The sequence below is a fragment of the Scyliorhinus torazame genome, chromosome 8 (assembly GCF_047496885.1).
Source record: "Scyliorhinus torazame isolate Kashiwa2021f chromosome 8, sScyTor2.1, whole genome shotgun sequence".
In the NCBI taxonomy this organism is placed as follows: Eukaryota; Metazoa; Chordata; class Chondrichthyes; order Carcharhiniformes; family Scyliorhinidae; genus Scyliorhinus; species Scyliorhinus torazame.
This window is the reverse complement of record NC_092714.1, coordinates 252,893,060-253,469,775: the sequence shown is the minus strand read 5'-3', so window position 1 is coordinate 253,469,775 and position 576,716 is coordinate 252,893,060. Positions and strand designations below refer to the sequence as shown.

The 576,716-nt window shown below is 46.8% G+C and overlaps 2 protein-coding genes across 8 annotated transcripts; one reads left to right on the top strand and one right to left on the bottom strand.

The window, feature by feature from the left end:
• The first annotated feature begins 200,798 nt into the window (after positions 1–200,798).
• On the top strand, positions 200,799–231,726 carry ocstamp (osteoclast stimulatory transmembrane protein). Its single transcript, XM_072515144.1, has 3 exons — positions 200,799–200,863; positions 225,092–226,131; positions 230,428–231,726. The coding sequence occupies exons 2-3, from the start codon at positions 225,100–225,102 to the stop codon at positions 231,010–231,012; spliced, it is 1,617 nt and encodes a 538-aa protein (XP_072371245.1). The 5' UTR covers positions 200,799–200,863; positions 225,092–225,099; the 3' UTR covers positions 231,013–231,726.
• Positions 231,727–236,858: 5,132 nt separating this feature from the next.
• LOC140428543 (nuclear receptor coactivator 3-like) lies at positions 236,859–563,810 on the bottom strand. Of its 7 annotated transcripts, none has more exons than XM_072515140.1 (23): positions 563,681–563,810; positions 430,795–430,919; positions 341,226–341,301; positions 311,574–311,681; positions 306,405–306,577; positions 302,088–302,188; positions 301,651–301,825; positions 298,884–299,072; positions 297,240–297,344; positions 288,956–289,096; positions 287,125–287,272; positions 283,275–284,586; positions 280,136–280,307; positions 277,818–278,018; positions 274,690–274,920; positions 268,878–269,007; positions 267,385–267,556; positions 259,764–260,069; positions 253,083–253,184; positions 251,754–251,955; positions 249,803–249,977; positions 248,726–248,912; positions 236,859–242,967 (listed from the first exon to the last, which is right to left on the bottom strand). In XM_072515140.1, the coding sequence occupies exons 4-23, from the start codon at positions 311,660–311,662 to the stop codon at positions 242,956–242,958; spliced, it is 4,323 nt and encodes a 1,440-aa protein (XP_072371241.1). In that variant the 5' UTR covers positions 311,663–311,681; positions 341,226–341,301; positions 430,795–430,919; positions 563,681–563,810; the 3' UTR covers positions 236,859–242,955. The 7 variants fall into 7 exon arrangements, with proteins under 7 accessions (XP_072371241.1, XP_072371238.1, XP_072371237.1 ...); XM_072515137.1 differs by having other exon boundaries at positions 341,178–341,301; positions 430,799–430,919; XM_072515136.1 differs by having other exon boundaries at positions 430,799–430,919.
• Positions 563,811–576,716: the final 12,906 nt, after the last annotated feature.

Sequence of the window (576,716 nt, the reverse complement as noted above, 5' to 3'; positions counted from 1 at the left end):
GACACATTAAATATAACTATTTGTTCAATTGCATTTCACCTTTGTCTTCATGTTGCATCCTCTTCGAATTGTTCATCTCACCTTCAGGTTTTCCTCGTTGTAAGACGTACAGGATATGAAATATTTCTTTACAACCAATATTTCAGACATCATTCTTGACAATCAATAACAGTAATATATCCAAACTCCCATTCTTCCAATTTCTGAAAATACCATTCAGCACAAGGTTATTTGCACTTAAAAAAATTAAAGTCCTCAATTTACATTTCTTCAGTTTGTGTCGGCTGCATACCATTCTTTGCAAATTGTAATAGGAGATTAATAACTTACACATCAACACGGGGCCAAGGACAGATTGTGCATTGAAAATTGAGTGGAGAGGGAGGTTCTGTAATTCATCCAAGATATTAACCCACATTTGAGTCAGTGATGTTTTAGTACATTGGAAATAATTTTTTTCCTCTGGAGAAGTTGCAATTTATATATTTTCTTTATTTCTGGTCCACAAACACATCCATTTAGTGGGCCATATTATCTGGGAAATCAATATTTTCCCCACCCTTTAAAAGCAATGTGACCAGAAGTATATATGAGTCTTTTTTTTAATATAAATTTAGTCTACCCAATTAATTTTTTTCCAATTAAAGGGCAATTTAGCGTGGCCAATCCACCTAACCAGCACATATTTGGGTTGTGGGGGTGAAATCACACAGACATGGGGAGAATGTGCAAATTCCACACGGACAGTGACCCAGGGCCGGGATTCAAACCCGGGTCCTCAGCGCCGCAGTCCCAGTGCTTAACACTGCGCAACATACCTCCCTTTATATAAGAATCTTAACCTGCTTGAAGTAAGACGCATGGTTCCTGCCTCTCCATGATGGTCGATGGGATTGTGTACAGTGGTGTTATTGTCAGTGAGCAATGGGAGTTTATATCAGGAGCTGTAATAGTCCTTTGGAATGCATGGAAAAACTCAATAATAATTTGTGGAATGTGTTACACACAATGAGAAAATGCTTTTGATTATGGTATAGCCAGAATATATTGCAAAATATTATACTAATTTCAGGTAGGTGTGACAATGTGTTATGGTCAATGCATGTGGATACATTCAGTAATTATTTACCACTCTCCAGTGTTGACCATTTTGTGTCAATAAGCTAAAAAAGGCTTTGTTCTGTAGTGTTAGGTCTGCACATTTGCCCATCTCCCTGCACACAGGCCCATAGGTTTGAGGGCTTTCCCACTGTGAAAATGGACCGTTCTTACCTCCCTCTTCCCACTCCTTTGCTTCAGGGCATTCATCCAAGGTAGACCAAGCGTCCTTCTGTTTCAGGTGGGATCCGGTGTGCAAACTGGGGCCTCACACAGGCTGTCACATCATGACGCACTTTTGAAGTCCCAATAGCTGCAACATGCACCAGTGCTGGCTGTTAGGACGCATGACCAGGTCCTGACTCCGCAAAAAAACTTCCAGCTCAGTTCCAGATGTTGTGTTATGCTTCTTCACGTAGCATAAGCTGCTTCCTTGATGTATACTCTGACAAAGGAAGGTTCAGACTTGGAGATGGGTTTAACACATTTATTGAACAGTTAACAATTCTCCTACTTGAGTTCGACTCTCCTGCTGATCTTGTTATAGTAACTCAATCTAACTAACCAGTCTACTCTAATCCATGCGGTGAGTGTGATGCTTTCAGATCTGCCCCTGCCTCTGAGTGTTGCCTCTGGAAAGAGAAAGGGCATGTGTGCCCTTTCCTTTTATATGGGTAGCCCCCTTCTGGTAGTGCCACCTCTGGGTGTGTCTTGACTGCCCATTGGTCGTGTCCTATCTTACTGACCTATTGGTTGAATGTTTGTGTGTCATGATGTCTCTGGTGCTCCCTCCAGTGTTTACCTAGTTGCAGTGTACCTACATTAACCCCTTGTGTATTTACAGTGATGCATATCACCACATCCCTCCTTTTTTCGTGTTACATATTTTCTGTACATGGTTGAAGAAAATTGAACAAAATAGGTAGATAAGTGATTACATGTACAAATCATGATGTGTGATGATTACACAATAAGTCCAAATCATATGTATGAGTCCAAAGTTCATGAATTGCTTTCTTGTTTTGTTGGTGAAGTGGTGACGTTGATGGTGGCATGTCCTTGTGAACGGCGTCAGTGTCCCTGTGCTGAAGGAACCAAGAAGTGATCAGGCGGTGTGCAAATGGTCAAATCACTTCGTTGTCTGAATTGGACTCTTTTTTTTTTCCTATGCTTGTGGTAGCGATGTAGTATGTAATCTGTATCGTCGAGCCTGGACAGTTTCTTGTGATTGTGATATTGATGCAGTATGTCATCCGCCTTGAAAGCTGGTTTGCTTGTTTGTAGTGGAGCAAACTTGAATCGGTGTGATTTGCTGTCATGCCATGGTATGGCTGTACTCTTGCTAGTGTTAGGAGCTGTGCTGTTACATTGTCCTGCATTTGCAGAGTAGTACCATGTCGTACCAGTCGTTGTTCCAGTGTTGTTGGTTTTGTCATGCTTGTTGTTGACATTGGTGCCTTTGGTACACTTGTTGTTGTTGTCTTTGTTGTTGTTTTCGTAGGTTTTGTTGTTGTGTTTGTTGCGCTCAATGACCACACTGAGTGGAAAATTCGAGTCCTTCACAAAGTTACTTGTGTCAGTGTCCTTTGTGGCATCCGCTGTTTCATTGAGCGTGCCGTCTCTGATTCGTCGGCGCTCCCCATCTGGAGTCATGTCCGGTTCACTAGAATCATCTTTGGCCTGTCGATGCTCCCCATCTGGAGTCAAAACATTCAGGAATGCATTTCCTTGTGGCGAGGCTCAAGTGGATGAGGTTTGAATTAACGTGGTGTCACTGGAGTCACTAGTAACCTCACTTTGATTGCCGAGTGCCTCTGTACATACTAGCTGAGGTCTGTCACGTTGAACATCTGGTATTGGAAGTGGGATGCTGTCGTCACTTGTCGCACATACAGTGAGTAGAGCCTCAGTGTCTTCTTGTCGTTCACTTGAGCGTGGTAGACTGTCATAGTCTTCTTGCTGTTCACTTGAGGTTGCTAGACCTTCATCGTCTTGTTCATGCAAGGACTGCGCTCTGGAGTCTTGCGCTGCTTCCATCATGGAGTCTGTCCACGAGCTCGCTGTGGAGGCTTGTGTCACTCTCTCTGTGGAGTCTTTCAGCGTTCCCTGTGTGGAGTCATGCAGTGGTCTCACTGTGGAGTCGATCTGTGCGCTCTCAACGGAGACATGCAGTGGTCTCCCTGTGGAGTCTTTCATCACTTTCTGTGTGGAGACGTGTAGTTGTCTCGCTGTGGAGTCTGTCATCGCTTTCTGTGTGGAGGCTGGGACCTTTCGTGGTGCGTGGACCACTCTCTGTGTGGAGTTGAGGACTCCTTGTGGTGCATGGACCATTCTCTGTGCGGTAGCAGGCCGCTCTCTGTGGGCTTGTACCGTACTCTGTCTCTTGGGATCAGGCCGCAACATAATCCTGCACTAATGAGTCGGGATGTCATATATGCTGGGCTGAAGATCCTCAAATCCAAAGAACTCGTCCATATCTGTGTCGGATTCTTCACTGTACAACACATCGCGTTGCGGTTCGGATTTGGTACTGGGGTCTCCATCTCCAAAGATGAAATCTTCGTCTGAGTCGTAGTCTTCAAGGACCATATCATCACTTTTTGTGTCAGAGCTGTCATTGTGCTCGCGATGTCCAAAGAAGTAGTCAACGTCTGAGTCGTAGTCGTCAAGGACAAAATCATTACTTTGGGCGGTGCTAACTGGTTGCTGCAGGGTTCTGCGGAGGTCACTTTCAGTTACTGGTCGAAGTTCAGGCTTTGTGATGTTGTTCCAGGTGATGTTGTTGCCCCTGTCTCTCTGAGTGTTGCCTATGGAAAGAGACAGAGCATGTGTGCCCTGTCCTTTTATATGGGTAGCCCCCTTGTGGTAGTGTCCCCTCTGTGTGTCTTGACTGCCCATTGGTCGTGTCCTATCTTACTGACCTATTGGTTGAATGTTGTGTGTCATGATGTCCCTGGTGCTCCCTCTAGTATTTACCTAGTTACAATGTACCTACATTAACCCCTTGTGTATTTACAGTGATGCATATTGTCATAATATACACCAGTATATCATGGTGCAGACACACACTGATGGACACCCAGTGGGACCAATCAACATACACAACACCGCAGCCAATCACCAGTGAGAGCACACACACAATAAAGACAGGGGGCATCAGAGTTCCCACTCATTCGAGTAGCAGCTAGCTAGGAGCACAGAGCTCACAGCCTGCAACACAGACATTCACCATGTGCTGAGTGCATCAACTGGTTAGGACAAGGCAAAGGTCTTTAGTTAAAGCTAGTATCGTATTTACCCACCGTTCAAGTATGTTTAAATAGTTAACCTTTTAATAAAATAGTGTTGCACTACTTCAAGTGTTGGTAGCCTGTATGTGATCCAGAACACCCAACACATCACATATCACCACACCAGCGAGACAACCAGAGTTCCACCAGGCCTCCACAACACCCTTGAACTGCCATCTTCCATCTCAGGTCTGCATGGGAACTGCCAAAATTTAAGATCCTTCCACCTCTCCCACTCCCATCTCCTCCCTGAACCCTTGATTCTGTACTCACAAATCCCTGCTCATATTAAAATGGCTGAGGCCTAGCAACAAGGACTTCCAAGTGATGTTTTGGGTAAGCTGGGTCTGCGAGGACTGCGTTTACTGTAGCAGAGAGAGAGACAGGCTTCCAACACTTGAAGAAATGCAACTCTATTTTATTAAACTCTTAACTATTAAACATGCTTGAACTGTGGGTTGGCACGATGCTGAGTTGACTGGAGACCTGAGGCTAACCTGACCAGACTATCTTACTACCACATGGTGGATGTTCTAGTTGTTGCTCACAGGCTCTGGCTGTCTCAGAGGCCTCTTCCCAAGAGAGCGGGGAAACTAGTGCCCCCTGGTTATATAGTGGCCGTGTCCTGTCTGGTAATTGGCTGCTGTGTTCTGTATGTTCATTGGTCATCCTTTGTGTCACTCACTGTCTGTCTGTGCACCATCATATACTTGTGTGACATCTCCCCCTTTCAAAAAATGTGTGTGTGGGTCAATAAATAGTGGGTGTGTGTATGAGCCTGACTATGTACAAAGTATGTGAGCGTATTTACATGAGTAGGAGCTGAACGATATACAAAAAACGTGAACGTATTTACATGGGAAGGTGTCTAGGGCCGATAGAGTGCATACAACAAATTAGGAAAAAACAATCTGTACAGATGTGTAAACGAAGCACAAGGCAATGCAACATTCAGTCTATAAGTTCAGTCTCTGTGGCGGGCGACAAATTCTGGTGCCCGCCTATTACGCCGAAGAAAGGAGCCATCATGCATGCGAACGAGAAATGATCTGGGGGCCACTTGCTTGACCACCACAGCTGTGGCAAACTAGCCACCGTCAGTTAGCTGAACACGAACTCGGTCAGCAGGGACCAGAGCAGGGAGATCTGTGGCATGGGCATCATACGCCGACTTGCATTGGGCCCGAGACAGTTGCATTCTTTGCAGGACCGGAAAATTGTCAAGGTCCGGGACGAGGATAGCTGGCACCGTCGTCCATAGTGTGTGGTTCATTAGCAGCTGTGCTGGGGACAGGCCAGCAGACAAAGGAGTCGCCCTGTAGGCTAGCAGTGCCAGGTGAAAATATGAACCCAAATCAGCCGCTTGACACAACAGTCATTTACAATGTGTACCCCCTTTTCTGCTTTCCCATTTGACTGGGGGTAGTGGGGGCTTGAAGTGACGTGCGTGAAATTGTACCGTCGGGCAAAATCCATCCACTCCTGACTGAAGAAGCACGGGCCATTGTCTGTCATGACTGTAAGTGTAATGCCATGACGGGCAAAGGCCTCTTTGCACGCCCTGATGACCATTGCTGATGTGAGGTCATGCAGTCTGACCACCTCGGGGTAATTTGAAAAATAGTCCATGAGGAGGACGTAGTCCCGGCCTTTTGCGTGGAAGAGATCAATGCCAACCTTGGTCCATGGGGATGACACGGGCAGCACGGTAGCATAGTGGTTAGCACACTTGCTTCACAGCTCCAGGATCCCAGGTTCGATTCCCGGCTTGGGTCACTGTCTGTGTGGAGTCTGCACGTTCTCCCCGGGTGTGCGTGGGTTTCCTCCGGGTGCTCCGGTTTCCTCCCACAGTCCAAAGATGTGCAGGTTAGGTGGATTGGCCATGCTGAATTGCCCTCAGTGTCCACAAATTGCCCTTAGTGTTGGGTGGGGTTACTGGGTTATGGGGATAGGGTGGAGGTGTGGGCTTTGGTAGGGTGCTCTTTCCAAGAGCTGGTGCAGACTCGATGGGCCGAATGGCCTCCTTCTGCACTGTAACTTCTATGACTATGACACCAGTTCATGTGGCTGCAAAGTCTCTTTCTGGCCCTTCTGCCAACCATCTGTGAGATGGCGCATGACCCGTTGGAGTAAAGGATCCCTGGCCGTCTCTTGACGAATCTGCACAACCCTTTCATCAGTGGCCTGGAAAGATGGATGCGCAGAACTCAACATGGGCGTCGATCTGGCAGACGAAGTCTGAATGTTCGCACGGCGTGGTGATGGAGCGAGAGAGTGCATTGGCCACAATGAGCTCCTTGCCCGGGGTATAGACCAGGTCGAAATCATAGCGTCGGAATTTGAGGAGGATACGCTGTAGGTATGGCGGCATATCGTTGAGGTCCTTCTGTATGATGTGAACCAGTGGCCTGTGGTCCGTTTTGACCGTAAACTTGGGGAGTCCATACACGTAATCATGGAATTTTTCAATCCCCATGAGGAGGCCTAGGCACTCTTTCTCGATCTGAGCATATCGCTGCTCAGTAGGGCTCATGGCTCTAGATGCATATGCGACTGGGGCCCAGGAGGAGGGTTCGTCGCGCTGGAGGAGTACTGCCCCAATGCCAGCCTGGCTCGCGTCGGTGGAGATCTTCGTCTCCTTGGCAGGGTTGAAAAATGCCAGGACTGGGGCCTTGGTGAGTTTCGCCCTGAGCTCACGCCACTCTCGCTCATAAGCGGGGAGCCACTTGAAGTCGGTGTTTTTTTTTTACAAGATTGCAGAGAGCTGTGGTGTGAGATGCGTGGTTGGGGATAAACTTCCCAAGGAAGTTGACATTCCTAGGAAGCGGAGGACCGCCTTCTTGCCCTCTGGTGTCTTCACAGCATTGATCGCCGACACCTTATCTGCGTCTGGCTGCACACCGAACTGCGAAATTTGGTCGCCAAGGAACTTTAGTTCTGCTTGGCCGAACGAGCACTTGGCTCTGTTGAGGCGGAGGCCATGCTCGTGGATCCTATGGAACACTCGCTTGAGGCGATCGATGTGTTCCTGAGGAGTTGTGGACCAGACAATGATGTCATCGACGTACACTCGCACCCCCTCGATGCCCTCCATCATTTGCTCCATTATTCGGTCGAACACCTCCGAGGCGGAGATGATGCCAAAGGGCATCCGGTTGTAACAGTAACGATCAAATGGGGTGTTAAAAGTGCAGAGCTTTCGACTGGATGCGTCTAGCTGTATCTGCCAAAACCCCTTGGAGGCATCCAGCTTCGTAAATAACTTGGCGTGAGCCATTTCGCTAGTGAGCTCTTCTCGCTTAGGGATGGGGTAGTGTTCCCTCATGATGTTACGATTCAAATCTTTGGGGTCGATGCAAATGCGAAGTTCCCCTGACGGTTTTTTGACACAAACCATGGAGCTAACCCAGTCTGTGGGTTCAGTGACCTTAGAAATGACGCCCTGGTCCTGGAGGTCTTGCAGCTGCTGCTTGAGACGGTCCTTAAGGGGTGCCGGCACCCGACGCAGTGCATGAACCACAGGTGTGGCATTCGGTTTCAGAAGTATCTTGTATGTGTAGGGGAGTGTGCCCATACCCTCGAAGACACTGTGGTATTGTGCTATGATGTCATCTAATTGGGTTTGAAAGTTGGCATCTGGCGAGGCTGATGCCTCAGCGGGCGACATGGAGTGAACCCGCTGCACAAGATTCAGGATTTTGCAGGCCTGAGCACCGAGCAAGGAAGCTTTGTTGGACACTATTATTTCGAAACGCAGGATGGCTCTTGAGGAACGATGAGAAACCGCAGGCTGGCATGAGCCACTGGCAGCAATGGCATTGCCATTGTAGTCAATGAGCTGGCAGACCGATGGAAGAATGCTCGACTTGACGCGGATGGTGTCAAGGTCAGACTTCGAAATGAGCTTCGCTGAAGCGCCGGTGTCCAGCCTGAAGCGTATGCGAGATTCGTTGACCCTAAGTGTGGCACACCACTCGTCGTCCGGATCAATGTTCAGCACTGGGAGTGGATTAACCTTTTTTTTGGAAAGCATATGCTTGGTGATGATGCCCACCCGGATTGGGGATGTGAGGCCCTCGGTGTCGGGATCTGGAACCATGTCGGAGTCGGAGTCTGCAACGGGTTGCTGCACTGACCGGACATTCCTGCACTGCGGCTGGGATTGCTGTGTGGTGGGCAGTTGAGCAGATCTGCACAGGGCTGCGTAGTGGCCAAGCTTGCTACACTGGAGACAGCGTCGAGATTTTGCGGGACATTGCCGCTTTAAGTGGGTGGAGCCACAGTTGTTGCACGTCATGACGCTGGCGTCAGGACGTTCCGTGTGCCACCGCGCATGCATGGTACGGTCAAAAGATGTGCGCACATGCGCAGTTCGATCCTCGGCCTCGCCATCCCCTCGGTCGTTGTGCGCATGCGCAGGAGCCCGGGAAAAGCGTGTGAAATGTCTGCCCCTCATCCAGACTCAGGCCCTGGAGCTGTTTTACAGCCTGCACCCGCTCTGCATCGTGGGGGTCTTGCTGCGCCGTCTCTGCCACCTTGATATGGGAGTACCGGTCATTCGCGTGCTCATGTAGAATGCAGGTTTCAATGGCGATGGTGAGGGTGAGCTGCTTAACTTCGAGGAGTTGCTGGCGAAGGGGATCGGAATGGATCCCGAAAATGATCTGGTCGTGGATCATGGAGTCGGAAGTGGAGCCATAGTTGCAGGATTGCGCGAGGATACGGAGATGGGTTAAGAAGGACTGAAAAGGTTCATCCTTACCCTGAAGCCTCTGCTGGAACACATAGCGTTCAAAGCTCTCGTTGACTTCGATGTCACAGTGGCTGTCGAAGTTCAGCAGGACTGTTTTGAACTTTGTCTTGTCCTCACCTTCAGCAAAGGTGAGGGAGTTAAAAATGTGGATAGCATGGTCCCCGGCTGTAGAGAGGAAGAGGGAAATCTTTCTGCTATCCGATGCGGCCTCGAGGTCGATGGCTTCAAGATACAGCTGAAACTTCTGCTTAAAAATCTTCCAGTTCGCACCGAGGTTGCCGGCGATGCGGAGCAGCGGGAGAGGGCGGATGCTGTCCATGTTACCGGATGGCTGATCGCTGGTCAAAGGCAGACTATCTCAAGGTGGGTCCGTCAAACTCAAACATAACTCACTGGTACCATGATGTGTTGGGTAAGCTGGGTCTGCGAGGACTGCGTTTACTGTAGCAGAGAGAGAGATAGGCTTCCAACACTTAAAGAAATGCAACTCTATTTTATTAAACTCTCAACTATTAAACATGCTTGAACTGTGGGTTGACTCTATGCTGAGTTGACTGGAGATCTGAGGCTAACCTGACCAGACTATCTTACTACCACGTGGTGGATGTTCTAGTTGTTGCTCACAGGCTCTGACTGTCTCAGAGGCTGCATCCCAAGAGAGCGGGAAAACTAGTGCCCCCTGGTTATATAGTGGCCGTGTCCTGTCTGGTGATTGGCTGCTGTGTTCTGCATGTTCATTGGTCATCCTTTGTGTCACTCACTGCCTGTCTGTGCACCATCATATACTTGTGTGTATATTATGACAGAAAGGATGACACAAGCACCATTTCTATCAGCCCCCAACGTGATGGCCTTCTAAGGGTCCATACAGTTATCCCATTTATACTTATGCTTAATTTACAAGTTTGTCCAGTTCCCCAATGTTTATACAGTTCCAACAGTAAAAGGTAAAGTTGCCGTAGCCTCAGATGGTCACAGGCTGCTTTCTCCTTTGAGGGGGAGAGCTGACTGGTGGTGATTTAACCTGGGGATCACCATACTTCAGGCAAGGAGCAAGGTTGAGAAGGTGGGGCCTTCATGAATAATCTCAGCTGGTATGGGAATTGAACCCATGCTGCTGGCCTAAGTGGCCAAGTGAGCACATTACAGTTCCCACATTACAGCACCGGAGGAAGTATTTTGCCCAATTTTGCCCAAAGGGGCGGGTTTAGCACACTAGGCTAAATCGCTGGCTTTTAAAGCAGGCCAAGGCAGGCCAGCAGCACGGTTCAATTCCCGTACCAGCCTCCCCGAACAGGCGCCGGAATGTGGCAACTAGAGGTTTTTCACAGTAACTTCATTTGAAGCCTACTTGTGACAATAAGCGATTTTCATTTAATTTCATGTGCCCATTCTGACTCTTTGACCGAGCTTTCGAATCTCACTCCTTGTCCTTTATCCAAAGCCCAGAAATATTTTTCTTTTCAAGCATAATAATAATAGTCTTCTTTAGTGTCACAAGTAGGCTTACATTAACACTGCAATGAAGTTACTGTGAAGAGCCCCTAGTCGCTACATTCCGGCACCTGTTCGGGTACACGGAGGGAGAATTCAGAATGTCCAATTCACCTAACAAGAACGTCCTTAGGGACTTTTGGGAGGAAACTGGAGCACCCGGAGGAAACCCACGCAGACACAGGGAGAATGTGCAGACTCCACGCAGATGGTGACCTAAGCTGGGTATCGACCCTGGGACCCTGGCGCTGTGAAGCAACAGTGCTAACCACTGTGCTACTGTGCCGCCAGATGCCATTTTGAATTTCTGTGATGTTTAGCATCGTGAAAGATCCTGAGGAAAGTTATGAAATCTGAAAGATCAATCAATGGGAGTGGGATCAATTGGATAGCTCTTTCCCAGACACATGGTCAAATGGCCTCCTCTGTGTTGTAGGATGTTATGGACCTGTGACTACTCCTGTGAACCTATCCAGCCCAGAGAAGAATACTCTCAGTTTTAGTCACAGGTTTTCACATTCTTTTACAGTAAATAGTTTTGTCCGTAGAAATACATATTTTAGAATGGGCTGCAACGAGGACAGACCAATTATCCAGAGATAAAGTATGCCCTAACTTGATGGGCGAAATAATTTAAGTAATTCTATTCTCAGCACATCTTTAAACGATTTCACATTAAAATGCTTCAAATGATTTCAAGCTACATTGAAGTAATCTGCAGAGAAATTAAATGCAATTAAAGAACTCTTGAAGTGATTTTAGATGCCGTTATTTAATATTTAAAAAATAGTCTTTTCCTGTCAGTCTTTTTTTTTTGCAGGTCAGCAAATCAATTCGAGATTGTCCTGGAGATTGCCTATTAAAATCAAAATTGGTCTCATTCAAAACAGTTCCCCCAAAATGGGCGTGGGTTGCTTTTGGAGGAAGCAGTTTGTGCCACTGCGGACAGCCAAGGGGCATTGTTGGAAATGTGACTCTCATCTCCCAAATATGAACAAGAGAAGCGGGTCGCTATTTCAATTCTCAAGCGAAATTATATTAATTTGGGAGAATTTTCCATTCACTTCTAATTTAATAAGGAAAGCCCCATATATTCAGATTGGGCATTCTGCCTCTAATTTGGCCAAAAATAACAAGTTAGCTCATGACATCTTTCATTGCTCCCTCTCTCCAACTTTATTTTTTAATTTGTTTGTTTCCTCCCCCTCACAAATTCTTTTTTCTGACTGCCGAGGTGGAGAGCGGAATCATCAGATGAACATGTCAGTCGAGCGGAGGGGAGGGGGCGGGGGGGGGAGTGCATGTTATTCTGAACATGGGAACAATTATGTGAGGACCAGCTCGAGGCGCTTGTTAATTTAAGGCAAAAAAAAAATAGCTGGAGTGCCAGCCTTTAGTGTGCATTTCAGCGCGGATAAATGCTGAGCCTGCAGCCTGCCAAACACTCAGAGTCGATCAGGAATTCAATTCGGAACATTAGAAGCTCTAACTACTTCCTTCATTTTTTTTTTAAACGACCTGAATGTGTGTCTGAGGAAACCCGATCTCAACAAATGTATAACATCATAGATCCCACCATCGATCGATCCGCTGACCCTTTCAGCGAGTCTCGGGAGCTCAGTGGCTGCCCAATCTCTCCCTTGATAAAAGACACCCAATTTAAATTTTCCAAGTGGACTCCTCCTGGTCATTTTTCAAGCCAAGCCGGGGCTCCAGTCTCTCGGTATTAAAGTAAAAACAAAGAGAGAAGCACAGGCGTAGTGTCCCGTCCATCTAGATTTCACCCGCCAACGGAAACAAAACCGGAATAAAAGCTGATATGTACTGACAGGCAGAAAAACAATACAACCAAAGAGTCACAAGCTGAGTAAGGCAGAAACTGGCAGACATGTCCTCAGTAAATGCCGATTATTCACCTACATTTTTGCTCAATTAAAAATACTAATTTAGAAGAAAAACTTTGGGTGGCTGCACAGGTAGAAATATTCAGTGACTGGAAGTTTGAACATGTGTTAATATTTATCCCATGGGTAAAATCCAAGAGGGAATGTGACTTTGCCTGTGGGATGAACGGAATGCTTGGAGTAATTTCTAGCCAATGTTTCCACGCTTAGCACTTCCTTTCCTATGGTTTAATAGTCTGAATTTTTGAAAACTGAGAATCAAAATTTTAAAATATGTTAAGGAAGTAGAATAATTTAGCATTGCCTGCGCGGAATAAGTCATAGGGGAGTGATGGTTTAGATCCAGGGGTGCAGCATCTGGCAGGAATTCAGGGAATCTGGAAGGAGGCCACATTTGGATTACAAATATCTGATGGCTCAGTCAGGTGAACGCATTATGAGGCAGGATCAATTCCTGATCCGTGCTGATTTAGGGAATTATATACATCCTCAGTGAGCAGACAAAGTTCCTGCTCTGACGGACTCGCACTCAAAAGTCTTCGCATGTGAATGGAAGACGAGGCCTCGACTGTGCAGATGCAAAATGACCTCTTAAGTGAGGTACCAGAGGCAATGAGCCATATCCCAGCATTAGGATTTGCTTTCAATGGAGGAGGGAAGAAAATCGTTTTTAAAAATCCTGGCTATGCCCCTGAGATAGTGGCAGATCAACTACCTTTCCTGACACCGAGTTGATCCAAGACACTTCACAGCAATAGCCTGCTTTGAAAAGTAGTCACTGTCACATTGGACCAGCACTTTTCATCAGAACTATCCTGCTTCTCAAAGCACTTTTGCAGCATAGCCACAGTCATAATGTAGGGAATGAGGCAATCAATCTGCACACAGCAATGGCCGGATAATTTCCTTTACAGATGTTAATTGAGAGATAAATATTGGCCAGGTCACCAAGTATAACTCCCCTGCTCTTCTCCCTAATAGTCCCATGGGATTTTTACTCTCGCCTGAGAGGGCAGACATGGCCTTAGCTGAATGTCTCAACCAAAAGACAGCACCTCCAACAGTGCAGTACATCTTCATAGAATTTACAGTGCAGAAGGAGGCCATTCGGCCCATTGAGTCTGCACCGGCTCTTGGAAAGAGCACCCTACCTAAGTCCACTGCTCCACCCTATCCCCGTAACCCAGTAACCCCACCTAATCTTTTTAGACACAAAGGGCAATTTATCATGGCCAATCCACCTAACCTGCACATCTTTTGACTGTGGGAGGAAACCGGAGCACCCGGAGGAAACCCACGCAGACACGGGGAGAACGTGCAGACTCCGCACAGACAGTGACCCAAGCCGGGAATCGAACCTGGGACCCTGGAGCTGTGAAGCAACTGTGCTAACCACTGTACTACCGTGCTGCCCTCAGTACTGCATGGGTGGGGGGGGGGGGGGGGGGGCATGGGGGGCTGGTGGTCAGCCTTGACTTTTGACCGCCTGTTCTGGAGAGAACCTTGTGACTCAGAGCTACGCAAGCATGCTACTGAAATGGTAGAGGCCAACGAAACAGGGTTTGGCAAATCCTAGAGTTTCTTTCTTAGGCATTGACTGGGGTCCTGGTGCATTTTAAATCAGCATTGGCATTGGCAACTTTTGGACAAAGGAGATGGTCCTGACAAATCTGTGCACGCTAATTCATCACCCTCAAGAGTCTCAAACCAAACAACTCTAATGACATACATCAAGTACGCTGTCTCTTTCTGTTTATATACAAAGCATCCACAAAGAAACCGTTACCAAAATAAATGTGAGCAGGTTGAAGAGTAAATTGAGTTAATTTCCAAAACTGAAAGAGACATTCAATGTATTACAATAGAAAGCCAGTCTGTTAGATGAAAACAGCTTCTGCAACAGAATAGTATGATTTATTCTGTAAGAATCTGACATTCCACAGCACTTTGTATTCCTTTTTCCAAAGCTCCACTAGCAATGGAAGTAAGGGATAGATAGATATTTATCACCAGATCAGCATTGCTTGTTGATAGTGGCATAATATGCTTTACAAGGGCAGGAGTACTATACAGTATATGGCACAAAGTATTATTTGTCTTCTCAGGTGAAGCTGTGCGTGATCTAGCCTGGCCTTTTTCTAATTGCTGTAAATAGGCACCTGCTTAGGTTACTGGCTAAGCATTTACTGAGGTCAGAGGATAATTGTTTCTCTGTAACTCGCAGCTGCCTTTGAACCCCGCTGCTTGCTAAGGCGAAAGCCAGAAGGAAGTGACCACCTCTCGTTTTCAAAAGAAATAACTCTTTTTGTCTTTGAAATGTGACCCCTTAGTTGTGAGATCTGACATCAATACCCTTTTTGACGTTGTTTGAAACATCTTCTGGCCACGCAAAGTTCCATCTACAAAGCATGACTTCTTGTCGTAACGTTTGGTCATGGCTTTTGCATCACAATTTTTGTTACATTTTCACATTGAATTATGAACCTGCCTCGATGCGTTTTCACGTTATTATCTGGAGTGCACAGCCTGAAAGGATAGTGCTATCTGATCCAATTCTAACTTACCGGAACCTTGCCAGCCAAGTCCCAAGGCTCACCAAGTTATGTTTACTCCTTTGCTCGCTGACTTATGTAGGCTCCCGGTTGACCAACACCTCAATTTTAAAATCCTTGCTTGTGTTTTCTGTAATAACCCTCACGGGGTCCACGGGGATAACCTACTCGATCCCCTCCATGGGACTCACGGAATACGAGCTTCCTCGCTAGTGGGTAGAGGCCTACTCTGTTGGGGTTCGTAATTAGACAGTATAAAAGCCAGCCCGGTAGTCCAATTGGGGGGTATAGTGTGCGTGTGTGCCGCTGTAGCAGCTGTTTCCTTTGACCTTGAATAAACCTTTGTTCACTCAACTACTCAGCCTCCTGGGTCTTCATATTTTCAAAAAAATATGATGTTTTAAATCTTTCATGGGATGTGGCCGTCATTGCGAGGCCAGTACTTGTTTCTTTAGAGCTGAGTGCCTCACTCGGCCATTAAGAGTCAATCACTTTGCTATGGGTCTGGAGTCACATGTTGGCCAGATAAGGACAGCAGATTTCCTTCTCTACCCAGTGAAGCAGACTTTTTCTTTACAGCAATCGTTTCATTAGACTTTTAATTCCAGATTTTTATTGAATTCAAATTCATCCCATCGTTGGTGGCCGTTCCTCTAGCACTGAGCGCGTAGCTCAGGAATCCCCTCCCCCATCTTCTCCGTCTGTCTTACACCATTTAAGACACTCCTTCTCACCTTTGGCTTTGACCAAGCTTTTGGTCAGCTGTGTGTTCGTGGCTCGATATGAAATTTAGTTCACCACGCTCCTGTGAAGTGTCTTGGGATGTTTTACACATTAAAGGAGCTATATAAGTGCAAACTATTGTTGCTGTTATACTTGTAAAAGACAATCATTGCAGAGCTACGTTGAGCGCAGGAGTGGGTCTAATCTTTCATCAGAGAGAGCTAGGCAAGCAAGGTGGAACGATTGGCCTCCTCCTGCACTGTATAATTCTATCATTCCATATTCCAACACAGCTCCATCCAGTCTGGAGAATACACCTGGTGACCTTGAGGTAGATGCACTGATTCTGACACTGAGAAAGAAGTATCTGTTATAGTGGAAAGAACATAGAACATACAGTGCAGAAGGAGGCCATTCGGCCCATCGAGTCTGCACCGACCCACTTAAGCCCTTACTTCCTCCCTATCCCCATAACCCAATAACCCCTCCTAACCTTTTTGGACACTAAGGGCAATTTAGCATGGCCAATCCACCTAACCTGCACATCTTTGGACTGTGGGAGGAAACCGGAGCACCCGGAGGAAACCCACGCAGACACGGGGAGAACGTGCAGACTCCACACAAACAGTGACCCAGCAGGGAATCAAACCTGGGACCCTGGCACTGTGAAGCCACAGTGCTAGCCAAGTATGCTACCGTGCTGCCCAGGGAAACATCAAGAGAGTAGAGTGGCCACTTGAATAAATATTTGAAGCAATGGAAGACAAAGAGAAATGCGATTAGTTTTGAATTGTTCCAGCCGCATTGTAAATATCTGTGATTCTATGCCAGGTTACGCTAAGTATTAGGTAGTAAGGAGACAGAAAGGTTAGGAGACGTTAAACAAGACAAGATAACAAAAAGGGAAATTTAAAATCAGGATATGAGAAAGAAAAGGAGAATTCAAACTAAAATGTTTGTATATCTAATGCAAGGAACCAAAGGAATAAAACTAAATAATCAAAATTATTGATTAAATAGGACACCAAGCCTTACTGTACAGCAGCTAGCGATTGTACTTATGAATGATTTGTTTGTAAAATGCATTCTTTTAACCTTCATTTAGCAAACACACAAGCACTTGGGATAAAATAAAGAGCCTCTAACATCAGGAGCATTATCCAGAACGGAGGTAGCATCATTGTGTCTGTACATATTCTCTGTAATGGTGTCTTTATTGGATGAATTGCATCATTAAATTAAAGTGCACAACTAAAAATGCACCATTAATTTCAGAAACAACAGTAAATACATCTCATTTCATATATGGGGTCTGCATTGAAATGTTTCGCCTGCAGCTACCTTTGCAAAGTATTGGAATCACATTATACAAAACAATAACGATGCAGTCACTATGCTAAAGTGTCTGTTATATGAAAATTAATATCTTTTTAATTGTCTGCAACTCATATGCAGAGTATTCGCGGTGACGGCCATTAGCTCCCTATCCATCAAAACCTCAAATGTAAAATGCCCATCCTCATGTGCAACCCCTTCCAAACACAGCCTCCTGGACATCGCCCACTTTCTTTAACCCACCTTAACTGGCTGTGCCTTTAGCCTTCTTGGCCACTGGGTCCCTAAATCATTCTCCACCTCTTCACCTTTCTTTCCTACTTTGAGACATTCCTTAAAACCTACTGAACATTTGGCCATCTATCCTAACGCCCCCTTCTTTGACCACATCAATTGTTGTTCGATCAACACTTTGGGGTGCTTTATGGTGTTAAAGGTTTATATAAATGCAAATTTGTGCTGTTGTGGCATTAAATTCTCTTCAAAGAGTATACAGCACATGTCAATCATTTACCTAATGTGGTACTGTACACAGGGGCATGTAATAGTGCACTTCTGCAACCTGTTTTATAAATATCTATGACATCAAAAGAGCAGCCTTTATTTCAATTTGAGTATATTACGAGATAATCATAAAGATACTCAATGTACATTGATGGGATCACAGTGCCATATACAATTCTAATCCAGTCCACAACTCAATCTTTTGAATCTCTAAATCCAAAGCTTGGATTACAAAAGAAAAAGTTCCATTTATATAGGATATTTCTTGACCACTGTACAGTGCAAAGTGCTTTACAGCCAGTGAAGTATTTTTTGAAATCGGGGTGTGATTTAACGCGCAAAAAAGAGGCCCGGCTTGGGCACACTTTGTCACCTACAGTACCAAGGATGGCCCGCTATCAAGCAGGACTCTGTCATTTTTCAGGCCTCGGCGAAGAACGCCCCACCGAGACCGCGCTTACCTCATTTCCTGCACTGACGAGCTCAGCCTCCCGGGCGTCCAATGACCTGGGAGACCCTCTCAGGTGCGGTTATGCCTGGTCCATATTTGTGTGGACCAGTGCTAAACGGCGCCATGGTGAGGTCTCCCAGGCACGGGCGTTAGTTCCCGGATCTCGGGAGAATCAGGTGAAGACATATTTAAATAAGTCTACTGGCTCACATAAATATGTTATTCTGGGCGAGATCCAGATCATAACACCTCACGAGATCTTGTTAGATTTCATCAGGCGTTCCAAGCGTCGCAAATCTCGCAAGAGGCCTATCGCCTCTTAAATGGCCAGATATTTGTTTCCCTGGCCAATTTGGAGCCGGCGATTAGGTGATCACCGTCTCTGCTGGGTGGGGTAGGATTTGATCTAGCATTAGAAAGGTTTTGTCCTTTCTGACCGAAGTTCCCCAGTCATCCGTTGGTGGCAGGATTCTCTGGTCCCGCTGCCAGCGCACCCCGCCCACAGATTTCCCAGGCGGTGTGGGGTGGCTTCAATGGGAAATCCCATTGACTGTGGCGGGAGCAGAGAATCCTGCCGCCAGCAAATGGTGGACCGTCTCCCGCCGCCGGGAAACACGTGGCAGGAAGGCCAGAGAATCCCAGCCCTGGTCTTCGGACCAACAGCCTGTGTTTCAAGCAGGGTCCCCTTTCCCAAAACCGGGATACTCCTGGCAAACATGGATTAAAAAGTGATGACCCTACACTGTACGGAAGACCCCTTTCCAATAAAGCTCTTGTTTGTTTGTACATTCGTGGTCTGCAAGCCTATCTTTTGAAAACACCACAAAGAAAACTGGCGACGAGGTAGTTGATACACACTCAAACACCCAAAAACAACTGCAGAATCCGGTGGAGTAAGGACAATCATTGATCCACGCTGCAACCATCAAAAAAAGGATTGAGAAGATAAAAAGATCACACGCCAAAGTTGGCAACAGAGGTGTGCCGAATAATAGCAGAAACCATCAAAGGAACTGAAATTTAAACAAAGATTTTTGGTGCAAACAACCTCAAAAGAAGCTTGCCACGTGCACTGCCCAGAAAGTTCTGGAACAATGCTTCCTCTACTGGCAATAGAAAATAAAATAACAAATACCTGCAACAATTAATTGAGAGCTAGGGGAGTTTTGCAACACTCCTTGCAAAACTCGGAGAGGAACAGGCTGAGCTCAGCGTCACCTTGCTTGAAAGGGAATAAAAGCAAAGCTGTGCTAAAAACTTTGTGGCATGTTTGTGCTTCCGCCGCCTTCCCATAGTAAAATGGTGGGTGTTTTTGCACCATAGGACCATATGGTGAAAGCACTGAGCGCTGGAACTCAGACACTGAAAGATTAGAATACTTTGTTTCGGCAAGCAACATTTCGGAGGACACAATAGTACTGATTTCCCTTAGCATGATGGGGAGGAGATGTGGAGAACTTTGAACCTCCTGCAAAGTCTGTTGCAACCAGAAAAAACAGGCTTGAATAATTATTGTGAGATTGTGGAGATATTGAAGACCATTTTTCACCAAAAGCCATGGTCATCGCGAGAGATTCATGTTCCATAAACGCAACCAGCAAGAAGATTAAAGAAATTAGTTGAATTCTGTGAATTTTGAGGTGTCTTGAATGGCACCATTAGAGACAGACTAGTCTGTGTGCTCAGAATTGAAGCCATCCAGAAAAGGCGGTTAACAGAAAGCAACTTAGATCTAAAGAAGGATTTAGAAGTCACAATCTCTCTGGAAATTATAGCTAAAGAACCGCAACAATTATGCTTGAGCACTAAAACTCAGAATAATAATCTTTATTATTGTCACAAGTAGGCTTATATTAACACTGCGTTGAAGTTACTGTGAAAAGCTCTTAGTTGCCACATTCCGCCGCCTGTTCGTGTACACAGAGGGCGAATTCAGAATGTCCAAATTACCTAAGAGCACGTCTTTCTGGACTTGTGGGAGGAAACCGGAGCACCAGGAAGGAACCCATGCAGACACAGGGAGAACGTGAAGACTCCGCGCAGACAGTGACCCAAGCCAGGAATCGAACCTGGGTCCCTGGCGCTGTGAAGCAACGGTACTAGCCATTGTTCTACCACCCATAAAATGCCAGCTGAGACCTGAACACCAACACAGGTTCAAAATTGCCATTGATGTGCAAAGGCTGGGCACACAAAAACTGGTTGCTGGAGTAAAGATGCAAAATGCAAGAATTGTGGTAACAAAGGGACCCATCGAACATGCTTGTTGGAGAAAGAGGCAACAAGTTTCAAGCAAGAGTTCTAAAAAGCAATAACCCAATACATCAAATAAATAATCGAACAGAGGGAAGAGTATTCACGTGATATGAAAAGGGCATAAAAAGGGACCAGAGTCACAGTCAGATGACGAACGGTCGTTGAACGTACTGGTCATTGTGGGTTCAACAAATCGTCACTGGGTCATTCCTTTATTGGACGGACAACCAGTCAAAATGGAGATGGACATTGAAGAAGCCATTTTGTTGGTCCAGAAACAGTTTACCAAGAGAAACTATGGCATATCACATTGAAACCCTCAAAGATAGTACTCAAAACCTATACAGGAGAAGTGGCTCCATTAAGGGGCCATATCGATGTAAATGTGCAGCTAAATGGACAGACCGTAGACTTGTCCATGCACAATGTTAAAGGCAATGATCCAGCCCTAATGGGGAGAACCTGGCTGGAAAGAATCAAGTTACACTGGGCCAAGATAAATCTCATATCAGATGGTAGCAGCCCGAACCAAAAGACTGCAGGAACAGAAAATAGCAGTTGCTTAAAAATCTCTAAAAGCAGCTGTGATCAAGGTTCAGGCTAGTAGTGCTGGGACCGAGATGGCAAAAGCCGATATAGAATTTACAGTGCAGAAGGAGGCCATTTGGCCCTTGGAGCCTGCGCCGGCACTTAGAAAGAGCCCCCGACTTAAGCTCACGCCTCCACACTGTCCCCATAATCCAGGAACCCCACCGAACCTTTTTTGACACTGAGGGGCAATTTAGCGCTGCCAATCAATCCATCTCACCTGCATCCATCTTTGGAGCACCTGGAGGAAACCCACGCAGACGCGGGGAGGAAGTGCAAACTCCACACAGACAGTCACCCGAGGCCGGAATTGAATCGGGGTCCCTGGAGCTGTGAGGCAGCAGTGCTAACCACTGTGCCAACATGCCGCCCAGCATAGAACAGTGCAACAAATGTGGTTCAACATCGAGTAAAAAAATGATAAAGAAATGAAGGGAGATGCAGATGAATGCTTTGACAAAAATGAAGGTCCAAAGTATACTGAAAAATACGGCGAGGATGACTGTAATACATTCATGTGCTCCCTTCGAAAATTCCAAACCAGGGAGCAAGAAGGAATTGAGGGGGGCCTGCAAACGCCTGACTCTAAGAAAACTCTCGCGTCATTGGAAAGAATATTCAGTTTGGAAAGAGAGCGGCTGATTTCCTCAATGCATCAAGGGTTAACAGGGATAAAAAGATTTCAGATCATAAACAACGGCAACAACGGGGGTATAAGGAGCCGGCACAGAGACTCATGAGGGTGTTTGGATGGTAGTTGCTTCAGATGACCAGCTGAAAATGTTGGAGCTGCTCAGAGTGCCGTCTGCAACACCAATGTTCCCTTCCTATTTCACTCTGGAGAGCAGAGTCTGAAGTCCAATGAACATATCAACAGCAAGAGGAATTGCCATAACCTGACTTTGCATAACAAGCCAACCCTGAAAGCTAAATTTGATATTTTTTCTGAAAGGGTGAGAACCCTTTTGCAAATCCTCAGAAGCGACCGCTCCAAGTGGAGAGGTTAGAAGTTGCACTCCGGAAGCAAGACCTAAAGCACGAGGGTGAACGCAGCGAGAATGGAAGTTCAAGGGTGGAGGCGCAGGGTCTGGCAAAGGCATGCCACAACCTGGAAAAGGTACCGCAGAGGCTGTGCCCTGAGGTTCGGCTAAAGGAGGCCCCGCCATGCAGCCTGGAGGGGCAGCGGTTGGTAAGTAAAAAAACAGAACTGGAGCCCGGGGCAAGAGCTAAAGTACTAGCCTCTGAAGTGAAAGCTCTGAAAACCAGCCGAATTAGATCGTACAATATGTGAACAGGGCTAAAAATCGTGGGCGGAATTCTCCCCCAGCCGCGCGATGTCCGCCAACTGGTGCCAGAAACGGCGCCAATCAGACGGGCATCGCGCCGGCCCAAAGGTGCGGAATGCTCCGCATCTTTGGGGGCTGAGCCCCAACATTGAGAGGCTAGGCCGACGCCGGAGGGATTTCCGCCCCGCCAGCTGGCGGAAATGGCGTTTGTTGCCCCGCCAGCTGGCGGAAATGGCGGTTGGTGCTCCGCCAGCTGGCGCAGAAATGCGGCGCATGCGCGGGAGCGTCAGCGGCCGCCGACAGTTTCCCGCGCATGCACAGTGGGAAGAGTCTCTTCCGCCTCCGCCATGGTGGAGGCCGTGGCGGAGGCGGAAGGGAAAGAGTGCCCCCACGGCACAGGCCCGCCTGCGGATCGGTGGGCCCCGATCGCGGGCCAGGCCACCGTGGGGGCACCCCCGGGGTCAGATCGCCCCGCGCCCCCCCAGGACCCCGGAGCCCACCCACAGCGCCTTGTCCCGCCGGTAAATACCAGCTTTGATTTACGCTGGCGGGACAGGCAATTTCTGGGCGGGACTTCGGCCCATCCAGGCTGGAGAATTGAGCGGGGGTCCCGCCAACCGGCGCGGCCCGATTCCCGCCCCCGCCCAATCTCCGGTACCGGAGACTTCGGCGGGGGCGGGGGCAGGATTCACGGCGGCCAACGGCCATTCTCCGACCCGGCGGGGGGTCGGAGAATGACGCCCCGTGTTTTTCATAAAGGTCAAGAATTATTGGCAAGAAACTATACCGTCAGTGAGAAGTGGACACCTGCCATCGGCTTAGCATGGGCGGGACTGGTATCCTACACAATTCAAACCCGGGACGATGCTGTGTGGAGAAGACACACTGATCAACGTTAGGAGCTAGAACAAGGTTGCCAGAGACAGAGTCAGCGGAGAGTCCGCAACAAACTGCACCAAATGAAGGTCTGTACATATCTGAAAACCTGGCAATACCAGAAACAACTGTGGAAGACAGTACCACAGTTCAGGACATTTCAACTTCCAAATCCTATCGACTCTGGTTGAGACAACTACGGGTGACGTCCAAACTCAACCCAGAAACAGCAGAGGTTACAGTCAACAAGGAAAAGCAGGCAGTGGGTCAGGATCTAAAGCACTAGCAACAGCGCCGCTCCCGTTAGCCCCGGGGAAGTACTCAGGGAGTCCGGTAATAATAGCTTCATTGAGAATTTGGAGGCAGTTTCGCCAACACTTCGGGTTGGGGGCAGGGTCAAGGGAAATGCCGATTCGGGGGAACCACAGATTTGAGCCAGGGAGGTTGGATGGAAATTTACGGAAATGGGAGAAGGGGATTATGACACTAAAAGATTTGTTTCTTAGTGGTCGGTTTGCAGGATTGAAGGAGCTGGAAGCGAAGTATGGGCTGGAGCAGGGGGAAATGTTTAGATACATGCAGGTTCAAGATTTTGCCAGAAAGGAGATACAGAACTTCCCGGGGGAGCCGGCCTCCACATTGCTGGAGGAGGTGCTTGTTGTGTTGGGTGCTCTGGATCCGTGGAACACATACAGGCCACCAACACTTAAAATAGTGCAACACTATTTTATTAAGTTACAAACTGTTGAACATACTTTCACTGTGGGTTAACACGATGTTAGATTAAACTAAAGACCTATGCCTGTCCTAACCAGTCTATGCACTCAGCACATGGTGAAGATCTGTGCTGTAAGCTGTAAGCTCTGTCCTTCTGAGAAGCTGCATCCCGAATGAGCGGGAACTCTGATAGTTTTCATAGAATTTACAGTGCAGATTTACAGTGATGCCCTCTGTCTATATAGTGAGTGTGCTCTAGCTGGTGATTGGCTGCCGTGTTGTGTGTGTTGATTGGACTTGCTGTGTGTCCATCAGTGTGTGTGGCTGCACCATGATATACTGGTGTATATTATGACATCCCCCTTTTATAAAGAAATGTATGTGTGTGGCAATAAATAATGTGTGGTGAGAATGTTCCTAACTACGTGTGGGGTATGAAGACATATTTACAGGACTACATACATGAGAACTAAGCTATTTACATGGGAAGGTGCCTGGTGCAGAGAAGCAGTATGCAACAAGAGTAACGAGATCAACACTGTATACAAACCAGGGAAACGATCAAACAAAGCAACAAAACAATTCAGAGAGTCCATAAGTTCGAAATGTTCATAAATTTAGTCTCTGAGGTGGGCGACAAATTCTGGTTGACCGCCTCAAAGGTGGGTCGAGAGCCGCCGGTTCAGGAGCAGGCTGGACTGCGTCAAAGTTGGGGAGGCAGAGTGACAGGGAGCTCTGCATAGTCCATGGCAAGGTCAGCAGGAGGGCGAGGCGACACTGGAGGATCACGTGGCGAGCGTGGAACGAGACGAAGGGCGCGTCAATTGCGGCGCAGAATAGAGCATCCGGTAGACGAACCAGGAACGAGCGGGGGGCCACCTGCCGAAGGACAACAGCGGTGGCAGACCAGCCACCATCCGGAAGATGAACGCGGACGTTGTCATCTGGAGCCAGAGTAGGGAGATCAGCTGCACGGGAGTCGGGAGCCGCCTTGTGCTGTGCACGAGACAGCTGCATCCGGCGAAGGACCGGAACGTGGTCGAGGTCTGGGACATGGATGGATGGCACTGTCGTCTTAAGGGTGCGACCCATGAGTAACTGGGCTGGCGACAGGCCAGTGGACAGTGGGGCGGAGAGATAGGCCAGCAAGGCAAGGTAGAAATCGGACCCAGCATCGACAGCCTTGCATAGGAGCCGTTTGACGATATGTAGTCCCTTCTCCGCTTTGCCGTTGGATTGGGGGTACAGGGGACTGGACGTCACATGGGCAAAATTGTACCGCCTGGCAAAGTTGGACCATTCTTGACTGGTGAAGCAGAGGCCATTGTCCGACATAACAGTGAGCGGGATGCCGTGTCGAGCAAAGGTTTCTTTACATGCACGAATGACTGCAGACGAGGTGAGGTTGTGCAACCGTATCACCTCCGGGTAATTCGAAAAGTAGTCCATGATCAGGACAAAGTCTCTACCCAGCGCTTGGAACAGGTCGATGCCCACCTTGGTCCATGGTGACGTGACCAACTCATGGGGCTGCAGGGTCTCACGTGGTTGGGCCGGCTGGAAGCGCTGACAAGTGGGGCAGTTGAGCACCCGTCCGTTAGGTGGCGCGTGACATGCTGTAGCAAGGGGTCAGCCGCTGCCTCGCGGCGAATTTGGATGAGGTATTCATCCGAGGCAGGTAGATTGGAGGCCACGAATGCCACAGGGGCAGACAAATCCCGCTGGGTCACATGGAGTGTTGACTGCCCTGGAGAGAGCATCAGCAATGATGAGGTCTTTGCCTGCGGTGTATCCCAGCTGGAAGTCGTATCGCCGGAGCTTGAGAAGAAAACGCTGGAGGCGAGGCATCATGTCGTTCAAGTCTTTCTGTATTATATTGACCAGTGGGCGATGGTCGGTCTCGACGGTGAATTAAGGAAGTCCGTAGACATAATCGTGAAACTTAACCACACCGGTCAGAAGGCCCAGGCACTCCTTTTCTATCTGCGTGTAGTGCTGCTCCGTGGGGGTCATCGCACGTGACGCATATGCAACGGGGGCCCATGATGAGGCCTCATCACGTTGAAGGAGAACTGCCCCAATGCCAGATTGACTGGCATCGGTCAAAATTTTGGTCTCCTTTGCTGGATCAAAGAAAGCTAAGACCGGGGCCGTGGTCAATTTTGTCTTGAGTTCTCTCCATTCGCGCTCGTGGGCAGGGAGCCATTGGAAGTCTGGCGTCTTCCTGACCAGGTTCCTGAGAGCCATGCTGTGAGAGGCGAGGTTAGGGATGAATTTCCCTAAAAAATTGACCATGCCCAGAAATCGGAGGACCGCCTTCTTGTCCTCTGGTGTTTTCATAACTGTGATGGCAGCTACCTTGTCCGCATCCGGCTGCACACCCAATTGGGAGATGTGGTCCCCAAGAAACTTGAGTTCCGTCTGACCAAAAGAGCATTTGGCCCTGTTGAGGTGGAGGCCATGCTCATGTATACGTCTGAATACGCGCTGGAGGCGACTAACATGCTCCTACGGGGTGGTGGACCAAATGATTATGTCATCGACATAGACATGAACACCTTCAATACCTTCCATCATTTGTTCCATAATCCTATGGAACACTTCTGAAGCAGATATGATCCCGAACGGCATCCTGTTGTAACAATATCTGCCAAAGGGGGTGTTAAATGTGCAGAGTTTCCTGCTGGATTTATCGAGCTGGATTTGCCAGAATCCTTTTGAGGCGTCGAGTTTGGTGAAGAGCTTGGTGCGAGCCATCTCACATGTGATCTCTTCGTGCTTGGGAATTGGATAGTGCTCCCTCATGATATTGCGATTTAGATCCTTGGGATCAATGCATATTCTCAATTCGCCGGAAGGCTTTTTTACACACACCATGGAACTGACCCAGTCGGTCGGATCCGTGACTTTAGAAATCACTCCTTGGGTCCGGAGGTCCTGCAGCTGCTGCTTGAGGCGGTCCTTAAGGGGTGCTGGGAATCTGCGAGGTGTGTGCACCACAGGCGTGGCAGTCGGCTTTAATAAAATCTTGTAGGTGTACGGGAGCGTGCCCATGCCCTCGAAGACGTCGTGGTACTGGTTGATAATGGCGTCAAGCTGCGCCCTGAAGTCGGTGTCCTGAAAGGCAGACGCGTCAGCAGGAGAGAGAGTGAACTCTCTGAACTAGGTTCAACAGCTTGCATGCCTGCGTGCCAAGCAGGGAGGCTTTTGAGGAGCCCACGATTTCAAAGGGAAGGATGGCTCTGCGTGACCTGTGCGTGACTTCAAGTTGGCATGAGCCGCTGGCAGCAATGGCATTGCCATTATAATCTAATAGCTGGCAGGCTGATGGCAGGATTGCTGGTTTGACATGAAGGCTTTGGAGGTCAGACCGCGCAATGAGATTGGCGGAGGCACCAGTGTCCAGGCGGAATCGTATTTGGGATCGGTTGACCGTAAGGGTGGCACACCACTCATCGTCCGGATCGATGCTGTCTACCGATAGAGGCTGGATTCTTTGCTTCAGGGACACCCTGTTTTTTGTAATGATACCGACTAATGTTCGATGTTATCCAGAATTCAATATGAGAATTGAAAATGTGGATGGCATGTTCCCCGGCCGTGGATAGGAAGAGAGCGATCTTCCTGGTGTCCGAGGTACCTTCCCGGTCTGTGGCTTCAAGGTAAAGCTGGAAGTGTTGTTTGAATATCTCCCAGTTGGCCCCCTGGTTACCGGTGATGCGGAGCGGCGGCGGCGGCGGGCAGACGCTGTCCATTTTGCAGGATGACTGTATGCTGGTGGAAGGCAGATCACCTGCAGGTAGGTCTAAGAAGTTCTAACATCCCTCAACTCCTGGTATCATGTTGTGTTGGGTGCTCTGGATCCGTGGAACACATACAGACCACCAACACTTAAAATAGTACAACACTATTTTATTGAGTTAGAAACTGTTGAACATACTTTCACTGTGGGTTAACACGATGTTAGATTAAACTAAAGGCCTATGCCTGTCCTAACCAGTCTATGCACTCAGCACATGGTGAAGATCTGTGCTGTAAGCTGTAAGCTCTCCTTCTGAGAGGCTGCATCCCGAATGAGCGGGAACTCTGATGCCTTCTGTCTTTATAGTGCGTGTGCTCTAACTGGTGATTGGCTGCGGTGTTGTGTGTGTTGATTGGTCCCGCTGTGTGTCCATCAGTGTGTATGTCTGCACCATGATATACTGGTGTATATTATGACAGTGCTGACAACAGGGGGACTGGAGAAGGGGGTATTGTCAGTGGTCTACGGAGCTATTTTGGAAGAGGAGAAGGCACCACTGGATGGAATCACAGCAAAATGGGAGGAAGAGTTGGGAGAGGATATGGAGGAGGGGTTCTGGTGTGAGGTGCTCCGGAGAGTGGATGCCTCCACCTCGTGATCGAGGTTACGGCTGATACAGCTGAAGGTGGTATACAGAGCACACCTCACGAGGGTGAGGATGAGCCGACCCTTTGAAGGAGTTGAAGATGTGTGTGAACGTTGCGGGGGGGCCCCCGCTAATCACGTTCATATGTTTTGGTCCTGTCCAAAGCTGGGAGTACTGGAAGAAGGTTTTTAGGGTAATTTCTAAAGTGGTGCACGTTAAACTGGACCCGGGCCCCCGGGAGGCCATATTCGGGGTGTCGGACCGGCCAGGGCTGGAAACGGGTGCGGAGGCAGATGTTGTAGCCTTCGCCTCGTTGATCGCCTGAAGATGGATCCTGATGGGTTGGAGAGCAGCCTCTCCACCCTGTGCCCTGGCGTGGCGGGGGGGGGGGATCTGTTGGAATTCTTGACTCTTGAGAAGGTTAAGTTTGAACTGAGGGGAAGGACGGAGGGGTTCTACAAGTCATGGGCATTATTCATTATGCACTTTCAAGAACTGGATAACATCGAACATTAGTTGGGCGAGGGGTGGGGGGGGGGGGGGGAGGGGGACGGTGGGTCTTAATGGGGGCTATGGGGGATTCCTGATTCCTTTTTGTCAGTTGTTTATGTGAACATGTGGGCGAATGTTTGGGGTTTGGTGGGAGGATGGGATCGTTGTTATCGATATGGCGATTGACATACTTGTTACTGAATATCGTTTATTGTTGGTGGGTGTAAATTTGGGAGAAAATGCGAAAAAGGAGGAGAATGAAGAAATATTTTGAAACAGGAAAAAGCAGACGCCTAGGCCAGGATTTACTAACCACCCGGCCATGTGCTTTTTGGCGGGGGAGGCGGCCCGCCAGCGGGATGTACTGGTCCCGCCGTTGTCAACGGCATGAACAGCTGGTAAATCCTGCCCCTAATGTTCATCGACAACCACACAGGAATTGACATCCTCCAAAACGTCTAACTTATTGACTGTTGTGTTTGCTAATTGTTCATAGTGTAAATTTTGATTGTAATTGTTATATTGTGTTTCATTGCAGGAACCTCTGATGTAAAGGGGGAGGTAAATGTTGTGTATTCATGATGTTCCTATTTGGGGCAAGATCACTTAGAAGAGTCCAATCACATGATGTATTGATGATGTCATCGGCAATTTGGGTGGGCTAACAGTAGCCTGTAGAGAAGTCACCTTTCCAATAAAGCTCTTGTTTGTTTATACCTTGGTGGTCTTAAAGCCTATCCTTTTAAAATATCAAGCCACTGTGTCACTGCTTCCCGATATCTCCATCATCATTAAGGCATGGTGGGATGAGTGTTACATTGGAATTCACTACTGTAGCAGAATTAGTTATTAAAGGAAATTTGTTATTTATAAAGTTAGTGCAGAAGTCTCTCTTCTGGCGATTATCTCTAAAGTTAGCCTTAGAAGCTGTGCAAGCACCTCAGTGGCCAAGAGGTGCTCCATTTGTCACAATAAATGGCAGGGAATGCTGGCAGCATTGACTGGACCAGTACAACTCCAACATACACTCAAGAAGCTCGGCACCATCCAGGGCAAAGTAGCCTGCTTGATTGGCACCCCATCCACCACATTAAACATCCACCCACTTCCACCACAGATGCACAGTGGCAGCAGTGTGCAGCATCTATGAGATTCACTGCAGCAACTCATCAAGCTTCTTCGACAGCGGTGACCTCTACCACCTAGAAGGTCAAGAGCAGCAGATGCAGGGAAGACTACCACCTGCAAATTACCCCCCAAGTCACACACCATCCTGACTTCGAGCTATACCCACTGTTCTTTCACCGTCGCTGTGTCAAATTCCGGGAACTCCATCCCTGACAGCACTGTGGATGCACCTACACTACAAGAATTGCAGCGGTTCAAAGCAGCCACTTACTATCACCTTCTCACAGACAATTAGAGATGGGCAATAAAAATTCTGACCTACTCAGCGATATCCCCGTCTAATGAGAGAATTTTTCAAAAGGCTTAGGCACTAAAACAGCATGGGCGGGTTTCTCCGTCCCACCGTCTGGCACGCCTTTTGGATGCTCCGTTTCGCTGGCTGGTCAATGGGGTTTCCCATTGTGGGGCAGCCCCATGCCGTCGGGAAACCCCCCCGGGCTGCCAGCAAAACGGAGAATCCCGGCGGCGGAGAATCCCGCCCCATGTCGTGGTGGTGACTCCAATTCAGAGGTTATCCACCCGTAAGCTCATTGTTTTCAAAGTACATTCTCCGCCAAAGACATTCTCCAATGTTACAAGGGCAATTCTAAACAGGAATGATCTCGATAAACACATTCAATCTTTTTATGGCATAGTCTGTCCATGAGATTGTGCTCTCCAGGCAATTAATTTCCAAATTAATTCAGGAGAACTGAACCCCAACATTCTCACTGAGTGAAGCAAACTGGAGCAGAGCATAGATTGAGTAAAGAACAAAGAACAAAGAAAAGTACAGGAACAGGAACAGCCCTTCGACCCTCCAAGCCCATGCCGACCATGCTGCCTGGCTAAATTACAATCTTCTACACTTCCTGGGTCCATATCCCTCTATTCCATCCTATTCATGTATTTGTCAAGATGCCCCTTAAATGTCACTATCGTCCCTGCTTCCACCACCTCCTCCGGCAGCGAGTTCCAGGCACCCACTACCCTCTGTGTAAAAAAACTTGCCTCGTACATCTCCTCTAAACCTTGCCCCACGCACCTTAAACCTATGCCCCCTAGTAATTGACCCCTCTACCCTGGGAAAAAGCCTCTGACTATCCACTCTGTCTATGCCCCTCATAATTGTGTAGACCTCTATCAGGTCGCCCCTCAACCTCCGTCGTTCCAGTGAGAACAAACCAAGTTTATTCAACCTCTCCTCATAGCTAATGCCCTCCATACCAGGCAACATCCTGGTAAATCTCTTCTGCACCCTCTCTAAAGCCTCCACATCCTTCTGGTCGTGTGACGACCAGAATTGAATACTATACTCCAAGTGTGGCCTAACTAAGGTTCTATACAGCTGCAACATGACTTGCCAATTCTTATACTCAATGCCCCGGCCAATGAAGGCAAGCATGCCGTATGCCTTCTTGACTACCTTCCCCAGCTGTGTTGCCCCTTTCAGTGACCTGTGGACCTGTACACCTAGATCTCTCTGACTTTCAATACTCTTGAGGGTTCTACCAGTCACTGTATATTCCCTACCTGCATTAGACCTTCCAAAATGCATTACCTCACATTTGTAAACCTGAGCTGAACGGAAGACTAACGAAAAAAATAAGACTGGTTCGAGAAGAACTCTGGCTCAAAATTAAACATACATCTGAATTTGTGGCAGAAAGGGGTTTCAGCCAAGGTTGGGGTGTTCTCCGACTTACGGCAAATATCGTGGGATGGGATAGTCCCAGAATTACCTAATATTTGACAAAGGTTATGAAGTTTGACAGTTTATTTCCACACAGACACATTCTAAAGCCCTGACATTGAAACATGTTGTGCTTTCACACAAGCCCCCTGAAGTTATATGCAAAGAATCAGGCAGGTAGGAGTCATCCCCATCGACATACAATGCATGTTATGAATGGAGAACTTAATCTAAAAATAGATTACATAAGGGACAATCACCCTGGGGAATGGATAGGAAAAAGCATGAGGCTCAGCTGTGCTGTTCTCATTGGTGCCATCACGTTCATTGCCACATCCGTAAAGGGCAGCGCCCAGCATGAGGGGTGCAACATGCAGGGGTGCACAAAGGTTCTGTCTCTCAGGACAATAATACGTCCATAGCCCCCCCCGCTAATCCACTTCAATGGGTGCAAAGGCAGCAAGAAGTGAGTGGCACCTGTAATTCCGAGGCTGCGGAAATGCCAGAGTCATTAGCTGGGCCAACCCATGGACACACACAGCAGACAAGGCAAGAATCTACAAGCTGCCTAAGTTAAAATTCCAGACCACAAAAAAACATACACCTCACAGTTATGGATGTGAATTTGAGTTGGACTGAAGAAAGAACTATCTTGGAGTGTTTTAATGTGATTTTGGATCATAAATCAGCGGACAACCTGAATTAGATCGTTGGGCATATTTAAACCCGAGTGAGTGAAGGTGAATTAGTCAGAGCATAGCATGGAGGTAGACAGAAACGAAGGGAAAGCTGCACTGACGAGGTGTCGAGTTTCAGATGAGGCGTTAAATGAAGGCCCGACCTACCCTCTCAGACGGATGTAAGAGGCTCGTTCCCTGGCATTAATTTGAAGGAGTTATCTCTGGTGCCTTGACTAAAATCTGGACTACAATCCACATTACTAAAGCAATTATTTAATTAGTATATTTGCTGTTTGTGTGGCTCTGCAGTACGTGTTTTCCGGGTCCTTAGGGGGGAGGGGGAGCAGCCCCAAGTCGTGGTCCACATTGGCACTAACGACATAGGTAGGAAAGGGGACAAGGATGTCAGGCAGGCTTTCAGGGAGCTAGGATGGAAGCTCAGAACGAGAACAAACAGAGTTGTTATCTCTGGGTTGTTGCCCGTGCCACGTGATAGTGAGATGAGGAATAGGGAGAGAGAGCATTTAAACACGTGGCTACAGGGATGGTGCAGGCGGGAGGGATTCAGATTTTTGGATAACTGGGGCTCTTTCTGGGGAAGGTGGGACCTCTACAGACAGGATGGTCTACATCTGAACCTGAGGGGCACAAATATCCTGGGGGGGAGATTTGTTAGTGCTCTTTGGGGGGGTTTAAACTAATGCAGCAGGGGCATGGGAACCTGGATTGTAGTTTTAGGGTAAGGGAGAATGAGAGTATAGAGGTCAGGAGCACAGATTTGACGTCGCAGGAGGGGGCCAGTGTTCAGGTAGGTGGTTTGAAGTGTGTCTACTTCAATGCCAGGAGTATACGAAACAAGGTAGGGGAACTGGCAGCATGGGTTGGTACCTGGGACTTCGATGTTGTGGCCATTTCGGAGACATGGATAGAGCAGGGACAGGAATGGATGTTGCAGGTTCCGGGGTTTAGGTGTTTTAGTAAGCTCAGAGAAGGAGGCAAAAGAGGGGGAGGTGTGGCGCTGCTAGTCAAGAGCAGTATTACGGTGGCGGAGAGGATGCTAGATGGGGACTCTTCTTCCGAGGTAGTATGGGCTGAAGTTAGAAACCGGAAAGGAGAGGTCACCCTGTTGGGAGTTTTTTTATAGGCCTCCTAATAGTTCTAGGGATGTAGAGGAAAGGATGGCGAAGATGATTCTGGATATGAGTGAAAGTAACAGGGTAGTTATTATGGGAGACTTTAACTTTCCAAATATTGACTGGAAAAGATATAGTTTGAGTACAATAGATGGGTCGTTTTTTGTACAGTGTGTGCAGGAGGGTTTCCTGAAACAATATGTTGACAGGCCAACAAGAGGCGAGGCCACGTTGGATTTGGTTTTGGGTAATGAACCAGGCCAGGTGTTGGATTTGGAGATAGGAGAGCACTTTGGGGACAGTGACCACAATTCGGTGACGTTTACGTTAATGATGGAAAGGGATAAGTATACACCGCAGGGCAAGAGTTATAGCTGGGGGAAGGGCAATTATGATGCCATTAGACGTGACTTGGGGGGGATAAGGTGGAGAAGTAGGCTGCAAGTGTTGGGCACACTGGATAAGTGGGGTTTGTTCAAGGATCAGCTACTGCGTGTCCTTGATAAGTATGTACCGGTCAGACAGGGAGGAAGGCGTCGAGCGAGGGAACCGTGGTTTACCAGGGAAGTGGAATCTCTTGTTAAGAGGAAGAAGGAGGCCTATGTGAAGATGAAGTGTGAAGTTTCGGTTGGGGCGATGGATAGTTACAAGGTAGCGAGGAAGGATCTAAAGAGAGAGCTAAGACGAGCAAGAAAGGGACATGAGAAGTATTTGGCAGGAAGGATCAAGGAAAACCCATAAGCTTTCTATAGGTATGTCAGGAATAAGCGAATGACTAGGGAAAGAGTAGGACCAGTCAAGGACAGGGATGGGAAATTGTGTGTGGAGTCTGAAGAGATAGGCGAGATACTAAATGAATATTTTTCGTCAGTATTCACTCAGGAAAAAGATAATGTTGTGGAGGAGAATGCTGAGCCCCAGGCTAATAGAATAGATGGCATTGAGGTACGTAGGGAAGAGGTGTTGGCAATTCTGGACAGGCTGAAAATAGATAAGTCCCCGGGACCTGATGGGCTTTGTGAAGGGTAGGTCATGCCTCACAAACCTTATTGAGTTCTTTGAGAAGGTGACTGAACAGGTAGACGAGGGTAGAGCAGTTGATGTGGTGTATATGGATTTCAGCAAAGCGTTTGATAAGGTTCCCCACGGTAGGCTATTGCAAAAAATACGGAGGCTGGGTTTGAGGGTGATTTAGAGATGTGGATCAGAAATTGGCTAGCTGAAAGAAGACAGAGGGTGGTGGTTGATGGGATATGTTCAGAATGGAGTACAGTCACAAGTGGAGTACCACAAGGATCTGTTCTGGGGCCGTTGCTGTTTGTCATTTTTATCAATGACCTAGAGTAAGGCGCAGAAGGGTGGGTGAGTAAATTTGCAGACGATACTAAAGTCGGTGGTGTTGTCGATAGTGTGGAAGGATGTAGCAGGTTACAGAGGGATATAGATAAGCTGCAGAGCTGGGCTGAGAGGTGGCAAATGGAGTTTAATGTAGAGAAGTGTGAGGTGATTCACTTTGGAAGGAATAACAGGAATGCGGAATATTTGGCTAATGGTAAAGTTCTTGAAAGTGTGGATGAGCAGAGGGATCTAGGTGTCCATGTACATAGATCCCTGAAAGTTGCCACCCAGGTTGATAGGGTTGTGAAGAAGGCCTATGGAGTGTTGGCCTTTATTGGTAGAGGGATTGAGTTCCGGAGTCGGGAGGTCATGTTGCAGCTGTACAGAACTCTGGTACGGCCGCATTTGGAGTATTGCGTACAGTTCTGGTCACCGCATTATAGGAAGGACGTGGAGGCTTTGGAGCGGGTGCAGAGGAGATTTACCAGGATGTTGCCTGGTATGGAGGGAAAATCTTATGAGGAAAGGCTGATGGACTTGAGGTTGTTTTCGTTGGAGAGAAGAAGGTTAAGAGGAGACTTAATAGAGGCATACAAAATGATCAGGGGGTTGGATAGGGTGGACAGTGAGAGCCTTCTCCTGCGGATGGATATGGCTGGCACGAGGGGACATAACTTTAAACTGAGGGGTAATAGATATAGGACAGAGGTCAGAGGTAGGTTCTTTACGCAAAGAGTAGTGAGGCCGTGGAATGCCCTACCTGCTACAGTAGTGAACTCGCCAACATTGAGGGCATTTAAAAGCTTATTGGATAAACATATGGATGATAATGGCATAGTGTAGGTTAGATGGCTTTTGTTTCGGTGCAACATCGTGGGCCGAAGGGCCTGTACTGCGCTGTATTGTTCTATGTTCTATGTTCTATAAATATGTTAGACAGCATTATTTGGTCCACAAATAATGTAAGATAAAGCTATGACCCTGGAATCTTTGGTCAGATTGTATTGTGGGACCATCTTTTCCCCAACTTTTGAAATCGTCTGAAATGCTTCAACATGACTATGGTGTGTTCAGTAAAGTTTCTGGTAGTTATATGCACCGAGATGTATCTCTCAACAGATGTTTACAGTTGTTACAGATGTGTCATAAGCCAATGCTCCTCACTGGAATAAGTATGATCCAGATTTCGAGTGCAGCATCTGAAAATTGCAGAAATGTAAAACAATGAATTACATTTTAGGGCCCATGTCACTGGACTAATAATGCGGAGAACGGGAGTTTGGGGAAAAAAACATCTGCCGCGTTCCTCGCCTGCAGACTCGAAAGGTCCAAGTGATAAAACTGTCAGTTCTTCTTCAAATACCCAATTATTTAAATGATGCCTTCAACTATTGTTAGCATCAGCACCCCCCACCCCACCAGCGCCACCCCCCCCCCCCCCCCACCCACCCCCAGCCCCACCCCCGCCACCCCCGTCTCCAAGGCCTATTGAACCAGTGAATAAATAGTGATAGAGTTTTGAAGCACAGAAAGAGACCTTCGGCCCACTGTGTCCACACCGGATCTCATTTTCCAGCACTCGGTCCGGAGCCTTCTGTGCTACGGCGTTTCAAGTGCTCATCAAAATGCTTCTTAAATGTTGTGAGGGTTCCCGCCTCTATTATACTTTCAGGCAGCGAGTTCCAGATTCCCACCACCATCTGGGTGAAAGGGTTTCCCCTCAAATTTCCTCTAAATCTTCTACCCCTGGCTATTGACCCCCTCAGCATAGTTTCTTCCTCGCTATCCTAATCCCTCATAATTTAGTACACTTCAATCAGGTACCCCGCCTCAGACTCCTGTGCTCTAAGGAGAACAACCCCAGCCCAACCAACCTCTCTTCATAAGCGAAACACTCCAACTCAGGCACCATCCTGGTGAATCTCCTCTGCACCCTTTCTAGTACAGTCACTTCTTTCCTATAGTAAGGCGACCAGAAATGCACACAGTGATCTAGCTGTGGCCTAACAAGTGTTTTAAGTTAAAAGAATTTACAGTGCATTCAGCCCATCGAGTCTGCACCAGCTCTTGGAAAGAGCACCCTACCCAAGGTCCACACCTCCACCCTATCCCCATAACCCAGTAACCCCACCCAACACCAAGGGCAATTCTGGACACTTAGAGCAATTTAGCATGGCCAATCCACCTAACCTGCACATCTTTGGACTGTGGGAGGAAACCAGAGCACCCAGAGGAAACCCACACACACACACAGGGAGAATGTGCAGACTCTGCACAAACAGTGACCCAAGCAGGGAATCAAACCTGGGACCCTGGAGCTGTGAAGCAATTGTGCTATCCACAATGCTGCCCACACCTTTATACACCTCCCTGCTCTTATGTACTATGCCTTGGCTAATAAAGACACGTATCTGAATGATCTGAAAATCTCCACCACACAAAACCTAAAACCTACAGGCAAATTTGAAGCCACACATTGCCGCACAAAATTAACTTCTCTCTCTCCTACTCTGCCCTGCTGTCCCTTCCTTTTCCGTATCCTTCTGCGAATAGCCTCTCCAAAGGGGTCAAGCACCAACACTGGATGATAGGGAAAGAGCAGTTGTTGTGAACAGTTTCTCCCTCACTTTAAAAGAACAATGATTCCAGATTTCTCCTGGCTGTTTCGTTATATTTTCGGACTGCTTCGTGTCAAACGACCAAAGGCAGCAGTTTCTAATTTGCTTCAACAATTCCATCTGTACAGCTGCCTACAAAGACCAACTCCAAGAGGGGCTGTTTAGCACAGGGCTAAATCGCTGGCTTTGAAAGCAGACCAAGGCAGGCCAGCAGCACGGTTCAATTCCCGTAACAGCCTCCCCGAACAGGCGCCGGAATGTGGCGACTAGGGGCTTTTCACAGTAACTTCATTTGAAGCCTACTTGTGACAATAAGCGATTTTCATTTCATTTCATTCATTTTCATTTCATTTCCTCAGTTGGCAACTCTGGAAATTGTAACACTGACTCACAGAGGTGTTGGAATATAGGGGCAGGAGTAAGCCATTCAGCCCCTCGAGACTGCTCTGCCATTCAATAGATCATAGCTGATCTTCAAACTCAATGCCATTGTCCTGCAAAATCCACCTTTTATTTTTATCATTCATTTACGGGATGTGGGCATCGTTGGCTCGGCCAGCATTTATTGCCCATCCCTAGTTGCCCTTCAGAAGGTGGTGGTGAGTTGAACCACTGCAGTCCCTGAGGTGTAGGTACAGCCACAGTGCTGTTCAGGGAGAGAATTCCAGCATTTTGACCTAGTGACAGCGAAGGAACAGTGACATATTTACAAGTCAGGATAGTGAATGACGGGGAGGGGGGACCGCTGTTCCCAAGTATCTGCTGCTCTTGTCTTTCTAGATGGTAGTGGTCGTGGGTTTGGAAGGTGCTGTCTAAGGAGCATTGGTGAGTTCCTGCAGTGCACCTTGGAGATGGTACACATGGCTGACACTGTGCATCGATGGTGGAGGGTTTGAATGTTTGTGGAAGGGGGAGGAATCAACAGGGCTGCTCTGTCCTGGATGGTGTTGAGCTCCTTGAATGTTGTTGGAGCTGCACTCATCCAGGCAAGTGGAGAGTATTCCATTGCACTCTTGACTTGCACCTTATAGATGATGGGCAGGCTTTGGGGGGGTCAGGAGGTGAGTTACTCACTGCTGGATTCCTAGCCTCTGACCTGCTCTTGTAGCCATAGTATTTATATGGCTAGTCCAATTCAGTTTCTGTTTGATGGTAACCCCAGGCTGTTGATAGTGGGGGGGTTCAGTGATGGTAATGCCATTGAGTGTCAAGGGGCAGTGGTTAGATTATTGATACTTGTGTGGCATGTATTTCACTTGTCAGCCCAAGACTGGACATTGTCCAGGTCTTACTGCATTTTGGCACAGCCTGCCTGAGAAAGCTTGATATATTTAATATCTAGAAATCTACCAATTTCAATCGGGATCATACATAATGGGCTGGATTATCCGATTCTGAGACTAAGTGCTGACGCTGGCGTGGAAACGGAGGGCCAGACCTGTGATTGGGCTCAGGATTCCCTTTGATGTTGGAATCTCAGAGCGTTGAGAGTGTTCTACTCTACATTCATGTTGTGTTGTATTCAATCTGGGGGTACTCAAGGCTAGCACCAAGTGGAGAACTGTTACGTTCATTGGTAGCATTTGTGCATTTGAGTCAGAAACTGGTTGGTGCACATCCTTCAGGTGGCATTTCTGTGAGTTTGCATTTGCGTGTACACGATGGCTATTTGGTCAGGGTCAGCCACTGTGCATTAATGTAGCTTTACGAAATATTCCTGGGCCAGTTATACGACAGGTTTTATGTTGATCGAAGGCAATTGTCATATTGTGCTGAAACAGAAACGGTGACACAGCCCCCGGTTCAAGATATCAGCCCTGATTTTAACCCAATCCATCCAGCAAAAAAGTGACAGCAAAACCTGGCACCAGGCACCAAAGTGGCGAAAAGGTGAGTAAATGTTAAACTTTTTTGGTGAGGAATTTCCTCCTGTGCCACCGCATCAGCCCTGGCCTACACCCCTCCCACGACCAACAGGTCCTTTGAAACAACGTAACCGCCCATCTCCCATGCCACTGACAATTTCCCTTGAATCCCAGCAGGATCTTCTGAGGTCACCCCCACTGGTTTTTGGGTGGAAGACGGTTCCACCAAGTCCGAATGGCCTGGGCTTCACACACAACTCACCACAGGGGTTTCACTCCCTCCCTGCACTCCACCTACCCCTGAACACATCCAGGGGTTAAAATAGGAGCGAGCAAACCTCAGTCTGATTCAATTAATCTGAAGCAGTGTAATTGCAGCTAAATGTTTTAAATGCTCTCCTACTCAGTTTGCTTGAGCTGTTTTCCATTTTTCAATGTTAGCAGACAGCCATAAGACCACTGGCATTCCGCCAGTCTCCTGAGCAGTTAGCACTCTATGTAATTTTGTGTAAAGAACTATAGTTATATATTGCCTTTCAGAATCTAAGGATGTCCCAAATCACTGCATATTCAATTAAGAAATGCACAATACTAATTGGCACACAGGAAGATCCCAGAACACAGAAATTAGATAATGAGCAGAAAATTGAATGTATTTTTCAGCACACAGGGACAGACACTTCCGCCCTGATATCTATGGGGCTGTGCATGCAGAACAGTGGTCCGGGAGGACTTACGGATGGAAAATCCCGAAATACTTCTGAAAATCCTGTAGTTTGTTGCTGCAGGACACACAAACATACCAATTAGGAGCAGGAGTAGGCCACTCGAGCCTGCTCTGCCATTCAATAAGGCCTGAATGCAACATCCCACCTACCACCGATAACCTTTCACCCCCTAGCTGATCAAGAATCTACCTCTGCCTCAAAAATATTCAAAGACTCTGATCCACTGCCTTTTGAGGAAGAGAGTTCCAAAAACTCCTTTGAGAAAAAAAATTCTCCTCGTTCCCGTCTTGACTCATTTTTAAACAGTGACCCCCAGTTCTAGTTTCTCCCACAAGAGGAAATATCTTCTCCATATCCATCCTGTTAAGACCACTCAGGGTCTTATATGTTTCAATCAAGTTGCCTCTTCCACTTCAAAACTCCAATGGATACAAGGCCTAGCCTGTCCAATCTTTCCTCAGAAGACAACTTGCCCATTCCTGGTATTACTCAAGTAAACCTTCTCTGACCTGCGTTTACATCCTTCCTTGAGTATTGAGACCAATACTGTACACAGCACTTCATGCCAACACTAAGGGTATTCAAATGGTCATTGGATAGACATATGGACGATAAGGGAATAGTGTAGATGGGCTTTAGAGTGGTTTCACAGGTCGGCGCAACATCGAGGGCTGAAGGGCCTGTACTGCGCTGTAATGTTCTATGTTCTATGTTCTATATGCAAGACCAATATCTTATACAGTACTCCAGATGGGATACCAAAACTGTATTAAAAAACTCCAGATGACGTCTTTTAAATATTTCACCAGGTTTCCCATCCAACAACCTGCCTTGGGGGCAGAGATGGTTAGGGGTGGAGATCTTCATTTGGGTATAGATGATGTTCAGGATAGTCAGATGATGGGGTGGTAGAGATGGTGGTTGATGGTGGTACAACTATGAGGTGTTGCGGGGTAAGCTTGTTGGTCCAGGGGAAACACTCGTACATCCTCCTTGCCCTCAAGCAGTGCTGCAAAGCCAATTTATTGAGGAATCCAGCCCTTCTCACTTCCTGCCACCTGCTGGGTTCTGGGGACGCGGGGAAACTCAGCCAGCATGGGGTAAAAATGGAGTCACTTTTAAAATGAAGATAAACAGCTGACCCACTTTCTGAGAGCAGAGTGGATATACACACCTGACTCCACCCCTCTTCCCCCACCCAAGCTGGAGGCAGGTGGGTGCAAGGTGGGCCCTGTTTCAGATTTTAACATTTTCATCCTCCCACCCAATCCAAACCCACTATTTAACATTCTCCTTTGGGACTTCCGGGTGCGGTGATGACCAGCTAAGTCGCACGTTTCGGCAGCTCCCGGAGGAAAGGACTTTTGGGCTCTTGATCGGAGCCCCAACGGCAATTTTAACGGCTAAAAACACTGTGCGGTAAACCAGAAGGGAACCCCCCCTGGACACGGATGGAAAAAGGAGAGGAAAGTGGCCGGATTGCGGTGGATCCTCTAGAGCAGCGGCAAGGAAGGCAAGCACAAAGCAAGATGGCGTTGGAAGGAGGCAGTTTAATATGGGGCCCTGACCAACAAGAGTTCCTGCGGCGTTGCGTGGAAGAACTTAAAAAGGAGATGAAGAAGGAGCTGTTGGCTCCGATATTACAGGCGATTGAAGGGCTAAAGGAGGAGCAAAAGACCCAGGAGCAGGAGCTTCGGGTCGTGAAGGCAAAGGCTGCTGAGAATGAGGACGACATACAGGGCCTGGTGGTGAAGACAGAGATGCACGAGGCACAACACAAAAGGTGTGTGGAAAGGCTGGAGGTGCTGGAGAATAATGCGAGGAGGAAGAATTTAAGGATTCTTGGTCTTCCCGAAGGTGCAGAAGGGGCGGACGTCGGGGCATATGTGAGCACGATGCTGCACTCGTTAATGGGATCGGAGGCCCCGACGGGCCCGTTGGAGGTGGAGGGAGCCTATCGAGTTATGGCGCGAAGACCGAGGGCTGGAGAAATTCCTCGAGCAATAGTGGTGAGATTTCTCCGATATAAGGACAGAGAGATGGTCCTCAGATGGGCAAAGAAAACCCGGAGCAGTAGGTGGGAGAATGCGGTGATCCGCGTATATCAAGATTGGAGTGCGGAGGTGGCGAGAAGGAGGGCAAGCTTTAATCGGGCCAAGGCGGTGCTGCACAAAAGGAAGGTTATATTTGGAATGCTGCAGCCGGCAAGACTGTGGGTCACACATCAAGGGAAACACCACTACTTTGAAACGGCAGAAGAGGCGTGGACATTTATTGTCGAGGAGAAACTGGAATAAGCGGGCTAGAAAAAGAGCGTTTGGGACAAAGCGGTGGGGCGAATATGTCTCTCTTTGGACACAAAAAAACCAAGGATGGAGCATCAGCTTTCTCAAGTGCTGCCAGCTTTTATGACTCCGTAGCAGAAACCACTCTTAAAGCATCATAAAGATGCCACTGTGTCCCTGGCTCTCTCAGCGATGGCAGACAACCAATGTCGGCCAGGACATGCTGAGGAGAATTGTTGCTCTTGTGGTTATGGAAGCCACCCACACTAGCAGAGCAATCTGCCTGCCCTATGATCTCACTTCACACTGCATTTCAGAGAGACATGAGTAATGCGAGGCCTCAAATACCGGCTGTTTCGAAATAATGGAGCATCACGCGGGTATGAATATTTCCTTACAACATACTGAAATACAGACAGCTGCAGCCAAAGAAAGGGACGCTGTACACTTTTTAATGGACCATTTTATATGTTGGCAGCCAATATGAAACCCTGTCTACTTAGGAACCCTATCAAAAATTTTAATTGCTCCAAACCAGGTGTGAAGTTCGGTCTTTCTCGAGTACCACCAAAACATGGCAATGAGAGCAATGACAATTATTCCTTATTATTGCACAAATATACCTAAGCAATTTCATCGTTACCTCTCTTTATCTGACAGAATTTTCTTTTTAAAAGGTTTGTTGTATAATTTATCAGTGGTGCCCACCTCATGTACAAGTGCAGTAAATGCTAATATAGACTCAGTTTTTATTCTGTTAATTGCCCTGGGAATTTACAAAAGACAGCCCGTATTTACTCCATGCAGGGAATGTATGGTAATAAATTATAACCATTATGGATCTAAATAAGTCAATGACAGTGAATAAATGGGAAATGAAACCGGGTACCCATGTGTGTTTTTCAGTCATGCATAAGATGCACTCTCCATATGGGAAGCAGGAATGCAAATGCTTGTGTAATGAAGTTTAAAATAGCTCTGTTTTAAATTAAAACATTACAATCACATTTCATTTCATTCCAATTCAGTTAAAGCAAGATCAGAGAATATAAAAAGTAAACTTTCTCATTAACAGTAATATATTCTGTCCCATCCTTTCCTTTCGAATATGTGAGAAATATCACGGTTGCTTTTACAGAGGAATCTGTGTAGCTCGGGTCACTTCTGACTCTTAAAGCGACATTGGATAGGGAGACAGGTGACACAATATGCATGCAGTCTTTGCTAGGTCAGTGATTGGTAAGGCTCACCCCCGGACAACAAAGGAAAAATCAATTTGTCGCTTGGTTTGTATTCTGCAGAGATATTTGGGGACGGCAGGGTGGTACTGCTGTCTCACAGCATCAGGGACCCGGGTTCAATTCCGGCTTTGGGTGACTGTCTGTGTGGAGTTTGCACGTTCTCCCCGTGTGTGCGTGGGTTTCCTCCGGGTGCTCCGGTTTCCTCCCACAGTCCAAAGATGTGCAGGTTAAATGGATTGGTCACGCTAAATTGCTAATTAATGTCCAGAGGTGTGCGCAGGTTAGGTTATGGGATTACGGGGGTAGGGCGAGGTGGACAATTATTAATGGGCAGAGTGCTCATTCAAAGGGTCGGTGCAGACTCGATGGGCTGAATGGCCTCCTTCTGCGCTGAAGGGATTCTATGATTTCAGAGCTACATCTTTATAGTATACACTAGTATCCTTATAATCATAGAATATGAGGTTGGCAAATTTAAGTTACATTATGCTGCATTAATTGGGACACAGAGGTTTATTCACTGGCATCTTGATATCATTTAAATTTAAAAGTTAAGGATAGTTAACAAGCTCTCAGATCTCTACTCATGTTAAGAATGAGCTGTATGATGTCCAGAGTAATCCAACAGAACAGTTTGAACTTGCCTTCATACCAGCTTGATGCTGAAAGACTCGCATCTTTTGCATCTGCTTTGGTTGTGTTGGTATCATAGACGGACATCCATTTCGAGTGTGCCTCGGGGGACCATCAGCTGAATTACACTACGCAGTTTGCATTGATGAATATTTCCAACTGAATATTTCCGACACCACCTGCCAAACGTGTGACCTATACCATCTAGAAGGACAAGGGCAGCAGACACATGGGAACACCTCCCACTTCAAATTATCCTCAAGTCACACACCATCCAGACTTGGAAACGTATCACCACTCCTTCATCGTCGCTGGGTTAAAATCCTGGAACTCCCTTCCTAACAGCACTGTGGGGATACCTTCATTATACAGACTGCTGTAGTTCAAGAAGGTGGCTCACTACCACCTCCCAAAGGGCAACAAAGGATGGAAAATAAATACTGGCCATGCCAGTGACTCCCACATTTGTGACTAAATAAAGAATATCATCGCAAACTAGGTACGATAATTTCGGCCAATAGGTTATATGAAATATGCCCAGAGTTGAGGACGACACTGAGGAGATCAAATGCAGACTGGGTGTCCACTTTGTGGAACACCTTTGCTCAGTCCACAAGCATGACCGAAATTTCCTCGCTTGCCATTTCAACTCACCATCTTGTTCTCATGCTCGCATTTCCATGCTTGGCCTGCTACAATGTTGCAGCAAAACTGCAGGAACAACATTGTGACGATATGCATAAGCAATCATGTATATAATGATGTACACGACCTCTGATCAGCAGGTGGAAATGTAAATCTACCATGTGACTCTGTACCTGGGGGAGTACAGAGTTAGTCGTGTTAGTGGACAGTCATACTTGCAGTAGCTTTAGGATAATTTATCAGTATTAGAAGTTTGTAATATATTTCTTCTAGTTATCTTTTTCATGCATTTGTTTTATAATAAATGACTTTAACTAGTCAAGAACTAGATGTTGGCTTGTGCATCATTCCTGCCGGCCATAGCACATGGTACCAGGACTGAAGCTCTACTAAAAAAAGATTCTTTGAAGATCCGAAAAATTAAGGATAACTCCGAAGAAGAAGGTACAAAAAGAAAGACACTTTCTACTAACTTCATGAACTATTGGCAACTAGTACTCAACGCACTGTAAGACTTTGAAGTCCAGGATGGAAGGTCTGAATGCACAACACCAGCTTTGAGTCACTGGTAATGTAGATGAGAATTAGAGGGTGTTTAAGCAGCAGTTCAAACTCTATGTTGCAGCCCTTGGTCTGCAGACACAGCCTGATGAGAGGCGCATAGCGTTGCTGCTCACTGTAGCAGATCGCCAAGCAATAGAAATATTTAACATGTTTGTTTTCAATAGCGAGGCGGATAGCAAGAACTTGGAGGAAGTGTTAAAGTAATTTGATCGGCATTGCTCTCCAAAAACAAAATGAGACGTTCGAGCGCTACATATTTCTCACGCGCACCCAGAAAGCAGGCAAATCATTTGATAGTTCTCTGACTGAATTGCGATTGAAGGCGTAGTCATGTAATTTTGCTACCCTACAGTCGTCAATGATCTGCGATCAGATCGTATTCGGGATTTCTAACAACAAGGTACGCTGTTAAGAGAAACTGAGCTTCATCTTGATGATGCTATCAAAATTTGTCATGCTAGCGAGCTAGCAGGACAGCAGATTAGCACGCTGAATCTCAAACATTTTGGCCCGAAGATAGAAGAAGCAGCCGACGCCATTAGTGTCTCGCACTCGAATAAGAAAAGTGGTCCCAGCGCAGGCAGCAAGCGGACGATCGGATCCTCCATTTCATGCCAGCGTTGCGGAAATCGACATTTGCCATGACAATATCTAGCATTTGGAAAGATATGCTCCAAATGTAAAAGCAAAAAACATTTTGCTAAGCAATGCTTTTCCAGTAAAAAAGCAGAACAAACTAAATCAATCAATATGGTTGATGAAGTATGCCTCAAAGGTTTGTTCTTCGTCGACATGATTTCCAAAGAGGATAGGGATAGTCAAGATATGCAGAAAGACAACATTTTAATGATGATTTGCAGCAATAGTGAAGTAAATGCAAATACTCCAAAAGACAAATGGACAGTTCCATAAATGATTAATGGCACATTAATAAACTTCAAACTCGACACAGGAGCGAAGGCCAACCTTATCAGTTTGTCAGATTTAAAAGAGCTGAGAATTAAACCACAAATGTTTAAAAAAAGCAGTACTGCTGAAAGATTACAACGGAAATTAAATTACGACGCTAGGAGCATGTAAATGTGAAAAACAGAGTTCACACAGCAAACTTTTCCATTGTAGAGGCAGAAAGTGAATCTCTCTTAGGAGTGGAAGCATGTGAGGCACTTGAGCTAGTTAAACGGGTTTACATTGCAGACAGCACTGCAACCAGTCAGAGTTTATATTGATGACATAATCATCTGGGAATTCACACGGCTAGAACATGACAAAAGGCTTCTCAGGGTCCTGAAGAGCATTAAAAAGAATGGCTTAAAGTTGAACAAAACCAAATGTCAAATTGGTGTTGACAGTATCACTTTCTTGGGAGATAAGCTCTCTGCAGAGGGCATTCAGCCTGATCAAGAGAAAATAAAGGCAATCTTGAAGATGCCACATCCCAATGATAAAAGATATATGAAGAATGTTAGGAATGATAACTTTTGTTGGAAAATTTATTCCCAAACTCCCAGTTAACACTTCACACCTCAGAGAAACAATCAGGAAAGGTGTAATATTCCAATGGTCTACTCGACATGAACAGGAATGGGAAGCATTACAAGTATCACTGACAACAGCGCCAGTCCTGACGTTTTTTGACCCAGCGAAAAAGATAAAATTTTCAACGGATGTATCAAAGGATGGGTTGGGAGTGGTCTTATTACAACAAAATGTGGAAGAAAGCTGGCTTCCTGTAGCATATGCATCCAGATCAATGTCAGATACGGAAATCAGGTATGCGCAAATTGAAACGGAATGCCTAGGTTGAATTAATAGTCTCACTAAAGTTCCATAACTGAGAGCGGGATTCTCCCAGACCTGGGCCGGGCCAGAGAATACCCATGAACGGGCCACACCGCCCCGACGCCGGCACGCGATTCTCTGCTCTGCGGAGAATCGGCGCCATTGGGGCCGGCGTGGTTGGCGCGGCGCCGGTCGCGGGCCGCTCTCCGCGGCCGGCCCACCGATTCTCCGGCCTGGATGGGCTGAGCGGCTGTAGGAAAACAGCCGAGTCCCGTCGGTGCCGTTCTAACCTGCTCTGGGCCGGCGGGACCTCAGCGTATAAGGGTCGGGCGGCGGCCTTTGGGGGGGGGAGGAGGAGGGGGCATCCGACCCTGGAGAGGCCTCCAATGTGGCCTGACCCGCGATCGGGGCCTGCCAATCGGCAGGCCGGCCTCTGTGGCTGGGGGGCTCCTTTCCTATGCGCCGACCCCTGTAGTCCTGCGCCATGTTGCACCTGGGCCGGCGCGTCGAAGGAAGCCACTGCGCATGCATGCGTTGGCACCGGTGCCACTGCGCATGTCCTCGTTGGCGCTGGTGCAACTGCGCATGCTCGGATCCCGCGGCGCACAGTTCGTGCCGGGATCAGCAGCTGGATCGGCGCGAACCGCTTCAGCGCCGTGCTGGCCCCCTGTAGGGGCCAGAATTAGTAGTGGGAGCGGCCCGTTCACGCCGTCGTAAAACGCGACGCCGTTTACAATGGCATGGACATTCTGCCGCAGGATTGGAGAATCCCGCCCTATGTATATGGTCTTCCAACGTTTGTGGTGAAAACTGATCACAAACCACTGGTCGCAATGGTTTAAAAAATTCTGAACGAGATGTCTCCTCGGATCCAGCGCATGATGATGAAGCTACAACGATATGACTTCGGGCTGATCTGCACACTGAACCAGCATCCCGTGGTAACTGACACACTATTCCAAGCCACAGGCAAAGAAGAGACACACGAGTTGGATAAGGACGTTCCAGTCCATGTGAATCTTGTCACTGAGTTTCTTCCGGTATCTGATGACAAATCAAGATTAATAAAGGAAGAAATGACCAAAGAAACAGTCTTACAAAAGGTGACCACACATCTCCACGAGGGATGGCCTAAAGGTTCCTGCTCCGGCTATTATAATATAAGGGCAGAGGTAAGTGATGCAAATGTTTTTTTGCTTCGACAACAAAGAATTGTAATTCCACAATCATTAAGGTCGATGATTCCAAGCAAAAACTCCATGAAGGGCGAGAGAAGAGGCGGGGACACAGTCTATTGGCCGGGCATCAACCGCGATATTGAAGCAATGGTACAAAACTGCGCATAGTGTAGGAACGTGAACGACTGCACACAGTACAGGAAGCTAGAAAACAGAAAGCTTCAGTTCAAACAACCGAAAGAGCCAGTTACTCGAAGATTAGAGAGGAAACCGCTCTTTCGAAAAAGGAGATAAAGGAGATTTGAAGACAAATCCACAAGGAGGCTTGATGACAAACCCACAAGTTGATCCAAGCATTGTAACCAGATGACACAGTCAGACTGGAAGATCCAAATGGGAATGGATGATCAAAGTACGCGAAGATCCTGCGACAGGCAGGTCCTCATTCATATCAAATCATAACTGGTGACCGAACAGTATTAAGGAGAAACAGAAGAGCTTTGCTGAAGGTTCAGCAACCTTTTGTATTGAATCCACAAGAAGAAATTGTGAGCAATTCTACATCAGTTGATAAAGATACAGTTCAGTATACAGAGCAAGAACAAAATAATCTTGCACAAATGCAAGAAGAACAAGAAAAATCCACAGCACAATGCCTGTCGATTTTCCTGCCAAAGGCATTTTTTAGAGAGATTGAAGGGATGATCACCTCATTCATATGGGGAGGGAAGGTGACCAGAATTAGAAAGGTGCTGCTACAGAGAGGAAGGCAGGCAGGGGGTTTGAGTCTTCCGAACCTGATGTATTACTGCTGGGCGGCGAATGTGGAGAAGGTACGGAGCTGGGTCAGGGGGGTTGACTCCCAGTGGGTCAGAATGGAGGAGAGTTTGTGCAGGGGGTCGGGATTGAAGGCGCCAGCAACAGGGCCGCTCCCGACAGCCCCGGGGAAATATTCAGGGAGTCTGGTAGTAATAGTTTTGTTGAGAATTTGGAGGCAGTTTCAACAGCACTTCGGGTTGGGGTCATGATCAAGGGAAATGCCGATTCTGGGAACCATAGATTTGAGCCAGGGAAGTGGGATGGAAATTTTCGGAAATGGGAGGAGAAAGGAATTAGGACACGAAAAGATTTGTTTCTTGGGGGTCGGTTTGCACGATTGAAGGAGCTGGGAGCGAAGTATGGGCTGGAGCAGGGGGAAATATTTAGATACATGCAGGTTCGAGACTTTGCCAGAAAGGAGATAGAGAGCTTCCCAGTAGAGCCGGCCTCCACATTGCTGGAGGAGGTGCTGACAACAGGGCGACCGGAGAAGGGGGTAGTGTCGACGGTTTACAGAGCTATTTTGGAAGAGAAGAAGGATCGGCTGGATGGGATCAAGGCAAAGTGGGAGGAAGAGTTGGGAGAGGATATGGAGGAGGGGCTCTGGTGTGAGGTGCTCCGGAGGGTGAACGCCTCCACCTTGTGCGTGAGGTTGGGGCTGATACAGCTGAAGGTGGTGTATAGAGCGCACTTTACAAGGGTGAGGATGAGCCGATTCTTTGAGGGGGTAGACGATGTGTGTGAACGTGGCGGTGGGAGCCCCGCAAACCACGTTCATATGTTTTGGTCCTGTCCAAAGTTGGAGGATTACTGGAAGGAGGTTTTTAGGGTAATCTCTAAAGTGGTGCATGTGACACTGGACCCGGGCCCTCGGGAGGCCATATTTGGGCTGCCGGACCAGCCGGCGTTGGAAACGGGTGTGGAGGCAGATGTTGTCGCCTTCACCAAAGGCGGATCCTGTTAGGGTGGAGATCAACCTCTCGACCCTATGCCTTGGCGTGGAGGGGGGACCTGCTGGAATTCTTGACTCTTAAGAAGGTGAAATTTGAACTGAGGTTGAAGGATGGAGGGGTTCTTCAATTCATGGGCGTTGTTCATTGTGCACTTTCAAGATTGGATTACATCGAACCTTAGGGGGGTCGGTTGGGAGGGTTGGGGGCAGAGGGACTGTACGCATTAATGGTAACTATGGGTGATTCCTGATTTCTTTTTGTTATTTGTTTATGTTAACATGCGGGTTAATAGAATTTACAGTGCAGAAGGAGGCCATTCGGCCCACCGAGTCTGCACCGGCTCTTGGAACGAGCACCCTACCCAAGGTCCACACCTCTACCCTATCCCCATAACCCAGTTACCCCACCCAACACTAAGGGCAATTTTGGACACGAAGGGCAATTTAGCATGGCCAATCCACCTAACCTACACATCTTTGGACTGCGGGAGGAAACCGGAGCACCCGGAGGAAACCCACGCAGACACGGGGAGAACGTGCAGACCCGCACAGACAGTGACCCAAGCCAGGAATCAAAGCTGGGACCCTGGAGCTGTGAAGCAATTGTGCTAATCACTATACTACCGTGCTGCCCAAATGTTTGGGGGTTTGGTGGGAGAATGGGATTGTTGTTGTTGATATGGGGATTGACATTACATTCGTTACTGGTTATTGTTTATTGTTGGTGGGTGTAAATTTGGGAGAAAATGTGAAAAAGGAGAATAAAAATATATATTTTTTTAAAAAGCCACAGCAACAAACGAAGATGAAACAAGGTCACAAATTTAACCACTGATCAGAAGATCAACAAGGCAAAGATGTAAACCTGAGAGACTGAATTTGGGATGGACTGTAAATAGTTAACCGTTATAAAGAATTCTGCATATCATATGTAAAACACGGCCAAGAATATAAATAATTACATTTCCAAAGGAAAGGGGGTGTGATGTTATACATAAGCAATCGTGTATATAATGGTGTACACGACCTCCGACCAGCAGGTGGCAGTATAACTCTACCATGTGATTCTGTACCAGGAGGAGTTAGGAGTTAGCCGTGTTAGTGAACAGTCATACTTGCAGTAGCTCTAGGATAATTTATTAGTATTAATAGTTTTTAATATATTTCTTCTAGTTATCCTTACCACGCATTTGTTTTATACTAAAACACTCTGGACGGGTTTCTCCACCCCGCCGCACCAGATTTCTGGTTCAGCACGTTTCGCCGGCTGGTCAATGGCTTTCCCATTGTGGGGCAGCCCCACGCTGTCGGGAAATCCCAGGGCTGCCAGCAAAACGAGGCATCATGACAGTCGGGAATTCAGCCCTCTAACTAGTCAAGAACTAACGGCTGGATCCTCTGATTCTGGGACTATATCCCCACGCGACGTGGGAACGGTGGTGATTTACGCCAGAAAGAATGGCGCAAAACGGCCACCAATTCCCATTTTTGCTGGGGGCTAGCAGGACGGCGGCATAAAGCACCCGGCACTAGCTGCCGATCCGCCCCAGAGAATTGCCGGGTCCGTGGCCGCGCATGCGCACGGCGGCGGTCTGTAGTGGCCACGCCGCGCTCCATGGCGGCCACTGCTCGCGGGCCCGGCCCACAAAATAGTCCCCCTCTTCGGCCGCTTGCGTGCCCCAGACCACTCTTCCCCCCTCCCCTCCACAGTGCCCCCAACCCCGAATCGTGTCTCCCCCTGCCCACGGATCGGCCCTCCCCCGACTGTGGCGGCGCTGGACCGAGTCCGCAGCCGCCACGCCGAGTTCCCAACGGGTGAGACCACACGTGTCCCACGCCGTCGGGAACTCAGCCGGTCGGGGGCAGAGCGTTGGGGGCGGGCCTCAGGCAATGTCCTGAGGCCGTCGATACGTGGCGCAGCGTACCTCTAGAGTACGCCGCTTTGTAGGGGATGGAGTATCGCGAAAGCGGCGCCACCCCCGATTTAGTCGGGAACTCGGATTTTCCGGCCGGCCGCCAGACGTGATTTTGGCATCGGCGACCGGAGAACCCTGCCCTAGATGTTCTATTGTGCATCATTCCTACCGACCACGGCACAAGAACGTGACTAACATCTCGGGCTGGATTCTCTATTTGGGAGATGTTGGGCAGGATTCTCCCTTGCCCGACGCCGATATCGCGATCGGCGATCAGGCGGAGAATCGACTCTGACGTCCAAATCCATGCTGGCGTCAGTTTGATGCCAGTCAGCAATGCTCCACTCCCTCAGAAATGGCATAATCGCATCACGCCATTGGAACAACGATGCTCTGCCTCTGATGAGCCAAGTTCCCGACCGCGCGGGACACATGTGGTCTCAGCGACTGTGTCCAGTGCCACCACTCTTGGCCAGGATCCGTGCCGCTGGCCAAGGGGGCTTCCGTGAGGGCTGGGGGAACTGGTGGGGGCTGGCCAGGGGGTCGCGGATGGTGGGTTGGGTCCGCGCAGAGCCGGCGCCATGTTGCACGGCGCGTCCGCTGCAGGTCATCAGCGGTGCGCATACGCAGCCCGGGACCCGGCCATTCTCCAGTGGTTTTCGGTGCAGGAGCCGGGAGTTGCCAGCCCCTCACCGGTGCCAAAATCGGTGAGGGGTCGGCGCTGATTTTTTTTTCATAGCAAACCTCCTGCGAATTCTCCATTTTAGCCAGCACTTCGCCGCTGAAATGGAGAATCCAGCCATATGTTCTCCCGCCAGAGCTGAACTGCAACTGGTTTACAATCCCAATGGGAGCGCAAACCGGAAACTAATTCAGTGTTCTACGCCATGCAAATTTACTTATGGCGTGGAATACAAGGAAATCCCAGGCAATCCCACTATTGAATCAGCATCTTGAGCGGGCGGCCCGAAAGCAGTATGGTCCCGCGGCCGGCCACCGCCGCCCCCCCCCCCCCGCACCGTAATTCATGCCCGAAACCCCCACCCCACACCGCACAGCAGCCCCCCATCCCTGGGTTGCCTGGGTGCCCCTACCCCCAACCCCTAGGTACGGGGTGACCCATCCCACCCCCACGCCCAGGGACTCCTGTAACAGGGAGACACCGCACAGGGGCACTTGTAATGAGGAGACCCGGCCCACATTGACCCTTGTAATAGTGGGACCCCCCACAGGGACTCCTGTAATAGGGAGAACCCCCACAGGGGCCACTGTAATAGGGAGACCCCCCCTCCCACAGGGACCCCTGTAATAGGGAGACCACCCGCATGGACCCCTGTAATAGTGAAAATGCCCCACAGGGGGCACTGTAATAGGGGGACACACCACAGGGAGCCCTGGGTACCCCCCCTTCCACAGACAACTTCCCCACCCTCCAAAAGAGACCCCTGTCTGGAAGAAGCTAGAAAACAGTCCAGCCAGAGGCAGTGAGAGGAATTACCTTGAAGCTCCATCTGTCCATTCCTCTAAGGAGAACAGCTTTGACTTGCCTCTGTTTCCCACAGATCCATTAGCTGGAAGCCATTCATAGCTTTCTTGTCTTGGTCTGTGATCGACAGCTTCTACAAATCAGCTGCAGCTTTAATTAATTAATTTGTCTGTTTTCACTGTTCAGTGGTCTAAGTGTAAAACTCCAATGTTTGTGAACATCAACCATTTCAAAGAGCATTAAGTGCTTTACAATCACTCCCTTCACGCTTCAGTGCTTTTGAAGTGGTCAGCTGGAAATTGGTTGATGTTAAGAACATTGCGGTTAGAGCACTTGAGAGTTACTCAATCACGAAGGATGATGAATGAAGCAAGGCTGACAGCTGTGTGTGTGTGGAAGCTGTCAATCACAGACTAGTAAAGGAAATGAATGAATGGCTTGCAGCTCAAGGTTCGGACGGGTTTAAACACAGCTGCCTGGTTTGGCTTTCTGGGAATTGTCACATGGTGCTTGCTGTGTCTGAGTCAGCAGGCATATTGCCCAGGTGAGTGTTACAACAGTAATTTTTTTCACTGCCTCTGACTGGACTACTGTCTAGCTTCCAGACAGGGCTCTCTTTTCTGGGGGGTCCGTGGGGTGGGGGGGGGGTCTCCTTATTTAGGGGGTCTCTGGGGAGGTGAATTGCATTCCGGGGAGATGGTGGCCAGATGCGAGACCTTGCTATCGGGCCACCCGCTCAAAATGGCCTGCTCAATATCGGGGTTCCCCTGGGTATCTCCTCATAGTCCATGCCATGCATCAATTTGCATGGCAAGGAATCTGGAATTGCATCCTGCGTTACGACCACAAGGGGATCATAAAACTAATGCAATTCAGCTCCGGCGGGGGAACAGTGGGCTGGATTCACTGTTTTTGAGACTAAGTGTTGATGCCATCAGAGGATGTGTGGAGTTTTGCGACAAAGAAATCGGCACAACACCTGCACTGATCCACCAATTTTTAATGGGCTAGCGCCGGTGCCACGTGGAACGCAATCAATTCCAGGAAAAACGGTGCCGGATTCGCAGGTCCGTGATTGCCACTCATGAGGCACACACGCCGCAGCCGCGCTTAAACGGTCCTTCCCCCCCACACGCACTACCCCAGCCAACAAGGTGGCTGGAAGAAGAGCAGCGCCATGGTTCGGGACGCTAAGCGGGAGACCCTCCTGGACGCTGTGGAGGAGAGATGGATGACCCTGTACCCCGGCCCAGGAGGAAGGCCACCAGGCACCGCCGTTCGCTGTGCCTTGGCGCAGGTGGGCAGAGGCAATCAACGTCGCCCAGAATGGCATGCAATGCCGGAAGAAACTCCTCGGCCTTCTCAGGGTGGCCAGGGTGAATTAGCTGCTCAGTGCCCCTGGTACTAACCCTGCACCCCCCCCCCCAACCCCCACCACACACACACACACACCCGTAACCCGGCCCAACCCTCCAGGGAACACAGGAATTAAGAGCAGAAGTGGGCAATTCAGCCCTTCGAGCTTGCTCCGCCATTCAATCAGATCATGGCTGATCTCTCTTCCTGGTCTCAGATCCACCTCCTCATCTGTTACCCATATCCCTTTAACCCGTTTCTTATCAAAACATATCTATCTCTTTCTTGAAACCATTTAATGTCACAGATTCCACCGCACTATGTGCCAGCGATTTCCAAAACTTCACCACCCTCTGCGAGGAGTAGTTCCTCCTCATCTCAGTTCTAAATCTACCACCTCTCAACCTATATCCATGACCTCTTGTTCTAGATTTCCCCACAAGGGGGATCATTTGGTCTCCGCTTACTTCATCAATCACTCTTAGCATTTTATACACCTCGATCAGATCCCCTCACATCCTTCTAATCTCCACCGTGAACAAGTCCAAACTGTTTAATCTCTCCTCATACTCAACCCTTTCATCCCCGGAATCAATCTGGTGAACCTCCTCTGAACTGCCTCCAATGCCATCACATCCTTCCTCAAATAAGGAGACCAAAACTGGTCTCACCAACACCCTATACAATTGCAACAACACTTCTCTACTTTTATACTCCAGACCTTTTGCAATAAATGCTAAAATTCCATTTGCCTTTTTTATTACATGCTGTACCTGCATACTGACTTTCTGCGATTCATGAACAAACACACCCAGATCCCTCTGCCCAGGCGCATCTTGAATCTGTTTTCCATTTAGATAATAATTTGCCTTTCTGTTTATTCAACCAAAATGGATAACCTCACACTTGTCCACGTTAAACTCCATCTGCCAAATTTTTGCCAAATCTCTTAGCCTATTTGTAGCCGTCTGTAAAATCTGTATCTCCTTTTCATTGCCTGCTTTCCCATCGATTTTAATATAATCCACAAAGTTAGCTATGTTACGCACTGTCCCGGCTTGCAGATCATCTATATAAATTGTAAACAGCTGAGGTCCGAGGACTGAACCATGCATGAACTGAGCCCTGAATCATGGGTGACTTTAATCTACAAGTAAATTGGGTGAATCAGATTGGCAAAGGTAGCCTGGAAAATGGGTTTGGAGAGTGCATTCGAGACAGTTTCTTAGAACAATGCATTCGGAAGCCAACCAAGGAACAGGCTACCCATGCCTGCTAATGAGCAATGAGACAAGATTAATTAATAACCTCATGGTAAATTAGCTTCTAGTCTTGGTGACAGCAATCATATGGTAGAATTCTATGTTGAATTGGTAGGGGAGTATGGTGTTCTTTGTGTTGCTAAATTCAGGATGGTTGGCATAGCGTTCACAAAGACCACAAAGTAGCTTTAACATATGAAAAAAAATGAAATGAAAATGAAAATCGCTTATTGTCACGAGTAGGCTTCGTGAAGTTACTGTGAAAATCCCCTAGTCGCCACATTCCGGCGCCTGGTACAGGAATCGAACCGTGCTGCTGGCCTGCCTTGGTCTGCTTTAAAAGCCAGCGATTTAGCCTAGTGTGCTAAACAGTGCATAACATATAATCTACACTCATACTATATTTACTTCAGTCTGTCTCTAGCTAACTCCTTCACTTCTCTCCCCCCACAAGGTTTAGCATCAATGTCTTATATACTTGTAACTGTAGCTCCATCTAGTGGCTGATCTAGACATTTCATTAACCCTTGCAGTTCTTACATTTATGATAACACCACAGGGAGAAGTGTGGGTTTACAATCAGTCTGTGCACAGGGGCGTCCCAGAAACAGCAATGTAACAATGTTCAGATAATCTGTTTTTGCGATGTTGACTGAGAGATAAACATTGACCGGGACAGTGGGAATAACTTCCCTGCTCTTCTTCTTCAAAATTGTGCCACTGGATCTTTTACATCCACTTGCGGAGTCAGAAGGGGCGTCAGTGTAATGTCTCATCTGACGGATGGCACTTCCTGCAATGCAGTACTCCCTCAGTACTTCTTTGGAGTGTCAGCCTTGATTTTGTGCACAAATCCTGAAGTGGGACTTAAACCTGAAACCTTGTAGGTCAGAAGCAAAAGTGCCACCAACTGAGCCGTGGCTGACAACAATGCACCCCTCATTAAATCAAACACACAGACCACCAAGGAACCAGACAAAATAGTTACTGGAAAATTATGTAACGTGGACCTGTGCTAATTACACTAAAACAGATAAAATTCTAAGAAGCATATGAAATCAGCAATTTCCTCTTTTATAATACAATATCAGCTCCATTCCACAGATCTCAAACCGTAGACCACTGAGAGAGTTTGGGTTGCAGAATGGCCTGCTTTTAATGCAGTCGATCTGTGCATCTTTTAACAGCTGGCAAAGATTGATATTGGCGCAGATCAGGGAGCAGCTCACTTTACACGCTCTCTCACTTAAAGAGGGCAAATTGATATGGTACATTGGAAAAACATTAAAATGGAACAAAAGTTCTCGGTTCGTTCATTCCAAAATATTGCACACACTGGGTTCTGAGCCATAATTGATAAAAGTGGGCTTGTTGATCAGTTAAGACATTATGACAAATTTTATATTTGAGTGTTTTGCGACGCTCGGCGGTGGAATCGAAACTTCTGCTGCTACCTGTTCCCCTGAAGAAAAGGTAATTCATTCTCTAATCACAGCTTCACGGTACCGTTCATTGATCCTACAACGAGATTATGTTTCTGTGTTCCTTTTTACAATGATCTCCACTCCGTGTTTTTTTAAATGTGTAGTGGGCATTTCCTTTACCTGATTATAAATGGTGATTCCTGGTACATTCATCTGTCTCCACAACAGATCGACTCGGTGGCAACCCCCACCATTGGGAGACACTTAATATTAAAAAGACTACAAGTGTGGGGAGAAGAGTGGGAAAGTGAGTGAATTTGTTTCCATTAGTAACATAGATAAATATTATGTGAAACAGTGTTGATGATTTTGTAATATTCTGTCAAACAGGCAAGCCACACTAACACCCAACTCCTTTTGGGAGTTTTAAATAGCCAGCCATCTGAGAGAAGTATTTTTCACTGCAGAGGCGCCTGGTCATCAATTATAACTGACAGGCGAGTCTTAGATTTCTGGTTACAAACACTGTGGCCAGCAGGGATTATCAGTAAAACCACCAGGAGATTCTGAAGTGCACACAGGATAATGGAAGCTCTTCATTATCAAGGACCTGTTTGAGAACTTGAAATCCTATTGCCATCTTTTACTTCGCTGAGCTGATGTTGTGCGGCAGTCATCTGAAATCATACTTTGTTACGAAGGCTTGATTATTGATCTAAGCCTGTGTGTGTGTGTCGAAAGTGATACAGTTGGCACACAACATTCCAGAGTCAAACCTACAAACGTGTTACCGTGGCTGCATCCCCCCCACCCCACCCCCCGCCGTGCCGGCTCTCAAAGCGTGATTCTTCCTGATTCCAACGTTTTCACTTGCCCTCAGAGTGAATATTTCTGGAGCAGGACCATTTCTGGGAACTATTCCTCTCCTTGAACAAAGAACATAGCTGTCACCTCCTGCTCCCCCCCCCCCCCCACACACACACCTTGGAAGAATTCTCCTGATGGAAAACTGCCCCCTGAAGTTTTCTTTCTCCCTTTCCTGGGTTGTCCTGCCTTCACCTGAAGGCCAGAATGCTTAATTTTCTAAAAATCAACCACCAAGTATTACCGCTTGGTGAGTACTCCACGGTGTTCTGCTGTCAGGAGCATGACTCCAGCTCAGTTTTGTATTTAGTTTACAGCTCGACGTCTATTGTTGACAGGCTGTCATGTGGGCATCATGTTAACAAACGGGATCACGTGCCACTCGCTCATGTTACAGATGCCAAGGAATGAACATCTGTCTGAAAGATTTTGCAACAAGCCTTCAATAAGATCCACATGTAGCGATGGTTTCAATCTGTCGCTTTATATCCCTCATACATCACATGAGTGCAGGGCAGTATCACCTCTTTGTTGCCAGTTCAAGTAGCAACCTAACCAAGCCTGTCAAAATCACTAACATCATAATTAAATATTCCAGGTGACACAACACAAAGTAGCAAAAATTGGAACTCTGATCCCAGGGCATAGGCTCTCGTATTGCAATCCAAAACAATCGATTGGGACTCCGGGAAATAACTGATAATAGAATCTGCCAAAGTAAATCTTCTTTGCCCAGCTCAAGGGAGGCGTCTGAACAAGAGGAGGGCAAAGGGGGCGCTTCAAAAACACCCTGAAGGCTTACCTCAGGAAGGCAATATAGACACCAATGCCTGGGAGATCCTTGTTCAGAAGAGACCTACTTGTAGGAACCTCCTAATCGAAGGGACATAATTCTTCAAGGACATCTGCCGACAAGAGGAGGTCCAGAAAAGGAGCTTGAGGAAGGAATTCCAGCAATCCAGTGTCCATGAACCGATCCCACCTCCTGGAAAAACCTGCCATGCAAGAACCCACAGAACCCATGACCAATAACACGGATTTTCTTAGGTAGACAATCATACTCGTTAGCCAGTATTCGCTGAAGAAGATGATGATACCAGACTGCAAAATAAATATACATTTTTTTTAAATGGTCTTTGGCAATCCCTTAACATACATAGTTAACATAGAATTTGCAGTGCAGAAGGAGGCCATTCAGCCCATCAAGGATGCACCGGCCCTTGGAAAGAGCATCCTATTTAAGCCCACACCTCCGCCCCATCCCCATAACCCAGCAACCCCACCCAACTTTTTTGAACACTAAGGACAATTTAGCATGGCCAATCCAACTATCCTGCACCTCTTTGGACTGTGGGAGGAAACCGGAGCATCCAGAGGAAACCCATGCAGACACGGGGAGAACATGCAAGACTCCGCACAGACAGTGACCCAAGCCAGGAATCGAATCTGGAACCCTGGAGCTGTGAAGCAACAGTGCTAACCACTGTGCTACCGTGCTGCCCAAGTGGAAGCAAAATATCAGTTTTGACTACGGGTTTACAGGTGGCACATGAGCCCTATCTTAACCTTGCATGCTCTCCCACATTAAAGGCATCAGTTGTTAGCTGGTAGAAGCGATGGTGGATTGTTGACTTGTAGAGACTTTGGCCGGGATTCTCCGAGCCCGCGCCGGGTCAGAGAATCGGCGGAGGAGCTTGAGAATCTCACCACGCCGCTCCGTCGCCGTGCCGCCGATTCGCCACCGACCGGAGAACCGGCGCCAATCGGGCACGCGCATCCCGCCGGCGTGGTTTACATATGGTCCCACCTGGCGGGACCTCGGCATTCTGGCTGCGGTGTCCGTCCTGGTGGGTGGACGAGGGGATCCGACTCCGGGGGGGGCCTCTAGGGTGGCCAGACCCGCGATCGGGGGCTATCGATCGGCGGGCTCGCTCATTCCGGTGGGGGGGGCCTATGTTCCTCCGCGCCGGAGCCCTGTCGGGCTCCACCACATTGCCCGGGGGCGGGCGCGGAGACGGCTGTGGCGTGCATGTGCGGACCCGCGTCGGCCATGGCGCGCATGCGCGGACCCACGCCGGCCCTGTAGGGGGAGCAGCGCACAGCACTCCGGCATCGTTCTAGCCCCCGAGGAAGGGGAGAACGACTGGGCCTGGAGGCCCGTTGATGCCGGCGTCGCTCACACCGGTTTTGACGCAAGAAACCAGGCCAATAACTCAATGCTATTCTCTCTGTGGCATCTCTTGTTGATTGGACGCTCTTGATACAATTTGTGACGATGGATCACCATTTTGATCATGATTGGTCATCTGCTTCCCATGTGTTGATATTAACAGAGCAAACTTTCATGGAGGCTCTGAGATTTTCATGTGTTCCTGTGCTTGAATGTGCTTGCATAGCTCTTGGGCACCAGTATGGGCAATCTTGAGTCGGGCATCCTGAGAACATGCCCTGTCCATCTCAGCTGATGGTAGGTTACCCATGGTCTTTATACTTTTGTGTCTTGTAGAACTTTTGTTTTTTATTCTCCCATTTGATTTGCAAGATCCTTTTAAGACAGTGTTGATATTGTTATTCTCGGGCATTGATGTGGCACCTATACGTTGTCGACACGTCAGAACTGTAGAAATTGTGGCAAGAACCACTGCCCAATAAACATTTATTTTAGTGTCAGGTCTGATAACATGATTCTCAAAAACCTGAGTACGTACCACAGGCAGAGGTAGCACATTGTACTCGGTAGTGTATCTTGCATCCATGTCAGTTTTTTGGGATAGATAACTTCCAAGAAACGGAAACTGAAGGACATTTTCCAACACCTCACCATGAATTTTAATTGAAGGCAACAGGTTTGATATGGGTTCAGTAGAGGACTGATGTTTAGGGCAAGCCCCATTCTCTCAAAGGCTTTAGTGAATAAGTAAGTTATCAAATTAGTTCTTCTTCAGAGTGAGCACAAACTCATCAATGTACTCTTGTTCTATTACAGAAATTTTTGGTCTTGGTTTTAGACTTCTGCCAGTTGAGGGTGAAGAGCTTAACACCAGTGCGATAAGTTATTACCCCATCTAAAAACAAACAATTCAACTGGAATCGCCATTTCTCCAGCTCGCACATCTCCAGGTTGGAATGCATGTCCTTAATTGAACATAGAACATATAGTGCAGAAGGAGGCCATTCGGCCCATCAAGTCTGCACCAACCCACTTAAGCCCTCACTTTCACCCCATCCCCATAACCCAATAACCCCCCCTAACCTTTTTGGTCACTAAGGGTAATTTATCATGGCCAATCCACCTAACCTGCATGTCTTTGGACTGTGGGAGGAAACCGGAGCACCCAGAGGAAACCCACGCAGGCACGGGGAGAACGTGCAGACTCCGCACAGACAGTGACCCAGCGGGAATCAAACCTGGGACACTAGCGCTGTGAAGCCACAGTGCTAATCACTTGTGCTACCGTGCTGCCCAGTAATTGACCAATGATTTCAGTAAGGCTTGGAACTTTGCACCCGTTTGCCTAAATTGCGTAAATGTCAACGGGATGCAAAATCTTGTGAGATGCCACATTCGAGATTCATGCCAGCAAGATCTCGCAATGTGATCGTCCCCATGTCCAGCAGTGATGTAAAGGGGTTCCCATCACTTAAATACATTTTAATATTATTAGTGAGCTTCCCTGCTCTGCCGACGTGACGTCACATCAGCGAGGTTTACCAGGTGAAGAGAACCCACCAGAGATGCAGAGTTAAGTACATCCCCCCAGGAGGAGAGTGGCATGCCCAGGCAGTGCCCTGGCACTGATGATTAGCACTGCCTCCTAGTGCCAAGGGACATTTCCAGAGGCAGTGCCTAGGAGCTTCTTCTGGGGAGATCCATGGGGGGTAGGGGGGAAGGAGGGGATGATACCCTGTGTCCACAGGTTGGGCATTCCCTGTGTCCGTCAAGTGGGTGTTCCCCGTGTGCTCGGGAGAGATCTTTGGCTCTACCTTTTCTTCTCTTAGAATAGAAAAAGATCAAAAGCCTTAAAAAGCTCTATGGAGGGCTGATGTTGCCGGGAGAGTGGCCTCTGAAAGTTGCTGTTCCCATATCTGTGACTAAGTGGGAGCCACCTCCACCACCTTTTTTTCAATGTGTTGGAAAATATGGGGGGGGGGGGGGGGAGAAAGGCGGCAGTCTGTTTTTCTCACACGAGCCCATTTTGAGGGGACAAAATGGAAAACTCAACCCCATGTGTGAGGTACCAGTAATCTAGAGGTCGGTTGTCCTTCTGTTTTCATCTTACAAGGGATGGAAACATTGGAGAACAGCATTCAGAAATCACAGGAATACAGTTATCATATAGTTGAGACAAAACTCCTTCTGTGGACCAAAAGAATTAATAAAACGCAAGAGTGGTATGGTGGCACAGTGCTTAGCACTGCTGTTTCACAGCGCCAGGGACCCGGGTTCAATTCCGGCCTCGGGTGACTGTCTCTGTGGAGTTTGCACGTTCTCCCCATGTCTGTGTGGGTTTCCTCCGGGTGCTCCGGTTTCCTCCCACAGTCCAAAGATGTACAGGTTAAGTGGATTGACCATGCTAGATTGCCCCTTAGTGGCGATAGATAAGGTGCGGTTATGGGGATAGGTGAAGTGGGCCTAGGTAAGGTGCTCTTGGTGAGGGTCGACGCAGGCTAGATAGGCCGAATGGCCTCCTTCGGCACTGTAGGAACTCTATGGTTCCATGACTCTGTTTGTACCGTACAAAGTCTTACAACACCAGGTTAAAGTCCAACAGGTTTGTTTCGATGTCACTAGCTTTCGGAGCGCTGCTCCTTCCTCAGGTGAATGAAGAGGTATGTTCCAGAAACACATATATAGACAAATTCAAAGATGTCAGACAATGCTTGGAATGCGACCATTAGCAGGTGATTAAATCTTTACAGATCCAGAGATGGGGTAACCCCAGGTTAAAGAGGTGTGAATTGCATCAAGCCAGGACAGTTGGTAGGATTTCGCAGGCCAGATGGTGGGGGATGAATGTAATGTGACATGAATCCCAGGTCCCGGTTGAGGCCGCACTCATGTGTGCGGAACTTGGCTATAAGTTTCTGCTCGGCGATTCTGCGTTGTTGCGCGTCCTGAAGGCCGCCTTGGAGAACGCTTACCCGGAGATCAGAGGCTGAATGCCCTTGACTGCTGAAGTGTTCGCCGACTGGAAGGGAACATTCCTGCCTGGTGATTGTTGCGTGATGTCCGTTCATTCGTTGTCGCAGCGTCTGCAAGGTCTCGCCAATGTACCACGCTTCGGGACATCCTTTCCTGCAGCGTATGAGGTAGACAACGTTGGCCGAGTCGCACGAGTACGTACCACGTACCTGGTGGGTGGTGTTCTCGCGTGTAATAGTGGTACCCATGTCGATGATCTGGCACGTCTTGCAGAGATTGCCATGGCAGGGTTGTGTGGTGTCGTGGTCACTGCTCTGATTGTACCATTAGCGGGCAACCCAGGATGTTCCATGAAGTCGTAACTATCATGTTTAATCTGATTTGCAGATAGCTAGCACATGGCAATCATATGACCATCCTGTTAGCACAATTCATCTTGCTATCCTAGCGCAATCTGTAGCACTCAGATGCGACGTGTTCTCCCATTCCTTTTTTGACAGATGACTCGTTTCTCAGATACAAATTGCTAGCAGCTTGCCTTCACATACATCACCGCATGCAGACGAGTCCTCATCAAACCCACACTACATCTCCCATTTATTACCCAGTTTGTTTGCAGTTAATCTGTATCCTTGCTCAGAACAGCATCTATCTTCCACACATCTGCTACCTGTCACCCATGCGTCAGTCTGATGACAGCGAAAATGACAAAACTGTTGTAACAGTACAGCACTTTCTGTTCACAGCAAGAGATTAAATTGTACCAAAAAAAAACAGCACCCGGGGAAAAAGGGAGAAAAAATTGAACAATTAATACTCACAGATAACATGGAGTGACTATGATGAATTCTCTTTCTGTTAAGCAAACCTGCACGAGAACTAGGGAAAGGCTGTTTATGTATCATGGAAAAGCTGGTGCCAAAATTGCTGAAATTGTCATTTTTCTCCAAACTGTGATGTATAAAATTTTGCGTTAACTGTGTAATAGCCGAAGCTGCCTCACAGCTCAGGGCCGAAGCTGCCTCACAGCTCAGGGCCGAAGCTGCCTCACAGCTCAGGGCCATTGCTGTGTGTGCCACACAGTGACTTCAAAGGGGAAACCACAGCATGATCAAACCTCATTATTATAGACTCACACAGGGACCAGAGCAGTCATTCTTCTTACTGGTGGAGCCGGGCAGGGAAGGAGAAATCTTATCGGGCTCACGCATTTACTACAGCGGGACAGAGGAACAGAAATAATTTGCAATAACAAGCAGTTTTAGGTTGTCGCAACGATTGCAGTCTCCTTAAATAAGGATGCAGTTTATTGGGGATTACTGTGAAGATTTGCTATGAGTGGTACACGTCTCCCCACACAGATAGAACACAATCCAGGCAATTTTATTCCTCGAACACCCAAACTAAAATCAAACAATTAGCAAGATTAGCAACTTTTCAACTCTAGTGCAGACGCAATCAAAACCTTAAGGCTACATATTCACACATCAAGCGCCAACCTCATCCGCTCCACATGCAAGTCACTCAAGTCACACACACAACGATCACACATTAAATAAACAACGCAATGACACCAAGACAAGAATAGAATACGGGCCTCACGCAATATTAGTGCACATTTATATCAAGCTTTGATCTGAATTTCAGTTCCACTGGAACAGATGCTCCCACTGAACTCATCCCACAGAGGCACAGCTGATTGCGTTTGCACTAGTGTAAGCTATCACAATTATAATTTCTGATTATAATCACAGACATGAGATAGCATCTCAGCCGCCTCTCGACATCACTTTGCGTTTTGAGTGTCAATGATGCATTGCTGGATTTCAACAAGTCCAAAGCACCCAATTTCCATGAGGTAAATCTAAAAAAAGAACTCCACTAATCACAAAGGCCTGTGTTTCTTTTAACCTTTTCAGTCGATCCAGACCTGCTATTCCGGGTTAATTTTCAAGTTGCTCACGACACCTAATCAGCATCGAGAATTGGCTTTGTGAAGATTCTTACTGGTGGTAAGATCAATTGTAACACTCGTTACAATTCCGATGGGAAACCATAAACTATTAGAACCAAATTTACTGCATGTCCCCCAAATAAAGAGATTACCAATGAGATTCCATAAAGTTGTTACTTTAACACAAATCAGAACCAACAGAAATTACACAGGCAGATGATACTTCAAGTAAAAAAAGGTAAATTTGAAATGAATGAAATGAAATGAATGAAAATGAAATGAAATGAAAATCGCTTATTGTCACAAGTAGGCTTCAATGAAGTTACTGTGAAAAGCCCCTAGTCGCCACATTCCGGCGCCTGTTCAGGGAGGCTGTTACGGGTTTCACAAGTAATTTCACAAGTAATAGTCAACACATCAAAGATAAGTCTTACAGAACCACAAGCATTTGCCTCACTCCCCGCACAAATGTGGTATAACATAGCTACACAGTTCCACAATATGTTGTTCTTTATTCATGTAGGGTCCATCAGGAGTCCTATCGAATAACAGCTTTCACCTTCAAGTTTCACAGGTACAATTATTATCAGCAAGACACAATTCTACAAACCCTCCCTCCTTCCAGATATGACAGTCCTGATGGTGTAGCTTTCAAGAGTTCCTTTTCAACTGAGCAACTAATAACACCCAAGTTCATGGTTTGGCCACTCCTGGGATAACATCAAGCTCTTTAGCACCTTTGAGCTATTCACAAAGCTTTCCAGGTTTTTTAAACCTTTTTAGCCAGCTTGCATGGTACCTTCAAGCCTTCTTTTCTGCCAAACAGAAAACCGAGCCTCTTCATTCGTGTGATTTGCTTCTTCTACTCTCAAGAATTCTCCATGTCCCTCCTTCTGCCTCTGTGTGCTTCTTGCTGTGCCTGTGCGCTGATCATCTTAACCCTCCAGCTCCTCTGTTTGTAGCTCTTTTTGGGTCTGCCACCCTCACGATGTCCCCCTTAACCCCTTTCCTGTTGGTACTGCTTCCAGGTCAAGCACCGCCAGTCAATTGGGCCAGTATTTCTTATTATCCAAGAAAATTACAACTTAGCCCTTTACAATTGATGTAAACACTTCAAAATTCCTTTCAAACATTCTTTAAAACAATTATAGATTTCCTAGACATTTTAAAGAAATTACACATTTTCCTTCCTGCTCCCATATAAGATATAACCAACTCTTAAACTAGAGTTGGTTATATCTTCACTGAGTGTACTTATAATATGGCTAACTGTGCACTCCCTGGCTGTATCTGTAACAGGATACATCATATTGCATTTACATATTGCTGTCTGAAAACGTAACAGAGGAGACTGAATATGTATAACAGGTTTACTGTCCATTTATTATCAGGAGCGCTGATTGTTTTATACAATAGGACTGACGTTTTCTATTACCGAGTGATTCTATCATCACTGACTATACATATAAGAACACTGGCTGTCTCGGTATTTACAGAACAACATGTTTCTGGAGTCTGTACCAGGCATATGAACGACAAGTCCCGACCAACTCCACTGGGCCTTGAAGTTGGAGAAGTTTGCTTCGGCGATGACAGTATAGCAGTATCTCTATTTCCGCACAAACTCCTATTAAATTGCCAGACTAACTCAGAAAGGCCAGAGGATGATGTGGGAAGATCACCGTAGCATAATACAAAGCAGAGCTCTCATTGTTCAGTAAGGCACATTGGCAAGACAAGGTTTTCTGTCTCTTTGGTGTAATATTCTTGGCCTGGAGGTTTAGCGGGTTTAAAAGATGCAAAGATATTCCATACGCAGAAAACAAAGTTTCCCCACCTTGGTGAACAGAATAGAGCACCAAAATATAATCAAACATGTAGAGGGCTGACGTCCGGTGATGGCGGGCGGGAGGCAGCCGCACAATGGAGGGCTCCCGTTCGGTAACGGCATTTTCGGGGCTTTAAGCCCAGTCCCAGGGTCCACGGTGGCGGCAAAAGCAGGGAGAAGGCACAGAGGCGGCAGAGTGAAGAAAAATGTCGAGGGTGAGCAAAAGAACGTCCGTAAGGAAAACAGCTGAAGGTCCGTCAGGGAGTGGAAAGGTCACCGCGGGGTCACCAAAGAAAATGGAGGCTGGAGCACCAGGAGAGGCCACATTGCTTACGGCTGAAGAAATAACGAAGGTGATGGCTGCGGAATTCGAAAGGCAGTTTACAAAATACATGGAGACAATGAGGAAGGAGATGAGAGAGGTTTTGAGTGCGCTGGTGGAGGAGGCGATTTCCCCGGTGAGGACGGCGGTGGCGAGCGCAGTGGTGGAGGTGCGAGAGCAAGGGGAGGCACTGAAGGAAGTGGAGGAGACGTTATTGCAGCACGGTGATCAATTTGCCTCGATGGGGAAGGAAATGCGGAAGGTGATGGACATTAACAAGGATCTGCGAGGCAAAATGGAAGACCTGGAAAAAAGATCCAGGTGACAGAATTTGAGGATTGTGGGGCTGCACGAAGGAGTTGAAGGACCGAGGCCGACTGAGTATTTTGCCGCGATGCTGGCGAAACTATTGGGGGAGGGGGAGGATCCCTCCCGATATGAACTGGATCGGGCTCATCGGTCGTGGAGGCCTGTACCAATGGCGAGTGAGCCACCAAGGGTAGTGACTCTGTGCTTCCGGAGGTACAGTGTGAAGGAGAAGGTCCTGAGCTGGGCTAACAGAAGCGGGTGGTGCAGTGGGCTGGAGCTGGTATACGCGTATACCAGGACTTTACGGTGGAGCTGGCGAGGAGGCGGGCTGCCTTCAACCGGGTGAAGAGGGCACTGTACATTAGCAAGGTGCGGTACGGCATTGTATATCCAGCAAAGCTGAGGGTGACTTACAAGCTCAGGGACTTTTATTTTGGAACGGCGGAAGCAGCAGAAGAGTTTGCGAAGGCAGAAGGACTGTGGCAGAACTGAGAAATTGAGAAATGGCCATGTGCCGATGTAACCTCATGACTGTATTTTCTTCTTTTTTGTTTCACTGCGTGCGGGTGTATGGGCTATATGAGCCAATGTTGTATATATTTGGACAAAGGAAGTGATGGGACTTTCACTCAAAATGAGGGCTCTTTGGGGTGTAGGTGGATATGCGGGGGTGTACAACTCTTGGGTATCGCGTACGGTACTCTTTCAGAGGCTGGATGGCGTTGAGTGTAGGGGGGGGGTGGGGAGAGGGGCGGGAGTGGACCCTATAGGTCAATGGTGACCATGGGCGGTCCCGGTCTCCTTTTTTTTTCTCCTTTTTTTTTTGTTGCCACCGTGGGAGAATTTGTTTTATTAGATGCATATATTGACAGATGGGCCATTGTTTGGGGTGGTGGGGGGATGGGATCGTTGGTATTGTTAAGGGGATTGATTTTGTATTTGTTACCGTTTACTGTTTGTGGGTGGAGTGTAAATTTTGAAGGAAAATGTGAAAATGGAGAATAAAAACATTTAATTTAAAAAAACCATGTAGAGGGCCACCCACAACGGAGGCAAAACCAGGTAGCGATAAAATTGAAGCGTTCAAGGGCAGCACGGTGGCACAGTGGGTTAGCCCTTCTGCCTCACGGCGCCGAGGTCGCAGGTTCGATCCCGGCTCTGGGTCACTGTCCGTGTGGAGTTTGCACATTCTCCCCATGTTTGCATAGGTTTCACCCCCACAACCCAAAAGATGTGCAGGGTCGGTGGATTGGCCACGTTAAATTGCCCCTTAATTGGAAAAAAAAAGAATTGGGTACTCTAAATTTATTTTTTAAAACTTTAAGTGTTCAAATGGCATCGGCATACGGTCTCAAAGGAAATAGAACCATCAAGATCATAGTCTCACATGGAGGCGATCATCAAGAACAATAGTTTTACACAAAAAGAACATTTGAAAATATAGACTTGAAAACAGTGGGCATTGTCTGCTGTATTATAAATCAATGTCACTACTCAGGTGTCACTTTTACCTTGGTGAAATCACAGTGACAAATTATTTTTGCAGTTTACAAACATGCTGAACCACAGAATAAGGAAATTGTTACTTTGCAGAAGGAGGTCATTTCGCCCGGTTCACCAATGAGCATCATGACTTAGTGCCATTTTCCTGCCTTTCCCCCTGAACATGGTTTCCATTCAAATAATCATCTAACGCCCTCTTGGATGCCGCAATTGAACCCGCCTACACCACACTCCCAGGCCGTGCACTCCATACCCAAGCTACATGTTGGGCGAAAAAGGTGTCTCCTAACATCCAATTTACATCTTTTGCGAATGACTTTAAACCTGTGCCCCTCGTTCTTGATCCTTTTTACCAGCGGGAACTGTTTCTCCCCGTCTACTCTGTCCAGCCCCCTCACGATTTTGAGCATCTCTATCCAATCAAATCAAACCAAGACAGGACTGATATTCTATCATTAGTTTAAAGCGTTATTTTTCCTAAATTTATCACCAGTGGACAATCCTGTGTGCGGCCTGCAGGGACAAAGTATTTCAAAAACATCACTGGTAATGAAACGGTTAATCTGAGTAAACCTTATTATTTCACTTTTACGGCAGCCACTGCCTGACGACACAGTACAATTAAAGAAAGCAGTTAAAGTGAAACATTTTCTCATTGTTTGGCCACTGATTGGAATCTATGTCTTAATGTATTTACAACAAACTCCATCTCATCAAGCAGCCATTTGGCTAGCAGCAGGAGTTGGACGAGCACCGTGCTTAACCAATGACTAATAGAACGTATTTCTATTATCATGGAGCCACAGCCTCAACATCGGAACGTCAATCTTCAACTTTGATCAAATCACTAATTAAGTCATGCATTGTTAATGACGGCTAGTGCACTGAACTTACGCAAGTTATGCACAGTGAATAATTAGCAAGGGGGAAGTTAATGAATTTTCAGTTCTAGTGCGAGTCTGCGATAAGGCAGAAAGGTGAAAGCAGACATTGCAAACTCTTCCCCTTCACCATGGTTCAACTCTGCACTAGATCACCATTTCAGGAGCACTCTGCTTCCCCCCCCCCCCCTCCCCTTGCTATATTATCTCAGCTATACCCCACATTCCACTCTAACCTGCCAGCTACTCTGTGCTCAAACTCCTATTCCAGTCCAATTTCTGATGCCCAATGCATGCGGTGTTCTGTGGTTTGACGCCACTTCTAATATATTCCAGTCTTCCCTGTAAAAGGCTTTGGAATACCCCATAACCCTACCCCTGACGTCATCTGTAATATTGAACCCATCGCTACAGCAATTGAACTATTGAACCCCCCTGACAGCGCGCTACCCTTTCCTATAGAACTACCACCTCACCTTACATCACTTGTTAGCACTCCTTCATGCTCTGTCCACCTATTTCTGCAATACTCCATCGGCCAATCTGTCAGCTAGCATCTCAACACCATAGCCCTCAGCCATCTCAACATTTTCCATTGCACTAAAGGAATAAAAGTAAGTGATGGAATATATACCTCAAAAATTGAGAATACATATTTGACTGACTGTGAGGCAGGTGTGCTTTAAATATTTCTTTGAAGTTATTCTAACAAATGGAATACCTAATCAAAGAGAGCGGACTCCAGTTAAAGATCCACACATGTCTAATATTTCTTTTTAAAGTTCGTTCATCACATTAACAAGAACCATGACATTTAAAGCACGGAACAAAGATATATTGATGCTTTCATTGGACTTGCCATAAGCGGGTTCAGTAATTCTGTACAGTCACAAAGATGAATGTTACGCGAAGCACAACCTTTGAAGCAAAAAAAAAGATGATCTTTGGTTAAGATGGTTGTGTAGTTCAAGCAGAGCTGCTGTACAACTGAGTTTTAGTGAATAGAATGAAAAGAGACATTATTTATATGCAGCAGTGTAGTGTGTGGAAAACGTCGCTTAGATTGCCCAAAAGGATTGGGTCAGGCTTGCTAAAAGCGCAGTATTTCTATATATTTGACTCAGCATGGAGAGAAATAGCAAGAGCAGCCACACAATGTGCAAATGAATATAAATATTTGCATTTTATTTGGTCCACTTGATCTAAACGTGCAGTAACTTTAGTCAGTCTCTGGGTTGTCCAATCTTTATTCGGACCTGCCCCAAAGTCTGGTGTGGTTTAGCATTGACTGAAATTCAATATGCCTTGTAAACATGGCAGAGGAAAACAGGAACACCATTCAATAAAAGCGACATACTCCTACAGGGAAGGTAAAACATATGAGGTGCAATCTAATGGCCGCACTGCGCCCAATTCGGGACACGAACCGGCCAGTAGATCTCGCCAAGAGACCTCTCATGAGATTTACCCAGCTTGTTACGCCTTGCGAAGTCTAACGGGATTGCATATTCATGTGAATAGTTGAATATGTCCATGCGCGGATTTACCCAGCGCCCAGGATCGAATACCCTCACCTAGGAGACCCCGGCTGGGCGCTGTTTATCATTGTCTCCACAAAAGTAGGCCAGCTGGAACGGCACATGGGGGAGCTCTTTAAGACCATCGAAGGCCCCTGGATGCTGGGGCTCTGGGCAGAGTGAGACCCTGGCACTGCTGATGCCACCCAGGCACCTTGACACAGGTTCCCTGGCAGTACAACCTGGCACTATGGCAGTGCCACCAGGTGCCACACCGACACTGCCAGTACTGCCAGGGTGCTCAGGTGGCACTGCCAGGCTGACATGGGCACTGGCAGTGTGCCAGGCTGGCAGTGTCGAAGTAGCCAGGTGGCATCTTGCCCATGCCGGGGTTCAAATTCCTCCGGCGCCGTCCTAGCCCCTCAATGTTGGTGCTTGGCCCCCAAAGATGCGGAGCATTCCGCACCTTTGGGGCGGCGCGATGCCCGTCTGATTGGCGCCGTTTTGGGCGCCAGTCGGCGGACATCGCGCCGTTTCAGGAGAATTTCGCCCCATGTCCAATTCACGGCGGCGGGACTGGCCAGAAACCGCTGGCCGCTCGGCCCATCGGGGCCCGGAGAATTGCCGGGGGGGGCGCTGCCAATGGCCCCCGACCGGCGTGGCATGATCCCTGCCCACGTCCGAAAACCGGTGCCGGAGGATACGGCAGCCAGCGTCGCAGTGGCGAGGCGGGATTCACGCCACCCCCCCCCCCCCCCCGGGGATTCTCCAACCCGGCAGGGGGTCGGAGAATCCCGCCCAGAGTCCCGTTTAATAGCAGGACCGTTCTCGCCGCTGCGAGCACTAGGAAACACCCCGTTAAACGTGCCCACGGTGGGACTCTGCATTTTCTATGGTTAATTGGGCCCATAATCTGGCACAGAAAATGAAACAGATTCCCATCAGGAAAGAAGAGTATAATCCCAGCAAGGAATAGGAACATAATCCTACTGAAGAACAAGAAATGATCCCATCGAAAATTTGAGCACAAGGAATTTTATTTTATTTTTATTCGTTCATGGCATGTGAGTGCACTGGGAGGACATCATTTTTGCCCATCCCTAATTGCCCTTCAGAAGATGAGTGTCTGCACCCTTCTTGAACCGCAGCTTTTCTGTAGCGATTTGATACAACTGAGTGGTTTGTTGGGCCATTGCAGAGGGCAATTAAAAGTCAACCATATTGCCATGGGGCTGGAGTCAGGCTGAGTAAGAATGGCAGACTCCCTCCCCTGAAGAAGGTTAGTGAGCCAGATGGATTTCTATGATAATCTAGTGGTATCATGATCATCCAAACTGAGATTTCTGTTAATTCACTGAATTTATATTCCCCCGCATGAACATGGTGGGATTTGAATTCATGCCCCTGGAATATTAGTGCAAAGGTGCTGAACCTTAATCCCCTGAATGGGAATACAGGGGCACAGATGAAAGGTACAAAACCCAAGACAGTCTCACAGGAACCAGGGCACAATTTCACATCCTGCCTCAGTTCCAGAAGCTGTACATCATCATTCTGGGGCGGCCGGTAGCACAGTGGTTAGCACAGTTGCTTTGCAGCTCCAGGGTCCCAGGGCGGGGTGCAGACAACGGGAAACCTGATCGACAGCGGCGGGACCTGAAAACCCTGCCGCCATCTCTGCTGCCGAGAAACAAACACACCATTGCGGGGGGGGGGGGGCATGGAAAATCCTGCCCATGTGGGAACAGGATCAAATTCAGCTTTGATGTTCCTCAACAGTGTTAACAGTCTCCTTACATGGCTGCACTAGGTATCGGTACATAGGTCCATAGGAAAGGTAATGAACTAGGCAACCCACATAAACAACACATCCATCACTTGCTTTATGCATCGGTGGACAGACAATTGACTGATGTGCTTATGCTTCGTCTGGCACAGCCTGTAAGGAGCCAAAATAGAGGTTGAGTCTGATTGCGGCTTTGACTGTCACTGTGGCAAGGAAGTGCTTCTGGCTTCCACACCTGGGACACACAAGTGGCACTCGTGTGGGACACGCAGGTAGTGCATCACTCTTGCCTCCTGAGGGAAGAACAGATGCCTCACATGTTGATCAGTTAGATTGAGATCAGACCCATAAGACCATAATAGGAACAGGAGTGGATCGTTCGGCGCCTCGAGTCAGCTCTGCCATTCAATAGGATCATGGCTGACCCAACGCTCCCCATGTCCGCTTTCTTGCTCTTTCCCCTAACCCATGATTCCCTTACAGATCCAGAATCTATCTATCTCAGCCTTAAATATACACAAAGACTCTGCCCCTACAGCTCTCTGTGGCAAGGAGTTCCAAAGACTCTCAATCCTCTGAGAGAATCATAGAATTTACAGAATCATAGAATTTACAGTGCAGAAGGAGGCCATTCAGCCCATCGAGTCTGCACCGGCTCTTGGAAAGAGCACCCTACCCAAGCCCACACCCCCACCCGATCCCCATAACCCAGTAACCCCACCCAACACTAAGTGCAATTTTGGACACTAAGGGCAATTTATCATGGCCAATCCACCGAACCTGCACATCTTTGGACTGTGGGAGGAGGCCGGAGCGCCCGGAGGAAACCCACGCACACACGGGGAGAATGTGCAGACTCCGCACAGACAGTGACCCAAGCCGGAATCGAACCTGGGACTCTGCAGCTGTGAAGCAATTGTGCTAACCACTATGCTACCATGCTGCCCTTGAAATTCCTCCTCATCTAAGTCTTCAATTGGCACCCCTTTATTCTGAGACTATGCCCTCTAGACTCTCGCATGAGGGGAAATATCTTCTTAACATTTATTCTGTCAAGCCTCTATAGATTCCTATATGTTTCAATGAGATCACCTCTCATTTTTAAAATTCCAATGAGTAGAGTGCCAACCTGTTTAACCTTTGCTCACAAGACAACCTTGCTTTGTATATACAGAGCGTTGGGTAGTTATAGTTGGGTGACTCCTGTGATGCTTATTAAATGTGACTTCTTGTTCTTCCTGACTTCTCTCCTTCTTCACAGAGATAAAAGGGAATTCCTTAGGGAAGCACCACTGTGACATATAGCAAGCATGAATACAAAAAGATAGAACTTATTTAAGTTTCATGACCTCAAGATATTTCCAAAGTGCTTCACAACCATTGAGATATTTTGAAGAAATATCACTGTTGTCTTATCGGAAACGGACCAGCCAATCTGCACACAGTAAGTTCCTGCGTCTAAATGACCACACAATCCAGTCTAGTGATGTTGGTTAAAGGGTAAAATATTGGCCGAAGCAATGAATAGTCCCACTGGATCTATTACATCCAGCTGAGAGGGCAGATGGGGACCCAGTTTAATGCCTGCCGAAACACAAATAAACGTGTAAGTATTCATCAGAAAAGTAGGAACCAGTACAGAATCCGCATAAGATGGTCTTTCAGCAGTCACCTATGAACCACATATGCTGCTTTTACACTGGACTTCATTGTGCGAGGTAAGACACAAAGTGCACGGGACAGGTCTGCAAACTGAAATAGATAAAGGCACCAATGATTTGCAATCAGTGCCTGAGATTTCAGCAAGCATGGTGTTTGGAGCAAGACGTGAATGTCTATTTTGAAAAATACTTGTGCAATAGCTTCAAATTTTCTTAAAGTTGCACTTATCTTGTAAAGTATCTTTGGCCTTTTGGATATTAATTGGATTTTCCGTTTTACAATTTATTTTAGACTGTCGAAATGAAAATCGCTTATTGTCACAAGTAGGCTTCAAATGAAGTTACTGTGAAAAGGCCCTAGTCGCCACATTCCGGCGCCTGTTCAGGGAGGCTGTTACAGGAATTGAACCGTGCTGTTGGCCTGCCTTGGTCTGCTTTCAAAGCCAGCGTTTTAGCCCTGTGCTAAACAGCCCCGCTTTCATTCACAGATTGAAGCCATGTATATTACAATGGGGTACTTTCCTTTGGCAGGACCACCTATTTAATAACAACCACATATTACTTGACAGCTGCTGACGAGATTCATCCAGCTGTTTGCAGAACTAATATCAACCCACTTCCCTAGAAAAGGGCAATAAAATCCTTTATTTTCTCCATACAGTCCCATAATCAATACAATTCAAATCCACCAATCATGGTAGCACAGTGGTTAGCACTGTCGCTTCACAGCTCCGACGACCCGGGTTCGATTCCCAGCTTGGGTCACTGTCTGTGCGGTGTCTGCACGTTCTCCCCGTGTCTGCGTGGGTTTCCTCCGGGTGCTCCGGTTTCCTCCCGCAAGTCCAAAGATGCACAGGTTAGGTGGACTGACAGTCTCAATTGCCCTTAGTGTCCAAAAGGGTTGTCATGATATTCAGGTGAACATCACAGCACATACATACACACATAATGATGGACAGATCAACGGACCAATCAACACACACAACACGACAGCCAATCACGGGCAAGAGCATACACAGTACAAAGCAGGGAACACGACACTTCCTGGGCACTCGAGCAGGAGAGAGCTCAGGGCACAGACCACATTGCCAGCCACTCAGAGGTTCACCATGTGCTGAATACCAGAGTTTACTATGTTTATAGTTCAATGAAATTAAATTGCGTTGTACCATTCGCAACCGTGTTGGTTCGTCTGTGTGTCAGAGTACCCAACACTTCAAGTGTCAGGTTGGGTTACGGGGATAGGATGGAGATGTGGGCTTAGGGTGCTCTTTCCAAGGCGCAGACTCGTGGGGCTGAATGGCCTCCTTCTGCACTGTCAATTCGATCATTTGACAACCATTCTTCCCAAATCTTGATTTCACACACCAGCTACTGCATTCCCAAATGATCTACAGTGTAATTTTGTAAACAGTGTGTGAATATTTACTTATCACTGCAGATTGTGTTTCTCTCCCTCCAGTAGTGGGGCCCAAGGCAGACTTTCATCTGTTCCCATAGCTCGTTTTTTCCTGGAACAAATCACTAGTCTGTCGCCTAGGCTTATAGCTTAAGGGGGGCCACTCTCCATCAAGCATGGCTGACACATAAGACCTCCTTATTACTGAAATGCTCTCCCCTTTAACCAGTTTTCCCATGGAAATACTGTGGGCGTGCTGTCCTAGTGCTCTGAGTCAATTCCTGCTAAAAGTAGAAAAAGGGGGCTTAGTTGGGCTGGGACAGCCCTGAATCGTATGAAATGCAGATCCAGGCCAGTTGCCGTGCAAGATGTGAGGACACTTTGGCCTGCCTTCTTGGCTTAAAGAGATGCAGATGGTGGACAGTGGGAGTATATTAAAGTCCACATGACCTTATCCTCAGTGAGAATCATGGCTGCATCTACCGGTGCCACGAGCAAGTGAGGCAAGGAACAGAGAGCGAGTGCAGCTGAACACGTGGCTACAGGGCTGGTGCAGGAGGGAAGGCTTCAGATATGTGGATCATTGGGATATCTTCTGGGGAAGGTGGGACCTGTACATGAAGGATGGATTGCACCTAAACTGAAGGGGCACCAATATCCTGGGTGGGAGGTTTGTGAGAGTTCTTTGGGAGGGTTTAAACTAATTTGGCAAGGGAATGGGAACCAGAGCTATGGATCAGAGGATAGGGTAATTGTTGAACAGGCAGAAATAGTATGCAGCAAGTCTGTGAGGAAAGATAGACTGTTTATAGGGCAAAGTTGTACTCAGTGGAATGGGTTAAAGTGTGTCTGTTTCAATGCAAGGAGTGTCAGGAATAAGGGAGATGAACTTAGAGCATGGATCAGTATTTGGAACTATGATGTTGTGGCCATTCCGGAGACATAGATTTCACAGGGGCAGGAATGGTTGTTAGATGTTCTGGGTTTAGATGTTTTCAGAAGAATGGGGAGGGAGGTAAAAGAGGAGGGGGAGTGGCACTGTTAATTAGGGAGTGCACCACAGCTGCAGAAAAGGAGGTACTTGAGGAGGGATTGTTTACTGAGTCAGTATGGGTGGAAGTCAGAAACAAGAAAGGAGCAGTCACTTTATTGGGAGTTTTCTATAGACCCCCCAATAGCAGCAGAGAGATAGAGGAACAGATTGGGCGGCAGATCTTGGAAAAGTCATGGGTGACTTCAACTTCCCTAATATTGACCGGAACCTCCTTAGTGCAAATCGTTTGGATGGAGCAGATTTTGTCAGGTGTGTACAGGAAGGATTCTTGACTCAATATGTAGATAGGCCGACTAGGGGGAGGCCATATTGGACTTGGTGCTCGGCAACGAACCAGGCCAGAGGTCAGATGTCTCGGTGGGAGAGCATTTCGGTGACAGTGACCACAACTCCTTGACCTTTACCATAGTCATGGAGAGGGATAGGAACATACAGTATGGGAAGGTATTTAATTGGGGGAGGGGAAATTATACTGCTATTAGACAGGAGCTGAGGAGCATAAAGTGGGAAAAGTTATTCTTGGGGAAATGCACAACAGTAATGTGAGGATTGTTGAAGGAGCACTTGCTGCGAGTGCTGAATAGTTTTGTCCCACTGAGGTGAGGAAGGAATGGTAAGGTGAAGGAGCCTTGGGTGACAAGAGAAGTGGAGCTTCTAGTCAAGAGGAAGAAGGAAGCTTACGTAAAGTTGAAGAAGCAAGGATCTGGCACAAGGGTTACAAGGTAGCCAGGAAGGAACTCAAAAATGGACTGAGGAGAGCTAGAAGGGGACATGAAAAAGCACTGGCGGGAAGGATTAGGGAAAACCCCAACGCATTCTACACTTATGTGAGAAATAAGAGGATGATCAGAGTGAGAGTAGGGCTGATCAGGGATAGTGGAGGGAACTTGTGCCTAGAGTCGGAAGAGTTGGGGGAGGCCCTAAATGAATACCTTGCTTCAGTATTCACTAGAGAGAGGGAACTTGTTGCCCATGAGAACAGTGTGAACGAGGTTAATAGACTCGAACAGGTTGATATTAAGATGGAGGATTTGCTGGAAATTTTGAAAAGCATCAGGATAGATAAGTCCCCTGGGCCTGACGGGATATACCCAAGGTTACTACGGGAAGCGAGGGAGGAGATTGCTGCGCCGTTGGCGATGATCTTTGCGTCCTCACTCTCCACTGGAGTGGTACCGGATGATTGGAGGGAGGCGAATGTTGTTCCCCTATTCAAGAAAGGGAATAGGGAAATCCCTGGGAATTACAGACCCATTAGTCTTACATTTGTGGTGAGCAAAATATTGGAAAGGATTCTGAGAGATAGGATTTATGATTATTTAGAAAAACATAGTTTGATTAAAGATAGTCAGCATGGCTTTGTGAGGGGCAGGTCATGCCTCACAAGCCTCATTGAATTCTTTGAGGATGTGACGAGACACATTGATGAAGGTCGGGCAGTGGGTGTGGTGTATATGGATTTCAGTAAGGCATTTGATAAGGTTCCCCATGGTAGGCTCATTCAGCAAGTTAGGGGGCATGAGATACAGGGAAATTTGGCTGTCTGGGTACAGAATTGGCTGGCCGAAAGAAGACAGCGAATCGTAGTGGATGGAAAGTATTCCGCCTGGAGGTCGGTGACCAGTGGTGTCCTGCAAGGATCTGTTCTGCAACCTCTGCTCTTTGTGCTTTTTATAAATGACTTGGATGAGGAAGTGGAAGCGTGGGTTAATAAGTTTGCCGATGACAAGAAGGTTGGTGAAGTTGTAGATAATGTTGAGGGTTGTTGCAGGTTACAACAGGACATTGACAGGATGCAGAGCTGGGCTGAGAAGTGGCAGATGGAGTTCAACCTTGATGAATGTGAAGTGATTCATTTTGGAAGGTCGAATTTGACTGCTGAATACAGGGTTAACGGCAGGATTCTTGGAAGTGTGGAGCAACAGAGGGATCTTGGGGTCCACGTACATAGGTCCCTCAAAGTTGCCACCCAGGTTAATAGGGTTGTTAAGAAGGCATATGGTGTGTTGGCTTTCATTAACAGGGGGATTGAGTTTAAGAGCCGCGAGGTTTTGTTGCAGCTTTATAAAACTCTAGTTAGACCACACTTGGAATATTGTGTCCAGTTCTGGTCGCCTCATTATAGTAAGGATGTGGATGCTTTGGAGAGGGTGCAGAGGAGATTTACCAGGATGCTGCCTGGACTGGAGGGCATGTCTCATGAAGAAAGGTTGAGGGAGCTCGGGCTTTTCTCACTGGAACGAAGAAGGCAGAGAGGTGACTTGATAGAGGTGTACAAGATGATGAGAGGCACGGATAGAGTGGATAGCCAGAGACTTTCCCCAGGGTGGAAATGGCTGTCACGAGGGGGACATAATTTTAAGGTGATTGGAGGGGAGATGTCAGAGGTAGGTTCTTTACACAGAGAGTGGTGGGTGCGTGGAATGCACTGCCAGCAGAGGTGGTGGAGTCAGAGTCATTAGGGACATTTAAGCGACTCTTAGACAGGCACATGGACAGATAAATGGTCGGCACAACATCGTGGTCTGAAGGGCCTGTACTGTGCTGTACAGTACATTCTATCTCACATTTGACCTTCTGGTTTTGGATAGTGCAGTCAAGGTTCAATTCCTGCAGTGTGCAACACTCTGCATTGTGTGCAGTTGTGATTGAAACCTTTTCAACTGAGTACAAGGTGTAACATTGCCCCGTTCAAACCTGCAGGAACACTTCCAAACAAATTAGAGTTCTCTGGTCTTCAGTCAAGAATGTGTGTACAGCATATCAGCTAAGTCCTCAAGCAGCTTTAATTTTAAGCGCTATCAAAAGCAACCAATATTCTCAATTAACTTCTTCGAACAACCTCAGGGCAAGTAAACAATTATTCTTCAGCAATTCTGCTAACTGGCCTCCTTTGCTAAACACTCCTGTAATCAGCCACAGGCATTTTTGAGGGCCAATGTGTGCCTGAACTGCTATCCCAATTTTAAATTAACCTGCTCAAAGGGCTTGGAGCTTATTCAGGTCACTTGCCATTTTAGACCCTGTCCACTTCAATGGAGCATAAAATCGGGCAGGTGTCTGACCTGAACTTCGCCCATTACAGTCGGGCAAGGTCACTTCGACCCAAAACTTCCCTGTCAGCTGAAATGTCTTGCACCAATTATGCACCTCTGCATTGTCCCGAAGTCCACAGTCATCATACTGACGAGCACCAGCAAGAAATCCAAACAGGCAAGTGGGTCCCAGGGGTACAGCTCTTCTGGTGCGCTCCACACCCCTTGCCAAAAAACAGCACCCACACGGGGAAATCAACCCTCTGTGAGGGTGCATTTCAGAATCAAAATAACTTGATTCGATGCTCCGCCTTCCCCCTCCCCACCCCAGCAGTAATTTACACTCAGGATTAACAGTAATTTCAATAAAAGTCATTGAGCAGGAATCCTTTACACTAATTAGCCTGAAATATGCAAGTTCAGGAGTGGTTAAACAACCTGCCAACTGCGGCTGTTCGATCAATTTGTACTTTTTTGCAGTTCAAATTAAATTTTCAATGATAAAAACTCAGCGGGTCAATTGCAAATTAACTTAATTCCACTCTGTTAATGGCAAGTGCGAGGTTGTTACATCCAACACTGCCAGTGGTGATAAAGTCATCAAGTAATGAGGTCTGAAGTTTCTACAAGAGTAACCCCTTCAGGGAAAGTCTGGAAATTCAGCAGGGAGTTTTATCCATCGTATCCAGAGAGTCTCCGGGCTGCAATTTCCCTGCAGGCTTCTGAGCACTGCTGTCAGGTTCCAGGCTGCACACTGCTGTCAGGTTCCAGGCTGCACACTGCTGTCGGGTTCCAGGCTGCACACTGCTGTCGGGTTCCAGGCTGCACACTGCTGTCGGGTTCCAGGCTGCACACTGCTGTCGGGTTCCAGGCTGCACACTGCTGTCAGGTTCCAGGCTGCACACTGCTGTCGAGTTCCAGGCTGCACACTGCTGTCAGGTTCCAGGCTCCACACTGCTGTCGGGTTCCAGGCTCCACTCTGCTGTCGGGTTCCAGGCTGCACACTGCTGTCGGGTTCCAGGTTGCACACTGCTGCCTGGTTCCAGGCTCCACACTGCTGTCGGGTTCCAGGCTGCACACTGCTGTCAGGTTCCAGGCTGCACACTGCTGTCGGGTTCCAGGCTGCACACTGCTGTCGGGTTCCAGGCTGCACACTGCTGTCGGGTTCGAGGCTGCACACTGCTGTCGGGTTCCAGGCTGCACACTGCTGTCAGGTTCCAGGCTGCACACTGCTGTCGGGTTCCAGGCTGCACACTGCTGTCGGGTTCCAGGCTGCACACTGCTGTCGGGTTCCAGGCTGCACACTGCTGTCGGGTTCCAGGCTGCACACTGCTGTCAGGTTCCAGGCTGCACACTGCTGTCGGGGTTCCAGGCTGCACACTGCTGTCGGGTTCCAGGCTCCACATTGCTGTCGGGGTTCCAGGCTTCACACTGCTGTCGGGTTCCAGGCTGCACATTGCTGTCGGGTTCCAGGCTGCTCACTGCTGTCGGGTTCCAGGCTGCACACTGCTGTCGGGTTCCAGGCTGCACACTGCTGTCGGGTTCCAGGCTCCACACTGCTGTCGGGTTCCAGGCTGAACACTGCTGTCAGGTTCCAGGCTCCACACTGCTGTCGGGTTCCAGGCTGCACACTGCTGTCAGGTTCCAGGCTGCACACTGCTGTCAGGTTCCAGGCTGCACACTGCTGTCAGGTTCCAGGCTGCACATTGCTGTCGGGTTCCAGGCTGCTCACTGCTGTCGGGTTCCAGGCTGCACACTGCTGTCGGGTTCCAGGCTGCACACTGCTGTCGGGTTCCAGGCTGCACACTGCTGTCAGGTTCCAGGCTCCACACTGCTGTCAGATTCCAGGCTGCACACTGCTGTCAGGTTCCAGGCTCCACACTGCTGTCAGGTTCCAGGCTCCACACTGCTGTCAGATTCCAGGCTTCACACTGCTGTCAGGTTCCAGGCTCCACACTGCTGTCTGGTTCCAGGCTGCACACTGCTGTCTGGTAATGCGACCATCAATTCACTGAGAGACACGTTGAGAAGTAAACAGTGGTTTTAATCAGCTTGCAACTGAGCCTGCCTGTGACCGGTACAACAATGAATGCGGCTCTGCAGCTCGAGTTATTAGACCTGGCCAGGCAGACCTTGGCGAAGTGTCCTTTTCGCCCGCAGTTACTAGTTCGTGTTGCGGACCGGGCAGTGCTGTCGGGGGTGTTGGGACTGGCCGCAAAAATAGCAGGGCAGTCCCCCTTGATGGGCGGGCGGCCGCGTGGCACAAGCCTGGGGTAGTCTCTGGTCGGGGGCCCACGAGGGGGTCGCGTGGTCGGCGGAGAACGCAGTAAGGCTCTGAAACGCGACCTCCAGAGAGATAGCTAGTGTTACCGTGTCCTCCAGGTCCTGGGCCCCTTTTTCGAGCAGGCACTGTCTTACATAGTTCAATCGGACCCCCGCCACGGAAAGGTCTCGGATAGTGGGCTCCATATGCTGAGGGGCCGTAACGGCCTGGTAGTTACAGTTGCGCGCGAGGGCTTTGAGGTCGCGTAGGTAGTTATCTAGCGACTCCCTGGGGCGCTGGCGGCGAGTGGTGAAGATGTGTCGCGCATAGACCTCGTTCACAGGCCGCACGTAGAGGCGTTCGAGTAGTGCGAGGGTCTCTGTATTGGACGCGGCTCCGTCGAGCTGGACAGAAATGCGATGGCTCACCCGTGCGTGGAGAAGACTCAGTTTCTGTTCGTCAGTGATGGATGGTGTAGACGACGCGGCGAGATAGGCCTTGAAGCATCGAAGCCAATGTAAAAAAAATTATTTCGCCCCTGCGGCCTGTGGATCGAGTTCCAATCTATCAGGTTTGAGGGCTGATTCCATAGTAGTATTTCAAGCTGATTAAATTGATGCGAGCATCAATTCACTGAGAGACACGTTGAGAAGTAAACCATGGTTTTAATCAGCTTAGAACTGAGCCTGCCTGTGACCGGTACAACAATGAATGCGGCTCTGCAGGTCAGCTGCCTTTATACTTCCTGTAAGGGGTGGAGCCATGGGCGAGCCCGTACATGCCCCGACATATCCCCTGTGGGTGAAGCCGTACAATGGCCCATAGGTGGAGCCCACAGGGTTAAACACATAACGTAACATGATACAACAGTAATATGATATCACAGTGCACTGGTGAATTAACAGCAGTTCCATTCACCACATTCACCCCCTGTTTAAAAAATGAAGTCCGGCGGGTGTGACGAGTTTACAAATTCAGTCGGTCTGGTGCCTGGATCGTACGCTGCGACCGCCGAAGCACTGGTGTTGCAGCCGTCTCGGGTGGCTGTGGAGCTGGGCCCGGAGCAGGCACAGGCGTGGACTCCTGGAGCGGCTGTTCCGGAGCTTCATTCCTGTGGACAGGTGCGGCGGGTGGGAGGAAGCGCGAGAACCATATCGGGGTAGGGGCGCTGAACATGGGAGGTTGGACGGGACCTAGTGTGGGGGATGCAGTAGTGGTCGTGGTGCAGGAGCCTGCGGGTGCCAGGTCCCGGAGGGAGACGGTATCCTGCCGGCCATCGGGGTGTCTGATATACGCATAGTGTGGGTTTGAGTGCAGGAGCTGGACCCTCTCTATCAGGGGGTCGGTCTTATGGCTCCGAACATGTTTTCGGAGGAGGACTGGACCCGGTGTCATCAGCCAGGGCTGAAGCGAGGCCCCTGAGGTAGCTCCCCTATGTAAAACAAACAAGCGGTCATGAGGGGTCTGGTTTGTGGCCGTGCAAAGGAGGGACCTAATAGGGTGGAGCGCATCGGGGAGGACCTCCTGCCAGTGAGAAACTGGGAGATTCCTGGACTGTAGGGTCAGTAGGATTCCAGACCGTCACGTTCTCCCTCTCCACCTGCCCGTTTACCCTGGGGTTATAGCTGGTAGTCCTGCTCGAGGAGATGCCCTTACTGAGCAGGTACTGATGCAGTTCGTTGCTCATGAACGATGAGCCCCTGTCGCTGTGGACATAGCTGGGGAAACCGAACAGGATGAAGACACTATGCAGGGCTTTGATGACTGTGGGAGTGGTCATATCGGGGCAGGGGATGGCAAACGGGAAGCGGGAGAACGCATCTATGATGTTCAGGATGTACGTGTTGTGATTATTGGAGGGGAGGGGCCCTTTGAAATCGATACTAATGCGTTCAAAGGGCCGGGACGCCTTCACCAGGTGGGCCTTATCCGGTCGATAGAAATGCGGTTTACACTCCGCACAGATTTGGCAGTCTCTGGTTACAGCTTTGACCTCCTCGATGGAGTAGGGCAAGTTGCGGGCCTTGATGTAGTGGGCGAGCCGGGTGACCCCCAGGTGGCAGAGGTCATCGTGGATAGCACGTAATCGGTGATCTTGCGCGCTGGCGCACGTGCCGCGGGACAGGGCATCTGGGGGCTCGTTGAGCTTCCCAGGACGATATACTATATAGTAGTTATAGGTGGAGAGTTCGATCCTCCACCTCAAGATCTTGTCATTCTTGATCTTGCCCCGCTGCGTATTGTCAAACATGAAGGCAACCGATCGTTGGTCGGTGACGAGGGTAAACCTCCTACTAGCGAGATAGTGCCTCCATTGCCGCACGGCTTCCACGATGGCTTGGGCTTCTTTTTCGACCGAGGAGTGTCGAATTTCAGAGGTGGTGAGGGTGCGGGAAAAGAATGCTACCGGTCTGCCTGCTTGGTTGAGAGTGGTGGCGAGAGCGACCTCTGAGGCATCGCTCTCCACCTGGAAGGGGGCAGACTCGTCCACCGCGCGCATTGCAGCTTTGGCGATGTCCGCCTTGATGCAGTTGAAGGCCTGGCGAGCCTCGCCTGCCAGTGGAAAAATGGTGGCCTTAAATAGTGGGCGGGCTTTGTCTGCATACTGGGGGACCCACTGGGCGTAATAGGAGAAAAATCCACGGCACCTCTTCAGGGCCTTGGGACAGTGAAGGAGAGGGAATTGGAGGAGGGGGCGCATACGGTCAGGGTCGGGCCCTAGGACCCCGTTTCCCATGACGTAGCTGAGGATGGCTAGCCTGATTGTGCGGAAAACACATTTCTCCTTGTTGTAGGTGAGGTTGAGTTTTTGGGCGGTTTGGAGAAATCGGTGGAGGTTGGCGTTGTGGTCCTGCTGATTATGGCCGCAGATGGTTACATTGTCCAAATACGGAAATGTGGCCCGCAGCCCGTACTGGTCCACCATTCGGTCCATCGCTCGTTGGAACACCCAAACCCCGTTTGTGACGCCAAAGGGGACCCGGAGGAAATGGAAAAGGCGGCCGTCTGCCTCAAACGCCGTGTAGTGGCGGTCCTCCGGGCGGATTGGGAGCTGGTGATATGCAGACTTCAGATCTACTGTAGAGAACACGCGGTAGTGTTCTCTGATTTACCAAAATCAACCCTGGGAAGGGGAAGGGGGTACGCATCGAGTTGCGTAAAGCGGTTAATGGTCTGGCTGTAATCAACCACCATCCGGAACTTTTCCCCGGTCTTGACGACCACCACCTGAGCTCTCCAGGGGCTATTGCTGGCCTCTATGACCCCTTTCCGCAAGAGACGCTGGACCTCGGACCTAATGAACGTCCTGTCCTGCATGCTATACCGCCTGCTTCTGGTAGCTACAGGCTTGCAATCGGCGGTGAGGTTAGCAAAGAGGGGGGGGAGGGTCGATTTTTAGGGTCGCGAGGATGCATACGGTGAGCGGGGGCAGGGGCCCCCCCGAATTAGGCTCTTGAGATTGCACTGAAAATCGAGTCCTAAGAGGAGAGGAGCGCAGAGGTCTGGGAGCACATATAGTTTAAAATTAGTGTACTCAGCGCCCTGGATCGCTAGGGCTGCAGTAGTACACCCGTGGATTTGCACCGAATGCGACCCAGAGGCAAGGGAGATAGTTTGTCGCGTCGGGAATATTGGGAGTGAACAATGTCTTACCATGTCCGGGTGAATGAAGCACTCTGTGCTCCCGGAGTCGAAAAGGCAAGGTGTCTCGTACCCGTTTACCCGGACGGCCATCATGGAGCTCCGGAGGTGCTTCGGTCGCGACTGGTCCAGGGTGACCACGCTGAGGTGTGGGTAGCCGGCGGCGTGATCGGAGGTGCGGGGGCGGCCCCGCGATGGCTGTCCGTGTAGGTCGTACGCGTCGAGCGGTGTAGCAGATGGCGGCCCCCGTTGGTCGAGCGTGGCGGGCAGTGAGGAAGATGGCATCCAAGATGGCGGCCCCCATGGATCGCACATGGCCGGCCGCGTGGGGGAGGGTGGCCAAGATGGCAGCCCCCATGAGTCGCACGTGTTGTGCGGAGGTGGAGTCGGCAGACACGCTGCCACGTTGCGGGATCTGCGGGCCTGTGAATCGGGTCTGTGAGTTCGAGTTTTTAGACCTGGCCAGGCAGACCTTGGCTAAGTGTCCTTTTCGCCCACAGTTACTAGTTCGTGTTGCGGGCCGGGCAGTGCTGTTGGGGGTGTTGGGACTGGCCGTAAAAATGGCAGGGCAGCCCCCCATGATGGGCGGGCGGCCGCGTGGCACAAGCCTGGGGTAGTCTCTGGTCGGGGGCCCACGAGGGGGTCGCGTGGTCGGCGGAGAACGCAGTAAGGCTCTGAAACGCGACCTCCAGAGAGATAGCTAGTGTTACCGTGTCCTCCAGGTCCTGGGCCCCTTTTTCGAGCAGGCGCTGTCTTACATAGTTCGATCGGACCCCCGCCACGTAAACGTCTCGGATAGCGAGCTCCATATTCTGAGGGGCCGTAACGGCCTGGTAGTTACAGCTGCGCGCGAGGGCTTTGACGTCGCGTAGGTAATCATATAGCGACTCCCCGGGGCGCTGGCGGCGAGTGGTGAAGATGTGTCGCGCATAGACCTCGTTCACGGGCTGTACATAGAGGCGTTCGAGTAGTGCGAGGGTCTCTGTATAGGACGCGGCGCCGTCGAGCTGGACAGAAATACGATGGCTCAGCCGTGCGTGGAGAAGACTCAGTTTCTGTTTGTCCGTGACGGATGGTGTAGACGAGATAGGCCTTAAAGCATCGAAGCCAATGTAAAAAAAATTATTTCGCCTCCGCGGCCTGTGGATCGAGTTCCAATCTATCAGGTTTGAGGGCTGATTCCATAGTAGTATTTCAAGCTGATTAAATTGATGCGACCATAAATTCACTGAGAGACACGTTGAGAAGTAAACCGTGGTTTTAATTAGCTTAGAACTGAGCCTGCCTGTGACCGGTACAACAATGAATGCGGCTCTGCAGGTCAGCTGCCTTTATACTTCCTGTAAGGGGTGGAGCCATGGGCGGAGCCTGTACATGCCCCGACATATACCCCTGTGGGTGAAGCCGTACAATGGCCCATAGGTAGAGCCCACAGGGTTAAACACATAACGTAACATGATACAACAGTAATATGATATCACAGTGCACTGGTGAATTAACAGCAGTTCCATTCAAACTGCTGTCGGGTTCCAGGCTGCACACTGCTGTCGGGTTCCAGGCTGCACACTGCTGTCGGGTTCCAGGCTGCACACTGCTGTCGGGTTCCAGGCTGCACACTGCTGTCGGGTTCCAGGCTGCACACTGCTGTCGGGTTCCAGGCTGCACACTGCTGTCGGGTTCCAGGCTGCACACTGCTGTCGGGTTCCAGGCTGCTCACTGCTGTCGGGTTCCAGGCTGCACACAGCTGTCGGGGTTCCAGGCTGCACACTGCTGTCGGGTTCCAGGCTGCACACTGCTGTCGGGTTCCAGGCTGCACACTGCTGTCGGGTTCCAGGCTCCACACTGCTGTCGGGTTCCAGGCTGCACACTGCTGTCGGGTTCCAGGCTCCACAATGCTGTCGGGTTCCAGGCTGCACACTGCTGTCGGGTTCCAGGCTCCACACTGCTGTCGGGTTCCAGGCTGCACACTGCTGTCAGGTTCCAGGCTGCACACTGCTGTCGGGTTCCAGGCTCCACACTGCTGTCGGGTTCCAGGCTGCACACTGCTGTCAGGGTCCAGGCTGCACACTGCTGTCGGGTTCCAGGCTGCACACTGCTGTCAGGTTCCAGGCTGCACACTGCTGTCAGGTTCCAGGCTCCACACTGCTGTCGGGTTCCAGGCTGCACACTGCTGTCAGGTTCCAGGCTGCACACTGCTGTCAGGGTCCAGGCTGCACACTGCTGTCGGGTTCCAGGCTGCACACTGCTGTCGGGTTCCAGGCTCCACACGGCTGTCGGGTTCCAGGCTCCACACGGCTGTGAGGTTCCAGGCTCCACACTGCTGTCAGGTTCCAGGCTCCACACTGCTGTCAGGTTCCATGCTGCACACTGCTGTCGGGTTCCAGGCTCCACATTGCTGTCAGGTTCCAGACTGCACACTGCTGTCAGGTTCCAGGCTCCACACTGCTGTCGGGTTCAAGGCTGCACACTGATGTCGGGTTCCAGGCTCCACACTGCTGTCAGGTTCCAGGCTGCACACTGCTGTCAGGTTCCAGGCTGCACACTGCTGTCAGGGTCCAGGCTGCACACTGCTGTCGGGTTCCAGGCTGCACACTGCTGTCAGGTTCCAGGCTGCACACTGCTGTCAGGTTCCAGGCTCCACACTGCTGTCGGGTTCCAGGCTGCACACTGCTGTCAGGTTCCAGGCTGCACACTGCTGTCAGGGTCCAGGCTGCACACTGCTGTCGGGTTCCAGGCTGCACACTGCTGTCGGGTTCCAGGCTCCACACGGCTGTCGGGTTCCAGGCTCCACACGGCTGTGAGGTTCCAGGCTCCACACTGCTGTCAGGTTCCAGGCTCCACACTGCTGTCAGGTTCCATGCTGCACACTGCTGTCGGGTTCCAGGCTCCACATTGCTGTCAGGTTCCAGACTGCACACTGCTGTCAGGTTCCAGGCTCCACACTGCTGTCGGGTTCAAGGCTGCACACTGCTGTCAGGTTCCAGGCTGCACACTGCTGTCAGGTTCCAGGCTCCACACTGCTGTCAGGTTCCAGGCTGCACACTGCTGTCGGGTTCCAGGCTGCACACTGCTGTCGGGTTCAAGGCTGCACACTGCTGTCGGGTTCCAGGCTGAACACTGCTGTCAGGTTCCAGGCTCCACACTGCTGTCAGGTTCCAGGCTGCACACTGCTGTCAGGTTCCAGGCTCCACACTGCTGTCAGGTTCCAGGCTGCACACTGCTGTCCGGTTCAAGGCTGCACACTGCTGTCAGGTTCCAGGCTCCACACTGCTGTCAGGTTCCAGGCTGCACACTGCTGTCAGGTTCCAGGCTGCACACGACAGTCGGGTTCCAGGCTCCACACTGCTGTCGGGGTTCCAGGGTGCACACTGCTGTCAGGTTCCAGGCTGCACACTGCTGTCAGGGTCCAGGCTGCACACTGCTGTCCGGTTCCAGGCTCCAAACTGCTGTCAGGTTCCAGGCTGCACACTGCTGTCGGGTTCCAGGCTGCACACTGCTGTTGGGTTCCACGCTGCGCACTGCTGTAGGGTTCCAGGCTCCACACAGCTGTAGGGTTCCAGGCTCCACACGGCTGTCGGGTTCCAGGCTCCACACTGCTGTCAGGTTCCAGGCTCCACAATGCTGTCGGGTTCCAGGCTCCACACTGCTGTCGGGTTCCAGGCTCCACAATGCTGTCGGGTTCCAGGCTCCACACTGATGTTGGGTTCCAGGCTGCACACTGCTGTCAGGTTCCAGGCTCCACACTGCTGTCAGGTTCCAGGCTGCACACTGCTGTCGGGTTCCAGGCTGCACACTGCTGTCGGGTTCCAGGCTCCACACTGCTGTCGGGTTCCAGGCTGCACACTGCTGTCGGGTTCCAGGCTGCACACTGCTGTCGGGTCCAGGCTCCACACTGCTGTCGGGTTCCAGGCTGCACACTGCTGTCGGGTTCCAGGCTGCACACTGCTGTCGGGTTCCAGGCTCCACACTGCTGTCGGGTTCCAGGCTGCACACTGCTGTCGGGTTCCAGGCTGCACACTGCTGTCGGGTTCCAGGCTCCACACTGATGTTGGGTTCCAGGCTGCACACTGCTGTCAGGTTCCAGGCTCCACACTGCTGTCGGGTTCCAGGCACCACACTGCTGTCAGGTTCCAGGCTGCACACTGCTGTCAGGTTCCAGGCTGCACACTGCTGTCGGGTTCCAGGCTGCACAATGCTGTCGGGTTCCAGGCTGCACAATGCTGTCGGGTTCCAGGCTGCACACTGCTGTTGGGTTCCACGCTGCGCACTGCTGTAGGGTTCCAGGCTCCACACAGCTGTAGGGTTCCAGGCTCCACACGGCTGTCGGGTTCCAGGCTCCACACTGCTGTCAGGTTCCATGCTGCACACTGCTGTCGGGTTCCAGGCTCCACATTGCTGTCAGGTTCCAGACTGCACACTGCTGTCAGGTTCCAGGCTCCACACTGCTGTCGGGTTCAAGGCTGCACACTGATGTCGGGTTCCAGGCTCCACACTGCTGTCAGGTTCCAGGCTGCACACTGCTGTCAGGTTCCAGGCTGCACACTGCTGTCAGGGTCCAGGCTGCACACTGCTGTCGGGTTCCAGGCTGCACACTGCTGTCAGGTTCCAGGCTGCACACTGCTGTCAGGTTCCAGGCTCCACACTGCTGTCGGGTTCCAGGCTGCACACTGCTGTCAGGTTCCAGGCTGCACACTGCTGTCAGGGTCCAGGCTGCACACTGCTGTCGGGTTCCAGGCTGCACACTGCTGTCGGGTTCCAGGCTCCACACGGCTGTCGGGTTCCAGGCTCCACACGGCTGTGAGGTTCCAGGCTCCACACTGCTGTCAGGTTCCAGGCTCCACACTGCTGTCAGGTTCCATGCTGCACACTGCTGTCGGGTTCCAGGCTCCACATTGCTGTCAGGTTCCAGACTGCACACTGCTGTCAGGTTCCAGGCTCCACACTGCTGTCGGGTTCAAGGCTGCACACTGCTGTCAGGTTCCAGGCTGCACACTGCTGTCAGGTTCCAGGCTCCACACTGCTGTCAGGTTCCAGGCTGCACACTGCTGTCGGGTTCCAGGCTGCACACTGCTGTCGGGTTCAAGGCTGCACACTGCTGTCGGGTTCCAGGCTGAACACTGCTGTCAGGTTCCAGGCTCCACACTGCTGTCAGGTTCCAGGCTGCACACTGCTGTCAGGTTCCAGGCTCCACACTGCTGTCAGGTTCCAGGCTGCACACTGCTGTCCGGTTCAAGGCTGCACACTGCTGTCAGGTTCCAGGCTCCACACTGCTGTCAGGTTCCAGGCTGCACACTGCTGTCAGGTTCCAGGCTGCACACGACAGTCGGGTTCCAGGCTCCACACTGCTGTCGGGGTTCCAGGGTGCACACTGCTGTCAGGTTCCAGGCTGCACACTGCTGTCAGGGTCCAGGCTGCACACTGCTGTCCGGTTCCAGGCTCCAAACTGCTGTCAGGTTCCAGGCTGCACACTGCTGTCGGGTTCCAGGCTGCACACTGCTGTTGGGTTCCACGCTGCGCACTGCTGTAGGGTTCCAGGCTCCACACAGCTGTAGGGTTCCAGGCTCCACACGGCTGTCGGGTTCCAGGCTCCACACTGCTGTCAGGTTCCAGGCTCCACAATGCTGTCGGGTTCCAGGCTCCACACTGCTGTCGGGTTCCAGGCTCCACAATGCTGTCGGGTTCCAGGCTCCACACTGATGTTGGGTTCCAGGCTGCACACTGCTGTCAGGTTCCAGGCTCCACACTGCTGTCAGGTTCCAGGCTGCACACTGCTGTCGGGTTCCAGGCTGCACACTGCTGTCGGGTTCCAGGCTCCACACTGCTGTCGGGTTCCAGGCTGCACACTGCTGTCGGGTTCCAGGCTGCACACTGCTGTCGGGTCCAGGCTCCACACTGCTGTCGGGTTCCAGGCTGCACACTGCTGTCGGGTTCCAGGCTGCACACTGCTGTCGGGTTCCAGGCTCCACACTGCTGTCGGGTTCCAGGCTGCACACTGCTGTCGGGTTCCAGGCTGCACACTGCTGTCGGGTTCCAGGCTCCACACTGATGTTGGGTTCCAGGCTGCACACTGCTGTCAGGTTCCAGGCTCCACACTGCTGTCGGGTTCCAGGCACCACACTGCTGTCAGGTTCCAGGCTGCACACTGCTGTCAGGTTCCAGGCTGCACACTGCTGTCGGGTTCCAGGCTGCACAATGCTGTCGGGTTCCAGGCTGCACAATGCTGTCGGGTTCCAGGCTGCACTCTGCTGTTGGGTTCCACGCTGCGCACTGCTGTAGGGTTCCAGGCTCCACACAGCTGTAGGGTTCCAGGCTCCACACGGCTGTCGGGTTCCAGGCTCCACACTGCTGTCTGGTTCCAGGCTCCACAATGCTGTCGGGTTCCAGGCTCCACACTGCTGTCGGGTTCCAGGCTCCACAATGCTGTCGGGTTCCAGGCTCCACACTGATGTTGGGTTCCAGGCTGCACACTGCTGTCAGGTTCCAGGCTCCACACTGCTGTCAGGTTCCAGGCTCCACACTGCTGTCGGGTTCCAGGCTGCACACTGCTGTCAGGTTCCAGGCTCCACACTGCTGTCAGGTTCCAGGCTCCACACTGCTGTCGGGTTCCAGGCTCCACACTGCTGTCGGGTTCCAGGCTGCACACTGCTGTCGGGTTCCAGGCTGCACACTGCTGTCGGGTCCAGGCTCCACACTGCTGCCCATTTCCAGGCAGCACACTGCTGTCGGGTTCCAGGCTGCACACTGCTGTCGGGTTCCAGGCACCACACTGCTGTCAGGTTCCAGGCTCCACACTGCTGTAAGGTTCCAGGCTGCACACTGCTGTCGGGTTCCAGGCTGCACAATGCTGTCGGGTTCCAGGCTGCACACTGCTGTCGGGTTCCAGGCTGCACACTGCTGTCGGGTTCCAGGCTGCACACTGCTGTCGGGTTCCAGGCTGAACACTGCTGTCGGGCTCCAGGCTGCACACTGCTGTCGGGTTCCAGGTTCCACACTGCGGTCAGGTTCCAGGCTCCACACTGCTGTCGGGTTCCAGGCTGCACACTGCTGTCGGGTTCCAGGCTGCACACTGCTGTCGGGTTCCAGGTTCCACACTGCGGTCAGGTTCCAGGCTCCACACTGCTGTCAGGTTCCAGGCTGCACACTGCTGTCGGGGTTCCAGGCTGCATACTGCTGTCGGGTTCTAGGTTGCACACTGCTGTCAGGTTCCAGGCTCCACACTGTTGTCGGGGTTCCAGGCTGCACACTGCTGTCAGGTTCCAGGCTGCACACTGCTGTCAGGTTCCAGGCTGCACACTGCTGTCGGGGTTCCAGGCTGCACACTGCTGTCGGGGTTCCAGGCTGCACAATGCTGTCGGGTTCCAGGCTGCACACTGCTGTCGGGTTCCAGGCTGCACACTGCTGTCGGGTTCCAGGCTGCACACTGCTGTCGGGGTTCCAGGCTGCACAATGCTGTCGGGTTCCAGGCTGCACACTGCTGTCGGGGTTCCAGGCTGCACACTGCTGTCGGGTTCCAGGCTGCACACTGCTGTCGGGTTCCAGGTTCCACACTGCGGTCAGGTTCCAGGCTCCACACTGCTGTCAGGTTCCAGGCTGCACACTGCTGTCGGGGTTCCAGGCTGCATACTGCTGTCGGGTTCTAGGTTGCACACTGCTGTCAGGTTCCAGGCTCCACACTGTTGTCGGGGTTCCAGGCTGCACACTGCTGTCAGGTTCCAGGCTGCACACTGCTGTCAGGTTCCAGGCTGCACACTGCTGTCGGGGTTCCAGGCTGCACACTGCTGTCAGGTTCCAGGCTGCACACTGCTGTCGGGTTCCAGGTTGCACACTGCTGTCGGGTTCTAGGATCCACACTGCTGTCGGGTTCCAGGCTGCACACTGCTGTCAGGTTCCAGGCTGCACACTGCTGTCGGGTTCCAGGCTGCACACTGCTGTCGGGTTCCAGGCTGCACACTGCTGTCGGGTTCCAGGCTGCACACTGCTGTCGGGTTCCAGGCTGCACACTGCTGTCGGGTTCCAGGCAGCACACTGCTGTCGGGTTCCAGGCTGCACACTGCTGTCAGGTTCCAGGCTGCACACTGCTGTCGGGTTCCAGGCTGCACACTGCTGTAGAATTCCAGGCTCCACACGGCTGTCGGGATCCAGGCTGCACACTGCTGTCAGATTCCAGGCTCCACACTGCTGTCAGGTTCCAGGCTCCACACTGCTGTCAGGTTCCAGGCTGCACACTGCTGTCGGGGTTCCAGGCTGCACACTGCTGTCGGGGTTCCAGGCTGCACACTGCTGTCAGGTTCCAGGTTGCACACTGCTGTCGGGTTCCAGGCTGCACACTGCCGTCAGGTTCCAGGCTGTACACTGCTGTCGGGTTCCAGGCTGCACACTGCTGTCGGGTTCCAGGCTGCACACTGCTGTCCGGTTCCAGGCTGCACACTGCTGTCCGGTTCCAGGCTCCAAACTGCTGTCCGGTTCCAGGCTGAACACTGCTGTCGGGTTCCAGGCTGCACACTGCTGTCGGGTTCCAGGCTGCACACTGCTGTCGGGTTCCAGGCTGCAGACTGCTGTCGGGTTCCAGGCTGCACATTGCTGTAGGGTTCCAGGCTCCACACGGCTGTCGGGTTCCAGGCTCCACACTGCTGTCAGGTTCCAGGCTCCACACTGCTGTCAGGTTCCACGCTGCACACTGCTGTCAGGTTCCAGGCTCCACACGGCTGTCGGGTTCCAGGCTGCACACTGCTGTCGGGGTTCCAAGGTGCACACTGCTGTCAGGTTCCAGGCTCCACACGGCTGTCGGGTTCCAGGCTCCACGCTGCTGTCAGGTTCCAGGCTCCACACTGCTGTCAGGTTCCAGGCTGCACACTGCTGTCAGGTTCCAGGCTGCACACTGCTGTCGGGTTCCAGGCTGCACACTGCTGTCGGGTTCCAGGCTCCACACTGCTGTCGGGTTCCAGGCTGCACACTGCTGTCGGGTTCCAGGCTGCACACTGCTGTCGGGTTCCAGGCTCCACACTGCTGTCAGGTTCCAGGCTCCACGCTGCTGTCAGGTTCCAGGCTCCACACTGCTGTCAGGTTCCAGGCTGCACACTGCTGTCAGGTTCCAGGCTGCACACTGCTGTCGGGTTCCAGGCTGCACACTGCTGTCGGGTTCCAGGCTCCACACTGCAGTCAGGTTCCAGGCTGAACACTGCTGTCAGGTTCCAGGCTCCACACTGCTGTCGGGTTCCAGGCTCCACACTGCTGCCCGGTTCCAGGCTGCACACTGCTGTCGGTTTCCAGGCTGCACACTGCTGTCGGGTTCCAGGCTGCACACTGCTGTCGGTTTCCAGGCTGCACACTGCTGTCGGATTCCAGGCTCCACACTGCTGTCAGGTTCCAGGCTGCACACTGCTGTCGGTTTCCAGGCTGCACACTGCTGTCGGATTCCAGGCTCCACACTGCTGTCAGGTTCCAGGCTCCACACTGCTGTCAGGTTCCAGGCTCCACACTGCTGTCAGGTTCCAGGCTCCACACTGCTGTCGGGTTCCAGGCTGCACAATGCTGTCAGGTTCCAGGCTGCACACTGCTGTCGGGTTCCAGGCTGCACACTGCTGTCGGGTTCCAGGCTGCACACTGCTGTCAGGTTCCAGGCTGCACACTGCTGTCGGGTTCCAGGCTGCACACTGCTGTCGGGTTCCAGGCTGCACACTGCTGTCGGATTCCAGGCTGCACACTGCTGTCGGGTACCAGGCTGCACACTGCTGTCGGGTTCCAGGCTGCACACTGCTGTCAGGTTCCAGGCTGCACACTGCTGTCGGGTTCCAGGCTGCACACTGCTGTCGGGTACCAGGCTGCACACTGCTGTCAGGTTCCAGGCTGCACACTGCTGTCGGGTTCCAGGCTGCACACTGCTGTCGGGTTCCAGGCTGCACACTGCTGTCGGGTTCCAGGCTGCACACTGCTGTCGGGTCCAGGCTGCACACTGCTGTCAGGTTCCAGGCTGCACACTGCTGTCGGGTTCCAGGCTGCACACTGCTGTCAGGTTCCAGGCTGTACACTGCTGTCAGGGTCCAGGCTGCACACTGCTGTCAGGTTCCAGGCTGCACACTGCTGTCAGGTTCCAGGCTCCACACTGATGTAGGGTTCCAGGCTGCACACTGCTGTCAGGTTCCAGGCTGTACACTGCTGTCAGGTTCCAGGCTGCACACTGCTGTCAGGTTCCAGGCTGTACCCTGCTGTCGGGTTCCAGGCTGCACACTGCTGTCAGGTTCCAGGCTCCACACTGCTGTCACGGTTCCAGGCTGCATACTGCTGTCGGGTTCCATGCTGAACACTGCTGCCAGGTTCCAGGCTCCACACTGCTGTCGGGGTTCCAGGCTGCACACTGTTGTCGGGTTCCACGCTGCACACTGCTGTCAGGTTCCAGGCTGCACACTGCTGTCAGGTTCCAGGCTCTACACTGATGTTGGGGTTCCAGGCTGCACACTGCTGGCGGGTTCCAGGATCCACACTGCTGTCGGGTTCAAGGCTGCACACTGCTGTCGGGTTCTAGGCTGCACACTGCTGTCAGGTTCCAGGCTCCACACTGCTGTCGGGGTCCAGGCTGCACACTGCTGTCAGGTTCCAGGCTGCACACTGCTGTTGGGTTCCAGGCTGCGCACTGCTGTCAGGTTCCAGGCTGCACAGAGCTGTCGGGGTTCCAGGCTCCACATTGCTGTCGGGGTTCCAGGCTGCACACTGCGGTCAGGTTCCAGGCTGCACACTGCTGTCGGGTTCCAGGCTGCACACTGCTGTCGGGTTCCAGGCTGCACACTGCTGTCGGGTTCCAGGCTCCACACTGCTGTCTGGTTCCAGGCTGCACACTGCTGTCAGGTTCCAGGCTGCACACTGCTGTCAGGTTCCAGGCTGCACACTGCTGTCAGGTTCCAGGCTCCACACTGCTGTCAGGTTCCAGGCTCCACACTGCTGTCAGGTTCCAGGCTGCACACTGCTGTCAGGTTCCAGGCTGCACAGTGCTGTCAGGTTCCAGGCTGCACTCTGCTGTCAGGTTCCAGGCTGCACACTGCTGTCGGGTTCCAGGCTGCACACTGCTGTCGGGTTCCAGGCTGCACACTGCTGTCGGGTTCCAGGCTGCACACTGCTGTCGGGTTCAAGGCTCCGCACTGCTGTCGGGTTCCAGGCTCCGCACTGCTGTCAGGTTCCAGGCTGCACACTACATTCGGATTCCAGGATCCACACTGCTGTCGGGTTCAAGGCTGCACACTACTGTCGGGATACAGGCTCCACACTGCTGTCGGGCTCCAGGATCCACACTGCTGTCGGGGTTCCAGGCTCCACACTGCTGTCGGGGTTCCAGGCTGCACACTGCGGGCGGGTTCCAGGCTGCACACTGCTGTCCGGTTCCAGGCTCCACACTGCTGTCAGGTTCCAGGCTGCACACTGCTGTCAGGTTCCAGGCTCCAGACTGCTGTCAGGTTCCAGGCTGCACACTGCTGCCTGGTTCCAGGCTGCACACTGCTGTCGGGTTCCAGGCTGCACACTGCTGTCGGGTTCCAGGCTGCATACTGCTGTCGGGTTCTAGGCTGCACACTGCTGTCAGGTTCCAGGCTCCACACTGCTGTCGGGTTCCAGGCTCCACACTGCTGCCCGGTTCCAGGCTGCACACTGCTGTCGGGTTCCAGGCTGCACACTGCTGTCGGGTTCCAGGCTGCACACTGCTGTCGGGTTCCAGGCTGCACACTGCTGTCAGGTTCCAGGCTGCACACTGCTGTCGGGTTCCAGGCTCCACACTGCTGTCAGGTTCCAGGCTCCACACTGCTGTCAGGTTCCAGGCTGCACACTGATGTCGGGTTCCAGGCTGCACACTGCTGTTGGGTTCCAGGCTCCACACTGCTGTCAGGTTCCAGGCTGCACACTGATGTCGGGTTCCAGGCTGCACACTGCTGTTGGGTTCCAGGTTGCACACTGCTGTCGGGTTCCAGGCTCCACACTGCTGCCGGGTTCCAGGCTGCACACTGCTGTCAGGTTCCAGGCTGCACACTGATGTCGGGTTCCAGGCTGCACACTGCTGTCGGGTTCCAGGTTGCACACTGCTGTCGGGTTCCAGGCTGCACACTGCTGTCAGGTTCCAGGCTGTACACTGCTGTCGGGTTCCAGGCTGCACACTGCTGTCAGGTTCCAGACTGTACACTGCTGTCGGGTTCCAGGCTGCACACTGCTGTCGGGTTCCAGGCTGCACACTGCTGTCGTGTTCCAGGCTGCACACTGCTGTCAGGTTCCAGGCTGCACACTGCTGTCAGGTTCCAGACTGCACACTGCTGTCGGGTTCCAGGCTGCACACTGCTGTCAGGTTCCAGGCTGCACACTGCTGTCAGGTTCCAGGCTGCACACTGCTGTCAGGTTCCAGGCGCCACACTGCTGTCGGGTTCCAGACTGCACACTGCTGTCGGGTTCCAGGCTGCACACTGCTGTAGAGTTCCAGGCTGCACACTGCTGTCGGGTTCCAGGCTGCACACTGCTGTAGAGTTCCAGGCTGCACACTGCTATCGGGTTCCAGGCTGCACACTGCTGTCAGGTTCCAGACTGCACACTGCTGTCGGGTTCCAGGCTGCACACTGCTGTCAGGTTCCAGGCTGCACACTGCTGTCAGGTTCCAGGCTGCACACTGCTGTCAGGTTCCAGGCGCCACACTGCTGTCGGGTTCCAGGCTGCACACTGCTGTCGGGTTCCAGGCTGCACACTGCTGTCGGGTTCCAGGCTCCACACTGCTGTCGGGTTCCAGGCTGCACACTGCTGTCAGGTTCCAGGCTGTACACTGCTGTCGGGTTCCAGGCTGCACACTGCTGTCAGGTTCCAGACTGTACACTGCTGTCGGGTTCCAGGCTGCACACTGCTGTCAGGTTCCAGACTGTACACTGCTGTCGGGTTCCAGGCTGCACACTGCTGTCAGGTTCCAGACTGTACACTGCTGTCGGGTTCCAGGCTGCACACTGCTGTCGGGTTCCAGGCTGCACACTGCTGTCGTGTTCCAGGCTGCACACTGCTGTCGTGTTCCAGGCTGCACACTGCTGTCGGGTTCCAGGCTGCACACTGCTGTCGGGTTCCAGGCTGCACACTGCTGTCAAGTTCCAGGCTGCACACTGCTGTCGAGTTCCAGGCTGCACACTGCTGTCAGATTCCAGGCTCCACACTGCTGTCAGGTTCCAGGCTCCACACTGCTGTCAGGTTCCAGGCTCCACACTGCTGTCAGTTCCAGGCTCCACACTGCTGTCAGGTTCCAGGCTCCACACTGCTGTCAGTTCCAGGCTCCACACTGCTGTCGGGTTCCAGGCTGCACACTGCTGTCGTGTTCCAGGCTGCACACTGCTGTCGGGTTCCAGGCTGCACACTGCTGTCGGGTTCCAGGCTGCACACTGCTGTCAAGTTCCAGGCTGCACACTGCTGTCGGGTTCCAGGCTGCACACTGCTGTCAGATTCCAGGCTCCACACTGCTGTCAGGTTCCAGGCTCCACACTGCTGTCAGGTACAAGGCTCCACACTGCTGTCAGTTCCAGGCTCCACACTGCTGTCAGGTTCCAGGCTGCACACTGATGCCCTTCCCATGATGACCGCTAACCCCTTCTCCTCCTGACCCTCCTCCTTCTCCTCCTCAGGCCCCTTCTCCTACCTCCATGTGCAGCAAGGCCCCCACACCCACCTCCATGCTGGTTCCTTACATTTAGAATCTGGGGACTGTGTGCATTCGCACCAGTGGCCACTGCTACTGGTGACGCTTCCAGCACTACAGAGCTGCTGGCCAATCAGGTGGCCGGCAGCATTAAATGGCTGCAGAGCTGCCAACACCGGGGGATGCGTTCCCTACCCACCTTTACCTGGTGAAGCAGGAAACCCACCCTATTCAGTTGCATGTCAAGGAAGAATGCCAACAACCATTATTTGCATATAAAATGTTGTCTGCGGAATTCTCTGTCGGCGGGATCCTCCGCTCTGCCGGCAGCGCACCAACGCCCGCGGGTTTGCTGACGGCGTGGGGGTGGCCAAAATTAGAAATCCCTTTGGCCAACTGCCGGAAGGGAAGATCCCACTTCCAGCGAGGGCGCACCACGCAGGGAAATGTAGCTGGCGGACCAGAGAATCCTGCCCTGTATCTTTGGACTAATAGTATAAAATAAATAGATTGTTGATGCACGTGGGTCGATGCAAGATCAACAGAGGGCAAAAGCCGGCAAAGTAGCTAATAATGTCACATGATTCCCTTCTTAAAGAGGCAGTACCCACAACTACAATAACCCATGTCTATAACATCCCTCCCCCTTTACTTCTGAGGTCCAAATCAACTAGTAAACTAGTATTTTGTGTCTGTCGTTTGGAATGTGTAGGATATTGGATCAGTCTGAGCCAATACCATCGCAGGGGCTATTTCTTACGCGTGGTGTAGCTGCGTGCTAACCTTGTTCTCCCCATTGAAACAAGCATTTCCTTGAGTTACTTTCTCGTCTCAAGATCTGTTGGTTTTGCACTGTGTCAGGTGGCTCCTGTGGCAAAGGTAGTCCTCAGCTTCCTTCTCATTAATCACAAAACTGGTGAACTTTGTGTAACCACAAGTGTTATTCTTCAGTGTGTTGCGAAAAACCTGTTCACACAGTGATGTAGTTGTAGCACGACCATCACTCACGAGACGAGAAGCGATGGAGTCAATCGATGGCTTTATTACGCAGACTTGTTCCCCAGCAGCACAGTTACAGAATGCGGCTGCTGGGAGAATCCGGGCTCTTATACTCCGCCTTACTGGGTGGAGCCAGTAGGCGGCTGATCCAATCGGGACCCAGCGTCCATCCACCAATAGCCTCTCGGCATCACAGGGTACCGTAAAACCCCTAATAAATACCACCACAATAGTGAACCTAGATCCTTGGAAGCTTACTGTGCCTGCTTCAAGGACTGGGTAAACCTTTTAGCTAAACCATTTGTGGATGGGTGAAAAGGGGCGGGATTCTCCGCGAACCGGCGTGAACCACTCCGGCGTTGGGCCGCCCCGAAGGTGCGGTCCACACCTTCAGGGGCGAGGCCGGCGCCGGAGTGTTTGGCGCCACGCCAGCCGGCGCGGCAGGGCTTGGTGCCATGCCAACTGGCGCCGAAGGGCCTCCGCCGGCCAGCGCAAGTTGGCACATGTGCGGCAGTGCCAGCGTGTGCTGGCTTCATCCCAGCGCATGCACAGGGGGATTCTTCTTCGCACCGGCCATGGCGGAGGTTGACAGCGGCCAGTGCGGAGGGAAAGCGTGCCCCCACGGCACAAGCCCGCCCGCAGATCAGTGGGCCCCGATCGCGGGCCAGGCCACCATGGGGGCACCCCCCAGGGCCAGATCGCCCCGCGACCCCCCCGAGGACTCTGCAGGCCGCCCGTGGAGCCAGGTCCCGCCGGTAAGGACCTGTTGTAATTTATGCCGGCGGGACCCGCCGAATACGGGCGGCCACTCGGCCCATCGCGGGCCGGAGAATCGCCGGGCGTGGTTGGGGGGGGGGCTGCTGCCAGCAGCCACCGACCGGCGCGCGCGATTCCCGCCCCCGCCAAACCCCGGCGCCGGAGAATTCGGCAGCCGGCGGGGGCGGCATTCACGCTGCCCCCCTGGCGATTCTCCGACCCGGTGGGGGGGTCGGAGAATCCCGCCCAAGGTGTTGATTTTTTATGTTGAATTCCAGACATATTGAAGTAGTCTTAGAACTCTTGCGCTGTAAACTGAGGCCCATTGTCACTCACGATCTGCTTTGGTTTTCCGAATCTCGCAAAGATTTTGTTTCATTTCCCAATGGTTTGTCCCACAGTGGTTGGCTTCATTCAGACCACCTCTGGCCACTTTGAACGTGCGTCTACAAAAACCATAAACATGTGTCCCTCAAATGGACCAGCAATGTCAATGTGGAGACGTTGCCGAGGCAGTTTAGGCTACTCCCATGAATGCAATGGGGATGACGGTGGTGCATTCCTTACCCGCACACATGACTGGCATAGTCCTGGTTTTTCTTCTATCTGGGCATCGATTCCTGACCACCATAAGTAGCTTTGTGCTAGTTCCTTCATTTGAACTATACCTGAGTGTCCTTCATGGAATTGTTCCAATACTTTTTGTTAGGAATTAGGAGGAATAATTGCTCTCATTCTCATCCCCCACAGCAAGCATCTGCCCTGTGCTGTTAATTTGAGTCTCCTGGAAATTTACAGTTTTAATTCAGGATGTTTTCCTGCTATCTTACCCTTTAATACCATTTCCTGTACCTTACCCATCATACGATGTTTTTACATCTGTCTTTGGACTTGAGCTGTAGTCACTGGACATTCTCGATCTGTGCGCGATAAAAATAAAATCATGACTAAGTGGGTTTTGACCAGCTGGTAAAGGCAAACGTGATAATGTACCCGTATTGGCATGGTTTCAGACTGACGGCATTTGATATCACAGCAATGTGCAGCTAATATTAAAGGCCATCGTTGGAGTCTACTTGCAGCCAATGAAGAGATATCTTTGTGCGACCCAAAAATAGCTGTGAAGGGCGTGTGGTCCATCAGCAATGTGAAGTTTCGATCACACAGGTATTGGTGAAATTTCGATGCATCAAATATAACATTCAGTTCCTCATTCTCCAACTGAGCGTGGTTACATTCTGCCCTTGTTAACAGATGAGATCCTAAGATTATTGGTCTTTCGTCCCCTGACGGTAGTATCTGTGACATCACTGCTCCAATACCGTACGGCGAAGCCTCACAGGCAAGTTGTAATGGTAACATTGGGTTGAAATGTACCACCACTCCTGACCTCTTCAGTGCCTCTGTTGCTGATTGATTTGCTTTCTCGCATTCTGGTGTCCACTGCCATGTCTGTTTTGCACACGAGATATGTAACGGTTTAAATAGGATTGCCAGATTCTGGGCGGATTTTCCATTGTGGTCGATTAACCCTAGGAATGACTTAAGTTGAGTGATACCAAGATGGCGCCGGAGCGCGGCGACTCTCTGCGAGCTCTCACAAACAGATCAACTTTTTACTTAACTTATACTCGTTCTAATCTTTTAAAAATTAATTCTAAACCTAACATTATTGCTAACCTCTCTCTTTTATCTTCTCTTGTAGGCTTGAACATCCTCCGAGGCCCTTGGAGACCTTTTGATCCGACCCGACCTGACCTCCGCGACCTGGAAGAAGATCGGGCCCAAACCGGAAGTGAAGCCCCGACCTCGATTTGGAGCCGACCAACCTGCCTCAGGAAGCCCCTGCCCACGACCCAGGACCCCCGAAACGGCGGAGACCGCGCACGAGGACCCGAACGCGCTGCAAGGTATTCCCGCGCCCACAGAACGTCGGGACCCATCCAGATCGCAAACATGCCCCCCTAGCAACGCCTCTCCCTCAACCAGTGCCCAGGACCCTGCCAGACGCGACCCCAGATACGTAGACAGTGCCCTGGTCCCCGCCAGTGCCCTGGACCCCGCCAGACGCAACCACCTACCTTCCACAAGAGCTGACGTCGGCCATCGGATCCCAGGATCATCCAGCAGCAGCCGCCGACCGAGGAAGCGAGGGAAATGCGGCGGTCTGCAGGTTAGACTGAAGCAACGCGGTTTCAAGACCCCTCTCCCCAGCATACTCCTGGCAAACGTCCAAGCGATCGAAAACAAGCTGGATGAGCTTAACGCCAGACTTACCTCTCAGAGGGAAGTAAGAGACTGCTGTGTGCTCTGTTTCACAGAGACATGGCTCACCCCTGCCTCACCGGACTGTGCCATACAACCTGAAGGCTTCTCAATTCACCGGGCGGACCGCATGGCATCATCAGGCAAAGCGAAGGGTGGAGGGGTTTACCTCCTCATCAACTCCTCCTGGTGCTTGGATGTGGCGGCTCTGGCGACCTACTGCTCCCAGACCTGGAATACCTGACCGTGAAGTGCCGCCCATATTATCTTCCACGTGAGTTCATTTCAGCCATTATCACAGCGGTCTACATCCCACCCCAGGCAGTAGTGAGGAAGGTGCTGGACGAACTATACACAGTGATAAACAACTACGAAACAGAACACCCGGAGGCCTTGTTCATCGTGGCCGGAGACTTCAACAAGGCCAACCTCAAGAGTGTACTGCCAAAATTCCACCAGCACATCTCCTGTCCCACCAGGGGCGACAACACTCTTGACCACTGCTACTCAAAAATCAAGGGCGCCTACCGTTCCATCCCCCGACCGCACTTTGGGAAATCAGACCATAAGACGGTGCTCCTTCTCTCGGCATACAAGCAGAAACTCAAGCGGGAGAATCCAGCTAAGAAGGTTGTGCAGTGCTGGTCCGAGGAGACAGAGGAGCTCTTACGTGACTGCTTAGAGACAGTGGACTGGTCCATATTTAAGAACTCAGCGACCAACTTAAATGAGTATGCCACCACCGTCACAGACTTCATCAGCAAATGTGTGGACGACTGCGTGCCAAAGAAAGCAGTACGTGCGTTCCCCAACCGGAAACCATGGCTCAATCGCGAGATTGACTCCCTACTGAAGGACAGATCTGAGGCGTTCAAAGCAGGCGACCCTGACCTATACAGGAAATCCAGGTACGACCTCAGCAAAGCCATCCGGAATGCCAAGAGAGAATATCAAACCAAGCTAGAGTCACAGACAGACTCTCGGCGGTTGTGGCAAGGACTAAACAACATAACGGGCTACAAAGCGAAGCCGAACAGTATCTCTGGCAGCAGCGCACCCCTCCCCGATGAACTCAATGCATTCTATGCTCGGTTCGAGCAGGTAACCAACAATCCGCCGGCGAGTGCCCCAGCAGCCCATAATTCACCCATACCCACCATCACAGCTTCCGAAGTCAGATTGGCCTTCCTGAAAGTGAACCCTTGGAATGCGACGGGCCCAGACAGGATCCCTGGTCGTGCACTCAGAGCCTGCGCGGACCAGCAGGCGGAGGTATTCACGGACATCTTTAACCTGTCCCTACTCCACTCCGAGGTCCCCACCTGCTTCAAGAAGACCACCATCATACCGGTACCAAAGAAGAACCAGGCAACGTGCCTCAATGACTACCGACCAGTGGCCCTGACTTCAGTCGTAATGAAGTGCTTCGAGAGGTTGATCATGAAGCGCAATACCTCCATACTCCCAGAACGCCTTGATCCACTGCAATTCACATACCGCTGCAACCGGTCCACATCAGATACCATTTCCCTGGCCCTACACTCATCCCTAGAGCATCTCGAAAACAAGGACTCCTACATTAGACTCCTATTTATTGACTACAGCTCCGCCTTCAACACCATAATCCCAGCCAAGCTCATATCAAAGCTCCAAAACCTAGGGCTTGGCTCCCCACTCTGCAACTGGATCCTCGATTTTCTGACCAACAGACCACAATCAGTAAGAATGAACAACAACACCTCCTCCACAATAGTCCTCAACACCGGCACCCCGCAAGGCTGCGTACTTAGCCCCCTACTCTACTCCCTGTACACACACGACTGCGTGGCAAAACTTGGTTCCAACTCCATCTACAAGTTTGCTGACATGAATAGGATGGGAATAGAAGGATACGGACCCAGGAAGTGTAGAAGATTGTAGTTTAGTCGGGCAGCATGGTCGGCACGGGCTTGGAGGGCCGAAGGGCCTGTTCCTGTGCTGTACATTTGTTTGTTCTTTGATACGACCATAGTGGGCCGGATCTCGAATAACGATGAGTCCGAATACAGGAGGGAGATAGAGAACCTAGTGGAGTGGTGTAGCAACAATCTCTCCCTCAATGCCAGCAAAACTGAAGAGCTGGTAATTGACTTCAGGAAGCAAAGTACTGTACACACCCCTGTCACCATCAACGGGGCCAAGGTGGAGATGGTTAGCAGTTTCAAGTTCCTAGGGGTGCACATCTCCAAAAATCTGTCCTGGTCCACCCACGTCGACGCTACCACCAAGAAAGCACAACAGTGCCTATACTTCCTCAGGAAACTAAGGGAATTCGGTATGTCCACATTGACTCTTACCAACTTTTACAGATGCACCATAGAAAGCATCCTATCAGGCTGCATCACAGCCTGGTATGGCAACTGCTCAGCCCAGGACCGCAAGAAACTTCAGAGAGTCGTGAACACCGCCCAGTCCATCACACGAACCTGCCCCCAACCATTGACTCCATCTACACCTCCCGCTGCCTGGGGAAAGCGGGCAGTATAATCAAAGATCCCTCCCACCTGTCTTACTCACTCTTCCAACTTCTTCCATCGGGCAGGAGATACAGAAGTCTGAGAACACGCACGAACAGACTCAAAAACAGCTTCTTCCCCACTGTCACCAGACTCCTAAATGACCCTCTTATGGACTGATTTCATTAACACTACACCCTGTATGCTTCATCCGATGCCAGTGCTTTTGTAGTTACATTGTATATGTTGTGTTGCCCTATTATGTATTTTCTTTTATTCCCTTTTCTTCTCATGTAGTTAATGATCTGTTGAGCTGCTTGCAGAAAAATACTTTTCACTGTACCTCGGTCCACGTGACAATAAACAAATCCAATTCAATCCAATCCAATATTCTTTATTCGGGGAGCCTTCATATAGCTTCCATCTTTTAAGATGCTTTTTGTAGATCCTTGCTGTCAATTACATGTTCTAGATATTGTATGGATGTCTGAAATAAATCAATTTATCTTTCCTGACACAAAGCCCGTGCATCTGAAGTTGTTTCGTGTTCATTTGTGTGGGTTATCAATGTAACATCTAGGTAACACTGTACCCCCTGTAAGCCACTAAGGATCTTGTCCATTGATCATTGAAATAAAGCTGGTTTTGAAGTTATTCCAAAAGATAATCTCTTGTCGTAGAATAAGATTTTGTGAGTGATGATGGTGCGCAGCTGTTGAGATTCAGCTGCTACAGTCATTTACAGGTAGGCTTGCGATAGGTCAGTCTTGTTAAACTTCTGTCCTCTTTCTAGGCATGGAAAATAATCTTCAATCAACGTTAGCAGGTTTTGATCCACACATAGAACCGGATTGATTGTTGTCTTAAAATCTCGGCAGGTTAGAGGAAGGTCGGTCAGCAGCAGCAGCAACCTTGTGGGGGGGGGAGGTGGTGGAGGGGACATCCTGGGAGGGGGGGGGGAAGGGGGGGCTGCCTGGGAGGGTGGATGAGGAGGAGATAGCATGAAGGGTTGGGGAAACTGGCACATACGGGTGAGGGCCAGTGCACAAAGCTGTGTAAATATATCATTTTGCCATGTATATATCTTGCTCTGCACAATTTCTCGTTTTTTTTTGTTATGGGTGTGGGGGGGGTTATTGTTTGTAAGGGAGAAAAATTGTGTTAAAAAAGTTTAATAAATATTTTTTTTTTTAAAACCTCGGAGATACGAATTGTCGTATCCTGCTTCATGACAGGTACAATAAGGGTTGCCCAGCCAGTAGTATGATGGATTCTAAGACTCCTGTTTCCACAAGTCTCTGTAGTTTACATGTTACCTTTGGACGTATAGCATAGGGTATAGCTCTCGCCTCAAGACATTTTGGCTGGCTACTTTCCTTCATCTTCAGGTACCCTTGTACTCCTTTCATGGACCCCACCGTGTCATCAAAAACACTGATGGATTTTTTCCTTATGGTCTGTAAGTCTAACTTTGAATCAACTAAGTTGTTTACAGTGCTGCAGTTCAGTTTGATCGTTTCCAGCGAAGAGAAGCTGAAGAGGGCTGGAAAACCTTCTCAGACCACATGGAGTGACTGCTCTGCAGTTTGTCCACTTTGACTGTGATGTAACGTCTCCAAAGCACTATTTCCTAAGTATAGGTCCTCAAGATCACATCTGCCAGTTTCAAAAGCAGGCGATTAAGTTTCCATTCAGAGGTGGTCTGAGAAATTAGGGAGGCACCAGCCCCGTATCAACGTCCATTTTGATAGGTTGTCCATTTAGTTTTCACACTATCCAAGAATGGTGTGAACCACCCCGGGCTGTGAGTACATTCAGCTTCAATTCTTCATCAGAATCAAGTGCTACAGCTTCACTGCGCTTGTTGTTCTTTTCTTCCACATTGTGGGATTTAATGGTTGAAGTTCTGGGGCGGGATTCTCCGTCCCACCAGACCTGTTTTCTGGCCCAGCGCGCCCCGCCGGTAATGGGATCCTCCGTTCTGGCAGCTAGCCAATGAGGTTTCCCATTGTGGCCACCCCCACGCCATCAGGAAATCCGCGGGTGTGAGTGCGCGGCCAGCGAAGAGGAGGATCCCACCGATGGAGAATCCCACCCATTTTGTTTCTTTCTTTGAATGAGTTCTGTGTCTTCCTTTGAGTGTTCTTCTGTGGAGAAGTGATTTTTCTTCAGCAAGCTCTTACTATATGGCCTGTTCTGCCACAAATTTTACATTAGTTGACCTTGCTCCAGCAATCACCTGGTGAATGGTCCATTTTTGCACAGCGATGACACGCCTGTTACTGCGTAGACTTCTTCTGGCCGGTAGCCTGCTTATGGAGCCTTTTACTTGCTGCAAACTGAGAAACCTACTTAGCCTCAAAGTCCATTGAAACAGCTATATTTAATCGAGTCTTCAGACTTATATTTTGTTCTGTTAATAATCTCCTCTGAATGACCTCACGTTGACAGTCCTCAGATGATTAGTCAGTACACAAAAGATAGCGACGGATATTTGCGACAACTGAAGAGGGAGCAAACGATTAGGCCTCATTACCTCGAAGGGCAAGAAATAAATGAACGCACATGTGCAGTCCGAGTTTACTGGCTAATTCAAGTTCAAGCATTATCTTGCTTCGCGAGCTGTAAGAATCTTTTGCTCTCTGCCCTGCTCTACCTCCATGTCGAGCTCTGCAGTCTGAACTCCCGAATGCGGATTTAAAATCGGTATGGGCCCTTCCTTTGAATTTCTGCCCCCAAAATCTTAGTGGTTCCGATGCCAGGTGCAATTTCTGACGTCCTGGTAATCTGTTTGATCGATTGATCTGTTGAAGTCGCTCAACTCTTCTACATCTAAGGGAAAATTATGGCTGTTTCACACCAAACGATCTGTAATTGTGTCGTCTAACGAGTCACCAAATTCACAAAACTCTGCAAGTCACTTGAGGGTTGCAACAAACTGCACAATATTTTCCCCTTCTAACTGATTCCTTCAATAAATCGAAACCTTTCTGCAATCATTAACGGCTTTGGTGCATAATGATCTTCTAATATTTTAACCAATTCTCGATATGTCTTACCCCCCGGTTTCTCTGGCTGACCCAAGCTTCTTAACAAACTGAAAGTTTTGCTTCCAACTGTACTTAGGAACACAGGGACCTTAATACCTTCCAAAATCTGATTGGTTAGCATACAGTAATGGAATCTTTCTAAGTATGATTTCCAGTTCTCTGAGGCTTCATCGAATGAGACCATGACCTCATGGCTCCGAAACTCAAACCCTCTACCAATAAAAGCTAACACACCGTACGCCTTCTTAACAACCCTCTCAACCTGCCTGCAACAGTAGTGGACTCGCCAACACTAAGGGCATTCAAATGGTAATTGGATAGACATATGGACGATAAGGGAATAGTGTAGATGGGCTTTAGAGTGGTTTCACAGGTCGGCGCAACATTAAGGGCCGAAGGGCCTGTACTGCGCTGTAATATTCTATGTTCTATCACACCAAATCGTCCCACCATTTTTGATTTTGTAATGTTCTCCCAATTTCCCTTGAATTAATGTTCTAGTTAAATACAGTTGAATTATTAATATGTCAACCCTTTAACTCACTTCGCAAGCTGTGAGAATATTTTGCTCCCTGCTCCACTCTACCTCTGTGCCTTTCTGTACTGCAGGTGGTTAGTTCTGCAGCCTGAACTCCTCAAAACGCTGGTTTAAAATTGGTACATGGCCTCCTTCGAATTTTAGCCCCCAAAACCTTACTGGTTCCGATGCCAGGTGCAATTTCTGACCTCCTATTAACCTGGTTGATCGATTGATCTGTCGAATCAGCTCAGCTCTTCTACATCAACGGTCAACCTTTGACTTTTTCTCTTTTTTCGGAAAAATATTTTTTTCTGATCCTTTCCTCGTCGCCAATTTTCTTTTTGTAAACTGTTGTATCTGTGGACGGACAAAAAGAAATAGTTTGCTGATGTACTGGGTCAAATGCAAGATCAACTGTGGTTTATTAGACTGGTCTTCATTGTACAAGGGTTGGTACTAGACTAAGCCCATGAAGTAGCCGATGATGTTCTGTGATTCCCTTCGTAAAGTGACATTGCATATAACTACAATCACCTACATAAAAACATAGATTGGCACCTTTAATGTAATAAAATTCTCCAGTGTGCTTCCAGGAGTGTTATGAAACTAAAAATGACATTTAACCACACATGGAGATATTAGCGTAAACAACCAAAACCCTGGCTAAAGGGTTTAGGAGCAACGTAGAGAAGGAAAAAGAGGTAGGGTGGAAGAGAGAGAATTCCAGAGGTTGGCGTTTAGGCAGCTGTAGGTGTAGATATCAATGATGGAGCAATGAAAATTGAGAGACATATGGAGCAGGTCCCGCCGACAGGAAGAGCTGGAAAACTTCGGCCAATGGGCACGATTCTCCGGCCGCGTTGCGCTCAAACGGGGGCACAAAGTGGCTGGAGAATCCCGGGAGAGCCCTCTCACGAGCCTCCCGACAGCCTCCGCGCCTCGTGGCAGTCACCCAAGTCCCGTGGGATTTCGGAGTCGGAGCTCCGCGCCAAATGAGCATGACCAAACGCACCTCCCAGACGTAGATCGTAAACCTTCTTACGACCTACCTGCCTGAGATCTATTGGCCTCCATTGATTCGCCGGCCTCCCCAGGGAGGCTGCAGCCGGGTGCCGATCAGTGCTGGTCCAAACAAAGGGGAGGTCTCCCGGGCCATCGGAGAACCCTGGGTGGTCAGGGTAAGTGCAGGGTGGGCCCCTGGCCCTCCCCCTGGAACGTGGGAATCTTGGCACTGTCACCCTGACAGTGCCAACATCCCCAGGTGGCACTGCCAAGCTGGCTGTAGCACTACCCAGGTGCCAGGGTGGCAGTGCAAGGATGCGATGGGCAGGAGTCAGACGTTGTTGTACGATGCGGAGCACCAGAGCTCATCGCAGAGGGAGTTGTCATCATCCTCCATCCCATGGGCCAGACCCGCTGTTACTGTCAACCCAGGGCCCCCACCCTTTAGTGCAGCAGATATGTATCACAAAGGGGGTTGCAGGTGGGGGGGTTGTCTGTGTGGGAAGTTAGGGGCTATGGGGTTGGGATGTGGTGTCCATGCCCAAGGCTAGTCCCTTCCTTTACCCCACTCCAAGTGAGTGAACCTGGAGGCGATCAGAGCATCCCGTGCATGTCGGCCCTGGCACACACGTCGTCCCGCCTCCCTTGCCTGCCTGGGCACGATGTCCTACCCGCCCTCACCCTCCCCCGCCTTCCTCCTCATCAGGCGAGGCCTGGCATTCCTTCTCCTCCTCCAACACATCGCTCCTGTGCTGTGCAATGTGGAGGACGCAGCAGGCCGCAACAATGCTGGCGACCCTCTCAGTATCATACCGGACCTCCGGGGCCCCTCCAGGGCAGTCCAGGGACCTGAACTGCATCTTCAGGAGGCTGAAGAACTGCTCGATCACGCCCTTGTTCACCGTGTGGGCATCGTTGTAGCAGTCCCCGCGGTGTCTACTGGACGTGCGTTCCGGAATGCATTGATGCCACTGTCGAGGTACTGGAGCATTGCGATTTGGCGTCACCGCGATTTCAGCGTCGGAGCCGATTCTCCACCCAATCGCCTTTCCCGATTTCGGCATCGGCTAACAGAGAATCCTGCCCTCTATCCTTCCCTCTCTCTTTTTTGTCTCTGTTAGATTTGCCGTGCCACATTTTATTTCTGATCTTCTACGTGCGTTTTTTGCCTTTTGAACTTGATACCTTTTGTTTCACTTGAGGGGCATTGTTGTAATATGTCAGCATAGCTTAGGTTTCACTCAGTCGCAGTGAGCATGCACAGGAGGCTGGTACAGTTTGTAACTGTGTAGAGGCTTGACACCGAGGAGACAAAAACAGCATTATTAACCTGTTTAGGAACCCTGCTCTTCTTGATATATGTTGATGACTTGGGCTTTGATGTACAGGGCACAATTTTAAAATTTGCAGATGATATGAAACGTGGATGTGTTGAGGACGATAGAATTGAATTTCAAAAGGACATGGACAGGTTGGTGAAATGGATGGACAATTGACAGGTGAGATTTAACACTGAGAAGTGTGACGTAATTATTTTTGGTAGGAAAGGACACAGAAAATTTTAAATAAAGGATACAATTCAAAAGGGGATGCAGAAGCAGAGGGACCTGAGTGTATGGGTGCATAGATCCTTGGAGGTGGCAATGAGAGTAGTTAATAAAGCATACAGCATCCTGGGCTTTATCAATAGGGGCATAGAGTACAAACGCAAGGAGGTTATGTATAAACACCACTTTAGCTTCACCTGGAGTATTATGTCCAGTTCTGGGTCTCACATTTTAGAATGAAAGTTGGAGGTATCGAGGAAATGCAGAAGGGATTCACAAGAATGGTTCCAGGGTTGAGGAACTTCAGTCATGTAGCCAGATTGGAGAAGTTGGGACTGTTCTTCTTGAAGAAAAGGTCAAGAGGAGATTTGATAGGAGTATTCAGAATCAGGAGGGGTCTGGACAGATCATTGGTGGCAGAGATAATAATTGACCACGTATCAAAGCAGGTCCACCATTAGTACACAACACTAAAATAAAGCAGATGTATCATTAAAAATATAAAGAGTCCGTTAGCTATTAATGGGGGAAGGATACATCTTTCAACGAACATCTCAGCATCAAAATAATATGGTCGCTACCTCAATCCAATGCCACACAACTCACATTCATTTATTCCGAGGGTCATTTCACACAACTATTCCTTTAATTTCAATCTCCTGCTTCAAAAAATTGTACTTGGTGATGAAATGAAAAATAAACATGAGGCAATGCTTGTCAGTACAAGTCAGAAGTAAAAACATCAGCAGAAAAGATCACTTTCAGCCTCAAGAAACACAATCACCACCAAATTACATTAGAATTTTTTTTTATTAAAGAAAATTGCTTCCTGCAAAGTTAAATAATACAATCGCCTCTTCTTGCATGCCATGGCCCATTTCCTGTTGTATTTTTCACACTAACTAGTAGATACTTGTGACAGAGGAACTGTATAAAGAATCGGAATCAAATTAACTGTACATTCTAACTGCATTAGGTGCTGTCAAGCATAGCACTTTAACTTCATACATTTGTACCTTGGGAATAAACAATTCATACCATTTATCTCCAAGTAAAAATGGACAACTCGCGTAATGGAGAGCTGCTGTTAAACTGTTTGGGGGAATTATTTTTCAGGAAAGGGTTGCGGTGACGCCGGGGAAGTGTGGGGAGATAACAGTGTATTAAGAAATAAACAGAGGACGTTGATTCATTTTGCTCTTCAGCTTTCATGATAGCTGGACTTCGATCCGCTTCTCAAAATCCAAAACACCATCACTTCTAGTATCATAATATCATAATATCTGACTGCCTGTTCCACTTGGCCTTTGCCCATATTGATTGCCTGAGGCTGAGAGCCCTGATGGATCATTTTATAAGGTTTTTGCAAGTGTTACATCCAATTTATCAATGAACTAAAAAGCAATGAATACCCTACATGGGAGCTTTTAGCTTTATTCCGCTGCCTTTGGAAGTGGCGATATTCAAATGCACCGCGATATTCAAATTCACACATTCGTCCACCCTGAAAATACTGAGTCATGCTCTTTGTTGCCATGGCCAAAGATAATAATAATCTCCATTAGTGTCACAAGTAGGCTTACATTAACACTGCAATAATAATAATAATCACTTATTGTCACAAGTAGGCTTCAATGAAGTTATTGTGAAAAGCCCCTAGTCGCCACATTCAGCGCCTGTTCGGGGAGGCCAGTACGGGAATTGAACCCACGCTGCTGCCTTGTTCTGTATTACAAGCCAGCTATTTAGCCCACTGTGCTAAACCAGCCCCTAATGAAGTTACTGTGAAAAGCCCCTAGTCGCCACATTCCGGCGCCTGTTCAGGTACACAGACGGAGAATTCAGAATGTCCAATTCACCTAACAAGCACTTCTTTTGGGATTTGTGGGAGGAAACCGGAGCACCCGGAGGAAACCATGCCGACACGGGGAGAACGTGCAGACTCCGCACAGACAGTGACCCAAGCCGGGAATCAAACCTGGGACCCTGGCACTGTGAAGCAACAGTACCAGCCACCGTGCTACCGTTATGCCCAATTATCACTAACTTTTACTGTTTCCTTCCTGTAATTTTTACCTGTTTCCTGCCTGTAACAAATTTGCAAAGCTGCGCATCTAAACTAGTTAACGTTTGTTAAGTCTATCACTTCATAAATAACCTTCCCCACTTTTAAAAACATCAAGCTACAAAGCATGAAATGTATATTATATAGAGAAGTGGGAATGATCCTGAAACTAATGCCTACATTAATTTACGTGATAGTTGTGTCTTTTCTACTCTCTTAATCCACAACCTTTTCGTTGCTCAGTCTTTTTTATTTTATCGCTACTACTATGACCAATGCGCCAATGACGTTTCCTCTTGTCCCTTCTGAACTCCAATTATGCTCATCTCTGAACTCTTAATGTTTTAAAATCAGGGACATCATCTTGTTCCTAATCAAACTCATTTTCAAGACTGTGAAAGCCTTTAGATTGTCCATTCCTCAAGCAAGACCTTTAAAACATTTCTTAGGTGGCACTTATCCACTAGCTCAGCTCTTTTCCTCATAGAGAATCAGCTGAGATTTAATGGAGCTGTCTGAAATCATAAGTGGGTTTGGTAGAGTAAATAACGAGACAATATTCCCAGTTGCAGAAGGCTTGGTAACCAAGGGATGCAGATTTAAGGTGATTGTCAAAGGAATCCAAGGCGACATGTGGAAACTTTTTCAATGTATATGCAGTGCTCCGTCCACCATCTCCACCTCGGCACCATTGATGCAGACAGGGGTGTGTACGATTCTTCACTTCCTGAAGTCAATGACAGCTCCTTAGTTTTGCTAACGTTGAGGGAGATATTGTTGTTGTTACACCACTCCACTAGGTTCTCTGTCTCCCTTCTGTACTCTGACTCATCATTGTTCTAGATCCGACCCACTACGATCATGTCATCGGCAAACGTGTAGATGGAGTTGGAGCCAAATTTTGACACACAGTCATGTGTGTATAGGGAGTATAGTTGGGGGCTAAGTATGCAGCCTTGTGGGGCCATGGTATTGAGGACTATCGCTGAGGAGGTGTTGTTGTTTATTCTTTCTGATTGTGGTCTGTGGGATCAGGAAGTCGACGATCCAGTTGTAGAGGGAGAAGCCAAGTCCTAGGTTTGGATATGAGTTTGGCTGGGATTATGGTGTTGAAGATGGAGCTGTAGTCAATGAATAGGAGTCTGACGTAGGAGGTCTTGTCGAGATGCTGCAGGGATGAGTGTAAGGCCAGGGAGTTGGCGTCTGCTGTGGACCGGTTGTGGCAGTTTACGAATTGCAGTGGATCAAGGCACTCTGGGAGTATGGAGTTGATGTGTCCCATGACCAACCTCTCGATGCCCTTCATAATGATAGATGTCAAGGCCACCGGACGGTAGTCATTGAGGCATGGTGTCTGGTTCTTCTTTGGCACCGGTATGATGTGGTCTTCTTGAACTGCAATAGCAGAACTGATAAATAAAGGCTATGATGACTTTGTCAAACTCTCCACCAACTTAATGGTACAGACAGAGCTTTGAGTCAGCAGGGCCATTGGGAGGTGAAGTAGAACCTTAACTTGGCAATTAGTGAGGGGACTCAAGTCATTGATAACCGGGTGGTCAAAGAAGATGACATCAAAAAGGTGTAGAAATGAGCATCTTCTCAGGACCCAGCCAGCCTTGGGTGAGCAGAAACCAGAAAGTGTTGGTGCTAAAGTTAACCAATTTCACACTGCGCAGAGCAGGGAAATGCCTTTATTGGACAAAGTGCAGTATTGAATAACTTGAGTCACAGCCATGCTCTCGCTGTCTCTGGAACAAGTGCTCGTGAAGCATATTCAGAAGAGGTAATTAATAGACAACATGCTCAGCGTGGCAGAAATGTATGGCAGACTTCATTCCCAACACCCGTCACCCCTTCAAGCTGGTGACTGAAGGGGCTGTAGTCAGTGTTACAGCAGAAATGATTGCAAACTCAGGGTGAATTCTGACCAGCCAGCAATGCTACGAGGCATAGAGCAAAAATTGCAGTGGTTTTTTAACCCAGGAAGTCTATGAGAAAGTGCATTGGAACATTCTTAGGACATAAACGGCATCTAGCTCAATGAGCGTTCTTCTAATATCAACTTCCTGCCATGGATGGATGTAAAGTTTGAACCGTGATTGCCAGTTACGTTACATTGTGATAATTTCCATGGTGAGTTAAGAAGAAATGCTAGTCAAAGGCACTTGGAAAATCAAATTATATACAAATGATGCTGATGACATTAAAGAGACTTACATGAAAGGCTAACAGCAAATACCTGATACTCTATTGTACTTCAACATATATGGGGCGCGATTCTCCACTCCCACGCCGGTTGGGAGAATCGCCTGAGCCGCCAAAATTTCCGGGGCTGCCGGTCCGACGCCCTCCCGCGATTCTCCCGAGTGGCGGGAATGGGCCAGTCGAGTTTCGCGGGCCGCAGGCCGGAGAATCGCTGGAAACACCCAAAATGGCGATTCTCCGGCACCCCCGCGATTCTGAGGCCCGGATGGGCCGAGCGGCCAGGCCAAAACGGCGGGTTCCCCCCGGCGCCGTCCACACCTGGTCGCTACAGTTGTGGGTGGTGCGTGAACGCTGGGGGGGCGGCCTGTGGGGGGGCGAGGGGGGATCCTGCACCGGGGGGGTACCTTAAATGTGGGGTGGCCCGCGATCGGTGCCCACCGATCGTCGGGCCGTCCTCTCTCAAGGAGGACCTCCTTCCTTCCGCCGCCCCGCAAGATCCGTCCCCCATCTTCTTGCGGGGCGGATGTGGACAGGACGGCAACCACGCATGCGTGGGTTGGCGCTGGCCAACACGCGCATGCGCGGATGATGTCCGTTATGCGGCGCCGGCCGCGTCATCTAATCGGCGCCGCTTTTCCGCGGGCGACAAGGCCTCGCGCGGGTAGATGACGCGGCCCCGATACTGGCCCATTGTCAGGGCCTGAATCGGTTGCGACCGGGGCCGTTCCGCACCGTCGTGAACCTCGACGGCGTTCACGACGGCGCGGCCACTTCGGCGTGGGGGTGGAGAATCGCGCCCAGGGTGTATGTTGTCATGTATACAGTGTGGAGCATGGGATGCCCCATTTTGGGAAGCGTACTCACATGGCTGTCCATACCTACAGCAAAAACTCTCCATCTGGTCAGACTGCGGTGATTTGATGAACAATTTTAGAAATTGCTGATTGACTCCATATATTTGTTTGTCACTTACCAAAACAACATGTGTTCAGAAGAGGGACCACCCGTTAATATTGTATAAAGGACCGGCCATCCGACTTGCAGTTTAGGTAAGTTACAGTAACCTATGCCTTTCTATAGTTTGTGGAAGTACTGTGGGGTGATTTTGGCAGTGTGGTGGTAAGGTCCTGGATCAGGGAGTTTTGCTGCATTCTAGGTTTTAGCGACTTGCGCAGATATGGGGCTGCAGTTGCCTGATGCCTGGGTCTGCGACATGACAGGGAGGTGGAGCAAAGGCTGCAGAGAGGGAAAGCTCTGCGCGATACATTGGCGGGCTCCTCCTTAATCTTTGCCAATGCAGTCCGGAATGCACATACAGTAAACACCATTTGCATATTATTAGCGGACTTGATCCGGTAATCTCCGGGGCCTCCGCAATTCTCCTCCTCCGATGGGCGAGATCCTGATGGCGCAGTTCACCTGTGCTTTTAAAAATTGTGTCATGGCGGGCGAGGGAGAGAGAAGTTGGAGAGGAGTGACTGTGGGCTGCCGGGCCGGACACTGGCCGGGCTGGCTGGGGTGGGGATGGGGGGTGACGCGGGAACAGGCCAAATGACCGGGGTGACCCCCCCCCCCACCCCCGCGGGACTGGGGCAGTGCCCAGGCACAGGCCGCCATTACCGTGGCCTGCAAGGCAGCCATCTTGCTGCACACCTACTGACCACCCATGTAGGCCCCTGGTTTTGCAGTGTGACCCCACCCTCCGCCACACCACCCCCCAGCCAGCCAGCTGCCACCTACGGCGGCCCACCCAGGGCAACGTCCATAGTATCGTGTTCAATTCTGGTCGCCACACTACCAGAAGGATGTGGAGGCTTTAGAGAGGGTACAGAAGAGATTTACCAGGATGTTGCCTGGTATGGAGGGCATTAGCTATGAGGAGAGGTTGAATAAACTCGGTTTGTTCTCACTGGAACGATGGAGGTTAAGGGGCGACCTTATAGAGGTCTACAAAATTATGAGAGGCATAGACAGAGTGGATAGTTAGAGGCTTTTTCCCAGGATAGAGGGGTCAATTACTAGGGGGCATAGGTTTAAGGTACGAGGGGCAAGGTTTAGAGGAGATGTACGAGGCAAGTTTTTTACACAGAGGGTAGTGGGTGCCTGGAACTCGCAGCCAGAGGAGGTGGTGGAAGCAGGGACGATAGTGACGTTTAAGGGGCATCTTGACAAATACATGAATGAAATGAAATGAAAATCGCTTATTGTCACAAGTAGGCTTCAAAATGAAGTTACTGTGAAAAGCCCCTAGTCGCCATATTCCGGCGCTTGTTCGGGGAGGCTGGTACGGGAATTGAACCCGGGCTGCTGGCCTGCCTGGGTCTGGTTTAAAAGCCAGCTATTTAGCTGTGGTGGTATGTATTCGGGGTCATGTGGGACTGTGAAGCCGAGATGCTATTGGCTGACAGATCCCGGGTCCTGGTTGGCTGCCGACTCCTGGCTCCACCCTGAAGGCGGAGTATAAGAACCCGAGCTTCTCCCCGCAGCTTCATTCTGTTGCTGAGCTGCTGGGGACAAGCATCGCTTAATAAAGCCTGGATCGACTTCTTCACTTCTCGTCTCTCGTAAGTCATTGTGCGCTACATTAGCCCACTGTGCTAAATCATGAATAGGATGGGAATAGAAGGATACAGACCCCGGAAGTGTAGAAGATTTTAGTTTAAACGGGCAGCATGGCCGGCGCAGGCTTGGAGGGCCGAAGGGCCTGTTCCTGTGCTGTACTTTTCATTGTTCTTTGTTCTTACTCCCTACAGGGGCGCAGGGCGGGGACCGTGGAGTGTACCACTGGCAAGGACAGTGCCAGCCGACAGTACACCTGGCAGCAGAGACGGGCGCCAGGGCCAGAGGCACCCACGGTGCTGACCACCGATGGGACGAGGGACGCAGGAATGGGGGGGACAGAGCCCGCAGCACCAACCAGGGCCACGATGTAACTTGTTGGATCTGGTTGTGTACGGGGGGTACGCACCATGCTAATATGTCAGCCTTTCACCCTGCAGACAATGGATATTGGAATTCAACCAGCAATGGTGTCCTTCCTGCTACTCGCCGCAGCCCTGGGGGACGCCCTGCGGCTGTACGAGCTGGAGCAGCTCGAGGAGGAGGAGGAAGCTGCAGCAGCGGAGTGTGCAGCAGCGGAGTGTGCAGCAGCGGAGTGTGCAGCAGCGGAGCGTGCAGCAGCGGAGCGTGCAGCAGCGGAGCGTGCAGCAGCGGAGCGTGCAGCAGCGGAGCGGGCAGCAGCGGTGCGTGCAGCAGCAGAGTGTGCAGCAGCGGAGCGTGCAGCAGCGGAGCGTGCAGCAGCGGAGCGGGCAGCAGCGGTGCTTGCAGCAGCAGAGTGTGCAGCAGCGGAGCGTGCAGCAGCAGAGCGTGCAGCAGCAGAGCGTGCAGCAGCGGAGCGTGCAGCAGCAGAGCGTGCAGCAGCGGAGCGTGCAGCAGCAGAGCGTGCAGCAGCAGAGCGTGCAGCAGCGGAGCGTGCAGCAGCAGAGTGTGCAGCAGCGGAGCGTGCAGCAGCAGAGCGTGCAGCAGCAGAGCGTGCAGCAGCGGAGCGTGCAGCAGCAGAGTGTGCAGCAGCGGAGTGTGCAGCAGCAGAGTGTGCAGCAGCGGAGCGTGCAGCAGCGGTGCATGCAGCAGCAGTGCGTGCAGCAGCGGAGCGTGCAGCAGCAGAGCGTGCAGCAGCGGAGCGTGCAGCAGCGGAGCGTGCAGCAGCAGAGCGTGCAGCAGCGGAGCGTGCAGCAGCGGAGCGTGCAGCAGCAGAGCGTGCAGCAGCAGAGCGTGCAGCAGCGGAGCGTGCAGCAGCGGTGCGTGCAGCAGCGGAGCGTGCAGCAGCAGAGCGTGCAGCAGCGGAGCGTGCAGCAGCGGAGCGTGCAGCAGCAGAGCGTGCAGCAGCGGAGCGTGCAGCAGCGGAGCGTGCAGCAGCGGAGCGTGCAGCAGCGGAGCGTGCAGCAGCGGTGCGTGCAGCAGCGGAGCGTGCAGCAGCGGAGCGTGCAGCAGCGGAGCGTGCAGCAGCAGAGCGTGCAGCAGCGGTGCGTGCAGCAGCGGAGCGTGCAGCAGCGGAGCGTGCAGCAGCGGAGCGTGCAGCAGCGGAGCGTGCAGCAGCAGAGCGTGCAGCAGAGGAACTGGAGGCAGCCATCCAGGATGGAGAGCCGGTCGCCCAACTGGCCGAGGAGAAGGAGGTGACTAGGAGACGCTGCATGATGCCTCGTGTTTCCCGGCACCACCTATCATTCGAGGAGCTGCCGGACTGGGCATCCCGTCGAAGACTCCAGCCGAGCAGAGAGACAGTGCGACATATCTGCCAGATGCTGGCACACCCTGCACCACGGGAGTTTGTGGGCGGACACCTGTTCCTTTTGGCTGTCAAGATGAACCTTTAAGCAACGGGTTCCTTCCAGTTGCCGAGTGGGGACCTGTCCAGGACCTCACAGACCTTGGCGCACAGATGCATTTGTGCCGTCACAAAGGCTCTATATGCCCAGGCGAATCAATACATCAATTTCAATGTGGACCAAACTCACCAGGGTGCCCGGGCAGCAGGGTTTGCCACCATCAATGGGTTGCCCTGGGTGCAGGGTGTGATCGACGGTGCATATCGTCCCACGAGCACCTGCAGATGACAGGCCGCTTTCCACCAACTGAAAGGGGTTCCACTCGATGAACGTGCAGCTAAACATATGACCACCAACTGCGCATAATAAACGTCTGTGCCCGATACCCGGGCAGTGTGCATGATGCCTTCATCCTAACATACTCGGCGATTCCTGACATGTTCGAGATGCCCCATCTCCTCCCCCTCACCGGCTGGGGGGGCTGGCTCCAGGGTGGCAGGGGCTATCTGCTGCGGTTGTGGCTGATGACACCTGTCGGAGGCCCAGACTGACACGGACACGCACTACAACGACACCCATGCAGCAACAAGAGACGTGATTGAGCGGTGCTTCGGCCTCCTGAAGATGCGGTTCAGGTGGCTGGACCACACTGGTGGGGCCCTCCAGTATGATGCTGAGAGGGCCGCCCGCATCGTGACGGCCTGCTGCGTCCTCCACAACATCGCACAGCAGAGGGGTGATGTGCTGGAGGAGGAGCAACGCCAGACCTCATTGATGGGGAGGATGTGGGGGAGGGCGAGGATGGGCAGGACATGGGGCCCAGGCAGGCATTGGAGGCCGCACGACGTGCGCGCCAGCGCCAACGCGCATCGGACGCTCTGATCATCTCCAGGTTCACCAACTAGGGTGGGGGGGGGGGGGGCTGGCCTGGGATATGGCCATGGGCACCCCATTGTCGACACCACCTCCTTCTGCTGCACGCGGTTGGACTCCTCCAACAAAAGGTGCTGTATGCTCACCGACAGCCCCTCATGTAGACCCTGCGACTGCCTCTCCATGATTGATAGGACTGTCTGTTCCAGAAGCCCAAAACTCGGCTGGTTAGCAGCTATTCCCAGGGTTGGTCTGCCCTCTGACCATCCACCCCCTCGGGAGTTCCTACTTCCACCTGCTGTACCGGAACATTTGATGCACAGTAGATAGTGTCCCTGGAGCCTCTTCACTAAAGTGCCAGTGGAGAACCGATCCACCTGGGAAGGGGGCGGCTGTGGGCATGTGGGTGGGGACCCAGCGGGCGCCAGGTCCCGTCGGGAGACCGTATCCTGTCGGCCGTCGGGGTACGCCACGTAGGCGTATTGAGGGTTAGCATGAAGGAGGTGGACTCTCTCTACCAATGGGTCCGACTTGTGCGCCCGCACGTGTTTGCGGTGCAGGATGGGTCCAGGAGCTGCCAGCCAGGTTGGGAGTGAGGTCCCGGAGGAGGACTTCCTAGGGAAGACAAGGAGGCGTTCGTGAGGTGTCTGGTTGGTCGTGGTACCCAGCAGTGACCGGATGGAGTGGAGAGCATCCGGAAGGACCTCCTGCCAGCGGGAGACTGGGAGATTCCTGGACCGTTCTACCTCTCCGTTTCCCCAGGGGTTGTAACTGGTCATCCTGCTCGAGGCAATACCCCTGCTGAGCATGAATTGGCGCAGTTCATCGCTCATAAAGGAGGACCCCCATTCGCTGTGTATGTAGGCGGGGAAACCGAACAGTGTAAAGATACTGTGGAGGGCTTTTATGATGGTGGCTGCGGTCATGTCGGGGCAGGGGATGGCGAATGGGAGCCGGGAGCACTCGTCAATCACGTTCAGGAAGTACGTGTTGCGGTCGGTGGAGGGGAGGAGCCTTTTGAAGTCCATACTGAGGCGTTCAAAGGGACGGGAAGCCTTTATCAGGTGCGCTTTCTCTGGCCTGTAGAAGTGCGGCTTGCACTCCGTGCAGATTTGGCAGTTCCTGGTGGCGGTCCTGACCTCCTCGATGGAGTAGGGCAGGTTGCGGGTCTTAATGAAATGGAAGAATCGAGTGACCCCCGGGTGGCAGAGGTCCTCGTGGAGGGCCTGGAGTCGGTCCACTTGTGCGTTGGCATATGTGCCGCGGGATAGGGCATCAGGAGGCTCGTTTAGCTTCCCAGGACGGTACAAGATCTCATAGTTGTAGGGGGAGAGCTTGATCCTCCGCCGTAAGATCTTATCGTTCTTTATCTTGCCCCGCTGTGCATTATCGAGCATGAAAGCAACCGACCGTTGGTCAGTGAGGAGAGTGAATCTCCTGCCGGCCAGGTAATGCCTCCAGTGCCGCACAGCTTCTACTATGGCTTGGGCCTCCTTTTCAACTGAGGAATGGCAGATTTCTGAAGCGTGGAGAGTGCGTGTGAAAAAGGCCACGGGTCTGCCCGCTTGGTTGAGGGTGGCCGCCAGAGCTACGTCGGACGCATCGCTCTCAACTTGGAAGGGAAAGGATTCATCGATTGCATGCATTGTGGCCTTTGCAATGTCCGCTTTGATGCGGCTGAAGGCCTGGCGGGCCTCTGCCGGCGGGGGAAAAACCGTGGATTGAATTAGTGGGCGGGCCTTGTCCGCATAGTTGGGGACCCAGTGGGCATAATATGAAAAAAATCCCAGGCAGTGTTTCAGGGCCTTGGAGCAGTGGGGGAGGGGAAACTCCATGAGGGCATGCGTTCTGGACCTGGGCCTATAACTCCATCATGCACTACGGAGCCGAGGATGTCTAGATGGTCGGTGCTGAACACGCATTTGTCCTTGTTGTAGTTAGATTAAGGGTTTTTACGGTATGGAGGAATTTTCGGAGGTTGGTGTCGTGGTCCTGCTGGTCGTGGCCGCAGATGGTGACGTTATCGAGGTACGGAAACGTGGCCCGCAAACCGTACCGGTCAACCATTCGGTCCATCTCCCGTTGGAAGACCGAGACTCCATTTGTGACACCGAAGGGAATCCTTAGGAAGCGGTAGAGACGCCCATCTGCTTCGAATGCAGTGTATTTGCGGTCGCTAGGGCGGGTGGGGAGCTGGTGGTAGGCGGATTTTAGATCCACCGTGGAAAAGACCTTGTATTGTGCAATCTGATTGACCAGATCGACATGCGGGGGAGAGGGTACGCGAGGGTACCTATTGATGGTCTGACTATAATCGATGACCATCCTATGCTTCTCCCTGGTCTTTACAACCACTACTTGAGCTCTCCAGGGACTGTTGCTAGCCTCAATAATACCTTCCTTCAGTAACCGCTGGACCTCTGACCTAATGAAGGTCCTGTCCTGGGCACTGTATTGTCTGCTCCTGGTGGCGACGGGTTTGCAATCCGGGGTGAGGTTCGCAAACAGGGAAGGCGGACCGACCTTGAGGGTCGCGAGGCTGCAGACAGTGAGGGGGGGTATAGGGCCGCCAAAAATAAAAGTTAAACTCTGGAGGTTACATTGGAAATCTAACCCCAGGAGTGTGGCAGCGCAGAGGTAAGGGAGGACATAGAGGCGGAAATTTTTTAATTCCCTTCCCTGGACCATGAGGTTCGCTACGCAGAACTCTTTGATCTCTGCAGAGTGAGACCCAGAGGCCTGGGAGATTTTTTTGATTAACTGGGTGGATGCGCCTTACCGTGTTGGGGTGTATGAAGCTCTCTGTGCTCCCAGAGTCGATCAGGCAGGATGTTTTGTGCCCATTGATGAGCACGGTCATCGTCGCGGTCGAGAGCGTTCGGGGCAGAGACTGGTCCAGGGTCACCGAGGCAAGTCGTGGCAAAAGTTGGAGGTTTTCCTCGGGTGGTGTGTGGTCATCCGAATCGGGGTCCTGAGACTCCAGCCAAGATAGCGGCGCCCACTGGTCACACGTGGCTGGGGGTGTGCAAGATGGCGGCGCCCATCCGTTGCACGTGGTCCCTGGGGAACAAGATGGTGGCGCCCGGGGCCCGCACGTGGCTCTGGAACAGGAAGATGGCAGCGCCCGCTGGCCACACGTGGCTCGTGGAGAGAGTTGGGGGGGGCGGTCCCTGTTCACCCCCGGAGACCGCGGCAATTGCGGCGACCACCCGGGCCTGCCACACCGCCACAAAATGGCCCTTTGTGCCGCACCCTTTGCAGGTGGAGGAGCGGGCCGGGCAGCGCTGCCGGGGGTGCTTGGCTTGCCCGCAAAAATAGCAGCGGGGCCCCCCGGGGTTGCCTGATAGTCACGCAGCACAAGCTTGTGGGGGGATGGGGGATGCATCGGAGTCGGCCACGGGGGCTTCCACGCTGCCCAAGGGGCCGCCGCGCGGTCAGGTATGTAAGCGCGTGCGTTTCGGGAGGCCACATCCAGGGAGCTAGCAAGGGCCCGTGCCTCTTTGAGGTCTAGTGTCTCTTTTTCTAGCAGCCGCTGGCGGATTTGGGAGGACAGCATAACTGCAACGAATGCGTCCCGGATCAAACATTCTGTGTGGTCGCTGGCTGAAACTTGCGGGCAGTCACAGTTCCTACCTAACACCAGGAGCGCACGATAGAATTCCTCCAGCGATTCCCCGGGGATTTGCCGCCTCGTCGCTAGCAGATGTTGGGCGTAGACCTGATTTACTGGGCGAATATAGTGTCCTTCCAGCAGGGTCATTGCTGCCTCGAAATCGTCCGCATCCTCGATGAGGGTGTAGATCTCTGGGCTCACTCTCGAGTGGAGGACTTGCAGTTTCTGGTCCTCCGTAGGTGCAGTCGTGGCCATCCTGAGGTACCCATTGAAGCACGCCAGCCAGTGTTTGAAGGTTGCCGCTGAGTTTGCCGCATGGGGGCTGAGTTGCAGACACTCCGGCTTGATTCGGAGGTCCATTCTTTAAAATCTAGTCCAATAAATTGATACTCGATCAATAACTCTAGAAGCAAGATTGGATGACAATTGAAGGCATTATTGGACTATATGTTTCCCCCAGCAGCGCAGGTACAGAATGCAGCTGCTAGGGAGACACGGGCTCTTATACTCCGCCTTACTGGGCGGAACCAGCAGGCAAGCTTCACCAATGCTATTCATGTCTCAGGTACCTCCCACACCAATGGTCTTACAGCCTCAACCTGGATACCGTAATACCCCTAATACCAACTACCACAGTCTTAATGTTTGTGGTTCTGCAATAACTTCAAGAATTGGCTCCACCATTTAGCTTATAAAATGCAATGATCCATTACAGCTATAAATACCTATTTACAGGGTGTTTAAATATGTCTCCATATGCTCAGCTCTCGGGTCTAACTGCTGGGTCAAGTCCCAACACGTCCCAGCAAAATCCCAACTCCTTCCCTGATTGGACTAGCGAGTCACATGACTCCTCCATCAGAGATGGTCCCTTAAAGGGGCTAGCTACTACATCCCCCCCCCTCCCCCGCTCCCCCCCCCCTCCTCATCAAGTCCATTTTTACATGGGAATAAGTAAATTACACATGTGAACAACAAAGCGACTATGACAGTCCACCCAGATTATTTGAGCTACCAGATGAAGACTCTGATAGTCTACACAGCTCATTTAATCAGCAAGAAGACACTGAAGGTCTACCCATTGTATGTGCGACAAGTGACAAAGGCTTCACAATTCCCATACAAGATGTGCAACTTGACAGCGGGACTGACTGTTCTCCGCTAGTATGTACAGAGGCACTCGACGATCAAAGTGAGGTTACTAGTGACTCCAGTGACACCACGTTAATTCAACCCTCAACCACTCGAGCCTCTCCACAAGAAAATGCATTCCTGAACGTTTTGACTCCGGATGGGGAGTGTCAAGAAACCAAAGCTGATTCAGGTGAACCAGAAAGGGCTCCAGACGGGGAGCATTGAAAAGCCAAGGATGATTCTAGTGAACTGGACATGACTCCAGACGGGGAGCGCTGAGGAATCAGAGACGGCACGCTCAATGAAACAGCGGATGCCACAAAGGACACTGACACGAGTAACTTTGTGAAAGACTCGAATTCTCCACTCGGTGTGGTCATTGAGCGCAAAAAGCACAACAACAAAAGCTACAAAAATGGCAACACCGACAACAACAAGAAGCGTACCAAAGGCACCAACGTCAACAACAAGCACGACAAAAACAACAACAATGGAACAACGACTGGTACGACATGGTACAACTCTGCAAATGCAGGACAATGTAACAGCACAGCTCCTAACACTGGCAAGAATACAGCCATACCATGGCATGACAGCAAATCACACCGATTCAAGTTTGCTCCACTACGAACAAGCAAACCAGCTTTCAAGGCAGATGACATACTGCATCAATATCGCAATCACAAGAAACAGTCCAGGTTGGACAACACAGATGACATACTGCATCGCTACCACAAGCATCGAAAAAAAAGAGTCCAAATCAGACAACGAGGTGATTTGACCATTTGAACACCTCCTGATCACTTCTTGGTTTCTTAAGCACAGGGACACTGCTGGCGTTCTCAAGGACATGCCACCATCAACATCACCACTTCCGTAATAGCACAAGAAAGCCACTCAACCATATTAATTCATGAACTTTGGACTCATACATATTATTTGGTATTGTATCATCATAACTGTCATCATGATTTGTACATGTCATCACTTATCTAATTATTTTGTTCAATTTTCTTTACCACTGTACAGAAAATGTGTAACACGAAAAAAGGGGGGATGTGGTGATATGTAAATACACAAGGGGTTAATGGAGATACACTAAGACTAAATAAACACTAGAGGGAGCACCAGAGACATCATGACACACAGACATTCAACCAATAGGTCAGTAAGATAGGACACGACCAATGGGCTATTAAGACACACCCAGAGGTGACACTGCCACAAGGGGGCTACCCATATAAAAGGACAGGGCACACATGCCCTTTCACTTTTCCACAGGCGACACAGGGGCAGATCGGAAACATCACACCCGCACATGGATTAGAACAGACTGGTTAGTTAGACTGAGTTACTATAGTAAGATCAGCAGGAGAGTCAAACTCAAGTGGGAGAATTGTTAACTGTTCAATAAATGTGTTAAACCTATCTCCAAGTCTGAACCTTCCTTTGTCAGAGTATACATCAAGGAAGCAGCTTATGCTACATGAAGAAGCATAACACAACAGAACCCCAGAGGATAATACCATCCTGACAGCTAATTTTGGCTTTCCTGATCTGGTAGGACTTCATTTCCTCTGAAGCTGTCTCATTCTGCCACCCATGCAACATCATCTGCTTCACCTTCAACTACACTGGGTCTCTGTTAGTCCAGTACTTAATCTGTTGAACCATCACTGGCAGAGTGTCAAGAAGATTCACGGCATTTTTATCTCTTCTGGCATTGTGATGGATGCATCCGTCTCTGGAAAAGGAATATGGCTCAGGGTCTCTGCATTGGCTATTTGTGTCCCTGGGCAATGATCAATGGCGTATTCATAAGCTGGCAAGAACAACGCCCAACGCTGTATCGGGGCCAAAGTTCTTGGCGGAATCGCCTTATCTTCCTTGGATAAACCCAACAATGGCTTGTGGTCTGTCACTAAAGTGAAATGTTAGGGGCTGGTTTAGCACAGAGGGCTAAACAGCTGGCTTGTAATGCAGAACAATGCCAGCAGCGCGGGTTCAATTTCCGTACCGGCCTCCCCGAACAGGCACCGGGATGTGGTGACTAGGGGCTTTTCACAGTAACTTCATTGAAGCCTACTTGTGACAATAAGTGATTATTATTGTTATTATTATGTTTCCCATATCGATATTGGTGGAACTTTTGGATGTTACAGATGGCAGCCAGGCCCTCTCTCCTGATTTGTGAATAGTTCTTCTCTGCAACTGCAAGGTTCTTGGCACATATCCCACAGGCCTCTGTGACCCATCATCCATTCTGTGGGATAAAACTGCCCCAATGCCATATCATAGAATCATAGAATTTACAGTGCAGAAGGTGGCCATTCGGCCCATCAAGTCTGCACCGGCCCTTGGAAACAGCACCCTACCACCACACTATCCCACACCTCCACCCTATCCCCGTAACCCCAACAAACCTTTTTTGGACACTAAGGGCAATTTGGCATAGCCAATCCACCTAACCTGCACATCTTTGGACTGTGGGAGGAAACCGGAGCACCCGGAGGAAACCCACGCAGTCACGGGAGAACGTGCAGACTCCGCACAGACAGTGACCCAAGCTGGGAATCGAACCTGGGACACTGGAGTTGCAAAGCAACTGTGCTAACCACTGTGCTACCGTGCTGCCCACATATGGGGATGCCTCACATGTTAGTCTTATCTTCTTGCTGGGGGCGAAGTGCACTAATAAACACAACGACTGCAACACCTACTTGACCTGGTTAAATATCTCTTTTTGTGGTGCCTTCCAGTAGTTGCTTCGTTGTCCAGTATTTCCCCGGAGCAGAGAAACTACGACATCTTCTTCGTAGCCTTCAACACGTCATCGATGAAGACAAACATCTTGCCAAGGTCATCCCCACACTCCACTAGTTGCCTTCAAACAACCGTGGAACGTCAAACAAACCATTGTTTGCAGCAAATTACCCAGCCTTCGGAACAGCAACCACGACACCACACAACCCTGCCATGGCAATCTCTGCAAGACGTGTCAGATCATCAACATGGGTACCAGTCGGGGAACATATCAGCAGTCAAGGGCATTTAGCCACTGATCTTTGGGTAAGCATTTTCCAAGGCAGCCGTCAGGACGCACGACAATGCAGAATCGCCGAGCAGAAACTTATAGCCAAGTTCCGCACACATGAGTGCGGCCTCAACCGGGACCTTGGATTCATGTCACATTACATTCACCCCCCACCAGCATTCCCGGGCTTGCGAAATATTACCAACAATCCTGGCTTGGGACAATTCACGCCTCTTTAACCTGTGATTATCCCTCTCTCTGGATCTGTAAAGACTTAATTACCTGCAAAGGCTTGCATTCAAAGTATCGTCTTGCATCTTTGACTTTGTCTACATATATGTTTCTGGAATCTACCTCTTCATTCACCTGAGGAAGGAGCAGCGCTCCGAAAGCTAGTGTTTCGAAACAAACCTGTTGGACTTTAACCTGGTGCTGTAAGACGTCTTACTGTGCTCACCCCAGTCCAACGCTGGTATCTCCACATCATTCTGAAAATCACACAGGTTGAATGATGCCAAGGTCTTCCAGCCTTTTCCAATCTGTTTCAACCTTCTCCAATAATGCATGGGCCCTGAGGAATCTTAGGGTGGCCTCTGGGTTCACATGAATTCTCGCCTTTACTCCTTTTATTTTTCCCAGTTTTTTCCTGGAAAACATCTTGGTACTTGCTAATGATTTTGTCCAGGCCCCCTTCCTTGGTGCAAAAAATCTCTTGCCAATTTAACTTGATATCCCGGACGGCCAGTCATGCCTCATTAAACCTGATCCCTGACTAGCCACCCTGACTGAAGGCAGCGGGACAGATTGCTGTTGCTAGCTTACTGGAGTCATCGTTGTGCCCCCACCCCCTTGCATACATTGTCAGCCTGTTCCCAGTGTTCTTTAACCTCAGGGACCCGTTCTTGAAGGTCCTGGTAGTTCTGCTCCCCCACCAAGGTGGCTGTGGCCCGGGTGTCCACGTGCTTCCATAACGTCCTTCTAGTTACCAATAACTCCACTGAGATCCGGGCCACTTTGTCTGCTGTTGTATTATTGACCAACATAACTTTCTGCTCCACCCCAAGGACCATCTTCCATAAGGTATACCGGTGCTATATTCGTGCTCGGCTGGCTCTGGTTATACCCCCACTTAAGTCTCAAATATCCATTTGTCTGAATCTGCAGCATTCTGCTTCTCTAAATCTGCATACCTCTGGCGGGTGGCTTCCCCCACAACTATAACACTCAGCGCACTCTGGGTCTATCCTAGGCTGTGAGTTTAATCTTCCATACCTTCTGGCTCTTCCAGTTCTCATATTCAATTTCCTTGTTTGGACCAATGACTTCACTCCTGTCGCCACTGCTGATTGTGGTTTTCCGTCTTAACTGGTGGACTGCACTACTCAGAGCATTTTGTAGCTCCTGGGTGCTGGTTGGTCTTGATAGGACACGTGATAGGTGCAGGCTTAGAGGGCCGAAGGGCCTGTTCCTGTGCTGTATTGTTCTTTGTTCTTTGTTCTCCGTGCTCTCCATGGCTAAAGCAATCTCCAGTGCCTTATTTAAATCTATGTTCGATTCCACCAAATGCTTATTTTGTATGGTTTAATAGTTGACACCACAGACTAAACAATCTCTTACAGGTTCAATGTCATATTTTGTTGGATAATGCTTTTGTGAAGTTTCCTGGGATGTTTTATGATGTTCAAGGCGCTCTGCATAAATGCAAGTTGCTGATGGTATGAGAAAATAACATTTCCATATTCGATCATCACCTTTTCCATAGCCGTGCTGAGTCAATATGCCAGCTGATTTGTGAATTACAGTCAATTCTACAGTTTGGTCATGCTTCCCAGGAAGACTGCCAAAACAAATTCCACCTGGGTCCTTTTATTCCAAAACCGATTCAATCAGCCCTGGTGGAACAGGTCCCAAAGGCTGAAAGGATGTGTCCTGACCAGATGCATTGCCCAGTTCTCTGGCAACATGGGGCTGAATTTTGTTCATGGAATATGGGTTCCTCTGCCATTTAGAAACCACCAGGAATGCCCACGTTGCTTCAAGACAACAGCCTGAAGCGATTAAGAGCTCAACAGGCACTTAACAGGTCAGTTCTGGGCCTCCTATACAATTAACAACCTCAGAGGGCAGACCCCCCCCCCACTCCCCAACCTGCAACAGTGATGGAAAAACAATATAGTTCCAAGTCAGGATGGTTTGTGACTTTGAGGGGAACTTGCAAGTGGTGTTGTTCCCATGCATTTGCCACCCTTGTCTTTCCAGGTGGTAGAGGCGGTGGGCTTGGAAGGTGCTGTCCAAGGAGCCTTTGTGAATTGCTGCAATGAACCGTGTAGATTGTACACACTGCGCCATTGTACTCCGCTGGTGGAGAGATTGAATGTTGAAAGTGGTGGATGAGTTGACAATCAAGCGAGCTTCTTTTTCCTGGATCATTGTTGCATCATTCGCCTGACTTGAGCCTTGCAAATAGTGGGCAGGCTTTGGGGATCAGGAGTCAAGTTACTCGGTGCAGGATTCCCAGGCCGGGATCCTCCCTCCACGCCGGCGGGAAAACCGGCGGCAACAATTCCGGCATCAATGGCCCCCCAAGGTGAGGAATTCTCACCTTTCTAGGGGGCTAGATTGACGCCGGAGGGGTTGGCGCCGCTCCAGCCGGTGCCGAAGGGATGGCGCGAGTTCGCGCATGCGCGGAACAGCCGGCGTGATTCTGCTCATGTGCGGACCAGCCGGCGTATTCTCGCGCAGGCGCTCTTTTCCGCGCCGGCTCCCAGGTAATATGGCGGAGCCCAACAGGAACCCGCGGGGAAGGAAGAAGTGCTTCCATGGAACAAGCCCGCCCGCAGATCGGTGGGCCCCGATCATGGGCCTGGCCACTGTGGGGGCGCCCTCCAGGGCCAGACCCCCCCACGCACCCCCCCCCCCCCCGAGGACCGCCCACGCATACTCACCTGCCAGGTCTCGCCGGTGTGTGAGTTGAGTGATTCACGCCGGCGGGACAGGCCATAAATGGATGGCCGCTCGGCCCATCAGGGTCCGGAGAATCGCCGTGTGGTGCGGTGGGGCGGCGGGATTTGCGCCGCCCCCGTGAGATTCTCCGGCCCGGCGCGGGGTCGGAGAATCCCGCCCCCAGTCTCTGACCTGCTCTTGTAGTCACTGTAGAAGTTTCTGGTCATTGGTAACTCCAGGGTGTTGATTGTGGGGGATTCAGTGATGGTAATACCATTGACTCTCAAGAGGAGATGGTTAGATTCTCTCTTGATGGAGATGGTCATTACCTGGCACTTGTGTAGCATGAATGTTACTTGCCATTTATTAGTCCAAGCCTGAATGTTGTCCAGGTCTTGTTGCATATGGGTGTGGATGGATTCAGTATCTGAGGAGGCACAAATGGTGCTGAACATTATGCAATGTGAGGAGTCCTAGGGCAAATTCCTCCTGAATGCATACCACTATGCTGCTCCCTCTGGTGGGTCTATCCTGCTGTTGGGGCAGGGCAGACCCAGGGATGGCGATGGTGGTGTCTGCGACGATGTCTGTAAGGTATGATTCCATGGGTATGACAATGTCAATGTAGAGCATTGAATAGTACGTGAGACGTCCCAATTTTGGTACAAGCCCCCAGCTATTAGTAAAGAGGATATTACAGTGTCAAAAGAGCTGTGCGTGCTGTTGCTCTTTATATAAAGTGCTGGATCGATGCCAGTTGATCCATCTGGTTTCATTGCCTATCGACTTTTCTGTCGAGGTTTGATACAACTTACTGGCTTGCTAGGCCATTCCAGAGGGCAGTTAAGAATCAACCACCACTAGGGCAGCACAGTGGCGCTGTGGTAGCACTGCAGTCTCACGGCGCCGAGGTCCCAGGTTCGATCCCAGCTCTGAGTCACTGTCCGTGTGGAGTTTGCACATTCTCCCCGTGTTTGCGTGGGTTTCGCCCCCACAACCTAAAGATGTGCAAGGTAGGTGGATTGAACACGCTAAATTGCCCCTTAATTAGAAAAAATTAATTGGATACTCTAAATTTATTTAAAAAAAGAAAGAATCAACCACCACTAATACAGTTATTGTATATGCCAGCAACTTGCTGTCTGTTTCTTTTCACATTTATCTAACTCAAAATCATTTCCTTCCACAGTTGCTTTTTAAAATATTTGTGGCTCCCCAGAACCTGGGATAAGGGTAATGAAGGAACATCGGCTTTTATTTAACATTTATTACATATGCCCAGGGATAGAAAACACAATTGGACTGGTCGCCTTTAAGATACATCAATGTGAGAAATTCTTATGTCACCGACGCCTGAATAAGTTCATAAGTAGCCTTGCCAAGAGTGTAAAAAAAATTGCGCATTCACATGGCGAAGAATACCCAACCCATCAAAAATATCTCCCTTTTTATCCATTACAATGATTAGAGCTTTCGTTTAGTCAATGTGTAATGCACTAAGGGACAAAAGCATCCAGTAATACACTTGCTGCTTAATTGTAAATAGCAAAAAGACTCAATCTCCATTAGCCATTTTGCGGTAGTAATTAATTATACAATAGATTTTTTTTTAAAGATTGCAAGCATGTTCATATTTATGAATACTCACCAGTTCACCGCGTAACCTTTGATTAGCACAGTTAAATACCTAAAGCAATGTATTATTCATTCAAAACCAAATACAAAATGAATAGATTATTGACTCAAATGTAGTTTTGTAACTCAGGGTGGTCACAAGCATAAGGATCATATAAACCACCCACGTAATCCGGTTAACTTCAGCCAGCACTGCTTTTTGATAGATCCTGTTTAACACAAATAGTCAGATTCTACACAAGTGAGTGATTTTAATGCTTTCTTATGAGGTCTTACACACATGACATTTCTACTTTTGAAATGAAGCTCATTCAATTCTGTTTAATGCCCGCACGAGCTGTAAATGTCAAAAGTGCAAAAAGGGTGCGGTCAACCATGAAGGAATAGGTGTTCCAATCCAATCTTCCGATCCTGGCTTGCGCGGCAAATATACTTTGAATCGCCCTGGTTGCAAAATTAACTAATTCGTTTTAGTCCAAAGGTACCATCATTTCCTGTGGAGAGGTGCCACCCGTATTCAACTCGGACTGGAGTGATGACTTGCAAAGGGTTGGCATTGCTGTCACAGTCACAAGCATAAACCCTGGAGCAGAAAACAAGTCATGGTGGTTGACTGGAGGTTGACTAAGGTTTACTAGACAAACAGCTACCACCATAAACTGTGCAGAGGAGAGGGAATGAGAGTCAGTCAACAATAAAGGAAATTAATTGAAAGGGAGACAATGAGAGCATGCACGGCAGAAGCGATGCGTGCAAGGTGGTTAATAAAAACAAAAACTTGCATTTATATAGCGCTTTTCACAACCACCCCATACCTCAAAGTGCTCTAAGCCAAATAAGAACTTTCTTTTTTTTTTAAAAACATGTTGATTCAAAGTTTTTCAATAATATTTACAAAACACTCCAAAAAGGAAAGAAAATATACAAAATAAAAATAAAAAGGGCAATACGCCAACAAACACAGCCTGAGTGAGTGAGACACAGACAGAGTGAGAATTTGAAACTTGGTAATTTGGTGCAGTGAGGTAATGCGGTGCAGAGTGGGAGAAGGTGCTTTTTCCCTACTGTTTTGTTCTCTCTCTTTCTTCGGGCCTAATTTCGGGAGCCGTTCGGAGGAGGAGGAGCAGTCTCTGTGTGAGTATAAAAACCTAACGGAAACTTCCTGTTTTCCAGTTTCTTTTCCAAAAGTGATGTCAGAGGGAAGCTGTGATCTGATTGGTTGATAGCAAATCTGCCCCAAATTTAAAAAAAACACAGCTAAACTCGTAAACTTAAATTAAACTAATTAATTAATTAGAGATGGCTGGTCAGGTGATGTGCTTGAGCTGCTTGATGTGGGAGCTGGCAGATCCCATTGCGAGCTGCAGCGATCACATCTGCAGTAAGTGTTGGCTGCTCGAAGAGCTCCGGCTCAGAGTTGATGAGCTGGAGTCTGAACTTCAAACACTGAGGCACATCCGGGAGGGAGAGACTTACCTGGACTCTGTGTTTCAGGAGGCAGTCACACCTGTCAGAGTAAGTAGTTTAAATCCTGCCAGTGGCCAGGGACAGCAGGGTGTGACTGCAAGTCAGGCAGGTAAAGGGAACCAGCAGTCAGGAGCCTCAGCCCTTGACCCTGTCCAACAGGTATGAGGCACTTGCTCCCTGTGTGGATGGCAAACAGGGCTGCAGGAGGGATGAGTCAGCTGACCAAGGCACCATGGTTCAGCAGGCCATTCAAGGGGAGGGAGTAAATAGGCAAGTTGTAGTTGTAGGGGATTCTATTATCAGGGGGATAGATAGTATCCTTTGCGAGCAGGATAAAGAGTCCCGCATGGTATGTTGCCTGCCCGGTGCTAGGGTGCGGGACATCTCTGACCGGCTTGAAAGGATACTGGAGAGGGAGGGGGAGGATCCAGTTGTTGTGGTCCATGTCGGTACCAACAACATAGGCAAGTCTAGGAAAGAGGACCTGTTTAGAGATTATAAAGAGCTAGGATTCAAATTAAAAAACAGGTCCTCAAGGGTCATAATCTCCGGATTACTGCCCGAGCCACGTGCAAATTGGCATAGGGAGGCAAGAATAAGGGAAGTTAACACGTGGCTGAAAGAGTGGTGTGGGAATGAGGGGTTCCTTTTCTTTTTTAAAAAAAAAGTTTTATTAAAGGTTTTCATAAAATATCAATAACAAAATGAGAAAGAAAAAAGAACCCAACAGGGTTAAGTACAAAACACAATCTAAAAAAGCAACCCCCCAAACACCTCCCCCCCCGTGCCTAAATAATAAATTAACATTAACACCCCGATTTAAGACAACAGGTGTATACACCCCCTCAGACCCTTCCAGTGTAAATAACATAAACAAAAATAAAGTAAACCCCTCCCCCCCCCCCCCCCCCCCCCCCCACCCCCCGAGCTGCTGCTGCCATTGACCAATGTCTATCGTTCTGCCAGGACGTCTAAGAACGGTTGCCATCGCCTAAAGAACCCTTGTACCGACCCTCTCAAGGCGAATTTCACCCTCTCCAATTTAATGAACCCTGCCATATCGCTGATCCAGGATTCCACGCTTGGGGGCCTCGTATCTTTCCACTGAAGGAGAATCCTTCACCGGGCTACCAGTGACGCAAAGGCCAGAATTCCAGCCTCTTTCGCCTCCTGCACTCCCGGCTCCTCTGCCACCCCAAATATTGCGAGCCCCCAGCCCAGTTTGACCCTGGATCCTACCACCCTCGACACCGTCCTCGCTACGCCCTTCCAGGGGTTCCTTTTCATGGGACACTGGCATCATTTTTGGGACAGGGGGACCTATAACGTTGGGATGGTCTCCACCTGAACCGAGCTGGGACCAGTGTTCTGGCGAAAAGAGTAAATAGGGTGGTCAATAGGACTTTAAACTAAAGATTGGAGGGGTAGGGAAAGTCAGGGAACCAAGAGGTGAAGTAATCAATGGGAAGCGTAGCTGCTTAGGAATACAAAAAAGCACGAAAAGACAGAACTCAGGAGAGGTTACGATAGTCCCCATCCCACAAAATATGACACAGTGTATGGAAAGGCTCAGTAAACCAAGGTCCACCACACTAAGAAAACAAAAAGGGACGGTCAATAGAGAATTAAAGGTGCTATATTTAAATGCGCGCAGTGTACGGAACAAGGTAGATGAGCTTGTGGCCCAGATTGTGACTGGCAGGTATGATGTGGTAGGCATCACAGAGACGTGGTTGCAGGGGGTTCAGGACTGGCATTTAAACATCCAGGGATTCACAACCTATCGAAAAGACAGAGAGGTGGGCAGAGGGGGCGGGGTTGCCTTGTTAATTAGGAATGAAATTAAATGGACTTCCGGGTGCGGCGATGACCAGCTAAGTCGCACGTTTCGGCAGCTCCCGGTGGAAAGGACTTTTGGGCTCTTAATAGGAGCCCGAACGGCAATTTTAATGCCTAAAAACACTGTGCGATAAACCAGAAGGGAATCCCCCCTGGACACGGATGGAAAAAGGAGAGGAAAGTGGCCGGATTGCGGTGGATCCTCTAGAGCAGCGGCCAGGAAGGCAGGCACAAAGCAAGATGGCGTCGGAAGGAGGCAATTTAATATGGGGCCCTGACCAACAAGAGTTCCTGCGGCATTGCGTGGAAGAACTTAAAAAGGAGATGAAGAAGGAGCTGTTGGCCCCGATATGACAGGCGATTGAAGGGCTAAAGGAGGAGCAAAAGACCCAGGAGCAGGAGCTTCGGGTCGTGAAGGCAAAGGCTGCTGAGAATGAGGACGACATACAGGGCCTGGTGGTGAAGACAGAGATGCACGAGGCACAACACAAAAGGTGTGTGGAAAGGCTGGAGGTGCTGGAGAATAATGCGAGGAGGAAGAATTTAAGGATTCTTGGTCTTCCCGAAGGTGCAGAAGGGGCGGACGTCGGGGCATATGTGAGCACGATGCTTCACTCGTTAATGGGATCGGAGGCCCCGACGGGCCCGTTGGAGGTGGAGGGAGCCTATCGAGTTATGGCGCGAAGACCGAGGGCTGGAGAAATTCCTCGAGCCATAGTGGTGAGATTTCACCGATATAAGGACAGAGAGATGGTCCTCAGATGGGCAAAGAAAACTCGGAGCAGTAGGTGGGAGAACGCGGTGATCCGCATATATCAAGATTGGAGTGCGGAGGTGGTGAGAAGGAGGGCAAGCTTTAATCGGGCCAAGGCGGTGCTGCACAAAAGGAAGGTTAAATTTTGAATGCTGCAGCCGGCAAGACTGTGGGTCACACATCAAGGGAAACACCACTACTTTGAAACGGCAGAAGAGGCGTGGACATTTATTGTCAAGGAGAAACTGGAATAAGCGGGCTAGAAAAAGAGCGTTTGGGACAAAGCGGTGGGGCGAATATGTGGGGTGAAGAGGGGGAAAAGGGGGAAGAGATGATTTCCCAAGTTGTCAATCCTGCGACCCTGTAACTTTTCTCTCTTCCCCATGTCGTGGGGGAGGGGGGGAGGGAGGATGAGGAGCTGGGGGTGCCGGCCATTGGGGGCGGGGCCAAATGGGAAGCGCGGGCTTTGTTCCCGCGCTATGGTAATCATGGCGGCAACAGGGAAGCAGGAAGGAGGGGGCCTCGCACAGTGGGAGCCGAGGTCACGGGGGGAAGCCGAGGTCGGACAGAGTTTGCTGACTTCTGGGAGCAACATGGGGGGTGTAATTACGCTAGTGAGGGATCTAGCGGGGGGGGGTGGGGGGTTAACTGGGTTGCTGCTGCTGGGGAGAAGGGGGAGCTGGTATGGGGTGGGGTGGTCGGGGCGGGAGGGCGCCGTTGGGGGGAGATACGGCTACGTGGGAACCGGGTGAGGAGCTGAATTGAAAAAGGAGATGGCTAGTCGACAAGGGGGGGGGCGTAAAGAGCCCCCCAACCCGGCTGATCACGTGGAATGTGAGAGGGCTGAACGGGCCGATAAAGAGGGCACGGGTACTCGCACACCTAAAGAAACTTAAGGCAGATGTGGTTATGCTGCAGGAGACGCATCTGAAACTGATAGACCAGGTCAGACTACGCAAAGGATGGGTGGGGCAGGCGTTTCATTCGGGGCTAGACGCAAAAAACAGGGGGGTGGCTATACTAGTGGGGAAGCGGGTAATGTTTGAGGCAAAGACCATAGTGGCGGATAGTGGGGGCAGATACGTGATGGTGAGTGGCAAATTGCAAGGGGAGGCGGTGGTCTGAGTGAATGTATATGCCCCGAACTGGGATGATGCCAACTTTATGAGGCGCCTGTTAGGACGTATCCCAGACCTAGAGGTGGGGAAGTTGGTAATGGGTGGAGATTTTAATACGGTGCTGGACCCAGGGCTGGACAGATCGAGGTCCAGGACCGGAAGGAGGCCGGCTGCAGCTAGGGTGCTTAAGGACTTTATGGAGCAGATGGGAGGAGTAGACCCCTGGAGATTTAGTAGACCTAGGAGTAAGGAGTTTTCGTTTTTCTCATATGTCCACAAAGTTTATTCACGGATAGACTTTTTTGTTTTGAGAAGGGCACTGATCCCGAAGGTGACGGGGACGGAGTACACGACTATAGCTATTTCGGATCTCGCTCCACATTGGGTGGACCTGGAGATAGGGCAGGAAAAAGAACAGCTTCCACCCTGGAGAATGGACATGGGATTATTGGCAGATGAGGGGGGGTGTTTAAGGGTGAGAGGGTGTATTGAAAGGTACTTGGAACTCAATGATAATGGGGAGGTTCAGGTGGGAGTGGTCTGGGAGGCGCTGAAGGCTGTGGTTAGAGGGGAGCTGATATCTATTAGGGCACATAAAGGAAAACAGGAAGGTAGGGAAAGGGAGCAGTTGTTGAAAGAACTTCTGAGGGTGGACAGACAATATGCGGAGGCACCGGAGGAGGGACTGTCCAGGGAAAGGCAAAGGCTACATGTAGAATTTGACTTGTTGACTACGGGTAACGCAGAGGCACAATGGAGGAAGGCACAGGGTGTACAGTACGAATATGGGGAGAAGGCGAGCAGGTTGCTGGCCCACCAACTGAGGAAGAGGGGAGCAGCGAGGGAGATAGGGGGGGTGAGAGATGAGGAGGGAGAGATGGAGCGGGGAGCGGAGAGAGTGAATGGAGTGTTCAAGGCATTTTATGAAAGATTATATGAAGCACAGCCCCCGGATGGGAAGGAGAGAATGATGTGCTTTCTGGATCAGTTGGAATTTCCTAAGGTGGAGGAGCAGGAGAGGGCGGGACTGGGAGCACAGATTGAGACGGAGGAAGTAGTGAAAGGGATTGGGAGCATGCAGGCGGGGAAGGCCCCGGGACCAGACGGATTCCCAGTTGAATTCTATAGGAAATATATGGACTTGCTGGCCCCGCTACTGATGAGAACCTTTAATGAGGCGAGGGAAAGGGGGCAGCTGCACTCGACTATGTCAGAGGCAACGATATCGCTCCTCCTAAAGAAGGAAAAAGACCCGCTGCAATGCGGGTCCTATAGGCCTATTTCCCTCCTGAATGTGGACGCTAAGATTCTGGCCAAGGTGATGGCAATGAGGATAGAGGATTGTGTCCCGGGGGTGGTTCATGAGGACCAAACTGGGTTTGTGAAGGGGAGACAGCTGAATACAAATATATGGAGGCTGCTAGGGGTAATGATGATGCCCCCACCAGAGGGGGAAGCGGAGATAGTGGTGGCGATGGATGCCGAGAAAGCATTTGATAGAGTGGAGTGGGATTATTTGTGGGAGGTGTTGAGGAGATTTGGCTTCGGGGACGGGTATATCAGGTGGGTACAGTTGCTGTATAGGGCCCCGATGGCGAGTGTGGTCACGAATGGACGGGGGTCTGACTATTTTCGGCTCCATAGAGGGACACGGCAGGGATGTCCTCTGTCCCTGTTATTGTTTGCACTGGCGATTGAGCCCCTGGCCATGGCACTGAGGGGTTCCAGGAAGTGGAGGGGAGTACTTAGGGGGGGAGAAGAACACCGGGTATCTCTGTATGCGGATGATTTGTTGCTATGTGTGGCGGACCCGGCGGAGGGGATGCCAGAGTAATGCGGATACTTGGGGAGTTTGGGGATTTTTCAGGGTATAAACTGAACATGGGGAAAAGTGAGCTATTTGTGGTGCATCCGGGGGAGCAGAGCAGAGAGATAGAGGATTTACCGTTGAGGAAGGTAACAAGGGACTTCCGGTACCTGGGGATCCAGATAGCCAAGAATTGGGGTACATTACATAGGCTCAATTTAACAAGGTTGGTGGAACAGATGGAGGAGGATTTAAAGAGATGGGACATGGTGTCCCTATCATTGGCAGGTAGGGTGCAGGCGGTTAAAATGGTGGTTCTCCCGAGATTCCTTTTTGTGTTCCAGTGCCTCCCGGTGGTGATCACGAAGGCTTTTTTCAAAAGAATTGAGAAGAGCATTATGAGTTTTGTGTGGGCTGGGAAGACCCCGAGAGTGAGGCGGGGATTCTTGCAGCATAGTAGGGACAGGGGGGATTGGCACTACCGAGCCTCAGCGAGTACTACTGGGCCGCCAATGTTTCAATGGTGTGTAAGTGGATGGGAGAAGGGGAGGGAGCGGCGTGGAAGAGATTGGAGAGGGCGACCTGCAGGGGCACTAGCCTGCAAGCAATGGTGACGGCGCCGTTGCCGTTCTCACCAAAGAAATACACCACAAGCCCGGTGGTGGTGGCTACATTGAAAATTTGGGGGCAGTGGAGACGGCATAGGAGAGGGTTGGGAGCTTCGGTGCAGTCCCCGATAAGAAACAATCATAGGTTTGTTCCGGGGAGAATGGATGGGGGATTTGGAGCATGGCAAAGAGCTGGGGTAGTACAATTAAGAGATCTATTTGTAGATGGGACGTTTGCGAGTCTGGGAGCGCTGACGGAGAAATATGGGCTGCCCCAAGGGAATGCATTTCGGTATATGCAATTGAGGGCTTTTGCGAGGCAACAGGTGAGGGAATTCCCGCAGCTCCCGACGCAGGAAGTGCAGGATAGAGTGATCTCAGAGACATCTGTGGGGGACGGTAAGGTGGCGGACATATACAGGGAGATGAGGGGCGAGGGGGAGATCATGGTAGATGAACTGAAAGGGAAATGGGAAGAAGAACTGGGGGAGGAGATTGAGGAGGGGCTGTGGGCTGATGCCCTACGTAGGGTAAACTCATCATCCTTGTGTGCCAGGCTAAGCCTGATACAATTTAAGGTGTTACACAGGGCGCATATGACTGGAGCACGGCTTAGTAAATTTTTGGGGGTAGAGGATAGGTGTGCGAGATGCTCGAGAGGCCCAGCGAATCACACCCACATGTTCTGGTCATGCCCGGCACTACAGGGGTTCTGGGTGGGGGTGACAAAGGTGCTTTCGAAGGTGGTGGGGGTCCGGGTCGAACCAAGCTGGGGGTTGGCTATAGTAGAGGGGTTGCAGAAGAGCCGGGAGTACAGGAGGCAAGAGAGGCTGACGTGTTGGCCTTTGCGTTCCTCGTAGCCCGGCGCAGGATATTGTTAATGTGGAAGGAAGCCAAACCCCTGGGGGTGGAGACCTGGATAAACGATATGGCAGGGTTTATAAGGTTGGAACGGATTAAGTTCGTGTTAAGGGGTTCAGCTCAGGGGTTCACCAGGCGGTGGCAACCGTTCGTCAACTACCTCACAGAAAGATAGAGGGAATGGAAAAGAAATAGACAACAGCAGCAACCCAGGGGGGAGGGGGGGGAGGGCGGGGGGGAGGAATCGGATGGACTCTCAGGGATGTTATTGTATATGTATAGGTATTTGGTATATGCAATTGTATATTGGATTGTTGGATTGTATTTTTGGAGAGTATTTATTTTGGGCAAGGCAGTTGCCATGTAGTTTTGTTTTTGTTTTTGTTTATGTATTATTTATTTATTTGTTTAAAACTGGCCACGGTTATTTATATTGCTTTATTGTTGTGTAAAAGAAACACTACGTATTGTTATGTTTGGCCAAAAAGCTTGAATAAAATATATATATTTTTAAAAGGAATGAAATTAAATCAATAGCACTAAACGACATAGGGTCAGATGATGTGGAGTCTGTGTGGGTAGAGTTGAGGAACCACAAAGGCAAAAAAACCATAATGGAAGTTATATACAGGCCTCCTAACAGTGGTTAGGACCAGGGGCACAAAATGCACCACGAAATAGAAAGTGCATGTCAGAAAGGCAAGGTCACAGTGATCATGGGGGACTTCAATATGCAGGTGGACTGGGTAAATAATGCAGCCAGTGGACCCAAGGAAAGGGAATTCATTGAATGTTTACAGGAGGGCTTTTTGGAACAGCTTGTGATGGAGCCCACGAGGGAACAGGCCATTCTGGACTTAGTGTTATGTCCAGAATGATTAAAGATCTTAAAGTAAGGGGACACTTAGGAGGCAGTGATCATAATATGGTCGAATTCAATCTCCAATTTGAAAGAAAGAAGGTAGAATCAGATGTAAAGGTGTTACAATTAAATAAAGGTAACTACAGGGGCATGAGGGAGGAACTGACGAAGGTCGACTGGGAGCAGAGCCTAGTGGGAAAGACAGTAGAACAGCAATGGCAGGAGTTTCTGGGAGTAATTGAGGACTCAGTACAGAGGTTCATCCCAAAGAAAAGAAAGGTTATCAGAGGGGGGATTAGGCAGCCATGGCTGACAAAGGAAGTCAGGGAATGCATCAAAGCAAAAGAGAAAGCCTATAATGTGGCAAAGAGTAGTGGGAAGTCAGAAGATTGGGAAGGCTACAAAAACAAACAGAGGATAACAAAGAGAGAAATAAGGAAAGAGAGGATCAAATATGAAGGTAGGCTAGCCAGTAACATTAGGAATAATAGGAAAAGTTTCTTTAAATACATTAAAAACAAACAGGAGGCAAAAGTAGACATTGGGCCACTCCAAAATGACGCTGGTAATCTAGTGATGGGAGACAAGGAAATAGCTGAGGAACTAAATAAGTACTTTGCGTCAGTCTTCACAGTAGAAGACATGAGTAATATCCCAATAATTCAGGAAAGTCAGGGGGCAGAGTTGAATATGGTAGCCATCACAAAGGAAAAAGTGCTAGAGAAACTAAGAGGTCTAAAAATTGATAAATCTCCAGGCCCAGATGGGCTACATCATAGAGTTCTAAAGGAGATAGCTGAAGAAATAGTGGAGGTGTTAGTTATGATCTTTCAAAAGTCACTGGAGTCAGGGAAAGTCCCAGAGGATTGGAAAATCGCTGTTGTAACCCCCCTGTTCAAGAAGGGAACAAGGAAAAAGATGGAAAATTATATGCCAATTAGCCTAACCTCGGTTGTTGACAAGATTCTAGAATCCATTGTTAAGGATGAGATTTCTAAATTCTTGGAAGTGCAGAGTCGGATTAGGACAAGTCAGCATGGATTTAGTAAGGGGAGGTCGTGCCTGACAAACCTGGTAGAGTTCTTTGAAGAGATAACAAATAGGTTAGACCAAGGAGAGCCAATGGATGTTATCTATCTTGACTTCCAAAAGGCCTTTGATAAGGTGCCTCACGGGAGACTGCTGAGTAAAATAAGAGCCCATGGTATTCGAGGCAAGGTACTAACAGGGATTAACGATTGGCTGCCAGGCAGAAGGCAGAGAGTTGGGATAAAAGGTTATTTTTTCGGTGACGAGTGGTGTCCCGCAGGGTTCATGTTGGGGCCACAGCTGTTCTCTTTATATATAAACGATCTAGATGACGGGACTGGGGGCATTCTGGCTAAGTTTGTCGATGATACAAAGATAGGTGGAGGGGCAGGTAGTATTGAGGAGGTGGGAAGGCTGCAGAAAGATTTAGACAGTTTAGGAGAGTGGTCCAAGAAATGGCTGATGAAATTCAACGTGGGCAAGTGCGAGGTCTTGCACTTTGGAAAAAAGAATAGAGGTGACAAAACGGTGACAAAATTCATAATGCTGAAGTACAAAGGGACTTGGGAGTCCTAGTCCAGGATTCTCTAAAGGTAAACTTGCAGGTTGAGTCCATAATTAAGAAAGCAAATGCAATGTTGTCATTTATCTCAAGAGGCTTGGAATATAAAAGCAGGGATGTACTTCTGAAGCTTTATAAAGCATTAGTTAGGCCCCATTTAGAATACTGTGAGCAATTTTGGGCTCCACACCTCAGGAAGGACATACTGGCACTGGAGCGGGTCCAGCGGAGATTCACACGGATGATCCCAGGAATGGTAGGCCTAACATACGATGAATATCTGAGGATCCTTGGATTATATTCATTGGAGTTTAGGAGGTTGAGGGGAGATCTAATAGAAACTTACAAGGTAATGAATGGCTTAGATAGGGTGGACATAGGGAAGTTGTTTCCATTAGCAGGGGAGACTAGCACCCGGGGACACAGCCTTAGAATAAAAGGGAGTCACTTTAGAACAGAGATGAGGAGACATTTCTTCAGCCAGAGAGTGGTGGGTCTGTGGAATTCATTGCCACAGAGGGCGGTGGAGGCCGGGACGTTGAGTGACTTTGAGACAGAAGTTGATAAATTCTTAATTTCGCGAGGAATTAAGGGCTATGGAGAGAGAGCGGGTAAATGGAGTTGAAATCAGCCATGATTGAATGGTGGAGTGGACTCGATGGGCCGAATGGCTTATGGTCTTATATCCTCTAACCCTTAAACGAATTAACAAATTAAGAACAAAATGGGGCAAACGCCCCTTACATAAACCAAAACACGAAACCCCCACCCCCCGGGTTGCTGCAGCTATTGACCTCCACCTAACGTTCCGCGAGAAAGTCAAGGAACGGTTGCCACTGCCTGGAGAACCCCTGCACAGACACTCTCAAGGCAAACTTTATCCTCTTCAACCTGAGAAACCCCGCCATGTCATCAATCCAAGCCTCCACGCTTGGGGGTTTTGCGTCTCTCCACATTAGTAAGATCATTCTCCGGGCTACCATAGAGGCAAAGGACAGAACTTCGGCCTCGTCTCCCGCACTCCCGACTCGTCTGACACCCAAAATATTGCTATCCCCCAGCTCGGATTTACCCGAGTAGCCAAGACCTTGGACGTAGCCCTTGCGAAGCCCCTCCAAAACCCCGCAAGTGCCGGACATGCCCAGAACATATGGGCGTTGTTTGCTGGGCTCCCCGAACACCTCACACACCTGTCCTCTACCCCAACAAACTTACACATCCTCGCCCCTGTCATATGCGCCCTGTGCACCACTTTAAACTGGATCAGGCTGAGCCTGGCGCAAGATGAGGAGGAATTGACCCTGCCCAGGTCACCAGCCCACAGGCCCTCATCCAGCTCCTCACCCAGCTCCTCCTCCCACTTGCCCTTCAGCTCCTCCACCGAGGCTTCCTCCGCCTCCTGCAGCTCCTGGTATATAGCTGAGACCTTACCCTCTCCGACCCACACACCCAAAATCACCCTGTCCTGTATCCTCCGGGCAGGCAGCAGTGGGAATTCCCCAACCTGCCTCCTCACAAACGCCCTGACCTGCATATACCTGAAGGCATTTCCCGTGGTAACCCAAATTTCTCCTCCAGCACTCTCAGACTGGCAAAAGTCCCATCAATGAATAAGTCCCCCATCCTTTTAATTCCCGCCTGATGCCAACTTAGGAATCCGCCATCCATCCTACCTAGTGCAAACCTATGGTTGTTCCGTATCGGGGACCAGATTGAGGCCCCCCACCTCCCCCCTGTGGCGTCTTCACTGCCCCCAGATCCTCGATGTCGGTGCCACCACCGGGCTCGTGGTGTACCGCGTCAGCAGTAGCGGCAACGGTGCCGTCACCAGTGACCCCAGGCTAGTACCTACACATGACGTCACCTCTAGTCTTTTCCATGTCGTCCCCTCTTCCCCCCCCCGCCCCCGACTGCGCTCCAAGAACAGTCTCTTAACCCTCGGGGCCTTACTTGCCCATACAAACCCCATAATGCTCTTGCTCACTCTCTTGAAAAAAGCCTTAGGGATAAGAATAGGCAGGCACTGGAACACGAACAAGAACCTAAGGAGGACCGTCATCTTGACGGATTGCACCCTGCCTGCCAGGGAGAGCGGCAACACGTCCCATATCTTAATGTCCTCCTCCATCTGGTCCACCAACCACGCCAAATTGAGCTTATGCAGGACCCCTAACTCTTGGCTACTTGGATACCTAAATACTGGAAACTCCTCTCCACCCTCTTGAGCGGCAGCTCCTCCAGCCTCTTCTCCTGACCCCTCGCATGCACCACAAAGAGCTCACTCTTCCCAGCAACCCCACCCAACACTAAGGGCAATTTATCACAGCCAATCCACCTAACCTGCACATCTTTGGACTGTGGGAGGAAACCGGAGCACCCGGAGGAAACCCCGCACACACAGGGAGGACATGCAGACTCCGCACAGACAATGACCCAAGCCGGAATCGAACCTGGGACCCTGGAGCTGTGAAGCAATTGTGCTATCCACAATGCTACCGTGCTGCCCTTAAAAACAAATTAATTTACACTATATCATTCTACCGTAATCCATGTTCCTATCCAATAGCTGCTTGAAGGTCCCTAATGTTTCCGATTCAACTACTTCCACAGGCAGTGCATTCCATGCCCCCGCTACTCTCTGGGTAAAGAACCTACCTCTGACATCCCCCCCTATATCTTCCACCATTCACCTTAAATTTATGTCCCCATGTAATGGTTTGTTCCACCCGGGGAAAAAGTCTCTGACTGTCTATCTATTCCCCTAATCATCTTATAAACCTCTATCAAGTCGCCCCCTCATCCTTCTCTGTTCTAATGAGAAAAAGCCTAGCACCCCAACTTTTCCTCGTAAGACCTACTCTCCATTCCAGGCAACATCCTAGTAAATCTCCTTTGCACCTTTTCCAAAGCTTCCACATCTTTCCTGAAATGAGGCGACCAGAACTGTACACAGTACTCCAAATGTGGCCTTACCAAAGTTTTGTACAGTTGCATCATCACCTCACGGCTCTTAAATTCAATCCCTCTGTTAATGAACGCTAGCACACCATAGTCCTGCTTCACAGCTCTATCCACTTGAGTGGCAACTTTCAAAGATGTATGAACATAGACCCCAAGATCTCTCTGCACCTCCACATTGCCAAGAACTCTACCGTTAACCCTGTATTCCGCATTCATATTTGTCCTTCCAAAATGGACAACCTCACACTTTTCAGGGTTAAACTCCATCTGCCACTTCTCAGCCCAGCTCTGCATCCCATCTATGTCTTTTTGCAGCCGACAACAGCCCTCCTCACTATCCACAACTCCACCAATCTTCGTATCGTCTGCAAATTTACTGACCCACCCTTCAACTCCCTCATCCAAATCATTAATGAAAATCACAAACAGCAGAGGACCCAGAACTGATCTCTGCGGTACGCCACTGGTAACTGGGATCCAGGCTGAATATTTGCCATCCACCACCACTCTCTGACTTCTATCGGTTAGCCAGTTCGTTATCCAACTGGCCCAATTTCCCACTATCCCATGCCTCCTTACTTTCTGCATAAGGCTACCATGGGGAACCTTATCAAATGCCTTACTAAAATCCATGTACACTACATCCACTGCTTTACCTTCATCCACATGCTTGGTCACCTCGTCAAAGAATTCAATAAGACTTGTAAGGCAAGACCTACCCCTCACAAATCAGTGCTGACTATTCCTAATCAAGAAGTGTCTTTCCAGACGTTTAGATGTTTTTTGATGCTGCGCTGGAAAGCTGGAACCAGTACGCACAACGGATGCGTTACTATTTCCGGGCAAACAATGTCACCGAAAATGAGCGCCAGGTGGTCATATTGCTCACCGCTTGCGGCCCGCATACGTTTGGGGTGATTAGGAGCATTACATACCCAGCTGCGCCGGACACCAAAACGTTTGATGAACTTGTGAATTTAGTGGGGCAACATTTTAACCCAACCCCGTCCACGATAGTCCAACGTTACCGGTTTAATACCACTGTGAGGTCCCCAGGAGAATCCCTTGCCGACTTCCTATCCAGGCTACGCAGGATTGCGGCGTACTGTGACTATGGTGAGACCTTGTCAGAAATGTTACGAGACCGTTTGGTTTGCGGTATTAACAATGCGGCCACCCACAGAAAGTTGTTAGCTGAGCCAACATTGACTTTTCAACAGGCCATTCAAATAGTATTGTCCCGAGAGAGTGCAGAATGAGGAGTGCAGGAGATACAGGGAATGGAGGTGCATGCCTTGGGGCGTAACCCCTTCTGTCCGAAAACGTCCCCGCACACTTCTGCGGTACCTTGGGCGAGGCGACGTCCGGATCGACGCCAGTGGTCGTCAGACATTCCTCCCTGAAGAGAGCCTTCTCCAGAACCAATGGATGAGGAACCATGTCCGTGTCAGACTTGTAGGCGTCGACCCCGTTGAGGATGCCGGTCCTGGGGGCGCCAGAGGTGCCGTCGTTCCGACCGAAACTGGGACCAGCCCAGGGGCCATACCTTCCATGTGGATGAACCTGCGGTGACTACTCCTGAGGACATGGAGACGGAGGACGACTGCCTGCAGCTGCATTGTGTAGCAGCTGCCTGTGTGGCCCCCATTAAGGTGACAGTACAGGTCAATGGTCACCCGCTTGAGACGGAGTTGGACACTGGCACAGCGGTCTCCGTGATCGCCCAGAGTACATTTGACCGCATCAAGCAGGGTATACAGACCCTTACATTAACCGACACACAGGCCAGGTTGGCCACCTACACGGGGGAACCATTGGACATTGCAGGAACTACGATGACCCCTGATGTTTATGGACGCCAGGAGGGGCGTTTCCCACTTATTGTGGTGCGCGGCCATGGGCCCAGCCTGTTGGGTCGGGACTGGTTGCGCCATTTGCGGTTGCTGTGGCAGCATATCCTCCAAACCGTTCCTGGAGGGTTGACTGAGGTACTCGGACGATACCCAGATGTATTCCAGCCCGGTTTGGGGAAATAAAAGGGTCCATAGCCCGTATCCAGGAGCCACTCCGCTCTATTTCCGGGCGCGTCCGGTGCCTTACGCCTTGCTTGAGAAGGTAGAAGGGGAACTCTCTCATTTGGAGACTTTGGGTATCATCAGGCCCATCCGTTTCGTTGACTGGGCAGCACCAATTGTACCTGTAATGAAGCCAGATGCCACAGTTCGCTTGTGCGGCGACTATGAACTTACAATGTATACAGCTTCCCGACTCGACCGATATCCAATGCCTCACATAGAGGATCTCCACTCGAAGCTTGCAGGCGGACTCTCGTTCACAAAATTAGATATGAGTCACGCCTAACTACAGTTGGAGCTGGACCCTACCTCCCGACCATATGCAACGATTAATACACACCGGGGCCTGTATGAATATACACGTTTGCCCTTTGGAGTATCCTCTGCCTGCGCTATTTTTCAACGCGTTATGGAGGGCATTTTGAGAGGTTTACCGCGTGTCGTTGTCTACTTAGATGACGTTTTGATTACAGGGACGTCGGAGCAGGAACATTTGGAAAATCTGGAGGCTGTCCTTAGATGCTTTTCGGAGGCTGGAGTCCGTTTACGACGCACAAAGTGCATATTTCAGGCAAAGGAAGTAGTCTACCTAGGTTATCGGGTGGACCGCGAAGGTTTGCACCCCGTCGCAGAGAAGGTGCGCGCGATTCAACAGGCCCCCGCCCTGACTGACACTTCGCATCTTTGTTCTTTTCTCGGCCTCGAAACTATTACGGGAAGTTCCTCCCCAATCTGGCAACTACGCTGGTCCCGTTGCACCTTCTGCTAAAGAAAAATCACACCTGGGTTTGGGGTCAGCCGCAAGAAACCACTTTCTGGCGGGTAAAGCAACAATTGTCGTTGTCTGGGTTACTAACCCACTATGATCCTGGAAAGCCTTTGCTCGTCACATGTGATGCATCCCCGTATGGTATTGGGGCCGTCCTGTCCCACAAGATGGAGAACGGGGCCGAGCGGCCGATAGCTTTCGCCTCCCGCACATTGACTGCAGCGGAAAAAAAAAGTACGCGCAGATCGAGAAGGAGGGCCTGGCAGTGGTCTTTGCGGTGAAACGTTTCCACCAGTACGTGTATGGCCGCCACTTCACTATCGTGACTGATCATAAGCCTCTGCTGGGACTTTTCAGAGAGGATAAGCCAATACCGCCCATTGCTTCCGCACGGATCCAGCGCTGGGCTTTGTTGCTTGCTGCATACGAGTATTCTCTGGAGCACAAACCAGGAACGCAGATAGCGAATGCCGACTCACTGAGCCGATTGCCTTTATCAACTGGCCCCATGTCAACCCCCACGACCGGTGAGGTGGTTGCAACCCTAAATTTTATGGACACCTTGCCTGTCACGGCATCACAGATCCGTGAGTGGACCCAGACGGAGCCAGTCCTGTCAAAGGTTCGGCACATAGTCCTGTATGGCGGGCAGCATAGACAGCTCCCAGGCGAGTTGCGGGCATTTTCCTCCAAGCTGTCAGAATTCAGCGTGGAAGACGGCATCCTCTTGTGGGGGACGCGTGTGATTGTCCCGGAAAAAGGACAGGAGCTGATACTAAGAGACTTGCACAATGGGCATCCAGGTGTGACCAAAATAAAAATGTTGGCCCGGAGTTATGTCTGGTGGCCAGGCCTCGACACCGACATTGAGAAGATGGCCCAAAACTGCTCCATTTGCCAGGAGCATCAGAAGCTTCCGCCGGCCGCGCCCCTACATCACTGGGAATGGCCAGGGCGGCCTTGGGCGTGCTTGCATGCGGATTTTGCAGCCCTTTTCAAGGATCCATGTTCCTTCTATTAATCGACGCCCAGTCTAAATGGCTAGAGGTGCATAAGATGCTAGGCACAACGTCCTGCGCAACAATTGAGAAGATACGTTTGTCTTTTAGTACGCATAGCCTCCCTGAGGCGCTGGTCACGGATAACGGCACTCCATTCACCAGTGAGGAGTTTGCGAGGTTCATGAAGATGAACGGCATATGCCAGATCCGCACTGCCCCATACCACCCTGCTTCAAATGGGTTGTCTGCGCAGTGCAGACATTCAAACGAGGCCTAAAGAAGCAGTCTTCCAGGTAAATGGACACGAGACTGGCTCGCTTTTAGTTTTCGTATAGGACCACCCCCCATGCGGTGACTGGGGTAGCTCCCGCAGAACTCCTAATGGGCCGGAGACTTTGCACCCGCCTTAGCATGGTTTTCCCGGACATTTGCGCAAAAGTACGCCACACACAAGAACGGCAGGGACAGGGTTTTTCTCGGCATCGGCCGATTCGGCAGTTTACGCCCAGTGACCCAGTGTTCCTTCGGAATTTTGCTGGTGGTGCCCAGTGGGTCCCTGGCATAATCTTTCGCAAACGGGCCCTATATCTTACCAGGTGCAAGCCCAGGGTCGTCTCCAGCGCAAACATGTAGACCATGTTCGGTCCAGAAGACTATCCCTTCCAAAGATTCCCCGCCCCCGGAGCTCATTTCTACAGCCACAGAGACCAGAGACAATGGAAAGTAGTCCTCACAAATTTCCTCTGGTGCCTCACTCAAAGCCTGCGCAGGTCATTACAGAACCGCATGGAGATAGAGACGCCAAGATGACGGAGGCAGCAGACTCTGACTCCGAGACGGAGACACAGGACACATCAGAGGGGGAATCCTCGTGCCCATGGGCCATGGATGTACAACCGTTACGCCGTTCATCACGGAAGCGCTGGTCTCCGTCTCGTTACACGCCGCCCGATCCAGCGCCTCGTGCAAATGGTGTCCAGCCTGCGGCACAATGAGTCCGACGCCCTCCTTCGCCAGGGTCTTTGGTGGATTCCTTGGACTTTGGGGGGGAGGGATGTTATAGCCTGCCTGCTTACCATTGGCTGGGGACTAATGACAATCCCACAATCCTGTGGGAGTATGAGCTTCCCCAATGAGGGGGCGGAGAAACCATTAGCAGACTCCCTAGCCGCCTCCTTCCTACGTAGCTGATGCACCAGCATCCGACTCGGCTTCTCCACATACTCGCACGCTGCCCCCTGCACCTTCCTCCACTGGGCCTCAGCTTTCCTCGTAGTCAGCAAATCAAATTCCGTTTGGAGGGTCCGGTGCTCCTTCAGCAGCCCTTCTTCAGAGGATTCCGCGTATCTCCTATCCACCCTCAGTACCTCCCCCACCAATCTCTCCCTCTCCATCCTCTCCCTCTTCTCCCTGTGAGCCGTGATTGAGATTAGCTCTCCCCTGACCACCGCTTCAGCGCCTCCCGGACCACACTCACCAGTACTTCCCCATTATCATTGGCCTCTATGTACCTTTGAATGCACCCTCGGACCCGCCCACAGCCCTCCTCATCCACCAGCCGTCCCACATCTATGCGCCACAACGGGCACTGGACCCTCTCCTCCCCCAACTCCAGCTCCACCCAGTGCGGGGCATGGTCCGAAATCGCTAAGGCCGAGTACTCCATCCCCTCCACTCTTGGGATCAACGCCCTACTCACCACAAAGAAGTCTATCCGTGAATAGGCCTTGTGCACATGGGAAAAGAAGGAGCTGCTCGCAGAAAAATACTTTTCACTGTACCTCGGTACACGTGACAATAAACAAATCCAACTCTCTCGCCGCTGGCCTGGCAAACCTCCACGGGTCCACTCCCCACATCTGATCCATAAACCCCCTCAGAACCTTGGCCGCAGCTGGCCTCCTGCCCGACCTTGACCTAGATCGATCCATTGCCGGGTCCAGTACCGTATTGAAGTTCCCCCCCCATTATCAGGTTGCCTGCCTTCAGATCCGGGATCTTCATGAACCCTGCATCGTCGCAATTCGGGGCATATACATTCACCAGCACCACCCAGGCCCCCTGCAGCCTACCACTCACCATCACATAACGGCCCCCTTTATCCGCCACAATACTCACCGCCTCGAAACAAATAAGAACTTTCAAGTGTCATCCTTGTTGTAAAGTGGGAAATGCCAAGTTACACTCAGCTCAATTAGCAATGAGCTAATGTCCAGATCATGTGTTTTTTGTGGCACAGATTGAGGGGTTAAAATTGGGATAAATATTGGCCAGGATACCAGGGATAACACTGCTGCTCTTGTTTGAACTACATCCACCTGCGCAGACATGTTGCTCGTGGAACTTCACATCTGGGTGTGTCAAGTTCCACTTCAAAAACGGCTATGGAAAGGAATGGACGTGTCATTTGCATCTTTATGAGCTTACCTCTCCAGCCGGGACCAACAGCCCCTGAACGTTTTTGGGGATAGAATTCAGAATGTCCAATTCACCTAACAAGCATGTATTTGGGGATTTGTGGGAGGAAACCGGAGCACCCGGAGGAAACGCGTGCAGACACGGGGAGAACGTGGAGACATTTCATGGAAGCATACGTGAACCACGCCGGCGGGAACTCAGCCGGTCAACCGCTGTGAATCAACACGGGGGGGCCTCTTTCAACGGCTCCCAACCCGTCGCCGGAGAATCGGGCGAAGGCGTCGCAGGTCCGACGCCCCATTCTCCGCCCCCGCGCCTGGCGCGACTGCAGCGCGGGGACTCGGAGAATCCCGGCCATGGGGTGAGAAATTCCCCGTGTCTCGGGGCGGGCGTGACTGGAAAATCCCACCTGAGATCAATGGACCTTTAAATGGCCCATCAGAGTTTCCAGTCCCGCCCGTGACAACCCCCATCCCGAGCAGGACTGGAAAATATATCCCACGGTGCACATTTTCATTGTCCAGCTCTTGAAATTTGCAAATTTAATCACACTTGCTTTGCCGTGGGGGAAGGTGAGAATTCACATTTATTAAAGAATATTTGAGTAACTCACCGGGGAAAACATATAACCTTGGAATCAGGTGCAGACTTCCAGTCAACCAGCGTACCCTTGCATGGAATCACATAGAATGTACTGCACAGCGAGACAGGTCATTCAACTCAACTATGGTCCATACCAATGTTTATTTTCCACACAAACCTCCTAATTATCTCTTCCAACCTACTCTGGCGCCGCTCCCCCTCCCCCACCCCTCTGACCCCATATCCCACTATTCCCTTCTCCCCCACGTGTGTATGCAGATATGTTATCCAGTGAGATAGTGATAGAGCTGCCAATGCTCCACGTTGTGCCCAGAAGCATAAAACAATTGAAAATGAATCACCTGGAAACTGCAAGCAACCCAGGAGAAATTGGCTGTGTGATGGAGCGGCAACAGAAAGCGGGAGGACTGTCCATGAAACCTGGAGAAATTTGTTCACCCAAAATCGGTAGCCTAAGCTAATGCCTGTTTCACGAGGGTAGCAGTTTAAACATCTTTCCGCAAGTGCTGATACTTGCTTGTGGACCAGCCGGAAACATTTACAACACTTCTGGAGACCTCTTGCAAATATTGAGACAACTGTTGGAATCATTCTCCTGAGACCCCTTCTTAACTTAGGAAAGATACATGGCAAATCCAGTAAGGAGATGAGTGTCGTCACTGCAAAAACATATTTTTAATATATATGGCAAAAATAATAATGGGCTAGTAAGTTAACAGATACAGAAGAATGCAAGTTAGACAGGTATCTGTCGCCAAAGGGTAGGGTTGAAAGGGTAGAGTTCAGGAGTAGAATCATCACTACAAACAGTGCAGCAGAAACCCAGAGGGAATTCAATTCAATTTTCGAGGCCTATCCCCTGCTAAACTATCTCACATTTGAGCAGGTCATCAAATTTCACGAATGCAGAGATTGGCCATGGTGATGAATTTTGTTGGAAAACCCTTTGAATAGCTTAGATCAGAAATTGTGGGCTTTTTTAACAACCCAAAAAATAAAACACTAATGCAGACCCCTGGCTGAGAGTGGACAGCGAACCATTTCACATTCAGCTTCTGAACAACTTCAGCTTGTTGGGGAGTAAAAACGACTGGTGCTCACTTTCCAGACCCTTCAATCATAAACAAATACGATGCACTGCTAATTTTAACACCATTTTCAAGAAATAACAAATGTATCTCCAAATTCTAACGGCATTCTAATGGCGGCACAGTAGCACGGTGGTTAGCACTGTTGCCTCACAGAGCCAGGGTTCAATTGCCAGCTTGGGTCACTGTCTGTGCAGAGTCTCCACGTTCTCCCCGTGACTGCATGCGTTTCCTCCGGGTGCTCCGGTTTCCTCCCACAAATCCCAAAATACATACTTGTTAGGTGAATTGGACATTCTGAATTCTCCCTCCATGTACCCGAACAGGCGCCGGAATGTGGCGACGAGGGGATTTTCATAGTAACTCCATTGCAATGTTAATGTAAGCTGACTTGTGACAATAAAGATTATTAATATTTCACACGTGTGGTGTATATTTCAAAACAGAAAAGATAAATACACATGACACAGCAATATCACATACACAATGTTACTCCGTAGAAAATAGACAGCAAAGTAGGTCAATTCATTGTGGACAGTCAGTGGTATTATGACGCTATGACTGCCTTTTTGATTATAATGTTCCAGCAACTGGGCCTTGAGCAGAGCGAGTGTGACAACTGTTCTCAGTTCTCCACAGAGGAATGAGTGAATAAGTAAGCATGACTGAGACAGGTTAGAACTTGCTCCTGACATCATGTTATGGCCATTTGTATGATAAAGTGTAAATAACCTGTCAGACAATAACTAAAGACTCCCCTCCTGTACTTTTCCCCGAGGAGTCAACCTCTGAACAGGAGGAATAATTGCTTTAACAAGGTGGGGGAATTCCAGTGATTGTTTGCTTTCCATTGTCTTTCTACCAGATGGCGGGAATGATATAGTGCTTAGGAATACAATGCGCAGGTCATGACCCAGTGATCTACAACACAGTCTGAGCAAGAAAATGAGAATGAATAAGTTTGTGAAATAAGGTTTTTTTTTAAGCAGCGATAGCAATTGCACAGTTACAATCTTTGTTCAATTCCTTCGCAGAATGGGTCAGTGATAAAAAAAAATGTTGTGTTCGACTCATTCAATGTAGATTGTCCTGATAACAAACTCCGGAATCCGCCCCCAAACACAGCCTGTTAATATTATTCTAATGACGTCCCTGGGGGACAGTAACACCCTGTCACAAACATCATTTCCCTTCAGCTGGGGCGTACTCCAGCTCTTCCAAAAACACTTAAAAGATGCAATAAAAACAGAAACACAAGTTCGGCGGCAACTGAAAAGGAGAATGATAGATTAATGTTTTGGGTAATAGTCCTCTCTCAGAGATCTATTTCAAGATAGTACTGGCTCCCCATGATGGTTCCAAACTCAGAATGGAGACATTAACATACCTTTTATCTTTCCAGATGTTAACTGTACTTCTGTTTCTAAGTTTAAATATTTGCCATTTGCAGTTTTCCGTACAAATATTAAGATGTGTTTTCACAACTTTTAAGTGTTGATAGACAGAATTGCCACAGACAGATTTTATGGGTTTTCTGATTGCCCATGGTCAATGTGTTTGTATGTGAGGTGCGTGTGTTTTCTTATCTTCAGGGTGATTGTCCCAATTTAAATCATTCTAATAGCCAGCATTTGGTGAACTTAAAAATAAGGAAGCTTATTGATTGTCACACACTTGTCCCGGAGGTTGAAAAAAGTGACATCTTACTCATTTGACTCACCCAGACAGATTAGATACAAACGAGGGAAGAAACAACACAGCTACAATTCATGATAGTCTCAGTCTCTTTCATGGCAGACCTTGCCCTCTCCCCAACCACCTGGGGGTCTCCAATGGCCTGGGAGGCCACTCACAGGTGTCGTTTGTGTGGAGCAGTGCTAAATGGTGCCCTGGTGAGGTCGCCCAGGTATGGCCGGTGAGTCCTCAGCACCAGGTGAATCCAGCGTCCGGGTATTTTAATGACCTGGATCCCGGCCAGTGAATCAGGTTACTCGCGATCGCGATCGGCACGACTCGCAGCCCGAATCGGAGCTCGTGCTGCTCACCTGCTGTGCCCGGATCCGTGCCGGGTGCAATGGGGTTGCTGAATCGCGCCCATTGTTCTTCTGATTTGAAATCCTCCCTTATTACTGCTCTGATCCCATCTCTGATTATCAGTGTAATTCCACCTCCTTTCCCTTCCTGCCTGCCTTTTCTAAACATTGAATATCCTTGGATATTCAGTCCCCAGCCTTGGTCACCATGCAGTCATGTTTCCGTAATGGCAATTATATCATACCCATTTACCTCTATTTGTGCCTTTAGAGCATCTACCTTGATATGAATACGGCTTTCATACATTCAGGTAGATAGCCCTTAACTTTGTCTTTTAGACATTATTCCACATTCGACACATACTCAATGCTTTGCTTTGTTTCTCCTGCTATCTGGTCCCACGAATAATTCCTGTTACCAACTTTACTTCCTTACAATTCAGGTTACTCCTCAGGTTCTCACTGCCCCTGACAAGCTAGTTTAAACCCTCCCCAACAGCACAAGCAAATCTGCCTGCGGATATATCAGTGCCAGTCCTGTTAAGATGTAACCCATCCACCTGTCCCAGAAACAGTCCCAATGCCTCAGAAATAGGATGCCCTCCTCCTTACACCCTGGGCGAAATTCTCCCCCAACGGCGCGATGTCCGCCGACTGGTGCCAAAAACGGCGCCAATCAGACGGGCATCGCGCCGGCCCAAAGGTGCGGAATGCTCCGCATCTTTGGGGGCCTAGCCCCAACATTGAGGGGCTAGGCCGACGCCGGAGGGATTTCCGCCCCGCCAGCTGGCGGAAATGGCGTTTGTTGCCCCACCAGCTGGCGGAAATGGCGTTTGTTGCCCCGCCAGCTGGCGCGGAAATGCGGCGCATGCGCGGGAGCGTCAGCGGCCGCCGACAGTTTCCCGCACATGCGCAGTGGGGAGAGTCTCTTCCGCCTCCGCCATGGTGGAGGCCGTGGCGGAGGCGGAAGGGAAAAAGTGCCCCCACGGCACAGGCCCGGCACGCGGATCGGTGGGCCCCGATCGCGGGCCAGGCCACCGTGGGGGCACCCCCCGGGTCAGATCGCCCCACGCCCCCCCCCAGGACCCCGGAGCCTGCCCACGCCGCCTGGTCCCGCCGGTAAATACCAGCTTTGATTTACGCCGGCGGGACAGGCAATTTCTGGGCGGGACTTCGGCCCATCCGGGCCGGAGAATTGAGCGGGGGGTCCCGCCAACCGGCGCGGCCCGATTCCCGCCCCCGCCCAATCTCCGGTATCGGAGACTTCGGCGGGGGCAGGGGCGGGATTCAAGGCGACCAACGGCCATTCTCCGACCCGGCGGGGGGTCGGAGAATGACGCCCCATTTCTCCAACCAAGTGTTTATTTGATCAATCCTCCTATTCCTATACTCACTAGCATGTGGAACTGGGAGTAATCCTGAGATTATTACTCCTGAGGTCCTGCTTTTTAATTTCTTTCCTAACTCCCTGAAATCTGCTTTCAGGACTTCATCCCTCTTTTTAATAATAATCTTTATTGTCACAAGTAGGCTTCTATTAACACTGCAATGAAATTACTGTGAAAAGCACTTAGTCGCCACACTCCGGCACACGTTTGGGTACATGGAGGGAGAATTCAGAATGTCCAAATCACCTAACAAGCACGTCTTTCAGGACTTGTGGGAGGAAACCGGAGCACACAAAGGAAACCCACGGAGACACAGGAAGAACGTACAGATCTTCCTATCCATGTTGTTGGTACCAATGGAAACCATGACTTCTGGCTGTTGGCCCTCCCACTGATGGATGTCCTACTGCCATTCTATGATATCCTTGACCCTGGTATCAGGGAGGCAACACACCATCCTGGAGTCACGTTTACCACCGCAGAAATACCTGTCTGTTCACCTGACTGATCCAGTCCAACATCCCCTCTTTGGTACCCCCCTCCCCTTCCAGTCAGACCTAACCACCAACACCCCCCCCCCCGCCCCCATCCCGGTCTCCCCGGATTGTCTGGACCACTCACCATTGAAACTTTCCTTCTCCCTTTAAATTGTCCTTTTAACCATTTCCGTTAAGGCAGCTAGTGCCATGGCAAGGGGGGGTTCCTTTGTTCACTGCGCCCCAGTTATTTCTCGTCGATGCAGTTTCACCGTTCCTGGCTCACCCGGCCCAAGAGAGGAAGGTTGGGCCAGACAGGAGCTTTGGAATATCAATGTGGATCAGTCCATCAAGAGTGACAATCCACTGGAGGTTGCCATTCTGAGGAAGTTAAGGGCACAAGTATAAATAGAGTGAGTAGAATAAGTTACTGGAAATGTTATTTTACTGCACTTATGCTCACTTTATCTTACTTTGATTACTTCATTACTTTATTTCACTTTGACTTGGTGTAACTTTACTTCCCTATTGCTCGTGTCCCTTCCTGAAATGCACAGAGCTACTTCTTTCTAAATGATATGTTTTTCTAGCTTCAGGCATTTAAACCCCAACAGCAGCTTGTCACCAACCAAGGAACTGACCGTTTTCCTGTGAAGTCACGCCTGGAATTATTTTTTAAACTCAGCTCGCTGCCCGAGTTGACGTTCCCTCGCAGGTCCGGCTGTCTCTGCTCCTGGAAGGTGAGTGAAGGCCCCTTCCTTGCTCTCTATTTATCCGCTGCCCCAGTAGAGGTGCCCCTCACAGGTCTGGCTGTCCCCGCTCCTGGAGAAACATAATGCTCTTTCCAATTTAGTAGAGGTGCATGAATTTCTGGCAATAGGGAACCAAACCTAGTTCTTGAACAGACTATCATTTAACAATGCGACCATCTTTTAAAATTGGTGAGCTTTTGGGATCCCAAACCCCCAAAATGGCTGCATTCGATAAAAAAGTGACACTAGTATTCACCCAAACTTGCCATGAAAACGCTGCAGTACATTCATTTTATTTTGGTTAATTATCAATGATTCTGACAATCGTATTCGATTGATTTGAAGTCTTCTGCTGAACCTTGTGCTTCTTGGGAAATTCACTCAATCTTCCCAGATCTAACATCCTGTAGACGAAGTTATTCTCGATGCCATTAATTTACAGTTTCTGAGATTGACATGTATTTGAAGGGGGTGGGGGATGTGGGGAATGGGGGTGGGGGGGGGCGAGGTTGGGGGCACAGTGGGTAGTGGGGATTGCAATCTATTTTGACTTTGGCCGCCAGGCTATTGAGGATAGACGGATTTGAACTATAAAAGAAGTCAAGAGTTATGGGGAACAGACTGGAAAGTGGAGTTGAGGCCAAGCCATGGTCTTATTGAATTGTAGAGCGGGCTCAAGCAGGGTTGAAAATGTTTGAGAGTTCAGAATATGCTCTTCAAAAATTAATAGTGATTCAGCGACGACTGTGATCAGACCAGATGTACAGAGATTCTGTCCTTTCAATAAGGTTGGGGGGGGGGGGGCAGTTACTTATGAATACATTTCCAAAGTGGGTTTCACAATATTTTGAAAGAGCTGATTTTCGTTTCAACCCATAATAAAAAATAATTCCGAGAACAGGGTCTTGACCTACAACCTAATTGTCGAGCCTTCCCTCTCTCGACCCAAAGCTGTGCCATTAACCTCATTGAGAAGAGTGGAGTGCTTTTTACATTAACTGGAGCACAAGTAGATAATAATTACCTCGTGCCCTTGTGACAGTGTTCAGAGTTCACCAGTGCTGAGAGAAAAAATAGATCAAGCCTCAAAAACAATTCACTATCCGGGGCAGTTGATGGCAAAATAACCTCCAACTATTTTGTAATAGGATTCAACCAACGCCATAATAATTTGCTGGTACCATTTCTACATATGCTCAATAAATGGACCAAAAGGGTGGCATTTTTAGTTGGATAAAAATGTAAGATAAAAGTCCATTTCCTGCCATCGTTAAGGGAACTTCATTTGTTTTGTTCCGCAATTTATCTACCACTGTTTCTGCTTATGTGAAGCAGTTGCAAAGGTGGAAGGCCGGATGATAGACTGTTACATAAACAAAGTGTGTTGCACCATTTACCTGCAAATATTATAAGTGCGGGGGAAATATATGAAGAGTAATGGGTTTATCATGTAAAACAAGAAAGTTGTAAATTATGTTTTTGCTCGTGGTAAATGCGCAGCTCAGCCAAACACGGATTATGTCAGCAACACTTAGGGTTACATGTGACACTGATAAGCCTTGACAATTTGTGAACACAGCTTGTGACAGCTAAAAGCACGAAGCTCGCCAGACTAGCAGCCCTCAATCAGGCTGCGAAAGAAACTGTCACCACACTCAACACAAAAAAAACCCCACACAGACATGGGCTGCATCTCGGGGCTTGTCATTTTCTTAAAATGATATAAAAAAAATTATTCAGAAAAGAAACTGTTGATGCCAAAAAAAAAATTGTCTGACCATAGCAAAGTACAGCAAGACAGATGCACTGCTCGATATGATAGAATACCTTTACCATGGATCACCACTCTTTTTCTCCCCGCACCTTCCCCTTCATGTTACTTGCCTCCATTACTCATAGCAGATAAGAAAATGTGAAAAAGTAATAATAATTAGACAAGGACAAATGGCTGGACATGGATATGGATGGCTTGTTCCACTAAATAACGGCCTGTTACCATGCCAACTAGCCGGCAGAGTGCTGATCTGACAGAGCGCTGAGCCGCTAACACAATGGCACATCATCCGTTATAGCGAGGCTCGGGCACTGTTCACTGAACACGAGACAGTGCCAAGGGCCTCATGCTCCATCAGTTAAAGTCAAGAGAAGCTATTTTTTTCATTACACGGAGCCGCACGATTTGGTTGGAGCAAATTAGGCGGTAGCTCAGTGCATCAGGAAAATCCATGGTCCATTTACAGATTCAGAGAACTAGGACAACGTGAAAAAGCATGCTTACAGAGCCAGGAACAGGCTCCTGATAGTGCTCTATCAGTGCGTTACAGAGCGCAGTGCATCAGAGAGTGTTGTACAGTGGAGTATCAAGGCAAGACTTAGATGGAACACAATAGCACAGCGCAGGTAAGCGTCATTGTTGGGCAGTTCTGGACTGCACCTAGAGGCCACTACAATACATGCGTGTAGCTTGTCAATATTTTACTAAGTATCACAGGATTAGCACATTACTCAGGATAGAGCCCAATGCAAGCTTCAATGCATCTCTCTATCATATAAAAAGGGTCAGTACGTTGCTCAGTAGAGTACCACAGTACATTACCAAAGACGGAAGTCTCACAGGACCATTGATTACACAGCGCAGAAACAGACTTCAGGATCACTAAAGCAAAATACTGCGGATTCAGGTGATCCAGAATCAAAACAGAAAATGCTGGAACTACAGTGAATATGGAGAGGGAAACAGTGGCAACTCGTAACAGTTGTGGACCCAAAAATTTGAATCAGGGAGAAGCTGAATGGACACAACATCCCTTTGTATCCTAACACAAGTAAACTCTCGGGAGATATTTTCTCAATCTGTTACTCGTAGTAAGGTGATCAATGCAAATACAGAGGACACTTTCGAGGTTTCGCTGCAGTTAGTGAACACAGGCCTACCATCATGCATTACTGCGGCTGTGACATCAAAGCTTTTTTTTGGGGGGGCGCGATCTATCCGAATGGGGGCAGAGTCCCGTAGCACGCAAGATTAGCCGAGTGTTTCCGCCGCTCGGAGCATCGAGAAACACCCTGCCTTCTAAAGCCCATCTGAGTAGATTGGGGGCCTCGGCGAGGAACTTCCTGACGAGGCCGCGGTTAGCCCTGTTCTCTGCACTGGGGAGCTCTGCTTGCCGGAACTCCACAGTGCAGCGAGAGATGGCTCCACGATCTCTCAAGCCCCCAAATCCCCGCAAGCTTCGACCCCCCCCCCCCCCCTCCCCCCCAACCAGCCCCACACCCGAGCAGGGCAAACCCCGGCCCAATCACCGGCGTGCACAGAATACCAGCTTGGCAACTTGGCAATGACAGCCTGGCACCCTGGCAGTGTCACCTGGGCACACTGCTCGGAGAGCATGCACCTGGGGGCCTCCAATCCCCTGGGAGACCCCCCATGAGTGCCGCTCCATCTGGTCTCCATTTGTGGGGACTAAAACTGAACGACGCTTGCCCGAGGTCTCCCCTGTGACATCAAAGCTAAGAATTTCCTCTGGTCCAGTCCTGTAACCTTAAGTATGATGGAATGGGGCCAGGTTCCCACCTGTACATTCATTGGATCTTGACACTTTGCACTCCCTGCAGTCAGAGGCATTTTTACATATTGAATGCATGCTAAGCAGTATGTTAGAGACAGAGCTAAGTAATTCAACAACCAATGGATACGTTTTAAGCTCTGTGATCCTGCTGTGTCCATTTGAGAATGGTGATGGACAATTAAATAGCCAACCAGGGAGGAGGTTCCACAAATATCCCCATCCTCAAATGGTGGGGGAGCCCAGCATTTCAGTGCAAAAGACAAGGTGGAAGCATTTGCCAGCACCTTCAGCCAGAGATATCGAACACATGAGTTATCTCAAGCTTTTCCAGAGGTCGCCAGCATCATAGATGCCTGCCTGTCTTCAGCCAATTCGATTCACTCCAGGTGACATCAAGAAACAGCTGAAAGCACTGGACACTGCGAAGGTTATGAACCCTGACAAAATCCCAATAACTCCTACACATGACTTGTTCTCCTGAACTAGCAGTGCCAATTTTTCCAGTACAGGGACAACACTGGCATCAACCTGACAAAGTGGAAAATTGTCCACAAGAATGAGGACAAATCGAATCCAACCAATTACTTCCCCATCAGTCTATTCTCAGTCATTTGCAAAGTGATGTTGTCCACAGTGCTATCAAGCTGCACTCATTTTGCAATAATATGCTCACCGTTGTTCAGTTTGGGTTCCGTCAGGGTCATTTTCCTCCTGATCTCACCACAGCCTTAAAGTCACAGACCACCCTGACTTGGAACTATATCACCATTCCTACACCGTCATTGGGTCTAAATCCTGGAACACCCTCCCTAACTGTGGGTGCACCTGCACCGCATGGACTGCAATGGTTCAACAAGGCGCCCCATCACTGCCTTCGCAGGGGCAATTAGGGATGGGCGACAAAGGCTTGCCAACTTATTAAAAGGATTTTAAAAATTGGATTGGTGCCTAGGTCACTGTGGAACAAAAGTGTACACAAAACTCTGTAGGTCTGGCAGCATTTGTGAAAAGAGTTAACGTTTTCTGTCGAATAGGACTCTTCTGCAGCATGGTGGCACAGTGCTTAGCACTGCTGCCTCACAGCTCCAGGGACTCGGGTTCAATTCCTGCCTTGGGTGACTGTCTATGTGGAGTTTGCAAATTCTCCCCGTGTCTGCGAGGGTTTCCTCCGGGTGCTCCAGTTTCCTCTCACAGTCCAAAGATGTGCAGGTTAGGTGGATTGGCCATGCTAAATTGTCCCTTAGTGTCCAAGGATAGCAGGGTTACCAGGATAGGGTAGGGGAGTGGGCCAAGTTAGGATGCTCTTTCAGAGGGTCAGGACAAACTCGATGGGCCAAATGGCCTCCTTGTGCACTGTAGGTCTTCTATGATTCTGGACCAGATCAGGATATGGATTAGTCCATGTCTAAGCCTGGTTCCCTCCTGCAACTGGTCACTCATCACCAATAGGAAACTAACCATAGCAACACCAGACACTGGGAACCCTTATACCTTTAGCTAAAAGGTGATATTTTCCTTTTGTTTCCAAGCACAAACTCTGAGCACCCCGACACCATTTGCATTTGACGTTGTTGCAGAGTTCATGCAGTGACCTTTCATTTTGTTTGTGGGGTAATAAACATTTGTAACTGGAGCCACTGGGATTCAATTTAACTTAGCCAAGTCAGCATTAGCAGTCTCAAAATGGGATCGGTAGACTCACTGACTGAATAATGACAGCACTGTGGCTGCTGTCATTATAGACCAGGGCTTATCACTGGATGGTTGAAGCGTTCACCCATTTCAGATGGGTGGCTCTGGTCATGTGTAAATCGGGGCCCCAAGCGGCATGTGGAACTAGATATTTTAGGATGCACCTGAGCAGAGTGTGCACCAATAAACACTCCAGCACAATTCCCACAGTACGTTTTCATGTCCTCCAAGGTTACTGTTGAGCTACATTGGTGGACAACATAATGGGAATTTTCGCTTTGTACGGCCATGCTAAACCGATCCTGGGGATGATTGACACAAACTCTAGTTGTCTAGTGTTCCAGTCCCAAGCAGAAGTCATCCCTCACCGTGACGAGGAGAAAATAAATTGTCAAAATAATAAATTATTTTAAATATATATAGTCCCAAAAAATGCTCGTTACCTGAACCTTAAGGGATCGGCGATAAAAAGAAAAATTGCTGCTTCCTTTTTTTTTTATTGTCCAACATAATCCTATCTCAAAGCCATCATAAATGTTATATGGACTGGCCCTGAATACAACTCAGCTTCTTTTCAATGACCCAAGCAATTCTGTTGACATTTTCAACCCTGGGAATGACAGAACATCTAAAAAATACTCAAATGTTCAGCCATTCGTTTTATTTTAAACAATTTTGGTAGACTTTGAAAAAAAAACTTCTGGTGCTTTATTTGATGTATAACTGCAGTGAACTTTTCAGACAAAACAAGCACAATTTAAAATAAATCTTGCAACAGTAACACAAACCTTTTTAAGCAAGTCGGATAAAAAAGCAACAACTTTCCCATTCACTTTTCACTCCTTTAAGAAATGTCCCTTAATGGTACAAGCTGAAGTACCTGTCTAAACTTAAGATCGGGCCCTCTGTAGGGGAGAAGACACATTTTGATTTCATGAAGTCCTTATATACACTGGCACGTGCTCTGTCAGATCGGATTACTTCTGTCTGATACACAGTTCTATCCATTCCAGTTTGAATGAGGACCTGGATCAAAAAGCCCTCCCTTTCACAGTTGTTACATCCCATGAGACAAATGACTACTAATACTCCATCTAGTTATTTGTTAAACAGAACCCTCACCAGACATCTGTTCAAAATTCGACAAATGATTTTCACTATGTGACAACTTGTAATGAGAGAGAGAGCGAGAAAGAGGGTGAGGGAGGATACAATTTCTACACTGCTGCAAAAAAACTGTGCTTTTAATAGTGAGATTAATATTAAAAAGTTTGGGTCGCATAAAAGTCATTAGGCTATTTTCCCCAAGAATATCTCCACATGACTTGCACTTTCTGACCTCGTCTCAACGTGTTCAACGTCCTGAGGGAGGGGAACTTTCACAGTCAAAATTTCTAAGCTATGGTAAAATTTTATGAAATGCTGCCCCTTTATATCTGAAGATAACCTGACAGAAATAGGGCAGCACGGCTGCTTCACAGCTCCAGGGTCCCAGGTTCGATTCCCCGCTGGGTCACTGTCTGTGCAGAGTCTGCACGTTCTCCCCGTGTCTGCGTGGGTTTCCTCCGGGTGCTCCTGTTTCCTCCCACAGTCCAAAGGCTTGCAGGTTAGGTGGATTGGCCATGCTAAATTGCCCTTAGAGTCCCCCAAAAAAAGGTTAAGTTGGGGTTACGGGGGTAGGGTGAATAGGGTGAAGGTGTGGGCTTAAATAGGGTGCTCTTTCCAGGGGCCAGTGCAGACTTGATGGGCCAAATGGCCTTCTTCTGCACTGAAGTTTCTATGATTCTATGAAATTCCAGGATATCCATTTGACTTTAGAATCTATATTGGTCAACTCTGTCCTGCGGGATTATTCCAACAGGACTGGAAGAAGACTGCTCAAAGAGGGTCTTTGATCAATTGTTTCTTTAATCATCCTTACATTTTATTCTATTCTCGTCCAGCTTTTATTAAAGGAGTTAATCACCAAGGCATTAATTGCATTTATTGGGAATAACTTTTTTTTTCAGAAAATATTTTATTAAGGCATTTATAATTTTAACATTTTAAACAAAGAGATCCAACAAACACAAAAAAAACCAACAATGACATACCCATCTCCCCCAAGCATAGACCCTAACTATCATGGTCCATGTAACTACTCCATCCCACGGTTCTCCTTTCATTGGATTGCCTACTCTTATTTGTCACTTCCATACCCCCCACCCCCCCGCACCACCACCCGCCCCCCCCCCCCCCGATCGCCCCCGCTGGGTCGGAGAATCACTGGGGGGGGGGCGTGAATCCCGCCCCCGACAGCTGCCGATTTCTCCGGCGCAGGGGATTTGGCGGGGGCGGGAATCGCGCCGCGCTGGTTGGCAGCTGGTAGCAGCGGCCCCCCTGGCGATTCTCCGGCCCGCGATGGGCCGAGTGGCCGCCAGTTTTTTTTTGTCGGTCTCGCCGGCGTAAATTAGAGCAGGTACTTACCGGCAGGACCTGGCGGCGCGGGCGGCCTCCGGGGTCCTCGGGGGGGCGCGGGGGGATCTGGCCCCGGGAGGTGCCCCCACGGTGGCCTGGCCCGCGATCAGGGCCCACCGATCCGCAGGCGGGCCTGTGCTGTGGGGGCTCTCTATTGTTCTGCGTCGGCCGCTGTGGTCCTCAACGATGGCTGAAGTGGAGAAGATCCCCCCTGCGCATGCGCTGGGATGACGCCAGCAGAGGCCCTTCGGCGGCGGTTGGCGTGGCGCCAAGCCCCTTCCCCGCCGGCCGGCGCGGCGCAAACAACTCCGGGGCCGGCCTAACCCCTGAAGATGCTGAGGATTCCGCACCTTTGGAGTTGCCCGATGCCGGAGTGGTTCACGCCACTCCTCGGCGCAGGGACCCCCTGCCCCGCCGGGTAGGGGAGAATCCCGCCCAATTTTCTCCAAGCTAAGAATACCTGCCGTATCGCTAACCCAAACACCCGACTTTGGAGGCTCTGAGTCCCTCCATCCCAACGGAATCCGTCTCTAGGCCACCAGGGAGGCAAAGGCCGAAACGTCGGCCTCTCTCCCCCCTGGGCTCTCAAATCTTCCGACACTCCAAATATTGCCACCTCTGGACTCGGAGGCACCCTCCCTTCCAGGACCTCTGACATGACATCCGAGAATCCCTGCCAAAATCCCCCCAAGGGAATAACACATTTAAGCTTTGAGTTGCATTTGAGGACTGACACTTCTCTACTTACGTTCTCTCATTACGAAATGGCATTTTAAACAGTCGGTGTGCCTGTGAGTTCCTGCCAAGTTGAGTCCTTCATCACCTTCCCTAAAATTTGTCCTTTCCCTTCTTGTGTGCAAGTTCAAATCTGCTAACCTGTCCCTTCCTATCAGATGATATTTCCTTTTGCAATGTTTGTACTCAACAAAAGTGAAACATGTCAATGCTGAGGACTGGGGCTCTCCCCAACTATTTGTCACATCTGTAACCTCAAGACTTTGTCGTTGCAACCAGTGTGGTACTCTCCATTTTTCTAAAGAGATTTACGACTTCTCCAAATAAGATTTTTCAGTTTAAGGCCCAGATAAGAGGATATAATGAAATAAAAACAGAAAATACTGGGAAAACCCAGCAGGTCTGGTAACATCTGTGGAGAGAGAAAAACGGAGTTAATGCGGTGAATTCTCCGCCACTCCAGCCGCGTGCTCCTCGGTGGCATGCCGGCAGCGGGATTCTCCGTTCCCGCAGCCAGCCGATGAGAAACCCACGGGCCGGGGTGTGCTGCTGGTGACATGGAGAATCCCGTCCTCAGAGAATTCACCCCAACGTCACAAGTCCAATATGACTCTTCGTCAGCATTTTCTGTGTCTACTGCAGACTTCCAGCATGTGCAGTATTTTGCTTTTATTTAAGGGGCAGTCACACCCATAAAGCACTTGCTCTGGAATACCCAAACTTATTTTGTAGACCTTTTCCAGCCAAAGAGATCGTCCTGCCCCTTAGTTCAGTCTGGATTTTAAAGCTATTTTCGAGATTATCTAACTCACCCGTCATGTAAGTCCAGGGATCATAATCATTGCTCTTCTGGGGAAAGGAGCTTCCTATCATTAAAACCAGGTTTTAAGAGGTCTTTGATATTTTTTAAATTCCTCCTTAGGGTGTGAGCATTACTATTGTCAAGGCCAGTTATTACCCAGCCCTAAATACACTGAGAGAACTGAGCGACCTGCACAGTCACCAAGGAGGTCAGGTGAGAGGCAATCGCATTGGTGTGGGACTGTGGTAGAGAGTAGCTAAAGGAGCTAAGTTTGCTTTTGTAAAGATCAGTGCAGCAGTTGGGCTGTCAGCATTTGGTAATCCAGTAGCTATGTGGTCAGTTTAACCAGCTTCTAATGCCCAGATTATTTAAACTGAATTAAAATCCTCAAACTGCTGTGGTGGAATTTCCCCTCACAGTCTCTGTATTATTTAACCAAGTCTCTGGATTAATAATCCATAAACATAACCGCTACAGTGCTGTACCAAGTATTGTAAATACAGTGTGAAAATTATTCCGTTCTACAAATAACTAGTCCTTAGGTCATTTTAATCTTGATTACTTTATTTTAAAAGGGGCTACCTCGTCAAATGTTTGGATGATAAACATTTGGAGATTTATTTTCACCGCAAACCTTATGCTCACCTCACCAACCTATTGCCCCTTCGGGCAAGGCAACGGATGAGGATGCAGACTTTATTTTATTTTAATAATTTCCTCATCTCATCTTAATTAGAACAAGGTTTCGCTTTGCTGCCCAATCATTGTTATAGCAGTCATCTTGCAAAACAATCTCTTATCAAGTTTGACTACAAACAGTAAAAGGCACTTCATAAATAACTAATGATGCAGAATGTGTAGTTGCCATATGTTAATCATGTGCTGGTGCCTCTCATCCACAGCAGCTCCATAAAAGAAAGCAGTTGAGTAGTTCTCCCAGTGATTCAGCATCGAGTGTGTTAAGGTAATATTAAGAGACCTCAAGAAAGATTTAAAACATGCACAATGAAGTAGACAGCTTTGTGTAGCATTTGTAGATGCTCAAACATTAGGCTCAGCTAAACTTCGAGAAGCTGATTTTGAAAAGCTACTCTTCAGTAATTATTTGTTAATATAAACTATTATTTTAACCTAAGCAGGAGTGAAGTGAATCGCGTGAAATATTTTTAAAATCAAAGTTTCCTTGAATGGAGAAACATAAACACACAACCACAAATGTCCCAAATACTGGAAATTCTGCACAAAATAGAGGGAGTTGACAATAATTCTGAGCGAGGTTCTCTCATCGAGGGCTTGACTCAAAATAACATCACTAATCAGTAAACTCAAAGATATCATTTTGCCACATATTCTGAACATGAAAAAAGCAATTAAATGTTTCAGGAATCCCAGAATCCCCTCAAACCCAAGAACTGAAGTCTGCTGTAACAATAATTTATCACAAAATTCTGTCATTAATCATTGAAGCAAAATAGTAACCGAGTGAGACCACATGTCCTGCTTGTATACTCGTTTTAGTATGTATATTCAATCTTAATCATTTGAGTGTGCATTTGTAGAATCTGACACTTTTAAACAGTTGAGTTCCATGGTTGTCAATGCAGGAGAGTTATGAAAGAGTTTCCACTGAAGATAACACAGGATTGTTCAATTCTTTACATGAATATGTGTAATCCCTTCTCACAACTCTCCTTACCAGGGAATCCCTTCCAACTAGGAAGACAAGTGACCTGAACTGTGGTCTTCCCTGCTACCCTTGTATCTGTTATTAGATGGGAGGAGGTACAACCCAAACACCAACTAGGAAATGTTAGCACTCGTCACTCTGAGAAAAGGAACCCTTACCTCCCATGGGCACTTAGAGATCAATTGTTAAGTGGTTAAAAGTCACCCGATGAATTGGAGTATCAGCCCTAGAATTTATTCAACTGAGGCAAATGGCTTAAAGTGACAGGCAACCAAAGGCTCATTCAAATGAACTGAGCAAGTATCGGAGTAGCAGATAGCCTTAGACTCACCAAACAGCAAGTACCAAGCAGACCTGGGTTACACTCCATTGAAGCAATCTATTTGGATTGACAAGAGTGCTGGTCGTCACCCAATTGATCCTGATCCTGGTAGAATGAAAATGAATGGCTATCCAACTGTAGTTGAAAGGAGGTCCCCAATCTTGACGGCATGAATGGGGATGACGCTTTGATGTTCCTCCAGGCTGAATCAAGAGGATAGTGTTCCACTCCCGGACAAATTAATTGGGATGGGTTTTACATGGAACAGCCTTGTGGCCACCCTTCTCCACTGCTGTGAGAAATATTAAATGGCGAGGCCAGAGAAGGGTAGCTTGATTGCAACGTGAGAGGTGCAACCTCAATATCAGAATATTGTAGCTAGCCGAATGACTAAAACAATAGAGATAGAAGTCACGGAAATACAAAAGCTAAAGGGAAAGAAAATTATTTTTCTTATTTATCCAATACAATTCAATAGAAACAAAAACATTAAGTATTTACTGAGGGAAATTAACTGTGAATGCAATTATTTTTGTAAAGTAAAATCGGACTTGCTGCAGTGTTACTTCCAGAACCCGACCACAATTTTGCAGGATTTATTGACTGGATTGAGTAAATCTGAACAAGCATCCTTTAAAAGCAGGTCACCAATAATATAAAACTGGAACGTTATAAATGAGGGAAATCGACAATGAATGAGTGTTAAGGCCTTGAACTCCTGATCAGGGATTATCTATGATCTATCCTGAGATGTCTTCCTTTATTAGTGACTTTGGCCTTCTCTGTCTCCGTTTTTGATCAATGTTCTTCTTGATCTCTGATGTTTTTTTACTCCAGTGTCTAACTGCTCTTAACTATCTCACCTGATAAACAGCTGCTTTAGTGAACATTGATTCCTTATTGATTTCTTTCCCATTCTGCCACAATTCTATATGTCCACCATTTCCCTTGTGACAGATCGCAGAGATTTTTGTTGTAACTTTTTTTTTTTGACTCACAACCATTTAACCCCAGCCAGTTTTTTATTTACAAAATCCACCGCTGCCTGCTACAACTGAACCCAGCGTTCAAATACCAGGAGAAACAAGAGAGTCAAAAACAGATTGGTTTCTGTGATAAAAAGCTGCATAGTTTTACAATTCTGTCTGAGATATGTTCTCTCAAAAAATAACTATTTACGTTTTAAATAGTTCATTAATACAGGGATTGAAAGAACAATTAGGTTCTGAATTTTCTCAAGCTCCGTTTAGGGTATTGTGAGCATTGAAATAGGCAAACTGTCTCATTCTTCTTGATGGCAGTAGATGCAGCAAACCAGAACAAACAGTTCCAGAATCAAAAGGTTTAAATTCCACACTTAGCATTCACGATAAGAAGTACTTCTCTTTCTGTACGACACGCAAAGAGGACAGATTGCAGACCTCCCCTCATGTTATCTGTCAAACTGGTCAGCCAGTAACTTGAAGAACAAGGCAAAGGTTAGAACTGACTCCAAGCAGACTCGCTAGATCTTTTAAACTTGCAATTGATCTAAGCATATTCCATATACTTTTGCCTGCAAGGATTTCATTTCCATTCCTTCTCCCGTCCTTTCCCTCTTATAAAATTCCTTGCCCATTGAATTATTAGAGTCAAATGAAAGATTAGGTCAAACTTTACAGCCAGTTATGTCGGTAATCATTGGGTAGATCACAGGGCAGCACGGTGGCGCAGTGGGTAGCACTGCTGCTGCCTCACGGCACCGAGAACCCGGGTTCGATCCCAGCCCCGGGTCGCTGTCCGTGTGGCGTTTGCACATTCTCCCCGTGTTTGCATGGGTCTCACCCCCACAACCCAAAGATGTGCAGGGTAGGTGAATTGGCCACACTAAATTGCCCCTTAATTGGAAATTTGAAAAAAATCATTGATTAGATCACAGAATCATTGGTTAGTTCACGAGGTTGATCCTGGGTATGGAGGGATTTTCTTCTGAGGAGAGGTTGAATAGATTGGGCCTGTAATCATTGGAGTTCAGACGAATGAGAAGTGCCCTTATTGCGACATATAGAATTTGTGGACTTGACAAAGGTGCATTCTGAAAGGTTGTTTCCCCTTGTGGGACAATCTAAGACCAGAAAGCTTAATTTCAGAATAAAGGGTCGCCCATTTAAGACAGTGGTGAGGAGGAATCCCCTCTCTGGAGTGAATCAGTGGAATTCTTTACCACAGGGAACACTAGACACTGGGTCATTAAGTATGTTCAAAGTTGACATCGACAGATCTTTAATCAGTAAGGGACTCAAGGGTTACAGGAATAAGGCAGGAAAGTGAAGTTGAGGATGATCTCATCAGATCATTCATGATCTCACCGTACGGCAGAGTAAACCAGTTTGGCTGAAAGGCCTACTTCTGCTTCTAATGGTCTTATTGAAACTCCCCTGCCACTGTAATTTTTTTTCCCCCTAATTTAAATGCATCTTGGGCATCCAACACCTAATAAACTTTAGGACAAAGTTTCCAACCTAATATCCCATACGTTACAGGTGGAAGACTGAGAATATCGTTTCCCAGAGCAGGAAGAGAGAGAAATCAAGGATGACTCATTCCAAATTGCTTTTGATGACCTATTCACGTCTAATTTGAGGACAACATGGCAGTGGCTAGAAACAAATAGCTTGACTGCCCTCTCTGTGGGCGGCATGGTAGCGCAGTTGCTTCCCGGGTTCGATTCCTGGCTTGGGTCACAGTCTGTGTGGAGTCTGCACGTCCTCCCTGTGTCTGCATGGGTTTCCTCTGGGCACTCCGGTTTCCTCCCACAAGTCCCAAAAGACGAGCCTGTTAGGTGAATTGGACATTCTGAATTCTCCCTCTGTACCCGAACAGGCACCGGAGTGTGGCGGCTCGGGGATTTTCACAGTAACTTCATTGCAGTGTTAATGTAAGCCTATTTGTGACAATAATAAAGATTGTTAGGTTATTAAAGTCAAGGGATAATGCCTGGTGCCAGGATGAGAAAAGAATAGAAAATACCTTGAAATGATTCCATAGTCACCAGATTTTACATGGATCTATCTGAGTCCAAACCATTTGTCTTCAGGTCCTCGAGGATGGCAAGACTAAACGTTATTATTCGGAAAATATGAGGTGGCCTAAATTTTCAACCTTATTCCAGCTTTACAGTTGACAGAATCACAGTCAGCGAAGGATCAGCACTGAGTTACATGAATGCAAACCAATCTACTTAGATCTAGTTGAATCAATCAATGCAACCAACCTGAATCCGTTCCACTCTAATCAAAACCAGATGAATCTCAATAATCTAAACAAATCCAGTGTAATCCAGTTGGAATTAACGTGATTCAATTGAAATTAATTCAATCAAATCTGGTCAATGTGATCTGTACAAACTCAACCTAAATTCATCTGCTTCATTCCGAACTAGCCTGAGCGAAATCAGTACAATGCAGTTTGATTTGAAAAAGTTTATTTAAGAAAAATCAGTGGCAAAATTCTCCCCCAACGGCGCGATGTCCGCCGACTGGCGCGAAAAATGGCGCCAATCAGATGGGCATCGTGCCGGCCCAAAGATGCGGAATGCTCCGCATCTTTGGGGGCCGAGCCCCAACATTGAGGGGCTAGGCCGACGCCGGAGGGATTTCCGCCCCGCCAGCTGGCGGAAATGGCGTTTGTTGCCCCGCCAGCTGGCGGAAATGGCGTTTGTTGCCCCGCCAGCTTGCGGGGCAACAAACGCCATCTCCGCCACCATGGCGGAGGCGGAAGAGACTCTCCCCATTGCGCATGCGCAGGAAACTGTCGGCGGCCGCTGACGCTCCCGCGCATGCGCCGCATTTCCGCGCCAGCTGGCGGAAATGGCGTTTGTTGCCCCGCCAGCTGGCGCGGAAATGAGGCGCATGCGCGGGAGCGTCAGCGGCCGCCGACAGTTTCCTGCGCATGCGCAATGGGGAGAGTCTCTTCCGCCTCCGCCATGGTGGAGGCCGTGGCGGAGGCGGAAGGGAAAGAGTGGCCCCACGGCACAAGCCCGCCCGTGGATCGGTGGGCCCCGATCGCGGGCCAGGCCACCGTGGGGGCACCCCCCGGGGTCAGATCGCCCCGCCCCCCCCCAGGACCCCGGAGCTCGCCCAGGCCGCCTGGTCCCGCCGGTAAATACCAGCTTTGATTTACGCTGGCGGGACAGGCAATTTCTGGGCGGGACTTCGGCCCATTCGGGCCGGAGAATTGAGCGGGGGTCCCGCCAATCGGCGCAGCCCGATTCCCGCCCCCGCCCAATCTCCGGTACCGGAGACTTCGGCGGGGGCAGGGGCGGGATTCACGGCGGCCAACGGCCATTCTCCGCCACGGCGGGGGGTCGGAGAATGACGCCCCAGAGTTCTTTACCAGTCATAGGATGACTATGAAAAAACATAGCCAAAGCTACAGCTTTAAAAAAAATATATCATGTTATGTCCTCCCACACTGCCACTTACACTTCTTTTCCAATAAGATTGAACTACCTTGGCTGTTCTTTGCAGCTCACTCATTTAGAGTATGCTATAATACACAAAATTAAAGGTGGATCTCATTATTATACAGTCAAGGTCACTTCTGTAACTCAAGGACTATTGTTAACTTTATAGCTGGTGAACCATTTGCTTAACAAACCTCTGGAAGTGGATGCGCTTTATGAGCAAGATTCTTTTTCATTTCTATAATACTGCACTGTAATTGACACGCAGGAAGAAATGGTCCTGGTTACATTAACGCATGTACTAATTCACAGAAATAATGAAAGTTTCATCCTGCCCCTGAAACAGCTCCTCAGTATATTGCAATGTACTTTGTGCTTTGGGGCTGGTAATGATTTTGATGGGTACTGTAATTGTAACACACTGTCACCTCGCTAACCCTGAGCGAGGATATCATGTTCAAATATAAAAGGGGGCAATTGTCAGTCAATAGTCTGACTTTTTATCACCAGGCAGATAATTGTAGTTTGCGTACGGAAATCTGGACCTCGGCCAAATCTTAGCCAGAATAAATGATCTACCTCAAGTTACCCGGGGCATAAAACCATCTCTGCAAAGTCTCAGAATCTGTCAAACCAGCAAATTATTCGAGGGTAGATACAAACAAAGTAGGAATATATCAGACCATCAACCACATTATAAAGCCTATTGTCATCTGTAGCATTGAGATGTGATTCGAGTATGTTCCCCCGCAAGACAGAAGAGAAAAATACTTGCTCACAAATACCAATTTATATGGTTATTTGTATTGTGTAACTTATTTTCCATTACACCTATTAATGGTGAATAAACCAATGACTATGGTGCATTGGGATGAGTGCTAATATCTTACAAGCTGACCTGTATTAGGATGCTGCAATGGGAATTAAGTATTTTGAAATTAATACGTAAATGTTATTATTTGTTTTGGGTGTATGAGCATCGCTGGCCAGCAATTATTGCCTCTCCCAAATAGGCTTTGAGAAGGTGCTGGTGGTGAGCTGCCTTCTTGGGCTACAGAAGTCTATGCAGTCCACAGTGCTTTTTTTTCAGGTAGCAGCTAGATGTAATTGCTCGGCTTGCTCGGCAGTGAAATCAACCATGTTGCTGTGGCTCTGGAACCACATGTAGGCCAGGCCAGGCAAGGATGGCAGATTCCCTGCCTCGGAGGACATTAGTGAACCAGATGTCTTTTACAATAATCTAGTGGTCATTACTAACGAGAAGAGCATTTTATTCCAGGTTTATTAATTAACTGAATTTAAATTTCCCCAGCTGCCATGGTGGGAGTTGACTCATGTCTACAGCCTCTGGATTACTAGTCCAGTAATATTACTCACATACACAATGTTTAGATTTTTGTTAACATATTCTAACATGGGATGTGGGCATCGCTGGCTAGGACATCATTTAATGTCCATTCCCACTTGCCCTTGCCCTTGAGAAGGTGGTGGTGAGCCACCTCCTTGTACCGCTGCAGTCCATGTGGTGTAGGTACACCCACAGTGCTGTTAGGGAGTGACAGTGAACGAGTAGTGATATCGCTCCAAATCAGCAAGGTGTGTGGTTTGGAGGGGACCTTCAGGTAACGGTGTTCCTTTGCTGCTCTCGTCGTTATAGGTGGTAGAGGTCATGGGTTTGGAAGGTGCTGTGGAAGGAGCCTTAGTGAGTTGTTGCAGTGCATCTTGTAAATGATACACACTGTTGCTATTATGCATAAGTGGTGGAGGGAGTTAATGTTTAAGGTGGTGGATGGGGTGCTAATCATGTGGGCTGCTTTGTCCTGGATGATTTCAAGCTTCTTGAATATTGCAGGAGATACAGTCATCAGGCAAGGCCAGGAGTATTCCATCACACTTCTGATTTGTGCCTTATAGATGGTGGACCAGCTTTGGAGAGTCAGGAGATGAGTTTCTCACCAGAAAATAACCACAGTATTTATAAACCTGGTCCAGTGAAGTTTCTGGTTAAAGGTGTTGTACCTGTAAAACTTCAGGTTCTTTCGGCCAGTTCACTTACTTAACGGTTATACCTCGGGTGTCTTTATTTACGAGGAGAACAAACCACAAACACAACTTCAAAATTCAACAATATTTATTTAACACAATTAACCTTTATATTACCCACAAAATATTAGAGCTACCCAAGATCAGTGTATACTACCCGTAAAGATGGCTTGACAGGCTATGGATCTGATTGCTGGAATTCCTCTGGCCCGTCTTTACAAAGGTGGTTCTCGCTGGCGCTCTCTTCCTTCCTTTCTTCTGGTCTGGTCAAGGTTTGGTCTGGTCTGGCCTGGTCTTCACTCCTCCGATCTGGTCAAGGTCACCTCGCACACTGAGTCTTCGCTCCCGAGGGGTCCGAAGTGCCGGTTTTTACCCCCCTTCCTTCACGCCCTTTTGTCATTTCCTCTGGCTTTCTGCCGACGAGGCCTCGGGAAGGGGTCTCAGCAGCCAATGGTGACCATTTGACAGGACACCTGAGCCCACCCCACGTGTCCCATCTATGGTAGTCTGGGCTGCCCATAATCTGTTCCCATATAAGGTAGCAGTAGAAACTCTGGGTGACAGAAAGTCTGGATCGATCTGGGCTGCTGACAATAGACCTGTGCAAATCAATTGGGTACAATGATCTCCTTGATGGGTGATTGACGGGGCAGGTCCAGCCATGTTCCGGCAGTTGGTGTGCTGGTTGTGTATTTGACTTTGGTCAAGTCTGAATTCCAACCTCCTGCCTGAGGTTTCATAGATTTTACATAGAATTTACAGTGCAGAAGGAGGCCATTTGGCCCATTGAGTCTGCACCGGCTCTTGGAAAGAGCAACCCACCCAAGGTCAACACCTCCACCCTATCCCAGTAACCCGACCCAACACTAAGGGCAATTTTGGACACTAAGGGCAATTTATCATGGCCAATCCACTTAACCTGCACATCTTTGGACTGTGGGAGGAAACTGGAGCACCCGGAGGAAACCCACGCACACACGGGGAGGATGTGCAGACTCCGCACAGACAGTGACCCAAGCCGGAATCGAACCTGGGACCCTGGAGCTGTGAAGCAATTGTGCTATCCACAATGCTACCGTGCTGCTCTTATTTGACTGCAGTATGATTTTAAAATGGCCAATTCTTTAATTTAGGTTATCCAATTTAATCGGCCTTAAAGCCAGGCCCTGATAGATCACCACAAAGGGAACCCCTAGAATAGTTGATAGTGGAGGATTCAGCCATAATAATGCCATTGAATGTCAAGGGGAGATGGTTGGATTCTTTTTTCATGGAGATGATCATTGTCTGGCACTTGTGTAGTGCAAATGTTACCTGCCACTTATCAAACCAAGTTTGAATGTTGATCAGGTCCTTCTTGCATATGGGCTTGGACTGCTTCAATATCTGAGGAGTTGTGAATGATGCTGAACATTATACTATCATCGACTATCATCAGCTCTATTCCTGTACCCTCTACTATATACATGAATATAGTTATGAGTTGTTATTAACAATAATCTTTATTAGTGTCACAAGTAGGCTTACATTGATACTGCAATGAAGTTACTGTACTCTAAATTTTTTTTTAAAGAATGGAGTTCTAGCCTCTGCAGAGAAGGAGCCAAAGACAGTTCAGATTTCGGCGAGGAAATCCGATCGCTGTCGCCCACGCAGCTGCCTCCATATCTTTGATTGTGGCTCACCGGCCTTCAATGGTCTGAATTCGGTTTCCCCAGAGGCGCTCGAATGGGGGCAAAGGCCTCGTCAATTGATTTCTCGAGGTCTTCTCACAGAAGTCGTTGGTGCTTTTCCAATTCCTTCGCGGCCGTGCTGGAAAACACCTCTGCCATTAGTGGAGTGATGGACCACCAGAAACTGACTCCGCCATTTTACTTGCCGATGAGCTCTGAGAGGCCTCAGACTCAGCTGTTGAGTTTCTGCTCCCAGCCTTCGTTCCCCCAATTTTCTTAGGCATTTCTGTCATACAAGGGCCGGGATTCTCCCCTACCTGGCAGGGCGGGGGGTCCCGGCGGGCTGGAGTGGCGGGAACCACTCCAGCGTCGAGCCGCCCCAAAGGTGCGGATTTCTCTGCACCTTTAGGGGCCAAGCCCTCACCGTGAGGGGCTAGGCCCGTGCCAAAGTGGTTGCTGCTCCACCGGCTGGCGTGGAAGGCCTATGGCGCCACGCCAGCCGGGGCCGAAAGGACTTCGCCGTGCGGCGGAAGTCCGCGCATGCGCGGGAGCGTCAGCGGCTGCTGACGTCATCCCCGCGCATGCGCAGGGGGGTTCTCTTCCACGTCGGCCACGGTCAAGGCTATGGCCGAGGCTGAGGAAAAAGAGTGCCCCCACGGCACAGGCCCGCCCGCGGATCGGTGGGCCCCAATCGCGGGCCAGGCCACTGTGGGGGCACCCCCGGGGCCTGATTGAGCCGCGCCCCCCCCCCCCCCAGGACCCCGGAGCCCCACCCGTGCCACCAGTCCCATCGGTAAGGTAGGTGGTTTGATTCACGCCAGCTGGACTGGCATGACAGCAGCAGGACTTCGGCCCATGCGGGCCGGAGAATCGCCGGGGGGGGGGGGGGGGGCGCCGCTGACCGGCGCTGCGCGATTCCTGCCCCCGCCGACTATCCGGTGCCGGAGAATTCGGCGGCCGACGGGGGCAGGATTCACGCCAGCCCCTGGTGATTCTCCGACCCGGCGGGGGGGTCGGAGAATCCCGCCCAAGATCTTTATTCCAACAACCATGTGGGTTTCCGAGAGTAAAACATCTATGGGACTAAGAAAAGGAGTAAAAAGTGCGGTCCTCCAGCCAGAGCCACCTGATGAGCGTCTTCCCCTACATTTCGCTACAAGTTGTCCTCCAGGAGAAGCATTCTTATCCTTTCTATTGTCCTTATTTGTCATTAAGTGGTCATATTTCTTCTTTGTCGATTGTTATACATCTTCTTGTGCTAAGAAATATATCTTGACAGGTCGTGGACTAGGGTTGTCCGTTTTCTATGTGCATTTAAAACATTGAGGATTCCTGATATCCCTGCGCCTTCCTGGAATGTGTACAGTTTTCTCCCTCTGCTGCTTTATCAACAAAACGCTAGTGATTTGATTAAATGTAGTCTTATTGAGTTTATTGTTATAATTATTTCAGCTTTTTATTATGAATTCATACTTAATAAAATACAGTTTGGAGTAGACAGCGATATTAGCTCTGATGGTTTAGTGTACTTTAACGTCCAGGGCGAAGTTCTCCATTCGGACGACTATGCTCACCCTTCATAGTTGAATTACTACTGGGAGACCCCTGCCTGGAAGCCTCCCCAGAAAAGAAAAACCTGTCAGGAAATCTCCCAGAAAAGAGAACCTGTCAGAAAAGCCTCCAGAAAAGACACTCTGAAGTGCTGTGAATGACAGTTTCCACACGCAGTTATGAGCCTTGCTTCATTCATCTTTTTCATGGTTCAGTAACTCTGAACTGCTTTGACCACAATGTTTACAAACAACAACCACGTCAAAAAGAGTTAAGTGCTGTCAATTTCCATCTGAGCACTTCAAAATAATTCACACGTGAAGGAAGGTGATTGGAATGCACGTAACCCTCTTTGAACTGGTTGATGTTTGTAAACATTGTAGTCAAACCAGTTCAGAGTTACTGAACCATGAAAAAGGTCAATGAAGCAAGGCTCATAACTATGCGTGTGGAAGCTGACCTCAATTGGGTTGCTTTGCACGTGATGGGGCGTTGGGGAAAAAAATCGGGATCGATTTTATTGTTTATTGTTTATCCAATCTCATCCTCATCGCTAGTGTTAGATCCGAGGTAAGCAGCCTTGCATAGATAGTAGTTTAGAATTGGACATTCTGAATTCTCCCTCAGTGTACCCGAACAGGTACCGGAGTGTGACGACTAGGCGATTTTCACAGTAACTTCATTGCAGTATCAATGTAAGCCTACTTGTGACACTAATACAGATTATTGTTAATAACAACTCATAACTATATTCATTCATTTCCCTCAGTGGGCTGTGAATGACCACAATGTTTACAAACATCAACCACTTCAAAGAGGGTTACCTGCACTCCAATCACGTTCCTTCACGCGTGAGTGATTTTGAAGTGCTCAGATGGAAATTACAGTACAAAGTCTTACAACACCAGGTTAAAGTCCAACAGGTTTGTTTCGATGTCACAGATGGAAATTGACAGCACTTAGCTCTCTTTGAAGTGGTTGATGTTTGTAAACATTGTGGTCAAAGCAGTTCAGAGTTACTGAACCATGAAAAAGATGAATGTTCAGCAACAGGCTGATTTTGACCTCAGCAATGGGTCAGCAGAACACACCATCACATGTGGCTCACCATAGCCTGACAGAAAGAGAGCAAACCAGAAACATTTTCCTTTTCAAAGAGACAGCTCACAACATTGCAGGACACAGAAGTGTCGTCACACTGAGAATTAAGATTGGGCAATGCATATCAACAGGAAACAGCCACTCTTAATATCGAGGGACTTCCAATAATAGTTACGGAATTAATTTGGGAAGGTTGAGTGAATAGGCCTAATTTCATTTAATCAGACAGATGTCAGTGACACCAATTATCTGTTGACTGCTGTGCACTGATTAAACACGTTTAAGATGTCATATGGGTTACTTTTTCCGCATCAAATGCATTGTTGGCAATTATTTCCATAGAACCCATAGATTCCCTACAATGCAGAATGAGGCCATTCAGCCCATTGAGTCTGCACTGACCTTCTGGAAGAGTACGCTACCCAGGCCCACTCCCCTGCCCTATCCCCGTAACCCACACATCTTTGGATACCAAAGGGCAATTTAGCATATCCAATCCACCTAACCTGCACATCTTTGGACTGTGGGAGGAAACCGGAGCACCCGGAGGAAACCCACGCAGACACGGGGAGAATGTGCATCCGAGGCGGGAATTGAACCCGGGTCCCTGGTGCTGTGAAGCAACAGTGCTAACCACTGTGCCACCATGGCAACAAATGAAAAATAGCTTTGCAGCCTTTTGTAGCCTCTGTTTTGGATATTACAGTCTTAAATTAATTAATTAACAATCAATGATCTTTTGTCCTATATTGATAAACTAGAAACATGCAGATAGTCTGAAGCATTTAATATTTCATTCAGCCCACTATCCTCAATTTCCCTGTCCCCTGGCAGTGGAATCTATTAACAGTTCATCCCATCCCATTTGGCAGTGGATTTACTTCCGAGTTATTCCCCCTTTCTACTCCTGAAGGTGTTAACTCTCCGCTGGGATATCTTAAACGAGTGCTGGATGCCCTATTGTACCTTGCCAAAATAGCCAACGTTCATATGTGAGCCTCAACAGTGTCAGAAGGCATCACTGCAATCCTGCCCTTATCTGGTGCTCATAAGTGTGGACTATTGGTTCGCAATCCAGAGCAGGAATTGTGACTGAACCTAACCCTCCCTTACCCCAATGTGCTGTGATCACTTGGAATAATTGAAGTAACGTAGACTCAGGATCAAATCTTGCACTATATTAGCCTGTCAGACATAGTATTATGATCCCAGGCCAGACTCCACAGTGACTAGAATACTGGATAGAAACCCCACTATTTTAGTTTGTTTCTAAGACTGTGCAGAAAGGAAGATTCGCTCCAGGAGAAAGAGGGCTTGGTTATTTTTAAAACAAAACAATATTGTAATTACAATATTAAACTTTTAACTTCACACCCAAAGAAGAACTTCTTACAATTACCACTCATCACAACAGTGCAATGTCCCATTAAACAACAAGAAAGGAGACATACAGCTCTTAATCCAGTTTAAAATTAGCAGGACATAGAGTAATACTTTATTTTAAATAGATTTCGAGTGCCCAATTAATTTTTTCCAATTAAGGGGCAATTTAGCGTGGCCAATCAACCTAACCGGCACATCTTTGGGTTGTGGGGGCGAAACCCACGCAAACACGGGGAGAATGTGCAAACTCCACACGGGTAGTGACCCAGAGCTGGGATCGAACCTGGGATCTCAGCGCGCCGTGAGGCAACAATGCCACCGTGCTGCCCCCATAGAGTAATACTTGTGGTACAGAACAGATTCTGGCTCTTGTTAGAAACCCTTCAGACTCTGGCTGAATATCTTCAAATAGCTGCTTCAACCCAATTGTTTCAGCCTCTTCCTTGTCTTCAAATAAGAATGCTTTGCTTTTAAAATATTATTACTCTTTTTTCCCCCATCGTACTGCGAACATAAACTGCTTTATCTGTGCCAGATCAGACTTCACTTCCAAAAGACCTTTCTATCAAAACCCTGTCTCTCTCCACAGCTTTTTCCAAAACTGCCTCTCTCCACAGCTTCTCAAAAAGTCTCTCTGCATTCTTTGTCTCCACCCAGCAATGATTTCATCTCCCCCAAACTAAAAAAACAACTTCTCTCTGCAGGCTGTAAAGCCCTTTAACTCCCCAATGGACTTCCCCAGGCAAACCACTAGGCATTAGCCCACACTGAAAACCACAGTCCTTGGTCAATTTCACATGCTGGCTGCTAAAACTACCCAAGCCCTGAAGAATAGAACTCTCCTTTTTTTTAAAAACATGATCATTGCAATAAAATGCTTTAACCCCAGGCGTTAACCCTTAAATTGTCCCACTATTGAGAAGCCAATATTCCTAAAATGTTCCAATCGTCACAATTGTGCCACTCTAGATAAATTCACTGAGCAATTGGATGATCCCAGTTTAATCAAATATCCTATTTAATCTATAAATGCAAAGGTAAACTCACACATCTCCAGCAGGGACCTATAGCCAGGAAGAGTCTCCATATTATATATGTTGATGGAACTAAGTTCTTCTTCTCCATTTCATTAGAACCCAGAACCCCTCCTGTTCTGACATGCTTCCTGCTGGACAGTAGGTTTTAGATTAGTGACAACTTTCTCTGGCTGAAAATCTATTGTTTTCAATTCCCACCATCAGCTTCACTCCCTTACCTCCATTCTCCTCCACAACTATTGACTTGGGTTTAGGGAGACAGCAGAAAACCGTGAAGCCCTGAGCAATGGAAAAATTAGTTTCAAACATCTTAACCATCACCAAAATTCTACTGCCTCTACCACCTTCTTTGAAACCATCCTATTACCTCTGCATTCAAGCTCTCTAACATTCTCCTCTTTAGCCCCTCATTCTGCACAAACTACAACAAATCAAAAAATGTAATTACCCATATTCTGTCTTACCCCAATCCTATTTATGAATTACTCCTTCCCTCTTCCCTTTTCTGACCTACATTACATCAAATCTAAATCTTTATGTCTATCTTTAAAATCACTCTATGTCCTCACGTCATCCATTCTGATTCTATGTCATCTCCAGCACTCTTTACTCCTCTAACTGTAGCCTTGCTCCATCTCCTCTACACTTAACCCTCTGACATTGCTAATAGAGTCTTTTGCTGCCTTGCCACGACTGTGGAGAACTCCTTCTCAATCTCTCTCAGCTCTCTCAATACCCATCACTTTGTACCTCCTAATCTCATCATCGATGAATTCACATCCTTTCCAATATCTACTCACATTTCTGTTTCCTTCAGCAATTACCCCAGTAAAACTCCTTGGGATCGCCCAGCTGAAACGGCCTAAATAAATGCAAGTTATTGTCAGTGTCACAGTGCTGCAGCCCTATCAACTGCTACTGCGGCCAAAGCAACAATGAATTTACCCTGTGTTTTTTTTGTTAACTATCGAAGATGTTGCACCGATAGATTTTCCACCGTCACCAATTCAAAATCATGTGAGTGCATTTGTGGTGGAAGTTCAAACTACTCCCTGTTTGAACTTGTGTAACTTCTAATCAGGGCACTGTGACCCAAGTTCAGTTTTCTCAAAATCTTTTTCTAATTGCAGCTTAAAATGTCTCAATTTCCATCTCCTGATTTCTGAATCCTTGTGCTTCTTTCTTTGTGAGTGGAATAGGAACGTAGGTGCAGGAGGAGGCCATTCGGCCCCTCGAGCCTGCTCCATCATTTAACTGGATCGCGGCTGATCTTCTGCCGCTGCACTATTTTCCTGCGCTATCCCCATATTCCTCGATATCTTTAATATCTGGAAATGTATTTCATAACAAGTTTATACCATGACTCAATATTACGGGAAATCTTATTTGTAAAAATTTGGCTGACTGCAGTGAACCACTCCCACCCTTTTTCTAGTATTTCACGGAACATTAGTATTAACACAGCAAAATTAGCAGACAATCTGGATAAAGTCCTGCCAAGGCAGGGAATGTTCCTGACTGCGTCAGCACCTTCCAGCATGGCCCTCTAGCACCACCTCATGTCACAATGCTGCACATTAATCATTGCAGAGGTATGGAGAGGGGGGGTGTGGGATAAAATGCAACTGTATCTTTCCATACATTTCAAAAGGAAGTGAAGGATGGCCTTGTACATATGAACTGCTCTTCACTTCATCAGATTCTGTAACAAATGGAGTGTCTTTTACACGGTTTTACAATCACAGAGCCTCTCAGTTTAATTCCATTCTCACTCAGGGTCAGGACAGGAGCAGTTAGCATCAGCAAATGCTTCTTTCTTTCACCATGCAGTAAACTACGTTTAGGGATTGTTTCTCGATATGAAATGAATAGGCCATTTATCTACAAGTGCTGGCTGTCGCATTGCACAGTTTCAATACTTCACACTGACCTAATACAGATCACAAGATGCCCTTTCGAGCCTGCCCAGGTCACAGACTTTTATTTTTTTTAATGGGGTTGCAGCCTTGCATGGCGACTCAAAACGTTTCTTCAGCTGAAGACAGAACGGCAACAGCTGCGTTAAAGTCGCCTTCCATTCCAGCATCTTAAAGGTGCCATTCAAACGCTAGGACAGATCGAATATGACCACCCGTTACACCTGCAGCCTAAGATGGAACAACTCACTCTATTCTGCTAGGCTTGTGGGTTCTTTATAGCAAACGTCTGTAGCCTAGTAAGTGAGAACTAGCTCAGTAAAATCCCTTATTATTCATCCCCACTTTCTCAGTGTCAATACTCAAATTCCTACTTATGTGGGTTGGTACTAAGCTTGCTACCAGCATGGTCGGGCATTGCACCCCCAAGAGGACTGACGATTCACCGATCCATGAAGTCAGGGTTTGTATTGCTGGTTGGACATTTCATTAAGCATTGACATTTCGGGGGCAGCACGGTGGCACAGTGGTTAGCACTGCTGCCTCACGGCTCCGCGGTCCCAGGTTCGATCCCGGCTGTGGGTCACTGTCTGTGTGGAGTTTGCACATTCTCCCCGTGTCTGCGTGGGTTTCGCCCCCACAACCCAAAAGATGTGCAGGCTAGGTGGATTGGCCACTCTAAGTTGCCCCTTAATTGGAAAAAATGAATTGGGTACTCTAAATTTATTTTTAAAAAGCATTGACATTTCAGAATGTGTGCGCGCCGGAAAGTAATGACTGAAACACAATGATTAGAAGTTTAACTTGCATTTCGCGCAGTAAAACAAACCAGGACACCTAACAGAAACCAAACCATACTAGCGGCAGGATTGGAGAAAGCTGGAGCGTCCCAATGAGACAGTCTTCACCTTGACCGCTCTTGGACCACTGTCCTGTCAAATTGGATAACTAGGGCTGAAGAGAGGGTTTTATACCAAATAATCGGGGCCGGGGGCTGGGAGCTGGAGGTGGGGAAGGGGGGGGGGGCGTGATTTCACATAAGAGGAGATGTGAAACGTTGAAGAGAAAGGACAAGGCATTGGGCAAGTTGGCCATGCAGGAATACCAGAGTATGGCAGAAAGGGACAGAGTGTACATACATACCAGTACACCAGCAAATAGGCTCAGAGTATGGGGAAATAGTAAAAGGTCAGAGACTGGAACAGAAAATATTAGTTATACGAGCAAAATATAGTACAATGGAGTTTTTGTACCTACTAACATGTAGAGAAGGAATGAGGAATCACACATGAATAAAAGGACCTTAGAAACCCCATTCTAATTATACTCACTGGGCAGTTCCATAAATTACCAAATATCATCGGGACAGATCCAGAGAGTCCAGTTTCCTTTCCCAAAGTTATTTCTTTCAAAGTCCATTGCCATGTCAATCAAGGAAATAAGGAATTAAGATACCCCACTATTGATCGCAAAAGTCTCAAACTGGCTTCTGTCCACCATTATAGGCTCCGGGCGTGAAACACAGTCCAGTGTTGAGCGCATTTATCTGAGGGGACTCTGTTCCCCGCTGAGGCCACACTTAGTCTCATTTTCTGCACTGAGGAGTTCCGCTCGAGACCCCCCCCCCCCCCCAACACAACAACCCCCATGCCCCAACTCACCTATAAGGGCATCATCAGGCTAGCAGTGCCAGGGTGCCCATAGAACATAGAACATAACAGCGCAGTACAGGCCCTTCGGCCATCAATGTTGCACCGACCTGTGAAACCACTCTAAAGCCCATCTACACTATTCCATTATCGTCCATATGTTTATCCAATGACCATTTAAATGCCCTTAATGTTGGCGAGTCCACTACTGTTGCAGGCAGGGCATTCGACGCCCTTACTACTCTGAGTAAATAACCTACCTCTGACATCTGTCCTATATCTATCTCCCCTCAGTTTAAAGCTATGTCCCCTCGTGCTAGCCATCACCATCCGAGGAAAAAGGCTCTCACTGTCCACCCTGTCTAATCCTTTGATCATCTTGTATGTCTCTACTAAGTCACCTCTTAACCTTCTTCTCTCTAACGAAAACAGCCTCAAGTTCCTCAGCCTTTCCTCATAAGATCTTCCCTCCCTACCAGGCAACATCCTGGTAAATCTCCTCTTCACCCTTTCCAATGCTTCCACATCCTTCCGATAATGCGGCGACCAGAACTGCACGCAATACTCCAAATGCGGCCGCACCAGAGCTGCATCAGAGGAGTCAGGGTACCACCCTGGCCAGAGGGGCACCTAGGAGCATCCGATCCCCTGGGAGACCCCCCACAAGTGCCGTTCCATCTGGTCCCCGCTTGTGGAGGTGTCTCCAAGGTGAAGGGATTCAATCCCAACATCTTGGGTCGATCGGCAAGCGTATATCGAAGTGAGACTAGCTGTTCACTTTAATATGCAAATTTGCCAATTATGGATCCCACCCATTCTGGACGGGATCCGGATCACGATGCCCCGTGAGGTCTCGTTAGACCTTGTGAGGCACGGCCATTAGATCATGCCCTACAGGTCCTGTTTGTCTATTTACCCGACAGAAAGGGCCATTTAACAATTTTAGTCACTTGTCATTTGGATCATTAATTCCTCTTTCTCAAACAGACGTTTGAGCACTTGTCACCATTTTGAAAAACTTCATGAGTTACAACCTTCACATTTAGATATCGCCCCCCCCCCCATTTCAACAGCCATTAGAGGGGGAGTGAAATGCTGGGTTACTCTGTCACTTGCGCCAATACTCATTTTTCCATATTGTGTTTTCTTTTGTTGCACTTCTGTCCATTCCTTCGATGTTCCCTCTTTCTTCAGCCGTGGTTTAAAATGGCAGTCATGGTTCAGTTGGCGGCAGTCCGCAGTGCCAAAGGACAGTGGGTTCAAGGTCTATGCCACTTGGACATCTAATCCAGCTTGGCGTTTCAGTGCCATACTGAGGAAGTGCTGCACTGTGGGAGTTGTCAGCTTTCAGAGGAGGCAGCAGCCCGTTGGCACCCTCAGGTGGACGAATAGGGTGGACCATTCCACTCCCGTCGGCAGTGGGAATCGTGGAGAGAGGGAGCAAGATTTGGTGGGTGGCCAAAAATCAGTTTCCTGACGGCGGGAAATTATTTTGGAAGCTTGCTCTCCTGACTTTCATGGTGGCTTAAAAGCTTAAATTGAGGGACCCCCCCCAGAGACACCGTGAATGGGAGGAGGCCCCCCAGAGGCCCCCTAAATAGGGGGGGTCCCGCCTAGACACCCCCCAAATTGCTGTAGCTCCCCTCGAGCCCCCCAAAATAGGGGGATCCCCACAGGGTTCCCTCAAAAAAAGCCCCCTCCCCACAGGGACCCCCTAAATAAGGACAACTCCACAGGGGCCCCTGAATAGGGAGACCCCCCCCCCCCCCCCCAGGTGCCCCCTAACTAAAGGGACACTCCCCCAGTGACTTATAAATAAAGGGACCCCCGTCAGATCCCTGTTTGGAAGCTAGAGAGCAGTCCAGACATGGGAAGTGAAAAGAATTGCTGTCATAACACTCACCTGGGCAATTACCTGCTGGCTCAGACAGAGGGAGCACCACATGTCAATTCCTGGAAAAAGTAAATCAGTGAGCTGTATTTGAACCCCTCAGATCCTTGAGCTGCAAGCCATTCATTCATTTTCCTTCCTGGGATGTGATTGGCAACTTCCACACACAGCTGTGTGTCTTGCTTCATTCATCTTTTCCATGGTTCAGTAACTCTGAAGTGCTGTAACCACAATGTTTACAAACATCAACCACTTCAATGTTTACAAACATCAACCAAATCTCAACTTCAAAGAGAGTCCAGTGCATTCCAATCACCCTCTTTCATCCTTGAGTGATTTTGTAGTGCTCAGCTGGAAATTGACAGCACTTAACTCACTTTGAAGTGGATGTTTATAAACATTGTGATCAGAGCACCTCAGAGTTACTGAACCATGAAAAAGGTTTGTAGAAACTGTCAATCACAGACCACTAAGGTAAATGAATGAATAGCTTGCAGCTCAAGGATCAGAGTGGTGTTAACATAGGGTTCAGGTGCACATAGGGAGAATTCAGAATGTCCAAATTACCTAACCTGCACGTCTTTCGGGACTTGTGGGAGGAAACCGGAGCACCCGGAGGAAACCCACGAAGATACGCGGAGAACATGCAGGCTCCGCACAGACAGTTACCCAAGCCGGGAATTGAACCTGGGACCCAGGCGTTGTGAAGCAACAGTGCTAACCAGTGTGCTATTGTGCTAGGGGATCTCTGGGAGTAACTTTATTTAGGGCGCGACAAGAGCAAGGAATTGGATTGGATTGGATTGGATTTGTTTATTGTCACGTGTACCGAGGTACAGTGAAAAGTATTTTTCTGCGAGCAGCTCAACAGATCATTAAGTACATGGGAAGGAAAGGGAATAAAAGAAAATACATAATAGGGCAACACAACAATGTAACTACAAAAGCACTGGCATCGGATGAAGCATACAGGGTGTAGGGTTAATGAAATCAGTCCATAAGAGTCTGGTGACAGTGGGGAAGAAGCTGTTTTTGAGTCTGTTCGTGCGTGTTCGCAGACTTCTGTGTCTCCTGCCCGATGGAAGAAGTTGGAAGAGTGAGTAAGCCGGGTGGGAGGGATCTTTGATTATACTGCCCGCTTTCCCCAGGCAGCGGGAGGTGTAGATGGAGTCAATGGATGGGAGGCAGGTTCGTGTGATGGACTGGGCGGTGTTCACAACTCTCTGAAGTTTCTTGCGGTCCTGGGCCGAGCAGTTGCCATACCAGGCTGTGATGCAGCCCGATAGGATGCTTTCTATGGTGCATCTGTAAAAGTTGGTAAGAGTCAATGTGGACATGCCGAATTTCCTTAGTTTCCTGAGGAAGTATAGACGCTGTTGTGCTTTCTTGGTGGTAGCATCGACGTGGGTGGACCAGGACAGATTTTTGGAGATGTGCACCCCTAGGAATCTGAAACTGCTAACCATCTCCACCTCGGCCCCGTTGATGCTGACAGGGGTGTGTACAGTACTTTGCTTCCTGAAGTCAATTACCAGTTCTTTAGTTTTGCTGGCATTGAGGGAGAGATTGTTGTCGCTACACCACTCCACTAGGTTCTCTATCTCCCTCCTGTATTCGGACTCATCGTTATTCGAGATCCGGCCCACTATGGTTGTATCGTCAGCAAACTTGTAGATGGAGTTGGAACCAAGTTTTGCCACGCAGTCGTGTGTGTACAGGGAGTAGAGTAGGGGGCTAAGTACGCAGCCTTGCGGGGGGCCGGTGTTTAGGACTATTGTGGAGGAGGTGTTGTTATTCATTCTTACTGATTGTGGTCTGTTGGTCAGAAAATCGAGGATCCAGTTGCAGAGTGGGGAGCCAAGCCCTAGGTTTTGGAGCTTTGATATGAGCTTGGCTGGGATTATGGTGTTGAAGGCGGAGCTGTAGTCAATAAATAAGAGTCTAATGTAGGAGTCCTTGTTTTCGAGATGCTCTAGGGATGAGTGTAGGGCCAGGGAAATGGTGTCTGATGTGGACCGGTTGCAGCGGTATGCGAATTGCAGTGGATCAAGGTGTTCTGGGAGTATGGAGGTGATGCGCTTCATGATCAACCTCTCGAAGCACTTCATTACGACTGAAGTCAGGGCCACTGGTCGGTAGTCATTGAGGCACGTTGCTTGGTTCTTCTTTGGTACCGGTATGATGGTGGTCTTCTTGAAGCAGGTGGGGACCTCGGAGTGGAGTAGGGACAGGTTAAAGATGTCCGTGAATACCTCCGCCTGCTGGTCCGCGCAGGCTCTGAGTGCACGACCAGGGATCCCGTCTGGGCCCGTCGCCTTCCAAGGGTTCACTTTCAGGAAGGCCAATCTGACTTCAGAAGCTGTGATGGTGGGTATGGGTGAACTATGGGCTGCTGGGGCACTCGCCAGCGGATTGTTGGTTACCTGCTCGAACCGAGCATAGAATGCATTGAGTTCATCGGGGAGGGGTGCGCTGCTGCCAGAGATACTGTTCGGCTTCGCTTTGTAGCCCGTTATGTTGTTTAGTCCTTGCCACAACCGCCGAGAGTCTGTCTGTGACTCTAGCTTGGTTTGATATTCTCTCTTGGCATTCCGGATGGCTTTGCTGAGGTCGTACCTGGATTTCTTGTATAGGTCAGGGTCGTCTGCCTTGAACGCCTCAGATCTGCCCTTCAGTAGGGAGTCAATCTCGCGGTTGAGCCATGGTTTCCGGTTGGGGAACGCACGTACTGCTTTCTTTGGCACGCAGTCGTCCACACATTTGCTGATGAAGTCTGTGACGGTGGTGGCATACTCATTTAAGTTGGTCGCTGAGTTCTTAAATATGGACCAGTCCACTGTCTCTAAGCAGTCACGTAAGAGCTCTTCTGTCTCCTCGGACCAGCACTGCACAACCTTCTTAGCTGGATTCTCCCGCTTGAGTTTCTGCTTGTATGCCGGGAGAAGGAGCACCGTCTTATGGTCTGATTTCCCAAAGTGCGGTCGGGGGATGGAACGGTAGGCGCCCTTGATTTTTGAGTAGCAGTGGGTGGGAGGAGAGTGGGTGGGAGGAGAGTTGGCCTCGGGTGGGCTTTGGGGCAATTGGCTTAAGGGATTACCCTGTTGGTCCACGGTGCAGTCCACCACGACAGGGCCACGTGAACCCCGGCCCAGAAGACCGGGGAATCGTGAGGGCCCGGAGAATTTGGTTCCTGACCCGCTAGGTGGATGCAAAAGGGACATTCAGACCGTTTGCATCCTCTCACTGGCACGTGGGTATGAACCACTAGCGAATGTGGCAGGAGCATAGCAAAGGGATCTGCGCCGGGTGGCGATCACGTTTTTACCCTGGACGCCGGATTCTCCGCCTCATAGGAAACACCGCTACCGGCAGCGGCGTAGAATCCAGGCAAAGGGGCAGAACGGAAGAATGAATATCTGCCCGGGTGCCACGAGATACATAATTGATGAGCAGAACATTGCAAGTTCTCGCATATTTGACCGTCCTGCTCCTCCAGCAGATGTCACCTCCCCATAGATTCCTCGGCACTTTTCCAAAGAGGAACAGGGGAATTCTCCCAGGACCCTCTCCAATATTTGTCCCTTTCCCAACATCAGTAAAAGCAAATTATGTGGACATTATTGCAGCGCTGCTCATGGGAGCTTTCTATGTATAAATAATAATAATAATCTTTATATTGTGTCACAAGTTGGCTTACATAAACACTGCAATGAGATTACAGTGAAAAGCCCCTCGGCGCCAGTTTGGGTACACGGAGGGAGAGTTCTGAATGTCCAATTCATCCAACAGCACGTCTTTCGTGACTTGTGGGAGGAAACCGGAGCACCCGGAGGAAACCCACGCAGACACGGGGAGAACGTGCAGACTCCGCACAGACAGCGACCCAATCCTGGAATCGAACCCGGGACCCTGGCGCTGTGAAGCAACAATGCTACCCACTGTACTACCGTGCCGCCCAATTGGCTCCACTTTTTCTACATTATAACAGTAATTACATTTTAGAAGGACTTAATTGGGTGTAAAGCACTTTGCGATGTCCTGAGTTCATTAAAGGTAACAAAAAATGCTTTTGTTTTGTTCTTCAGCAGAATCTTTTGGTTGGGATTCTCCATCCCGCCAGCCCTATTTTCCGGCATGGCACATCCCGGCCGGCAGCTGGATTCTCCATTCCCGCAGCCAGCCAGTGAGGTCCGCCATTGTGGCCACCCCGCACTGTAAACATTCTACTCTATTGTTGATCACACCAGCCGATGAATGCCGAAAACATTTGTATATTTCTTTATCATTCATATTTTTTAATAAATTTAGAGTACCCAATTCATTTTTCCAATTAAGGGGCAATTTAGTGTGGCCAATCCACCTCGCCTGCACATCTTTGGGTTGTGGGGGTGAAACCCACGCAAACACGGGGAGAATGTGCAAACCCCACACGGACAGTGACCCAGAGCCGGGATCGAACCTGGGACCTCGGCACCGTGAGGCTCAAGTTCTAACCACTGCGCCGCCGTGCTGCCACTTAACATTAATTTTAATAGAAGGCTCCAATCCCACTAAAATATTGAACAGTAGGAGGTCCTATGAGCACACAAATTTGAAGTAATCGCAAACAATTTCTCATATAATTGCTGTTTTTGAGCAGTCAACAATGTATTTGCCCTAACAATATGAATGACATTTCAGCAATTTTGGGCATTCGCACCTGCTTATGGCTGGCTCCACTTCATTTCTTTTGCTGGGAGCAGTAAAGCTTCTTTTCAACAAATGTTATTCCTCCATCCATTTTCTAGCCTGATTCTCACCAACTTGCATTTATATCTCTGACATGTAAAAAGAACGTATCACAGAACCAGAGAATTGTTGCAGTGCAAAAAGAGGCCATTCACCCATCGAGTCTACACCTGCTGTCCAAATGAGAATTATTAAACTTAGTGCCTTTTCCCCATCCCTCTGCACACTGTTTCTATTCAAGTCATCAATCAACGCCCTCTTGAATGCCTCGATTGAACCTGCCTCCACCAGGCTTACAGGCAGTGCATTGTACACCACTCGCTGTGCGAAAAAGGTGTTTCTCACATCACATTTACATGTTTTACAAATCATTTTAAATCTGTGCCCTCTCGGTTTTGATCCTTTTACCAGCCAGAACAGTTTCTCTCTATCTACTCTGTCCAGCCCCCTCGTGACTCTGAACATCTCTCATCAAATATCCTCTCAGCCTTCTTCTCTCCAAGGAGAACAGCCCCAGCCTCTCCAACCTATCCTCAGAACTGAGTTTCCCATCGCTGGAACCATTCTTGTAAACCTCTTCTGCACTCTCTCCAATGCGTCCAGATACTGTGGCACCCTGAACTGTACACAATACTCCAGCTGAGATCTAACTAGTGTCTTGTATAAGTTCAGCATAACCTCCTTGCACTTGTATTCTGTGACCCTATTAATAAAACTCAGACTATTACATGCTTTGTTACCTGCTCTCTCCACCTGCCCTGTGACATTCAATGATCTCTGCACATAGCCACCCAGGTCCCACTGCTCCTGCACCCCCTGAAGAATTTTACTCCTGGTTTCATATTGTCTGCTATGTTCTTCTCCGGATTTTTCAAAAAAAAAATTTTTTATCAAAGTTTTCACAAAATATCGACAACAAAATGTAAAAGGAACCCAATAGAATTAAATACAAAACAAAACAACCCAGTGCCCCCTCCCCCCTATACATAAATAATAAATTAACACCCGCCTAAACACATAGCAAACATAGCAAATATATACACCCCTTCAGATCCCCAGTATAGACACCCAAAAATAAAATAGAACCCCCCCCCCCCCCCCCCCCCCCCCCCCGGGCTGCTGCTGCTGACCATTGTCTACTGTTCTGCCAGGAAGTCTAAGAACGGTTGCCACCGCCTGAAAAAACCCTTGCACCGATCCCCTTAAGGCAAATTTCACCCTCTCCAATTTAATAAACCCCGCCATATCGTTGATCCAGGATTCCACGCTTGGGGACCTCACATCCTTCCACTGAACAAGAATCCTTTGCCGGTCTACCAGGGACGCAAAGGCCAGAATACCGGCCTCTTTTGCCTCCTGCAATCCCAGCTACTCTGCCACCCCAAATATTGCGAGCCCCCAGCCCGGTTTGACCCTGGATCCTACCACCCTCGACACTATCCTCGCCACGCCCTTCCAAAATTCCTCCAGCGCTGGGCATGCCCAGAATATATGGGTGTGGTTTGCTGGGCTCCCTGAGCACCTAACACACCTGTCCTCACTCCCCAGAAACCGGCTCATCCTTGTCCCGGTCATGTGTGCCCTGTGCAGCACCTTAAACTGTATGAGGCTGAGCCTCGCGCACGAAGAGGAAGAGTTCACCCTCCCGAGGGCATCTGCCCACGTCCCCTCCTCGATCTCCTCCCCCAGCTCCTCCTCCCACTTACCTTTCAGCTCCTCCACCGAGGCCTCCTCCTCCTCCTGCATCACCTGGTACCTTACCCTCTCCAACCCACATTCCTGAGAGCACCCTGTCCTGTACCGTGCGTGGCGGCAGCAGTGGGAATTCCACCACTTGCCGCCTGGCAAACGCCCTTACCTGTAGCTACCTAAAGGTATTCCCCGGGGGGAGCCCGTACTTCTCCCAGGCTCGCGAACTTCCCATAAACAAACAGGTCCCCCAACCTTCTTATCCCTGCCCTATGCCACCCCGAAAACCCTCCATCTATTCTCCCTGGGACAAACCGGTGGTTCCCCCGTATCGGGGTCCACACCGAGGCCTCCACTTCCCCCCTGTGCAGCCTCCATTGCCCCCAAATTTTGAGGGCAGCTGCCACCACCGGGCTCGTGGTAGACCTCATTGGAGGGAGCGGCAGCGGCGCCGTTGCCAGTGCCTCCAGACTTGTACCCTCACAAGGCGCCGTCTCCAGCCTCTTCCATGCTGCCCCCTCCCCCTCCATCATACATTTGCGCACCATCGCCGCATTGGCGGCCCAGTAGTACCCACCGAGATTGGGAAGCGGCAGCCCCCCCCCCCCATCCCAACTCCGCTCCAGGAACACCCTTCTCACCCTCGGAGTCCCTCGCGCCCACACAAACCCCGTTATGCTCCTGTTGACCGGCCTAAAGAAGGCCTTCGGGATAAGAATGGGGAGGCACTGGAACAGGAACAAAAACCTTGGGAGCACCGTCATCTTGACTGACTGCACCCTACCCGCCAAGGACAGCGGCAACGCGTCCCACCTCTTAAACTCCTCCTCCATTTGCTCCACCAACCTCGTGGAATTAAGTCTATGCAGGGCCCCCCAGCTCCTGGCCACCTGGACCCCCAAATACTTGAAACTCCTCTCCTCCCTTTTTAGTGGGAGCTCGCCAATCCCCCTCTCCTGGTCCCCTGGATGAACCACAAACAACTTGCTCTTCCCCATGTTGAGCTTGTACCCTGAGAAATCCCCGAACTCCCTGAGGATCCTCATTACCTCCGGCATTCCCCCCACCGGGTCCGCCATATATAGTAGCAAGTCGTCCGCGTAGAGCGACACCCTATGCTCCTCCCCACCCCGCACCAGCCCCCTCCGGTTCCTCGACTCCCTCAGTGCCATAGCCAGGGGTTCAATCACCAGTGCGAAGAGCAGGGGGGACAGGGAACACCCCTGCCTCGTCCCTTGATGCAACCGAAAGTACTCCGACCTCCTCTTGTTCGTGGCCACACTCGCCATCGGGACCTCGTACAACAGCCTAACCCACCTGACGAACCCCTCCCCAAACCCGAACCTCTTCAGCACCTCCCACAAGTACCCCCACTCTGCCCTATCGAAGGCTTTCTCAGCGTCCATCGCCACCACCATCTCCGCCTCCCCTTCCCTCGCCGGCATCATAATAACGTTCAGGAGCCTCCGCACATTCGCGTTCAACTGCCTCCCCTTCACGAACCCCGTCTGGTCTTCGTGGATGACCTGCGGCACACAATCCTCAATTCTCGTGGCTAAGACCTTCGCCAGCATCTTGGCATCTACGTTTAGCAACAAAATCGGCCTGTAAGACCCACACTGCAGGGGATCCTTGTCCCGCTTCAGGATCAAGGAGATCAGTGTCCGGGACATCGTCGGGGGAAACACCCCCCCTCCCCCCCTCCCTTGCCTCTTTGAAGGTCCGAACCAGTTACAGGCCCAACAGGTCCACATATTTTTTGTAAAATTCGACCGGGAAACCGTCTGGCCCCGGTGCCTTCCCCGCCTACATGCTCCCTATCCCTTTGGCCAGCTCCTCCAACCCAATCGGGGCCCCTAATCCCGCCACCAGTCCCTCCTCCATCTTCGGGAACTTCAGTTGGTCCAGAAAGCAGCCCATCCCTCCCTCCTCCAGTGGAGGCTCGGACCGATACAGTTCCTCATAAAAGTCCCTTGATGCCAACCCCACTCCGCACCACACTGCATCCCTTATCCTTAACTCCCCCGATCTCCCTAGCTGCATCCCGCTTCCGAAGCTGATGCGCCAGCATCCGACTTGCCTTTTCCCCATATTCATAAATCGCCCCCTGGGCCTTCCTCCACTGCACCTCCGCCTTCCTGGTGGTCAACAGGTCGAATTCGGCCTGGAGGCTACGCCTCTCCCTCAACAGTCCCTCCTCCGGCATCTCCGCGTACCTCCTGTCTACCCTCACCTTCTCCCCCACCAGCCTCTCCCTCTCCCTCTGCTCTCTCCTCTCCTTGTGGGCCCTAATGGAGATCAGCTCTCCCCTAACCACCGCCTTCAGCACCTCCCAGACCATCCCCACTCGGATCTGCACGTTATCGTTGGCCTCCAGGTATCTCTCTATGCTTCCTCAGACCCACTCACTCACCTCCTTGTCTGGCCAACAGCCCCACCTCCAAGTGCCACAGCCGGCGCTGGTCCCTCTCCTCCCCCAGCTCTAGATCTACCCAATGCGGGGCGTGATCTGAATTGGCTATCACCGAGTACTCAGTATCCTCTACTCTCGCTATCAGCCCCCTGCTCATAACAAAAAAGTCGATCCGGGAATATGCCTTATGAACGTGCGAGAAGAATGAAAATTCCCTAGCCCCCGGCCTTGCAAATCTCCAAGGGTCCACCCCTCCCATCAGGTCCATAAACCCCTTGAGCACTTTAGCCGCCGCCAGCCTCCTACCCGTCCTAGACCTGGAGCGATCCAGCGCCGGATCCAACACCGTGTTAAAGGCCCCGCCCCCATTATTAGGCCCCCCACTTCCAAGTCTGGGATCCGACCCAACATGAGCCGCATAAAACCCGCATCGTCCCAGTTCGGGGCGTACATGTTGACCAGCACCACCCTCTCCCCTTGCAGCTTACCACTTCGGATTTCGGCGGCAGCGGTGCGCAGGGACCTTCTGGGAGGTGAGTAGTGAATTTAAAAACCCTTACCTGGTCCCGTGTCTGTTCTTCTTTTCTGTTTTATTTGTTTTTATATAAGGCGGGAACCGGAAGTTCGACCCGCGGACCTCTGGGAAGTCCCCCCCCCCCCCCCAACCAATAAATTCTGGTGGAGAGGAAACCCGAGACACTACACGTGTAGTGTCTCCCACCCGCCCTCCTCCTCTAACCTAATAATAAGACCCATTGGTGTGAGGTATTATATTATATTATTATTATATTATTAGCATTGTGCAGGTCAAGGTTCGGAGGTGGAGGAGCAGTCTCTGTCAGCGAGAGAACCTGAGAACATCTAAGACACTCAGAAGGTAAGTAAGTGATTTTTACTTATTTTTACTTTTATACCTTTTTTCAAATTGTGTGTGTCGGGGGGAAACTGAAGTGACATCACAGAAAAGCTGTGGCCAGAGTGGCTAGTATTTGGTAACTAATTAAACACAATAACTTAATTATAATTTAGAGGGATATCTAAGCCAGAGATCGGAGAGTACTATAGTTAGCTATCGCATTTCTATTAGAAATCTAGTGCTAGGAAACAGATAGTTGACAGTAACTTTGAAATTTTTTTTAAAATATTTAAAAAAAAGACAAATTTTAATTTTAATTTTAATTAATTGACGCAATGTCAATTAGAGGGGTGCTGTGCTCTGACTGTGAGATGTGGCAGGTCCGGGAGGCTTCCAGCGTCCCGGATGGCTTCATCTGCAGAAAGTGCACCCAACTGGAGCTCCTCACAGACCGCATGGTTCGGTTGGAGCAGCAATTGGATGCACTTAGGAGCATGCAGGTGGCGGAAAGCGTCATAGATCGCAGTTATGTAAATGTGGTCACACCCAAGGTGCAGGCAGAGAAATGGGTGACCACCAGAAAGGGAAGGCAGTCAGTGCAGGAATCCCCTGTGATTGTCCCCCTCTCGAACAGATATACCCCTTTGGATACTGTCGGGGGGGATAGCCTATCAGGGGAAAACAGCAGCAGCCAGAGCAGTGGCACCACGGCTGGCTCTGATGTTCAGAAGGGAGGGTCAAAGCGCAGAAGAGTAATAGTAATAGGGGACTCTATAGTCAGGGGCACAGATAGGCGCTTCTGTGGACGTGAAAGAGACTCCAGGATGGTATGTTGCCTCCCTGGTGCCAGGGTCCAGGATGTCTCCGAACGGGTAGAGGGCATCCTGAAGGGGGAGGGCAAACAGGCAGAGGTCGTTGTACATATTGGTACTAACGACATAGGCAGGAAGGGGCATGAGGTCCTGCAGCAGGAGTTCAGGGAGCTAGGCAGAAAGTTAAAAGACAGGACCTCGAGGGTTGTAATCTCGGGATTACTCCCTGTGCCACGTGCCAGTGAGGCTAGAAATAGGAAGATAGAGCAGCTAAACACGTGGCTAAACAGCTGGTGTAGGAGGGAGGGTTTCCATTATCTGGACCACTGGGAGCTCTTCAGGGGCAGGTGTGACCTGTATAAGAAGGACGGGTTGCATGTAAACCGGAGAGGCATAAATATCCTGGCCGCGAGGTTTGCTGGTGTCACACAGGAAGGTTTAAACTAGTATGGCAGGGGGGTGGGCACGGGAGCAATAGGTCAGAAGGTGAGAGCATTGAGGGAGAACTAGGGAATAGGGACAGTGTGGCTCTGAGGCAGAGCAGACAGGGAGAAGTTGCTGAACACAGCGGGTCTGGTGGCCTGAAGTGCATATGTTTTAATGCAAGGAGCATTACGGGTAAGGCAGATGAACTTAGAGCTTGGATTAGTACTTGGAACTATGATGTTGTTGCCATTACAGAGACCTGGTTGAGGGAAGGGCAGGATTGGCAGCTAAACGTTCCAGGATTTAGATGTTTCAGGCGGGATAGAGGGGGATGTAAAAGGGGAGGTGGAGTTGCGCTACTTGTTCGGGAGAATATCACAGCTGTACTGCGAGAGGACACCTCAGAGGGCAGTGAGGCTATATGGGTAGAGATCAGGAATAAGAAGGGTGCAGTCACAATGTTGGGGGTATACTACAGGCCTCCCAACAGCCAGCGGGAGATAGAGGAGCAGACAGGTAGACAGATTTTGGAAAAGAGTAAAAACAACAGGGTTGTGGTGATGGGAGACTTCAACTTCCCCAATATTGACTGGGACTCACTTAGTGCCAGGGGCTTAGACGGGGCGGAGTTTGTAAGGAGCATCCAGGAGGGCTTCTTAAAACAATATGTAGACAGTCCAACTAGGGAAGGGGCGGTATTGGACCTGGTATTGGGGAATGAGCCCGGCCAGGTGGTAGATGTTTCAGTAGGGGAGCATTTCGGTAACAGTGACCACAATTCAGTAAGTTTTAAAGTACTGGTGGACAAGGATAAGAGTGGTCCGAGGATGAATGTGCTAAATTGGGGGAAGGCTAATTATAACAATATTAGGCGGGAACTGAAGAACATAGATTGGGGGCGGATGTTTGAGGGCAAATCAACATCTGACATGTGGGAGGCTTTCAAGTGGCAGTTGAAAGGAATACAGGACCGGCATGTTCCTGTGAGGAAGAAAGATAAATACGGCAATTTTCGGGAACCTTGGATGACGAGTGATATTGTAGGCCTCGTCAAAAAGAAAAAGGAGGCATTTGTCAGGGCTAAAAGGCTGGGAACAGACGAAGCCTGCGTGGAATATAAGGAAAGTAGGAAGGAACTTAAGCAAGGAGTCAGGAGGGCTAGAAGGGGTCACGAAAAGTCATTGGCAAATAGGGTTAAGGAAAATCCCAAGGCTTTTTACACGTACATAAAAAGCAAGAGGGTAGCCAGGGAAAGGGTTGGCCCACTGAAGGATAGGCAAGGGAATCTATGTGTGGAGCCAGAGGAAATTGGCGAGGCACTAAATGAATACTTTGCATCAGTATTCACCAAAGAGAAGGAATTGGCAGATGTTGAGTCTGGAGAAGGGGGTGTAGATAGCCTGGGTCACATTGTGATCCAAAAAGACGAGGTGTTGGGTGTCTTAAAAAATATTAAGGTAGATAAGTCCCAGGGCCTGATGGGATCTACCCCAGAATACTGAAGGAGGCTGGAGAGGAAATTGCTGAGGCCTTGACAGAAATCTTTGGATCCTCGCTGTCTTCAGGGGATGTCCCGGAGGACTGGAGAATAGCCAATGTTGTTCCTCTGTTTAAGAAGGGTAGCAAGGATAATCCCGGGAACTACAGGCCAGTGAGCCTTACTTCAGTGGTAGGGAAATTACTGGAGAGAATTCTTCGAGACAGGATCTACTCCCATTTGGAAGCAAATGGACGTATTAGTGAGAGGCAGCACGGGTTTGTGAAGGGGAGGTCGTGTCTCACTAACTTGATAGAGTTTTTCGAGGAGGTCACTAAGATGATTGATGCAGGTAGGGCAGTAGATGTTGTCTATATGGACTTCAGTAAGGCCTTTGACAAGGTCCCTCATGGTAGACTAGTACAAAAGGTGAAGTCACACGGGATCAGGGGTGAGCTGGCAAGGTGGATACAGAACTAGCTAGGCCATAGAAGGCAGAGAGTAGCAATGGAGGGATGCTTTTCTAATTGGAGGGCTGTGACCAGTGGTGTTCCACAGGGATCAGTGCTGGGACCTTTGCTCTTTGTAGTATATATAAATGATTTGGAGGAAAATGTAACTGGTCTGATTAGTAAGTTTGCAGACGACACAAAGGTTGGTGGAATTGCGGATAGCGATGAGGACTGTCGGAGGATACAGCAGGATTTAGATTGTCTGGAGACTTGGGCGGAGAGATGGCAGATGGAGTTTAATCCGGACAAATGTGAGGTAATGCATTTTGGAAGGTCTAATGCAGGTAGGGAATATACAGTGAATGGTAGAACCCTCAAGAGTATTGAAAGTCAAAGAGATCTAGGAGTACAGGTCCACAGGTCATTGAAAGGGGCAACACAGGTGGAGAAGGTAGTCAAGAAGGCATACGGCATGCTTGCCTTCATTGGCCGGGGCATTGAGTATAAGAATTGGCAAGTCATGTTGCAGCTGTATAGAACCTTAGTTAGGCCACACTTGGAGTATAGTGTTCAATTCTGGTCGCCACACTACCAGAAGGATGTGGAGGCTTTAGAGAGGGTGCAGAAGAGATTTACCAGAATGTTGCCTGGTATGGAGGGCATTAGCTATGAGGAGCGGTTGAATAAACTCGGTTTGTTCTCACTGGAACGAAGGAGGTTGAGGGGAGACCTGATAGAGGTATACAAAATTATGAGGGGCATAGACAGAGTGGATAGTCAGAGGCTTTTCCCCAGGGTAGAGGGGTCAATTACTAGGGGGCATAGGTTTAAGGTGAGAGGGGCAAGGTTTAGAGTAGATGTACGAGGCAAGTTTTTTACGCAGAGGGTAGTGGGTGCCTGGAACTCGCTACCGGAGGAGGTAGTGGAAGCAGGGACGATAGGGACATTTAAGGGCCATCTTGACAAATATATGAATAGGATGGGAATAGAAGGATACGGACCCAGGAAGTGTAGAAGATTGTAGTTTCGTCGGGCAGCATGGTCGGCACGGGCTTGGAGGGCCGAAGGGCCTGTTCCTGTGCTGTACATTTCTTTGTTCTTTGTTTGTTCTTTTGTTCTTACCATTACGTACCTACCGCCATTGTCTGTCACAATGCTCAACGCCTCAAACGACACCCTCTTTCCCACCAAGATCACCGCCCCCTGATTTTTGGCATCCAGCCCCGATTGAAACACCTGACCTACCCACCCCTTCCTCAGTCTTACCTGGTCTGCCACCTTCAGGTGTGTCTCCTGGAGCATGACCACATCCGCCTTCAGCCCCTTCAGGTGCACGAACACCCGGGCCCGCTTAAACGGCCCCTTCAGTCCCCTTACGTTCCAGGTTATTAGCTGGATCAGGGGGCTACTCGCCCCCCTCCCCCGCCGACTAGCCATAACCCCTCCTTGGCCAGCCATGCACCCGTGCCCCACGCCCGGCACGTTCCCCAGGGCGGCATACCCCCGTCCCAAACCCCCTCTGCTCCAGCTCCCCCTTGACCATACCAGCAGCAACCCGGTTCTCCACCCCCCCCCCCCCTCCACCCCGCCCCCCCAGCTAGGACCCCTCCAAGCTGCAATGCTCCCCCATTACACTCCCGCAAGTCAGCTGACTCCTGCTGACCCCGGCCGCTCCCGCCTCTCCTTCGACTCCTCCCATTGTGAGACTTCCCCTCCCCCTCCATTACCCACCAGCAGGCTCTCCGCCTCCCCCTTCCATCCCAAGCGCGGGAAAAACCCCGCGCTTCCCCGCCCCGGCCCCGACACTTCCAGCCTTCAGCGTGGGAAAAAAGCCTGCCCTTTCCACCTGCCCGGCCCCGCCTCCTCTGTCGCAGTTCCTTTTACAGGCCCAGTCCCCTCACCCCCGACTTGGGCCTCACCCTCCCCCCTACCGGCCATCCACCCCCTACTCTGTTTGCTTGTCCCCGTCCAAAAGCCCACCCGACAGACCCAACCAAAACAGTGCCCAACCCACCCTAACCACCCACACCTCAAAATGTAACACAACAACAACAATCCCCGACCATCCCCACGCCCGACCCCCCATCCCGACCCTCAGTTTGTGTCCAGCTTCTCAGCCTGAACAAAGGCCCACGCCTCCTCCGGGGACTCAAAATAATGGTGCCGGTCCTTGTAGGTAACTCACAGATGCGCCGGCTGCAACATGCCAAACTTCACCCCCTTCCTGTGCAGCACCGCCTTCGCCCGATTGTACCCGGCCCTCTTCTTCGCCACCTCCGCGCTCCAGTCCTGATATATTTGAACCTCCGCATACTCCCACCTGCTGCTCCTCTCTTTCTTGGCCCACCTGAGCACACACTCCCGATCGACGAACCGATGGAACCTCACCAGCACTGCCCGCGGAGGCCCGTTAGCCTTGGGCCTCCTCGCCAGCACTCTATGGGCCCCTTCCAGCTCCAGGGACTCCTGGAAGGACCCCGCTCCTATCAGCGAGTTTAACATGGTGACCACATAGGCCCCATGCCCGGCCCCTCCAGCCCCTTCGGGACGCCCAGGATCCGCAGATTCTTCCGCCTCGACTGATTCTCCATCTCCTCAAACCGTTTCTGCCATTTCTTGTGGAGCGCCTCGTGCGCCTCCACCTTTACCGTTATGCCTAAGATCTCGTCCTCGTTATCTGAGATCTTTTGTCGGACCTCGTGGATCGCCACACCCTGGGCCGTCTGGGTCTCCAGCAGTTTATCAATAGAAGCCTTCATCGGCTCCAGCAGGTCCGCTTTGAGCTCCCTGAAGCAGCGCTGGATAACCTCCTGCTGCTCCTCCGCCCACTGCATCCACGCTGCCTGGTCCCCGCCCACCGCCACCTTGCTCTTCTTCCCTCGCACTTTCTTTGGCTTCATCACCATTTTTTTAGTGGCCCCGCTCCTGGTCCAAGCCATACACTGTCGGGGGAATGTTGCAGTCTTCTTCCCACACCGGGAAATGTTGAAAAAATGCCATTGGGGGCCCTGAAAAGAGCCCAAAAGTCCGTTCCAAGCGGGAGCTGCCGAATGTGCGACTTAGCTCTGCATAGCCGCAACCAGAAGTCCACTTCTCCGTATTGAATGTCATCTGCCACATATCTACCCACTCCATCCACTTGTCCATGTCCTTTTGAAGTTCCACATTGTCGGCCTCACATATTACAATGCCTCCAGGTTTTATGTCATCCGCAAACTTTGAAATTGTCCCCTGCAGTCCAAGATCTGAATTATGAATATACACCAGGAAAAGCAAGGGTGCCAATTCCGACCCCTGGGCAACTCCTCCATAAATCTTCCTCCAACCCGAAAAGTATCTACTGACCATTACTCTTTGATTGCTATTACTATTCCTATTACATAATGAGTGGCATGGGAGCACAGTGGGTAGCACAGTTGCTTCACAGCGCCAGAGACCTGGGTTCGATTCCTGGCTGGGTCACTGTCTGCGCGGAGTCTGCACGTTGTCCCCGTGTGTGCGTGGGTTTCCTCCGGGTGCTCCGCTTTCCTCCCACAGTCCAAAGCTGTGCAGGTTAGGTAGGTTGGTCACGCTAAAATTGCCCCGTTGTGTCCAAAAGTTATGTAGGGTTGCTGGGTTACAGGTTAGGGTGGAGGTGTGGGCTTAGGTAGGGTGGTCTTTCAGGGGCCGTTGTAGACCCGATGGGCTGAATGACCTCCCTCCGCACTATAAATTCTACGATTCAATTCTATGATTCTATGATTCCCAACTCAGCCAATGTCATAGCCACATTGTCACTGTCCCTTTTATTCCAATGAAAAGAAAGAGAACACCCGTGGGATTCAAACAGGACGAAGGACGAGTGGAGAATGGAGGGAGGAGAGTTTTGCAGACGGTGATTGAGGTGAGGGGGCAACAAGACAGAGGTAGGAAAAATGCTGAAGAGTAGGAGTTGTTGAAGTGAGATTAGAACTTGTTGAAGTGAGCAGGCGGCGATGGGCAAGCAAAGGAAGCAAAGAGAGTCTACAGGTTGAAAGATTAAGGGGACAAAGAGAATCTGGGTGAGAGGATGACGCATGTAGAGATGTAAGGTGGCAGCCGGCCACTCAGGGAGGAAAGGAGAGATTTAAAAACTAGAAACAAGAATTTCTAAATCGAGAGAGTGGGACGCAGGGGAACCAGTGGAGAGGGGGTTGGGGGGGTGGGGTGGGGGCTAATGGGAGCTTTGAATTTTACTTGCTTCCTTTCCAACACTGATCTCAGAGTTGCAGGCTTGCGCGCTGTCAGGGTGCAACAATACTGTGTTTCCTCAGGTTTCTAAGGCGACACTGCCCTCCAGTGTTGTAGTTTTTTGTAGCACTGGTTGTTATTGTTGCGTGGCAGGTTTGAAGGAAATTAGATATTTTTCCAAATTAACATCATGATAGAGAAAAGAATAATTAATAATAATAATCTTTATTAGTGTCACAAGTAGGCTTACATTAACACTGCAATGAGGTCACTGTGAAAAACCCCTGGTCGCCACATTCCGACGCCTGTTCGGGTACACGGAGGGAGAATTCAGAATTTCCAATTCACCTAACAAGCGCGTCTTTCGGGACTTGTGGGAGGAAACCGGAGCACCCGGAGGAAACCCACGCAGACACGGGGTAACATGCAGACTCCTCACTGTGACCCCAGCCGAGAATCGAACCCGGGACCCTGCCACTGTGAAACACTGTGCTAGCTAATTTAATTTTTGATGGAAATCCTACACAGAGCCTCTGCTGCAACAAAATTCAGAGAAGAAAATGACAGCATTGGAAGATCCCAGCAACCGGGTGGGGCTATTTACCAAAACACAATCTCACTCTTGGAAGTTATAAAACTCTTCATCTTCTTCTCCATTGCCCTCTCCTGAGGCTCGAAAACTCAGGCCTGGCATCAGTAAGTATTTCCCGACTTACTTTCAATGTTACTTTGCGTAACTCCAATAAAATCCCACAGTTTAGGCCAGGATTTTCCAGTCACACTGTGGTTGATTCCCAGACACGGCGAACCGTTCAGTTCCGGCGACTTTGATGGGGCTGGAAAATCCTGCTGGGAGGAGAGGTCAAAAAGTCCCTTCCCATGAATCTTGACCTCTTACATTGGTCCCTCAATAACGATTGGCTTGAAGAGGGGATACGAGGGTTGGGTTGTGGAGGTAATGGTAGGGGTGGGAAGGAGTGAGGTGGGAAGGGAAGGGCTGTGGAGGGGAAGCGTAGCAGTAGGGAGGTGGCTGCAGGTGTTGGGGGAGATGGAGAGTTGAGAAGGGGGTGGGGTGAATGGGCGAGGGAAAGGAGGGAGAGCAAGCAGAAGTGAGGGCTGGGGATTGGAGTCATTGGGCGAGGAAAGAGGAAAGGTGAGCTGTGAATGGGAGGGTGATGGAGAGGGGGGGGAAGGGTGAGGGTCAGTGGAGGGATTAGGAGGAGTGAGGAGGAGAGAGGTCAGGGCAGATAAGGAGGGATGGGGAGAGAAAGGGAGAGGAGAGGAAGGCTGGGAAGGATTAACAAACTATGCAAACAAGTGCACACGATGTCCATCAACAAAACACATGTTTTTAAACCTATTAGTTAATCTCCCATGATATTTCTCATGGTTGGACTGGCCTTGGGAGAAAGATCATAATGATTAGTTGCTGACCTGATTTATTTCTTTATTATGGGTAAGTGTCAGGAAAACAGAGTTTTATCTGATTTATATTTGTATTGTTAAATACAAGAAGGTATAGATTTAAGTGCATTCAATTTAGTAGTTTTGTGTCAGAAGAATAAAACCGAGTTAGATTCATGTTAGACAAATGTTTTGCACGTGTGAAGGTTTGGGGTCAGTTCAAAATTGTGCTTCTATTGTGCTACGAGAAGTTATGGTGGGAAAAGTAAACAAGTTTTGAGGAGTAAAATATGGCTGCTTAGCAACCAGGGGCACCTTTAGGGTAGTAATGCTTTTGTTTTAACTGGATTCACAGCAGTTGGTGAAAGGCAGTTAGAGAGGGAACATCTCTCTCAGTTTTGCTAGAGGAAAAAACATAAAGTTGAATTATGGTTAAGAAAAATCAGTGCCACAAATTTAAAGGACGGTTAGTTAAGTAAAGTAGAGAAATGAAGAGAAGTTTCCAGGAAGTCTGAAGTTAAAGGAACGGACAAAACAGGGATTGGGACAGTATACTGTTCAGTAAAGTCACAGGGAGATGAAAAGGAATTGAAAAGATGAAAAGATGAAAAGAAATCAGAAAGATATTTGAAGTGGTTCGAAGGTTTGTGATATCTTACAACAGCCTGAGGGACATTATTTGAAATAATTGTTGAAATTAGTAGCAAGATCTCGGAGTTTGCGTAGAAGCTTTAAAACAACGGAAGCCTGAAAGGAGAGGTGGAAAAGCTGGAGCTGGATTTAGTATTAAAACAGTGGAGCAGAAGCTTTGTTTGAAAGAAGATTTTGAAGTGTGTCTGTTTGAGAGTGGAGTTTGGAAACACTCAGGTGACCATCACCTGGGGCAATTTGAGGAGAAATCTATGTAAGATCAATTGAGTGGCATCTTCCTTCTGGTTTCAGAGCAGGGTGCTATCCTTGAAGTCTATGTATATTTGCAAAGTTTAAAAATATATATATATTTATTAAAAAATGTTTAACAACACAATTTTTCCCCCTTACAAACAATAACCCCCCCCCCGTAACAAAATTACACAAAATCGCACTGAGCAAGATATATACATGGCAAAATGGTATATTTACATAGCTTTATACACTGGCTCGCGCCCGCACGTGCCAGTTTCCCCACCCTCCATGTTATCTCCCGCTCATCCATCCCCTCAAACAGTCTCTCGTCCCCTACTTAATCCTCTCCAGCTTTATGAACCCAGCCATGTCGTTTATCCAGGCCTCCAGGCTGGGGGGCTTTGCCTCCTTCCACAATAGCAAGATCCTTCGCCGGGCTACTAGGGATGCAAAGGCCAGAATTCCGGCCTCTTTCGCCTCCTGCACTCCCGGCTCATCCACTACTCCGAATATTGCTAGCCCCCAGCTTAGCTTGACCCGGACTTTCACCACCTGAGATATTGCTCCCGCCACTCCTCTCCAGAACCCCTCCAGTGCCGGGCATGACCAAAACATGTGGACATGGTTCGCCGGACTCCCTGAACACCTTCCACATCTGTCCTCTACCCCAAAGAACCTACTCAACCTCGCCCCCGTCAAGTGCGCTCTGTGGACCACCTTAAATTGTATCAGGCTGAGCCTGGCACATGAGGAGGAGGAATTAACCCTACCTAGGGCATCAGCCCACAAATCTTGCTCGATCTCCTCCCCCAACTCCTCCTCCCATTTACCCTTTAACTCTTCTGCTGTTGATTCCCAAATTTCTTTCTCTGTCAGTCTGGCCTCAATAAAAGTTGAGATGGATTCGCACGTAAAAAGAAGTTATTTATTTAGCTTGCAAGCTTGATTCATTTCATAGAAATATAAGAGACATCCAGTTTCCTATATCCCAGAAAGCGAATGAACAAAGAAACAAAGGGATCTCTGCAAATCAATTCAAATGGTATCAAGTTTCACATACTCGACGCCCATAGGTCAGCCTATATCCCTCCTGACCTGTTTGATCTATTCTGATTGGCTCACTTCCAATCCCTTTCTCTGGCCCCTATCAATGCAGCATCACTCTCATAGACACACCTCTTCCTGCTTTTTCCATGCGGTCTCAAATCCCTTTGTCCCTAACTGCCAGAATCAAAGTGGCTTATTTCTACATTACATTAACTAGTATCTCTAAAGTAACTATTTTATATCACATTCGTCACTGCTAGCACTTCCCCCTCTTCTTTCATCTCTTGGTGTATTGCCGAAACCTTGCCCTCCCCGACCCATACACCGAATATCACCCTGTCTTGAATTTCTCATGCCGGGAGGAGTGGGAATTCCCTGACCTGTCGCCTCACAAAGGCCCTCACCTGCATATATCTAAATGCATTTCCCGGGGGTAACTCAAACTTCTCCTCCAATGCCCCTAGGCTCGCAAATGTCCCGTCAATGAACAGGTCCCCCATTCTTCTAATCCCCGCCCGATGCCAGCCCTGGAAACCCCCGTCCATCTTCCCCGGGACAAACCGGTGGTTACCCCTGATCGGGGACCACACCAATGCTCCCATTGCACCCCTATGCCGTCTCCACTGACCCCAGATCCTTAGCGTTGCCGCCACCACCGGGCTTGTGGTATACTTTGTCGGCGAGAGCGGCAGCGGTGCCGTCACCAACGCCCCCAGGCTCGTTCCTTTACAGGACGCCATTTCCATCCTCTACCATGCCGCCCCCTCTCCCTCCATAACCCACTTGCGGATCATCGCCACATTTGCTGCCCAGTAGTAGCTCCCTAGGTTTGGCAGAGCCAACCCTCCTCGGTCCCTATTGCGTTCCAGGAACCCTCTCCTTACCCTTGGGGTCTTATTTGCCCACACAAACCCCATAATACTCCTACCTACTCTCTTGAAAAAGCCCTTGGTGATCACGATGGGAAGGCACTGAAACACAAACAAAAACCTCGGAAGGACTACCATTTTGACCGACTGCACTCTACCCGCCAACGAGAGCGGCAACATGTCCCATCTTTTGAAGTCCACCTCCATTTGGTCCACCAACCTCGTCAGTTTCAATTTGTGCAGGGCCCCCCAACTCCTGGCTATCTGGATCCCCAGATACCGAAAACTCCCCACCGCCCTCCTCAGCGGTAGGTCCCCTATCCCTCTTTCTTGGTCCCCTGCCTGTAATACAAAAAGCTCACTCTTCCCTACATTGAGCTTATAGCCCGAGAACTCCCCAAACTCCCTCAGAGTCTGCATGACCTGCACCATCCCCTCCATTGGGTCCGCCACGTACAGCAGCAGGTCATCCGCGTATAGCGACACCCGATGCTCTTCTCCCCCGTGGACCACCCCCCTCCATTTATTAGACTCTCTCAGTGATATGACCAAGGGTTTGATCGCCAATGCAAACAACAGGGGGGACAGGGGGTACCCCTGCCTCGTTCCTCGGTACAGCCGAAAGTACTCCGACCTCCGCCGGTTCGTCACCACACTCGCCACCGGGCGCTGTAAAGGAGCTTAACCCATCTAATAAACCCTCCCCCGAACCCAAACCTGCGCAATACCTCCCAGAGGTACTCCCACTCTACTTGGTCAAAGGCCTTTTCCGCGTCCATAGCTCCGCCTCTCCCTCCTCCGATGGCATCATTATCATGTTTAAGAGCCGCCGCACATTAGTATTTAATTGCCTGCCCTTTACGAATCCCGTCTGGTCCTCATGAATCACCCCCGGGACACAGTCCTCAATCCTCGTGGCCAGCACTTTTGCCAATAACTTAGCATCCACATTGAGGAGCAAAATCAGCCTGTACGATCCACATTGCAGTGGGTCCTTGTCTCGCTTTAGAATCAAGGAAATTGTCGCCTCCGACATTGTCGGGGGCAGCATATTTGCGAAGTTAAGGGGGACTAAAGGATTATATAATAATCAAACTTTTTACGTTTCCTAGTTGTTAAAACCCCAATTAGCAGTCCTGTGTTCCTCCGCATATAAAACTTTACGATCTTCTGAGACAAGGTTCTATTCGGGAACCTTCCCATCCAGGACAACACCAACTGGGATAGTAACAAAACGGGAGGATCTTGTGGGATTTCAAAACATGGAAAAAGTGCTATTGGATGCTGATTCGTCGTAATTTGGTGGGATATTCTTAAAAATGGAAAGCAAGTTACTAGATGCTGAATAGTAAAACTTGGTCTGGAATTTATTGGTAAATGGTGGAATCTGTGAATTCTTAAAAAAGAGTTAGTGGAGTCAAAGAACAAAAGAAAGAATTTGCATATACCTGGCAGAGTAAAGACAGAATCTTTGACAGAAGTGGCAGTTCTGACTTTTCCTGTGCCTGCTTCGCCTCCAATCACTGTTCTGCTGTCAGTTCCCACTCTTGGCAACTAACAATTTGACTGCCAGTCAAAGGCAGGACAGTGAATATGCAATGGCTAATATTAATGAACTAATGTATGCATCACAACAGTTATAAATTCTTTCGAGAGCAAAAACAGAACCAAGAAAACAAATTAAATCTAGTATTAGCTCCAAAGAGGAATAAAGTCACGAGAAAAAGTAGCTAGCCTGATGTTGGGAGCAGTTTAGAATTCAGCAAAGGAGGACCAAGTGATTGATTAAGAAGAGAAACATAGAGTATGAGAGTAAACTTGCAAGGAACATAAAAGCAGACTGTAAAAGCTGCTATGAGTGTTGATGCACCATTAATTCACTGCAAGACGATGAGAATAAGTGAACATAGGCTTTATTAACCAAGAACTTGCCTGCCTGTGTCTGCTGTACAAATGAGTGCCGCCCCCAGGCGGCTGGTCTATATACCGTCTGGGGGGGGGGCGGAGCCAGAGGCGGAGCCCACCAGGTTCCAGTACAATACCTGTAAGGAGATCACATTACCATTGGGCCACAGTGCTACACAGACAGCTTATACTATGATGAATACATTCACCACAAGTGTGTAAAAAGGAAACTATTAATGAAGACAAATGTAGGTCCTTCACAGACTGAAATGGGTGAATTGATATTGGAGAACAAGGAGATGGCAGAGCAATTAAAAAATGACTTTAGCTCTGCCTTCACAGAGGAAGACACAAATAACTTCCCAGAAATGCTAGGGGAGCAAGGATCTAGTGAGAAAGAGGAATTGAAGGAAATTAGTATTCATTAAAAAATAGTGCTGGAGCAATGAATGAGACTGAAAGCCAATAAACCCCTTGGGCCTGACAATCGACATCCCAGGGTATTAAAGGAGGTGGTCATGTAAATAATGGATGCATTGGTTGTCATCTTCCCAAACTCTGTAGATTCTGGAACAGCCCCAACAGATTGGAGAGTGGCAAATATTTCCCCACTATTTTAAAAAGGAGGGGGGGGGGGAAAGCAGAGAATTACAAAGTGATTAGCCCAATGTTAGTAGTAGGGAAATGCTAGAATCTATTATAAAGGATGTATTCGCAGGACACATCATATAATATAAACGGGACCAGACAAAGTCAACATTTATGAAAGGAAAATCATGTTTGACAAATACACTGGAGTTTTTTTGAAGAAGTAACTAGTAGATTGGATAAAGGAGAACCAGTGGATGTGGTGTAATTCCATACTCAGAAAGCTTTTGATAAAGTCTCACTTAAGAGGGTGGCGAGCAGATTTAAAATTGAAGCCCGTGGGGTAATATATTGGCATGGATTGTGAACTGGCCAACAGACAGGAAACAGAGAGTAAAGAAAAGTGGCTAATTTTCAGAGTGGCAGGAGGTAATTAGTGGGTGCCAGAGATCCGTGCCTGGTCCCGACTATTCACAATATGGGCAGAACTGAGTGTCGGTTCTGGTTAAGGAAACTGGTGAAAATCTCGCCAATGCCAACGGCAAGAAAACTCACTGAATATTGAGCCTTTTTAACAAAATGTCCCCCCTCCCACCCATTTGATTCAATCCATGCTCGTGTCTGCTTTCCTCTGATTCGCTCGCCCTGGAAAAACAATCTCTGTAATCAGTGGGGCGCTCTTATAAATAGGTCCCCAAAGCTTGTCTCAAGTCCAGTCAGCGGATGGCTGCCAGGGAGACAGCAACAAGATTTTCGGAGGGAGCACTCATCAAACACTTTGGTGTTGTGGAGCAGAGGCATGGCATCCTCATTTAAACAAAGTCTACCTCCAGATGTCTTCCGCTGCCCCCTTTCACACCCCTGTCACACCTCCACGGTGACCCCTCACCCAGCTACATTACGGATTCCCAACACTTCTCATGGCACCTTCCAACCCCCTCCCATCCCCAATCCCCATGGACCCCCCAGTAGATAATCTGGCCTCACATCCCCGCTCCAACTCATGTCCCTCTCATGACAGCCTTCATCACCTGGCAGGACTCCGGCCTACACTTTCCCCAACTGTCTCATTGCAGTAGAAACTCAAGAACAACCGGTGAGAGTGGGAACAGCCTGCAGCAGTCATGCCCGAGCTAAGATGCCTAAAGCCCTTTGAGGAGAGGGCCCTTGAGCTGGCAGACGAGAAGCGGGACCTCACCTGTGCAGAGTCCGAAGTGGGGGGGCAAGACACAAAAGTGAGACTCATCAAGGCATGCAGCCATGGTGGAAGCCTCACGGGAGTTAACTTTCTCCCAACATTTACCTCCCTATGCTGCACTAATGCCGCCTCGCTTCCTTTGCAGGGTCAATCAGTCAACCGGCCCAGCCCACCATCGCACCCTCTGCACATCACAGACCTGAGCAGCTACAAGGGAGACATCTCGGAGACCAGCATCCAAGAGGCGTCACAGTTGTCACCCACACCCTCTACCAGCGCAGGTACTGGCACCTCGGTAGGGTTACCCAGTTGGCAGGCTTCAGTGTCACTCACTGGTGAGCACCTCACAGCTGAAGGCAAACAGGAAGCAGAGGAAGGAATATCCCAAGCGCCCAGCACTTGGGAGGGACGGCGGAGCCCAGGACTCAGCTGGTCCCCTGGCCGACGACGTGCCCCTGGGTCTAGTCGTCCTGGAGCTGCAAAGGCAGAGTCACGAGCATGAGGATGGGTGACAGCAGCCCTCCTCGAACTCCAAAGGCCGACTGGAGGAGACCAATCACTTTCTGTCCGAGGAGATGATGTAGTCACTCCGACGCAACGAGGCCAACAAACTGCGGGGGTGACATCCACCAGACAATCAATCAAACCAAGTCCCACCCCATCACTCGGGGTCTGGGTTTTTTTGTCTAAAGCTAGCAGTGTTCTCTGTTGTAACTTTTGAATTCCTCGTTTTCTCTGCTTCCAAAGGTACATGTCCATTAAGTATTTATGGATGAAAATGATAACAGCAAAAATGAAAAAAGGGGAAATAAGGGAATGATCAGGAAGGGTCCTTACACATCCAATGAATATCTGGAATTAAAAACCTAATGCTGACCATGAGACCATTGTCAATTGTCTTAAAAACCTGTCTTTGAGGGTAGGAATTCTGCAGTCCTCACCTGGTCTGGCCTACATGTGTCTCCAGATTCACAGAATGGTTGACACAGTAGTTTGCACTTAAATGCCCTCTGAAATGCTGAGTAAACTGTTCAGTTGTATCAACACCGTTTCAAAGTCTAAAAGAAAAGAAACTAGACGGACCACCCGGCATCGAACTAGGCATTGAAACGACAATGGCAAAGTCCTCCTTACTAACATCTGGGTGCCAAAGTGGGAGGGCTGTGTCACAGACTAGTCAAACAACAGCCTGACATAGTCATAATCACCGAAGCATACCTTACAGTACCACCACTATCACCATCCCTGGGTATGTCCTGCCCCACTGGCAAGACAGACCCAGCAGAGGTGGTGGCAGCACAGCGGTATACAGTCAGGAGGGAGTTACCCTGGGAGTCCTCAACAGCGACTCTGGACCCCATGATGTCTCATGGCTTCAGGTTAAACATGGGCAAGGAAACCTCCTGCTGATTACCACCTACCGGCCACCATCAGCTGATGGATCAATACTCCTCCATGTTGAACACCACTGGGAGGAAGCACTAAGTGTAGCAAGGGCACAGAATGTAATCTGGGTGGGTGTGGGGGCGTCAATATCCATCACCAAGAGTGGCTTGGTAGTACCACTACTGACCGGGCTGGCCGGGTCCTAAAGGACATAGCTGCTGGACTGGGTCTGCGACAGGTGGTGAGGGAGCCAACAAGAGGGAAAAACATATCACACTCATCCTCACCAACCTGCCTGCCGCAGGTATGTCTGTCCATGGCAGTATCAGTAGGAGCAACCACTGCACAGTCCTTGTGGAGACAAAGTCCCGTCTTCACATTGAGGATTTCCTCCATCGTGTTGTGAGGTGCTATCACTGTGGTAAATAGGATAGATTCAGAACAGATCTAGAAACTCTAGACTGGGCATCCATGAGGAGCTGAGGGCCATCAGCAGCAGAATTGTACTCAGCCACAATCTGTAACCTCATGGCCTGGAATATCCCCCACTCTACCATTACCAGCAAGCCAGGAGATCAAACCTGGTTCAATGAAGTGTACAGGTGGACATGCCAGGAGCAGCACCAAGCATACCAAAAATTAGATGTCAACCTGATGAAGCTACAACACAGGAATACTTGCATGTCAAATAACATAAGCAGCAGTGATAGACTGAGCTAAGTGAACCTACAATCAACGGATCAGATCTGTGCAGTCCTGCCACATCCAGTCGTGAATGGTGGTGGACAATTAAACAACTCACTGGAGGAGGAGGCTCCATAAATATGCGATGGCGGGGCCCAGCACATCAGTGCAAAAGACAAGGCTGCAGCATTTGCAATAATCTTCAGCCAGAAGTGCCGAGTGAAGGATCCATCTCGGTCTCCTCCAGAGGTCCCCAGCATCACAGATTTCCGCCTTCAGCTAATTCGATTCACCCCACGTGATATCAAGCTGAAGGCACTGGATACTGCAAAAGCTATGGCATCTGACAATATCCCAGCAACAGTACTGAAGACTTATGTTTCAGAACTTGCCGCACCTCTAGCCGAGCTGTTACAGTACAGCTACAATACTGGCATCTACCCGGCAATGTGGAAAATTGCCCGGGTGTGCCCTGTACACAAAAAGCAGGACAAATCCAACCCGGCCAATTACCACCCTATCAGTCTACTCTCAATCATCAGTAAAGTGATGGAAGGGGTCATCAACAGTGCTATCAAGTGGCACTTACCTAGCAATATCCTGCTCACTGACACTCAGGTTGGTTTCTGCCAGGGTCACACAGCTCCTGACCTCATTACAGCCTTGGTTCAAACATGGACAAAAGAACAGAACTCCAGAGGTGAGGTGAAAGTGACTGCCCTTGGCACCAAGGCAGCAATTGACGGGGGCATACATGGTAGCACAGTGGTTAGCACTGTGGCTTCTACAGCTCCAGCGTCCCAGGTTCGATTCCGCCTTGGGTCACTGTCTGTGCGGAGTCTGCATGTTCTCCTCGTGTTTGCGTGGGTTTCATCCGGGTGCTCCGGTTTCCTTCCACAGTCCAAAGATGTGCAGGTTAGGTGGATTGGCCATGCTAAACTGCCTTTGGTGTAGTGTCCAAAAAAAGGTTAGGTGGGGTTACGGGGAAGGGGTGTAAGTGTGGGCTTGAGTGGGGGTGCTCTTTCCAAGGGCCGGTGCAGACTCGATGGGCCGAATGGCCTCCTTCTGCACTGTGAATTCTCTGATTCTATGACCGAGTATGGCATCAAGGAGCCTTAGCAAAACTGGAGTCAATGGGAATCAGGGGGGAAACTCTCCACTCGTTGGAGTCATACCTGGCACAAAGGAAGATGGTTCTGGTTGTTGGATGTCAGTCATCTCAGTCCCGGGCCATCAGTGCAAGAATTCCTCAGGGTAGTATCTGAGGCCCAACCATTTTCAGCTGCTTCATCAATGATCTTCCTTCCATCAGAAGGTCAGGTGTGGGATGTTCTCTGATGATTGCACAATGTTCAGCACTATTTGCGACTCCTCACACACAGAAGCAGTCCACATACAATTGCAACAAGACCTGGACAATATCCAGGCTTAGGCTGACAATTGGCAAGTAACATTCGTGCCAGGCAATGACCATCTCCAATAAGAGACAATCAAACCATTGCCCGTTGCCATTCAATGGCACTACCATCACTGAATCCCCCACTGTCAACATCCTGGAGATTACCATTGACAAGAAAGTGAACTGGACTAGCCATATAAATACTGTGGCTACAAGAGCAGGTCAGAGGCTGGGAATCATGCAGCGAATATCACACCCCCTGACTCCCCAAAGCCGGCCCACCACCCACAAGGCACAAGTCAGGAGTGTAATGGAATATTTCCCACTTGCCTGGATGAGTGCAGCTCCAACAACACTCAAGAAGATTGATTGTCACCCCTTCCACAAATATTCACTCCATCCACCACCGACATACAGTGGCAGCAGCGTGCATTGTCCACAAGATGGGTGCAGAATATCATTCAAAATAATTGTTTCATACAAGGGGTGTAATTGGATTCAGTTTTATTAGTAATTTCACAGGGTAGAAAAATTAACTGACTCCTGAGCAACAAAGGAATGATTGAACAATACCGTAAGTACATGTCTAGCACTGTGCTGCCAGTGAAATCTCGCCAATACACAATGGCCATGATTCAGCAGACACAAATTAAATTCCGTTGAATGGTACAAATAGCAGGGTGTTTCTCGGTGCTGCAATGCCCAGAAACACCCTGCTATTCAAAGACACTTTGTCGTTTTATTTGGCCTCAGGGAGTTTCTCCCCACCAATGCTGCACTTAGAGGGATCGGGCGCCATTTAGTCCAGCAGCCCCGATCGTTCCCCCCTTTTCAGGCCCTCCACGCTCTTTTGACCCTCCCTCCACTCCCCCAACTGGCAAGGCCCCCACAGTCCATGGCAGTGCCAACCTGCCCTGTCACTGACCACTGAGGGGTCTCCAACCCCCCTCCCCCAGGCACCATTGCATTTGTGTAGGCCAGTACTAAACAGCGGCATGGCGAGGTCTGCCTGGCACGGCTAGTGAGTCCCGGGCGCCAGGTGAATCCAGCGCTGGTTATGTAAATGAGCTGTAAGGCTCATTTAAATATTGACATCTGGATCTCACCCACCGAGGGCCGGACCCAGATCCCACCCGGTGGAGCGAGTTGGTGATTCGCATGAGGTTGCGCACCCAGACTTGGGGCTCACGCGCGATTCACCCGTTGTGCCCGGATCCGCACTGGGCACAACTGGGTCGTTGAACGTCACCCAATGTGTATTTAAGAATGTATAGGCCTCCCAGTCCAGAAGTTAGTTATAGATGCAAAACAATCTCTTGGATACATCTGCAATGCAGCCTGAAATTGGCAATGTTTCAGTAAGTTAGGGAACTTAGTGAGGGGAAGGGATGAATCAGTCAAAATACCTGCTCCTCATCATCTCGTGACCCCCTTCAAGTAAGCTAACATATATTTGCATGAGGTGAATGTGGGGTCATAGTTTCTTTAAATTTATTCTTGGGATGTGGGTGTCGCTGGCTTGGCCAGCATTTATTGCCCATCCCTAATTGTCCTTGAGACGGTCATGATGAGCTGCCTCCTTGAGCTGCTTTAGTAGTCCATGTGGTGAAGGTAGGCCCACTGTGCTGCTAGAGAGGGAGTTCCTGGACCCAGCAACAGTGAAGGAGCTGTGATGTAGTTCCTCGTCAGGATAGTGGGTGGTTTGGAGGAGAACATCCAGGGGGAGGTGTTCAGTGCTCATCACTGATCCTCAGTGATGAATGAGGAAAAATAGATGGGTTATAACTGAGGAAAAACACAACTTACTCTTCAAAGGGGAATAGATACAAATGTATAATATAACCACTTGTGCGTTTGTTCAAATTTGTGGTTTGAGAAACCCAATATCTGTGATCGCTGCTGGGGGCTGAGAAGGTAAAGATAGCGAAAGGGATTTTTTTCTACTATAAATAGCTTTGTTTTTCTCTCAGTTGCTGAAATAAATATATTTTACATCTGTGCAAATTATACCAATCCAGTGTGTATAGCTGCACCTCATGTTGCCTGCCTTTACCATTTGGGGAGAGACTGGTATGGAGGAAATGCTTTTTTAGCCTGTATTGAATAATCATTTTTATTTCACGTTATCCTTAAAAATTAAAAATGGATGAATTATTAATGGTTTAAAGTAAAGATGCAATGCGGATGCGTGTTTAGCTCAGAAAAAACTCTAATACGAAGAGTGATTCTGCATAAATTGGCTGCCATCTTTCTGACATTACAACAGTGACTACACAATTAACATGTGCAGTGGATAAAGGGGAACCAATGGCTGTACTGGGCTTTGATTCCAGAAGGCATTTGATAAGGTGCCACATCAAAGGTTATTGCAGAAAAGTTTGGGTATGGGGGTAACATATTGGCATGGCTAGATTAGCTATCGAAAAGGAAACAGAGAGTAGGCATAAATGGATCGTTTTCTGGTTGGCATAATATAACAAGCCTCAACTTTTTATGATTTATATAAACAACTTAGATGAAGGGAACAAAAGTATAGTTGCGAGGTTTGCTAATGACACAAGGATAGGTAGGAAAGTAAATTGTGATGAGGCCACAAGGAGGCTACAAAGGGATATATGTATAGGTTAAATGAGTGGACAAAGATCTGGAAAATGGAGCATAACATTCGGAAAATGTGAAATTGTCTATTTTGGCTCAAGGAACAAAAACAGCGTATTATGTAAATGGTGAGAGATCGCGGAGCTCTGACTTGCAGAGAGATCTGGGTGTCTTGATACATGAATCTAAAACGCTAGTATGTAGTTACAGCAAATAATTAGGAGAGCTAATAGAATGTCATCATGTATTGTGAGGGGAATTTAATACAAAAGTACGGAGGCTATGCTTCATTGTACAAGACATTGGAGAGTGCACACCTGGAGTACTGTGTGCAATTTTGGCCTCTTTAATTAAGAAAGCATGTTCATACATTGGAAGCAGTTCAGAGAAGGTTAACTAAACTAATACCTGGATTGGGTGGGTTGTTATAAGGAATGATTAGAACTCTCTTCCTCACAAAGTGGTAAAAAGAGAATATTTTCCAAGGCAAGGGTAGATAGATTGTTAACAAGCAAGGGGGTGCGGAGTTATCAGTGGTAGGGGAGGCGGTGGGGGGGGGGGGGGGTGTTGAGATTACAATCAGATCAGCCATGAACTTGTTGAATGACAAAGCAGGCTCGAAGGGCCGAATGGCCTATTCCTGCCTCTAATTCGACCATGGAAAATACTGGACAATCTCAGCTGGTCTGACAGCATGTGTGGAGAGAAAAGGGAGCTAACATTTCGAGTCTGGATGACTCTTTGTCAAAGCAGTATGTTCATATGTCCTTCATAAGAATTAATTGGCTGCAATTGAAATGGAGTGTCCAGAGGTTGGGATAATTGCTGCATAAGTGAAAATCATTCTTGTCTAATATATATATTTATATAAACAAATATAGGCAAATGTAAATTGCACATGTGTAGATAGCATAGATAAGGAAGTCTACTATAAATACAAGTCTAGAAATTGCTGCGTGTGATATTAGTTAATGACCGCTTACCACGGATCATAAAAAGTCCTATGTCTGTAAATTTAGCCATGGGTAGATGCATTGATTTTGCTATCTCTACTGAAAAAGCAAGCCTAGTGTGCCCCATATCATACTTTATAAACTACACAATACAGACCGGCATTTAAAGAAATAATTTCTGCAGCATCTTTTATGATATCAATTTATAATCAATTAAGTACTATTCCCGCATAGCCCCCCCCCCAAAAAAAAAAGGGAGTCACTGTTGTCTGGGAAATGCAGTGACCAATTTGTGTAAAGCAAGATCTCACAGTTGATGTGCTGGGTGCTCTGGATCCGTGGAACACATACAGGCCACCAACACTTAAAATAGTGCAACACTATTTTATTAAGTTAGAAACTGTTGAACATACTTCCACTGTGTGTTAACACAATGTTAGATTAAACTAAAGACCTATGCCTGTCCTAACCAGTCTATGCACTCAGCACATGGTGAAGATCTGTGCTGTAAGCTGTAAGCTCTGTCCTTCTGAGAGGCTGCATCCCGAATGAGCGGGAACTCTGATGCCCTCTGTCTATATAGTGAGTGTGCTGTAACTGGTGATTGGCTGCGGTGTTGTGTGTGTCGATTGGTCTTGCTGTGTGTCCATCAGTGTGTGTGTGTCTGCACCATGATATACTGGTGTATATTATGACAACAGTGATACGCATTCAGGGATAAACGTTGGTCAGGTCTCTGGGAAGACCCCCCGGCCCGTTTTCAAATAATATCACAAAATCTTTTATGTCCACCTCACGTCTGATCTAAAAGTCAGCCTGTCTGAAGGTCCTGCATTGCCTCATTACTACACTAGAATATCAGCCCAGGTTGTAGAGTGGACTTGTTAATTAGTTGAACTAAATATCTTCATGTAAGAATGTTATCACTAAGCTAAGGTCAGCATTTTGCATTTATATATCACCCGAAACATCTTTCAGTAGCATCTCAAAAGTGCTTTGCATCCAATTAATTCCTTTGAAATGATGTGATTGCTGTTATAAGTGTAACATAGATTAATTGCAGTACAGACAAATATGCAACATAGCATTCAGTGAGTCCACAATGTGTAAACAGACAGACAGTGTAATCAATTTATTCCCAGATAATCATACATGTTTAAACTCGTTCCAGCTGACCATCAGATTCACTAAATACTGAAAACCTTCAACAAAAGTACAGTACACAAACCAATGTACTTTTAAAATTGAAAAACGCCAGTGTTGCTTTCAAGCTACAATACGTATGTGAAAGAAAGGATTTGCATTTATGAAGCACATTTCCCAACCTCAGGACATCCTAAATGTTTCACAACCAGTTAGGTAATGTAGTCAGTGTTGGAATGTCTGAAATGTGGGAGCAGTTCAATTCCATGCTAAGTTCTCAGAAATAACAATGTAGTTCTGAGTGCGACCCGCGAGACATGTGTTGACCGTTGCCTATGCGCACGGTTGCCAGATCCGCAGGTTTCCATCACTGTAGTTGTATTTCCTATCGGTATAACAAAGGTAATATGTACATGATGAAGGGCAAGTGAGGTGAGGCGCGGACTGATTGCACACAAGACTGACTGAGAGCCGTGCGCTCCCTCCGCATTCAACCAGAGCGTAAATATTTCTTTTGTTTCTAAACTTTTGAAATTGATGACAGTTCTATTAATTTCCATAACTTGTTATGAAATATTCGGCATGTATTAAATGTATTTATCTTATTCATGGGGTTGTGGTTAGTGATCATGCCCGATTTCAATCTTGTGGCCCACTGAGATGAAGGAGGGTCACTCACGTGGCCCACTCACTGGACTGACTGAACAGTAACTGAAAGTTCTCTCATTCAAGCCCAAATATTTGTTACAGGGCTAATATGGAAGAATGCCCAAATGTAACCCGAAATAATGTGTTTTTCTGCTTCTCTTTGCAGTCTACAAGATGTCTGCCTGTTTAAACGTTGCCAGTAGTTTGCGCACTGGGGTACAACACCAGTTGAGTTATGTTTGGTCCGTCTATTGCAAACCGACCCCATGCAACATTAAAGAGCCTTTCATTTTATTTCTGTTCTGTTTGAGTATCGCTGGTGCTACTGGGGGACTTCTGTATCAATGGCTGTCACACACACTCCAATACAAAGAGGATCTATCGGGTATAGTTGCAGGAACCTTTGCCTCCATCGTTCTGCTGCTTCTATTTCTGGTGCACCCTGCTCGTTGTGCCTTTACCTTGATAATACCCACGCTGGCCACCAAACAGGGTCGAAAGTTGCTTCTATCTGGAATATGTCTACTCCTTGGAGCAAACGTCATCCCAAACATTGTCCGAAATATCAAGATGTTACTGGAACTATGTCAGTGTATTGTGAGGAGTGCAACAGACAATATCTTAAACTCTACTCAACTAGTATCTCAAGCAATGTCTGCTTTGGAACTTGGTGGCATAGATGAAGTTATTAAAATGTTGAACTTACAACTAAACTATCATCCAGATATAAACTATGCCCATATTAGAAGTACTTTGACAAATGTCAGTCAGCAGATAAATGAAGAATTTCACAGAGTACATGTGTGGATGGATCGAGCCACACTGTTGACTAACAGAGCTCTTGCTAGTATACTCTTCTTGAATCTGATTGTGGCATCAATCTGGTACCTTGCTCATTATCTGACCGATCTAGATTTTGACAATAACTACCTGACGAGGAAGCTGGGGAAACTGGCCAGGAGCAGCTCAACCAACTGTGACATGTTTCTGTCCATGGCTGGGAAGTTAACAAAAACAACAGGACTAAAACTGTCTCATAAGGAAAAGAGGAAGTGTCTGATACACCTGATAATGGTTACTGTATACTTAGTACTGTCAGCAGCAGTTATAGCAGCAGATTATGGCATCTTCCACCTCACTAGCAGCCTCACACAATGGACAAAGAATGCTCCGTGTTTATCTGCGAACCTGAATCTCACATTTGTGGTGAGTTGAAAGCTGTGCTAACAGATTTTACTTTTATGTGTTATATCAGAAATTTGTAACTGCTTTCAGCTTATGCTGTATTGTACGCGGTGATAGGAGGCCTGAATTGCATTTCAGTAAGTTGGCATTTACCAAATATTCCCTTTCACTTCACCAATAAGAAAGAAAGCTTTAATAATAATCTTTATCAGTGTCACAAGTAGGCTTACATTAACACTGCAATGAAGTCACTGTGAAAATCCCCCGGTCGCCACATTCCGGCGCCTGTTCGGGTACACAGAGGGAGAATTCAGAATGCCCAATTCACCTAACAAGCACGTCTTTCGGGACTTGTGGGAGGAACTCGGAGCACCCGGAGGAAACCCACGCAGACACGGGGAGAACGTGCAGACTCCGCACAGACAGTGACCCAAGCCGGGAATCGAACGCGGGACCCTGGAGCTGTGAAACAATAGTGCTAACCACTCTGCTATCGTGCCACATTTGCTTTCATACAGCACAATATTACTCATAAATGGGAGGGGGATGGCATGATGGTGCAGTGGTTAGCACTGCTGCCTCACGGCGCTGAGAACCAAGATTCGATCCCAGCACCGGGTCACTGTCCGTGTGGAGTTTGCACATTCTCCCGGTGACTGCGTTGGTCTCACCCCCACAACCCAAAGATGTGCAGGGTAGGTGAATTGGCCATGCTAAATTGCCCCTTCATTGGAAAAAAATAACTGGCTACTCTAAATTTATAAAACATATTACTCAGAAACATCTCAAAATACATTACAATAGGAAATGACTGGCGTTTGTCGGTAAATGTGACAGCTCCATCTTCGTTTTACACAGCTGGGCACTTTCTTGGTTCCTCCATTTGTACCTTGAAGTGGATTGTATCTCTAACCCCACCATTGGGAGCACTCTCAACCATTATCCTCGCCTGAGTTAGAGTTCTAAATTTGGTTTCTTGTTGTGTTGTAATGTCTCTTTCCATCAATAAACCTCTGCTGATCATCGCGTTCAACCCATGTGCTTCAGCATTTCCATTCTTTGATTCTGTAAGTACAAAGATACAACAGGTTAAAAAGAAAACCGGCGGCGAGGAACAGATCAGAAAAAAGATATCTCAGAGGAAAGAGAATCAATCGAGCTCTCGACAGTCGATGTTGAGGCAGATCAACAGGAGGTCAGCAATCGCACCCGTTATAATTGACAATTCAACTTTATTTAAATAAACCATTAATTTAAGGGAAGTCGGGAGAGCATTCTGATCTCATTGGCAAAAGGCGTAAAACTTTGGAAAACATACTCAGAAAGGTTCCACCACTATGTCGTAGCCAAAAAGGTTTCAGAAGATATTAAGGTCCTAAGTACAATTGGAAGCAAAACTTTTAATTGATTTAGAAGTTTGGTTCAGTCAGGGAAACCCAGTTATACGGCATACCAGGAATTGGTTAAAATATTCAAAGATCATAATGCACCAAAAATATTAATTATCGCAGAGAGGTTTTGATTCCATTGAAAAGAATCAGTTAAAGGGGAAATATTGTACAGTTTGTTAGAACCCTCAAGCGTCATGCAGAGGTTTTGCGAATTTGGTGACTTGTTCGACGATACAATTGGAGACCGTTTAGTTTTTTGGATTGAGAAATTAGGCCAGAGAAGATTAACGGAACAAAATCTAAGTCTGAAAAACAACATTAGATATAGTTGCCCAAGTGGAGCTTGCTGCTAAGGAGGTTTCTCAGCTCGGAACAGGCACAAGGATCCCTAAACTGGTTGCTGCCCAAAGGAGGTTTGCCCAGCAACAGGCGTATCATCGCTGTGCAAAAATGGGCCATTGACATTGACAAGGACAGTCAATGTAAAAATTGAAAGACAACTGGGCCACACTGCAAGAGCTTGCTGATGTAAAATAGCTCCTCTAGAGAAGAAAGCTCAAAGGAAGACACAACTCATTCAAAGAAAGCAACAAAACAAATACAACTAAGAAAACTCATAACATGGAAGAAAAGAACAACCAGTGAAGCCATAGCACTTCATTCTGATAAACAACTGAAGCTAAACCTACTCAGTTCAGGGTACTTTTGGAGCTCAGAATCTATAGAATCACTAGTGCAGAAGGAGGCCATTTTGACCTTCAAGTCTGCAGTGACCCTCCAAAAGAACACTCTACCCTAAGCCTACTTCCCTGCCATATCCCCATAACCCAGCACATTGATGATGGCCAATCCACCTAACCAGCACATCTTTGGACTGTGGAAGGAAACCGGAGCACCCAGAGGAAACCCATGCAGACATGGGGAGGACGTGCAAACTCCACGGGGACAGTCACTCAAGGCCGGAATCGAACCCGGAACAACCTATCAAAATGGAAGGCAATACCAGAGGTCAGCCATCTCCCTACTTCCTTCGACCATCTACGAATGGACATTGAATCGCCTATCTTTGAAGCCAGCCGATGTCATGCTAAATGTAGACCAAATGTCCCCCTTTGTGGGGCAATCTAGATTGGATTTGTTTATTGTCACGTGTACCAAGGTACAGTGAAAAGTATTTTTCTGCGAGCAGCTCAACAGATCATTAAGAACATGGGAAGAAAAGGGAATAAAATAAAATACATAATAGGGCAACACAAGGTATACAATGTAACTACATAAGCACTGGCATCGGATGAAGCATACAGGAGTGTAGTGTTAATGAGATCAGTCCAAAAGAGGGTCATTTATGACTCTGGTAACAGCGGGGAAGAAGCTGTTTTTGAGTCTGTTCGTGCGTGTTCTCAGACTTCTGTATCTCCTGCCCGGGTGGGAGGAGTCTTTGGTTATGCTGCCCACTTTCCCCAGGCAGCGGGAGGTGTAGATGGAGTCAATGGATGGGAGGCAGGTTCGTGTGATGGACTGGGCTGTGTTCACGACTCTCTGAAGTTTCTTGCAGTCCTGGGCCAAGCAGTTGCCATGCCAGGCTGTGATGCAGCCAGATAGGATGCTTTCTATGGTGCATCTGTAAAAGTTGGCAAGAGTGAATGTTGATATGCCGAATTTCCTTAGTTTCCTGAGGAAGTATAGGCGCTGTTGTGCTTTCTTGGTGGTAGCGTCGACGTGGGTGGACCAGGACAGATTTTTGGAGATGTGCACCCCTAGGAATCTGAAACTGCTAACCATCTCCACCTCGGTCCCGTTGATGCTGACAGGGGCGTGTACAGTACTTTGCTTCCTGAAGTCAATTACCAGCTCTTTAGTTTTGCTGGCATTGAGGGAGAGATTGTTGTCGCTGCACCACTGCACTAGGTTCTCTATCTCCCTCCTGTATTCGGACTCGTCGTTATTCGAGATCCTGCCCACTATGGTCGTATCGTCAGCAAACTTGTAGATGGAGTTAGAACCAAATTTTGCCACGCAGTCGTGTGTGTACAGGGAGTAGAGTAGGGGGCTAAGTACGCACCTTGTGGGCGCCGGTATTGAGGACTATTGTAACAGCCTATTAATGTTCTGTATTCCACTGTTACTGAATTGCCTTGGGTAAACATCTGTTTGCAGTGTCGCTAAGCTTGTTAACATATCAAATGCACTAGTTCCATTCACACAGTCACTCTGTCCCTGCCTTAATTATCTAACTCTCATATTCCCACAAGTTTTAAATACATGACCAGAACACAACCCACAGAATATTTTCCAAGTTCTTGGATTTCCCTGATATTTTCATGATACTACTGGAGAAGACAATCTCCCACCTACCAGCAGAACATATGGGCCGGGATTCTCCGCCAGCGTGATTCTCAGTTATGCCGGCGTCCGGGGGTTTCTCGACGGTGTGGGGCTGCCCCACAATGGGAAACCCCATTGACCGGCTGGAATAACGGAGAATCCCGCCGGCCGGTCGGGGCAGAAATGTGGCACGGCGGGGCGGAGAATCCTGCCCAAGAACTAGGAGCAGGAGTCGGCCATCTGGCCCCTCGGGCCTGCTCCGCCATTCGATGAGATCATGGCTGACCATTTTGTGGATTCAGCTCCACTTATCCGTCCGCTCACTATAACCCTTAATTCCTTTACTGTTCAAAAGTCTATCTTTGCCTTAGAAACATCCAACAAGGTAGCCTCAACTGCTTCACTAGGCAGGGAATTCCACAGATTCACAATCCTTTGGGTGAAGAAGTTCCTGCTCAACTCAATCCTAAACCTGCTGCCCCTTATTTTGAGGCTACGCCCCCTAGTTCTAGCAGGTCCTTCTAAAGTTCAAATCTGCAAGTTCAGTGATTCTTGTGTCTAGATACCAGCTAATAGGAGAATTGCAACATTTTTCTTTCAGATAGAAATGGACATCCCTGAAATTGCAGGCATTGAAAAGTTTAAAGACGACGCACTGGGTTTCTTCGGTGGGAATACTAATTTTAAGATAAAAAAAACAATAATGGACATTAACAAAAGGCTCCCCTGGAGTTACGACCTGATACCCACTGACTGTGTAAAGAAGCCAGTTCCTCCGGATTTGCAGGTAATATGTTTTGTCGGTGGTATGTATATTGTTACTTATTTCATGGCAGCACTGGATGCCTATGCAGTCCGCATACGCAGAAGAATTGCAGCCTCGTTTTTCCAGAAGCAGGAAGAAGAAAGAATCAGTTACTTGTATCAGAAGATTTTAAAGAAATGTGGAAAAGACGGCAATAGACAATCCGTAATCCCAGCTGGACCCTCAGAGGGGGGCTCCTGGGAGAGGGTCTGTGCTGAGCAAGGTGGAGTAGGCCGCATCTCACAGCGATGGAGGAGAAACGAAAGAACTGAAGAACAACCTGCGACCGAACCAGCAACTCTCGCAATGGCGAATTACAGAACAGCTGAGGCACCTCGTTGGGAGATGCAAGACAGCGATGAGGAGGAAACCAACTTTTAAAAGAATCATGAAATTCTTCTGACCGGTGCCACCATTAAGGGGGAACAATAGCGGGGTCGGAAGAGCTTTTCATTCAATCCAAAGCATTCCCCTTCCTGTACATTCATGCCGCATACTTCCATCCAAAATGCCGACATTTTTTAAACTGTAAAAGCTTTACCTTCGATGAAATCTGTTGCCATTGACACCAAGTCCATCTTGTGATGTGACTGACGTGAAATGCCCCAGATCAACTTTATAAAGGGCTCAAGATTTACAATGGCCAAACCTCAGAAAAATAATCTATGGGCTGTGTTATTTTTATTATTAAAAGTTAAATCAAAGAGTATTTTTAGGAAGACATTGCCACTTGGCTTGCTGTACTATTGCTCAGCTACAAAACCAGTATCACCCTGCTCTTCCATTCTTAAATAGTCTGTCTCTCTCCCTCTCCATCATGTTAGGGAGATATTAGGAACTTGGGTCCAGAGGTAGCAGGCAATTTAGGGGTTGAAAAGACTGCTGGCAGCAGATTCAGAGGGATACGCTCACACATGGCTTCATCACATGGTCCCATTCAGACTTAAACTCGTCAAGGAATGCATAAGGTGATTCACCAGAGTTGCATTATCACTCGGGACATTCCAGCATGATCAGCCATTGTCGTATTATAGAGGCAGATGACCCATTTGTCATCAATGGAAGGTGGTGAATGGCATAGCTCTGGTCTTTTGTGTAAATGGGGGGGGGGGGGGGGGGGGCAATCATGCAGTCCAAATTACAATTGATAAGTTCCAGTCTGGACACCCCAAAGGAGGCCCTTTGTTTGAAGGGCTGGACGGATGGGAGAGGAGTGGTCATGAAGAAAGCAACAGAGACACGATTTTGGAAAAGGGTTCTGAATGAATGGAAGAAAGATTGTTTCCTAAATGCAAGTGTTGCCTTTGCCTGTATGTGTAAGTGGAATGAGATCTATATTTTCATGCAAAGTGTTGTTTGATGGGAGCTCATGTTAAAGGTTAAGAAACTGCATGTAATCGGTTAGCGTTTGAAATGTGAAGTAACAATTTAAATATTGCTTTCTTTTCTATTGTTTTAATAAAGTTTGTTTATAAAAAAAAAAACAAGCACTTTTTCATGAGTTATGCATCTGATTCAATCTCTTAGCCATTGCTGAAGGCTGACCAGGCATCACATCTCCCTCGCATTCCTGTCCATTGTTTGAATTCAGTTTTTTTATCCTGATTCTTGTCTCAATTTGCATGACCTGGCTGTCTTTCCTAAAGGTCTTGATCATTTCTACAAAAGTTGTTACTTTTTGGCTCATATAAAAACATTAACAAATTTAACTTCACTTGATGGGCGGCACGGTGGCACAGGGGTTAGCACTTTTGCCTCACAGCTCCAGGGGCCCGGGTTCAATTCGGGCCTTGGGTGACCGTCTGTGGAGTTTGCACCTCCTCCCGGTGTTTCCTCCGGGTGCTCCGGTTTCCTCCCACAGTCCAAAGATGGCAGGTTAGGTGGAATGGCTATGCTAAATTGCCCCTTAGTTTCCAAAAGGTTAGGTGGGGTTACTGGGTTGCGGGAATAGGGTGGAGGCCTGGGCTAAAATAGGGTGCTCTATCCAAGTGCCAGTGCACACTCATTGGGCCGAGTGGCCTCCTTCTGCACTGTAAATTGTGTGTGAGACAATGAGTGTGTGAATGAGAGGATGAATGCGTGTGTGTTTGTGTGTGTGTGTGTTTGAGAGAGGATGAATGTGTGTGCGTGAGAGGATGAATGTGTGTGTGCGTGAGGATGAATGTGTGTGCGCGCGCGCGTGAGGATGAATGTGTGTGCGCGCACGAGGATGAATGTGTGCGCGCGCGAGAGAGGATGAATGTGTGTGCGAGAGGATGAATGAGAGTGAGGGTGAATATGCGTGCGAGAGGATGACTGTGTGTGAGAGAGAATGAATGTGTGTGAGAGAGGATTCCCTTTGAATTTACTTGGGCTCCTCAATGCCAAACCTGCCTTGATGTCAAGGGTAATCACTTCTACCTCAGCTGCTCTTCTTTTTCTCCCCAAGTTCCCATAGGACTCTACCACCCCTTTTATTCTCAGTTTACCTATGCCCGTTACTCCCATTTCCGTTACTTCCTATAGATCTCTGCATTTATCTTACAGTCATTCACTCTACATGTCCCCCAAAAAAGAAAAAGCATGCTTATGTCTCCACCAGGATGGTCCGAGGGCTTCCCATTGTTTCCATGATCAGAGGTCTAACCAATCTCCATCCATGCTCCTCTTCGTGGCTGAACTAAAAAAAAAATTACTTTTTACCTCCACTCACTTTCTCCAAATAAAAGGTATTGCTAAGGATATCTGCATGCATCCTAGTTATGCCTTTGGTGTTATGTACAAGAACACAAGATAGGAGTAGACCATATGACCCATCGATCCTGCTCTGCCATTCTGTACGTTCATGGCTAGTCTCGGGTATCAATTGCATTTTGCCACTCACTCTCCATATCCCTCGATTCCCTGAGATCAAAACTCTAGCGAATCTAATATATTCAATGCTGGAGTATCCACAACATTCTAGGGAAAATTCCAAAGATTCGTAATCCTTTTGAGTCAAAAGGTTCCCATCTCAGACCTAACCCTTATACTAGGATTTTGCCACCGTTTCACATTCCCCAGCCAGTGGAAATATTTCAGTGTTTACCTCGTCAAGTCCTTTCAGAATCCTTTGATTCCATGAAATCACCTCTCCTTCATTTGAACATCAGATAATATAGGCACAATTTACTCATGCCCTCATCTTAGTACAGACAACCCTCTCATCCCCTGGGCAGCATGGTAGCACAGTGGTTAGCTCCACCATATCCCAGGTTCAATTCCAGCCTTGGGTGACTGCCAGTGAAAGTTTGCATGTTCTCCATGTCTGTGTGGGTTTCCTCTGGGTGGGGAATTGATCCTAGGTAGGATGTTTTGTCAGAGAATTGATGTGGACTCAATGGGTCAAATGACCTCCTTCTGCACTATACATGGATACATAGAAGATAGGAGCAGGTGGCCTTTTGTCCCTTCGAGCCTGCTGCGCCATTCATCACGATCATGGCTGATCATCCAACTCAATAGCCTAAGCCTGCTTTCTCCCCATAGCCTTTGATCCTATTCTCCCCAAGTGCTATATCCAGCCACCTCTTGAATATATTCAAAGTTTTAGCATCACCTACTTCCTGTGGCAATGAATTCCACAGGCTCACCACTTTGTGTGAAGAAATGTCTCCTTATCTGTCCGAAATGGTTTACCCTGAATCGTCAGGCTGTGACCCCTGGTTCTGGGCACACCCATCAATGGTAACATCTTCCCTGCATCTACCCTGTCTAGTCCTGTAAGAATTTTATAAGTCTCTATGAGATCCCCCCTCATTCTTCTGAACTCCAGCGAAAACAATCCCAATCTAGTTAATCTCGCCTCATATGACAGTCCTGCCACTCCTGGAATCAGTCCAGTAAACCTTTGCTGCAGTCCCTCGAGAACAAGAACATACTTCCTCAGAGAAGGAGACCAAAACTGCACACAATACTCCCAAGTGTGGCTTCACCAAGGCCCTGTACAATTGCAGCAACACATCCCCACTTTTATACTCAAAACCTCTTGCAATGAAGGCCAACATACCATTAGCCTTCTTTACCGCCTGGATTATATAGGGATTCTATGATCCCAGGAACCTATCGAATGAATCTGTGCTGTTTCCCCACCGATGGAAGTATATCCTTCTTAAATATGAAGACACAAAAGCAACGCACATGTGGTTTCACCAAAGCCCTGCACAATTGTAGCAAGGCTTCATTATTCCTGTACTCCCAATTTCCTCGCAATAAATGCTAGCATGCCACGCATCTTCCCAATTACTTGTTGCTAACTTTGTTCCTTGTAAGAGCATACCCAAGTGTCTCTGAACATTAACATTTACAAGTTCCATGCCTTTTTGAAAGTATTTTCTATTCCTACAATCAAAATTAATAACCTTCCACTTCCCCACATGAAACTCCATCTGGTATGTTATTCCCCACTTACTTAACCGATCGTAGCCTCTGTCTCCTTCCCACACCTTACCTGTTCATCTAGGTTAGCATCATCAGCAAACGGAGAGATTACTTTCCGTCTCTTTGTAAATGTCATTAATGTAGATTGCAAATAGCTGAGGCCCAGCGGTGATCCTTGCAATACTTAACAAGTCACAGCCTGCCAACTTGAATGTGCCACTTTTATGGCTACCCTGCTTCCTGTCCATTAATCATGCCAAAATATTTCCCATATTCCATATCTTGCCTATCAACCTTTTGTGTGGCACCATATTGGATGCCTTTTGCAAATTCAGGTATACTACATCTACTGATTCTCCTTTAACTACCTGAGCAGTTACATGCTCAAGAAACTCTAATTCAGGTCTATTTTTGATCCATTTCCTATGTTGATATTATCTGATCATACGGTGCTATTTGGTGCATTGCTAAGACAATGCAGCTTTTATGTGGAACCGTCCTATTCACCCGTTTGTCATTTTCCCCTGTACTTTGATGACTGCACTGGTATGGTTTCCTGCTCTCCCCCTGAACTGGGAAATGTCATTATCTTTGCTGCCAATTTCACACCTTCTCAATCCATCTCCAACATCTCTTCCCTGACTTCTCAGTCTCCGTTTCGGAAGGTCAACTATCAACAAATATTCACTACAAACCCACCAACTCCCATAGCTACTGCTTCCTCACACCATGTCCACTCAATTTCTCCCTGTCACATCTTCCTGATGATCCAATGCATTCAACGGACCATCTTCTACCATTTCCGTTATCTCCAGTGTAATGGCACGCCAAACACATCTTGCCTCACCCCCTCCCTTTCAGCATTCCAAAAGGACTTTCTATTTGGTTCACTCCTCAATCACTGCAAGTCTATCACAGACCGTTTTTGTCACAACAGGTCTTTCCTTTTGTACTTTTCCCCCAGCTACCATCTGCCTTTCACTTGTTCAAACCTATTGCATTTTTCACTTTTTCCTGTTCTGATGAAAGGTCACAAACCCAAAACATGAATTCTGGTCGGTAACTTCCTCAGAGTGGCAATCTCCACCGGAGTACCATTCGCGATGGACTCATCCCATGCTGGGATTCCAAAGCCCTCTCACCCAACCTTCCTCACTCAGGCCGAGTGAGACAGGAGTAGCGAAGCGCACCCCTGGCTGCGTTGGTGTGGAGTAACTGGAGCATAGAGGTGTAAGAAACGCACCCTTTTTACAACACCCGCTGCTATACAGGAGGTCTTTAAAGGGACAATTAAAAGGTAAGTGCAGACAATGGGTGGGGGCAGGGGGGTATTCGGAACAGAGAGGGAGTCAGTCGGGGGTGGTGGGGGATGCAGAGGTGGTCAGTCTGCAGGGGTGATGGAAGAGGTCATGTGCATACGATGTCTGTGCTTTAAATAGTTAAGAGTGATTTCTTTTCCTCTAACCCTTTCAGAGTAACTATCAGGGTAAGACTGGTAGAACTATATGAAGTAAGTGATTTAAATCGTTTCTGTTGGATGGTTCCCAACCCAGCGCAATTGTCCAGTGGAAGTTTGCGCTTCTGGGCAACTGCCAGGTAAACTCTTACGTAGGAACCTCAGAGGGATTCCCCTTAAATGCGATGCTGGGGGAAGCAGGACATTTTGGGCCTCCCGTTTCTTTCTCCCCAGATGCTGCCTGACCTGCTGGATATTTCTAGCATTTGATTTCATCAGGGACCACCTTTCTTTCTGACCAAACAATGTGTTAAATAATTATCTAAACCATTAACACTAAATAAAATGATACACAACGTGATACAACTTTAGGTTTCTTTTAACATTCACATTCACACACTTTAATATCATGAAAATTTATTCAGACATGGCTTATGTGTATTTAATGTACAACTTTTACAGAATGCTTTCTTACAACATCTGTTTCCAAACAGCAGAATAGCAAGATACAGTTACAAATCGGCAAAGACATTTTAAATAGAAATCTTTATTTACAACATTAACATCAAGAGGCAAATAAATCAGTAAAAGCAATATCTGCTAACAACCTTATCTTTTTTAATTATTTTGTGTTTTTTAAACAAATTTTTTATTATACTTGCTTTGCAGGAAATGTAACATGTGGGATACAAATAGCAATATTAGCTATCTTTAGACCGAACTAAATTAAATCCTCACTACTCTTCAATACTGTAGGTCTCCTCCAGTTGGCCTTTCAAATATTGCTCTTACAGCATGATAAATTTATTAATTTTATTATTTTAAGTTTTTTTTTTAAACCGGTGTCTACCACCAACAAAACCTGATACATAAAATTAAAAACACAAAAATTAGATTGAGGCTAATGGGAAAAATAGAAAGAAAAAAAGTGACTCATTATAATACCTGCATTGAATTATTCCTTTTTAAATAATAAATAGTTTGCTCCACTGGGTAAACCTATACATTAACCATAGTAATGTACAATTTGGTGTTATCAGTAAGGAAAGAGCTTGAATATACATGATATCAGATTACTATAGCAGTATGCAATCTACAAATGAGAACAAATCAAAAATCTATAGTCTAATCTCACACATTTTACCTAGAAATCCCAAACTTCCAAGAGCACCCAGTTCAGATCACACATAATTATTGTATAGGAATTCGAAACAATCATTTTCTGCATTAAAATATAATTCCAAATTATTCGCAGTGCTCTGAACTCATTGTGATGTGAAGCATTATTAGGTAAAATGGTCACTTGCTGTCAGGGAAGCGGGGGGGGGGGGGGGGGGCGGTGAGAGAGAGAGAGAGAGAGAAGAGCTAATAAGAAAATCTGGAGATTGGAGGTGCAGCCTAGCCCTTTTAGTTTCCAAAAATCCGTTGTGGACATTAATACGGTCAGTGTTCAGACTCAAAGAATGACGCCAATTGGCAGACACTGTTACTCACGTTTCACTTGAAATGAAACCAGAGTCGCATAAAACCGTCGTTAAAATACATAATGTCAGTTCCATGGAAAAAGCTTTTCTCAGTTCTTCCTTCGAGAAGTGCTGACTCAAGGGTGGAGTATTGTTCACATCTGATCCTTGCAACCATTACTCATCTGCAATCCTACAGAGTGTACCTCATCAGGCTATTTGATCCTAGCTGGCTTCTAGCTCAACCGTGCCCCAATATCCATCTATAGACAAACTCCAGGAGGATCAAAAGTGAGAATGTGTGTCAGTTTTTTCCTCCCAAACTCGAGTCATCAAGAACAATTGCAGTGTGCCTTTTTTCCCCTCAGCCCCTCCCTACCTGATAAAAGTTCAAACCTGGAGCCATTCTGGTCGGCATGTTTCATTATTCGCCAGATGCACTGGCTGAGGTATCAAGGACTCAAAATACTGCTGCATCCTGGGGTGAGGCTGACATTACATCTCATGAGCAAGTCAGAATATCGATAGCTTGCACTCTTGGGAACATGGGCATTTTCCACTCTCTGAAGCAACAAAGAGGAGTTTGTGCACTGATCTTTTGTAAATATTGCTCACCCTTAAGAAAAAAAAAGGGATCGAGTTGAGACAATCAGCAGTTAATTCATGTTTGTACCCTTTATAAATAGCTCTGTCCAAAACCCTTTATTAGAACTTACCATTACAATATTTTTAAGTCAGTTTGTAGCAATTAGCTGCAGAAACTTACATCAAATGCAAGCATCTCATACTGCTTCCAAAAAGCCCTTTCTTAAAAAATAGTGTAAAAATCAACTAATTTTCGTAACTTGGGAACCCGATCTAACTAATAACCTTCTCTGCTGGGATGCAAGCAATTTAACCTGAGCCACGCACCATGATCCAGTACAAAAGAAATAAATTCTGGAGTCAGACAGATAGCCCTGCAATTCGTCTTTCTGTTGAAAATAAAATACGCACATCGCTCCAGGTACCAGGTCACCAGCTGGAACTGGGCATTCTTTGCCAGTGAGGAATGCTCATACATTGGGCTGTGGTTTGAGACCTGAACATTTTATACAGGGAATAAATCCCGCTTAATGGCCGCAATATTATGAGTTTCAGTACAGCAAACCTGGAAATCAGCTATAGTTTTATGCCTAGATTTAACAGGGAAAGAAATGCGGAAATTATAAAATAATGGTGAATAAAATATACACTTTAATTGGTTATATTCATAAGGACACTCTTCACTGAGTACAGGTATAGCATTTTTACTATCTACTGCCTCCTCAGGATACAGAAAAGTGCAGCTGAATATAAATGAAATATATAGTTTTCCATATGGTTCTTGACACTAATGTCAGGTTACTGGATTATCACCATGATCCCCTACACTATCAGGATAATTTAGTTGTTTGTTTCTTTTTTGGTTTGTTTTAACCTCAGTCTAGATGTGCAGCAAACCTGAGTGTTTTCATCACTTATCAACCAAAGTAACTGCTGTCTTCCCTCCTCACCTCAGCCCACCCACAGTAAAAGGTTGTCTGTGTTTACCATAATTAAGCTTTCAATCCTGAAAACATCCACTCTGAACTACCCATGTACAAATAAGGCAAGTTACGATTCCCCACTCCAATAAAGAAAATCATCTTTTTCATGACTATTTCCAACGGAGTAGAAACAATAGGCACTTGGCCATTTTTCGTTTTTCAACTTGGCCAGGCAACAGCTGAACTGTAATGTCTCTGTTTAATGGATTGCCCAGCTCCATCTATGCATGGTTGGCTTCAGATGGACAAATTTTGTTTTGGCTCATTTGCACACCAGGGAGCACCAGGCAATGGCTGCCAAATGTCTGCCCAGTGTGTAGCAATTAATGGCTGAAAGAGGTCGTCTGCATCTATGCTTCTAGACAGCTTTCAAATCATTAAAAAAAAACTAAACGTATTAAGCAGCGTCACAAAGGGATGCTTCTAAAGCTAAAAATCAGATGTTACCACTTAAGCCTTTCCTAATAAAGCAAAGCTTCTTTCGGTTTAAGAACAGTCAATATGCAGTCAGTAATACATTAAAATTAAATTAAATGTTTGCTTTGTTTCTCATGGGGTTGGGTGGGGAGGGAGGGGAGGGGTCACAAAAAGAATATTCAGTCGATGTGGAATGTATCTGCTGCTGTTGACAGCAACTCGTTGTTTTCTTTTAAACTATGTTAAGTGATCAATATGATCAGACAAGGCCTCAGGCCATTAGTTGCACAAAACATACCCATTGCTTCAACTAAAGTAGGTTCAATTCTAGATAATATTCAAAAAAGCTGCCAAGAGCAGCAATTTTTCTATTCCACTCATCCAGCACTTGCTTGTCTACAAATGCAAGTTACAATAACAAAGTTCACCAGGCTTGACATTGTCTTTATCTACGGTAGTTCCAGTAACATTGTATATATTGATTTTAAAAATATCAAGTCTAGAGGCAGAAGTGCAGTTGTGGCCCGACTCAAACTGCATTAGCAGCACAGAAACCTTACATTCCAGTTGAATTGTTGCATAGATTTCTGTAACATCTGAACATTTGACTTCAGTCATTAGGGGGGAAAGAAGTCTCCATTTAAATTGCTGTATCCTTTTGGGGGAAAAAGAAGTTCTCGGTGGCAGTAACTAATTTTGCATTAAAATGATAGTCATGATTTTGTGTGGTCTTGGGGTACATCCTTTTTCTGATCAAAAAATGCACCAGCAGACGTGTCCAACCTTGTGAAACACTATAAACTCCAGCAAATCAAACAATATTCGAGTAGAAAGAAATATAAGCAACAGCAGCAAACAGGGAAGGTAGAAGGAAAAAAGGAACTCGCATTAACTAGAACAATCGGCATTTATGGAATAAGAACTACAAACTAGCTTAGATGTGCAAAATGATTCCACTTCCCTGTGATGATGAGCATGTTACTTTTATGCTTCTATGTCAGTCGAAAATCTATCGTTCAATTGGCTTTGCTCACCTACAGTATTACTTTAATATCTCTGACAAACTTTGGAAAAGACACTGCAATCAAGTAATCTGAAAACATCCTGAAATCAGTGGCATTAACTGGTAGCAGTTACTTCCAGATCAATCTGAGCAGAATTTTCATCCTTTTGCAAAAAAATCCCAACCCATCCCAGTATATCATTACCCACAAAAAATCAAAAGCAATCAAAATTTAGTTTTACAGTTAAACATAAAAATGTTGTCTATTGAATTAAACACCATCATTATGAATTGCATAATATTCAGTCCTGTCACTCATTCGTCAAGTCATCACAGACCGTTGCTCACTCAGAATCAATAATTTACACTCAAAATAGGGAAGTTAGGTAGAATATTATTCCTTTGGAGTACAACCATGTAACGTAAGCTGATGTTTAATGCAATATCACTTGAAATCTGTCACCAGAATTGAATCTCATCTTTAATGATGCAAATCTCATTCCATCCCCCTATATTTGTAGAAGTAATGGAATGCCAAATTTATGTCTTCATAAGGATCCTTACATCGTCCATCACCATAACATAGACACTATGAGTTATTGCTCAGCAATTTACAGGCGACCCCTCTCGTCCTCTCACAGAGGTGAGGATGGCCAAGCAGCACTTCATGGGCAATTCTGTCTCAATATAAACTACTAGTGAGAACACTCGTGAGAAACAAATCATTTTTCAAACTTTTGATTGGTTACTGTTTGACCAATTTAAGCTTTGATTTTTCAGGTAAGATTGATGCAGTTGCACTTTTCAGAAGCACCTTTTCTTATAAAGAAAATGATGGGGAGAGGAGGGAATGGGGGGGGGGGGGGGGGAGAAAAAGAGAAAAAAAACTTTTAGAAAGTTAAAAGGTAGATTGGCAGCACAAGATTAAAATCTGGGCGATCGACACGGAACAATCTAAAGATTTTGCACATTTTTTACAGATTGGCTCAATTGTCAAGGTCTGGTGCAAATAGGACTGACAACTTGAACTGGTGCTGAAAGGCAAAATGTACAGAAATAAGAATCTGTCAAATATTTAGCCTCACCAATGCTGTGCAAAAAAAAAAAAAAAAAAAAAATCAGAAAATGTGATCTATAAAAGTGTATATATAATATAATATTGTATTCATTATTTACAAGATATATTCACAGGAACCAGCTTCCGGGAGTTTTATGCTGCAGTACCTTGCTTTGAGTGAACAGCACGCACTTAAATATACCCCATATGAAATTTTATCTGCAATATTTTAAAATAAAGAAAATTATTGCTTGGCATTGCAATCGCAGATTTTAAAAGTTGGAGGTTGGTCATACAGTTATGTTCCACTGCAAAATACCAATGGGATATTCAACACAAAGATGATTTGAAAACCAAAAATAAGAATTTGCTAATGTGCAGATATGATTATACTGATCATGAAACACTGCAGCGATCCTTGACTACTTCAACCCTCTCTAAAGTGCATCAACAAGCACACTGTCCTATGCTGACACTTAGCAGTCACCTTTTTCTTCCCTTCAAATGTTTGTAAATGTGATGATCACATGACAAGTGGCATTTTACAATCCTGCCAAAACAAATAAAACAAGGCTCGGTACTGCACTAAAGTAGATGCAAGATTTGGCAAGGGAAAAGGTAGCAACCAGATGACCGTAAAGGACAATTAAAAACCAAAGCAAATCCTAAACGATTCGGGTTTTCGACCCAGCGATGTACTGCTGCCAAGAGTCTTCTTTTTCAAAAATCAAACACATCTAATAGAAACAGAGAAACAGTTCTCTTTTGTTAAGAAATGTACAACTTAGCAGGCTGGCACAGTGATTCTATTTGGGCTGCACCAATCCTCATCAGCACACAAGGTGGCACCATTTCCATCTGTGTAAGTGTCTTTGTTGTATATTCTCACAGTGCATTGCTCTCAAAAGCCATGTGGACCCAAATTAACCATTTTTGGATTGATGATCAGCCGTCCTGAGTTGTCAGCAATATTTCTGTATCAGGGAAAGGTGAGAAAAGGAAGGGAATTAAGAACATTTTTGAGAGTCTGACATTTACCCCAGTCTAGTTCAACATAAAATCTACACAATTGAATCAAGTGGCTTACACAATTAACTTTTGTGAATCAGCAAGAGGGGTGTCTGAGTTGGAGAACACAATGTAATTCTGCTTTAATGACAGAATCAAGCCCTTCCAATTTAGATAGAGGAAGATCAGGCATGCAGTCCAACTTACCCCGCTTTTCCCCGATAACATGTTTGCCACGCTTACCAGCCTATAGTTTCTCCCCGTGTATTTTAACAATCAGTAAAATGTGAGTTGTCAAGCTCAGAAATGAAACAACTGTGACCAACAATCACATCAGAACACTGTTATATCTCAGCAGCATGTCTATTTCCATATCAGACACCCTCCTTAAAACAACATGATTAGGTTGCAGATCTGGAGCTGCTCCTGGGTCAAACGAGATTGAGGGCAGATCTGATAAGAGGTGAATAAAATTCTAAAAGTTTTGGATAAGATTGACAAAGAAAAATTAGTTAATGATACCAGGGGCTAGTTTAGCACAGTGGGCTAAACAGCTGGCTTGCAATGCAGAACAAGGCCAGCAGCGCGGGTTCAATTCCTGTACTGGCCTCCCCGAACAAGCGCCGGAATGTGGCGACGAGGGGCTTTTCACAGTAACTTTATTGAAGCCCACTTGTGCAATAAGCGATTATTATTATTAAAGGACCAGGGGACACAGATTTAAGATTTTGAGTAAGAGATACTGGGATGGGGGAGAGAGATTGAAGAAGAACACTTTAATGCAGTATGTTGAAATTGGCTGTTGCATTTTCCTACACCTGTTGAGGGTATAAATAGCAGAGTAGATAAAGGAAAACCAAAGATACAGTATATTTGGATAAGCAAAAAAGTAATTAGGAAAGTAAATGTTACTTTATTGCAAAGAAATTATAAGAATCAGGAAGCCTTATTGGAATTATACGAGGCTTTGGTGATTCTACACCTAGAATACTGGGCATGATTCTCCCGATTTGATTCTAAGTGCTGCCGCCAGTGGGAAAACTGGAGTGCTTCCTGCTGACACTGGCAGTGCTGCTGAGGTGCTATTTGATGGCACTTTAAAACACGTTTTTGGAGCGAGGCGGGTTTTGCACTGGCCTTGAGGGCGGGGCTTAAACTCATGGACGGGTCCCGCTCCTCAGAGATAGAACCCATTTTAAAGGGTCCCCCGATCTCAGATTAATATTCCAGTCCTCGCCCCCCCTCCGGCAAGTGAGCGACACCCCAACATGGGATTTCCAAATGCCCCCTTCAGGCCCCTCCCCCTAGATCTCCCCCTCTTAGCAGTGCTAGCCTTCAACATTGATTCCAAAGGGGAGGGGGGGCAAGAGGCTGAGCATCCTCTTTACACTTACCTCCAGGGCGCCAAGGATGGTTCTTCAGGGGAGGTGGAAGTCGGGGGGGGGGGGGCAGCTCAGGTCAGGGGTCTATCCACGTTGCGGGTCGTGTGGCAGATCTTCTGTGTGGCTTTGAAAATCAATAAACGATCTTTCAGCATGTCAAGTTGTAATTTAAAGTTTCACCTCCCAAGTGTTGGAAGCCTTTGATGTCTCTCCCAGCATGTCAATAGCAATGATCTGTCAGATGAAGGCTTCTGAAGAGCTTCATAGAAAGAGCAGGTGCTCTGTCTGAGGGCTGCCCTCGCACCTGCTTTTTCTAGGAAGCTCTTCAGAACAAAGAAACGGCCTCTTTAAAATAACTGCAGTTAGAGAGAAGCACTTCAGAGTTAATGGACTATGTCATGTTAACTCATTACGAAGTCTTACAACACCAGGTTAAAGTCCAACAGGTTTGTTTCGATGTCACTAGCTTTCGGAGCGCTGCTCCTTCCTCAGGTGAATGATCGACAGTTCCAACGTGCCACAGCGAAAAACCGCACCGACCTCCTCAGAAGACAAACATGGGACACAACCGACAGAATACCCTTCGTCGTCCAGTACTTCCCCGGAGCGGAGAAACTACGTCATCTTCTTCACAACCTTCAACACGCCATTGATGACGATGAACATCTTGCCAAGGTCATCCCCACACCCCCACTACTTGCCTTCAAACAACCGCGCAATCTCAAACGAACCATTGTTTGCAGCAAACTACCCAGTCTTCAGAACAGTGACCACGACACCACACAACCCTGCCATGGCAATCTCTGCAAGACGTGCCAGATCATTGACATGGATACCACTATTACACGTGAGAACACCACCCACCAGGTATGCGGTACGTACTCGTGCGACTCGGCCAACGTTGTCTACCTCATACGCTGCAGGAAAGGATGTCCCGAAGCGTGGTACATTGGCGAGACCATGCAGACGCTGCGACAACGAATGAACGGACATCGCGCAACAATCACCAGGCAGGAATGTTCCCTTCCAGTCGGAGAACACTTCAGCAGTCAAGGGCATTCAGCCTCTGATCTCCGGGTAAGCATTCTCCAAGGCGGCCTTCAGGACGCGCAACAACGCAGAATCGCCGAGCAGAAACTTATAGCCAAGTTCCGCACACATGAGCGCGGCCTCAACTGGGACCTGGGATTCATGTCACATTACATTCATCCCCCACCATCTGGCCTGCGAAATCCTACCAACTGTCCTGGCTTGATGTAATTCACACCTCTTTAACCTGGGGTTACCCCATCTCTGGATCTGTAAAGATTTAATCACCTGCTAATGGTCGCATTCCAAGCATTGTTTGGCATCTTTGAATTTGTCTATATATGTGTTTCTGGAACATACCTCTTCATTCACCTGAGGAAGGAGCAGCGCTCCGAAAGCTAGTGACATCGAAACAAACCTGTTGGACTTTAACCTGGTGTTGTAAGACTTCATACTGTGCTCACCCCAGTCCAACGTCGACATCTCCACATCATGTTAACTCATGTTAACTCTAAGTAATGGGTGTTTATAAATGGGTGTGTATATAAATATTTGTAGTGAGAGTACCTTTAAGAAATGCGTGTTTATTACTGCAGTGATGTCAGAGAGTGGGTGGAGCTGGTCTGTCTGTCATCTATTTACTTTCGTTTTAGGCTGTTTGCTGCAGGTTGTGTATTGTTTCATTTTCAGAGCTGGATAGCTGCAGTCATAGCCAGAAGGTGTATGAGTCTCTCTCTGTAATCCAAAACTGTAAATCGATCCTTTGGTGATTTAAAACTAATAACTGCTCTCAGTAGTGACTTTAACCCGACGTGCTTTTGTTAAAAGTTTTTTTTTTTAAAGTCTTATGGGTGTTAAAGGAAAGTTTAAAGGATTACTTAGTGTTGTAGTCCTTGGGGATTGTATTTGAATTAATGATTGCCAAGATGTTCACTATGTTTTAAAAAGGTTAACTTGAGTTCATAGAATAAACATTGTTTTGCTTTAAAAAATACTTTTCCATTTCTGCTGTACCACACCTGTAGAGTTGGACGTGCACTCCCCAAACCACAATCTATTAAAAGTTGTGGGTCAGGTGAACTCCATGATGCACTTTGGGGTTCTCTAAACCCTGGCGCATAACAAATGTGAAAAGCTATAAAAACAAAGCTAATCCCGCCTTTGAAATAAGACCATAAGACACAGGAGCAGAATTAGGCCACTTGGCTCCGCCATTCAATCGTGACTGATATGTTCTCATCCCCATTCTCCTGCCTTCTCCCCATAACCCCTGATCCCCTTATTAATCAAGAACCTATCTAGCTCTGTCTTAAAGACACTCAGTGAATTGGCCTCCACAGCCTTCTGGGGCAAAGAGTTCCACGGATTCACCACCTTCTGGTTGAAACAATTCCTCCTCATCTCTGTTTCAAAGGATCATCCCTTTAATCTAAGGTGGTGTCCTCTGGTTCCAGTTTTTTCTATAAGTGGAAACATCCTCTCCACGTCCACTCTATCCAGACCTCACAGTACCTTGTACGTTTCAATAAGATCCCCTCTCATCCTTCTAACGAGTACAGACCCAGAGACCAAATAGATTGAACCTGTCAATCAAGAGTCTTGTAAAAGGTAATGGGACATGAAACTGAACGTAAACAATACAGTTGAAAACTTTTAGGTTTCTCAACATATCCAGAGGCTTGAAAATTTTAAGGGGAATGAAATTGACTGTTAAAAAAGCATTTGAAAGGTTTCCAACAGATTTAAGGGAAGACTTCACCTTCATCTGACAGATTATTGATATTAACATGCTGGGAGAGACATCAAATGGTTACAGAGGGCTAAAATGGGAAGGCTTTTAACTACAGCTCGACATGCTGAAAGACAATCGAACAGTTTTCAAAGCTAGAGGGAAGACCTGCCATATGACCCCCATCCCAGCCAAGCCCAAGCCCCCCAGACCAACATCTCCACTGGGCCCCTCGACACGATGTAAGTATAGAGAGGGTACTCACCCCCTTGTCCCTTCTCACAGTCCAAGGCACCAAGTCCCCGCATGTCAGGACCTGCACTAATTCACGCCTGTGGGACTCCTGCCTGGGTGTGGGTGTGTGTGTGTGTGGGGGGGGGGGGGCAGTGGAGCATCCCAGGAGACAAGTCCATTGCGTTTCCTGCCTGATAATTACATTCAAATCATAGAATCTCCACAGTGCAGAAGGAGGCCATTCAGCCCATCGAGTCTATACCGACCCTCTGAAAGAGCACCCCACCTAGTCCCAATCCCACGCCCCCCCTCCATCCTCGTAACCCCACCTAACCATTGGACACCAAGGGCCAATTTAGCGCGACCAATCCACCTAACCCGCATGTCTTTGGATTGTGGGAGGAAACCGGAGCACCTGGAGAAAACCCACACAGACATGGGGAGAATGTGCAAACTCCACACAGTCATCTGAAGTCAGGATTGAACCCTGGTCCCTGGCGCTGTGAGGCAGCAGTGCTAGCCACTGTGCTACCCAATGAATATAAATGGGGAGTTAGCATGTTCTCGCCTGTTCTGGTGATAACCGGATCGGGGCCGGCAGGACAGGCTGGGAGACGTGCAATGGCTTTGGCGCCTGGCAAGAATCCTCTTTTGGCGTTCAAACCCGAATCAACCATCATTGCGATTCCCACCTGGGGCTAGTAGCCCCTGAGAATCTCCCCCACTCTGTATGGTTTGATCCCCTTACCTAAGCACGGCTATACTTGCCTCAGAGGGAGTGGACCAAAGTTTTGCAAGATCATTTCCTGGAATGAGACCTTTCCTATGAAGAGTGATTGATTAGAATAGGCCCATGTCTATGGAATTTAGAAGACGGAGCGGTGAAAGGCATAAAATTGTTTGACATATTGACAAAATTGATGGCAAGAGCCGTTTCCCTGGCAGGAGACTTTAGAACGAGGGATCATATTCTCAGGAGAAGGGACTGGCCATTTAGAAATGGGTTGGGGAGAAGTTCATTCATGCAGAGAGTTGTGAATCTTTGAAATTCTCTAGCCCAGAGGGTTTGCCGATGATCAGTCATTGAGAATATCTGAGACGGAGATCAACAGAGTTTTAGGTACTGAGGGAAAGTCAAGGGGTAAAGAACAGGATTGGAAAGTGAAGTTGAAGCAGAGGGTCAACCACTGAAGGCTCAAGACCTATCCCTGCTTACGTTCTTACATTACAACAGTGACCACACTACTGCATCAGTTGTGAAGAGCTTTGGAACATAGCAAAATCATGAAAATCTTTCTACAAGGTCAAAGTTCCTTTTTTTTTTTAAAAATAAAAAATGCGTAGTCCTACCTGTTCTGGACCCATGGCTGACATCCCTGACACAGACATTGGAGTCATGCCAATTTGCCCTGGCATCTGACCCATACTAGTGCCACCGGCATTCACTGGCATGTTGGCATTCATATTCATCAAACTGTTGTACGTGCTGGCATTTGTCTGTTGCCCGAATTGCTGTGGAGATTGCTGTGGAAATGTACTGTAAAAGACAAACACAAAAATCAATACAATAAACTCACATATTCCTTTGCAACCTCAATCTGGGCACAGTACACTATTCAAAGAATTAAACTGTGCATAACAAAGTAAGTTCATATAAAGAGAGCCTTCTTTCAACACTTTTGATTTCATCTTTCCAAATACCAGCCCGACCTCTTCACATTACAACATTTGGCAATTTCGGAGGAGAACCCGATATGCTGCCACTAACTACTGTTTCAGCTTTTGACCACCTTTTACACAAAGGAATACTTTACTGATGTCAGTCCTTCACAGCTGGTTGCTTTGGCATTTCTCATAAATATTGTTTTAGCTTTATTATCTCTACACTATTAAGCATTAGCCTATATTCAAACTACATCCAGCAAAAAGGCAAAGTGGTTTCTGCTTCAAAGCCACGCTGAAGTTGCAGTACATTTTTCAAGCCTGGTCTTAACTCAACACCGAAGAGAGGTAGTATGAAACTCATAAGAAAAGGAGTAATCTTGCATAGCTTCGGTTGCATGAAGTGTTATTCCAGTGCAGTCAAAGCAGTTTTAAAGATTAATCAAAGAATCCCTTGGCTATGTAGACTTTTTTAAAAAATCTAATAGTCATAAATATAAATGACATTCAATGAAGATGCTTCCATCCACACATATAGAACACCTACACATTTAAAATTTAGCTGCTGGGAGAACAGTTCTGCAAGCACATACAGACAGACCTTGGATGGATTTTCCAGGCTGGCAGTGTAAATAACATACTATCCGGTTGGAACCAACATTGCGGTGTAAGGTTCCCGGTGATACATTTTTTCAAGGTGGAAAAGACCTAATAGTTCCTCAGAGCTCATGCGCATGAACTAATAGCAGCTCCGTTATTGCATACCTATTTCCACCCATGCTTCCTGTGGACCAGCCCTTCATGTCAGTGGCTGTTTGGTAGACAGAAGCTGCCTGTGGGTGCTGCATCATGGGATTCTGTGAAAGCCCCATTCTTGACATGAGTGCATTATGGGGGCTGGGAGCCCTGCCAAAAGTTGGATCAGGTTGTTGATTCATCCCTGTACAAAGAAAGCTACAGTTAATCCACAATAATGCAACTCATACAACCAACCACCACCAAAATAAATTAGGTCAAGTTTTAAATGACTTTTTAAAATTATCAACTTGTCATTTAAAAACACCACCGAGCAAGGATGCATCATTGTATTTCTAGCATAAAATTGACAGATTTCATTTTTTTTCCTGGAGTCTTCTCCATGCTAACTCTGACTAGAGTAACATTCCTCAGGCAATGGTAATCCTCATGTATCTTGTCACAGGCTAGTTGACTAGAGGTGGGGGGTGTGCAGAGATCACCACCGAGATGGATTCAGTTTTTCCCAAATAAGCACAATTTACAGTAGGAGATTGCTGAAAAATGATCAATAATGAGAGACCAGGTGGATTTTTCCCCACTTGAAGAGAGACGCCAATGCTAGTTGCAGTATCTCATCTAATGCCCTGGCTGCTCTTAATGGCTGAAGATTCATCACTAGACTTCTGTGAGGTAATGTGAAAATCAAGATTATATTGCCTATAATTTACTAAGTAACTTGCTAAAATATTCCACTCCAGGCATTCCTTAATCAGAGATTAAACATTATAAAGTTCCTACAGTTATTAACTGAAACATGGTCAACAATGTGGGAAAAGGGACTGGGAAGAAAATGAAGCTAAACTAACCAAACAATTGAAGTGATTGAAGGGATGTTTAAGGAGGAGGAATGAAAGCGGAACAGGGCAGCACAGTAGCATAGTGGTTAGCACATTGGCTTCACAGCTCCAGGGTTCCAGGTTAGATTCCCTAAGCGATTGCCTGTGCGGAGTCTGCACGTTCTCCGTGTGTGCGCGTGGGTTTCCTCCGGGTGCTCTGGTTTCCTCCCACAGTCCAAAGATGTGTGGGTAAAGTGGATTAGCCATGCTAAATTGCCCTTAGTATCCAAAAAGGTTGGGTGGGGTTGCTGGGTTACGGGGTTAGGGTGGAGGCTTGGGTAGGGTACTCTTTCCAAGAGCTAGTGCAGACTCGATGGGCCGAATGGCCTCCTTCTGCGCTGTAAATTCTATGATTCTATCAAAGCATTGTTCAAATAAATACACTTTCCATGCCAAAGAAAAGGTAAAACCAATTGAGAAAAATAAAATTATACCGGAAATATCTGTTGTGGTAAATCGGTGAAAGATTTAAAAATTAGCAAAGAGTATTTTAGGACAGTAAATCTGTCAGTTGTCAAAGATAATTAATTTTACAAATCATATTGAAAATATTTCCACTGAAATTACTCACAGTAGGCATGACACCAGCAAGGTTTATAAACTGTTTAAGAATAAGACATACAGACTAACTTCACCAACAGATCGCACTTATACAGTGCTTTTAACACAGTAAAATGTCACGAGGCACTTCACAGTGTTATCAGGCAAATCTGACACGGAGTCACGGATATTAACACAGACATCCAAAACCCGATCAGAAGTAGGTTTTAAGGAATAACTTAAAACAAAGAGGAGCAAAGGAGTGGATTCTAAATCTTACGAGCCTAAACAGCAGAAGGCACAGCCACTAATGGAGCTGAGAAAATGAGTGTCTGAGCTGTCAGATTTGAAGTACCGAAATCTTCTAACCAATCTGATTTCCCACATATTCATTATTCCGTGGATATCTGATACTAGAATGTCCAACATTAAGCTGCAAAATACAGGGAGGGAGCTGGAGAGGAACAAGGAGGGCAAACGACAAAAGATTCTGAGATGAGGTACAATTGAAAGGCAAAACTTTGCCATCTTGAATCACATACCATAATTTGGATGATAGGTGAATTGCTGTGGTGATGCTGGGGTTATCTGAGGCCCTCCCATAGCACCTTCCATGCCAGTCGGAGCAGTTACATTGGGTGGAGGGCTGAAGCCTTGTTGCTGCTGCTGTCGCATAATCATGGCTCGTTGCACCATCTGCCTCTGGTGTTGACTCAGGAGTTCTCGATGCCGCTGGGCCATTATCTGTGTATTGAAAAAAAACCTACAGATTAGTGCAGAAGTCACAGGCAGCCCACAATAATCTACAGACCAATTTATTAGGATTTGAATGTGACCAATTGATGATCGTTTGAATTTTTATGATTTATTGAGCAGTGAATGTTTTCAACAGTACCAGAGACCAGAAGAACAACACAATCTTTTCTTTGTTGAAACATTTTTTTTTCGAGTACCCAATTCATTTATTCAATTAAGGGGCAATTTAGCGTGGCCGATCCACCTAGTCTGCATATCTTTGGGTTGTGAGGGCGAAACTCTCGCAAACACGGGGAGAATGTGCAAACCCCACATGGTCAGTGACGCAGATCCGGGATTGAACCCGGGACCTTGGTGCCATGAAGCTGCAGTGCTACCCACTGCATCACTGTGCTGCCCCTGCACAGGATCATCTTATAACAGGCCCACAATTAGCTCTAAACATAGTTCAGACGGTCTCCAGAACAGTCCTGATCAGCTTCTGCCTACTACAAAAAGTGTCTGCACTGCATAAATTCTCCTAATCCCAGTCTGAAGAGAAATAACTGCATTTCCTGCATATGCTGGTCGATTATACTACAGTAATTGTATTTCCCCATGATAGTCAAATTTCCTGCTAAACAATTAATACCCAATTACTGTAAATTACACTTTTTGATCCAAAACTATTCTTGCTTTTCATGACAATCATAAAGTAGAAGTGAGCATCAGGGTTGCCGTAATTACTTAGGGTAGGTTAGAAGAAATATTCTCTGTCAGCTGCATGGCTGGTCAGCAATCCAAAAGTCCCTGCTCAGGCTATACATTAATCAGCCCCTTTAAATTATCGCCATATACAGGTGGCCATGCAAAAAATTTAAAGCACCCACGCATGTAAACAAGCGCATTCCAAAATTAACTTTGAGGGAGCTTTGGTTAGAAGTCATTAGAAGTTTATTCAGCAGATTCATTATATCACAGCCTCATCAGATAAAATATATATATTATGCACGCTCAACTTCAGAAAAACTATTCACGTTTCGCAATTCACACACCCCATACAACTGAAGAAATTGCCCTATGGAGGGAGACCACTTATTTTATACACCAAACACACAAATATATGAAACACTTACCTGTGCCACCATTTGCTGTGGTATGCCTTGTCGATGAGCTGGATTGACTGTATTGGGATTTTCTAGCTTTACTCCAAGGGACGGACGGTTTGGATTCATAAGCTTCAAAACATAAATTTCAAATGTCTTTCTAATTCCAATTCAAATAGAAAAGCATCCCACATCAATGCTGCATCATTCTCTTGTATTTTCTACACAGTTGGAGAAGTCATAATTTGTCACAAGATTGAGTGATGACAATCAACTGAGCTCAACTCAATTATCAAGAACAGGAGTTGTCATACAGTATTTAACTGTAGCAATGCTATTCAAACTGACCAGGCAGTTTAAGATCAAGAAATCAAACAGTAGATTTTCCTTCATAAGGCGGAGATAAGTTTTGACACCTTCTCTGTATCTAATTGCCCAAATCATAGCAGCTACAGGGAAGGAGAATGCTTGAGGAATTATGGGTACAAAAGTGTCCTCTATTCAATTGCAAAGAACACAGCAAATCTAATGTTTTAAGGACGTTGATTTTAACGAACCTATTGAAATCCATTAATGCCAGCAAGCAACAGGGCCTCACAATGACATCCAGGTTTGAAAGAGAAAACCTCACCAGTAGTGCAACACAGTGGGGGAGAAAAATCACACCACACTAACTGGCTGTGAAGATTGCGGTTCTCTGCAAATTCACTCTGGCAATATTTGCTCCTTACATCAGATTCTAGCTCTGTGATCAGCTGGAATGAGGTACAAAGAACTCAGCAGTGCGGGTGCATAATCCCCATATTTCCTCTCCTTGATTATTTGAATATCTTCATAACAGATCATATTAAGAATGTTGACAAGAAAGATACTGTACATCTTCAATGGTCAAATGGGGCAGAAATAGGGGTACCAAATTGCAAGCTAAATCAGCTTACCACTTCAAAGTCCAAAAGAACTTAAAGGCATAAGAGAGGGTGCAGAAAAGATTCACAAGAATGGTTCCAGGGATGCAGATCTTCAGTTACCTAGATAGGTTGGAAGATTTGGGACCATTCACCTTGGAGAGAGAAGGGTGAGAGGAGATTTGATAGAGGTATTCAAAATCATGGGCGGGGGGGGGGGGGGGGGGGGTGGTCTGGATAGTATAGGAGAGGAGAAACTGCTCCTAGTGATGGAAGAATAAAGAATAGAGGACACAGATTGAAGATGATTAACAAAAAAAAGCAATGAAAATATTAGGAAAATCCTCTTCCACGCAGCCAAGTGGGAATGCGTTGCCTGGCAGAATGGCTGAGGCAGCTTCAATGAGGCATTCAAGAGGGAATTGGATTCTGTCCTGAAAAGGAAGAATGTGCTGACTACAAGGAGAAGGCAGGGGAGTGGCATGAGATGAACTGCTCCCTCAAAATGCCAGCATAGTGTCATGTGAAAGTACCTTCAAGGCATGGATGTTTAAGCAATGGACCTTTAAGAAAACAGTGATGTCAGAGAGTGGGTGGAACTGAGGTCAGGTCAGCCATTTTGCAGTTTAGTTTTGCAGTTTGAAAAGAGCTTGGGAGTGTCTGTGTTTGCAGTGAGCTGTATCTCTGCCATGAAAGCATGAAAGCGGGGGCTGTTTAGCACAGGGCTAAATCGCTGGCTTTGAAAGCAGACCAAGGCAGGCCAGCAGCACGGTTCAATTCCCGTAACAGCCTCCCCAAACAGGCGCTGGAATGTGGCGACTAGGGGCTTTTCACAGTAACTTCATTTGAAGCCCACTTGTGACAATAAGCGATTCTCATTTCATTTCATCTCATCTCTGGATCATTAGGGTGATTTAAACTCATAATAGTAAAGCCTTTAACCTGATGAGATTCTGTTTAAAGGTGTTAAGTCTCTTGGAGGTTTGAAGGAACATTTTGAGGAATTATTTACTGTTGCAATATTTTCTTTGAAGTAAGGGGTGTTAAGAGATCCAATGTTTATTTAAGATGTTAAGTTGAGTTCATGGAATAAACATTGTTTTGTGTTTAAAAACCCACGTGTCCATAATTGTAATCCCACTCAGAGGGAACAAGCCGTGTGCTAGGTAAAGCAACAAATACATTAAAGGGAGAGGTTGGTTGAACATCATGATACATTTTGGGGTTCTCAAAACGCATCGCCCATAACAACAGACACAGCGAGTTGAATGGCCTTTTTCTGTCCTGTAACAATTCTATGATTCCAAGTTGAATTTTCAATTCATTAAACAACCTAAAATCTAGGTTCACTGAGAATTAATAGGGCGGGATTCTCCGACCCCCGCCGGGTGGGAGAATCGCCGGGGGTCGGTGTGAATCCCACCCCCGCCATCCTTCCAATTATCCCACCTCCGCCGTCCTCCCAATTATCCCACCCCCCGCCGTCCTCCCAATTCTCCCGCCCCCCCCAAAAAACGGTGTGGCGTGAGTCGCACCACCCACCTCGGAGAATTGCGGGGTCCGGCGCAACTCAATGGGCGCCGGGTCCGCCCGAATTCTCCGGCCCGCAATGGGCCGAAGTCCCACCCGCCTGTAGCCGGTCCCGCTGGCGTAAATCAGAGTAGATCCCTTACCGGCAGGACCTGGCGGCGTGGACGGGCTCCGGGGTTCCTGGTGGGGACGCGGGGGATTTTGCCCCGGGAGGTGTCCCCACAGTGGCCTGGCCCGCAGTCGGGGCCCACCAATCCGCGGGCGGGCCTGTGCAGTGGGGGCACTCTATTCCTTCCGCATCGGCTGTTGTGGTCCTCCGCCATGGCCGATGCGGAAGTGAATCCCTGTGCGCATACGCGGGGATGATGCCAACACGCACTGATGCTCCCGCGCATGCACCGACTCGCGCTGACCGGCGGAAGCTCTTCGGCGCCGGTTGGCGTGGCGCCAGGCCCCTATCCCGCCGGCCGGCGGGTGCCAACCACTCCGGGGCGGGCCTAGCCCCTGAAGGTGCGGAGTGGTTCACGCCATTCCTCCCGCCGGGACCCCACGCCCCGCATGGGAGAATCCCGCCCATAGTGTCAGAAAGATTACTGCAATGAAAAGAAGAAATTAAAAAAACAGAATTATGGAGCAGGACAACGAATATGGCCGAGAAGTTCATTGATGCGGTGTCTATTGTACAGGTGTAAAATGAGTCCCAAACATTTAGAGCCAGAAATGCACCTCCTCCAATCTTGGTTTAAACCTCAAAGGTCCAAGTTGAAAAGACACTGGATACCTAGCATACATAAATAAGATCAGAAACACCCTTTTGTACCTCCTTTGTCAAATGGGTTTGGACTACACCCAGCTGGAGTTGGGCTAGCTGCATTTTTTTTTTTTTTATAAAAGGAGGTTCGGATCTGGCCTAACCAACAAATCATAAAGAGACATCTGCAGGCAATGAGTTACTGCAGTTTAGAAGTAAAGAAATTATTTACTTGTACTTTCAATTTAGTCTACTGCATTTACTGTGCATAATGTGGCCTCTGCATTGGGGATATCAAACTCATTGGGTGACAACTTTACAAAACATCTCTGCTCAGTTCACAAGAGCTTCCGCTTGCTTGCCATTTTGATTCACCACCATGTTCTCACACTTGTTTCTGTCCTTGGCCTGCTGCAGTGTTCCAATGAAGCTCAATGCAAAGATCAGGGAACAGAATCCCATCTCCCAATTAGGCACTTTGCAGCCTTCTGGATTCAACATTGATTTCAACGATTTCAGATCATGAACTCTGTCCCCATTTAGATTATTTTTTTAAAAATCAGTTGCTGACCTGAATAGTGTTGCTTTTACGCTCACTCTGGACAAATGCTTTGTTTCTTTACTACTGCCATTACCACTTCCTTTGTTTTTTTGTTCCATCAAATCGTTGTCATTTAATCTCTCGTGCTCCATCCCAGGCTTTCCCTTTTGTTCTTCCTCCTCTTCCCACCTTTCAACACCTTAAGCCCATTACATTTCTCCTATCTTTTGTTCTGAAGAGTTATATTTGATTTGAAGGGTTAACTCTGTTTCATTTGGATGACTTCCGGTGATGGCCCGCAAGAGCAAATTGCACGAAAGGTGGCTCCATCCGGGGTCTTTGTTTTTTTGATCGCTTTTGCCCATTTTCCGGGGGGATTTGTGTATCCAACCTGGTTGGCTGATTTAAGGAACATGTGCTTGAAGGAGTTATGTCAAAAGGTTCAATGAAGAAGCCCGTTGCGAAGAAAACCTAGGTTGGTAGTCCGAAGGAATCTGAAGGAGTAAAGATGGCGGAGGCGCCGTGCCTATTATAGTGGTCATGCTAGAAGTGGAGATGGCGCAGGAGCTGGAAAAATTTGGAAAATAGATGGACAAGCAGTTTGAGCGGCAGGGTAAAGAGATGAAAAAATTCTTTAAAGTCACTATCGAGGCGGCATTGGGCCCAATCCGAGAGCAGCTGGGTAAGACCTCGAAGGTGGTGAAAGAGCAGGTCGAGATGTTGGAGGGCATGGAGGACACCATGTCGCAGCTATGAGAGATGGTTAGTCTCATTTGAAGCAGAGTTGCTGTTCGCGGCAGAGAATAACAAGGGCAAAACTGAAGGATCTGGAGAACAGATAGAGGCGCTTGAACCTCAGGATAGTGGGGCTGCTGGAGGGAGCGGAGGGCTCGAGGCCAACCATGTAATTCTCGGAGATGTTCTCCTGGATGGTGGGAGAGGATGAGGTGTTCTCCCCTCCAGAGTTGGAGAGAGCCCATGGGGCACTCCGGCAGAAGCCACGGACGAATGAGCCACCGCAGGACGGTGATTATCCACTCTCAGTTTCCAGAGGAAGTAGTGGGTCCTGGAGTGGACAAGGAAGAGCCGCAACATTGACTGGGATGGGCACATGGTGCTATCTACCAGGACATTGGACCGAGCTGGCAAAGAGACAAGGCAAAGGCAGTGTTTACAGAAAAGTGCAGATTGGGGTGGTGCACCTGGCGCAACTGAGTGTAATGATGGACTCAAAGGATCATTTCTTTGACTCTCAGGAGCAGGCAGAAGCCTTTGTCAGAGAGAAGGAACTGGGATCTGTTTGAGGAGGGCGGATGTGGACTTTGTCTGAGACATGGATCAGGGAGGGGCTGTTGATGTTGTATTCCAATGTGCTCATGTTTTTCTTATCATTGATTATTTTTTCTTAGATGTTAGGGTTGTAAAAGTGGTGTTTCAACGGGTATCGGTTGGGGAAGAGGAGGATAGTTAGGATGCCAGGGCTTGGGCACTTGTGTGGGTGGGGTGGGAAGGGAGGGATTAGGCTGCTGTTTATGGCTGGCATTTTTGGAGGGGGATCTTGGGTGGGAAATACCTTACTAGAAAGCAGAAGTAGCTAGTGAATGGGAGCAGAGTGGAGGGAGGGGCTGCAACTCGTTGGCCAGTGGTGGTTGTTTGTTTGGTGAAGGGGATGGGGTTAGCGAAGGCGGCAGGTAGTCTGCATGACTGGTTGGGGAGGGAGGAGACTCTGGGAGGAAGGGTAGAGCCAGCAGCGACCAGGGATTTTCTTTGGCTCATCTTTGGGATGGGGCTGGTGGCCATCTTATGTGGGCCTGGAACCCAGGAATTTGTACGAAGGAAATGATGCATCAGGGTGGAAATGGATGACTTGAGGGCAAGAGTGGGGGAGACACCCCCAACAAGGTTAGTCACCTGGAATGTATGGGGCCTCGGGGTATCTCCAGGTTTGAAATTTTGTTCAAGGGATGTTGTCAATATTTCCAGTGGCGCCACCTTCAACCTTATTGGCTAAGATTCTTTCCTGTTTGGCGTTGGAAGATGGTAGTACATCCGGCATCTAAGGACGGATTTTTGGGGAAAAAGTTGGTCTTGGTGGAGGGGTGAAGGTGAAATGGAAGGAGGAGCTGGGACCCATACTGGAGGAGTAAGTGCGGAGTGGGTCCCTCCGCAGGGCGAATGCCACATCATCCTGTGCGAGGCTGAGCCTGATCCAGCTCATGATAGTTTTTAGGGCAAATGCCAGAATGAGTTGTTTCTTTGCGGGGGTTGAAAGGTGCGAGGGCTGTTGGAAAGGGCCCTCAAACCACACGCACATGTTCTGGTCCCGTCCCAAGCTTGTGGGTTTCTCGGTCTCTCTTTTCAGCACCATAATCGGCAATCCTGAATATGGAGCTGGAGCTCTGACCTTTAGTGGCTAGATTTGGGGTATCGAACCTGCCGGAATTGTGGATGGATATGGGGGCAGGTGTCCTGGCATTCACCTCGGGAGGCGAATCCTCCTGAGTTGGAGACTGGTGGCACCATCTAGCGCCTCGGCGTGGCTCGGTGACTTGGAGTTTTTGCACCTCGAGGAGGTCAAGTATACTATGAGGTGGTCAATTGAAAGGTTCTACCGTAAATGGCAACTTTATCATACTTTAAGGAATTGGCCACTGCTAGCTGTTGGGAGGGAGGTGTGTGTGTGTGTGTGTGTGTGTGTGTGTGTGTGTGTGTGTGATTTACTTCCTCTCACAAACCCCTTTCTATCGCTCTCCCAAGACCTATTTGAGGGCTTGCTGGACATACCTAGCAGTTGTCCACAGCTTGCCAATCCAATATACCCAAGCCCAATATTGAGCCTCTAGCCTACCTGTTCTGGTGTAGGGTTCAAACTACCAGTGTGCAACTTCTAACCCACATCCTCCATCTACGTGATCAAGAATTAAATTTTGAAACGGTCTAAAAACATGTTCAACAATGTGATTCACAGCACAAGCTGCTCTTACCTGCTGCTGGCCTTGTAACCTCTGTTGAAGTTGCAATCTGAGTTGTTTGGGAGCAGAAGCATTCATCATGCGATGCCGGGCAAAGTTTGCTCTGGCATGAATGTTGTTAAGGGGGAAGCTGCCTTGTTGACCCATTTGATTCATCATGGGGTTAAAGCCCGGTTGCTGGCCCTGCATGGAAGGATAACACCCCTGTACTGGACCAGGCTGGGATGGAAATGGTTGACCATATATAGTTTTTTGTTCCAACATCATGGTCGCGTCTTGCCCCGAGAACAGTTCTGAGTGCGCCTCAAGAGGTTGAGCCTAGACAGCAAAAATAATAAGGGTTAAATCAATTCATTCTATAAAACCTTAACTAACGGTGAAAGTATCCAAATTTTCCATCTCTATTCTCTTTCGCAGATTCAAATTCTTTATTTCATGTTAGTGCAATGCACCATCAGTCTATCAATCAGTTCATCTGATACAACACTATAACTAACCTTGCTTTACAAAAACTTCACATATAAAGTGGCGAATAAGTCAGACAGGTTTGGATTGCTACATTTAAAAAAACCTTTAGCTGATGTCCTTCACATCAATGTCTGTTCTTTGACATTTTTCCAAATGCTTGTTAAACTTCACAGTACAAATAAAAGGAAGGATTTAGCAGACCTGATTTAGTTATCCAGTTTCAGCAAAATCCAAAGGGGGAAAATTGGTTACCCTCCAACCATGAACTGAAATTTGGAGGTGCAATTGCAACACCCCCCTTAAGGGGTTGGCTGAAGAATGCAAATTCGTCTCTCAGCCCCATTATCAGAGGACCAGCAATCTGCAGGTGCCATGTGGGCAGTTTGCTGATCACTTTTAGAATGAGATTAACCAGTTTGACTGCTGACAGCGACTGTCAAACTGGTCTTGAGAAGGCAGCAAGCAGGACGAGCGTAGTCTGCTGGAGAGCCTGTAAAACTAGTTCGATCACGTGCAGGTTAAGTGCCGACCAATTTCAGAGCGGGGATGTTAGAAACAGGTTAAGACACCTCATTAGTATATGCAAGACGGCAAATTCTTGCATAAAACAATCTCCAGCGATCTTTGAATTTCATTCAAGCCAATATGGCATTGAACACATTTCCTTTTTCCTTGAAGCATGGGCCACAGTTCCACAGCTGGGCATTTTCTACCCCATATTTGACACTGAAAATAACTGGCAAAATGGAGTGCTCTCTGCAATCTCCAATTGAATACAGTAGCACATTTATCGACTTTGATTTCCTTTACGGCATCTAAATAAGAGTAAAAGCCACGAGAATCCTTTCAGCTGTACACGCGGATACAAAAGGCAACGGTACACTGCACTTGAGACCATAAATGATCTTGCACCTGGTAGCAAGTTTGGTGAGCCAGATTTTTAAACATATTTCATTATGGCACTAATATTATCAAATTTAACGTATAGATATACTCATACTTGCCCTGTGGCCATCTGCCAAAGCAGCACTTGTGAAATTGAAAGTTTTTTTAAAAACTGAATGACTATGGCAACAAATTATACTTTTTAAGGTTTAAAAACTCAAATTGCGCATGCATTTTAATTATGAAACAAATGCTTATCCTAAGTATTGAGCCTGTAGGTATTTTACAAATGCTTATTTGATACAAATTTAATCATCAATATTTCAAAACTTAAAGACATTTATATGGGTTGGAATCAGGAAGGCCAATCATCAATATACACCATCATTTAGATCCTTTTGGGAAATTGATCCTTTTGCTACTCCCACATCAATTTACATTACTCCCCATCAATACAGAAACCTGGCCATTGTACATCAGTGAAATTATTTATGAATGAACTACTACACTGATGAAATGAGACGCACTCCATTTCCTTACTTAAATTCCCAACATCAGCTCAACTTTGCTGCCAACAACTATTTGTTTACCCCATGACACAGACACAGGACCAACAGACCAAGTCTACGAAGACGAGTAGCAATCAATTTGAAATTAATACCGGCAACTTTAGGCCTGAAAGATGGGGAGGAGATGGAGGAAATGCAGGATACAACATGCAGTTGAAGCAAGGAAGGTCTGTAATTTGAATATCATGATCTGCATTGCCTGACAATGGATATAGAACGCAATTGCACAAGAAAGGTCCAACCACTTGCTAATTTAGAACATAGAACATAGAAAAATACAGCACAAAACAGGCCCTTCGGCCCACGATGTTGTCCCGAACCTTTGTCCTAGATTAATCAGCCTGCAGGTAAGGAATTGGCTGGTGACTGGTAAGTATTTTTTATTTATTTTCCCTCAGGTGTTATCGTGCGGGGCGCAGAGGTTGCTGAGTGAGTGCTTGCTGAGAAGGGGAGTGAGTAACAGGTAAGCTCTTTCTTTCTTTTTTTTTTATCTAGAGGGGATGACAGGGAAGGTAGTGCAATGTTCCTCCTGCAGAATGTTTGAGGTGAGGGACGCTGTCAGTGTCCCTGCTGATTTCATCTGTGGGAAGTGCACCCATCTCCAGCTCCTCAGAAACCGCGTTAGGGAACTGGAGCTGGAGTTGGATGAACTTCGGATCATTCAGGAGGCAGAGGTGGTCATAGATAGAAGCTTCAGGGATGTACTCCGAAGAATAAGGATAGATGGGTGACGGTGAGAGGGGCTGGGAGGAAGCAGTGGGGGGAGACGACTTACCAGAGTTAAGCCATGGGGTACAGGTCTCTGGCACAGAGTCTGTCCATGTTGCTCAGAAGGGAAGGGGGGAGAGGAGTAGAGCATTAGTCATTGGAGACTCCATAGTTAGGGGGATAGACAGGAGATTCTGTGGGAACGAGAGGGACTCACGGTTGGTGTGTTGCCTCCCAGGTGCCAGGGTGCGTGATGTCTCGGATCGTGTTTTCGGGATCCTTAAGGGGGAGGGGGAGCAGCCCCAAGTCGTGGTCCACACAGGCACCATAGACATAGGTAGGAAAAGGGATGGGGATGTAAGGCAGGAATTCAGGGAGCTAGGGTGGAAACTTAGATCTAGGACGAACAGAGTTATTATCTCTGGGTTGTTACCCGTGTCACGTGATAGCGAGACGAGGAATAGGGAGAGGGGAGTTGAACACGTGGCTACAGGGATGGTGCAGGAGGGAGGGTTTCAGATTTCTGGATAATTGGGGCTCATTCTGGGGCCAGTGGGACCTCTACAAACGGGATGGTCTGCACCTGGACCAGAGGGGTAGAATATTCTGGGGAGGAAATTTGCTAATGCTCTTCGGGAGGGTTTAAACGAGTTCAGCAGGGGCTTGGGAACCTGAATTGTAGCTCCAGTATACAGGAGGCTGAGAGTAGTGAGGTCATGAGTAGGGTTTCAAAGTTGCAGGAGTGTACCGGCAGGCAGGAAGGTGGTTTAAAGTGCGTCTTCTTCAATGCCAGGAGCATCCGGAATAAGGTGGGTGAACTTGCGGCATGGGTTGGTGCCTGGGACTTCGATGTTGTGGCCATTTCGGAGATATGGATAGAGCAGGGACAGGAATGGTTGTTGCAGGTGCTGGGATTTAGATATTTCAGTAAGCTCAGGGAAGGTGGTAAAAGAGGGGGAGGGGTGGCATTGTTAGTCAAGGACAGTATTACGGTGGCAGAAATGACGTTTGATGAGGACTCGTCTCATGGCTCCTCCCCATTGCCAAGAACTCTACCATTAACCCTGTATTCCGCATTCATATTCGTCCTTCCAAAATGGACAACCTCACACTTTTCAGGGTTAAACTCCATCTGCCACTTCTCAGCCCAGCTCTGCATCCTATCTATATCTCTTTGCAGCCGACAACAGCCCTCCTCACTATCCACAACTCCACCAATCTTCGTATCGTCTGCAAATTTACTGACCCACCCTTCAACTTCCTAATCCAAGTCATTAATGAAAATCACAAACAGCAGAGGACCCAGAACTGATCCCTGCGGTACGCCACTGGTAACTGGGATCCAGGCTGAATATTTGCCATCCACCACCACTCTCTGATTTCTATCCGTTAGCCAGTTCTTTATCCAACTGGCCAAATTTCCCACTATCACATGCCTCCTTACTTTCTGCATAAGCCTACCATGGGGAACCTGATCAAATGCCTTACTAAAATCCATGTACACTACATCCACCGCTTTACCTTCATCCACATGCTTGGTCACCTCCTCAAAGAATTCAATAAGACTTGTAAGGCAAGACCTACCCCTCTCAAATCCGTGCTGACTATCCCTAATCAAGCAGTGTCTTTCCAGATGCTCAGAAATCCTATCCTTCAGTACCCTTTCCATTACTTTGCCTACCACCGAAATAAGACTAACTGGCCTGTAATTCCCAGGGTTATCCCTAGTCCCTTTTTTGAACAGGGGCACGACATTCGCCACTCTCCAATCCCCTGGTACCACCCCTGTTGACAGTGAGGACGAAAAGATCATTGCCAACGGTTCTGCAATTTCATCTCTTGCTTCCCATAGAATCCTTGGATATATCCCGTCAGGCCCGGTGAACCTGTCTATCCTCAAGTTTTTCAAAATGCCCAACACATCTTCCTTCCTAACAAGTATTTCCTCGAGCTTACCAGTCTGTTTCACACTGCCCTCTCCAACAATACGGCCCCTCATTTGTAAATACTGAAGAAAAGTACTCGTTCAAGACCTCTCCTATCTCTTCAGACTCAATACACAATCTCCCGCTACTGTCCTTGATCGGACCTACCCTCGCTCTAGTCATTCTCATATTTCTCACATATGTGTAAAAGGCCTTGGGGTTTTCCTTGATCCTATCCGCCAAAGATAGTTCATGCCCCCTCGCTCTCCTAATCCCTTTCTTCAGTTCCCTCCTGGCTATCTTGTATCCCTCCAGCGCCATGTCTGAACCTTGTGTCCTCAGCCTTACATAAGTCTCCTTCTTCCTCTTAACAAGACATTCAACCTCTCTTGTCAACCATGGTTCCCTCACTCGACCATCACTTCCCTGCCTGACAGGGACATACATATCAAGGACACGTAGTACCTGTTCATTGAACAAGTTCCACATTTCACTTGTGTCCTTCCCTGACAGCCTATGTTCCCAACTTATGCACTTCAATTCTTGTCTGACAACATCGTATTTCCCCTTCCCCCAATTGTAAACCTTGCCCTGTTGCACGCACCTATCCCTCTCCATTACTAAAGTGAAAGTCACAGAATTGTGGTCACTATTTCCAAAATGCTCCCCCACTAACAAATCTATCACTTGCCCTGGTTCATTACCAAGTACCAAATCCAATATGGCCTCCCCTCTGGTCGGACAATCTACATACGGTGTTAGAAAAGCTTCCTGGACACACTGCACAAACACCACCCCATCCAAACTATTTGATCTAAAGAGTTTCCACTCAATGTTTGGGAAGTTGAAGTCACCCATGACTACTTCCCTGACTTCTGCACCTTTCCAAAATCTGTTTCCCAATCTGTTCCTCCACATCTCTGCTACTATTTGGGGGCCTATAGAAACCTCCTAACAAGGTGACTGCTCCTTTCCTATTTCTGACTTCAACCCATACTACCTCAGTAGGCTGATACTCCTTGAACTGCCTTTCTGCAGTTGTTATACTATCTCTAATTAACAATGCCACCCCCCCCCCACCTCGTTTACTACCCTCTCTAATCTTATTGAAACATCTATAACCAGGGACCTCCAACAACCATTTCTGCCCCTCTTCTATCCAAGTTCACCCACCTTATTCCTGATGCTTCTTGCGTTGAAGTATACACACTTCAACCCATCTCCGTGCCTGCAAGTACTCTCCTTTGTCAGTTTTCCCTTCCCCACTGCCTCACTACACGCTTTGGCGTCCTGAATATCGGCTACCTTAGTTGCTGGACTACAAATCCGGTTCCCATTCCCCTGCCAAATTAGTTTAAATCCTCCCTAAGAATACTAGAAAACCTCCCTCCCAGGATATTGGTGCCCCTCTGGTTCAGATGCAACCCGTCCTGCTTGTACAGGTCCCACCTTCCCCAGAATGCGCTCCAATTATCCAAATACCTGAAGCCCTCCCTCCTACACCATTCCTGCAGCTACTTGTTCAACTGCACTCTCTCCCTATTCCTAGCCTCGCTATCACGTGGCACCGGCAACAAACCAGAGGTGACAACTCAGTCTGTCCTGGCTTTTAACTTCCAGCCTAACTCCCTAAACTCGTTTATTACCTCCACACCCCTTTTCCTACTTATGTCGTTGGTACCAATGTGCACACGACTTCTGGCTGCTCCCCCTCCCCCTTAAGGATCCTGAAGACACGGTCCGAGACATCCCTGGCCCTGGCACCCGGGAGGCAACATACCTTCCGGGAGTGTCGCTCGCGACCACAGAATCTCCTATCTATTCCCCTAACCATTGAATCTCCGACTACTATTGCTTTTCTATTCTCCCCCCTTCCCTTCTGAGCCCCAGAGCCAGACTCAGTGCCAGAGACCTGGCCGCTAGGGCCTTCTCCCGGTAGGTCATCCCCCCCCGCCCCCAACAGCATCCAAAACGGTATACTTGTTTTGAAGGGGAACGGCCACGAGGGATCCCTGCATTGTCTGCCTGTTTGTTTTCTTTCCCCTGACTGTAACCCAGCTACTCTTGTCCTGTACCTTGGGTGTGGTTACCTCCCTGTAACACCTCTCTATCACCCCCTCTGCCTCCCGGATGATCCGAAGTTCATCCAGCTCCAGCTCCCTAACACGGTCTCTGAGGAGTTGGAGTTGGGTGCACTTCCTGCAGGTATAGTCAGCGGGGACACCCTCACCACCCACATCCTACAGGAGGAGCATGCAACTGGCCTAGCCTCCATCCCCTCTTACCTTACAGAATATAACTACCCTGTGGACCAACTGGACCTCCGCCCTCTGACTCTGATCCCAGTCAGCTGCACTCTCTGTAAACTCCTGGCCCCTTCTCGCTCTCTGCGGAAATGTAGGAAACGAAATGAAAGGAGCACCTTACTCCCTCCTCACCTAACTCCCTCAGTCACCAAACTCTCACTATAGCACTCAAATGCACCAAATACAGCGCCCCCTCAGTCACCAAACTCTCACTATAGCACTCAAATGCACCAAATACAGCACTCAGTGCAAACAAAGTCTGCACTGTAGGGAATCACTTTTATACTGTGACTCTAGCCTCTGAAAAGTGGCCTAATCCAATTAACTAATTAACAAGCTCCAGCTACAAATACCTATAAGTAGAACCTTTGTTTGAAGCTGATTGAAAATTCACCTTCTTCTAAACCAAACAGCAACTTTTAAGTTAATTAACTAAATAAAAGAAAGACTAGACTTTAGGTAAAAATGAACCCTTATACTCCCTTGGTTTCACAATTTATCTCTTTCTGTACATGTGCTACCAAAAAGAAAATAAATATTCCCCAGAAAGTTATCTCGGACTGGTACATTGTGCTGTCAAGGAGCTTTATTGAGACTGGGTTACATTGATGGGTACAACCTGCATCTAGCCATGAAGTCCCCAAAAATAAAGCTGTCAATGGCAGCACAATGTACAAATGGTTGTTTACCATTCCCCAGCTCTCATATCACTTAGTCACTGCTACAGGTCAATAAAAGAAAAATACAAAACAGAAAAGTTTGATTGTGGTACCTGACTGATAAGATCTGGAATTCCTAACGCCCTGTCAATTTCTTCCAGACCCATTTCATCCGCATTGCTCAGCAGTGTGTCTAATTGATCCAGTAACGCTTTTTCATCATTTTGAGCTTCTGCAGTAGTGGGAGGGCAAAGAAGATCATCCAGGGAGCTTCCAAATGGCTGCCTGTAACAGACAGTATTTAAAGCCAAATGCATTATTGCAGGTGCCAACAGTATAGATTGATCGCAAGCAAACATTAATTTGGGGAAGGAGGGAATAGTATACATGGCTGTATTACTACATATGAACCATAAGACATAGGAGTGGAAGGCCATTCGGCCCATCGAGTCCACTCCACCATTCAATCATGGCTGATTTCAACTCCATTTACCCGCTCTCTCTCCATAGCCCTTAATTACTCGAGAAATCAAGAATTTATCAACTTCTGTCTTAAAGACACTCAACGTCCCGGCCTCCACCGCCCTCTGTGGCAATGAATTCCACAGACCCCGAGACTCTGACCAAAATCTGCAACCTCTTTCACTGTAGACCATTGGTGAATTATAGGTTAGCTTTCCTTGTTTTATCACGTTAGCAGCTCAGATTCTCAGACCAGAGAAGTTAATGGCACAGAAACCCATGCATCTATTGTGTCTATGTCGGCTCTTTGGGAGAGCAATCTAAAAGTAATTCCACAGCCATGCTCTCGTCACAATGGAGTGAGTATCCCTAAGGAGGTCCACAAGTAGTTCCATATACTGTAATTACCTCCCTTTAGCAGAAATACTTTGAAAATTGAACCAAAGAAAATCAGCCGGCAAGTAGAGCTGCACACTGTTCCACAGGGCACCTAGACACAAGCTCCGTTCCCTGGCTACATAAGTTTCCAATCTCAGCCGCCCAATCTGAGGGAGCCATTCAGCGCGGATGCTTGAAGCTTGCCAAGGAGGGAAGGAGAGAAAACTGTGAGGACAATGACTCCAGATTGCTCTTACTCAACACTTCAATAGATTGCGACATACCTTTGGTGTTTAGACTCCACCTGAAGCCAAAGAAACTGACCGTGGGACAGTCTGCATCCCAGTTCAACTTCAATTGACACAAATGAGAAGAAGGTGGGACAGTTGGCACTGTGTTGGAACTCATTCAAATGGTGGCATGACAGTCTGTCAATCATGAAGTGAGTTTGGTGAATCTCACAATAGTTCCCAGTGTGCACAGCAATGACCTGTAATTTGTTGTTAATTTTCAGAGTGACCAGAAAGGTAGCAAATATAGGAAATTAAAATGTCAAATAGGAGTTGCTTGTAGAGTGTTTAACTCTGTTCTTAATTAGTGCAACATCTGACCTGAGAATGCTTGAACTGAACACAAATGATGTCGTCAAAAATTAAAGACCAAGCTGATTGTAATATGAATATTTACTCCAAAAGGTGAACCTCGATTATGAAACAAAAAACAAGCGGCACAACCATTATTCCCCCAGCACAACCAGCAAGCTCACCTGCTCGGGTTGCCCGAGGCTCCTTGTTCCATCTGAAGGACACCTTCTGTCCATGATGCAGTTGGATTGGCTGGCCCTTGCTGTTGTCCAAACTGCAGACCTCCAAGGCCCACATCCATTTCTGAAGGTCCTAGATAATAAGAGAATGCTTATGAAAAAAATTACATTGCAGATTTGTATAATCGGGATGCTGTACAGTAAAATTAAATAGATTTGCGTATCTATCTTACTCCTCCACCCAATTACAATGTATTTTTAAACCTCCAGTCAAGAGACTAGATTTGTGATCTGATCCTCTGCCTCTACAATACAACTCAAGCCTATTGGAAACAGTTGCTTAAAAGACCGTTCAGATACTTCTGCAATTTTCCTTCCGCCCTTTCTCCTGTGCCTTGTATTCCTCGTCTTCTCCAATGACATGACCATTAACCTGGGCGTAGCATTGTAGACAAGCACATTGTTACATCTCTGGTGCCCATTTTAAAACTTCCTTGAAACATAGGAGCAGAGGGCGGAATCTTACGATATCCTCTCCCCCCCCCCCCCCTCCCTCCCCCCCCCCCCCCACCCCCCCACCCAGTGTCAGGTTCCGACTTAAAACCGGCATGTAGCGTTCCAGCTGCACAGCCGAGATTTTAGTCCACATCTTGAACCTCTGTGAAATTAAAAAATCAGTGGCCGTGGTTTATGCTGTCATTGAGGTGGGGCAGGGTCTGATAGAGCTGGTGCGGCCAGCTCCACGGAGATTGGGGCTCCCTGATCAGCTCAGAAAGAAACCACCCCTCAAGAGACACGAGACCCCCAACCCGCAAGTATATTCTTTCTTATGTAGGGAGACCAAAACTGCATTCAATGCTCCAGATGTGGTCTCACAAAGGCCCTGTATAACTTCAGTAAGAGATCTCTACTTCTGAACTCAAATCCTCTTGCAAAGAAGGCCAAGATGCCATTTGCCTTCCTAATTACTTGCTGCACCTGCCTTGCCACTTGCATTGACTGGTGTACGAGGTCACCCAGTTCCCTTTATACATCTACACTTCCAATATATCACCATTTAAATAATACTCATCATTTGTTTTTCACACTAAAGTGTATAACTTCACATTCAACCACATTGTAGTGCATCTGCCATGTGTTTACCCACTCACTCAACTTGTCTAAATCACCTTGCAGCCTCCGTGCTTCCCCCTCACAACTCTTAATCCCATCCAATGTTTTGTTGTCAGCAAACTTGGAAATGTTACATTTGGTTCCCTCATCGAGGTCAAATGTATATATCATGAAGAACTGGGCCACAAGCACATCCCTGCAGTGCCGAGTCACTGCCTGCCACTCGGCAAAGAAAACAAATATTTCCACTCTGTTTCCTGTCTGGCAACAAATTCTCGATCCATGCCAATACATCACTCCCTAGCCATGTGCTTTAATTTTGCCCACTAACCTGTCATGGGGGACCCTATCAAAAGTCTCCAGAAGGTTCATATCCACCATATCCACTGGCTCTCCCTCATCTATACTACTAGTCACATCCTCAAAAAAGTACAGTAGATTTGTTCAGCATGGTTTGCCTTTCTGGCTTTGTCCAATTTCCAAATGTTCTGTTATCATGTCTTTTATAAAGACTCTAGCACCGCGGTTCCCACCCTTTCCCTTTATGCAGACTATAGACAGACATCGGAAGACATTTGCAGCCTACAACTTACGCAAGCCATTTTAAACATTATTTTTGCATAACCTTCGTCTGATGGGGGTCAATCTTATATAGCTACGAGTATTACAAATGCAGCTATTTCTAATAGGTTATGTTAGTGTTCCTGAACCAAATTGTATGATGGGAAATTTGGTCAAGTAAAGAAATATTTTGACTCTAGCTACAATAAGAAGTGCACAATGATGGAAACCTCAGGTGTTCAGACACAAGGCCTACCGTGGTGAATCTCAAGAAATGTATTAAACAAAAGATAGCAACTTCATAACAAAAAAAGGGGTAACGGACTGTAGAACAAGACAACCGCAGACATTTGCAGACCCTGCGCAAGAGGGTCACCTGGCCTTTGTGGTTGCAAAGCCTGTTAAGATGGAAAGCTGCTTCGAGCCAATGAAACAGATGCGTCCTGTTTGCCATACTTTTGGAAGAATGACTTCACCACATGAGGGTCTTACACATATGTCATCGAGCATTCTAGAACAGGGTTTTTCAAACTGCGGGTCGTGACCACGGGTGGGTCCTGGGCGGGTGTCAGAAGAGTCGTGGAGCGATTGGTCGTGGCGTTCCAGATCACATGAGAAGGCCGGCCGCAACCGGCTTTTAAATGGAGAATGTCGGTCGCAACCGGCATTTAAATGGAGAATGTCGGTCGCAACCGGCTTTTAAAATGGAGAATGCCGGCCGCATCCGGCATTTAAATGGAGAATGTCGGTCGCAACCGGCTTTTAAATGGAGAATGTCGGTCGCAACCGGCTTTTAAAATGGAGAATGCCGGCCGCAACCAGCATTTAAATGGAGAATGCCAGCCGCAACCGGCATTTAAATGGGGAATGTCGGCCGCAACCGGCATTTAAATGGAGAATGTCGGTCGCAACCGGCTTTTAAAATGGGGAATGTCGGCCGCAACCAGCATTTAAATGGAGAATGTCGGTCGCATCCGGCATTTAAATGGAGAATGTCGGTCGCAACCGGCTTTTAAAATGGGGAATGTCGGCCGCAACCAGCATTTAAATGGAGAATGCCGTCCGCATCCGGCATTTAAATGGAGAATGTCGGTCGCAACCGGCTTTTAAAAGGGGGAATGTCGGCCGCAACCAGCATTTAAATGGAGAATGCCGTCCGCAACCGGCTTTTAAATGGAGAATGCCAGCCGCAACCGGCATTTAAATGGGGAATGCCGGCCGCAACCGGCTTTTAAATTGAGAATGCCAGCCTCAACAGGCATTTAAATGGTGAATGCTGGCCGCAACCGGCATTTAAATGGTGAATGCCAGCCGCAACCGGCATTTAAATGGGGAATGTCGGCCGCAACCGGCATTTAAATGGTGAATGCCGGCCGCAACCGGCATTTAAATGGTGAATGCCAGCCTCAACCAGCATTTAAATGGGGAATGTCGGCCGCAACCGGCATTTAAATGGTGAATGCCAGCCGCAACCGGCATTTAAATGGGGAATGTCGGCCGCAACCGGCATTTAAATGGGGAATGTCGGCCGCAACCGGCATTTAAATGGAGAATGCCAGCCTCAACCGGCATTTAAATGGTGAATGCCGGCCGCAACCGGCTTTTAAATGGGGAATGTCGGCCGCAACCGGCATTTAAATGGAGAATGCCGGCCGCAACCGGCTTTTAAATGGGGAATGTCGGCCGCAACCGGCATTTAAATGAGGAATGTCGGCCGCAACCGGCATTTAAATGGGGAATGTCGGCCGCAACCGGCATTTAAATGGGGAATGTCGGCCGCAACCGGCATTTAAATGGGGAATGTCGGCCGCAACCGGCATTTAAATGGAGAATGCCGGCCGCAACCGGATTTTAAATTGAGAATGCCAACCTCAACCGGCATTTAAATGGGGAATGTCAGCCGCAACCGGCTTTTAAATGGAGAATGCCAGCCTCAACCGGCTTTTAAATGGAGAATGCCAGCCGCAACCGGCATTTAAATGGAGAATGCCGTCCTCAACCGGCTTTTAAATGGAGAATGCCAGCCGCAACCGGCATTTAAATGGGGAATGTCGGCCGCAACCGGCTTTTAAATGGAGAATGCCAGCCTCAACCGGCTTTTAAATTGAGAATGGCAGCCGCAACCGGCATTTAAATTGAGAATGGCAGCCGCAACCGGCATTTAAATTGAGAACGCCGACCGCACGGGCTTTTATATTGAGAATGGCAGCCGCAACCGGCTTTTAAATTGAGAATGGCAGCCGCAACCGGCTTTTAAGTGGAGAATGCCAGCCGCAACCGGCTTTTAAATGGAGAATGCCGGCCGCAACCAGCATTTAAATGGAGAATGCCAGCCGCAACCGGCATTTAAATGGGGAATGTCGGCCGCAACCGGCATTTAAATGGGGAATGTCGGCCGCAACCAGCATTTAAATGGGGAATGTCGGCAGCAACCGGCTTTTAAATGGAGAATGTCGGCCGCAAACGGCTTTTAAATGGAGAATGCCAGCCGCAACCGGCTTTTAAATGCAAACTATGCAGAGAGCAGGCCACGCTCCCGGCATGTACTCTGACATCACACGCCCTGCACGTCTTTTGGCGTGAAATCACAGAGCAGAGGTTCCTCCATTTTATAGCTGCCAGATATGGCTTTGTTAATGCGCCAATGCTGATCAGGGTGCAAAGCCCATGTGTATTATATGCTGGAACGCACTGGCAAATGAGAGTTTAAAACTCTCAAAACTTCAGACTCATTTGAAGACTAACCATGGTGAGAACAAACCTCTTGATTTTGTTATGGGCAAGGGTTTAGAGAACCCCAAAGTGTATCATGGAGCTCACCTGACCAGCAACTTTTAATAGATTGTGGTATGGGGAGCACATGGCCCATTCTACAGCTGTGGTACAGCAGAAATGGAAAAGTATGTTTTAAAGCAAAACAATGTTTATTCTATGAACTCAAGTTAACCTTTTTAAAACAGTGAACATCTTAGCAATCATTAATTCAAATACAACCCCCAAAGAATACAACACTAAGTAATCCTTAATAACTTCCCAAACAACATCCAGAAGACAAAAGAAACACCTTTTAACAGAAGTACATCAGGTTTACATTCACTACTGAAAACATTTATAATTCTGAATTCACCAAATGATCAAGAGATAGTCTTTTCATGGCAGAGAGATCAACAGTACACCCGTTTTGTCTGGCTTCAGCTCCTACACTGAAAAAACAAAAACAAGAAAACACAGACACACCCAAGCTTTTCTCAAAGTGAAACTAAAAAGCAGAGCCAGAGCTCAGCTCCACCCACACTCTGACATCACTGCAGTAACATGAGCAGACAGACATTTCTTAAAGTGACATTCTCATGACAATTTTTTTCAAAGGATGCAGCGAGAACGTAAACCATTAGCTGAAGTCCTTAGCAGAAATGCAACATTGAATGAGAAAACAAGTGAGATAATGAGGACCAAGCAGGCTCACCTGTCGCATTAAAGGGACGGGAAAATGGTGTGTCGAGTAGGTCGGCCGGCGTGGGTCCCAAAGGTCGGCTGGTTGGTAAAAGTGGGTCCCGGGAAGAAAAGTTTGAAAAACACTGTTCTAGAATATTGGAGAAATCATATACAGGTCGAAGCCTCAGGAGCGACAGCTCTGGAGCAAAAGCTCTGGGAACAACTATTGCAGAAGACGACCCCAAGTCAGGGACTCTGAGACCAGTGAAGTACCCCCACAGAAGAGGCCAGCTGTTCTGCTAGGGTGATACTGGAAATCAATTTGTGAGTTGAGTAATGTTTATGTTGAGTTAAAGAGCCTGTGTGACATTTATCGAGTTCAAAGGAGAGGAGACAGATTAGTTCAAATAAAAAGTCTTTGGGGTGAATTCATCGTCTCCTCAGCCATGTTCTCCTCCTGTCGCTGGCAGCGGGATTCTCTGTTCCCGCCGCTGGCCAATGGAATTTCCTATTGTGGCCACCCCACACCGCCAGGAAACCCACAGGCAGGGGCGCGCTACTGGCGGAACGGAGAATCCCACGAGCGGAGAATTCACCTCTAAGTGAATACTATCATACTTGTGCATTTGTGATGTGTCAGTTGTGAACCCTCAAGGAGTAGGGGGCAACAAGAGGGAGGAAGAAATGAAAGCATAGAAACACTTACTCAGTCCCATCATCTGTTGTTGAAGCAATGTTCTTGCACCAGATTGTCCATTAGATCGCATTTGCATTGCAAGTGAGGAGTTTCCCACCATAGCTCTTTGCAGAGATGAGCTATAGTCTGAGCTTGATCTGATCAAGGAACTAGGTCCTGTGTTCCCAGTAGAGTTTGGCAATCCCCACTCCCCTGTTGCCATGGCTGTTTGCTGAGCAATGCTCATGCCTCCGTGTGAACCTGATGAAATGCAATGTGCATTTGAAGCATGCAAAATCCAGAGTAATACCATATTCTTAACTGAACAGCAACAAGATTTGAATAATGTTCCTTTCATAATTATATTTGAAAATGAAATATGTCAAGTATAGAATGCTCATCAGTTCACATTGTATACCTATACAAATATTTAAATCTATTCTACACACAACCTAGCTGGTATTAAACAGCCATCATCTCAATGAAATAAAAGATTCCACAAACAACAAATATCTGTGTTCCTCGGGATATCGGTTGAGGGGGAAATGGTGGCCAGGACATTGGAAGAACTGCTTGTTTCTTTTCATTTATATCCACCTCAACAGAAGGGCACCAGGTCAAGGTTTCATTTAAAAAACATCACCGACAACACAGCAAAGCCTTATTGCAATACCAAGTGGAATGAAGGGGAGTTTGGCCACATTGATAGGATGGTAGTTGGAAGGAAGAGATTGAAGGTAAAAGGGTAATACTTCTTGAAAGAGGTGATGAGTGGTGTTCCAACAACAGCTTTTGCTGGGGCTGCTCAAAACTGCTATACTTAGAAATGATCTGGACTTCAGAATAATATTAACTGGAACCAGTTGAGGAGGCATTTTAGGATGGAGGGGATGTTGGTGTTAGCGCTGTTGTGTGAGAATCACAGGTTTGAGCCGGTGGGGGGGGGGGGGGGCATGTATAGGAGGTGGAGAGAAGCAGGGGTGGTCAAGGTGAGGGATTTGTATCTGGAGGGAGGGTTTGCCAATCTGGAGGAATTGAGGGAGAGGGTAGAATTCCCGAGAGGGATTGAGTTTAGGTACTTGCAGAGAAGGGACTAATGGAGTGAGCCCCTGAAAAGGGTAAATGCAACCTTCTCATGCGCAAGGATGAGTCTGATACAGTTCAATGTCGTACACAGGGTACATATGACTCGGGCGAGAATGAGTGGGTTCTTCCAATGGGTGGCAGATGAGTGAGAAGTGTGGGCAAGGACCAGCGAATCACATGCACATGTTTTGGGCTGCAAAAGTTAGAGAGATTCTGGGCGTGAGTGCTTGCGGCCCTAACAAGGATGGTGGGGGAGGAGGTGGAGCCGGATTCTTTGGTGGCGATATTTGGCGTTTCGGAGAAGCCGGAGTTAATGGAGAGGAGGAAGGCCGACATCGTGGCCTTTGCCTCTGATTGCCCGGCGACGGATCTTATTGGAGTGGTGGTCAGCAACACCACCGGGGATAGCGGCCTAGCTGGGGGACCTGTATGATTTCCTTCGGCTAGAAAAGATAAAATATGAGTTACGGAGTTTGGTGGACGTGTTTGAGGCAAGGTGAGGGATGTTCGTGACTGTGTTTGAGGAGTTGTTCATTGCCCCCAGGGGGGGGGGTGAAAAGGGGAAAAATTTGATGTCATTACAAACAATAGATCAGAAAAGGTTGAATGTGTCATCGTTGGCTTGCAGTTCAGATATTTAAGTTTAATGTACGTAATTACCTTGTAGAAGCAAGGAAAATAATACCTCAAATTCCACAATTTTAAGTTAATAAAAGAACACAGTGACCCTGTTACGAATGTATATGGGTGCCTTAACAAATGACAGACAAAGAACCCGAGGCCACAAAAAAATGATTCTCGGTGTTGCAAATCAAGTCAAGCCCCAGTTAAGCTTCTATTCTTTTGAGAAGACTATTTCAGTTGGATGGTGAACAAGCACAGATTCCCTATTCCCCAGTTGTCAATCTAAGCTTTGAAGTGCGGCTCAATTTTTGAAAGGCACATGGGCATAATTACTGGAATATCGATTCTCAAACAAATCTACAAAGGATTATTATTTTTTTTTTTTTTAATTTAGAGTACCCAATTCATTTTTTTTTCCCAATTAAGGGGCAATTTAGCGTGGCCACTTCACCTACATTGCACATCTTTTTAGGTTGTGGGGATGAGACCCATGCAGACAGGAAGAATGTGCCAATTGCACATTAAGTGACCCAGGGCCAGGATTGACCCCAGGTCCTCAGCGCCGTGAGGCAGCAGTGCTAACCACTCCGCCACCGTGCCACCCTATCTGCAAAGGATCATGAATGTATTTAAGTTTTTCTATCATTTTGTACACCAAAAGTTCTTAACAAAATTGCAAACAGGCAATATAAAGAACAGAAGAGTATGGACAGGACAAAAAAACACCCATTCAATCAAACCCACCCCCACCGCAAACAATTTAATAGTTCTTCCAATTTGCATTCTACCTAATATAACATTCCTTAACAGGTAAAATATATAAATATATAAATATTTGAATACAACGTTTGCATAACCTTCTCCACGAGCTCTCAAATAATTTAACCAAGAATTGAAGAATATCGATCTGTCCGACAGATGAAATAATCATCTGCCCTCTCAAGTGGGCACAGTTCTTGTGGCACTATTTTGAATATGAGTTATCCCTAGTGTCTTGGCCAGTATTCATCACTCAAATCAGCATTACAAAAACAGATTATATGGTCATTTTTGCATTGAGGTTTGTGGGAACATGCTGTGCCCAAATTAGCTGCTGCTGTTCTTATATTACAACAGTGGTACATTTCAAACGTATTTCATTGACTCTGAAGCACTTTGGGATGTCCTGAGGTCAAGAAATGCACTGTAAATGAAAGTTCTTTCTTGTCTCTTCCCGCAGGTGAGCAATGGTAATGGCTGAACAAGGTTTCCTCTCTATACTATACAAAATGTAAACACATTCTTCAACAACCAATTTATGATGTTGTTACACAGTATGACATTTCTTCTTTCTGGGACAAGAGAGCAAAAAACAAAAAGTGAAAGATGGAAACAGCAGCAAGTTTCTAAACAGTTTTTCCCCTGTGAACTTGAATGTTTTTCAGAAAATTGATCAAATGGAAACATACCTGGACTCCCCACAAAACTTTCTTGGCTGCCTCCCATCCGGTTTGCCATCATTGCTTGCTTTGCCATCATTGCATATGGGCTGCTATTTCTCAGAGGAGGACCAAGCCCTGTATTGGGCTGGCCCTGACTGTTTATATCCAACGACATGGCTCGGTTAAACCGAGGTCGAGAGGGTTGCATAGGTGGCGGACTGCCTAAAGCTAACAGATTGACATAAAAGCAGAGGTTAGCAGAGGTAGAGTCTATCCTGATAAGAACATGAAGTAAAATGTCAATACATATAGAATAAACTCTATTCACGTAGAATATTACAGGAGACCATTGTAACCATCTACTCTGTACAGTTCTCTCAAAGAGTTACTTAGTTTTATTTTCATGCCCTTTTCCCAATTGTATTTTATAATATGTTTGGTCACATCCATAAACATCTCTTAAATAAAAATAATTATCCCTTTAAAATGGTTTCCAGTTTGTGCATTAGTATTTGAAGTTTATGAAGGCAGGGAACTGGAAGTTCAATTCTCAGTATTACATTGGAATTTCAGCTCATTATGCCAATCAAAGGGTTAGATTGAAGTCTTTCATTTTTATGCTTTTTGAAAATAATAATCTGCTGAATAGTACAGAAGTAGAGAAAGCCCTACATATTACATTATTTAAAATATTCTTCCTTTTGTTCAAAAAAAAGTACCAGCATCATTGGAGAAGATGACAAAGAAACTAATGAATACAGATGGTAATCAGAGTTTAACTTCAACTGTGAGAGAATTCAGTTTTGTTACCATAGCTGGCTCAGTAGTGTCTCCAAGCTATTCAACAAGTCATTAACATCCCCCCGTTAAAGGCAAACTATATATTTTAAGTCATATATTTTAAGAACAAACCATTAAAACAAAAAATACGATTAAAATCGATGTTAGGCCTTACTTGTGTTAGAAGGTATGCTGAACAGTATTTAAACTATGAGAAAACATGGTGCTCAAGCTGCATTTCCCCCAGTTAGTTGTAAAAATCCTGTAGGCGAGTGCAACTTAAGCACTGCATTTGATGATTAATTAATTTCTGAGCCAAGTTTTAACTTCAATGACTTAAGGGAAGTAATTGTCCATTTATCCCATTGATGTTTGTGCACAAGTTGGCTGCTGCATTTGTCTATAAAACAACAGTGATTACATTTGAAAGCAACTCAGTGATGAAGTGCTTTGGGACGTCCCGAGGACACAAGAGGCACTACACAAATACTTGCATTATATATATATATATTTTATTTTTTTAAATGACTCTCAATGTGAAGCTTTCCTTTTTGCCCAAATAATTGTTTTGTTTTTTTAATGAACTTAATAATTCATACCCTACTGAATAAGTAATAAACATTTGATTTCATCAAATATACAATATCAAATACAATTCAATCTCACAAAATGGAAAAATCAAAAGCAAGACCATCTTGAAAATGAACTCAGATACTAAATTTCATTAATTATTTTGAAATAAAAGCAAGCAGTGAAACAGTATAAATTCAAAACTCCATTTATCAATTTTAGAAATTTGTCCACTTCATGATATCCTGATGAACCCAATTACTTCCAAGTTAATTGTCTAGACTGCATAAAGTTCTCAGCCAAGCTTTAAACTTCAGAATTAAAAACAGAAACAAAATACATTGCTGATATTAGCCGATTTTCAGTATCTGCCTCCAACCTTTGCCTGTGTGCTAGGCAAGTAAAATGTATCTGAAGTACATTTAAGCATTTGATGACCTGGGCTTGTCTGCGCTCCAGGTTCCAGTAATATCCTAGCCCTGATGCAGCAATGCAAGAATGCCCCTTGGCAATGTCTGGGGTGTGAAAAAGGTTTTCGGCAGCAGATTGCGAGTTTTGGGGCATTTTGGACTTTATACAATCAGCAACACAAAGAACTCCATACCAATCCTTGTCCCAGAAAGAAAAGAAGGGCCTTCCTCTGGACCATGTTGTTTGACCCTCTTGTATTTTTGATGGGACGGTTTCAGGCCTTTGGTCAATTTTCAAAATGTGCTTCTTCCCTCCATTGAGGGAGAAAATAGAGGTAGGAAAGCCGGGAAGGTTCCCAGCTATCAAGAAGGCCACTCCAAATCTCAAAACCTCTCAGGTAGTGCAGGGCACTGTCGCCCGATTCTCTGACATGATGTACATTGTTTATAATTTATTCCTAAAGACTGAAGTTTCCTGCATGTTAAAGAGCTACATGCATTAGCAGATTTAGACAGCAGGTGGCACAGTTTTTCTTCCCTTGATATAGAAGAACGATTCCACCATGAGTAACAGAACCAACTTACCGCCACGGATTTGCTTCGGTGCTCCTGGGGAAAGCGAGTGACCTCTTTCAAATGCCATGACATCCTGAAACATTGCTTGTTTGTTTATCATAGTGTTGCTATTCCCAGAATCAGAATAATACTGGGGCAAATCACCCAAAATATCATCTAAAGTGTCCAATTCATTGCTCGTCTGAAATACAAAATATAAGAAAAATCAATATTAAGAGTCTAAGGCCCAACCTAACTGAATGAGAGCAAATTTAAGTCAAATAATCACAGTAACTGCTTGTTTGCTCAAGCCACCAAGTAACAAAACATAATTTTTGCTTTGTTTGTGCAAAGTTCAACAAAAGAAACCCAAGCTATTTTATCTAATTTCTGTGCACATTATTAGCTTTATTTAACTGGAAATGAGTCATTTGCAATGGTCCTGTCACCAGAAGTGCCATGAATAGGTCTACATAATAAAATCTATTCTCAAGAAAATGTACAATAAAATATTATAAATAAGATGATTTTTTAAAAAGTGAAAAATCTAGAAGCAAATGTTCATTCAAAACAAGAGGTAAACGAAGTGCTTATGGTAGCTAAACTATGGAGTGGGGGGCACATGCAGAGGAGGTGTCAATGGAGTAGTGGTAATATCACTGGATTAGTAATCCAGAGACCAGGCTAATGCTCCAGGGATTAAAACAGAAAATCTTGGATGAACTCGGCAGGTCTGGCAGCATTTGTGGAGAGAACAAAGAACAAAGAACAAAGAAATGTACAGCACAGGAACAGGCCCTTCGGCCCTCCAAGCCCGTGCCGACCATACTGCCCGACTAAACTACAATCTTCTACACTTCCTGGGTCCGTATCCTTCTATTCCCATCCTATTCATATATTTGTCAAGATGCCCCTTAAATGTCCCTATCGTCCCTGCCTCCACTACCTCCTCCGGTAGTGAGTTCCAGGCACCCACTACCCTCTGCGTAAAAAACTTGCCTCGTACATCTACTCTAAACTTTGCCCCTCTCACCTTAAACCTATGCCCCCTAGTAATTGACCCCTCTACCCTGGGGAAAAGCCTCTGACTATCCACTCTGTCTATGCCCCTCATAATTTTGTATACCTCTATCAGGTCGCCCCTCAACCTCCTTCGTTCCAGTGAGAACAAACCGAGTTTATTCAATCGCTCCTCATAGCTTATGCCCTCCATACCAGGCAACATTCTGGTAAATCTCTTCTGCACCCTCTCTAAAGCCTCCACATCCTTCTGGTAGTGTGGCGACCAGAATTGAACACTATACTCCAAGTGTGGCCTAACTAAGGTTCTATACAGCTGCAACATGACTTGCCAATTCTTATACTCAATGCCCCGGCCAATGAAGGCAAGCATGCCGTATGCCTTCTTGACTACCTTCTCCACCTGTGTAGCCCCTTTCAGTGATCTGTGGACCTGTACTCCTAGATCTCTTTGACTTTCAATACTCCTGAGGGTTCTACCATTCACTGTATATTCCCTACCTGCATTAGCCCTTCCAAAATGCATTACCTCACATTTGTCCAGGTTAAACTCCATCTGCCATCTCTCCGCCCAAGTCTCCAGACAATCTAAATCCTGCTGTATCCTCAGACAGTCCTCATCGCTATCCGCAATTCCACCAACCTTTGTGTCGTCTGCAAACTTACTAATCAGACCAGTTACATTTTCCTCCAAATCATTTATATATACTACAAAGAGCAAAGGTCCCAGCACTGATCCCTGTGGAACACCACTGGTCACAGCCCTCCAATTAGAAAAGCATCCCTCCATTGCTACCCTCTGCCTTCTATGGCCTAGCCAGTTCTGTATCCACCTTGCCAGTTCACCCCTGATCCCGTGTGACTTCACCTTTTGTACTAGTCTACCATGAGGGACCTTGTCAAAGGCCTTACTGAAGTCCATATAGACAACATCTACTGCCCTACCTGCATCAATCATCTTAGTGACCTCCTCGAAAAACTCGATCAAGTTAGTGAGACACGACCTCCCCTTCACAAAACCGTGCTGCCTCTCACTAATACGTCCATTTGCTTCCAAATGGGAGTAGATCCTGTCTCGAAGAATTCTCTCCAGTAATTTCCCTACCACTGAAGTAAGGCTCACCGGCCTGTAGTTCCCGGGATTATCCCTGCCACCCTTCTTAAACAGAGGAACAACATTGGCTATTCTCCAGTCCTCCGGGACATCCCCTGAAGACAGCGAGGATCCAAAGATTTCTGTCAAGGCCTCAGCAATTTCCTCTCCAGCCTCCTTCAGTATTCTGGGGTAGATCCCATCCGGCCCTGGGGACTTATCTACCTTAATATTTTTTAAGACACCCAACACCTCGTCTTTTTGGATCACAATGTGACCCAGGCTATCTACACCCCCTTCTCCAGACTCAACATCTACCAATTCCTTCTCTTTGGTGAATACTGATGCAAAGTATTCATTTAGTACCTCGCCCATTTCCTCTGGCTCCACACATAGATTCCCTTGCCTATCCTTCAGTGGGCCAACCCTTTCCCTGGCTACCCTCTTGCTTTTTATGTAAGTGTAAAAAGCCTTGGGATTTTCCTTAACCCTATTTGCCAATGACAGAGAGAGTTAACATTAAAGTCTAAATTACCCTTCTACAGAACCCAAGTCACTAAGACTTGAATTTCGAGTCATCCGGACTCAAAATGTTAACTCTGTTTTCTCTCTCCTCAGATGCTGCCAGACCTGCTGAAATACAAGTGGCAACCTGTGCTCGTGGATCCCTGGACTCTGGCAGGAAAGATATGCTTACTTCATTCATCCTCTGAAACAGGCATATTACCCTATTGTCAGAACAGGCTCTTTCAGATCACAAGGAATGATGAATCAACCTCACTCCCCAAGGCTGATTCTTGAATTTTTGATACAACAGGGAACAGCAATGAAGAGATGCAATGATGGAAAATATGGTAAGGGGGTGGGGGAAGTGAAGACAGCCTATTAGCTAACTCTTGTACACGGAGCACTATAACCAGGGTTCCTAGGGCATTGGCGCATCCATTATCAAGCATTACATATACCTCATTAAGTAATCAATTTTTATTAATAAAACACTATAGGCGATTTAAAAAATGATTTCCAAGTAGAAAAATGAAATTATTTTTCTTTCACCTGGTCAGTTGGTTCAGTCTTGATACGCACTTCATCTTTCACCTGTATTGAACCTGACATTTTTACTCCATGACAAGGATCCATTTTGTCCACTCCTTCAATTTTAGGTTTAATATCCTTTAAAGTGAGTTCTTTCGGATCATCTTTATCTAACAGGTATCGCAGTAGTGCATTATTTTCCTTCTTCTTCGGGCTCATCTGTTCTTGCTTGATGACAGCGTCTCCCACTGGTGTCATACTGCCAGAGTCCTGACAAGACTCTTTACCCGTAGCCTCTGCAGTAAGCTTGGCTACTTCAGCGGGAGAGTTTCCATTCTTCAACAGCTTGTGTAAGATTTTGTGTTTCTCTTGTAAAGAGGAGCCATGCAACGTGGTTGCAGAGTTGCCACCAGCTACAGCCGAGGATGAGGAGACCCCGGTCGGGCTCGTGATCCCTGGAGAAGAGTCTTTCGCACTAGAATCCAAGTTGGAGTTTGTTAAAGAAGTCAATCCCATGTCATCGGAGGGAGAGGTCAGTAACTGCAAAAGTTTGGTGTGATTTTTGTTCTCATGGAATCGTCTCTGGCCCTCTATGTTGTCACTGTTACCAAAAATGGTCAGATTTCCTTCCTTGATGCTCTTCTGTTCGCTCTGAGCATCTCTACTTTCTGGTCGACTCACTGTGCTCTCAACCTGGTTGTGTTCCCCAAAAAGGCCAGGAGAATCTTTTAGATCCATGCTCCCCATCTTTGATTGCTGGAGCAAGTTCACATTTGGGGAAGTTTCCATTTTTTGACCAGGTGATGATAGTGATGACAGGAGTGAAACTCCCAATCCTTCACTTATGGCTTGAAGTGCATTAAGGGAACTACTAGAGAAGGTGCTACTTCCTGTGGTGTTCATATGTCCCACCGGCGATTGCATGCCACCAGCTGTAGAATACTGGCTTGGTCCCATTCGTGGACTTACCCGATGCCTCGGTGAAAGCATTAGATTCTGTTGGGTTGTATTCACCCCAGGGCTACTGTGTGGGGGACTGTTCATGGTGAGTGCATAGCTGTTCCCCTGCAAGTTAGGTGTCTGCATACCAGACCCATGGTTCATTGCACCAGCAGTCCCACTTCCTGCACCAAACCTTCCCATTTGCCCCATAGAACTGGGGTCATTCAAATTATTTGCACCATAGGTCATACTATTGTGCACTTGCATTCCCTGTCCTGCTGCCCCTGATGACATGCTCATATTGCTTGAAGAGTTTGTGCTTGCTGTAGCAAGTGTTTTCATCATTTCTTGCCCCATGTTGGTTTGGTTCAATCTGCAACCATTCTGTTCCCTATAAGTAGAAGGAGGTTACTGGGTGTTAGATTCAACATTAGAAATGGTGAATTTCCTTCACTTGGGAAAGATAAAGCCCAATAATGATATTGTTAATAATTATAGCATCTTATTAAATAAAACACACATAATGCCACACTTTGGATATTCCAATTATTAAAAATCTGGACTTGTCTAACCCCATTCTCTCACCCAAGATCTCCATTCTCTGTTCAACTCTATTGCTATCCGACTTCTCAAAGCTAACGCACACTAAAAGCAAATAATATGATAATTGTTTTTTTTTAAATTTAGAGTACCCAATTATTTTTTTTTCCAATTAAGGGCGAATTTAGCATGACCAATCCACCTAACCCGCATATCTTTTGGGTTGTGGGGATGAAACCCATGCAGACATGGGGAAAATGTGCAAACTCCACACGGACAGTGACCCAGGGCCGGGATTCGAACCGGGTGCTCAGCACTAACCACTGCGCCACATGCCGCCCTTACTCTAGAATTGTTGACATAGTTAATAGACTAATCTATTGTAGCAACTATTAATTTAGCAGGGGCTGATTTATCACAGTGGGCTAAACAGCTGGCTCTTAATGAAGAACAATGCCAGCAGCGTGGGTTCAATTCCCGTACCAGCCTCCCCGAACAGGCGCTGGAATTTGGCGACATGGGGCTTTTCGACAATAAGCGGTTATTATTTGCAGCTTTCATTATAGCCCTTATGGTGTTGACCCTGCCTGTATAACACAACTGAGAATGAGCAGAAGTAATCTACGTGCACAAGTTTAACTTGGATAAGCAGATATAAAAAACTCTACCTGGCTCCTTTGGAACCTCTGCAACTAAAGCCAAATTTCCAGAAAACTCAAATATTATTCAAGTGAAGGCAAAAGCATAGAAGTTCAATATTTACCAGATAGTTTTATAAATAAATCGACCCAAAGCATGAATGAGCTCTAGTGACGCAACCCATCTTTCTGTGCTGTTTTGTTCCAGGACAGACAAAATCTGCAGATTCTTTGCAGGTCTAACTGGTCCATAGCTGGACAAACTCTGCGTTGGCAGTGATGGAACATCTTTCATATTGTAAAGTCACAAAAAGCAACTCAGAATTTAAACTTTCAATAAAATTACCAACTGACAAATCGATTCAGGAAACGACAAAAAAATTATCCTGGGTGTCGGGAGCGGGGTTTACCATTGACCAGAGACCTAATTGGACTAACAATATAAATACTGTGGCTACAAGAGTAGGTCAGAGGCTAGGAATCCCGCAGGCGAGTAACTCACCTCCTAACTCCCCGAAGTTTGTCCACCACCTTCAAGACACAAGTGAGATGGAATACTCTACATTTGCCTGGATAAAACTTGACACTATCGGGCACAAAGCAGTCCGTTTGACAGGCACCCCATCCACAAATATTCACTCCCTCCACCACTGATGCACAGTGGTAGCAGTATGTACCATCTACAAGACGCATTGCAGGAACTCACCAAGGCTCCTAAGGCTGCACCTTCCAAACCCACAGTCACTACCACCTAGAAGGACAAGGACAGCAGACACATGGAAACACCACCCCTAGAAGTTCTCCTCCAAATCACCATCCTGACTTGGCAATATATTTCCATTCCTTCACTGTTGAAGAGTCAAAATCCTGGAACTCTCTCCTTAGCAGCACTGTAGGTGTTCCTAAGCTATATGGACTGCAGCTGTTCAAGAAGGCCACTCACCACCACCATCTCAAGGGCAATTAGGGATGGGTAATAAATGCTGGCCTAGCCAGCTAAGCCAACATGCCATGAATGAACTTAAAAAATGTACAGTAACCATAGTGAGATACGATATGACTTCCCACACTGTAGGCTCTGGGCATCAGAAAGGCCTTCACAGGAGGTGATGAGTTCAGTCAAGTAGTGAGGGATCACAATAATAATAAGAATTTTTATTAGTGTCACAAGTAGGCTTATATTAACACTGCAATGAAGTTACCGTGAAAATCCCCTAGTTGCCACACTCCGACGCCTGCTCGGGTACACTGAGGGAGAATTCAGAATGTCCAATTTACCTAACAAGCACTTCTTTCGGGACTTGTGGGAGGAAACCGGAGCGCCCAGAGGAAACCCACGCAGACACGGGGAGAGCGTGCAGTCTCCACACAGACAGCGACCCAAGCCAGGAATCGAACCTGGGTCTCTGGCGCTGTGAAGCAACAGTGCTAACCACTGTGCTACCGTGTCACCCATAAAAAATAAAGTCAACTTGTGCAAATCTGAAAAGTCATCCAGCGAGCTGGGGAAAGTAGAATTCACACAGACACGGCAATTCTTGAACCTGCAGTTATTAAATGCTGTGCCGCAGAAACAGAAAAAAATAGCAACAAAGACAATGGGTTACATACTATGTCCCAGTGAATTTACCTGATCAAATCTATGGAGGAACTGATAGGCAGCTATAATACAAATATTATATTATATTCTAGGATAACGTAAAAAAAAGATTTTCTATCTAACAGTTGCAGATATCAGCAAGTTCCTGTACCTTTGCAGCAAGTGTGTAGAGCCAAAGCCAACAGACTCATTGGATGCTGGGTTGCGTAAAAGTTTGGTCTTGGTTTGTGCAGTGACTATAGTGCCATCCGACAAGGAAAATCGATAAAGGGGACTCTCAGCTTGGCCTTGCGTCAAGGCTAATTAGGAAAGGAAAAGAGTTAAAGAACATAATCGACTAGGTCAATATGCCAATTACATTAAGTAGCAGTATAGTCAGTAATGCAGAAATAGAACTTTCAAAATCTTTACACATTGCTATTACGCATTTTGCTTTGTACTGAGAAAATCTTTTGTTTTCTCGACAAATGTTAAGAACGAAACAAAATAGATAAAATACAACAAAATATAGCTGAGCTAGAGGGAGAAGATGAACTTCAATTGAAATTGGGAAGCTGAAGCTTGTTCGTTCTAATAGTTTCAAAACATTATCAGCGCTTTTAAAAAAAATTACAAAATGATTAGCAAACTCTGAAATGGATGATAAAAGCATATTACTACAGATGTTGTAATCTGAAACAAAACAGAAAATGTTGGACAATCTCAGCAGATCTGACAGCATCTGTGGAGGAGAACTGAGCTAATGTTTCATTAGAGCTGATGACACTTTGACGAAGAGTCATCCAGACTATTACCTTCGTTCTCTCTCCACAGATGCTGTCAGACCTGCTGAGATTGTCCCAATATTTTCTGAAATGGGTGTACCTGGTGGCCTTTATGCGCTCCAGGAACAGTTAAAGAATTAGGTGAGCTCATTGTGTCAGCCACTACATACAACACCCAAATTCAGCCAATGTACTCAGGCATAGGAAGAGTCAGAAAACAGCAGTAATTTACCAGGGTCACTCAGCACCAGACCTCATTATAGCTTTGCTTCAAACATGTCTGAAAGAGCTGGAGTTCAAAGGTAAGGCAAGAGTGACTGCCCCGGACATCAAGGCAGCATTTGATCGAGCATGGCATCAAGGAGCCCCAGCAAATCTGGAGTCAATGGGAATCAGGGGGAAACTCTCCACTCGTTGGAGACATACCTAGCACAAAGGAAGATGGTTGTGGTTGTTGCAGGTCAGTCATCTCAATTCCAGGATATCACTGCAGGAGTTCCTCAGGTTGTGGACCTACTTGATGGGATTCTCTCCATTTTCCTGGATGAGTGCAGCTCCAACAGCACTCCAAGCTCAACGCCATCCAGGACAGAATAGCCTGCGTGATCAAAACCTCATCCACAAACATTCACTCCCTCCAGCAGTGACACACAGTAGCAGCAGTGTGTACCATCTAAACATTACCCTGCAGGAACTCACCAAGGCTCCTTAGGCAGTACCTTCCAAACCCACGACTACTACCATCTAGAAGGACAAGGACAGCAGATACATGGGAACATCACCACCTGGAGGTTCCCCTCCAAGTCACTCACCATGCTGACTTGGAAATATATTATCGTTCCTTGACAGTCACTGGATTAAAATCCTAGTACTCCCTCGTGAACAGCATTGTGGGTGTACCTGCACCACAGGGACTGCAGCAGTTCAAGGCAGCAGCCCCTCACCACCTTCTCAGTGCCAATTAGGGACGGGTAATAAATGCTGGTCTAGCCAGCGAAGCCCACATCCCATGAATGAATAAAAATAAATAAATCAGTGCCTGGTTGCAAAACTACAATGTCTTCGGTCTATAATGGTGCATTTCATTTGAGGGCTTGCCCTTTTCTTTCACCAATCCCCACATCACTCGGTCTCAATTCCACTTAAAAAATAATATGTGGGGCTCATAATAAATCAATAACTATTTTTCTAGGCCAATGCCATTTTGAAATACTTCACCTTCTTGATAATGTCTTTTCAGAGACCATGGTTGTCCATCATTATGATGAAAGAACCTCTGTATGCACCTTCTTACAAGATCTTCCCAGCCTTGTTTCATCGAGGCACGCATGGCACTTGGATCTATTGAAGTAATCTTGCCTGAAAATAGGAATGAGAGGAAAGGAACTTAACATAGGATCAGAATCAGTTCAATTGCTAGAACAGGAAAGAGTAAAGTAAATCAGGGATTGATACAAAGAATAATGTACATTTACATGGTGTGCTTAGCCTAGAATCAGGTATAATTCAGAACTAACCAGAATTCTGGAATTTACAAAACACCCTTCAACCATTGATAAGTTTGTGTTTAAGCATTCAGACAATCTCGTTCACTATTCCAAGTGATAGATAAAGATTCACCTCATCATTCAAATTATGTAGCCAGATTATCAATAAAAGCGTCTGCATTATCAACTTGGGAGTTTATATCTTTTAGGCTTTAAAAGGTCCCAAAGTTGTACGATGGGGATTGGGGTGGGATAGGTTGTATGTATGACCTGAGCAGGACAGAGTGAAATTATGAAAAATGATTCAAATTACTGATGAAAATCGATAAATTTTGTGAATACTTTTGAAGGTGGAGAGACGGTAACGAGGTAGATGTGTGTACAATCAGAATTTGTGCAGCCACTGAATCAATACTGGAGTGGATAACTATGGGGGAAAACCCACAATTGTACAGTTTGAAGATCATGGAATTGAAACTTGCACAGACAATCATTGGAGAGATTTGAAAACAATAATAATTTGAAAGTCAATACAAAGGGGGATGGTCATAACATCACCAAGGCCAGGTTACTAACAAGAACCGCCTTTATTAAAGCAACAAAAGCGCCCGCAGCCACGGCAGACAACATTTGCGCCCCAGTCCAGGGACCTATGGAGCGGCCGGTCCAGGTCAGAACTTGGGGTTTTAAACTCCCACCATGCATCTCCTATTGGGTGAACCTCCTCCTGCTCAATAGGGGAATTTGTATTCCACAAAGCCCACGGGGAAACCTATTTACAGTCCCTTGTCCTTTGTGGTCATCGTAACATTCCTCCGCCCCCCCCCTCCCCTTAAGTCCGTTTCCCCCCCCCCCTAAGTCCGTTTCCCCCCCCTTAAGTCAGTTTCCCCTCTCCCCCTTAAGTCCGTTTCCCCCATCGTACTCCCACGCCGAGGAGGCCTCTTCTGCCTCTTCGCAATTGGCCTGAGGTCTGAATATGATCTGGAGGCATGAACCACATTGGTGATCTTCGTTTCCAGAGAGAGCACCAAAGAGTTACCGATGCGGATTCCTCCTTGGAGTCTTCTACCAATGGAATACCTGATTCCTCTGCTTCCATCTCAGAACCAGAGTCCTCGTCATCAGGCGTGACAGACACAGAGTTCTGTGTGGGAGGTAGACCTGCAAAGGCAGTTGCCAACTTTGTAGTCGGTGGTGAGGCTTGTACAGGGATGGACCCCCTACTTCTAAGTTGGTCCAGGTGTTTTCTCAAGGCCTTATCCTGAACCTTCACACTTGAGGATACTGGCCCCATTTTCTCCAATATCACTCCAGGGACCAACGAGAGCCATCTCCAAAGTTCTTCACATAGACTACGTTGCCTGTCTTGAATATTCTTTCGGATCTCACAGAATCACAATTTATTTTCTGATTCCCTTGTTGGGATGCCACCCTCCCTGCCAGGTTTGGGAACAGTAGGCTTAATCTCGTGCAAAGCCACCGTCCCGTTAACAGTTCTGCCAGGGCGATTCCTATTCTTGTGAGAGGAGTGGTCCTATAATGAAATTAAAAAAGCATGCCAATTTGGTCTCCATTGATGCTATCGGTTGGTTTTCCATGCCGATTTTAAGTTCTGCGCTGCCAATTCTGCCAGTCCATTGGACAATGGGTGATATGGTGCTGCTCTAATAAATCTGATAGCATTTAATTTGATGAATACCTGGAACTTCCCACTGGTGAAGGCTGTGCCATAGTCAGAAACCAGGACTTCTGGCATGCCATGTGTGCAAAAACTTTGTCATAGTTTCTCGATCATAGCGTGGGAGGTTGTGGAGCCCATGAGGAGTGTGCACCCACCAGGAACAGAAACATAAAAAACAGAAAAGAAAAGGCCTGGCAAAGTCTACGAGCACCCACACCCATGGCTGCCTGACCACTCTCATGGGTGTAGTGAGGCTGAAGAGTGTTTCTGATTTTCCTGGCATGAATCTTGGGGGAAGCGGAGGATCAGGGTTGTACTTGATGATCAGCCATGATCATAATGAGTGGCAGAGCAGACTTGAAGGGCCGAATGGACTCCTTCTGCTCCAATTTTCTATGCATGCTTCTATGAATCTCACTGCTTCACCAGGTCTGTGATGGCTGAGTTGAGACTAGGCCACTAGACACAGCTGTTGGTGAGCATTTTCATTTGAGAGACACCAGGGTGGCTAGTATATAGCTCCAGTAGGATTGGGTGCCACCCAGGGCTGGGGCTGACTACCTGAGACCCCCAAAGAATGATATCATCATCAACACCAAGTTCACCTTTCTTGGTCAAATAAGGTTTCATGTCGGTCATGTAGGAGGGTTGCCCTCGATCTCCGCCATTCAGGATCGTGTTCTTCAACTTTCACGGTGTTACATCCTTTTGTGTCCTGGTCTTGATTTGCTTTGTAGACACTGGTAATGTCTCTTCAGAAATTCAGTGCCAACATGACTTTTCCAATGTTGACAAGGGAACCTGGCTGGTGGGCAGTGGGAGGCGACTCAAGGCATCAGCGTTAGCTATTCGCGTTCCAGGGCGGTGCTCCAAGAGATATTCATAAGCTGCAACTAACAGGGCCCACTGCTGTATCAGGGAAGAGGGGGTAGATTGCTTCATACTCCTTTAAAAAGGCCCAATAAGTGTGTGGGGTAAGTCACTATCATAAAAGTCTTGTCATAGATGGGCAGGACAATTTTATTTTTACACCAAACACAACTGCCAAACACTGCTTCTCATTCTGAGAGTATCTTCGCTCAGCGTCCAAGAGCGCCCTGAATGTGAAGATGATGGGTCTTTCTGTTCCATCTTCCCAGCAATGTGAGAGTACTGTCCAAAACCCACAAGAAGCATCACATGTCAGGATGAGTTCCTTTAATGGGTCAAAATGGGCCAAAATGGCGTTTTACATTCAAATGCCTCCACCTGTGCACCCCCCCTCCCCTCCAAAGACCATTTCTGGTTCATTCATCATTTGCAGCCGTGACAGCAAGGAGACCAAATTCAGGATAAACGTCCCATGGTAATTGACGAATACCAGGAATGATTTCAATTCCGTGGTTTTCTTGGAGTTGGTGCTTCCTTAATGGCCCCGACCTTGTCCTCCACTGGGTGTCCAGCCGATAGTCCGAATAGGTCACTTTGCTCACTTGGAAAACGCATGTCACCCTTTTGAGATGAATCCCTGCTTTCAAAATCCGCCACAAGACTCCATCATGGTTTGCCGGATGCTCTGCTTCTGAAGTCCACTGCCATTTTGGGTAATCCTTTGAGTATGTTTTCTATGACCTGGTGAAATATGGCACATGATGAGACCCTGACGGGCAAGCAAGTATACTCATACATGTTCTTATGCATGCTGATTGTGACGTATTTGCAGGAAGGCGCGGCACGTCTAACTAAGAGCTGAAGATGACCATGGCTCATATCTAACTTAGTGAACATTTGGCTACCTGCTAGTTTGGCATAGGAAAGGTAAAGTTTCCAAAATCACAGATGACCACAGGCTGCTTTCACTTTTGAGGGGGAGAGCTGACTGGTGGTGATTTAAGCAGAGGATCACCATACTTCAGGCGAGGGGCATGATTGAGAAGGCAGGCCTTCATGAATAATCTCAGCCGGTAAGGAAATTGAACCCACGCTGCTGGCCTTGTTCTGCATCACAAACCAGCTGTCTAGCCCACAGAGTTAAACTGGACCGGGGCATATGGGTCTTCTGCTTGCAGCTTGGGGTAACTATCCAATTTAGAAACCCAATTAATCGTAAGTTTATAATCCCCGGAAAGGCAGACCGATTTGTCCGGTTTAAGGTCGGGTTGACCGATTCTGCCCACTCTGCGAATTACACAGGTCTTATTATACCTCTACTTTCCAGGCACCCAAGCTTGGTCTCTCCCTTCTCCAACAGGGAATATGGAACCGGTCTTGCTCGGAAATTTTTAGGCATTACGTCGGGGTTGACTTGGATTTTGGCTCTGGCTCCTCTTATTTTCCCAAGGCCCTGTTGGAAGACATCAGGGTTTTTGCTGATAACTTTGCACAGTTCTCCAACGTCCAGTCTGAAACTCTCCAGCCAATCGCCAGTCTCTCCCCTAAGACTTGGTCCCTGTCCTTGCACAATGACGAGTAGAAAGCAGACAGACTGCTGCTAGTCGGTCACAGAGCTGTTGTAGTACCCTTAACCCAGAAAGGTTCCCTCATGTAGATGGTTGATCTCATGTCTTCAACCTCAAGCATTGGATACCAGTTTGGAGGCAATCAAATGTCTGTTCCCCAATGACAAGACACGGCAGCAACCCAACTCTAATGGATGACCGTTTACGAATAGCTTCTTCGTTATTTGAGCGACCTTGGTATTGATGATACAGTTTAATTGCATAGTCTCTTCATCTGGAAGTGGACATACCTGCATGGTACATGCTTGCCTTGGCTTCTTCCCTGATCAGCACACCTTTTGCCAATTCCTATAGCCTTGCCTTGGTTGTACTCTTTTACATGGCTTACAATAGTCCATCATCTGGTATTTGCATTCGTCCAGAGCAGGTTTCCTAGCATTCTTAGGATTATCATGAAATTTCCTTGATTGCTGGGGGACACCAGCCGAGCTCCAACTTGGTGATGGGCACATTCAACCGAGGGTAGGAGGCTCCTCCCCCTAACTGGAGAGCATTATTATCAGGTGCCCTCTGTAGCTCATGAGCCCCTTTTGCACGTTAGCACAGTTGCTTCACAGTGCCAGGGTACCAGGTTCAATTCCCACTTGGGTCACTGTCTGTGCGGAGTCTGCACGTTCTCGCTGTGTCTGTGTGGGTTTCCTCTGGGTGCTCCAGTTTCCTCCCACAAGTCCCGAAAGACGTGCTTGTTAGGTGATTCTGAATTCTCCCTCAGTGCACCCGAACAGGCACCGTAGGGTGGCGACGAGGGGATTTTCCACAGTAATTTTCATTGCAGTGTTAACGTAAGCCTAATATTATTATTATTTCTGTGTTCTCCAGGGATAGGGTGATCTCAATAACGTTTTTTAGATACAGGTTAGGCTCTGCCAGTAACTTTTTGAGTTGTGACATTATTTATTCCACACACCAATCTGTCGCGCAAATCTCGGTCAGGGATGGGTCGAATTCACAATGTTCTGGCAGTTTCTGCAACCTGGTTTAAAAATTCAGTGACTATCTTCTGGGGTCTTCCTCGCCATATTAAAGCGGGATCTCTGGAGGATAATAGAGGGCTTCTGATCATAGTGATTCTGTACTAGGTCTACAAGCTCGTCAAAAGTTTTCAAGTCAGGGGCATCTGGGTAGGTCAGGCTTTTTATTGTGCTCAATGTTGGAATCCCGCATGCTGTCAGCAGAATCACTTTCAGCTTCTCGTCTCCCACGATGTTATCAGAAGAAGTAACGCATGCGCTCCGCCTATTGAGCCCAGTCTTTGCCGTTAAAGTTACAAAGTTTGAGTTTTCGAAGAGAGGCATTTTGTTCCTTACCAGAGATGGGGCTTGTATTCAACATTCTGCTCGGAAAAATGTTTTACTCCTCGTCGCCAACGTAGCAACTTCGCCAAGGCAAGTCTATTAACAATAACTCCCTTTATTAAAGTAACAAAAAGAGCCGCGGCCACGGTGTACATCACTTGCATCCCAGCCCGGGTCTTAACTGCAGGTTTTGAACCCCCGCCATGCATCTCCTATTGAGTGAACCTGTGCCCGCTCAATAGGGGAATTCATATTCTACAAAGCCCATGGGGACATAAATTGACAATCCCCAATGTCTTTTATGGTGATCGTAACAGGGACCAAAAAGCCAAAAGGGCTTGGCGACAAAGAACTGACATGAGTGAGAGATCACTATGGGACATTATACTGCACGAGTCATAGGGCGCAGCACTGAGGAGACATATCAAGCCTAATGCTGCCGAATGAGGATTTCAGCAGGAGTGATAAGAGTTTGGGATGGAATTGGACAATATTGTGAAGGCTAAAGCAGGTAGTCACAAGGTTTGAAATTCAGCTAATAGAAGTACCGAACACCAACACTGTCAGTTTGGTTTGATTAATTAGCAGGAAAAAGAGATGGATTTGATGCCTGAAATTCTCAATATTAAACTCTGGGCCGCAGATATCTGAAAAAAAATACCTTTGGTACTTGTGTTTATCTAGTCAATGACCAGTTTCAGATGACGCGCATGAACTCCAGAGACAAAGGTAAGTAACTCGAACATCAAACTTGGAAAGAATAAGACCGTAAGACATAGAAGTATAATCAGGCCACTCGGCCCATCGAGTCTGCTCCGTCATTCAATCATGGCTGATATTTTATCATCCCCATTCTCCTGCCTCCTCCCCATAACCCGATCCCCTTATTAATCAAGAACTTATCTACCTCCATCTTAAAGACACTCAGTGACTTGGCCTCCACAGCCTTATGCGGTAAAGAGCTCCACAGATTCACCACCCTCTGGCTGAAGAAATTGCTCATCTCAAGTTTTAAAAGATCGTCCCTTTAGTCTGAGATGGTGCCCTCTGTTTCTAGTTTTTCCTACAAGAGGAAACATCCTCTCCACGTCCACTCTATCCAGGCCTCGCAGTATCCTGTAAGTTTCAATAAGATCCCCCTCATCCTTCTAAGCTCCAATGAGTAGACCCAGAGTCCTCAACCGTTCCTCATACGACAAGTTCTTCATTCCAGGGATCATTCTTGTGAACCTCCTCTGGACCCTTTCCAAGGCCAGCACATCCTTCCTTCCACACGGGGCCCAAAAACTGCTCAGAATACTCCAAATGGGGTCTGACCAGAGCCTTATACAGCCTCAGAAGTACATCCCTCGTCTTGTATTCTAGCCCTCTTAACATGAATGCTAACATTGCATTTGCCTTCTTAACTGCTGACTGAACCTGCACATTAACCTTAAGAGAATCGTGAACAAGGACTCCCAAGTCCCTTTGTGCTTCTGCTTTCCTAAGCATTTCCCCATTTAGAAAATAGTCTATGCCTAAATTCCTCCTTCCAAAGTGCATAACCTCACACTTTTCCACATTGTATTTCATTTGCCACTTCATCGCCCACTCTCCTAGCTTGTCCAAATCCTTCTGCAGCCCTCGTGCTTCCTCAATACTACCTGTCCGTCTACAGATCTTTGCATATCTGCAAACTTAGCAACAGTGCCTTCAGTTGCTTCCTCCAGATCATTAATGTATATTGTGAAAGTTTGTGGTCCCAGCACCGACCCCTGAGGTACACCACTAGTCACCGGCTGCCATCCTGATAAAGACCCCTTTATCCCCACTCTCTATTCATGCTATTCAGAAACAAAGTAAAATGTAAGAGGATAGCACTTATGGTAGTTAGCACTGCTGCCTCACAGCACCATGGACCCGGGTTCAACTCCGGTCTCGGGTGACTGTGTGGAATTTGCACTTTCTCCCAGTGTCTGCGCGGGATTCCTTCGGGTGCCTTGGTTTCCTCCTAGAGTCCAAAGATGCGCAGGTTCGGTGGATTGGCCATGCTATATTGTCCCTTAACGTCTAAGGATGTGTAGGTTAGGTGGGTTACGGGGATAGGGTGGGGAAGCCGGCCTAGGTAGGGTTCTTTTTCAGAGGGTTGGGGCAGACTCTATGGGCTGAATGATCTCCTTCTGCGCTGTAGGAAGTCTGCGCTGTAGGAATTCTATGATTCTATAACAAATGGAGTAAAATGGAAAATAAATTATCAAACAATTTATGAATATGTTCTAAACTATTTTACATGAACAGGGTTAAGCATAGTTGCAAAATTCTGACCACCAAAGAAAAGTTATTAATAAATTAGGCATTGCTCCAACCATATCTTTCATAAGGTGATATCTTTTAAATGGCCAGCATAGAATTCTCAATCTTCCAGCTGTTGAAGCTTTAAAAGAATGGATTCAAAATAAATAAAGCCTTTTTCTGTAACTAACTTAAAACATGAAGTAACTTAAATTTCACAGCTTAAACACACCTTTTCCGTTAATCAAAGTGGTTACTCCGAGTGCTCACCTGTCATATCATGTCTTGTGACAAAGCTTTCAGGAGTGGACGGAAACACCGATCTCTCCACTGGTGTAATCCTTCTTGCTACACAAATCATACAGGACTGCAGATCTGAAAGGGAAAAAACTGAGTTTTCATTTCTAATTTCCAGGTTAGAATTATTAACATATTTTATAAAAACAAACAATATTATTCTGTATCATGGACAATGTTCCATGCTATTTATTTACCTGACGCATAACAGTTACAGATGCACAAAAGCAGTCAGGGTTTCAAAATTCCTGAAGGAAATGTTAGCAAAGTTGGCCTTGCCCTCTGGGCAATTGATGGCTCAATTACAGCCTTCAATACTAACAATACTGAGGTAGAATACTGAAGCAGATCCACCTAAATTATTTACTGAAACTATTCCACTTTCTGACCACAGGAAAATGGTTTTAAAAAAACTTGCTATCTTGCTACCATGTACCAACTTTATCCCATTTCCATTCATGTTGCAACACCTGTGTTCATTCCATTTGCCGCTCCTCAGAAAATGAAGCAGTTCATGTCCACGTGCCCTGACTAACTTACGGGCTTGTACTGATAAAGTAGCAAGTAACTAGACAATCGCCATCTCCATCAAGCAAGTTTAACCAACTCCATTTGACATTCAACAGCATTACCATTATTGATTCCTTCACCACTAAGAGCCTGGGGCTCAGCTTTAACCAGAAACAAACTGGACCAGCCACAATAATACTTCGGTTACAAGAGCAGGTCAGAATCAGGGCAGTCAGGGCAGCATGGTGGCGCAGTGGGTTAGCCCTGCAGCCTCACGGCACCGAGGTCCCAGGTTCGATCCCAGCTCTGGGTCACTGCCCGTGTGGAGTTTGCACATTCTCCCCGTGTTTGCGTGGGTTTCGCCCCCACAACCCAAAGATGTGCAGGCTAGGTGGATTGACCACGCTAATATTGCCCCTTAATTGGAAAAAATTAATTGGGTACAGAATCAGGGCAGTCTGCTGAAAATGACATACTTCCTGGCCCCAAAAAACCTTTCCACGGCCAAAGTACAAGTCTGGAATGTGATGAAATATTCTCCAATTGCCTAATCAAGTGCAGTTCCAACAACACTCGAGACGCTCGACAACATCCAGAGCAAAACAGCCTGTTTGATCGGTATGCCAACCACCACCAGGGCTACAATGTGTACCATCTACCAGATGAACTGCAACAACTTATCATGGCTTCTCCAACAGCACCTACCAAAGCAATGGCCTCTAACACCTAGAAAGACAAGAGCAACAAGCACATAGGAACACCACCCCTGAAAGTTCCCCTCCAAAGCACAGATCATCTTGACTCTGTTAACCTTGCGTTTTCATCATCGCTGAGAAATCCTGGAGCACTCTCCAGGTGTACTGTGGGTATACCATCAACACATGGACTGTAGCAGTTCAGGTAGATGGCTCACCATAACCATCTCAAGGCAATTGGGATGTGCAGAAATGCTGGCCTTGCAGTGGTGCCTACATTCCATGAGTGAGCAAATAAAAACATTAAAGCTTGATACATTTCAGCCAATTGGCTAAGTGACCTCTTTAATAAAAACAAATCACTTCAGCTTTTAACTGCAAGTCCTAATGGCTTAATATATTAGAACTTTACCTTCACCTTCTTCAGTCATAGCCTTTGGCTGAGAAAGTGCAAAGCACTGCATAGTTTCATATTTCTGACGTGGCTCGTGGTTTCCATTCGACTCATCTAAAGTATCATATGGCATCTGAACTAACATACGACAGTTAAACGTATGGCTCTTCTGTCTTTGAGTTTCATTTGTCCAAGAAACCCCATTCACTGAAGAATAAATCAACAAAGATCATGAGTAATAGTACAGCAATCTTTATGGTTAACAAATCAGACATGCAATCTGTAAATTCTGGACATTCATTCGCATCATTCAGATATCTGCAAAGCTGTTAAGAGGCAGATAATTAATGGGGATTATCTTCACATTGCCAAGTCTTCAGGCTACTCCAGGAACATCCCAACTCCAATACCTGGCTGCACCAAGTCCTCCCCAATAAACCTACACAGCAAGACTGCACAGTTCTCAAGGATCTCTGATCATGGGCATTAATTTCATACACTAGAATTTTTGCTACTGCATTGGGCGTTCCTGAAATGTTTATAATTCAAGGTTACAAGTACAGAATTACTTAATCTCATTTTTTTTTGATTCAACATGTGTCAATATAAAGAAAATACAATCTGAAAAAGAAAAATAATTGTTGGATACAAAACTTTTTTTGTTCTTTTAATAGTTTTGACTTTCTGCTTTGTTGTCTTTTTCTGTTGGAATAACTTGATTGCTCTAGCAATTTTAGAAACAAACCGTTTTATCCAGTATTATTTTTTCAGATGCCAGTCATTCACAGCAAAAGTGCCAGCATTCATGACTAACCAGTGATTCACAGCAGTATCAAGGGAACGTGCAGGCAAATAACACCCTACCTCAAAGAACATTAAAAAAACATTATTTCATGGGATGTGGGCATCACTGGCAAGGGCCCTTGAACAGAATGGCTTACAAGATTATTTCGGAGGGTAGTTAAGAGTCAAACACATTGCTGTGGGTCTGTGTCAGCGGTGGGCCTGACCAGGTAAAGAGGCAGATTTCCTTCAGTACAGCACATTAGTGAGTCAGATGGGTTCTTATAAGAATGATAGTTCTTATGATAGTTCCATGGTCCCCATTACGGAGACTGGCTTTCAATTCCAGATTTTCTTAATTTGCCATCATGGTGTGATTTTAACCCGTGCCCCCATAAAATTAGCTTGGGCCTGTGGATTACTAGTCCAGTGACCGTACCACTATGTCATCATCTCCCCGCCATCAGCAAGTTTGAAATCAAATGGCCTGATAGAGCAGCAGCTTGTATGTAAAGTCTAAACAACATTAAAATTGGTAATATGACATTGCTCTTCCAACCGCCACTCTCCAAGCCCATAAACTTGTGCATACAAATTAAGTTTACTGTGGTCGTACAAAAAAAAAATCCAGAGGCTAGCAACTATGAGACATCACGTTCATTTTTAGACATAGATGGTGGACCAGTGGGAGGAACAGGACTGTTCCCCAGCCCCTCAAGGAAGCTCTGAGTCTCTTTTCTGGCAAGTCACATCCAATGCACACGGTGGTCACCCTCCACCAACTAAGCTCCAAACTCAAGTTTCCTGCTGAGATCTGACCCCCCCGCCCCCCCACCACCACTCTGCCATAACAAGCCACAATGTCTCCCCTCCACCCAATTGCTAACTTCTGTATTGCTGGTTACCACTCTGCCATAACAAGCCACAATGTCTCCCCTCCACCCAATTGCTAACTTCTGTATTACTGGTCATAATTTTTTATTTTTTTTTTAAGTAGGAAAGCCACAAGAAATCATGGGAAGAAATGAGTCAGCAAAATCTTATTTCAACAGAAAATTTTAATCCAAGATAGGTGTTAATTGACAGAGTAAATGCGTCATTGTGCGCTTTTTACAGTGTGGATACAGTTAGTCGCTTGTCAAAATAGCTTTCTGCCAAGGGAAAGCACAGGAAGTCTCAATGAGTGAGCTTGACAGCCTTAGCAAGCAGCAACTGTGATTTAAAATTGACGAAGGCCACACCCCAAAGGATTATAGTCATGACCTTGATGCAAATGCACCTCTTCCTGACAGCTACCATTATAGCCTATTAAACTGCAAGTTTTTAAGATGCTATAACGTATCCATTACTAAGCTTAGGCTAGTTCTCACAAAAATTCAATTTGTCGAATGGAATCTCCGAGAAGCACTACGTTGTCCTGCCTCAGACCTTGTCCACAAGAAATCCAAATGGAGTTAAATGATGGCAAGTTATGAAGGTCCATGAGCCAACATAACAATCCGAGTATTGGTCACAATGACAACAGTCAGCTCTTATTGGATCTTGTAAAAGGGCTTGAATATCACAGGACATAGATTGAAGCGGGACCATTTATTGCTGTACCCTACTGCCAAAAGTTTGCAATAGGAATCCAGCCACTAGGTGCTCTGAACTGCTGCTGCTTCTATCTCTGGGTAGCTTGACTTATCAAAGATCGGAGTTAAATTCACCTTGTTTGGTTGTGTACCTTTCCATTATCCGGAATCTAAACTGATTTGTTGTGGACTGCTTTGCTGAAGAACAAAAGCAGTACTCTCACAGCTTGGGTTTACTTATCTGTCAGACTCCTTGGCTGGATTAAAACCCTTTCCATCCATGCACCGTGATGTTGGGTGTTCCCACCTGGTCACAAAGATTTGGTAATCAAATCAAGACATAAGTAGGAGGATGGGGTGGAGAGCTGCAGTCGGATTTACACACTTAATTCCTTCGGCCACAATTTTGAAGGCACAATTTAAAATACCTGTAGATTTTGGTAAATTTCGAAGAAATTCATCCCGGTCCTCTTGATGAAGGATGTTATACACGCTCGTGTTCATAAGCTCCTCCTGTTTGTACTGAAGGTACTGGGTAACGTTTTCAGACACAAAAACTATGTTTCCATCTCGATTGACCACAAACAGAAAGCCATCCAAGGCCTACAAACCACAAAGAAACCATGTCTTGTTATGTAAAATCTCTGTAGGAATATTTATCAGCATTCACCACGGTTCATTCCAGAGCAGTAAGTGAAGATGTATATCGTAAAAGATGCATGTCCAATAGCATTAAGAAAAAATTATCTACACAAAATCTACTTGGATAATTAAACCGTCCCAATGGGAGTTTCTTCCAATTCAAAGGCAAAAGTGCATGTGTGATAGAAACTAAAATTAAATCTGTTGCGCCTTTGAGGCTTACCTTAAGCAAGAGCGGACCCAATGAATCCTTGTCAATGACTCCTTGCCCTGTCGAAGATACGTCCGCTTTCTGCACATCATCTTCGTTTGAAGATGCTTTTCCTATGAAGAAAAACAATCATCTCTTATTGCATGGGGACTAAAAAAGAAAAAAAATAGAAAAGCTGCTCTCAAGTTTCACTGTCACATGTCCATTGTCTCTGAGAAGTAACCTGGGGGTATATTTTTAAAGTTGGAGTTGCAAACAGAGCTCCTAATATAGGTTAAAAAAAACAGTCTAAGTATCATTCTAATTTCTTGATCACAATTCCATTACACCAGTGTCTCGGTTTAAAAATATTAACAATTTACCACGGTCAATAGCAAGTTGTATTTACATAGTCAACGTTCACAGCAGAAAATCCCAACATGCTTCCTGGATGGGCACAAGGAAAAGCGGGACACCCAGCCGAGAATGGAAAGATTAGGAGGGACGAAGAAAATGATGGAATTGCAGGAAAGAGGAGAGGTAGAGAAGTTTAGGGAGAGAATTCTAGAACAAAAGACCGGGTAACGGAAGGTCGTGACCTCATGGTGTAATGAGTGAATGAAGGGGAAACGTGCACATCTGATTAGAGTCAGGGTAATTAATACTTCAGAGGGCAGAGTTGGAGGAAATTGAAGAGACAGGGCCGGGCTTTTGAAGTCAAGGATGAGGATTTAAAGATGTAAAAACCGTGCTAAAAACAGAGCAGGTCTAGCAACATCTTGTGGCCAGAGTAACAGAGGTAACGTTTTGAGTTCAATTGGAATTATCCTTGAAACGGACTATCTGGAACAAGATTGAACCAAGAGCTCTGGTAAATTGGAGAAACTCAGTAAAAGCTACTGATGTTTTGTTTGAGCTAGAATTCAAATAAGAACTCAGTTAAATAATATAGGGCTAAATATTCCATCAATTCTTATGACTGACGAAAAGAACTAGCGTTAATAGAGTTTAAAATCGAGTATTTGAATATTTTCTCAGCAGGATGAACACATACATTCCACCTTCCTCCAGCAATTCCATTGAAATTAACTGTGGATCTTTGTATAATAGTCCAAATTACTGTCTATTAGACTGGAACAAGAATTCAATCTCTTTGCTCTGGGACCGCACTGCCAAATGACAAGTTAAAATTAAGGAGTTACAAAGCAATTCTTGAAAGAGGGGGAAGGTCAGCACATTGGTTAGCACTGTTGCTTCACAGCGCCAGAGACTCGGGTTTGATTCCTGGCATGGGTCACTGTCTGTGCGGTGTCTGCACATTCTCAGGGTTTCCTCCGGGTGCTCTGGTTTCCTCTCACATGTTCCAAAAGATGTGCTTGGCAGGTGAATTGGACATTCTGAATTCTCCCTCAGTGTACCCGAACAGGTGCCATAGTGTGGCGACTAAGAGATTTTCATGGTAACTTCATTGCAGTGTTTTTTTTTAAATTTAGAGTGTCCAAATCATTTTTTCCAATTAAGGAGCAATTTAGCGTGGCCATCCACCCACCCTGCACATCTTTGGGTTGTGGGGGCGAAACCCACGCAAACACCGGGAGAACGTGCAAATTCCACACGGACAGTGGTTCAGAGCTGTGCTAACCACTGTGCTGCCCCAACTTTATTGCAGTGTTAAGCCTACTTGCGACACTAATAAAGGCTCCTTCACCTGAGGAAGGAGCAGTGCTCCAAAAGCTAGTGATTCGAAACAAACCTGTTGGACTTTAACCTGGTGTTGTCAGTCTTCTTACAAGGAGGGAAACATAAAACGGAAAACTATACGGCAGTTCACCTAACATCTGTCACGAGGAAAATGCTGGAATCCATTCTTAACGTAGCAACAGGATATATAGAAAATCATAATACAATCTGATAGTCAAAATGGCTTTGTGACAGAGAAATAGCATGTGACAAATTAGATAGTTGTTTGGTAGTCCAGAATTTAAGTATTGCTAAAAAATAGAGACATGCTGTCAAAGCCTTTTGTCTTGCATTCATCAGGACAGTTTAAAAGGATAACAACAGTAAAAGGAACAACTGCAAGAGAAGAGAGTACTGACTTGTTGGCAAGTGGACTCTGATTGGTAGAGACGTTGCCATGGTGAATGCACCAGGGAACAGTTATCTGCCAAGCTCATTTTTGAAACAACCTGGTTCATCCCCCATGGCAATACCTTGACCAGAGTCAACCTGCCTGGTTTGAATTTGAACAAAAGCTCGAGAGGTAACTGGTAATCTTGTGAACTATCCTGGGGAGTGTAAAACGAAAAGTTTCAATAGTGTGTCTATTTTTTTTTTTAAAAAGCAATTCTGTTTTTTTGAGGATGTAACAAGCAGGATGGAAAATAACCAGTCGAAGTAGTGTAGTTGCATTTCCAAAAGGCTTTTGAAAAGGTGCCATATAAAAAGTTACTTATTATACAAGATGCGAGCTTATGATGTTAGGGGTGATACATTAGCATGGATAGAAGATTGGCTAACTAAGAGGGTTTGGAATAAATGGGTCAGTTTCAGGATAGCAAACCGTAATTTGTGGAGTGCCGCAAGGATTGGTGCTTGGGCCTCAACTATTTATGATCTACAATAATGACTTGGATAAAGGGACCGACTGTACAGTAGCCAAATTTGTTGACAATAAGAAGATAGGGAGGAAAGCAAGTTGAGGAGGATACAAGGGTCTGTAAAAAAGGTTATAGATAGGATAAATGAGTGGGTAGAAATTTGGCAGATGGGAGTATAATGTGAGGTGTATACTGTGGAAGAAGATTAGAAAAGCAGATTCTTTAAATGGAGACAGACTATAAAATGCTGCAGTACAGAGGGATCTGGGAGCTTGATACATGAATCACAAAATGTCAGCAAGCTGGTGCAAAAAGTAATTAGGAAGGAAAACGGAATGTTTATTGCAAAGGGGATAGAGTATAAATCTAATGAAGTCTTGCTGCAACTGTACAGGGCATTGGTAACGCCACACCTAGAGTACAGTTCTCATCACCTTATTTAAGGAGGGATATACTTGCATTGGAAGCAGCTCACAGACTGATTCCCAGGATGAAGGGGTTATCGCATGAGGAAAAATTGAGCAGATTGGGTCTATACGCATTTGAGTTGAATTGAATTGATTGGAGTTTGGAAGAATGCGAGATGATCACTTGAAACATAGGATTCTGAGGGGGTTTGACAGGGCAGATGTTAAAAGGATGCTTCCTCTCAGGGGGGAACTTAGAGCTGGGGTGCACAATTTAAAAATAAGGGGTCTTGTATTTAAGATGAAGATGAGGAGGAATTTGTAGTCTCGGGGGGGGGGGGGGGGGGGTGTCATTAGTCTTTAGAAGTATGTACTCCAGAGAGCAGTGGAGACTGAATCATTGAATATATTCAAGGTGGAGACAAGGCAGATTCTTGATTGACATGACAGTCAAGGGTTACCGGGGTGGAGTTTGGGGACTGACGGGAAGGAAAGTGGAGTTAAGACCACAATCAGATCAGCCATGATTTTAATGAATGGTCCAGAAGGCTCAAGGGGCTGAGTGGCCGACTCCTTTTCCTATTTCTTAGGTTCTGAAATTGGTAAGTCAGTTTTATCAACATCTCAGAGGGGTGAGCAAGTTCCATTTATTTTTGTTCCAGCCATCAGCCAAATCAAACTATGCTGCAGAGCTGCCATTAATGGCTAAACAGGAAGGGATTTGATTTTGTAGTTAGTTGTAAATGCAGCAGTGGCTTGCAGGTCCCATCACTACAGCAACTGAGGTCCCCTGTTTTTATAATGCTGGTAGAGTACAAATTGTCTCTCTTAACAATGGCACTCATTCAACGTTACTTACTCCATTTCATGAATTAACAATATTGTTGAGACACACCACACACACACACACACACACACACACACACACACACACACACAGAGAGAGAACGAACGAGAACTCTGGGCTTCACTATTGTACTTCAAAGGTCATTCAAGGAAAGTGTACAACAACAACTTAACATTTATATAGCATCTTTAATGTATTAAAACATCCAAAAGGTATAGTTTAGTTTAGGCAAGACCAGCGAGTGGAGGAGAAGAAGGGACTGAGGAACTGTGTGTAAGCTATGTTGGCTTTGGAGGGAGGGGGGGTTATTTACTGAGTTATGTTTACATTTGTAAGTACTGTTATAAAATCATAAATGCCTTAATAAAATGTTTTTCAAAAAAAAGGTCCGAAGGTGTTTCAGAGGAGCAGTATCAAACAAAATTTGACAGTGACTCATTCCATTGGATATTTCCCTCAGTAATACTTTGTAGAGGGCTATAATGTACCGGATTACCTTGCTCCTTTATCTGACGAATCTGCCTCACAGTTTCTTTCAAGATTGCACATTTATCAGGTTTGACATTGAAGTTGTCAATGTCACTTAGGTTGGCAGAGATTAGTTCAGCCAGCTCCTCGATGTATTTGCTCTCTTGCTCACGACGACGCTTTTCAATGCTACAATTCACACTGTCAAACACAAGTTATGCAGGAGGTGAATACTCTAATAATGATTACCAACAAATAATCTTACAACAGTCTAGTTCCTGCCATATTGCTTTCACCACAATCTATATATTCTGCTAATTTATTTTTTCTAAATTCAATGACTTCTACTTGATAGAACGTACATTGTTACACAGTGATATGCTCTATGTGATGTACTCTGAATTAGCCATCAGCAAGCGTAATTAAGAACAATGAGTTTAATATACCAAAATAATGTTTTCTAGAATAGGACTTTTAAAGAAAGTACTCAATTGAGGGGGTTCGTCAGCATCAGATTCCATAGTACATTTGAGTAAACTTACTATTGCCACATTGGTCTGCAGTCCCTTCAGAGTCAAGAATTGGCACTATAGTAACATAGGCTTATCACCAACCCAAGATTGTTTCAAATACGGCAGAGAATGGGAAACTGATAAATTCACCTTGATACTCCTTGGAGGAGTATATGTAGCTCTGAAGTATTGTCAATGAATTAAGTAAACAATAATGCCTTAAACTGTTGTGGCAATCACTTTGGCATTTTAGTTGGAACTTGTGCTTATCTACTTATTGTAGCATCAATAAATTAAACAGACAAGTTCCAGTGGTGGACCATGTTGGCATACAAACATTCTGGCATGACATTGGTATAATAATCCCAATTGTACCAAATTCCAGGTAAATTGGAGGAGCTGGTGCCAATCAAAAATAGTTAATAATAAGGCACACCAATATGCACCTCAAGACAGATGGTTCCTGTACCTCCCAATAATTTAAACCCGAATTGGTGATAGATTGTTGTAGGGCTATCTTCAATATCTCCGGTTCAAGTTCATTTCAAGTATGTCCAAGAATGCTTGTTGATCTGTTGGCAAGGTCATACAAATAGCACTGGAAGTAAGCAAGTTCGATTCAAAAGAAACCAGAGGGATTAACTTTGGAGGCTGTGCAGGGTGAGGTAACTGCTGTGGAGATTGAGGCTGCTTGAGTTGCCGCTCTGGAGAACCACTGACATGTCCCATGTTGGGTCCAGCAAAGTATGGGACACTAAGGAAGAAACTGTGAGCTGATTCGAGGGGTTGGGGTGGGGGGCTTCAAGTTTGGGCCCTCAGGAGGACAGTGTAAACTGTGGTATAACGCTGGATCATGGGAAATGGGAAACCAGATGAAAGGTACCATAGAAAGGTGAAAACAAGAGTCATGGAATAAAACAATTAACAGGATAAACTGAAAGAATAGATAGGAATAATAGGTTTTGGAATGATAGCCAAGGTGTGCACACGGATGAGCACAAGGGACAGCTGAGCTATGTCAACAGGATGGAGATGCAGGCGAGGCATGGAGGGGTCTTAGGAATTGGCCAGAGAGGACAGGAGATAAATCAATTATTTAAGGACCAGGAAACAGCAGAGTAAGACCTGGATGTAGAAAAGAAAGGAAGTAGAGTCAGCAACAATCACAGGCCAGCGGGGAAGAAGCCCAGCTCTCAGCTGGCAGAGAACAATCAGAGGAACAAAGTATTGACTGAGGTTCAACAAAGGTTGGTAAAAGTCTAGAGAATCCAGAGAAGGAATTCAGAATTGACCAAGTGTCTCAACATTCTAAAGGAATGGGGAATGATTTCAATGACCCCCATGGATCATCAAAAGCCCACTAAGGCGCCAATTGAGTCAATCAATATTTTATGCAGCGGAGAAATAGTCCACAGCCATTTTTTATTCCTGCGAACCCAACATTGCCATTGGACCAAGTCTGCAGAGTCAGGTTTACGCGCTAGGCATGTCGTTACTACAAGGGAGAGTTTCGTTAATCTGAAATGTTTCAAGTAGCTACAATTATAGTCATCTTCTCAGTAACTGGTTAAAAAAACTCCAATTCACAATGTTCTCGAAAATTGAAAATGGCAGTTGAATATATCTGCAATTCAAATCATTTTCTGCAAGTGATCAAGTGTAGCACGGCAAAAGGATTTGAACTTCAGAATTCAGATCATGCCAATATTGACCTATTTATTTAGCTCACATGGGCTTGGTCCCTTTTGAGGATCCGATCCCACGTGAGCTCACTGTGATGCACTGAAAAGGCTTTTCCAGGATCTTTCATCATCAGCTCGCAATAGAGAAATCGACACGTAATTTACAGCATGCGTCACCAACCAAGCCTTCCAGGAAATTATGATGTTTTCAATTTGGAGATATGGTGTGGGGGTAGGGGGAGACAATCTTGTAGTATTGCAGAACTTCCCACAGGTGGCAGCAGATTAATGGCTTCAATTGGATACAGGCCTTTGAATTTAAACAGATTCACATGGGGAGGGATACATAAGATGACTGGTTTTTTTGGCATCACTTGCGTGAAAATGCACACGGCAATTGAGTCAACCAATATTTTAGGCAGTTGAGGAATTCAGATTCCACAGCCAATGTTTTTACTCCTGCCAACCCAACATTGCCATTGGACCAAGTCCGCAGAGCTATCGTTTCCACTAGCGATGATTTCCAATAAATCATCTGCTCGTTGATTATACCAAAACAAAATAGATTCTTTTTTTTTTTTTTTTAATTTAGGGTGCCCAATTATTTTTTCCAATTAAGGGGCAATTTAGCATGGCCAATCCACCTATCCTGCACATTTTTGGGTTGTGGGGGTGAAACCCACGCAAACGCATGGAGAACGTGCAAACTCCACACGGACAGCGATCTAGAGCTGGGATTCGAACCCGGGTCCTCAGTGCCGTAGGCAGCAATAACCACTGTGCCACCGTGCTGCCCACAAAATAGATTCTTAAATAGTTCCAACTCGTGCACCAAGAGTCTGAAGCAAAAACTAACCACTGTGCACCAGTGTAACTGGCAAGATGTTCTTTATGAGTTTCAGTCATTTTCTGTTATTTAAAATCAGCTCACTCAGAAGTGGACCTTCTGGACTTTGATTAAAAATGTCTTTGTTTGTGATAAGCCTGGGGTAATCCAAGAGCCAATTTCGCAAAGCGAAAAATATATAAAATAAAGGAGGCCAAGTCATTCTCCCAACTGAACCGTTCACAACACAGTTACAGCCGATCCTCAATTGAAACCACTGGTGCCTGTACCACCCATCTCCCAAGAGTCACTTCAGATGGCCACAAATAGGATGGGTGTGTCAGGAAGAAAGGAAAATTGACATTTTTCTCCCCGAATTATAATTAAGGTTGCCGGCTGTGATTAAATGTAATCCTGGAGGTTTCATCACATGACTAGTCCTCACGCTCCAAACATTATTCAGCCAAAATATCCATCCTTGTGATGCACTGCCTTCCTACATCAATTGGAAAGCAAAAAGACTCATTACCTAATTGAATGATGCTTGATTGTCAGCCAAGTACCTACAGTCATAAACAGTGCTATCGTCATATCATATGGCATTTACTCAGCAATAACCTGCTCGCGGACGCTCAGTTTGGGTTCCGCCAGGGTCAGTCAGCTCCTGACCTCATTGCAGCCTTGGTTCAGCCCTTGACATCAAGGCATCATTTGATCAAGTGTGGCATCAAAAAGCCCGAGGAAAACTAGAGTCAATGGGAATCAGAGGGAAAATTTTCCACTGGCTGGAGTCATATCTAACGCAATGGAAGATGGATGTGATGGTTAGAAGTCAATCTCAACTCCAGGGCAACACCGTAGAAGTTTCTCAGGGTAGTAGCCTAGGCCCAACATCTTCAGCTGCTTCATCAATGACCTCCCTTCTATCGCAAGGTCAGAAGTGGAAATGTTTGCAGCTGATTTCACAACGTTCAGTACCATTCATGTCTCCTCAGATACAGAAGCAATTCATGTCCAATTGCAACACCTGGACAATATCCAGGCTTGGGCTGACAAGTGGCAAGTGACAGGCAATGACATTCTCCAACAAGAGAGGACAGAACCTACACCCCTCGACATTCAATGGCATTACCATTACTGAATTTCCCGCCATCAACATCCTGGAGATTACCATTGATCAGAAACTGAACTGGACTAAGCATACAAATGCTATGGCTACTAGAGCAGGTCAAAGGCTAGGAATCGTGCAGCGCATAACTCACCTCCTGATCCCACAATGCCTGTCCACCATCTACAATGCATAAGTCAGGAGTGTAATGGAATACCAAGATAAACACAAATTACTGTGCATGCTGGAATCTGAAACAAAAACAGCAAATATTGGACAATCTCAGCAGGTCTGCTAAGATTGTCCAGTATTTTCTGTTTTTGTGTGATGGAATACTCTCCCCTTGCTTGGATGAGTGCAGCTCCAACTATACTCAAGAAGCTTGACACCAGCCCACTTGACTGCTATCTCTTCCACAAACATTCAATCCCTTCACCACCGACCAACAGTGACAGCCGTGTGTACCATCTACAAGATGCACTGTGAGAACTTACCAGGGTTCCTCAGGCAGCACCTTTCATACCCACAAGCACTACAATCTAGAAGGACATGAGCAGCAGATACCCGGGAACACCACGTGGTGGTTCCCCTCCACGTCATTCACCATCCGGACTTGGAAATACATAGTCGTTCCTTCACTGTCACTGGGTCGGAATTCTGGAATTCCCCCCCTAACAACACTGTGGGAGTACCAACACCTCAGGGACTGCTGCGGTTCAAGGTGGCAGACCACTACCACCTTCTCAAGGGCAACTGGGAATGGGCAATAAATGCTTGCCTAGCCTGCGACATCCAAACTCTGTAAATTAATTTTAAGAAACAGCCTTTCCTCCCATTTGTAATATGTTTAGATCCAGTAAAGAGAGAGATAAATATTCAAAGAAACTGACAAAAAAATCCTTTTTTACGGTTTCTATTTTTCTCCAGGATTACACACAGCAGTACCCCAAAGATGATCTTCAATTCTTAGAAACTCCTGATCAATTCTGGAGGGTTGGCAACCCCAATTATAATACTGTTACTGACACTAGTCATATTGAAAAGTTATTTATTACAGCTCTTTAGATACCTTGATCCCTGAGCATCGAAGGACGAAAGTTTTCGTTTCCTTGAATCAGAATTCACCGGATCCAGCGCGTTTTCTCCAGGTCCACTCATCTTAAACACATATCAGCGACTGTGAGACAAAATTGAAGAGGTAAGGGCTCAACTCAGATGCAGTCCTTCTTTAGAAGTGCTCACTGGTTGGATGAATCTTTCTTATTCACCTGCAAATTAGCAGGTTTCTTAAATATTCCAAAAACACTCATCAAGTAGCTTTATGTCAAATCATGCAAGTACCAGAAAAGCCGATATCTAATGCACCAATATGATCAACTTTAATCAAGAATTAAGACTGCCAAGCTTAAATCATGAGCACAAAATGACGAGGGCCTGTGCTTTCACTTTGTGCCACCTCTGCAGAGAGCATCATGTGCGTCATTTTCCATTTGTCCTGCACGTGACCCTCATTTCCTTTCAATTTTGAAAGAAATAGTTGGTTGACATTAAAGATGACACAGTTACTTTGTTCCAGTTCTCACCCAATTTGCATAAACAACTCTGACAGATGATATATGAAATGTGCATTGCAGGCTATCTGATTTAATACTGGAAATAATCAAACTTCACTGAGCAAATACATATGTATAAAGAATGCAAAAATGCATACAGATTTCAGTCTGAACAATGACACTGGAATTCCAGCTATTTAAACATGGTATGAATTCATGGTCAAGAGTCTAACCTGACAACAAGGGAAGGAGTGAGATTCCCTCAATTCTGTTCCTTTAGGAGTCAATTCCGACCTTAACAGCCAATTTAAACTGTACAAATCTGGCATGGGTGTAATACCCAAATCACTTCAAACCAACACTAAACTCACAATACACCCATAGAAAATACTCAGTAAGGAGCCACTGAAGATAACCAATGCAAAACAAAAGTGCTAAAGTCAAAATAATTTTCATTGCTCTAATGTTGTCAACAAGTCAAAGAATGTGTTTAACATTTATAATTCATGTGGGAAAGTTGAACATAGTTTTCCATGCTTAAAGTGTCTGCATAAAGTCACAAATTTAAGTTATGAACTTTGAGAATTCCCCAATTCAGATTTTAAAAACACAAGGCTACAGGAAAAGGTGGGAGTCGGCGACTAGCTAAGTTGTTCTTGCAGAGAGCCAGCATGGACACAAGGGGTCAAATGGCCTCCTTCTGTGCTGCAACCACTATGATTCTATGAAAACAAGTTCCACCTCACTGACAATTGGGGGTGAATCACAAGGGCTGACAACAATTGGATTAAACCAAAGCCATACCCACCGATGAATTGGATGACGATGAACACCATTGTATCAAGGCATACTCTTCCTAAAATGAACAGATACCTTGCCCGTCCTTCTACAAGACTATGGCTGTGGTTGCACAAAAAAAACTAAAACCAGACCTCTGGAGTTCCTACAGTTCTGCCCCAATATTTTACATCATGCCAAGAAGTCTGCAAAGCTTTATAAAGACTTCTCCTTCCGAAACTATCTTTCTGTCAGTGTCATCATCTTGACATCTTTTTCTGATGCACAAAAGTTAATGGGAATAAGTATCCATCTGGTGCTGCTGAAACAGGATTAATAAAGTAGCATTTGGCTTTACGAAAACTGGACTTGTGCAGTCTATCTTTATTTCCAGAAACCCCCAAGGTCAGCAATGAGTCAGCATCAGCTCTCTTAATGAAATCTCCAGCAGAACCACATTATACCAAATATATTTACAAATACGAAAATATTTAAATATCTATGGCTACAAAAATAAATATCGGGAAGGTCAAAAAGCCCCTGCACAATCATTCATTATTCTTCCAATAGGCAGCAAGTACAGAATTAATCAAATTTTCATAAAATCTGAACTGTTGACTAATTAAGGAGTAATTTTTCCGATTTGCTGGAAACAGTTGTATTCTCTCTCTCTCTCCCCCACTTCCCCCCCCCCCCCCATCCCCCTCTCCGCCCCCCCCCCCCCCCCCAAAAAAAAATGTTGCTGCTTGGAAGGAAACCCTGTGATAGTTGAGCAGAACATCCTGTTAACAAGTGGCGGAAGTTGAAGGTTTTTTTCCTGCAGCACTGGTAGATTTATTGAATAAAGCAACAAAGACAAAAAAACCTTAAACTTTCACATCTAGCCAGTTTAAAATAATTTCTTCAGTATGTTTGCAATCATTCTCAAATTTTACTTTCTGGTTCATAATTATTAACATACAGACCTCAACTTAAAAAAGGTATTTTGCACAAAGGAAAATATTCAGTGCAGTAATTACCTTAGATATAAACTGGGTTAATCCTATGCCTATGTGACAATCAGCTGTTCAATAACTTGACAGTTTCAATATAGGCCCATTAAACTTTATACAGTAACTGGGGAAAATAATGGAAACTATACAATGCTGTAGATTGGAGACATATCTATGAAGCAATAGCTTAATAAGTAACCAGAGTGCTTGTATAATAATAGCTTAATAAGTAACAGCATGAAGTTAGGAGGAAAAGTTCTTGTCCGACTGACCTCAGTTTCTTTGAAAATGCTACAAGTAACACACATTGGAAGGGGCTGTGATGTAGTTTATTAAATTTTTCCTAGAAGCTAAAATAAAGGCCTATATCAAAGACTACATGGCAATTCAAAGCAGAATTTTGTGACTGGATAGGAACTCTGATCAAAATAAATAGGCAAGCGTTCAGCGAGAGACATAGTCAGGCCAGAAGAGAAGTGATAATGTCAAGTATTGCAGAGGTCAGTCTTTGACCTTTGATATGTCTTATTTACATAAATATCCTGGATGATGCAACCAATTTGAAGTGTGTTACTTTTGCAAACATTACGAAAACAGGGAGTGCAACAAGAACAGTGAATGCAGATATAGTCTTATAGAAGGATTTAGCTCTGCTTTACATCAATACCAGTAAATGGGAAATTAAATATTGAGAAAGTGAAGCATTACACATTCGGAAAAAGACTTACAGCAATATACAACGAAAGAGACCTGGGAGCAATAACAGATTTCTCACTTACAATGTAAAGACAATAGAGTCCAATTTCAGGTTCCACAAAAATCAAATGGGGTGATACTGCCCCACCTTTACTCCATCCACGATCTCTCTCCATCCCCAACCCTCTAACCCGATATTTTAAGCAAGCAATTTGCTGGGAGGCCTCAAAATGGCTTAGGCATCCCATCTGAAAGCCAAAATCGAGTGTGGAGAAGTATTTAAATAGGAAAGCAGAATGTTTGGATACACAACCAAACCAGTTCAGCTAAAGAATACAGAAGTTATGAAGACTTTATATTGCATCTTAATCAGATTGCTCTCTGCATACTGCGGGCTATTCCAGTTTCCACACTTCAAAGGAGAATAAATGTGTTTTGAAAGAGTGAAAAGGGCAGTAGCAATGATCATGAGGTAAGGAGGAATGGACTGGATTAGAAAGTTTATCACACCACCATCCCAGAAGGATAAGGATAAGTTATATTATGGGAGCAGGTATTGTTATGATGCTAATGTGAATCAAAATACTGTTATGTCAATAAAATAAAAACAAACATTTAACTTATTTAAAATAATTTAAAAATTAATAAAGTCACCACAGTCCAGATGACCATAGGCTGCTTTCCCCTTTGCAGCAAGATGGCGCTCTGCGGAGCGTGACGACGAGCTCTACCAAACAGATCCTCTTTTAACATATTTTATAATCGTACTAATCTATTAAAATTTAATTCTAGCACTAACATTATCACTAACCTTTCTCTTTAATCTTCCTTTGCAGGTTTGAAGATCCCCCAAGACCCGCGGAGACCTTTTAACCCGACTCGACTTGACCTGGCTGAACTCCTGTATGTTTCACCCGATTTACCTTGCGGATCTTGTGTTGCCCTTTTATGTATTTTCTTTTTATTTTCATGTACTAAATGATCTGTTTGAGTTGCTCGCAGAAAAATACTTCTCACTGTACCTCGGTACACATGACAATTAAACAAATCTGATCCGATCCTTCGGTGGGAGACCTGACCAGTGTTGATTTAACCTGAGGATCACCACACCTCAGGCGAGGGGCAAGGTTGAGAAGATGGGGCCTTCATGAATAACCTCAGCCGGCTCCTTTATCTCTTTTACCTTGCCACTCAAACGGCCTGTCCATCTGCTTCCCAAATGTGTAAAATTAAAGCGCATGGGATTGGGGTTAGTGTATTGAGTTGGATAGAAAACAGGTTGGCAGACAGGAAACAAAGAGTAGGAATTAATCAGTCTTTTCCAATTTGGCAGGCGGTGACTAGTGGGGTGCTGCAGGGATCGGTGCTAAGATCCCAGCTATTCACAATATATATCAACGATTTAGATGAGGGAACAAAATGTAATATCTCCAAGTTTGCAGATGATGCCAAGCTGGATGGGAAGGTGAGCTTTGAGGAAGATGCAGAGATCCTTCAGTGTGATTTGGACAAGTTGAGCGAGTGGACAAATGAATGGAAGATGCAGTATAATTTGGATAAATGCGAGGTTATCCACTTTGGTAGCAAAAACGAGAAGGCAGTCTATCTGAATGGCCTTAAATCAGGAGAGGGAATGTGCAATGAGTCCTGGGTGGCCTTGTACACTAGTCACTGAAGAGAAGCAGGCAGTAAAGAAGGAAAATGGCATGCTGGCCTTCATTGCAAGAGGATTCGAGTAAAGGAGACGAGATGTCTTGCAGCAATTACACAGGGCCTTGGTGAGGTCACACCTGGAATACTGTGTGCAGTATTGGTCTCCTTATCTGAGAAAGAATGTTCTCGCTATAGGAGTGCACCAAATGTTTACCAGACTGATTCCTGGGTGTTAGGACTGACATATGAAGACAGATTGAATCGGTTAGAATTGCATTTGCTGGAGTTCAGAAGAATGAGGGGGTGGGGGTTCTCATAGAAACCTATAAAATTCTAACAGGACTGGACAGTGTAGATGCAGGAAGGATGTTCCAGATGGTGGGGGTGTACAGGTGGAGTCACAGTCTGAGGATACAGGGCAGACCATTACAGACAGAGATGAGGAGAATCCCCGCAACCGGGCCATGCCGCCCCAACGCCGGCACGCGATTCTCCCCGGAGCCAGCGCGTTTGGCGTGGCGCGGTCGTGGGCCGCTGTACGCGGCTGGGACGCCAGTTCTCCGGCACGGATGGGCCGAGCGGCCGCTCTAAAAAGGCAGAGACCCGCCGCAGCCGTCCACACCTGGTCGCAACAAAACAAGGTGGGGTATCTGCCCTTTACAAATGAAAACTATCCACTGCCCAAACCACCCCCCCACCTCCCCCTCTCCCCAACCCCCCTCCCCCTCCCCCCCCCTGGTTTGCTGCTGACCTCCACCTAACGTCCCACGAGAAAGTCAAGGAATGGTTGCCACCACCTGGAGAACTCCTGCAAGGACCCTCGCAAGGCAAACCTTATCCTCTCCAAACTGAGAAATCCTGCCATGTCACTGACCCAAGCCTTGGGGGTTTCATGTCCCTCCACATTAACAAGAGCCTTCTCCAGGCTACGAAGGAGGCAAAGGCCAGAACTCCAGCCTCTTTCAGCTCCTGCACTCCCGGATCGTCCGATACCCCAAACATCGCTAACCCCCAGTTCAATTTTACCCGAGTATCCAAGACCTTGGACATAGCCTTTGCAAAGCCTTTCCAAAATCCTGTTAGTGCCGGGCATGCCCAGAACATATGGACATGGTTTGCTGGGCTCCCTGAGCACCTCACACCTGTCCTCCACCCCAAAGAACTTACTCATTCTCGCCACGGTCATATGCGCCCGGTGCACCACCTTAAACTGAATCAGGCTAAGCCTGGCGCAAGATGACGAGGAATTGATCCTGCCCAGGGCGTCAGACCACAGGCCCTCATTCAGCTCCTCCTCCCACTTGCCCTTCAGCTCCTCCACCGAGGCCTCCTCTGCCTCCTGCAGCTCTTGATATATTTCTGATATCTTGCCATCCCCTGCCCACACGCCTGAGACCACCCTATCCTGTATCCTACAGGCAGGCAGCAGCGGGAATTCCCCCACCTGCTTTTTCACGAACGCCCGAACCTGCATGTACCTAAAGGTATTCCCTGGGAGTAGCCCAAATTTCTCCTCCAGCACCCTCAGACTAGCAAAAGTTCCATCAATGAACAAGTCCCCCATCCTTTCGATACCCACCCTGTGCCAACCGAGAAACCCCCCATCTATTCTACCTGGAATGAACCTGGGATTGTTCCGTATCGGGGCCCAGATTGAGGCCCTTGCCTCCCCCCGTGCTGTCTCCTCAATGTCGCCGCCGCCACCACCGGGCTTGTGGTATACCGCGTCGGCAGAAGCGGCAACGGTGCTGTTATCAGTGCCCCCAAGCTAGTATCTTTACAAGAAGCCGCCTCCAATCACCTCCACGCCGCCCCCTCTCCCTTCATTACCCATTTCCGAATCATGGATATATTCGCTGCCCAGTAATAGCTGCACAGGTTCGGCAGCGCCAACCCACCCCACCCCCGACTGCGCTCCAAGAACAGTCTCTGAACACGCGGGGTCCTGTTTGCCCACACAAATACCGTAATAATCCTATTTACCCGCTTGAAAAAGGACTTGGGGATGAGAATGGGAAGACACTGGAAGACGAACAAGAACCTGGGGAGGACCGTCATCTTTACGGACTGCACCCTGCCCGCCGGGGAAAGCAGCAGCATGACCAACCTGAAATTAAATGAAAATCGCTTATTGTCACAAGTAGGCTTCAAATGAAGTTACTGTGAACAGCCCCTAGTCGCCACATTCCGGCGCCTGTTCGGGGAGGCTAGCACGGGAATTGAACCGTGCTCCTGGCCTGCCTTGGTCTGCTTTAAAAGCCAGCTATTTAGCCTAGTATTCATTTAGCCTAGTCATTTCATTTCATTTCATTTAGTGTGCTAAACTAGGCTTAAAGTCCTCCTCCATCTGATCCACCAGCCGCGCTAAATTGAGCTTGTGCAGGACCCCTCAGCTCTTAGCCACCTGAATGCCCAAGTAGCGAAAGCTCCTCTCCACCAACTTAAGCGGTAGCTCTCCCAGTCTCTTTTCCTGGCCCCTCGCATGTATCACAAAAAGCTCGCTTTTTCCAACATTCAGCTTGTACCCCGAAAAGACTCCAAAATCCCTAAGAATCTGCATGACCTCCACATCCCCTCCACCGGATCCGCAATGTACAGGAGCAGGTCATCTGCATACAGTGAAACACTATGCTCCTCCCCCGCCCCGAACCAACCCCCTCCAGTTTCTGGACTCCCTCAACGCCATGGCTAATGGCTCGATCGCCAGGGCAAACAGCAGGGGAGACAGGGGGCACCCCTGCCTCGTCCCTCGATGTAATCTAAAGTACCCTGACCACAGCCGGTTCGTCAACACACTCGCTACTAGGGCCTGATACAACAATTTGACCCACCCCTCTCCAAACCCAAATCTGCCTAACACTTCCCACAGGTATTCCTACTCCATCCGATCAAAGGCTTTCTCCGCGTCCATTGCCGCTACCACTTCTGCATCCCCCATTCCGAGGGCATCATGATCACATTCAGGAGCCTCCGCACATTCGTATTCAACTGCCTGCCCTTCACAAACCCAGTCTGATCCTCATTGATCACTCCCGGGACACAGTCCTCAATCCTAGTGGCCAAAATCTTACCAACAGCTTGACATCCACATTAAGGAGCGAAATCGGCCTATAGGAGCCACATTGCAACGGGTCCTTATCTCGCTTGAGGATAAGCGAGATCCGAGCCTGCGACATCATCGGGGGGAAGGGTACCCTTTTCCTTAGCCTCATTGAAAGTCCTCAACAACAGCGGAACCAGCAGCTCCGAGAATTTCCTATAAAACTCTACGGGATACCCATCTGGTCCCTGGGCCTTGCCCGCCTACATACCCCTTAACCAGTTCCTCCATCTCAATCAGGGCCTCCAATCCCTCTACTCGTCCCTCCTCCACCTGTGGAAACCTCAGTTGGTCCAGGAACTGCCTCATTTCTGCCCCCCCCCCCCTCGGGGGTTCTGACTCGTACAATTTGCCATAAAAGTCCTTGAAGACCTCGTTAATCCTAGCCGAGCTCAGCACGGTGCTACCCCCCCTATCTCTAATCCCCCCAATCACACTGGCCGCCTCTCTCTTCCGCAGCTGATGCGCCAGCATCCTACTTGCTTTCTCCCCATATTCGTACACTGCTCCCTGTACCTTCCTCAACTGAGCCTCAGCCTTCCCAGTGGTAAGTAAGTCAAACTCCGCCTGCATGACTCCAGATCCGGAATCCTACTCAACATTCACTTCATGAATCCTGCATCGTCCCAGTTCAGAGCATACACAATCACAAGCACCACCCGGGCCCCCTGTAACCTGCCACTCACCATAACATATCGACCCCCTTTATCCGCCACAGTACCCGCCGCCTCAAATGCCCCTCGCTTGCTCACCAAGATTGCGACTCCCCTGTTCTTCGCATCCAGCCCAGAGTGGGAAAACCTGCCCCACGCATCCTTTCCTCAGCCTGGTTTGATTCACGATCTTCAGGTGCGTTTCTTGTAGCATGGCTATGTCTGCCTTTAGCCCCTTTAAGTGCGAAAACACACGGGCCCTCTTGACCGGCCCATTCAGGCCTCTCGCGTTCCACATGATCAGCCTGGTCGGGGGGCTACCACCTCCCCCCCCCTGCCGACTAGCCATCTCCTTTTTTAGGCCAACCACATGCCCACGCCTCCCGCACCCTCCAGCCCCCCAGGCGGAGGCTCCCCGCCCCGACTCTCCCCTTGAACATCGATTCCCCGTCAGTCAGCACAGCAGCATCCCAGCCCCCTCCCTCAGTCAAACATCCGCTTAACCCCCCCACTCCTCTCCCCCCCCTCCCCCCATTGCACTCCCGTAAGTCAGCTGACTCATGCTGACCCCGGTCGCTCCCGTCTCCACCTCCAATCCCCCCGTGGGTTCCCTTTACAAATCTCCAACCCCCCCCCCCCCCCACACACACTCCATGTGAACAGAGAAAGAAAAACAAAACAAAGTACCGTACACTCTCACCCCCAGGTTCAGGTGCCAACCCCACCAATTCAAGGGTAAACCGCGCTCCCTGTCTGGGCGGACCCCACCTCCTGTGACACAGCTCTTCCCAACTGCGATCTCGCTCAAATCCTCGAGGGCGCAGGGCAAATGGGCCACAAAAACACAAGAAAACACGGGCAAAACCCCAACCTAACCCCCCCCCCACAACCACCACCACCAGCCACAACATACTGCAGTCCATTAACTCGAGTCCAGCTTCTCATTCTTGATGCAAGTCCACACCTTGTCCAGCGTGTCAAAATAGTGGTGCCGGTCCTGATGTAACCCACAGCCTCGCCGGTTCTAACAGCCCGAACTTCACCCCCTTTCCGTGGAGGACTGCCTTGGCCCGGTTGAATCCCGCACACTTCTTGGCCAGCTCTGAACTCCAGTCCTGATAAATACGGATCTGTGTTCTCCCATCTGTTGCTCCACTCCTTCCTCGCCCAGCGTAGGACACACTCCTTGTCGGTGGAACCTTACCACCATAGCTCTCGGCGGCTCTTTCGCCCTCGGCCTCCTTGCCAGGACTCTGTGCGCTCCATCCAGCTCCTAGAGCCGCGGGAAAGCCCCCACGCCCATCAGCGTACCCAGCATCGTGATCACATACGTCGCAGCATCCGACCCCTCCACGCCTTCAGGGAGACCCAGGATCCGCAGGTTTTGCCTCCTTGACCTATTCTCCAGGTCCTCTAGCTTCTCCTGCCATATTTTGTGCAGCGCCTCGTGCGCCTCCACTCTAACCGCCAGGCCCAGAATCTCGTCCTCATTATCAGGGGCCTTCTGCTGCACCTCCTTGATCGCCGTTCCCTGCATCTTCTGGGTCTCCACCAACCTTTCAATCGAGGCCTTCATAGGGGCCAGCAGCTCCTTTAAATCCGCAAAGCAGTTTCTTAAAAACTCCCGCTACTCCCGTGACCACTGGGCCCACGCTGCCAGATCCCCGCCAGCCACCAACTTGATTCTTCGCACCCGTTCTCCTCTCTTCTCCAAAGCCGCTTTTTTAACCGCCCCACTCCTGGTCCACTCCATACAGCGCTGGGGGACCCTCACTGTTTCCTTCCCACACCGGGAATCGTCGTCAAAGTGCCGCTGGAGCTCCTTAACACAGCCCAAAAGTCCGTTATCGGCGGCAGCTGCCAACCGTGCGACCTACCTAGGCATAGCCACAACCGGAAGTCCCCCGGGCCTATTTTCTTCCGCGCCGTCCCTGAACTCCCATGCCATGTTGAGCTGGGGCCGGCGCGTTGAGGGAGGCCACCGCACATGCGCGCGTTGGCACCGGCGCCACTGCGCATGCCACGATGGGAGGCTGGAGCAGCGTGAACCGCTCCAGCGCCGTGCTGGCACCATGTAGGGGCCAGAATCGGTACTCCCAGCAGCCCGTTCACGCCGTCGTGAAATGTGACAGCGTTTCCGACGGCGTGGACACTGTCGCCGAATGGAGAATCCCGCCCTACACTTCTCACAGGTCTTCAGTACCCAATATAAATTTCTAAATAGAACATGTTTGTTTTTTTAGCAGGCAGCATGGTGACGCAGTGGTTAACACTGCTGCCTCACGGTGCCAAGGGCCCGGGTTCGATCCTGGACCCGGATCACCGCCCGTGTGAGTTTGCACATTCTTGCCGTGTCTGTGTGGGTCTCACCCCCACAACCCAAAAGATGTGCAGGGTAGGTGGAGTGGCCACACTAAATTGTCCCTTAATAAAAAAAAGTACACCTTTGTTTTATAAAAGTGTTTTAATTCGACCGTTAGAATACTATTCTCTGCTTATTAGACACCTAATTAGGTTAACATTTATAACTGTAATTCAGATTTTAATGTTTTAATTCCAAACCATTTATACAAAATAAGATTGTGGAACTTTAATTACTGCTCCTTACGTGAGAAACACTAACACTAAACATGGCAGATGTGGGTTAGCAGCATGGCTTTTACAGCATAGTAAAAAAGAACAGCATGGTTCAGAAAAATAACCACAGGTTCTTCATGCAAACCAGTAATTAAAAATGCTGCATTAATGACCTGTATCAATCAAACTCAAAATCATAATTACTGCAGTGCCAATTTTTCCAACTCTCTGGTAAGAATTATTTATATATTGTAAGGGTCCTTTCTCTTGATTCCCTTATTTCCCCTTTCTTTATTTTTGCCGTTATCAATTTGGTTCCATGGATGTTAATGGACATGTATCTTCAAGTCAAGCAGCAGAGAGGAGGATGAATTCAAGAAGTTGTAACATAGTATATGGTGCTGTTAGCTTTGGGCAGGAAGACCCAGACTCTTCAGCACCCGAGAAACGGGATGGGACTCTATTGATTGGCTCGTAGCCAATGAATTGACCAAAAGGCCACATTCTCCCGGTAGATCCCGCCTAAGTGGGATGATTCCCAGAGACCCAAGGAAAGCAGAGTTGAGACCTGGAGACACAGTGAAAAGGACCTGCTCTCTCTCTCTTGTTTTCTCCAAAAATACTGCGAGTTGCTGTATTTCTGAAATTCATATATATATATATATATATATATGTATATCTTTGTGTGTGTGTGTATATATACGCACACACATATATATTTATTATATATATTTATATAAAGAGGGCAAGGCAAGTTAAAGTGGGGGATTAGGAATTGGATAATAGTCAACCAGTTGTATTTGTTGCATATTTCATTATAGCTCGTTATAAATAATAAGTAATTGCGTTTAAATTTACAAACCTGGTGACTAATTATTGGGCAGACAAGGACCAAAGACTTTGGGTACTTTTGTAAGAATTATTGGTTAATTCAATTGTGTTGCGACTCCGGGTCAAGTGGGGCTAGAATTGACCACGCACTAGCCCAGGGTTGTAACAATCTGATCAAAATGATTGGCAGATTAAAATGGGAGACCATAAATCCCCACCATATTCCCCCAACTGATTAACAAATTCTTCCCCCCCCCCCTCCCCCCACTCATTCTAACGAGCACCAAGGTGTGAATTACTCATTCCACCAGTACACATAAAAGTGCATTTCATTCATAATTAGCTGCATTTTCCCTTCCAGCTCCATTCCCCCTCCATTAGTTGCATTTTCTATTCCAATTCACTGGCTGGTTGGCAATCCTTTTCCCTGCCTCTAAAATAGTCCCCCAGAGGATACTACTATCGTGTTATTGTCCCTTTTACAGTCAGCAACCTAACTGCATTTCCAATCCAATTCCCCAAACACTCCCCTCAGTGGCTGTATTTCTTCTCCTCTCATATCTCAGTACCCGACTACTGATCTGAATTCCTCTTTCCTGCACTCCTGTCTTCTCCTCCCCCCTAAACCTTTACCCTTTTCTGCTTTTCCCCCCTCCTGCTCCCCTTCTTGCTCTCTCCTCAAATTTGCCTTCTCCTTTGCCTCCCCTTTCATTCTGCCACACCAGTTCCATCATCCACCACTGTCACAATCTGCTGTGCTGAAAAAGTTGCATTAGACTAAACTACCGATGCACACTACAAAACATCAACTGGTAAAGTACTGAAAACAGTGACCAGTCTCAGAATTGCAACGGTGTTGCACTTCTAAGTGGTTGGGTGAAGAGAACGTTCTTTGAGTAGTTGAGAACAATGGGCAGTCAAATATTATACACAGGCACTAACTGATCCCTTAATATTCAGCCAGTGCCCCTTTCAAAAAAAAACCTCTGGTTGCAGCCTCCCAGAAAGAAACATACTGACAGTATTGTAAAACTTGTACGGTCTGAATGCAATAGGTCTGAACAGAAAGAATTTTACAAAAGCAAACACACATCTACACAGAGGCAGTCTACAAATTTTATACAGAGAACCCTGCAAGTGAGGAACATTCAAATCTGAAAAAATGCATGACTGAACACACAACCTTGCATTTATTGCATCTTGAACATGTATTGAAAAGCTCAACTAGGTAATCAGAGGCGAGAGAAGGTATACTGCACATGCTGAACAGCGATCATGAAGTTCAAGGAGACGTACCATGAAAAATTTAACTATAAACAGAGCTTGCAAAGTCTAACACAACCACTTAAAGACAAATATCTATGTAGACCTTGGAGCAGTAAGTGCACATACACAATAGCCAAAAATAGATGACCCAAGTGCCTCTACTGAATACTAAAGGGAAACCTTAAGTAGTTGACACTGCACACTAGATTGATTTAGGTCCACTGGTAATTCTAGGGGCCTAAGAAACAGGTCCCTAGAAATGTAAACAGTACTAACTTATAGCATTAGTGTTGCTAATCCCCCCCCCCCACCCAACACAAAGCAGAAATACAGCACCATGCAAAAATAATGTACCCCCATGAAATAAAGACAGAAGCTAGTGCTAGAATTAAACCATACTTGGCACACTTGCTCTGCCATTATGAAGTCTGTTTCCATATGTACAACGATTACACCCAGCTCTTCTACTTCACCACCTCTCTCAACCTCTTCATTGCCTCTATAATGTCAGACTATTATCTGGCATCTAGTGTCAGATAAGCAATGGGTAACTTCCTGGTGGTCAACGTTGGGAAGACAGATGCCCCTCACCTTCAGTCCTTGCCACAAAATCCATACCACAACTCCAATCCCTCCCAGACCACTCTCTTTGGCTGAACTACACTGTTTGGAACATTTGCTGTCCTGTTTAATTTTCAACCCAGATCCCATCAATCACAGAGTCTGTTCACTGGAATCTAATCGCCCCTCAATGTGCAGAAAGTGCTTAAGGACAGGAAATCTAATCCAAATCTCAGTGTTCCATTCCCTGCCATGAACAGAAATTGAATGCAGTGAACACCAAACCCACAACCTCCAGTGGATTTCAAGAAGAAATGTTACGATCCTATCCTAGCACTGAATCTAACCGTCCTCCTGTGGAGCAGAAAGATGAACATACCTCTCAACAAGACATTGATTCCTTAAGGAAAGATAATATGCTATCCTCTACTTCACCTCTCATCACCAGCCCCTCATCACCCTGTCCAAAAATGATTTTCTAAAGAAATTTCTAATTTCACTTTGAAGATGGGGCAATAAAGGTTAGCAAAATAATGGGCAATGAACAAGTGGGTGAAGGAGAGATTTGTACACAAGAAAATTTCAAATTTAAGGCATTGGGTGACCTGAAGTCAATTAGATTTCTTTTGTGCAGTGGCAAAATAAGCAAGCAGAAGATCGTACCAGATAGGATACAAGCAGCAAATATCTGGATCAACTAAAATTTATGGAGAGCTGAATTTTAAAGTCTGGCACATATGAAAGTTTTGGTGGCAACCGGACTGAGGTAAGCTGGGGGAGGGTAATATTGTACAGATCCTAGCTTAGTCTTTATAATAGATAGGATAGAGGGCTGAAAATTGAACAGGACAACAAAGTTGCAAGCAGTCTAGTTCAGGCAAAGACATGGCCAGGGAGTCAGTGGAGAAAGTATATATTTTGTGGCAAGGACGAAAGATGAGCGGCATCTGTCTTCCTAATGTTGGGCAGCAGGATATTACTGCTCATTTGAGACTGAATATCAGACTCGACAGAATAGGGGCAATAGAGGTCAAGAGGGCTGGTGAACAAAGAACAAAGAAATGTACAGCACAGGAACAGGCCCTTCGGCCCTCCAAGCCCGTGCCGACCATGCTGCCCGACTAAACTACAATCTTCTACACTTCCTGGGTCCGTATCCCTCTATTCCCATCCTATTCATGTATTTGTCAAGATGCCCCTTAAATGTCACTATCGTCCCTGCTTCCACCACCTCCTCCGGTAGCGAGTTCCAGGCACTCACTACCCTCTGCGTAAAAAACTTGCCTCGCACTCTAAACCTTGCCCCTCTCACCTTAAACCTATGCCCCCAAGTAATTGACCCCTCTACCCCGGGGAAAAGCCTCTGACTATCCACTCTGTCTATGCCCCTCATAATTTTGTAGACCTCTATCAGGTCGCCCCTCAACCTCCTTCGTTCCAGTGAGAACAAACCGAGTTTATTCAACCGCTCCTCATAGCTAATGCCCTCCATACCAGGCAACATTCTGGTAAATCTCTTCTGCACCCACTCTAAAGCCTCCACATCCTTCTGGTAGTGTGGCGACCAGAATTGAACACTATACTCCAATTGTGGCCTAACTAAGGTTCTATACAGCTGCAACATGACTTGCCAATTCTTATACTCAATGCCCGGCCAATGAAGGCAAGCATGCCGTATGCCTTCTTGACTACCTTCTCCACCTGTGTTGCCCCTTTCAGTGACCTGTGGACCTGTACTCCTAGATCTCTTTGACTTTCAATACTCTTGAGGGTTCTACCATTCACTGTATATTCCCTACCTTCATTAGACCTTCCAAAATGCATTACCTCACATTTGTCCGGATTAAACTCCATCTGCCATCTCTCCGCCCAAGTCTCCAAACAATCTAAATCCTGCTGTATCCTCTGACAGTCCTCATCGCTATCTGCAATTCCACCAACCTTTGTGTCATCTGCAAACTTACTAATCAGACCAGTTACATTTTCCTCCAAATCATTTATATATACTACAAACAGCAAAGGTCCCAGCACTGATCCCTGTGGAACACCACTGGTCACAGCCCTCCAATTAGAAAAGCATCCTTCCATTGCTACTCTCTGCCTTCTATGACCTAGCCAGTTCTGTATCCATGAAGTAGAACAGCTGGGTGTAATTGCTGAACGGAAGCAGACTATCTCAACAAAGAGGAAGTGCCCAAGTATGGTTCTTTGGGGGACAAGGAGGTGACAGTGCAGGGATGATACTAAAATAATTGGTACAGCTATGCCCTCACTGTCCCAAACTCTTCAAAGGGGTGGAGGAGAAATAATGTACGCAGTCAGGGAGAATATCTGAATTGACTTGCATTAGAATGGTTTACAAATCTGATGAGAGAGATGCAAACAGGAAGCTGCAGGTGCAAGGACTGGAATACAATGGAACGTTCAAGAAACTTTAAAAGAAAGGGGAGATTAGAAATGAATGGCGGTTATGAAGAACAAGAGTACTTTTGAACGGGCTGATGATGTTTTGAAGAGAAGGATGGAAAACGCCTGAGGAGAACCACTCACATTCAGCCAGAATATTGGTCAGGAAGGGAATATTTAGGATCTCCGTGAGAATTGTGCTGAGGTTACAGGAGATGGATGCAATTAGCTTTGACGAGGTAAGAATGGGGACATAGGCGAGCTTGGCTTGATGTGATAGGGGAAAAAAAAGCAGAGGCAGCTGAATGGTTAGTCTCTATTTTGAAGACGACGAGATTGCTAAGCTCCTTCCAGCTGTTATTTTTTTTTTAAAAGTATATTTTATTGAAATTTTTTTTCCCTGAGCAACATTTTTCCCGCTTACAAAACAAGCGAAACGATAACAGTAACAAAACAGAAATTTTTAAACTTTTTAACAATAGTAATGATAGTAGTAATAATATACAACTAACAAAACCTCGTACTCTATTGCCCTATACTCAACTGCCTCCTCCCCCCCCCCCCCCCCGGGTTGCTGCTGCTGGTCATCCGTCTTCCCTCTAACGTTCCCCTAGGTAGTCGAGAAATGGCTGCCACCGCCTGGTGAATCCTTGAGCCGATCCTCTCAGGGCAAACTTTATCTGCTCCAGTTTAATAAACCCCGCCATATCGTTTACCCAGGCCTCCAGTCCGGGGGCTTTCGCCTCCTTCCACATGAGTAGGATCCTGCGCCGGGCTACCAGGGCCGCAAAGGCCACGACATCGGCCTCTTTCGCCTCCTGCACTCCCGGCTCTTCCGCAACTCCAAATAGAGCTAACCCCCAGCCTGGTTTGACCCGGGCCTTCACCACTTGCAAAATCACTCCCGTCACTCCCTTCCAGTGCCGGGCACGCCCAAAACATATGTGCATGGTTTGCCGGGCTCCCGCCACACCTCCCACATTTGTCCTCCACTCCAAAGAACCTGCTCAATCTTGCCCCCGTTATGTGTGCTCTATGTAGCACCTTAAATTGAATCAGGCTAAGCCTGGCACATGAGGAAGAGGAATTTACCCTGCTTAGGGCATCAGCCCACATACCCTCCTCCATTTCCTCCCCTAATTCTTCTTCCCACTTTCTTTTTAGTTCGCCCACCGACTCCTCCCCCTCTTCCCTCATCTCTCTATAAATCTCTGACACCTTGCCCTCTCCGACCCACACCCCTGAAAGCACCCTGTCCTGTATCCCCTGCGTCGGGAGCCGCGGAAATTCCCTCACCTGTTGTCTAGTAAACACCCTCACCTGCATATAGCTCAAGAATTCCCCCGGGGTAACTTATACTTTTCCTCCAGTGCTCCCAAGCTCGCAAAAGTCCCATCTATGAATAAATCTCCCACCTTCCTAATTCCCAACTGGTACCAGCTCTGAAATCCTCCATCCATTCTTCCTGGGGCGAACCTATGGTTGTTCCTGATAGGGGACCCCACCAGGGCTCCCCGCACCCCTCTCTGTCGCCTCCACTGTCCCCATATGTTCAGTGTTGTCGCCACCACCGGGTTCGTGGTGTACTTTTTCGGTGAGAACGGTAGCGGCGCCTCTAGACTCGTCCCTTTACAGGACCTTCTCTCCAGCCTTTTCCACGCCGCTCCCTCACCCTCCATCATCCATCTACGTATCATTGCCACATTGGCGGCCCAATAATAATCTCCCAAGTTCGGTAGTGCCAGTCCTCCTCTGTCCCTACTGCGCTGCAGGAACCCCCTCCTTACTCTCGGAACTTTCCCTGCCCACACAAAGCTCGTAATGCTCCTATCTATTTTATTAAAAAAGGTCCTGGTGATTAAAATAGGGAGACATTGAAATACAAATAAGAACCTCGGGAGGACCATCACCTTAATTGCCTGCACCCTGCCCGCCAGCGATAAAGGCTGCATGTCCCACCTCCTAAAGTCCTCCTCCATTTGTTCTACCAGCCGTGTCAGATTAAGTCTGTGCAAGGTTCCCCAGCTCCTAGCGATCTGAATCCCCAAGTATCGGAAGTTTCTTTCCACTTTCCTTAGCGGTAAGCCTTCTATCTCTCTACTCTGGTCCCCTGGATGTATCACATATAATTCACTCTTCCCCATGTTTAACCTATACCCCGAAAATTCCCCGAACCTCCTCAAGATTCGCATAACCTCGATCATCCCCCCCTCTGGGTCCGACACGTATAGCAATAGGTCATCCGCGTATAACGAGACTCGGTGTTCTTCTCCCCCTCTAGTCACCCCTCTCCATTTCCTGGAGTCTCTCAGCGCCATGGCCAGAGGTTCAATTGCCAGCGCAAACAACAATGGAGACAGCGGGCATCCCTGTCTTGTTCCCCTATATAATCGGAAATACTCCGATCTATGTCGACCTGTAACTACGCTTGCCGTTGGTGCCCCATAAAGTAGTCTAACCCAGCGAATAAATCCGTTCCCAAACCCAAACCTCCTTAACACTTCCCATAAATACTCCCACTCCACCCTATCAAATGCCTTCTCTGCGTCCATTGCCGCCACTATCTCTGCCTCCCCCTCCACTGAGGGCATCATTATCACCCCTAATAGCCGTCGCACGTTAACATTCAATTGTCTCCCTTTTACGAACCCTGTCTGGTCTTCGTGCACCACCCCTGGGACACAGTCCTCTATCCTCGATGCCAGCACCTTTGCTAGCAGTTTGGCGTCCACGTTCAATAGTGAAATAGGTCTATAGGACCCACACTGCATCGGATCTTTGTCCCTCTTCAAAATTAGCGATATCGTCGCCTCCGACATTGTCGGGGGTAGTGTCCCCCCATCCCTGGCCTCATTGAACGTCCTCGCCAACAACGGGGCCAACAAGTCCACATATTTTCTGTAGAATTCCACCGGGAACCCGTCTGGCCCCGGGGCCTTCCCTGCTTGCATGCTTCCCAGTCCCTTAATAACCTCGTCCACCTCAATCGGCGCCCCCAGGCCTGCCACCGCCTGCTCCTCAACTGGTCCAGGAACTGCCGCATCCCCTCCTCTCCCTCTGGGGGCTGAGACCTATACAGTTCTTCATAAAAGGTCTTAAACACCTCATTTATCTTTCCTGCCCTTCGCACGGTGTCTCCCCTTTCATTCCTAATTCCTCCTATCTCCCTCGCTGCTGCCCTCTTTCGCAGTTGGTGCGCCAACAGGCGACTAGCCTTTTCCCCATATTCATACCTCCTCCCCTGTGCCTTCCTCCGCAGTACCTCCGCCTTTCTGGTGGTCAGAAAGTCAAACTCTGTCTGGAGTCGTCTCCTCTCCCTGTACAGCTCCTCCTCCGGGGTCTCAGCAAATTCCCTGTCCACCCTTAAAATCTCCCCCAGTAATCTATCCCTTTCCTTGGCCTCTGTTTTCCTTTTGTGGGCCCCAATAGAAATCAGCTCTCCTCTGACCACCGCTTTTAGTGCTTCCCAGACCACTCCCACAGGGACCTCGCCGTCGTCATTGACCTCCAGGTATCTCTCCATACACCCCCTCACTCTTGCACACACTCCCTCATCCGCCATCAGTCCCACATCTAATCGCCAGAGTGTTCTCTGCTCCCTGTCCTCTCCTACTTCCAGGTCCACCCAATGTGGGGCATGATCCGAAACCGCTATGGCCTAGTATTCAGCTTCTTCCACCCTAGAGATCAACGACCTTCCTAGAACAAAAAAATCTATCCGGGAGTACACTTTATGGACGTGGGAGAAGGAGGAATATTCCCTAGCCCTGGGTCTAAGAAATCGCCATGGATCCACTCCCCCCATTTGGTCCATAAACCCCTTAAGTACCTTGGCCGCTGCCGGCCTTCTTCCAGTCCTTGAGCTGGATCTATCTAGCCCCGGGTCCAGCACCGTATTGAAGTCCCCTCCTAAAATCAAATTTCCTGCCTCCAGGTCCGGAATACGCCCCAGCATCCGTCTCATAAACCCCGCATCGTCCCAATTTGGGGCATACACATTAACCAACACGACCTCCATTCCCTCCAGCCTACCACTCACCATTACATATCTACCTCCACTATCTGCTACGATGTTCTTTGCTTCAAATGCTACCCGTTTCCCCACCAATATGGCCACCCCTCTGTTCTTTGCGTCCAGTCCTGAGTGGAACACCTGTCCCACCCATCCTTTCCTTAGCCTAACTTGGTCCGCCACCTTTAGGTGCGTCTCTTGGAGCATAACCACGTCTGCCCTTAGTCCTTTCAAATGCGCGAGCGCTCGGGCCCTTTTTATCGGCCCATTCAGGCCTCTCACGTTCCACGTGATCAGCCTCACTGGGGGGCTACCTGCCCCCCTCCCGTGTCGACTAGCCATTACCTTCTCTAGGCCAGTCCCATATCCCGCCTCCGCGCTCCCGCTCGCTCCCCCAGCGTCGCATTCCGCCCCCGACCACCTTCTCTTTAGCCATTTCCTTTTGGATTTCCGCAGCAGCAACCCAGTTCTCCCCCCCCCCCCCCCCGCTAGATCCCTATCTAGCTTGATTGCTCCCCCCATATCACTTCCGTAAGTCAGCTGACTTCAACTGACCCCGGCTACTCCTGCTCGCTCCTCGGCCCCCCCGGTGTGAGGGAACTCCCATCCGCCTTGCGCCTGTTTTCCCGCCTTATTCTTTCTGGCGCGGGAACATCCCTTTACCTGTCCCGCCTCTTATGGCGCAGCTCCCTTTCCCCTCCCCCTCTCCTTCCCCATTCTGACTATGTCCCGCCTCTCCCCCCTCACCGGCGCCCACATTTCCCCAGTGTCCCCCCCCTTCCCTGTTTACTTCTCGCTTAACTTTCACCATCCCATTAACAAAAACAATAATAACAACAATAACAGTTCCCTGCAGCATCAGTCCCTCAGTTCCGGTCCAGTTTCTCTTCATTGATGAAGGACCATGCTTTCTCCGCCGTCTCGAAATAATAATGTCTCTCCTGATGCGTGACCCATAGTCTTGCCGGCTGCAGCATCCCAAACTTCACCTTCCTTTTGTGCAAAACCTCTTTGGCTCGGTTGAAGCTCGCCCTCCTTCTCGCCACCTCCGCACTCCAATCCTGGTAGATCCTTACCACCGCATTCTCCCATCTGCTACTCCGCACCTTTTTGGCCCATCTCAGGACCTCTTCTCTGTCCTTAAGGCGGTAGAATCGCACGATTATCGCCCTCGGTGGTTCTCCCGCTTTTGGTCTTCTCGCCGGGATCCGATTTGTCCACTCCACCTCCATGGGGCCCGCAGGGGCCTCAGCACCCATCAGTGAGCTCAGCATCTTACTTGCATACGCTCCACAGTCCACTCCTTCCACACCCTTCGGGAGACCTAGTACCCTAAGGTTCTTCCTTCGCGCTCCATTTTCAAGGGCCTCAATCCTGTCAGCACACTTTTTATGAAGTGCCTCGTGCGTCTGAGTCTTGACCGCCAGGCCCAGGACCTCGTCCTCAATACCGGACACCTTCTGCTCCACCACGCGAAGTTCCGTCTCCTGGGTCTTTAAAGTCTCCTTAAGCCCCTCAATTGCCTGTAACAACGGGGTCATTACCTCCTCCTTCAGCAGGTCCACGCACCCTCTCACCACCTCGTCCTGCTCAGGCCCCCATGTCACCTGTGGTTTCTCCGCCGCCATTTTGTTTCACTCCCTCTCTCTCTCTGATCTTCTGGCTGCAGATTCTTCGGGCTGCAGCCGCCGGCGCCGGTTTTTCCCTCCGTCTTTCGGGGGGGGGGCTCCCTTCCCTCGCGCCTCGCACCAGGTTTTACGGCCGTCCAAGTCCCCGTTGGGGCTCTTAAAAGAGCCCGAAGTTCCGTCGGAGCTGGAGCCGCCGAAACGTGCGGCTAGCTCATCCCTGCCGCAACCGGAAGCCTCCTTCCAGCTGTTATAAGACAAAGGAGCCATGGGGGCGATGTCAGAGGAAGCAAATGGCAGAAGGTGAAAAATTAGAGCCTTTGGCTTTGTGGAGTAGTCCTTCAGCAGCAGCAGAGAGTTTTGGCAGAAGCAAACTGGGGCAGGTAGAGTAATAGCTGACAAACCCAACCGTGAATCACATGCACTCAAGCTCATCTCACTTTGACTTGAGGCAGTAAAGATACAACCACACCAGAATAACAACAGATGAATCAAGACTTTGCTGTAGATAAAGCCATCGAAATTGGAGGGGAGGGAATGCCTGTGTAAATCAACACTCTTGGGGTATTATGGTGGTGAAGAATCCAGTTATAAACAATGTATTTTTGTCTAGGGTTTGGTCAGTGATTGGGTGGCACAATAGCTAGCACTTTTGCCTCATGGCACCGAGGACCCGGGTTCAATCCTGGCCCCGGGTCACTGTCCATGTGGGGAGTGCACATTCTTCCCATGTCTGCGTGGATCTCATGCCCACAACCCAAAATGTGCAGGGTAGGTGGATTGGCCACGCTAAATTGCTCCTTAATTTAAAAGAACTTCATTAAAAAAAAGTTTTGTCCGTGATGAAAATCACAGGAGTGGATAGGCCACAGGATATGGCAAAGTCAAGACACTGCCTATAGGTAGGAGGGGAGATGTTCAGGAGACACAAGAATGTAGTGAACTCTGAGAAAAGACAGAGCAACGGGACCGGAGGTGGAAAATGAAACGATCAAGAAGTTGCTCATGCAGATGGAAGAAAGGAGAGATTTTTTTTTCTAGGGCTTGAGGGACAGCAGGCAATGAAGATTTGTGAGAATCAAGAGAGGTAGAATTAAGAAAGCTGCCTGGAGGAGTAGATGCATAAGGAGTAGGAGACCCGACTGACACTGTCGTGGTTTCGGTAGAGCAAAGTACAGCTAGAAATGGGGGCTTCAGCCAGGTTCCTGAAAACCTAACTTAATTCAAAGTCGATATTTGTATCACCAACAACACCCCCGTAACAACTTCCCTGATCATTAATGACATTTATTACCATGTCACTGTATACTCCATGGTTAAGAAATCTAAAAGGTAAAGAAAATTTGCGAGTAAAAAAAAAATCAAGCCCACTCAGTTACAGTTTTCACGTGAAAGCAGATGGAATCTCAGAATGCAAAGCTTTTTAAGGAGTCAAGTTCCCACTATACTATGCAATAAACAGGACTTAACTTAGTCTTTCCTATTTAAACAACCTTACTCAAGCATAAGGCATCACCTCTGAAAGAGGAGAAAACAGAGACGAAAACATAGGGATGACAGGAGTGGGTAGTAACATTCCGCTGTGTGATGAGTGGCCACTGTATAACATTTCAATCATAGAATTGAGGGCTCATCGAATAGTTGCGCAATATTCCATTGGAAACACTTCTGGGCTTCCGTATTATGCTGCTTCATTTTCTTTGGGGAATAGAATGAATGAATTGCTTTCTTCAATGTGTACAATCCTCAAACATTTATACAAGCACTCTTCAGATTCTGAGACAAAACACCATTTCTCCAAGGAGGGGAATTTACTCTCAAGAAATTTCTACTGCAATCTTTGCTTTTTCTTAGTATTGCAAATGGAAACAAACTGCACATACAGCCTTCAATTCAGATTTTCAAGCCATTGGAAACTCACTTTCCTGTAGCCTTTGGAAGCAAAGACAGATTCTCAGCAACAATTTTTATACCAGCAAATATAAAGTGATTGCAGGCTTAGGTTATCATTGAATGTTTTATCTATATTCTACACAGTAACCAAGTTTACTTCCCTAAGTGCATGCGCAAACTAATTCCCTTCATTACGAGCCTATTTTTATGTAATAAAGCTGCTGAATAGCAATTTTGTGGGCAAATATGGATATCTAGAAAGATCCTTGAGAGTTGTAATTTTTTAACCTATACGTTTTATGTTGGGTACATGCATAGTTGGCATAGGCGATTAAGAATATATTTTGCCAATTTGAAGCTTTTTGACATATTGGAGGCATAAAAACAATACACAGAAAGGAACAAAATGCATCAAATTGGATGACAGGATCCAACTCACGATAGGCATTGTAATGTTCTTGTCAGATGGCCTGATTTATATTACAAGAACACTTGTAGCTAAAGCTATAAACGATTTATTAACATTAACTGTGGGTCAAATATATACAAAATAGATGAACAATATTAACATGCATAAGCAACCTCTCTCTTCCAGTTCACTAGTTAATCTGAGGTCACCTGACACTAACATTCACTTGTATACTAATGAAACTCCTACTGGGCGGTCAGAATTACAACACAACCATGATATCACTACAGGTATCATTAGTAGACTGTACAGCTACAAAGGCATTATAGTAGGCATCAGTAATAGACTATACAGTGCCCATAAAGTCTACCAATCAATTTATCTAATTTTCTTTACAACAATTTACACTTACATTATGTATTTAACTCAGGAAACCATAGCATAGTGCTTCAAAGAAGCATAATCAGACAAGATTTAACACCCCAAATAAAAGAATGAAGCTGTTAGAATGGGTGACTATAAGTGTGGGTAATGAGATAGGTTTTCAGGTGAGTCTTAAAACAGAATAGAGCGGTTGCGAGGTTTAGGGAGGTTAGTTCACAGTTTAGGATCAATATAGGTGATGGCATGGATACAAACTGTTGAGCACAAAAAGTGAGGTTGCCGAGGATGGAGAAACAGTTTGTGGAGGGTTCAAGGAGGTAACAAGAAGCAAGGTCATGGTGGGATTTGAGCACAAGGAGGCGCTAGGACAAGACCTAATGTAAGCCATCATGCACAGTACACAACAGGACATGATCCAGGCAAGGAAAATTGAGTTTGAGATGAGCTTAAAGTTCAGAGGGTGGAGGATACAAGGTTTGCAAAATATTCATTGGGAAAGTTTCGTGTGGAGTTCACAAAAGCATTAATCAAAACTTCAGTAACATCAAATCATTGGTTTGCAAATGTCATTTTGGGGAGGAAATCTGCCATCCTTATCTGGTCTGGCCTACATGCAACTTCAGACCCGCAACAATATGGTTAACTCTTTTTTTAAAAAAATATATGTATTAAGATTTTTTGACAACACAATTTTTTCCCCTTACAAACAATAACCCCCCCCGCCCCGGTAACAAAATAACACAAAATCGCACTGAGCAAGATATATACATGGCAAAATGGTATATTTACATAGCTTTATACACTGGCTCTCGCCCGCACGTGCCAGTTTCCCCCACCCTCCATGTTATCACCCGCTCATCCATCCCCTCAAACAGTCTCTCGTTCCCCCCCCCTCCAGGGTTGCTGCTGCTGCTGACCGGCCTTCTTCTAACGCTCCGCGAGGTAGTCTAGGAACGGTTGCCACCGCCTGTAGAACCCCTGCGCAGACCCTCTCAAGGCAAACTTAATCCTCTCCAACTTAATGAACCCGGCCATGTCGTTTATCCAGGCCTCCAGGCTAGGGGGCTTCACCTCCTTCCACAAGAGCAAGATCCTTCGCCGGGCTACTAGGGACGCAAAGGCCAGAATTCCGGCCTCTTTCGCCTCCTGCACTCCCGGCTCATCCACTACTCCGAATATTGCTAGCCCCCAGCTTGGCTTGACCCGGACTTTCACCACCTGAGATATTGCTCCCGCCACTCCTCTCCAGAACCCCTCCAGTGCCGGGCATGACCAAAACATGTGGACATGGTCCGCCGGACTCCCTGAACACCTTCCACATCTGTCCTCTACCCCAAAGAACCTACTCAACCTCGCCCCCGTCAAGTGCGTCCTGTGAACCACCTTAAATTGTATCAGGCTGAGCCTGGCACACGAGGAGGAGGAATTAACCCTACCTAGGGCATCAGCCCACAAACCTTCCTCGATCTCCTCCCCCAGTACCTCCTCCCATTTACCCTTCAACTCTTCTGCTAGGGCTTCCCCCTCTTCTTTCATCTCTTAGTGTATTGCCGAAACCTTGCCCTCCCCGACCCATACACCCGAGATCACCCTGTCTTGAATTTCTTGTGCCGGGAGCAACGGGAATTCCCTGACCTGTCGCCTCACAAAAGCCCTCACACCTGCATATATCTAAATGCATTTCCCGGGGGTAACTCAAACTTCTCCTCCAGTGCCCCTAGGCTCGCAAATGCCCCGTCAATGAACAGGTCCCCCATTCTTCTAATCCCCGTCCGATGCCAGCCCTGGAACCCCCCCGTCCATCTTCCCCGGGACAAACCGGTGGTTACCCCTGATCGGGGACCACACCGAGGCTCCCACTGCACCCCTGTGCCGTCTCCACTGGCCCCAGATCCTTAACGTTACCGCCACCACCGGGCTCGTGGTATACTTTGATGGCGAGAACGGCAGCGGTGCCGTCACCAACACCCCCAAGCTCGTTCCTTTACAGGACGCCATCTCCATCCTCTTCCATGCCGCCCCCTCTCCCTCCATAACCCACTTGTGGATCATCGCCACATCTGCTGCCCAGTAGTAGCTCCCTAGGTTTGGCAGCGCCAACCCTCCTCGGCCCCTACTGCGTTCCAGGAACCCTCTCCTTACCCTCGGGGTCTTATTCGCCCACACAAACCCCATAATACTCCTACTTACTCTCTTAAAAAAGCCCTTGGTGATCACGATGGGACGGCACTGAAACACAAACAAAAATCTCGGAAGGACCACCATTTTGACCGACTGCACTCCACCCGCCAACGAGAGCGGCAACATGTCCCATCTTTTGAAGTCCACCTCCATTTGGGGCATGGTCCGAAACGGCTATGGCCGAATACTCCGTCCCCTCCACCCTCGGGATGAGCGCCTTGCCCAGAACAAAGAAATCTATCCGGGAGTAGGCCTTGTGCACGTGGGAAAAGAAAGAAAATTCCCTGGCTTGCGGTCTTACAAACCTCCATGGGTCCACCCTCCCCATCTGATCCATAAACCCCCTGAGCACCTTGGCCGCCGCCGGCCTCTTTCCCGTCCTTGATCTGGAGCGGTCCAGTGCTGGATCCAGCACTGTATTAAAGTCCCCTCCCATTATCAGTCCTCCTACCTCCAGGTCCGGAATGCGGCCCAACATGCGCTTCATGAATCCAGCATCTTCCCAGTTCGGGGCATATACATTTACCACCCACGTCCCTTGCAACCTACCACTCACCATCACATATCTCCCTCCATTATCCAGTACGATAGTCTTGGCCTCAAATGACACATGCTTTCCCACCAGAATTGCCACCCCTCTATTTTTCGCGTCCAGTCCCGAGTGAAATACCTGTCCTACCCATCCCCTTCTTAACCTAACCTGGTCCACCACCTTCAGGTGTGTCTCTTGGAGCATAGCCACATCTGCCTTCAGTCCCTTCAAGTGCGCGAACACTCGAGCCCTCTTCACCGGCCCATTCAGGCCCCTCACGTTCCACGTTATCAGCTGGATTGGAGGGGCTCTCACACCCTCACCCCCCCCCCCCCCCCCCCCCCCCCCCCCCCCCCCCCCGCGTCGGCTAGCCATCTCTTTCCTGGATCAGACCCGTGTCCACGTCTCCCTCTCCCTCTGGTCCCCAGCCGGGGGACCTCCGTCCCGACCACCTCTTCTGTGTCCCATTCCCTTTCAGCCAGTGCAGCAGCAACCCTTTCTCCCTCTCTCTCTTTCCGCCCCCCCCCCCCCCCGTCTAGCTTTTTTGCTCCCCCCATATCACTCCCGTAAGTCAGCTGACACCTGCTGACCCCAGCTTCCCCCGCCATCCCTTTGACCCCCCCCCCCCCTCGTGTGGGAGTCACCCCATCAATATACGTTCCTTCGTTCCCTTTCCCACGCGCGGGAAAAGAACCCCACGCTTTTCAAAGCCTGCCCCGCCCCCTCTGGCGCAGCTCCTGCCGCGGCCTTGTCTCTCTCTCCCCCAGCCCATATAACATAACCTGCGCGTGATTGACCCTCTATATACAACAACCATCGTACTTTAACCCTCAAACACCCCCCACCCTCACAGACCCTCAATTAGAGTCCAACTTTTCAGTTAATATAAAGGTCCACACCTCTTTGGGCGTTTCGAAGTAGTGGTGTTGGCCATTATGTGTAACCCACAGTCGCGCTAGCTGCAACATTCCAAATTTCACTCCTTTCCGATGCAGCACCGCTTTGGCCCGGTTGAAACCCGCTCTCCGCTTAGCGACCTCCGTGCTCCAGTCCGGGTATATTCTGATCTCTGCGTTGTCCCACTTGCTGCTCCGCTCCTTCTCGGCCCATTTCAGGACCCTCTCTCTGTCCGTAAACCGGTGAAATCTCACCACCATTGCCCTTGGCGGCTCATTTGCCTTGGGCTTCCTCGCCAGCACTCGGTGCGCCCCTTCCAGCTCCAGCAATCCCGGGGGGGGCCTCCGCACCCATCAGCGCCCCGATCATTGTGCCCGCATATGCTGCAGCGTCAGCCCCCCTCCACTCCTTCTGGGAGACCCAGGATCCTCAGATTATTCCTCCTCGACCGGTTCTCCAGGTCTTCGAGTCTTCCCGCCCACGTCTTGTGTAACACCTCGTGCCGCTCCACTTTCACCTCCAGGCCCAAGAGCTCGTCCTCATTCTCACTCACTTTGTCCTGGATCTCCACCTCATGGGCTTTCTGGGTTGCCCCCAGTCCTCCAATTATTGCCAACATAGGCGCCACCATCTCCTTACGCAGCTCCTCGAAGCAGCGCTTGATGAATTCCTGCATCTCCTCTTTGTCCCCGGCCGCCGCCATTTTGCTTGTTTTCCCGCTCTTCTCCCGCTGCTCCAATGCCACTTTTTTGGCCGTTTCGCTGCGGGTTCGGGCCATACGGGTTAGTAGGGGACCTCTCTCCTCTCTTCCCCACGGGTTGGCTGTGAAAAAAGTTCCGTTGGGGCTCTTCTATCGAGCTGAAAGGCCACTCAGTGACCAAACAAAAGTGCTGAACTCGAGAGTTGAGATAAGAGTGCCAACCATGATCAAGGCAGCATTTAATCAAGTATGGCAAAGTACCCGAGCAAAACTGAAAGCCAGTAGGAATCGGAGGGGAAAACTGCTCTTGCCACAAGTTCCCAGATGTTAGTAAAGGAGCATTTTGCAGGGTCAACTGGCCAGGGTGTGCTGTTGTCATTCCAAGTGCCTAAGCCAATGCTGGGAGGTCTGTCTGGCTTGAATCGGGTTCGCATAGCCGCAACCGGAAGTCCAATATGGTTAACTCTTAACTGCCCTGCGAAATTGTCTAGCAATTCATTCAATGCTACCGAAAAGCAACAGTAAAGTTGAACCCGATTCAAGAGGATACAGCGTCAGAAGCTCAACGCAGGGTTAAATAGGAAAATTAGTTTGCAGATAGTTTAGTTCAACCATGGACAATCAGCAGCCAAGGAGATGGTTAGGAAACAGAGTTTAAAATGATGGCTTTGGGATTCCTCATATTTAATTCACCTGTTTTATATCAACAAAACTCCGAATCCAATCCATTGTTTTCCCAACTAAAAATGCAAATCAGTTGCATCTGAATACCAAAAGTAGGTTTGGGCAGATGGTCCAAACAAACCCAATTATTTTGTAATATTCAGGTACTATACATCAAACTTCAAATAAATATGAAAACCATCATTTGACTGAATAGCCATAATACAGTTGGATAAACCACTCCAAGGATACAACATGATTGAAGGAGAACTTTTGATTGTTAAATAAATCTAATTATTTTTACTTGCTCACCAGCAGGGAAAATGGCCCCAAATTTCACAAGTATTTGTCACCCTGTACCTCAGCTTCAATCTGTAAACATCTGGATGATCCTGCAACTTCTCATAATAGTGCGATCAATCATCATGTGTCATATCTGAAAAGCAAGAAGAGACCGTAAAGTTTTCGATACAAAATGGAGCCAATGTGATCTTATTCATAAGCCTGGAATCTGTACACATGATCCAACAAGGTCTGCATTTTCTTCCAATGACTGAAAGAAACACTGTCATTTCACAGAAGTATTTGAATGAAACAATGAAACAAAAAGTTCAATTCAACACCTTCACTCTCATTATGAGGCAGCAACATAGTATGTGCATCATAGTATGGTGCTATGGTCGTCCATGTTTCAACTTGCTTCTTGCTACCGAATGATTTATTTTTGGCATAAAGAGGTGGTGTACTTCCAATTAACATTATTGCTGGGCAACTACTTCACAATGTTGGATACTATCCTCACTAATCGCTATCAAATCCTGCAACTAGTGAAGCGATAACCAATTGAAAACTCAGATTAATTTTTCTTTGCAGTTTTAATTCGGGAGTGGAAGATTTCACTTTGAATTCAATTTATTTGTAAATTATGGGGCAATTTAGCATGGCCAGTCCACCTACCTTGCACATCTTTGGGTTGTGGGGTGTGACCCTTGCAGACAGAGAGAATATGCAAACTCCACACGGACAGCCATCCGGGGTCAGCGTCGAACCCAGGTCCTCGGCGGCGAGGCAGCACTGCTAACCACTGTGCCACCCCAAATTCAACTTTAAGCCCACACAAAAGTATCTCCCCAAACTAGTTTCTTGTTTAAACTGATACTGCTTGGCTGTCTAATATACAAATGGAGTGACACATTTGATGGCCTCCTGATTTTAGTTGGATCATTGACATGTACTGTCTCATAGTCAGGGGAAGTTTTAACGATAAGATTATCAATTTTACTCATGCACACTTGTGTTAAAAAGTTACCAGAAAGACCTTCGATAGTTTTTGCTGCAATTCTTTCTCCATCTGTGCAAAAGACTAGTTAAAAGCAAGAAACATTCATGCTCTAATGTAATCTTCCTGCCAAGTGATAATACCTTTTGTTTGGCAGGGTTGAGGAAGAGGGTAGGTAGGCATCTTCAATTTAATGTGATGAAAAACAGTTTCAAGCGCAATGAGACATTCAAAGCAACATTTATTAACGGTTACTACAGTAATTCAGCTGGAAGCGAAAGTGGGATAGCTGACTACTGTATATTTCAGTAGCAGCAATATCACTTGTGCAAAACATGAGACTGTGAAGGAGTAGGAATCCTATATTTTGCCATAAGCAATATGTGTTTCATCATATGTAGGTTCACCATTGACCTACTTTAAAACAAAAAAGGAAAGTTCTCGTAGAAATCTCTCTACAGCTATCTCATCAGCCAGACAAAACATTGTTGCCATTTTCTTTTTGAAAATATGGAACAGGCCAAGGTTATTCCAAGAAATAAAGATCTGTTTTGAGTCCCATGTGCTAAGGGCCCAAACATCCATGGGGTGAAGTGGAATTTAAGATTCATGTGCTAGGTTGGAATTTCTGGCTGGGATCAGGTCATTTGAATAAGACAGATAGGTCTCTGTACTGGTACAGAACATCTTGGGTATGGAGGAAAGCAGGAAGGGAGACTTGAAGAACACGTGGAATTTCAGCAAACTGTAAAATTGGATTTTGGGGGAAACGCCAATTCACACTGTATAAACAGTAATCTTGGGACTGTTCCAAGTCAGTAAATCTGTTCGGGAACACCTCTGCTGCCCAATTACACCCGAATCTTGTCAGCATTTAGTAAACTTGGGGCAGAAGAGGAGGAACAGTAGGCATGCTATCAATAATGGCATCGAACAGTCTCCATCTCCTTTTGGAACACCAGATTTCTACGGTTGAATAAAACCCACCCTGGCATGATCTGGTCTTCAGAGTAGATTCATCATGACTGAATTTCACTAATTTTCTGGCAACCCCACAAACAAATGTCATGCTTCAACTGCTCGATCCATGGAAATTTAGAGTCAATATATGTTACAGACTTAGCTGATACATCAGAATATGCCGGTGCACTTTTAGTCAGAAATTTTACCTCAAAAGATAAAATGGCCTAATATTCTTTCTTTAAACATATTATTCCCATTAGTAATAAGCTAGTAATTTTATTTCTCAGAACAATGGCCTTGAAATTACACTATGGGATAATAGTCACCTGATACTTCATGTATTTATTTTAAATTGGTTAAAGGCATCATTAAAATGATAGATTGCCAACGTATTCTGCTTTTTGATTCAAAAGGTCAGTGTATAGAACTCCATTAGAATCCTTTTGAGTATCAGAGGAAAGCAAGCTATTCTTTATTCATCTTTCATTCAAAGGCAAAGCAAATCAGAATGCCTTCTTAGTGGTGAGAACCTAGGTGGTGTTGAGCGGTATAGGGAATTAGGTACTCACATATGCAAAAATCGCAGGTTAGTGCATAAACTAACAAGTACATGCAAACACACGTATGAGCTGGAGTAGGTCATTTGATCCCTTGAGCCTGCTCTGCCCCTCATTAAGATCATGACTGATCTGACCATGGTCCCAGCTACACATTTCCCCGAGGATATACATCCTCAAAAGGGTAGAGAAAAAGCTGGAACACTTTCCTCTGCACTATGGATGGTGCGTCAATTAAAATTTTCATGACAGAAACATAGCGTTTTGTTAGTTATGGGAATTGAAGGATATGGAACAGCCATAGGTAAACAGAATTCATGTAACTGAATGGTAAAAGCAGCACGAGGGGCCAAATGGCTTATTCTTGTTTTTATTATTGCTTTAAGTAAGATCGCACAAAATTATATTTAACTAAACTGGCAATGAATACCATTTCACATACTTTCTTTTTCAAACTGACGAGTTAGTGTGAAAATCTAGCAACTAGCTCAACCATTTTTGTCAAATATTGAAAGACAAGAGATAAGCATTTACCAACATGACTGCTCATTCACTTAATTTTCTACAATAAACCTTTTATTTTGTTGAAAAGGACTGAATTATTACGACCTCAGACAGCAGGTCCAGAAAAACAAGGGCCTCACTAGGCCAAGCACTATTGTAAATTTTCAGCCACAGTACAAAAAAGATCAAAGGAGAAATAAAGAATCCCGGGCAATAAAGGTTTTCATTTTTCCACTTCAAAAGTTGGCATTCACAAATCAACAAGTGCCACAAAATCTACCAAATTCCTCAAATAATTTCCTCACAATTTTGGCTGTCATTTTCTTTCTTCGCTCAAGTCAGTGTAATATTAATATCAATATTTATAACAAAAATAGATTATCCAATTCTTGATGTGCGATGAGGGGTTTCTCCCACGCAGGCCTATTATGCTGCCTGGAGCCTGGGGCTTAAATTGGAATTTAAGTTGGACAAATCTTGGACGACATTGTGTCAGTAACAGATGTACCAAGGGACCTGGCTTTCAGCCTACACACGCATTCGGAGCATCCTGACACCCCTCGTCACCAACAGGTAGGAAATGTACAAGCCAAGGTCTTTGGGGAAATAAAAGGAGAAAAAAAAAACTTTTCCCCATCAACATTTTATATAATGTAAAATCACGGAAGGAGATTGGAGATAAAAATGAGGTTTGGGATGATGTTTTCACTGCATTAACCTGATTAAAAGATGAACTAATTTTCATAATCCCCAAAATTGGAAGCTTGAAGCAATCATTCTTGAAAAAAAACCGGTTTCTTTGTTATTAATTCCATCTCCCTTCCACCCAATTGTTCAACTTGAACCAGGCTGCATGCTAGTTCATTGTCTTATTTGACTGCAAAGTAAATTTAGCAAAACTGAGCTTTAAATCCCATATTCTGTCCGTCACCAAAGAAACAATTTCCACGACCACAAAATTGCTAATTTCCATTTAGCCTACTACGGAGACAGTCAGCTCCCAGATTTGATTACTTCAATTCTGCCCTCATTGGCATTTCAGCCTCCACAAACAACAACTTATCCTAAACTTTGCCATCTTTATTTTGTCTATATCAAGTCCTGCTTCCCCATCAACTATATCCTTGATGATTTAATTTGATCCCTTATCAAGTTGCAATCCCCACTGGCTTCGCCCTATGCTAGGTCTGGAATATATCTTTCAGCCCTACATTGCCTCCCCCATGCTCCAATCCTTATTCCATACCCCATTAGTCTTAGATCCTTTAGCTGCCTCAGTTCTTCCTAAATCTTTCTGCCTCACCACCTTTTTAAAAATCTCATAAAATCCATCCTTGCAACCAATTTCTCATACCCCAGGTAAGTGTTCACTGTGTGAACATTTTGCGAAACACCTTGGATTTGTTATTGCTTGTGCTATAGAAGTACATATTGTTGCGGTTGTCAATGTAAATATACAACAAGGTGGTAGAGGGAGAGATAACAAATCTCTATCTCAAGTAAATATTATAAATCAACAGTTAGAGGACAAGCAAACAAGTATTTATAATGTAAAAGATAACAGAGATTTTATAATGTAACAGATAACAGAGGTTTTAGGGAGGGAAGAACAAAGTTACGTGCATCCTAAAAAGTGGCAAGCAAATAATAGTACTAAAACAGCTTCTGCGACATGTACAACTCATCCTCAGTCTGTTGCATAATTTATTTATAATTTGTACTAATAATGTGTTAAAACCAGTTAATTGTTCATAAACTGAACAAATCAGCAGGATTTTCTCACCAGCCCGCCTCGTATTTTTTGGCGGCGGAGGTCCTCCGCCAGTGGGCTCGACTGGTCCCGCCGTTGTCAACGGAATTTCCCGTTGACAGCACCCCATCGCCGGGAAACCCATGTGCTCGGCTGGGGCCGGAACGTCCCGCCGACATGAACAGCCGGTAAATCCCACCCTATGTGTACTGTGCGCCCCAGGGAGGGAAAGGGAAATTTTCTGTTTTTCTGTTTGAACAGAGGCTCGACAAAACTTAAAATTCCCCATTTTTAAAAAACAATTTTCATGCAAACGAGGTGATCAACAACAATCGGCAATCCCAAAATAAATCGCAATTGTGATCTTTGATCAACAATTGAGTATTCTGATAATACAGAATTAAGAGTTTTACAGTTGATACTCCCAGACCTGACATTAATCAAAATGACATATCAATAAGAAGATTTTGGAGTCAGTATACAACTCCTCTAAATGAAACAGTAAGACTACATGCTTTCTGTGCACAGAAATAATTCATTATGATGTTTGGATAACAAAATGAAATTCAAAATACAGAGCTAAAATGATCAATTAACCAGTGAGCCAGACAAACCCATTAAACAACTGGTGATTTCCAAACAAAATTTAAGGCAAATGTTCAGATTGTGATAGCAGTCTTGGATCTTTGGTGCAGTGCAACATCCAGCATATTAAAAAAAGAAAAATTGGGACTGCTCCTACACTAAAAGCAAAATTCACATTCAAGTTACTGAAAATGTAAAGTAAGTAAATATGCACCATCTACAGAACTGCCAACTATCACAGAATAATGTAACTCTATCAAAGAAAGGCAGAATTGTAATTCCAAATAAATAACCATATTACCAGCTACAATATGACCGAAACAATGGTTGTTACGGTGAGCTGCTAATCAACCCAATAAAACTGCCCAGAATATATTGTTGTTTCATTAACTGGTAGAAACTGGAAAACCATTAAGAAAGGAACAATGAAAAAAATTCCAACAGGTTCCATTACCCACATTATTATTTTCTGCTGTTTTTGAGTGAATAAGATAGAAAATTGGACTTGAGAAGTAAAAAATCTCAGACAATTACTGGACTACATGTGTGTACAAGTGAGACTTGAACGGCGGCACAGTGCTTAGCATTGCTGCCTCACAGCGCCAGGGCCCCGGGCTCAATTCCAGCCTCGAGTACCTGTCTGTCTGGAGTTTGCACTTTCTCTCAGTGTCTGCGTGGGATTCCTCCGGGTCCTCCGGTTTCCTCCCACAGTCCAAAGATGCGCAGGTTAAGTGAATTGATCATAGTAAATTGTCCCTTAGTGTTCAAAGGTTAGGTGGGGTTACGGGTTAAAGGAGGAGTAGGCCTAGGTATGGTGCTCTTTCAGGAGGGTCGATAAAAACTTGATGGGCCGAATGGCCTCCTTCTGCACTGTAGAGATTGTATGATTCTATGACTCAAGAAGCAAAAACTCTCAGAATTACCAGGACTATATATGTCAGTACAATGAGTCTTGAGAATGGGTGTTCTAATTTTGTAGCTCTGGTTAAAACATTGGATTTATCCAAATGGCAGCCGCCACTCTCCATTGCTGCTATGCTATTTCTCGGGACCCACCATTATGAAAGAGCACTGCTTTTCTCCTTATGCCCTCCACCACCACTTCCATAGCATCATCTGAAAATTCAAGGGCCTCAACTGCAGTTATCTTCATCTCGCAGCATGAAGAAACAACTCCAAAATGTGCCTGTAAATAAAGGCTGTTCTCTCAGCGACATAGGCTTCCATTAAATAACAGCAACACTGCCATTACGCTGAGCAACCCAGTGGGTGAGCTGATAATCGGCAGCGGGAACAGGGCCGACAAGTCATCGTGAACATTTGAATGTGACCCGACCATGAAACCAGTTCTGGCCTCCGGTATCATCAACCAATCGGCATTACAGGATGGCCCACCAAATGTGGCTCAACTGTAAAACAGGCACTAAATATAATTGAGAGTTCGAGACTACATAATTCAAAGAAAGGTTGAAAATATAGGTTCTGTGAAGAATGTTACTATTTTGCCGGCGAAAAACATCTTGTTGGTATTTTTCCCCACTCATACAAATTAAATGCTGTGTATGCACTATAACTCCCGTGTCAGCCTATTATTTCTTAACATGTCTCAGAACCTAGCCTGCTATCACCTTGCTTTACCCTTTGCAACAACCTGTCCCTACCATGGTCTAACTATCTTGCACATCTTGGTGAAATTCCATCACGGGAATCAGTGAGGCGGTTAGCAGCTGAGTGTGAAAGGTTCCTGGGATTTGGCCAACTTGGCTAAATGGCAGCATTCCTGCCTCAAGGCCAGAAGTTGAAGAGTTCAAACTACACTCCTGATAGCCTTGAAGATTAAAATGCAGGTTTCTAAATCAATGTGATCTCTCTGGTCTCTATGATCTCTCAAGGTTGACATCCAACAGGTGCTCATGAAGACACCGTTTTACTCAGGGTGGAGTAAAAAAAAATGTTTAAACGTACACATACAGATATAAACATCCTTATGCACATGCAGGTGCAGAATGTGTACATTCTACACCAATTTGAGGAAGCATCTGCTTATACTGATAAAAATGAACAGCATAGCGTGTTTTGACTAATAGGACAGTAAGAAGTGAATTGAATATAGTTATGTTGCTTCCTCATTACAGCACCAGATTTTGACTCATTAAGTGGAATGGACAATTAAGTAACCTGAAGTTCTTATCAAAAGGTGATGTAGTAGTGCAACTAACCAACAATTCATCATTATCTTCAGAAATTTAAACAAAAACTCTCAAAACGTTTTATCAAACTGTTGTACTTTAGAACTGATCCACTGCAAAAGGCTTGCAGGATCAAGCAAAGCTGTGAATGTTCAGCTCAATTAGAAAGACAAATTGCCATGGGCAGGTCTAAATTATGAATGACCCACATGATCCCATAGCATAATATTTTTTAATACAAAGCTAACAACCCATATAGCACAGTGACTGTCATAACAGGCTGCACATTTCTTTGACCCTGTGGACGGTGTTGCTATCACATGAAGACTGCTATTTAAAACATTTTTTTTGAAAATTAGGAACTATAATATTCTTCGCTCAATTTTAAAACTTTAGAGTTTCAATATTTTGGTACAGCGCACCGCAGAACAGGAGGTTGAATGTTCATACGCTCAATCCTTCACAGTAGGAGTAATCTTAATTTATGCTAATAGTGGTAGTGACTGTGGATTGTTGTAGAATAAAAAAATATTTCCTCTCTCTAGCCCTTCCGCCATATGACTTGATTATAAGACCATTCAATATACCCCTATGTTCCTAAAAATTACTCTTGGGCGGCATGTGGTGCAGTGGGTAGCACTGGGACTGTGGCGCTGAGGACCCGGGTTTGAATCTGGTCCTGGTCACTGTCCGCGTGGAGTTTGTACATTCTCCCCATGTCTGCGTGGGTTTCACCCCCACAACCCAAAGATGTGCAGGTTATGTGGATTGGCCACGCTAAATTGCCTCTTAATTGGGGGAAAAAAAACAATAATTGGGTAGACTAAATTTATTTTTTAAACATTACTCTCAGCAGTGAGTTTCCAATCTCCGCTTTGTTGCCGCAGTAAATTGCTGGCTGGAATAACTAAGTCATTCTCATGCACCTCTTGCAGGTATTTCAGACAGACATGGAGACAGGATTGTCACTGGTACTGGCCAGTTCTCAGGGGCAACAGTAGCACATGGGTTGGGAATTACCAATGAAAAGAAAGTTTAAATACCTTTTATGTATTTAGTGAATTGAGTGGGGATGTACAAGAATGCATTTCAGGCATTTAGATACAGAGTCCTAAATTTACTAGATATCAGTTTTTTCATGCTCAAGAAACATTTACAGTGCTACAAGGTTTGCCATTGTGTCAGCTTTCCACAAGGTCGTAGCAGTTTGCTGGTTAAATGGAGGAAGTGCAGCAGCTTTTGTTCCCCAGAATAAATCCAGGTATAATCAGGTCATACGGCAGGAAGGGCTAGAAAGCAATGAAATATTTTTGTTGTTGGGATACTACACTACCACTCTATAACAGATAATTGAGAGCAAACTGCAATTTATTCAGCTGCAATTTTATCCAATTTTAGTGATCTGAAAACTGAGGAGAATGATTTATGATCAGTAAAATTGTTGCTTTAAAATCACTAACAAATTCTGTGTCCAAGTTTTTTCTTTTATTAAAAAAAATGCTTCAGTGTTTCTTATACATAGATGAGACTTGGGAGCTGTATACTAAGAATGACAGCCAACAATGGAAAATCCTCCCCACTCCATTTGGCACCGTTCCACCGTGCCTCCCCCCTCCGAAGAACTCTGATGAAAAGTCAGACTTGAATAAAGTCAGAGAGGTAACATACTCTCAAATCACTTTAAAAAATACTGTTGTCAAAATGCTATACATACATTGATAAGGAGATAGCAACGCGAAAGAATCATTCAGTCCACCTAACAATTAAACTCATCCAGGGTTACATATAGCATCTACTCAGACTCATTCATCTCAGTCTGCATATCTCAAAGGTTTTTTGTCACTTAGTCTCGTCAAATTATGTTTCAGATCAATCGAGTGAAAAGATTGAATTAACAGATACAGTTTTCAAGGGATACAAAACTGGATATGGCATCAAAAAATAAAACTAAATTATAAGGCATCTGTACATGTAATAAAATGTCAACTTGCGTATCTATGTTGCTAGTCATAGAGAGGAATATTTCTCAAACATGATACACAACAGTCATTTATTGGAGGTTTACCCCTCAGGGTCGCATGTATCTTCATAACAAATTTACAACCTTTATTACAAATTTATAACCTTTATTTCACTATAAACACTCAGCAAAACTGCTTCAACCAAAAAACTTTTAATCATAGCTGTCTAAAAATATTCTTTGGCAAGCAAAACTGAAATAATTACACCCACACACCCGAGAAGCAGAGTCACTATCATAGCACTTCCAGTAATAAGCTTTTCTATGTAGAGGAAGTCAGCGTAAACAGTGAACAGATATTACAGAAAAAAAAAAATGATGCTCACCTTTAACCAATGAGATTGCTGAAAGTGGGCAAGTTGCCAAGGTCTTCCTGGTACTCCGCTAAAAGCCTAACTACTAACCAGTTAACTAAAGTAATCACCCACTTCCCACTCCTCCCAAACAATAGCAAAACTACGACATACTGAAACTGAGCTGAAGACCTTTCAAAATTCAGAGCACTCAGCTTGCTCCCAGGGAAAACAGGAAACAAATCAACAAAACTCATCAGCTTGTTTCACTTAGTTCACGTGATCTTTGCCCAGTCAGCAGCCAATGCATTTCCCTTCCTGTATGGGCAGAATTATAGTGCTGATCGTAATGACTGCTGAAAAATTCCCAACCTCCTTCTCCGAAAGAATGTACCAAGCTGCTCTTCAGCATGCACAGTGCTTCCAAAGAATGTTGCATTATTTTTGATGTTTCTATTTAATTACTGTAACTGAAAGCTGCAAGCGTCATTCTGTGCATATTTTAAATAGTTATTTTCCACAATGAAGGCGGTGCCAGTCTAAAAACAAACCAAGAGACCTGGTATTTGAAAGAATCTGCAGCGACTCTGGAACAGACTGAGCCATCTCAGACTATTTATACCAATCTCTGCTTGCATGCAGAATTATTAAAAATCAAACCCTTCACAGTATATACTGTAAAAAAAATCCACACATTTTTCCACCTTAATTATTCCATTTCTACTATTTTTGGAGGACGATGTAACTGCTGCTGTGAGACAGTAATGCGGCAGTTTGCAGATTTTAGTTTAAAGTTTATGCAAATTAAACAGATGCTACATCTTTAAAAGACAAGATTCTTGCATCTTGAAAAATAGCTTAATGCGTCATTTTCACTTCACAATTACTTACTGGTAAACCGTAATCCCTCTCTATGGAAATGACAGTTGCAGTCCAGCATATTCAAATGGTTCCTGTAGGGCTTGTTGTGTACAACATTGCAATGAAAAATGAAACCATCTCACATTCATGTCCCCTTGCTTCCTCGCTGCCAATACCACCTTCCCCGCACCCCACCCAACAACCTCACCACCATTTACTTTAGCAATATTAAAATAAGTTGTATCTTGTTCTCCTTTTATGAACATTAACAAACTGGGCTTCTGAAAGATCTATAGAACCCTGCAGCCCAGTTCTCGAGTTTTACAGTTACTGGACAACAGTTCAGGCTCATTGAAATGTTTGACTTTGTAAAGTCAGACTTAGTAGCAGACTAGATGAATCCAATATCTTTTGTCCTTTGGGAACCATTAACGTATATCTTACTCATTTCCTTCAGAATAGAAGCAATTTGTTTTATTCATTCATGGGATGTATGAGGCCAGCATTTACTGCCCAACTGTCCTCGAGAAGGTGGTGTTGAGCTGCCTTCTTGACAAATTAATGGTTTGGGAGGTTGGTTAGCTCAGCTGGCTGGACGGTTGCTTCGTGACATGGAGTGATGTCAACAGCGTGTGTTCAATTCCTGTACCGGTTGAAGTTATTCATGAAGGCTTTGTCTTCTCAACCTTGCCCCTCACCCGTGGTGTGGCGACCCTCAAGTTAAATTACCACCAGACAGCTCCCAAAGGGGAGAGCAGCCTATGATCCTCTGGACCTGTGGTGACATTTACATTTTATGCTTTTTAGAGGACAGCTACGAATCAACCATATTGTAGTCACACATGTAGAATCATCAGGTAAGGATCGCAGGCTCCCTTCCTTAAAGAATGCTCCTGGGCCAAACGGAATTTTATGACAAGCCGGGAGCTTTATGGTCACCATTAGTGATATTATTTATTCCAGACTTAGTTTATTGAATTTAAATCCAAGCTGCCATGATGAGATTTGAACTCATGCCTTCAGGTCATTAGTGCAGGCTTCAGAGTTACTAGTCCAGTAACAAGACCATTATGTTATCGTGCCCCTATAATCTGAGAGATGAAAATTGGATGCAAAACTGAAGGCATGTTGCATTAATGATGTCACCAAATAAAACAGTATTCCATTTTCAGTCGAAAATGTTAGTAAAAATTGTAGTCAGGAGAGCTCAGAGTTCAGGGACAGTTAGAATTGAGGTGACAGGCATATTACTGATGACGCAATGGGGTCTTGACCACCAGTTGGAGAATTGGTGGGTATCCTGCACCTTCTCTCCGGGACCCCATCATAGGTCATTGGCAAACCTGAGTTTGCTGGACAACCTCCCCAGGTGACGAGTACCCTACCCATTGCTGGTTGAATATCAACACTGATAGGATGACGCCTTAGGTGGCTACTTAAGAGCCTCAATTGGCCTCCGGATGGGAAGGCTGTCATCCACCCTTCCCATCCAGAGCTGGATTGTGGTGCGGAGAGGGGAGGGAACAGTATGCCTGGAAAGCAACCGTAACCCCACCCCACATCCTCCTGCTTCACCTTCAGGGGTGTTGGGGATGGGGCTTACAGATTTCCACCCATCCATTATTTCAGATTGGTGATCCTTTGCCAGAATTGTTCTGATGAAAAGTCACTGGAACAGTAATTATTTCGCTCTTCAAAGATTCTGTCTAGTACTTCCAGCACTTTGATTTTATTTCAGATTTCTAGCGTCTACAACATTTTGCTTTTGTATATAGGTTATTGATGAGTTGGTATTGCTCCATGATGTTAGCAATGATTCTTATTAATTCGGCAATAATATGGGGAGGCTGATGTGTGTTTTGAAGTAGTTTGGCTAAGCATCTCTCTGCTACGTCTGGTACACAGGTCTTCAGCGTTACAGCTGGGATGTCACAAGGGCCCTAGCCTTTGCTGTGTCCAAGGGATTCAGCTGCTTATCATATGGAATGAACCAAATGGGCTTGACAACTTCCACAGATGGTCAGAACCTGTCAAGGGGGCAGAATACGATTGACAATTCATGACATTGCAAACATTTCAGCATTGTTTGCTGTTTGAGAATGGTGATGTTCACAAAGGAAGTCAGAGGAAAGACTGGCGACCCAAACACCTGAGCATAGTCAGAGAAAATCGGATTTTACTTGAATGTCCGTGAACTTTCAGAAAACAAGAGGCCAACAAGGCACAATAATGCAAAATGATAACTTGCAATTCATATGACCTCATTAGCAATTCCAAAAGTAATGCAAGTTTCCATGATCAAAAACACTATTAAGCTATTACGCACTGCAAAATATTAATTGCCAAAAGGAATAAAATTAACACTTAAAGATGCACAGCACCAACACCGCAAGGCGTTGTTCAAGTCAAACAAATATGTGAAATAGTTGATTTGAGATGCAATATTGCAGTACATAAGCAATATCATTCAATAATCATTGAAGTAAAATGTTCCTCCGGTCTGACAAAAAAATTAACCATTTGGATTTCTTTTAATGAAACATTTACAAATGTTCTACCGTTCTGTGTTATTAATAGGGCAATCACATGTTTCTGTTGTACGCCTTTATACTTTCCTCAAAAGGTTACAGGGCATTACTTCTGTGACAGAATTGTTATCAAATGCACTTATCTGTTGAGAAAAAAATTACTAAATGAAAAAGAAAGCCTCAAAAGGAAGTAAAAGCTCAGAAACTGACAGAGACTCTTAAACTGTTACTAGAACCGCTACTTCCTTTGTGCATCTGGGAAGTGGCCTTCATTACTGGTATGCAGTTCTATGACACTGTTATATGGCTCAGAATTGATCTAATCTACACTTTAATGCATTTCTCAGTGTTCCCAAAGTTATCCCAATATATACTAATGCATTATGTTTTAGCAACCTTCAATTGTAATTGAAGTGGAGTGTACTTATAAATAAATATAATTCATACAATAATTGATTTTCAACAATGTCACATTAAAAAGTACAATTCCCACTCTGAGTACACAGTAATGTAAAGAATAGAGAATGTAATGATACAGTAATGTCAATTCCCATTATGATAAACCACCAATCTGATAAATGTAACAGTAACAATTGAAATAAAAATGTTTTTGTAAGGATGCATCAATTCCACCCTTATCAATGTAACTCCGAGCAATTCGCTTCCAAGTTTGCACATGCTATGGAAGCAATGCCATTACTTCAGGATACAGGTGTACCAAACCAATAAATTATTTTTTTTGGTTTAAAAACATTTGTTCCAATAATGACAAGCAATTGAGAATCCTTTACTGTGCAAGTACATTTTTTCCCCTTGTAGGCCCTTCTTAAATTGACGTTTTGGGGCCTGAACTGGAACAGACTGTATTTATATTGCAGTACAGGATTTGTAGTTCAGGTCTGAACCAAGCAAGTGTAAGTGGAAATTCCAATCTGGATATCATTTATTCTGCCAGCTAATTTATTTACTCACCACTCTTCAGTGGTAAAAGGGTGTTGTGAATGTACCCTAAGAATGTTCAAAGCCCATTACATCTGATCCATATAAATGGAGGATGGCGCACGGAAGGCAGAATAAGAGTAAATGGGCCTGTTTGGATTGAACTGTACCGATGTTGACGGACAGATGAAGACTGAAGCAAAATCAACCAACTACAGCAATTTTGGTAATGCAATGCCTGGGCCAAGCTGTTGCAGTTTCCCGTGGGCCTATTGATGACTGAATAGTGTTACAATGGCCTTAGAGACTGTTAACATTTAATGAGAAATTTGAAAACCCAATGATTAACTGAAAGAAATTACACCACAAGATTTCATGTTTTTAAAAGGAAAAACTAACTTTACTAGGTATAAAAAAAACCAAAGAAAGCACTAAATAAACACTTAGGTAACCTCTTATACTTTATATCAAAAAGCACAATAATACAATCAAAATCGGATACTAAAATCTCTACTGAATCTTCCATTTTATTTCAGCTGAAAAGAGTCTTTGGCTACTTATCAGGTTCTTGAAGGTTATCCACTTTCTTGAAACCAACTCCAAACTTTTCCAGAGCTGCCTTGTAAGGTCTGGAACTTTTCGGCTGGAGCTCGAGCTTCATGCAGTTCCTGTGCTGCAGCTTTTAAGCAGAAAATTCGAAACACCCCTGGTTTCTAATAGCTCTATTATCCTGGTCCACAGTTGTTTTACAGCTCCTGACAAATAATTTCTCTCTGCCCGATTCCAAGCTGCTTGCTTTTCTTTGAGGGTTACTATAGATCCCTTCCTCTAGCTCCAAGCTCAGCAAAACTTCCAGCCTCATTTCTGTCATGAACTCCATCTCCAAAATGATACTGCCTGCTTCTCTGTGCAAAAGCACACACACAGGTTAAAACAAAAGGAACATCCCGGAGCCTACAGCTCATTTACATGGCAACCTGGCACACTTCGAATGTTCCAAACAGAAATATAAATCTTTTACTTGAAAACAACACCTTTGATTCTGTGACACACATGACTGTCTCTAATTGATAGAATTGTCCTCCGTCCAGACTCCACCAAGAAACTCCCATATTTACCAACATATCCTTATTTTATCTAGGAACAAAAGTAATCCTTTTTTTAAAAAAAACAATTGCAGGCCTCATGACTCTCCCAAAAGCTCAAAGAAAGGAAATCCATATTTTGCGTTTTCTCCCTTCAAATTCTGACCTTATTAAACACTTGGAACTGTAATTATTCCTGGTCTGTTTGAATTAAATTTACTTCAGTACCGGTTATCCGTTTCTCAGTCAGACATTTCCATTTATCTTACATTTAATACTTTAAACCGAACGCAAAATAATGTGTTGCTAAAACTAACAGTTATACCTTTAAAATATTAGTGTAACCCATGAAACTAGAATTATGACAACAGCTTTCCAAACAATTATAAATTCCTACTCCTTTGTTCTATGGATTTCAGCAAGTGAGGTGCATCCCTGCAAGGAGATATTATGCACTCCATATTTGGCAAAGAGCGGCTCCTAGATACAGGAGTAGGCAATTTGAACTCTCGAGCCTGTTCAATCATTCAATTAGATCATCACTGTAGAACGTTCATAGAACCCCTACATAGAAATCCTACAGTGCAGAAGGAGACCATCCCCCCGATTGAGTCTGCACCGGCCCTTTTTCCAATAGAGCACCCTACCCAGGCCGAATTCCCCACTCCTAGCCCCGTAACCCCATCTAATTTATGGGCAATTTAGCATGGCCAATTCACCTAACCTGCACCATCTTTGGACTGTGGGAGGAAACCGGAGCACCCGGAGAAAACCCACGCAGGCACGGGAAGAAGGTGCAAACTCCACACAGTCACCCGAGGTCACAATTGAACCTGGGACCCTGGCACTGTGAGGCAGCAGTGCTAACCACTGTGCTGCCATCGCCCGTTCTTAAAAAAAAACACCAGCTCCCAAAACTACGCACTCTTTTATGAAAATGAGCAAATCCTTTCTGATTTGATTCCAAGTGCGCTGAAGCTGCTTTCTTTGGTTGTTTTGTTTGTTCATTAAATCCATTCCACCAGTCCCTTTCGTTTAACGGTAAACATTTTCTTTCAATACTCTTTTTAAAAAATTATTTGTCCTTGTTTGCCAAATTCTGACTTGCTGCTACCCTAGAATCCATACGGCGCAGAAGGAGCCCATGAGACTGCAGTAGGCACATACAGAACTTCAATTTAGTGATATATTTTAAATATTGGGGGGAGAATTTAATTCCGTATTCTAATCTTGTATGAAAATAGGTTATGGTTACATGACTGGAAAAGAGTACTCCCAAAATGAAGTTCCAAGAAATGAGACTGGTTTTCTTCAAATCCATTTTCAGTTTTGCTTCCCCCCACTGTCATGGATAGTAATAAGCTCACCTATGCTCAAAGTTATCAAACAGCTTTCTTTTCAAATCATCTAAATGCATGAAGGAGGGTGGCAACTGGAGGAAAAGAGTACAGACAGGCTTTTAGCTTTTGGCTTAAAGTGATGAAATTAAGAGCCAAGGATAATAACATGCCCACTAAATAAAGTATTTTAATATGTTACTGTGCAATTGAGCATGGCTCACATTTTCTCAGCAATGAGGTTTTTTATATTTGTTTATGGGATGTGGCCATCACTGGCTACGCCAGCATTTGCCGATCCCTAATTGCCCTGGAGAAGGTAGTAGTGAGCTGCCATCTTAAAACCGCTGCAGCCCATGTGATGTAGGTACACCTACAGTGCTGTTAGAGAGACATTCCAGGAATATGACCCAGCAACAATGAAGAAACAATGATATGTTTCCAAGTCTGGATGGTGAGTGGCTTGGAGGGGAATTTTCAGGTGGTGACATTCCCATGCATCTGCTGTCCTTGTCCTTCGAGATAGTAGCAGCCATGGGTTTAGACAATGCCATCTAAGGAGCATTGGTGAATTCCTGCAGTGCATCTTGGAGATGGCACACACGGCTGCCACTGTTCGTCAGTGGTGCAGGAATTGAAGGTTTATGGTAGGGGTAACATTCAAGAAGGCTTTGTTTCCTAGGGCCGGGCAAGTGGGAAAGGGACCTGGGCGGGGGCCTCCACGCTGGCCGGTTTAAGCCGGCCAGTGAACGGGAGGTGGGGGGAGGGGCTGCGGCCATCGGAGCCTGGCAGAACAGGGTCCGAGTGGTCTAGCCGGGGTGGAAAGTTGGGGGGAAGGAACAGAGGGTGGGAGGAGGAGTTTTACAAGAGGCAGTGGATGGGAGGAGCTGGAGACCTGGGGTTGGGGGGGGGGGGGGGGGGGAGGAGAGAGAGAGCTGTGTATGATTAAGGGTGACTACGGGTAATCCCTGATTCCTTTTTGTCATTTGTTTATGTAAACATGCGGGTTGAGGTTTGGGGGTTGGTGGGTAGATGGGATCGTTGTTATTATGGGGACTGACATATCTTGCTGATTATTGTTTATTGTTGATGGATGCAAATGTGGGAGAAAATGAGAAAAAGGAGGAGAATAAAAAAAAAGGCTGCTTTGTCCTGGAATGTATTGAGCTTCGTGACTGTTGTTGGAGCTGCACTCATCCAGGCAAGTGAGGAGTATTCCATCACACACCTGACTTGTGCCTTGTAGATGATGGACAGGCTTTGGGGAGTCAGGAAGGGAATTACTCGCCACAGGATTCCTGCCTGTGACTTTGGCACAACATAGAGGGCCGAAGGGCCTGTTCTGTGCTGTACTGTTCTATGTTCTCTGCTCCTGTAGCCACAGCTTCTATGCAGCTAATCCAGTTAAGTTTCTGATCAATGGTGACAGCACGGTAGCGCAGTGGGGCACTGCTGCCTCAACGCCCAGGACCCAGGTTCGATCCCGGCCCCGGGTCATGTCCATGTGGAGTTTGCACATTCTCCCTGTGTCTGCGAGGGTCTCACCCTCACAACCCAAAGATGTGCAGGTAAGGTGGATTGGCCACACTAATTTGCCCCTAAGAGGTTTCTGATCAATGATAAGCCCCAGAATGTTGATAGTGGGTGATTCAGCAATGGTTAGTACCACTGAATGTTATGAAGTATCGATTAGATTCTCTCTTGGTGGAGATGATCATTGTCTGGCACTTGTGTACTTGTGTGGCATGTTACTTGCCATTTGTCATCCCAAACCTGGATATTGTCCAAGTCTTGCTGTATTTGGATATGGACTGCTTTTAGAGTCATGAATGGTGCTGAACATGGTCAACCATCAGCATACAATCCACTTCTGACCTTACAATGAAGGAAGGTCATTGATGAAGTAGCTGAAGATAGTCAGGCCTAGGACAGTATTCTGAGAAACCCCCGCAGTGATGTCCTGGAACTGAGATGAATAGCCTCCACAACCATTATCTTTTGTGCTAGGCATAACTCCAACCAGTAGAGTTCTGATAGATTCAGTTTTGCTAGGACAACTTGTTGCCACACCCAGTCAAATGCTGCCTTGATGTCAAGGTGTTGAGTGGCTCAGGCAGAGCTCCGACAGAGTGTCAGTGAGCCGGTTATTGCTGAGCAAGTGCTGCTTGATAACACTGTTGATGACCCCTTCCAAGAGTTTACTGATAATCAAGAGTAGTTCACTGGCTGGATTGTTCGAAATCTATCCCATTTAGCATGGTGTCAGTGCCACTCAACACGACGGAGGGTATCCTCAATACGAAGATGGGGCTTTATCTCCACAAGGACTGTGTGGTGATCACACCTCCCGATACTGCCATGGAAAGATGCAACTGCAGTTGACAGGTTGGTGGGATGAGATCAAGTATGTTTTCCCTCTTATTGTCAACACCTGCCACAGACTCAGTCTAGCAGCTATGCCCTTCAGGGCAGCTCAGTCTGTACTGGTACTCCTCAGCCACACTTGGCAATGAATACTGAAGTCCCCCACCCAGAGTATATTTTATGTGCTTGCCACCCCCAGTCCTTCTTCAAACTGGTGTTCAACATGGAGAAGTACTGGGCGTGGGGTACGTGGTAATCAGCAGGAAGTTTCTTTGCCCATGTTTCACTTGATGCAATGAGTGCAATGGGACATAGTAGAAATAATAGAAACCATACTTATTCAGTCAACTCTGATGCCAACAGAACCAATTGCACATTGATTTGCTGAGGCTTAATATCTTGTCACAGAAGGTTTCACCTCTAGGACGCGGACTTAAATGTTGACCAACCAACAAGAATTTAGCCCTCTCTTTATTGTAAAAGCACCATCTAAAGAGTGTGTAGTGGTCAACCCATGAAATATTATAAACAGAATCATAAAACTATTGGATAGCCTGTAGGATGTCTGGTGTAGAAAATGGGAATATGATACTATTAATATGAGAGTATATTTCAGAGATTGTCCCAAAACAATTATAACAGGAGTATAGAAAAAAGTAAAGGAGGTGCAAAATACAAGGGGCATGGAGGGAGCTGAGGTCCTACAATGTGTCTTGGATTACTTTGGATTCAGTATGGTTTTAATCTGACAAGGAAAGAGGTAGTACAGGATCCACTTCTGGAAAATGAAGCAAGGCAAGTAGATAACAACTTGAAAACATCGAACATAACATAGGAAGCTTTAGCATAAAGGAAAAAGGACTGTACAAAATTCAGGAACCTAACTGTCAAAAGCCATTTTCAATTGAGATAAAAAGGAACAAACTCAAATAAAGTAGAAAGAAAGAAAGCAAATTAAAACAGTGCACGAAGAATAGAAAATAATTAAAAATATGATAAAGGCAGACTCAAAACGGTTCAGCAAAAATGTTGAAGGACCCAGTGGGTCTAACACCAAATCTTTCAAACATCCATAGATATTTAGAAATTATACCAGAGGACTTCTATGTACAAAACGAGAGCGGGAATAAGCAAGCTAATTACGGGATCGCCAGCCAAACATCATTAGTAATTAAGTTTCCAGGTCATAACCAAGATAAAATACTTAGCGCGACCCAGGTTAAAGAAACCTTAATAGGTAAAATGGCAAATTGCATCTGACAGTTTTAAGTCCTGTAAAGATGTAACAGTGTTCTCATAGAGGAAATACAGTGCATGTTGTTTACATGCTTTTCAGAAAGTGATCGATAGAAAACAGACAGTTGTTAGTAGAAGGTTTTCAGATCAGCGAAATATAGATAGCATCGGTTCCTTATAGCGCAGAAGGAGGTTGTTCGGCCCATCGAGTCTGCAGTGACCCTCTGAAAGAACACTTTAACATAGGCCCACTCCCCCGCCCTATCCCTGTAATCCTGCACACGGATCACGGCCAATCCACGAACCTGCACATCTTTGGATTGCGAGAGGTGGAGCACCCAGTGGAACCCCACGCAGACAGGGGGAAGGTGGTGAAAATTCCACACAGTCATCCAAGGCCAGAGTCATACCTAGGCCCTGTGAGGCACAAGTGCTAACCACTATGCCACCGCGCCGTTTTATAAACAGCATCATTCTTCAGGAGTCAGTGCTGGGACCACTGCTATTCTGGATATATATGATACAACAAATAAGTGATTTGGCCATTAGCACAGGCTGCACTATATCGGAGGGTCAGTTTAGCTCAGTTGGCTGGACAACTGGTGTGTGATGCAGAACAAGGCCAACAGCGTGGATTTAATTCCCAGACCACCCAAGGTCATTCATGAAGGACCCGCTTGAGGTGTGGTAATCCTCAGGTTAAAACACCACCAGTCAGCTCTTCCCCCTCAAAGGGGAAAGCAACCAATGGTCATCTGGGACAATGGCGACTTTACTTATTATATCAAAATGTGTAGATGACACAAAAATAGGGAGGACATTTAAATTATGGAAGTGACTAAGCAATTATGTGAAGACGTGGATTAGTTAGTGGACTGGATAAATAAGTGAAATCTACAATTTTATTGCAATGAGGAAAAAGAATAAGGAAAGCGCATTTACAAGAAATGGAAAACATTTAAAAAAAGAGCAAAGGGAATTAGGCTTTTAGATACAAATAAGTAAGAAGACAGTCAAAACAAAAAAATATTTGGGATCCTAGGTTTTAAAATTAGGACTATTGGGCGGCACAGTGGATAGTACTGCTGCCTCACAGTGCCAGGAACCCAGGTTCAATTCCTGCCTTGGGTGGCCGTCTGTGTGGAGTGTGCACTTTCTCGCAGTGTCCGCGTGCGTTTCCTCCGGATACTCCGGTTTTCTCCCACAGTCCAAAGATGTGCAGGTAAGGTGGATTGGCCATGCAAAATGGCCCCTTAGTGTCCAAACGATTAGGCGGGGTTACTGGGTTACGGGGATAGGGTGGAGATGTGGGCCAAGGTAGGGTGCTCTTTCCAAGGGTGGGTGCAGACTTGATGGGCCGAATGGCCTGCTTCGGCACTGTAGGGATTCTATGAAGAGTAAAAATCTCCACAAATCAATAATTTGAAAGTAACAGTACGGTGTTCAGCTTTGGGCACCTTACTTTTGGGAGGATATAAAGGCATTAGGTAGGATTCAGGAAAAAATAATTAGATCATCCCAGGGTTGAGGGGCTTTAATGCTGGGGACACTAGTTTAAAACAAAGGTCAAAAGGGAATCTCCAATGATGTTGAAAATTATGAAATCATAAATCATGGAAAACTATTTCTCTACTGGACGTGAAGTTTGATGTTTAGGGCACATGTGGTTACTGGACAAGTGGTTCCGAGAAAGGAGGCTTGATTCAGGAGCTGATTCTGATTTTTGGCCAGAGGCAAAAACAGTCAATCGAGTCAATGTGATGCTGAAACTCAATGTTGCATCTAAACTCTGACTGATATTAGCACCTGCTCATGGTACATGTTAAGGTTTATGAACACAGGAGTGCTTAGGAGCATTTCTTCTGAAGCCTATCTACATGCTAAGTCTTACTGTTCCATTATCTCCCGTAGGATATATTCACTTGAAAAAATATCAGGAATGCTATTGAGAATTTGGGTTATCTCAAGCACCCATATACGAGCTAGCAGTAATTACAAAAGCACAAGTGAGCATGGAATTGCCCAACCATTACCTTGGCTCAGTTGGCAAACTCTTTACCTTCTAGTTCAGAGATTTGTGAGTTGAAGCCTCAAGAGGGCTGATCCTCTAATGTAGCACTGAGGAAATGCCTCAACTATCAGCTGAGATATGAAAGTGACAACCCAATTGCCTCTTCAAGTGTGCCAACCAATACAATATTGAGTTCAGAAGAATGAGGGGGGGGGGGGGGGGGGATCTCATAGAGACTAATAAAATTCTAACTGGACTAGACAGGGTAGATGCTACCAATGATGGGTGTGTCCAGAACCAGGGGTCACAGTCTGAGGATTCAGGGTAAACCATTTCGGACAGAGATAAGGAGACATTTCTTCACACAAAGTGGTGAGCCTGTGGAATTCATTGCGACAGGAAGTAGGTGATGCTAAAACTTTGAATATATTCAAGAAGCGGCTGGATATAGCACTTGGGGAGAATGGGATCAAAGGCTCTGGGGAGAAAGCAGGATTAGGCTATTGAGTTGGATGGTCAGCCATGATCGTGATGAATAGTGGAGCAGGCTCGAAGGGCCAAAAGGCCTCCTCCTGCTCCTATTTCTGCGTATGTATCTATGTATTCCTCAAGCAATACCACATTAAAATGGATTGATCATTCATCTCACAGCTATTCACAAGACATTGAAGGTGCAGTTGTCTGTCAAATTGGTTCATACAATGACAAAGTTTCATCATTACAATTCAAGACGTATTTAATTATGTGAATTGTTTTGACATGTATTGCAGTATATTTATGAAGGTACTACAGGGTACAGGTGCAGATTTAAAATCAAAGTTTCAATGGTTAACCTCAGACACCACCAGGTCAATTCATTAACATAAAAACACACAACTTCATGTGAAGATTGTGCTTTGTGCAGGGAGCATGCAGGGAGCATAATGTGGTGTGGGCAGGGAGGAGCAGAGTGAGAAAACAATCTTGAGAATGCAATCTTCAATGGATTTCTGCTCAATATTACCGAATTTAAATACAAGAGTTGCACGTAGAAGGGGGAAGAGGGATGAAAGTAGTGCAACATTTAAGACCAATCCAATATGGAGGCATACAATACTTAGTCATCAGGTTTGGAAATTTAAACAATTAATTTTTATTTATAACAAGAACTATACTGCAATATGCAGCACATACAACTGGGTCATTTACGTAATTCACACATACACACACCGCATCTCTCGGGTGCCACAAAGTCAGAGTTCTCCTGTTCAAAAAACCAGCACCATATACTATGTTGCAACTTTTTGAATTCCTCATTCTTTCTGCTGCTTGACTTAAGGTACATGTCCATTAAGCATCCATGGATCAAAATGATAACTGCAAAAATAAAGAAATGGGAAATAAGGGAATCAACACGAAGGACCCTGACACCAGTTTGTACTCAAGAGCTAAAGGATGGTATTGCAGCTGCAGAAGGCAGTACAGTAGAAAGTTGCCAAAGTAAGGCAATGCAATAATCGCAGCCATCAGGTTGGAAGCACCAAGAGAGGTATTCAAGCTGCATCTGACAGCGGAATGCCTTCCTACACTTTTGAGGATTTCAGATGTAATTTCACTAGAAAACAATTTAGCTGCTTGATGCAGTCACTTATTGATATCCAGGACAACCGAACAAGGTGGGTCACTGTGTACGTACTCTTTCAACTTACAGCAATTAAAGGTTACTTATTTGTTTGTTCATCAGATCTGAACAAGTGATCTCAGTAGCTAACTGCTCTATTCTCTTGAAGGATAATATGCTAGTCTAACAATGATGGAGCCCAGTGAAAGGGTAGGAAGTAGGCCTCACAGCAGGACCAGTAACCTTCTGCTCTTAATTATTATTCCCTTTCCCAGACTCTCAAACTTACACACAACCACCATGCATAATATCATGCAAAGGTGTGAGGTGTGTCTTAATGCTAGCATTCTAACTTATTTCTTCTTCTGTCACTCTAGGCGAAGGAGAACACCTGCCAGCACCAGCACAGTTATACACATTCCACAGGATACATTTAGTGATGTTTGAGAGGTAACATAAAGTGAGGAAAAGTGTACAGCTAATTGCTGGTCACCATAAATGGCTTGGAAGGCCAAGCCAGGTTACTGTTACTCTTCAGTAGGGTAAGGAAATCAAAGAGTTGGTGATGCTGATCGATGCATTAGTTATCAGCTTGATATCTGTTCAGCAACACTTGGATATCCATGTTACCTGGTGCAACAACAGCTGTCTAAAGGTATAAAGTTGACCTTGACTGCCAGTGACAATGTTGTGCTAATATTGCAACACTCTTCAGATCAGGTGTCCTTGTGACATGGCCTGTAATGGCAATTGTCCGATCACTGGCAGGTGGATGTACCTGTACATGGTCACAGCACAACAACAGTGGCTGCCAGTTTGGCTCAGGTACCATTACTCTCGCTAGCATGTGTTTTGTTTAATTCTTGTCGAACTTTGACCATGAAATACTACTTTTGGATTCATATAAACCAATCATCACCTCAATTATTTTCTTCATCGCAACTTTCCAACCACCATTGAACTCTCTGGCTTGCTTTTGAATATCTTGTGCTTTCCTGAGCTTGTTTTAAGGGTTCCTTTTCATACACACTCATTTGCAATCTCTGCCTTTTCAACTGAAATCCTGCAAATGTTTTTCTCAGTGTTATACTTGGTGACGTCAAACTATAATACATTTTTTCCGTACCAATACTTAATAATCATTAAGAAATAAAATGTATTCTCCCTGAAATTCTTTTTAAAATAACTATTTTCAAAAACACAAAATATGTTAGAACGGTATTTAAAAAGTATGCTAAACTAAATAGTAAAACAAGTCTGTTCACCATAAAGAATTCCAGTACACATGGTAGTTCCTTCAAACTACATCGGCACAGGTGTCCAATGAAAAACATTGATTCGAACACTGAAAATGCTACTACTGGATCACTGTTTAATGATTTCCTCAAAAATTACTCTTCATTTCCACTATTAATTGTTCAGTTTTCATTGACATCACAATGACAGCCAAAATAACAAACTATTTTCAGCAATCTAGTCAACTAATTTTTAAAAAGTTGTTGCTGACAGTTCGATTTTTATTTATGAACTTCATGATTAACTATTTAAATTGCAACTTGACAACTGGCTCATTCCTATCAGTTTACTTGTGATCAGTTACTGCTTTCAGTACATGGAATCTAGTTATCAAGTGAAAATGTGACTTGAAGAAAAAGCACACTAGACACAACTCCAGTATAGGTAGAACAAAGAAACAAATCTCTCATCAATTTCACAAGAAGTAAGTGAAAATATAGACTCAGAGGCAAGAGAGAACAGCAGGAAACTTTTCTTCACTCAATGAAATCCTTAGTTTTCAGTTACCATCCCACCCAGTTATACATGTTATACTATACCACCTGACGCAAACAGAAAGTCACACATGAACCTCATGTAGGATTACTAAGAATTCTGAAACACACTGTAATGCAACAACCGCTGAAAAATCACATAATGAAAAAAATTGCACTGAATACACCAATTTAGTTACATTTAAAACATGGGATGCTGGGCAGCATGGTGGCACAGTGGTTAGCAGTGTTGCCTCACGGCACTAAAGATCCGGGTTTGATCCCGGCCCCGGAGTTTGCGTGGAGTTTGCACATTCTCCCCGTGTCTGCGTGAATCTCACCCAACCCAAAAAGATGTGCAGGGTAGGTGAATTGGACACGCAAAATTACCCTTTAATTGGAAAAGGAATTGGGTACTCTAAATTTATTTATATTTTAAACATGGAATGCTATGTAAATGCAAGTTTTTTATTCGTTCAAGGGATGTGGGCTTCACTGGCTAGGCCAGCATTTATTGCCCATCTCTAATTACCCTTGTGAAGGTGGTGGCGAGCTGCCTTCTTGAACTGCTGCAGTCCACATGATATAGGTACACCCACAGTGCTGTTAGGGAAAGAGTTTCAGGATTTTGATTCAGCGACAAGTGAAGGAATAGCAATATATTTCCAAGTCAGGGTGGCGAGTGGTTTGGAGGAGAGCCTCCAGGTGGTGGTTTTCCCCAGATATCTGCTGCCCTTGTCCTTTTTAGATGGTAGTGATAGTAGTTTGGAAGGTACTTTCGAAGGAGCCTTGGTGAGTTCCCGCAGTGCATCTTGTAGATGGCCCACATTGCTGCTACTATATGCGGTAGTGGAGGGAGTGAATGTTTGTGGATGGTGTGCCAATCAGGCTGGCTGTTTTTGTCCTCGATTGTGTCAATCTTAGAGTGTTATTGGATCTGCACTCATCGAGGCAAATGGAGAGTATTCCAACCCGCTCCTGACTTACACAAGTCTTTTTTTTAAAACTCTGATTTCAGGAGTGGGGACTTTCCAAATGTTGTACCCTTTTCTCTAGCCTCAGCATTTCTCTTGAACACAGGGAACATGTGTTATTAACTTCAGAAATTAGGAAAGGCTCATTGTATGACTTATGACTGAGGTGAGCGCAACAAATTAGATCTAAGCATCACAGGTAGTAGGTAATCCTCACTCTCATTTATCAGTCCACTGTGTTCTACTTTGTCAACTGAAGCGGTCTGCTTTAATCCCATTGTGGAAGAATTTTGTATTCAATCTCTGAAAACTTAGTTAACTCTTATCGCAAACTATATTACAAAGTATTTAAAACTACTATTATATTTTATTCCCGCCAAGAAGAAAAGATCAATTGTGATGCCCATGTTGAGGAAAGTGCACATATGCTTTTGAGAAGACATACTTCATTAGCTCCTTGATTTATTAGTACAATGAAATGTAGTTGGGGCTTGTTAGTGAAGTGGCTGCCAAGATTGAGGTACTATATTAAGAAAACAATGGTTCATGCATTTACACTTGAACAATTATACAAATAAAGTTCAGAATAAAATACCCTACCTCACCCTGGAACATGATGTCACACCGAACATCAAGCTGTTGTTTTCAGGACTGTCACTGATCTCGCATCCCCTCTGGAGATCATCCCTTTACAGCTTCCAACCTCATAGTCCCACAACACCAAACAGCCCACATTTACCTCTACTCCAAAATCCACAAACAGAACTGCCCTGATAGACCCACTGGATCAGCCGGTTTTTGCCCCACTGAACTCAATTCTTCCCATCTTGACTTCTTGCCCTGTCCCTTCCCAACTACATTTGCAATTCCTCTGATGCACCACACCACATCAATAATTTCCAGTTTCCTGGCCCTCACCGCTTCCTCTTCACTATGGATGTTCAATGTCTCTACAACTCCATTCCCCACCAGGAGGGACTGAGGCTCTCGCTTCTTCCTTGAGCATAGGCTTGAACTATCTCGGTCCACCAGTGTCCTCTACCAAGCTGAACTTGTTTTCTCACTCAACAATTTCTCCTTTAACTTGTCTTAGTTCCTGCAAATAAAAGGTCAGGCCATTGGTACCCAAATGGGCCCCCGTTATGCCAGTCTTTTTGTGATGTATGTGGAACATTCCTTATTCCAGCCCTACTCAGACCCTCAGTCACAACTGTTACATTGATGATTGTATCGGTGCCACCTCATGTTCTCGTCTGGACCTGGAAAACTTCCAGCTCTCACCTTCACATGGTCCATCTTCAACACTTCCCCTCCCTGACCTCTTGCCTCTATTTCTGGTGGTAGACTGATCACCAACATTCATTACAAGCCTACAGACTCCCACAGCTACCTCGACTACAGCTGCTCACATCCCGCTTCCTGGAAGGACTCCATCCCATTGTCCCAGTTCTGCCCCCATTGCACCTGTTCTGATGATGCCACCTTTGAAAACGACGCTTCTGACATGACTGCTTTTCCTTACCAAGGTTTTCCTTCCAATCGTGGTTGACAGGGCACTCAATCCAGGTGCCCCACTTCTGCCCTCACCCCTTCCTCTCCCTGCAAGAACCATGATCAGGTCCTTCCTTGATCGGGAACTTAAGGGGGGGGGGTCGAGAACCAGGAGAACAGGTCCCGACGACAAAATATTAGGGTCGTGAGCCTGTCAGAAGTTATAGAGGGCAAAGACCTGGCAGACTACGTCGCCCAAATGTTGGGCAACCTAGTTGGGAGGGACAGCTTGCCCAAACCACCAGGCTAGGTCGCTCAGACTGAAACCTAAGGCCGGGGAGCAGCTGAGGGCAATTATTGCAAGGCTCCTCCGATACCAAGACCACGAGAGGATCCTGTGGTGGGCACGCCAGACAAAAGCAAGTACCTGGGAAGGACAGGATCAGAATCTACCAGGACATTGTGGCAGATCTAGCAAAATGCAGGACCAAGTTAAATCAGGCAAACGGTGTACATTTCAGTATGCTGTTCCTGGCCAGGCTCTGGGTCACATACCAAAAAAACATTACTTCGACTCCCCGGAGAAAGAAAATCAGTTTGTCAGAACCAATGGCCTGGACAAGAGACAGGCACAAGATGAAAGATGGGCAGGGAAAGACTCTGAAAGAGCGAAAGACTCATTGGACAGTGAGCATATTTGCACAGGTCTGTGCTGCTTCGATCTGATCATAAAGGGAAGACTGGGTCTTAGAAAGAAGCGGAGACAGGGGAAGGCAGGTGAGGGTTCAAACACTGAAAATGGGCAATCAGCGGGCATAAGGAAGGGGTTAGAGGAGCCCAGGGAGGAGGGCCACCACACTAGCAGAAACAGCTAGCACGGGAAGACAGAAAGCAAGGGGGACCGTGATGCACCTCGCGCAGGAGGGAGCGCCTAGCCGGAGGGAGAGAGCGCCTGGTCCGGTGTTCTACCGGGGAGGGGGGGGCGGACACAAAAGGAACAAAGTAGGAAATAGGAGTTGGGTATCATACGGGCTTCGGCAAGGGAGGAACAGGCTGAGGGAACACGATGACGCAGCAAGCAACCACTTTGGAGGCCCCCTATACAAGGGGAGACCCCCGAAGGCTGAAGTGCAGGGGCGCACACATGTGCCGTACACAAAGTTGGCAGCCATTTTGTGCACCCACTGGGCAAAGGGAAACCCTGGAGGGCAGGGGCATGTCCACCAAGTATGGTGTTGATCCAGGAGTGGGGGAGGCAAAAGCCCCCACCGGGATTATCACCTGGAATGTCAGGAGACTTAACGGCCCCGTGAAAAGATCCAGAGTCTTCGCCCATCTGAGAAGCCCGAAAGCCAACATAGTCTTCCTGCAGGAAACATACCCGAGGGAGAAGGACCGACTGCGGATAAGAAAGGGCTCGGTGGGACAGACATACCATTCATGCTACGGAATGAGGGCTAAGGGAGTAGCCATATTGATTAGTAGGAGGATGAGGTTCACTGCGACAAGGACAGTGACAGACCAAGGGGGACGGTTCATTATGGTCAGCGGTGTATAAGATGGAGCACCAGGGGTTAACATGTACAATTACATGTAACAATTGGGACGAGACAGGCGTAATACAAAAACCATGGCGGAAATCCCAGACATTGACACGCACCGACTTGTGTACAGGACCCCCTGACGGACCGATTGAAGCCCAGATCGGGGAAAAGAATGGGCATGGCTAGCGAGCTGACAACATTCATGGAGCAGACAGGGGTGGTGGACCCATGGTGGTTCCCACACCCCGGTGAGAAGGAATTCTCATTCTTTTCGCTGGTCCACATATCATACTCAAGGATAGACTTCTTTGGAGTGGGGAAAGCAGTGCTTCCAGGAATAGTAAGAGGGGAATATTCCACGATAGTTATCTCCAACCATGCAACAGCCTCCATTCTGGAGGTCGACAGAAAATACTTAAGAGATCCCGACCGTAGAGCTTCTGGCGGAGAGGAAAAAGCTACAGATGGGATTTAACCTGCTATCTACCAGGAAACCAGTGCGCCAACTTCGCCAGACACGGGTGACTTTCTACGAACACGGGAAAAAGGCCGACCACTTATTGGCTCAACAACTGAGAAATCAGGCAGCCACAACAGAGACTGCGCAGGTGAAGGATAGCAGAGACACACTGGTAATCGAGCAAAAAGTAGTTAATCGAGCGTTTGACACCTTCTATCGGGCTGTACACCGCCGAACCCCCCGATAGGGGATGCCTTTCCTGATAGTTAAGTAAAGTCCCTCTAGTCCAGCAATGTTGGAAAATACATGCCATAGAGTCAGAGTCACATGGTGCAGAAGAGACCCTTCAGCCCATCGAGTCTGCGCCAATAAAACTACACCAAATCTACACTAATCCTACTTTCCAACACTTGGCCCATAACCTTGAATTTTATGACATTTCAAGTACTCATGCACAAATTTTAAAGATTGAGGTTTCCCCGCCTCGACTAGCCTCCCAGCATTCCAGACTCCCAACCACTCTCTAGGTGAAAAAATGTTTGCGCAAATCCCCTCTGAACCTCCTGCCACTTGCTTTAAAATGATGCCCCCCTCGTTATTGATCCTTCAACTAAGCGGAACAATTGCTTCCCATCCACCCTGTCCATACCCCTCAATCAAGTCCCCCCTCAGCCTTCTCTGTTGTTGTCTATGTTTATTTACAGCCAGCAGTGCTGAGAGGTGTAAAGTTGTATTTGATCACTTTGAAGGTCTCCACTACAAGTCTATAATGTTAAGTAGATAGGGATCAGGGCAGCACAGTGGCGCAGTGGGTTAGCCCTGCTGCCTCACAGCGCCGAGGTCCCAGGTTCGATCCCGGCTCTGGGTCACTGTCCGTGTGGAGTTTGCACATTCTCCCCGTGTTTGCGTGGGTTTCGCCCCCACAACCCAAAGATGTGCAGGCTAGGTGGATTGGCCACACTAAAATTGCCCCTTAATTGGAAAAAATGAATTGGGTACTCTCAAAATTAAAAAAAGTAGATAAGTTTAAGAATTCAACCCTATTCCAGAGTCTTGGGCACATAATGTCTCCGATCAGACATTAAACCAAATCTTCATCTGCTGTCAGGCAGATGTAAAATATTCCATAGTGCTTTTCATCAAGAGCAGAGAAATCTTCCCTGTGTCGTGGCCAATATTTATCCTTCAACCAACATTGATCCAAAAAGAGATGATGGCCGTTTATCTCACTACGGTGTACAAGACCTAACTATATGCAAATTAGTTACCACAGTTTCCATTATTAAAACATGATTATGCTTCAAAAGCACTTCATTGGCTGTGAAGTGCTTTAGGATATCATGAGGTTATTAAAAGCACCACATATATTTTTCCTCCTCAAAATGTTTTCTTCATTATTCATGGATATTCTTGCCCCGATTTATTATACTTTTAAATACTCCATTGTTTGTCTAGCATAGTAGTGGCTAACAAGAAAATAAGACTCGGTTTAATCATTTCAAAAATTGATTCACTGTAGTCAGAGGGACTTTCCTTCACCATCAGGAAAGGCTCTGATCCAAGTAGAAAATCGCACCACTCTGCAAGTATCCGGGGTCGAGACAGAGCAGATTTTTTTGTCTTACTGGATCGTATATTGCTAGTACAGTCAAAGGAAATTAAGTTACAGCAGATGATCTGAATTTAATATCATCCATGGTGGTTTGAGGGCAGGGAACAAAACGTAAAACATTTCCTGTTTTCTTGATGTTTTCACATTTGCATTTTAAAAACCACCCACTCTAAAAAGCACAAACACCAATACCAAACTCAGCTTTGTACATTCTTGTTCTCAGTTACTAAATACCATAGGCAACACTGATTTGAAATCTCAATATTGCTCACTGTAACCGTTAGTAAAAGGTAAGAGAAAAGATTACAGAAATATTCAAACGTTAAAGATAGCACAGCAAGGTAAAAAGGGCCCAACATTCAAAATACCAGCACCATATATTGTTTTTGATGCTGTTTATAAAAGATGTTGCTCACTCATACAAAGAGTTTGAGAAATATGGGCCAGAATTCAAACGGCCGTTGGGGTTCCTGTTCCTGCCAGCAGTGGACTCTCGTCCGTGGGTTTCCCAGTGACGGGGAGTGGCTTCAATGGGAAATCACATTGATAAGCAGTGGTAAGAGAGAATCCTGCCACCAGTGAACGACACGTCACCGAGAAACATGCGGCTGAGAGACTGGAGAATCTAGCCCATGATGTTACAAAATACAAGTATGTGATTTTATTTTATTTATTGTCACGTGTACCATAAGACGATAAGACATAGGAGCGGAAGTAAGGCCATTCGAGTCCACACCACCATTCAATCATGGCTGATTTCAACTCCATTTACCCGCTCTCTCTCCATAGCCCTTAATTCCTCGAGAAATCAAGAATTTATCAACTTCTATCTTAAAGACACTCAACGTCCTGTCCTCCATCGCCCTCTGTGGCAATGAATTCCACAGACCCACCACTCTCTGGCTGAAGGAATTTCTCCTCATCTCTGTTCTAAAGTGACTCCCTTTTATTCTAAGGCTGTGCCCCCGGGTCCTAGTCTCCCCTGCTAATGGAAACAACTTCCCTACATCCACCCTATCTAAGCCATTCATTATCTTGTAAGTTTCTATTAGATCTCCCCTCAACCTCCTAAACTCCAATGAATATAATCCCAGGATCCTCAGACGTTCATCGTACGTTAGGCCTACCATTCCTGGGATCATCCGTGTGAATCTCCGCTGGACCCGCTCCAGTGCCAGTATGTCCTTCCTGAGGTGTGGGGCCCAAAATTGCTCACAGTATTCTAAATGGGGCCTAACTAATGCTTTATCAAGTTCCAGAAGTACATCCCTGCTTTTATATTCCAAGCCTCTTGAGATGAATGACAATATTGCATTTGCTTTCTTAATTACGGACTCAACCTGCAAGTTTACCTTTAGAGAATCCTGGACTAGGACTCCAAAGTCCCTTTGCACTTCAGCATTATGAATTTTGTCACCGTTTAGAAAATAGTCCATGCCTCTATTCTTTTTTCCAAAGTGCAAGACCTCGCACTTGCCCACGTTGAATTTCATCAGCCATTTCTTGGACCACTCTCCTAAACTGTCTAATTCTTTCTGCAGCCTCCCCACCTCCTCAATACTACCTGCCCCTCCACCTATCTTTGTATCATCGGCAAACTTAGCCAGAATGCCCCCAGTCCCGCCATCTAGATCGTTAATATTTAAAGAGAACTGTGGTCCCAACACTGAACTCTGCGGGACACCACTCGTCACCAGTTGCCATTCCGAAAAACAACCTTTTATCCCAACTCTCTGCCTTCTGCCTGGCAGCCAATCGTCAATCCATGTTAGTACCTTGCCTCGAATACCATGGGCCCGTATTTTACTCAGCAGTCTCCCGTGAGGCACCTTATCAAAGGCCTTTTGGAAGTCAAGTTAGATAACATCCATTGGCTCTCCTTGGTCTAACCTCTTTGTTATCTCTTCAAAGAACTCTACCAGGTTTGTCAGGCACGACCTCCCCTTACTAAATCCATGCGGGCTTGTCCTAATCCGACCCTGCACTTCCAAGAATTTAAAAATCTCATCTTTAACGATGGATTCTAGAATCTTGCCAACAACTGAGGTTAGGCTAATTGGCCTATAATTTTCCATCTTTTTCCTTGTTCCCTTCTTGAACAGGGGGGGTTACAACAGCGATTTTCCAATCCTCTGGGACTTTCCCTGACTCCAGTGACTTTTGAAAGATCATAACTAACGCCTCCACTATTTCTTCAGCTATCTCCTTTAGAACTCTACGATGTAGCCCATCTGGGCCCGGAGATTTATCAATTTTTAGACCTCTTAGTTTCTCTAGCACTTTCTCCTTTGTGATGGCTACCATATTCAACTCTGCCCCCTGACTCTCCTGAATTGTTGGGATATTACTCATGTCTTCTACTGTGAAGACTGACGCAAAGTACTTATTTAGTTCCTCAGCTATTTCCTTGTCCACCATCACTAGATTACCAGCGTCATTTTGGAGCGGCCCAATGTCTACTTTTGCCTCCCGTTTGTTTTTAATGTATTTAAAGAAACTTTCCTAATGTTACTGGCTAGCCTACCTTCATATTTGATCCACTCTTTCCTTATTTCTCTCTTTGTTATCCTCTGTTTGTTTTTGTAGCCTTCTCAATCTTCTGACTTCCCACTACTCTTTGCCACATTATAGGCTTTCTCTTTTGCTTTGATGCATTCCCTAACTTCCTTTATCAGCCATGGCTGCCTAATCCCCCCTCTGATTACCTTTCTTTTCTTTGGGATGAACCTCTGTACTGTGTCCTCAATTACTCCTAGAAACTCCTGCCATTGCTGTTCTACTGTCTTTCCCACTAGGCTCTGCTCCCAGTCGATTTTCGTCAGTTCCTCCCTCATGCCCCTGTAGTTGCCTGTATTTAACTGTAACACCTTTACATCTGATTCGACCTTCTTTCTTTCAAATTGCAGATTGAATTCTACCATATTATGATCACTGCCTCCTAAGGGTTCCCTTACTTTAAGATCTTTAATCAAGTCTGGCTCATTACATAACACTAAGTCCAGAATGACCTGTTCCCTCGTGGGCTCCATCACAAGCTGTTCCAAAAAGCCCTCCTGTAAACATTCAATGAATTCCCTTTCCTTGGGTCCACTGGCAGCAGTATTTACCCAGTGCACCTGCATATTGAAGTCCCCCATGATCACGGTGACCTTGCCTTTCTGACATGCACTTTCTATTTCATGGTGCATTTTGTGCCCCTGGTCCTGACCATTGTTAGGAGGCCTGTACATAACCCCCATTATGTTTTTTTTTGCCTTTGTGGTTCCTCAACTCTACCCACACAGACTCCACATCATCTGACCCTATGTCGTTTAGTGCTATTGATTTAATTTAATTCCTAATTAACAAGGCAACCCCGCCCCCTCTGCCCACCTCTCTGTCTTTTCGATAGGTTGTGAATCCCTGGATGTTTAAATGCCAGTCCTGAACCCCCTGCAACCACGTCTCTGTGATGCCTATCACATCATACCTGCCAGTCACAATCTGGGCCACAAGCTCATCTACCTTGTTCCGTACACTGCGCGCATTTAAATATAGCACCTTCAATTCTCTATTGACCGTCCCTTTTTGCTTTCTTAGTGTGGTGGACCTTGGTTTACTGAGCATTTCCATACACTGTCATATTTTGTGGGATGGGGACTATTGTAACCTCTCCTGAGTTCTGTCTTTTCGTGCTTTTTTGTATTCCTAAGCAGCTACGCTTCCCATTGATTACTTCACCTCTTGATTCCCTGACTTTCCCTTTCCCCCCAGTCTCTAGTTTAAAGTCCTATTGACCACCCTATTTACTCTTTTCGCCAGAACACTGGTCCCAGCTCGGTTCAGGTGGAGACCATCCCAACGGTATAGGTCCCCCTGTCCCAAAACTGATGCCAGTGTCCCATGAAAAGGAACCCCTCATTCCCACACCACTCTTTCAGCCACGTGTTAACTTCCCTTATTCTTGCCTCCCTATGCCAATTTGCACGTGGCTCGGGCAGTAATCCGGAGATTATGACCCTTGAGGACCTGTTTTTTAAAATTTGAATCCTAGCTCTTTATAATCTCTAAACAGGTCCTCTTTCCTAGACTTGCCTATGTTGTTGGTACCGACATGGACCACAACAGCTGGATCCTCCCCCTCCCTCTCCAATATCCTTTCAAGCCGATCAGAGATGTCCCGCACCCTAGCACCGGGCAGGCAACATACCATGCGGGACTCTTTATCCTGCTCGCAAAGGATACTATCTATCCCCCTGATAATAGAATCCCCTACAACTACAACTTGCCTATTTACTTCCTCCCCTTGAATGGCCTGCTGAACCATGGTGCCTTGGTCAGCTGACTCATCCCTCCTGCAGCCCTGTTCGCCATCCACACAGGGAGCAAGTGCCTCGTACCTGTTGGACAGGGTCAAGGGCTGAGGCTCCTGACTGCTGGTTCCCTTTACCTGCCTGACTTGCAGTCACACCCTGCTGTCCCTGGCCACTGGCAGGATTTAAACCAGTTACTCCCATTCTGCACCGAATGACCTCACTGCACCAAATTACCATGTTTCAAATTCTCACTCTGTCTGTGTCTCTCTCACTCAGGCTGTGTCTCTTTGACCTGCGCAACGCTTACTGAGTGCGCTTTCTGTCTGTCTTTTATACAGACTTCAGGATGACTCACACTAAAACTTCAAAGAGAAGAATACAATGCGTACCTTTGTGCCCCCAAACAGACACTGCACCGAAGTACAGTGAAAAGTATTGTCCTGCATACAGTCCAGACAAATTGTTCCAAACATGAAAAAACATGGGACATACATAAAAACACAATGTAAATACATGAACACAGGCATCGAGTGAAGCATATGGAGTGTAGTACTACTCAGAAGAGAAAATGTGTGAAGAGTCCATAAGAGGGTCATTTAGGAGTCTGGTCACAGCAGGGAACACGCTATTTTTGAACCCGTTAGAAAAGTCTGACTATCTCATGCCCGATGCAAGAAGTTGGAAGAGAGAATAACCCGGGGGGGGGGGGGGGGGGGGGGTGTCGTTCATTATGCTGCCCGCTTTCCCAAGGCAGTGGGTGGTGCAGACAGTGTCAATGGATGGGAGGCGGTTTTGCGTGATGGACTGGGCTGTGTTTGCGATTCTCTGTGTAGTTTCTTACGGTCTTGGGCTGAGCAGTTTTTTACCAAGCTGTGATGCAGCCAAATAGGATGCTTACTAAGTGCATCTGTAAACATTGGTAAGAGTCAATGTGGACATGCTGAATTTCCTTAAAGTTTCCTGAGGATGTATAGGCGCTGTTATGCTTTCTTGGTCGTAGCACCGACATGGGTGGACCAGGGCAGATTGTTGGCGATGTGCTACACCTAGGAATTTGAAGCTGTCAACCTCAGCACCATTGATTCAGATAGGGATGCATACGATACTTCATTTCCTGAAGTCAATGACCAGCTCCTTACAGTGACCTTCCTTACAATGACATTTATGCCAAATCATCTGAACCATTACAACCAGCAGACAGACTGCAGCCCTGGCCATGAAGGGAAAGCTGACTTTCCATTCTTGCTGTTGCAGCATAGCGAGCTGGTTATTTTTGATGATACAGTCCTAATTTTTTTTTTAAAAAAACAATCCTTCTCTCTTCAGAACCTAGCTGAGACCAATAGATTGTTCCAAATTTGGCATTCTGGATATCAGGTAGTCTAGATTAGGGTTTTTCAAAGTGGGGGTCACGGCCCTCCGGTGGGTCGCGGGTAGGTGCCAGAAGGGTGGTGAAGCTAAGGGTCACGAGTGATTGGATGGGATTGGAGGGTAGAATTAAAACATTTTTGTGTACTTGGGAGACATTGCCGTGCGATCATTTGCACTCTCCTGACAGGGCTGACAGAAACATTGGTTTCTTGTCTCCTCAAAAGTATGGTGCACCAAACAGTGCAGCACTCTACCAGCATCATCACGGTGACAATCAAACTATTTCTTGTTTTGAATACACTACTGCGAAGGAGCGCACCTGATGTTCCATAGTCACGACAAGGGAAATCAAATCACTTCCCAGTCGTAATTGGCAATGAATGCAGAAACCAATCTATCAGGAAATATTGTCACTGACAAAATTGCTTCACTGGAAATCTTGCTTAAATGTACCATTATGTTATATTTTGTGGAAGCGCAGCAACCAGCCAGGTAACAATTATCAATGGCCGCACAAACTGTATGGTCTTTGAAAAAAAACTTTCTCAGAGGTGGAGGATGTTAGCGATTAAAAGCTTCAAGTTTGTACACAAAGGCTGTGTAATCATTCTAAAGATGTGTCTCAGTTTTGTAGAAAGTTATCACCGCACATGTAGAATGGGCTTCCAAGTCAGGGAAGGGAATTTTGAGGATAATATTGGCAGCGAAAAATAAATAAGTAGCCATCAATAAACTCCAGTTTTCCAGCAGGTGAAAATATCAGAGTAAGTGACTATTTAATGCCCATCACAAGTTTAAGCTGAGACTGTAATAGCGGCTCCCAAACGTCTGTTCATATCAAGTGTTGCAGTTATTCTGCAACAAATGATGAGAGGCACAAGGAGTCCAACTCTCACAACGAGTCACATTTTCATGGAAGGAGCAAATCAACAGTTACATTAGACATTCAATAGGCGCTACTGCTCAATAGGCGCCTTGATTGAGCAGTTACAACAATTGACATGGAAAGCATTTGAAATGAATTGCTGCATGTACTTGGGAAGACTGAATAACCTCTTGATTTGTTAACTCAAAATTTGATAAGACTGAGCAGGACATTAGTGAAATATTAAAGGTTAAATTTTTATGTCTGGAAACGGCGAGCTTACGAGTGTGCAATGTCATCACTTAGGGAAACTGAAAAGAAATTGGAAGATTGCAGCGTAGTTGTAATGTTGCTGGACTTCAAACTAGAGACCTAGGCATTTGGTCTAGGGGCACATATTCAAATCCCACCATGGCAGCCAGTGGAAAATTTTGGGTGGCACAGTGTTGGCACTGCTGCCTCACAGCACCAGGAACCCTGGTTTGATTCCAGCATGAGTGACTGTCCGTGTGGAGTTTGCACATTCCCCCAGTGCCCTGGTTGCCTCCCACAGTCCAAAGATGTACAGTTTAGGTGGATTGGCCATACTAAATTGTCCCTTAGCGTCCAAACGATCTACAGTTTAGGTGTGGTTACATTGTTAGAGCAGGGGAGTGGGTCTAGGTCGGGTGCTCTTTCAGTGGATCGGCGCAGACTTGATGGCCCAACGGGCCTCCTGCACTGTAGGGACGCTATGGAATTTTCACTGATAACACCACAGAGATGTGAGTAGCTTCCAGACCACTTAATATTTTAAAAATGTAAATGAAAAACTCATTAAATTGATATTTGTACTATATTCGAATTATATACCTGCTTTGCACAGGCTGACAAATGTGAAACTATTTCTTGATGCAAGAATATCGATACAGTTTTGATTGTAATATGAACAAAAATGCTGGAAAAATGTGTCTGTGGGATGTGTGTGTGGGGGTGTAATGAAGGAAAAGGTCATGGGACAAGATGGTGGTCAAAGGCGATTAAATAACAAAAGGTTGTTTGATGCAGAGAGTGGTCAAGGATATAGCAAAGAGTCAAAGGTTTCGATTCCGCTATCTTTTCTCTCCTTATCCTCCTTCGGAGTCTCTACAGCGTTCAGCATGATTCAATCACGTAATCCTCAAGATAGTCTGTGCTCTACTTTTCAGCTTGATGAAACTGCCCTATTCTCTTACTCTTGCCTATCCAATCAGAACAAAGGCATCTCCATCAATAGTTTCTCTACCCAATACTCTGTACAGTATCCAAGGATCTAGTCTTGGCTTCAAATCTTCCTCACGTAAATGCTGTCTTTGACAATGTCGGCCTCAGGTATTGGATCAGTTTTTGTGTGTAGGTTGATGACACCCAGCTCTACCCTCTCCACAGCTTGTGACACCAGACTGCTCGTCTAATGTCCAGTATTGGATCATCTATTTGTTTTTCACCTAAACACTGGAAAAATATTGTTATAGCCCTGACCACCACAAATTCCAAATCCTCACTTCCAATTCCACCCGCTGAACAGCACCTGTCCCAATAGAATCAAACTGTCTGCAATGTTGTCAACCCATTACATTGTAGCTTAGCTTCCAATCCTTTATCCTCTCCACCACAAAGGCTGCCTACTTTCTCTTGTGTAACATTGCCAACTTCTGGCATGCCTCAGCCAACAGGTCACTCAAATCCTCACCTTTCCTTGTTCACCTCCAAACTGGGTATTTCAATACTCTACTGCCAGCCTCTTATCCTCAACCCTCACTTCACCCACACTACACCCCAGTCTCCCATCACTTTTGTCCTCACTGACCTACATTGCTTCCAGGGTCCGCCATATGTCAAATTACATATTCTCACCCCACTCATGCCATTATGCCTCCCTACCTCGAGTCACCAACACTACAACTCCTGCCTAAAGTCTTATGTGCATTCCCCCCTCCCCCCCCCCCCCCCCCCCCACCTTCACCTTTGACAGTCCTGCATAGATCTCACACTCCGGAATTCCTCCCTAAGCTGTTCTGTACCTCCCTTTCCTCCTTTAACATCTAACATTTTGATGAGGCTCTTGGCTACCTCTCCTAATAAGTCCTTTTTTGGCATAGTGTTCATATTTTAGCTTATGTCTCTGAAATGCCTGTATTATTTACAAGACAATTGCCATTGCAAAAATGCAGATGAGCACAACTTACAACACTTATTCGCCAGCATTTAAGACAGGCTCCTGGACCAAAAGTCTTTTGTGCGCAACATTGTGAGCAACGCTTGCTTTTGATATCAATTTGTTGTCTCGGGTATTGTTCCGCAAAAATACACAATGAAGGAGCATTGAGTTTAGAACAGCAATAGTACGGTCTACTCAGAGTCATAGAGGTTTACAGCATGGAAACAGGCCCTCCAGCCCAACCTGTCCATGCCGCCCAGTTTTTACCACTAAGCTAGTCCCAATTGGCCACATTTGGCCCAGAACCCTTTATACCCAACTTTCCCATATAACTGTCTAAATGTTTCTTAAAAGACAAAATTGTACCCGCCTGTATCACTGCCTCGTTCCAGACACTCACCACCCTCAGTGAAAAATTGGCCCTCTGGACCCTTTTGTATCTCTCCCCTCTCACCTTAAACCGATGCCCTCTAGTTTTAGACTCACCTACCTTTTGGAAAAGATGTCGACTATCTACCTTATCTATGGCCCTCATTATTTTATAGACCTCTATAAGATCACCCCTAAGCCTCCTACGCTCCAGGGAAAAAGTCCCCGTCAACCCAGCCTCTCCTTATAACGCAAACCATCAAGTCCCGGTAGCATCCTAGTAAATCTTTTCTGCACTCTTTCTAGTTTAATCATATTGTTTCTATAATAGGGTGACCAGAACTGTACACAGTTTTCCATGTGTGGCCTTTCAGCAAGGCGTCCCAACTCCTGTATTCAATGTTCTGACCAATGAAACCAAGCATGCCAAATGCCTTCTTGACCACCCTGTCCACCTGTGACTCCACTTTCAAGGAGTTATGTACCTGTACTCCTAGATCTCTTTGTTCTGTAATTCTCCCCAACTCCCTACCATTAACTGAGTAGGTCCTGCCCAGATTCGATCTACCAAAATGTATCACCTCTCATTTATCCAAATTAAACTCCATCTGCCATTCATCGGCCCACTGGATCAAGGTCCCATTGCAATCCTAGATAACCTTCTTCACTGTCCACTATGCCACCAATCTTGGTGTCATCTGCAAACTTACTAATCATGCCTTATAAATTCTCATCCAAATCATTAATATAAATTACAAATAAAAGCATGGACCCAGCACCGATCCCTGAGGCACACCATTGTTCACAGGCCTCCAGTTTGAAAAACAACCCTCTACAACCACCCTTTGTTTTCTGTCGTCAAGCCAATTTTGTATCCAATTAGCTACCTCATCCTGGATCCTGTGAACCTTATGCAACAACCTACCGTGCAGTACCTTGTCAAAGGCCTTGCGAAAGTCCATGTAAGCAAAGTCGACTGCACTGCCCTCATCTACCTTCAAAAAACTCAAATCAAATTTGTGAATCATGATTTCCCACTCGCCAAGCCATGCGGACTATCCCGAATCAGTCCTTGCTTCTCCAAATGCCTGTAGATATTGTGTCTCAGGATACCTTACAACAACTTACCCACCACAGACGTTAGGCTCACCGGTCTGTAGTTCTCAGGCTTTTCCCTGCGGCCCTTCTTAAACAAAGGCATGACATTTGCTACCCTCCAATCTCCAGGCACCTCACCTGTGGCTGTCGACAATTCAAATATCTCTGCTAGAGGACCCGTAATTTCCTCCCTAGTCTCGTACAACGTCCTGGAATACATTTCATCAGGTCCTGGGGATTTATCTACCTTGATGCACTTTAAGACTTCCAGCACCTACTTCTCTGTAACAGGTACACTCCTCAAGACATCACTATTTATTTCCCCAAGTTCCCCAAATACTAACATTTCTGTCACCTTCCCGTCCTTATTTCCCAAGGGGAGGTCAGGTTTTGTCCTCTCTCTAGTCGGGCCATCCACAGACTGAATGAGAAATTCCTCCTGAATACACTCAACAAATTTCTCTCCTTCCAAGCCCCTAATGCTATGGCTGTCCCAGTCAATGTTGGGAAAGTTAAGTCTCCAACTATTACCACCCTATTTTTCCATCTGTAATCTGCTTACATATTTGCTCCTCATTTTCCTGCTGACTATTTGGGGGCCTGGAGTACAATACTATCAAAGTAATCTCTCCCTTATTTTTCAGTTCTACACATATAGACTCAGTGGGAGCACTCCCTCTCAGTACAGCCGTGATATTCTCCCCTATTAAAAAAGCCACTCCCCTTCCTGTTTTCTCTTTCCTTTGGCTGCCAGTCCTGCCCTTCCCTTAGCCATGTTTCAGTAATAGCTATAATATCACAGTCTCATGTACGCATCCATGCCCAGAGTTCATCTGCTTTGCCAGTCAGGCCGCTTGCATTGAAATAAATGCAGCACGGTAGCATAGTGGTTAGCACAGTTGCTTCACAGCTCCAGGGTCCCAGGTTCGATTCCTGGCTTGGGTCACTGTCTGTGCAGAATCTGCACGTTCTCCTCGTTAGTGCGTGGGTTTCCTCCAGGTGCTCCGGTTTCCTCCCACAGTCCAAAGATGTGCGGGTTAGGTGGTTGGCCATGCAAAATTGCCCTTAGTGTTCAAAAAAAAAGATTACGTGGGTTACTGGGTTACAGGGATAGGGTGGAGGTGTGGGCTTGGGTAGGATGTTCTTTCAAAAGGGCCGGTGCAGACTCTATGGGCTGAATGGCCTCCTTCAGCACTGTAAATTCTATGATTCTATGAATGCAGCTTAATCTAGACTTCCCTTCCTCTCTGTCCTGCTTTCTCAGATCATCTGTCCGGTCATGTTTTGTACACTCTCCGTGTTTTATTTCTCTTAGCCTTACTGGTCCTTTCACTGCATTCTTCAGTCTTTGTACTCCGTACTGTGGCCCTTTTTGATTTTTGACTTTGGTTTCTCTGCCTTTCACTTTTCCCCTTACTGCCTTTTGTTTTTGTCCCCACTTGACTTCTCTCCGACTTTCTGCAGCGATTCCCATCCCCCTGCAACATTAGTTCCCAACAGCACGAGCAAACACTCCACCTAGAACATTGGTTCCAGTCCTGCCCAGATGCAGACAATCCGGTTTGTACTGGTCCCACCTCCCCCAGAAACAATGTCCCAGGAATTTGAATCCCTCCCTCTTGCACCATCTCACAAGCCACGTATTCATCTTATGACTGGTAGCAATCATGACATTACTACTTTTGAGGTCCTACTATTTAGTTTAACTCCTAACACAATAAATTCAGTTTGTAGGACCACATCACGTTAATTTTACAAACGAAAATGCTGGAAAACTCTGTTCTGGTCGAGCCTCAGTGGAGGCAGAAACCAAGCTTGGATTCAAAACATTAGCTCGGTTACTTTCTTCACAGCAAAAACAGAAAATACTGGACAATCTCAGCAGGTCTGATAGCTCCCTTTCCTCTCCAGAGATGCTAACGTTTTGAGTCTGGATGACTTTTTGTCAAAGCTAGAGAGAACTGGAAATGGAGTCAGATTTCATACTGTGGTTGGAGGGGGAACAGCGGAGGGCTGGATAGGGGGCCAGCGATAGGTGGAAATTGACAAAGATGTCGAGCACATAAAGACAAAAGGAATGTAAATGAGGGTGATTAAGGCTAAGAGTGCTGATACTGATGCATAGAGTTTAGAAGGTGTGAATGGCAAAGATGAGTCTTTGGTCCATCTGCAATACTTCCCTTCCCTGGCCTTTCTATTTCAATTTCTGGGGATAGATTGTCCACTAATATTCATTACAAACCCACCAACTCCCACAGATACCTCGACAAGAGCTCTTCACCCCACATCCTGCAAGGACTCCATCCCATTCTCACAGTTCCTTTGCCTCCGTCACAGCTGTTCCGATGATGCCACTTTCCAAAACGGTGCTGCTGACAGGTCTTCATTCTTCCTTAATCATGGTTTCCCACCCACTGTGGTCGACAGGGCTCTCAACCATGTACGACCCATCTCCCGCACATCTGCCCTCACCCCCCTCTTTTTCCTCCCAGAACCAGATAGGGTCCCCCTTGTCCTCACTTTTCACGCTACCAGCCTCTGCATTCAAAGAATCATCCTCCGCTAGTTCTGCCAACTGCAGGATGATTCCAACACCAAACACATCGACCCCTCACTCTCCCTTTTTGCACTGCATTTCGCAGTGACCATTCCCTCCGGGATACCCTGGTTCACTCCTCAATCACCCCTTCCCACAGCACCTTCCCATGCATCGCAGAAGGTGTAACATCTGCCTCCTTACCTTCTCCCTGCTTGCCATCTCAGGCCTTAAACACTCTTTTCAAGTGAGGCAGCGCTTCACATGCACCTCCTTCAAACTGGTCTATTGCATTTGCTGCTCCCAATGCAGTTTATTCTACATTGGAGAGACTAAACCCAGACTGGGTGACAGATTTGCAGAACACCTCTGGTCCGCCCACAAGCAGGACAAGAACCTTCCTGTCGCTTGCCATTTCAATTACCCGTCCTGCTCTCACATCCACATGTCAGTCCTTGGTCTGCTGAAATGTTCCAGTGAAGCCAGCGCAAACTGGAAGAACAGCACCTCATCTTCCGAATAGGTTCATTACAACCTTCCGGACTGGAGTTCAACAACTTCAGACTGTGAACTATCTCCTCCACCTTCACCCCAGTTTTATTTTATTGATTTATTCAATTTTCCTCCATTGATCTGCATTCCCCTCACCATTGTTCCCTCTCCCTCTCTAGATACTTGGGCCAACTGTTCCGAGTTGCCCTTTAAGTTCTGCCATTCACACATTCTATCAGCACCTTTCATAGCCTTAATCATCTCCATTTACATTCCTTTTGTCTTTCTGTCCTTGACATCTTAGTCAATCGCCTTCCATTGCTGGCCCCCATCCAGCCCCACCACTGCACGCCCTCCCCACTGCAGTATAAAATCTGACCCCATTTGTAGTTCTCTCCAGCTCTGACAAAGGGTCATCCAGACTCAAAATGTCAGTTCCCTTCTCTCTCTCTACAAATGCTGTCAGACCTGCTGAGATTGTCCAGTATTTTCTGTTTTTGTTTCGGATTCCAGCATCTGCAGTAACTTGCTTTTATTCTCTCCGCAGATGCTGCCAGGCCTGCTGAGTTGCCCCGGCATTGTTGGTTTTTGTTTCTGGCTTCCAGTATCCACAGCATTTTTGTTTACGGTCTGCTTTTATCCTTGTAATATCTTGAAAGAACAATGTTGATGTTATGGCCAAAAACACTTCAGCTTTTAAAACAGTCGTTTTCCATTTGCATGTATATCTGCTAGCCAATTTTAGCATGCAACATTTCAGTCTAGGGCCATGCACATGAATTGATACAAATGATGTGTGACTCTGGACTAAATGACTGTGCTCCAGTTGAATTGATCAATCAAAAACAGTTGTAACATGCAGCACCTGCCACTTACATTTCACAAATTAATCTAATGAGCTAAATGGGTGTCTCAAAAATAGAAGAAAATTGTCACCATTTAATAACATACAGGTAAATAAAATGTCATTAACAGCAGGATAGAAGGAGTTGCATGCAGTACCTCAAATTGTGGCCTGATGCTTCGGGTAGTTGTTTTGCATACTTAAAGGATGTCATTGATTTTTTTTTTTAATGTAAAAAATTCAGAATCTGTGACAGCAGCGTTTGCAGTATTTACTTCTACTCGTTGAGATTTTTTTCTGTTGTCTCAGAATACAACAAATTTGCTATCTCACTTAGTAACAACGCATCATTTGGGCGGGGGGGGGGGGGGGGGGGGGTGGATGCAATGTTAAAGAGATGGCCTTTATAATACTGCATCTTCTAGCTGTACTCAGACTTTACCGTGATCTTGTACCACTGACCAAGCCAGGCAACATTTTTACTAAATCAACCTCATGCTTCTATTTTCTATGTGAGCAGGATTAGGCTATTGAGTTGGATGATCAGCCATGATCACAATAAATGGCGGAGCAGGCACGAAGGGCTGAATGGCCTCCTCCTAATCCTATTTTCTATGTTTCTATGTAACCTCTATGGACCGGACGCTGTGTTTCAATGGTCGAAAAGATGCTCCCCGCCAGTCTCGTTTCATCAACTCTCAAAATGCCAGTGTTCCAGGGAGGTACAAAGAAAATGCTTTAAAGACTTTCTGAAGCTCTCCTTGAAGCCTGGCAGCATTGACGTTACCTACTGGGGGGAACTTGCTGCCAATCGTTCAAAGTGGCAACTTGTTCATCAAACCACATCACGCTTTGAATCACAAAGTCTTAAAGATTAGGCAGAGCGGCAAATGAAAAAGGAAAGAAAAAAAGCAAATCCTGCACCTCACATCCAACTACCTCATGGGACATCCTAGCTCACGTACTCAAACATCTGAGAGTCGAGATCAGTCTGCTCACATGAAGACCCATGAAACACACATCCCCGTGTAGACGCCATCCTCTAACTGAGGGACAACCGAGAATGACAATTAGTAACTTAATCAGGTCTCCCAAATGTTCAGAATTTTTATTGTACCTTCACCAATTGTCACTGCATACGTGCCTTTTAAGCATTCACAACAAAATTAGAGATCTGAACACTTTACTGACTTTGAAGGAGTCACGATGATCGCCTCCAACCAACTATTGGTTGCCAGCCATTTAGGGAAGGTCAGACAAGGTCAGACTCATTTGCAGCTTTAACCAAGATTGCCAAAAATTGTTCAGCACCATATCCACATAGCACATCTCCCTAAAGCGATGTAGCAAGACTGAGACGTCTTCTGAAAGGAACACTCATCGCCCAAATATTTCTGTCCATTTTATCATGTTTTGTGGACTACAACAGGAAAAATTACAAACTTGAAGACAAGCTTTTATAAAATTTCATGTTCGGTTGTCTTCACTAGAAATTGAACTGAATTATCAGTTTTAAATTATGTAATTGCTTATTTTCTTTAAAAATGCACTATTCTACACTAGTGAAATATTTCAATTTGCACATCAGCAGTTATTTTGTTGGCTAAATGTGTAATTCAGTATAAATGAGAAAACCTAACCAGTCTGGTTTACTGTTAAAATGCAAGTATATTGCTTTGGTGGGCTGGAGACCACTTGAGATTCTGCTTTGTGTATGCAGATCTTCACCAAAACAATCAAACATTTGGAAACTTATACAGGAGGGATTGGCAAAATGCATATTGGACAATCAACATGTTCTCTCTCTCACACAAATGTTTTTCTTCAGAAAAATAAACCAAATTTGCAACCTCAATTATGTATGGTCATCAGAGATCAATTAAATCTATATAATGCAATTACCATCATCCAAGTCACTCCACTTACCACCTCAAGTCACCCCACTTAAAGTGGTTTCCACTTTGGACTTTTCTTTGTAAGGACTCTCCCTGTTAATTCCTTTACTTCCCATTTCTTTTACTTTGTGGTTATCATTTTGATCCATGGATGTTTAATGGACATATATCTTTAAGTCGAGCAGTGGAAGTGAGGAACTCAAAAGTTGCAAAATGGTACACTGTGCTATGGAGGTTTAGCTTCGGAGCAGAAAAACGCAGACTTTTTGGCACCCGAGAGGTCAGAGGGATTTGCTTAGATTCTAAATACTGTTCATCTGCTGGTTTCTGAACCTGCAGAGAACCTGGATGAATTCACAGTGAAAACCATTACAGACTGAAAACAAAAATCTCCCAACTGAAGGCCTAGAAGGAAGAAAGGTGTACTGGAAGATATCCATCGGAATCAAAGACACTTATCCTTTTACTTTCACCATTTGTTTTACACCCCTCTTTCCCCTCCATCTGTGTGTGTGTATAGAGGGTGAGGCGAGTTAAAGGGGGGGGGAGGAAGGAATTAGATACATTTAACCAGTTGTACTTGCTGCATAATTAATTATATGAATTGTTTATTAATAAAAATTAAGTTGTGTTTAAATTACAAACCTGGTGCCTGTAGTAATTGAGCAGCCATCGACGAAAGACTGGGTATTTCTAAAAATTATTTGTTAATTTCAATTGTTTTGTAACTCCAGGTCAAGTGCGGCTGGAATTTACTGTGCACTAGCCCAGGGGGACGTAACACCACATTCAGTTTTTCATCTTCTACACTTTGGCCCTGCCAAGTTGAACTGAGAGTAAGCTGCCATGTTTTGCTGACGGAGCTGCCACCACTGCCACCATAGGCTCAGGGAGAGCGAGAGTGAGAGGCTCGAGACCCAGGAGCAGGAGCACAGGCAGGGGCAGAAAATTGCCGGACGTCAATCAGGTGCTGAGCTGATTAACCCAAGGAAAAGAAAACAGCACCCTTCCCCTTCTCCCCGGCTTCTTGTATGCCCCCCACAACTACTCCCTTCAGCTCCATTGCATCACCCGCCATAACTCCAGCTCCATCCTTGGAGTCCTGTGGGATATACTGGGTCAGTCCCTGCAGAGCTCAGGGCCTGGAGAGAGAGACAAAGAGGGAGAGGGAAAGGAGAGAAGGAATTTAACAGAGTGCTGTGGGTGAGACACAGTAGCTGTGCTGCTCAGGCCTTTTTGGGTGATTTAGTATTATCTAATTTGAGTTTATTCATCTGCTATATTCAGTCATATATTTTACATTGCAAGATATTCCAGCTAGGAATGCAGTGTCGCACACATATGATACAGTATTTCAACTTGCACGTTGGTTTTTCCGTGCAAGAACTGCCCAAAAGAACTCAACTTATTATAATAATCTTTATTGTCACAAGTAGGCTTACATTAACAGTGCAATGAAGTTGCCGTGAAAAGCCCCGAGCCGCCACATTCTGGCACCAGTTCGGGTACACAGACAGTGACCCAAGTCGGGTATCGAACCCGGGACCCTGGAGCTGTGAAGCAACAGTGCACCCCACTGGGCTACCGTACTGCCATCTGACTTAAATATTGCTTCCTATGGAACAGAAAGTGGTGTACGGTCACGTGACTGTGCCCGAGTGAAGCATAGATTGAGTGAGGAGTTGCGAATATGGTTCAGGTGGTACTTCGGGGTGGAGGGGGGAAAAAAAGGTGTTCCTTTTTCTGCTCCATCCTCCAGTGGTTGGTGACTTTGCTTCCTCGTCTCCAAGCTAGATGAGTACAAGTTTATATTACTTTTTCTGTGTAAAATTAACAACCAATTGACTAATTGAATAAATATGATTGGACAGAAATGGCAGGGCCGGTGGTGTGCTTTAACATTAACGTGTGGGATTCTGTGGACTGCACCACGATCCGGGACAACTATATCTGCAGAAAGTGGCTGCAGCTCAGGAACTTTGGCTCCAAGTTGCTGAGCTGAAGTCTGAGTTGTGGACATTACAGGGCATCGGGGAGGGGGACCATTACCGAGGCACTTTGTTCCAGGAGGAAGTCCTGGCAGACCTTAGGTTAGGCAGAACTTTAGAGTTGGTCAATGATCAGAGACAGGAGGATGTGACTGTGAGTCAGCAGGTAATGAACACCAGCATGCTGTGATGGAGTAACTTCAGCCCCTGACATAGTCTAACAGGTGCACCGTGCTTGCTACCTGTATAGATAAGGAAAAAGACTGAAAGATGGATGGGCAAACAGACCATGGCAGCATGGGGAAGGATGTCATTCAAGTGGGGGGAACGAAGAGGAATGTGATAATGATAGGAGACAACATAGGTCAGGGAGATGGATACTGTTCTCTGTAGTAGACATCATGCGTACAGGAAATCCGTGTTGCCTGGTGTCAGGGTTCTGCATACGTGCTTAATGCTGGAGAGGAACCAGCAGTGAAAGATTATGTTACATGTAGGTATCACTGACATAGGCAAGATGCAAGGAGCCAGGAGCTAAATTAAAGAGCAAAACCTCAAAAGGTAATCATTACCTGAGCCGCCGGCAAATTGGCATAGTGCAAATACGATGAGAGAAATTAATGCCTGGATCATACACTGGTGTGAGAGACGCGAGTTCCAGTTCGTGGGGCACTGGTACCAGTATTGGGGAAAGTGGTATCTGTGCCATTAAGATGGTCTACTTATTTATTTTTATTTTTTCTATCAGTTCATCGGTTTGGTTTCAAATGCTACGTGTATTCAGGTACAGAGCCTTTAGTTTTGTCTATCCTAACAGTTTAGATACCAGCACCATGTAGGGACTGATGCCCTCGCGAGCAGCATAACTAGCAAAGTAGAGAGGGGTTTAAACTGATTAGAGGGGCAAGGGATCGAATTTTGGAAGATATGGTAAACCAAAGAGTAGAGACAAGGCAAGAAAGAAAGATACTAATATGGGAAATGATAAACAGAACATGCACAAAAGGGATAGAGATTATAGATCACAACTACGCCCCATAACAGAGCACCCACAGAATCAAGCTGTTGTGCAGAAACAAAAGCAACAGAATTCTGTCTATTTTAGATCCCATTGGTTCTACCCTAAACTTAAAAGAAAACTACAGGTCGTGTGTGATAATTATTTGCTGGATTTGGCTCAATGTTAAAACCTATGGGATGTTGTTTTGAGAAAGGAGTATTCTCAAAGTTTAGGAAAGTAGGTAGATTTGGATTGGGGATATTTAAGCATATTGTCTGGTTCACAATTAGTCTACTCAATTATAAATGTTGTTCTTTAATGCCGCTTTTCTAGCTGCCTGTTTTAAAGTTTAATGAACAACTTATTTGAGTAATTTACAAGACTGATCCCTTTTCTCACTAGGTTTCATCTCTTTTCTCATGTTCCCAAACTGCAAAAATAACAAGAACTGGCATTCCATGTTTCTCTTCTGGGATTTGGGATGGCTCACATTGAACATCAGCAGGGTTCAGCGGGGTTCATAACAGTTGAGATGAGAAATGATTACGGCAAGAAATCACTTTCAGGAGTGGTTTACAGACCCCCTAATTGTAGCTACATGGTAGGATAGAATATAAAAAGAGGTAATGGGGAACTTGTCATAAAGGTACCGTTTAATCGTGGGGGATTTTAATTGGAGACTGAGATTGGAAAACTCAGATGGGTAAAGGTGGCGTAGTTGAGGAGTTCATTGAATGTTTTGGGGATAATTTCTTTGAACAGCTCATCCTGGAGCCAACAAGACAGCTGGCTATACTAGATCTGGTAATGTACAATAAAATAGGACTCATTGATAAACTCATTGTGAACTCAGTATGATTGAATTCTACATTCATTTTGAGGGAAGAGTGGGTCCAAGACTAGTATTTTTAAACTTATATAAGGGCAATTATGTGGGAATGAAGTGTGAGGGAATGCATTTTGGGAGGACAAACAAAGCAAGGGAATACTCAATGAACAGAGAATACTGAAAGGAATAGAGGTCGTGAGACCTTTGTGTGCATGGCCACAGACACGGGTCCCTCAACGTAGCACAGGCAAATAAGGTGGTAAAGAAGGAACAGAGGAATGTTTTTTTTTATTGCACAAGGTATCAAATATAAAAGCAAGGACTGTATAAAATGCTGGTTAGTCTACAATTGGAGTGGTGTACAGTTCTCAACACACATTACAAGGACATAATTGCTTTGGGGAGAGTACAGAACAGATTTACAAGAATGTTGTCATGGCTCAAAAATTACAACTAGGAGGAAAGATTAGGTAGGCTTGTTTTCCTTCGAACGGAGGAAGTTGAAGGGTGACTTGATTGAGGTGTACAAAATTATGAAGAGCCTAGATAGAGCACACAGGGGAAACTTATTTCCCCTTGCAGATAGATCAATTACCAGGCAGCACAGGTTCAAGGTGATTGATAGGAGGATTAGAGGGAATATTAAGAAAATCCTTTTCACAGAAACGGTCGGTATCTGGATTTTGCTGCCCAAATTGGTGGCTGAAACCCTCAATTCATTCAAAAGTTACCTGGATCTGCACCTGAAGTTATGTAACTTGCAAAGCTACGAATTGGGTGCTGGAAGGTGGGATCAGAAGGAGTAGCTAGTTTTTTCAGCCGGCACAGACACAATAGGCTGAATGGCCTCCTTCTATCCGATAACCTTTCAATGGTTCTATGAAAGCAGAGTTAACCAAAGTGAACTGTCAAACGAGGTTAAGGGATCGGTCAATAGAGATGGCAAGCATTTAAAGGGATACTTCAGAATGTACAAGATACATTCCAATCAATGAGAAATGAAAATTCCAAGGAGCGGACCCACCATCTGTGGTTAACTAGAAACGTTAAAAGACAGTAGTAAAACTTAGAAGAAAAAGCATATAATTGTGCAAAGAAGGGTAGCAGGTTTAAACACCGGACAGAATATAAAGAACAGCACAGAATGACAACAAATATTAAGGGTACAAGAGAAAGTAGCTGGAAAGATAAAGGCGGACAGTAAGAAATTCTACAGATAGTTAAATAAGAAAAAAAAAGTTAAGTGAGGGTTGGTCCAAAAGACAGTGTCAGGGGAATAAATGATGGAAATAAAGGGCACGGTATTTGGGCAGCAAGGTAGCACAGTGGTTAGCACCGTTGCTTAACAGCTCCAGGGTCCCAGGTTCGATTCCCAGCTTGGGCCACTGTCTGTGCGGAATGTCTGTGGGGGTTTCCTCCGGGTGCTCCGGTTTCCTCCCAGTCCAAAGATGCGCAGGTTAGGTGGATTAGCCATGCGAAATTGCCCTTAGTGTCCACAATAGGTTAGGTGGGGTTACGGGGATAGGGTGGAGGTGTGCACTTGGGTAGGGTGCTCTTTCCAAGGGCCGGTGCAGACTTGATGGGCCGAATGGCCTCCTTCTGCACTGTAAATTCTATAAAGAGATGGCAGATGTATTGAACAGGTATTTTGCATTCACTACAGAGGATACAAGTGACATCCCTAAAATAGCTTTAAATCAGTGATTGGAAGAGAGGGAAGAACACAAAAATTACCATCAACAGAGAAGTGGTACATAGCAAATTGTTGGAGCTGCAGGTTGGCAAACCCCCTGGTAGTGATGGACGTTATCCCAGTCTTAAAACAAATGGCTATAGATATAGATGATGCGTTGGTTTTAATTTTCAAAAATTCCCTGGATTCCGGGAAAATGCCACTAGATTGGAAAATGTAAAGAGACGGTTACGGAAAGTAGGAAACAACAGGCAAGTTAGCTTAAAATCTGTCACAAGGAAATTGTTGGAAGATATAACCAAACATGTTATGATAGGGCGCTCAGAAGATTTCAAGGCAATCAAGCACAGTCAACATGGTTTTGTGAAAGGGAAATCATGTGTAACCAATTTACTGGAGTCACGTGTGCTGTGGATAAAGGGAAACCTGTGAAGTGGATGCACTGTACTGAGATTTGCAGAAGGAACTTGACAAGATGCCACATCAAAGGTTATTGCGGAATATAAAAACTCTGTGGAAGTGGGGGGAGGGGGCAAGAGGAGGTGGTTGCACATTGGCATGGATGGAGGATTGGCTAGCTAACAGAAAACAGAGGGTAGCCAAAATGTGTATTCTTCAAGTGGTGGTGGGGGGGGGGGGGGGGGGGGGGGGGGGGGGGGGGTTTTGCCACAGGGTCAGTGCTGAGGGCCTCAACCGTTTACTTATATTAATGACTTGCATGACGAGGCAGAAGATACCGTTACTAAATTTGATGATACAAAGTTAGATAAGAAAGTAAGTTGTGAAGAAGACATAAGAATAGAAAGGAACATAGAAAGGTTATGTGAGTGGACAAAGATTAGGCAAATGGAGTATAATGTGGGAAAATGGGAAATTGTCCATTTTGGCAGGAATAATTCATTAGCTAAATGGTGCGAGATTGTACAGCTACAAAGAACAAAGAAAAATACAGCACAGGAACAGGCCCTTCGGCCCTCCAAGCCCGTGCCGACAATGCTGCCCGACTAAACTACAATCTTCTACACTTCATGGGTCCGTATCCCTCTATTCCCATCCTATTCATGTAATTGTCAAGATGCCCCTTAAATGTCACTATGGTCCCTGCTTCCACCACCTCCTCTGGCAGCGAGTTCCAGGCACCCACTACCCGGTGTAAAAAAAACTTGCCTCGTACATCTACTCTAAACCTTGCCCCTCACACCTTAAACCTATGCCCCCTAGTAATTGACCCCTGTATCCTGGGGAAAAGCCTCTGACTATCCACTCTGTCTATGCCCCTCATAAATTTGTAGACCTTTACCAGGTCGCCCCTCAACCTCCGTCGTTCCAGTGAGAACAAACCGAGTTTATTCAACAAACCGAGTTTATCTGACATTCAGAGGGATCTGGGTGTCCTAGTGCATGAATCACAAATGGCTAGTATGCGGATACAGCAAATAATTAAGAAAGCTAATAGAATGTTATTGTTTTATGCAAGGGGAATTGAATACAAAAGTAAGGAGGTTATGCTTCAGTTCTACAGGACATTGGTGAGACCACATCTGGAGTACCATGTGCAGTATTGATCTCCTTATTTAAGGAAGGATGTAATTACAGTAGCAGTTCAGAGGTTTACTAGACTAATGGCTGGAATGAGCAGAGTATCTTATGAAGGTTGGGCAGGCTCGACTTGCATTCACTAGAGTTTAGTTTAGAAATGTTAGAGGCAACTTGATTGTAACATACAAGATCCTGAGGGGTCTTGACAGGGTGGACGTGGAAAGGATAGAACATAACATTACAGCGCAGTACAGGCTCTTCAGCCCTCAATGTTGCGCTGACCTGTGAAACCAATCTAAAGCCCATCTACACTATTCCATTATCATCCGTATGTTTATCCAATGACCATTTAAGTGCCCTTAATGTTGGTGAGTCCACTACTGTTGCAGGCAGGGCATTCCAATCCCTTACTACTCTCTGAGTAAAGAACCTACCTGTGACATCTGTCCTATATCTATCTCCCCTCAATTTAAAGCTATGTCCCCTCGTGCTAGCCATTACCATCCGAGGAAAAAGGCTCTCATTGTCCACCCTATCTAACCCTCTGATCATCTTGTACGCCTCAATTAAGTCACCTCTTAACCTTCTTCTCTCTAACGAAAACAGCCTCAAGTCCCTCAGCCTTTCCTCATAAGATCTTCCCTCCATACCAGGCAACATGCTGGTAAATCTCCTCTGCACCCTTTCCAATACTTCCATGGTTCCTCACTATTCCATGAAGCAAGGCTCTTAACACTCGAAGATTGATACTACTTCTCAATTTACCTGCCTTCCTGCTCTTTCCAATCTCGGGGCCTATAGGTGTTTACCGGTCACCCAGGCTTCGCAATGATTTCTGTGCAGCATTAACACCGGGGCCACGTTGACATAGGTCACTTCTTCAGCTATGCCCATGATGTAGCTGCTGGAAATGAATTGGGGATCGCTAGTGACACGTGTAGGTTACATCCAGGGTGACCAGCCATTCCTGATTTTCAAGGGCTATGTCCCCACTATTGAGGTCATTGTCCCTCCTAGGTCATATGCTGCCAGGACGCATATTTCAGGCATTTGTATTTCACACTCGCATAATCCATACCTGCACATTTGTATCGCTCCTGGCTACCCAATCAGACTGGTTCACCGGCCACTCCAATACTATCCCCCACCATTCAAAGCATCGTTCTCCAGTGAAGAAATACTTGTTCTCCTTGTGGGGGAAATCAATCAAGAACTAAGAATCATGATTTAACAATAAAAGGGTCACCAATTTAAGACAGTTGTGAGGATATGTTGGTCATATTTTAAACTCTCCCTCAGAAGGCAGTGGAAGGAGAGTCTTTGAATATTTTTAATGAAAGATTGATTCTTGCTAAGCAAGGGGTTGAAAGATTATAGGGGATAGGCAAGATTGTGGAGTTTAGGTTACAATCAGATCATGATTGTAACCTCATGTAACCCCTTATTGAAGGGCGAAGTGATTCGAGGGACTGGGTGCCCTACTCCTGCTCATAGTCATCATTTTCAGGAGCACATCCACAACCTTAAGTGAGGGCTTACTGTATGCCTGCAGTGTAAAACCACAAGTGCAGAGATTTTAAAACCAAACAATCATACGTGAAGTACATATTTAGTACATATTTGCAGATTTTGTTTTTATTCTTCTTTGAGATCTGGGCTTTGTTGGCAAGGCCAACATTTGTTGCCCATCCCTAATTTCCCTCAAGGGTGGTGGTGGGCTAATCTCTTGGACTGCTGCAGTCCATCTGGCGTAGGTACAGGCACAGTGCTGCTGGGCAGGGAGATCCATGATTTTGATTCAGCGACAGTGAAGGAATAGCAAAATAGTTCCAAGTAAGGATAGTTTGTGGCTTGGAATGGAACTTGCAGGCGGTGCTGTTCCTATGCGTCTTCTGCCCTTGTCCTTGTAGGTGGGAGGGGTTGTGGGTTTGGAGTGTACTGATGGAGGAGCCATGGCGAGTTTCTGCAGTTACCCTGGTTAGATCCCATTCGGAGTACTGTGAGCCGTTCTGTGCACCACACCTTAGGAAGGATATTTTGGCCGTGGAGGGAGTGCAATGTACATATACAAAAATGATACCTGGATTACAGGGGTTGAGTTACGAGGAGAGATTATTTAAATTAGACCTGCTTTCACTAGAATTTAGAAGGTTATGGGATGATCTGTTCGAAGTATCGAAGATATTAACAGGTAAAAACAGGGTAGGATAAACTATTTCCACTGGTTGGAGATTCTAAAACTAAGGGACACAGTCTAAAAATTAGGGCTAGACCATTCAGGAGAGATGTTAGGAAAAACCTCTTCACTCAAAGGTGGTAGAGGTTTGGAACCCTCGCCCACAAACTGCAGTTGAAGCTAGATCAATTGTTAATTTTAAATCGGAGATAGATAGATTTTTATTAAGCAAAAACATTAAGGGATATGGTCAAAGGCAGGTATATGGAGTTAGGTCACAGATCAGTCATAATCTCATTGACCGTACTTTTTAGAAATAGAAAGAACAAAACTCTATTCCATACTACAGATGTAGCCTAACCAAGGCAAATAAGTTTTAAAAAGACCTTCCTAGACTTAGGAAGTAACAGTCATTGGACATTCAGACTCTCCAGTACATTCGTAATTCAATTGGATCACAACTGATCTGTACTTCAACTATTAAGTTATGGCCCTGGCTAGGCATCTGTATTCCATTGGCTTTTAACAACAGACTGGAGATAGTGCCCCAAGATTCTCTACTGCACCAAGGATGTACCCATTTAGCACATAACCCACATCAGCCTTTGTTCTGCCAAATTTCATAAACTGTACATCTCCTTCATAAACATGCACTTGGCACCTCTTTACCTGTTCATCAAGCTTGTCAAGAACTTTTAAAATTGATATCTATCATTTGCCACCAATAGTTTGATACAGTCTGTAAATTTGTACACCATTCCTTCCTCCAATTCATTTACAAATATTAAAAACAGCCAGCTCAACACAAAATCTTGTGACACAGAACTGGTAACCGGTTGACAATTAGACACGTACCCAAGCAAAACCACTCATTACCATTTCCATCTACCCCTTTGGCATATGTAACGTCCTATTGCATGGTGGTAGTGGTGGTAGAGTCCTCTTTATTCAAGGATGTCCAAGCTGCAAGTGATTTAGTTGTCTTGTCAGTCTGCCCATGACAGATGAGTTTGAGGCAAGATCACCATAAAAACCCATAGGACTGGCAGTTCCAATTTTCATTATTTTATTACGATCCTGGACCAGACCCAACAGTGGATAGGATACTGGACAGAAAACCAAATGTTTTATTTTAATTTTGTAAGACTGAGGAGAGCGTGCATTGCTCCAGGAGTGATTTTACGTAATTTTCTTTTGTTTCAATGTCAAAACATTATTGATGCTTCAGACAGCTTCACCAAAAGTAGTAGCTCCAGGCATTCAGTGTTGTAAACTTATCCAATCACACCAATCTTCACCGGGGCAGCCAGGAGAGCCTCCCGCACCTGGGGCAGCCAGGAGAGCCTCCCGCACCTGGGGCAGCCAGGAGAGCCTCCCGCACCTGGGGCAGCCAGGAGAGCCTCCCGCACCTGGGGCAGCCAGGAGAGCCTCCCGCACCTGGGGCAGCCAGGAGAGCCTCCCGCACCTGGGGCAGCCAGGAGAGCCTCCCGCACCTGGGGCAGCCAGGAGAGCCTCCCGCACCTGGGGCAGCCAGGAGAGCCTCCCGCACCTGGGGCAGCCAGGAGAGCCTCCCGCACCTGGGGCAGCCAGGAGAGCCTCCCGCACCTGGGGCAGCCAGGAGAGCCTCCCGCACCTCGCCAGCCAGGAGAGTCTCCCGCACCTCGCCAGCCAGGAGAGTCTCCCGCACCTCGCCAGCCAGGATAGTCGTCCGCACCTCGCCAGCCAGGAGAGTCTCCCCGCACCCAGGTGCTGCGCTTTCCTCACACATTCCAAAGATGTGCAGGTTAGGTGGATTGACCAGGCTATATTGCCCCTGTAGGCTGTGTAGTCTAGGTGGTGTTATGGGATAGGGTAGGGGAGTGGGCCTTGTCAGGTTACTCGTTCGGAAGGTCAGTGCACACTCAATGGGCTGAATGGCCTCCTTTTTCAGTGCAGGAATTCTATGGTAACTCCCTTAATCCAAACAAAACTCCAATAGCCCAAGCTTTTATGATGTCTTAATTTGACCTCCAGCTCCCAAAATGTTTCAAACCAGGATTCTTTAAAAACACTACTGCAGTCATGCGCACACTCAAGCCAGGCCTTTAACCCTTATTGTACAAAATGCCTGCAAGAAATTCCAACATTCATCACAGCTGGTGCTTCAAGGAATGTCTGCAGCTGTGCCACCAATCGCCTCCCTCTGGGCACATTGAATTTAGTGCCATCGATGACCTCGGAACATGCTGAACCAAATTTTAGTGCTTGCCTCCACGTGGGTCAGTTGGCTGCAGAGATGGTCTATAGTTCAGAAGTTCATAAGGCTTTATTTAGGATGTCTTAATATCTTTTTTACTGACCACCTTAATATCGTTGTCCCAAGACAGTTTCCCAGAGAAGGCCTGCTTGGGATTCTGTGGTCATCCATGTGGGAAACATTCCAAGCTGAATTTTCTGGAGGGTGGTCTGCCTTCTGTTGAGCCCAGCACAATGAAGGACTTTCTTGTTGTAATTTTGTCCTGCCATCAAATTCCCTGAGTTCAAGTGTTCCGGAGCTTTCATGCAGCATCTATATCAGACCCAGGATCCTGCACCATACAACAGGGTGGTAAAGACAATGGTTTGGTAGTTTGATTTTAGTCTCCAGCTTAATGCCCTGCTGCCTGCAGACATGATCATGGAGTCATTCCTAGGCAGAACCTGCTTTTGGTAGGGACAGTGTCACATGCCTTCCTGAATTTCTGTGGATAACTTGCACTCTCTCTCATCTATCTACTGGGTCTGTCAATCTCTCAAAGAAATGTATTAAATTCATCAAGCATGACCTCCCAATCCTAAAATTATGCCCATCTCAGATTAGCTCATGCTGAAAATGCTCCTTTGTACTCTAAAATTAAAAATGGATATTTATCCAATAATAAAGCAGCAGGTGGTAATGTATAAATCACACAATAATTGAAAGGTGCAATGTAAAATCTATACTCTAAAAGGAAGAACCCAAGGATTGAAACCAAAGTTTGATGTCTTCTAATCGGTCAAATGCTGCTTTATATCAATAGCAGTCACTCTCACCTCAGCTCTTTTGTCCATTACTGAACCAATCCTGTAATGAGGCCAAGAGCTGAGTGACCCTGGTGGAACCCAAACCAGTGAGCACATTTTTGCCAAATAAGTGCTGTTTGATAGCGCTGTTGATGTTCCATTCCATCACTTTACTGATCATCAAGAGTAGACTGATGAGGTGGCAATTGGCTGAGGTTAGATTTGTTCTGTTAGTGTGTACAGGGTATATCTGTGCAATTTTCCACATTGCCTGATAGGTGCCAGTGTTGTAGCTCTGCTGGAATAGCTTGGCTTGGGCACAGCCAGCTCTGGAGCACACATCTTCAGTGCTATTACCAGAATATTGTCAGCACTGACATCCTTTGCAGTATCCAGTGCTTCAGACATTTCGTGATATCATGTGGAGTGCATCAGATTGGATGAAGACTGACATCTGTGATGCTGGGGACCTCTGGAGGAGGCAAAGATGGACCATCAACTCGGAACTTCTGGCTGAAGATTGTTGCAAATGTTTCAGCCTTACCTTTTGCACTCCATCATTGAGAACGGGGATATTCGTGGAGCCGCCTCCTCCAGTCAGTTGTTCAATTATCCACCACTATTCATGGCTGAATGTGGCAGAACTGCAGAGCTTGGATTTGATCCGTTGATTGATGAATTGCCAAGCTCTGTCTATTACTTGCTGTTTGGCACACAAGTAGTCCTGTGTTGTAGCTTCACCAGGTTCACACCTAATTTTTCAGTATACCTGGTTGCTCCTAGCATTCCCTCCAGCTCTCTTCATTGAACTAAGGTTGATCACCCGGCTTGGTGGTAATGATAAAGTGGGGGAAATGTTGAGCCACGAGGTTGCAGATTGTGGTCGAGTACAATTCTGCTGCTGACGGCTTTCAGTGCCTCATGGATGTCCAGTGGTGAGTTGGTACGTCTATTGGAAGTCTATCCCATTTAGCATGATGGTAGTGCCACACAACACAATGGATGGTATCATCCATGTGTACACGAGACTTATTGCGTGGTGGTCTCTCCTACCAATACGGTCATGGATAGATGCATCTGCAGGCAGGCAGTTTGGCGAGGGCGAGGTCAAGTATGTTTGTCCCTCTGGTTGGTTCCCTGCCACAGACCCAGTCTAGCAGCTATGTCCTTCAGGAACAGCCAGCTCGGCCTGTAGTAGTACTGTTGAGTCACTACTGGTGATGGACATTGAAGTCCCCCACCCAGAGTATATTCTGCACCCTTTCCGCCCTCCGTACTTCTTACAAATGATGTTCAACATGGAGTACTGATTCATTGGTTGAGGTATGGTGAAAAGTAACAATCCAAGTCAATATTTTCAGTCACAAATTAGTCCAGTATTTTAAATTCTTAATTATTGTTATGGGCCAGGGTTCAGAGAACCCCAAAGTGTATCAGTTCACCTGACCCACAACTTTTACTAGATAGTGGTATGGGGAGCACACGGCCCACTCTACAGGTGTGGTACAGCAGAAATGGAAAAGTATTTTTTAAAGCAAAACAATGTTTATTCTATGAACTCAAGTTAACCTTTTTAAAACAGAGTGAACATCTTGGCAATCATTAATTCAAATACAATCCCCAAAGACTACAACACTAAGTAATCCTTTAAACTTTCCTTTAACACCCATAAGACTTTTAAAAAAAAAACTTTTAACAAAAGCACGTCGGGTTAAAGTCACTACTGAGAGCAGTTATTAGCTTTACATCACCAAAGGATCAATTTACATTCTTTAGATTACAGAGGAAGACTCTAATACACCTTCTGGCTGTGATTGCAGCTATCCAGCTCTGAAAACAAAACTAAAACATGCCCTGCAGCAAACAGCCTAAAACAAAAGTAAAAAGCGGACAGACAGCCCAGCCCCACCCACTCTGACATCACTGCAGCAATAAACACCCATTTCTTAAAGGTACTCTCACTACAGATATTTATATACACACCCATTTATAAACACCCATTTCTTAAAGGCACTCTCACATGAAATTTTAAAGAGGCACACTTGGACAGATTTGGATTTGATTTGTCACTGTACCAAGGTACAGTGAAAAGCATTGTCCAGACAGATCGTTCTATACATGAAAACACATAGGACATACATAAATACACAATGTAAATACATAGGCACAGGCATCGGGTGAGCATACGGAGTGTAGTACTACTCAGTAGAGAAGGTGTGTGAAGAGATCAGATCAGTCCATAAGAGGGTCATTCAGGAGTCTGGTAGCAGCAGGGGACAAGCTGTTTTTGAACGTGTTAGTGCGCGTTCTCATACTTTTGTATCTCCTGCCCGATGGAAGAAGTTGGAAGAGCAAATAACCCTGGTGGGAGGGATCTTGGATTATACTGCCCGTTTTCCCAAGGCAGCGGGAGGTGCAGACAGAGTGAATGAATGGGAGGCGGGTTCCGTGATGGACTGGGCTGTGTTCACGACTCTGTAGTTTCTTACTGTCTAGGGCCGAGCAGTTGCCACACCAAGGTGTGATGCAGCCAGATAAGATGAGTTCTATGGTGAATCTATAAACATTGATAAGAGTCAATGTGGTCATGCTGAATTGCCTTAGTTTCCTGGAGGACGTATAGGCTCTGTTGTGCTTTCTTGGTCGTAGTGACCATGCTCATGTATTTTACTGACTGTATTGTGCGAAAAATATGACAGTTGGAACTTACTGATCAACTTAAATAATACCATAAAAACAAATATTCTCAGTTGTAGGGAAGACACTTGCTTGTAAATGTGTGTGTTGGTCCATTTTTTGGAGAGATTCTGTAATTTGTAATTTATGAATTGTTGAATAGAAAATATGAAAATCCGGACTTCCAGTGGTGGTGATGTGCTGATTGGTTACACATCAGGTGGCTCTCCTCCAGACCAGAACCAAATAGGCACTTTTAGGTGAATTTTGCCCGAAAATCCGAAAGCAACTCAACCTCAACCGCAAAAAGAAAATAATAGAACCAGAATGCCAGCGAACGGGAGTATGAGGGGTCGAAGAGACGGCAGAAGCAGTGGAAAATGTCAGGAGCATCAGCCTCCCCCTCCCCCTCTCCCCCCAACACCACCTGGAGATGGATGGAAAGCATTCCTTATGAAGGAACTGACCGCCTTGAAATAGGCGATAAAGGTTGACATCCAGGTGACAGTGACAGAGGCGATGGTCACCATGCAAAAAATGATCAATGGATTGGGGAAGAAGGGGTAGCATAGGAAAAAACAATTGAAGAAAGCATCAATGGACCAGAGTGACAGGATCGTCACCCTGGAGGTAGAAGTCAAAAGGTTGGTGACCGCCCAAGTGAGCTCAAAGGGGACGGTCGAGGACCAAGAAAAACAGTCCCGACAGCAGAACATTCGATATGTGGGCCTGCCAGAGGGTATTGAGGGCAGGGACCCGATGGGCTACATCGCCCAAATGCTGGGAAACCTAGCCGGGAGAGACAGCTTCCCCAACCTCCCGGAGATTGACAGAGCGCACAGGTTGCTCAGGCCAAAACCCTCGGCGGAGGAACAACAGAGGGTGGTCATTGCAAAGCTACATCGATACCAGGATGGAGAGAGGATCCTGAGGTGGCCGAGACAAACCAAGGCGAGTACCTGGGAAGGACACAAAATCCGGGTATATCAGTACATTGGGGCAGACTTTGCAGAACACGGGGCCGAGTTTAATCAGGCAAAATCGGCCCTGTACAATAATGGGGTAAGATTTGGAATGCTGTGCCCAGCCAAACTCTGGGTCATGTTGCAGAACAAGGAGCATTACTTTATTAACCCGGTAGAGACGACCAAATTTGTGCGGTCAAACGGTCTGGACAAGGGGCAAGCGAGCAGCGATGAAGGCGGAACAGAGGAGGAAAGAGAAAGAGACTTCATGGACACTTTTTTAAAAATAAATTTAGAGTACCCAATTCAATTTTTCCAATTAAGGGGCAATTTAGCGTGGCCAATCCACCTACCTGCACATCTTTGGGTTGTGGGGACAAAACCCACGCAAACACGGGGAGAATGTGCAAACTCCACACGGACAGTGACCCAGAGCTGGGATCGAACCTGGGACCTCGGCGCCGTGAGGCAGCAGTGCTAACCACTGTGCTGACTTCATGGACACTTGATATGCAGCCTCGCTCTGATCAAAAAGACCGGGTCACAGGGAAAGGCAAGGACAGGTGAATTTAGCTGAGGGCATGGTACAGGTAGAGGGAGCGGTCAGACAGTGGACATAAGTAGGGGTAAGATCAGCCCCGGGGGGGGGGGGGGGGGGGGTACCACACTAGCAGGGACAGCCAGCAAAGGAAGAAAGACAGCGAGGAAGGCCACAGCGCACTTCCCAGAAGGGAGTGGTGGTGGTGCTGGGGAGAGAGAAAGACGATTTGACATTGGCTTCGGCAGATAAAGTGCAGGCTGAAGGAACAAGATGGCTCCGCAAGCAGCCACTTTAGAAGGTCCTTAAACAAAGGGAAATCCCGGAGTGCAGGGGTGCACCCACGTGGCATACATACAGTTGGCAGAGTATTAGGTGCTCCCTGGACAAAGGGAAACCCCAGAGTGCAGGGACCCAACCTCATTGTGAGAACAGTGACTGTGGCCATTTTGGATGGCCCCCTTACAAAGGGAAATCCCGGAATGCAGGGGCGCATCCACCAGATACGTATGATTGATCCCGCAAGGGGGGGGGGGGGCGCAGAAACCCCCAGCAGGGTAATCACCTGGACTGTCAGGGGACTTGACGGCCCAGTGAGAAGATCCAGAGACTACTACATTTGAGAAGTTTGAAAGCAGACTTCCTGCAAGAGACACACCTAAGGGAGAAGGACTGACTGTGGGTATGGAAGAGCTGGATGGGACAGACGTATCACTCATGTTACGGGATGAGGGCTAGGGTGGTAGCTATCCTGATTAGCAAGAGGACAGAGTTTACGACAACATGTACGGTTACAGATCCAGGGGGACGGTACGTCATGGTCAGCGGGGTCCTAGCCAGGGCACCGGTAGTTCTGGTAAACGTATATGCGCCCAACTGGGACGACAGATTTCATGAAAAGACCATGTCGGAAATCCCAGACATCGACACACACTGACTGATCAGAGGGGGCAATTTCAACTGTGTATGGGACCCAGAATGGGGAAAAAGACAGGCATGGCTAGGGAACTGGGAGCATTTATGCAGCAGATGGGGGCAGTGGACCCATGGTGGTTCCTACACGTCGGTGGGAAGGAATTTACATTCTTTTCGCCGGTGCTCAAAGTATACACGCGTATTGACTTCTTTACAGTGGGGAAATTGGCTTTTCCAGAAAGAGTAAGGGCTGAATATTCTGCGATAGTCATCTCTGACCACACTCCACATTACATGGATGTGTGGTTGGAGACGGGCAGTGTCCAGAGCCCCATATGGAGGCTGACTGACAAGGTCTTCTGCCAGAAAACATCACAGGCCATAAGCAAGTACACCACCAACAACCAGAACGGGGAAGTCTCACCTTCCATGTGCTGGGAGGCAGTGAAGGGGATGATTAGGGGAGTGATTAAAGCCTACAAGGCACAAAGAGACAGGGAAGAGAGGGTGGCTGGGGAACAACTGATCAGCTCCATTCCGGAGGTCGACAGAAAGTACTCCGAGGCCCCGATCGTAGAGCTGCTGGCGGAGAGGAAAAAGCTGCAAGTGGAATTTAACCTGCTATCCAGTAGAAAGGCAGTGCACCAACTCTGCCAGTCACAGGGGACCTTCTACAAACACAGAGGAAGGCTAGCCGCCTACTGGCTCACCATCTGAGAAAGCAAGCAGCCACGAGGGAGATAGTGCAATTGAGGCGCAGGTGAAGGACAGCAGAGGTGGACAGATAGCCGAACAAAAAAAGGTCAACCAAGCATTTGAGACCTTCTACAGAAGGCTGTACACCTCCAACCCCTCCGACTGGGACGTGGAGATGAAACGATCCTTGATGGACTGGACATGCCAGTCGTGGGGGACGATACAGGAGGGGAACTGGATGCACCAATAGGACTGGGAGAGATCATGGAGAGCATCAGCTCCATGCAGACGGGGAAGGCGCCACTTCAATAAAACATTCACAGTCAAATGGAAGTACTTCATTGAGGTACTGGAGCGGTTTGGGCTCGGGACAGGGTTCACCTAGTGGGTGAAACTCCTGTACAACGCACCCAAGGCGAGCGTACAGACCAACACCACCAGATCTGAATACTTCCAGCTGCACAGAGGCACAAGGCATGGATGCCCACTGTCCCTGCTCCTGTTCACCCTGGCAATCAAACCCCTGGCGATCGCCCTGCAAGATGTGAAAAACTGGAGGGGCATCCGAAGAGGAGGTGGAGAGCTCAAAATTTCACTCTGTGGATGACCTGCTCCTCTACGTCTCGGACCCACAGAACGCAATCACAAAACTCAAGAGTTTGGGGTCTTCTCGGGCTAAAAACTCAACCTGGGCAAGAGCGAGGCATTCCCAGTGAACCCCAGCGGGGGAGGGACAGAGCTGGGAGGCATACCAATTAAACTAGCCCAAAGCAAATTCCTCTGCCTGCAGATCCAGATGCCCATGACTGGGCAAGGAACCGCAAGTGGCATCTGACCAGTCTGCCGGAGGAAGTTAAAAAGGACCTGCGGAGATGGGATGCACTCCTGCTTTCCCTGGCGGAGAGGGTGCAGATGATCAAGATGAAAGTGCTGCCGAGGTTCCTCTTCCTGTTCAGATCCATACCGATCTTCATCCCCAAAGCCTTTTTCCAAGGGATGGACAAAATGATCATGGAGATGTCCTCCCTGGCCCCCATTTGCGACAACCACAAATTCCCACCAGCCATGCTCGACGCCATCTTCAAAAAATGAGTTCGACGGCGGGACACTAGCGGTCAGGGAGTTTTACATAGGGGACAGTGTGACCCTGACGGAAGAACTGGAGCTACCAACAGGACAGAACTCCGACACCTTCAAATCAAACACTTTCTCTGCAAGGAGATGACGAGGTGCCCTAGGGCCCCAAGGGACACTTTACTGGAGGAGCTAATAAACACAAACAGTAAGGAGAGGGGGAACTGTGGGGGCATCTACGGACGACTACTGGAAAGGGCAAGGACACCACTGGGAGGAGCTAGGCAAAAATGGGAGGACAAACACGGGAAGGAAGTGGATTGGGGGCTCTGGTGCGAAACACTGAGTAGGGCCAACTCCCACTCCTCCTGCACAAGGCTAAGCCTCATACAGTTTAAAGTGGTGCACAGAGCACACTTAACCAGAACCCAAATGAACAGTTTCTTCCCGGAGGTGGGGGATAAATGCGAACGGTGCCAGGGAGGCCCGGCCAACAATGCCCACATGTTCTAAGCCTGCCCCAGACTAGTTGGATTCTCAACAGCCTTCTTTGAGGCAATGTCCAAGGTTGTTGGGGTGAGGGTGGAGACATGCCCAAGAGTGGCAATCTTCGGAGTATCAGACCAGCCAGAACTACAGAAGGGAAAAGGGCGACGCCCTGGCTTTTGCTTCCTTAATCGCACGCTGGAAAATCCTGCTCAGCTGGCGATCAGCAACACCACCCACAGCTGCAGACTGGCTGGGAGACCTGTCGGATTTCTCCACCTGGAGACGATCAAATACACCATCCGAGGGTTGGACAAGTGCTTCCACAAAACGTGGGGCTTTTCCAAGACCTGCTCGAAGCAAACAGTGATTAGAAGGGGAGGGGTTGGGGGGGAGGAGATCAGATAAGAACAAAATAATATTTAAAATTTTTAATAATCTTTATTGTCACAAGTAGGCTTACATTAACACTGCAATGAAGTTACTGTGAAAAGCCCCTAGTCGCCACATTCCGGCGTCTGTTCAGGTACACGGAGGGAGAATTCAGAATGTCCAATTCACCTAGCAGGACTTTCGGGACTTGTGGGAGGAAACCGGAGCACTAGGCAGAAACCCACGCAGACACTGGGAGAGCGTGCAGACTCCGCAGTGACCCAAGCCGGGAATCGAACCTGGAACCCTGGCGCTGTGATACCGGGAGAGGAGCAGAGGGGGAAGGGGAGGTGAGGAGGGAACCCAAGGGAGTTGCAAAAGAGAAAGGGAGGGGGGTTGGGGGGGGGCCCGACCCCCCCACCCAAAGACAACAAGAACCGCAGAAGAAGGGAGCGGAGCACAATAATGTGACATCCAGGGCGAAAGATGGTACCAGGAAAAAAAATCAGACTACCAACCGGAGGCGGTTGCCGGAGAGAATATATGTAAAATTTGTAAATAAGAAACGTTACAAAGTGTAAATATCAGGTGCACTATATGTTAAATTGTTATTCTGCAAAAACGAAAGAAATGCCAATAAACGGAGTGCCAAAATTGCCAATAAATGGAGTGGCAATTCTCTAAAATTATAGCAACTCATTCTTGGGTCGAGATGCCAAAAGGCATTTTGGAAATCTGGCTTAAATAAGCACTTGAAGATTTCTGCAGATTGCAAGTTATTGTCTGAGCCCACAGAAAAGGTCAGGAAGGGTGATCTTGAATGTCTCCTGATATCACCTCATTTGTCCCTTGCCTCTCGCAACCAATCCGCTCTATAAACTAATATATCAACCTGGGTTAATATCCAGAAATGTGGATTTTCAGTCGACGGGAATGCTGATCAAGAAACTGAAAACAAAATTGAGGACTTCCAAAGGAAAAGGATATTAAAAAGAGAAAACATTTTGAATGTACGGCAAGTTTCGACCTGAGTGACTCTGTCATGTCTCTTCAGGTGAATCATTAAATGAACCTGGCAGATACTTGGGCTAGTTGCATGAAGTTGCCTGTTAGATTGAATTGAAACGCATGGTGTTTCAATCTAAACATCAACAAGCTGCTATGGGCTCCCGACTGAGGGATTCAGGTCAGCAAGATCTAGGTTCAAACCTCAATCTACGTTCAGTTTGTTAATCTCAGCTAGGTGCTGGTAGGGATGCAACAATTTGCCACAATGACCCAGGTTAGAGAAAAGAAACCATTTGGTCCCTATTCCAAAAGGTTATCGAGCTACATTTCCTGCAGGTGCTCATATATAAACATTAGGTGACAACAGGATTGAACTCAGCTGCCATTAACACTTTGGGCATGTACTTTCTTTACTTCACACCACTTCCCCCCCCCCCCCCCCCCCCCCCCAATCTTTTGTTTCATGACATTGTTATTTAATCTCTCCTGCCTTCCACCCAATCCCAGGCCTTCCCTTGCGTTCATTATCCCGCTCCCCCTTTTCAACATTATAAAAGCCACTACATCAATACCTTGGGTTTTGTTTCTCTCTCCACAGATGCTTTTCCAGAACTTGGTTTATATTTCAGATTTGCAGCATCGGCAGTTTTGCTGTTGAACTCCGACTTCCGACTGGAACTCACCTTTAAAGTCTACCCGTAAATAATAACCACATTGACAAGGCATTTTTGAATATATTCACAGTGGTTAGCACTGTTGCTTCACAGTGCCTGGGTCCCAGGTTTGATTCCCGGCTTGGGTCACTGTGTGGAGACTGCACGTTCTTTGTGTCTACATTGGTTTCCTCTGAGTGCTCTGGTTTCCTCCCACAAGTCCCGAAAGACGTGCGGTTAGGTAATTTGGACATTCTGAATTCTCCCTCAGTGTACCCGAACAGGTGCCGGAATGTGGCTTTGCACAGGAACTTCATTGCAGTGTTAATGTAGCCTACTTGTGACACTAATAAAGATTATCATTGCGTGTGGGTGTCACTGGCAGGGTTAGCACCTACTTGCCTTGAGAAGGTGCTGGTGCTTGAACTGTTGCAGTCCATATGTTATACCCACAGTGTTGTTAGGCAGGGAGCCCACAATTTTTACCCAGCAACAATGGTGGAAAGGCAAAATATTTTCAAGTCAGGATGGAGTGCGTCTTTAGACAGAGGACATTGGGGTTTTTTAAAAAGTGCTCTCAAAGAAGCCTTGGTGAGGTGAAGTGCATCTTGCAGATACTTCTGCAGCCCAGTGAGCAGGTAGTGGGGGAGTGAACATTTAAGATGGTGGATTGAGCACAGATCAATTGACCTGCTTTGTCAAGCTTCCATACCTCTTCATTCGCCTGGAACATACCTCTTCATTCACCTGAGGAAGGAGCAGCGCTCCGAAAGCTAGTGACATCGAAACAAACCTGTTGGACTTTAACCTGGTGTTGTAAGACTTCGTACTGTGCTCACCCCAGTCCAACGCCGGCATCTCCACACCAAAGCTTCCAGAGCATTGTTGCAGCGGCACTCATCCAGACAAGTGGGGAGTAGTCCAACACACTCCTGACATGTCTTGTATATGGTAAAAGGGCTTTTGGGAGTCAGGAGGTGCCAAGAAATACCCCCAGGGCATTCAACCTGTTCTTGTAAACACTGTATTTATGTGGCTCATCCAATTCCATTTCTAGGCAATGCTGACCCCAGGATGTTGATGGCATGGAAATTCAGTGTTGGTACTGCCAAGCGAAGGTGGTGAAATTCTGTCTTGTTGAAAATGGTTACGTCCTGACACTTGTGTGGCGCAAATGTTACATACCACACATCAGCCCAAGCCTGAATGTTGTCCATGTCTTGCTGCACACAGGTACATACTGCTTCATTAATAGAGTCATGAATAGTACTGAAGATTGGTGATTATCAGCAAGCATCACACTTCTGACCTCACGATGGAAGGTCTTTAATGAAGCATCTTCAGATGGATTGGCCGAGGGCATTAACCCTTGCAGCAAGGTCCTGGGCTGTGATTGGTCTCCAACAACCATCTTCCTTTATGCCAAGCAAAACTCCAACCAGTGGAGTGCAACTTCTTCCCTTCCTTTGCTTCCTACCCACACCTGGTTTGCATGGACTTCAATTTTATTCGGTTCCTCTATGCCACACTCAATCAAATGCTGCACAGATGAATCTCACCTGAACTCTGAAATTCAGCACCTTTGTCCTGTTTGAACCAAATTTGTAGAGTCATGGTCCTGGCCTAACCAAAACGAAGCGTTGACGAGGTCATCAGGAGACCGGACTACAACCCAGCACAGAATTGCAAGAATATGATGATAACAGTGGGGAGCACCATATGGGGGTGTGGGGAGGGTAATAGAGAGAAAATAGGTAGAGGGGATCAAAGGCTATTTTTGTACACTCCTAGTTGATCACCTTTTTGGCAATTGCATTAAATCTCAGCTTGATACAGTTTCCAATCGAAACAAAACTTTACCATGTACAAATGTAAAAATAAGTTTGTATCCTACTTTAGACCAACTTCAGTAGAAAGTCCTACATATTCGAAGAAATGCTCTTGCAAAATATTTCAGACAGTAGCTGAGCAAGAGATAATGATAAAGATGAGCCCCTGGAATGGGATTTTGAAATATATCCAAATATAGTGCATTCCTAGTTATGTGAAGCTTTGGTAATTTAAACTAATTATGTTAAGAGTACTACACTGATGAGAAACAATGCACTGGAGGATAAAGCACTTTTGCCCATAGGCACATGAAGGGTTCTATGTACTTGTATAAAGCGTTTTTTTAAATATTAGACAAAGTAAACCCTGTATTTTTCAATCGTCCCCCCCCCCCCCCGCCCCAGCCTTTCTCCTTGATAAATGAAAGTGAGTATGCAGCAAAGTCATTTCAAGAACTTCATATAACCCCACTACAGGAAAAGAGCATTTTAGTTCTTGCCAACTACTTTGCATTCTACATAGCTCTATTTGACGAAGGTCAAAAGTTTAGGAGTTTTTCAGAAACTAAAACAGCCAATCCAGAGAACAACACAAAGCTGCATACAGCTATCCAAAAGGATTGTTTTTCTTTTTTTTTGTATGTGGCTGTAGGCATGATCTACAATTGATTTAACATGCTGCTTATGTAGTATATGCATAAATCCACGAGGCAAATGGGGTGGCAACCAACTTCGGCACATGAATAATTCACAAGTTTCTCAGATTAGGAAAAATGATACAGTTAAAACATCTGCATAATAATGAAGACAAACAAATTGAAACAAAAATGTTGTGTTTCAAACAAGTTAAAAAGCCCAGTTTTCTCCCTATGCACGTAGGGATGTTTCTCATTATACGTAAATGTCCTTTAAGTTAGTTACTAAAAAGAATGGTGTGTAATTGACAAAGACTGCTTGTCCTGTATGAGACTGTATCTACACTACTGAATGGCCAAAATAACTTTTTAAAAACTCTGAAAATGTCAGCACTTAAAACCCAATAAGTACACCTTTTTAAAAAAAAAGAGATATAGCTCTGATCCAGATATTGAGAGAGGGTCCAAAACACGGATTTTTTATAGGATCCATCCTAATATTCATCCAAGTTCTGTTATAACTCTATGGATGACGGTTCACTTCAGTTTTTAAAGCAATTACTCGCAAAGAGATTGAGACACAGCAATCATCGCATTAATTAATGGGATATTTTTAAACTAGGAATTATATTGATTACATGATAGGGGAAGATTGTATACACTAGCTAGGAAGTCAATGACACGGTTCATCTATTTTAAAGGTGGTAATAAATGATGAAAGTATTGGAATGAAACTTCTTTATGAAGAAAGTTATTCATAGATTCATAAACCCATGATTTTAAAGGAGCTGTTACAGTACACAGAATCCATAAGGGGACAGTGCACCTCCATTAAGATCCAGTCGGTGTGAACTGCAGGGGGACTTTGTTCCATACATTAAATCAGAATCCCACCTAAATGCACTAACAACTCCCGATCATTAGGTGAAGAGCACAGCCAATAACCTACACCCTTACCCCTCCTGGCTCACAATGCATGCTTCCCCCCATGCATGCTTCACCCGATGCCGGGTATATACTTACATTGTGTACCTTGTGTTGCCCTATTATGTATTTTCTTTTCTTTCATTTTCATGTACTAAATGATCTGTTTGAGCTGCTCGCAGAAAAATACTTTTCACTGCACCTCGGTTCGCGTGACAATAAACAAATCCAATCCAATTCAAAACTTTTCCAGCCCTCTTCTACCACACAAGTCACCTTCAGAGCAAAGTTTCGCACATTGGATCCTGATTTAGATATTTAATGACTTGGACTCAAAAGAGCAAATTAACTTTGGGACATGGCAGTAGTATTTCAGAGAAAAAAAAATCTCATACTGACTGCCACTTGATAGGTTTCCACGAAGTAGTGGTGTTAAAATCATGGTCATGGAATCTTAAGAGTACAAGAGGGTGTAATTTGGCTCTCTAGTCACTCAACTAGTCCCACAGTCCCATTCTTTGCCACTAGTCCTGCAAATATCTCCTTTTCAAGTCTATCCAAATCCCTTTTGAAAGTTATCAAACCTTGGGCAGTGCATATCTGATCACACCCACTTCTTTATAAGAACATGTTCCTTTATGTTGCCTCTTGTTCTTTCAATATCCCTCGAATCTGTTTCCTCTGATTACTGGCCCTGCATGACTGGATTCGTGCTCATTAACAACATCAAAATGCATCACAATAAATATCTGATACCTCTCAGTTGCCTCTGTTCTAAGGAGACAAATCTAATCTCTCCATATGACTGTTACTTCTCACACTAGTAGTATGTTAGGGGCTGGTTTAGCTCACTGGGCTAAATCGCAGGCTTTTAAAGCAGACCAAGGCAGGCCAGCAGCACGGTTCAATTCCTATACCAGCCTCCCCGAACAGGCGCCGGAATGTGGCGACTAGGGGCTTTTCACATTTTGAAGCCTACTTGTGACAATAAGCGATTTACATTTCATTTTCATGTGTAAATATCTCCTGCACAACCTCAAATCCATCTTTTTTGAAATCTTTTTATTGGTATTTCTCATATTTATAAACAATTGTGTATACATCACATCTTTCTGACCCGCGTTAATTTACTTTATTGTCCAGGAGGTATATCATTCCCTTTATTGACCTATATACATTTTGACGTTCTCTGGATCGGTCTATGGTGCCCTCCCCCCACCCTCCCGTTGGCTTCCGCTGTGCTTTGCTTTTTATGTTGAGGGGGGTGTTTAACCACCTCCCCCTCTCTTCTGTGGCTTTCCCATGTTCCTTCCATCCCCCCCCCCCCCCCCCCCCCCCCCGGGTTGTGCAGTCGGCTCCTCATCTGTTTTTTTTAATTCTTCACTTACTCCTCGTTGTTGGCCTTAAAGTTTTGGAACAGTCCGACGAACTGCCCCCAGATATCTAGGAAACCTTCCTCCGATCCTCGGATTTCATACTTTGATCTTCTCCAGGTGGAGAAATTTGAAAAGGTCAGCGAGCCAGTCTGCAGCTGTGGGTGGTGCTACTGATTGCCAGACGAGCAGGATTCTTCGGCGTGCGATTAGGGAAGCGAAAGCAAGGGTGTTGGCCCCCTTCCTCATGTGTAGTTCTGGCTACTCGGATACCCTGAAGATTGCCATTATCAGGCATGGCATTACCCTCACCGCCACAATCTTGGACATTGACTCGGAGAAGGCTGTCCAGAACTGAGCAAGTTTGGGACAAGCCTAGAACATTTGGGTGCGGTTGGCCGGGCCCCTCTGGCACGGATCACATTTGTAACCTCGAAGACATCTCGACACCCTTCCTCAAGTGTGGTGCCCACAACTGAACACAATAAACCCAACAAGTTTTATGGTGGTTTAACATAACTTCCCTGAATTCATACTCGTTGCCTCTAACTTCCCTGTATTCATACTTGTTCACTAACTTCCCTGTATTCGTACTTGTTGCCTCTAACTTCCTGTATTCATACTCGTTGCCTCTATTAATAAAACCAAAGATTCCCATGTGTTCTGAATAACAAAACAACTTTCTCGACTTTTCTTGCCACCTTTGAAGATTTGCACATGCTAATTTGAAAAAGAACATTAGAAGGAAGAAAGAGAGATGGACATATGAGGAGAAGCAAGGAAGAGGGATTTACTTTGGATTGCTCTAGCGAAAAATTGCACATGTATAATTAGTAAATTCTGTGATGCAAAGTTATACAGTTCTTCAATGCTGCAAACTTTTACAGTTTCAATGGAGAGGAAAGGCTTTCCCAAAGTTAAATTATTTTCTGTTATAAGAGGTTTCATTTTCTAGGAGCCATGAGAAGTTTTCATATTCTTAAATTAGTTGTGTCTCAACTGCAATTCCTGATTCATAATGCTACAACAGCAGCATACCAGTTTTGCTGATAGATTAAGCAAGCACAAAATAAAGCAGCTTGGAGTATACAAAGAAATAATTGCAAACAGCAAAGTGAAACAAACCATCACATTGAATTCATAGGGACTTGCGAGGCAAAACAAGCTGCAGAAATAAAAAAGGAAAAATAGACTGAAAGCTGAAATGATCAGAATGAGAGGAACAGAATAAAAGAAAAAGCAAGAAGCACGAGGATGGAGAAAGCAAACAACTTCGGAATTTGCAATTTAGCTTTACAATTTTTAGATAAATGGTTCATCAGCATGAGTCACTTCTGTAAGTGGTCAATCACCTCACTTTTATGACAGTTGATTCACACTGTTATATATCTATAGTAATATGGCAAGTTGGATTCAAAATTGGCTCAGTGATAGGAGACAGAAGAGGTTGGTGGTAGAAGGCTGTTTGTGTGACTGGAGACCGGTCGGTGTCAGTGACGTACCACAGGGATCATTTTGGAAGGTGTAACACAAGGGAGTACTCAATGAATGGCAGGCACAAGGAAGCTCAGAGGAACATAGGGATTTTGGGGTGCTTGCCTGTGGAACCCTGTCTCCAAAAGACTTTTAGGGGATAAGTTTCTACTTTGAGCTCGATCAGGCACAAATTGTGCTTGAAATTGCACTGGTTGCTTACAGTCCAAGTTTCTAACGTAAAATCTTACATGAATTACTGCAATCAGCATAATAGAACCTGGTTTTCCTTCTCCGCATTAAAAATATTTACTGATTGGAGTGGAAACCTGGTGCAATTTTATTAATAATACAGTTGAATATGGAATTATCACAAAAGTTAAGCTTTCTTTTAAATGAGTGCTTTAGTCCTCCAACCATGCAAACTGGATTTTAAAATCATTGAAAAAAAAAACTTGAAAAATTTATACTAAACCATTTACTTATTTGGCTGGTATACAATAGTCAGTTTCTTAATAGATTAAACATTCTTCAAAAGGTAAAAAATTCAAATGTGCCTATTATGCCTGTGCACTTATAAAAACAACAATTTGAGGATCCTTCTCAAATGTTTCCCCAATCAATAGCAACTCTCCACTCTCATTATTTCTATCTGGCGGTCATGCCCAGCTTTATGGGCAGGGTTGGCTTCTAGACAAATGTTAACTGTCACAGAAACGTAACTCAACTCAACTCAACAAAAAAAAAACTTGCATTGAAAATTCCCCAAGTGGCCAACTTCACCCAGACTGCCCAGATAAAACTAATGTAAACTCTACCCATAGATTTTTTTAAATTCTCCATCATGTTTACAATTCTCTATGGCACAGGAAGGAGGCATGCTGTGTGGAAACCTTCGCAAGATATGCAATACTTGTACCTGGTATATCAGACACATTACACCGACTATAGTTCCATATGAGTAGCGGAATTCATGCCTGCATCATCCAGCGAACCACAAATCACTGGGACAGCCTTTATGGCCAGTACCTCTTCAGATTCATCCCAGGTTGTGTGAGCCAGGAGCTGTTCCTAGATGCAAGGTTGATAGATTTCCAGATAATTAGATAACATCAAGGAATAGAGGGCGAGCGTAGGAAGATGACATTGAGGAGAAGGTTTGCCATCATCTAATTAAATGGCAATGCAGGCTCAAAGGGCTGAAAGGTGTACTCCTATGTTCCGATGTCTTTAGTCACTTAGAAAAAGTAGTCACTCTCCATAAAAGATAGCCAGGCAATATATCATACAAGAATTTGTCTACCAAGCAACAATTCAAAAGTAATTAATTGGCTATGTAGCATTTTGGCAACTCCCAAATGCATGCAAGGCACAATATAAAATCAAAATGCTTTTTTGAATATCCTGATCTCAAGTTATTGGTCAGTTCAAGAAAACAATCGAAGGCATTGCGATTGTGTTTTCATTAATTTAAGCTGTTCTACTATTAATAGGGCCAATTGTTTTAAGTTTTGTAGAGGAAAAATGAAAACACAATTATGCAGAAAATCCCATCTTCATTTCATAACTGGAATTAATACTTGTAGAGATTGAAGATTTAAAAGCACAATCTCATTTAAAAGTTACTACATTGTTATTATACATGCTTTAAGCTCAGTGAGCATTTCATAACAACCATTTATATACAAGAGTTTGGGAGTTCTTAAACAAAAAAAGTTCAGAGCTATTTTAGAAAGCAATTTAAATGCAGCACTTATTTGATAATCAAAACAGAAAATGCCAAAAGGAAAGCTGGTCAAAGGATAAGTGAACATTTCAAGTATGGTCTTTCAAGGCATTACCTGAATTATCAAATCTTTCCCAATCAGCACTGATCTACTACATACTTTTCTTCTTATTTCAGATGTCCAAAAGTCAGTTTGCTTTTTATATCTGCACTATGTTCACACTAAATATCAGTGCAGTGCTAGCACATTATAAACTATAATACTTGTGTTACAAACCAAGAGGGACAAGCACAAGCAATTATAAATGTCATGTCTTTAAGTTAATCATCCAAGCATGAACTCAGATTTTTAAATATAGAACAATTATCTGGCAGCGAGTACAAGGCTGGAGTTCAATCAAATAGCTTGGAGAACAACAAAAACCTGGAGTTTTACTTAACTGCCTTCCAAACATCACTAAAACCACAAGAACAATCTTTAACTCATTACCACTTATTAGTTGCTTGCAAGATTATTACCTGTCATTTGTTTTTGTTTTTTAAGGGGGGGGTTCCAAAATAGCCTGATCAAAATATACATGAGACTAAGTTGACATCAAGTAGAATATATAGAATAATTGATTGCAACAGCATTCCATTTCCCTTCAGTCGTGCATGGAGGGCTTTTTAGGGGAGGGTAGCAGGAAAAAATGAACAAGAGAACTACCAGAAAGCAGCACTGAGCTGTACGCAAAGCAACTCTACCATCCAGCCAAATAAACAATCCAACAAAAAAGTTATTTCAATGGATAATCTTGATGAACTGGTCATTAGTGCCAACTCAGATCAAGGATGTACACTATTAGATGGTGGGGAACAAGTAAAATAATCATTGCTTCATACCTAAACAAAGTACAGAAGTATAAAGTGGTATGAATGAAGATATTAAACTTCAGTCTCATATTTACAATATACTAGCATAATTGCAATAATGAGAACAATTTAAATAGTGACAATGCTGCTGAAATTACTTTGAAGGCAGACAATTCATTTCTGATAGAATCATTCAGAATACATTTGTGGGGCACTTCCGGTGATGTGCTAAGCAGTCGCACGTCAGGTGGCTCTCCTCCCGTGGACCCGTAAAATAGTCGCTTTTTAAAAAAATAAACATTTTATGGAGGGTTTTTTTGGCATTGTGACAGCAGCTATACGAACAAGGTACATGAAAATATAACCAGTGCAAATACCACCTCCCTCCCCAACAAGTCCCACCATTAATTAACCCCCTAATCTATGCTAACCTAACCCCCCCCCCCCCCCCCCCACCGCTGACAATTAATTATCCGCGAAGAAGTCGATGAATGGTTGCCACCTCCGGGCAAACCCCAACAGTGAACCTCTCAAGGCTTAACAGAGAAAGATAGCCATGTCCGAAAGCCAGGTCTCCGACTTCGGGGGCTTTGAGTCCCTCCATGCTAGTAATATCTGCCTCCGGGCTACCAGGGAAGCAAATGCCAGAACGTCTGCCTCTTTCTCCTCCTAGATTCCCAGATCCTGTGACACTCCGAAAATCGCCACCTCTGGACTCAATGCCACCCCTGTATTTAATACCTTGGACATGACGTCAGCAAACCCCTGCCAAAATCCCCTCAGCTTTGGACATGCCCAGAACACGTGGACATGGTTCGCTGGTCCTCCCGCACATTTTGCGCACCTATCTTCCACCCCAAAGAATCTGCTCATCTGGGCCACTGTCTTTTGAGCCTGGTGAACGAGTCTGGCACAAGTTGCGGTCGTGTTGACTCTACTCAAAGCATCCGCCCAAAGGCCCTCCTCTATCTCTCCCCCCAGCTCCTCCTCCCACTTTCGCTTCAGCTCCTCGGTCTGCGTCTCCTCTGATCCCATAAGTTCCTTATAAATGTCAGAAACGCTCCCCTCACCTATCCATCCTCTGGAAACTACCCTGTCCTCAATCCCCCTTAGCGGCAGGAGTGGCAAGGTCGGTACCTGTCTACGCAGAAAGTCCCGCACCTGCAGATATCAAAATTAGTTTCCCCCCGCCAATGCAAACTTCTCCTCCAGCGCCCTCATATCCGGAAAGCTCCCCTCTATAAACAAGTCCCACATCCTCTCAATCCCCGCTCTTCGCCATATTCGGAACCCCCCGTCCATCCTCCCCGGGGGCAAACCGGTGGTTAACGCAGATTGGGGACCAGACCGATGCTCCCACATATCTCCTCCATTGCCCCCAGACTCACAAGGCCGTCACCACCACGGGGCTGGAAGGGTACCGCGCCGGCAGGAACAGCAGAGGCACAGTTATCAGCGCCCCCAAACTTGTGCCCTTGCAAGAAGCCACCTCCATACGCACCCATGCCGACACACCCCCCACCCCTGACTCCGCTCCAGCATTACCCTCCTCACTCGCGGGGCCTTGCCCCACCCCCCATACAAAGCCCGCTATAACTTTATTAACCCGCTTAAAAAAGGACCACGGAATGAAGATGGGGAGACATTGAAACACAAACAGGAATCTCAGGAGGACCGTCATTTTCACCATTTGGACTCTACCAGTTAGAGACAACAGGAGCGCATCCCATCTCCGGAAATCAACCTTCATCTGATCCACCAACCGGGCCAAGTTCAATTTATGTAGCCAGTTCCAATCCCACGCCACTTGGATACCTAGGTACCTGAAACTGTCCCCTACCAATCTAAACGGCAGTTCCCCCAGTCACCTCTCCTGACCCCTCGCCTGGACCGCAAACATCTTGCTCTCCCCCATATTAAGCTTATACCCCGAAAACCGCCCAAATTCCCCCAAAATTCCCATGATTTCTTCCATCCCCTCAATTGGATCTGAAATATACAGAAGCAGGTCGTCCGCATACAGTGAGACTCTGTGCTCCACCTCCCCGGACCAGCCCATTCCAGCCTCTTGAGGCCCTCAGGCCAATTGCCAGCGGCTTTATAGCCAGCGCAAACAGCAGTGGGGAGAGGGGGCACCCCGGTCTCGTCCCCCGGTGCAGTCTAAAATAGTCCGAAGTCGTCCTGTTCGTCCGTACACTTGCCACAGAAGCCTGGTACAGCAACCTGACCCAGTCAATAAAGCCCCTCCCAAATCCGAACCGCCCCAGAACCTCCCATAAAGAATCACACTCAACCCGGTCAAAAGCTTTTTCCGCATCCATCGCGACCACTACCTCCACCTTCCTACTTTCCGGGGGCATCATGATCACGTTTAACAGCCTTCTTACATTGGCCACCAGTTGCCTGCCCTTAACGAACCCCGTCTGGTCCTCCCCAGTAACATCCAGAACACAATCCTCAATCCTGGAGGACAAAACTTTGGCCAACAGTTTGGCGTCTACGTTCAGCAGGGAAAATCGGCCTGTAAGACCCACATAGTTCCGGGTTCTTGTCCCGTTTCAGGATAAGCAGAATTGTGGCCTGTGGCATCGTCTGGGGCAGAACCCCTCTTTCCCTAGCCTCATTAAACACCATCATGAGCACCGGTCCCAATATCCCGGAGAACATTTTGTAGAACTCCACTGGGTACCCGTCTGGTCCCAGGGCCTTACCCGACTGCATGGCCTTCAAGCCCTCCCACCATCTCTTCCAACCCGATCGGGGCCCCCAGTCCTTCTACCAGCTACCCGTCCGCCTTCAGGAAAGTCAGCCCCCCCAGGAAGTGCCTCATCCCCTCCGGCCCCGCAGGAGGTTCCAACCTGTACAACCTGCTGTAGAAATCCCTGAACGCCTTGCTCACCCCTGCCGAGTCTCCAACTAAGTTCCCATCCCCGTCAATAACTTTCCCTGCCGGGTCCCCAACTAAGTTCCCATCCCGTCAATAACTTTCCCCATTTCTCTAGCTGCCTACCTCTTTCTGAGCTGCTGTGCAAACATCCTGCTGGCCTTCTCACCATGCTCGTAGATCGCCCCCATCGCCTTTCTGAGCTGTTCTACTGCCCTCCCTGTGGTTAACAAGCCGAACTTCGCCTGTAGCCTCTGCCGTTCCCTTAGAAACCCTATCTTGGGAGTCTCCGCGTACCTCCTGTCGACTTGTAGAAAGCTTTTACCAGTTAGTCCATCTCTGCCCTGTCCGTCCTGTCCCCGTGAGCCCGGATCGCGATCAGCTCTCTTCTCACCACTGCCTTCAGCACTTCCCAGACCACCGCTGCTGAGACCACCCCCGTATCATTTACCTGCAGGTAACTTTGTATGCATTTCCTCAGCCTCTCGCACACCGCTTCGTCCGCCAATAGCCCTACATCTAACCTCCAATGCGGGCGCTGATTGCTATCTTTACTAACCTGCAGGTCAACCCAGTGTGGAGCATGGTCCTAGATTGTGATCACCGAGTACCCAGTGTCCACCACACCTGCCAGCAAGGCCCTACCCAAAACAAAGAAACCAATCCCAGAGTATACCTTATGTACGTGGGAGTAGAAGGGGAACTCCTTCAACCTCGGCTCATGGATCTACCCCCCCCCCCCCCCCATCTGCTCCATGAACCCTTTCAGTTCCTTTGCCATTGTTGGCACCCTGCCCGTTTTGGAGCATGACCGATTCAGGCCAGGATCAATAACTGTATTAAAGTCACCTCCCATGATCAGCTCGTGCAAGTCCAGGTCCGGTATCTTCCCCTACATCCTCTTTATAAATTCCACGTCATCCCAATTTGGCTCATATACATTCACCAGCACTACCTTCATCCCCTCCAACTGACCACTGACCATAATATAGCGACGCCCCACATCCGAAACTATTCTACCCACCTCAAATATCACCCACTTATTAATCAAGATCGCAACCCTTCTAGTCTTTGTATCCAGCCCCGAGTGGAAGACCTGACTGACACAGCCTTTCCCCAATCTAACCTGGTCCATTATTAAGGTGCGTCTCCTTCAGTCTTCTCAGGTGCCCGAACACCGGCCCATTCAATCCTCGAACATTCCAGGTGATCAGCCTAGTTGCCCCCCCCCAACCGATCAGCCATCCCCTTTCTTGGGCCCACCTTCAGCCCATGCCTCGCTCCTCCTCCAGCCTGCGCCCCAGCAGCCCCCGCCACCGACCTCCTCTCTGTCCCTCAACCAAAGTCCCTCCCTCGTCAGCAGAACAATTACACCCCCCCCCCCCCCAGCAACACCACTCTGAAACCTAACCCATACAATAAACAAAACATATGCACACCCCCCACTGCGCTTCCGTGAACTAGCTCACCCAGCTTGCTTGGTGGCCCCCACCCGTGCCAAAAAGTCTCCCACCTGTTGTCCCCCCACACCCCTCCCCCCCGCTCATACAAACAAATTCCCTGATCTAACAATCCCCACACAATCACCCAGCTGAAAAAAAAACACCGAAACCCAAACAAGCACGTCTCCATCCCACAAAAGTGCACATCAAAGAAAAAGACATTGCCAACGTCCACCAAAAAGAAAACCTGAAAACGAAAAAACTTTTTCCCCTTCTTAAACAGAACTCAAACACAGAAGAGAAAAAATAAAAAAAGAGACACAATATAAGCCAACAAGTTGCATCAAATTTCAAGAGTTCTCAGTCCCCTACCAGTCCTTTTCTTTTCGTGAAGTCCAGCGCGTCTTTGGGCGACTCAAAATAATGATGCGGGTCCTCATATGTGACCCAGAGACGAGCCGGATACAGCAGTCCAAACTTCACCCGTTTCTTGGAGAAGATTGACTTAACTTGGTTGAAGCCTGCGCTTTTCCTAGCCACCTCCACACAGGTCCTGGTACACCCGCAGGATACTCTTGTCCCATTTACAGCTCCGCATTCGATTGGCCCACTGAAGAATACATTCCTTGTCCAGGAACCTATGGAATCTCACCACCATTGCCCTCGGAGGGTCCCCCGTTCGCGGCTTCCTTGCAAGCGCTCTGTACGCCCTATCCACCTCCAAGGGTCGGGAGAATGTCCCCTCCCCCAGCAGCTTTTCAAACATATCAGCTACATATGCCCCAGCATCAGGTCCCTCAGACCCCTCCGGGAGCCTAGCAATTCTTAGGTTCTGCCGGCGGGACCTATTCTCTAGGTCCTCCACCTTCTCCAGAAGCCTTTTCTGCTGGTCCCGCAGCATCCCCACCTCCAGCTCCACCGCTGTTTAATGCTCCTCCTGCTCAGCCAGCACCTTCTCAACCTTCTGGATCACCCGATCCTGGGCGTTCAATCTGCGCTCCAGCCGATCAATCGACTCTTTAATCGGGTCCAGGCAGTCCCGTTTCTGCTTGGCAAAGCCGTCCTGGATGACATGCATCAACTGCTCCGTTGATCGCTTTGCTGACACACCAGGGATCCGGTCCTCGGCCATGTTATCTCCTGCTGCAGCTTCAGCACAGCTCTTGCCTATCTTTCTATTTCTGCCTTTTCGTGCACTTCTGGGTCTTTTCTCCAAACACTGATACGTGGAAACGGTGCCCAATTGCCTCAGCCTTCGGTTTAAGGAAAAACGTTCGGAGGAAAGGTCCAAAAGTCCAACCAGAGCAGGAGCCACCAAATGTGCAACTTACTCCTTCGTAGCCACCACCGGAAGTCAAAATAGTCACTTTTCAACGAAGGCCGTAACCGACCAGAGTGATCGGATTGTGGCACTGGAGAAAGAGATGGGGAGGTTGGTGGCGATGCAAGATAGTCTGAAGGGATCAGTAGAGGATCAGGAGAACCAGTCAAGGCAGCAAAAATCTGTGGATTGTAGGCCTACCAGAGGGGATTGAAGGCAGGGACCCCATGGTATACATGGCAGAGATGCTGGGAACCTGGTGGGAAGAGAAACTTTCCCCAACCCACCAGAAATATTCAGGGTACACCGAAACCCAAAGCTAGGGAACAACTGAGGGCAGTAATATCCAAACTGCACCGGTACCAGGATCGGGAAAGAATCCTACGTTGGACCAGGCAGTCCAAGAACTGTAGCTGGGAAGGACATAGAGTAAGGATATATGAGGACATTGGGGCTGACCTGGCCAGGAAACGGGCAGAGTTCAACAGGGCAAGATCAGCCCTGTACAAGAACAGCATACGCTTTTGTATGCTGTACCCAGCGAAGCTCTCTGGGTCATATACCAAGGCAAAAAACACTTATTTACACCCCCTGCTGGGGCAGGCAGGTTTGTCGTGGAACGTGGGCTGGAGCAGCGACAGCAGGAAAAGCAATAAGGGGCCCTGGCAAGGAACAACAGCACATCGACGAGCCGACAAAGGGGTGGGATGGGGATAAAGAGAGGAAACACCTCTCTCCAGGGTCCCGGATGGTAGAGGGGTCAATTACGAGGGGGCATAGGTTTAAGGTGCGAGGGGCAAGGTTTAGAGATGTACGAGGCAAGTTTTTTTTTTAAAAACACAGAGGGTAGTGGGTGCCTGGAACTCGCTGCCGGAGGTGGTGGTGGAAGCAGGGACGATAGTGATGTTTAAGGGGCACCTTGACAAATACATGAATAGGATGGGAATAGAGGGATACGGACCCAGGAAGTGTAGAAGATTTTAGTTTAGACGGGCAGCACGGTCGGCGCAGGCTTAGAGGGCTGAAGGGTCTGTTCATGTGCTGTACTTTTTTTTGTTGCTCCCCTCCGCCCTCCCCCACCCCACCAAACACACCCTGGCACAGTAAGGGCAGCACAGTAGCACAGTGAGTAGCACTGTTGCTTCACAACTTCAGAATCCTAGGTTTGTTTCCCGGCTTGGGTCAGTGTGTGGAGTCTGCATGTTCTCCCAGTGTCTGCGTGGGTTTCCTCCGGGTGCTCCGGTTTCCTCCCACAAGTCCCGAAGGACATGCTTGTTAGGTGAATTGGATATTCTGAATTCTCCCTCTGTGTACCCGAGCAGGCGCCGGAAAGTGACAACCAGGGGATTTTCACAGTAACTTCATTGCAGTGTTAATGTAAACCTACTTGTGATAATAAAGATTAGAGAAATAAAATAGCAACAAGCGGCAAGCCACCATCTGAGGGACCACTTCACGCGGAGATCGTGACCTCGTTCGAGAGAACGAGAGCAGCGGAGAAGGGAAAGCGAAGTGGCAAGCAAGAGGAGTGCGTTGTCGTGCGTCCTGAAGGCCGCCTTGGAGAACGCTTGGACGCTCGACAACGCAGAATCGCCGAGCAGAAGCTTATAGCCAAGTTCCACACACGAGTGCAGCCTCAACCGGGACCTGGGATTCATGTTGCATTACATTCATCCCCCACCATCTGGCCTGCGAAATCCTACCAACTGTCCTGGCTTGACACAATTCACGCCTCTTTAACCTGGGGTTACCCCATCTCTGGATCTGTAAAGATTTAATCACCTGCTAATGCTCACATTCCAAGCATTGTCTGGCGTCTTTGAATTTGTCTATATGTATGTTTCTGGAGCACACCTCTTCATTCACCTGAGGAAGGAGCAGCGCTCCGAAAGCTAGTGACATCGAAACAAACCCGTTGGACTTTAACCACAGGAAAGAAGCACTGCAAGTAACCATCCAGTACGGTCTCTGGGCGAAAGAAGACCCCAGGTTACAGGAGCCTATCCACGTGGCAGATGCACAGTTGGTGGCCATATTGAGTGCCCCTTGGACAAAGGGAAATCCCGGATGCAGGGAGCCAACCGCATGGGGGGAGCAGTGACAGTGGCCATCTTGGACAGCCGCCTAACAAAAGGAGACCCCGGAGTGCAGGGGTGCGTCCACCTGGAAGTATGGTTAATCCCACAGGAGCGGAGAGACAAAAATCTTCCACCAGGATAGTCACCTGGAAGGTCAGCGGTCTCAACGGCCTAGTGAGAAGATCCAGAGACTTCACCCACCGAAGAAACATGAAAGCCGACATAATCTTCCTCCATGGGACACACCTGAAAGCAGGACCGATTGCGGGCAATGAAGGGCTGAGTGGGACAGATCCTCCATTCCTGTTACGGGACGAGGGCCAGGGGGTTGGCAATACTGATCAATAAGAGGACGATGTTTAAGGCGACGAAGATGGTTACAGACCCAGGGGGACGCTAAGTCATGGTCAGCGGGGCCCTAGACGGGGCACCAATAGCACTTGCAAAGAATACGGAAAACAATCAAAACGGAGAAGCCTCCACGTTGAGAGGCGCTAAAGGCCATGATCAGAGGAGAAGTTATTACCTTCAAAGCGAGAAGAGACAGGGAGGAAAGGGCAGCTCAGGCAGCAGTTGGTCGACTCTATACTGGAGGCAGACGTAAATACTCAGAGGCCCTGACCGTAGAGCTCCTGGCGGAGAGGAAAATGCTACAAATGGATTTTGATCTGCTCTCCACGAGGAAAGGAGTGCACCAACTCCACCAGGCACGGGGGATCCTATACGAACACGGACACAAAGTCAGCCACCTGCTGGCACACCAGCTGAGAAAGCAGGCAGGCAGAGAGATCGTGCAAATTAGAGACAACAGAGGCACGCTAGAAACAGACCCAGAAAAGGTCAACAAACCCTTCGAGGCCTTTTACCGAGGGCTATACGCCTCAGAGCCCCCAAAAGGGGACTCGGGGTTGAAACGGTTCCTCGACGGAGTGGACATGCCAGTTGTGGGCGAGGACAGTAAACGGGGCTTGGGAGCACCACTAGAACTGGGAGAGATCATGGAGAGTATAGCTCCATGCAGGCGGGGAAAGCGCAAGGACCAGACGGTTTCGCGGCAGACTTCTACAAGAAATATGCGACAGCACAGGCCCCGCACCTGCGGGAGATGTTCACAGACTCGCTGGCTAGGGGCACACTGCCACCTGACTAGCACAGGCCTCAATCTCGCTAATACCAAGAAAGACAAAAGACCCAATGGAATGCGGGTCATACAGACCCATCTCATTACTAAACGTAGACGCCAAAATAAAGGCCAAAATCCTAGCCAAAAGGCTGGAGAACTGCGTTCCAGAGGTGGTCGCAGAGGACCAGACAGGCTTTGTAAAAGATAGATAGCTAACATCAAACATCAGGCGCCTGCTGAACATGATCATGACCCCCTTCTGGGGAGAGAACACCAGAGGTGATCATCTCCCTGGATGCAGAAGGAGGTACAGCGCTGGGGGGACTGCCGTTTAAACAAGCCCAACACAAAGTCCACTACCTGGGGATCCAAATCGCTCCCGCCTGGCGGGGGTTCACAAGTGGAACCTTGCCAATCTGACAAAGGAAGTCAAAAAGGACCTTCAAAGATGGAACACACTCCCTCTCCGTCGCGGGAATGCAGACGAGCAAAATGAACGTGCTGCCCAGGTAGCGCTTCCTACTTGAATCTCTCCTGATCTATATCCCCAAGACCTTTTTCCAACTCACACGGCAGCAATTCTGCCTGACCGAAATGTTCGACAAAGCCCCCATCTGCAACAGCCACAGGTTCGTGCCAGCTTCACTGAGGATGAGGGAAACTGACAGTCAGGGACCTATACACTGACGACAGGGTCACAACACTGGACAAACTGACAGAGAGATTCCAACTAGTTAAGGAAAACAAACTCAGATACCTGCAGCTGAAAAACTTCCTACTGAAGGAGACAAGGACGTACCCACAACCACCGCGACAGACACTACAAGAGGAATTACTGGACACAAACATTCCAGGTAAAGGAAAATGTAGCGACATGTACGGACGACTGGAAGAGAGGGCTGACACTGTACTGGACGCGACGAGGAAGAAATGGGAGGAAGACCTGGGGCCCAAAATAGGGTGAGGGCTCTGGAGCGAAGCACTGCATAGGGTTAACTCCACCTCCATGCGCAGCAAGGTGGCACAGTGGTTAGCATTGCTGCCTCATGGCGGCGAGGTCCCATGTTAATCCTGGCTCCTGGACATTGTCCATGTGGCATTTGTACATTCTCCCAGTGTTTGCATGGGTTTCACCCCCACAACCCAAAAGATGTGCAGGGTGGGTGGATTGGCCACACTAAATTGCCCCTTAATTGGAAAAAATGAATTGAGTACTCCTAAATTTATTTTTAAAACCTCACCGCCACATGCGCAAGAGTCCACCCAACGCAACTAAAGGTGGTACGTAAAGCCCACGTAACAAGATCCCAAATGAGTAGGTTCTTCCTGGAGATGGAGGACATATGTGAACGGTGCCAAGGAGGCTTGGCCAACCACGCCCACATGTTCTGGTCTTGCCCCAGACTTGCTGGACAGCCTTCTTCGAGGCGATGTCCAAAGCCGTGCCCGAAAGTGGCGGTCTTCGGGGTATCAGACCAGCCAGGTCTCTTCATGCCTCCCTGATCGCCCGCCGTGGCTGTCCGATCTATCGGAATTTCTCCAAATGAAGATAATCAAATTCGCCATCCAGGAGTCGGAGGATGGCTTCCTCAGAACTTGGGAGCCACTCACCCAACTGTTCCAGGTCCTGCGTGTGGCAAACGAACAAACAAATAAATAAATAAGCAAGTAGCCAAGAGCCAGGGGGAAGTAGCCAAGAGAAAAGTGGGGGAAAGGGAAGACCCCGGGGGGGGGGGGGGGGGGGGGGGGGGGGGGGGGAAACCAGTGCAAGAGGGTGTAGCCAAGCACAGCTGAAAAGAAAGGGGAACTGCAGAGGGGGAGAGGAGGGGATGGGGGAGGGGGAGAAAAAGGGGGCAGGGAAGAAGGACAGGAGGCAAAGAATAATAGAGGGGAGCCAAAGAGGAGGAAAGACGAAGGAACACAAACTGGAATGAGAACACAGGAAACAACAACAACCGCAACAAACACAGCAGGGCAACAGAGAGTAAGGAAGTACAGGAGGAAGGAACGACAGATGGCCGAGGTGGAGGCAAACATACAACAGCGAAAACCGACCGAGAGAAGTAACACCAGGGGTGCTGTCCAAGCATCCCGCCCACCCAGTTTTGTTTTGCCCCCCCACCCCGGTATTGACATGTGTAACATAATTTACATTTGTGGGATTCATGGGAAGATATAATTGGATTATCTTACAGCTGTAAAGTAGAAATGTAATAGGATTAAGAATCTTGCACAGTTGTTACTTCTTCAGTATATGAACCTGCTGGTAGTGGGCCTATCAACCAGTGCATCTGGGGATATGCGGAGAGCTTGGTGAAAAGGTGATGAACCCTACAATCTCCCGTGGAAATCCAAACCGATCATTTAGTCTTAACTTAGAAGTAGAAGTTGGATGTTTAAGAGTTCAGATCAGTCATCTTACTGTGCCAACTTCTGTTTGGAGGACAAGATGGAATCATATTGAATTTGTAGTCTCACCCAATTGAGGCAATTGAAATAAAATCTGTTGGAAAGATACAAACTTCAAGATGGAGATGGGGAAATTGGTTCTGTCATTTTAGATTCTGTCCTTTTCTATTTTATCAAAAAATGTTTACAATTTTACAAAATGCGGAAGAATTTATCTTGAGGATTTCAGCTTTGTATAACTACATTCCACTATGCACACAAGACACGAGAAAGAATTTTTGGCATGTTTAAATAATTGATAACGAGTGTAATAATCAAATTAAATGAATGCAATACCTACTATATCATCCTAGAAATCAGGTCAGTGTTACTGTCGGTGGGGATCTACCTTCTGTAAAACTCAGGTTCCATTAAATTCATGAACTTCTTGAGTGCTGAGCAGTCCGAAAGGCTATTGCATTCTGGAATACAAAAATCCAATACAATTATAAATGTTTGTTCTCCAGACAGGTTCTCATCACTTCAAACCAAGCAGTCATGCAAAGGACATTAGTTATTAAATAGGGAAATCTTCCCTGGGAAGACAGGCTTCATATTAAAATGGGACTTCAAACATCTTCAGTCTATTAACATTCTCATCACAGCTGGAACAATTTATATTTGATTTCAGAAGAATATCCAAGTTTGCACTGTAACGTACTGGGGCAATTATGTGCTGTCACAGCTTAACTTAGTAACTGACGACTTTAAAAAAAATTTAAACAAAATAAACCTAACTTTCCAGCTAGTCAGTTTAAATTTATGAAAGAGAATACTTAAAAGCCAGTTTACTGGACCTCATGTCCCAAAATGTGACATCGATACAGTTGGAACAAAAACAAAAAGTAGCGCCATTGCAGAGGTTTGACAATGAAGAATGTCAGAATGCACTGGAAAGCAGTACTATTATCAAGTATGTGACCCAGTGCAAACAGCATCAAGACCATTGCTTTCGCAACCCAATTCTTATGTTCATGATTTGTTTACATTTTTAGATCGCTCTTCTTCTATTAATAATATTGTTGCTTTGGAAAAGGTTGCTGCAGCAATGATTTTCCATTGTTTCACAAATCTCTACCAGAATATGAATACACAACTTTTCTAGTTTTTCCACAGAGGGAACTGTAATTTTTTGAATGGAAGGAAGGGGTGGTGTTAGGTTGAGAGACATTCTGAATTCTCCCTCAGTGTACAGAACAAGCACCGCAGTGTGGCGCCTAGGGGATTTTCACAGTAACTTCATTGCAGTGTTAATCATAGGATTTACAGTGCAGAAGGAGGCCATTCGGCCCATCGTGTCTGCACCGGCCCTTATAAAGAGCACCCTACTGAAGACCACGTATCTACCCTGTCCCCGTAACCCAGTAACCCCCACTAAGAGCACTAAGAGCAATTTAGCATGGCCAATCCACCTAACCCGCACATCTTTGGACTGTGGGAGAAAACCGGAGCACCCGGAGAAACACACGGGGAGAACGTGCAGACTCCACACAAGACAGTGACCCAGCAGGGAATCGAACCTGGGACTCTGGAGCTATGAAGGAACTGTGCAAATCACTATGCTACCGTGCTGCCCTTAAACCTAATGTAGCCTAATTGTGACAATAATAAAGATCATAGAATCATAGAATTTACAATGCAGGAGGTGGCCATTCGGCCCATCAAGTCTGCCCCAAGAACACCCTATTTAAGCCCACACCTCCAGCCGATCCTTGTAACCCAGCAATCCCACCTAACCTTTTTGGACACCAAAGGCAATTTAGCATGGCCAATCCATCAACCTGCACTTCTTTGGACAGTGGGAGGAAATCGGATCACCGGTGGGAGGAAATCGATGCAGACACGGGGAGAATGTTCAGACTCCACACACAGTAACCCAAGCCGGGAATCGAGCCTGGGACCCTGGAGCTGTGAAGCCATAGTGCTGACCACTGTGCTACCATGCCGTTAAAAAGAATCTCACAAGTCAGAACACAGGTAGGGTAAGGATGTCAGTCCTGAATCCACCCTCGCCAGAACAGGGATTAAATCTAGGAGAAGCAATCTGATCTCCACCAGCCATCTGACCGCATCCACACACACCGCCGCCGCCCCCCCCCCCCCCCCCACCCCCCCCACAACCACCCCCAGGAAATTAGAGTTTCTATGGCAACGTTCACCGTTACATTCTGCGAATATGCTACTTTGCTATGCTTATAGAAACATAGGAGCAGGAGATATTCAGTCCTGTGAGTCTGCTCGCCATTCAATACGATCATGGCTGATCAGACATTTCAATGCCATCCCAACATTATCCCCACGTACCTTTTCCTTTAGGCCATTGACAGATATTCAAATATCAATTTCTACTCTCAGCCTCTGGGGTAGAGGATTCCAACAAATTCACAGTCCACTAAGAAATGTTGTTCTCATCTCGGTCCCAAGTGGCTTTGCTCTTACTTTGAAATAGTGTGCTGTAGTAATAGACTCCCCAACCAGGAAAAACATATTTTACCTGCATCAACTCTTCTATTCCTTTGAGTATTTTGTCGATTTCAATGAGATCATGTCTCACTCTTTGAAACTCTAAAGAATACAGGCCCAGTTAGCCCAATCTCTCTTCATAGGACAATTTAGCCAAGCAGGGGACAAGTCTTGTGGATCTTCATTGCACTCCCACTATGGCAATAATATCCTTCCTATGGCAAGGGGACCAAAACTGCACACAGTATTCCAGGTGGTGACTAACCAAGGTCTTATGCAACTGAAGCAAGACATTGCTATTCTTGTACTTAAACCCTCTTGCAATAGGCATTCTAATTGCTTGCTGCACTTGCATGCTAGCTTTTAGTGACTTACTGACGAGGACACCCAGGTCCTTTTGTACATCAACACTTTCTAATCTCTTACCATTTTAAAAATACTCTGCATATCTGTTCCTCCTACCAAAGTGGATAACCTCACATTTTTCCACCTAATATTCCATCTGCCATGTTCTTAACCACTCACTCAGTCTGTCCAAATCCTTGTAAGCCGGGTTGTATCTTCCTAACAACACATTAGGGGCTGGTTTAGCACAGTAGGTTAAACAGCTGGCATGTAATTCAGAACAATGCCAGCAGCGCGGGTTCAATTCCCGTACCGGCCTCCCCAAATAGGCGCGGAATGTGGCGACTAGGGGCTTTTCACAGTAACTTCACTGAAGCCTACTTGTGACAATATGCGATTATTATTATTATTATTATTATTAATACCCCTCTAGTCACAGCCTGCCAACAAGAACTCCTTTGGTCCTATTCTTTTATGTCTGTTAGCCAATCCTCTTTTGAAGAAATATTTTTAGTTGAGACATTTTCAATTATATACAGGAAAAAAGAACAGCATCAGTAAACATCCTTCACAAACCACACACGATACCCAAACCGCTCCGTTCCAGCCCACTCCCACTTCCCCGTTTTTAACCGTCGTAACAAAACAACCCTCTCCCCTCCTGACGCTTTACCACTCTCAAGTGGATGAAGAACTCCACCACGAGAAGAACCCCCCCTGTGCCTCGAATAGCAAACATCATCTTCTCTAGGTGTAGAAACACTGCCAAGTCATTCACCCACACCATCATTTTGGGTGACTCCGCATCCTACCATCCTAATATCATCTTCCTCTGGGTAATCAGAGAGGCAAAGGTCAACATGCCAGCCTCTCTCCCCACCTGCACTCCCGGTTCTTCAGAAACTCCCAACATTGCCACCCACGGGCTCGAAGTCACCATCACCCCCAGAACTCGGAGCCACCTTCATCCCCAGAACGATTGACAGTTCCTGCAACAGCCTCCCAAAATTCCTCCAACTTCGAGTATGCACAAACATGTGGACATGATACGCCGGTCCCCTTGCACAGCCCTCGCATCTATCCTCTATTCCTGGAAAGAACCGACTCATCCAAGACACCGTCACGTGTACCCTATTCACCACGTTGAACTGGATGAGACTCAGTTTCACACATGAGATCACCCCGAATAGGGCCACCTTGGCCCAATTGCAATCGTCCTGCCACTTGGCCAGCTCCGCTCCCAAGTCATCATAGAATTTACAGTGCAGTCCTGATAGATGTGAACTGCATGTCCTTCCTAGGCGCACTCTCTCGTCTCCTTTGCCCAACATAGGATCTTCTCCTTATCCAGGGAGCGATGTAACTGCACAGTGATCGCCCTTGGCAGCTCTCCCGCTTTTGGCTTCCTACTTGGCGACATATCCACTTCAGGTGTTGATCTCCAAATTTCTTTCTCTGTCAGTCTGGCCTCAATAAAAGTTGAGACGGATTCGCACGTAAACAGAAGTTATTTATTTAGCTTGCAAGCTTAATCATCTTACAGAAATGTAAGAGACATCCAGCCTCTTTCATTCCAGAAAACGACTGAACTAACAGACAAAGGGATCTCTGCAAAATCAGTTCAAATGGTATCAAGTTTCACATACTCGACGGACATAGGTCAGCCTATGTCCCTCCTGACCTGTTCGATCTATTCTGATTGGCTCACTTCCAATCCCTTTCTCTGGCCCCTATCAATGAAGCATCACCCTCATAGACACACCTCTTCCTGCTTTTTCCATGCGGTCTCAAATTCCTTTGTCCCTAACTGCAAAAATCAAAGTGGCTTATTTCTACATTACATTAACTAGTAACTCTAAAGTAACTATTTTATATCACATTCGTCATTCCCTCCTTTTATCATTCCATGATAACCGAACTATCCAATCTATAGCTACGGTTCCTCATCTAAAAAGATTCGTCGCTGCATTTCCAATTCCTGTCTTAGCCCCCCTTCATCTGCTTCACCCTCATGGATTTTAACAGTTAAATTTTTTTCTCGGTGATTGGGGCGGTGATCTGATCCAGTGCACCCAGCATTCTACCCATCACACATTTAAGGATGGCCAGGCCCACAAAGATGCAGCCGATAGCTACCACTAGATACATGGCCATATTTATCAACCAGTCCTTCCATCCTCCAAATCCCCAGTTACCCCAAGAGTCAGGATCCTGCATCCCGTCCAAGTGATCCCGTATGCGATCCATAAATTTAGTAATGTTAGCAGTCAAGTCCTGAATCCCCATAATACACTTGCCCTGTACTATGGCGCATACCCCACCCTCACGGGCCAGAAGATAGTCAAGAGCATACCGGTTGCGTAAGGACCTCCCAGTAGCCCAGTTTATCCAATTTTGAAATGCCCATTCGGGCCGCCCAGCAATGCAGAAAGCCCTATTCCCAACAGTGATATGAGAGACATTCGCCCAGCCACAAAGGAGCTGGAGGCCAGCGTTCAATGGAACGCAAGTGGTGCTATAACAAACGCATTGGCCAGACGCCTGGGTGATATGGCACCTCCTGTCCGTACAGGTGGGAAACAGACATGTTATATTTGTGTCCACCTCTACCAGCAAACAGCCATATCCTTCACTGCTGAAGCAATTCTCGTACGACCGGGAATCCCTATTGGGAGTGAAGTGGCTAGGTATGTACGCCCTCCACCGTCGCAGCCTATCGTACTGTGAATGGGAATTATCCCGAGGGAGGGGAAGGCAAATAGCCGGTGGTGCTGAATCCGGATCGTAAGGAAGAGTGACTTGCTCGGGCAATGGCTCGGAACGCTGACAATGAACCACCGTTTGGGGAGTGCCCCAAAGCGGTGAAACAGAAAATAACCTAGACACCGCTGCGGGGTTTGGGTAGCAGACAACCCGTCCCTGGCCATACAGACGGTGGTAGATCTGGTAGAAGAGATTCATACTACCCGGGTTTTCCTCAGTTTGGCCTTTAATTAACTTAAGTGCATCTTCCGGTAACCTACGTTCTAGCTGTACTTCCCTTCTCACACGCCCCGTCCTCTCTCTAGTCCCTTTCTCTTTCTCATGGTCTCTTCCTACACTCTTCTGACAGCCTGATGTTACCTTTATTGTACCACTTTTAACACATCCAAAATCAAATTTACATGTATTCCAAAAACAAGGCAATGTCCATATAATGTTCCCTTCCCATCGCCGGGGCCGGTGCAGCTGCTTCATGACTCCCGCATTCTCCTTAACTTTGATGACCTTCCATGAGTCGATACCATGTCCTCGTATATGGGGGCAGTGAAGAACATCACCTGTGCATAGGTGATGTATCCTTGTAGATTGGTTGGGGCTACACAGATACATAATATTCCCCTTTTCCATGTCCATCGCCAATAACACGCCAAGCGAAGTGAGGCCAAATATCAGACAGACGATGCGTAGCCACTCCATCATGCTCCACACCTGTAAAATAGCACTGGAGAAGGGAGGCAGGTTAGTATCCGACCTTTTACAGTAGTGGAGATGGGCTCAATTTACAGTGATGTAGGTGGACCCAAGCACTTCGCCCCTCCACTTTAACTGCTGTGGGGGTGGTAAGGAGAACTTGGAAGGGCCCGTCCCATCGCGGCTCCGACCCCTTCCTAGTCCAATTTTTTGACCATTACATAACTACCGGGCTGGACTGAAAGTGAGCTAGGTACTGGGCGATGGCTCGTGAGCCGCGCGGACTTGGCCATGGAGTTCCTTGAGCACTTGCGTAAGGGCTAGAACATAGGTGGTCATTTCCTCAGTCATCTGATGAAACTGAACCCGTCTGGGAACCTGCAGGCTCCAGGGAGTTCTAAGAGGCCCGCCATAGAGAATCTCGGCGGGAGAGAGCCGGGCCGGTCCCGCAGGTGTAACCCGCAGCTGGAAGAGGGCAACGGGGAGCAACTTAAGCCATGTCAGTCCCGTGTCTGCTCTTAATTTAGCCAATTTAGTTTTGAGGGTCTGATTGTGTCTTTCAACCACCCCGGCTGCCTGTGGTCTGTAAGCACAGTGTAACTGCTGGCGTATGCCCAACTGGGAGCAAAACTCCTTGTTAATTTGTCCAATAAAATGAGGCCCATTATCAGAACTTAACTGAGCTGGTATACCGTACCGGGGAATGATTTCCCTCATCAAGACTTTAACCACAGTAGCAGCTTTACTATAGATAGTCGGATACGCCTCAACCCATCTGCTGAACACATCCACAATGACCAAAACATATTTATAACATTGACACCTTTCCAACTCAATGTAATCCATTTGGAGCGTCTCAAAGGGACCACTGGGCAACGGGGTTTGCCCCTTCCCACAAGGGATACCTTTTCCGGTGTTATATTGCTGACAAATCAAACACCGATTACTGATACTTTGGGCCAACCCCTGCATTTTAGGGTGCCACCAAGTGTCCAGCAACAAATCACTAGTCCCCCGAGCCCCACAATGAGTTGCAAAGTGTACACATTCGATGACCCATAAAGCCAGTACATCAGACATACAAGTCTGATGTGCAGGCGTGGTCCATAAAGAGGAAACAGAATCATATGTACAACCTAACCGTTTCCACATTTGTTTATCACTCTCAGGAGCGTCCTCCTGTAACCTTATGACGTCTTGGATGGTTGGCATTGGCTTGTCAGAAGCAGACACATTCATAGTAGATCGTTTAGTCTGACTTAACATTTTAGGCACCATCACTTGCTGAATTTGTGCGGCTGTGCGCGCTGCACAATCTGCTCGTTCATTACCAACGTCAACTGGGGTTGTACCATTCGTGTGGGCAGCACATTTAATAACGGAAATCTGCGCTGGCAGAAGGAGGGCCTGCAGTAGGTCATTAACTAAACCCCGGTGGGATATTTGACCACACATAATCATGTCAGGTTGTTCTGACGAAATGTCACTCAAATCGCCCCTTATTGTGGTAGTTTCCTGAATCAAGGCTAAACAGTCGTGGCCAGGTGCGTCTTCATGGACAGGGGGACCACTAAGAAAACAGGCTGGATTGATAGTGGTACAGTATTTAAATGTCAGACGTGGATTGTTCAAAAGGTATATCTCATACCTATTCTGACGAGCTGCGGTAAGATGCTGACCATTCGCCCCATATCCCTGGCATGGTACTGGTCATGGACCTGACGTGTAATATGAGGGCTTACCGAAGCTGACTGTGGCCATAAATGTGGTGATATTGTAACAAAATCGGCTGTACCTTCTTTTCCCGTGACTGTGGCTGTAACCTTGACTGGCCATTCGGTCTCAAGTAATGGCCAGTATTTATCCTCCAACTCCCTGTTTCGTCCAGTTCTGTCATAGGCCAGGGTAACGTGATGCAGTGATAGTGGCTGTTCAATGTCTAACGTCCACCACTGGGGGGTGATAGAAATATAGCACTGTTGTCTCATCCTCCTCTTCGCTGATCCACCCACCCAAAGTCACTATATTGGAGCTCCTGCTGGTAAACTACCATTTCTGCCGCTTGTTGGGATCGCAGATCATCCTTTTTCATTACATACTCAGTCTTAACCTTTGTAACTGAGCCTCCTTCTTGGCCTACACCCTCCTTCCAGTAAAATCTGACTGCCCTTGCCATCTGGGAAGGGTCGTTCTCTGTCCAATTCATGTTATTACATTTCACAGCAGTAACCACAGAAGGTGGTAGGCAATGCATTAACATAGCACAGTATTGAGGGGAATTCTGACCATTTTGATACAGCAAATCGCCTGACTGCCCCCGGTAGATTTCATTAAAACGCCCCAGACATTCCTATGGCTCATCAATCTTCCTAGGTTTTAGGTCTAAGATAACAGAAAGATTTATGGGCCTTTGAAATGTGCTATTCAACGCATTCAAGATCTGTGTCCTTCTTTTCTCTATTTGCTCTCTTTTTTTTTAAAAACTTAAAAATGTTTGAAAATTCAAATTGAATTACTGCAACTTGCAAGCTTAGCTCTGATCTCAACTCAGAACTAAATTTACAATTTGCTTAACACAAACTTGTATAACATTTACAACTTAATTATTTCTTTATCTTAACAATTTTTTCTTTTAACAAGTTTTTTTTTCTGTTACATACACATAAGTATTAGCAAAATCAACTATCATAAGTATTAGCAAAATCAATTATCATCTTCAGATTGACACTTTTTAAAATGGTGTCCATGATCTTCTTTAAGTTTCTATTAATCTCCAGATAAAATGAGATAAACCTTATTTCAAGTAAGTAAAATTTAAGATTCTGGCAATTTCAATCAATTGCTTTCGAAAATAATAACTTTTATCAAAGAGGTGGAGAAACCCACTGGTTTCCTTTAATTAATTCAAAACGTAACTTTGCTGGTGTTCACTGACTCAAAGGAAAGGTATCCGATTACACTGCAGACTGTTATCTCAAGGCCTGAGTGAGAAGCACTGTCTGTTTTCAACTCCGCCTGCTGCTGTTAACCCTTTGAGAGACTTCTGCTTCAACCTCACAATCTCAACTAGACCTCGGAACTTTACAGTCCAAGGAGACAATTTTAGCTTAATCAACTATATATTTAAAACACTCACACATAGAGTTGAACCATCTTCAGATTTAAAAACAGTTATACTGGACTAAACCCCCATCTATTGAAGTCCCATCAGCCCCTGAACCCATATAATAGACTGAACCTTTATTATTTAAAGTCCCATCAGCCTCTGAACCCTAATAATAGACTGAACCTTTATTATTTAAGTCACATCAGCCTCTGAACCCCGATAATAGACTGAACCTTTATTATTTAAAGTCACATCAGCCTCTGAACCCCGATAATAGACTGAACCTTTATTATTTAAAGTCACATCAGCCTCTGAACCCCGATAATAGACTGAACCTTTATTATTTAAAGTCACATCAGCCTCTGAACCCCGATAATAGACTGAACCTTTATTATTTAAAGTCACATCAGCCTCTGAACCCCGATAATAGACTGAACCTTTATTATTTAAAGTCCCATCAGCCCAAAACCCTAACCCAAGCCGAAACAACAATATGAAATCCCATCAATTAAAGTGCTAATCCCCAGACTGACCTGTGATTTCGTCGAGGCGGTCTTTCTGTGCCAACCGCGAGTGACCAGACTAATCAGACGATAAGAAGAGGGGAACAATCAATGCTGGTCGTTTTCCATTTCGACATTGAGGGCCCTTTGTTCCCGTCCTCCTGTTCATAATCAGTCTAATTCTGATTTCGCAGTTGGAACAGGATCGCCCAGAGAAATCCCGGTTTTCGGCACCAAATGTTGATCTCCAAATTTCTTTCTCTGTCAGTCTGGCCTCAATAAAAGTTGAGACGGATTCGCACGTAAACAGAAGTTATTTATTTAGCTTGCAAGCTTAATCATCTTACAGAAATGTAAGAGACATCCAGCCTCTTTCATTCCAGAAAACGACTGAACTAACAGACAAAGGGATCTCTGCAAAATCAGTTCAAATGGTATCAAGTTTCACATACTCGACGGACATAGGTCAGCCTATGTCCCTCCTGACCTGTTCGATCTATTCTGATTGGCTCACTTCCAATCCCTTTCTCTGGCCCCTATCAATGAAGCATCACCCTCATAGACACACCTCTTCCTGCTTTTTCCATGCGGTCTCAAATTCCTTTGTCCCTAACTGCAAAAATCAAAGTGGCTTATTTCTACATTACATTAACTAGTAACTCTAAAGTAACTATTTTATATCACATTCGTCACAGGTGGCCGGTCAAAGACCCCGTCCCCCACCAGCTACTCAAACATTCTAGCCACATACTTCATGGCTTGCGTTCCCTCGATCCCTTCAGGCAGCCCCATGATCCTGAGATTCTGCCTCCTCGAGCTATTTTCCAGGTCGTCTGCCTTCTCCCTCAACTTGGGCCCTATGCCATCTACAACATTTCCACCTCAAATGATCCTGGTGGTCGGCCACTGACTCCTCCGCCTTCTGGAGCGACGTATTCTGTGCCTCCGGTCTCTGCTCCACTCATTCTAGGGCAGCTCTGCCACCTTAGCAAAGACTTTTGAGGCCGCTTTCTTCTACTGCTGGAAATCAGCTGTCATAAACTCCACTACTTGCTCCGTTGACCATTGTATGGGCAATGGTGCCATAATTCTGTCCACCATCTTTTCGCCAGTTACACCTAGCAAGCCCTCCTGGTCTGACTGTTGCCCTTTGTTTGTTGCACTCCTCATCTGGTAGGCTTTAGACATTCCCTACCACGGGAGAATCACTAGTTCTCAATGTTCCTACATTTTCCACCTGCGTAATACCCCACAAAAGGGCCAAAGAATCCAACGTCGGGCAGGAGCCACTTAATGTGCACCTACTCATTCCATGGCCGCCACTGGAAGTCCTGTTAGCCAATCCTCAATCCATGCCATTACCTCCAATTCTATGTGCTTTAAGTTTGCTACCCAAACTCCTGCGAAGCGCTTCATCAAAAGCCTTCTGAAAATCAAAGCTTACCACGTGTATTAACACCATTTCTGTGAGTGACATCCTCAAAAACTCCGACAAGCTTGTCAAATACAATTTTCCATTATAAATCCATGTTGACTATGCCTCGTCAGATCATTATGAAATGAAAATGAAAATCGCTTATTGTCACAAGTAGGCTTCAATTAAGTTACTGTGAAAAGCCCCTAGTCACCACATTCCGGCGCCTGTTCGGGAAGGCTGGTGCAGGAATTGAACCGTGCTGCTGGCCTGCCTTGGTCTGCTTTAAAAGCCAGCGATTTAGTCCAGTGAGCTATCACACAACTGTTGATTTATCACATCCTTTAATAATACATTCTAGCATCTTCCCTACTACTGTATGACTAGCATGTAGTTGCCTATGTTCTCTCTCCCTCCCTTCTTAAATATTAGTGACATTTGGCACCTTCCAATCTGCAGCAACCGTTCCTGAATCTATGGAATGTTGGAAGACAATCACCAATACACCCATTATCTTTATAATTATCTCTTTCAACATGCTGGTATGTAGAATATCAGGTCCTCAGTTCTCAATACAACTTTCTTGCCATTGTTACGATCCCAGTTGATGTTATAACTGGACAGGAAAATCCCAGAATGGAACCATGGCTCAAGTGGCCCCAGCATTACTATTCTTTCAGAAAACAAGCAGAAAGAAGAGTTTCAGAACCACTAACTAGCTTTAACAGGAATAACATTTATTAAACAGGAAAAATTACCGCTTAGTTCAACAAATACACACATGGCAAAGTCCATCTTAAGCTGCAATGGTTTCAGTAACACAAAGTCCCCTTAAGCACATGGATTGGCGGTGGACAAATACACACACTCCACACTGAACCCAAGTTAGTGGCTGTGGATTTCTTCTCGGAATCCCCCAGATGTTTGTCATATGAGAATTTTCAAACTCCACTACCTAAAACACATTCTTTCACAATAACGCTTTCAATTAGTGGTTTTCATTCTGAAATCCAGTTCAGGATTTCCAAATGACTCTTTTAAACTAAGCTTCCGTTCGACTAACAGTGAATCTAGTATCCAGATTTTGCACCACCCCCTTTTGGATTTCTTTGCCTTGACTGCTGTACATACTGTTCACAATTGCTTTAACTGTCGAGTCCCAGACTCTTTAATGACATCAAACTTTTTCATTTACCTCTGAAGTCTGTTTTCCCACTTTAAATCTGGTAACTGCCATTGTCTCTAACTGACAACACTTTGTTTACTCTTCCTTGAATTCTTCTGAACAATACCTTGGTCACTGTTCTCTCAATCGTTTTATTAATTCTGTCCCAATTCCCTGGTTAGCTGGACAGTAACCGGCTGCTTGGGAATCCCACCTCTTTGCAGCTCCAGCCATTTCCAGTCTTTGTTCTGGCAGTTGAGTGATGTTCCCTCCCTGGTGTGCTGTCTTTAACTGCCCACAAATTCAGCACAACATAAACACAGTTGGAACTTAACCAACCCTCACATATACAAACACATTTGTCCAGCATGAACTTAACTATAGTTTTCAACCTTCCTTCCACAATCCACTTAAAATTATATCTTATTTCTAATGTTTACCAATACAAATCCCTTCGAAACTAGCTTTGTTTTCCTTTTTTTTTTTTAAAAAAAGTTGAGTGCCCAATTCATTTTTTCCAATTCAGGGGCAATTTAGCATGGCCAATCCACCAACACTGCACATCTTTGCCCATGCAAACACTGGGAAAATGTGCAAACTCCACATGGACAGTGACCCAGGGCCGGGATCGAACCTGGGACCTCAGCGCCGTGAGGCAGCAATGCTAACCACTGCACCACCGTGCTACCCATTTGCTTTGTTTTCCACACTAGTTTCCTTCAATTCCTCACTCTCCCTCAACCTTTGGATCTCTAATTCTGGGAGATTGCTTGTATCTTCCTCAGAGACAAAGCTTCTCTGCTATTTCTCTGTTCCCCATTATAAATTCTTCTGATGTGGCACAGAGGTTAGTACTGCTGCCTCACTTCGTCGAGGTCCCAGGTTCGACTGGCTCTGGGTCACTGTCAGTGTGGAGTTTGCACATTCTCCCAGTGTTTGCATGTGTCTCACTCCCACAGCCCAAAGATATTTTAAAAAATTTAAATAATGAATTCTTCTGACATTGCCTGTAATGGGCCCACATCCGTCTTAGTCAAATGTTTTCTTTTTACGTACCTACAGACGCTTTTAAATCCTGTTTTCAGGATTTTTGCTACTTTACATTAATAGTCTATTCTCCCTTCCTTTATAAGTTCCTTTGCTGTATTCTAAAATGTACCCATCCCTGAAGCTTACTACCATTTCTGGCAACTTCCCAAGCCTTTTCTTTTAATCTTACGCAATCCTTAACTTGCTTCCCATACAAGCCTCCCCGAACAGGCGCTGGAATGTGGCGACTAGGAGCTTTTCACAGTAACTTCATTGAAGCCTACTTGTGACAATAAGCGATTTTCATTTTCATTTTTTTCAAACACAGTAATTTGGATTGGATTCGATTTGATTATTGTCACGTGTACAGAGGTACAGTGAAAAGTATTTTTCTGCGAGCAGCTCAACAGATCATTAAGTACATGAGAAGAAAAGGGAATAAAAGAAAATACAGAATAGGGCAACACAACATATACAATGTAACTACATAAGCACTGGCATCGGATGAAGCATACAGGGTGTATAGTGTTAATGAAGTCAGTCCATAAGAGGGTCATTTAGGAGTCTGGTGACAGTGGGGAAGAAGCTGTTTTTGAGTCTGTTCATGAGTGTTCTCAGACTTCTGTATCTCCTGCCCGATGGAAGAAGTTTGAAGAGTGAGTAAGCCGGGTGGGAGGGATCTTTGATTATACTGCCCGCTTTCCCCAGGCAGCGGGAGGTGTAGATGGAGTCAATGGATGGGAGGCAGGTTCATGTGATGGACTGGGCTGTGTTCACGACTCTCTGAAGTTTCTTGCGGTCCTGGGCCGAGCAGTTGCCATACCAGGCTGTGATGAAGCCTGATAGGATGCTTTCTATGGTGCGTCTGTAAAGGTTGGTAAGAGTTAATGTTGATATGCCGAATTTCCTTAGTTTCCTGAAAGCTGTTGTGCTTTCTTGGTGGTCGTGTCGACGTGGGTGGACCAGGACAGATTTTTGGAGATGTGCACCCCTAGGAATCTGAAACTGCTAAGCATCTCCACCTCGGCCCCGTTGATGCTGACAGGGGTGTGTACAGTACTTTGCTTCCTGAAGTCAATTACCAGCTCTTTAGTTTTGCTGGCATTGAGGGAGAGATTGTTGTCGCTACACCACTCCACGAGGTTCTCTATCTCCCTCCTGTATTCGGACTCATCGTTATTCGAGATCTGGCCCACTATGGTCGTATCGTCAGCAAACCTGGAGATGGAATTGGAACCAAGTTTTGCCACGCAGTCGTGTGTGTATACAGGGAGTAGAGTAGGGGGCTAAGTACGCAGCCTTGCGGGGTGCCGGTGTTGAGGACTATTGTGGAGGAGGTGTTGTTGTTCATTCTTACTGATTGTGGTCTGTTGGTCAGAAAATCGAGGATCCAGTTGCAGAGTGGGGAGCCAAGTCCCAGGTTTTGGAGGTTTGATATGAGCGTGGCTGGGATTATGGTGTTGAAGGCGGAGCTGTAGTCAATAAATAAGAGTCTAATGTAGGAGTGCTTGTTTTCGAGACGCTCTAGGGATGAGTGTAGGGACAGGGAAATGGTGTCTGATGTGGACCGGTTGCAGCGGTATGCAAATTGCAGTGGATCAAGGCGTTCTGGGAGTATGGAGGTGATGCGCTTCATGATCAACCTCTCGAAGCACTTCATTACGACTGAAGTCAGGGCCACTGGTCGGTAGTCATTGAGGCACGTTGCCTGTTTCTTCTTTGGTACCGGTATGATGGTGGTCTTCTTGAAGCAGGTGCGGACCTCAGAGTGGAGTAGGGACAGGTTAAAGATGTCTGTGAATACCTCTGCCAGCTGGTCCGCGCAGGCTCGGAGTGCACGACCAGGGATCCCGTCTGGGCCCGTCGCCTTCCGAGGGTTCACTTTCAGGATGGCCAATCTGACCTCGGAAGCTGTGATGGTGGGTATGGGCGAATTATGGGCTGCTGGGGCACTCGCCAGCAGATTGTTGCTTACCTACTCGAACCGAGCATAGAATGCATGGAGTTCATCGGGGAGGGGTGCGCTGCTGCCAGAGATACTGTTCGGCTTCACTTTGTAGCCCATTATGTTGTTTAGTCCTTGCCACAACCGCCGAGAGTCTGTCTGTGACTCTAGCTTGGTTTGATATTCTCTCTTGGCATTCCGGATGGCTTTGCGGAGGTCGTACTTTTCTTTTTGGTTCTTTATATCTTGAAAGATGTATTAGGTTCTGTGAAGACTGTAATAAATTATTTAAATTCTATCCATTGCCTATGTACCGTCATACCTTTTTTAAAAAGAAAAGTACCCAATTATATTATTTTTTTCCCCCCCAATTAAGACCATAAGACATAGGAGCGGAAGTAAGGCCATTCGGCCCATCGTGTCCACTCCACCATTCAATCATGGCTGATTTCAACTCCATTTACCCGCTCTCTCTCTCTCCATAGCCCTTAATTCCTCGAGAAATCAAGAATGTATCAACTTCTGTCTTAAAGACACTCAACGTCCCGGCCTCCACCGCCGTCTGTGGCAATGAATTCCACAGACCCACCACTCTCTGGCTGAAGGAATTTCTCCTCATCTCTGTTCTAAAGTGACTCCCTTTTATTCTAAGGCTGTGCCCCCGGGTCCTAGTCTCCCCTGCTAATGGAAACAACTTCCCTACATCCACCCTATCTAAGCCATTCATTATCTTGTAAGTTTCTATTAGATCTCCCCTCAACCTCCTAAACTCCAATGAATATAATCCCAGGATCCTCAGACGTTCATCGTATGTTAGGCCTACCATTCCTGGGATCACCCGTGTGAATCTCCGCTGGACCCGCTCCAATGCCAGTATGTCCTTCCTGAGGTGTGGGGCCCAAAATTGCTCACAGTATTCTAAATGGGGCCTAACTAATGCTTTATAAAGCTTCAGAAGTACATCCCTGCTTTTATATTCCAAGCTCCTTGAGATGAATGACAACATTGCATTTGCTTTCTTAATTACGGACTCAACCTGCAAGTTTACCTTTAGAGAATCCTGGACTAGGACTCCCAAGTCCCTTTGCACTTCAGCATTATGAATTTTGTCACCGTTTAGAAAATAGTCCCTGCCTCTATTCTTTTTTCCAAAGTGCAAGGCCTCGTACTTGCCCGCGTTGAATTTCATCAGCCATTTCTTGGACCACTCTCCTCAACTGTCTAAATCTTTCTGCAGCCTCCCCACCTCCTCCATACTACCTACCCCTCCACCTATCTTTGTATCATCGGCAAACTTAGCCAGAATGCCCCCAGTCCCGTCATCTAGATCGTTAATATATAAAGAGAACAGCTGTGGCCCCAACACTGAACCCTGCGGGACACCACTCGTCACCGGTTGCCATTCCGAAAAACAACCTTTTATCCCAACTCTCTGCCTTCTGCCTGACAGCCAATCGTCAATCCATGTTAGTACCTTGCCTCGAATACCATGGGCCCTTATTTTACTCAGCAGTCTCCCGTGGGGCACATTTTGGAAGTCAAGATAGATAACATCCATTGGCTCTCCTTGGTCTAACCTATTTGTTATCTCTTCAAAGAACTCTAACAGGTTTGTCAGGCACGACCTCCCCTTACTAAATCCATGCTGACTTGTCCTAATCCGACCCTGCACTTCCAAGAATTTAGAAATCTCATCCTTAACAATGGATTCTAGAATCTTGCCAACAACCGAGGTTAGGCTAATTGGCCTATAATTTTCCATCTTTTTCCTTGTTCCCTTCTTGAACAGGGGGGTTACAACAGCGATTTTCCAATCCTCTGGGACTTTCCCTGACTCCAGTGGCTTTTGAAAGATCATAACTAACGCCTCCACTATTTCTTCAGCTATCTCCTTTAGAACTCTAGGATGTAGCCCATCTGGGCCCGGAGATTGATAATTTTTTTGACCTCTTAGTTTCTCTAGCACTTTCTCCTTTGTGATGGCTACCATATTCAACTCTGCCCCCTGACTCTCCGGAATTGTTGGGATATTACTCATGTCTTCTACTGTGAAGACTGACGCAAAGTACTTATTTAGTTCCTCAGCTATTTCCTCGTCTCCCATCACTAGATTACCAGCGTCATTTTGGAGCGGCCCAATGTCAACTTTTGCCTCCCGTTTGTTTTAATGTATTTAAAGAAACTTTTACTATCATACCTAATGTTACTAGCTAGCCTACCTTCATATTTGATCCTCTCTTTCCTTATGTCTCTCTTTGTTATCCTCGGTTTGTTTTTGTAGGGGGCAATTATGGGGCAATTTAGCTTGGCCAATCCACCTAACCTGCACATCTTTGGGTTGTGGGGGTGGAACCCACGCAGACACGGGGAGAATATGCAAACTCCACACAGACAGTGACCCAGGGCCGGGATTCGAACCCGGGTCCTCAGCGCCGCGGTCCCAGTGCTAACCACTGCGCCGCATGCCGCCCGTACCGTCATACCTTTTAACGTATTTTCCCAATCCCACTCAGCCAATTTACTCCTTAGACTTCCATAATTTCCTTCATTCAAATTTAACACCCTGGTTTCAGATTGAACTCTTCTTCAGCAATCACTCGGTAACAAATTTGATTGCCCATGTAAGAAACTCAAATGTTGCTGGTCATGAGTTCTGTGGGTCCTCACGTGGTTCATGAGTCCGATCCTAGAGCCGCATCTTCAACCACACACAGCAGCTGTTTACAGGAGGTGGGATCAGTCCTTGGACTCGAGACTGCTGGTATTCCTTTTCCAGGTCTCCTCATGCCGCCGGTGTGTCCTCGAAGAATTGTGTCCCTTCAATCAGGAGGTTCCTCCAAGTAGATCTCTTCTGAGCAAGGGTCTCCCAGGCATTGATGTCGATGTTGCATTTCTTGAAGTAAGCCTTCAGGGTGTCTCTAAGTGCTTCTTTAGTCGTCCTTTTGTTTGGGAGCCTTCTTTGAGCTGGGCGAAGAGTTGCTTTGGCAATCGGGACTCTGACATCCTGAATACATGGCCAGCCCAGTGGAGTTGGTTTCGGATGATCATGGCCTTGATGCAGGTGCTCTTGGCTCGTTCAAGGATGATGTTAGTATGCTTGTCCTCCCAGCTGATGCGGAGAATCGTCTCAGACAGCGTTGACAGTACCTCTCCAGGGACTTGACAAGGTGGAAGAATGATGGAGATGACGATGGAGAAAAGGATGGTGGCGATGACACATTCCTGAACGTCTCCAGTCTTGAACTCAAAAGGTTTTTGTCTGTTAGTAATGACTGTCCACTGGCATCTTGCCATCGAGGAGTGGGAGGATGTTGATGAATTGTAAGATGTAAGGTGATTGTAGTCACCCCTGATTACTGTATTACCAATGCTGCATGCTTCTCTAATTTCCTAAAATTAATATCATACCGAACATCAACACTACCAGAAGGATGTGGAGGCTTTGGAGAGGGTGCAGAGGAGGTTTACCAGGATGTTGCCTGGTCTGGAGGGTGTTAGCTATGTGGAGAGGCTGAATAGACTCGGACTGTTTTCATTAGAAAGACGGAGGTTGAGGGGTGACCTGATAGAGGTCTACAAGATTATGAGGGGCATGGATAAAATGGATGGGCAGCCACTCTTTCCCAGGGTGGAGGGGTCAGTCACCAGGGGACATAGGTTTAAGGTCCATGGGGCAAAGTTTAGAGGAGATGTGCAAGGCTGTTTTTTTAAGCAGAGAGTGGTGAGTGCCTGGAACGTGTTACCAGGAGAGGTTGTGGAAGCAGATACATTAACAGCGTTGAAAAGGCATCTTGACAAACATCTGGATGGGATGGGTAGAAAGATATGGCACAAGGAAGTGCTGAGGGTTTTGGCAAAGGTTGGTATCATGACCGGCACAGGCTTGGAGGGCGAAGGGCCTGTTCCTGTGCTGTATTGTTCTTTGTTCTTTGAAACCCACGCAGACACAGGGAGAAAGTGCCAACTCCACACAGACAGTCACCCGAGGCCAGAATTGACCCTGGGGCCCTGCAGCTGTGAGGCAGCAGTGTTAACCACTGTGCCACCGTGACACTGAACCTGTTTGGCAACATTATGAACACACCTTCCTTGGCCATCTGGAGGGTCATTTAAACCTGGAGCTTCTGGTTTAGAGGCAGGAATACTAACTGCTGCGCCACAAGACTTCCAACAACTGTGTATATAATATTAAGAAAGTAAATTTTACCTCGAGTTGTTCAAATGTGGCCTTATGTTTGTGACTACAGTTAATGTTGTTCAAAGATATCTACCTATTCCCGACTAAAATCAGTACTTCGAGAACTCAAAGACAATGCGGCTCGGCATCAAGACAGCAAAGGACATTGTGGGGCCTCATCTGCAAGAACACCAGATTCATAATTTATATTGCAATCACATTTTGCACCCTGCACTCACTAGTTTAAAGTCGTTTAATTTTGAAAAAGTCTGCATTTAAACTTTCTTTCAGCCTTCTTTAGGAATGTTTGCAGCAAGTGTTCAGCAGCCAAACAACACTGATAGGCGGATATCACTGTTAAACTGGGATAGGCTTTAGGGAATTAGAATTCAAAAGGGAATTTTGCTAAGATCATTTTATTTGCAACAGTAAATTCTGCAAATCAAAGGGCCACACTTTAAAATCAAAAATGCCAAGATATCATTCAAATGGGATTTAATTGATATTACCTTTATTTTTCTCAACTCTTAAATATATAAGCAAACTTTCTGCCCAAAATCATTCTTTAACATCGCTAAGGAACTCCCTCCAAGTTCATCACCAATGCAGATTCATTCTCAATTTGAACTTCGTGCTTGTACAAGCACAAACTATGAAATTAAATGCTGCATGTAATTTATTTGTAGATAATAATGGATGCGTTTTGCTGCGACAAAAGATACATACATGGGAAGGAGTTCAAAGTGGAAAGAAAGGCTGCAGAAAGAAATTTCCACAAAAAATATTTCACTATATGTATCATTTGAAATATAGTTGGAGTAGGCATCACCAATTTATTTATTTGTCTCTGTTAGCATCCATCTGTATCTAGCACCATGTTCACCCAGAACCACTTCCAGCACATGAAGCCAAAGTGGCCCTATTTTTGTCAGGGCCATCTTCCTGAAGTGGTTTCTAAAAACCATGTCACAACCCTTCACTGACTGCTGCAGAAACCATTCTAACATTATGTTCCAAGTGTACCCTTCCTAATTGTATCAGGGAGGCGTTTATATGTTTGTGTGAATGTAGTAGTGCTTCATAAGTAAGTCAATCGCTATGCTATTGATCTCATCTGAAATATAAATTTTATAAGGAGTAGACCAGATTGAGGCCCGAAAACAAATTTCAAATACGGTTTCAGAAACTACTGCATCACAACGGCTGACTTTTTCAGTTGCCAAGTGCCAATACAGTATGGTGTACAGAACATGAAAAGTAAATGAAAGTTTTTGGCTGGCTCCAGTAACTCCTACAACTGCAGCTCTTTACTCAAGTGACTTCAATTACAGTAGAGATGAAAAATAAATTTTAAAAAGTATGTTTGTTAAATTTTGCATGCATTCACACGCTTGATGTGGCTTCCCTCTTCAGCTACTATAATACGAATACAGTACCAGGTGTTTTTTTTTTAAATTTGGAGTTGTCTTTTTGCAACCATAAATGAGGTGCAAGAGAGACAATGCAAGGAACTGAATTATCGTTAATGTGGAATTAGTTCATACTGAAAAAGGAGTTAAATGTAGGAAAAGAATTTGCCATAATTCTAATCATTAATTTTAAAATGGTGAATACTGATGGCAAGTATCTCCACATTTTGAGGGGATAAAGAGACAATTCTGCAGTGTGCTTTAATACAGGGTTTTAATACATTTCTCCCAATACCTCAAATCATTTAAGAAGTCGTCATAACATTTAAGAAGTATTTAGATGGACTTCCGGTTGCGGCTATGCCTAGGTAGGTCGCACGTTCGGCAGTTCCAACCGGGAACGGACCTTTGGGCTCTCTAGAGGGGCCCCAACGGCAATTGTTCGACGGCTTCCAGTGTGGAAAGGTGACAGCAAGGTCCCCCCGACATTATATGGATTGGACTAGGAGTGGAGCGGTGAAAAAAGTGATCTTGGAGCAGCGAAAAGTGAGAGGGAGAAAAAACAAGATGGCGGCGGGTGGAGACCAAGCAGTATGGGCGCTGTGGTCGCAGGAGCAGCAGGGGTTTCTCAGACGCTGCTTTGAGGAGCTGAAAATCAAAATGCTGTCGCCAATGAAGGCGGCGATTGAGAAGCTAGTGGAGACCCAGAAGGCCCAAGGGGCGGCGATCCGGGAGGTGCAGCAAAAAGCCTCGGAGAACGAGGATGAGATCTTGGGCCCCTGGTGGTGAAGGTGGAGGCGCACGAGGCGCTGCACAAGAGGTGGGCGGGAAGTTTTGAGGACCTGGAGAATAGGTCGAGGAGGAAGAATCTTCGGATTCTGGGTCTCCCCGAAGGAGTGGAGGGGCCCAATGCTGGGGCATATGTGAGCACGATGCTCAATTCGCTGATGGGCGCGGGAGCCTTCCCGAGGCCTCTGGAGCTAGATGTGGCTCATCGGGTCTTAGCAAGGAGACCCAAGGCCAACGAGCCACCAAGGGCTGTAGTGGTGAGGTTTCACCGCTTTATGGACAGAGAGTGTGTCCTGAGATGGGCCAAGAAAGAGCGGGGCAGCAGGTGGGGGAACACGGAGATCCGAATCTACCAGGATTGGAGTGCAGAGGTGGCTAAGAAGAGAGCTGGTTTCAGTCGGACTAAGACGGTGCTCCATCGAAAGGGGGTGAAGTTCGGTATGCTGCAGCCAGCGCGATTGTGGGTCACGTTCTAGGATCGGCACCACTATTTTGAAACGCCTGATGAGGCATGGAGCTTCATACGGACTGAAAAGTTGGACTCAAACTGAGGGGGTCTGTTGTGGGGGGATGTTTACTGTGTATATGGTGTTTATTACGTTTAGGGAATGTTCTGCTGGTTTGGGTGCTGGATGGGGATGGGTGAAGGGATTTGAAGGGGAGACTGTGGGAGAGTGTGGGCGTTGGTGTTGGAGGGGCAGACCCCCACAAAGGAAGAGGGGGAGTGGAGGCCCGGGGATGGGGAAGTGGGGTAAGGCCGCAAAAGGAGCTGCACCAGAAGGGGCGGGGCCGACACAGGAAAGCGCGGGCTTTTTCCCGTGCTGGGGAAGGACGGGGGTGGGGGCCGGGGGGGGGGGGGGGGGAGATGGGCGGTGCTGGAGAAGAGCGCACACTGACTGCCAGGGAGGGGGAGGGGGGATTCTGACACTGGAGGGGGTCGATGGAATGGCGGGAGAAGCCGGGGTCAGCAGGAGTCAGCTGACTTACGGGAGTGTTATGGGGGGAGCAAAAGGGCTAGATGTGGATCTAGCGGGGGGAGGGGGGGTGGGGGGGAAAGGGGGAGTATAGGGTTGCTGCTGCATTGGCCAAAGGGGAGCTGGAAGTAGGAGAGGTGGTCGGGGCGGGATCCGCCGTCTGGAGGGTGCGGGAGGCGCGGGCACGTGGCTGGCCTAGAAAAGGAGATGGCTAGTCGTCGGCGGGGGAGGGGCCTGAACGGGCCGGTCAAGAGGGCCCGGGTGTTCGTGCACTTAAAGGGACTGAAGGCGGACGTGGTTATGCTCCAGGAGACACATCTGAAGGTGGCAGATCAGGTTAGGCTGAGAAAGGGATGGGTAGGACAGGTATTCCATTCAGGGCTGGATGCGAAGAACAGAGGGGTTGCAATACTGGTGGGGAAGCGGGTGTCGTTTGAGGCAATGATTATTGTAGTGGATAATAGAGGTCGATATGTGATGGTGAGCGGCAGGTTGCTAGGGGTGCGGGTGGTACTGGTAAACGTATATGCTCCGAACTGGGATGATGCCGGATTTATGAAACGCATGCTGGGTCGGATTCCGGACCTGGAGGCAGGAAGTTTGATAATGGGGCGGGATTTCAACACGGTGCTGGACCCAGCACTGGATCGCTCTAGGTCCAGGACGTGTAAGAGGCCGGCTGCGGCCAAGGTGCTTAGGGGGTTTATGGACCAGGGGGTGGATCCATGGAGGTTGTCAGGCCCCAGGCCAGGGAATTTTCATTCTTTTCCCACGTCCATAGAGCCTACTCCCGGATAGATGTTTTATTCTGAGTAGGGCGCTAATCATGAAAGTGGAGGGAACGGAGTATTCGGCCATAGCCATCTCAGACCACGCCCCGCACTGGGTGGAGCTGGAGTTAGGAGAGGAGAGGGACCAGCGCCCGCTGTGGCGTCTAGATGTGGGATTATTGGCGGATGAGGTGGTGTGCAGGGGGGGTGCATTGAAAGATATTTGGAGGCCAATGACAACGGGGAGGTGCAGGTGGGGGTAGTCTGGGAGGCGCTGAAGGCGGTGGTCAGGGGAGAGTTAATCTCCATCAGGGCACACAGGGAGAAGAGAGAGAGCAGGGAGAGGGAGAGGTTGGTGGGGGAGATCTTAAGGGTGGACAGGAGATATGCAGAGGCCCCCAAGGAGGGACTACTCAGGGAGCGGCGGAACCTCCAAACGGAGTTCGACCTGTTGACCACAGGGAAAGCAGAGGCACAGTGGAGGAAAGCGCAGGGGCGACGTACAAGTATGGGGAGAAGGCGAGTCGGATGCTGGCACACCAGCTTCGTAAGAGGGAGGCAGCGAGGGAGATAGGTGGAGTTAAGGATAGCGGGGGGAATACGCTGCGGAGTGCGGTGAGAATAAACAAGGTATTTAGGGACTTCTATGGGGATCTGTACAGATCTGAGCCCCCAGCGGGGGAAGAGGGGATGCTACGATTTTTGGATCAACTGAGGTTTCCGAGGGTGGAGGAGCAGGAGGTGGCTGGTTTTGGGGCGCCAATTGGGCTGGAGGAGCTGGTTAAAGGATTGGGGAGCATGCAGGCGGGGAAGGCCCCGGGGCCAGATGGGTTCCCGGTCGGGTTTTACAGGAAATACGTGGACCTGCTAGGCCCGTTGCTAGTGAGGACTTTCAATAAGGCAAGGGAGGGGGGGGGGCCTTGCCCCTGACAATGTCCGGGGCGCTGATCCCTCTTATCCTGAAGCGGGACAAGAACCCACTGCAGTGTGGGTCGTATAGACCGATCTCGCTCCTCAATGTGGACGCTAAGCTGCTGGCAAAAGTGCTGGCTACGAGAATTGAGGACTGTGCCCCAGGGGTGATTCATGAGGACCAGACAGGATTTGTAAAGGGCAGGCAGCTAAACACTAATGTGCGGAGGCTCCTCAATGTGATTATGATGCCCTCGGTGGAGGGAGAGGCAGAGGTGGTGGCAGCTATGGACGCGGAGAAGGCCTTCGACCAGGTGGAGTGGGAGTATCTTTGGGAAGTGCTGCGGAGGTTTGGGTTCGGGGAGGGATCCATCAGCTGGGTCAGATTGCAATATAGAGCCCCGGTGGCGAGTGTAGCTACGAATCGGCGGAGGTCGGAGTACTTTTGGCTGTACCGAGGGACGAGGCAGGGGTGCCCCCTGTCCACCTTGCTGTTTGCATTGGCAATTGAGCCTCTGGCCATGGCACTAAGGGAGTCCAGGAAATGGAGGGGACTGGTCCAAGGGGGAGAGGAACATCTGGTGTCGCTGTATGCGGACGACCTGTTGCTGTATGTGGCAGATCCAGTGGAGGGGATGGCGGAGGTCATGCGGATCCTAAGGGGGTTTGGGGACTTCTCAGGGTATAAGCTCAATGTAGGGAAAAGTGAGCTCTTTGTGGTGCATCCAGGGGACCAGGGAAGGGGGATAGACGACCTGCCGTTGAAGAGGGCGGAAAGGAGCTTTCGGTACTTAAGGATCCAGGTGGCTGGGAGTTGGGGGGGCCCTGCACAAACTCAATTTGTCGCGGTTGGTGGAGCAGGTGGAGGAGGATTTCAAAAGATGGGATGTGCTGCCACTCTCGCTCGCAGGCAGGGTGGGTGTAGTCGGTTAAAATTATGGTCCTCCCGAGGTTTCTCTTTGTGTTCCAGTGCCTTCCCATTATGATTCCCAAGGCCTTTTTCAAACGGGTAGGTAGGCGTATCATGGGTTTCGTGGGGGCAAATAAGACCCCGAGGGTAAAGAGGGTGTTTCTGGAGCGTAGTTGGGACAGGGGAGGGCTGGCTCTGCCGAATTTGTGCAACTATTATTGGGCTGCCAATGTGGCGATGATCCGTAAGTGGGTAATGGAGGGAGAGGGGGCGGCGTGGAAGAGGTTGGAGATGGCGTCCTGTGTGGGCACGAGACCGAGGGCGCTGGCGACGGCACCGCTGCCGCTCTCGCCGACAAGGTACACCACGAGTCCGGCGGTGGCGGCGACGTTGAAGATCTGGGAGCAGTGGAGACGACACAGGGGCGAGGTGGGAGCCTCGGTGTGGTCCCCGATTCGGGAGAACCATCGGTTCGTCCCGGGAACGATGGATGATTTCGGAGCTGGCATCGGGCAGGGATTAGAAGAATGGGGGACCTGTTTATAGATGGGACGTTTGCGAGCCTGGGGGTGCTGGAGGAGAAGTTTGGGTTACCCCCGGGAAATGCTTTCAGGTATATGAAAGTGAGGGCGTTTGTGAGGCGGCAGGTGAGGGAATTCCCACTGCTCCCGGCACAGGGGACTCAGGACAGGGTGATTTCGGGTATATGGGTTGGAGAAGGCAGGGTTTCGGCGATCTACCAGGAGCTGAAAGAAGAGGAGGAGGCCTCGGTAGAGGAGTTAAAGGGCAAGTGGGAGGAGGAGCTCGGGGAGGAGATAGATGAGGGTCTGTGGGCTGATGCCCTGAGCAGGGTTCATTCTTCCTCCTCTTGCGCCAGGCTCAGCCTAATACAATTCAAGGTTATTCACAGAGCACACATGACAGGGGTGAGGTTGAGTAGGTTCTTTGGGGTGGAGGATAGATGTGGGAGGTGCTCGGGAAGCCCGGCGAATCACGTCCACATGTTCTGGTCGTGCCCGGCACTGGATGGGTTTTGGAGGAGTTTCGCGAGGACTATGTCCAAGGTGGTGAAAGTCCAGGTCAAGCCAAGTTGGGGGTTGGCACTATTTGGGGTAACGGACAAGCCGGGAGTGCAGGAGGCGAAAGAGGCCGGTGTCCTTGCCTTTGCAACCCTGGTAGCCCGGCGGAGGATCTTGCTATTATGGAAGGACGCGACGCCCCCCAGTGTGGAAGCCTGGATAAATGACATGGCAGGGTTCATTAAGCTGGAGGAGATAAAGTTTGCCTTACGAGGGTCTGTACAGGGGTTCTTCAGACGGCGGTAGCAACCATTCCTAGACTATCCCACGGAGCGTTAGGAGGTGGTCAGCAGCAGCAGCAACCCAAGGGTGGTGGAGGGGGGGGGGGGTTCCCTACGGGTGCCTTTGAATGCCATATGGGGGGGTTACTGTCTATGGGGAAACCCAATGTATAAGTTTTGTATAATTCTTGACTGTTTGTGTTTCTTTCTTTTTGTAATGGGGGGGGGGGGTTGTTAAAAATTTTGTTGGAAAATTTGAATAAACATATATATTTTTTTTTAAATAAGTATTTAGATGTGCGCTTGCGATCCCAAGGCACTCGAGGCTATGGGCAAGTGCTGGAAAATGGGATTTGAATGGTCAGGTGGTTGTTTCTGACTGGCACAAACGTGATGGGCCGAGGGGCCTTCTCTGTGCTGTAAGCCTCGTGATCTCAGCTGACTTCTATATTTCTTGCTTTTTTTAAATTTAAAGTAGCCAATTCTTTTTTTTCCCCCCACAATCAAGAGGCAATTTAGCATGGGCAATCCACTGACCCTGCACATCGTTGGATAGTGGGGGTGAGACCCACGCAGACACGGGGCGAATGTGCAAACTCCATACAGGCAGTGACCCAGAGCGGAGATCGAACCTTGGTTCTGTGGTAGTCACCACTGTTGTACTATATTGTATATACTGCACGGCGTACGAGGGTATTAAGGTAAGGCCCCTGTACTAGTGTTTCGGGGGTAGATCCCTGCCTGCTGGCTCCGCCCAGTAGGCGGAATATAAATGTGTGCTCTCCGAACTGCAGCCATTTCGGCAGCAGCTGCAGGAGGCCACACATCTGTGTAATAAAGCCTTGATTACTCTCTACCCTCGTCTCGTCGTAATTGATGGTGCATCAGGTTCTCAGCACCGTGAGGCAGCAGTGTTAATCATTGTGCCACCGCCTATATTTCTTTCAACTTGCTATGTACACAGCACTTTTTCATGCATTTTATTTCAAAAGATAACATTAAACAGTAAAAGCTTTAGCTATAGAATGCATACCCAATCTGATTAACTGCTTTTTAACAAAATTACTGCAGATACTAATCTTTTAAAGCTATGAAATCACAAATTGCGTGCAATGATAAAAAGTCGCTTATTAACAGCAATTAAGCAAAAAGCAGCTCTTAAGTATTACAAATACACATTAAAGAAATGAGGATGTGAAAAGAGGCAAACCTTGCATTATTTTCAATCATAGCCTCGAAGTAGTTTTGCTGCCCCCTCTCCATTTACCAGTTAATCTGCTCCCACCCTTAAGAAAAGAACATTACAATATGATGGCAAGTGTGGGAGTTGAGGATAAAATAATTATCAGTGCACCAAGTGGCATTTTTGAGGGCAAGGTTAAAGCACTGTTCTGGGAATATCATTCAGTAGCCAGCCGTGCTAAAACTAATTTTCATGTGTTTACAACTCTTGTTGACCAGTTAAAACAGGCAAAAATTCCCATTGTGTCACTGAGCTGCAAACATGAATTTACTTCCAAAAACTTACTTCAGCTTTAATTGTAGGCAGAGACTTTCACAACATCAGGATGTTCCAAAGCATTAAGTACTTGTGACATGCAATCACTCCTGGAATGTAGGAAATGTGGCAGCCACTTTGTACACACCAAAACTATCACAAACAACAATGGGATGACCAGATAATCTGTACTCCAGTGTTTGATGGAAACATACTGGCATAGCACTGGGGATAACTCCCCTGCTCTTCTTCACCAAGGTATATTAAAATAGACAGGTTTAATGTGTCATCCAAAAGAAAGCACCTCAGACAATGCAGCATTCCCTCCCTCAGAACTCCCTAGGAGTGTCAGTCTAGATTTGTGTGCTCACGTCTCTGAATCGAGGCAAGAGTATTACCAATTGCATTATTGGTCATTGGTAAGATTTTACAGTCCATGATTAAAGATGAGACTGCGGAGTACCTAGAAACACACCATCAATAACACACAACGAGTGATGAACGTAACTGAGGCTTTAATACACTAAACAGCAAGCCCCCTGCCTTTGGACCCAAACTGGGTCAGAGGCGGCGGCTTGCCACCTTTGTACATAAGCCCGAGGGGAGGAGCCACAGGTGGAGCCAGCCTGGACAAGCCCAGGCATGCACAATACAATGCCATACAATGCAATACCGTGGTTTACCACAGCATGATGAAATAGGACCGAGTAAGCATGGCTTTGTCAAGAGGAGCTATTTAGATTTCATGAAGGCCTTTGACAAGGTGCCGTACAGGAGGCGGTTAAAAAAGTTACGAGCCCATGGTGTTAAGGGCAAGTTACTGGCATGGATAGAGGATTGGCTGACTAGCAGAAGGCAGAGAGTGGGGATAAAAGGGGTCTTTTTCTGGATAGCAGACGGTGACCAGTGGTGCGCCTCAGGGGTCGGTGTTGGGACCACAACTTTTCACAATACACATTAACGATCTGGAAGAAGGAACCGAGGGCACTGTTGCTAAGTTACAAATGATACAAAGATATGCAGAGGAGCAGGTAGTATTGAGGAAGCGGAGGGCTGCAGAAAGACTTGGGACAGGCTAGGAGAGTGGGCAAAGAAGTGGCAGATGGAATAAGGTGTGGAAATGTGTGAGGTTATACACTTTGGTAGGAAGAATGGAGGCATAGACTATTTTCTAAATGGGAAAAAGCTGAGGCAAGCAGAAGCACAAAGGGACTTTGGAGTCCGAGTTCAAGATTCTCTTAAGGTTAACGTGCAGGTTCAGTCGGCAGTTAGGAAGTTAACAAATGTAATATTAGCATTCATGTCGAGAGGGCTAGAATACAAGAGCAGTGATATACTTCTGAGGCTGTACAAGGCTCTGTCAGGCCCCATTTGAAGTATTGTGAGCAGTTTTGGGCCCCGTAGCTAAGGAAGGATGTTCTGGCCTTGGAAAGGGTCCAGAAGAGGTTTACAAGAATTATCCCTGGAATGAAGAGTTTGTCATATGAGGAGCGGTTTGAGGACTCTGGGTCTGGACTCGTTGGAGTTTAGAAGGATGAGGGGCGATCTTAATGAAACTTACAGGATACTGAGAGGCCTGGATAGAGTGGACAGGGAAAGGATGTTTCCACTAGTTGGAAAAACAGAACCACAGCCTCGGACTGAAGGGACAATCCTTTAAAACTGAGATGAGGAGGAATGTCTTCAGCCAGAGAGTGGTGAATCTGTGGAACTCATTGCTGCAGAAGGCTGTGGAGGCCAGGTCATGGAGTGTCTTCCCGTCAGAGATAGATAGGTTCTTATAAGGGGATCAGGGGTTACGGGGAGAAGCGGGATGAGAAACATATCAGCCGTGATATGTGGCGGAGCAGACTCGATGGGCCGAATGGCTTAATTCTGCTCCTATGTCTTTAAGGTCTTATTATTGCTGACAACGGTCTTGTATTTTGCTCTGAATCTGTGAATAACCTGTCAACAAATAAAATTAATTATTCAAAAGACAAACAAGTGACTTGAGCTTAAAGATCTCTTCCTTTCTTAAATACTCAGTAGCAAAAACAAAACGCAATGCTGATCTTCAATTTAGTATAGACGTTTTTGTTGAAATAGACAAAAGCATACGGATTTCATTTTGGGCAACATTAGGTAACTTGTGCATCAACATAATTACAATGGAGATATGCAGATCATATTACAAAGCTAATTGCTTTCAGCCTCCCTAATGCTGGCTTTGGGATTCATACCAAAATTAGACCTATTAGAGACTGGCCTATAATGATTAGTTGTTTTTACAAAATTAAGAGAGCCCAGATGGGTTATTCGTTAGATACAGTGTACATAACTTGACAATTATCTTTAAAGTACCTTTTTGAAGGGATTTAATCAAAGAATATTTTTAAAAGTCAATTAAGGATAGATCTTAAACAAAGCAGTTTAAACAGCTTCTCTGAGTGAACTGAAGACAGTGACAGGATCTTCAATATTTACTACTCAAAAAATTGAAAATGTAGATATTTTAGTTTCACATGTTGTATTAGTTGCTTGCGTACCTCTGCTTTTGCATTCATTCTCTTTAGGTCCTAGGGCAGTTGGGGGGCATGAACTAGAGGTTATGGTATCAGTACCTCAAACTGGGAAGGGATCGCACTGGATTATCTGGGATTTTAAACCCAGTACTATTAGAGTGAGAGTAACAAAATTGAATTATATGCCAAGATTCCTTTGTTAGTCAACCATTAGTAAACCAGATTAACTGGTCAAACATCAAAAGTGGCCTATATGGAAGCCATGCTTGATTCTTGTATTCAACTATTGAGAGGTTTTACTGAGTTGCAAATTCCATCGCCAGGCATGTCATTTCATGCCATCACAACACACGGAGAAACCAATTTTGGGGGGATAAAATGGTAATTCTTGATACGAATACACATTCCTTGAAATTACATGCCTATTAGGGCAGCACGGTAGCATTGTGGATAGCACAATTGCTTCACAGCTCCAGGGTCCCAGGTTCGATTCCAACTTGGGTCACTGCCTGTGCGGAGTCTGCATGGGTTTCCTCCGGGTGCTCCGGTTTCCTCCCACAGTCCAAAGATGTGCAAGTTAGGTGGATTGGCCATGCTAAAATTGCCCTTCGTGTTGGGTGGGGTTACTGGGTTATGGGGATAAGGTGGAGGTGTGGACCTTGGGTAGGGTATTCTTTCCAAGAGCCGGTGCAGACTCGATGGGCCAAATGGCCTCCTTCTGTACTGTAAATTCTATGATATATTAAATGTTATGTCATTCCACTGCATTTTATTTATTTTTAAAAACATTTTATCAAGACATTTATGGTTTTATAACAATAAATGATACAAATACAAATGCAAACATAGTTCACTGCGTAACATATCCCTCCATCTCCCACACTCCCACCTACTTGAGACATAATATAGCCTAACCTCCCCAACCCACCCCACCCTTATTGAATCTGCTGACAGTTTAGTTTTCTCCGAAGAAGTTGATAAACGGCTGCCACCTCCGAACGAACCCCAACGTTGATTCCCTCGGGGCAAACTTAATTTTCTCAAGTCTAAGAAACCCAGCCATGTCGCTAACCCAAACCCCTGATTTTGGAGGCTTAGAGTCCCTCCATGCTGGCAATATCCGTCTCCGGGCTACCAAGGAGGCAAAGGCCAAAATGTCAGCCTCTCACACCCCTTGGCCTCCCGGATCTACCGACACTCCAGAAATCGCCACCTCTGGACTCGGCGCCACCCTCGTTTTAGAACCGCGAAAATTACATCCGCAAATCCCTGCTAGTATCCCCTAAGCTTCGGACATGCCCAAAACATGCGGACATGGTTTGCGGGTCCTCCCGCACACCTCACACACCTGTCCTCCACCCCCACAAAATTTACTCATCCGAGCCACCGTCCTGTGTGCCCAGTGAACCACCTTTAATTGTATCAGGCTGAGCCTGGCACATGGATGAGGATGTGTTGACTCTACTCAGAGTATCCTCTCACAGACTCACCTCTATCTCCCCTTCCAGCTCATCTTCCCATTTATACTTTAGCTCACCTATCTGGGTTTCCTCCCACTTCACAAGTTCTTTATAGATTTCCAAAACCTTCCCCTCCGCCACCCCCTTTCTAGAAACTACCTCGTCCTGCAAACCCTGTGGCGGTAGAAGCGGAAAGGTCGAAACCTGCCTTCCCGAAAAATTCCTCATCTGCAGATATCGAAACCCATTTCCTTCCGGCAATTCAAACTCCTCCTCCAAATCAAAGCTCCCATCAATAAATAGATCCCCCAGCCTCTTAATCCCTGCTCTCTGCCACCTCCGAAACCCCCCATCCAGCCACCCCAGGACAAACCGGTGGTTGCCACAAATTGGAGCCCACACCAATGCTCCCTCCACACCCATATTCTTCCGCCACTGCCCCCAAACTCTCAGAGCCGCCTCTACCACTGGGCGTGTGGAGTACCGTGCCAGCAAAAATGGCAGAGGAGCCGTTGCCAATACCCGCAGACCTGTGCACTTACATGAGGCCGCCTCTCCCCGTTCCCACACCGACCCCTCCCCACTTTCCATTTCCTAATCATGGCTATATTTGCTGCCCAATAGTAGTTCCTAAAGTTCGGCAGTGCCAGCCGCCTCCCCCCCCCCCCCCAACCCACCGGCTCCGCTCCAACCGTACTTTGTTTACTCGCAGGGTTTTACATGCCCACACAAAACCAGAGATCACCCTATTCACCCACTTAAAAACGGCCTTTGGTATAAAAATAGGGAGGCACTGGAAAACAAACAAATCTCAGGAGGACCGTCATTTTTACAGTCTGTACCCTCCCCGCCAGTGAGAGAAGGGAGCACCTCCCACCTCCGAAAGTCCTCCTTCATTTGTTCAACTAACCGGGTCAACGTCAAATTTTATTTATGTAACTGCTCCCAACCCCGTGCCACCTGAATTCCCAAGTAACGGCAGCTCCCCCAGTCTCCTCACCTTGATCACAAAAACCTCACTCATACCCATATTCAATTTGTACCCCAAGAAACAGCCAAATTCCTTTAATCCACATAATCTCCCCCATCCCCCCTAACGGGTCAAAAAAATGAGTAGGTCGTCAGAATATAACGAGACTCTGTGTTCCACCCTACCCCCGGACGAGCCCCTTCCAGTCCTTTGATGCTCTCAGCGCCATCGCCAATGGCTCTATAGTCAAGGCAAACAACAGTGGGAAGAGAGGACATCCTTGCCTTGTCCCGCGGTGCAGTCTGAAGTAGTCTGTACTCGCCCGGTTTGTCCGTTCACTCGCCACTGGTGCCTGGTACAGCAACCAAACCCAGTCAATAAAGCCCTGTCCAAACCCAAACTGTCCCAGGACGTCCCACAAATAATTCCATTCCATCCGGTCGAAGGCATTTCCTGCTTCCATAACGACCACTACCTCCGCCTCCCTTCTATCGGAGGGCATCATGATCACATTTAGGACCCTTCTCACGTTGGCCGCTAGTTGCCTGCCTTTACCAAAACCAGTCTGGTCTTCCCCCATCACCCCCGGAACACAGTCCTCTACGCTGGAAGACAAAATTGTGGCCAGCAATTTGGCATCAACATTCAGTCGGGAGATTGGTCTGTACAACCTATATTGCTCTGGGTCCTTCTCCCGCTTCAGGATCAAGGAGACCGAAGCCTGCGACATTGTTGGGGGAAGGACACCTTGCTCCCTTGCCTCATGAAATGCCCTCACCAGCAGCGTGCCCAACTTCTCAGAGAACGTCTTGTAAAAGTCCACTGGGCAGCGGTCCGGTCCCAGGGCCTTGCCCGACTGCATGGCCTCCGATCCTTCTACTACTTCTACAATCCCTATCGGGGCTCCCAACCCCTCCACTAACCCTTCCTCCCCTTCGGAAACTCCAGTCCTTCCAAAAACTGCCCAGCTGCGGGTTCCGAATCATACAGCCGACTACAAAACTCCTTGAACACCCCATTCACCCCCGCTGGGTCCAAGAGTGTTCACCTCTCTGACCTTCACTCTTCCTATCTCCCTGGTCGCCTCCCTCTTCCTTAGCTGGTGTGCTAGCATCCTACTGGCCTTCTCCCCAAACTCATATAGCCCCTCTCGCCTTCCTCAACTGCCCCACCGCCTTCCCTGTGGATAACAGGCCAAACTCCATCTGCAGCCTCTGCTGCCTCCTTCAACAGTCCCGCCTCCAGGGCTTCAGAATACCCTCTGTCCACTTGGAGTATTTCCCTAACCAGCCCATCCATCTCTACCCACTTAACCTTCTCCCCATGAGCCCATATCAAAATTACTCAACTCAACCACTGCCTTCAGCACTTCCCATACCTTTGTTGCCGAAACTTCCCCCGTATAATTTATCTCCAAATAGTTCTGAATGGCCTCCCTCACCCGCCCGCCCACTCCCTCATCTGCTAGCAGTCCCACATCAACTCCACTGCGAGCACCGACTCCCCTCCTTGCTCACCCGTAAATCCACCCAATGTGGGGCATGGTCCGACACAACAACCGGCAAATGCTTGATATCCACCAACCCCGCCAGCAAAGCCCTGTTCAAAACAACAACAAAAAAATCCGGGAGTACACTTACGTGGGGAGAAAAAAAGAAAACTCCTTCGCTCTTGGCTGTCTGAACCTCCACGGGTCTAGCCCCCGCCCCCATCTGTTCCATAAACTCCTTTAGCTCTTTCAGCGTGGCTGGCACCCTCCCTGTCCTTGATCTCGACCGATCCAACCTCGGATTAATGACCGTATTGAAGTCCGTCCCCATGATCAGCTTATGCGAGTCCAGGTCCGGAATCATCCTCAACACCCGCCTCAAACTCCGCGTCGTCCCAATTTGGTGCGTAAATATTCACTAGTACCACCGGCACCCCCTCCAGCATCCCAGTCACCATGATATACCTACCCCCACCCCACCCCCGAATTCGCCACTCTATTCCCTACCTCAAATGATACCCGCTTATTATTAAAACCCCCGAGTTTTAGAGTCTAGCCCCGAATGAAATAAATACCTGCCCGACCCACCCCTTCCTCAGCCTAGTCTGATCCACTACCCTTGGGTGAGTCTCTTGTAATATTGACACGTCCGTCTTCAACCTCCTCAAATCCGCGAATACGTGAGCCCTCTTGACCAGCCAATCAACCATCACCCTTTTTAGGCCAGCCTCCAGCTCTCGTCCCGCGCCTCCTCAGGCCCGCCCTCGGGCGCCCACCTTCCTCGACCTCCAATTTGTCTCCCAGCATCAGTCCCTCCCCTATCAGTACTACATACACAGGCCATAATGCCCTCCAACACCTGCCAGTCTCCCGCACTTAAAGTTCATCGCCTCATCCAGCAATCCAAAATAAAGGTCTTGACCCTCATAAGTGACCCACAAACGAGCTGGGTACAACATGCCGGACTTCACCCCCTTCTTGAAGAGGGCCGATTTAACTTTGTTAAAGCTCGCCCTTCTTTTGGCCAGCTCCGCACCCAGGTCCTGGTAAGTGCCCAACTCATTATCTTCCCATTTGCAGCTCCTCGTCTGTCTGGCCCCCCTCAAGATCTGTTCCTTATCCAGGAACCGGTGCATTCGTACCACCATCGCCCTCGGCGGCTCATTCATCCACCGGTTCCTCGCAAGCGCTCTGTGCGCCTGTCCACTTCCAAGGGTTGAGCAAACGCACCTTCGCCCAGCAGCTTCTCAAGCATATGTGCCCTGATGTGGTGGGTACTCTTGCTACACAGACGAACCAACATGGTTGCGAATGGTACAACTCCGTTTTATTACTAACATTTATTTATTGGTAAACTGGTTACTGAGGTTCGATCATAACCCTAGAATCTGTGGACCTAACCCTAGAATCTGTGGACCTATTCCTAATACTATCTTGGAGTGGCACTCAGCACATGGTGGATGTCTGAGTGGCTTGCTGTGAGCTCTGTGCCCTGAGCCGTCTCCTGCTGGAATCCCCGGGAAGTGTCGTGTTCCCTGTTTTGTAGTGTGTATGCTCTTGCCTGTGATTGGCTGTGGTGTTGTGGGTGTGTGTTGATTGGTCCGTTGCTCTGTCCATCAGTATAGTATGTATGTATGTTTGTACCATGATGTTTACCTGAATATCATGACATGCCCCACCGCCCAGTGCCTCAATGCCCTCCGGGAGGCCAATGATCCTCAAATTGTGCCCGCGCGACCGGTTCTCCAGATCCTCCACCTTCTCCTGCAGCCTTTTCTGGTGGTCTCTCATCAGATCCATCTCCATTGCCATCGCGGTTAGCTGGTCCTCGTGCTCAGCCACCTTCTGGATCGCCAGTCCCTGGGCTTTCAATCTTTGCTCCATCCGATCAATTCCTGTCATAAATCGGTTCCAGGTACTCCTGTCTTTGCTTGGCGAAACTCTCCTGAAGGAATTTCATCAGCTGCTCCGTTGACCACTGGGCCGGCAATCCCAGCTCCTGAACCTCCGCCATGTTTTCCTGTCCTGCAGACTCCACTCTCTTCTTTGCCCAACAATCTCTTCTTTGCAGACCACTTCTGGTCCATGACTCCATAAACCGGTGGGGGATTCCTCTTCTCTGCCTCACCAGTCTCCAATTTTTCCGATCAAATCCCCCATAAGTCGGGGGGAAAGGTCCCAAAAGTCCACCATGAGCGGAAGTTACCAAGTAAGCGACCTCTCACTCCATTGCAACCACCGGACATTCCACTGCATTTTAAATTGGAACAATAGTTCCCATTATAGCCATTGCCTGACAAAAACAAGTTTTCCAATTTTTACACTTGCCTATTTCCTCTCCCTTTTGTACAAGTCCACAGAATTGTTCACCTTCCAAGCTGTTGTTCTTTATTTGCGAGTTTCAACAGCAAATGGAATAGATTATTCATAGAATTACACCATACAAACAAGAGCATTTGGCATCAACAGTCCATGATGGTGTTGATCCTCCACCCAGGGTTATGGAGGATTTGAACACGAGGATGAAAATTTCAATGTTGAAGCACTGGTGGACCAGGAGCTAATGTCGGTCAGCAGACACAGTGCTGATTGATGAATGAACTTGGTACAGGTAGGATACAAGCAGCTGAGTTTTGGGTAATCTCACGTTCGCATCCCAAGATGGGATGCCTCAAAGGAAAGCACTGGAATAGTTGACTCTGGAGGCAGCAAAAACTAACTGGGAACTTGCACAGAGATGGGCTGAAGAAAGGCTGGAGTCGGGACATTTAACAAAAGGTGGAAGTAATAGGTCTCATGATGAACATAAGAACATAAGAACTAGAAGCAAGAGTAGGCCATCTGGCCTCTCGAGCCTGCTCCACCATTCAATGAGATCATGGCTGATCTTTTGTGGACTCAGCTCCACTTTCCGGCCCGAACACCATAACCCTTAATCCCTTTATTCTTCAAAAAACTATCTATCTTTATCTTAGAAACATTTAACGAAGGAGCCTCTACTGCTTCACTGGGCAAGGAATTCCATAGATTCACAACCCTTTGGGTGAAGAAGTTCCTCCTAAACTCAGTCTTAAATCTACTTCCCCTTATTTTGAGGCTATGCCCCCTAGTTCTGCTTTCACCCGCCAGTGGAAACAACCTGCCCGCATCTATCCTATCTATTCCCTTCATAATCTTATGTGTTTCTATAAGATCCCCCCTCATACTTCTAAATTCCAACGAGTACAGTCCCAGTCTACTCAACCTCTCCTCGCAATCCAACCCCTTCAGCTCTGGGATTAACCTAGTGAATCTCCTCTGCACACCTTCCAGTGCCAGTACGTCCTTTCTCAAGTAAGGAGACCAAAACTGAACAATACTCCAGGTGTGGCCTCACTAACACCTTATACAATTGCAGCATAACCTCCCTAGTCTTAAACTCCATCCCTCTAGCAATGAAGGACAAAATTCAATTTGCCTTCTTAATCACCTGTTGCACCTGTAAACCAACTTTTTGCGACTCATGCACTAGCATACCCAGGTCTCGCTGCACAGCATCATGTTTTAATATTTTATCATTTAAATAATAATCCCTTTTGCTGTTATGGATAACCTCACATTTGACAACATTGTATTCCATCTGCCAGACCCTAGCCCATTCACTTAGCCTATCCAAATCCCTCTGCATACTTCCAGTATCCTCTGCACTTTTTGCTTTACCACTTATCTAAGCATCGTCTGCAAACTTGGACACATTGCTCTTGGTCCCCAACTCCAAATCATCTATGTAAATTGTGAACAGTTGTGGACCCAACACGGATCCCTGAGGGACACCACTAGCTACTGATTGACAACCAGAGAAACACCCATTAATCCCCACTCTTTGCTTTCTATTAATTAACCAATCCTCTATCCATGCTACTACTTTCCCCTTAATGCCATGCATCTTTATCTTATGCAGCAACCTTTTGTGTGGCACCTTGTCAAAGGCTTTCTGGAAATCCAGATATACCACATCCATTGGCTCCCCGTTATCTACCGCACAGGTAATGTCTTCAAAAAATTCCACTAAATTAGTTAGGCACAACCTGCCCTTTATGAACCCATGCTGCGTCTGCCCAATGGGACAATTTCCATCCAGATGCCTCACTATTTCTTCCTTGATGATAGATTCCAGCATCTTCCCTACTACCAAAGTTAAGCTCACTGGCCTATAATTACCCACTTTCTGCCTACCTCCTTTTTTAAACCAGTGGTGTCATGTTTGCTAATTTCCAATCCGCCGGGACCACCCCAGAGTCTAGTGAATTTTGGTAAATTATCACTAGTGCATTTGCAATTTCCCTAGCCATCTCTTTTAGCACTCGGGGATGCATTCCATCAGGGCCAGGAGACTTGTCTACCTTTAGCCCCATTAGCTTGCCCATCACTACCTCCTTGGTGATGACAATCCTCTCAAGGTCCTCACCTGTCATAGCCTCATTTCCATCAGTCACTGGCATGTTATTTGTGTCTTCCACTGTGAAGACCGACCCAAAAAACCTATTCAGTTCCTCAGCCATTTCCTCATCTCCCATTATTAAATCTCCCTTCTCATCCTCTAAAGGACCAATATTTACCTTAGCCACTCTTTTTTGTTTTATGTATTTGTAGAAACTTTTACTATCTGTTTTTATATTCGGAGCAAGTTTACTCTCATAATCTATCTTACTCTTCTTTATAGCTTTTTTAGTAGCTTTCTGGTGCCCCCTAAAGATTTCCCAGTCCTCTAGTCTCCCACTAACCTTTGCTACTTTGTATGCTTTTTCCTTCAATTTGATACTCTCCCTTATTTCCTTAGATATCCACGGGCGATTTTCCCTCTTTCTACCGTCCTTCCTTTTTTGGTATAAACCTTTGCTGAGCACTGTGAAAAATCGCTTGGAAGGATCTCCACTGTTCCTCAACTGTTTCACCATAAAGTCTTCGCTCCCAGTCTACCTTAGCTAGTTCTTCTCTCATCCCATTGTAATCTCCTTTGTTTAAGCACAAAACATTAGTGCTTGATTTTACCTTCTCACTCTCCATCTGTATTTTAAATTCCACCATATTGTGATCGCTCCTTCCGGGAGGATTCCTAACTATGAGATCCTGAATCAATCCAGTCTCATTACACAGGTCCAGATCTAGTACCGCTTGTTCCCTCGTAGGTTCCATTACATACTGTTCTAGGAAACTATCGCGGATACGTTCTATAAACTCCTCCTCAAGGCTGCCTTGACCGACCTGGTTAAACCAATCAACATGTAGATTAAAATCCCCCATGATAACTACTGTACCATTTCTACATGCATCAGTTATGTCTTTCTTTGTTTATTGCCTGCCCCACCATAATGTTACTATTTGGTGGCCTATAGACTACTCCTATCAGTGACTTTTTCGTCTTACTATTCCGGATTTCCACCCAAATGGATTTAACCTTATCCTCCATGAAGAGGATATGGGTTCAGAAGCTCAACTTAGAACTAAATAGGATGCCGAGTTGCGAATTGTCTACTCCAGCCCAAGACAATGGCTTGGGGAGAGGTGGGGGGGGGGGGGGAGGAGAGAGAGGCGAGAGGAGAGAGAGAGACACGGTACAGAATCAAAGACAAGGGAAGAATGAGAGGTTGGACCAGGAGACAATAACATTGGACTTTTCACTGTTCAATTGGATGCATGTTTGTCTCATTTAAGACCGGATGCCAGAAAATAAATCAGACAGCACAGTGGAGAGATTGTTGAGTCGGTGGAATAGAACTGGATGTCATCAAAATATGTGGAGCATGCAAATGGAAGGGCCCAATGATACTTGGGACTCCAAAGGAAACAGTGCAGATGTGGAAAGAGAAACCTTTTCAGATTTTCTGACCAAGCCAATCGTGAGTGTGGAATCAGGTAAGGGCAGTCTCATCCAGCTGGACAACGCAGAGAGGCACTGGAGGAGAATTATGTGGTCAACTCTGGTAAAAGCTTTTTTTAAAAACATGATTTTTCTTTTAATTTTTCTAATTAAGGGTCAATTTTAGCATGACCAATCCATCTACTTTGCACATCTTTGGATTGTGGGGGTGAGACCCACGCAGACACAGGAAGAATATGCAAACTCCATATGGACAGTGACCCAGGGCCAGGATCGAACCTGGGTCCTCAGCACCCTGAGGCAGCAGTGCTAACCACTGTGCCATCGAGCTGCCCTAACCCTGGTAAATGTTGTAGAGATCGAGAAGGATGATAAGAAATAATGCACTATGGTCACAAGTCGCAGAAGATTGCATTGATCAGGGCTCTCAGTGTTACAGTAAGGAGGGATCAAGGACGATCAGACATGGAGCTGTAGGGTAAATGGGCAGGGATTTAGGAGGTGGGAACACATTCAAAGACTGCTTAATTACGCGATCTACTGAGCCATTAGGACGATACGGCATTTTTAAAGTTGTGATGTGGAGATACGGACGTTGGACTGGGGTGAGCACATGAGGAGTCTTACAACACCGCGTTAAAGTCCAACAGGTTTGTTTTGATGTCACTAGCTTTCGGAGCGCTGCTCCTTCCTCAGGTGAATGAAATGCTTCGAATACGAGCATTAGTAGGTGATTAAATCTTTATAGATCCAGAGGTGGGGTAAGCCCAGGTTAAAGGTGTGTGAATTGTGTCAAGCCAGGACAGTTGGTAGGATTTCGCAGGCCAGATGGTGGGTGATGAAGGTAACGCGACATGAATCCCAGGTCCCGGTTGAGGCCGCACTCATGTGAGCGGAACTTGGCTATAAGTTTCTGCTCGGCGATTCTGCGTTGTCGCGCGTCCTGAAGGCCGCCTTGGAGAATGCTTACCCAGAGTGCAGAGGCTGAATGCCCTTGACTGCTGTGAAGTGGTCCCCGACTGGATGCGAACATTCCTGCCTGGTGATTGTCGCGCGATGTCCGTTCATTCGTTGTCACAGCGTCTGCATGGTCTCGCCAATGTACCACGCTTCGGGACATCCTTTCCTGCAGCGTATGAGGTAGACAACGTTGGCCGAGATGCACGAGTATGTACCGCGTACCTGGTGGGTGGTGTTCTCACGTGTAATGGTGGTATCCATGTCGATGATCTGGCACGTCTTGCAGAGATTGCCATGGCAGGATTGTGTGGTGTTGTGGTCACTGTTCTGAAGGCTGGGTAGTTTGCTGCAAACAATGGTTTGCTTGAGGTTGCGCGGTTGTTTGAAGGCAAGTAGTGGGGGTGTGGGGATGACCGTGGCAAGATGTTCATCTTCATCGATGACGTGTTGAAGGTTGTGAAGAAGATGACGTAGTTTCTCCGCTCCGGGAAAGTACTGGACGACAAAGGGTATTCTGTCGGTTGTGTCCCATGTTTGTCTTCTGAGGAGGTCGGTGCGGTTTTTTGCTGTGGCGCGTTGGAACTGTCGATCACAGGTTAGGCTTGTCCAAATTACCACATGCGGGGCCACTTTTCAATTTCTTTTTTTATTTTTAGGGGTGATGAGCAAATTTTGGAAAGAAACAGTTTGGCAAAACAAGACAAATGCATTTTGTTTAAAATCTGACGTATGAAGAGAAACAACGTGCTTTGTGGAACAAATGCTGAAACTGTAAAGTGGCCAGTCTATAAAATGCGTAATAAGTCAAGGTGACTGTTCGGGTGAGAAAGGGTGTGCGGCCATGCATGTCGACGCACACACAGCCCACCTGCCCTCAAAAAATCAGTGGGGGAGTGGCGATGAGAGAAGAGACTTGGAGCGAGGCCTGAGGACTAAACAATGACAGCGAGCGATAGAGAGAGGCATTTTGAACAATTGTGCCCCCGGGGGCACAAGTGGGTTACACGACACACAATCCAGCTCATGGGCCACCAATTGGACAAGCCTGGGTTAACTCCTCAATTCAAACCCAGGGATGATACCCGGGTTCGATTCCCGGCTTGGGTCTCCCCTGGTCTGCGCGGGTTTCCTCCGGGTGCTCCGGTTTCCTCCCACAAGTCCTGAAAGACGTGCTTGCTAGATGAAATGGACATTCTGAATTCTCCCTCAGTGTACCCGAACACGCGCCAGGGGTGTGGCGACTATGGGATTTTCACAGTAACTTCATTGCAGTGTCAATGTAAGCCTACTTGTGACACTAATAAAGATTAAAAATTAATCCTCTTTACCACTACAAGGTGAGAAGCAATGTGTATATAATAGAATGGGTGTACATAATCATAAACACTGTAAAAAGATAGAACATTCCCTGCAACTCCCCTTGGTCTTTTTGTTTTGTGTTTGAACTGCTCAGCACGCATTTACTGCAAAATTCGCTCTTCACCGACTTCATGAAGTGATATCAATTGCGTAGTTTCTGTAATGCACTGATGATGGATTGGATTAGTTTATTGTCACGTGTACCGAGATACAGTGAAAAGTATTGTTCTGTGCACAGTTCAGACAGAAAATTCCATACATGAAAAGAAAATACATATGGCAAACATAAAATACACTTATGTAAATACATAGACACAGGGATCGGGTGAAGCAAACAGAAGTGTGGCACAACTCAGAAGAGAAGATTTGTGAAGAGATCAGGGGCTGGATTCTCCGATCCCCGATGCTGAAATCACGTCCGACGACGGAGCGGAGAATCCCCGATGATGCTGAAATCAGTGCGGCGCCGCTTTCACGATGCTCCGCCTCTTGAAAAGCAGCATACTCTAGGAATACGCTGCGCTCCGTATCCACACCCTCCAAACGTTGGCCGAGGCCCGCCCCGTGATGCTTCGTCCCCGACAGGCCGAGTTCCAGATGGCGTGGGTCTCTCATGGTCTCACCCATTGAGAACTCAGCATGGTGGCTGCGGACTCAGTCCAGCGCTGCCACAGTCGGGGAGGGCCGGGACAGAGGGGCATTATTCGAGACTGGGAGCACTGTGATGGGGTGGTGCGGGGGAAGCGTGCCAGCCCGGGGGGGGGGGGGGGGGGGGGGGGGGACACTATTTTGCGGGCTGAGACTGCAGGCTGTGTCCGCCATGAAGCACAGCGCGGCCGTTGCAGGCCGCCGACCATGCGCATGCGCAGCCACGAATCCGACAACTCTCCAGGCCGTATCGGCAGCCAGATCTGGGAGCTCTACACTGCCTGGCTGCTAGCACCCCCACCCCCCGAACAGGGAATCGGTGACCGTTTTGCGGCAGTTTTCCTGGCGTAAAACGCCACCGTTTTCACGCCAGTGTGGGGACTTAGTCTCTCAAACGGAGAATCCAAGCCCCAGATCAGTCCATAAGAGGGTCATTCAGAAGTCTGGTAACATTCGGAAAGAAGCTGTTTTTGAATCCGTTAGTGCATGTTCTCAGACTTTTGTATCTTCTGCCCGATGGAAGAAGTTGGAAGGGTGAATAAGCCGGGTGGGAGAGGTCTTTGATTATGCTGCCCGCTTTCCCAAGGCAGCGGGAGGTGTAGACAGACTCAATGGATGGGAGGCGGGTTCATCTGACGGACCGGACGGTGTTCACGACTCAAAATTTAAGATGCCTGCTTCAGATACCTTCATTTACAGCAAGACAGAGGAGTGTTTTTTAATGTTTTTAAAATTGGTCCAAAAACAAAACTAGTTTTTTTTTATATAAAGGAATTTGAGTTTTTAGCATCCAGGACCTCTATTCTGGTGATCACCTAGGAAAGTTCTTCTTCCATAACTAAACAATTTTGTTTTCTACAAATACCCCAGAAATAATAAACTTATGATTCATCCTACTCTTGAAATGACTACCTTGTACAACATTGCGGGGAAAAAAATACAGAACAGAAAATGTTCCCGGTAAAGGAGTGGAGGTCCTCTATGTATGTTATTGAATACGACTAATTAGAAGAGTACAAATGGTCAGTTGTTAATACAAGTTTCTTTCTTGTGCCAGTGAATGTCAGTGGTGCCTATTTCCTAAACTTACTTGGGGAAAGGTCTAGCCAGTTGGCAAGTCACCTCAAAACAAAAAGAGAGCGAATACAGTCATTACACTCAAGTGGACCGCAAAAAGCAATTCACTTTGAGAAATGGAAAATTCAAACGAGTACAAAACTACAAAAATTGATGGGGGGGAATTTCCATTTTTAATTTCTAAGGACTGTTGGACCAGCAAGAAAAGCGGGATGCAGCACGCCAATTGCACATCTGGCTTTGGGGCGGGCCTCAAAAAACCCAGCAACATTGGCGTTCCAGAGATTGAGGCACCTTCTTGAAGGGGCTGCGCGCTGCGCGCACGCACACGCGCACGCACACACACACTGGTGGCATAGGTCACCCCAAGAAAAACTTTGTTTCCTCCACTTAACAAAATCACATGGTCCTCCAAATTTTGCAAGTCTCAAAAAAAAGACTCTCGGGATTACATTCACCTATTAAACAATCAGCAATTCCATAATTTAAGACAGACTACTCCACCACCTTTTAAAAAAAAAATTGCAGACATTCAAGTCACAGTTGTTTGCATACGCATGCACGGGCGTGTTCTTTCTTAGTAGCTCCCAACGCAATGTCTTACTTTAAGCCCAAGAGAACAAGGGTGTCTTAACAACATGAAATTACTGGCTTCTATTTCAACAAAAATTATAGGTTCGGCTGACCCAATTTAATATAACGTACCAATCACTTCTGAACGCCCAGAAAGAATCCAGTCTCCAGACAGGACTAAGCTGCTACCAAACGATTGACCTTAAACACATAACAAAGCTATCAGTGTTGCAAATTCCAACTTGTGCTGAGTTCATTTGGGACTCACAGGTTAGATGTATTGAACTAAATCTGCATGAGCAAAATATACAACATACAAGTTATCCCAAGAACCCCGATATCTACACAATCTCCACCAAGAATAACATTTCAACATTAATTTGGAAGCAATATTTTCCTTCACATTTTAATTTTCTTTTTTTAAACTTAGAAGTTGATTTTATTTTCTTTCCCCAAGTCATTCAGCAAAATTTATTTTCATAATCTGCTGGATCCTCCCATTGCTCTCCCCTGCTCCAGTCACACACCCAAGTCAAACAGTCAAAATTATCATACAACAATAAAGTGGCTTGCAGTCCTAAACTGATGATTGCGAACTGGACACACTAAATAAGACTTGCATTTCTTCTAGAAACATCCAAAGAAAGTGCCATACAAAAGTTAACACAGAGTAAAGGCTGTGCAAGGTAAAACATCTGAAGGATGTAGCACAGACTGTAGCACAGACAGTGACCCAAGCCAAGCCGGGAATTGAACCTGCGACCCTGGAGCTGTGAAGCAATAGTGCTAACCACTGTGCTACCGTGCCGCCCACTTTGTTGATTCCTATGGTGAAGGGGTTGTCATATGAGGAAAGGATGAGCGTACCCGCTTTGGAGTTTAGAAGAATAAACAGTGATCTCATTGAAAATATAGACCAAATCTGGTCAGCAGAAGGAGGGTGCACCTTTTGCAAAGGGACGCTTTGGATCCTCCTGCTCTACCCACTTCAGATGCATTGCCAAGCAGAGTGGGAAGGCTTTGCGGAAAGCATAATTCCACAAAGCCATGCCACCTTTTTCATCATGAACAAAAAGCACACCCCAAGGCCAGTCTTCAGTTCATCGACCTGCTGAGTTTTTAAAATGCCTGTTTTATAAGGATCCCCCACCACCACACTCCCAACGATGCTCAACCCATACCCATATTCCTTCACCACTGCTAATTCTGTTCTGATATTGGCAGATTGAAGGAGCCAATTATTCCAGAAGACTCTGGGAGAGAGTGTGGGGATATCTCCCAGGATATCAGACGCTCCTGATTCTAGCGTGAATCGGCTCCCTCAATAGCAGCAAACGTCTCAAGTGCCTGCTGCCATTGGGAACTAAAGATCTGGGGCATGAAATTGAACAGGCTTGACAGGGTAAATTGCCAGGGTAGCTGCTGAGTGGATGTTTCTCCTTATGGGAGCATCCAGAACGAGGGGACAGTTTCATAATTAAGGCATTTCTCCATTCATGCAGAGATTTTGTTCTCTCATGGTTGTTAATCGTCAGAATTTTCAACCCCAAGAAGCAATGACGGTTGGATCATTTAAAGCAGTGTTTTTCAAACATTTTTTCCAGCAACCCACTTTTACAAAATTGGCCAACTCTCACAACCCATGCCACGTGCATGACGGATTATCCATAGTTACCTTTTAGAATATCATATTCATTGTTGGCACTTCTGTATTATTAAATGTAAAAATTGTAAATAAAAATGTTCTTCTATTTTTTGTTATTTGGAGATCTAAATAACTTGTAATAAAAACCTCTGAACAGATGCATTTTTCCCCTGACTGGGATGGATGGAGTTCCCAAACCGACACCCATCTCTCTCCCCCCCCCCCCCCCCCCCCAAAAAAGCACCCCCACCACCCCCAGCAGAGTTCAGAATGAGGCAAACATTAATCAACTTCATAATAGACCAATTGAAATGCAGGGAGATACCCACAGGATACACAGGAATTATCTGCTAAATCTTGTACATGGGAGTAAGAGTTGTTGACTGGGGTACTTGTGGAAACATTTTCCAGTAAACCGTCATTTGGTTTAGGGTGGAAGATGCAGACCTAGCAAAAGGAAAAAAAAAAAATGTGCAAAGCACAAGTGGTGGGTAGCACGGTAGCATTGTGGATAGCACAATTGCTTCACAGCTCCAGGGTTCCAGGTTCGATTCCGGCTTGGGTCACTGTCTGTGCGGAGTCTGTACATCCTCCCAGTGTGTGCGGGATTTCCTCCGGGTGCTCCGGTTTCCTCCCACAGTCCAAAGATGTGCAGGTTAGGTGGATTGGCCATGCTAAATTGCCCTTAGTGTCCAAAATTGCCCATAGTGTTGGGTGGGGTTACTGGGCTATGTGGATAGGGTGGAGGTGTTGACCTTGTGTAGGGTGTCTTTCCAAGAGCCGGTGCAGACTCGATGGGCTGAATGGCCTCCTTCTGCACTGTAAATTCTATGAAATCGAACTATGCAGAAGGAATATCTGCAGGAATGAGAATTAAAGAAAACAGATTTTTATTTTAAACTCTTCAATTTCAGTTGCAGGTGCTGACTAATCTGGCTGATCTGTAGAAATGGGAGTCGCTGCTGGAAGCGGTGTCAGCGACTGTAACAGTGACCCAGGGGACAAGGAAGTCATGGCACCGGCTTCTACATCAGCCTCATGTGGTCATACACTGTACTGCAGAAAGAATTTACTCGAGAGGAAATGAAAAAAAAATGGTCAGGCCATCTTTGGGGATCATTTTTGGTGATCTTTTGACGACCTATTTTACACCATCTGGCAATCCCCCTATGGGTTGCGATCCCCATTTCAAAAACACTAATTTATGTATTTACAGCAGAGTTAGTTTTTTGATGTAAACGGGTGCCAAGTGTTATGGGCAGCAGGCAGGAAGAGGAGCTCAAGCCATATTCGAATTCCATTGAACGGCAGAGTAGGTTTGCGGAGCCAAATGGTCTACTGCTGCTATTATTTCTTATGTTCTTATCACAAGAAACCTGCTCAGGAAGCATAAACATTGGGGCACAAAGGAATACTCACTCATTATCTTATAACACTTGCAAAATGTACATGAGGGAAGTGTGGGAGAAATAACAGAAAATACTGCAAATACTTAGCTGGACAGGTAGCATTTATGGAGAGAGGAAGGTAAAGTTAACATTTCTATTTGGCTCCATTTTATTTCTGGTCTTTACCGGTCAATGCCAATTTGCAAAAAATGAAACATTACTTCTTTACGGCATAATTCTTTTTAAAACGGGTGCGGTCATGAAACCCCAGAAAATGACCTCCAAAATCCCACATAATAAAAACAGAATGCGATTGATTGAATGGATAAAATTGTAGAATTCAACCCCAGAAATAGTAAACAAATCCTGGAATCCTTTGTGACGAAAAGAGAATTTTAGCTTTATTGGTCAACATAAACAGTGACCCCAGATATCAATCCACTTTGAAAGACAAGTAGTAACTGAAATCATTTCAGGCAGCAACTGGCAGATATAGCCAACAATGCATTATCTTTATTCCTTGGGAGTTGAACAGTCAAAGTAACAAACAAACTCAGATTGTAGGTGTTGCAAACTTTCAGCTCCTTAACTAATTTTTCCATGGTAAGGGTCATCAATACATGTTATGTACTTGGATTTCCAAAAAAGCCTTTGATAAAGGTACCCGCACAGTATACTCATGACAAAGTTCAGAACATATGGATTCAGAGGAAAAAGTAACAGCGAATAGCAAGCTGCCGACAAAACAGAATAGGAATTAAAGGAAGTTGGTTGGATTTGCAAATGGTGCAAAGTGGTGTTCCACAAAGACTGGTGTTGGGACTACTGTTGCTCATCATTTCAAACAATTTGCACTCAGATCATATCTACTTCACGCCAAATTACAGGAAAATATGAATAAACTTGCAGAATAAATAGATAATATTCAAATGAACTTCAACATGCACAACACAAGCAGTAGCTTTTGGCAGGAAAATAATGAGGCCACATCTCCTTGGAAAATAAGCGTCTGAAAGGGGTAGAAAAACAGGGATTGGAGGTGGGCACTGATAGACAAATCACTTGAAGTAGCAACACAGGTTAATAAAGCCATTTTAGACTTCCGGGTGCGGCTATGCAGAGCTAGGTCGCATATTCGGTAGCTCCCGCTTGGAACGGACTTTTGGGCTCTTTTACAGGGCCCCCACAGCATTTGTTTGACATTTCCCGGTGTGGAAAGAAGACGGCAGCATTCCCCTGACAGTGTCCCCCAGGAATGTTACGTCTTTTGGCTGCCAGACCCGGCAGAAACAGTAAAGGATTTGGCTTTGGCTGCAGGTTTAGACAAGGGCCTCTTCCAGCATGCAGGCGGGGGAAGGGCAAGCTTAAAGCTGCAATCTGACTTGACTCTATCAAAGGTGAATTCTAGCAGCAAAGGGAACAACTGTGAAAGGATCTACCAGGGCCATTGAAGAAGCAGGGACGAGGCTTCCGGTGGCGGCCATGGAGGAGTAGGTCGCGCATTCAGCAGCTCCCGTCTGGAACTGACTCTCAGATCTTTTTCAGGAGTTTCCATAGACTTTTTAAACGGACTAGAAGTGTAACGGCCAAAGGAGCGGCACTGGAGCAACGGGAGAAGCGAGGGAAAGGAAACAAAATGGCGGCAGCCAGGGACAAAGGGGAGCTGCAGGAGTTCATCAAGCGCTGCTTCGAGGAGCAGTGCGAGGAGATGCGCAAGGAGATGTTGGTGCCTATGCTTTCGGCAATTGAAGGACTCGGGATCACCCAGAAGGTCCACGAAGCTAAGATCCAGGAGGTACAGAAAAGAGTCAGTCAGAACGAGGACGAGCTTGTGGGCCTGGCGGTGAGAGTGGAGCAGAATGAGGCGCTACACAAGAGGTGGGCGGGAAGACTCGAAGACCAGGTCGAGGAGAAAGAATCTGCGAATCCTGGGTCTCCCTGAGGGAGTGGAGGGGGCTGATGCCGGGGCATACGCGAGCACGAGCTCGAGGCGATGATGGGCACGAAGGCCCCTTCGAGGCCGCTGGAGTTGGACGGGGCACATCGGGTGCTGGCGAAGAAGCCCCAGGCAAATGAGCCACCAAGGGCGATGGTGGTGAGGTTCCACCGGTTCACGGACAGAGAGTGGGTCCGGAGATGGGCCAAGAAGGAGCGGAGCAGTAAGTGGGACAATGCAGAGATCCGAATATACCCGGACTGGAGCACGGAGGTTGCAAAGCGGAGAGCGGGTTTCAACCGGGCCAAAGCGGCGTTGTACCTGAAAGAAGTGAAATTCGGAATGCTGCAGCCAGCGCGACTGTGGGTCACATACAAGGGCCAACACTATTACTTAGAAACGCCTGAAGAGGCGTGGACCTTTGTCCAAGCCGAAAAGTTGGACTCTAACTGAGGGTTTGTGAGGGTAGGGGGGACGTTTGAGGTTTGATGGTTGTTGTATATAGGGGGTCAATCATGCGCAGGAAATGTTACATGGGCTGGGGGAGAGAGACAAGGCAGCGACAGGAGCTGCGCCAGAGGGGGCGGAGCGGGCTTTGGAAAGCACGGGGCGTTTTCCCGCGCGCGGGAAGAAAGGCGGGAAGGGGAACGAAGGAATGCATATGGATTGGGAGACTCCCACGCGGGGAGGTCAATGGGACAGCGGGGGAAGCCGGGGTCAGCAGGCGTCACGGGAGTGACATGGTGACATGGGGGGAGCAAAAAAGCTAGACAGGGGCCTAGCCGGGGGGGGGGGGGGGGGGTTGCTGCTGCACTGGCCGAAAGGGAATGGGACACAGAAGAGGTGGTCGGGACGGGGATCCCCCCCCCTCTGGGGGACTGGAGGGTGAGGGAGGCGTGGACACGGGACTGGCCCAGAAAAGGAGATGGCTAGTCGGCGGGGCGTGGTGGGGGGGGGGGGGGGGGGTGAGAGCCCCTCCAATCCGGCTGATAACGTGGAATGTGAGGGGCCTGAATGGGCCGGTGAAGAGGGCTCGAGTGTTCGTGCACTTAAAGGGACTGAAGGCGGACGTGGCCATGCTCCAAGAGACACACCTGAAGGTGGCGGACCAGGTCAGGCTAAGAAAGGGATGGGTAGGACAGATATTCCACTCGGTACTGGATGCGAAGAATAGAGGGGTGGCAATATTGGTGGGAAAGCGGGTGTCATTTGAGGCCAAGACTATTGTAGCGGACAATGGAGGGCGATATGTAATGGTGAGCGGTAGGCTGCAAGGGATGTGGGTGGTGTTGGTAAACGTATACGCCCCGAACTGGGATGATGCAGGATTCATGAAGCGCATGTTGGGGCGCATTCCGGGCCTGGAGATAGGAGGCCTGATAATGGGAGGGGACTTCAATACAGTGTTGGATCCAGCACTGGACCGCTCCAAATTAAGGACTGGAAAGAGGCCGGCGGCGGCCAAGGTACTTAGGGGGTTTATGGATCAGATGGGGGGAGTGGACCCATGGCGGTTTGCAAGGCCGCAGGCCAGGGAATTTTCTTTCTTCTCCCATGTACACAAAGCCTACTCCCGGATAGATTTCTTTGTTCTGGGTAGGGCACTCATCCAGAGGGTGGAGGGGACGGAGTATTCAGCTATAGCCGTTTCGGACCATGCCCAACACTGGATGAAACTGGAGCTGGGAGAGGAGAGGGACCAACGCCCGTTGTGGCGGCTGGATGTGGGACTGCTGGCGGACGAGGTGGTGTGTGGGAAGGTGAGGGGGTGTATCGAAAGGTACTTGGAGGCCAACGACAACGGGGAGGTGCGGGTGGGGGTGGTATGGGAGGCGTTGAAGGCGGTGATCAGGGAAGAGCTAATTTCCATTAGGGCTCATAGGGAGAAGACAGAGGGTATGGAAAGGGAGAGGTTAGTGGGGGAGATTTTGAGAGTGGACAGGAGATATGCAGAGGCCCCGGAGGAAAGATTACTTGGGGAAAGACGACGGCTCCAGACGGAGTTTGACCTGTTGACCACAGGGAAGGCGGAGGCACAGTGGAGGAAAGTGCAGGGGATGACCTACGAGTATGGGGAAAAGGCTAGTCGGATGCTGGCACACCAGCTCCGTAAGAGGATGGCAGCGAGGGAAATAGGGAGAGTCAAAGATGGAAGGGGAGCCACGGTTCAGAGTGCAACAAAAATAAATGAGGTATTCAAGGCCTTTTATGAAGAGCTGTACAGATCCCAGCCCACAGCGGGGGAAGAGGGGATGAGACGATTCCTAGATCAGCTGAGATTCCCGAGGGTGGAGGAGCAAGAGGTGGCTGGTTTGGGGGCACCAATTGGGTTGGAGGAGCTGAGCAAGGGTTTGGGGAGCATGCAGGCGGGGAAGGCCCCGGGACCGGACGGATTCCCAGTGGAGTTCTCCAGGAAGTACGCAGACCTGTTGGCCCCGCTACTGGTGAGGACCTTTAATGAGGCAAGAGGGGAGGGGACCCTGCCCCCGACAATGTCGGAAGCGACAATTTCTTTGATCCTAAAGCGGGACAAGGATCCACTGCAATGTGGATCATACAGGCCGATCTCGCTCCTCAATGTGGATGCAAAGTTGCTGGCAAAAGTGCTGGCCACGAGGATCGAGGACTGTGTCCCGGGGGTAATCCACGAGGACCAGACGGGATTTGTAAAGGGCAGGCAACTAAACACCAATGTGCGGAGGCTCTTAAACGTGATAATGATGCCATCGGAGGAGGGAGAGGCGGAGATAGTGGCAGCTATGGACGCGGAGAAGGCCTTTGACCGAGTAGAGTGGGAGTACCTCTGGGAAGTGCTGCGAGGTTTGGGTTCGGGGTAGGGTTTATCAATTGGGTTAAGCTCCTTTACAGAGCCAAGATGGCAAGTGTAGTGATGAACCGGCGCAGGTCGGAGTACTTTCGACTGTACCGAGGGACGAGGCAGGAGTGCCCCCCGTTGTTCGCATTGGCGATCGAACCATTGGCCATGTCATTGAGGGAGTCTAATAAAGGGGGGTGATCCGAGGGGGAGAAAAGCATCGGGTGTCGCTATATGCGGATGACCTGTTGCTGTACATGGCGGATCCAATGGAGGGGATGGTGGAGGTCATGCAGACTCTAAGGGAGTTTGGGGAGTTTTCGGGCAAAAAGCTCAATGTAGGGAAGAGTGAGCTCTTTGTATTACAGGTGGGGGACCAAGAGGGATAGGGGACCTACCGCTGAGGAGGGCGGAGGGGAGCTTTCGGTATCTGGGGATCCAGATAGCCAGGAGTTGGGGGACCCTACATAAACTGAATCTGACAAGGTTGGCAGAGCAAATGGAGGAGGATTTAAAAGATGGGACATGTTATCACTCTCGCTGGCATGTAGAGTGCAGTCGGTCAAAATGGTGGTCCTTCCTAGGTTTCTGTTTGTGTTTCAGTGCCTTCCCATCGTGATCACTAAGGCCTTTTTTAAGAGAGTAGGCAGGAGTATTATGGGGTTTGTGTGGGCGAATAAGACCCCGAGAGTAAGGAGAGGGTTCCTGGAACGCAGTAGGGACCGAGGAGGGTTGGCGCTGCCAAACCTGGGGAGCTACTACTGGGCAGCAAATGTGGTGATGATCCGCAAGTGGGTTATGGAGGGAGAGGGGGCAGCATGGAAGAGGATGGAGATGGCGTCCTGTAAAGGAACGAGCCTGGGGGCGTTGGTGACGGCACCGCTGTTGCTCTCGCCGACAAAGTATACCACGAGCTCGGTGGTGGCCGCAATGCTAAGGATCTGGGGCTAGTGGAGACGGCACCGGGGTGCAATGGGAGCATCGGTGTGGTCCCCGATCAGGGGTAACCACCGGTTTGTCCCGTGGAAGATGGACGGGGGGTTCCAGAGCTGGCATCGGGCGGGGATTGGAAGGATGGGGGACCTGTTCATCGACGGGACGTTTGCGAGCCTAGGGGCACTGGAGGAGAAGTTAGAGTTACCCCCGGGAAATGCCTTTAGATATATGCAGGTGAGGGCTTTTGTGAGGCGACAGGTGAGGCAATTCCCGTTGCTCCCGGCACAAGAAGTTCAAGATAGGGTGATCTCGGGTGTATGGGTCGGGGAGGGTAAGGTGTTGGAAATACACCAGGAGTTGAAAGAAGAGGGGGAAGCGCTGGTAGAAGAGTTGAAGGGTAAATGGGAGGAGGAGCTGGGGGAGATCATCGAGCAAGGTCTGTGGGCTGATGCCCTAGGTAGGGTTAATTCCTCCTCCTCGTGTGCCAGGCTCAGCCTGATACAATTTAAGGTGGCCCACAGAGCGCACTTGACGGGGCAAGGTTGAGTAGGTTCTTTGGGGTAGAGGACAGATGTGGAAGGTGCTCAGGGAGCCCGGCGAACCATGTCCATATGTTTTGGTCATGCCCGGCACTGGAGGGGTTCTGGAGAGGAGTGGCGGGAGCAATATCTCAGGTGGTGAAAGTCCGGGTGAAGCTAAGCTGGGGGCTAGCAATATTTGGAGTAGTGGACGAACCGGGAGTGCAGGAGGCGAAAGAGGCCGGCATTCTGGCCTTTGCGTCCCTAGTAGCCCGGCGAAGGATCTTGCTAATGTGGAAGGAGGCGAAGTCCCCCAGCCTGGAGGCCGGGATAAATGATATGGCTGGGTTCATAAAGTTGGAGAGGATTAAGTTCGCCTTGAGAGGGTCTGCGCAGGGGTTTTACAGGCGGTGGCAACCGTTCCTAGACTATCTCGCGTTAGAGGAAGGTCGGTCAGCAGCAGCAGCAACCTTGGGGGGGAGGGGGGGGGGGGGGGAGACTGGACTGCCTGGGAGGGTGGATGAGCAAGAGATAACATGAAGGGTTGGGGAAACTGGCACGTACAGGAGAGGGCCAGTGTACAAAGCTGTGTAAATATATCATTTTGCCATGTATATATCTTGCTCTGCGCGATTTCCCCTTTTTTTTTTCTTACGAGGGGGGGTGGTTATTGTTTGTAAGGGAGAAAAGTTGTGTTAAAAAACTTTAATAAATATATATATATTTTAAAAATAAAGCTATTTTAAAAAGACAAAGAACAGAGCGATAAAATTAAAAGCAGAGAAGTTTTGATAAACTTGTCTCATCCTTAGCGGGACCACATTTGGAGTAATATGAACAGCTCTGGTTTTGATATTATAGAAAGAACATCAGGGTAGAACATCAAGGTATTAGACAAAGTGCAAAAAGGTTTATTTAAATTACATCAGCACTCCGTGTCATAGGCATTGGGAAAGATCCAATAGGCTGGGCTGGGCCCTTTTCCCTAGGAAAGCAAAGACCCAATAGAAGACTTAAAGATTATGAAAGAATTTTGATAAGATTTTTTTTTTTTTAAATATACATTTAGAGTATCCAATTTATTTTCCCCAATTAAGAGCCAATTTAGCATGGTCAATTCACCTAACCTGCACAATTTTGCGTTGTGGAGGTGAAACCCATGCAGACACAGGGAGAATGTGCAAACTCCACACAGACAGTGATCGAAGCAAGGTTTGCAGTGCCGTGATGCAGCAGTGCTAACCAATGCGCCAACGTGTTGCCCTGAATTTTAAGATAGACATAAAGAAGACCTTTCCACTTGTGAGGCCAGAACTAGGATAAATAAATACAATAGTCACTTATAAATCTATGAACAGAATTTAGGAGAAACTTGTACCCAGACAGTGGCTGGAAGGTGGAACCCACTATCTCAAGAACTAGTTCAGGCGAACAGTATCAATGCATTTGAAGGGGAAGAACACACAAAAGTGAAAAAGAAATAGAGGTGGATGTTGCTAGGATTTGAAGAGGAGGGCGAGAAGACGGTGTGGAGCATAAATGCCAGCTGAATGGTATATAAATATTTTCTAACTTTGAAATGCTTGGATAACAGATCAGGGCTAATTTTATGCCTCACCATTACAGGGAACATTGTAGCTATATTTGAAGGTCTTCAACTTAGCTCCAGTTAAGACTCAAAACTTCTCAAAGTTAAGAATAATCCGTTCTGTGCAAAGGTTCATCCTCTTTTTTTTAAATGATGCAGCTGAAGTGTCAATCTTTCAGTTATAATTGAGCAGCATAAAACGTTGCTTCCATTAATCCAGAGACACAAGGGCTTCTGCAAAAAGCAAGACGGGGACTTTTCCATGCTGCTTCTTCTACACGCAGAACTTCCTGGGATACTGCTGCAGAAGATTAAGCAGAGAGTGCTCAACAACCATTTGTTGAAACAGGGCTTCTGGAGTAATGGTTATGTGATAATCTGTGCCCGAATATCTGTTAGACCAGTTTATGATGCTTTCACTTCAGCAGATTCCTTCAATTTAAAATGGCAATCAATTTTCTGATCCACCTGTTCCACTTCTAAAAGGGTGATGGCAAGCAATAGTGGGAGGGTGAAAAACATCAAACTGTGCGCTCCTTCTGTGATTGGCAATTTGGCCAATTTAGATCTCAATTTATGGAAATAAGTCTTCATGCTTCCACAATATAATTGCAAGGAGAATTGCAACATAATCAGTTTGAATTGGAAAACCTTAATTTTGTCTGAAGTTCTTTAGACTCATTTCAAACATTGGTAGCAGGCTTTAGAAAGTTTCAATCCCCACCCCAAGTGGACAAACATCACAGCACTTTTGTTAAAAGTAGAATGACCCAGCTGTTCACCACCCTCAAATATACATCATACACTGACCAGCACAGAAAGAGGCCATTCAGCCGATCATGCCTGACCTAGGTACATACACACACCCGCAATTGCAACGTATTACAAACTTCTACTACTCCACACCATATGGACTACTCAGTTGATGATCTAATTGAGATAATTCAGCATGCCCAAATGTTGCGCATCAGAACATATAATGACAACAGTGTAGCAGAATAATGGGGGCAATAAACATGTCCATATTAGTCAATGCATTTAATTGTAAAATATTGTCTCAGCACATTTGTTGTGGAGAAGGAGGGGTGGCGGTGGCAGGGGGAAAGAGTCCACTGTGCTGGACTCTAATACCTTGGAGAAACAATCCCATCAGGAATCATTTTCTCTTTTAAATGAAGTAATGAAACAATCAGAAACTACGCAATTTACTAACATCCCTGGTGGCATGGTAGCACAATGGTTAGCACTGTTGCTTCCCAGCACCAGGCACGATTCCTGGCTTGGGTCACTGTCTGTTAGGAATCTGCACGTTCTCCCTGTGCCTGCGCGAGTTTCCTCCAGGTGTTCCGGTTTTCTCCCACAAGTCCCGAAAGACATGCTTGTTAGGTGAATTGGACATTTTGAATTCTCCCTCCGTGTACCAAAACAGGTGCCGGAATGTGGCGACTAGGGGCTTTTCTCGGTAACTTCATTGCAGTGTTAATGTAGGCCTACTGGTGACAATAGATTATATTATAGTATCCAGTTTGCGCTCAAACTAAATGATGAAAACGTGACTTTAAAAAAAGACGTTTATCTCCTGAAACCCTTGCCTGTACAATTCAAACTTTACCCTTCCCCACAAAAGTTTGAAACATATTGGCCAAAATCTTTTGTCCTTGTTGGAGTTCGGATTTTGTGGGGTTGTTGAAAGTGAATGGAATTTTGGCCAAGGGCCAAATTTTCCATTCTCACTCACAATGGGTCCTGCCACGGATGAGACCAGAGAATTCCGCTCAATACGTTTACTAATTTTAGCGGAAGCAAATCAATACTTCGGTGTTTAGAGTGTCTCGATATTCAGCTTCAACCCTTTTGGGCAAATGGATATATAAAGGGAGTGGAAAGTAACAATCTGGCAGAATGAGAGTAGGGCAAGTTAACAGCTCAAAACTTGGAATGTAACCAGATGCTCGTTAAAATTACAGCGCGTTTTAAGTTCTGAAGCTTTGTTCTAGCCCTACTCAAATACATAAAACCAGAGTTGCTGAACGAATGGTTCTTTGATGTAGCAAAAGCTGTATTGCAGTCCTTTTCACTTACTGAAATTCCAACTTAACTGGATGGTTCTTTAAATTAACTAAATGAACGAAAGATGATCCTGCTTTTGTTTGAAACCAAATCACTGTAGTTGCCTAAAAATAATTTATATACATATTTGTGCTTTCATAATTAGAGCAGATACCAAAAAAAGTAATGGCACAGGTACAATTAAAAAAAAAACTTCATTTTGTTATGTGTAGGAGGCATCATCGAACCAAAGTTGCTCAGACACAAACCAACCCTTCGACAGAACTTCACCCTTCGGGCAGTGAAATATTTGCCACAACGTATCACCTATCCCACCATTAGTTATGTCTGAATTCTTAATTTCTCCTATTCTGGTGTCTCCCACATGGAATGTCATTCACCAGGGTAGCAACTGACCTGGTTTCAGGCCTTTACCAACGTCTCCATTATACCAGAATGATGTTACTCCCTGCCAATTTGTGCATTTTGTCGAGGCTGGCTCTAATGCAACATCGACAGGAAGAGTGGCAGTTGGATGGGATGTGCCCCCTCACCCACAGGAGGTGCAAGGTCTGAAGAAATCAGTGTAGTGCAGGAAAAAAAGGGCGGGATTTATAATCTAAGTTTTTAAAAAATCTTTGAAAATATTTCTTAAAAACACTCAATGGCTCAGGTTCAGACCACAACCAATTTACTTCAGATTTTGGCAAAAAAAAACTACTGGATTTCAAATGTGCAATCACCACTTCTGTTCTAGTTAGAAAATGTATTATGCATTTTAAGAGTCTCTGATGTTTGTCTTTTGAACTTTTGATCTGAAAAATTCAATTATAAAAAGCCTTCTCAAGTCTGTGAATAACCCAAAGTAAACTTTAATGTCCTGTTGGAGCAAGTTGCCTACTGTTTGCCAACCTGAGAGAACACATGTTATTGCAACTGCTTAAAAAAATAGTGGTATGCCCTGTTTATTACTTCTTCTAAGTATTTGACATCTGCAAACAGGAGCTAGGAGAGGCAGTTTTTAAGCCATGCAATGCTTGTGCCAAAATGAACTGCTTTTGAAGACTGCAGGCCAAATCGTGCTTCAGGATGCAAAGCTTTAAATTTTGGAAGTATTATGTTTGGAGTCTTAGTTTTGAGTTGTAAACATACTTCTAAATGGGTACTTGGAAGAGTTGCTTTTCCTGCCCTCAAAATTCAAAGGAGGACTTCAAAATGTGAAATGTTACATGTCACACTGTTAATCAGTTAACTTACTGAAAAGCATTCTTCAATTCACCAGTGGTGGGCGTTGTGCAGAATATGTACCAATGAAGGTCAAAAGTTTACAGTGTTTTTATTTTCACCTTTCAACATCCAATCAGAAGCAGAGGTTATACTAACTGAACTTCAACTTAGCCAAGTAATTAACTCCTTAAGTACCATATAGATAGAGGATGTAGAAAGCACAAATTGTAGGAAACCCAATTGCAGGAAATTAAAGTATGGCAACACCCTGAATTCATAAACTGAACTTTGGGCATACTCAAACAGACGAGTTGAAGTTGTCATAATTTATTTTTTTGTAAAACTATCTCACTACGAATTTTGAAAGTTAGATTAAGCTGCCAAACCATCCCCCCTCTCAAGCTATTTAAATTGCATTATTGGCCAGTAGCATAACTAATGGTGAAGCGAATCAATGCTTACGGTGATGGATGGGGGTGCTGATCAAACTGGTTGCTTTGTCTTGGGATGGTGTTGAGCTTCTCAGAGTGCTGGAGTTGGACTCATCTAGGCAATTGCAGAGTATTGCAACACTTTTAACTTCACGGAATCAGAATGGTTATAGCACAGGAGGCCATTCACCCAATTCCTGTCTGGCCTGGCTCTCTACAAGAAGAACTCGGCTCGTCCCACTCATCCCCCCCTTTCCAGGTGGCCCTGCAAATTTTTTTTTTGTAACTATTGAGGTTCGTAGCCAACTCCCTTGTGAAAGCCCACAGTATCTGCAGCCACCACACTCTCAAGTAGTGCATTCCAGATCTGATTACTCACTGCGTAAAATGATTTCTCATGTTGCTGTTGCTTCTTTTGCCAATCATCTTCAATCGGTGTCCTTTGGTTTGTGAACTTTCCTTCAATGAGAATAGTTTCTTACTATTCAACAGAATGTGGCATGTTGGCAGAGTGGTTAACACAGCTGCCTCACAGCGCCAGGGGCCTGGGTTCAGTTTCGACTTCGGACGACTGTCTGTTGGACATTCTTCCCGTGTTTGCATCGGTTTCCTACGGGTGCACCGGTTTCCTCCACCGTACAAGATGTATGGGGGATTGGCCATGCTAAATTACCTCTTAGCGTCCAAAGGTTAGGTGGGGATAGGGCGAGGAGTTGGGATCTTTCAGAGGGTTGGTGCAGACTCAATGGGCCAAATGGCCTCATTCTGCACTGTAGGGATTCAGTGATGGGAGAAACAATTCAATTAGATCCAAAAGTAGCCTTCAAAATGAACTGGATAAACAATTGAAGCAAGACAAATGGCAGGAAGAAGTGGGTAGAATAGCGGAATGGAAAAATTGATAGTTTTACAAAACAACCAGTGTACACTTGATAGGTCAAATGGCCTTGTTTGCTGCTCTATTCTATGATTCTACTCTGTCTAGAAATTACTAGGTCTGTAAATTTGTTCTCCACCCTCTCGAAAGCCTTCAGATAGCCTTTTTGAAATACAGTGCCCAGAATTGGTCACATGATGTGTGCCTTGTGTTATGATCGGTGTAGAGACCGATATTTTTTTTTTTTTAATTCTCATTAGTTACTAAAAGAAAGAAGCCACAAGATTCCACAGTCTGAAACAGAAGAAATGTTACAGTGTAAAAGACAAAGCAAATATTAACTACTATCTGAGTTAATCACCTATACTTTAAAACCCAGTCAACATTAGTTAAACATGAACTGACAGGCAAGTTGCAATTGATTATAACCTGTAAATGGCACATTAAATGGCAGATAACTAAGACAGATGATTTTACAAATTAGCTGAGCAGAATGCTCAGCATATGAGTCAAACTAGTCACAAGGATTTTCAAAACTCTGTTTTCATTATCAAGAATTTCAGCTCTTCTTTAGGGCAGACAGCAGCACACAATCAACTCAAGTTCCACGGGCACAGTCTGCTTCAAAATGTCATACATCTGCAGAACCCACAAATCTGCAGAACTTTCTCAACTCTATGGAAGGGTGTAGGTCCATCAATATCACCTACAAGTAACAAAAGCAGCTGCAGAAACGGTGTATTTGTTACTCTCAGCCTCTGGATCTAGCCTCTGTTCTTCTTCAGCTTGCCTGAGCTGCACCAATGGACTCTTCAAATTCCTAATCTGCGCTTTAATGGCTATGTCTTATGGTTTCCAATGTCCTGGTCACTCACAATTTCCTTAGCAACATGGGAGACAATGGCATAATTATATCATCACTGGACTAGTAATGCGCTGGGTTCAAATCCCACCACGGCAGATGGTAAAATTTGAAATCAAAAAGAATCTGGAATTAAGAGTGCAATTATTATTAGAATTATTGATGAGTGATAAATGGCTGGGTTGGATTTGTTCGGTTTTTTGTGGACCAATTAATGGGAGAGAGATAAGCAGTGCTGTGACAATTTGGTACTCAAAAGGAGCTTTACGAGGCATGTTTAAAGCAAACCTCAGAACAAAACTGATGCTTTTCCTCAGCATGCAATTTGCACTGCCTATTCCCAGTGAAGCAATTTTGAATGCATTCAGTGACAGAATAATTCAGGAAACGGTAGCATAGTGGTTAGCACAATTGCTTCACAGATCCAGGGTCCCAGGTTCGATTCCCGGCTCGGGTCACTGGCTGTGCGGAGTCTGCACGTTCTCCCAGTGTGTGCGTGGGCTTCCTCCGGGTGCTCTGGTTTCCTCCCACAGTCCAAAGATGTGCAGGTTAGGTGGATTAGCCATGATAAATTGCCCTTAGTGTTGGGTCGGGTTACTGGGTTATGGGGATAGGGTGGAGGTGTGGGCTTGGGTAGGGTGCTCTTTCCAAAAGCCGGTGCAGACTCAATGGGCCGAATGGCCTCCTTCTGCACTGTAAATTCTATGATTCTATGAAACAACCAATGCATTAAAACTGTTACGCAAGAAGCACCTCACATTGATTTGGAGCTACACCAAGTGTAACATAATTCTACTTTGCCCTATTGTAGTGTATAAAGCAGCACAAATTTGATACAGATCCCAAAAAATTCCTATCTGCAAAATTTACGCTGGACAATGTACAAATTGAATTTATTACTGCCATGAAAGGAGCCCAAGCCCGTTTTATGCTAATAAATCCAAATCTGTCTTAATCAATTCAAATCATTCATCCAGACCACTGGAGAAACGGAATTCTTTTTGGGGCAAATTGAAAATTAATTTCATCAAAACTTTTATTCAAAAGCAAAATCACTGTCGTTGACCATAACTGGAAAATTCCACTTGTCCACTGATAGTGGATAACTTTCCAAATAGAAAAACAACAAAGCTCTTTCCAGTTATTTGAAATAATCTACTTCTCCTTCCACTTCTTTCAGTGAAGGCAGAGAAAAGGGGACAGGTAATAAATAATAGGCATCAATAAGGTCAGTGATTTAACTCCTTTACCTTTGTAACTTCAATCATAAATCTATGCAGCATGGCAATCATGAGCCTTTTTACATTTCATTCTGCTAAACCAAAAAACCCACTTCGAAGGTAAATAATTAGAGCTCTGGTATTACACGAAGGCTGGCCTAGATTTACTGAATATCCAGAGTCCAAATCACCAAACATGCGTGTTTCACTCTCAAAACTCACATGCAAAGAAAAATAACTAGATTTCCTCAACCACTCTTCTACCCAGCCAGACACTTGAGCGTTTTTCCCTATTTAGCCTCTGATGACGGGGAAACAGACTCAGCCACATACACAAACACCTCAAAATAAATTACTTGCAATCTCTAATCTCTGAATCAAGGGGTAATTTCTACCAGGACCAGCATTACTTAGGACATTATCCAGGATTCAACTTCAAGTAAAACCTCTGGTTTTCATGACAATAGTGCATATAAGTTTTTAAAAAACCACTACCTGCCAATTAATGAAAACGTCCAACAGTATTGCTCAGTAATGTTGTTCAATGGTAATGAACTTTTAAAATGTGAGAGTAGTGTACACACACTTTCAGAATATAGATATTTAATGCAACCAAGGTCACTTGTTGTTGCTGTCTCAGGAAAAGCATGCTGAATAGCATAACATTCTCCAATTGATAGATATCCCTTCCAAGGAATGTTATCAATTTAAAATTCAGAAACATAATTCCTCATAAATCATTAACCCAATTGCTGCTGGAATTAAAAGTGAAATGGTTTTGAAATTCCTATTCGTAAAATTAATTTTCAGTAACCCGAGTCACCTTTCACATTTTTTTTTTTTTTTTTTAAACCTGACTGAAAATTATGTTAGGAATAATAACTTGCCTAAAGACTTCCAACGACTCAAACAGGGTGTAGTGCAACCCCCTGACTGCACAAAATACCCATGACTCAAATGAAATCAAGGTCCCAATCAAGGGGGCTCAATATAAAACCTTAAGTGGCTATATTTCAATTAGTGAGCATAGAGAGCAAGAGTTATGATTCAATGAATTTATTTCAATCAGTACAACATACCTTTGCATTAGTATTCAAAATAAAGAACAAATCTCACTACCCTACATTAGTCGGTCTTATTTGGTTTAAACCACAAATCTGCTAACTGCTCCTCCAGCATTTCTGGCTTAGAGCGTCAAACTTGCACAACTCACTGTTTAAAAGTATTACCTCAGCACCATTCTGGTGTTAAACGGCATACTTTTTCCTCCAACCCAAATTAATTCCCAATACAATGGGTGCAAGGAGTTTTCAGATTACCTAGACAAGCTAGCACATTGCCTGCTATCCAATCACTTGGGTGAACTACCACAATTTAGTATATTAACCACCTTGTTACCTATGTAAAACAAAACGCCTGGAAGTCAGCTGATTCAAAAACCTACTTACCCGGACCTCTTGCTTTCTCCAGCACTGAGCATCGTTGCCATGATCCGCAAATTGCTGAGGTTTGAATGATGTCATCACGTCCTGAGATTCCAATATTATTGAGACCCAAACAACACTCCCAAAAATTCAGGAATTAAGATTCCATCAGGCATGGAATGCAATTTGTTGAATCCAGAGAATTACTCGCAATATTTTCTTTCCGTTCTGTTACTTATGGTGCCCCTCAAGGGTCGGTGCTTGCCAACCCCCCATTGTCTCTCGAGGATCGATTTTGCCAATTGCCCATTTTGTGCCATCACTTGGTGACACCATCCAAAAATAGTGGCATTTTCCACATGTGGACTGATGACACCCAGGTCTCCCGTATACAAACACTCCAAATTATCGTACAGCTTATCCAACACCCAGTAACGAATTAGCAGAAATTTCCCTCAGCTAAATATTATGAAGCCTCGTTTCCACTGTCCGCTACAAACTCAGTTCCCTAGTCACCAACTTCATCCCTCTCCCTAGCAACTGTGAAGCTCAACTATCTGCTCACAAGCCTGGTGTCACTTGGCCCAAAGATGAACTTCTCACTGTATATCTGCGACATTAGACTGCCCATTTTAGACATTTGTCCAAATTTCTCCTTGCGATTTGATATTGATTATGCTCCTATGAACTGCCTTGGGGATGGATCCCTACATTAAAAGCACTTTACAAGTAGTTGTTACTGCTCTCACTAAAATACCTCCGTATCCTTCTAAAGTGTAGCATCCAATACTGAATAAAACTGAGATCTTATCATGATTTCCTACATTGCACCAGTGACCACAGTTCACAAGCTTTAACTGGCTGCAAAACCATTTCAGATATCCTGAGATCGTGAAAAGCACGATATAAATGCAAGTATTTCTTAGCTTTTATATTCTGTACCTCTCATATTTGATTTAGTTACTATAAATCTCAACAGCTTGCACCTACTTCAATTGACAGAAAAACCTTGAAATAGAAATTGGTGCTCTGATAGCTACACGAACAACCAATTTAAGAGAATGAATTGAGCCCGTAACATGGCTTATTTATATTTTCTAGAAGCGACCGATAATTATGTGCAGGGACCAGTCGCTGCAAACAAAAGGAACATGTTCAAGGTTTGCACCTTCTTTGAATTATCTGGAGCTTAGGGAAACTACAGTTCCTACTGCTTTCTCCATTGCAATGCCTTGGCCAAAGTCGGCTTGCCAAAAATTCAGCACTACAGCACAAATTATGATTGTTTGAGATTTTGCATTCTTGTGTTAGCCCTGATGAGTGAAAGATGAAAAGCACTGGCAACATGTCTTTGCTTTGCAACAACATTCAAATAGATTTTTTAGTACTGCTGGCACCTTCTAACTAAGCTGCATCTGTAAAAATAACAGAAACTAATCAGGCAATTTTCAGTTCCCATTACTAGAACATGATTTCACATACAAGCCTGTTCAAAGCTGCCACTTTTTAACCTGACTACATATGCTCCTTTAAAAAATGTTTCAGTTTTCATTACATTTTAAGACAGAAATTTTGTACAAACGTGCCCATTTATTTGATTAAACTTAAAATCTGCATTTTTCCAACCATTGCACAAAACAAATATGGTTTTAATTTTAAAAGCTGGAGTGAATTATCTTCATCATGGACTCTGGTGATTTAATACAGCTGTGAGGTAGGCCAGAGAAATATCATATGGCATGAATCACCACAATCCTGCCAGAAATGTACATGCACACGAACCATGGGTCCACCAAATACTTGAATGTTGGAATTTTCCTTGCACCTTTCAGCATAAATACTTATCTTTCAAACCAATGACCAAACCTGTAAAAGAATATAATTAAACAGTTTACAAACATGATACCAGGAACATTTTGTTCTCAACACTATTCCCCTGGTAACTTTGAAACAGTAAGACTGTAATACTGGCACGTACCCCCAGTTCAATACAAAATGCTACACAGCTCTCAAGACTTTAACTCTTTTCTGACACATTTTTTGCTGACAGAACACTCTCGTACAGATTTTAGTCAGCTGACTCTTGGGCAGCATCAAAGTCAGGATAGATCCTCCTCTTTTGTGTAATTAATGTTTCATCCATGTTGAATTCCGGGAATGAAAAACATATGAAACAGGCACTTCAAAAGGACTTAACTAAAATAGAATACTGCAAACAAAAGCAGGGCTTGGAAAAGTCAGCCTGTAAAGCATCATGACTCAGTGCCATATGGATAGTCAGAGGCTTTTTCCCAGGGTAGAGGGGTCAATTACTAGGGGGCATAGGTTTAAGGTGCGAGGGACAAGGTTTAGAGGAGATGTACGAAGCAAGTTCTTTACACAGAGGGTAGTGGGTGCCCGGAACTCGCTGCCGGAGGAGGTGGTGGAAGCAGGGACGATAGTGACGCTTAAGGGACATCTTGACAAATACATAAATAGGTTGGGAATAGAGGGATACGGACCCCGGAAGTGCAGAAGATTTTAGTTTAGATGGGCAGCATGGTCGGCACAGGCTTGGAGGGCCGAAGGGTCTGTTCTTGTGCTGTACTTTTCTTTGTTCTTTGTTCTTTGAAAGGGTTATAATTAATGCAACAAACCAATGAAGGGATGAAAATGCTTTTAAATGAAGAGGGCGAGTGTGTGGAAAGTTGTCATTAATGGTTTCCTCCTGCCTTATGATCCTGCACACACCCTCCATTCCTGAAACACTGCATTTCTCAGTCCCTCTGCTCCACCCCAAGTTCCACTAATGCCTTTATGCTGCAAGAACGTCACTTGGTATTTTCGAACAAATCTAATGCAAAGCATCCCATTTCTCCCCACGGTTTCTATCGTTCCAACAGTACTCGAGCATTCTCACAATTTCTAGCATGGAAGATTGAAGCAAGATTAAATATCAAGTATCCATCCCCTGGTCCTGAAGGCAGATTAATTTCCTTCCAATAAATAACTCTAATCTTTTTTACAAGAAAAGACAAAAAATATGCTTTGTGGTTTAGATCCAAAAGAGGAAAAGGGGGTGAGGATGCTTGCCAGAAGAACACTTAAAAGTACCACTCTGCAGCCAAAACAGCACTGTTGTCCTACCTGAGTGTAGGCCGCAGCAATAAGAAGCAATATGTATTTATAAAGCATTCCTCATATTGCATAGCATTCACAGCAATAAAAACAACAGACCACTGAGCACAATACAAATACAAAAGCAAAATAATGCAGATACCGGAAATCTGAAAGTAAAACAAAAAAACACTGGAAACACCGAGTAGTCAGGCAGCATCTATAAGGCAGCATCAATAGACCGAAAGGTCAAACATCAACAATCTCTTATAATTGTGGCCCCCAGATCTGGTCTCCACCATAAGTTGAAACATCATTTCTACGTCAAACTCCTGCATAACTTTTCAAGACCAGAGTTCACCCTCCAGTGTTCATTTTCCTGTAAATAAATGCCCCAACCTCTTCAATTTTCCCGATAGTTACAACTCTTCAGTTCTGGTATCACATGAATTAATTTTTTGGCAACTTCTCCAAGTATCTCTACATCCTTTTTAAAATATGGAGACTAGATATGCAGAAGGCTTCTCGTGTCTTACAATTACGTGGACAAGGATGAAGTAGGCACGGAACAAGGGGGAAAGAAGATAGAAGGGCTCAAGAAGTAAGTTTTCTAAGGTGGTCCCAGAGCAGGGGAAGATGTGGAAGGGGTGGATGAAATTGAGAATAGAATTCAGGGGTAAAACTTTCCCCAAAAATGTCAATCAATTTTCCTAAAGAAAACAATTGGTGCAATTCCAAAGGAGCTGCGATCCAGGTCACAACCTTTAGGCACTTAGAAAAAAAAAAATTTCCCGCACATGGAAAATTACATGCTCATGGTGTGAAGCATCTGATTCGCCTTTCCCGGAGGTTATTTGAGCACTTCGATCAAGGGTGCACTGCATTTATACGGCTCCACCACAGTTGCCAGAAGCATGGCAGCCAATAAGCCAACTTCACGATTCACCAAGGGGCACCTTACAAGAATGTTGGATGCCATGGAGGAGAGATGGGCAACTCTTTACCCTCAGGCTGGCAGGAGACTGGCAGCAAGGTCATGAAACCTGCCTGGGAGTGCAGTGTGGGAAGATGATAAATTAGCGACTACGATCAGCAAGGATAAGTACACCCCGTCTCCACTTGGCACTCCACCCTTCCATCATCTCCCTCTCCCTCCCCCCACTCAATCAGAGCCCCTTCCTGCTGCTTACGGAGGGCCATGGTGATTGCAGGGGGTGAGTAGTAGAGGGCCCACACAGAGCGAGGTTGGCACGTGGGAGACTTTCATCCAAATGATCAATCTCAAGTGAGTGCTTCATTGTCCAAACCTTTGACCAGGCCATGTATGAAAACCACATCCTGTGCCTTGCAAGAACATTTAACTTAAGAGCCTGGTCAGTCAACAAACAGTGCCTTACTGCCCACCCTCAAAAAGCACCTCGGATCTCGAGGAGGACACGGATAAAGCAGCACAGCTTTCCCGCACACCATCCACCATCGCAGAGTCACACACCTTGGTATGCGAACCCATCAGGCAGGCTTCTGGGTCACTTTCTGGTGAGTACCGCATTGCTTCTGATGCACATCAGGTGGAGGCAGGAAGATCCAGAGGTCGGACAGTGGGAGGTCTGCTGGATCCCAAACACAGCTGTGCCCCATCCAGGTGCCATGCCTCTGGTCGCCTTCGTCCCTCAGTTGCTTTGGATGCAAAGGCAGAACCAGGAAAACCAGGCATGCTCATCAACAACATTTCTGTGACTGTACGGTTGAATGGAGTCCCAAAGTCTCCTGTCACAAAGGATATTGCCAGCGATTTGTGGCACCAGGACAACACTGCAAGGGTGGTGGCAGCAGTGGGAAGCCTGGGGCAAGACATCAGATCCATGACTATTGAACTCCCAAGGCATGGCTCAGTCCTGAGGATCATGGCCCAGACAATGGCATGCCTCCAGGACTGGCAGCGCCAGATGACAAAGAACAAAGAAGAAATGTACAGCACAGGAACAGGCCCTTCGGCCCTCCAAGCCCGTGCCGACCATGCTGCCCGACTAAACTACAATCTTCTACACTTCCTGGGTCCGTATCCTTCTATTCCCATCCTATTCATATATTTGTCAAGATGGCCCTTAAATGTCCCTATCGTCCCTGCTTCCAGCACCTCCTCCGGTAGCGAGTTCCAGGCACCCACTACCCTCTGCGTAAAAAACTTGCCTCGTACATCTACTCTAAACCTTGCCCCTCTCACCTTAAACCTATGCCCCCTAGTAATTGACCCCTCTACCCTGGGGAAAAGCCTCTGACTATCCACTCTGTCTATGCCCTTCATAATTTTGTATACCTCTATCAGGTCTCCCCCTCAACCTCTTTCGTTCCAGTGAGAACAAACCGAGTTTATTCAACCGCTCCTCATAGCTAATGCCCTCCATACTAGGCAACATTCTGGTAAATCTCTTCTGCACCCTCTCTAAAGCCTCCACATCCTTCTGGTAGTGTGGCGACCAGAATTGAACACTATACTCCAATTGTGGCCTAACTAAGGTTCTATACAGCTGCAACAGGACTTGCCAATTCTTATACTCAATGCCCCGGCCAATGAAGGCAAGCATGCCGTATGCCTTCTTGACTACCTTCTCCACCTGTGTTGCCCCTTTCAATGACCTGTGGACCTGTACTCCTAGATCTCTTTGACTTTCAATACTCTTGAGGGTTCTACCATTCACTGTATATTCCCTACCTGCATTAGACCTTCCAAAATGCATTACCTCACATTTGTCCGGATTAAACTCCATCTGCCATCTCTCCGCCCAAGTCTCCAGACAATCTAAATCCTGCTGTATCCTCCGACAGTCCTCATCGCTATCCGCAATTCCACCAACCTTTGTGTCGTCTGCAAACTTACTAATCAGACCAGTTACATTTTCCTCCAAATCATTTATATATACTACAAAGAGCAAAGGTCCCAGCACTGATCCCTGTGGAACACCACTGGTCACAGCCCTCCTGATGACACTGAGGATTCTGAAGTTCACTCCAGCTGCCCCGCCATCCCATGGAGTAACCCAGGAGTTCACAAGCACCCAGAGGGAGGAGGAACCGCCAGACTAACTCCGGAGCCTGATAAGGACCAGCCCTTTGATTCCCCTCTTCCAGCGTACCTCAGGGGTAGTAAGCTAAACAGAGTGATGTGGCAAAACCAGTGTCACCCGAGTAGGCTGGGCCCTCCAGAGGACTTCCATCAAGGGCATCTCAGGCAATAGCGTGGAAGACAGCAGGCCACCTCCACTTCTGATGTGCATCCTGGGTATACACCTAGGCATTGTGGGAGGGATCACAAAGCTAAGGAATTGGAGGGGTAGTGTGCACAGGTGAAATTAGGCACAGATGGCTGGGGTCTTTATCAAATGTATATGTTACCACATTAGGATCTCTCAAGGCAGTGGAAGCAGCCCAATGAACTGCTGTGAACCTTGTAGCGAGCCTCTGAACTGGCATCATTAGCCAAAAGCTCAGTGGGTATCCTTTATCTCCAACAAGCCATCCCTTCAGCCTTTGTTGACCCTTGAACAATCAGGGATTTATGTTTGCCCAAGCGTGTAGCTATCATGCACACTTTCTGGAAAACATTCATACACATGCATGAACCTCATCTGATGGTCACACACTAGCTAGACATTAAGGGAGTGGAACCTTTCCTGTTGATGAATGGGACTCCCTGATGTCACGGGACACACAGAACAACAGGAGTGCAGTTGATCACCCCCTGCACCTGTGGCAGACCAGCTCTGGTCACGAATCCCACGCCCTTTTATCCTGCTGGGCCTGATCCAGTTCAAAATCAACAAAGTCCAATGCCCTCGCGCACAGTGCATCAGTGAGGTGGATGGATGACTGCAAAATGCCACAGTCGGGTCATTGGGGGTGGTGGTGGTGGGAGGGGGGGGAAAATCTCACTCAACGGAAATCCTGTTTTTGGCCGTGTCATATTTTGCAGCCATGACAGAATTTGTCCCTGCAGCTTACAGGTCCTCCAAATCCTGCCCCAAAAAGAGCAGAAGCATAGATGCTGGACAAGCATAAAAAATAGAGAAGCAAAAGGAGCAAGCTGTCCAAAGTTGGGAGCAGCATAGGATATAGGGCAAAAGTAGGATTAATGAGCCATGGAGATATTTGAAAATCAACAATAAAATTCTTTAGTGGGTTAAAAAAGCTGATGGACTGAAGTATATGAATACATCAAGTGCATGTTGACTGAGTGCAGGTAAGGACATCGGCTGCAGTAAACCAAGTTAGTGAAATCTTATGGAGAGTTTATGTAGAGACGTCAGTAAGAAGAGCACTGAGGAAGTCCAGCTTTGAGGTGATGCATGTATAAATAAGGATTCTGGCAACTGAAAGGAACACAAAGCGGTTTTGGTAAAAGGGAACGAGGTGTGGGGGGGAAAGTTGAACTCAAACAATATGCTCAAGTTCCACCTTCTCGACAATCAACAACCAGGTACAGTCGATATTCTAGAAGCAAAAGACGAAGAAATGCTGACAGAAGCCGAAGAGAGTGGTGGCAACTTTGCTCCAATATGTAGCCAGAGAAACATTTGTTTATTCAGTCTCACAATCAAGTTAGGCTGCTTGGTAATGTGGCAACAATCTTTGGGCGAATGCAAGAAACCAAGCTGTAACTATGTCATTTGCATTTCAATGGATGCTTCCAGGTATTGTTGTCAAGCGGCACCATACAGATATCGAAAAGGACAAGAATGGACTCCTCGGGTACAAGGTGACCTTGCAAACAAAAAAGAATACATTGTCCAGCTTTGCGATGCCTTCTTTGAACCAAGAATGCAGCAATCCTGAAAGTGGAGATGAAATGGATGATCATGTTCAAAAAAAAAGAAAGAGGATGAAAGGAGATAGGAACATGCAAAGCAGCATGTTCCTGGACAAAGAGCAAGAGACAGAATAAGATCAAGATGATAGCTGGAAGGAGTGGAAATTTATCGTGTTTTGTTTTGTTGGCAGCTTCATAAACAATAAATAATATCTTTACAAGCATAGGGGTTTGGTACAAAGAACAAAACAGTACAGGAACAGGCCCTTCAGCCCTCCAAGCCTGCACCGACCATGGTACCTGCCTAAACTAAAACCGTCTGCACTTGGGAGTTTTATTCCTTCCATTCCCACCCTATTCATATATTTGTCCAGATGACCCTTAAATGCTGATGGTATTCACAGTTCAGATGGAAGTGAAGTACAAAGAATTCAGTTCCCATCATCATGTTTTAAAAAAATGATGGCAGCAGTTTGGAACATCCACTACACACATGCAGGAACTTTAATGAGGCACTTGCAGTGTGACCTACAGCAGTGTTTTTCAAACATTTTTTCCCGGACCCATGCCGGCCGGCCTTCATGACTCATGCCACGTTTTCTTACTAATGCAAAAGGGGAGCCGGCTTGGTCCTCACTTGAATCTGGTTCAAAGGAGGAGAATGCAATGCTGATAGCCAGGTGCAGACTTCAGCCAGTTTCTTTGTGCCGGCTTCACCTTTATGAAAACTGTTGTGAAGGGCAATTTCAACAAAGTGCGTCTTTTACTCAGCACTGGATACACCTGGGAGATGCTACACCAGAATGCTGACAGTCTCTTTGGTGTGTTTTTAATGAGGTATTAGAGGTCAGCCAAAGCAGCTTAGTCCAACTGACTATGGGTCAAATTACTTCTTATTTGCCAGTATTTCTCTGCATATAACACATCCCTATTTACATTGGCACAATTGACAAAACCATACCTCAAGCAATCATCTTTCTACTGCTTTGTTCCAGAGTTAAGTTTCTTCGTTGTAGGCTGTTAACCAGAAGCCCTGGAGAGCTAGACAGAGCTAACACTAGCAGTGCTCGGTCATAGAGGTCGACAGCACAGAAAAGGCCCTTTTGGCCCACGACTCTCCTAAACAACTTTCTCCAGCAGATTCTGTTGAGAGTTCCTGCTCATTCGAGTCACAGGACTTGCCTCGGTTGCCAGCAGCTGGAAAATGGAAGTAACATTGCTCCGTAATTTGGCGCCAAGTGTACGTACATGGAGGACGTTTGACGTCAAGTGTGCATGCAGGACACGTGACCTGTTCACTGCCGCTGCTTCGGGCTGAAAGACTCCACACAGCCTGAATTCATTTCCATTTGAAAGGCGACAGCAGTTGCCATTCTCAACGTATAATCCAGTCGCGGCTGTTGGGTGCTTTTCCCGCGATTGGGACCACCACAGGAAGACACAACAGACCCTCCCAACACCCGCCCGCAACCCACCCATGGGTCGCGACCCGCACTTCGAAAAACCTTAGATCTACAGGATGCTCATTCAATATTTATTTGAATTAGGTCATTTGTGCAAACGCATTTTTGTCAATGAATCCTGAAACTTCAGATGTACTTATTAAATAAATCAAACACAAGAAAAGAAATGAAACTTGAAACAATGTACTTGATCAAACACAAAGAAAAAAAATTAAACTTTAAACAAAGTACTTGATAAAGGTATGGTCACATTTTTGTTGTAAAACAGAAATGTGAAGGCTAGTAGGGACCCTAGATTTTGATGAATACATTGCATTCGATCTGAGAATGAAACTGGTTTGTAAATCCAAGCCTTGATTTTTCTTTTGCATTCAGAATTGGTGAACCATACACTAAAACCATAAAAGTTCATTAAGTTGCTTCTTGGATTTATTTATCTTCCCCTTCCCCCACCAGACCAAAAAGGAAACAGAATATACATTTGGAGCATTTAGACTGTACCCATCCCCTCTGAAACCATTGACGCCTTCTAAGGTGTTCTCAGTGCCAGTCAACTAATGTGCTTCAGGATCTCCATGTGGGGAGCAGACGCACATCAGGTGGCTCTCCTCCAAACTGGGGGGGGGGAAAAGGTACTATTAGTTGGATTTTACCCGAATTTCAAAGGAAAAAGAAATCCCTCAACAGCAAAAGGAGAGCAACCAAGAAAAGATGCCAGCAAACGGGAGCTCGAGGGGTCGAAGCGACTGCAGAAGAGGCGGATAGAGCCACGACCAGTAGGCGAACGAGACGGCGAACCAGGAGAGAGGACAGCCAACCACCTGGAGACAGATGGAAGAGCTTCCTTGTGAAGGAGCTGACCACCATGAAATAGGCATCAGGATAAAAATCCACGTGGCGGTCAAGGTGGCAGTGGCCACCATGAAGAAGGAAATCGATGGGCTGGGGAAGAAATTCAGGAGAGTACGATCCCTGACCTGGAAAAGGCCTCATCGGACCAGAGTGACAGAATTGTCACCCTGGAGGCAGAAGTAAAAAGGTTGGTGGTGGTCCAGGAGAACTTAATGGGGAAAGTCGAGAACCAGGAGAACAGGTCCCGACGACAAAATATCCAGATCGTTGGCCTGCCAGAAGATATCGAGAGCAAAGACCCGATGGACTACGTCGCCCAAATGCTGGGCAACCTAGTCGGGAGAGACAGCTTCCCCCAGAACTTGATAGAGCACACAAGTCACTCAGACCGAACAGCCAGCGCAATTATCACAAAGCTCCACCGATATCAGAACCACGAGATGATCCTGCAGTAGGCACACCAGACGAAAGCGAGTAACTGGCAAGGACACAAAATCAGAATCTACCAGGACACTGGGACTGATCTAGCAAAATGCAAGGCTCAGATTAACCAGGCGATATCGGCCCTGTATAAGAACGGGGTACGTTTCGGTATGCTGTTCCCAGCTAGGCTCTCGGTCACATACCAAAAAAAAGAACACTACTTTAACTCCCCGGAGGAAGCAAGTGAATTCGTCAGAACCACCGGCCTGGACAAGGGACAGGCAAGGCATTGATGTAGGTTGTGCAGGGAAAGACTGTGAAAGAGCAAAAGACTCATTGGATAGTGAGCATGTTTGCGCGGGACTGCGCTGGCTCGTTCCATCCATAAATGGAAGACTGGGTCACAGAAAGAAGCGACGACAGGGAAAGGGAGGTAAGGGTTTAAACAGGGAAAACGGGCAGTCAGCGGGCATAAGGAAGGGGCTATACCAGCCCCGGGAGGGAGGCCACCACACTAGCAGAAATAGCTAGCACTAAGACAGAAAGCATGAGGGACCGCGGCAGACCCTACAACAGGGAGGGAGCGCCTGGTCGGGTTGGGGGGAAAAGCACAAAAGGAACAGAGCGGGAAAAATAAGTTGGGTTTCATACGGGCTTCGGCAGTGAGGAATAGGCTGAAGAAACAAGATGGCGCCGTCTTGGAGGGTTCCTAAACAAAGCGACACCCCGGAGTGCAGGAGCACACCCACATGGCGCAAACTCAGTTGCCAGCCATGTTGAGTGTCCCCTGGACAAAGGGTAACCTCTGAGTGCAGGGGCCCAGCCTCGTAATAAGAATGGCGACCACAGCCACTTTGGACGACCACTAACAAAGGGAAACCCCGGAGTGCAAGGGTGCACCCACCAGGTCAGTAACCCCCACCAGGATTATCGCCTGGACATTGGGGTTGATCTAGCAAAACGCAGGGCTGAGTTTAACCAGGCGAAATCGGCCCCGTATAAGAGGGCCATGCAGCGCCCCCGCCCCCCCCAAACAATATCTAAAAGCTCCAGCAGAAAGACGTGGCGTACAACATGGGGTGCCCAAGGCAATCGGCAACACTAAGATGGGAACTAAACAACCATCGAGGCAAGGGCCTCATGTAAAAACCGTTGTAAATAAGACATGAACTTGTTTGTAAATAACAGATATACTTCAGCTAGAAAATACCAATAAAAATATTCCCCCAAAAAACTAATGTGCTTCAAGTAAATACCAATAAGACGATTTTTGGAAAGCTGAACAAAATCAGGGCATCATGACCAAATCAAATTATATCTTCATCTAACAACCATACATCTGAAATTCCCGCAGGAACTCAATGGATAACAATCAGCAACAGGAACTCAAGCTGTCTTCTTACCGAACCCAAGGGCAGGGTAGGCAGTTGCAGCACAACCAGCCATTATCTTTTTAATAGGTTTTCACTTTTCTCTGAAAATTTACCTTTCTTGATGTATTCACAATTGCTCAAATCAGGCATAGGAAAAGTTTACACCAAACACTGGAAAAACACATCAAGTTGCTAGTTGAATTAATTAGCAACCCTATATTTTTTCCATGACAAGTTTGAATCCACTTACTTAATTCATACACAGTGATGTCAAAAGCTCACTGGAGCATTCAGCATTCTGAGCTTGCAGTTGTGCATTAATTTGATGTTGCTCTGTTAACCCACTGCCAGAAACAAAGCAGTGTGCAAATTAGAAATACTGACTACTCATTCTTAAGATTGCCTTGGCTGTGATAAAAATTAAATATTTCCAGCATGATGCTGCAGCAGGTATTTCTTTCGCAAGGTGGTGATGGTACAAGGTGTTGTGTTGGACAAAGGGAAAAAGGCAAATTCTTTTGTTCAAGAATACTTGCATAAATGATTTAATCCAGATTGGGGACAACGTACTTAAAATGGAGGTGAAAAGGTGTCACAGCTGAGCGAACACAATGGCACCTTTGCTGTAATTCATACCTTTTTTTAAAAATTCACTTCAATCTCAAGCAGTTTAATCCCTTCAATGATGTACTTGAAAAGAGAGTACAACGTCTTGACACAGCAAGAATAGTACTGTTACTAAGATCCATGGGCTATCCTATTCAAAACAAAAAAAGTATATTGAAGTGGACTACACTGGAGTCCTTTTAAATGTCTGAAAATATTCTACAATGAAAGTACATCTTTGCTCCTTAGATTTCAATGCAGGATGAACCAAAAGACAAGATTGATGCAGCTTCTAGAATTGCGCAAGTTGTTAGACGACAAAAAAAAACATTTTACATGAATAAAATGATCAACATGGCAGATAAGAATTTTAGCAGAAGTACTGTAACACAGTCGATCTCCTGCGACACTACACATTGTAAGTCAAAAACGATAGTCACTCTTACTGATCTTTCAAGTCTGCACATTGCCTCTGCTCCTATTGTTTCATTTCTCTGAGCTCTTCGTTCTTTTGTCATTTTTATTTCCAGTGGGAGGTAGTTGGTGGTGTGACCAATGACGAAACTCCATATGAATGGAGATGAAAGGAAGCTCCATTCCATTCCAATCCTCAATTACTTGTGCTTCCTGCAGACCACCATCACAATGCCTATCCCTTCAACTTCCCATTTTCTCCTCCCTTTCACTCCAATCCTTGATATGAAATACTCAAGAACATTCCCCCCCTCCACACTGCTTGACAAACAAATATCTCTTAACCTTGTATCCACTTCCCCATCCTCATTCACACCGTTTGTCCACCCAAACTACTTTGCGTATTTACTGACGAGTAATAATTCATGGAAGTAAAACCATGGAAAAGATTGTATACAACAAGCTCGGCAGTTTGCACCATGTAATCCAGGGAGCTTGTGACTTTCCTGCATTATTGGTCTTTTGGGGGCAGAAACCCTTCATATAATAATCCTCCCTCTTTTGCAAGCATTCTGGTTTTCCAGCAACATTTCCACTTAGTGCCCACTCAAATATGGGCTGGCACATTTATGGGACAAGGACAGTGTCATATCATTGAAGGTTGTTACTAGTTTTGGGTTTGCTTTATTTATTCTCACAGGTATAACAAGCTGCTCATTTCCAAGAGTGGTCAGGAGTGTGCCATAATACTCCATATCAAATTAGACAATAAGGCAGCCTAGAAGACTCAAATGTCAATTCCAATGTTTATTGCATCTTTGCATGTGAAGATGTGTGCAATCTCCCAACATTTATGAAGACAGACTGAAACACTTGAGGCAAGGCCAAGTACAAATGATTATATCAATAGAGAAATTCTACTTGGTTAAAGTGGACTCTCTTTGCCCAAAAATGTTTGAGGGAGCGGTAAAAGAACCGTGCACCCTTTCCATCACTCAATCATTTTTTCTTCTGACAACAAATTTCAAAAACAGATCTCCTGAATTTTAGCTTCAGGTTCCAGGCAAAGGACAGTACCTCGGTGTCCTTTGGCCAAACTTTGACAGCCCCCAAACATGGGTTCTGCACTGTTTTTTGTTGCATCCTGACCACAGGCAGCTGAGGTGTGGTCACCATATGAGTTGAACAGTCTTCACTTCAAAGGGCAAGATTATTTCCCGGTTCTCTCACCCGAGGAAGGAGCAGTGCTCTGAAAGCTAGTGTTTGAAACAAACCTGTTGGACTTTAACCTGTTGTAAGACTTCTTACTGTGCTCACACCAGTCCAACGCCGGCATCTCCACATCATCGCTAAAAAGAGCTCAACATCCCTACTGATCCTGGATAACGAGCCTGGGCTGAGACAATAGATTCTAAATTGTCTGAAACAAACTCCAAATTGTGAAATACCACAAACAGGATGATCTAATTTTTAAGCAGATCTCCAATTTTTTGAACTACTATTTCAGACCAATAAACATAATTTAATTGCAATATCTTGAGCACAAAAGGAAAGATTCAAATTTCTGAAAGTGAAAAGAGAATTTGTCGGGGTCAAGCAATCAAAATCTCCAGAACGTCATCCCAGCATTCAAATTCACAAGTGTGTGTGTGTGTGTGTGTGGAGGACGGGTTGGGGGGGGGGGGTGTTAAACAGTGCTCAACAGAAAATTCCAACTACAATTTCTAAACTACTGATTTATTTGTAGAGTTTCAGAGTTGAATACTCTGTACACAGGTATAATAGAAAGGTGAACAGTCGAAAATAAAAACTGGAAGATCGCCAAATGTCTTCCCTTTGAAATTCCAGCAGATTCTTTGCAGGGATCAAGGAAGTTCTGTCAGCCAGTGAAGCAATCATAACGGTCCCTTCGTGTACAACAATCAGTCATACACGGAGGTGCAGAATCGCCTGTGGTGGCATAATCAGCTAATTCTGGTGATATTTACAGCCAGTGCCACAGCCATTTTCCACCAAAATTTCCTGTGCATGGAATACAAGAAGCAGTGTAAAAATTTAGCATGGTTTAAGTGCAACTAAAGAGGCCCCAGAGAAAATAGGAAAGTGAGCGAAGATGTAATTCTTTACTGGGGCTAGGGATTTAAGCTAAGCAATCAAAACCTCTTTTACAAATGTTTTGAGTCCAACCAGTTTCCATTGTTTTAAAAAAAAATCCCCTCTCATAGATAAACACACAGATGTTCCGTCATGCAGAAAGGGAACCTACAATTCTACAGAAGATATCCTTCAGGTTCTCACTGAGATTAAGGGAAGGTGGGTTTGACAACTTCAGAAGACAGGCACAAAAAAGGTGGCAGAGGAACTCACTGCCACCTCATTGCCCACAGGACAGAAGAGCAATGCCATAAGAAGTTTAAAGAAGGAGGCCATTCAGCCCATCGAGTCTGCACTGGCCCTTGGAAAGAGCACCCTACTTAAGCCCACGCCTCCACTCTATCCCCGTAACTCAATAACACCACCGAACCTTTTGGACACTAAGGGGTAATTTAACATGGCCAATCCACCTAACCTACACATCTTTGGACAGTGGGAGGAAACCCACGCAGAAACGGGAAGGAAGTGCAAACTCCTCACAGACAGTCATCCGAGGCCGAAATTGAATCTGGGACCCTGGAGCTGTGAGGCAGCAGTGCTAACCACTGTGCCATCGTGCCGCAGAAAGGTAAGGCACACAGCATACTGAATCTTCCTCCTCTATCATCCTGGCATCATCACACCGAGATTCTGAAGTGAAATGAGCACCGCCTGATCGATGATCAAGTTGCAAATCACACCGGGGGAAAAAGTACCAATTTGATGCAACTAGGGGGCACCACGGTGGCTGTGGTTAGCACTGCTGTTTCACAGCACTGAGGACCCGGATTCAATTCCGGCCCCGGGTAACTGTCAGTGTGGAGTTTGCACAATCTCCCAGTGTCTGTGTGGGTCTCACCCCCACAACCCAAAGATGTGCAGGGTAGGTGGATTGGCCACGCTATGTTGATCCTTAATTGGGAAAAAAATAATCGGGTATTAAAAATTTTTTTTTTAAAATTTAATGCAACTACAGCTCCACTAGTTGCGAGATATCCCAACAATGTCTTAATATGTTGTGATAAGCGGGCAGCACAGTGGCGCAGTGATTAGCATTGCTGCCCCACGGCACTGAGGTCCCAGGTTCAATCCTGGCTCTGGGTCACTGTCAGTGTGGAGTTTGCGCATTCTCCCCTTATTTGCGTGGGTTTTGTCCCCACACCCAAAAGATGTGCAGGTTAGGTGGATTGGTCACGCTAAATTGCCCCTTAATTGACAAAAATGAATTGAGTACACTAAATGTATAATAAAAATAAAAAAATATGCCGTGATAAAACAGCAAAAACAATGTTTTCCTGTTTGTCTTTGCAGGTGTTGATAGTGCTCATGAGGGAGTAATCAAAATCATATGATTGGATTTCTCGGCTGTTAGTCCACCTACACTATGGCAGAAGAGCAGACGGACATTTGGGAGTGGATCATGCCCACACCATCTAGTTCAATGTCCCTGAGGGAAGAAAATCTGCTATCCTTAACTGGTCTGGCCTACGTGTGACTCCAGATTAACAGCAATGTGATTGACTCTTAACTGCCCTCTGAAATGGCCTAGCAAGCCACTTAGTTCAAGGGCAATTAGGGATGGGCACCAAATGCTGGCCAAGCCAGTGATGCCCATATCCCATTAATGAATGGGCTAAAAAATGTTCCAAATAATTGTGAATAATTTAAAATGAGCTCGGCAACAAACATTCTTAGAAAAAAAAATTCAAACAGAGAAAAGGATTAATCGATTGTTCTGCTTCGAAGTTTACAGTTGCAATAAAGTTGTTTTTAGACATAAGATTGTCTGACCCTTTTTCATTATCAGCCCTTGTGGGGGCAGTAACGAAAACCTCCACCTCACCCTCTGACAGTCCTGCCCTCTCAAACAATACCCAATGTTAACACACAGCCAGTCTACATTCACATTGCACCTCGACAGGGAGAAGAGCTGGGCAGGTTTTCCCTAATGGGAATCCTCCCGAACCTTTCCAAGTTGCTTTGCAGAACACCCAGATCTGCCCGTGCACCTAAAGCAGTTGCTGAGAACCTGAAGAGTCCTTTCAACCAAACACATGATCATCTCTTCTCTGCCGAGTTATGGGGATCTCAAACTAGAATCAACAGCAATAGTATCAAGGGGTAGGCACATCATTCAGGATCCATCATTCACTTCACCCCTGCTGGCTGCAAATGTGAACAATGACAACAAACCACCATGGGCTAGACAAATGTGCTAACGGGGGTCAAAGACCTTTCTATTCATGGAGCTGACTGACTTCTCATTGGGACATTTGAGTGCAACAGATCGCAAATTTATGACAGGCTCAGGGCCTAAACATTTACAATAAGTGTTAACTGTGCTGACACAAATAAAAACGCTGACACAAATAAAAACGCTGACACAAATAAAAACACAAAAAAATGCACCTATTTTACGCAGAATAAACTGGACCATTTGGTTAGTGAATCCTGCTTTTAACTTCAAGCACCATGACAGAGAGAATCCATTACTATATTTTGTTTTTTCACAATAGGAAATTTACATCATATCCTCAGTTCTCATCTCCCACAAAAACAAGAGAACAGTTCCTCAATTATTTGCAGTTTTATTAGATGTTATGCTAAGTAACAGAATCAGGTGTTTGACTCAAGGTCAGAATTATAACCCAAATGTCAATTTTATCATTTGGTTCAGCTCTGCAAAGTTAAATGACAGACTACGAATCTGGGGTACAGTGGAATAACAAATTATTTCTTAGGCAATATCCCATTTCCACTCAGGTTCAATGGGTTGAGATGGTTGATAAATCCAATGTGTGATGTACAGACTTCGCCACATGCAGGGCAGGTGGTGCTTTAAGGGATGGGTAGATGAGCTGTTTGCAGGTTTGTGCATGCTCTCGTGTGTTGCAATAAAGATTATTCATGTTCGGTGCCTTCCAGAATCAACTTCTGCCATTTTGGTAGTCACAGACCAGGGATCCATGAGTTGGCAGGGATGTTGACCTCCTCATACAGTATTTTCACTGTTGTCCTGGGAATCTCCTGCCACACTCTCATTCCAATTACAGCAGTTGCTCTGTGACAACAGCATGTCCTAATCAGTGAACCTGAGTTAGTCATTAATGTAGACGTTGGAAATCTTGCTTTGGGAGAAGATTCTGCTATTGGGCCACCTTTCAAGACACCCAATTTAGAAGATAATACAAAGGCGCCACTGGTGGTCCTTCTCCAGAAGTTTAAAGGGTGCTTGCTTAGGTTCCCCAAATCTACGAAGTATATAGAAGCACAGTGTAGCCACCTGAGTTGGCCACTTCCCGACTTAAAATGGAGAACTGCAAAGGCTGAAGGGAAGTTCAGCCAACACAGGCAAAAACTAGCAGGTGCAGGTTTACAGTGTATTATAGACTCTGCAGAAACCCAGGCAGCATCGATACAAGCAGCCATCTGCATAGTAATGTAGCAGCCATCTACATAGTAATGAGCGATCCCCGGGAACAATCAAATCTTTTTAAGGTAAACAAGACCAAGCCAGACTCCTCGGCGCCAGCAGGAGCCAACACAAAAGAGGTTAACGGACACTTAAAGACCGCCCAACGATCAGGGAACAGCTCCAGTATTGGAGAAATAGAACCAAGTGATTGGAACGAAGTCCAATCACTTGAAACCAGGTACGGGATCCACCCAGAAGGGCGGGACGCCCCTGGGGACTATAAAGCAAAGCCCCCAAGTTCAAATCGTCCTTCTTGCCAGGGTCACTCAGCAGCGAATCAACCCTTGAGAGTGAACTGCCCAAGCTGCCGCTCCAAACAAGTAAGTCTCAAGTCAACGCTCGCTACGAGATAGGCGCTCCTAGCTACCAGTCCATCCATATCAGCTTTTGAATCCTGCAGACTCAGGACCTGAACAAAAGGCCATCTGTTCCCCTGACCTGTTGGGCCAGTCCGAAGCTAAGTATAGGCCCGTTAGTGATAGAAATAGCCTAGAAAGTAGAGTTTATGCATGAGTAGCGATTTACTGTGTATAATAAATGTGTATTGATTTGAATCTTACTAATTGGTGTGTTGAGTTATTGATCATTACTTGAACTTGAACCTATTGGCGGTATCATAAAGATACTTGGCGACTCTAGAGCAAAGGTTATAAAACAGAGCCAATTGAACCAACCAAAAGTTAGCAACATATTACTGGCGACATCTGACGGGACCCGATCTAGAAGTAGCTTAACCACTCCGGGAGAACCCAAAAATTTGAATTAGAAATCCAATTGGGAACAGAAAAACCACAAGTGTTCAAGCAGTTCTGATCAATCCTCATAATTCAGAAGTGTGTTAATGCATGCGTAACTAACAGGGCGATAAGGTAATACTGATAGATTTTGTTGCGACAAAACTGTCGGGAGTTTGTATTCCGGAAAATAGCGAAAGCCGTACCCGTAATTACAACACCGCCTTAATACCCCTCGTTCCAAATTTTAAGAGACGTATTCAGAGAGGAAAGATGGCAATGCAGGTAATGCAACGCCTCATGAACCCCGAACAACTCGTGGTCGCAGCGACCAGCAGTAGAGTAGGACAGTGTCCCGTTTGGGAAGAGGAAGTCAGAAAGTACCTCAAAGGGAAAGGCTAGCCCCTTTGGAGCGAATTCTGTGAAAATGAGGAAACAGGTCCCGGGAGTATAGGACATACTTGGTGGGAGAACCGGAGCGAAATTCATAAGAGAAGCTTGGGAAAAGCTCGCAAGCCTATGGCAATCGTGTCCTGTTTTGCACAATTGCGAGGCACAGAGGAGGTCGTTCGGACGCTCCGTAAAGAGATAAAGGACGCACATCGAATGAGTAAGGTCAATGTGAGCGAGATAGAGAAAGAGAACCTAGAATTAAGAAGGAAGTTAGCAGCAAAGGACGGAGAGGTTGATGATGCCAAGGGGGCACACCAGTCTTGTCTGGCGCACCTAAGCAGCTTCCAATCCCAGTACGAAAAGGCATATCATGACACACAACGTGCAGTCCTGGTACGAGAGGAAACAGAGAAGCAGGTAGAGGCATTGCAGAGGCAGTGTAGTGACCCGAAGGCAGCGTTAAGAGCACTCCATACTGCCACCACGGAGCAAAGACAAAGCTCATTAGACCACGCAAAGTGCCGGAAGCAGATTGCAGAACTGCAATCTCTGCTTTCAGTTCAAAAAGGAATCCAGGAAACCTTTGGATCACAGTTAGATGAGGAAGACGGCCCTGATTGGGAAGAATTGAGTGAGACAGCGCAGAGATATGTTCAGGGAACATGTGTGCAGGGAAAGCCCCAGAAGAGAAAAGCGCCCCAACCCCCCACAGAGCAGATAGTTCAGGCTCCAATGAACCCAGTCGCCACCCACCGCACAACCACATCGGACGACACGGAATTTCTGTTCACCACCCCCTTAACAGTGACCCAATTACGGGACGCGTGCGATAAAATCAAACCGTTCCTCTCCATCTCAGGTCCCCACCACTTCTTTGCCAGAGTAAAACAGCAGGCTACCATGTATGGCCTGGATGAGCGAGAGCAAGTAAAGCTCACAGTTTTGAGTTTAGACTCTTTGGTCGTAGCAGCCCTTCCCGACCCACAGAATGCAGGAGGCACCTTTGCACAAATGCATACCGCGATCCTAGACGCGATCGGGTATAACCGGGGTGACCCCGTAGAAGGCCTCAATAAGTGCAGGCAAAAGAAAACCGAGCACCCCACAGCGTTTGCTGGAAGCTTGTGGATCCATTGCGCAGCAGTTTTCGGAGACTTAGACCACGCCCATTTGTCCCCAGACAACATGGCCAAATGGACCCGTACACTTATCTCCCACGCCACAGAAACAGGACAAAAAGCTTGTGCCAATTATGATCCCTCAGAAGAGGGTCATAATGAGAAATGAGTTGTAAAAAGAGTGTCCCGCACCTGGGAGCAATCTGTTCAAAACAAACCCACGAACAAAATTCCCGAAGAACAGCAGGCAGAAGCAGACATATACACAGTTAAGGCACACCAGAACCCCGCATGGGTAAACAAAGGCAGGAACAGCCCTCCACAAAAGCCACAGGTGTTACAGCTGTGGACAGTTAGGACACTTTGCACGAGAATGCAATGCCCCACAAAAGCAACAGAGAGCCCAGCAGACAGACACTCTAAATAAAACCAGGACAAAGGCAATACATAGCGTTAGCACCCGTTCAGATCAGATGGACCTGAACGGAACGGATCGACGGTGTTCGGGCTCCCCCAGTTGGGTCTGCGACACCCTTTGGGATAGGTCCGGCCGACCAGTAGTTGCAACAAAGATATGGGGACAGCCCATCGAGTTTCTCTGGGACACAGGAGGGTCCCACACCACAATCAATTCCTCCACCATGTTTCAAAAAGACACGTGGCCCACTACAGCCACCATCACCCTCAGCGGCTTTACAGGCCACTCAAAGCAGGGACACATCACAGCCCCTGTATCCATTCAAATCGGCAACATCACCACCAGGCACCCCATAGTTTTAGTTGATCTACCCCACACAGCAGAACACATTTTAGGCACAGATTTTATGAATTCCCACAATCTGTCCTTTGATCCAGTCAATCAATGTGTCTGGAGAATGGCAAAATCCACAAGAGCCCCCGCAACGCTCACAACAGGAGTATACGCCAACAAGATTAGCGCAGTCGGCAAATTTTGGTTTGACCCAACTACGATTAGCACAGACAAGCAGGTTAGGGCAGTTCTGCAGAAGCACAGGACAGCATTCGCGACCCACAAACACGACTGTGGCCGGATGACTGGTTCCATTCAAATCACAGGACCTGACCCTAGACCCCAAAAGCAATACGGATTTCCCCTTGAGGCAGAGGGAGAAATCGCAAAAGTTATCGATAGCTTATTAGAGCAGGGTGTACTCAGATCAGTAGCCTCCACTAATAATGCCCCGATTTGGCCAGTGAGAAAGCCCGATGGATCATGGCGACTGACCGTTGTAGCCACCTAAAATGGCTGATTCCCTATTAATTTGGCCAAAACCTGATATAAAATGGCTAACCAAAAAGGCTGATGGTAAAAACAGCCAACAGGACACAAACGGACAGCTGCAGACAGAATAGCGTATTCGGCTCTGGAGAAGTCGGCCCAGATCGATACCCAAGACTATTAGCAGCACATCAACACAGACATCTGCAGTTTAATCGGCTATCCCCGGGAACAATTGCAACATATTAGCAATTGAATGCCGGGCCAGACCTCGAGCGCCTGCAGTGACCGAAACAAAGACAGGTGAACGACCACCCCCCAATCGAGGAGTCGCCCCATTATTGGAGCATATCGAACTCATTGATTGGGAACAAGTCCAATCACTTGGGACCAGGGTCAAGGTGCGCCCCGAGAGGTGGGAAGCCCCTGGGCCCTATAAATTGAGGGGCCAAGTTCAGATCGCTCTCTCTCTCCCTTCTTCTCCTGCTCGTAACCTTCGCAAGAACATCGACCAGAAACAGTAAGTCTGACTCCAGAGATCGCTACCCGATAGAGATTCCTAGCCATCGACCCGTATCAGCCTTTTGAATCCCGCAGGCCAGATCCAATTTGATAAACCATTCGTTTCCCTGACCTGGTGGGCCATCCCCAAAAGTTAAGTATTGGCCAGTAGTGGTAGGTTTTGATGTAGATAGTAGGATTATTGTGTAAGTATTGATTGCTGTACATAATAAATGACCGTTGATTTCAATCTTACTAAGCGGTGTGCTGACTTATTAATCATAACTCGAGCTTGAACCACGTGGCGGTATCAGAAAGAAACCTGGCGACTCGTGAGCAAAGGTGACATAATCAGAGGTAATAAAACTAAGGCTAATAAGAGCAACACCATTGATTACCGGGAACTCAACAAAGTCACCCTCGCAGCAGCCCCCACAGTAGCCACAAGTCCCGAGACCATGCTCAAACAGGGACTCAACTCACGATACTTTACGGTTTTGGACGTCAGTAATGGATTCTGGTCCATTCCATTGGCAAAAGCGTGCCTTCACTTTTTTTGCCTTCACTTTTAGAAATCAGCAGTACACGTGGACATGCCTTCCACAAGGATTCCACAACTCCCCCTCCATTTTCCACCGACAGTTGGCAAATGGTTTGGCAAAATTTTCTCGCCCCGAATGTCTGGTCCAGTATGTGGACGACCTATTACTGCAGACAGACACCAAGGCAGAGCACATCAAGCTTCTGGCTGAACTCCTGGAACTCCTACAGAAAATTGGTTGCAAAGTAAACCCCAAAAAGGCCCAGATTTTGGAAAACAAAGTGATATATTTGGGTACAAAAAAATCACACACAGTAAACGCGAGATGGAGCACAAAAGAATTGATTTGATTGCCAAATTGCCCCTTCACCAAAATGTTTCAGCCCTCTGGTCGTTTTTAGGACTGGTTGGCTACTGCCGAAACCACATTGACGGTTTCGCCAGCAAGGCAGCACCCCTCAGAACTCCTAAAGAAAGGAGCCCCTTGGGAATGGCTTCCACAGCATACGGATGCTGTGGAGTCTTTGAAAAGAGCACTCATAGCAGCTCCCGCACGACAAGTTCCAGACCCACTTTCCCCCCATGTGATAGAGGTAGCAAGCATGGACCGCACCCTTTCGGCCGTGCTCCTCCAGGAACGGCACAAACAGTTAAGGCCCGTGGCTTACGCCTCCAGAGTCTTAGATGCTGTGGAGCAGGGGTTTTTAGCCTGTGAAAGGCACCTGCTCGCAGGTTTTTGGGCAGTACAATATTTTTCATACATAACCGGTCTGAACCCCATCACAATCCTGATGGAACACACCCCCACCCAGCTTTTACTAGACGGACGACTTAAGGACGGTACAGTCAGTTAAATAAGAGCAGCCAGATGGACCCTTCTTTTGCAGGGACGGGACATCACTGTTAAAAGGACCAAGACCCACACTTTCTTAGCAGATAACCTACAGTACCCAGGCACCCCCCACGAATGTGAAATCATCTCACCGCACCACAACACAGGCCCCTTTATTGCGAAACCACCGCCCCCCCCCAGAAAGATAGGTAGTTCACCCCAGAGCCCCCAGCACACAGACACGTGCGAACCCATAAGAATATATGTGGATGGATCTTCCACAATATTAGAAGGGAAGCGCATAACAGGATGCGGCATTTATGTCAAGGACGCGCAGGGACGCGCTCCAGAGGAAATCGCAATAAAACTTCCAGGACACTTAGGCGCGCAGGCGGCAGAACTAGCAGCCGTGGCGTACATTGTAGAACACCCAGATTCCTTCCCCAGCAGACATATACTCGGACAGCCTCTATGTCTGCAACAGCCTTAGAGTTCCTACCCCTGTGGAAAGCAAAAGGATTTGTTTCCGCAGACGGAAAACCCCTCCCCTCAGCCCCATTGCTCTGTCACATTTTAGAAAAAAGCACAGGGCAGGACTTTTGGAATAGTTAAAGTCCCCATCGTTCCTCCCTCCCCTGTAAATGTAAAATCCGACGCACTGGCAAAAGCAGGTTCCAGGCACGGATATTTTTGGACACACCCCCCCCCCCACCCCCCCCCCACCCCCCCCCACCCACCCCCACCCCCCCCCCCCCCGAGAGCGCACCAGTAAATGCAGTTCAGGTCTCGCAGACTAATATTGAGGATTTAGTGCAGGCCCAGAAGCAGGATAACAATCTCAGGGAGATTTTGAAAGGAAAGTTTACAGCACCCTATGATGGATTGAAAAATGCTCTGACCACACATGACGGTGTGGTGTTAAAAGACACCCTTTATGTGGTTCCTGAACAGTACAGGAATCAGCTCATTTGTTTGTTCCATGACGGTCATGGACATCAGGGAATTGATCCCACTACAGCCCACCTCGGGCAGCTCTGTTGGTGGCCCAGTTTAAAAGAAGACGCAACGCACTACGTTGAGAAATGCCTTATCTGTGCCTAGAACAATCCGGACAGATACACCAAGAAAGCTCAACTTAGTCACACCCGCCCCGTTAATGGCCCCTGGACTAACCTCTAGATTGATTTGAAAGGACCAATTGCCCCCTTGCAGGAATGGTTATAAGTATGTACTCGTTGTGATAGACACGTTTAGAAAATGGGTAGAGGCATTCCCATCCAGAACGAACACGGCAAAGACCACAGCCAAGATCTTAACCCACCACATCTTTACGAGATGGGGACTCCCCCGCAGCATTGAATCCGACCAAGGTTCCCATTTTACGGGATGTGCCAGGAAGAACGTCCTCACGATATTTGGCATAACCCAAAAATTCCACATCGCATACCACCCCCAGTCAAGTGGTATCGTGGAGCGCATGAATCGGACCCTAAAAGCTACCCTCCGAAAATAGTCCAGCAAAACAACACCACTTGGTATTCAGTCCTCCCTTTTGCGCTGATGTTTTTGCGAAATACGGTTTCAACATCGACAGGTTACACCCCACACACTCATGACCGGACGCCCCATGAAAGGCACAGAATTTTTATTAGGATTAGATTTGACCAGCCCCGAAGTGACGGCCCTCACACAAGAGAAAGCAGTAGAGCTGGTAGAGAATGTTAAAACGGCTCAGCTAGCTAGCGGTACGATTAGGCACACAAAAGAAACAGAGCAAGGCCTGTTTCGATAAGACAGTACATGCGACTGTGTTCAGTGTAGGACAGCAAGTCATGCTCTCCATATACAACCCCAGCACATTCCTGTCACCAAAGTATTCGGGTCCGTACTCCATTGCGGACAAAGTAAGCCCTTCCGTCTACAAAATAAAGTACCCCAACGGAAAGACGGCGTGGTTCCATATTAACCAGCTTAAGGCATATAGACCACAGTCGAACCGCGCACATCACGTCATGCTCGACGCAGCAGACCATGCCCCGCCCACGTAACCCTACCCTCCCCGACACGTCCAGACCAGCCACGGACTCGACCCCGAATCCACCCCCGAATTATACACTCCGCCCCGGAACGCCCACAGACAGCAGCAGCAGAGACAGTGACTGTGACACTGACAATAGCCACAGCACGCCTTCCTACTATCCCCATACAACAGGACCCACACCCAGCGAATCTGACCACGATTAGAGTGATCCCTTCCTCATCACTTTCCTCAACAAACCCCACCAAACACCACCGCCCTACGATTACGACCCCGACTCCGTCCCCACAGAACTAGACACCACCTTTTGGCACCACGACAACTCATAGAGGCTCGTCCGGAACGATGAGATGGACCCCAAATCGCTCCATGCAGCCCTATCCACCCTTATACACTCGAGAGTTTGGTATCCGGAAGAAGAGGACGACCGCGAGTCTGACTCCCCAAACGAGAACCCCTTTGCGACCCTGTTCGCAACTGATAACTGAAGTGTCCAGATGATGTTTTAAAAAGGAACCGCTTGGGAGAAACCAGTGTCCTTTCTGAGGACGACTGTCCTTTATTATAGATCGCGGGGGTCTGCATGTTGTTTAATGTTGTTTGTAGTGGTATTGTTAAATGTTGTTTGTAAGATCGGAAATTTTTCCACGGCCCCACGCCTTATTTGTCTGCAGAAACCTGTGAGAGCTTGCCAGCACGCTCATCAACAGAAACCTCGAGAGCTTGCCAAACCCCCGTTCATAACTGCCTTGCTGGTTCGAAGGAAGAACCAATACGGCAACCCCGCACGATGACTACATTTTTGCCCGTTCTTGTCGGTTGCTCAGACAGTGGAGAAACGGCATTGGGACCCGCCCTGCCTGGGAACCCCACCCCCACCCCACTCTGGTCAGCTACGCTCGGGTAGAGCACACACGGCATTGGTCGCCGTCCTACCTGGGGACTCCATCCAAATCGTACCGGTCGCGGCCCATACGCACCTCATTTCAGCAATTTTGGTTCAAAAAGTTGTTTGGTTTTGTTTCAGGCGACCCTTAGGTTGCCAACCCTATGCTATTTACATCCTCAAACATTTGGATGGTAAATCGCAGCCTGTGAGACGGCTCTCACTGGTTCAGTATTTTTAAGTGTGTCTTGTCCTGAATATTCGGTCTAAAAAAAAAATGAGGGAGTCACACATGGTGACAAATTGTAAAGGGAGAATTGGCACTGAAGGACAGACATACTAACAGACGAGATATTAAACCAAGATAGTAACAGACACTATGCTTGATCCCACAGAACTCCAGAAGCTCCCGCGAAAAGAGACGAAGAGAAGAGAAAGAAAAAGAACCATGAGGACATCCTCCGTGTTGCTCATCACCCTTATGAACATTTGGTTGCGCGCGAACGCGAACCCCCTGACCCCAAACCCCCCAGCCGTTAATGATTCACTTCCCCATAGCACCCAGAGCCCAGTCACAAGCGACACCACACCATCTTGGTGTGACAGGTTTATAACCTGGTACTCCCTGTCCTACTTAATAGAGTCCCTACTAGTATTGGCGATACTTTGCTGCATCGTGCAGACTATTCGTCTGAGGAAATGGCGAAGGAGAGCCTACCGCGCTCACACCCCGGTATATAGGAAAAGATCCCCTATTTTCGGTTATGACCAGACCCCCGCGATCTATAATAAAGGACATTCGTTTGCGTTCCTTTTTGTGAATAAAGAAATGTGTTTCATGAGCGATTGTACAATCCTGAACTTGACTGCCAAGCCAGGAAAAATGTGAATAATGCTGCCATGATTTTGTTTGTATCATTAAGGAAGTTAGTATGATTGAATGTTTAAGTGAGCATAGTTTATTGAGGACAGTTAGAGGTACCATTTTTCTTATTTTGTAATGCATGTCCCTGTTTTGACATAGCGCCACTTAGAATGTTCGTTAAAATTTTTGTTGCATAGTTATGGTCAGTGTAGAGGCCATAGAAGAGTGCTTGCCGGGTCAGGGAATGAAGACAACGCAGTTATGTGATCCTTCACACCCAACGATCAGGGAACCGCTCCAGCATTGGAGAAATTGAACCAAGTGATTGGAACAAAGTCCAATCACTTGAAACCAGGTACGGGGTCCACCCCGAAGGGCGGGAAGCCCCTGGGGACTATAAAGCAAAGCCCCCAAGTTCAAATCGTCCTTCTTGCCAGGGTCACTCAGCAGCGAATCAAACCCTTGAGAGTGAACTGCCCAAGCTGCCGCTCCAAACAAGTAAGTCTCAAGTCAACGCTCGCTACGAGATAGGCGCTCCTAGCTACCAGTCCATCCATATCAGCTTTTGAATCCTGCAGACTCAGGACCTGAACAAAAGGCCATCTGTTCCCCTGACCTGTTGGGCCAGTCCGAAGCTAAGTATAGGCCCGTTAGTGATAGAAATAGCCTAGAAAGTAGAGTTTATGCATGAGTAGCGATTTACTGTGTATAATAAATGTGTATTGATTTGAATCTTACTAATTGGTGCGTTGAGTTATTGATCATTACTTGAACTTGAACCTATTGGCGGTATCATAAAGATACTTGGCGACTCTAGAGCAAAGGTTATAAAACAGAGCCAATTGAACCAACCAAAAGTTAGCAACAACAGGCATTACATTACTGCTGCCTGGTAAACCACACCTTAAGTCTTTGGTTTGATATCCTGGTCTAACTTTTGTCAGCCAAGACTAAATTAGCACACTGGTGACAATGATAAATGAATACTAACTACATAATAGAAGGGACCCCAACATTAGAAAAAGGATATCACTGGATACTCGAACGTCCCTACATTTTTCAAACTTTGCAGATGATAGAAAACTTGGTAGGATTGTGAACTGTTAGGAGGACAGAACTTAAAAGGACATAGGCAAGTTGGTGGAATGGGCAGATGGGTGGCAGATGAAATTCAATGCAGTGAAATATTAAGTGGTTCAGTTTGGTAGGAAGAACATGCAGAGACAATATAAAATAAAGGGCATAATTCAAGGCAGTGCAAAAACTGAGGAATTTATATATGCATAAGTCATTGAAGGTGACAGGACAAGTTAAGAGCACAGTTAATAAAGCATACTGTATCCTAAGCTTTATTAAAAGAGGCCATGTTGAATTTGTATAAGTCAGCGGTTCAACTTCAGCTAAAATACTGCATCCAGCTCTGGGCAGCCCATTCAGAAGAGATGTGAAGGCATTAGAAAGGATGCACATTAGATTAATGAGAATAGGTCCAAGGATGAGGGACTTCAGCTATGAAGATAAATTGCTGAAGTTAGGACCATTTTCCTTAGAGAAAAGATTGAAGGGCGATTTGATAGAGGTATTCATAATTATGAGGTGTCTGGACAGAGTAGATAGGGAGAAACAGTTTGCACTGGTGAATGAATTGAGAACAAGAAAGCACTGATTTAAAGTGATTAGTAAAAGAAGCAAAGACGTCCCGTGGCAGCATGTAGGAAGAAGGGATAATCCCATTGGATGTCACCTGGAATATCAGGGAGTTGGATTGCCAAAGAAAAAGATAAGAGGGTATTTGCTCATCTGATAAGTTTGAGTGCTGATGTGGTTTTTGCAGGAGACCCATTTGCGGGTAAGGGACCAGACAAGCCACGTATTTCATTCAGGCTTTGATAATTGGGCCCATGGGGCGGCGATTTTGATTAATAAGGAGTTCCATTTTTGGGTGGGGAGATTGCGGTCGATCCTGGTGGGATATATGTTATGGTCAATGCGTCTTAGATGGTTGCTTTGGTGGTCCTGGTCAATGTCTATGCGCCAGACTGGGATGATAAGGGATTTATTAGGAGGTGCTGGCTTCCATTCCTGACTTGGAATTGCATCAACTAATTTTGGGAGATGGGGAAATCAAAGGTATAAGGATTTTTCTTCTTTTTTCCCTTGCTACATCCACACAGAGCAACTACAAGGGAGTGATATGAAAGCTAACAAAGGTTTTAATCACACAGTAATGTACAGTACACAACTCCACTAGCCGAAGGGTCTCCCACCCACATCCGTGTCAGGGTTTTTAATGTCCAGTTGGTTTCCCTTGTTAAGGGAATGCCCCACCCCCTTAACAGGGAAGTTTGTAATCTTCCAACGTCACGGGGAACCTGACAGTCCACACCCCCTGACTCTCGTGTGGGTTATAACATTTCCCCATGTCCATCAGATGTATTCACGGATTTACTTTTGTTTGGTGGGTAGGTCTCTTCTTCCAGGTGAAGAGGACAGGGTATTCGGGTATTGTGATTTTGGATCATGCTCCACACTGTGGACTTGGTCCTAGTCTGGTCCCTCTCAGTGCTCGCCATGGAGGTTGGACACAGTGTTGTTAGCAGATACAGGACTTTGCAAATGTATATCTTCCGCCATTGAGGCCTATGTCAAGTTTAACAAGAGCAAGTCCATCTCACTCTCTATGCTATGGGAACCCTTATGGTGGTTATTTTGGCATGGGGGGGGGGGGGGGGGGGGGGTAAACTCCACATCCTCCTGTGCTTGGCTCGGTTTGATCCAGCTCAAGGTGGCGCACAGGGCCCATCTGGCCAAGGGGAGGGTGAGTGGATTTTTATCAGGGGTGGAGGACACTTGTGAGCAGTGCTCTGGGGGGGCCGGCCAATCATACTCCTATGTTCTGGTCGGGTCACAAGTTGTTATTGGGCTTCTTTCTTTAATACTATGTCAGAGATTCTTAACGCCGAACCGCAGCCGTGTCCGTCGGTGACCATTTTCAGGGCATCAGATTCATCAGCGGGACTGATGGGAGCGAAGGTGGATGTCCTCACCTTTGCCTCATTAATAGCCCGGAGGCATTACCTCCTGCTTGGGTGGTGGCCTCCTACTCCATCCAGTATCTCAGCCTAGTTGGGTGACCTCATGGAATGTTTTGGAATTGGAAATGGTGAAGCGCACCATTAGGGGGTCGGTAGAGGGGTTCTACCCGAGACGGCAGCCACTAATTTCCTTTTTTAAAGAGTTAATCACAGTTAGTTGTTTTTTTTTTGGGGGGGGGGTTAGTTTATTGCTGGAAGGGAGGGGTGGGGGGTTAGGTTTGGATGTGTTCTCGACGTTGAGCGAGTTCCTTTTACATTGTAATTTTTAACACCCATTTTATATAATAGTGGTGTGTTTTTATAAATGAAATATATATGGGCGGCACGGTAGCACTGTTGCTTCAAAGTGCCAGAGTCCCAGGTTCGATTCCTGACTTGGGTCACTGTCTGTGGGGAGTCTGCACGTTCTCCCTGCGTGGATTTCCTCCGGGTGCTCCGGTTTCCTCCCACAAGTCCCGAAAGACGTGCTTGTGAAGTGAATTGGACATTCTGAATTCTCCCTATGTACCCAAACAGGTGCCGGAATGTGGCGACTAGGGGCTTTTCACAGTAATTTCATTGCCGTGTTAATGCAAGGCTACTTGTGACAATAAAGATTATAAAAAGTTTTCTAAAATATATGTTTTTTTTAAAGCAAAAAAGTGATACGAGGGAAGCTTATTTCACACCAGTGGTTAGGGTTTGGAATGCACTAATCAGATATTTATGGAGACAGGTTCAAGTGAAGAATTCAAAAGGGAATGAATGCGCTCTCGGAATAGGAAGAACGTGAAGGGTTACAGGGAGAAGTTGGGGGAATGGCTCTAGATGAGTTGCTCACTTAGAGCACCGGTGCAGACACGACTGGCTGAACGGCCTCCTTCTGCACCAAAATGATTCAATACCCCAGGCACAAGGGTATAAATACAGTGGAAGAAACTTCTATACAGTTGGAACATTTGACCTGAGGCTTTGCAAAGCATAAATTCTAATGAATGACTAGAAAATATGAAAGACAATTTTGCACTCTGTGTTCCTAGGACATAGAAAAAAAAATGATGGACTGAGCCTTGCAATTTGAAGTACAATTGAGGATGATATCAGGCTGGGAATGTGCAAATTCCAAATAAGTGAACCCTCCACCGCCCCCCCCCCCCCCCCCCAAATTTATTTATTATTTTTTTTTTTTTTTTGCAGATAATGGAATTACCAAAGCATTTGAATTTGACTGACCATGCAAATTACATTCAAAGTCCCTTCTCCAGCCTGCCACCTAACCTCGGACTTTTCATCCCTCCAGATACAAGTATCAATTTTGTCCGGCGGAAGTCCTCAAAAAGTACTACATACTACAGCTAGAATTTTATAATCATTAAAAGCCAACTTATCACAATCCACTTTTTATGGAGACTTTGGGACTTTGAACAGAACCTATATCAATCATTACTTTATGGCTTAACTGCTTACATGTTCAGAGTTGGTAAAACACAATCCAGACCAGAGATGTGAGACCAGCAACAAAAGCTTCATAGACTCTCAAAACAACTATTAAAACTAAATGAAAGCACTGAACTCATTAAAAGGCCAACTGAAACATTTAACTTCATGTCCGAATGGAATTCTGTAAAATATTAAGAAGTTGTCTAAATTCACACATTTCTTTCTCACCCAAGCTCATTCCAAGTGAAAACAATATTTGGCTTTCTCTGCATAACGAAAGTTAATTTGAAATAAGTAGATTATGGATCTTTTAATGTGATTTTCGAATCATCTCAAATTCAGGCTCTTTCTAAATTACCATTAAGAAATTAGACTATAAAAATTAGGTTATGTTTAGTGTCCATTACATAAAGTATTTATAAGCATACTATTTTCTCCCCTCCTCCCCTTATTGAAACAAATATCTAGAAACTGGGGACCAAGATATCAGAAAGTAAGAAATCACTTTATATTTTCATTAACAACCTGAATTTTCAAGTATTAGTGCACAAGGAGACTCGCACAGAATAAATCCAATAACCTTTCAAATGTAGGGAGTACAATCCAGCACATTGAGCAGACTGATCACTGTCATAACTGACCGACCTTGAGGCTGCACTTAGCAGTCTGTTACTATAGCAACACTACATTTCATCAGCTACAGTCTGCCTGTAAAAAAAAACCCATGCAGCAGGTAACCAGGGAGAACAATACAATCACAACAAATTTAGCTATTGTTTTTATCTTAAACAGAGTACTGTCGACAAGTGGCAATTTTGTGCTATATCAAGAGTCAGATTAAAGCTTTCTTGCTCAAAACTATGCTGGATGAGGTCACACAGAATCCATTCTCCTCCTTTCCAATCCAAATTTCTACCTTCCACTTCTGAAGGTACTGATATATGCTAGGCCAATGTACAACCAGTGCTCTGCAGTGCAAGTGACCACTTCCTTTGGATATGTAGAAAGTTATACGGTTGCTTGAGACGAATTTGAAACTGAAGGAATGGCATTAGAGAAAGACATCATTTTTGCAACTGACAGGTTTTGCTCTTAAGAAACGTCTATTTGAGCTCCTATAGCACCAGCCAAATATAAATTAAACAGCACTGTGCAATTCAAGTATTGAACAATTGCTAATGCATGTATTTCTAATACTTTGCAGCGGCAAAAAAGGCTTCTATTTTAATGCAGACAAATGATGGAGAAGCACAGGAAAACAAAATCTCTAGAATCCTCTAAATTTAAACATCTATTTAAAAAATAATCAATTAGACTTTCATTCAAACATCAAACAACAAAACGTTACTGGGCTTCCTTTGGGCGAATAAAATAATTTAGAAATTAACTTTTAGTTAAGTGTTGATTTAAGTGAGAAGGAGCATTTAGTCAATGTTTAATACATTAACTTGGTGGAGTGAGATTAGTTGATACCAGATCCAAAGTACTATGCAGAACAGAAGCCATTTTATAATGATTACAATAGAGTTTATAGATTTCAGGAAATATTTACCATTTCACACAGAATCTCCAAGAACAAATCCAATTTTGAAAATGTAAACGCATAATCATAAAAAAAAGGGAAATAAGCCAAAATGACTACTTTAAAACTGAATTTTAAGAAAAATATAATTTATTCCTCTTCAAGGAACCTACCTCACCCTCTCTGCTCGACTGCTCAATGCTGAGCAAAGCAATTAGAACATGACAGAAATAAATCCCACATTCTAACAGTGTAATAGAACAATGCATTCATAATACTGCCAATGACCCTTCTACTGGCTGCAGGCATTTGCAAGCCTCCATTTGGTCTGCCATTCACAGTTCCTGCAAAAAGCTTCAAATCCTTAATAAACTACATTTTTGCCTCCATGGGCTAAAACTTCAATTTTTTTATATACATCTCAACTTATAGGGCTAGTTATTTCTTAGTATCTTCACCATATATTAAGAAGCACAAGACAATGCATTGCCCAGAAATGGTACACATATTAAATTAGTCAAATTACAGTCCAGTCCAGGCAAACTCTTCAGGTCTTTTTACTACGACAATCTCTAGGACTTCTGCTAAAGATTTTTGCGCCATCTGTTAATGAGACAACACAATGACCATTGAGAATTCCTGCTGGTAACAGATTAACAAGAGCTTTTGAGCTTTCATTACAAGCTGATTTTCAACCTTTCATAAATCATGGACAGGACAAACAAATGGTAATGTGTGGGATAGCAGATTATTGCTAAACAATTCTATATGTATTCTGGTACTTTCAATGCACTTGTGTTTTCTTTTAAAATCAAACTAAAGTTAGCACTTCAGCGTAGTTTAAGAAGCCTCTCAGGGATTAGAGCCATTTGCAAAGTATATGTTTATGGGGGGCCTAGTGCAGTTTTTAAAAAAATATTTTTTATTCTCCTCCTTTTTCACATTTTCTCCCAAATTTACACCCACCAACAACAATAATCAGTAACAAATATGTCAATCCCCATGTCAATAGCAACGATCCCACCCTCCCACCTAACCCCAAACATTAGCCCGCATGTTCACATAAACAAATGACAAAAAGGAATCAGGAATCACCCATAGTCACCATCAACACACAGCGCCCCCTCCCCCAACCTTCCCACCCACCCCCCCAACTAATGTTCGATGTTATCCAGTTCTTGAAAGTGCATGATGAATAATGCCCATGAATTGTAGAATCCCTCCATCCTTCCCCTCAGTTCAAACTTAACCTTCTCAAGAGTCAAGAATTCCAACAAGTCCCCCCACCACACCAGGGCACAGGGTGGAGGGGTTGCTCTCCATCCCATCAGGGTCCGCCTTTGGGCGTTCAACGAGGCGAAGGCTACAACATCTGCCTCCGCATCAGTTTCCAACCCTGGCTGGTCCAACACCCCGAATATGGCCATCCGGGGGCCCGGGTCCAGTTTCACATGAACCACTTTAGAAATTACCCTAAAAACATCCTTCCAGTACTCCTCAAGCTTTGGACAGGACCCAAACATATGAACGTGATTAGCAGGGCCCCCCCCCCTCGCAACGTTCACACACATCTTCTGCTCCTTCAAAGAATTGGCTCATCCTTGCTCTCGTGAGGTGTGCTCTGTATACCACCTTCAGCTGTATCAACTCAACCTCGCGCACAAAGTGGAGGCGTTCACTCTCCGGAGCACCTCACACCAGAACCCCTCCCCTCCTCCATATCCTCTACCAACTCTTACTCCCACTTTGCTTTGATCCCTTCCTGTGGTGCCTTCTCCTCTTCAAAAATAGCTCTGTAAACCACCGACACTTCCCCCTTCTCCAGTCCCCGTTATCAGCACCTCCTCCAGCAATGTGGAGGCCGGCTCCACCGGGAAGCTCTGTATCTCATTTCTGGCAAAATCTCGAACATGCATGTATCTAAACATTTCCCCCTGCTCCAGCCCATACTTCGCTTCCAGCTCCTTCAATCCTGCAAACTGACCCCTAAGAAACAAATCTTTTAGTGTCTTAATCCCCTTCTCCTCCCATTTCCCAAAATTTCCATCCCACCACCCTGGCTCAAATCTGTGGTTCTCCCGAATCGGCATTTCCCTTGACCCTGCCCCTGCCCCAATCCGAAGTGTTGGCGAAACTGCCTCCAAATTCTAAGCTTTCACTCTCCCCACCAAATTAGAAATATTGTACCTGCAGATCCCATCCCCCCCCCCCCCCCCCCCCCACACTCCCGGGCAACCTGCACCCCCAGGTACCTAAAGTAAGACACTGCCCTACGGAATGGCAGGGGGGACATTGGACATCCCTGCCTCGTCCCATGGTGGAGCCAAAAGTTTGTGCGGACACTCGCCCTCGGATCCTTTCTAGTAGCTTTACCCAGTTCACAAATCTTGGTCCAATACCAAACCGCTCCAGAACTGCCATCAAGTACCCCCATTCTACCCGGTCAAACGCCTTCTCAGCGTCCAATGCCACAACCACCTCGGTTTCCTTCCCCTCTGCCGGTGCCATAACGACGTTCAATACCCTTCTAATGTTTGAAAAGAGCTGCCTCCCTCTCTCGAACCCAGTCTGATCTTCACCTATCACCTTCAGGAAGCACTCCTCCAGCCTACCCATCAGTACCTTCGCCAATACTTTTGCGTCCACATTCAGAAGCGATGTAGGCCTATACGACCCACACTCCATCGGATCTTTATCTTTTTTTCGCAACAGGGAAATCGATGCCTGCCCCAAAGTTTGTGGCAACACCCCCTTCCCTATCACCTCTTCAAACATCCCCACCATCAGGGTTGCCAGCTTATCCTTGAATTTTTTATAATATTCCACCGGAAACCGATCTGGCCCCGCCACCTTCCCAGACTGCATCCTCCCAATCGCATCCTTTACCTCCTGCTCCACGATTGCTCCTTCTAATGTAGCCCTGTCCCCCTCCCCTAACCTCGGGTACTCCAACCCATCTAGATCTCAGTCTCCCCCAGGTGGCTCTGACCTGTACAACCTTGCATAAAATTCCTCAAAAACCTTGTTAATCAGATTCTGAGCCACTACCAACTTGGATCCGGAGCTACCACCAACTTGGGCCTAGTACAGTTAATCTGGTTTATATACACAAAAACTAGGAACTGGTACTATCTTTAACAGAGACATACAAATTGCATTTATAAGGAACCTTGAAATGTAAAGGACGTCTAAACAAATAGATGTGATGAAACAGACTGCAAATCAGGAACAGAAAGAATTAAAGAGTAATCATTAGACTGGTTGACGTTTTACAGTCAAAAGAGCATTAAGCAAAGTTAGAGAATTGGAATGGATTGCAGATGGGGCTGGGCTATGGAGAACTTTATAAATGAGAAACAGGAATTCCTAAATTTGACGCGGTTGGTGGAACAGATGGAGGAAGATTTCAAGAGATGGGACATGGTAGCATTGTCAATGGCAGGGAGGGTGCAGGCAGTTAAGATGGTGGTCCTCCCGAGATTCCTTTTTGTGTTTCAGTGTCTCCCGGTGGTGATCACGAAGGCTTTTTTCAAAAGGATAGAAAAGAGTATCATGGGTTTTGTTTGGGCCGGGAAGACTCCGAGAGTGAGGAAGGGATTCTTACAGCGTAGTAGGGATAGGGGGGGGCTGGCACTACCGAGCCTAAGTGAGTATTATTGGGCCGCTAATATTTCAATGGTGAGTAAGTGGATGGGAGAGGAGGAAGGAGCGGCGTGGAAGAGATTAGAGAGGGCGTCCTGTAGGGGGACCAGCCTGCAGGCTATGGTGACAGCCCCATTGCCGTTCTCACCAAGGAACTATACCACGAGTCCGGTGGTGGTAGCTACACTGAAGATTTGGGGACAGTGGAGACGACATAGGGGAAAGACCGGAGCACTGGGGGGGTCCCCGATAAGAAACAACCATAGGTTTGCCCCGGGGGGAATGGATGGGGGATATGGAATGTGGCAAAGAGCAGGTATAACGCAATTGAAAGATCTATTTGTGGATGGGAAGTTTGCGAGTCTGGGAGCGCTGACCGAGAAATATGGGTTGCCCCAAGGGAATGCATTCAGGTACATGCAATTGAGGGCTTTTGCGAGGCAGCAGGTGAGGGAATTCCCGCAGCTCCCGACACAAGAGGTGCAGGACAGAGTCATCTCAAAGAAATGGGTGGGGGACGGTAAGGTGTCGGATATATATAGGGAAATGAGAGACGAAGGGGAGACTATGATGGACGAACTAAAAGGGAAATGGGAAGAAGAGCTAGGGGAGGAGATTGAGGAGGGGATGTGGGCAGATGCCCTAAACAGGGTAAACTCGTCGTCCTCGTGCGCCAGGCTGAGCCTGATTCAGTTTAAGGTATTACACAGGGCACATATGACTGGAACACGGCTCAGTAAATTTTTTGGGGTGGAGGATAGGTGTGCGAGGTGCTCGAGAAGCCCAGCGAATCATACCCATATGTTTTGGTCATGCCCGGCACTACAGGGGTTTTGGATGGGGGTGACAAAGGTGCTTTCGAAAGTAGTAGGAGTCCGGGTCGAACCAAGCTGGGGGTTGGCTATATTTGGGGTTGCACAAGAGCCGGGAGTGCAGGAGGCGAAAGAGGCCGATGTTTTGGCCTTTGCGTCCCTAGTAGCCCGGCGCAGAATATTGCTAATGTGGAAAGAAGCCAAGCCCCCGGGGGTGGGGACCTGGATAAATGATATGGCGGGGTTCATAAAGTTAGAGCGGATTAAGTTCGTCCTAAGGGGGTCGGCTCAAGGGTTTACTAGGCGGTGGCAACCGTTCGTCGAATATCTTGCGGAAAGATAGATAGGGGAGAACAAAGAAGGCAGCAGCAGCGGCCCAGGACTTGGGGGGGGGGGGGGGGGGGGGGGGGTGGCCTGAGACAAGGCAGTTGCCAATTAGGGCTAGTTTTTATTTTTTGTTATTTAATATTTATTTATTTGTTGTTTTTGTTTAAATTTAAAAAAGGTCATTATTATCTGTATTGTTACAATGTTGTGTAAAGGATGCACAATGTACTGTGTTGGTTGACCAAAAATTTTCAATAAAATATTATTTAAAAAAAAAAAGAGAAACAGGAATTCAAATTTCACGGTAGGTATTTTTTTCTTTCATGGGATGTGAACTGGCGCAGTCAGCATTTGTTGCCCGCCCTTAACTGCCCTCCAGAAGATGATGAGTTGCCTTCTTGAACTGCTGCAGTCTGTCTGGTATAGGTGCACATAGATCTGTTCAGGAGGAAATTTTGACCCAGCAACAATCAAGGAACAGCGGTGTAGTTCAAATTCAGCATTGCGTGGGGCTTGGAATGGACCTTCCAAACTGCAGTGTCCCCATGCACCTGCTGCCCTTGTCCTTCTAGATAGTAGATGCCATGGGTTTGGAAGGTGATGCTGAAGGAGGCTTGACACGATGCTGGAGATCTTGTCGGTGGTACACACTTCAGTGTTGGAGAGTGCAAATGTTGGAAATGTTTACGGTGATGGATGAGAAATGGTTACTTTTTCAAAATGGTATTGTTGGAGCTACATTCATATCAGGCAAGTGGGAACCTTGTAAATGATGGACAGGCTTTGACAAATCAGGTGAGTCAGACAGCACAAAGTTTTGAGTAACTAACCTATTCTTGTAGCCATGGTATTTACGTAGCTGGTCCAGTTTCTGGTCAATGGAAACTCACAGGATGTTGAGTGGGGGTTTTGATGGTTTTTTTTTTTAATTTAGAGTACCCAATTCATTTTTTCCAATTATGGGGCAATTTAGTGTGGCCAATCCACCTACCCTGCACATCTTTGGGTTGTGGGGACGAAACCCACGCAAACACGGGGAGAATGTGTAAACTCCACACGGACAGTGACCCAGAGCCGGGATCGAACCTGGGACCTCGGCGCCGTGAGGCAACAGGGCTAACCCACTGCGCCACCATGCTGCCCTGGTTTTGATAATGTTAATGACATTAAGCATCAAGGACAGATTGTTAAGTTCTCCAGTATTCACCCTCCACCTGGACCACCTCTCAATCTTTTCAATGAAATCTCTGGGTGACATAAGCCATCTCAATTTCTTTGCTCTGTGCAACATCGTGGGCCGAAGGGCCTGTACTGCGCTGTATCGTTCTATGTTCTATGAGTGGCCCTCCATCTCAGTGGGCCGCAAGATTGAAATCGGGCATGTTCACCATGACCCTATGAATTACATTTAATACACATTGAATATTTCAAAACAAGTTATAGAAAATGCTTAATCATTGATATATTAGTAGAACTCTCAACTTCGAAGTGATAAAAACAAAACAAACATTTGTTTGATCAGATGCAGAAAAAGCACATGGCCCTTACAGTCAATGTATGTGCAATCAGCATGCATCTCACCTCTGTAGAAGTCATTTAGACCTGAAAACATTAACTCTGTTTCTCTCTACAGATGCTGCCAGACCTCTTGAGTTCATCCAGCAATTTTTGTTTATATTTCATACCTCACTGCACATGCCCTTGCTTTATGTGCGCATCACTTCAGTCATTTTGATTGAAAAAAAAAAGCTCCTTGGATGGAAACCAGTGGAATGTGGCAACTCTGCGTGTGGGCAAATGTCAACAGAATGTCTTGTGGGATGGAAGAGAAGCCTGATGTGGCCCCTGGGCTACAGGTTGCCCACCACTTCTCTAACCTGTCCCCCTCAACTCGCTGCATCCCATTCTCTCAGATCCACACTTAACATTGCCATCTAACCAACTGACAAGGATGTTACTGTGGTTGTCCAGCAAGCCGTCCTCTATCAGCAGAAGCCAAATGTCAACTCTCCAAAACTTCCTCCCACACTCCTAGATTGTTACCCCACCGCTGAATATTAAGCCGTCATCTCCAAGATGGTTACGGACCTCCTCTCCTCCTGATCGTCCTCCAACAATTTCCAATCTCCTCAACCACGAAACAGCAAGTTTCTACCTCGTTCTTCGGATTATGAAAAAAAGGCCTGGATGGCTGATCTCATCAGCCTGCTCCTGCCCTATTGAACTGATTTCTTCCAATCTGGAATCTAATGTTTCTCCCCTTGTCCAGTCTCTTCCCATCTACATCCATAACGCGTTCAATGCCCTGTCACTAACATGGTCTAATTTCTTGGTCCTAACTGTCTCCTCGATCATGGAAATCCAACCACTTTACACATTCAGGGCTTTCCATTTCTTCTTTGAATGCAAGACCAACCTGTCATCATCCACCACCACCCTCCTCCTCTTCCTGGTTGAATTGGTTTCCAGAGTGAACAGCTCTTCACTTTCTCAAAGAAATGTTGTTGTAGGTATCTGCATGGATCCTAGATATGCCTATCTTTTGTAGAATATGTAGAACATTCCTTGTTCCAGTCCTACTGTTTATGTTGAACAAAGTCTGATGAAGGGCCATTACCCCGAATTGTAAAACTTTTTTCTCCCCAGGGTGCTACCTGATCTGCCGACTATTTCCAGCACTTTGTTTAAATTTTAGTATTCCAAAAGTATAGATTAATCATCAAGAAACCCACGAGTTCAAAGTCCAAAAGGACAGTTTGAGAATTTGAATTCAGTAAAATAAAAACCTGTACATGTGAGCATAAAACCCAACTGGGTAACTAATATCGTAAAAGAAAAAAAAGTCTGTCACCCTTACCCAGTCTAACCAATGTGACTTCAGGCCATCCAGAGAAATTAATCAACATCATCTGACTCCTCCACAAAAGATCGCCGACAGTCCTCACTGACGGAAATAAGACAGAAACCTTCAAGGTCAAGGTTGGAGTCAAGCAGCGATGCCTAATCATCCCCACCATTTCCTCCATTTTAACTGCCACTATCCTTCCCTTGTCAAAACAAGCTTACAAGTGGAGTGGACATGGTCTACAGGATGGTCAGAAATCCATGGCATTACTCGTGGAACTTCAGTAAGCGGATACAAAGCCACCTCCGTTCTTTTGAAAGAGAATTTCCAAGCTCTGCTTGACATTTTTGCAGAAGCATACCAAAGAATCAGTCTCAGCCTCCAAGTCCTTTACCAACCTGACACCACCCCAGGGCAAGATCCTGTCACTACCTCCATCAAGATCAATGGAGAAAGCCTCCCACATATGGAGTATTTCCCCTACGCGGGGATGGAGTATTTCCCCTACGCGGAGAGCCACTTTTCATCAAAGACTGACATTGATGTGAAGGTCCACCATCATATCCAATTTGCAACATTCTTGCGGTCACCAAGATCCTAAGATCCTAATGTACAAGGCAGTCATCCTCTCAACTTTTCTATATGGCTCAGAAACTTGGGAGTACGTACAGCCGCCATCGCAAGGCTCTGGTACCATCAACGTTGTCAGAGATAAATTCTCCACATCAGCTGAGAGGACAGGCATACCGACATAAATAAGCATCTTGAAGGTGCCAAGAGCATTAGCATCAAGGCCATCATCATCTGAAACCAACTCTGCTGGGCAGGCCACATGCTTTGGAAACCAGAGTCCCAATAGTCAAAGCAAATCTTCATGCCACTCAAGGAAGACACCCGAGCTCGAGGATGACAAGAGGAGCACTTCAAAAACACACTGAAGACTTGCCTCAAGAAATGCTTAGTCATAGGCGTCAATGCCCGCGAGACCCTTTACCTCAAGAAATGCTTAGGTCATAGATGTCAATGCCCGAGAGACCCTTTACTCAGAAGAGACCTACTTGTAGGAACCTCCTGATTGAAGGGACACAATTCTTCAAGGACACTCAACAGCATGGGAAGGTCTGGAAAAGGAGCCAAAGAAAGGAATGCCTGTGGTCTCAAGCCACAAGGACCAATCACACTTCCCGAAATCGTCTGCCAAATGTGTGGCTGAAGATGTGGCTCGAAGATGAGGAAAGGTTCATCAGCCACACTAGAATCCACAGAACCCATGACCAGTGACATGGAGTTTCTAAGGTGAAATTATACTAGTTAGCAAATGGCCGCTGACGATCTGATGTGATTCCAGTCGCATGCCACTCAACTTGCCTTCAAAAGCAAGTCAGTCAGTTGTATCAAACACAGGTCAAACGAGGGTGCGCAAATAAATGCCTGCCTTACCAGAAACACTCGGGGTTCCAATAATTCATTTTTCGAAATTAAATAGTCTGTCTACCCATGCATTTTAAGGTCTGTGGTAGTATCCCTGGCCAGCAGATTATTTTCAACAATAGCATTACAAAACAAATTAGTTAAGTTCATTACAGTGTGCTGGATGTTGGCACTGCAAAGGCTGTCATATTTACTTAAAAAACAAGTCATTGAAAAGTAATTCATTGTATGAAAACTTGGAGACATATCTATGGACTAAGGTGCCATAAAAATGTTACCATAATCCTTAAAAGGCTGTCTTTAAACTATCTAGAAGAATCTTCAGAAGTACTGCCGCCAACCTACTCAGACAGTTAAGCAATCACCCTACTCATAAAATTCAAAAATTGTCAACTTTTAAAATACATAAAGACAACGTAAAAAGCATGCATTAAAAAAACATTTTCAATAGCTACAAAAATCAGGCTCTCAGAAATAAAAAACAATTTCCATTTCTCCCAACCCAAGCTAAATGCGCACTAAACATTTTTCCTCGCTGTGTAATTTAATGAGTACTAAAGTGCAGGCAGTGATGGAGTCTTCCATCACTTAAAGATGTGCATTCAACAGAGACCAATCGTTGATTACCTATGTCGGTGTTGTCACATGCGTGATGCTAAACCATATCTTGATTTGTATATCCAATATTATATATGGAGTTATTGTTTGCAACATGTAGAGACAAGAATCAGTTCTCCTCCGATGTTGAGATTATTGGATGACAGGCTTAATTTAGATCTCTCCAGGGCTCTTTTTCCCCCCCCCAAGTGGTGAAGTCCAACTTAAAAGTTCTGAGATTGTCTATAAGAATATCTTTGTGCCTGAGTTTGGGATGTCCAATGTAGTGGGTTCCTGTGCTCAACTAGCTGTCGAATACCACCCTTGGTATGCCAAAATTCTCCATGCAAACTACATGGTCAATCTATGCTCTTGATACCAAGTATGTGGCACCTTGCAAGAACTTCGGTGTTGACTTCCGGTTGCGGTTCTGCGGAGCTAAGTCGCACATTCGGCGGCTCACGCAAAAACGGGCTTTTGGGCTCTTTTCAGGGCCCCCATCGGCACTTTTTGGACTTTTCCTGTGTGGGAAGGAGTTTATAACGGCTCCCCGTCAGTATATGGCTTCTACTTGGAGTGAGGCGACAAAAAAAGGTGGTGGTGGACCCGAAGAAGATGCCAGGGAAGAAGAACAAAATGGTGGCGGGCAGAGAGCAGGCAGCATGGATGCAGTGGGCGGAGGAGCAGCAGGAGGGTATCCAGTGCTGCTTCAGCGAGATTAAAGCGGACCTGCTAGAGCCGATGAAGGCTTCTATTGATAAGCTGCTGGAGACGGATACTGCCCAGGGGGTGGCGATCCGCCAGGCTCGACAAAAGATCTCGGACAACGAGGACGAGATCTTGGGCTTGGCAGTAAAGGTGGAGGCGCCCCACAAGAAATGGCAGGAGCGGTTTGAGGAGATGGGGAACCGGTCGAGGCGGAAGAATCTGCGGATTCTGGGCCTCCCGGAGGGGCTGGAGGGGCCGGGCGTGGGGCCTATGTGGTCACGATGTTGAACTCGCTGATGGGAGCGGGGTCCTTTCAGGGGCCCCTGGATCTGGAAGGGGCCCATAGAGTGCTGGCGAGGAGGCCCAAGGCTAACGAGCCTCCGCGGGCGGTGCTGGGGAGGTTCCATCGGTTCATGGATCGGGAGTGCGTGCTCAGGTGGGTTAAGAAGGAGAGGAGCAGCAGGTGGGAGAACGCGGAAGTTCGAATATACCAGGACTAGAGTGCGGAGGTGGCGAAGAGGAGGCGGTGCTGCACAGGAAGGGGGTGAAGTTTGGCATGTTGCAGCCGGCGCGACTGTGGGTTACACCATTATTTTGAGTCTCCGGAGGAGGCGTGGGCCTTTGTTCAGGCCGAGAAGTTGGACACAGATTGAGGGTCGGGATGGGCGATTGGGGGCTGCTGTTGATATGTTATGTTTATTCTTTTTTCGAGGGGGGGGGGGGGGCCTTTGCATTGCTCCGGATTTCTTCTTTTTCTCTGTGTTTTTCTCTTTCGGGTCGGTGAGGGTGGTTGGGGTGGGTTCGGCACTGTTCTGGTTGGGTTGGTCGGGGTGCTCTTGGAGGGGGGTAGGTAAACGGAACAGGGGTGGTGGATAGCGGTGAGATGGGGCCCCGCGGGGAGGGGGAGTCCCGAGTCGGGGGTGAGGGGACTGGGCCTGTAAAAAGAGGTGCGTCAGAGGTGGCGGGGCCTGGTAGGTGGAAAGCGTGGGCTTTTTCCCGCGCTGAAGACTGGAGGGGGTGGGGAAGCGAGGGTTGTTTCCCACACTTAGAATGGAAGGGGGAGGGGGGGGGAGCCTATGGATGGGGAATGGGAGAGGGGGCGGGAGGAGTCGAAGGGGAGGCGGGAGTGGCCGGGGTCAGCAGGAGTCAGCTGACTTGCCGGGGGAGGGGGGGGGGGAGAGAATAGAGTAGCTGCTGCTATGGTCAAGGAGGAGCTGGAGCGAGTGGGGGTGGTCGAGACGGGGGTATGCCGCTGTGGGGAACGGGCCGGGTGTGGAGTGCGGGCGCGTGGTTGGCCGAGGAGGGGTCATGGCTAGTCGGCGGGGGAGGGGGGGCGGGTAGCCCCCTGATCCGGCTGATAACCTGGAATGTAAGGGGACTGAATGGGCCGATTAAGCGGGCCCGTGTGTTCGTGCACCTGAAGGGGCTCAAGGCGGATGTGGTTATGCTCCAGGAGACTCACCTGAAGGTGGCAGACCAGATAAGATTGAGGAAAGGGTGGGTAGGTCAGGTGTTTCACTCGGGGCTGGATGCCAAAAATCGAGGGGTGGCGATCTTGGTGGGAAAGGCGGTGGCATGCGAGGCATCGAGCATTGTGGGAGATAATGGCAGTAGGTACGTGATGGTAAGTGGTAAGTTGCAGGGAGAGAGGGTGGTACTGGTCAATGTATATGCCCCGAACTGGGACGAAGCGGGTTTTATGCAGCGTATGTTGGGTTGGATCCCAGGCTTGGAAGGGGGGGGGGGCCTGATAAAGGAGGGAGACTTTAACATGGTGCTGGATCCGGCACTGGATCGCTCCAGGTCTAGGACGGGTAGGAAGCCGGCAGCGGCTAGAGTGCTGAGGGGGTTTATGGACCAGATGGGAGGGGTGGACCCTTGGAGATTTGCAAGGCCGGGGGCTAGGGAATTTTCATTCTTCTCACATGTCCATAAGGCTTATTCCTGAATCGACTTTTTCATTTTGAGTAGGGCGCTGATAGCGAGAGTAGAGAATACGGAGTATTCGGCAATAGCCATTTCGGACCACGCCCCGCATTGGGTGGACTTGGAGATGGGGGAGGAGAGGCACTAGCGCCCGCTGTGGCGCTTGGAGGTGGGGCTGTTGGCAGACGAGGAGGTGAGCGAGCGGTCGGAGGAAGTATAGAGAGGTACTTGGAGACCAACGACAACGGGGAGGTCCAAGTGGGGACGGTATGGGAGGCACTGAAGGCGGTGGTGAGGGGAGAGCTGATCTCCATTAGGGCCCACAAGGAGCTGAGGGAGCGGGCGGAGAGGGAGAGGCTGGTGGGGGAGATGGTGAGGGTAGACAGGAGGTATGTGGAGGAGCCCGAGGAAGGATTATTGAGGAAGAGGCGTAGCCTCCAGGCCGAATTCGACCTGTTGACCACCAGGAAGGCAGAGGTGCAGTGGAGGAAGGCCCAGGGGGCGATTTATGAATATGGGGAAAAGGCAAGCCGGATGCTGGCGCATCAGCTTCGGAAGCAGGACACAGCTAGGGAGATCGGGGGAGTTAAGGACAGGGGAGGGAGTGTGGTGCGGAGTGGGATTGGCATCAATGGGGTCTTCAGGGACTTCTACGAGGAATTGTACCGATCCGATCCCCACAGGAGGAGGGAGGGATGGGCCGTTTCCTGGACCAATTGAGGTTTCCAAAGGTGGAAGAGGGACTGGTGGCGGGATTGGGGGCCCCAATTGGGCTGGAGGAGCTGATCAAAGGGATAGGAAGCATGCAGGCGGGGAAGGCACCGGGGCCGGACGGTTTCCTGGTCGAATTCTATAATAAATATATGGACCTGTTAGGCCAGCTGTTAGTCAGGACCTTCAATGAAGCAAGGGAGGGGGGGGCTTTGCCCCCGATGATATCCCGGGCACTGATCCCCTTGATCCTGAAGCGGGACAAGGATCCCCTGCAATGTGGGTCTTACAGACCGATTTCCTTGCTGAATGTAGATGCCAAGGTGCTGGTGAAGGTCTTAGGCGCGAGGATGGAGGATTGTGTGCCGCAGATCATCCATGAATACCAGACGGGGTCTGTGAAGGGGAGGCAGTTGAACGCAAATGTGCGGAGGCTTTTGAACGTTATCATGATGCCAGTGAGGGAGGGGGGGAGGCGGAGATAGTGGTGGCGATGGAGGCTGAGAAAGCCTTCGATAGGGTAGAGTGGGGGTACCTGTGGGAGGTGCTGAAGAGGTTCTGATTTGGGGAGGGGTTTGTCAGGTGGGTTACGCTGTTGTATGAGGTCCCGATGGCGAGTGTGGCCACAAACAGGAGGAGGTCCGAGTACTTTCGGTTGCACCGAGGGACGAGACAGGGGTGCCCCCTGTCCCCCGCACTGGCGACTGAACCCCTGGCTATGGCACTGAGGGAGTCAAGGAATTGGAGGGGGTTGGTGCGGGTTGGGGAGGAGCATAGGGTGTCGCTTTATGCGGACGACCTGCTGCTGTATGTGGCGGACCCGGTGGGAGGAATGCCAGAGGATTCTTAGGGAACTCGGGGACTTTTCGGGGTGCAAGCTCAACATGGGGAAGAGCGAGCTGTTCGTAGCTCATCCAGGGGACCAGGAGAGGGGGATTGGCGAGCTCCCACCAAAAAAGGCAGAGAGGAGCTTCAGGTATTTGGGGGTCCAGGTGGCCAGGAGCTGGGGGGCCCTGCAAAGGCTTAATTTTACAAGGCTGGTGGAGCAGATGGAGGAGGAGTTCAAGAGGTGGGACGCAATGCCGCTGTCCTTGGCGGGTAGGGTGCAGTCAATCAAAATGACCGTGCTCCCAAGGTTTTTGTTCCTGTTCCAGTGCCTCCCCGTGTTTATCCCAAAGGCTTTTTTTAGGTGGGTTAACAGGAGTATAATGGGGTTGTGTGGGCACGAGGGACTCCGAGGGTGAGAAGGGTGTTCCTGGAGCGGAGTAGAGATAGGGGGGGACTGGCGCTGCCCAACCTCTGTGGGTACTACTGGGCCACCAACGCGACGATGGTGCGCAAGTGGGTGATGGAGGGGGAGGGGGCTGCATGGAAGAGGCTGGAGACGGCGTCCTGTGTGGGTACAAGTTTGGGGGCGCTGGCAACGGCACCGCTGCCACTCCCTCCAAGGAGGTATGCCACGAGCCCGGTGGCGGTGGCTGCCCTCAAAATTTGGGGGCAGTGGAGACGGCACGGGGGGGGGGGGGGGGCGCCTCGGTGTGGACCCCAATGCGGGGCAACCACCGGTTCGCCCCAGCAAGAACAGGTGGAGGGTTTTCGGGGGGGCACAGGGCAGGGATACCAAGTTGGGGGGGCCTGTTTGTGGACGGGAAGTTCGGGAGACTGGGTGAGCTGGAGGAAAAGTACGGGCTCCCCCCGGGGAACACCTTCAGGTACTTACAGGCAAGGGCGTTTGCCAAGCGGCAGGTGGTGGAATTCCCGAGGCTCAGCCTCATACAGTTTAAGGTGCTGCACAGGGCACACATGACCGGGACAAGGATGAGCCGGTTATTTGGGGGTGAAGACAGGTGTGTTAGGTGCTCAGGGAACCCAGCAAATCACACCCATATGTTCTGGGCATGCCCAGCACTGGAGAAATTTGAAAGGGCGTGGCGAGGACGGTGTCGAGGGTGGTAGGATCCAGGGTCAAACCGGGCTGGGGGCTCGCAATATTTGGGGTGGCAGAGGAGCTGGGAGTGCAGGAGGCGAAAGAGGCCGGAATTCTGGCCATTGCGTCCCTGGTAGCCGGCGAAGGATTCTTCTTCAGTGGAAGGATGCGAGGCCCCCAAGCGTGGAATCCTGGATCAGCGATATGGCGGGGTTCATTAAATTGGAGAGGGTGAAATTCGCCCCAAGAGGGTCGGTACAAGGGTTCTTTAGGCGGTGGCAACCGTTCTTAGACTTTTACGCTTGTTGTGGTAAGTCGGGGTGTTAATGTTAATTTATTTTTTATGTACAGGGGGGAGGGGGTATGGAGGGTTGCTTTTCTGGACTGTGTTTTGTACTTAACCCTGTTGGGTTCTTTTTTCTTTCTCATTTTGTTATTGATATTTTAGGAAAACCTTTAATAAAAATTATTTTTTTTAAAAAATAACTTCGGTGTTGGGGATTTTGTCCTCCCACTTAATGTTGCAGATGGATCTTAAGCAGCAAGGTGGAGGTTTCTTTGCTTTATGCGACACTGGTAGGTCATCGAGACCTCTCAACCATAGAGAAGTGATGCGAAAACCACTGTCTCAAGGCAAACACCAAATCTCTCCAAAACCTGTCGGCAGGCCTGCCGAATGGCAAGCATGCTTTTACCAGGCAATGGACAAATTTATCACACCAAGGTGTTGTTGAGAGAGAATACTCCCAACCTGAACTAAATTGGATGCATCGCTGACTGTGATTACGGAGTCTCAGAGTTTGTGGTCAGGGGCAGTGTGGCACAATATTTGTTTGTCTTATTCAGACTTATTCTCGGGCCGGAGCTTTGAGGCCTGGGCAAATAAGTCAATAAGCTGCTGGATGTCCTCCAGAGTGCATGCTATGACAGCACAGTTGTTAGCAAACAAGAGTTCACTTAGTAGCGCTTGGGAGGCCTTGAGCCTTTTTAGATCAAAAAGGTGGTCGTCTATCCTGAACTGAATCTATATTCCTATACCATGATCTTTGATTGCCATCTATTTTTGGGCCGCACTCCTGTATGCAATAAAAACTGACAGGATAGACAATGAATGAGGCACCATTCTGCATCCTAATGCCAATCATATTGTTATTAAATGAGTAGATGACAGATCTTTTCAGAGCAGCCATATTTGTACAGCACCTTCTAAAGTCCTTCTTGGTTTATTGCATCAAAGTCTTGGTCAGGTCTATAAACATCTTGTTCTGTTTATGGGACTTGGCAAATTTGATGCACCGCATAGATCATGTCCACCATTTTTCATCCAGCACAAAAGTCACACTGACTCCAGATACACCAAATCTGTAAGGCGAGTAACAATCCCGGTTCAAAGATGCATTGCAACAATTTTACCCCCATTGTGGAGAGAATGGAAATACCATGCTGATTGTCACAGGTGGAGCTGCTTCCCTTCCATTTGCACAGGTGAGTAACGAATGCATCCTTTCAAACTTGGAGCATAATTCCATGGTTCAAGATCAGGCAGAAGAGGCCAGCGTGCTATGTATGCTAGCTCCTCTGTACTTGAGTATTTCAGTTGGAATGCCATTGTCTTCCAGAGACATACACACAAGAGTTGCTTCATTACCTTGCTAACTTTGGCTTGAGATGGACCAAGGACAAGCTTTACCAAAAATGTGATGCCATGGAAGTACTTCAATGGCCTTATCGCACACTGGATTCTTGGTTCAGGAGGTTATTGAAGTGCTCAGCCCACTGAGTATCTCAAGCCTATTTGCTAGGAGCTATTTGCTGACGAGAGAGAGTACAGGTGTCACACAATAACTTTGGGTCCGTAGACAGATCAGACTTTACCAAGAGTTTTCAGGTGTTTCTTATTAGAATCTTCTCCGCACCAGTTTCCAACCCTGGCTGGTCCGACACCCCGAATATGGCCTTCCGGGGACCCGGGTCCAGTTTCACACGCACCACCTTGGAAATTACCCTAAACACCTCCTTCCAGTACTCCCCTAGCTTTGGACAGGACCAAAACATATGAATGTGATTAGTCAGGCCCCCGCCCCGCCACGCTCCCACACATCCTCTACTCCTTCACAAAATCGGCTCATCCTCGCCCTCGTGAGGTGCGCTCTATATACCACCTTCAGCTGTATCAGCCCCAACCTCGCACACGAGGTGGAGGCATTCACTCTCCGGAGCACATCACACCAGACCTCCTCCTCTATAACCTCTCCCAGCTCTTCCTCCCAATTTGCTTTGATCCCTTTCAGTGGTGCCTTATCCTCTTCCAGAATAGCTCCGTACACCGCTGACACTGTCCCCTTCTCCAGTCCCCTTGTCGTCAACACCGCCTCCAGCAATGTGGAGGCTGGTTCGTCTGGGAAGCTCTGTATCTCCTTCCTGGCAAAATCCCGAACCTGCATGTACCTAATCACTTCTCCCTGCTCTAGCCCATACTTCGCTTCCAGCTCCCTCAATCCTGCAAACTGACCCCGAAGAAACAAATCTTTTAGCGTCTTAATCCCACTCTTCCCATTTCCGAAAACTTCCATCCCACCTCCCTGGCTCAAATCGGTGGTTCCCCTGAATAGGCATTTCCCTTGACCCTACCCCCAACCTGAAGTGTTGGCGAAACTGCCTCCAGATTTTCAATGAAGCTATTATTACCGGACTCCCTGAATATTTCCCCGGAGCTATTGGGAGCGGCGCTGTTGCTAGTGCCTTCAGCCCCGACCCCCTGCACAAACTCTCCTCCATTCTGACCCGCTGAGAATCAACCCCTCTGACCCAGCTCCGCACCTTCTCCACATTCGCCACCCAGTAGTAGTACAACAGGTTCGGGAGACCCAAACCCCCTGCCTGCCTTCCCCTATGTAACAGCACCTTTCTCACTCTGGCCACCTTCCCTCCCCATATGAATGAGGTAATCCTTCCCTCAATACCCGCAGTAGCTCCAATATTCCTCCTATCGACGCACTCGGTTCCAACACATACAGCAGCAAGTCATCGGCATATAAGGACACCCTATGCTCTATCCCCCCCTGCACTATTCCTTTCCATGCTCCCGAACTTCGCAATACGATGGCCAACGGCTCAATCGCAAGTGCAAACAGCAGGGGGGCAATAGGACATCCCGGTCTTGTCCCACGGTGGAGAGAGAAATATCTCGAACTGATATTATTTGTGTGGACACTCGCCTTCGGCTCCTTATATAATAGCTTTACCCAGTTCACAAACCTTGGTCCAATCCCAAACCGCTCCAGCACTGCCATCAGGTACCCCCATTCTACCCGATCAAACGCCTTCTCGGCGTCCAATGCCACAACTTCCTCTGTTTCCTTTCTTTCCGCCGGTGCCATAACAACGTTCAAAACCCTCCTAATGTTCGAAAACAGCTGCCTCCCTTTCACGAACCCCGTCTGATCCTCCCCTATTACATTCAGGAGGCACTCCTCCAGCCTACCCGCCAGTACCTTAGCCAACACTTTTACGTCCACATTCAGAAGTGATATGGGCCGATACGACCCACACTCTGTTAGATCCTTATCTTTTTTTTAGCAACAGTGAAATCGATGCCTGCCCCAAGGTTTGCAGCAACACCCCCTTCCTTATCGCCTCCTCAAACATCCCCCCCATCAGGGGTGCCAACCTGTCCTTGAATTTTTTATGATATTCCACCGGAAACCCATCCGGCCCTGCCACCTTCCCAGACTGCATCTCCCAATCGCATCCTTTATCTCCTGCTCCACTATTGCTCCTTCTAATGTAGCCCTGTCCCCCTCCCCTAGCCTCAGGTACTCCAACCCATCTAGACATTCCTGCATCTCACGGTCTCCCCCGGGTGGCTCTGACTTGTACAACCTCTCATAAAACTCCTCAAAAACCTTGTTAAATCAGCATTGAAGCTACCACCAACTTCCCTGCCCTATCCCTCACCTGAAGAATTTCCCTTGCCGCTGACGCCCTCCGGAGCGGACCTGCTAACATACGCCTTATCTCCATGTTCATAAACTGCACCCCTTGCTCGTCTCAGTTGGCGCACCCCTTCCTGGTGGACAGTCAGTCGAAATTTGCCTGTAGTTCCTTCCTCTTTTCCAGCTTCGCCGGGTCCCTATCCTCTGCATACCTCCTATCAACCTCCAGCATCGCATCTATTACCCTCTGCCGCTCCAACCTCTCCTCTTTGTCCACCCTGGCATTAAACAAAATTACCTCACCCCTCACCACCGCCTTTAGAGCCTCCCAGACGACTGCCTTCGACACCTCACCCGTACAATTGAAACCTACATATTCCTTAATTACCTTTTCAATTTTCTCACAGAACACTTGGTTCCCCAAAAGCCCCACATCCAATTTACACCCCGGTCTATGCGCTACCCCCTTCTCCAGCACCATATCCACCCAATGTGGAGCCTGATCTGACACTGCAATTGCAGAGCATTCCGACCCCTTGACTCCAGCCTGCAAAGCCTTCCCCATCACAAAAAATTTGATCCGTGAGTATACCTTATGGACCGCTGAGAAAAACGAGTACTCCCGTTCCCTTGGGTGCAGGAACCGCCCAAGGGTCCACCCCTCCCATTTCCACCATTAGCCCAGCCAGCGCCTTCGCCCCCCCCCCCCCCCCCCCCCCACCCCACCTCCCCCTGATGGGACCAGCGAGCGTGGCCGTGATCTGTCCAACTTTGGCTCCTGCACTAGGTTCCAGTCCCCCCCCCCCCCACAATCAGCTCATGCGTGTCCCAAGTCGGGAATAGCCCCAAACACCTTCCTCGTGAATCCCACATCGTCCCAATTGGGACTGTATACACTTAACGCGCCAATAATCTCCCCTCCAGCGCCCCTGCCACAATCACATAGCTACCCCCCTGATCTGCCACCATCTTCTCCATCTGGAAGCGTACCCTTTTGCTGACCAACACCGCTACTCCTCGAGCCCTTCCATCAAATCCGGAGTGAAACACTTGGCTAACCCAGCCCTTTTTATGTCTCACCTGGTCCTTCACCCTAAAGTGAGTCTCCTGCAGCATTGCTACATCGGCTTTCAAACTTTTAAGATGCGCAAGCATCCTTGACCTCACCTCCTAGCCCTCTTACGTTCCACGTGACTATCCTTACTGGGGGTCTCTCACACCCCCCCCCCCCCCCCCACCTTTGTTATCCACCATCACCATACCACCGGGCCCTGCCTCATACGCCTGACCCGCCCCTGTCCATTGTTAACATCAAACCCCTTCCCCCCCCCTCCCAAGAAACCCCCCTACAAAAACATCCCCCAACATCCATCCCTTCCCCCCCTCTCGCTCGCCTCGTAGGCTCATTGAAGCCGGCTATCCAGGCTCCAACGTCCGCAGCCCTCCTCTCACCTCACCCCCGTTCACTAACTGACTCTAGTTAGCTAGCGCAGGTGGCTCCCCCCGCCAAGACCTCTCGCCCCCTTCCACCCAGTCCCAGAGAAAGAAACACCAAAACAAACCCAATAATCCAACCCCAACAATTCACTAACGTAGCATTTAACCGTCGCAATACAGAACGCCATTAACTTGAACTCTGTAACAATGCAAAGAGAAGTAAATTTCAATACAAATCAGTAAAAAGAAAGTTGTAACATTTATACATTTTCCAGCAGCTCAAACACAGTCCACAGCCTCTCTTCCAGTTCCGCACTTCACGTCTGTCCCAAGCCTTCTGCCCTCACGAACGCCTCAGCCGCCACCGTTGTCTCAAAATAAAAGAGTCTTTGGCGCTATATGTCACTCTCAACTTCGCCGGGTACACCACACCAAATCGCACCCCCTTGTACAAAACCGCCTTCACTTGCCCAAACGCCGCTAGTCTTTTTGCCAACTCCACCGTCAAGTCCTGGTAGATCCGAACCGCGGTACCATCCCACAGCACCTCACACTTCTGCTTCACCAGCTCAATAGCTTCTCCTTCATGCAAAACTTATGGAAGCAGATAATTACTGCCCTTGGCGGCTCGTTCACTTTGGGCTTCAGCCTTAATGACTGATGATCTCGGTCTTGCTCGTACAGGGTGGGGCTCTCACCCTCCCCCATCAGCTCCGCCATCTTCTTAGCGAAGTATTGCGTTGGCCTTGGGCCCTCTGTCCCTTCGGGCAAGCCCACAATTCTCAAATTGTGCCGCCTTGAGCGGTTTTCCAAGTCTTCCAGCTTTGCTCGGAGTCCTCTGTTAACCTCCACCACCCTCCGCAGCTCAGCCCCCAGCGAGGTGACCTGGTCACTGTATCGTGTCACGGCCTCCTCCACCTCCTTCATCTTACTCGCCCTGCTCACTCACCTCGGCCGATGCCTTTGCCACCTCCACCCTCATCGGGCCGATTCCCTCCTCCACCAATGACCTCAACACGACCGCCGTCTCTTTCCTCAAGGCCTCCATGTGCCTCACAAACTGTTTTTCCAGTTCCACCGCCATCACCTCGGTCATCTTCTCCACCGTAAGTAGTGCGGCCCCGCCTTGCAGTTCGGCTTCCGCCATCCTGTCAACACTTTTGCTAGTCTTCTCCTTCAGCGGCGAACCCGCGTTTCCTCCTTTCTTCGACGCTGCTCTTCACATCCTTTAGCGGCTTATTGTTTTTTATCTTCTTTCTTTTCTCCTCTCTCCCCCTTCACCCTCCTGTCCTTCATCAATCTGACTTATTCTTTTTTTGAAAAAAAGAGAGAAAAAAAAACTTTTACCAAACTTCCTTAAACCTTTCTTTCTCCTCTGCATTCACCCAGAGCTCCCCTGGGACCAGGCTTCAGCCTTCTTTCTTCCTCCTAGGTGGGAGCCATCCGACGTGGAGCACCCTCCCTACATGGTGCCCTGGCCTCGGGCCTGCAGCCTCGGCCTCCTCGTAGCTGCGCCCCCACTGCCGCACCGGGCCCAGTGTCTCAGCACCCGCCGCCCGACACCCACGAGAGGTTCTTCGACAGTTTTTAAAGGCTGACGATAGTCAGGGGGTGCGTGAAGACTCGGGGATTTCCCCCAAATCGCCGCGAATCGCGGCCACCGGCGGGAGCTCTTGTTGCTGCGGCCGCCCTGCTCGCCCACGCCACCGGAAGTCTCGCCCTTACATAGTTACATGAATGTGCAGAAAGACAAATAATATGTAATTTAGAAACAAATCCATGCCTTCAAGAACAATTTGGATTTCATAGAACCCCCATAGTGCAGAAGGAGGCCATTCGGCCCATTGAGTCTGCATCGACCCCCTGAAAAAGCACCCTAGCCAAGTCCACTCCCCCACCTTATCCCCGTAACCCCACCTAATCTGCACATTTTTTGACTGGGAAGAAACTGAGCACCCAGAGGAAACCCACACAGACATGGGGAAAACATGCAAACTCCACATAGTCACCCAGGACCAGAATTGAACCCGGGTGCCGACGCTGTGTGGCAACAGCGCTAACCACAGTGTACCTTTACAGCATTTTTAATGTAATAAAACACCCCAAGAATCTTCATTGAAGCATTCTAAACAAAATATGTATTTGAGCCACTTAGGTTTTAATTAGGTTTTAAGGAGTGTCTATATAGATAGGGAGATGCAAAGCCATGGAGAATTTGAAAACAAGGATCAGAATTTCTGGCAGCCAATGTAGATAAGAGAGTACAAAGGTAGCAGGTGAACAGGACTTGGGCGACATGACACGAGCAGTTGAGTGAAGTTATGGAGGAGGAAATAAATGCTCTTTCTGATGGTGTTTTGGATTACAAAAGCAGCCAACATACAAAGCTTTCTGATTCAGCTAAATTTGAATAATATGTGAATGGCCCCAGTCGTCTTCTTTAGTGCCATTCCCTGTCTTGATAATTCTCATTTAAAAGGTAAAGTCGCCAAGGTCCCAGATGATCAGAGGCTGCTTTCCCCTTTGAGGGGGAAAGAGCTGATAGGGTGGTGATTTAACCGGAGGATCACCACACCTCAGGCGAGGGGCAAGGTTGAGAAGGCATTCCTTCATGAATAACCTCAGCCGGTACGGGAATTGAACCCACGCTGTTGGCCTTGCTCTGCATCATGAACCAGCTGACTAACCAAGTGAGCTAAACCGGCCTCCATTTCAGGCATTGTCTACAAATTTACAGGGAGAAGAAAATTTCACAAATTCACGATTTCTGATCTAACCCCCCAGTGGGGGATTTTAGAAGAAAAACTGACTTGCGTTTGAACAGTACTTTTCACAATGACAGAACCTTCCCTCTGGGGAGGCACTGACATTGTTACTGCACTAGTAATAAGGAGACCCAGAGAACGCTCTGTTGAAATCAATAAAAATTTGGAATTAAAAGTCTGATGACTGGGCAGCAAGGTGGCACAGTTGCCTCACGAGATCGAACCTGGCACTAGGTCCCAGGTTCGATCCCGGCTCTGGGCCATTTAAAAAGTTTAAATAATTTGGGCAGCACAGTGGTACAGTGGTTGGTACTGCTGTCTCACGGCGCCGAGGTCCCAGATTCGATCCTGACTCTGGGTCACAGTCCACGCGGAGTTTGTACATTCTCCCCGTGCTTGCGTGGATTTCGCCCCCACAACCCAAAGATGTGCAGGGTAGGTGAAGTGGCCACACTAAATTGCCCCTTAATTGGAAAAGAATGAAATGGGTACTCTAAATTTATATTTTAAAAGTTTAAATAATTTACCTTTTCCTCATCTCTTCTCTCTATACTTTATGCTGTCTCGCTCGCTCTACTCTCTATACATTATGCTCTCATTCTCTCTATGCATAATTTAACTTTATGTACATGATTTTACATTGAATCAAATATTTTAATTTAGGGTGAACTGAAAATTCTTCAATCCAATTGGTTGAAGAGGCTCTCAGTCACTTGTCTTATTCACACATGCTACAGATCATCAGAGGAGGACATGACACCGAAAAGAAACTCCAATCAACAAGTTTCCACTTAAAAAGCCCACGAGAAGGCTGTGAAAATTTTAAGCATTCTTAATGACAAGTGCTGTTACTTCATCACGGACTACAAAACCTGGGTCAAATGTTAAGTGTGATATTTACCTATTTTTGAAGGAGATAGGAGACTTTGGTGGACATCCCTTATAATCTCTGCTGAATTATAACTGAGCACAATTTGTTAATACTGCGATGTGCTTTTACCAAGATGGACATTTCCATTCTGCCAGTAAAAGAATAAAACAAAAACTTGTCTGCAGGGACCTCAATGTCAACTCACAATTTTAATATGATCACCAACTATGATCATCAACATAGTATAGACGTGGTTCCATTGTGCAAGGTCAGTGGCACCATGTGTTATGTAATATAACCTTGTACCAAATGTAACTAAGCATAATTTTGGTTCCAATTTTAGTCCAGTGAACATGCAGTAGATGGAAGAAACAAGACAGTCACATAGATGCGAAATAAACAAGTCTTTCTGAAGAAGAGGGAACGGTTGAAGGGCAAGTTCATCAGTAATCACTGTTGTGCATTTCAGTCACTTGATCTGTATTTTAAAAGGCCTCGTCATATGTAGCCCATCCACAACATAAAAGAGGGGTATTAAAAAGTCTTGACTGAACTGTATGCAAAACTACCAGAATTTATTTTCAGTTTAATTAATGGCTTCCAAATAAAGTTTATTTTAATAAACTATCCTGAACATGCACTGCGTCATCACATGAGCTAACCAGAATAGAAGATGTTAATCTGCTTTACATTGATTTAAAAAGCAAAGCAAACCAAACTACATCCTTCAGTACTTTAGCTACTCAGTCCTTATGGTCATTATGGTTTCAGAGTTAAGAAGCTTTTTGTCCACAATGCTTAGACACCAATCCCAAAATCTAGTAACAATATATCGTAAAATAATTCTTGGGTATACCCTTCAATCCCCTTCATTGCAGCTGAAACATTACAGTAGGACTATAGGAAACAATTCAAGATAAATAAAAGCAAAACTACAATATCTTTCACGTGAACATCATCTTATGTCAAAAGTTGGATTTTTGTTTTGCTTTTTCCCCATTTTGTTTTGCACTCATTAGATTTTGTGCAAGGGACCAAAACACACTTCACTTTAAGCACCCAATATCAGTACGGCCAAGCCACGTATAGCACCGTTAGATAGCGCCATAATTTCCTTGTTCCAGTAAAGTGCAGTAGCCTTAACCACAAAAGAGAACTCACTAATTCATTAGTACGTCTTCTGACCCCTCAATCTTTCCAGAGACCACTAAACTCACGTCAGGATATAATGCCATTCTTGTCATCCGCACATAAATATGCCATACTCGTTATTCATATACGAATAACGAGTATGGCATATTATATTTTGGCTTCACAGCACCAGGGTCCCAGGTTCGAATCCCCGCTGGGTCACTGTCTGTGCGGAGTCTGCACATCCTTCCCGTGTGCACGTGGGTTTCCTCCGGGCGCTCCGGTTTCCTCCCACAGTCCAAAGATGTGCAGGTTAGGTGGATTGGCCATGATAAATTGCCCTTAGTGTCCAAAAATGCCCTTAGTGTTGGGTGGGGTTATGGGGATAGGGTGGCGGTGTTGACCTTGGGTAGGGTGCTCTTTCCAAGAGCCGGTGCAGACTCGATGGGCCGAATGGCCTCCTTCTGCACTGTAAATTCTAAATTCTAAATATAGATACAAACATGCAATGAGGAATAGGGCATTTGGCCCCTCAAGCTTGCTCTGCCATTTGACAAGATCATGGTAGCTCGGCTTGTGGCATCAATTCTACTTTCCGGTCTACCCTTTTATACCCTTGAGAATCAATAATCTGTCAAACTCAGCCGTAAAAATATTAATTGTCCTTGCCCCCACTGCTCTCAGGGGAAGAGAATGCTACATACTAAATGACCCTCAGAAAATATTTCTCACCTCCATCTTAAATGGAGACACCTTATTTTTAAACTGCCTGCCCCTGGCTCGTGTCTCCCTCAAGAAGAAACATCCTTTCCACGTCCACCCTAACAAGTTCCCTCAGGATCCTATGCATCACTAGGAATAGAATAGCCTGCTTGAATTGGCTCTATAACGTGTTACCCTAAGAAATAGCCCCAACAACTCTGAACTCATCTTGCAGGCTACTTTTGCAGGGTGAGTGCAATCACAACAATGCTCAAACTGGTCAAGATAGGGCAGGTCACTTGATTGGTTTCAATATCTACTTCAGCTTTTTGCAAACTGCATCCGCTATAATCAAAATCAACAGAATGCACTGCAGCACCTCACTTAGATTACTTCCGTAGTACACCTTTCCCCTGCAATCTCTGAGAAACACTTAGGTAACAATTTCATAGAAAAATTACTTCAAAGGTCATCTTCAAGTCACGCAATCATACGGACTTGTGCGCCAAAGTGGCTAGCACTCCTTACCTCACAGCGCCAGGGACCCAAGTTTGATTCCGGCCTTGGGTGACTGTCCATGCAGAGTTTGCATGTTTTCCCAATGTCTGCGTGGGTTTCCTCCAGGTGCTCCAGTTTGCTCCCACAGTCCAAAAATGCACAGGTTAGGTGGGATTACAAGGATAGGGCAGTGAAGTGGGCCACGGTACGGTGCTCTTTCGGAGGGTCGAAGCAGACTGGATGGGCTGAATGGCCTCATTCTGCACTGTAGGGATTCTATGAATATACTGTCACTCCTTCATTACTACTAGGTAAGTGACCTAAAATTCTCATACTTAATATCATTATGGAAGTACCATCAGTTTGCGGACTGCAGCAATTCATGGAGAAGGCCCACCATATTCCAAGATGCTAGAGGCAAGCAGTTAAATGCAGCTTTTCCAGCATCACCCGCATCCTGAGACCAACTTTTTAAAAAACACTGTCCAAAAACAGGGACCTTACAACAAGCAAATTAAAAGGATCCTACACCACTAATCTGAGCTAGATTTAAACCCACATCGGAGGGCCAAAACCAGTGTCGAATGGTGCTTTTACATTGTATTTACATTATTGGCATTACTGCCGACACGATAATGGAAATTCATATTAAAAATAAACATATATTTTAATAAATTCATAAAAGGGCCCAGAATCTTTTTTTAAGTTCACATTCAAGGGTCAGTCTGACACCGCAGGGAGGAATAATTATAATCTCTAGAGGGTCATCTCAATGTACTTGGGAGTCAGTTTGGGCATCAATGCCCATTTAGTATTCACAAGTTTAATATTAGTGTAAAATTAAAACAGATTCAAACATATTAAATATTGGATGAACACTTTGCTTCTTCAATGAGTAACACCCAGTTCCCAACAATTTATATTTACATAGCACTTCTAATGTAACATAACAAAACATCCCATCCCATTGCCCTTCACAGGAGCACCATGACACAGACCACATAAAGAGATATTAGGTGAGATGCCCAAAAGCTTGGTCTAAGACGTAGGTTTGTGTCTTAAAGGAGAAATAGAAAAATGGAGTTATATGGAAGGAATTCTAGAGCTTCAGGCCGAGGCAATTGAAGTTATGACCAAAGGTGGAGCGATTATAATTAAAAATACACAAGAAGCCATAATTAGAGGAGCACAGGTATCTCAAGAGGGCTTTGAGGCTGGAGGAGATTGCAGAGCTAAGGAGGAACAAGGCCATGGAGGGATTCAATAAGAAGGATGAGAACTCGAAAATGAAGACGTTGCATCGCCAGGAGCCAATGGAAGTCAACTAGCATGGGACAATAGGTGAGCGTGGCTTGTTGCAAGGTAAGATAGGGACCGCAGCGTTTCAGATGGCCTCAGGTTTACAGAGGGCACAATGTGAGACATCAGCTAGGATTATGTTGGAATAGGGCGACACAGTGGAGCAGTGGTTAGCACGGCTGCCTCACGGCGCTGAGGATCCAGGTTCGATTTTGGCCCTGGGTCACTGCCCTTATGGAGTTTGCACATTCACCACATGTTTGCGTGGGTCTCACCTCCACAACCCAAAGATGTGCAGGCTAGGTATTAGGTTGATTGGCCACTCTAAATTACCCCTTAATTGAGAAAAAAATGATTGGGTACTCAAAATTTATTTTATAAAAGGATCATGTTGGAATAGTCAAGTCTAGAGCTAAAGGAGACAAGGATGAGGGTTTCAGCGGATGAGCTAAGACAGGGGAAAATGTCAGATAATATAATGGAGATGAAAATAGGTGTTCTTGGGTGATGACACGAAAGAGCAGCTAGAAGCGCGTCTCAGGATCAAATGTGACACCAAGATTACAAACAGGCTGGCTTAATCTCTGGATTGTTGTCAGGGAGAAGAATGGTGTCAGTAGCTAGGGAATGGAGTCTGGAATAGGGACCAAAACAACAGTTTCAGACTTCCCAACGTTTAGTTTGAGGAAATATCTGCTCATCCAGTACCGTATGACAGATAAGTGTTCTGCTAACTAAGAAGTCTGCTAATTTAGCAACAGAGGAGTCATCTAAGAGAGGTGGTGGTGAGATAGAACTGGGTGTGTTGTCAGCTGCCATGTGAAAACTAACACCATGCCTTCAGATGATGTCGCCAACGGGCAGCATGTAGTTCAAAGTACAAGGGGCCATGAATCGATCCTTGGGCGACACCAGAGGCAGTGGTGCAGGAAGGAAAGCCAATACAAGTGATTCTCTGGCAACAAGTAGGTAGATAAGAATGAAACCATGTCGGAACAGTCACACCCAGCCAGATGTGACATCGAAGGAGGATGGTGCGGTCAACTGTCAAAGGCTGTAGACAGGTCAGGAAGGACAAAGAGGGAACGTTTACCTGGTCACAGCGACACACAATTTCGCAGGACAGATCAGTTCAGAAGCATCAGTCAAAGTACTGTCTGTGTGGAGTGTGTACGTACGCCCCGTGGCTGCATGGGTTTCCACCCACAGTCCAAAGATGTGCAAGTTAGGTAAATTGGCTATGATCAATGTGCGGGGTTACAGGGATTGGGCCTAGGTAGAGTGCTCTTTCGGAGGGTGTGCAAACACAATGGACTGAATGGCTTCCTTCTGCACTCTAGGAATTCTATGGGTTCTATGGAAAACGTTTGATTCAAGAAGAACTGAAACATTACAATGATGCAGTAACATTTATTTTTCAGGGGAAAGAGGTGGCTTCTGTAATGGTTCGATGAAGGGGCGGTTGTGGATTTTTACCATGCACTTAGCCTCTATTATATTGAGCCATTGAGTTTCACGTTGACTTAATGGTGAATGTTCAGTACCAACCAAATATCTTCCCCACAACTTTTCTTTGAAAAAAGTCAAATAGACTTGTGTCAGACATAAATAATAAATTGGCAGTTTCCCAAAATGGACACCTAATGCAACCTTTAAAAAAAACTTCCTGTTTTACTCCAGGCTAGGAAAATTCTATACATCAGATTAATAATAGGACCAGGGGGCGGCACATGGTGCAGTTGTTAGCACAGGGACTACGACGCTGAGGACCCGGGTTCAGATCCCGGCCCTGGGTCACTTTCCGTGTGGAGTTTGCATATTCTCCCCACGTCTGCGTGGGTTTCACCCCCACAACCCAAAGATATGCAAGTTAGGTGGATTGGCCATGCTAAATTGCCCTTAATTGGAAAAACAAATAATTAGGTACGCTAAATTTATAAGAAAAAAAGGACCAAACAAAATGATCAACTTTACTTGGGTTGGCAATAATCATAAAAATTAAGTAAATTGCTTTTTGCCATTTGACTAATGGTAGTTTTAATCATTTAGTAGATTTTTGCAGATGAGAACAACTCTTGTATTTTTTAATGCATATCAATCCTATCGCAATGTTCAACCCCAATTTCGCTGAAGCAGCACTTTTCCATGCAGTTTTCTTTACACTGTCAGCTATTTACACAGTTAAGCAGATTAAATGTTTCTCAACAAGCCCCACAATGGCCTATGCAAAGTTCAAATACTAAAAAAATAACGACACACATCCAACATCAGCATGCATCTCATTACCCAATCCAAAACATGGCACTTGTTCTATGATCTGTTTTCACTGACAGCAAAGTGAAATGCAATTCCCGCTATACACACTACAATCACTCTCATTAGATGCCGCCATCTTTTACAAACGTTCTGCCCACCTGTAAAAATTAATTGAAATTGTATTTTATGTGCATTTTATTGTGAAACCTGTGATGTAGTGAAAGAATGTTCCTATTTGTATTCCAAAAACAGGGTCTGCATGCTTAAAATTAATCTCTCATTATACAAGCTTACATTTTAATAATTTAAATTCAGAATAAAATACACATAAATCTACTAAATTAATTAACTTTGTTGATGGAGGAATATAACAAAAATAAGACATCAAGTAACACAATCACAAACCAACATTTATTGTAGGCTATGCACCCCCCGCCCCCCCAAGCCAGGAAACTGTGAAGAAAGGAGGAAAAATGGATAATATGAACATAGGATGTGAGGATTGTACCCAGGGTACCTATTAATTTAGTCCAAGGAAAGTTAAACCGTAATCAGATTCATTGAAAGACAGTTTCTTAAACTACATGGATTCTGAATGAGAGGCTTCAGTTTAAATTGATATAAATATAACTTAAATCTAGCAATGTATGGTCTTCCGTCTAAAAATAGAAATTTACCATGATTTATGACTAGTACTTTCATCTCCAAAATGCTCGTCAGTTGATAATTTGGATAGAGAAGGAAAAGACTACACAGGGCAGATGCAGGGAAGATGTTCCTGGTGGTGGGTATGTCCAGAACCAGGGGACCACAGTCTGAGGATTCAGGGTAAAACATTTCGGACAGAGATGAGGAGACATTTCTTAACCCAAAGAGTGGCGAGCCTGTGGAATTCATTACCACAGGAATATTCAAGAGGCGGCTAGATATAGCACTTGGGGTAAATGGGATCAAAGGTAATGGGGAGAAAGCAGGATTAGGCTATTGAGTTGGACAATCAGCCATGATCGGGATAAATGGCGGAGCAGGCTTGAAAGGCCAAAAGGCATCCTCCTGCTCCTATCTTCTATGTATCAATGTAAACAACCAGGATAAAGCAAATTATTGAAAACAATGTTAAGATCTGGAATACATTTTCTAAAAAGTTGGTGTGGAAGTAGATCCAATAGTAATATATTCAATTTCCTTTTGAAAATGTTATAAGAAAAAAGAAAACATTTGGAAGGCTTGGGGAAAGTGAAACTAACTGGATAATTCTTTCAAACAGCTGGCACAGGTACAACGGGTGAAGTGGCCTCCTTCTACACCATATGATTCTATGATTCCAAGTATTTCAGAACCAATAAAACCCGGTCATTTCAGAAACTGAACAACTAATCTTCAGTATTCGGGACATGTGTTTTTAACCTATCTTATCGTCTTCACATAGCCAAAGGATAGCAGTCCCATAAAACACACAAAATTGCTTAACTGATACAAATCATGTTTTTTTTGGTTCTACATCCTTAAAACCATACTGTTTATACATTCCAAAACTTGTAAACAGATTTGCATGTATGCTTTGCTTCTTCTCTTCAAACGACATTTGCGTTATAAATAGCAGTGACAAACAAGCAATTCAGTAAAATAACTCTTACTACACCGACTGTCACCCACTGCAGAAATTCACCACACTTGTGCATAATCTGTTGCAACATATTAAAATCAACCATTTTACAGGTTCGCTATATTTTCAATGCCATGGGCAGTGCACAAGAGTAAAGCAATGAAGGAAGGAAAAAGAAAAGGAGGTTACAAATAGGGCGGAGATTAGGTAACGCACAAGTAATAGTCATCATTTAGTTTTAAGAGCCCTAATGTGTTTGCATGCTAAAATGCCTGTGGTATTAAAATACACCAAATACTGCTTAGTTTACTATTTTCTGACAAAGTGGAACCTGGTTCCGTTTTGGTGAAGTACTGCTGAATTTCTTAAGGGGTTAAATTATTGCCTTGAGCCACTACAAATTTCAAATGGAAAATAAAAGCAATATTCAGTCAGAGACTAAACATTGAGTTTTAATACCTCAGACAGACCTGGGTGCAATAGCTTAATAACTTTCAAATAGACAGAACAGAGCAATAAAATATTCTGGAACATCATGACCGTCGACGCTGTATTATTATTTTAAAATCTCTTTTGTTACGCAAACTGCACCTAGAAACCAAATCGCAGGAAGACGTCAATATTCATCGATGTGGGCATCCGATCTCCTAGGTAGAATCAACTTGCACAAAATTTGAAAAACAGGTCCGACCAGAAATATTTTCATCATGCACCCACGTGGCTGCAGATACTGTAACCCAGCTAGCTCTTCCTAACCGCTTTTGATAGTAGTAACTGCAGTCACTCTGAACACTATGCGAGGTCATCTAGTGGTGTTGCTATAACAACATCCTTGGCTATTCCAGACTGACGTAACAACTGTATGGAAGTTGCAGTCAGTTGGTGCTTTGACCCAGAGCCTTTAACACAATCTGAAGGGATGGGGAAATTGACCTCCAACCCCTTAACCTGGCACAAAAAATGCACAACCCAACCATTTCTAAGTCAAAAACGAAGCTACGTCAGGCTGGAGGGAGAGCCCCTTCTGCAAAATGTTTTAGCAGCCACCATTATAAAAAAGAAAAACACACCCAGGCCATCTGCAGCACCAGCCATGGGAGTATCAAAAATTGTAATAGAAGTGTTTTATAGTTTTGTTCAGACATTTAATAAATACACTGCTGACACCCAAGACATGAAAACGATTTTTCCCCTGCTAGTAGTAAAAACGCTACATGTCATTTTTCTTTAATGCCAGCTTTGGAGAAAAAAACATCAGCAAGTGCCCTGCAGAAAGGAAAACAACTGGTTCCAATCAAGGACAGGTTAACATTGCATTCTAAATTTCAGCACTTCTCTCGGCACGCATATTTCACCCACATTCACATTAAATCTATCAAGTCTAATCGGGTATTCTAAACTGGCATTGTCCGGTCTACCTCTCATTTTGTCCTTTCACTTTTCAGTATAAAGAAAACAGCCAGAGAAATTGTATTCAGTTCAAATGAACACCGCCACAAACCTTATCGTCATCTAAAAAGGCATTTGATCCCAAGTGTAAAATAGTTCAGTACCTTTAAATAAACTGGCCATGTCAGGTGAGGATTTTAAACAGACACAATGCACGGAAATACTGAACACTCCAGAACACCAAACATTTAGTATTGTATGGAAAGTAGCTTCAGGCTCTTCCAACAGGCCTGCCAATAATGGCATCCAAACAAGATGTAGATGTCAGACCCACCAGTATGTTAGCAGCTGTCTATCAAGAGGGTCTCAACAGACACACCAATGATAGCGGCTTACGAGTGCTATCAGCAAACAAGCCAATAGCAGAAGTCCCCCTGCACGCTGTCACCAGACTCGACGACAACACATCAGCCTATCCGACTGCTGGCTGCACGTCCACAATTAGAAGCAAGCCATCAAGGAGCTGTCACGTTGAATTATCTTGCTCAACAAACAACGTTGCGCTCTTCTAATGCACAAAACTGCAGGTATAATCGCCGATTTAAAATTAAACACGCTTGGGTACTGTAGTATTTACAAATCGACAACCGCCGGAAATTACAACCGAAGTCAATCGTCATAACGCAAATAATTCAGAGTTGAAAAAAATTACCAACAGCATAACAATTCATTCTCGCAACCTTCTGAGCAAGTCTTCCAAAAATAGCTGTCAAGTTATGTCGTCTGTGTTTTAAGCGTGCGTGCATCATATAGAGCAAGATATTTTTCAGTTGGCTAGCACAGAACCACTTCAACTTCAGGAACAGATTGAATTTGTTCATTTTCCACATCAGCTTTCAGGCTCCATACTTGGTAACAATTCCAAACGTACAGAAAACACTATATTCGACCAAAATCTAGTCTTAATAATTATACACTATTTTGGTTAGTGTAAATATTCTACCCATAAAACGGATTTCAAACTTGTGTGTGGAAGATCGCTTACAAATATTGACAGACTCAGTTTAAAAGAGCCGAAGGAAAACATATAAAACATGGAAATGTCGTGCTAGCAGATCAAGAGAAATACAGAAATCTGAAACGATTGACAGAAACTGAATGACCTTGGTGATTTCCTGGGATCCCCTCAGACGGTGGGGCTAATTTGAAAATCTCGCAACCACATCTGTTCTACTGAGTCTGCAATGGGCAAGTGAGCCACGCTGTATTGATTAGGAACACCCTAGGTTCAATTCCTGATCTGTTCAGGGGTTAAACAATCTCTGCCAGAGCAGAAGTGGTAATAGGTGGTTAGCTTCTGCAGCATCGGGGTCAGGATAACATGAATAAAAACAGGCTTCCCACTCCCAGTCGTTATCTAGCAGTTCTATTCAAAAAGCACAGGGGCAGATGTGAACACTTTTGTTTTACCTTCAGGGACCAACGCCACTCCCACTGAGTATCCCGAAGGATAACAATTTAAGCATGAAGACGATTAGCCACTAGAATCGCACACAACACGGGTCACATTTATGACAGCGAGGTAAAGGGAAAAATGCAGATGAAAGCCTTGGGGGGGGGGGGGGGGGGGGTGAGAAACGCATCTGCAAACGATGCTAACATAAGATTTTAAATGCGCAAAGGACTGCAAGGACTGCTAAAAATAAAAGAGTAAGGATACAGCTGCCTCGTTATAACCTCTCAATTTTAACAAGCATATTCATAGCACGACTTAGCAAGGCGGCTGCAGGCATCCAAATGCATTCCAGAAACACGTTTTAAATCGTGGTGGTGGTGGAGCATTTAATGGAGAGGTCCTACCCAAAATTTATTTTTCGTTGCACATTACTGGCATGCAGAGGGACGGACAGAGCGGAGGGTGACATTATGCATCTTTTTACAGGAGGAATGCCATTCAAAAAAAAAAAATCACTTCGGGATTAAATAAATAAATCTTTCCCTCACCCCCCAACCCCCCCCCCGTCACGTTGACAGGGGACAAAATGCTGTGGCGACGGTCTGAGTGACAGGCGGGGTGGGCCAACGGGGCGCCAGGATTCGGGGCGGGCAGCCTATGGGCTGGAGGCGGGGGCGGGAGCCGGGTTCCCAAGTTCGGCCTCAGTCATTAAGTTGTCCCGAACCAATACTTTTTTTTCCCAAAAAATCAAAAAAATAAAGCGCCGAGGCCGGGCTGGGCGGACTCCTCCGGGTCGGGTGCCCGGGGAGGGGTGTGTTGGGGGGGGGGGGGGGGGGGGCATCAGCCTTTCCACCGGCTCGCTCGCTCTCTCTCTCCCTCCTCCCGTTAACAGGTTAGTTTGAGGCTCTCAGGTGAACTTCAGTCCGGGACGGACGCGGCTGAAGGCGGGCCCGGAGGTGGAGGGTGAGGGGGAGGTACTGGCTTCTCCACAAAGAAGAAGGGGGGGGGGGGGTGATGTGTAAATTAAAAAAAAATAAATTAACCACTTGATACAAAAAAAAGCACAATTTACCTCACCCATGAACCCCCTGTTTCAGCCGCACCAACTCACCCGCGCTGGCTGTTACTCGGAGGAACATTCCAGTATCCTGACCTTCGTTTCCCTAAATAAGCCGAGTAAAAGCGCCGCCATGTTGCGCCTTGTTTATTTAAATCTCGAACACTCCCAGGGAGGGAGGCGGGCCGCGCCAGTGCGCACGCGCGCCGCAGTGCGGCCTGGGAGTTGTTGTCCTCACCCCCCCTCACCCTTTGCACCTGCAGTCCTTGGCTGCTGCTGCGAGCAGGTAGTTTGGGCAGGCTGGCAGCAGGGTGCTGGGGAGTAAGGGAAAGGATTTAATCTGCCTCAGGGAAAATAAAACTGCAATAAAGCAGCAAAACGCTTGAGTGAAACATAAGGAACCAACGTCTGGCTGGAGAAGAGTCGGTTTTTAATGACTATCTTTATTAGTGCTGCAAGTTGGCTTGCATTTACACTGCGGTGAAGTTACTGTGAAAATCCCCTAGACGCCACACTCCGGCGCCTGTTCGGGTATACTGAGGGAGAATTCACAATGTGCAATTCACCTAACAAGCACGTCTTTTGGGACTTGTGGGAGGAAACCGGAGCATCGGAGGAAATCCATGCACAGGGAGCACATGCAGACTCCATCCGCACAAACAGTGACCCAATCAGGAATCAAACCCAACTTCCTGGCGCTGTGAAGCAACAGTGCTAACCACTGCTACCATGCTTCTGATATTTTAGGTGTGTATCCTCCATCAGAACATAATTGAGCACAGTTTTAAATATAAGCAGCTGTGTGGTATAGGTAATCACTAAGGTGAGTTTGCAGTGCGTTCAGTGTGAACATTTGGTGAAGAACATCTAAGTAAAGTAAAGTCACCATAGTCCTCGATAATGCTTTCCCCTTTGAGGGGGAAAGTTGCCTAGTGGTGGTTTAACCTGAGGATCACCACACATAGAATTTACAGTGCAGAAGGAGGTCATCTGGCCCATCAAGTCTGCACCAGATCTTGGAAAGAGCACCCTGCTTAAGCCCACGCCTCCACCCTAGCCCCGTAACCTCACCTAAGATTTCTGGACACAAAGGGCAATTTATCATGGCCAATTCATCTAACCTGCACATCTTTGGACTGTGGGAGGAAACCGGAGCACCCGGAGGAAACCCACGCAGACATGGGAAGAACATGCAGACTTCGCACAGACAGTGATCCAAGTTGGGAATTGAACCTGGGACACTGGAGCTGTGAAGCTCCTGTGCTAACCGCTGTGCCACTGCTGTGCCACCGCTCAAGGGGCAAGTTTGAGAAGGCAGGGCCTTCATGAATTACCTCAGCCGGTATGGGAATTGAACCCATGCCGCTGCCCTCACTCTGCATCACAAACCAGCTATCTAGCCAAGTGAGCTAAATCAGTACCCAAGTACTGGTGAAATACATCATTAAATCTACAACTGCTCTGTGTCCGTGTTTATAGTCTACACAAGCTTTCTTTCAATCCCTCATTTATGAAAGGGGTTTATTTAAGGAGTTGGGTATGCTCAGTGCAAAATATTGGATACATTTATTGATTTTGGGGCAGGGAATCAAAAATAATTAGGTTGATGAGGCATTCAGGACAGTAACAATACATAAAGAATGTAGCTGGCATTCAGGACATTGTCACTGGATGGTATGTACAGCGATCAGTATAGGGAATTTGGCATCGAGAGAGTATTCAGTATGTTGAATGTTCTGTGTATCTGATTCTATGTAATAATAGGATATATAAGATATATGGTTTTGAGAATGAAGACAATCCCACCAGTTATCTGGAGTATTATAGGAAGGGAATAACCACAGAGCCGTTGAATATATGACAGTGGCATCAATTCTACAGATCAAAAGTTCAGGTATACAAATGACATTCAGGTTATCAAGTATGCAAGGTATTCAGTACAACAGTAGTAGTCATGTATACAGGGCACCCTTTGAGCATCCATACGGCTGCCAAAGGTAATTACAAGACTTGTTAAACTGACCTTTTGCTTTGCAATATGCAGAAACATATTACAGAGCAATATGAGAAACAAGAATTTGTATCAAATAAAGATTGTAAGTTAGTGCAAGGTTTTGTTGTCTTCGTGGCTTAATAATAAAGGACTGATTCCAACAAATCTAGATTTCGAATTAATTAATTATGAATTTCACTTGAAGAAGGCATTGTGGAGCTAAGAAGAGGATTAAAACTATTACTTTGTTTGATTACCCATATTACTGCCAAGATGTGTGTTTAAGTGACTGACCTCATTGTTATTTTGATCTTACAATGCTCAAATTGTATTTTTGAACAGAAGTATTATGACTCCATGACCCTCAGTATTATATGCAAATACAGGAAGTACTGTCTACAACATGATATCCTAATATTGTTTGTTTCCTTCCATGAATCATGGATCTAACTACATAATTTCACTATAAATATTAAAATAATTACAGGGAAATAAATGTATGTCTGGTATTTATTAAATATACAGCTTGCAAAGTGTATATGGGAAAAATATACCAACTCATTAACTTCTAAACTCATGATTCACTCGTCCCTTATGGCTCCCTGATTGTAACCCAGAAAGTGAATGGGCTTTAGTGAATTAAAATCTCAGCCACGGAGTTAAGTGTCACTTGCTTCCTCCCCATACCTCACCTCACACTACCTCTACTGATGAAATAACCTACGAATATAAAGCAGAACTACTATTAAGCTAATGCCCACGTTGATAAAAAAAAACGATTGCATTGTCTCCAATATCTCACGTGATTTCTGGGGCATTGGCATATCATTTTAAAATTTACCAATGGAACATTAGAGTGCTCCAACCTAAATTAGTGTATAATCTCAAATCAGAAAAAACTAAGACAATTATCACACTGTTGATGGGTAAACCAGCTGTTTCCTGATGCCACTGTAGTAATAGAAATTCAATAATTAAATGTGCAGCACATTTATGTTGGTGATAAATAAAAATGCCAGATGGTTCACTTCTGACACGTGGCAAGAAGGTTGGGAACCAGCACTATAGATGTAGTCCTCTGAAGAGTGTAATGAACAGTGTTCCTATGGAATTGCAGAGCAAGATGAAGGGCATAGCCTGCGACGCCCATATCCCACGGAAGAATTAAAATAGCCAAATGACCAAGATGGAAACATCAGACTTTGTTTAAGGCATTTATTTAATGTGCCTATATATATATAACAATCAAGTGTGGCGGGGTGTTATAGTTCACTGGGAGTCCAAGTTGCTGTGGCAACGGGCGCTTTTTTTGTCGTGTAGTCTGGAGCTATGAACAGTGATGTTAGAGGCACCAATTTTCTTTCCCATCGCACAGCTGAGCAGAAATCTCTCGGACTCTTACCATCCCATTGATACAGCTTGGCACATCTTACGTGGCTGCATCATGAACGCTCCTGCCTTTGTGAGACCCGAGTGCGGTGCTTCTAGCTCTAAGGCCGGGATGTTCCCCACTGCACCACAAGACCCCACCATGTAAGTGTAGATCTATGGAAACAGGTCTCAACTAGATGTAGGCACAAATTTACAATAGAGACAGTCATAGCTATTTTCCTTTATTTCTCTCTCAGTTCCCTGCTTCCCTTTGCTGAACAACCGCCGCTTCTCTGTCCATTTTCCCCCTGCCTCTGATTCGGTAATGTAAAAAGAGGCATATTTATAGCATTAACCTCCTTTTCACAACGTTCCCACTTGTCATGCGTGCATTTTCAAGTGCCAAAAGGCTGGGACTATTTTAATTCCAAGCAGACGGCGTGGTTCAGAACTGCATGTCATTGCATAATTATCTCATTTGACTGAGGCACATCTAAATTTCAAAACGTGGTTTCGCCACTGCATTAATAAACTGGATTTTCACCTTTTTAAAACGTGCGCGCCCACATGCCCTGTCTCCGATCTGCAGCAACATTCAATAAAGTATCGGTTTGTGCTCCCTACTTTTTGACGTAAGAATGCCATAAGTTTATTTCAGATCGTCTGCTTAAATCTTCACAGGTAATTAAAGCAACCACTGACCTTGACATTAAAGATGGTGTTGTTAAATCTGCACCGACTCTTAATGGAGTTGTGTACATTTATGTTTGCAGTTTAAATACCTGTGTTAACAGGGTTAATTTCAGACCAATTATTTTGTTATGGCAATATCCCATAGTGCATTTCAAAACCTGTATTTAAAAAAAATTGCTTGTGCGTACGTGCAGTGCCTTGAAAAATGCGCATTGGCCTCTGGAAAATGTGGGCGGCGGTGTCTGTAGCTATAGGGGGAGGTGGGGGCAGCACCTACGTGTCAGCTGTACCTTTATAAGTGCGTGTAAACCGTAGGTACCAATGCTTAATTCTAATACAGCCCATAAGTTTACCGGTGAAGGAACGGGCGAGGGAGGGTCATTGACCTGGATTTAAAGCGCGCACACACGCGCCCTCTGCTGCATTGATGTTTTCATACCCACCAGATTTCTCTAAAGGATTTTTAACCCGAGGCTTTTTGCCAGACCCGTGGAGTCGCCTGCAAGACCTGGGAGTTTCCGCTGCTGTCACTTTCCTCCCAGCATTCAAATAAATTCTCTCTCTCTCTCTCTCTATATATATATATAAATCCAATTGTACTCTGATAAATCAAGGGCTAGAGAGACCACACCCCCAGACCATTTATGGGTTCGTATGTACCGTCAGTAAGAAACAACTTTTCTCCAGTGATGTAATTTTAGTGCAACCATATAGGGGAGGGGGAAGAGGGTGGTTCAAAAATACATTCCGTGTGTAGAAGGTAGTCAGCCGAAGAACGTCAGAGATTTGCCACTCAGCAAGTGAAGCATTTTTCCTTTCCTCTTTATTTTGCCTCGTTAATGCAGAGTCCATTCGTTGTGGTGGGGGTTGAAAAGAACCTCTCGCAAATGGATTCTCACTCAACCCTTTTTGAAAGTGAAACTTGTTTTAATGGGGGGGGGGGAAGGAAAACGTGATAATAGAGCGGTTTCCCAACCGCTGAGCAGTATGGGCTAGTCAGGCATCCATTAATAACGAGTTCTTTTGCAACCCGAAGCTATCTAACAATAGGAGACAAAGGTTCAGGGCCGGAACATTAATCGGAATTTCAACTTGTAACTATAAGCATTCACACCAATTATGCGTTTGCACTTCACTTTTCAAAAATGATAATGTTAAGAATGCTTAATTCACAGTATTTAAAATAGATTTGGAAAGGTACCATAAATGACTGCATGTTAAAGGGCGACGCCAACAATATCCAATGTGCTGTGAGGTAATTTGGACATTCTGAATTCTCCCTCTGTGTACCCGAACAGGCGCCGGAATGTGGCGACTGGGGACTTTTCACAGTAACTTCATTGCAGTGTTAATGTAAGCCTACTTGTGACAATAAAGATTATAATAAATCAAAATAAAAACTACTGCACCAGTATGTACATTTCCATTCACTTAAGTGTCGTTTGCATTGAATTAATGTACTCTTCTGCAATGAATTTACCAGACTGCAAACGCATCTCACTTCAGAGCTCCGCCCTGTATGTCCTTTGTACCACATGGTCAGTTTTTCCAAAAGTACTTCATTTTTTTGTGAAACGTCTGGAATGCAGTAAGTTCATGAAATATGCTTTACAAATGCAAGTTGTTCCTATTTTACCCTTTGTGATGCAAAGCAGTTCGGGATGTTCGTCTACAACTGCAGCCACATAATCTAGAAATCGGGGATTATTTAATCAATCAACTAAAATCTTAAAAACCATTCAGCTCCCCACTTGTTGCAAGTCCAGTGCAAACCAGTTTACCTTATTTTGAATAGTTTTAGCATTCAGAGATTTGAAGCTCGTGTTCCACCTTTCAAAACATCAACATCCCCCCCCCCCTTTAACTGTCCATAGAATGCAAATCAATGCAATGTATAACATAACTTGCATTCCTGCAGCACCTTTAACATAGTGAAAACCAAAAGTGTTTCACAGGCGCGCAATGAAGACAAAAAAAAAGCTGACCAAAATTTAGGGCAAAGGGAAAATGTGTTTATGGAAAGAGGTGGAGGAAGGGGGGAATTCCACAGTTTAGGGCTGAAGAGTTGGGTAAATACGAAGTTCTTAGAGGTTACAGAGATCGGGTAGGGGCGTGGGCCGAGAAGGGATTTGAACAAGAGGATGAGAATTTTAAAACCGAGGCGCTAAGAACCAATATAGGTCGGTAAGCATAGACATGACGGGTGAATGGAACGGTGCAATTTAAGATACCAGAGCAAAATTTTGGATGCGCCGAAGTTTATTGAAGTTGGAAGATGGGAGACAAACCACGAGAGCGTTGAAATAGTCGAGTCTGGAGGTAACAGAATCAGCGGTAAAAAAAAAAAAATGGGGGATAGAGGCAGTGATGGAAATATATTAAGGTTACACCTTTATACTAGTCAGACAGACAAAAAATTCCATCATTCTGGGCTGATTCAAAGTATCAGAGATAAAAGAATACATTTTAACCCATTGTACTGCTAACACCTCATTGTACTGCTAACACCTCATGACTTCTTTTAATCAAGTCTTTTTCAGCCTTGTAATTAAAGGTCCCTTGGTGAGTTACCCCGATACTCCAGTATGAATCCAGGTATACAAATGCCATCTTCATGAACAGTAATTTTAAAATAACGGCACTAAAGAACCTGAGACGGATCAAAAATTTAGGTGGGAATGTGCTCCATGTACTTCCAGAGTTCTCTCAATTCAGGAACCGCTCTCTTCAGAATGGAAAATTGCTAATCACTCCACTACTTGAGAGGAAATTATAAATCGGTTCGCCAAATATCTGCTGTCATGAAATTGCTAGTCTATAAAGAATAGTGTCTGAATATGCTGAAATGTTTCTGCCCATCAGAGAGAGCCAGTATGAACTTGTAACGGGTACATGGGTCATGCCCAACAAACCGGATTGAATTTTTTGTGGCAGTGGATAGGACAATATCTCTCGATATTTTTATAATGACCTTCCAGAAAACACTCGATTAAAAAAGTTCTCCTAATGTTTTAGCTTAATGTGTACCTCATGGAATTGAGGGCAACTTCTTGGGTTGGCTGAAGGTGAAAAGTAGGAGTAATAGATATATATGCAAATTGACAGGATTTGACTAGTGATATTCAACAGGATGTGTGTTCTGGCCTCAATTGTTTACTATATTTAGAGCCATAGAGATTTACAGCATGAAAACAGGCCCTTCGGCCCATCTTGTCACCACCAAGCTACTACTCCTAATTGCCCACATTTGGCCCATAACTCTCAATATCCACCTTTCTCATATAACTGTCTAAATACTTTTTAAAAGACAAAATTGAACCCCCTCTACTACTGCCTCTGGCAGCTCGTTCCAGACACTCACCACCCTCGGTGCAAAATTGCTCCTCTGGGCCCTTTTGTATCCCTCCCCTTAAACCTATGCCATCTAGTTTTAGACTCCCCTACCTTTGGGAAAAGTTGTTGACTATCTATCAGGGGCTGGTTTAGCACAGTGGGCTAAGCCGCTGGCTTGTAATGCAAACCAAGGCCAGCAGCACGGGTTCAATTCCCATACCGGCCTCCCCGAACAGGCGCTGGAATGTGGCGACTAGGGGATTTTCACAGTAACTTCATTGAAGCCTACTTGTGACAATAAGCAATTGCTGTGTTATTATCTATGCCCCTCATTATTTTATAGACCTCTATAAAATCACCCGCAAGCCTACTACACTCCAGGGAAAAAAGTCCCAGGTGGGCAGCACACGCAGTGAGCACTGTTGCTTCATAGTGCCAGGGTCCCAGATTCGATTCCTGGCTTGGGTCACTGTCTGTGCAGAGTCTGCATGTTCTCCCCGTGTCTGCATGGGTTTCCTCTGGGTGCTCGGGTTTCCTCCCACAGTCCAAAGATGTTCAGGTTAGGTGGATTGGCTATGCTAAATTGCCCTTGGTGTCCAAAATGTGGGGTTACGGGGATGGGGTGGAGGTTAAAGTGGGGTGCTCTTTCCAAGGGCTGGTGCAAGCTTATTGGGCCGAAAAGTTTCCTTCTGCACTTTAAATTCTATGATTCTATCAAGCCTCTTATAACTCAAGCCATCAAGTCCCGGAAGCATCCCAATAAATCTTTTCTGCACTCCTAGTTTAATAATATCCTTTCTATAATAGGGTGGCTAACATTTACTCATATCTTAGGCTACAAAACTAAATATACACAAGTTTTCAGATGACAAAAATGCAGCATAGTAAGCAAAGTGAATGGGAACATAATTTAATACTGTGTAAGTGGGAGGTTATCCATTTTGGACATAAAGAAAGGAGAAATAACAATACTTTACAAATGGTGAAAAGGTAAAAGCAACAGAAGTACAAAGAGCCTTTCAGAGACCATCTGTACAGATTAAAATGTTACTTAGAAGAAGGGATTATTTAAAGCAACATTTTCAAGATATTGAGAACAACTAGGATTTCTATTTTTACTGGTTGGAATCTATAAAATATCCTAAAATTAGAAACATGCATTTGGAGTAAAGTTAGGAAATACGTCCATATGAAAAGTGTGGTATCATTTGCAACTCTTCTGCAAATAGCCATTGATGCTTGGCCAATTGTTAGTTTTGAATCTGAGATTGATAAAGTTCTGCTAACTAAAGTTACTAAGGGGTTGAGGAAAAAGCAAGTATATGGAGATAGATCACAGATTAGCCGTGTTTTCAGTGAACAGTAGAGCCGGCTCAAAGCACATGGCCTTCAGCTGTTCCTATGATCTTATCTCTTTGCTTGTTGGAAATGGGACAATATATTATGCATACAACAAGCACTTTTCCATTTTTAATAGATTGAATCTTGCTGAAAGGAAATGTACAGTTGGGTCAGTAAGAACCCCTTCTCCCTGAATAGCAAATGTCAAGAACTTGCTGATTGAAGAAATGGCATCTCACTCCTAGAGTCCCCATTACTTTAAGAATTTGCTAGATTTGCACATCAAACAACCTCTGGCTCAAAAAGGGAACAATTTATATAGTTCAGTCTCATTTCTGTATGTAATTATTGTTCCAACATTTTAAAAGTCAAATTTAAACATTCCTGTCCATCTCTCCCAAACTAATCTTTCTTTCCTTCTGTTTCTTTAAAAAAAATCTAATTTGACTAATTCACTCTACACCATTACTTTCTCAGTCCTCAAATCTCATTGGTTAAGACCAACTGTTGCCCACATAGTTCATGGAAGTATGCCAGATAATTTGTTGCCCTTATCAAGCCATAATCAGCTTGCACACTCAGCACGTTATATGGCAAAGCCGAGTTGAAGAGTGCAGAATAAGGTTAACAAACGGTGCACACTCTGCTCCAATAAAATCCTGCAATAAGTTGAGTTTTGGCAATACCTTCACGTATCTCCTGACAATGCTAATATTGTAGCCACCTAAAATGGCTGATTCCCGATTAATTTGGCCAAACCCCGATGTAAAATGGCGAACTGAAAAGGCTGATGGGACAATCAGCCAACAGGACACAAACGGACAAGACAGAACAGTGTATTCGGATCTGGGGAAGTTGGCCCAGACCGATACCTGCAACCATTAGCAGCACATCAACCCAGCCATCTGTAGTTTAATCGGCGATCCCCGGGAACAATTGCTACAAATTAGCAATTGAAAGCCGATCCAGACCTCTCGGCGCCAGCAGTGGCCGAGACAAAGAAAGGTGGACAGCCACCCCCCGATCAAGGAATCGCCCCATTATTGGAGCATATCGAACCCAGTGATTGGGACCAAGTCCAATCACTTGGGACCAGGGTCAAGGTGCGCCCCGAGAGGCGGGAAGCCCCTGGGAACTATAAAGATAGGGGCCAAGTTCAGATTGACCCTTCTTCTCCTACTCGCAACCTTTGAGACCCTTCGGCGAAAGAACAAGTAAGTCTTACTCCAGCGATCGCTACCAGATAGGTGTTCGACTATCGACCCGTACCAGCCTTTTTTGAATCCCGCAGGCCAGAACCAATTCGATAAGCCATTCGTTTCCCTGACCTGGTGGGCCATCACCAAGGTTAAGTATTGGCCTTTAGTGGAAGGTAATAGTCTAGAGGTAGTATTATTGTATAAGTATTTATTGCTGTATATAATAAATGATCGTTTTACTAAGCGGTGTACTGTATTATTAATCATTACTTGAGCTTGAACCACGTGGCGGTATCAGGAAGATACCTGGTGACTCGTGAGCAAAGGTGACAGAATTAGAGCTAATAAAACTAAGGCTAATAAGAGCAACATATAATTTATAACATTGCATTGAGATAAACCATACCAAAAGTGTGTAGTCTGAAATGTAACTCAGAAGAAGGGATTATTTAAAGCAACATTTTCAAGATATTGAGAACTAGGATTTCTACTTTTACTGGTTGGAATCTATAAAATATCCTAAGCTTTCTGCTGTATTCCACTTACTTTGATTCAGTATCTTTTTCAGTTTGAAGAAAAATACATTTCCTCAATTGCATAAGATTGCTGCCTATTGTGATACAGAAACCAAGAAAGTTCCAGAGTTGATATCCAATTTTCGCTATCAATCAAAACAGCATCAAAGTGCACTGCAAACTCACCTTAATGATTCTGGGTAAGCAGAGGGAGATCAACCACGGGTTCTGTTCCTGATCACTAGCTATTCTGTGGAGAGGTTGAGATGTGTGGCATGACCCAAAGTTGTTGGATTGCAGAGACTCAATAGGATTATTGTGGATTCCAGCCTAGAATTTCTGTTTCTGTTCTTTTGTTGTTTTTTGCCAATCATCTGCTGAAATTATGACAAAATCTCAAGGAAACTCTTGTGGAAATTAAAAGGACACTAGTCCGATATAGTGTGTGTTTAAATTAATTTCCATGGTGATATTAGTTAAAATGTTTTTCCAAGTGCCAATTTATGGTTATTTGCCTCTATGGTTCTGATTTTGGATTTTTAAAAACCTTTCTGCTGTGTTTCACTTACTTTGATTCAGTATCTTTTTCAGTTTAAAAATAAATAAATTTCCTCAATTATTTCAACTTTGATGAATGTAGAAATCTTTATTTTTATATTTGGCAGTGATGCTATTAAAGCCTGGGCTGAGGTATGTATTTATTGAAATAATATAAAAGGACCTAGGTTAAGGTATCCAGACTGTGTATCTGCTATAAAGCTGTAATTAAGGAGTCATAAAAGGGGGTCATGATTGATTCCAAGCACTTACTTGGTTACAGTTAAAGGGCTAATGAGATATTGTTTGAATGCTGGAGATTTCACGTAGAGTAGATAATTTAATAGGGGCTGTATTTAGTCCTAACTAAGCAGGTCATGTGATATCTCAGTGGGATACAGATTACAGCATTAATGGGAGGAGCCAAGTCGGTCTGTAGTTTTGCAGTTTGCCGTAGAATTTGAGTCTGACAAGACAGAAGGATTTTAATTGAATAGCAGTTTTGCCAAATGCTGCTACATTGAGCATCAATGTGCTGAATCTGTTCTTGAAAGGCTCCTCTCTCCAAAGGTCTCTACACAACTAAGCGAGTCATCTATTTGTTAACTTTAATTTTAAGTGGCATTTGAACTGTATTGGGTTGCTTAACTGGAGATTATAGCAGATATTGATAGTAAATACATTGTCCTTGTGTTTAAGAACTGTTTAACTGATAATTGTAAAGCTATTTTCTTTGATGTTATTATGGTTAATTCTGTATTTAAAGTTTGTTTGAACATAAAATATACCTATTGTCAGAAGTCACTGTCATCACTGTTGGGGTGAAGTATCCCTTCCTCACAGTTTACAGATTTTAAAAAGTTGTTTAAGGTTCTTGCCCAGCATTCTAACAAATGTCAGGGTCTGGTATCCTAACACACTGGAGATATGACTACTCACCTCCACATTCAACCTAGAGTCAAATAATACTGCAAATATTTTCCAACTTTGTCGTATTTAACACTAATCACTGGATGGTGTCCACAGAATCTGAGTGGCCTGTTGCAGTTCTTGGCAACTACAGCTTCAGGGATAAAGGAGGAAGGCAAAAGCATTTATCACCTTGTTACTCCCTCCAATCCCACCGGCCACCATTGCCCACCTGGCATTACTGCATGTGTATCAGAATCCGGCATCGAATAGCCTACTCCAGCTCATACATTCTTATATGGTTGCCAACTTTCCAAGATTGTTTTGGTACCTCCTGGAATTGAGGAATGTTGTCCTGGCTATTGAAGGCCTGGGATGCAAATACGGTGTATTTTCATTCACAGGACTTTGCAATTGTGTCTCAACTGCCTATGAAATCTCTGTCTGCAATTTCCGCACCCAGCGTCATAGCTGATCAACAAAAGATCTGTCTGTTCTCCGATGTTTCTGGCTTCCCATTTAAAGAAGCAGCCTGGAATCTTTTCATTGCTCTTCTCTGCAAGTTAATAATACAAAAGCAAAATACTGCAGATGCTGGAGATCAGAAATAAAAACAAATTTCTGGAAATATTCAGCAGGACGGGCAGCATATGTGGAGAGAGAAACCGAGTTAATGTTTTGAGTCCAATATGACTCTTCTTTGGAACTGCCATTGAACCTGCCGGTCATTGTAGCTTTGAGAGGATTGCGGAAATGTTGCATGGTGCAGCAAAAATTGTCACAAGAAAACTTCCACACTGGTTTCTGCAAATATCAGTTCAGACTACTAACAAGCCTGCCTTGGGTTAAAAAAGAATGCTTTTATATTGTGCACAGTACATCCTAAAATGCTTCACAGATAATTAAGAATTTTTGAAATGCAGTCATTGTTGCAAATTTGTAACATTGCAAACAAAACAAAAATGGCAGCCAATATGCACCCAGCAAAGGTGAGAAAATTACCAGTTCAACATTTTAATGGCATTGGTTAAGGGACAAATATTGGCTACAATTGGGCAGCACGGTAGCACAGTGGTTAGCACTGTTGCTTCACAGCTCGAGAGACCCAGGTTCGATTCACGGCTTGGATCACTGTCTGTGCGGAGTCTGTATGTTCTCCCCGAGTCTGCGTGGGTTTCCTCCGGGTGCTCCGGTTTCCT

Excerpts from the sequence above, each read along its gene's own strand:
- ocstamp (XM_072515144.1), top strand. The coding sequence starts at position 225,100 with ATGTCTGCCTGTTTAAACGTTGCCAGTAGTTTGCGCACTGGGGTACAA. Across the intron at positions 226,132-230,427 it reads ACCTGAATCTCACATTTGTG|ATAGAAATGGACATCCCTGA; the intron begins GTGAGTTGAAAG and ends TTTTTCTTTCAG.
- LOC140428543 (XM_072515140.1), bottom strand. The coding sequence starts at position 311,662 with ATGAGTGGACCTGGAGAAAACGCGCTGGATCCGGTGAATTCTGATTCA. Across the intron at positions 297,345-298,883 it reads TATGACTGAAGAAGGTGAAG|ATCTGCAGTCCTGTATGATT; the intron begins GTAAAGTTCTAA and ends TTTCCCTTTCAG. Across the intron at positions 278,019-280,135 it reads ACCGAAGCAAATCCGTGGCG|CTTTAGGCAGTCCGCCACCT; the intron begins GTAAGTTGGTTC and ends TCAATCTGTTAG.